Genomic DNA, 576716 nt, shown 5'->3' on the forward strand with positions numbered 1-576716 from the left:
ATTTCTACCATTTTTAATGCGAATTTTAATCTGATTCTTTCAAGGCTTTGTTAAAATGTAGTTTTGTATATGCTGTGAAAAATTCAGGCCGATTTGTTCGTTCAAACTTGTTCAAATGAAGAAAGAAGGTGTAGAAGTGAGAAAATACAAAGAAAACAGGCTGATATCTGCAGAACTCCTCCTCCTGAGCTCTGATACCACTTGTAGGATCGATCCGTGACCCAAACGAGTCAATCAGAAGAGCTCTTATCCGTTTCAGAGGTTGAAACTAAGAAATGGACTTGAAAAACAGCTTGTTTCACTTAAATTTGCCTTGTATATTGATTAGAATCAGTTTACAATCACACGACACTTCGGCAGCACTTCGGTACTGGAATTCTGAAAAGATACAAATGATTTCGCTTGGGAGGTTTATATAGGGAACATATTCCGCTTGAAAGACACATATAACAGTTCAAGCGGAATTACTAATAACCTGATTTCACTTGAAAGTATTACATGTTACTTTCAAGCGGAATCAACCCTTCAAGTGGAATCAGAACAATAACACCCTAAACCAACCTATTTTCTCGTACAACGCGCCCTGATCTGACAATCCTAATACTAGACACGATACAAGACGAAGTCGACAGATGTATGCACCAACAAAGCTGTTTTTCAAAATTTCAAGTGCTAAACATGATGAACGACAACAAGATTGGGAGAGTTTGTTTGAAATGAGAAATGATTAAATGGTTCATTAATTTGAAATCCAAATTTGAGTGTTTCAAATACAAGTGGTTAAGCAAAGATCATAAATGTGAGATCATGTTGATTTGAAAATGTCTCAAGTAGTTTCTATGAATGTTTTTAAAATGAAAAACCTTATGTTTTGAGTAGAGTATGTGCAGGTAAAAAGCTTTGAAAGAGCTAGGTTTCGATTCCTGAGGATTTTCTGCATAAGCGTATGCAGATTAGAGCCAGGTTTCCGATTCAAAGCTTGCAGATAGTGAATTCTAGACTGCGATCCCAGCTTATCGAAAGGGGGAGTCTAAAGGCATAAGAGCCAGATTCAGATCTTGGAACATTGTTCGAGATAGAAGCTGCTGATAAGCTTAAGGAATCAAGAGACCTGATCAAGAGAATTTGAAGAATCAGGTTGAGATTCTGGTAGAGTAAGAGAGAGATTGAAGGATGCTTGTAGAGAAAGATACTTTGGAAAGAGCGAGAAGACCGATCAAGACTGAAGACTCAATACACTAAAGACTCGTCAACATCCAAGGGGGAGTTTGTTAGTGCATATGTCTGTTAACTACGTCTTGTATCGAGTCATGTAATAGAATAGATAGACCAGGACACGTTGTACGAGAGAAACTAGAAACAGATCTGAACCAGCCACCTCTCACGAAGTTGCAAGTTCATGCTTTCTGGAAGTTCATGCTTTCTGGCAGTTCGTGGGGTCTGGCAGTTCGTGGGGTCTGGCCAGAAAGCATGAACTGGTTCGTGGGGTCTGGCATTCCTATAAATAGGTGGTCTTGGATCTTCATTTGTAACATTTTGATTCCGGAGACGAAGTGCTGCCGAAGTGTCGAACGTTCTGTAAACACTATCAAATCAATACTATCGACAGTTAATGTGATTCTAAGTGCAAATCAAGCTGCTATAACATCAATATGTCTGATTCCGCCTTTCTTATTGATCAAGAACTCTTCTGAATGACTCGTTTGATCGAATCCCCGATCCTACAGGGTTTTCATTTGAAGACTTTTTTGCTAGCTTGGAGCTCATTTGGTGATCTTAGAGTTTGAAGTCTAGAGAGAGAAACTAGAGAGAGAAAGGTGATTCACTGTGATTGTACTCGTCATATCTTTCAATAGAATCACGTTAATTGTACGTTCTTGTGGTCGGTCACGTTCGTGTATGGATTCCACACGTCACACGTTCGGTTCGCAATCGTTACGGAGTTGAAAACCGGTCCTAACAGTCTTCATGGACGACTTTTCTATCTTTGGAGATTCATATGACCAATGCCTCGATAACCTTGAACGAATGCTATCCCGATGTGAGGAAACTAACCTCGCCCTTAACTGGGAAAAATGTCATTTCATGGTAACAGAGGGAATAGTAATCGGTCACAAAATCTCAAGCGAAGGAATGGAGGTTGATCAAGCAAAGATAGACACTATTTCTCGGTTACCACCCCCATCCTCCGTTAGAGCTATCAGAAGTTTCCTAGGGCATGCCGGATTCTATAGACGATTTATCAAGGACTTTTCTAAAATCTCAAGGCCTCTAACAAAATTACTTGAAAAAGATGCTCCTTTCATCTTTGACAAGGATTGCAATCAAGCATTTCTAACACTAAAAGAAATGCTAGTCAATGCACCTATCATGATAGCGCCTGATCGGAAATTACCTTTCAAAATCATGTGTGATGCAAGTGACTTTGCAGTTGGAGCTGTCTTGGGACAAAGAAAAGATAAGCATTTTCACCCAATTTATTATGCTAGTTAAACACTTAACGATGCACAAGAAAATTACACCACAACAAAAAAAGAGTTACTAGCCGTGGTATTTGCTTTTGATAAATTTTGTTCTTATCTTGTTCTTTCTAAAACAATAGTCTATACAGATCATGCAGCCATTCGATATATCTTCAAGAAACATGAAGCTAAACCACGTTTGATTGGTGAATTCTACTCCTCTAAGAAATTTACATTGAAATCAAAGACAAAAGAGGAGCAGAAAACACCGCAGCAGATCATCTTTCGCGCTTGGAAGACCCAACTTTGGAGGCAACCAGGGATGAGCAAATAAATGAAAAGTTCCCAACGGAGTCCCTGGAAATGGTGGAATACCGAGAAGAGCCATGGTATGCTGACTATGCTAACTACCTAGCTAGCGGTATAGTCGCCAAGGGATGGCCACGTCATCAAAGAAAAAAAATTCTTTGCCGATGTAAAACATTATTTTTGGGAAGATCCTTATCTTTTCAAAATGTGTGTCGATCAACTCATCTGCAGATGCATACATGGTAGTGAAGCAAGAAGAATTCTCCGCCATTGTCATGAAGGTCCATACAGAGGACATCATGGTGCCGCTAGTACCGCACGAAAGGTATTTGATTCAGGATTTTATTGGCCAACCATTTACAAAGACGCCCAAAGTCTTGTCAAGACATGTGACGCTTGCCAAAGATCAGGTAATATTTCTTCCAAAAACGAAATGCCACAAAATGGCATTCTTGTTTGTGAAATTTTTGATGTGTGGGGACTCGACTTTTGTGACACCCCGTTAAAACGTTCGCACTCGTACTAGCTTGTTAGTGGCTGCCTTAACTTTCGGGACGAAAGTTCTTAAAACTTGGGGATAATGTGACACTCTAGGTTTTTCCGAGCAACCTTCTTGTATTAGCCTTTGGTGTACTTATAATATTATATGAAAGTTCGTGAATTACCTTGATGAGTTATGTGATTCTTGTATTAAGTATGTGAATTATATATATGTGTATAATAGTGAACCGAGACCACGAACCCGACTCGAGACCACTCTCGGTCTCGAGTAAACAGTAAACGGTTGGGCCGGTTGGGCCGCAACCTCCCCTAGCCCACTCGGAAACCCACTTAGGGTACACCACCTTATATATATAAACCCGAAAACCCTCACACTCTCCTCTACACTCTCTCTCACTTCATCCTCACTCCCTCTCTCTCTAGAAAACCTTAAACCCTAACAATCAAGCATCACCTCCCTCTCCCTCTCTCGGATTCAATCGGCAACAACAAGGAACTCGGTCAAGCTCATCATCATCACTCGGATACTTCATTTTCTCACTTTTTCCTTGACTCGGTGCCTTTTCATCAACCGGTTAGTGTTAATGTGTGTTAAGAGATATGTGTGTTTAATGAACAAGAAAGATGACTAGTTTAGAGGTCTTTTGCATGACTTTTGTATGATTTGTGAGTTTGATAATGTGTGTGAACTATTACATGATGATGTTTTGCTAATATGTTCAAAATGGCAAGAATGATAGTTTAAGAATGTTTATGACCATCCGGATTAGGTTAAGTGCAAGGTGATCTTGATATCTAGGTTATTTTGCTCATAAAATGCATGGCTATGTAGGATGAACATGTTGGATAATATAGAAACCCTAAAATGATGAACATATGATGAATGTGTGTTGAATGTGGTTGAATGTTGTTACAAAATTTGAAATCTGGTTGTTTGATCCATTTGATTAGGGTTTTAGACAACAAAACATGTTTGTGAACCCTCATTGGTTAGTACACAAAAATCATGGAAACAAATTCTGTTGCATAGTACAATTCGGGCAGATGCATCAGAATCAGCAGGTAAACGACTTGAGACCAAGGTTGTGACTCGAGACCATGGAGCTACAACTCGAGACCGCAACGGTTGCGACTCGAGACCTAGATCCAGCAACTTCAAAACGGACTTCAGGGACTCGAGACCATCAAGGTCTCGACTCGAGACCACATCGTGACAACTCGAGACGGGACTCGAGATCTCCGGGGTTGCGAGTCATGCCTGCACCACTCGAGACTAACCATTACAAGCCGAGACCTACTGGTTGCGATTCGAGACCGCATGTTCTCGAGTCGAGACCACCTTGTCTCGACTGGGCTGCTCACTTTAGTTATTGGGCCACAACGTGATCTGTTTGGGCTGCCTGTTTAACTGCACTATGTGTTAATTGTCACTGTTGACTGATCCAATAGTAGAGCAGGCCCAATAACTCAACATGTAACTGTATGCATGCTATGTGTTAGATTATGTGTAAATATACGTGACATTCTCTGTACCCAAACCTGACCTATACTGGTAACCATGTTAGGACGTGGTGACCAGCGTGTTTGACAAGTAACCCAATCTGTCGAGCAACCCAAGGTGAGTTCACACATTAAAAGCATGCGTCCCAAGGAGGGACACGGACAAACTGCCAACTTTTGGAAAAATACTTTTGAACTATTATTTCCGGGGGAAATCCGAATGGGTATTTACTATCTCCGGGGGATATACGTTTGGATATTATTTATAAATCACAACTAGCCAAGCTAAACGAAACTCTATCACCTTAAGTCCCTGCTTACAGTACCGATTAATCGCCGGGGGCAAACGGGTTATCAGTTAATAGCGCTATTAGGTTTGACAACCTCACACCGTGACCGGGGGAGATCGGGCGTGAATTAGTAGACCTTGCATCTTGGTCAATGACGATAGACATTGACACGGGGCACAACAACTTTCCGTCAACAGTTTCGGTATCTACAGTTTAGTGAGCTTACAGATGGGGTAGCTCCCCACCACGTGATTTTAAATGCTTTATCTAAACAACTTACATTTTCGAAAACTAAAACTTGACACCTCGTGGACTCGCCAACATTATGTTGATACCCTACTGCATGCTTTGCAGGTACCCAGTGATTCAGGAGCTTGCAGTTTGCGGATGTGTAGTGGTCGTCTAACCCGTGTGCTGGGTTTTTAACAAACTTGAACTGAGAATCTTGTTTTAAACTATTTTGTCTATGCTTCTGCTACTTACCTGAACTATTACTTAAACTTGAATACTTTTGAACTTTGATTATGAAATTTGCCAACCTTGTGGTTGGTGATTATTACTTATGTTATTAATTAAATTGCTCAGTATAATTGGTGGCTGGATCCTGGTCAGTCACGCCTCCAAGCGGTGGTGTTCCGCATGTGGATTTTGGGGGTGTGACAGATTGGTATCAGAGCCATTGGTTATAGTGAACTTGGTTTTAAAAAGGGGAAATCTTTTTGAGAAAAACCAGACTATAACCCGTGACTCGTGACGACACTACACTCCAAGTGCAAGACTCAACGCATAGACCTCATAGCTCGGACTAGTGTTTACTTTCTTGCTTGCTTTATGTTTTCTGTTTTGCTATACGTACTAGTGTGCCTAGTTAGATAGATACACCTCCCTCTTCTATCTCATTCTCGCTACATTACGACACCACACTCATACTATGTTTTCTGATTATGAAGACAATGAGTGGACGCGGAAGAGGAAACATTAACATGACTCAGGCTCAATTCACTAACCTACTTAACACGGTGGCTGCAGCTTTCGCTGCTCACCCTGGAGGTAAACTCGTTATCTTAGGATGTTTAGATCCTACCACCGCATCGTCTTTTTACCCCTAAACCTATACGCTTCGCTTCTCACAACAGGTCAGCATGCACCTACGCAACCACATGTGTGCCATAGGTCTTCTGCACTGGATTGAGAAAGTCGAAGCCGTCTTTGCTGTCTGTGAGTGTCCCCCTGCGAATTGGGTAAAGTTTGCTACTGGCACGCTCGAAGGAAACGCGCTTTCCCGGTGGAAGGCACAAATTCAGATGTTTGGTTTGGAAACTGCTAATGCTACTGCATGGGAGGATTTCAAGGACATGATTAAGGAGGAGTACTGTCACCGGGATGACATCCACAAGCTCAAAAACGAGTACTATGAGCTCAAGATGGTTGGATCGGAGATCGAGGCATACACCAAACAGTCTCGACCTATGTATCGAAGAATCGAATTGTACATCAAGGGTCTGGCTCCAGAAATCCGAAGCCATGTGACCGCAGCCAACCTCAATACCATTCAGCCAGTCGTTCGTCTTGCTCACAAACTCATTGATCAGGCCGTGGAACAGGGCAAGCTGCCCAAAAGGATCAGTGCTACTGCTGGAACTTCTGGTGACAACAAGGGTAAGTGGGAAGGAAATCAAAGCAAGGATGCTAACCCCACTCAGGCCCCAACCCAGCAAAGGAAAACTGACAACAATAAGGGCCCTCAACAACAGGGTGGCTATCGCGGGAACCACCCCAAGTGCAACAAGTGCAATGGACATCACAGTGGGCCTTGTGGGAAAAGTCAGTGTCAGCGATGTAACAAGATGGGGCATGAGGCCAAGGACTGTAGAAGTCCACGTCCCGCCGGACAGAACCAGCAGCAGCAGCAACATCATAGGAACGTCAAGGGTTGTTTCCAGTGTGGAGCTGAGGGACACTTTAAGAAGAATTGCCCTGAACTGAACCAGAACCGCAACAACAATCAGGGAGCTGGAAACAACGATCAGAACAACAATGTTGGGAATGGTGCAAGGGGAAGGGCTTTTGTGATTGGAGCTGGAGAAGCAAGGAATGACCCCAACGTCGTGGCGGGTAAGTTCCTACCCGATGATCGTTATGTTTCTGTATTATTTGATTCCGGAGCCGATGCTAGTTATGTGTCCCTACGTATTAGTAAGAAGCTTAAGCGCTCGCCTTCATTACAAAGTTCTAATCATATCGTCGAACTAGCTAATGGTAGAAACATCAAGGCCTCACATGTTATCAAAGGCTGCAAACTAGTACTGTCTGGTCAAACCTACAGCATCGATCTTTTCCCCATCGTTCTTGGAAGCTTCGACGTCGTCATCGGTATGGATTGGTTGTCCAAACATCGCGCGGAAATCCTCTGTCAAGAGAAAATGGTCCGCATTCCCCGCCGTTCTGGCAGACCCCTCATCGTGCAAGGTGACAAAGGCGGAGAAGTCACAGGCATCATCTCGTTCTTGAAGGCCCAGAAGTATTTACGGAAGGGGCATACCGCTATCTTAGCACTTGTCACTAACACACAGGAAATGGAAAAGAGGATTGAAGATTTTCCAGTAGTACGCGACTACCCCGAGGTGTTCCCTGAAGAACTACCTGGACTCCCTCCCCACCGTCAGGTCGAATTCCAAATCGAGCTAGCTCCCGGAGCAGCACCTATAGCTCGTGCGCCTTGTCGACTAGCCCCCGCAGAACTGAAGGAACTCTCTACGCAACTGCAGGAACTATTGGATAAAGGATTTATCCATCCTAGTTCATCACCCTGGGGAGCACCAGTGCTCTTTGTTAAGAAGAAGGATGGCACTTTCCGAATGTGCATCGACTATCGCGAGCTGAACAAAGTTACCATCAAGAATCGCTACCCTCTCCCGCGTATCGACGACCTATTCGATCAGTTGCAGGGATCGAGCTACTACTCTAAGATTGATCTGCGATCAGGCTATCATCAGCTAAGAGTCCGTAATGAGGACATCTCCAAAACCGCATTCAGAACCCGTTATGGTCATTACGAATTCCTTGTCATGCCCTTTGGAATGACTAACGCGCCTGCGGTTTTCATGGACCTCATGAGCCGAGTGTGCAAGCCTTACCTCGACAAATTCGTGATTGTGTTTATCGACGACATCCTGATCTACTCGAAAAGCCAAGAAGAGCATGAACAACACCTACGCCTTATCCTCGAACTCCTTCGCAATGAGCAACTGTACGCCAAGTTCTCGAAATGCGACTTCTGGCTTCGAGAAGTCCATTTCCTAGGGCACGTGGTCAATAAGGACGGGATTCACGTCGACCCAGCTAAGATCGACTCTATAAAGAATTGGCCTACCCCTAAGACTCCGACCGAAGTTCGTCAATTCTTGGGATTGGCAGGATACTATCGTAGATTTATCAAGGGGTTCTCAAAGATCGCTCAGCCTCTCACGGCTCTCACTCAGAAGGGTATGGCCTATAAATGGAACGAAGCTCAGGAATCCGCATTTCAGAAGCTAAAGGATAACCTCTGTAGTGCTCCTATTCTCTCGTTACCTGAAGGTACCGACGGCTTTGTGGTTTACTGCGATGCGTCCATTCGTGGGCTTGGTTGCGTGCTGATGCAACGCGAGAAAGTTATAGCCTACGCCTCTCGACAACTTAAGACTCATGAAAGGAACTACACTACGCACGACTTGGAACTGGGAGCAGTGGTTTTTGCGCTTAAGATATGGAGACATTACCTGTACGGTACCAAGTGCACCATTTACACCGACCACAGGAGTCTCGAGCATATCTTCAAGCAAAAGGAATTAAACATGCGACAACGTCGATGGGTCGAACTCTTGAATGATTATGAATGCGCAATCAAGTATCATCCGGGCAAGGCCAATGTCGTGGCAGACGCCCTCAGCCGGAAAGACACTGCGCCCAAGCGCGTGCGAGCACTACAACTTATCATCCAGTCTAACCTCCCTACTCAGATTCGAAATGCTCAGGTCGAGGCCCTGAAACCGGAGAACATCAGGGCTGAGTCCCTGCGAGGATCGAGGCAACGATTAGAACAAAAAGAAGATGGCGCTTACTACGTGACAGGGCGCATTTGGGTTCCACTCTACGGAGAGCTACGTGAGCTTGTGATGGACGAAGCCCATAAGTCCCGTTATTCAGTACATCCGGTTCGGATAAAATGTACCACGACTTAAGGACCACCTATTGGTGGCCTGGCATGAAAGCCCACATAGCAACATATGTCGGCAAATGTTTGACCTGCGCGAGAGTCAAGACTGAATATTAGAAACCAGCGGGCCTACTCCAACAACCAGAAATCCCGAAATGGAAATGGGAACAAATTTCCATGGATTTCGTCACTGGCCTACCTAGATCCCAATGCGGGAATGATACTATTTGGGTGATAGTAGATCGATTGACCAAGTCCGCACACTTTTTGGCCATTAAGGAAACAGACAAGTTTTCTACTTTGGCGGAGGTTTACTTAAAGGAAGTAGTTTTGAGGCACGGGGTGCCAACCTCCATTATTTCCGACCGAGACGCTCGTTTTACTTCGGAGTTGTGGCAAGCTATGCATAAATCCTTTGCTCACGATTGGACATGAGCACCGCTTATCACCCACAAACGGATGGACAGTCTGAACGCACCATCCAAACCCTGGAAGACATGCTTAGAGCATGTGCGATCGATTTTGGCAAGAACTCGGAGAAGCATCTACCGCTAGTGGAGTTCTCCTATAATAACAGCTACCACACCAACATTCAGGCAGCACCCTTCAAGGCATTGTACGGTCGTAAATGCCGATCACCTCTTTGCTGGGCGGAAGTTGGTGACAGCCAGGTCACGGGCCCAGAACTGGTGGTAGACACGACGGAGAAGATTGCCCAGATCAGACAACGCATGGCGGCAGCTCGTGACCATCAGAAAAGCTACGCTGATAAGCGTAGGAAACCGCTAGAATTCCAGGTCGGGGGCCGGGTTCTACTTAAAGTCTCACCCTGGAAGGGTGTGGTTTGTTTTGGTAAACGGGGCAAGCTGAATCCGCGATATGTTGGACCATTCGAAATTACCGAGAGGATCGGTAAGGTTGCTTATAGATTGAATCTGCCCGAAGAGCTGAGTGCGGTGCACAATGTTTTCCACGTGTCTAATCTGAAGAAGTGTCTGTCAGATGAAACACTCATCATTCCCTTTAAGGAACTCACTATTGACGAACAGCTACACTTTACTGAGGAACCGATTGAGATCACGGATCGCGAGATCAAAACCCTCAAACGTAGCCAGATACCTCTCGTGCGAGTTCGTTGGAACTCGCGACGTGGCCCAGAGTTTACCTGGGAGCGGGAAGACCAGATGAAGTGCAAGTATCCCCAGTTGTTCCCAAACGAAACCCCTAGCACTGAAGCTACAACCAAATTTCGGGACAAAATTCCAAACTAACGGGGGGATGATGTGACACCCCGTTAAAACGTTCGCACTCGTACTAGCTTGTCAGTGGCTGCCTTAACTTTCGGGACGAAAGTTCTTAAAACTTGGGGTAATGTGACACTCTAGGTTTTTCCGAGCAACCTTCTTGTATTAGCCTTTGGTGTACTTATAATATTATATGAAAGTTCGTGAATTACCTTGACGAGTTATGTGATTCTAGTATTAAGTATGTGAATTATATATATATATATATATATATATATATATATATGTATGTGTATAATAGTGAACCGAGACCACGAACCCGACTCGAGACCACTCTCGGTCTCGAGTAAACAGTAAACGGTTGGGCCGGTTGGGCCGCAACCTCCCCTAGCCCACTCGGAAACCCACTTAGGGTACACCACCTTATATATATAAACCCGAAAACCCTCACACTCTCCTCTACACTCTCTCTCACTTCATCCTCACTCCCTCTCTCTCTAGAAAACCTTAAACCCTAACAATCAAGCATCACCTCCCTCTCCCTCTCTCGGATTCAATCGGCAACAACAAGGAACTCGGTCAAGCTCATCATCATCACTCGGATACTTCATTTTCTCACTTTTTCCTTGACTCGGTGCCTTTTCATCAACCGGTTAGTGTTAATGTGTGTTAAGAGATATGTGTGTTTAATGAACAAGAAAGATGACTAGTTTAGAGGTCTTTTGCATGACTTTTGTATGATTTGTGAGTTTGATAATGTGTGTGAACTATTACATGATGATGTTTTGCTAATATGTTCAAAATGGCAAGAATGATGGTTTAAGAATGTTTATGACCATCTGGATTAGGTTAAGTGCAAGGTGATCTTGATATCTAGGTTATTTTGCTCATAAAATGCATGGTTATGTAGGATGAACATGTTGGATAATATAGAAACCCTAAAATGATGAACATATGATGAATGTGTGTTGAATGTGGTTGAATGTTGTTACAAAATTTGAAATCTGGTTGTTTGATCCATTTGATTAGGGTTTTAGACAACAAAACATGTTTGTGAACCCTCATTGGTTAGTACACAAAAATCATGGAAACAAATTCTGTTGCATAGTACAATTCGGGCAGATGCATCAGAATCAGCAGGTAAACGACTCGAGACCAAGGTTGCGACTCGAGACCATGGAGCTACAACTCGAGACCGCAACGGTTGCGACTCGAGACCTAGATCCAGCAACTTCAAAACGGACTTCAGGGACTCGAGACCATCAAGGTCTCGACTCGAGATCACATCGTGACAACTCGAGACGGGACTCGAGATCTCCGGGGTTGCGAGTCATGCCTGCACCACTCGAGACCAACCATTACAAGCCGAGACCTACTAGTTGCGATTCGAGACCGCATGTTCTCAAGTCGAGACCACCTTGTCTCGACTGGGCTGCTCACTCTAGTTATTGGGCCACAACGTGATCTGTTTGGGCTGCCTGTTTAACTGCACTATGTGTTAATTGTCACTGTTGACTGATCCAATAGTAGAGCAGGCCCAATAAGTCAACATGTAACTGTATAAATGCTATGTGTTAGATTATGTGTAAATATACGTGACATTCTTTGTACCCAAACCTGACCTATACTGGTAACCGTGTTAGGACGTGGTGACCAGCGTGTTTGACAAGTAACCCAATCTGCCGAGCAACCCAAGGTGAGTTCACACATTAAAAGCATGCGTCCCAAGGAGGGACACGGACAAACTGCCATCTTTTGGAAAAATACTTTTGAACTATTATTTCCGGGGGAAATCCGAATGGGTATTTACTATCTCCGGGGGAGATACGTTTGGATATTATTTATAAATCACAACTAGCCAAGCTAAACGAAACTCTATCACCTTAAGTCCCTGCTTACAGTACCGATTAATCGCCGGGGGCGAACGGGTTATTAGTTAATAGCGCTATTAGGTTTGACAACCTCACACCGTGACCGGGGGAGATCAGGTGTGAACTAGTAGACCTTGCATCTTGGTCAATGACGATAGACATTGACACGGGGCACAACAACTTTCCGTCAACAGTTTCGGTATCTACAGTTTAGTGAGCTTACAGATTGGGTAGCTCCCCACCACGTGATTTTAAATGCTTTATCTAAACAACTTACGTTTTCGAAAACTAAAACTTGACACCTCGTGGACTCGCCAACATTATGTTGATACCCTACTGCATGCTTTGCAGGTACCCAGTGATTCAGGAGCTTGCAGTTTGCGGATGTGTAGTGGTCGTCTAACACGTGTGCTGGGTTTTTAACAAAATTGAACTGAGAATCTTGTTTTAAACTATTTTGTCTATGCTTCCGCTACTTACCTGAACTATTACTTAAACTTGAATACTTTTGAACTTTGATTATGAAATTTGCCAACCTTGTGGTTGGTGAGTATTACTTATGTTATTAATTAAATTGCTCAGTATAATTGGTGGCTGGATCCTGGTCAGTCACGCCTCCAAGCGGTGGTGTTCCGCATGTGGATTTTGGGGGTGTGACAACTTTATGGGACCCTTCCCACCGTCAAAAGGAAACAAATATATACTTGTGGTGGTAGATTACTTGTCTAAATGGGCCGAGGCCGAGGCACTTCCAAGAAATGATGGAAGAGTCTTGGTAAGATTTCTGAAAAGATTATTCTCTCATTTTGGAACACCAAAAGCATTAATAAGTGATAGAGATACCCATTTTTGTAACCATCAACTTGAAATTTTTTTTAACAAGATATGGGGTCTATCACCGGGTCTCAACAGCATATCACCCTCAAACAAACGGACAAGCCGAAAGTGACTAATAGAGGTTTAAAAAGAATACTTGAAAAAACCGTAGGGTTAAATAAAAATGAATGGGCCGATAAATTAGACGACGCTTTATGGGCTTTTCGCACTGCTTATAAAACAACAATAGGTACAGCCCCATATAAGCTAGTCTACGGAAAAAGTTGTCATTTTCCAGTAGAAATTGCACACAAGGCCTACTGGGCAATTAAAAATGTAAACTTAGACTTAGAAATTGCTGGTAAAAATCGATTTTGCCAATTAAATGAATTAGACTAATTAAGGAATTATGCATATTCTAAGTCCAAAATTTATAAGGAAAGAATGAAAAATTTGCATGATAAACACATTAAACCTAATGAATTTCGGGTAGGAGATCAAGTTCTATTGTTTAATTCACGACTTCGATTATTTCCTGGTAAATTAAAGTCTAGGTGGTCAGGACCTTTTTCCATCACCCATATTTTCCCACACGGTGCAGTCGAAATTAAATCTCAGAATGGAGTTCCATTCAAAGTCAATGGCCAACGGCTAAAGCTTTATCAAGGATTTATTGAGGATGAGGAGGAAGAAATCTCGCTTCAAACGGTCGAAGAATGAAACAAAGGTTCAAGCATCAACATCGTACCTTGTAAGTTACGAACATCGGAAAAACATCTAAACCGGTAAGAATTCTAAAGCCAAGCTTCAGGAAATAGGGCACTCATGTGACAACTCGAATTTCTAAGATTCCTAGTTCGCATGTATTGCACGTTTATTGTTGTTTAGTTGTTTATTTGCACAATTGATTTGTTGTGGAACTGTAACGTCTTGATACAATGTAGTGTATTGTGTGATTGTGAATGGTTATGTGTTAATGTGGTGATGAAACTGTAATAGATAATACTTAAGGGTGTTTAGGGTTAATAGTGAAACTTTAACAACTCATAACCCTAATCTCCTTCCCTAATCATTCACTAATCATCACAAGAATCAAAACACGTACCCTCATATTCTCTAATCCTCTCTACAACCATCTTCTCATCATTCTTGGCTTCACAAGTTCTTTTGCATCAAGTTTGATTACCAATCCATCTAGAATCAAATCAAGGTAATTGTTTAATCATTGTTTGTGATTAATTGTTAATTGATTGATGCATGTAAACCCTAGTTCTTCACAATACTAGCTCTAGCTCTGTAGTTATTGATTGAATCCTGATGATTGCGAAATGATATTGATTAGTTGTGTAATTGGTTGTTTGATATCAAGATATGTCTGTTATGATGAAAGCGTTAATTGTTGAATAGATTTCTGCTGTGCAATGTATGAATTAGGGTTTTCCAGATCGTATGAATATAAGAACGTAACTGATACAATCACGTTGAACTTGAATAATCGTATGTATGACTATTGGTGGTCTGAGTTTTATGATTTAAAGGTCCGACCTTTATATACATTTAGACTTGTCCGACTTTCATATACATAACATGGTCCGAACTTTGTGATATTATAAGTAAAGTCCGAACTTTATGGATGTAATGGATGGGGTCCGAGCTTTAAAGACTTGTAGGTGGTCCGAGTTTTTACATACATGCTACTGTCCGAATTATTTGTATGAAAGCCTAAGGGTCCGAACTTCATAAGATGCTAAGGGTCCGAGTTTTTTCAAATAAGGAGGTGGGATGTCCGACTTTTACTTCCCCTACCCTTGTCCGAGTTTTAACAACCCCTCACTTGGTCCGAACTTTGTTAAGACTTCCCCTTAGTCCGACCTTGTGACACCCTTATGGTCCGAGTTTCTTAGCCCACTTTCTTGTCCGACTTTTAACCCCCCACACCCCATGGTCCGACTTTTGAACAGGGAACCCCCCCTTCACTTCTTGTCCGAGTTTATATGCTTGTGGGGGTGTTACATCTTGTCCGGACTTTATAACATGGTTGATTGTCCGAGTATTTACTAGGAAGCTTTGCCTGAATGTTTGATGGTATAATGAAGTAGCTCAATTGTCTGCTATACACATGATCTGATTATTGGTTAAGTTGTTAACCTTATTAACTCTATTAGTTAGTAAACTATGTTAGGGTGTAATCCAGTTAAACACGTTAATTCCGTTAAGACTGTAAAGATGTTAACTCAGTAGACATATAACATTGTTAGTGCGTGAATTCTGTTAAACGTGTTAACTTGGTAAAGTATGTTAATTGCGTGTTCTTCCTGTCAAGCATGAATTGTATGAAGATGATTAACGGGTTCCAATGCTTGATGTTAGGTGATGAACTTTGCAAGCGAAACCTTACAAACATGTACTGACTGTGAACACATGCATACTCTAGGCTTTGATTGATTTCCTTGTGAGTGCATAACCTAGCATACCGAGCAAACCAAGGTGAGTTCACACCCTTACTAAGGCATGGGATTCCCAAGGGCTTGGGAATGGGATTGAAGGAATGAGATTGACTAGATTCGTACATACACTGTTACTAGACTACCATACCATCGTCCTCGGTTGTGCAGGACACATACGTAAAACCTACGTATACTTGTGCTATTCACTGTCCTCAGGTTGCGAAGGACACTCACGTAAAACCTACGTGAACTTATACTCACTACTGCCTCGGTTGTGTCAGGCACTTACGTAAAACCTACGTAAACCCCCGCGTACCCCTATCCTCGGTTGTGAAGGATTACTTACGTAAAACCTACGTAAACCCCCACGTACCCCTATCCTCGGTTGTGAAGGATTACTTACGTAAAACCTACGTAAACTTGTACGTATTACTGTTCTCGGGATATGTAGAACACTTATGGTTACGAATAGTCTAGTGGTTATACAACATGGGAAGCCCCCACCAATAGAACGTACTATCGGCCCAGTAGAGCCACATATTACAAACGAACTTACTATTACGCGCTTACTTTCTGTGAACTCGCTCAACTAGTTGTTGACCCTCTGTTACATGCCTTGCAGGTCGTTAGATACATGGAGCTTGCACAGGGAGGAGCTGGTCGTTGTGGGCTTGGATCGTGATTGTCTCGTTAAACACTTATGACATTTGATACTTTATTATGATGGGTTTTAATTATACGCTTCCGCTATACAATGATAACTTACTTATGTTTTGGAACACCTTTCATAGGGATTTGGTTTGTTTTAATGGCAATTACTTTTACTATATATATTGTTCTATATGATTAGTGGCTTGATCCTGGTCAGTCACGCTCCCAAGCGGTGATACTCCGCAGGTGGATTTTGGGGGTGTGACAGATTGGTATCAGAGCCATTGGTTATAGAGAACTTGGTTTTAATATGGGAAGAAAATTTTTATTAAAACCAGACTATAACCAGAACAGTGCTCTCAACGATCCACAACGACGTTTTGCTCCATGTGCAAGACTCAACATCCTAGGTAATAAGGTTTATGTTTATTGCCTACATGCTAGAATTACATAGAACTTTGCTCGTAGTATGCTTAAATTACATTGCTCACTATTTGTTATTGCTTGAGAACACCTATGTGCTTACACTCTTCTGTCATCGCACTACTTACGAACCATTCTCATTTACACTACTTTTACTATGAAGATCATGTCTGGACGTGTGAACATGACTCAAGACCAGTTGACGGCACTTATCAATGAACGAGTAGCTGCGGCACTTGCAGCTGCAAACGCAGGAGGTCAACACGTTCAGCAACCTGTTTGTACTTTCAAGAACTTCATGGATTGTCGTCCTAGCACGTTCAGTGCATCGAGGGGGCAGTGGGACTCCTCCATTGGTTTGAGAAGCTAGAGTCAGTATTCGAAATGTGTGAATGCCCTGAGGCTCGCAGGGTCAAATATGCCACTGGTACCTTAGAGGGGATTGCGTTAACTTGGTGGAACGCACAAGTGCAGATCCTAGGGTTGGCAGCTGCTAACGCCACCCCTTGGGATGATTTCAAGGAATTGATCAAAAGGGAATACTGCACCCGGGAAGATATTCACAAGTTGGAAGATGAGTTCTACCATCTGAAAATGACTGGGTTAGAAATCGAGGCTTATACTAAACGGTTGAACGAACTGGCCGTGCTGTGTCCCACTATGGTGGACCCTCCAATCAAGCGCATTGAGTTGTATCTCAAGGGGTTAGCGCCAGAGATCCAGAGCCATGTGACATCGGCTAATCTTGATAATATCCAAGCTATTCAGCGCCTTGCTCATCGTATTACGGATCAGGCAGTGGAACAGAACAAGCTGCCAAAACGCATCAGTGCTACCACTACTGTTGTCACTACTTCTGCTACTCCCAGTGATAACAAGAGAAAATGGGATGGGGATTCCAGCAAGGGATCAGCTTCAGTTCAGTCACAGGTTCAGCAGCGAAAGACTGACAGTTATCAGAGTCCCAGTCAGCACTCTTCAGGCAGTCACAGGCAGGGCGGATATCGAGGGAATCTTCCAAGGTGTAACCACTGCAATAGACACCACAGTGGCCAGTGTAACAAGGGTCGCTGTCAAAGATGCCTCAAGATGGGTCATGAGGCCAAAGATTGTAGAAGCCCTCAGCCTGCGAACCAGAATCAGCAGCAGCCACAAGCACAGCAGAATCAGCAACAGGGCAACAAGGGGTGTTTTCATTGCGGCGCAGAAGGGCACTTCAAAAGGCACTGTCCTCAGCTAAACAGGAACCAGAACAACAACAATAACAACAATAAGGGAAATGGCAACAACAACAACGGTGGGAACAACAACGGCAACGTAGCAAGGGGTCGTGCATTTGTGTTGGGGCAGGGTGATGCCAGAAATGATCCCAACGTAGTCATGGGTAAGTTTCTTCTCGACGATATTTATGTTACTGTTTTGTTTGATTCGGGTGCGGATACAAGTTACGTGTCTTTGAAAGTTAGCCAAATGCTAAAACATACACCAACACCCCTAAACACCAAACATGTCGTAGAACTAGCAAATGGTAAGAGTGTAGAAGCCACGCATGTAGTCAAGGGTTGTAACATCGTTCTAGCGGGTCAGATCTTCTCGATTGATCTTATTCCAATAGTTCTGGGTAGTTTTGACATCGTCGTTGGTATGGATTGGTTATCCAAGCAGCAGGCAGAGATTCTATGTAAAGAGAAGATCATTCGCATTCCTCGTTCGGGTAAGGAACCTCTCGAAGTTCAAGGCGACAAGAGTGGTGCTGTGGTTGGCATCATCTCTTTCTTGAAGGCTCAGAAATGTTTACGAAAGGGTCACACGGCCATTTTGGCTCTAGTTACTGATGCATCGACGACAGAGAACAGAATAGAGGATATTCCAGTTGTACGCGAATTCCCTCAAGTGTTTCCTGAAGATTTACCTGGTCTACCGCCTCATCGCCAGGTCGAGTTTCAAGTTGAGCTAGCTCCAGGAGCAGCACCAATAGCCCGCGCACCGTATCGTTTAGCTCCAACTGAACTGGAAGAACTTTCGAAGCAACTACAAGAGCTCTTGGATAAGGGCTTCATTCGTCCAAGCTCTTCGCCTTGGGGAGCTCCAGTATTATTCGTGAAAAAGAAGGATGGCACTTTCAGGATGTGCATCGATTACCGTGAACTGAACAAGGTCACAGTGAAGAACCGCTATCCTCTCCCTCGTATTGACGACTTATTCGACCAATTGCAAGGGTCGAGCTACTACTCCAAGATTGATCTAAGGTCTGGTTATCATCAGCTGAGAGTCCGGGATGAGGACGTCTCCAAGACAGCATTCAGAACTCGCTACCGTCACTACGAGTTTCTAGTCATGCCATTTGGGCTGACGAACGCGCCTGCAGTTTTCATGGATCTTATGAACAGGGTGTGCAAACCCTATCTTGACAAGTTCGTCATTGTCTTCATCGACGACATTCTGATCTACTCCAAGAGTCAGGAGGAACACGAGCAGCACTTACGTCTTATCTTGGAACTCCTTCGGAAGGAACAACTGTACGCCAAGTTTTCAAAATGCGACTTCTGGCTTCGTGAAGTCCACTTCTTAGGCCATGTAGTGAACAGGGATGGGATTCATGTCGATCCATCCAAGGTAGATTCGATCAGGAACTGGCCTGCACCGCGTACACCGACAGAAATACGCCAATTCTTGGGTTTGGCGGGTTACTACAGGCGATTCATCAAAGACTTTTCGAAGATCGCACAGCCGCTCACTATGTTGACACAGAAAGGTGTTACCTATCGTTGGGGTAATACACAAGAAACTGCCTTTCAGTACCTGAAGGATAGACTGTGCAGCGCACCTATTCTCTCATTGCCAGAGGGCACGGATGATTTTGTGGCCTATTGTGACGCATCGATACAGGGGCTTGGTTGTGTATTGATGCAGCGGGATAAAGTTATTACCTACGCTTCGCGGCAACTCAAAATACATGAACGAAACTACATGACGCACGATTTAGAGCTGGGAGCTGTTGTTTTCGCGGTTAAGATATGGCGACACTACTTATACGGTACAAAGTGCACTATTTACACCGATCACAGGAGTCTCGAGCATATCTTCAAGCAGAAGGAATTGAACATGCGTCAACGACGATGGGTCGAGTTGCTTAATGATTACGAATGCGCCATCAAGTACCATCCACGCAAAGCCAATGTTGTGGCGGATGCTCTCAGTCGAAAAGATACTTTATCTAGGCGTGTACGAGCCTTGCAACTCACTATTCAGTCCAGTCTTCCTGCACAAATACGAACTGCTCAGATGGAAGCATTAAAGCCCAAAAACATCAAAGCTGAAGCCTTACGCGGCTCAAGGCAATGAATGGAACAAAAGGAAGATGGCGCCTACTATGTAACAGGGCGTATTTGGGTCCCACTTTATGGCGGTTTACGAGAGCTTGTGATGGATGAAGCACACAAGTCTCGCTACTCAATACATCCAGGGTCGGATAAGATGTACCACGATCTCAAAACAACATATTGGTGGCCTAGCATGAAAGCCCACATCGCTACTTACGTCGGCAAGTGTTTGACATGTGCAAAGGTCAAAGTGGAGTACCAGAAACCAGCGGGCCTGCTTCAACAACCCAGGATACCACAGTGGAAATGGGAAGAAATTTCCATGGATTTTGTTACAGGCCTACCTAGATCTCAGCGTGGGAATGATACCATATGGGTGATCGTGGATCGACTCACCAAGTCTGCACACTTCCTGGCTATTAAGGAAACGGATAAGTTCTCCACTCTCGCAGACGTTTATCTAAAAGAAGTTGTTTCGAGGCACGGGGTGCCCACCTCCATTATTTCGGATCGGGATGCACGATTCACCTCAGAACTATGGCAAGCGATGCACAAAGCTTTTGGCTCTCGTTTAGACATGAGCACAGCTTATCACCCTCAGACGGATGGGCAGTCTGAGCGCATGATTCAAACCCTAGAAGACATGCCGCGGGCATGTGTTATTGATTTCGGCAACAGCTGGGAAAAACACCTCCCTTTAGTGGAGTTTTCGTACAATAAAAGTTACCACACCAGCATTCAAGCCGCTCCATTCGAGGCATTGTACGGACGTAAATGCCGGTCACCTCTCTGTTGGGCAGAGGTGGGGGATAGTCAGATTACAGGTCCAGAAATGGTAGTTGACGCTACTGAACGAATAGCACAGATACGACAACGCATGGCGGCAGCACGCGACCGTCAAAAAGCCTACGCGGATAAGCGTAGGAAGCAATTGGAATTTCAGGTCGGGGACCGGGTTTTACTCAAAGTCTCACCGTGGAAGGGTGTGGTTCGTTTTGGCAAACGGGGCAAACTAAATCCGCGGTATGTCGGACCGTTCGAGATCATTGAGAAAATAGGCAAAGTGGCCTACAAGCTAAACCTACCAGCTGAACTCGGTGCAGTTCACAATGTACTTCACGTGTCGAATCTGAAGAAGTGCCTGTCAGATGAGACCCTCATAGTTCCTTTTAAGGAACTCACTATCGACGAGCGGTTGCAGTTCGTCGAGGAGCCAGTTGAAATCACGGACCGGGATGTTAAGGTCCTCAAAAGCAAGAGAATCCCTCTTGTTCGAGTATTGCACGTTTATTGTTGTTTAGTTGTTTATTTGCACAATTGATTTGTTGTGGAACTGTAACGTCTTGATACAATGTAGTGTATTGTGTGATTGTGAATGGTTATGTGTTAATGTGGTGATGAAACTGTAATAGATAATACTTAAGGGTGTTTAGGGTTAATAGTGAAACTTTAACAACTCATAACCCTAATCTCCTTCCCTAATCATTCACTAATCATCACAAGAATCAAAACACGTACCCTCATATTCTCTAATCCTCTCTACAACCATCTTCTCATCATTCTTGGCTTCACAAGTTCTTTTGCATCAAGTTTGATTACCAATCCATCTAGAATCAAATCAAGGTAATTGTTTAATCATTGTTTGTGATTAATTGTTAATTGATTGATGCATGTAAACCCTAGTTCTTCACAATACTAGCTCTAGCTCTGTAGTTATTGATTGAATCCTGATGATTGCGAAATGATATTGATTAGTTGTGTAATTGGTTGTTTGATATCAAGATATGTCTGTTATGATGAAAGCGTTAATTGTTGAATAGATTTCTGCTGTGCAATGTATGAATTAGGGTTTTCCAGATCGTATGAATATAAGAACGTAACTGATACAATCACGTTGAACTTGAATAATCGTATGTATGACTATTGGTGGTCTGAGTTTTATGATTTAAAGGTCCGACCTTTATATACATTTAGACTTGTCCGACTTTCATATACATAACATGGTCCGAACTTTGTGATATTATAAGTAAAGTCCGAACTTTATGGATGTAATGGATGGGGTCCGAGCTTTAAAGACTTGTAGGTGGTCCGAGTTTTTACATACATGCTACTGTCCGAATTATTTGTATGAAAGCCTAAAGGTCCGAACTTCATAAGATGCTAAGGGTCCGAGTTTTTTCAAATAAGGAGGTGGGATGTCCGACTTTTAATTCCCCTACCCTTGTCCGAGTTTTAACAACCCCTCACTTGGTCCGAACTTTGTTAAGACTTCCCCTTAGTCCGACCTTGTGACACCCTTATGGTCCGAGTTTCTTAGCCCACTTTCTTGTCCGACTTTTAACCCCCCACACCCCATGGTCCGACTTTTGAACAGGGAACCCCCCCCCCCTTCACTTCTTGTCCGAGTTTATATGCTTGTGGGGGTGTTACATCTTGTCCAAACTTTATAACATGGTTGATTGTCCGAGTATTAACTAGGAAGCTTTGCCTGAATGTTTGATGGTATAATGAAGTAGCTCAATTGTTTGCTATACACATGATCTGATTATTGGTTAAGTTGTTAACCTTATTAACTCTATTAGTTAGTAAACTATGTTAGGGTGTAATCCAGTTAAACACGTTAATTCCGTTAAGACTTTAAAGATGTTAACTCAGTAGACATATAACATTGTTAGTGCGTGAATTCTGTTAAACGTGTTAACTTGGTAAAGTATGTTAATTGCGTGTTCTTCCTATCAAGCATGAATTGTATGAAGATGATTAACTGGTTCCAATGCTTGATGTTAACTGTTACACACACTATGTGATGAACTTTGCAAGCGAAACCTTACAAACATGTACTGACTGTGAACACATGCATACTCTAGGCTTTGATTGATTTCCTTGTGAGTGCATAACCTAGCATACCGAGCAAACCAAGGTGAGTTCACACCTTACTAAGGCATGGGATTCCCAAGGGCTTGGGAATGGGATTGAAGGAATGAGATTGACTAGATTCGTACATACACTGTTACTAGACTACCATACCATCGTCCTCGGTTGTGCAGGACACATACGTAAAACCTACGTATACTTGTGCTATTCACTGTCCTCAGGTTGCGAAGGACACTCACGTAAAACCTACGTGAACTTATACTCACTACTGCCTCGGTTGTGTCAGGCACTTACGTAAAACCTACGTAAACCCCCGCGTACCCCTATCCTCGGTTGTGAAGGATTACTTACGTAAAACCTACGTAAACTTGTACGTATTACTGTTCTCGGGATATGTAGAACACTTATGGTTACGAATAGTCTAGTGGTTATACAACATGGGAAGCCCCCACCAATAGAACGTACTATCGGCCCAGTAGAGCCACATGTTACAAATGAACTTACTATTACGCGCTTACTTTCTATGAACTCGCTCAACTAGTTGTTGACCCTCTGTTACATGCCTTGCAGGTCGTTAGATACATGGAGCTTGCACAGGGAGGAGCTGGTCGTTGTGGGCTTGGATCGTGATTGTCTCGTTAAACACTTATGACATTTGATACTTTATTATGATGGGTTTTAATTATACGCTTCCGCTATACAATGATAACTTACTTATGTTTTGGAACACCTTTCATATGGATTTGGTTTGGTTTAATGGCAATTACTTTTACTATATATATATTGTTCTATATGATTAGTGGCTTGATCCTGGTCAGTCACGCTCCCAAGCGGTGATACTCTGCAGGTGGATTTTGGGGGTGTGACAACTCACACGAGCACTTAAAAAAAATTATTTTGCCCGCCCACGGGGCCGTGTTCAGCGACACGGGGCCGTGTCCGCGCAGCTGTCAGGATAAAACCCCCATTTTCATCTAGTTTCTTCGTTCCACACGCCCCGTTTCCCCAAAAACTCTCTGGTTCCAGCGAATATTTCTGCAAATTCCAATGTTTCCCCTACTTCTAACAACATCAAGGTATGATTCTATCATCATAAGTAGTTAGATTAAGCATTTGCATGTAGTTTAACATCAAAATTTTGGGGAAAAATCTAGGGTTCTTAAACTTCAACCGGATCGAACCTCAAATTTTTGCTTAGATCTGTTAGCATTAGTATAGATACATGTTATAGGAAGTAAATCAACTTGTATTGTTTGTAGATTTGACCGATTTCTCACAAAAAACCCAAACCCTTGTTTTTGAACCGAAAAAGATAAAATTGAAGGGGTAAACGGTTTGTTTTGGGAAAAACGGCACTTGGGGTTTCATTTTCGGGGAAAACCGCCCCTACTGGACCAAAAATTTTCAAGTTTTCGGGAACGGGTCGAAAAATGGGAATTTTGGTAAACAGACGCTTGGACACGGGGTCATGCTCAGCGAGCGCGGGGGCGTGTCCAGCCAAATTTAGTCCAACATGGGACGTGTCCGCTGAACACGGGGCCATGTTCAGCCGACTGTTTTCAGTTTTCTTCGAAAATTTCACTGTTTCTTGCTAATTGTTTGGTGTTTTCTTTCAGATGGCCAAGAAATTTACCCGATTCAATGCAAATGAGTTGGATGCTCAAGCAAGATACGATGTGCTAAGAACTAGGCCCGAGGAGTACACATGACAAGTATGCATGGATCTTCTAGGAGTAGTGAACCAGATAGACCGCTTGAACAACATTGTCACCATCCCACTACGAGTTGCCCTTTGCACTCGGCTTCACTCCGTGCATGAATACAACATGGAATTCTACTGCACATTCGCCTTCAAGACGAGAGCTGATCCGTTTGACAATGATGGGGTAGAGTTCCGTTGTGGGGGGACTAGGTACTCGATCTCGATCGCACAGTTTGGGGAAATAGGTGGGTTGTACGCGGAAGAGGATGCTAGAGATGAAGAGAACACCGGCGGTCTACGTGAAATTCAAGAAAATCAACGCCAAGCTGCTTGGGCTCAAATAGGGGAAGGCAACTATAATCCGAGCCGGACTAAGAGCACACAGTTGAGAGACCCTCTTTACCGCTACATCCACAGGGTCCTCACCTACTCTCTTAGCCAGAGACACGACAGCAGCGGTGTTGTAGGGTTACGGGATCTGCTTGTCCTCCATTGCATCCACAACTGTGTCAACCTTGATGTTCCATACCTACTACTCCGTAACATGCACTGGAACCAACTTGCTACTCCCCCGACTCCTATCTTATTTGGAGGGTGGATTTACCGCCTTTTCAAACACTTTGTTGCTAGGATGCCGAGGTCTTTTCAAAAGACCCATGGTCGGGAAAAGTGGACATGGTCATTTGCCGCTCCATGAAGTTGATTTATGAAGCAGATGACGGGTCGATCAGATTTCAAACGCTTCAAGGGCATGCATGGAACCCGCAAGAAGCACTCGTCTTACACGCTCCACACATCCGTCCTCTTCCTCAGTACCACTACCAGCACCAGGGTGATCCGGGTCAATCCTCCTTTCAAGGAGGCGGTTTTCCTAACTTTCAAAGCTTACATGATTTATTGCAGGAAAACCTTATGTGCACCAGAAACACCTACAACATGGCTAGCAACACATACGCCTGGGTCGGAGTAATAGACAAAAACATCTCCGACATGCAGGATGACATTGGAAACATCCGGGAGTATATGGCGGGCCACAGAGGAGGTGATGATGATGACGACGAGGAGATGGATTGAGCGGGATGAGTTGGAGGTAGCATCCCACGTATGGAGGTCTCACAGGTTAACCCCCTTATCTCATGAACAATTTCTGGCCTGCGTGCCACTTGTTGAACAATTTACTTTCCCTTAGCACTTTTTTATTTTCTGCATTTCTTTTCTTTTTAACTTGGGACGTGGATGATGAACTTTGGTAAATTAGGATGTTTGTTATTGTTTGGTGTGGTATTTATTAGTTAAACAGGTACATACGAGGCGTAGAGCACTAAACAGTAGTGCTACTAAAGCCGGGACAACAACACCGAAGCCAGAAACCTGTTTTACACTTTTGCAGTTTATCCACACGGGGTCGTGCCCAGCCGACACGCCCACGTGCCCATCGCCCAGACCTGCTGTTTGTTTAATTTTGCAGATTGTTGTTTAACTTGTGCCAACACGGGGTCGTGTTCACCAGACACGCCCCCGTGTCCACCTTCTGTAAGTCTTTGTTACTGGCAATCTGACCACAAGGCCGTGTTGACCCACCTTTTACATAAAATTTTGTTTTTAATACACCTTTTACACATTCAATCAACTTAAAAACTTATTTTTGGGACACATTGAGGACAATGTGTAATTTAAGTGTGGGGGGATGCTAAAACCTTGAATTTTGCAAGTCCTAATTATAAGCCTTACACAAAACTCTATTGGAACCGCTAAACACCCCAAATTTTTTCAAAAACTTTTCATTTTTTTACTTGTCTTGGTTTAATTTGGGAATTACAAGTTCTAAAAAGGTTATATTTTTACAAATTTACAACTGATAGCGTCGTGATAAAAAGAACCAACATAAGAAAATTATGAAACGGCATGACAAATCTAGTTAAAATTCGATTATATGTACTTGATCACATAAAAACCCATTCCCACAAAAAGTGAGTTTTGAGCCTTCGTTGAGCATACAAATACACATCTTTAAACTAAATGCTCATTTTACATTTCTTGTGTGAATAGCCGCTTGGTTTCTTAAAACTCCAGAACTTGCCATGACGATACATTCCCGATCCTTACCAACTTAAACGCAAGTAAAGTAAATGATGGAGGCATTAGGTGTTGGGATTGAACCCTGCCAAAGGAACAGATAATAAAAGCCAAAACTGGATCAGGGCAGTGGATCCAGAATAAGCAGATGTTATGCATGCAAGTCTCTCCCCTTGAAAGTGGTTTCAACATCTACTGACCTCCTATCTACTGATCATACAAACTGCTGACCTACAACTGCTGAGCTAAGTCAAAGACTGATGAAGAACTAAAGCTCTGCTGCTCAATCTACTGCCTTGTTTCAAGCACTGCTGATCATGACAAGTACTGCTGGGATCACAGCAGTGGAAGGAAGCAGCAGTTGTTTATTTCCTTTATGTAATATATTGTAACATCAGTAGTTAGCATAGCAGTGTTTGTATAGGTCAGATGTTAAGAGTTTGTTAGGAGGTTAGATGTCACTTTCATGGTGACGTCAGCTTAGATGCTCAGTGGTTTGTTGCGTGCCTATAAATAGAACAGTGCTCTGTACTGTTCTATCAGCTCTTCACCATCTTCTTCCTGCACGAACAAATTATTGAGCTCGGGCTGAGGGGGAGTTTGTAAGCATACATGCAAGTGTAATCAAAGTTTGAAATAAATTTAAGCATTTGATTCTCTGTTGAAAAATGTATGTTTGAAAGCATTTCTCCTGTTTGATTGTGAAAAGTTTGCTTCCATTTAATTTCCGCTGCACTACTCTTTCCTTGTTCATCTTAATTCAAACCCAAATCACAATCAATCCAAACTCAGATCCTAACAATTGGTATCAGAGCTTGGACAGTCAAATTTGATTTAACAATCATTTTGACATAAATAGTTCAGCTCACAATCGTTGATACTGATAGTTTGTTCGTTTCGTTGAAAAACAGAGCAAGGTTTAATCAACATTAAAGTTGATTAATCAGTGCCTGTAAAACAACCAGGATGACGTCACAATCACAAGATGATAAAAACATTGGCTCTCTTTGCAAACCACCCATGCTTAAACGTAATGAATACAACATCTGGGAGAGAAGGATGGGTCACATCCTTGCTCAACAGAACACTGGATGTTGGAGGTCTGTTGTTTTTGGTCCTCATGTTCCTATGGTGCCAAGTGCTGAGGATTCAAAGAAGTTCGATCCTAAACCAACTGAAAACTATACTGAAACTGATTTTCAAAAGTTCGAACTCGATGCCAAAGCATTTAGCATCATAGCATCTGCATTACCAAATGAAATCTATGCTGGGCTGTTACATTGTAATAGTGCTAAAGAATTATGGGATGCATTGAAGGAACAATTTGGGGGGACGGAATAGGTCATCGAAAACAACAGGGAAATTCTGAATCAGCAGTATGAAACATTTTGTCACATCAAGGGTGAATCATTAACCCAACAATTTGAACGTTTCAGCTGTCTCATTAGTGAACTAAGGCTTGTTAAAGTTACATTTACAAATGCAACTTAAAATAGCAGGTTCCTTAGATCACTACCTGAAAAATGGGACATAATTGCTTTTGTCACTAGGAATTCAGCTAAGTTCAAAGATCTGACCCTGACCCAACTCCATGGTAGACTTCTGACCTATGAAAGGGAGTTAAACCATAAAAGGAAGTTGCAAGAGTCTAGTAAAGTTGCTGATGACTATTCATTTGGCAACACAGCTCTTTTTGGTCAGGAAGAATCTGGTAGCAGCAGTAAGGATCAGAGTTATGATCATTTTATTGACATAACTGCTGGTGGTAATTTTAACAACTCTGATTCTCACTCTGCAAATTATGCCTTCACTGCAAATAATGAAAACCAGATGTCAGATAACTTGTGCTTTGAACTCAATGATTTGCAACATTTTGATCCCACTGACTTAGAAGAGATGGACATTTTGCATCAATTGGCTTTGCTTAGTGTTAGAACAAGCAAATTCTACAAAAGAACAGGGAGAAAATTCCCAGGGCTTCATGGGAATTTAAGGGTTGGGTTGGATAAGTCAAATATCAAGTGTTACAAGTGTAATAGGCTAGGTCATCAAAGTGTAATCAAAGTTTGAAATAAATTTAAGCATTTGATTCTCTGTTGAAAAATGTATGTTTGAAAGCATTTCTCCTGTTTGATTGTGAAAAGTTTGCTTTCATTTAATTTCCGCTGCACTACTCTTTCATTGTTCATCTTAATTCAAACCCAAATCACAATCAATCCAAACTCAGATCCTAACATTAGGAATAACCCTTTTTCTTTCAACACCATTATTTTTCTTTTTTTACCACCTACCCAAAATCCCCTTAGTTAACCCCTTTGAGCCTAAACCTTTTCATTTCTAAACCCGCAAAGCAAACACCCTTTACCCACCAAAACCCTTTTTAATTTTAAACCCTTTATTTTAATAAAAAGCTCGGTTTTCATGTGCCATTCCTTATCAAAAAAAAAAAAAATTGATGAAGTGAAGAAAGAAATAAACAAGTTCATCAAACAGAATTTTGTTTGAAGAATTGCTTCATTAGAATAAAAAGTTACAAAAATAAAAGATCTTACGAAAACCGACGCTTTTTACGCCTTTCGCCATTTTCTACTAACCACTAACCCAAAACCACCTACCTTTAACCCAAGCCTAACCCTTCCTCAAAGTCCTCTTGATATTTACAAAGGTGTATAGTTAAAAAGGAGGAGGACTGATTGTTTGGCAAGCATATGGTAGAAGTAAGTTCCATGCCGGTCCCGAGTGTTTCACAAAAATACATCTTCGGCCGAGTGTTGAGTGATCTCCCGTGAGGTATGTGAACTTGTATATAAATGGAATTTTAAAGAGGCATGTTATGCCCAAATAAGTAATTTCTCTTATGTAATATTCTAAATAAATCATAACGAATAGGATTGTAAATAACATAAAAATAAAACCTAATAAAAATCTTGGATTCCCGACACTCAAGACAAGCCCCAAAACCTTCTCTTCTACCCATTCCATTTGGGTGTGTAAGCCACATTATAAAGAGTTTTACTTGAGGACAAGCAAAGATTCAAGTGTGGGGGTATTTGATGTGTGTAAAATGCAACATATAAATTACATCAAATGAGGCATAAAACTAACTCTTTTCAAGTACTAATATTGGAAAAACTGTGCTTCTGTCTTCCTTTTGTATTTTCAGGAATAAATGAGCTTAAATGAACAAAAGAAGAAAAAATACAGCCAAATCTAACAATAATACAAGAAAAGGAATAAACGTGGCATGCCCGACCCCTCGACAACATCTTCCCAAGCAAAAACAAGAGATCAGAAGGCTGAACACGCCCCGTGCTCATTGAACACGGGGGCGTGCCCAAGTGTCTGCAGAAAAGACAGTTGTAGAAGCTTCTATTTCCCAACACGGGGGCGTGCCCACCGGACATGGGGCCGTGGTCAACGCTAAGATTTTCAGAATCCAAGCAAATCTTGATAGTACAGATACGCTTCTGCACACGGGGCCGTGCCCAGCAGACACGGGGGCATGGTCAACTAATGCAGACAAACTGCATTTAATGAAGAAAGAGAAGATGGATGGACACGGGGCCATGCCCAATGGACACGGGGCCGTGTCCGGGCTTCTGTGCAGACTATAAATAGAGGTGCTTGGTTCACTTCTAAGGCATCCCTTGGCAAACCACCTCTCTCACACTTCACCCACCCACCACCACCATCACAACCCACATCCACCACCATCATCCATCATCCATCATAGAGTGTGTGTAGTAGTCTCGGGATCCAAGATTGATAGTAAGAGTTCTTGACAATCAAAGGCCATGTTTTCCTAAGTCTCTTACATCACTTGGTGAAGACAAGCATTAGTGTAATACTTTTTTTAATCTTTTCGCACTTTTTATTTGGTTATGTATTAATGACTTTAATAACTAGTTTCTTATGTTGAAGGTGAAACTTCCTTATCATTTGTCCGTGGTGTCCTGGCGTTATTTTACTGTCTATATAAAATAAAAGATTTACACCATTCATATCTCCACGGTCTATATGGAGATATGTTGGCTACCTGGTCGGGGGTTAAGGGAATGGTTTGGTAAGCGTCTTGCCTTGTTCAGTGTATAGATCCTGCAAGGACCTAGGTCAAGCTTAGTAGGACCAACTTCTATACCCACTGGTATTGGATGGCGGGGGTTCGAATTTCTTGACCCCCTCATATGTAAACTACTATTAAAACATTAACCCGACTACTTAGGATTGTATCCCTGCTGACTCAAACTACTTAGCCGAGGGTAACGTCACCTTCAAAAGAGGGGCCTACCACATTACGCATTAATAACTTAATTAGTTATCTTTCAATAATCCAACCCTTTAGGATTGTATCCTTGCTGACTCAAACTACTGGGTTGAGGGTAACGTTACCTTCAAAAGAGGGGCCTACTACTATAACTAAGATAATCTCTTAAAAAGTGCAAAAGTGCGGAAATAATCAAAGGTTACACTAAAGGCGAGTCGGATCCAAGTGATTCATCTTGTCTATATGTTTTTATTTTTATTTTTATTTTTATTTTCAGCATTTCTACTTTTTTTTTATTTTCATGTTTAAACCTTTTCTTCTAAAATTTTGATTTGATTAGACGTTGAGGATAAACCGGTACTAAAAGCTCTTATGTCCTTGGACGACCTCGGTATCTTACCAACGCTATACTACGCTCACGATGGGTGCACTTGCCCATATGTGTGTCTAGTGTTAGTAAAATATCGTGTTTTATAAATTTAAAATTTGACTAAAGTGTAGGGGCTAAAAATATATATAAAATTATAAAACACACCGCACACATCAAGTTTTTGGCGCCGTTGCCGGGGACACAAGGATTTTAAGAAAGCTTAAAATCGACAGCCTAATCAGTTTTTCAAAACCTTTTTAAAACGCGCGCACATTTTCTGCATTTTAGTTAGTTTTTGCATTTACAATAGCATGAACATGGGGCCGTGCTGCAATTTTTTCATAAACACCCAGATACAGAGTCTGAACACGGGGTCGTGCTCACTGAACATGCCCCCGTGAGGCACAAAACCAGTTACTTTTATTAAAACGCCCAGATACAGAACCTGAACACGGGCCGTGTCCACTGAACACGGGGCAGTGTCCAGCCTCTGTTTCCATTTTTATTTTTGTTTTCGTTTTCTGGTCTCGAGACTCTCTTGTGGTCTGCTGAGTGATTCTTATGGATCAATACTTAGGAGGTTACAACTACACGTATGAGGAGGATGATTATAGGGAAGACTATTCCACCATTTGTGGTGACCCTCACTCGGTACAATATTGTGACCTTTTTCAACCATCCACTTCATACACCTATTATGAGGAGCCCAGGTACGAGCCATCAACTTCACACACATCCTATGAAGACCCAAGGTATGAACCTTCTCCCTCATACTCATATTTTGATGAACCAAGGTACGAGCCTTCACACTCAGACTTTGAGGAACCAAGATATGAGCCTCCACCTTCATATGCTTATTATGAGGAACCATAGCGTGAACAACCCACCTCATATGAGTATTATGAAGAACAAAATTACGACCCTTATCCATCATATACTTACAATGAAGAAAAATGGTGTGAACCATCTACTTCTTATGAGTATTATGAGGAACAAAGGATCGAACATCCGGATTCAAGCTTTGAGGATCTTGATCCTTACTCTATCACCCACATAGCCGATAAGATAATAGAACACATTAAAACTATCGAACGTTGCATAAAAGAATCTCGTGCAAAGGAAGAGGAGTCCCGCGCAAGGGAAGAATTAACTTGTAATAAAGTAGAGATAGTTGAAAATGTAAAAATGGAAGAACAAGTAAGTGAAAAACCGATACATGAGTTAAACAACGAGAAAGGTGAGTCCGATAACGTTAAAATTCAAGAAGAGTCTAATTTTGCAAAAATTAATCTCTTGTCACCTACTTTCGAAAATCACTGTTTAGTACCCACTCATGCTAAGTTTTTAAAAGAGTTAAATACTAATACTAAAATTGACGAAACGGTAATCATTAAGTTAACAAATGACCAAACTTCGCTAATAAAAGAAGACCCATTTGAAATTAACATTACACCGGTTCCATGTTTTTTTTTTTCAAAACTCCTTTATTAGTAACATCACAATTGATAAAGATCTTTGTGTTAATATAATGCCAGACTACATTTTCGAAAAATTAAGTATTAGTGATTTTTCTCCACTTCAAATACCCATTTTTCTATCTAATCGGAAAGTAATAAAATCAATAGGGATAGTTGAGGATGTCTTGGTCCAAACCAACCAAATGGTAATCCTAACCGACTTTGTCATCCTTGATGACGCTCCTTTAGTGTTGGGACGACCTTTTGTAAAAACCCACGAAGCTTTGAAAAATCGGAAGTACCACAATCTATCTATTCAATCAGGGGCGTTTAAAAAGAGTGTCGATCTTGAGCGTTCAATGAAATATACATTCGGAAATAATGACCCCCTAATTGAAGATGAAGATGAACCACCCGATACAAGAGAAGAAATTGACCACTTTGTTGAAGAAGAGGTCGCCATAGAACAAACCTTTGTGATTCTTGAAAAAAATGAGCAACCAAATAAGGAGTCTCCTAAAGACCCACCTCTTGAGCTCAAAGAACTCCCAAAAGGTTTGGAATATGCTTTTCTAGACAAAGATGGTGAATCACTTGTAATTATTTCATCAAAATTGAGTAGTTTAGAAAAAGAAAAATTAATTACGCTTTTGAAAAAACACAAAAATGCGATCGATTGGAAGCTTGTAGATATTAAAGGAATAAGTCCTTCCATGTGCACACACAAAATTTTAATGAATGATGACTATAAATCGGTAATACAACCACAACGTAGTGTAAATCCAAATGTCCAAGAAGTGGTTAAAACCAAAGTCATCAAATTACTTGACGCTGGACTTATTTACCCAATCTCCGATAGTCCTTGGGTAAGTCCCGTCCAAGTAGTTCCAAAGAAAGGAGGTATGACGGTAATAACTAATGAGAAAAATGAATTGATACCAACGAGTTCGTCAAACACAGACGACGAAGAATCAATTCTTCGTCGTGAATGGGCACGGCGAAGAACCAAGGGGTTCGTCAATAGTCAGCTGACGAAGAATCCATTCTTCGTCGGGCCAGATCCTTCGTCATGGATGGTCTTCGTCGCCCATCAACAGTTACAACTTATTAACACATAACAACAGTTAACACATTTTCGGCATGAATGATGGATCAAACTACAGTTATCCTAGGATGTTTATACAACCTTAATCATCATTCATCATCAGAACTAATAACCCCACAGTACTAACACCGAATTACATACCCTTGTTATTGATTAATAACCGTCAAAAACACTAATAGATCAACCCTAATTTGTTTGTTTTCAACATATATTATTGCCCATGGTATGAATCAGGTTAATCTACAACTCTAGATCAACATGGTTTAAAATCATTGCTACATACATATTAAGCAATTACACGCAGTCGAATACAATCGAACAAATAACTACACTCGTAATTATACTCACCGAGAGATGATCAATGCTAGGTATAAGAAATATGCTTCGAGATTCTCCAAACTATCGTCGCACGAAGGATAGGAAGAGAGAACTTTAGAGTTTCGTAGATACGTCTATAGATTATGAGGGTTATACACTTATACTAATAGTCCGGCCCACTCTGGGCCACGAACTAATATGGACCAAAGTCTCTGCTCGGCGAAGTATCATCCGGCGAAGGATCAACCTTCGTCGAAGCATGATTGGGACGAAGACTCAATCTTCGTCGACTCAAGTTTGGGCGAAGAACCCTAACCTTCTTCAATACGCGTTTTCATTCCACATCAAACAATAATCAACACACATATAACCACCAAGCATCAAGAATACTTTAATCATTCAAATAAGCTACACATGTCATAACATAAAACAAGGTTGTGACACAAGTGATGCGTAAGGGAAAAGACCTTGAATTCTCGGGTTGTCACATCATCCCCAACTTGAAAGAAATTTTGTCCCGAAATTTGGTAAGCAATCCCAAGCAGCACAGTGTTAGGTCAGGATGATTATGGATTTTCCCCAAGTGCCACATCATCCCCAACTTGAAAGGGAATTTCGTTCCGAAATTCACCAGTTGCCTCAGGATTAGATTGGTTAGTTGGGAATAGTTGAGGATACTTGAGCTTCATCTGATCTTCGCGCTCCCACGTGAACTCCGGTCCACGTCTTGAGTTCCAACGGACTCACACGATCGGGATTCGACTATGCTTACGAACCTTGACTTCCCGATCCATAATTTCGATGGGTTCTTCGACAAACTGCAATTTGTTGTCGATGCTCAGTTCCTAAAGTGGTGCCACAAGTGTTTCATCGGACAAACACTTGTTTAATTGTGAGACATGGTAGACATCATGAACGTCACCCAACTCAGCAGGTAACTCGAGCTTGTAAGCCACTTTACCGATTCGTTCCAGAATTTTGAATGGCCCAACGTAGCGTGGGTTAAGCTTGCCACGCTTCCCAAAGCGCACCACACCCTTCCAGGGTGAGACTTTCAGCATAACACGATTGCCTACAGCGAACTCCAAGGGGTTCCTACGCTTGTCAGCGTAGCTTTTCTAACGGTCGCGTGCCACCGCCATACGATTTCTGATCTGGACAATCTTTTCCGAAGTTTCAAGAACAAGTTCCGGACATGTGATCTAGCTGTCACCCACCTCAGCCCAACAAAGAGGAGAACGACATTTTCGCCCGTACAACGCTTCAAATGGAGCTGCCTGAATACTGGTATGGTAGCTGTTTTTTACGAGAACTCTATCAACGGCAAATGTTTCTCCCATCCCTTACCAAAATCGATCACACATGCTCGCAACATGTCTTCAAGTGTCTGGATGGTTCGTTCACTTTGACCATCCGTCTGTGGGTGATAAGCAGTGCTCATGTCGAGACGTGAGCCGAATGACTTATGCATTGATTGCCATAAATCAGATATGAAACGCGGATCATGATCAGAGATAATAAAGGTTGGCACCCCATGCCTAGAAACCACTTCCTTCAGATAAACAGCAACAAGTTGAGATAACTTATCAGTTTCCTTGATCGCAAGGAAGTGCGCAGATTTCGTGAGGCGGTCAACGATCACCCAGATAGTATCATTTCCGCTTTAAGCTCTTGGCAGACCAGTTACGAAATCCATAGCAATTTGCTCCTATTTCCACATTGGTTTCTCTGGTTGCTGGAGCAATCCAGACGGTTTCTGGTATTCCACCTTAACTTTCGCACAAGTCAAGTATTTACTCACATACGTCACAACGTGAGCTTTTATCTTCGGCCACCAATACAAAACTTTGAGGTCCTGATACATCTTATCCGAACCTGGATGAACAGAGTATCGAGACTTATGTGCTTCGTCCATCACAAGCTCCCTAAGATTTCCAAACAAAGGAACCCATATCCGTTCCATAAAATAATAGATGCCGTCTGACATCTCCACGAGCCATTCTCCATGCCCCGCAAATACTCAGCTTCTAGGTTTTCTTCTTTCAATGCTTCAGTCTAAGCCGAACGGATCTGATCAGGAAGATTTGAGTGAATAGTGAGCTGTAAGGTGTCACACCCCAAATACGTCGCAGCGGAATATAAAACGTAGTGGTGACGGAAGTTGGTGCCCATTTATGTCTTGTCAATCGATGCATTTAATTGTTGCACATTTTAATTTATTTTAAACACAAGTTATTTAAACATTACGTTTTACGACACGACTAGATAGTTAAGTTGTCTTTGATCCTCACGGATCATACGTCCCAGAAAGTTTAAAACTTGTCCAACATTTTCAAACATACATCATGCATCATTCAAACACAAGATACGCCATGATTCACAAAGCCGAACTCAATTACCTGTAGAACACGTTAAAATCAAGTGTCAACACAAAGGAAGGTGAGTTCACATATTCACTTACAAACAATTTTATTCCAAGGAAAACTTTCTGATTAGGTGTTTATTTGAAAACATCCATATAAATTTTAGAAAGTCCATTTTACTTCCTTAATAAAATCCATGGGCCTTCTGTCGGTTCATCAATCTGACAACAGTAATATTGCCCAAGTTTTGTATATTAAATTATTACGTCAACTTTCAGACTCGTATGTTAGCTAGACAATACGAACTATATATTAACCATGCAGGGATAATCAAAGCTAGATAATAAACAAAATATCAATTCATCGTTTGACTTGACACGGGGCGACCGGTCACGACGGGGTTGTCAACTCGATAGATCTACAAACAATTCATCGCGTGCAATACTTAAATGATTAAACGACATCATGGGCGCAGGGTCCTCTTGAAGGACAATATGATGTCTGCCTCACGTACAATACATATATCCTACTAATATGACAATTTAATACACGATGTTGTACGAATCCCCTGAAATCCCCAACGAAATGTAAGCCTATGCTGATACTTACAATCTTGAGATCAAGCAAATTCGTTCCAACTACACTGTCGTTTTCCACCAAACACCGTGCATAACCCCGTTTCCACCCGAAACATATTTATTCTCCAAAACCATTTCATCCTGAAATATATATAATTTATCCAAATATCCATATATTTTCAACGAAAATATATAATTTATATCAAAAGGTATGTTTTATTTCAAAAACATTAGTAAACCCTTTTATTGGTGTGTTCTACCCCCAAATATATATAAAGCAGTAAAAAGAGGGGTTTAGTGACACTCACCTTTGGGTGCGTATTGTTGGTGCACTACATCGGTCGACTTCGTCTTGTATCGAGTCTTAGTCTTAGATTGTTAGATCAGGGCACGTTATAGGAGAAAACTGGAAAATGTATGTATCTTAGATAGGGTTTCGCTTATAGGGACATATAGGGTTTCGCTTATGTGTCAGCTGGAGGTTTCGCTCATGTGTACATGTCCATTGGAGCGAAACCCCATGCACTATATATAGGGTCAAAAGAGCGAAACCATGTAACATTGCCTTGTAACTCATACCGAAGTGCTGCCGGTTTGAGATTTGGATGTAATCGTTGTCAAATCAATACAGAAAGGTGTTTAAAGTGATTTGCTAGCTGTTTCTAAGTCAGATACTTGTTTTCCGCACCTGTATCCGATCAAAACTCCTCTGAACGACTCGTTCGGGTCGAAACACGATCCTACAAGTGGTATCAGAGCTTCAGGAGGAGGAGTTCTGCAGAGAATAGCTGGAATTCATTGAGATTTCTTACTTCTACACCTTCTTTCATCAGTTTAGGAAATTTTACCGGTCAAAATTGGATCAAAATGTCACAGACTGTGTGTTATTGGACATAGACAAATCCCTGAGAGTTTGGCTTTGAAATTCAAATTAAAAATGAACTCAAATTGGTTTCGAATAGGTTTCGCTCTTACGGACATTAAGAGGTTTCGCTCTTGTGACATTGTTAGTTTCGCTCATAGTTACCAATATTAGGGGTTTTGCTTCAAGGACCAAGTAATTTCGCTCTTGTGACATATTATCAGAGGATTTCGCTCATTTGAACATTGGTTTCGCTCCAATGTCACATTATCATTAGGTTTCGCTTTTGTGGTCATCTGATTTCGCTCCAAGGTTTCGCTCTTTTGAACACCTCAACAATCTAATTTCGCTTATAAGGACTGTTGTGTGAATTGTTAAAATCTGAAAATGGACGAGGAATTTTACAACACATTCACTACTCCGGTTACCCCGATGTCTATTACACAAACCAAAATGCTCGAAAACGAAACGGGAACAATGCAAAAACCACCCAAACTATTGAACATTGAAGAATATAAAGGTTGGGAAGGTCGTTTTGAAAACTGGGTACAAGCTAACTACCTAGATGCATGGGAATGTGTTGAAACAAAGTATGTGAGACCGTTAAATGATGATGAAGAGGAAGTTGCGATTAAAGATATGAGTGCCGATGACAAGAAGAAATACAAGAATGAGAAAATGATGTTAAATCTGCTACAACAAGCTGTGAAGGAAGATATTATGGTCTTGCTGCAACACAACGGGAGTTCACATTCAATTTGGAAAGCGTTGCGATCAAAGTTTGTTGGTAGTCAGGAGATGGTAAAGAATAAGAAGTCGCTTTTGAAAAAGGAGTTTGATTTGTTTAGAGGATTGAAGAATGAGAGTACAAAACAAATCATTGAGAGATATTGGAACTTGTTAGTGAACATGAAGAGATTAAGCATCAACAAAGACAATGAAGAGTTAATTGAAAAGCTTGTTGATGCTTTACCACATGAAACTTGGGGAACATATCTGATGATGCTCAGGAACAAAAAGGGTTTTAGCACGTTAACCTTGAGCAAATTCATTGAGAAATTGGAAGCTCAGGAAATGGAACAAAGAAAGATTGTCCGGATGAAAGATTTTGATGGTGAACAGGATATTGGGTTGTATTACAAAGCAGGGGTGAATGAGAAGTCTACAAATCTATCTCCAAAAATAGAAACTGCTTACAACGCCAAGAATTCTTCTGGAGGTTCATCATCAGGATCAAACAGCAAAACAAGTTTCACATCATTTCCATCTTTTGATCCGAACATCTCAGCAACAAAAAATGGGAGAAAACTTCAGTGCAATATTGTTTTAAATCTTGAAAATGATCAAAATTATTCTGAGGAAGTTGCTAAAAATCACATGTCTTTATTGGGAATGGTTTTAGAATCTTACAGTTGTTTTGTTGCAGGTCGTATCGGGAATCCAATGCTGACAAAGGAAGATTACGACCAGATAGATGCTGAAGAGATGGAACTGATGGATATAAAATGGTGTTTGGCAAGCGTATTGAGAAGAGCTGAGAAATTCAAACAGATCACGGGGAGAGATGATCTTCGTGAGGCTAATGTTTCTACTTTAGGTTTTGACAAATCTAAAGTTACTTGTTTTCGTTGCAGGGAGAAAGGTCACTTCAAGAGGGAGTATACCAACCGCGAAGCAAGTGGAGCTCAGAATCCTTTCAACAATAACAATGATTACTATCGAAAAGCCATCTACCGTCAAGTTGCTCAACAACCATCTCAACAGCATCAACATCAAGCACAAACTGCACATGGAAGACCTATAATTGAAGATTCTGGATAGATAGCTTGTGTGGTTAATCAGGAAGAAAAGAAGTCATTCAACTGGGATAAATATGTCTCAGCTGATGGAAAAGCTTGTTTGATTGATCAAGATGATGAGAAATTACCTGAAGGTTTAAGCTGGGAAAATTTCACATGGGATGATTATATTCCTGATCAAGCTATAGCTTACACAGCTTTTGTTGCCAGAGTTGAAGAAGATAGTGATGATGATGATTCTGAGTATTATGCTAGACAAATGGCAAAACATCTAAAGATAATGGAAGAAAGCGACAGTGAAGATGAGAAGGCAAAGAAAAAAAAAAGAAAGTAAAAACACCGGTTAGTAGCCATTGCAAAGAAAAGTCCAATAACTTGTGAAAATTGTGAAGCTGTAAAGAAACAGAAAAGTTCATTGATCCACAACATGAACAGATTAAAAGAATCATATGATGTGTTGAATAAGGCAATGAATATGTACAACGACACAAGTGAGGAGCAGGCTACAGCAATGAAAACACTTCAGGGAGCTTTCATGGTCAAGAAAAAAGTTGTAAACAACTATATTGAGAAGTATGCTGATCTCGAACAGAAACTTGAACTTCAAAGACTTGAAACTGAAAGAGTTAATCGTTTGTTGAAAAGTTACTCATGTTCGTCTTATGTTATTGACAGGATTTATCCGACAGCTGAAAGCTTAAAGGCATTTGAGGACAATGATGTAACTGAAGAAAAGAAAGTCTCAGAAGAAAAGATTGAAGAAAAGACTCCAATGAAAAAGACCAAAAAGAAGAAAGGCACTGTAGAGACGACATCTGGTAAGAAACAAGGTGTCAGTTACAACAAGTGTCCACCCCCTTTGGAAAATGGATATTTGGCTAGAAATCCAAATGATGAAAGAGTAAAAAAGGCAACAAACTTACAATGGGAGTCGGAGTCGTCAGTCAATCTACCAGAAAGTATTGATGTCGTTTATACATCGTCTGACACTGATCAACAGTCTCAATTGATGAAGATAGTGGTGGATCACGTGTTAGAAAATGATGAAACAGAAGAGTCAAAGTCGGAGTCCGCGTCAGAGTCAAAGTCTGAGTCAAGCACTCCGGGTCAAACAGAAAAACAGGACAAAATAGAGTATAATAGAGAATTCCTGTTATCAAAATCTAATTTGGTTGATGAACCGTTTAAAGTTGCTTACACTTTGAATGATTCTGACAAATTATATTCTGATGAGGAATTTCCAATAAGAGGTGTCAAAACTGCATTGATAAACAAGGTTTTCAAACTCACAGAAATTAATATTTCTGAAATAAAAGATTTATATTTTAATGAAAAACCTAAAAATACACCTCAAGAATAAAACAAAGATTAAACAAGAAAAAGGGTTACAGTTTTGGTCCTGGTTTCCAAAAGAAATCAAACCATAACGGTAATTTCAAAAAGAAAGGGTTAGGTTTTACTCCTACAGAAAAATAGAAAAATGAAAAATATGTTCGTGATTTAAAATCCAAAATGACATTTGTTTCAGGAACGTCAGCAGATGAAGAAGAAAAGAAAGACTTCTGGAGGCAATCAAACAATGAGTTCCTTGCAAAGAAGCAAGATGAAATGAAGAAGATGGCTGAGCAGAAGAAAGACACGAGAACCTGTTTCAAATGCAACACTGTTGGACATATTGCCAGAGAGTGTTCTAAGGCAATACAATCAAAACATGGAGTATCTCGTAAACTCAAAGAACAAGTGGTTGAGTTTGAACCACCAATTGATAGAACCAAATTGTTTAAAAATTCTACATTTGAAATTGGTGAATGTTCAAACAAGTTTTACAAGAAGAGAGCTAAATCTGACAACCAGAAATGGGTTGTTAAGAAAGCTACTGAAAGCTCTAGCAATGATTCTGATAGGTCAAAATCAGAGGAGCTATCTTCTGGCGATGAATCTGACTCCACAAAGTCAGATGAGCCACAAGTTGTTTCGAAAAGTGAAGCTATTTTAAAAGATGAAAAATCAGTTCCGACTGTGAATGATGAGGATTTTCCATCACTTCGGGCTGAGAATTAAAAGAAGAAAATTGGTAAAATTGAAATTTCTAACCAATTTTATAATGATAAACAGAAATTTGATGATGAGAAGGTCTTTAACCCCAAGGTAAAACATATCTTTGTAAAGATGATTGACCGAAAAGTCAAAGGGGTTAAAGAATTTTATGAGAAGAAGAGAAAAGGTAAGAAACTGAGTGATGGTGACTCGGTGACACCCAAGGCTGGTCAGGCTTGGGTGGATATTTTCTTCGACTAAAAACCTGACTTGCCGGAGATCCCAAGTTTGTAATCGTGGATCAGGTATCGACATCTTTCTTTATATGTGTTTGAAAAGGAAAGCAGAAATTGCTGGAGCTCCCAGGTTGGTAAGAGAGGAGCAGGTATCGGCATCTTTCTTTAGAATTTATTCGATAATGTCTATCATGCAAACGGTAAAGAGGTTTGTTTGTGTTTGTTTTACAAGTGGTTAGAAGATTTGATTGTGCATAACTTGTACATATGGTAAATCAAGGACATTAAGTTGTACTTGTATTTTCCTACAAGTAGTTGAAAGACAATATGATGAACCACATCCCCGAACCTATTATTGATATACCTACAAGTGGTAAAATCAATCAAACTTATTTTCCGGAAAAACCATTTTGATTAAAACAAACTTAAGTGTTTTGAAATCTAAATGGGAAAATAGTTTGTTGATAGGGGAAGTTCTGATTGTTTATGCCAAGTGAATGGCGAATTGATGCGATTTGATATCGGTTGTCAAGTTTTGTACAGTTTGTTTCACATTTCATGTTTCAAGTGGGTCATGAGTCTAGTGTGTTTTAAATTTTTCTTTAATGTGTTTGGATTTTAGGGGGAGTAGAAAATTTCAGAAAATCCAAAAACATTAGAAAATTTGAAAAAGCCAAAAACATTATAAAATCAAAAATGAGTTTTGTTGTGAAAAGAGGAAATGATAGTACATCAGTGGACTGTCATAACATGCTAAAGAATTGTAAAGATAAAATGTAATAAACAATCTTACTGCGGATGTGTCGGTAGGTTTTTACACATTTAGTAAATTGTGATGAGATATAAACCTAAAAATCAAACTTGCTTATTCTGTGGGTTAACAAAACTGTTTGGATACATAGGTAACCCCTGAAATCTTGTTTGAAAGGTCCCTTATTCTGAGATACTAGGTCTTTATGCTCAGTGATATCTGGGGTATTATCCCCGGACTTCTGCTGTATGGAAGTACTGACCTAGTCCCCGGATAATGCTTTTCGCAAATGCTTGAAACATAGCATTGCCCTCAGCAAGCTGATGAAACAATAAAATTGATAGTCGCTGCTGTTGAAATCAAAAGATCCTCTAAAGGGGACACACCAAAAGTCGAAGCCGTCATCTCTTTACGTATACGGAAGTATCGACCTGAGATCTCACGGCCCTCGCACATAACCCCTTTACAGATATCATCTGTGGTATACTCACCTGTAAGACTGAATATTGGGATCTAGATACGGGAGTATATTCAAGTAGTGGGACACACGGATAAGTTTAAATATCTAAAACATTAACATCGTATCTCGGAACAATTGAACTTTGTGTAAAAATTTAAGTGCATAAATATACTGACAATCTAAGTAAATTGTTTAGAGCTTAAAATGAAATGAAGCTTAACGGTGTTGGTGATAAGTGTCATAAACTGATATGATCCTCTTACACGAACTCCCAAAAATATTGTTTGTAAATATGTTCATTTCTGAATCTTGTTGTTTCCACACTTAGTGTTAGTCTTTGTCTTTACAAGTGGTGTCAGTTAATTTCTTTCAGAAAATCCAAAAAAGATTTTCAGTGTATTTTAGCATAAATTTTGAAAAATTCAAAAAGATTTTCGACAACTGATACTGAAAAGCTGATTTTCAAAATTCCAAGTGCTAAATATGATGAACAGATGGTTTGGGAGTTTGTATTGTTTTGATATGAAAAGCGATATAGTTACAAGTGGTTCATTAGAAATGTATTTATATATTTGTTTGAGATAGTTTCAAATGGTGTCTATATGCTTAAATGTTTATCATAAAACTTATGTTTATGGTAGAGTTTTATGCAGGAAGAGTCAACATTTGAGGGGGAGTACATGTTGATGATGATGGATTTAGAAGATGTCAAAATCCAAGAGAAGAAGTTTGTTGGTGATAAAAGAGAAAGAGATGAAGATAGAGAAAGAGAAGCCCAGAGACTGATCAAGACTAAAGGTGCGAAGACACGACATTGTCAAAGACTCGATGAACGACTCGTCAACATCTGAGGGGGAGTTTGTTGGTGCACTACATCTGTCGACTTCGTCTTGTATCGAGTCTTAGTCTTAGATTGTTAGATCAGGGCACGCTATACGAGAAAACTGGAAAATGTATGTATCTTAGATAGGGTTTCGCTTATAGGGACATATAGGGTTTCGCTTATGTGTCAGCTGGAGGTTTCGCTCATGTGTACATGTCCATTAGAGCGAAACCCCATGCACTATATATAGGGTCAAAAGAGTGAAACCATGTAACATTGCCTTGTAACTCATACCGAAGTGCTGCCGGTTTGAGATTTGGATGTAATCGTTGTCAAATCAATACAGAAAGGTGTTTAAAGTGATTTGCTAGCTGTTTCTAAGTCAGATACTTGTTTTCCGCACCTGTATCTGATCAAAACTCCTCTGAACGACTCGTTCGGGTCGAAACACGATCCTACACGTATTTTTAATAGCGCAATCCCAGAGATTGATTTTCTACACGTCCTAATATAGGAACGATTCTAAATCAATATACATAACACAAAAATCCTAAGTTTCTCCGTTTCTTAGAATTATCACATAACTTTGGAATTTTCTTGAAAAGTTATTATATTTGATTTTGTTGGCACGTTAATATATATATATATATATATATATATATATATATGTATATATATTTATGATTTTGCGACTTGAAAGATTTTATTGGTGACCATTATTGTGTAAATCCGTTAACTCTCCCGTTATACGCAATATATCTACGATTTGCGCGTCGTAATATATATATATACATATACGTTCATATAATTTAACACCGAAACACGCGAAATATTGCTAACTTATCTATTTTGTCATTTTTAAAACAAATATACATAAAACATCCCATAAGTGTCAAATTTCATGCTCGACAAATAAGTTACACCTTTAACGCAATTTTTACCGTTTCTACCGCACCAAACGTACAAATATATACATGCATAATCCAATCTTTAAAATCATGTTAAAACTTAACATACTTTCACATTTTTATGTTTAAATTACATAACACATTTTAACTCATAAGATTTACACAAAATTTTACCCATACTTGTGCGTGTTGAAAAATGCGTATTTTAGCGATTCGGTAACGTTTTCGGGCGCCGGAAGTCACGTATGACCAACCAAACACCAAGTAAACTTATAATTAGTTAAAATACTTGTTTTTAAACCAAAAACATCAGTTTATGTACTGATCTAAATCAGTTTTACAAAAATCACTCGAAAAGCCGATTTTTGCGTTAAACGTTACCATAACCATCCCAACTCGAAACGACTTGATATTTTAACACAATACATGTTATTTACTGATTAAAATAGTGGTTATAATCAGATTAGTGCAGTTTTTGTGTAAGTCACATAAATCATGCGATTTCATGTATTTTACAACTTTTAATGCACCAAGTACAACATGCAAAGCTAGCAAACATTATGGCAAAGTTATAAGCCACTAAACACTTAAAATAATTTTATTTTAGTGTTTATAATCTGCCCAAAACTGATTTTTATTAAATCATACTCAAATCACCTTTTTATAAACATATATCATCATGCATGTCTAAGTATATGCATCTATTATACCAATATCATAACATCATCATCCAACATAACCTTAAATGCATCTAAGAATACATGTTCTTATAAATCACAACATGTTCATCTAATCATCATTAAATTATTTTCACATAAAAGCAAATATTCCCTCTTTTATTTAGATATGACAAAATTTTGTGTATGCACTAACATATATATATACATACATATACGACATACAAACATACACATACATGTATAAACTTCCAAAACTTCACTTTTTAACACATCTACTTCAAATCATGGAACCTTTTTAAGAACTTTCTTTTATGACTCCTTTATAACACATGCATGAACTCATTTTTTAAAGATCAACTCAAGTGAATCATGAATAAAAAAAATCAAAACACAACTTAACACACACATGACCATAAATTTTCAACCATATACACACACATATATACACTCACTTTCACATTGATTTAAATCTCATTCTTTGTAAAATATAAGTTTTGTGATTTATTCCAAGTTCAAGAGAAACCATCTAACATCTCCATCATCACTATGAATCAAGAACATGATTTAAAAACATAGTTATACCTTCAATATTTTTAGATGGGTTTTTGAGAATAGATGATGATATGGAGGTTGTTCTTGCTTGAAATCACTTCCAAACACTCTTTTTAGCTTGAAATCACCTTGAAAGGCCCTTGAATCTTCATGGAATGATTTGAAATTTTTGAAAGTGTGTGTATATGGGGGTGTTAGGCTGTAAGGTATGAGAGAGGAAGAGTTAGTGTGTTGTTTTGATTTTAATCTTGGTATATGAGAGAAGTTGGAAAGGTTTGGAATGATAATCATCATTCTCACATTCCTATGTCCAACAAGTGGCAACACCAAGAAAGAGGTGGCCTCCATGGCCGCCACCTTGCCCTCTCTCTCTCCTAATACACACATGAATCTTATATATATATATATATATATATATATATATATATATATATATATATATATATACATACATATGTAGATTTAATGAATAAACCAGGTATTTTACTGAATATCGGGTATTTTATCTAGCGTTTTAATCCCGTCACGAAAGAGTTCGAAACCGAAGCTGACTATTGTTGCCTTTGTTGGCCAGGTCTATCACTGACCATGGCGGTATGTTAGGCTAATTCTACACCCGTTGACCATTACCGGTCTAGCTAGCACGTCTAGCTCGAGTGGGGCTTGTCGGGCCCAGTAGTACTACTCAAAATTCCCCCACTATTCACCCAATATTAACGATCTGAGGTTTACAAGGGCTTTATGTGATAATTGCTACTTTGTGACCATAACGATATAACAACATGCTATTAAAATAAAGGCGTTGTAATACCATAACGGTAAATCATTACACTACCGTAATGTGTTCATGTTTCCTTCCCCTATGTTTCAAAACATTTAAAGAATAGGGATCGTGAACTCACCTTAGTGTTGCTCAGTAAGATATAAGTGTATGCGAGTTAGAATGTTAGATTGGTCAACCACGCCCTATTATGGTTACCATGAATTATTAGTGTGTGTTTACGCAAGTCACAAAAGTCCTACACGTATCTAGCAAATAGCACGCGAACAAGTTGACACATAGTTATTCTATCGTGTGATTTCGTGCACGTGTTCACAATGTAAACTACGGCATGTTGTACAACTTTTATATAAACCCCAAACAAGTGTTTTCACTTAGAATAGTAAGATTGGCCCTAATAAGATTATAAAATCATATGTTGAGATTCACTGAAATTTGGCTGTTTTCGAGGACTCATTTACCATACTTACTGAGTTGTAAAAATTATGACTCTTTTATATGACATGCCTCTCAGTGGGCTAGGCCTTATGTAGAATTTTCAAGGCCTAACTCCTTACCGAAAAATTGTGAAAAATCATTTACTAAGCAGTGGCCAGATTCGGGACTTTCTGACTACAACTTACGGAAAAATTTATTTAAAAATCCTTGGTTATCTGATTGACACGATTCTAGTTGAAGATTCATTCAGACACATAAGGCAACCTACCATATAAATTTCATAACATAACTCCAAATATTCACCAAGATACATCATAAAACATAACACACCAATTCTGCAGAAATTCGCAGCTTATACCTTCGAAACGGTTTAAATCTTTTGACTGACTAAACAGGTCGAAAAACTATGAAACTAGCGCAGTTAGAATTGTATTTGAAAGCGGTTCATTTTAGACTCAAGAAAAATCTCATTTATGTGGATTCGTTTCTGGATTCAATTCGTAACACCGATGACTGCGTAGATCTCGTATCACGTGCGGAATCCGTGTACGAGAGTGGATCAGACACAAGAACGTAACTATAATGCATTTTCTATTAATGATGTAACAGTGTACAACCTTGAAAACACTTAATCTCTCTAACTCTCCAAATGAGCAAAAGTTCTAAATGTTCAACAAACTCCTCCTATTTATAGTGTGAGTCCATCCTCTCCAACATGCACATCCATTTCGTGAGAATGGACTTTCGTGAGGATGGACTTATATCTAAGGATGGACACTTAATCAAGGATGGACTCCTTAACAAAGTATGAACCTTATCTAAATATCTACAATTCTAAACCATGTCTTGAACATTTCTCAGCTACGATACGTGATTGACGGAAGAGATAGACATTTGCATTCACAAACTCCCTCTTGGATATTGTTGCAGTCAATCTCCTAGCTTTATTTCTTCTTCTCTCTCTCTCTTAGTCTTCCAGAAGCTTTGACATCTTCAGCACCACAGACCCTCTTGAATCTGTATCCTGCTTCAGCAATTCCCCCTTTCGTCAGACTCTCTCTCCAGCCTCCCCCTTTCTTTAAGCTTCCGGCTTTTAGGATCGTCACCTGGATCTATTTCTGCAAGCTCCCTCTTGCTTTTAGCTTTTCTTCAGACTCCCCTTAGCCTCAGCTATCAGGATCGTAATCTGGCTTTCACAAAGATTTAACAATTAAAGATTATTATATCCCAGTAACAAAACCTGGCTCTATGAAAACCTTTTGACAGTTTTAAAACTCCAGGATTGCATACTGACTCTCTCCCCCTATCAAATAACTCTATAAATTTAACAATGAAAGAATCCTAAACCCTCTCAGTTAATCATCCAAGTCCAAATTAATGACCTTGGAGATTTCACAAATTGTTTTTGAATTTTTCAATTAAAACCTCAAGTTTCAAATTAATGAACTTGTTTATTTTCAGAGATATGTTCAGCATACTTAGATTTTGAAACTCAACTTTCAAACATCGGTTATCGAAAATAAAGCAGAAACAAAATCTTTTTGTATTTTTCAAAGTTTATGCTAAAACACACTGAAAATCTTTTTGTGATTTTTCTGTAACATAAAGCAGTAAAGAAATATTTACACACATATTTTTGTTGAGTTCGTGTCAGATGATCATATCAGTTTATGACAAATCACTAGCACCATTGACCTTTTATAGACTTTAGGTTTTAAACGATTCACTTATATTGTCAGTATACTGGTCCACTTAAATTTTCACACAAACTTCAATAGATTCAAGATACGAGATTAATATTTTAAGAAATTAACTTATTTGCATGTCCCACCTCAGAATATACTCCCGTATCAAGATTCCCTAGATTCAGTCTTACAGGTGAATATACCTATATGATATCTGTACTCTGGGTTAGTGCGAGGCCTTAAGAGCTCAGGTATGAACCATCGTTTAGTCAAAGAGATGAAGGCTCGACTTAAAGGTGTGTTCCACTTAGGAATCTTCTTTATAACTGCACTTGATTTATATCTTTCGATATTTTATCAATTTTTATGTAAAGGGAAAGTTTTAAGCGCAAAAGCATTATACGAGGTCTAGGCCATTGCTGATGTAAAATCAGAAGACCAAGTATAATACCCCAGATATCAATAAGTATAAATACCTAATATCTCAGAATCAGACAACATCTCAAACGGAATTTCGGAGTGGCAAACAAAATATATCAAAACATACATACTATGTATTAACACATAAAGTTTAATAAGTGCTATTTATATCTATGCATATAATAAAAAAATCAACCCATTAACTAATACATATATTATCTATTTATTTATATTGTTAAACAAATAAATGTTGGGTTTTTCACATGCTTATCAAAGTTATTTTATCCTTATAAAATAAAAACGCAGCGGAAAAAGTATTTAAAACATGTTACTTACAAAACATAAAACCTATTTTATATGTAAAACCCAATACCCGGATCCATATACGAACATGCATGCTATCAAAATAAAACACAACCATAGGGCGTTTCAAGAGTACTACCTTCCAAGGAGTAAAGGATATGTAGAAGATGATGCTTCTTGAATGATTGTCTTCAAGTGTTGAATACCTCAAGCTTGTATACCCCAAGCCTTCCAACAACACTTTAAGTTTAGTTAGGATTTTACACTTAAAACTCACTTGAAAAAATCCCTCTAAATCTACCACCAAGGCCGAAAATTATAGAGAAGATTATGGAGTTTTATGCACTTGAAAATCAAACTTGAAAACCCTCATGGACAACCGTATGTTGGCCAATTTTTAGAGAGAGCATTTACAAGTCTTCCACTTGAAAGATGATCATGGATTTTCTAAGTCTTGCAACAATTTTGTCATACAAAATTGTCTTAAAAGAATGAGAGAGGTTAGCCACCCATAGTACCCAACCACAAGGCCTCTAGATATGACATTTGCATGTAATGTCATTGGACCAAAATTGGTCTTGGGAAGACCATTAGGGGGGGGGGGGGGGCACTTGGTGTTTTATAAAAAAAAATCAAAATTTTCTTTTAAACAATTTTAAGTCTTATTTGTATTTTATAACTTTTATAAAATATAACATTATATGTTATAAGACTTATATAATATCTCACAAGTTTTTATAATGTTATTTAACCCATTAAATAACAAAATAAAATATTCTCCCAAAATAAATTATCTATATAATTTATTAGTTTGTCAAGTGCAATTATTTAGAAAACCAATTTCTAAATATTCTAAGTGTTAATATTTATTTGATTGATCATATCATAAATAAATATTATAAGTGTTTGTCCAGCTTGAATTTGGGTATGACTCGACTTGGATCATAATGTACTAGCCACATCAATCTAATATGTTTCTTGAGCATACAAAATCCAACAATCTCACACTTGCACAAGATACATAGAAGATTGATGCAAGTAGTAAAGACCACCTAAATATAGTTTACTACCCCTAATACGTATGACTATATGTCCCATTCAATAACATCATCCCCTTCAAGTCCCTTACTTGAACATGATTTAGGTGAATCTATCATTTATCCTTTCGTTACAGATGTCTTGTTAAATCCAGAGACATAGATTGATCACTCTCTGTTGGTTTAACTTCAGCAGGCCTTAGACATCTTACTCTCAACAAATAAGAGGAACAAATCCCTTCTTAACTACACACGTCTCTCACAATCACCTTGTACCACACCTGAGTTTAGCCTTATGTACTGTCTTATTACAGACAGCGAAGAACTAGGTCAAGGTATAATACTTGGTGAATATCAAGACCCAATATGTATCTCAGGTCCGAGGATACTATGATTTTCGCCTTTACTCAAATTTACTTATGATCAATCACAAATGATTCCATGCAGTAATATTTGAGAGCGAGTCAGTCCAATATTTGTATCCCACAAATATCTATGAACTTTGGCAGCAACACTTTGCTCTATATTCATACTTAATGAATATCCACCAATCCAAATTCATAATAGTCTTAGATTCATATTTGTTCCTACAAGTATGACCGACTACGGAAATTTAGAATAAATAACTTATTCATGGATTTAAACATGCTAAAATGGAACATAACTCAACATACCATGTTAGAGAGTTATAATAACAATTGTTCCAATATCTAAATACAAAATAGAACAAATCCATTCACTAGAATATCGAAGTCCTAAGGCACAAGTATGACCCTTCATGCTTTGCCCGTTCAAGGAGCTTCATGAGTGGATCCGCAATATTTTGATCGGTGCGAACTTTGCGAACACATATCTTTCCATTTTCAACTTCATCCTTTATGTAGTTTAATCTCCACTCAATGTGCCTAGTCTTTTTTATGTGCACGAGGTTCCTTGATTTAAGAAATTGCACCATCGTTATCACAAAAGATCTCTAGGGGGTCTTGAATGGTAGGGACTACCCCTAGATCGACAATAATTCAAGTGGCAGATCCACATGAATCATTTCGATCAATGAAGCGGCGATGTATTCTGATTATGTGGTGGATAATGCTACCCCGATTGTGATCGAGAATCATCTCGATCAGTTTGGAAACTCGTGTCCGTGTAACCCTTTACAACGAGTTCCTCTTCACCAGATCCATATATTAGAAATATATCCTTAGTCCTTCTAAGGTATTTCAATATACTTTTAACAGTCATCCAATGTCCGTTACTTGGATTTCGCTGGTATCTTCTCGTCATGCTTAAAGCGCATGTCTTGTCCGGTTTAGTGCATATCATTACATACATAATGAATCCTATAGCTGACACATATGGGATTCCTTTCATTCTTTCTTGCTAATCCTTTGAGCTTGGACATTGAAATGCTTCCAATATTGTCCTCTCTTGAATAGGTACCAAACCTTTATTAGAGTTCTCCATTTTGAACCTTTTCAAGACTTTGTCAATGTATGCACTTTAGTTTAAACCTATCAAACGCCTTGATCTATCCCTATAGATCTTTATTTCCAAAATGTAGGCGACTTCACTAAGATCCTTAATTGAAAAACAACTTCCAAGCAAGGTTTTTACACCTTCCATGGTTGGAATGTCATTTCCAAATAGTAGAATGTCATCGACATATAGTACTAAGAAAGTGATGATGCTCCCACTAGCCTTCTTATACACACAAGCTTCATCGTCATTCTTGATGAATCCAAAATTCTTAATTTCTTCATCAAACGGTGATTCCAACTTCTCGATGCTTGTTTCAATCGGTAGATTGCTTTGTTTAACTTGCATACTTTGTCAGGATGTTTTGGATCGACAAAACCTTCAGGTTGAACCATATAGACATCTTCATCAAGATATCCATTGAGAAAAGCCGTTTTGACATCCAATTGCCAGATCTCATAGCTATAATATGCAGTTGTGGCAAATAATATCCTGATTGAGTTTAGCATCGCCACGGGCGAGAAGGTCTCATCATAATCAATCCCTTGAGTTTGAGTGAAACCTTTTGCTACAAATCTTGCTTTATAAGTATCCAAGTTACCATGCATATCCGTTTTCTTCTTGAAAACTCACTTACTTCAAACTATTTTGGAGTTAAGAGGTAGCACAACCAATTCCCATACTTGGTTGTCATACATGGATTGCATCTCTACGTTCATGGCTTCAAGCCATTTGTCACAATAGGATTTTGACATTGCATCATGGTATGTGGTTGGTTCACCCGATTCTACCACGTAGCATCCATCCATGAAAAATCCATATCTTTCCGGTGGACTACTAATTCTACCAGATCTGCGAACATTTTGTGTGTATTGATCAACCACTTGATTGTTTTCAACAACCTCTTGTTGAGTGCTAGTATCAACCAAACGTGTATCGGCTTGTGGTTCTTGATCCTTACCAAGTTCCACTGTTCTACTAATTCCTTCCACAAGGAACTCAGCTTCCAAGAACTTATCCTTTCAAGCAACAAATACATTTTGCTCTGTTCGATCACAGAAATAATATCCTATATCATCTTTAGGATATCCTACAAAGATACACTTAGTGGATCGTACTTCCAGTTTATTTGGGATGTATTGCTTCACATAAGCTTCACAATCTCATACCTTCATTATCAGGATCGTAATCTGGCTTTCATTATCATATTTGAAGGTATGAGGTGTTATCATGAACCAATTCATAAATGCCATTTGAAAGCATAGCTTTAAAGTAAAACATGTCATTCATCGAATATAAATGTCATTGTTTACAAACTTTAACTCACAACCATATTGTCTTAAAAGGGAAAGTTGAATAATGTTCCTAGTCAAACTAGGAGCATTCAAAACATTTTTAAAACAATTTCCAAACCATTTGGAAGTTTCAAAACATAGTCTCCTATGGCTTCAACTTGAACTTTCGCTCTATTGCCCATGAAGAGACTAATGTCTCCCTTCTTGTAATGCTTATTTCTTTTGAACTCTTGCAACGAATTGCAAATATGAGTTCCACATCTGGTATCTAATACCCATGTGTTTAAAGAAATAACATTAAGGTCAATATGTATCATAAAGATTGTACCTGAGGTTTGCCCTGCATCCCTCTTATTTTTCAACTCCTTGAGATAGGTTGGACAATTCCCTTTCCAATGTCCTATATCACCACATTCAAAGCATAGATCGTTCGTGGCGACCTTTACCTTCTTTTCTTTTGGTTTTGGTGGTTTTGCTTTAGCCTTTCTTTTCTTTTCCCTTTGAATTTCCCCTTTCATTTGCAACACTTGCCTTGGAGTCGGGGTGATGCCCTTTCTTGTTGCCACCCTCATTAATCGTTAGAATGGATAAAGTCCTTTTACCCATATTGAGCCTTTCGAGGCGATCAATGTGGCTTTTCATCTTAAAGACATAAGATGAGACCGAATAGGTTTCCTCTATCCGACATGCATGAAGTGCTCGAACCATTTCGATGCGTTCTACCCTTGCTTGTTGTAGGAACATTTCCTTCAATTGGGTAATCATGTCGTACGCCCATGATGTTAAAATCCTTTTGAATCTCAGGAATTATAATTCCCAACATGAGGCAAGAGGCTTGCATAGAATCCACGGTATATTAATCCAATCGTCATAGGCATCCTCATCTTCCATAAGAGGTTCATTGGGATTAGGATCGTTCAATACTTAGGATATCTTCTCTTGCTTGAGAACGATTCTCAAGTTTCGATATCAATCCATGAAGTGTTATGATTGAGACGATCCTTTTCAAGGATTGTTTTTAGTGATAGGTTATGGACGGTTTAGGTAATTGTTAGCGGCCATCTACAAAATTTAACAAGGTTCAATTTTAGTATTTTTGACATTATTATATTTTAATCATTAATACCCTTTTATGTCTCATAGACAATTAATAATTAAAATCTAGAATCCAACGTTACATTTAAATATTGGTTATGTGACCTTTATCCCATTATTTAAATTAACAAGGTAGTCAACATTTGATTATTGCAACTCTTTGCAACTTCTAGCCATATGGGATCGGTTAAACATCTTTATGTTTAGTTGGCATGTTTAATCCCATCAACACCTTTGTCCGCCATGCTTCGGTGACCCTAAGCACATGGTTTCTGTTATGGGTCATTTTCTGAGCATATATCCTGACTAATATTCTACTTCTGATTGTTTGCTTGTGATCAGGATACTGGATTAGGATATTGGTAACATCCTGGTGCGATATCCTGGTATTAACTAAATTAACCACGTGCAGGTGAAAAGCTATGGGTCACTAACGGTCAAGTGGACCTCTTCTCCTTAAGACTCGGGCAAACCAGTTATACAAGAGACGTTGAACCCGAAAGACCAGGTCTACAACGTTCGAATGGGGAATATCCGCCGAATCCCGGTTTAGTAGGGTAGTTTGCTAAATTTCTTTTACTATAAATAGATGGATCGGATCAAGTTAAGGCACTCACTTTTCATTTGCATAACTTACACTCTAGCTGCTAGCAATCACTACACATAAACACTTGTACTCGAATTACCTTGTAACACCTAGTTGATCTGCATCCCATCCTGCATTGTATCCTGATATTTGAATCAATTGAAGAACAAGGCAGCTGCGATTGTCAGCTCCCGAGGTTTTGTGCCGGCGATCTAGATTGATCAGGGCTTTCCTCGTATATCCGGTGTCACCCTTTACCTTTTTTGCTCATTGTTTGATCATAGATATAGCTCTATATCCTGAGCCGTATCCTTCAACTGTTTTTACAAATAACTTAATCAACATATTTACAACGTATATTTCTAGCACACTACCTCCCTTAACTAATTTGATCACTAAATTGCTTCTGTAATTTTTAACCAAAACAATTTGGCGCCCACCGTGGGGCAAGTGGTGCTATTTTTACTAAAAGCTTTTACAAAATCGCTATTCGGTTTTCTGTTTTCTGTTTTAGAAATTCTTTTCAAAATTATTTTCAATGGCCTCAAGATCAAACATGAGCTCTTCCACCATGCCTGCTTCAACCTCTGCAATAATTGGTTCGGTGCTTCCACCACCTCCTCCGAGATCTCAAGCTTCTTCTCAAGGAACTGAAATTCATGTGGCTCGGGATGTTATCCCCACCCGCAATGTCCAGGGGTCCAGTCCTGTTTTAGCTTCTAATGAGGAAATTCTAAATTTGTTTGGTAGTGTACAGGAACAGATGAGGCGGCAGCAAGAAACTAATCAGATGCTGATGAGAGAGATACAACTCTTGAAGTCAAGCTCGAGCAGGCCTGCTGAAGACACTGTCACTCCCTTGCAACCCAGGGCTTTGAACTTCAGTTCTGCAGTTTATACTAAGGATAACCGAGGAAATATTGTGCCTAGCCATACTCCTGAGATACCCTCGTCAGTTAGAATTTCAACTGTGAGAAGCTCAGGATATGCTTCGGGATATGGCCAAAACCCTCAGAACGGTAATGTATCTAATAATAATAATACTCTTACTACTAACGGTGTTGGATCTTTGCAGGATGCAGGAATGACATCAGCGTTGTCTAGAGAGCTTCAAAAGCTGAAAGACATGATATCCAGTGTACCCGGGGTGGTGCAGCCGATTCCTGAAGTATCCCAGGCCCACATGATATCGCGGTTTGCATATCCCATTTGTGATGCTGAAATCCCAAAAAGATTTCAAACCCCTAATATGAAACTTTATGACGGAACTACGAATCCTGAGGAGCATATCGCCCAATATAGGGAGAGGATGAAAATTAATCCTATCCCTCCAGATCTCAAGGAAGCATGCTTGTGCAAGGGTTTTGGTTCTACCTTGACAGGATCAGCCTTAAAATGGATGTTAAATGTTCCTCCTCACTCAATTACTTCGTTTGCTCATTTGGTTAATTTATTTAATAGTCAGTTTTCTTGCAGCCGAAGTTTTGAGAAACTGGTCAGTGACCTTTACAGGATAACTCAAGGACCTCAAGAATCCTTGAGGGATTATGTGAATAAGTTTAGCCGAGAATCCTTAGATATCCCGCACCTTGATGTTGCAACAGCTGTGCAGGCTTTCAAGATCGGATTGCAGAAAGATTCTCAATTTTACCAGGATCTTGTAATGAATCCCTACAGGAATCTGGATGAAGCTCGTAACATGGCATTGAGATACATTCGGCTAGAAGATGACAAAAAGATGCAAGAAAGAATGAATTCATCCACAACCTACGAGTCAACCAACAGGAAATCAGAATCCTCGTACAAACCATATCGCTCAAAGCCATATGGCCGAAATGACAACAAGAAAGTGAATGCTGTTGAAGACGAGGATCCTGAGGAGTATCCTGAATTATCTGAATACTATTTTTCTGTTAATATACCTGAACTGATGTATGCTATGCAGGGTTTAGGAGACAAAGTCAGGTGGCCTCGGAAGAATCAACAAAAAGCTGATTGGAAGGATAAGTCCAAATGGTGTGCCTTCCATAAGGATTTCGGACATGTTACTGAGGATTACATTGCCCTGAGGAAAGAAATAAGCTATCTCTTAAGCAAAGGATATCTGAAGGATCTTCTGGGAAAAAAGAAGAATAAGGGTCAGGATACTGAGAAGGATCCTGAACGAGCAGCATCACCTCCTGCGGATGCCAAGATAATTAACTTTATTTCAGGAGGATCCGACATTTGTGGGACTTCATATTCTACTGCCAAGAGACATGCAAAGGAGGCTAAGCCGAAAGAGGAGATAAGTCGACTAGGATGACGACGCTCACCTCTGACAAACTGATCACTTTTGATAGTGATGACAGGGATACTGTTCAGGATCCTCACCATGATGCTCTAGTTATTTATATGTCGCTAACCATTTTGTACGCAGGATACTGGTGGATAATGGCAGCTCCGTCAACATAATCCAACTAGAGACATTGAAAAGGATGAATGTATCTGTTTTGGTTTAAAAATCACACAAGGATAATGCAACCAAACTCTTTGTAAACGGGGAATGATGCTTGGTATGATGAGCAAAGTAAAGGATCACTTAAATGTAAACTGCACAAGTGACACAAGGATTTATACGAGGAAAAAGCCCTTGATCAATGAATGATCTCCGGCATAAAAAACCTCGGGTGATGGAAACTACCGATCACCGAACTTCAATATAACAAACAATGTTTACAACTTTGGATGGTAACGAGCTAGGTACAAGGATCACTATAGTATCGAACGCTAGAGCGTGTGAGAAATGTGTTGTGTCTTCCGAATGCTGTAGAGTGCCATTTATATAAGCGTGTGTGGTTGTATTTTAGGTAAATCACCTAACTACTAGCTCGTTACCCCTTTAGGAATAGAAGTAAATTTAGCCTAACTAAATGCCCGTAATTTGTGCTAAGTTTCCATATTCTTCATAACGTCCATTTTTGGTTATGCATGTGCGAAATCAGTGTGACAGATTCCTTGATAACGTTGCTAAGACCAGATCCAACTCGTTATTCCTGCAAAACAACATTAAATTCAAAGAGAACAATCGTTAGTGTGAGGATCCTTAGGATGATCCATGATCCTGATCCTGAAGCTCTTCTGAGGATCACTATCTGCCAAAGAAACAAGGATCACTTGTTAGGATATCATGTAAGGATCACAGGTCATTAAAATCCTGCCCTAACAGTATCTTCGATGGATATCACCTCAAAGTCCATTGTACTTGTTGGTTTCAGTGGGGAAGCCAGGAACACAGTGGGAAGAGATAAAGTAGCCAGTATATGTTGAAGAGGTCAATTCAATACAACGTTTCTGTGTGATGGACTCCCTATCCTGCTATAACATCATACTAGGCAGGCCATGGATCCATGATATAATGGCTGTGCCATCGACTTATCATCAATGCATCAAGATCCCTACCCCTTGGGGGGTTGTCAAGGTTGATAGTGATCAGCAGGAGGCGAAGGAATGTTACTCATCCTCAACTAAGCCTAATGCAGCATAGCAATTAAAGATGCGGGCCCAGGATATCGTGGAGGCTTCGGAGCAGGATGTAAAGAAAATTATCCTGGATCAAGATAATCCGGATATCTCGGTGCTCGTAGGAACCAATATCCATCAGGATATTGAAAATCAATTAACTAACTTTTTGGAATGCAGGATGTCGACATTCGCGTGGAAACATGAGGATATGACAGGTATTTCCAAGGATATTATAACACATAAGTTTGGTATTGACAGGTCATTCAAGCCTGTCCAATAGAAAAGAAGGAAGTTTACCCCAGAACGAAACATAATTATTCAGGAAGAGGTTGAAAGACTATTGAAGTCCAAGATGATCAGGGAAGTCAAATTTCCCAAGTGGCTAGCAAATGTGGTTGTGGTTCAAAAGAAGAATGGGAAATGGAGAGTTTGTGTAGATTACACAGACTTGAACAAAGCATGTCCTAAAGACCCATTCCCTCTACCTCATATAGACTCGATGGTGGATGCCACTACCGGTTATGAGATGTTAACCTTCATGGATGCATCCTCAGGATTTCAGCAGATCCAAATGGAACCTTCAAACTAGGAGGATACTGCTTTCATGACAGTAATAGGTATTTACTGTTATACTGCTATGCCTTTTGGTTTGAAAAATGCAGGTGCGACGTACCAGAGATTGGTGAACATGATGTTTAAAGACAAACTGGGGGACACCATGGAGGTGTACATTGACGATATGGTAGTCAAATCCAAGAAGGCGGAGGATCATCTCCAGGATATTAAAGGGGCATTTGATATCCTGGATCAGTATAACATGAAGCTAAATCCTACTAAGTGCCATTTCGGAGTGGGGGCAGGAAAGTTCCTAGGATATATGGTGACTAAAAGAGGGATTGAAGTAAGCCCGGAACAGATCAAAGCCATCTTAGATATCAAGTCACCTTCAAACATGAAGGATTTCAACGATTAACGGGGCGAGTAGCAGCGTTGAACAAATTTATTTCAAGATCCTCGGAGAAGTGCAAGGAATTTTATGATATCCTCAAGAAGAATAAGAAGTTCGAATGGGGAGCAAAGCATAAATGCCCGTAATTTGTGCTAAGTTTCCATATTCTTCATAACGTCCATTTTTGGTTATGCATGTGCGAAATCAGTGTGACAGATTCCTTGATAACGTTGCTAAGACCAGATCCAACTCGTTATTCCTGCAAAACAACATCAAATTCAAAGAGAACAATCGTTAGTGTGAGGATCCTTAGGATGATCCATGATCCTGATCCTGAAGCTCTTCTGAGGATCACTATCTGCCAAAGAAACAAGGATCACTTGTTAGGATATCATGTAAGGATCACAGGTCATTAAAATCCTGCCCTAACAATTGCCCCCAAAATATAAGGAGTAACTATGTAATATTAACGAGTTATATTTTGCCGAATCTTATCTATAACTAACTCAACGGATATATAGCCGTTCAGAATGAACTATCCGTTGCGATCTGACATCATAGAGATGACAGCCCTGCACAAATCATCATTATAAATTGAAATAGGGATAGGATCGTTTGCATTTAAATTCAAGAACTCTTCCCTTTATAACCGCGATCAAAGGATTGAACAGGTATTCCCCTTCTCCTTCTCTCTTGCTTACTCTGTTTTTCTTTCTTTTTCCATCGTCTTGTAAAAAATGTTGCTCCGGAATTCTCCCAGTAAGGATCCTAAGAATAATAGCCCCTTGAAGGGTCAAGGGATCATCAAGGATTCCCCCACCGAGAGGTGTTGTTTTACTGATTCTCAGATTGACAAAATCCGTCATTGTTTTCCGGCGAACACCTTCTTTAAATCTTTCAACCCTACCGCTTTGAGTGATTTCATCTCTGAGACTTGGGTAGCTTTCCCGGTCACTCCTTTCATGATAGGATACTCGTATCCTTTCCCTCAGTTTACCCAATCCTTATTCTCTCTTACCGGCATCTGCTATATCCAGGCTATGCCGATGATCTGGAGAGTGTTATACACCCTTGAAAGGATCATCGAACAAGAAGGGATTGATCTGGGTATGGCGGAGTTGGGTGAGATGTATGATCTTACAACTTTTGGATCCCACCGGTACTTGTTCAAACGAAAAGCTGGAGAGGAGCACCCTGTTCTCAAGGTTACCAAAAATGATGTGAACTGGAAGCGGCGGTTCTTTTTTGTGAAGAGAGATACCATCCCTGATGGGAAGGATCTGCCCAAGAAGTGGGCTACCCATGATAGGGTAGAGGATCCTGGAAGGATCACCATAGAACTTATTCCTTAGCATAAGGATTACTGATGTTCTGTTATTTTCTTGTTGTGCAGCTATCTCCGTTTCACATCTGAAGTTGACACCTGCTGCAAAAGAGAGGCTCCTGGCCTTTAAGAAGCTTGATCTTGAAACAAGAACTTTCCAGGTTACCACCCAGGATTCTCAGGAAGTATCCTCTGCCTCTGTCACAATGTCAAGTAAGTATCCTTATTTAAGGAGTATTTATATAATGAGAGTCAAATAATATTAAGATACTTATCTTGTTTTGGTTGTGTAGGTGCTGGAAAATCCTCTAAGTCTGCTTCAAAGTTCGGCATCGATGATCTTACTAATGTCAAATTTGCAAGGAAGAAGACTCCTGCTGCTAGCCCAACTGCTTCAGCCCCTAAAGCACCAATCAGGGGAAAAGGAAGCAAGAAGAGAAAGGCCTCTGAGGATTTGCAAGGTCTGCCCCTGCTTCGCCAACAGTGTCTGGATTACATCAGCGAGGTAAGGATCACTGTCCCGTTTGTGTATCCTGCTGGTCTAAGGATTACTTGGTTTCTGACATTATTCCTTGTCTTCCTTGTAGAAATTTGCTGAAGTAGAGACATATGTCGGCCATGTTGAGGATCAGGAACGCCAGATTGCTGACCTTCAACAGGTTGGGGTGTTGATGGATCTCAAGATAGCCGATCTTCAGAAGGAGCTCCAGGCCACCAAGAATGATGCTGCCAAGGTTTCTGCCGCGATAACTGTTTTGGTCAAAAATCACACAAGGATAATGTAACCAAACTTTATGAAAACGGGGTATGATGCTTGGTTAATTATGAAAGTAAAGGATCACTTCTGTGATAAAGATGCAAAGACACGATGATTTATACGAGGAAAAAGCCCTTGATCAATGAATGATCTCCGGCATAAAAAACCTCGGGTGATGGCAACTACCGATCACCAACTTTAATATAACAAAAATATAATTACAACTTTGGATGATAATGAGCTGAGTACAAGGATCACTGAGTGTCTAAGTGTTTGAGAGTTGTGTCGTATGTCGTGTGTGTTCTTCCGAATGAAGAAGAGTGGTATTTATACATGTGTAGGTGACCTATTTTAGGTAAAATAACTAATTATCAGCTCATTACCCCTTTAGAAATAAAGACAATCTAGCCTAAATTGCTGCCCATGGATCAAGCCATGTTTCCATATCTTGTGCAACGTCTATCTTCAATTAAGCTCTTGCCATAATTGTGAAGACGCGTCCCTGGATCATGATACCTAGAGCATATCCTGCTAGATGTTCCTGCAAAACAATATTGTATTGAGCGGAAGTGGCCGTTAGCATGAGGATCACCATAATGTCCCATGATCCTGATCCTGAAGTTCCGCTGAGGATCACTGTCTGCCAAAGAAACAAGGATCACTGGTTAGGATCATGTGTAAGGATCACCTATAATAAAAATCCAGCCCTAACAATTGCCCCCAAAATATAAGGAGTTAATTGTAAATAGACGAGTTATATTTTGTTTCGATCTTATCCCTAACGGGCGATTCCGAATAACTAGCCGTTACACATGGACTAGCCGTTGTGATCATTACGTCGTAGATGTGACAATCCCTGCAAATCATCATTATAAATAGGAGATAGGGTTATGATCATTCTGCATTTAAATTCGAGATATCTTCCCTTTATAATCGCTACCGAAGACTGATCAGGTATCCTCTTCTTCTCTCTTTCCCTTCTTCCTTCTCTTTGCTCTGTTTTTTTTTCTACTCCGTCTCTGTTTTTGTTCCGTCACAAACATGTTGCTCCGGAATTCTCCACACAAGGATTCCAAGAAGGATAGTCCCCTGAAAAGCCAAGGGATCATTAAGGATTCTCCTACGGAGAGATGTTGCTTTACCGATGCTCACGTAGATAGGATTCGTCATTGCTTTCCGGCGGATGCCGTTTTCAAATCCTTCACATCCACTGCCTTGAGTGATTTTACTTCAGATACCTGGGTGATCTTTCCTGCAACTCCATTTATCATAGGATATTCGTATCCTTTTCCGGCTTATCTTGTTTTGTTATCCTTCAATAATCCTCTTATTTCTCAATTGTTATATTTGTTAAAATAACAAGAGTTTGAAAAAGTGTTTAATAAACTTAGGATATGATCCTAGATCAAATATCCTCATATTGAAAATTCTCAAAGTGTTTTAGTTCAAGGATCATAGGTTCGGTTGTCAAAGTATAAGGGTTGGTTAGGATAAAGAGTATAATCAAAAATAGTCAAGGATCATACCTGAGGATCCACGTTAGGATCCTAACCTTTAATCAAGACAATCATAGATAAGACTTTGATAGTTAATAAGGATTAAGGACCCTTATATGTTTAGACTTCCAAAACCTGAAATGTGAGATATAACTTGGGACTAAGCCAATGTAAAAGATAAATTAGTGACTGGGGACATGCCCAAAGGATAACTGGGGATGATCCCGGAGGATCACTGGGGACAAGCCCAAAGGATAACTGGGGACAAGCCCAAAGGATCGTATGTAAACTGGAGTATGGCCCTTTCTGGCAACTATCCAAACTTAGTGACATGAAAATGTCAAAACCTTAGCTAACGTGAAAAACGTTAGAAACCTTAGGAACGGATGTATGGTGCGTCCACCATTATACGTAGGATCCTAAATATAGCCAGTACGATGAGGTTGTCAGCCCCGAAAGTGGGTACTGGTCCCAAAGACGTGAACTATACCAGGATCATCGTGCGCTGCTGGCGGAAACTGGGGATAATCCCAAGGATAACTGGGGTTGTACCCAAGGATCTGTGGTGCTTTTGGAGATTTTTGACGATTTGCTGAAGATACCTGAACTATCATAACTCAAATGGTTTGTGAGTAGAGGATGAAGGATACATGATCCTTATCCTTAGGCAAAAAGTAAGAAAATGCAATAGTTTTAGGATAAGCATATTACCAGAGTAAGGATCACCGATATCTCCAGGATCCTTCAAGGATACTTCAATGTAAGGATCACATGCAGGAAGGATCATGTTCACATGAAATATTTCTTTAAGTGAACAGCATTCCAGGCTCTTGGTAACAAGTTTCCTTCCATGGTTAGCAACCTGTATGCCCCCTTTCCTGCTTCAGCTTCAACCAAGTAGGGACCTTCCCATTTTGGTGCTAGCTTCCCGTCAGCAGGATTGATAGTATTTTGAAATGCTTTCCTCAACACCATATCTCCGACTTGGAACTTCCTTATCCTGACATTCTTGTTGTAGGCACCAGCCATCCTTTGTTGGTAGCTTGCCATCCTTATCCTAGCTAGATCCCTGTTTTCCTCAATAGTATCCAAATCCTGAGCTAGGATTGTAGCATTTTCTTCAGGATCACGAGCACTTGTTCTAGCAGTTGGGATCACCATCTCTGTTGGGATCACTGCTTCTGCCCCAAATACTAAAGAGAAGGGTGTTTGACCGGTGGCATTCTTGGGAGTTGTCCTATCAGCCCATAGCACATAAGGTAACTCTTCTGCCCATTTCCCTTTCTTGGATCCTAGCTTCTTCTTCAGATTGTTGATGATGATCTTGTTGGATGATTCTGCTTGACCATTGGCTTGTGGGTGAACTGGTGTTGATGTGATCATTTTGATTCCCCAACTGTCACAAAAGTTAGTGGTTCTGCTTCCAATGAATTGGGAGCCATTATCACATACAATTTCAGAGGGAATGCCAAATCTAGTTATAATGTTTCTTTTAATGAAGGATATGACTTCCTTTTCTCTGACTTGAGCAAAGGCTTCAGCTTCTATCCACTTGGAAAAATAGTCAGTCATGGCAAGCATAAATACTTTTCCACCAGGTGCTTTAGGGAGCTTGCCAACTATATCCATTCCCCATCTCATGAATGGCCAAGAGGATGGTATGGGGTGTAGTAATTCAGCTGGTTGGTGAAGGATATTGCTATGCCTTTGGCAAGGATCACATTTCTTAGCATACTCTACAGCATCCTTTTTCATGGTTGGCCAGTAGTATCCTGTTCTGAGGATCTTTGAGAATAATGCCCTGCCCCCAGTGTGGTTTCCGCAATCTCCTTCATGGAAGTCTCTCAACACTTCTTCAATTTCAGGATCCTCAATACATCTTAAATATGGTCCTGCAAGGGATCGTTTATACAGCATGTTATTTAAGATTGTAAATTGAGATACCTTGATCCTGAAAGCTCTAGGATTTTCTCCCATTGGGATCTCTCCATTTTGCAAGTATCTCATGATTGGTGAGATCCATGATCCTAAATAAGATTGGGCTTCTTCACTAGGGATCATTGCAGTATCCTCTTCTATTTCCATGGCCACCTGATTTTCAATAGCAGGAGCCAGGATATGGATGATAGGGATACTTATATCTTCTGGAATCTTCAAGGATGATCCTAGGTTGGCCAATGCATCAGCCCCTGTGTTCTCCTCCCTTGGTACCTGTGTTAAGCTAAAAGAAACAAAAGAGAGTGCCAATTCTTTGACTATCTCTAAATATTTGGTTAGTTTTTCACCTTTAACAGCATAGGATCCATTAAAGTGATTGGTGATCAATAATGAATCTACATATACTTCGAGATATCTTACCCCCATATCCTTAGCAATCTGTAAGCCAGCAATTAAGGCTTCATATTCAGCCTCATTGTTAGTTGCTTGGAATTCACAGGCTATGGAGTGGGGTATTATGTCCCCCTGTGGCGATTTTAGTAGGATCCCTAGCCCTGTGCCTTTGATATTTGAGGATCCGTCAGTGTGTAGTATCCAAGGATCCTTGGTCTCATCCAGCTGCTGGACCTCCAATTCTGCTTCTTTTTGTAGATCACTACTGAAATCAGCCACAAAGTCAGCTAGTGCTTGAGATTTGATAGCTGTTCTTGGTTCGTATCTTATATCATGGGCACTAAGCTTTACTGCCCACTTAGCCATTCTCCCGGACATATCTGGTTTCCTGAGGACATTCTTAATTGGAAAATTAGTTCTAACAACAATAGTATGGGTTTCAAAATAATGTCTTAACTTAGTCGATGCCATAATTAATGCAAGGATAAGTTTTTCGAGGTGTGAGTACCTGGATTCGGCATCAAGTAAACTTTTACTTACATAGTAGATAGGATATTGTGTACCTTCGTGATCCTTAACAAGGACAGCACTTACAGCGGTTGAGGATACCGCCAGATATAGGGATAACACATCTCCTTTTTCCGGTTTTGCTAACGCTGGTGCTGAGGACATATACTCTTTTAGGGCTTGTAAAGCATTCTCATGCTTCTCAGTCCATTCGAACTTCTTATTCTTCCTTAGGATATCGTAAAATTCTCTGCATTTCTCTGAGGATTTCGATATGAACCTGTTCAAAGCTGCTATCCTGCCTGTCAGTCTTTGAACATCCTTGGCATTGGCAGGAGATTTGATATTTATTAATGCTTTGATTTGTTCCGGGCTTGCTTCAATGCCCCTCTGGGTCACCATGTATCCTAAGAACTTTCCTGCCTTAACACCAAAATGGCATTTTGAAGGATTAAGTTTCATGTTGTAATGATCAAGGATATCGAATGCTTCTTCTAAGTCCCTTAGGTGATCCTCAGCATTCTTTGACTTGACCACCATATCATCTATGTACACCTCCATAGTCTTTCCAATTTGATCTTTGAACATCATATTTACCAGCCTTTGATATGTTGCACCTGCATTTCTTAGTCCAAAAGGCATGGCGATATAACAATATAAACCGGTTGGGGTCATAAAGGCTGTATCCTCTTGGTCAGATGGTTCCATCTGGATTTGTTGGAATCCAGATGATGCATCCATAAAGGTTAACAGTTCATGCCCCGCTGTTGCATCCACCATGGAGTCAATGTGGGGTAATGGGAAAGGATCCTTGGGACATGCCTTATTCAGATCAGTGAAGTCGACACATACCCTCCACTTTCCATTTTTCTTTTGGACAACAACCACATTGGCTAACCATTTTGGATACTTTACCTCTCTGATCATACCTGCTCGAAGTAGTCTCTCTACTTCTTCTTGGATAATGGCATTCCTTTCTGGTGCAAACTTCCTCCTTTTTTGATGGATTAGTTTGATAGACCTGTCAATGCCAAGTTTGTGAGTAATAATATCCTTAGATATACCTGTCATATCTTCATGTTTCCAAGCAAAGGTAGATTTTCTTCTTTTGAGGAAGGATATCATGTCTTCTTTCATCTTGCCGAGGATCCCTGATCCGATATAGATTTTCGATTCAGGATCACTAGGATCCAAGAGGATTTCGTCCACATCTTGTTCCCTTGCCTCCAAGACATTCCTCGGAGGATACTGTAATTGCTATTGCTCCCTTGGCTTCGAGGTTGGCTTCATGGATGAGGTATAGCAATCCTTAGCCTCTTGCTGATCACTATCGATCTTGATTATTCCCCATGGGCTAGGGAGCTTCACACATTGATGGTAGGTAGATGGGACTGCTTTCATATCATGTATCCAAGGCCTGCCAAGGATAACGTTGCAACAAGATAAACAGTCAATAACACAAAATTTTTGATAATTATGTAATCCTTCCACGTAGATTGGGAGTTTGATGTCCCCCAGAGTTTTCTTCGTTTCCCCACTGAATCCTACAAGCACGGAGGATCTTGGTGTGATGTCTGATTCTGGGATTCCCATCTTCTTCAAGACATCAAGCTGGATAATGTTCACTGAGCTCCCTCCGTCAATAAGGATCCTGCGGACAAAATGGTTAGAGATAAAGAGAGTGATAACTAAACTATCATGGTGAGGATCCTGAATGTTAATGCGATCATCCTCATCAAATGTTATCGTCTTCCCTTCCGAGATACTTGAGGTTCTAATAGGCCTTTCTCCATTGTCCATTTTTGATTCTTTTGCATGTCTTTTGGCCGCTGAAAAGGATGTACCACAAATGTCTGATCCTCCGGATATAAAGTTAATCACTTGTGCGTTTGCCGGAGGTGCTGGAGCCTTTTCAGGGATCCTTTCAGGATCCTGGGTCCTTTGCTTTTTTCTCCCCAACAATTCTTTTAGATGCCCCTTGCTTAGCAGGTATCCAATTTCTTTTCTTAAGGCTATGCAATCTTCAGTTAGATGCCCGAAATCCTCATGGTATGCACACCATTTGGATTTGTCTTTAGTCCCGGATGGTTTATCATTCTTCCTGGGCCACCTAGCCTTTTCACCTAGATTCTGCATTGCAAGGATTAGTTCATGATTATCAACGGAAAAACAATATTCTGAGATTGGAGGATATTCTTCATCATCCTCTTCTTGGTCAACAGCATGCACATTCTTGTTCTCGTTTCTATGGTAGGATTTGAACTTGTTGCTTTTGAAGGAGGATCCTTGCTTATCCTGTTTTGAGGATCCTACTTGTCTTTCCTGGATCCTCTTGTCATCCTCTAGCCGGATGAACCTGAGTGCTCGAGTTCTTACTTCATCTAAATTCCTGCATGGTGTCATAACAAGATCATCATAGAATAATGAATCCTTAAGCAGTCCCATTTTGAAGGCTTCAACAGCCGTAGCCATATCCAAGTTGGGAATGTCCAAGGATTCTTTACTAAATTTACTTATATAATCTCTTAATGATTCATTATGATTTTGAGTTATCCTGTACAAATCACTAGTTAATTTTTCAAATTTTCTACTACAAGAAAATTGGTTATTGAATAAATTAACTAAATTGGCAAATGAAGTAATAGAGTAAGGGGGAAGACTTAGCAGCCACTTAAGAGCTGATCCAGTAAGAGTGGATCCAAATCCTTTACATAGGCATGCTTCCTTCAATTTTTCTGGGATAGGATTGATTTCCATCCTTTCCCTATATTGTGCTATATGCTCCTCTGGATCCGTTGTGCCATCATACAGCTTCATGGTGGGGATATGGAACCTTTTGGGTACCTCTGCATCACAGATTGGTGGCGCAAAGCGAGATACCTTGTGGCTCCCATCTGCAATCTCTGGGATAGGCTTGACTACCCCTGGAACACTTGAGATCATTTCCTTTAGTTTCTGTAATTCCCTGGCCATAGCATGATTGGTACCTGTATCCTGCATGAATCCATGGTTAGTGGTAGGATAATTGTTTAAAGTGTTACCTCCCATTGGGTTCAAGCTAGGGAATCCATATTGCTGGGGTTCTGGAACAACGGAGGGACCAGTGGAAGCAATGGTCTGCATTGGAATGAAGTCCCCTTGATGGACATCTAGACTTCCTGTTTGCAAACTTTTTAGGGATCCTGGCATCTGTAAGGATCCTGGTATCTGGGATGATCCTGGAACGAAGGGTGATCCGTGAACCTGGGATGATCCTGGAACACAGGAGGATCCTTGGCCCTGGAATGATCCTGGAACAAAGTAGGATCCTTGAAACTGCTGTGCCCCTGGATAGGCTCCCGGATTCATGAAGGGTCCCATGTATTGAGGATAGGATCCTATTGGCTGGAAATGTGAGTCTGATGTCTGAGTCATTGCTGCCGAGTTGAGATGTGATCCTCTTGACTCCCCTATGATTTGCACGTCCGGGATCCCTGATGGCTGGGAAGTGATCATTGGAGTATCAAAGCTCAAGGATTTGGGCATCAGTGGAGAATGATCCTCTGCCGCTTTCTTTTGTCTTTTGAGATCTCCAATTTCCCTGAGGATCCTTTCGTTAGTTTCATCTTGCCGCTGCATACGATCCTTCATCTGCAAAATTAAAGCAAATACATCACTAGTACTGGGAATAGAAGAATTTATAGCAGAAGAAGATAGAGGCTTAGAGAAAGTGGGAGTTGATCTCTTCTCAGTATTTTTCTGAGATCCTGCCGGTGGAGGAGGCAAGGTGGTCTGTGATGAGGTGACCGCAGACATCGCCGTGGACGTGTTTTTCAATGATGAAGCCATGTAACTCTTTGAAATGATTTCGAACAAAAGATTTTCTTATGAATGAAGCACCAATTGCCCCACGGTGGGCGCCAAACTGTTTTGGTCAAAAATCACACAAGGATAATGTAACCAAACTTTATGAAAACGGGGTATGATGCTTGGTTAATTATGAAAGTAAAGGATCACTTCTGTGATAAAGATGCAAAGACACGATGATTTATACGAGGAAAAAGCCCTTGATCAATGAATGATCTCCGGCATAAAAAACCTCGGGTGATGGCAACTACCGATCACCAACTTTAATATAACAAAAATATAATTACAACTTTGGATGATAATGAGCTGAGTACAAGGATCACTGAGTGTCTAAGTGTTTGAGAGTTGTGTCGTATGTCGTGTGTGTTCTTCCGAATGAAGAAGAGTGGTATTTATACATGTGTAGGTGACCTATTTTAGGTAAAATAACTAATTATCAGCTCATTACCCCTTTAGAAATAAAGACAATCTAGCCTAAATTGCTGCCCATGGATCAAGCCATGTTTCCATATCTTGTGCAACGTCTATCTTCAATTAAGCTCTTGCCATAATTGTGAAGACTCGTCCCTGGATCATGATACCTAGAGCATATCCTGCTAGATGTTCCTGCAAAACAATATTGTATTGAGCGGAAGTGGCCGTTAGCATGAGGATCACCATAATGTCCCATGATCCTGATCCTGAAGTTCCGCTGAGGATCACTGTCTGCCAAAGAAACAAGGATCACTGGTTAGGATCATGTGTAAGGATCACCTATAATAAAAATCCAGCCCTAACAATAACTATGTACAAGATCCAGCTGCAGATGGCTGCGGAGGCTCAGGATCCTGCTTTTGACAAGAGCACCTGGGATGTCGAAGGCTGGAAGGCTAGGCTGGCTGAACTGGAGGATGATGAGGAGGCTGAGGAGATTCCGATGCTTGAGGGTGGAGACATTGGCAAGGATCAGGGTGGAGAGGCAAGTGGAGCCGGTGGTGATGATGCAGCGAAGGATTGAGCTTCAGGATTGGGCAATGATGGAAATTTCTAGACATAGCCGGAGCCCAATTTTTTTTTGTTTGGTGGTTTGTGATGTTTTAAAACAATTATGGTCTGTATTTGAACAATAGTTTAGGGTTGAGGATCTAGGATCCTGTGAACAATAGGTAGGATTACATATGGTGGAGGGATCCTCTGTTTGGGGGATGAAGCCATTGTGATCCTGCCGCCTTTTAATTTCCTGCATGCTATGACCGCACAAACAATGGACACCCTTTGCCAACCCATGTGGACGGGCCACGTTTTGCTGGTAGAAACGTGGGTTGGCAATTTTGACAACTTTTGAAAGGGTTAAATATTTAATAAATAAAACTTTTAACTTTTGACTTATCCTGAGATGTTATCCCTGTATATCTTTTATTCTTTCAATTGTTTTGATTTATGCTTGTCTGAGTAAGAAAAGTTAAGCACATTATGTTTAAGAAATTTAGGATATGATCCAGGATCAAATATCCTATTGTCGAAAACTTCCAAAAAGTAGTTAATTTTAAGGATCATAGGTTCAGTTGTCAAGATCTAAGGGTTATTCAAATGAATAATGAATGAAATTAAAAATAGTTAAGGATCATACCTGAGGATCCAAGTTAGGATCCTAACCTTTAATCAGGATAACCATAAGTAAAACTTTAATGGATAATAAGGATTAAGGATCCTTAATTGTTTAACTTCGAAAACCTAAAAAATAGAATATAACTTGGGACTAAGCCAATATCATAGATAAGTTAGTAACTGGGGACAAGCCCAAAGGATCACTGGGGACAAGCCCGAAGGGTAACTGGGGACAAGCCCGAAGGATAACTGGGGACAAGCCCAAGGATCGTATGTAAACTGGAGTATGGCCCTCACTGGCGACTATCCAAACTTAGTGACATGAAAATGCCAAAACCTTAGCTAACGTGAAAACGTTAGAAACCTTAGGAACGGATGTATGGTACGTCTACCATTATACGTAGGACCCTAGGTATAGCCAGTACGATGGGGTTATCAGCCCCTAAAGCGAGTACTGGTCCCAAAGACGTGAACTATACCAGGATCATCGTGCGCTACAGGCGAAAACTGGGGACAAGCCCAAGGATAACTGGGTACAAGCCCAAATAACTGGGGTTGAACCCAAGGATCTGAGTTGCTTCTGAAGATTGTCGACATTATGCTAAGGATACCTGGACTTATCAGAACTCAAAATCTCGTGAGAGAAGGATGAAGGATACATGATCCTTATCCTTAAATAAGAAGATATGTAAATAAGAGTTCAAGCTTAGGACATTACCAGAGTAAGGATCATTGATGCTTCAGGGATCCTTGAAGGATACTTCCAATGTAAGGATCATTCATGCCAGAAGGATCCTGCTCACATGAAATATTTTTTCAAGTGGACAACATTCAAGGCTCTTGGTAACAGATTACCTTCCATGGTAAGCAATCTATATGCCCCCTTTCCTGCTTCGGCTTCAATCAAATAAGGGCCTTCCCATTTTGGTGCCAATTTCCCATCAGCAGGATTGGTGGTATTTTGGAATGCTTTTCTCAATACCATATCCCCAACTTGGAATTTCCTTATCCTGACATTTTTGTTGTAAGCACCAGCCATTCTTTGTTGGTAGCTAGCCATCCTTATCCTAGCCAGATCCCTGATTTCTTCAATAGTATCCAAGTCTTGAGCCAGGTTTGCATCATTCTCCTCAGGATCACGGGTACTTGTTCTAGCAGTTGGAACCGCCATTTCTGTTGGGATCACTGATTCTGCCCCAAACACCAAAGAGAAGGGTGTTTGACCAGTAGCATTCTTGGGGGTTGTCCTATCAGCCCAAAGCACATAAGGCAATTCCTCTGCCCATTTCCCCTTCTTGGATCCAAGTTTCTTCTTCAGATTGTTGATGATGATCTTGTTGGATGATTCTGCTTGACCATTGGCTTGTGGGTGGACTGGTGTTGATGTTATCATCTTAATCCCCCAGCCATCACAAAAGTTAGTAGTTCTGCTCCCAATAAATTGGGAACCATTATCACATACAATTTCAGAAGGAATGCCAAATCTAGTTATAATGTTTCTCTTAATAAAGGATATAACTTCCTTCTCTCTAACTTGGGCAAAAGCTTCAGCCTCTATCCACTTGGAGAAGTAGTCAGTCATAGCAAGCATGAACACTTTTCCACTAGGTGCTTTAGGGAGCTTGCCAACTATATCCATCCCCCATCTCATGAATGGCCAAGAGGATGGTATAGAATGTAGAAATTCAGCCGTCTGATGAAGGATATTGCTGTGTCTTTGACAAGGATCACACTTCTTAGCATACTCCACAGCATCCCTTTTCATAGTTGGCCAGTAGTATCCTGTCCTTAAGATCCTTGAGAACAATGCCCTGCCCCCAGTGTGGTTTCCACAATCTCCTTCATGGAAGTCTTTTAACACTTCTTGAACTTCAGGATCCTCGATACATGTTAAATATGGTCCTGCAAGAGATCGCTTATATAGCGTATTATTTAAGATTATGAATTGAGATACCTTAATTCTGAAAGCCCTAGGATTTTCTCCCATAGGAATCTCTCCGTGTTGTAAGTATCTCATGATTGGTGAGATCCATGATCCTGAACAAGATTGAGTATCCTCACTAGGGATCATTGCAGTATCTTCTTCTATTTCCATGGCCACCTGATTTTCAATAGCAGGAGCCAGGATATGGATGATGGGGATACTTATATCCTCTGGGATCTTCAAAGATGATCCTAGATTGGCCAATGCATCAGCTTCTGTATTTTCCTCCCTTGGTACCTGTGTCAAACTGAAGGAAATAAAGGAGAGTGCCAATTCTTTGACTATCTCTAAATATTTGGTTAGTTTTTCACCTTTAACAGCATAGGATCCATTAAAGTGATTAGTGATTAACAATGAATCCACGTATACCTCAAGATACCTGATCCCCATATGCTTAGCAATTTGCAAACCAGCGATTAAGGCTTCATATTCAGCCTCATTATTAGTGGCTTGGAACTCACAAGCTATGGAATGGGGTATTATGTCCCCCTGTGGCGATTTTAGTAGTATACCAAGCCCCGTGCCTTTAACATTTGAGGATCCGTCAGTATGTAGTATCCAAGGATCCTTGGTTTCATCCAGCTGCTGGACTTCCAATTCGGCTTCCTTTTGTAAATCACTACTGAAATCAGCCACAAAGTCGGCTAATGCTTGGGATTTGATGGCTGTTCTAGGCTCATATCTTATATCATGGGCACTAAGCTTTACTGCCCACTTAGCCATTCTTCCGGACATCTCTGGTTTCCTGAGGACATTCTTAATTGGAAAATTAGTTCTAACAACAATAACATGGGTTTCAAAATAATGTCTTAGTTTAGTAGATGCCATAGTCAGTGCAAGAATAAGTTTTTCAAGGTGTGAATACCTGGATTCAGCATCAAGTAAACTCTTACTTACATAATAGACAGGATATTGTGTACCTTCATGATCCTTAACAAGGACTGCACTTATTGCTTTTGAGGATACCGCAAGGTATAAGGATAACACATCTCCTTTTTCTGGTTTCATCAATGCTGGGGCTGAGGACATGTATTCTTTTAGGGCTTGTAAAGCATTCTCATGCTTTTCTGTCCATTCGAATTTCTTGTTCTTTCTTAGGATATCATAGAATTCTTTACACTTTTCTGAGGATTTGGATCTGAATCTGTTTAGAGCTGCTATCCTGCCTGTTAGCCTTTGCACATCCTTAGCGTTGGCAGGGGATTTGATATTCACCAATGCATTGATTTGTTCCGGGCTTGCTTCAATGCCCCTCTAGGTTACCATATATCCTAAGAATTTACCTGCTTTAACACCAAAGTGACATTTTGAAGGATTAGGCTTCATGTTATAATTATCAAGGATATCAAATGCCTCCTCCAAGTCCCTTAGGTGATCCTCAGCTTTTTTGGATTTCACCACCATATCGTCTATGTACACTTCCATAGTTTGTCCAATCTGATCTTTGAACATCATATTCACCAGCCTTTGATATGTTGCACCTACATTTCTTAATCCAAAAGGCATAGCAATATAACAATGTAAACCGGTTGGGGTCATAAAGGCCGTATCCTCTTGGTCAGATGGTTCCATCTGAATTTGTTGGAATCCAGATGATGCATCCATAAAGGTTAAAAGTTCATGACCCGCCGTTGCATCCACCATGGAGTCAATGTGGGGTAATGGGAAAGGATCCTTGGGACATGCCTTATTCAAATCAGTGAAATCGACACATACCCTCCACTTTCCATTTTTCTTTTGAACAACAACCACATTGGCCAGCCATTTTGGATACTTCACTTCTCTAATCATACCTGCTCATAGTAATCTTTCTACCTCTTCCTGGATAATGGCATTTCTTTCTGGTGCAAACTTCCTCCTTTTTTGATGGATTGGTTTAACCGACCTGTCAATGCCAAGTTTATAAGTGATAATATCCTTAGATATACCTGTCGTATCCTCATGTTTCCATGCAAAGGTAGATTTTCTTCTTTTGAGGAAGGATACTATGTCTTCTTTCATTTTATCAAGGATCCCTGATCCGATGTAGATTTTGGATTCAGGATCATCAGGATCCAAGAGGATTTCATCCACATCCTGCTCTCTTGCCTCCAAGACATCCCTTGGAGGATACTTTAATTGCTATTGCTCCCTTGATTTCGAGGCTGGTTTCATTGATGAGGTGTAACAATCCTTAGCCTCCTGCTGATCACTATCGATCTTGATTATCCCCCATGGGCTAGGGAGTTTCACACACTGATGGTAGGTGGATGGGACTGCCTTCATATCGTGTATCCAGGGCCTGCCAAGGATAACACTGCAACAAGACAAACAGTCAATAACACAAAATTTTTGATAATTATGTAATCCTTCCACATAAATTGGGAGTTTGATGTCCCCCAGGGTTTTCTTAGTTTTGCCACTAAATCCTACAAGCACGGGGGATCTTGGTGTGATATCTGATTCAGGGATACCCATTTTCTTCAGAACATCAAGCTGGATAATGTTTACTGAGCTTCCTCCGTCAATAAGGATCCTGCAGACAAAGTGGTTAGAAATAAAGAGAGTAATAACTAAACTATCATGATGAGGATCCTGGATGTCAACTCGATCATCCTCATCAAAGGTTATAACTTTTCCTTCCGAGACACTTGATGTTCGTATAGGTCTTTCTCCGTTATCCATTTTAGCTTCCTTTGCATGCCTTTTAGCTGCTGAGAAGGATGTACCACAGATGTCTGATCCTCCAGAAATAAAGTTGATCACATGTGCATCTGCCGGAGGAGCTGGAGCTCTTTCAGGGATCCTTTCAGGATCCTGAGTCCTTTGCTTTTTTCTTCCCAACAATTCTTTCAAATGCCCCTTGCTCAGCAGATATCCAATTTCCTTTCGTAATGCGATGCATTCCTCTGTCAAATGCCCAAAATCCTCATGGTATGCACACCACTTTGATTTATCTTTAGTTGCGGCTGGTTTGTCATTTTTTCTGGGCCATCTGGCCTTTTCTCCTAGATTCTGCATTGCAAGGATTAGTTCATGGTTATCAACGGAAAAACAGTATTCAGAAATCGGAGGATAATTTTCATCATCCTCTTCTTGGTCAACAGCATGCACATTCTGGTTGTCAGTTCTGTTATAGGATTGGAATTTGTTGCTTTTGAAAGAGGATCCTTGCTTTTCTTGTTTTGAGGATCCTACTTGTCTCTCCTGGATCCTCTTGTCATCCTCTAGCCGGATGAACCTGAGTGCCCGAGTTCTTACTTCGTCTAGGTTCCTGCATGGTGTCATAACAAGATCATCATAGAACAATGAATCTTTAAGCAATCCCATCTTGAAGGCCTCAACAGCTGTGGCCACATCCAAGTTAGGAATATCCAAGGATTCTTTACTAAATTTGGTTATATAATCCCTTAATGATTCATTATGACCCTGAGTTATCCTGTATAAATCGCTAGTCAATCGTTCAAATTTTCTACTACAAGAAAATTGATTATTGAATAAGTTAACTAAATTAGCAAACGAAGTAATAGAGTAAGGGGGAAGACTTAGCAGCCACTTAAGAGCTGATCCAGTAAGAGTGGATCCAAATCCCTTGCACAGGCATGCTTCCTTTAACCTTTCTGGAATTGGATTGATCTCCATCCTCTCCCTGTATTGTGCTATGTGTTCCTCAGGATCCGTCGTACCATCATACAGCTTCATAGTAGGAATATGGAATCTTTTGGGTATCTCAGCATCACAAATTGGTGGTGCAAAACGAGATACCTTATGGCTTCCATCTGCAATTTCCGGGATAGGTTTGACTACCCCTGGAACACTTGATATCATATCCTTCAGTTTTTGTAGTTCTCTGGCCATAGCATGGTTGATACCTGTATCCTGCATGAATCTATGGTTAGTGGTAAGAGAATTATTAAAAGTGTTACCTCCCATCGGGTTCAAGTTAGGAACATTGGATGTGAATCCATATTGCTGGGATTCTGGGATGATGGAGGGAACAGTGGAAGCAATGGTCTGCATCGGAATAAAATCTCCTTGATGGACATCTGGACTTCCTGTTTGCAAATTCTTCAAGGATCCTGGTATCTGAAGGGATCCCTGAACATGGGATGATCCTGGAACGAAGGAGGATCCTTGAACCTGGGATGATCCTGGAATGAAGGAGGATCCTGAGTTCATGAAGGATCCCATATGCTGAGTATAGGATTCTGCCGGTTGGAAATATGATCCTGATGCCTGAGTCACTATTGCTGGGCCGAAATGCACTCCTCTTGATCCACCCATATGTTGAATGTTTGGGACCTCTGATGGCTGAGAAGTAATCATCGGAGTATCAAAATTCAAAGATTTGGGCATCAGTGGGGAATGATCCTCTGTCGTTTTCTTTTGCCTTTTGAGATCTCCGATTTCTTTGAGGATCCTGTCATTAGTTTCATCCTGCTGCTGCATACGATCCCTCATCTACAAAATCAAAGTAAATATATCACTAGTACTGGGAGCAGAAGAAGTTAGAGCAGAAGATGAAGGTTTAGAGAAGATAGGAGTTGGTCTCTTCTCAGCATTTTTCTGAGATCCAGCTGGTGGTGGAGGCAATGGTGGAATTCCATTAGATGAATTGACTGCAGACATCGCTGTGGAGGTATTCTTCAACGATGAAGCCATGCAATACTCTGGAATGATCACCAACAGAAAAACTTTCTTATGAATGAAGCACCAATGGCCCCACGGTGGGCGCCAAACTGTTTTGGTTTAAAAATCACACAAGGATAATGCAACCAAACTCTTTGTAAACGGGGAATGATGCTTGGTATGATGAGCAAAGTAAAGGATCACTTAAATGTAAACTGCACAAGTGACACAAGGATTTATACGAGGAAAAAGCCCTTGATCAATGAATGATCTCCGGCATAAAAAACCTCGGGTGATGGAAACTACCGATCACCGAACTTCAATATAACAAACAATGTTTACAACTTTGGATGGTAACGAGCTAGGTACAAGGATCACTATAGTATCGAATGCTAGAGCGTGTGAGAAATGTGTTGTGTCTTCCGAATGCTGTAGAGTGCCATTTATATAAGCATGTGTGGTTGTATTTTAGGTAAATCACCTAACTACTAGCTCGTTACCCCTTTAAGAATAGAAGTAAATTTAGCCTAACTAAATGCCCGTAATTTGTGCTAAGTTTCCATATTCTTCATAACGTCCATTTTTGGTTATGCATGTGCGAAATCAGTGTGACAGATTCCTTGATAACGTTGCTAAGACCAGATCCAACTCGTTATTCCTGCAAAACAACATTAAATTCAAAGAGAACAATCGTTAGTGTGAGGATCCTTAGGATGATCCATGATCCTGATCCTGAAGCTCTTCTGAGGATCACTATCTGCCAAAGAAACAAGGATCACTTGTTAGGATATCATGTAAGGATCACAGGTCATTAAAATCCTGCCCTAACAGTATCTTCGATGGATATCACCTCAAAGTCCATTGTACTTGTTGGTTTCAGTGGGGAAGCCAGGAACACAGTGGGAAGAGATAAAGTTGCCAGTATATGTTGAAGAGGTCAATTCAATACAACGTTTCTGTGTGATGGACTCCCTATCCTGCTATAACATCATACTAGGCAGGCCATGGATCCATGATATAAAGGCTGTGCCATCGACTTATCATCAATGCATCAAGATCCCTACCCCTTGGGGGGTTGTCAAGGTTGATAGTGATCAGCAGGAGGCGAAGGAATGTTACTCATCCTCAATGAAATCCTCAACTAAGCCTAATGCAGCATAGCAATTAAAGATGCGGGCCCAGGATATCGTGGAGGCTTCAGAGCAGGATGTAAAGAAAATTATCCTGGATCAAGATAATCCGGATATCTCGGTGCTCGTAGGAACCAATATCCATCAGGATATTGAAAATCAATTAACTAACTTTTTGGAATGCAGGATGTCGACATTCGCGTGGAAACATGAGGATATGACAGGTATTTCCAAGGATATTATAACACATAAGCTTGGTATTGACAGGTCATTCAAGCCTGTCCAACAGAAAAGAAGGAAGTTTACCCCAGAACGAAACATAATTATTCAGGAAGAGGTTGAAAGACTATTGAAGTCCAAGATGATCAGGGAAATCAAATTTCCCAAGTGGCTAGCAAATGTGGTTGTGGTTCAAAAGAAGAATGGGAAATGGAGAGTTTGTGTAGATTACACAGACTTGAACAAAGCATGTCCTAAAGACCCATTCCCTCTACCTCATATAGACTCGATGGTGGATGCCACTACCGGTCATGAGATGTTAACCTTCATGGATGCATCCTCAGGATTTCAGCAAATCCAAATGGAACCTTCAAACTAGGAGGATACTGCTTTCATGACACTAATAGGTATTTACTGTTATACTGCTATGCCTTTTGGTTTGAAAAATGCAGGTGCGACGTACCAGAGATTGGTGAACATGATGTTTAAAGACAAACTGGGGGACACCATGGAGGTGTACATTGACGATATGGTAGTCAAATCCAAGAAGGCGGAGGATCATCTCCAGGATATTAAAGGGGCATTTGATATCCTGGATCAGTATAACATGAAGCTAAATCCTACTAAGTGCCATTTCGGAGTGGGGGCAGGAAAGTTCCTAGGATATATGGTGACTAAAAGAGGGATTGAAGCAAGCCCGGAACAGATCAAAGCCATCTTAGATATCAAGTCACCTTCAAACATGAAGGATTTCAACGATTAACGGGGCGAGTAGCAGCGTTGAACAGATTTATTTCAAGATCCTCGGAGAAGTGCAAGGAATTTTATGATATCCTCAAGAAGAATAAGAAGTTCGAATGGGGAGCAAAGCATGAAGCAGCTGTTGATGCATATTTTGTCTATCGCCTTCGTCAATCCGAGTCATAGTGAAAAGCCGGAAGAAATCAAGTGCATATTGTCATATTTAGTTAGAAATGGCAAGGTGGCAAACTTGTAATTAGTGTGAACTTTCATTTAGTTGCCTTGACCATATAAATAGGAGGTATGTCATGATTTTAGTTAGAGATTTTAGAGATTTAGAGAGTTGGAGAAGACTTGGAGAAGACTTTCTAGAGAGAGAAAGTAGAGAGAGAAAGTTGTAGATACGTGATTCTTGTATCGATCTTGTCAAAGTTAGCAATGGAATCACATTAGAAGTACGTTATCGTGTGTTCGGTCACGTTCGTTCACGGATTCCGCACGTGAAACGTTCGTTACGCAATCGAACGGTGCCAAAACCGGTCCTACAAGTGGTATCAGAGCTAGGAGCTCGATTGCTTGATCAAACACGTCGTTCTCGTACAGATTTCAGCCGATTCAGAGCCGATTCAGATCCGATTTCGTCGATTTCTTCATATTCTACTTATTTCTTACGTTTTTTTTCTGAAAAACGTCAAATTGAACAGGTAAATACGGTCCAAATCGTCTGATTTTTGGATATGTTGTGCATTTAGACCCGATCTAAAACCCTACCAAGTTTCAGCTCGAAATTTAAAGCCGTTTTGGAGAAATCACAATTTTTCGAACCGAATTCGCGTCACATTTCAGGTCTGGAACCGCTCGTAATTTCAGGTCTGGAACCGCTCGTAATTTCAGGTGTGGAACCGCTCGTATTTCAGGTCTGGAACCGCTCCAAAGTTACATGTGTGAATCGCTCGAAATCAATTGTGGTTGGATCGCTCATTCGGTTTTAAGTTGAATCGCTCATAGTTACATGTGTGAATCGCTTTTCTGACCTTCGTTGGAACCGCTCATACGTCAAAGTCTTGAATCGCTCATTGTGTCAGTATGGATCGCTTATGAATCATCTTCTTCACGTGACTGACTGATCTTACAGGTTGTTTGTCGGTTGTGTATTGTGTCACCGCTCCACTCAAAGCCCACTCACACTTGTCGGCCAATCCAAAGTCTACCGCCCACTACCTTTTCGTGACCCAATCAACAATTCTTTCAACCGCCCCACTACCTTATAGAAGCCCAATCATTGGTTGTTACCCACCGCCCCCATAAACCAATTGGATTTTGTTTTCTTGCCGCCCCATTAGCCCATGTGTCTCAAACCAATCCATGGCACTGTCTACCTTATAAGCGGCCCAATCCCCTTCTATTAATTTTCCACCTGCCGCCCCCATTCAAAGTTGTGGCCCAATAGTGAAGCCCATGTTCACCACCCCATAAAACATTAAACATCAAATTTCGGCCTTTGTAAACTATCACCGCCCCACTATCATTTGTTCCATCGTTGAATATCATTTGTCGGCCTGTATCACCACCCATTTATAACCCAAGGCCCAATTATTGATTAGTGTAGTGGACAGGAGGTGCCACCATTTGAAGGTAAACACGTGTCGGGTTTGTTTTTGCGAAAAATGGCAATGGTATTTGATGAACAAGAAAACATTATGCTAGAGGATTTTAACAATTGGTATATGAGAACGATGGATACCGGTTATAGAAATGTGAGTACAGACACTTGGACTAAAAGTTTTGAACTATTCATATGCCAAAAGGAGGAAACGTTGAAAGAGATAGAAAATCGGTTTAAAATCTTAACGGATAATATGTGGAATAGAGGTATTAAGTTGTCAAATGAGGAATATCTTTCAAAATTAACAACTGCATTACCTGCTAAATGGGATGAGTTTATGGTTGAGCTAAAACAGAAAGATTACTTTCCCAAGCTTTCTCCACATCAGTTCTTTAATGAAATTAGATCAGAGTGGTATAAGGAAGAAAAGAAAAAGAGGGAATTTTTGTCTGAGATGGAAAAGAATTTACATAGATTGGAGCTGGATGAACTCATTGAAGTTGATCGAAGAGTTTGTGGTTTTCTTGCAACAAAGAGTTCTCTGAAATATGATATCAAAAGGAAATGTTATATTGATGATAATCTGAATCCTTTTGATGTTGTTAAACTCTTTTGTGCAGGGATCGACAGGATGGAAACAAAGGATGCTTCAAAGATTGAAGAATCTGTAGAGTTTGGATCTTCAAACTCAGCATCAGCATGTTCAAAATGTGACAACTTGAAGACCGATAATGACAAACTTGTCAAAGATGCGGAAAGTTTGGCATTGGAGATCAAGAAATTGAGAGATATGAAGCAAGCTGATGATAAACAGATTCTTATGGTTCAGGAAAATTGCAAAAACCTGAAAGCTGAAAATGACAAACTGTTTAGTAAATTGAACAGTTTGACATTTGAAAACAAGAAATTGAAAGAAAAGGAAAAGGTTTTTGAAGAGAAAATTAAGAATTTTGAAATTGAAAAAGCGAAAGGTGAAAAAGAATTTCAAAATCAACTGAAAATTCTTGAAGATGGGAGAAATGTTTTTAGCCAAAACAATATTGAGAAGCAGAAAATGATAAATTCCCATCTTCAGAAAATCATTAAACTTGAAAAAGAAGGTGAATGTGCTCGAAAGAAAATCAAAGAGCTGGAAAAAGAGTTTGAAAGCAAACAGAAATCGTCAGAAGATGAAGATTTCTGGATTAAGCTTGAAAACAAAAATCTGAAAGCAAATGAATCAAAATTTCAGGAACAGATAAAAGTTTTGATGAATGAAAAATCTGTTCTTGAAAATTTGAAGAATGAAAATGAAAATTCAATCAAGTCTCATCTTGAAAGAATATCTCAGTTTGAAAAAGAAGCTGAGAATTCCAGAAACAAAATTGATGAACTTGAGAAGAAATTGATAGGTTTTGTGACTTCATCAGACAATTTGAAGTTTCCTTGTCCAAAACCGATCAATTCTGTTCCAATAAGTGACAATGTCACAAACTTTGACACTGTCAAAGTTGAAGATTGTGATGAGACACCTGATGATGAAAATGTTAAAAAAGAAAAACAAAAATTGTTTTTAAATTTAAAAGAAAAATTTCAGAAAACTGTTCTACAATCGACTGAAAAAGGTGAATGTTCTAAACAGAAACCTTTGAAGAAGAAAGTGGAACAGAAACAAAAAGATAATAAAAGTTCATCAGATCGATCATCCAATCAAAAGAAAAAATTACAAAAAGTAAAAAATGAAAATTCAAAAATTGTTGGTAATAAGTGGTGCAGGTCGGACCACAGTGCTTCAAAGCCAAATCCAGCACACTTGAGGAAAGAATGTCACCAAGCCAGACAATGCTATGATCTGAGCATTTGGTGTGAAAGTGGTATACGGTACGATAACAGAGTGTGTTACCGATGCGGTTATCAAGGACACATTGCTGTTAACTGCCGGAATTGGAGTTATGAGACCAGACGGTGCTTTAATTGCAACATCAAAGGTCACATTGCCAGAGAATGCCCAAGGAAATCGAATGACAGATTGAGGGTTAATTCTCAGAAATTGGCAAAGATTCCAGTCAAAGTCAAGCCCCAGGAACAGAAGGTTCTAAAACCTAAAGTTCAAGAAAAGAAAATTCAAGAAAAGAAAGTCAAGCTTTCACAGGGGCAGAAAGACAGACTGAGGAAGAAAAGAAAGAAAGCAAGAGAATATCTCGAGAAGATATTGTCCTCGGGTTCACCGGACAGAAAGAATAAAAGTTCTGATGAATCAACTCCTTCAATTGCAAAGTCTAGCAAGACAGATTCATCAGATACAAATCTGAGGACGAAAGAGGAAAAGAAAAAGAAGAAAAAGGTCGGCGATGAATCTGACAGGTCAAAGTCAGACAAGCCACCTGCAGGCAATGATTCTGGTTCGTTAAAACCAGAGGAGCCATTGGTTGAGGTAAAAAAGGAGAATTCAGGTTTAGCAATGGATGATGCAAATTTTCCACCATTGTTGAACAAGAATTCGAAATCACCTAAGGACCGTCAGGCTTGGGTGAATCTGTTTAAATGAAAAACCTGACTTGCCGGAGATCCCAAGATGGTATCGTGGATCAGGAATCGGCATATTTCTTGAGAAATTTCACTTTGGTGATTTTTCGTCTCAAATGTGGTAAATCAAGGACATTAAGTTGTACTTGATTTTCTACAAATGTTTTATGTTAACACTGGAAATGATAAATCTTTAAAAGGTTTGAAGAAAACAAGATGATGAGATAACCCCAAATCTACAAATGGTTGGAACACAAACTAATTTTTCCGGAAAAACCATTTTGATTGAAACAAACTTAAGTGTTTTGAAATCATTATGGGAAAATAGTTTGTTGTGAGGGGAGTTCTGATTGTTTTTGCACGAGAATGGTGAATTGAGGTAATTCACATTGTGTTGTCAAGTTTCTTGTATAGTTTGTTTTCAATTTTTTCCTCGGAAAATCAAAATTGAAACATATTTTGATTTTAGGGGGAGTATTAAAATTTTGAAAAATTTAAAAAATTGAAAAATGAAAATGAGTTTTGTTGCAAAAAGAGGAGATGATAGTACATTGGTGGACTATCACAGCATGCTAGAGATTTGTAAAGACAAAATTGTTTTTAAACAAGTCTTACTAATGATGTGTCAGTAGGCTTCACATAGTTAGTAAATTGTATTCGAGATATAAACATAAAATCAAACTTACTTATTTTGTGGGGAACACTACTTGGATATATAGGTAACCCCTGAAATCTCGTTTGAAAGGTTTCTTATTCTAAAATACTAGGTTCTTGTACTCAAATGATGTCTGGGGTATTATTCCGGGACTTCTGCTGAACGGTAGTTCTGACCTAGTCCCTGGCTAATACTTTCTTCATATGCTTGAAACATAGCATAAAGCCCTCAGCTGATTAGACAATAAAATTGATGATCAGTTGTTGTAGCTGAAAAGATCCTCTAAAGGGGACCCACTGCTAAGTCGAAGCTGATATCTCTTTGCTGAACGGAAGTTCTGACCTGAGATCCCTCAGTTCTCGCATTTTTTCCCCTAATTTATATACAGATATCATTTGTAGTTATACTTACCTGTAAATCAGAATATTGAGATTTGGATACGGGAGTATATTCAAGAGGTGGGACACTCAAATAAGTCTAAGTTCTAAAACATTAAATACGTATCTTGAATCAATTGAAAATTTGTGTAGAGGTTTAAGTGGACAACAATACTGACAATCAGAAGTAAATTTGTTTTTAACATTTGTTGATTAATCAAGATCAACGGTGTTGGTGATATGTCTCAAAAACCGATATGATCCTCTTGCACAATCTCTCAAAAATAGTGTTCATTTTTGTATTTCAATAAATTCAAAAATCCAAAAATATTGTATTTTTGTTTGATATTTGAAAACTTCAAAAAGATTTTCGACAACAGAGTGTGAAGAACTGATTTTCGACATTTCAAGTGTAAAACATGTTGAACTTGTGGTTTGGGAGAGAGTGTGAAATTGTGAAGATTTGAAATGCAAAATTGGTTCATTAACTTGATGACTAAGTTTAATGTTAACCTACAATTTGATCTTCATAATTTTTCTTATATGATTTGCTGATTCATTAAGTTGAACTTCAAATTGTATTAGTTTGTAATAGTATGTTTGAGATTTGCAGGTTTCTGATCCTGTTGCTACGGATAGCCAGGAGACTTATCAGAACCAGAGAAGAGCTTAAACAGAGAAAGCCAGGAGTTGATTTCAATGGTGATAACGATTTCCAGACAGAGATCCCAGCATGATGATAGGGGGAGTCTGATGAAAGTTAGAGCCAGAGAAAGATCCAGGCATATGATTCCAGGAGGAAGTTTCTGAAAAAGAAATGATTCCAGGCAGAGTTCCTGAAGAAGATCGAACAAGATTGAGGTGCTGTGAATGATTGAAGACTCTCACTGAAGATTCCGTCAACATCCAAGGGGGAGTTTGTTAGTGCAGTTGTCTATCGACTACATCTTTGTTCGAGTCTTAGAGAGAGAGAAAGACAAGTTGTTACGAGTTTCACTACGAGTTTCACTACGAGATTGACAACGGCAATATCCAAGGGGGAGATTGTTGATGCATATTTTGTCTATCGCCTTCGTCAATCCGAGTCATAGTGAAAAGCCGGAAGAAATCAAGTGCATATTGTCATATTTAGTTAGAAATGGCAAGGTGGCAAACTTGTAATTAGTGTGAACTTTCATTTAGTTGCCTTGACCATATAAATAGGAGGTATGTCATGATTTTAGTTAGAGATTTTAGAGATTTAGAGAGTTGGAGAAGACTTGGAGAAGACTTTCTAGAGAGAGAAAGTAGAGAGAGAAAGTTGTAGATACGTGATTCTTGTATCGATCTTGTCAAAGTTAGCAATGGAATCACATTAGAAGTACGTTATCGTGTGTTCGGTCACGTTCGTTCACGGATTCCGCACGTGAAACGTTCGTTACGCAATCGAACGGTGCCAAAACCGGTCCTACAGCAGCATTGCAGGATTTGAAGCAGTATCTTTCAACCGCCCCCTTATTGATGAAGCCTGAGGATGGCGAACCATTATCCCTATATCTTGCAGTATCAGGGAATGCAGTAAGTGCTGTCCTGGTAAAGGATCATGATGGTCAGCAGTATCCTGTTTATTATGTTAGTAAAAGTTTATTAGATGCTGAAACTAGGTATTCTCACCTAGAAAATTAATATTAGCCCTAGTTATGGCATCGACAAAACTTAGACATTATTTTGAAACACATAAGATTTATGTTAAAACTAATTATCCTGTTAAAAATGTGCTTAGGAAATCCGAAATGTCAGGTAGGATGGCTAAATGGTCAGTAAAATTAAGTGCCTTTGATCTAGTATATGAACCTAAAAATGCTATTAAGTCTCAGGCTCTAGCAGACTTTGTGACTGATTTCAGTAGTGGTATTCAAAATGAAGTAGACCTAGAAGTACAGCAGCTAGGAGAAAACTTAGGATCCTGGACTTTATATACTGATGGTGCATCTAATGTAAGAGGTGTAGTTTTAGGTATACTACTAAAATCGCCATAGGGGGACATATTACCCCAGGCTATCAGATGTGAGTTTCCTGCCACTAATAATGAAGCAGAATATGAAGCTTTAATTGCAGGATTAGAATTGGCTAAGAATATGAGTATCAAGAATTTGCAAGTATATGTTGACTCCTTGTTAATTATTAATCATTTGAATGGATCCTATGCAGTTAAAGGTGAGAAGTTAATCGAGTACCTTGAAATTGTCAAAAAATTAGCAGGATGTTTCGATGTTTTTACACTTGAACAGGTACCGAGAGAGGACAATGCTGAAGCTGATGCCTTAGCAAATATGGGATCATCAGTCAGGATACCAGAAGGGACCCAAATACCAATATTACATATCCTGTATACTGCGACGGATCCTCAGGGTAAGGAGGTAGTAAGTGTCCAGAATCCTGGTGGTGAGTATCCTAAAGAGGATCCTAGGTCCTGGACGATGTCACACCCCGGCCGCGTATAACATGCAACCGCGGCGGAAACGCCGGGGAGTGTTGTGAACAGAATTAAATTGTTTCATAACCATGGCATACAAGTTGTATTTTATTTATAAACAAAGGTGTTACATTGTCTTGGAAAGAGAGTACGGAAATCAAAACATAATTAAGCTAGTTCAAACTTCATTTTTAGGCTCTAAGGCACAGGTCCGCCCTAGAATCATGATCATCGTCCTATGGAATAGCTCCTGAAAACACATGTGAAAGTAGGTACGTCAGCATAAAAATGCCTGTGAGATACATAGTTTTTGTGAAAATGGGATTCATGACTTGAGCTTAAAGAAATGTTTAATAACAGTCAGTCATGAACCTTGTAATTTGTTTTGCTTTGTAAGCCATTTGAAAAACGATAACATCAAACGATATGTTTAGATAAGTGCAAGGTTAAACGAATAACCAAGTAAAATGAGTTGAATAAGATAAGTTGTTTGTGAAAATAATGTCTTGTGAAGAATATGTTATTTATGTAAAATGTAATGTGTCTAAACTGAAATGACTTAGATAACGCCACGATATGTAACATTATACAAACATTTATATATAGGAAGTACCAGCGGCGTATCCACCATGTTTGTATCATATTACATATGCCACGTTACTTAAATCATTTACCCAAACCAATCCACCATGTAAATTGTTCATGTGTAAACCAAATGTCAAGTGTTATTGTAAACCATGTCAAATGTTTATGTTCAAATGTAAACCACCAAATGTGTATGTCAATGTCGACGTGTTTATGTTCAATGTAAATCATGTAATGTGCATCCCAAAATGTATCATGTATGGTAAGCGAAATGTATCAACTTAAACCATATGCACAAAACAAGTCGTTGAAGTAAAACGTGGTTTAAATCAACGTTATGTTCTGCGGAAAATGCATGCTCTATTGATATTAACATTTATGCGGTATTGTAAACTATGCATACATCCAAGCCTTGAGACTGCAGCGATAAACCCTTAAACAAATTAAAGGTTTATCTAAGTTATGTATATCGAATTCGGTCATTCCTTCCAGTCCTATAAAACCCAGGACTTCAGGAATGGGAGTTGTCAATTCCTATGGTACCACTACCTACTAACGAACGGCGTGATCAATGTTAATGAATGTATTGTCCCATGTTAAACAAACCAAATGTCATAACAAAATGAAGGCATGTGACGTAAACAATTGTACTAAGTATGCTAAGTAAACATACGAAGCAGAAATGTTCATGTAAATCAATGTGTCCATATGCTGAGTAAACATATGCAACAGAAATGTTTATGTAAATCAATGTGTCCATATGCTGAGTAAACATATGCAACAAAAATGTTATGTAAATCAATGTACTAAGTACGCACACAATGGGCATACGTAGCATAAATTGTAATAAAATCATGTACTATAATGTACTAATGAGCATAGCAGATATACGATGTGAAAACATGGAAAGCATGAAAGTAACAGATAGGCACATGTGTCTCACCCCAAAACAGTTTGGAAAACAGTAAAAGATGGGGTTCTATGTACTCACCTGAGATTGCTTTGAGTTCCTTGTATAATAACCAGATAATGCTAAAGATCACGGAATATCAACGGCACCTAATAGGTAGCTTATGTTAATATACCGGACCAAATCGGAAGGATCGGACAGTACGCGGGTTCGAAAACCAAACGAGTATGGAGACTCGTGTAATATGGTTTAACAAAGCCTACATACTAAAATGAAACTTAACCTAAGTGCTTACGGTCCATCACGACCCGTTGAGGTAGCTTATGCCACCCTAACGCGTCATTCGCGTAGAACGCGTATGGAACACCTAACATTGCGACCACAAGGTATAACCTCGGAAGGTTATAGCTATGGTCACCTAATACGTTTGGTCGGATCCTAAAGATCGACCAAATGGGTCGGGTTCGAAAGTATAAGCGATGGTTTAGATCGCTTACCTTACGACCCTATATAAGCACTACACTAAACGTGACGAGCTAAGCATGTTAGAACATGCTTAACTAAGTTTAGAAAACAGGTTTGACATCAAAACAAACGGCTTTGATGCCCACGAGTAGTTTGGTTACAAAATATGCAAGAATGCACATTTTGGCCGAAACTACGACTCGTCACTGAACCTAGATAACGTGGTGATCAGTAGGTATGGTCACCTTGGACCATGACCATCGTGATCACGCTCACGTTATGAAGTTCCATGAACTTCGCATCGACCATGAGCTGGTCAATGCAGAAAGTCAACAAAACGTTGACTTTCGGACTCGAAAAGCGAATAAAAGAGCGAAAGAAGACTTACGGAGGGTCCCCGAGTGCTAATCTAGATCAAATAGCTCAAGTATGAAACAATGGTTTCAACTTAGAGCTTCAAGATCAGATTGTTGTGATTTTTACACAAAGGGGGGGGTATTTATAGGAAAAGTGGAGCCGTTAGGATCGTTTTATCGAATATCGTGCCTTGATCTCGTGCGTACATGTGTCCAATGGTTAAATTCACTGAACTTGGCTCTTGGCCCTTCATTGGGTGACAAGGCATCGCCCCTTGATCGAACGAAAGCCCAGATTTTGCATTAAATGCAAAATCTTTCTGTCAGACATCCTCACGCGGCCCGCGTGAAAGTGTGTGCAGATCTTACGCGGGTCGCCTGGCCCCGTCTGATCTGCACCACTTGCAGAATTTACATATTTGGCCCCTGTTGCGTTTTTAAGCTATTTCCAGCCCTTTTAAGACCTGTAAAGCCATCTTTAAGGCCCTAAAATGATGCCTAAACATTGTGGACATGAAACATGCCCAAAAATGTTCCGGATGTTGGATCGTTTGGCCGTATGATCGCGATGTTCGCTTAATTACGACGGAATGTGCATAAACGCGAAAGACGATCCAAATGACGCGACGAATGGATTTTTCTCATGCCAAACACTAAGGCATAATATAAGGATGCTTACATAAATTTTTGGATGTCCGGATGTATTCAGAACGTAAGTTATGCGCAAAAGTGCAAACTTGTGCACTTTTTGACACTTTTAGTCCCTGAATGACCCAAAAGTTTATTTTAGCATACCAAACCCCTCAAAGCCTATTTCTAAGCTTTGTAAAGGATATTTATGGTATGTTTAACTTATGGACATGTTCCGGAATGTTCGTTACAGTTCAAATTGGCATACTTTTACAGTTTGTCAAGTTTAGTCCCTGTAAGCGAATTATCTTGTTTTTGCCATACCAAAGCCTTTAAAACTTATTTCTAAGTTATGTAAAGGTTATTTAAGGTATATTGAGTATATGTTGATGTTCCGGAGTATTTGTCGCATTAAACTGAGTACTTTTACGCACCAGTTTGCATATAATGCTCCAGAAAGCGATGTAGAGTTTGAATTTGAACGAAAGTCAAAACATGAAAAATGTAAAACACAATCAAACAATCTTTGGGATAAAATAACATTGTTTTATTGATAATTGAACTGTTCATAATGATTACAAGCACAAATGTTACAGTCTCCCCTACTTGTGGAAATTTCGTCCCGAAATTTATTTAGAGGAAACTGATTGAAAAAGATGCGGATATTTTGTCTTCATTTGATCTTCACGTTCCCAAGTAAACTCGGGTCCACGCTTAGATTCCCAACGAACCTTGACCAAAGGAATGCGCTTGCGTTTAAGCCACTTGACTTCACGTTCCATGATTTCTACCGGTTTCTCAACAAACTTCAGTGTTTTATCAACACGAATTTCGTCAAGCGGTATGTGGAGGTTTTCATCAGCTAAACACCTCTTGAGATTGGACACGTGAAAGGTTGGATGAACATTTCCAAGTTCAGGAGGTAACTCAAGTCTGTAGGCTACCTTACCGATTCTTTCGACGATCTTGAATGGTCCAACATATCTAGGTGCAAGTTTTCCTTTCTTTCCGAATCTGATCACACCTTTCCAAGGTGAGACCTTAAGTAATACACGATCACCGACTTGAAAATCCAAGGGCTTGCGTTTTAAGTCCGCGTAGTTCTTCTGACGGCTTCTAGCTATCTGAAGGTTATCACGAACTTTCTTTACCTTATCTGTTGTCTCTAAAATGAGGGCAGGTCCAGTAAGCTGAGCCTCGCCAATCTCATTCCAGCAGACTGGTGAACGACATTTTCGACCATAGAGAGCCTCGAAAGGAGCCATGTTGATGCTGGAGTGATAACTGTTGTTGTAGGAGAATTCAATCAATGGAAGATGTGAATCCCAACTACCACCAAAATCGATCACACACGCTCTCAGCATATCCTCCAGTGTCTGGATTGTTCTTTCAGATTGACCATCCGTTTGCGGATGATAAGCTGTGCTCAGATTAAGTTGAGACCCCATAGCAGATTGCATGGTTCTCCAAAAGTGAGAAGTGAAACGAGCATCTCTGTCAGAAATGATGCTCAAAGGAACACCATGTCTAGCTACAATTTCATCCACGTAGATTTGAGCAAGTTTGTCAGCCGAAAAATCCTCACGGATTGGCAAGAAATGCACTGATTTGGTAAGACGATCAACGATTACCCAGATGGCATCGTGACCTTTCTTTGTGCGCGGGAGTTTGGTAATGAGATCCATAGTAATGTTTTCCCATTTCCAAACTGGGATCTCTGGTTGCTCCAATAATCCGGAAGGACGCTGATGTTCAGCCTTAACCTTAAGGCAAGTAAGGCATTTGGATACGTATAAGGCAATGTCTTTCTTCATACCAGGCCACCAATACTGAGTACGAAGATCCTTATACATCTTATCTGAGCCAGGATGAATAGAATAACGAGACTTATGGGCTTCATCCATAAGCAAGGTACGAAGATTATCTTGGCTTGGGACCCACAAACGGTCCATGAAATAGTACGATCCATTGTCTTTTAATTCAAGAGCAGGTGTTATGTGATAAGGAAATTCCTTATCCATCAAGCCTTGTGAAACACAAGCTTGTTGAGCCTGAGAAATACGGGCTTGGATATCGGTTTGAATAACAGATTGGACACGAACACAATGAAGCTTAGTACGTTCCTTGCGACTCAATGCATCGGCTACGACATTCGCCTTACCAGGATGGTAGCGAATCTCGCAGTCGTAGTCATTTAGAAGTTCAACCCAACGACTTTGCCTCATGTTGAGTTCTTTCTGGTTGAAGATGTGTTGAAGACTCTTGTGGTCAGTGAAAACCACACATTTTGTACCGTACAAGTAGTGTCTCCAAATCTTAAGAGCGAAGACAACTGCACCCAACTCAAGATCATGAGTGGTGTAGTTTTTCTCATGTATCTTCAACTGCCTTGATGCGTATGCTATGACTTTGTTTCTTTGCATCAGGACGCAGCCAAGGCCTAATTTAGATGCGTCGCAATAAACGACGAAATCATCATTGCCCTCAGGCAATGTTAGGACAGGCACGTCGCAAAGCTTTTGTTTCAAAGTCAGAAATGCTTCCTCTTGTTTGACTCCCCAATCAAATGGCTTGTTCTTCTGAGTTAGAGCAGTTAGAGGAACTGCAATCTTTGAGAAGTTCTCAATGAAGCGGCGGTAATAACCCGCTAGACCAAGAAAAGAACGAACTTCAGTAGGGGTAGTAGGTGTATCCCAATCCTTAATCGCGCTGATCTTGGAGGGATCTACATGAATACCTTGTTCGTTGACAATATGCCCTAAGAATTGAACTTCTTTAAGCCAGAATTCACACTTGGAGAATTTGGCGAAAAGTTGTTCTTTCTTTAGGAGTTCCAAAGTAAGACGGAGATGTTGCTCATGATCAGCTCGCGTCTTAGAATATATCAAAATGTCGTCAATGAAAACAATGATGAACTTATCTAAATAAGGCTTGCAGACCCTATTCATTAAGTCCATGAAAACAGCAGGAGCATTAGTCAAACCGAATGGCATGACTGTGAACTCGTAATGTCCATAACGAGTACGGAACGCTGTCCTTGGAATATCTTCTTCATGCACACGGAGCTGATGATATCCAGATCGTAGATCAATCTTTGAAAAGTATGAAGCACCTTGCAATTGATCAAAGAGATCATCAATGCGAGGTAGGGGATATCGATTCTTGATGGTAAGCTTGTTAAGCTCGCGATAATCGATACACATCCTAAAAGATCCATCCTTCTTCTTTACAAAAAGAACGGGAGCACCCCAAGGTGAAAAGCTAGGATGGATAAAACCTTTGTCAGAGAGCTCCTGAAGCTGTTTAGATAATTCCTGCATCTCTGATGGTGCAAGACGGTATGGAGCTCTTGCAATGGGATTTGCACCAGGTACGAGATCAATACGAAACTCGACTTGGCGTGCTGGAGGTAGACCAGGTAAGTCTTCAGGGAATACTTCGGAATAATCCCGAACGACAGGAATATCTGAAATAGTCTTACCCTTGCCTTTATCTGCTGTAACATGTGCTAGGAAAGCCACATAGTGCTTTCGCAGATATTTCCGTGCTTTAAAACAAGACATAAGTTTGAGACCACCGGCAGGCTTCTCACCACGAACCTGTAGGATCTCGCCTGTCGACAGCGGTACACGAACAATCTTCTCAGAACAAACTATCTCTGCGCGATGCTTGGATAACCAATCCATTCCCACTATAACGTCGAAGCTTCCAAGTTGCATTGGCGTGAGGTCAATAGGAAAAATATGGTCGTTAAGGTTCAACTGGCAGTTGCGTAGAACAGAATTAAGAACAATGGGTTCTCCACTGGCAACCTCTACTGTCAAAGGTTTACCTAGTTTCATTCTAGACACGCGAAGCATTGTCTCAAAAGATAATGACACAAAACTCTTGTCGGCACCCGAATCAAAAAGAACAGATGCTGGCTGATTATTAATAAAGAATGTACCGTTCACCACCTCGTTGTCTGCTTGTGCTTCTTGTGCATTCATGTTAAAGACTCGACTTCGAGCCGGTGCCGGATTCTGGTTTGCATTCTGGTTCTGGTTGACTAATCTTGGACACCGATTTCTGTAGTGGGTCAGATCCCCACAATTATAACATGCACCTGGTGGGTAGTTTGGTCGTGCAGCCTGACCCTGTTGCTGAGCAACCTGTTGAGCAGGGTTCTGGACTGCGTGATTCTGAGCAAACCGACAAACATCGGCAAGATGACCCGACTTCCCACAGTTAGTACAGAAACGGCACTGATATTGTGGCTGGTGGTGACTGTTGCATCGATTGCACAAAGGTGCACTTCCTGAATAGGGTTTCTTGGCTGGAGGCTGTGCGGCTTGGTTGGGAGCTGCCTGGTTAGCTTGGGCAGTCACAGCAAAATTTTGGGAAGCCTTATGCTTCCTTGACCCCCTTGAGGAACCAGAATCCTTTCCCTTTTTGTTCTGACCTTTCTTACCATCTTCCTTGTCAGCTGACTGCTTCTTGCCCTTGTCACCCTTCCTGTGTAGCTTATTCTTTCGAATCTGCGACTCAGTCAGTGTCGCTGATAACTCGATTGCCTGACGGAGTGTGGTAGGGTTGCTACCAGTAAGGATGTCTTGTACTGAGTCAGGTAGGCCGTCGATGTACCTTTCGATGGCCTTATCGAGTGGGGTAACCATAGTCGGGCAAAGAAGACTCAACTCCTCAAACCTATCTGTATAAGCCCTGTGCTCGCCACTATCTTGCTTCAAAACATCAAATTCTTTCTCCAACGCTCGCTGTTCATGACGAGGACAAAACTCCCTCATCATAAGAGCTCTCAGTTCAGCCCATGTCTGAGCTAGAGCAACTTCTGCACCTTGATCTCTCATAACCCCATTCCACCATGTAAGAGCCCTCTTCTGAAACACGCTTGAAGAAAACTCGACCTTGCGATTATCCGGACACTGCACGTGACGGAAAGTGTTCTCGATGCTCTCGAACCACTGAAGAAGCCCAGTTGCTCCTTCAGAACCACTGAACTTGAGTGGCTTAGCCGAGTTAAAATCCTTGTATTTGCATGTACCATTGTTGTTGTTGTTGTTGGCCTGGTTCCATTGAGCAAAGAGATTCGGAAATTGAGCAGCCATCTGCTGCGCAATAATCTCCGCCAGCTCGGCAGTAGCTATCTGGTTGTCGCGTCGAGGAGGCATTCTAGAAGAGAAAAACATGAAATGAAACGAGTGAGATGATTGGATGAAGAGGATGAGATGAAGCAAAATCAATCAAAAGCAAAGATGACGGTTATGCATCGCAAAGCAAATAAGCGACATGAAATGTCTAGTCAAAGTAAATGGGTCAGAATTAGTGTATCGCGAAGACATGCTCGCCTATAAGTGAACACTCACCCCAAGAGTTCCCAGGTAAGAGTGACTGGTCCGATTATGTGGATTTGTACGAACACTCTAGCCTTACACAGAAAACTCAGGGTACAGGCATTCACCCTTCCAGTTCGCACGTGTTCACACTATTAACCCAACACTTTGACGGGATTTTTTTTTGAAAATCCAAAGGGGTTCAAAACCTTATAACAGAGGGTTCAAAACCTAGTAATCAATCATCCTAGAACAGATGATTAATTTTCAAAGCGGATTCGGAACCGAAGTTCCCGTTGTGGTTATCACCTAAGGATAGGTGATGTGCATGTTTTAAACTCTAAACACAAGATAACTTGTGTTAGGGTCCTAGAAAGTTATAGTCTAGGTCAAAGTATTACTAATAACCTAATTCCCTATAACCATTGGCTCTGATACCAACTCTTCTGTCACACCCCGGCCGCGTATAACATGCAACCGCGGCGGAAACGCCGGGGAGTGTTGTGAACAGAATTAAATTGTTTCATAACCATGGCATACAAGTTGTATTTTATTTATAAACAAAGGTGTTACATTGTCTTGGAAAGAGAGTACGGAAATCAAAACATAATTAAGCTAGTTCAAACTTCATTTTTAGGCTCTAAGGCACAGGTCCGCCCTAGAATCATGATCATCGTCCTATGGAATAGCTCCTGAAAACACATGTGAAAGTAGGTACGTCAGCATAAAAATGCCTGTGAGATACATAGTTTTTGTGAAAATGGGATTCATGACTTGAGCTTAAAGAAATGTTTAATAACAGTCAGTCATGAACCTTGTAATTTGTTTTGCTTTGTAAGCCATTTGAAAAACGATAACATCAAACGATATGTTTAGATAAGTGCAAGGTTAAACGAATAACCAAGTAAAATGAGTTGAATAAGATAAGTTGTTTGTGAAAATAATGTCTTGTGAAGAATATGTTATTTATGTAAAATGTAATGTGTCTAAACAGAAATGACTTAGATAACGCCACGATATGTAACATTATACAAACATTTATATATAGGAAGTACCAGCGGCGTATCCACCATGTTTGTATCATATTACATATGCCACGTTACTTAAATCATTTACCCAAACCAATCCACCATGTAAATTGTTCATGTGTAAACCAAATGTCAAGTGTTATTGTAAACCATGTCAAATGTTTATGTTCAAATGTAAACCACCAAATGTGTATGTCAATGTCGACGTGTTTATGTGTGACAACCGGTCATTTACGGATCTTAATTACGTGATTAACATAGGATTAACGCAATAATAATTAGTGTTTACAAAGCAAATTAATGTAATTAGGCCTTTGGAGTGCCTGGGAACGCCTATCCGTCTTAACAAAGCGCGAACGATGGTTTACAGAGAGACCTGTGAAACGTTAAACGGCAACGGATTGAAACCGTACAAAATTCTGACAACGCCGAAAAATATTAAATTTTTACGATTAATTTAGTTCGTAATTAAATTTCAACTACCGTATCCGAAATCGGATCGAAAAACGGATTTAAACAATGAATGACGTCTTCTATGGAATTTTCGCGAATTTGTACCGTAAACGAGGATCAAGCACGTCACACGCGACTACCGACACTACGTTGCGTCTTTTTAATTTAAAACAACAAATTTCGACATTTTTACGACGTCGGGTTTTGACAACGGGTCTCGTAGAAATTACGGGCCACCTGCACATGAGATGGTCTTGTGGGCCCTGGACCCAAGCCCAAAACCCACATGCCTAAACCCGCACATAATATATTAAACCTCTCAAGATCTCTACAAATCCCACAAGATCATACTAAAACCTAACAAAATCTATAAGATTTTGATAAATCTTACAAATCTGTCCAAAATCTTGAAAAATCTCTTCAAGAGATTTTGAGTCATTGGATAAAAAATGTGACCAGGTAATTTGAATATATAAGGGACAATAACAATTCTACACCTCTCTATATAAGGACCCATACCCCCCTTATTTTTCATACAATCAAACACACCCACCATCAAATAGATGCCTCTCTCTCTCTCTCGATTCCTAAGCAGTAACCACAAAAAAAAAATAAATAAATAAATAAATAAATAAAACATTATCCTCTCAAAATGTTGCCTCTCATCTCTCTCGAACCATACAAAGAAACACAGAGAGTTCATGCTCTCAATTACACACATAAGTCAAAATCATGATCATCTCTCAAATCCTCATTTTCTCAAAACAACAACACAGACACACAAACAAGCAGCTGACCCCCCCCCCCTTGATCTTCATGATTCCCGACAACCGGAGGTCACCGGCGGACCCCCACCACGTCCGGTGGTGGTGAGCGACGAAGAGAGAGAGAGCCGAGCAGAGAGAGAGATTCGGAGGAGAGAGAGAGACTCGGGAGGAGAGAGAGAGGAGCCGGAGAGAAAGAGAGAGGGAAAAACCGGCGGTCGGAGGTTCGGACCGCCGGTCTGTCCAGTTACCCGGTGGACGGTGTGAGAAGTCTGCGGTCCAAGGCGTTGTCCGACGAGTTTTCCGGTAAGACGCTCCTCCTTCTTCCTTTTTGATTCTGTTCTTCTCTAAATCGAAGGTCCCCGGTCAGTTACTGTCGTTTCAGGTGGCGGTGGTGGGTGTCGGAGCCGGCCGGTGTCGGGGTAGCCGGCGACTATGGCAGCGGTGTTGGTCCGATGGTTGGCTCGATTTGGGTTCAGTTTGGGTTCTTATTCAGTTTCGGGTTAAACCCGGTTAACAACAGACAATGACTTTGGTTCGTGTCACGACTCAGTTTTGTGTTCGGGTCACTATACAGTTTCGGGTGCGGTTCAGTGCGACTCAACTCAGCTCGGTTTGGTTGACTCGGTCAAACCAAGTCAACTCGGTCAACCGAGTCAACTCAGCAAGTCAACTCAGCGAGTTGACTCGGTCAGCTCGGCTTTCGACACGAAGACTGGTAAAGAATTAGCGACGCGTTTTATTTATTTACGTTGTTATACAGACTTTATTTATTTCGTGACTAACGAGCTCGAACCGACTTAATTTGAGATTTGTTTACATTTGATATACTCAACAAAAATCTTATATAGATTGGTTATACTATTACATGGTTGATTGAATTTTTATAAAATAACGACAATTGTGTTGTCGGGGCGTCCAAAAACAGAGGAAACTCTGCCCGTTTTTTTTCAAGAAAACCCGTAAAATAAAACGAACGAAACTATCAACTGAATACATATACAAATGTGTTTCGCTTTCGACGACACCTTACGATTTTCGAAACACGGATTACTTTATAAATATGGTTCCTATATTTCCATATTTATATACAACTACACGAATCCTTTTTGTAAAATAAATTATATATAATTGTTTCAAACATGGAATAACCCGACCTCCTTTCAGCGAAAATAAATAGTTTATATATTTATTCGAAATGTTCAACGACACGAATTCGTTTTTATAGAAATAAATATAGTTTATATATTTATTTCAAGTATCGAACAATACGAATTCTTTTATTAAAATAAATATAGTTTTATATTTATCAAACGACTTGTACTCGTTTATAACCAAAAATATAGTATATATTTATTTTTAAACGTCCAACAACTCGACGTTTCTTTTATAAAATAAATATAACTTTTCATATTTATTTTATACGCCTAAACGGCATATAAACCTATTTCAATACTTATCATACGAGACGCATCGGATAATATGAGTTGTTATATGATATTTTCATAGAAATATTCTTTTTATACACGTACGACTACTCGAGACGTCTAGCGCAATGATAACGATATATTTATATTTTTATATAAATATTTATTTATTTATTTTAAGTCTCTCGGAAACTAAGTCTTTTTCAAGACTTATTAAATTGCTGCTAGCATTAAACGGGACTTAACACGTATAACTTAATCTTTTCCATTAAGTTAACAACATACCGTTGAATCGTTCGATTAACGATTCGGTAGAGCTCGGTAACACGTAGTTACCGTTTTTGCTTAGAAACTTATTAGATATTTCATGTTAGGAATATTGTAGAACGCACGCTAGCAAGTCTCGTCTTGGAAACGACATCGCGAAGTCGTAATTAGCTAGCTTTGCACAGGAATATTCAGGCGAGTTCATAACACCCACTTTTTACTACTGTTTTACATTCTTTTTGTAAATGTTTTCGGGGTGGAAAGACATACACAATTTTCAGAAACATACAAAGTTTTGAACAAACGCAAAACTCGTATTTCTAAATCATATCACGAATGGATTTCGAGGAACTCAAATGATTTACGAAAGGTTTATACTAAACATACCGGTTTTTACAAAACAAATGCTTATTTTCGAAATATGAATGATTTTTCATAACTAAGGAGTCAGTCAGGGTGGCTGGGAAGGTTCAGTCAGGGTGGCTGGGAAAGTTCAGTCAGGGTGGCTGGGAAAGCTCAGTCAGGGTGGCTGGGAAAGCTCAGTCAGGGTGGCTGGGGAGGCTCAGCCAGGGTGGCTGAGGTGGAATATATGTTACAGTAATTACGAAAAATTTTTACATGGTATGGTTAACGTAAGGAGGTGTTATACGATCATGTGAGTGGATAGGAACAACATGGGGCCATTAGTCCTCATGGAGGGACCGAGGGACAGGAGCGGTAGATCTATCTGGGTGTAGCGAGCCCAGCCCCCGGCCAAACTAGAAACGGACCGTGGGGTGACTTTGTCCACATACTTTGCCGTGGCGAAATCTGCTAGGTTTGAGTCTCCCTATTTGCACTTCACATATGTCAGTGGCCTTGCAAACCATTGGTGATCACAAGTCCTCTTACACTGCTACATACCAGGGATTTTATACTTACGGAAACTTTTAGTTCATACAAATTAACTACCATGTTTTATACAAATCCAAAGAATTATGGGGGTATAGAGTCAAGGTCAGGGTGGGCATTGACGGTTATGCGAACATTACAAATACATGGTTTTATGAACATAACGTGTTACAAACACAACGTTTCCATATAACTTGGCAAGAAAATGATTTTTAAATTCATTTTCTCATTACTATTTCAAAAACCGGTTACCAAAGATTTATTTCAAACCTTTCACAACTCAAAGGATTTATTTCAGATCTTTTACAAACAAACTATGAACTCGCTCAACTTTATGTTGACTTTTTCGCATGTTCTTTCTCAGGTTGCATTTCTAAGACAAAGCACGGTTGGAATAGGAGGACCATGAAGAGTCGAGTACTTAGTGGGCGTTCAATTTCTAGAAAGACTTAGCTTATTTGCTTCCGCTGTGCAATGAAGATACCAGTCCAGTCACGCCAATGCTCTGATAATTTCGGGGTGTGACAGATTGGTATCAGAGCTATAGGTTACAGCGAATTAGGTTTCTGTTGTGATACCTAGGCTCTAACCTCACCTTTCCCCCTGAGGACTTAGATCATTGAGACGTTGAATACATACAGAACGCCTAGTACTCGAATATGGTCTCCAACCGTTGCCGAAAAACAAGCAGTCAAAATATTGTTTTCAAACATACACTGTTACGGTGTTTCATACACGGTGCATAAAATAATTACATACAGTACACAACAGTCTGAGAGGCTGGGAGGATAGTCTAGTGGGACTAGGAGATTCAGTCTGAGAGGCTGGAAGGATAGTCTAGTGGGACTAGGAGATTCAGTCTGGGAGGACTGGAAGGGCAGTCTAGTGGGACTAGGAGATTCAGTCTGAGAGGCTGGAAGGATAGTCTAGTGGGACTAGGAGATTCAGTCTGGGAGGACTGGAAGGGCAGTCTAGTGGGACTAGGAGATTCAGTCTGAGAGGCTGGAAGGATAGTCTAGTGGGACTAGGAGATTCAGTCTGGGAGGACTGGAAGGGCAGTCTAGTGGGACTAGGAGATTCAGTCTGAGAGGCTGAAAGGATAGTCTAGTGGGACTAGGAGATTCAGTCTGAGAGGCTGGAAGGATAGTCTAGTGGGACTAGGAGATTCAGTCTGAGAGGCTGGAAGGATAGTCCAGTGGGACTAGGAAGTTCAGTCTGAGAGGCTGGGAGGATAGACTAGTGGGACTAGGGGAATTATTTGATTGCTTATTGGTGACTAACAAGCGTATTTGATTATATGATCGATTATTTGTGCATGGACATCACGTAGGAATCGCGAATATTAACTCGGGTACACACTATTATCCACATTGTCTATGATATTTTAACTCCCCGAGCAGGCAGCCTACGCATAACAAAACGCTAACGCACGGGAATACATGGAACTCAATTTTTACGTCCACGGATGTCGGGGTACATCACCTTCTACATGGCACACGACGCTAGTGCACAGGTATACGTGGAACTTAAGCTTACATCAACAGAGGTTGAAGTACGTCACATACGACTACCGAGGCGAGGCCTTTGAAAAGGCGCGATGGCGCAATTCAACGACGACGCTAGATTCCTGTCAGCAGGAGAACTAACGGCCAGGAAACGATAACTTGTCACGCGATCCTGCAACGACACGAATCACTCCAAGGAAAAGACGTATGTCTCCACATCCCCCCTATTTCGGTTAACGACGGTAATGTCACCTAACAATTGGTCGTCACACGCAACCCCGGGTAAAGTCCTCAAAATTTCTTTTATTGAAATTTCGACTTTTACATTTACTGAGTAGATTTTAGTATCTCTACTCCTCTTAATGGTCATTGTATCACGATCATTTCTTTACAAGTTACATACATGGTTTTTCGTTGTGACCATGCCGAAAGTTTTCTTGTTGATACATATGTTTATTGTCGAATTGCGCTAAAACCAAGATCAATTGTTTGAACTTGTCCATTACACATATTCACTTCAGAGCGTCATATGATGTGTTGAGGGCATCATATTCAAAAATTTGTTTTAACAAATGTTTTATTTGTTTCGAGTCGAAGTAAACTTGTATGACATTCGACTCCACTAAATTGTTTGTTGATTTCGACACCTTGGGGTGGTATCTTTCACTTATTTGAAGCTTGCGCTAAACTCGTTTCGGCATCTCATGCACGGATTTAAATATTACTTATTGATTGCTTTAAATCCGCTTTGATTTATCATAATTAAAACAGTCTTAACACAATCGTGTGATAAGACAAGGGTACACAAAATTCGTTTCATATTCCGGTGTACCTTCTAACGGTCCTTTCAACATCGATCGACTATCTTACAATATTCATTGCTTCTGCACCTTCGATCGAGAATATTATTTCCTTGGTGTTTCATTTTCAATTGAAAATTCTATGATGTCATTTGAAACGAACTTTCAGATTCCCTTTACTGCGCATTCATTTGACTTCAAACACGGTGAATTTGTTTGATCACCGCTATTATTGGATTGTTTAAATCATTACGACACCTTGTGGTGTTGGTACAAACTTGTAGCTTGGGCTAATCATGATCGATCGTTTCATGCAAAACACAGGTGATACTTGTTTGATCACCGGTATTATTGAATTATTTCATTACGACACCTTGAGGCGTCGGTATAACTTGCAGCTTGTGCTGATCACGATCGAGCGTTTCATGCAAACTATTATATTTGAGATGGTTGATTCTAAGTTCATCCAGTGGATGCTTTTGCTTCTAGAACTCGTTTACATGTTATAATCGTTCACATGGAATTCGATTGGTCGAAGATCCTGTTCATTGTTGGATCCTGTTAACTTAGTCACACTAGTGACTGTATTTATACATCTTGTTTTCCCTTGACGTCAACTTTTGAAACACAATTCTGAAGAGATAACATAATCTAAATTTCGAGGACGAAATTTCTGTAACAGGGGGAGAATGTGACAACCGGTCATTTACGGATCTTAATTACGTGATTAACATAGGATTAACGCAATAATAATTAGTGTTTACAAAGCAAATTAATGTAATTAGGCCTTTGGAGTGCCTGGGAACGCCTATCCGTCTTAACAAAGCGCGAACGATGGTTTACAGAGAGACCTGTGAAACGTTAAACGGCAACGGATTGAAACCGTACAAAATTCTGACAACGCCGAAAAATATTAAATTTTTACGATTAATTTAGTTCGTAATTAAATTTCAACTACCGTATCCGAAATCGGATCGAAAAACGGATTTAAACAATGAATGACGTCTTCTATGGAATTTTCGCGAATTTGTACCGTAAACGAGGATCAAGCACGTCACACGCGACTACCGACACTACGTTGCGTCTTTTTAATTTAAAACAACAAATTTCGACATTTTTACGACGTCGGGTTTTGACAACGGGTCTCGTAGAAATTACGGGCCACCTGCACATGAGATGGTCTTGTGGGCCCTGGACCCAAGCCCAAAACCCACATGCCTAAACCCGCACATAATATATTAAACCTCTCAAGATCTCTACAAATCCCACAAGATCATACTAAAACCTAACAAAATCTATAAGATTTTGATAAATCTTACAAATCTGTCCAAAATCTTGAAAAATCTCTTCAAGAGATTTTGAGTCATTGGATAAAAAATGTGACCAGGTAATTTGAATATATAAGGGACAATAACAATTCTACACCTCTCTATATAAGGACCCATACCCCCCTTATTTTTCATACAATCAAACACACCCACCATCAAATAGATGCCTCTCTCTCTCTCTCGATTCCTAAGCAGTAACCACAAAAAAAAATAAATAAATAAATAAATAAATAAAACATTATCCTCTCAAAATGTTGCCTCTCATCTCTCTCGAACCATACAAAGAAACACAGAGAGTTCATGCTCTCAATTACACACATAAGTCAAAATCATGATCATCTCTCAAATCCTCATTTTCTCAAAACAACAACACAGACACACAAACAAGCAGCTGACCCCCCCCCCCCCTTGATCTTCATGATTCCCGACAACCGGAGGTCACCGGCGGACCCCCACCACGTCCGGTGGTGGTGAGCGACGAAGAGAGAGAGAGCCGAGCAGAGAGAGAGATTCGGAGGAGAGAGAGAGACTCGGGAGGAGAGAGAGAGGAGCCGGAGAGAAAGAGAGAGGGAAAAACCGGCGGTCGGAGGTTCGGACCGCCGGTCTGTCCAGTTACCCGGTGGACGGTGTGAGAAGTCTGCGGTCCAAGGCGTTGTCCGACGAGTTTTCCGGTAAGACGCTCCTCCTTCTTCCTTTTTGATTCTGTTCTTCTCTAAATCGAAGGTCCCCGGTCAGTTACTGTCGTTTCAGGTGGCGGTGGTGGGTGTCGGAGCCGGCCGGTGTCGGGGTAGCCGGCGACTATGGCAGCGGTGTTGGTCCGATGGTTGGCTCGATTTGGGTTCAGTTTGGGTTCTTATTCAGTTTCGGGTTAAACCCGGTTAACAACAGACAATGACTTTGGTTCGTGTCACGACTCAGTTTTGTGTTCGGGTCACTATACAGTTTCGGGTGCGGTTCAGTGCGACTCAACTCAGCTCGGTTTGGTTGACTCGGTCAAACCAAGTCAACTCGGTCAACCGAGTCAACTCAGCAAGTCAACTCAGCGAGTTGACTCGGTCAGCTCGGCTTTCGACACGAAGACTGGTAAAGAATTAGCGACGCGTTTTATTTATTTACGTTGTTATACAGACTTTATTTATTTCGTGACTAACGAGCTCGAACCGACTTAATTTGAGATTTGTTTACATTTGATATACTCAACAAAAATCTTATATAGATTGGTTATACTATTACATGGTTGATTGAATTTTTATAAAATAACGACAATTGTGTTGTCGGGGCGTCCAAAAACAGAGGAAACTCTGCCCGTTTTTTTTCAAGAAAACCCGTAAAATAAAACGAACGAAACTATCAACTGAATACATATACAAATGTGTTTCGCTTTCGACGACACCTTACGATTTTCGAAACACGGATTACTTTATAAATATGGTTCCTATATTTCCATATTTATATACAACTACACGAATCCTTTTTGTAAAATAAATTATATATAATTGTTTCAAACATGGAATAACCCGACCTCCTTTCAGCGAAAATAAATAGTTTATATATTTATTCGAAATGTTCAACGACACGAATTCGTTTTTATAGAAATAAATATAGTTTATATATTTATTTCAAGTATCGAACAATACGAATTCTTTTATTAAAATAAATATAGTTTTATATTTATCAAACGACTTGTACTCGTTTATAACCAAAAATATAGTATATATTTATTTTTAAACGTCCAACAACTCGACGTTTCTTTTATAAAATAAATATAACTTTTCATATTTATTTTATACGCCTAATCGGCACATAAACCTATTTCAATACTTATCATACGAGACGCATCGGATAATATGAGTTGTTATATGATATTTTCATAGAAATATTCTTTTTATACACGTACGACTACTCGAGACGTCTAGCGCAATGATAACGATATATTTATATTTTTATATAAATATTTATTTATTTATTTTAAGTCTCTCGGAAACTAAGTCTTTTTCAAGACTTATTAAATTGCTGCTAGCATTAAACGGGACTTAACACGTATAACTTAATCTTTTCCATTAAGTTAACAACATACCGTTGAATCGTTCGATTAACGATTCGGTAGAGCTCGGTAACACGTAGTTACCGTTTTTGCTTAGAAACTTATTAGATATTTCATGTTAGGAATATTGTAGAACGCACGCTAGCAAGTCTCGTCTTGGAAACGACATCGCGAAGTCGTAATTAGCTAGCTTTGCACAGGAATATTCAGGCGAGTTCATAACACCCACTTTTTACTACTGTTTTACATTCTTTTTGTAAATGTTTTCGGGGTGGAAAGACATACACAATTTTCAGAAACATACAAAGTTTTGAACAAACGCAAAACTCGTATTTCTAAATCATATCACGAATGGATTTCGAGGAACTCAAATGATTTACGAAAGGTTTATACTAAACATACCGGTTTTTACAAAACAAATGCTTATTTTCGAAATATGAATGATTTTTCATAACTAAGGAGTCAGTCAGGGTGGCTGGGAAGGTTCAGTCAGGGTGGCTGGGAAAGTTCAGTCAGGGTGGCTGGGAAAGCTCAGTCAGGGTGGCTGGGAAAGCTCAGTCAGGGTGGCTGGGGAGGCTCAGCCAGGGTGGCTGAGGTGGAATATATGTTACAGTAATTACGAAAAATTTTTACATGGTATGGTTAACGTAAGGAGGTGTTATACGATCATGTGAGTGGATAGGAACAACATGGGGCCATTAGTCCTCATGGAGGGACCGAGGGACAGGAGCGGTAGATCTATCTGGGTGTAGCGAGCCCAGCCCCCGGCCAAACTAGAAACGGACCGTGGGGTGACTTTGTCCACATACTTTGCCGTGGCGAAATCTGCTAGGTTTGAGTCTCCCTATTTGCACTTCACATATGTCAGTGGCCTTGCAAACCATTGGTGATCACAAGTCCTCTTACACTGCTACATACCAGGGATTTTATACTTACGGAAACTTTTAGTTCATACAAATTAACTACCATGTTTTATACAAATCCAAAGAATTATGGGGGTATAGAGTCAAGGTCAGGGTGGGCATTGACGGTTATGCGAACATTACAAATACATGGTTTTATGAACATAACGTGTTACAAACACAACGTTTCCATATAACTTGGCAAGAAAATGATTTTTAAATTCATTTTCTCATTACTATTTCAAAAACCGGTTACCAAAGATTTATTTCAAACCTTTCACAACTCAAAGGATTTATTTCAGATCTTTTACAAACAAACTATGAACTCGCTCAACTTTATGTTGACTTTTTCGCATGTTCTTTCTCAGGTTGCATTTCTAAGACAAAGCACGGTTGGAATAGGAGGACCATGAAGAGTCGAGTACTTAGTGGGCGTTCAATTTCTAGAAAGACTTAGCTTATTTGCTTCCGCTGTGCAATGAAGATACCAGTCCAGTCACGCCAATGCTCTGATAATTTCGGGGTGTGACATTATGTTCAATGTAAATCATGTAATGTGCATCCCAAAATGTATCATGTATGGTAAGCGAAATGTATCAACTTAAACCATATGCACAAAACAAGTCGTTGAAGTAAAACGTGGTTTAAATCAACGTTATGTTCTGCGGAAAATGTATGCTCTATTGATATTAACATTTATGCGGTATTGTAAACTATGCATACATCCAAGCCTTGAGACTGCGGCGATAAACCCTTAAACAAATTAAAGGTTTATCTAAGTTATGTATATCGAATTTGGTCATTCCTTCCAGTCCTATCAAACCCAGGACTTCAGGAATGGGAGTTGTCAATTCCTATGGTACCACTACCTACTAACGAACGGCGTGATCAATGTTAATGAATGTATTGTCCCATGTTAAACAAACCAAATGTCATAACAAAATGAAGGCATGTGACGTAAACAATTGTACTAAGTATGCTAAGTAAACATACGAAGCAGAAATGTTCATGTAAATCAATGTGTCCATATGCTGAGTAAACATATGCAACAGAAATGTTTATGTAAATCAATGTGTCCATATGCTGAGTAAACATATGCAACAAAAATGTTATGTAAATCAATGTACTAAGTACGCACACAATGGGCATACGTAGCATAAAATGTAATAAAATGTTATGAAAGTAACAGATAGGCACATGTGTCTCACCCCAAAACAGTTTGGAAAACAGTAAAAGATGGGGTTCTATGTACTCACCTGAGATTGCTTTGAGTTCCTTGTATAATAACCAGATAATGCTAAAGATCACGGAATATCAACGGCACCTAATAGGTAGCTTATGTTAATATACCGGACTAAATCGGAAGGATCGGACAGTACGCGGGTTCGAAAACCAAACGAGTATGGAGACTCGTGTAATATGGTTTAACAAAGCCTACATACTAAAATGAAACTTAACCTAAGTGCTTACGGTCCATCACGACCCGTTGAGGTAGCTTATGCCACCCTAACGCGTCATTCGCGTTGAACGCGTATGGAACGCCTAACATTGCGACCACAAGGTATAACCTCGGAAGGTTATAGCTATGGTCACCTAATACGTTTGGTCGGATCCTAAAGATCGACCAAATGGGTCGGGTTCGAAAGTATAAGCGATGGTTTAGATCGCTTACCTTACGACCCTATATAAGCACTACACTAAACGTGACGAGCTAAGCATGTTAGAACATGCTTAACTAAGTTTAGAAAACAGGTTTGACATCAAAACAAACGGCTTTGATGCCCACGAGTAGTTTGGTTACAAAATATGCAAGAATGCACATTTTGGCCGAAACTACGACTCGTCACTGAACCTAGATAACGTGGTGATCAGTAGGTATGGTCACCTTGGACCATGACCATCGTGATCACGCTCACGTTATGAAGTTCCATGAACTTCGCATCGACCATGAGCTGGTCAATGCAGAAAGTCAACAAAACGTTGACTTTCGGACTCGAAAAGCGAATAAAAGAGCGAAAGAAGACTTACGGAGGGTCCCCGAGTGCTAATCTAGATCAAATAGCTCAGGTATGAAACAATGGTTTCAACTTAGAGCTTCAAGATCAGATTGTTGTGATTTTTACACAAAGGGGGGGGGGGTATTTATAGGAAAAGTGGAGCCGTTAGGATCGTTTTATCGAATATCGTGCCTTGATCTCGTGCGTACATGTGTCCAATGGTTAAATTCACTGAACTTGGCTCTTGGCCCTTCATTGGGTGAAAAGGCATCGCCCCTTGATCGAACGAAAGGCCAGATTTTGCATTAAATGCAAAATCTTTCTGTCAGACATCCTCACGCGGCCCGCGTGAAAGTGTGTGCAGATCTTACGCGGGTCGCCTGGCCCCGTCTGATCTGCACCACTTGCAGAATTTACATATTTGGCCCCTGTTGCGTTTTTAAGCTATTTCCAGCCCTTTTAAGACCTGTAAAGCCATCTTTAAGGCCCTAAAATGATGCCTAAACATTGTGGACATGAAACATGCCCAAAAATGTTCCGGATGTTGGATCGTTTGGCCGTATGATCGCGATGTTCGCTTAATTACGACGGAATGTGCATAAGCGCGAAAGACGATCCAAATGACGCGACGAATGGATTTTTCTCATGCCAAACACTAAGGCATAATATAAGGATGCTTACATAAATTTTTGGATGTCCGGATGTATTCAGAACGTAAGTTATGCGCAAAAGTGCAAACTTGTGCACTTTTTGACACTTTTAGTCCCTGAATGACCCAAAAGTTTATTTTAGCATACCAAACCCCTCAAAGCCTATTTCTAAGCTATGTAAAGGATATTTATGGTATGTTTAACTTATGGACATGTTCCGGAATGTTCGTTACAGTTCAAATTGGCATACTTTTACAGTTTGTCAAGTTTAGTCCCTGTAAGCGAATTATCTTGTTTTTGCCATACCAAAGCCTTTAAAACTTATTTCTAAGTTATGTAAAGGTTATTTAAGGTATATTGAGTATATGTTGATGTTCCGGAGTATTTGTCGCATTAAACTGAGTACTTTTACGCACCAGTTTGCGTATAATGCTCTAGAAAGCGATGTAGAGTTTGAATTTGAACGAAAGTCAAAACATGAAAAATGTAAAACACAATCAAACAATCTTTGGGATAAAATAACATTGTTTTATTGATAATTGAACTGTTCATAATGATTACAAGCACAAATGTTACAGACGACTCCAATCACAAGATATCTTAAGGAAGGACACAACCCCATAGATGAGAATCCTAAGGCCTTTAGGATGAAGGTATCACGATTTACTATTATAAATAACGTTTTATACAAGAAATCTCTTGCAGGTCCATATCTGAGGTGCTTGGAGGATCCCGAGACCAAAGAAGTGCTTCAGGATATCCACAAAGGGAATTGTGGTAACCACACTAGGGGCAGGTCATTGTTTTCAAAAGTATTAAGAATAGGATATTATTGGCCTACCATGAGAAAAGATGCTGCAGAATATGCTCGAAAATGTGATGCATGCCAAAGACACAACAACATACTACATCAGCCTGCAGAGCCATTATATCCTATTGTATCCCCTTGGCCGTTCATAAAATGGGGGATGGATATAGTAGGAAAATTTCCAAAAGCTCCAAGTGGAAAAGTCTTCATGCTGGCAATGACTGATTATTTCTCTAAGTGGGTTGAAGCTGAAGCATTTGTTCAAGTCAGAGACTAGGAAGTAGTATCCTTCATAAAGAGGAATATACTGACTAGATTTGGTGTGCCAGCTGAAATAATTTGTGACAATGGATCTCAATTCATAACTAAGAGGAGTACTGACTTCTGCAAGAGTTGGGGAATCAAAATGATCACATCCACACCAGTACATCCTCAAGTGAATGGACAAGCAGAATCCTCAAACAAGATAATTGTCAACAACCTGAAGAAAAGACTAGGTGCCAAAAAAGGAAGATGGGCAGAAGAATTACCCTTTGTTTTGTGGGCTGATAGGACGACAGTAAAAGGTGCAACTGGCCAAACCCCATTTTCTTTGGTATTTGGAGCAGAAGCGGTGATCCCGACAAAAATGGTGATACCTACAGCGTGATCCGACCTCCGGGATCCTGAGAAGAATCCTGGAATCCTATGCCAGGAACTGGATACTATTGATGAAACAAGAGACACGGCAAGGCTAAGGATGACAGCATATCAACAGAGGATATCTAAAGCATATAACAAGAATATAAGGACTAGAAGATTTCAAGTTGGAGATTGGGTATTGAGAAAGGCTTTTCAGAATACTACTAATCCTGCTGATGGAAAGTTGGCTCCAAAATGGGAAGGACCCTATGAGGTTGAATCAGAATCAGGAAAAGGAGCATACAGACTCAAGAATATGGAGGGGATATGTTATCAAGATCTTGGAATGCTATACATCTAAAACTCTATTTCAATTGAGTGCGGAATTTAAATTCTAAGTCAGAATGGTATGGATTCTATCTCTTTTATTAAATTTTCACATTATTTATTGTTTTGAACCCATTACTAACTTAAGCATCGGAGGGGTGTTAGCCAGGATGACACCCACCTTAGTTTACTGTTGTTTTGTAGTATATGCTTCGGGATATAGCTCCGGGATATACATTCAGGATACTTCGAAAGATTAGAGGATTGGCCCCATCTCTCACGTTTAAGGGATCCTGATCCCTTCAAAGGTTTAAAGGTATTCACTTTTCTCACGAATTGGGTTTAAACACCCCGCCTGGAGCACAAGTTATTCGGGAATAGTTCAAGGTAGCAGGACCAGTTCATGTAAAAGTGGCTGACAATTTCGTTACTGTTGGCTATATCCTGAATCCTAAAGGTATATGAGGATTGATCACCCTCTCTCACGAAAGGGTATTTTCATACTCTCTAAGGTTTAAAGGTTATCACCTTTCTAAGTCTTGGAGTTTATACACTCCCGCCTGTAGCGCATGAAAATTTGGGATTATCCCCACGATACTAAGGATTATCTCTAGTATATTTTTGGGTCTTATCCCTGTAACACAAGAATTGTCTAAACAGTTGGAACTGATATTCAAAAATTTTCTAAGTATTCATGCACAGGGGACATTCCTCCTAAGACGACTATGTAAGGCTCAAAGAATCAAATTTGAACCTAGTATACTAAGACTGGGGACATCTTAGCAGAAGGAGTTGCAAGAAGGATTGAAGTTTGCTACTAGGGTTACACCATATTCCTGGTATGATCTTTCCTTTGCGAATCTTGTAGGATCATGTAATTGACCCGAACGAGTCGTTCAGAGGAGTTTTGATCTATTTCAGGTGCGGAAAACAAGAAATAGACTTAGATACAGCTTAATCTTCACTTTAAACACTGATTAGATTGAAATAACAGCAATTACAATCAGTCTTCACACCGGCAGCAGCTCGGTATGGAATTCAAGAACAAACACAACTATCTTGAGATTCCGCTCGAACCACATATATATAGCCGAGGTGATTCCGCTTGAACATGCTCAAGCGGAATCGACATTACAAGCGAAACCTCCACAAACAACTCAAGCGGAATCATAACATGTGGTTTCGCTTGAAATGACTAGGTGTCATTTCAAGCGGAATCAGCCTATTTAACATCTAATTCTGCTACTTTCTCGTAAATCGTGCCCTGATCTATCATATCTAGCATAAGACTCGATACAAGACTAAGTCGACAGATGCATGCACTAACAGACTCCCCCTCAGATGTTGATGAGTCGTACGTGTCGAGTCTTCGCATCTTCAGTCTTGATCAGTCTCTGGGCTTCACTCTCTTTAACATCAGCAGACTCCTCTTAACAATGTGCTGGCATTCTTTAAGTTCATCAGCATTATCTGCTTCAGGATCGACATCTGGCTTTCACAGGTTCAAATCGTTGCCTGGCTCAAACTTTGTCCATTGAGTTCTCAGGTATCGGAACCTGATTCTTCAAGCTCAAGCTTCTCGGGATCGATCGACCTGGCTCTACTATCACTCAGCTTTGACGTTGTTCCAAGATCGTCACCTGGCTCACCTTCAGCTCAGGTTATCTGCACAATCTTTTCCTCATAATAAATTCCTCGTTTAATCTCAATATGTATGCATTAACTCAAACTCTCCCTCAAATCAAAACAAACCTCTGATGAACCACATGTAAATTTGTTTAAAAACACATTCTTTTAAGAACAAACTCCCCCTCACAAATTGGTCATCATGTTTAGCACTCGGAATTTTGAAAATCAGCTTTTTCAATACTAGTTGTCTAAAATCTTTTTGGATTTTTGAAATAAGAGAAATGTAATGCAGTAAAGAAATATTTACAGACACTATTTTTGTGAGTTTGTGTAAGAGGGTCATATCAGTATATGAGACAAATCACTAACACCGTTAACCTTCATTTCATTTTGAGTTTTAAACAATTCACCTAGATTGTCAGTATATTGGTCCACTTAAATTTTCACACAAAGTTCAACTGATCCGAGATACGATATTAATGTCTTAAGAACAAAAACTTATTCGCGTGTCCCACTACTTGAATATACTCCCGTATCCAGATCCCAATATTCAGTCTTACAGGTGAGTATACCTAAATGATATTTGTAAGGGGTTAGATGTGAAACCGTGAGAGCTTAGGTCAGAACTTCCGTTCAGCAGAGAGATGACGGCTCGACTTTTGGTGTGTCCCCTTTAGAGGATCTTTTGTTTCAACAGCAATGACTATCAATTTTATTGTTTCATCAATTTGCTGAGGGCGGCGCTTTTTCAAGCATTTGCGGAAAGTATTATACGGGGACTAGGTCGGAATTTCCATTCAGCAGAAGTCCCGGGATAATACCCCAGATATCACTGAGTATAAAGACCTAGTATCTCAGAAAGAAGGACCTTTCAAACAAGATTTCAGGGGTTACCCATATATCCAAGAAGTTGTTACCCACAAAATAAGCAAGTTTGAATTTAGGTTTATATCTCGTCACAATTTACTAAATGTGCACAAACCTACTGGCACATCATTAGTGAGATTGTTTACCACATTTTAACTTTCCATTTCTTTAGCATGTTGTGACAGTCCACTGATGTACTATCATTTCCTCTTTTTGACAACAAAACTCATTTTTGGTTTTATCATGTTTTTGGCTTTTTCAAATTTTCTAATGTTTTTGGATTTTCTGAAATTTTTACTCCCCCTAAAATGCAAATACATTTTAAAGAAAGTTTGAAAAACAAACTGAGCTCTTGACCCACTAAGACACAAATTTTGAAAACAAACTATACAGGAAAATGACGACCGATATCGAATTGCTTCAATTCGCCATTCACTAGGCATAAACAATCAGAACTCCCCCTTTCAACAAACCATTTTCTCATTAAGATTTCAAAACACTTAAGTTATTTTAATCAAAATGATTTTTCCGGAAAATAAGTTTGTTTTTATCACATGAAGGGATTGGTTCATCATCTTGTTCAATTTTAACCACTTGTATGAAGATTACATCAAGTTCAAACTAATGACCTTGACGAATCACTTGTAAGATCCAAAACATTTAACCAACATGTAGGAATAAACCTCTACACAAACTAATTTACCAATCAAGATGTCGATTCCTGCTTCACACTTACCAACCTGGAAGCTCCAGCATAGTCCTTCACCTGTAAAAATTTACGACATGAAAATTCATTCACACAATCTAATTAAACATGAATGATGCCGATTCCTGATCCACGATTACAAACTTGGGATCTCCGGCATGGTCCTGATTTTCAAGGAAAGAGAATTTCCACCCAAGTCTTACCAACCTTGGGTGTTTTCAGCTCTGGTTCAGTTGGGTTATAAATTGCTTTCTTTGTTGCATAGAAATCTTTAACCCCTTTTACTTTCCCATCGATCATTTTCCCAAAAATTTTCTTAACATTCCCATTAAATGTTTTCTCAATATCAAATTCCTTCTGATCAGAAAAGAATTGATTTGAGATCTTAACCTTACCAACTTTTTGCTTAATATCTTCAAAAGACGGAATCTCAACATCATCTTCTGAAGACACAGATTTTTCCTTTTTATCCTCAACTTGTGGCTCCACTGATTTTGTTGAATCAGATTCATTGCCAACTTTCTCATCACCCTTCTTGACAACCCACACTTGGTTGTTCTTGGCTTTCTTTTTGTAAAAATTTTTCTTTGAACACTCACCAACTTCATGAGTCGAATTTTCAAAAATTTTGAATTTTTCAATTGGTGGTTCAACATCGACAACTTTTTCTTTCAGTTTTTCAGATACTCCCTGTTTTGGTTTTGTCATTTGAGAGCAAACTGATGCAATGTGACCAGTTTCATTGCATTTGAAACAGGTTCGAGTATCTTTCCGGTGAAAAACTCCAGTTGCTTTTCTTTTCATCTCAGCAAGAAACTCCTGGTTTGATTGTTTCCAAAACGGTTTCTTCTGTTCTTCCTCAGCACTTCCACCTGAAACAAATTTTGTTTTGGTTTTAGAATTTTTCTCATTTTTATAATTTTCAGGTGGTGTAAAACCTAATCCTTTCTTTTTGTAGCTACCATTATGGTTTGGCTTCTTTTGAAAACCAGAATCAGAATTGTAACCCTTTTTCTTGTTTAACCATTGTTGAACTCTTGAAGTGTATTTTTTAGGTTTTCCGATAAGATTTAAATCTTTTATTTCAGAAATATTAATTTCTGTCATTTTGAAAACCTTTTTGATCATGTCAAATCGAACACTTCTTATTGGAAACTCTTTGTCAGAGTATAATTTGTCAGAATCATTCAAAGTATACGCAACTTCGAATGTTTCATCATTCAAATTTGATTTTGATAACAGAAACTCTTTACTATACGCCCGTTTAACCATCGATTTTGAACTGTTGACTGACGGACATGACCCTCCAGACTCAGGCTTTGACTCAGACTCTGTAGGATCGTTATAGACGATAAAATGAGTCAATCTGAGCTAAACACCACTGTTTATGCAGCGGAAATACACAAACAGCTTGAATCAAAGTAGAATGGAGTAGAAACAGAATGCAGATTACTTTAAACACGTTTTCTCATTAATACTTCTCAGAAAAATTCGTCAGCAGTTCGGCTACACGGTCAACATTCAGATACAAATGAGAAAACACACAAGACTATATATAGGGGGCTGATTTCGCTCCAAATGACATTGTGTCATTTCGGGCGAAATCAGAACTTTGTGATTTCGCTCCAAATGACACAATGTCATTAGGAGCGAAATCAGCTCTTAACAACATAACAATTACAAAACAGCCCCTATACTTTACAAAACATACATATATGACCCCTAGACCCTATACAAGCTTGACTAAGACTAAGACGCAGGCTTTAGACATTCGTGCACCAACAAACTCCCCCTTGGATACAGCCGCAGTCTTCAGTCTTGTCTTCGGGTCTTCAGAGTGACTTGAACGTTTCTTCTCTTGGCTTTGGCTTCTTCCTAAGCAAGTTCCTCAGCCTGTCATTATCTTTCTTCCTTCTCTTTTCTTCTTCAGCTTGAATATTCATCCATTTTCCTCTGTTTTCTTCAAGCTTTCTACGTTCACGTTCAGTTTTCCTCTTTACTTTCTCTTCAAGCGACCACCAAGTTGACTTCCATTTACTTTCAGAGTTAATGCCTTTCTGAAAGCAAAGAGTAGCAACTCTTTGAAACTGCATCGCCTGCTCTTTATCTTCAGCCTGATAGTGAATCTTGTTAATGAATAAACATTCAATATCTTTCGCTGAGCAGTTCACTAACCACATCAGGTCATACACATGTATCTCTCTTATCTCACTTCCTGCTCGATAAGTGATGATAGCCTCAGTCGAAATGCAACTGTATACCCAGCCAAAAAAGCCTTTATAGAAATCCTGCTCCATCTTTGGCACTGGTATATTTTTCATCGTCTTCGGCTTTTTAACATTAAGGATAGTTTCTTCAGCCCCTATAACCGGATCTACCCTCTGCACTCTCTTTGGGTAATGCGGCTTCCAGTGTCGAAAACCCTTCAACGATTCAAACTTTATGTATCCCCACATTGAGATATCATTCTTGCGAACATGATACTCTAAAGTTCTTACTTTCGGCAGTTCCTCAACATCCCACCATGGTAATGACATTATATCATATAGACGTTCAAAGTACTGCACTCCAAAATCCCTTCTGATCGCATATGCATTAACATGAGGTAGGAAACCCCAGCTAATGATGTCACCAAGTGAAATGCTTCGATCTCTCTGATAGAACTTCAACGGCCTTTTGAATTTTCTCTCGTGACTATCTTTAAACCATTTCTGCTGTTCTTGTTTCTGCATATCCTTCGGAGTACCATCGAAATTTTTGTCTTTTAAGATCTCAGCGACTTTCCTTCTTAACTCGTCTCTATTCTCTTCAGTTAGAACTCCATCAGCATAGGATACTGAGAAGTATCTTCACTAACACTCTCATCATCTGTGCAATCCTCAACCTCAACCCTGTCGTACATATCAGCATCCTCTACATACTTATACTCATATTCAGGTTGGTAGTTGATGTCGAATGCATTTAATTCCTCTTCAAAATCAAACTTGAAATTAGGATCCACCATACGTGTCATTTCTTTAATCTTTTCCAATGTATACGTATGAAAGTGTTCACCTTCTTCCCTATAAGTATCCAATCTCAAAACTAACTTTTCAACATGTTCAACATTTTGAGCATCACTAGACTCCCCCTTTCCTTCAGCTCCCCCTGTCTCTTCATTCATAGTATTATTCAGAAAATCATCAATAGTTCTTTCATTGGAAGCTTCAGTTACTTTAATTCCCATACCACCTTGAGCATCATCATCGTCATTGTCATCATCGGAACCATGACTGCTAGCAAAAAAAACTTTCTCATCATCGTCATCTTCCTCATCATCACCCTCTTCCTCATCATCCTCATCATCATCATCTTCCTCATCATCTTCCTCATTGTCATCAGCAGCAAGATCTTCCAGTGTTACAGGTTCTTCGAAGATTGCTGACACGGAAGATATAGGAACTGGATTCTCAATGACTAGGGAAGGAACAATTGATCTCCCAACAGATGCCACACTGCTTTCAGCACCCTTACCCTTATCTTTCATCTGTTCGTCAATTTCAGCTTGGCGTTTTGCCCTAAGCTCTTCTACTTGTATCTCTTCGAATCTTTGTTCAATTGACGTTCCGAGCATATTCTCCACTACTTTATTCAACATGTAGAAATCATGCTCTTTCAATGCCTTTGCAGCCTCAAGCTCTTTGTTTTTCATCTCGAAATATTTGTTCTGTTCATCTCTGCGAGCCTTTTCTTCTTCAAGTTCAGCCACTCGCACCTTTAGGAAATCAATCTCAGTCTGATCTGTTTCAATCTTCTTCAACAATGCCTTGTTGTCAGACTCTAATTTCTTCACTCGCATTTCGAGAATCTTTTCACGTTCAGCAACTTTCTTACTTTTAGCTGCAACAACTTTGTTTTCCTTCAGCACTTCATCCATCTTCTTTTCTAACTTCTTTACTTGTTCATCGTTTGCAAAGCCAAAATCTCCTAATATCTTCAAGATTATCCGGAGGAATGTGAAGACCTCTGTGGCCAGAAGAACCAGGAGTTGGTTGAATTTGAGTGAGTGGTGGTGTTTGAAATATTTCTTGAGATGTGAGCAAGGTTTGTTGTTGTGGTGGTGAGAGATGTAGTGGTGATGGTTGTCTGGGTGGTGTTGGTTGTTTTGGAGATGAATGTTGTTGTGGAGGTGTTGGTTGTTGTGGAGGTGTTTGTTGTTGTGGAGGTGTTGATTGTTGTGGTGATTGTATTGATGTAGGATCAGGAGGTGGTGTTGATGGTTTACTGGGTTCTTTGGCTGGTTCTTCTTTAACGCAATCTTCGGCTTTGTAATCTTTGTAGTAACTTTCTTCATTTTCGGAGATACAATCCTTTTCTTTGCACCTGCTTTCTTTTTTCCGCTTGAAGGTGATTGTGATTCAGAATCGTGCTCTGGAGATGGAACATAGGCAGCATCATCTTTCTCCTGTCTCTTCCTCTTCTGTAATTGTTTCTCTTTTTCTGTAGCCTCTTGAATTCTTCTTAGACGTTCAGTCTCATCTACTTCATCATCTGAAGAACTCGAAGAGCTTGTTGTACTTTTCTTGACATCATCACCTTCAACATCATCAAGAACTTTCTCTTTCTGAACTTCTACATCAGCGGCTTGCTCAGACACTAAATCATCAACGTTCAACATCAATTGATCAATATCAGCATACGGATCTTCTTTCGTAGTAACCACCGGCTCATCTACCTCAGGTTCATCAATCAATAATGTCTTTGTCACTTTCTTTTGTTTCTTCTTTGGCTGCGATGAAGATCCCTCACCCTCCTGTGATTTAGGAGTGACTTTCTTACCTCTCCTCCTTTGCTCTTTCACAAACCAGTCATTACGGGTGGTTTTGAACTCTAAAAGAGCCTTTAGCTCTTCAGCATAAGCTGCTTCCTTCATTTCTTCTTCGTTTCTCCAGTTTTGATGATCAACTAGATCAGGATCAACGTAATTCACATCTTTGATATATCCAAAGAATTCTGCTACTACTTTTGGTTCAGGGTGGTTTGGGTGATATCTCGCAAGCTGCTTTAGAGAATCGTTGCTCATGTGTGACTGAACTAACAAATCATTCTTTAAATCGCGTTAAATCTCTGGATATGCATGATCGATTAGCATTTGCACAAATCTTGGATAAGTCCAAGTTCGACTCTTTGTAGTAATATTCCCAGTCATGTAGTGAAAGACAATTGTGAGAAATTATATTTCTTGTTCAACACCAATGCAGTGACCATGTTCATCTGATAGTCGCGCATTGTATCGTAACTTCCCTTGGTATGGCTAAGTGACATCAATATACAATGAATAATAAACTTGTAGGGTTTCTGGAATTTTGACTTTAAATAATTTCCAACATTTAGAGCACCCTGGTAACCCATCCTGAGCATACAACCCTTTACCATTCGTTCTGGAAACTTTGTTGGCGATTCTGCATCGTCCAGAAAATTCACAACCTCACGAATAAGCGCCTCAGTAATCACAATTTCCTTCTTCTCATTATTCACCTTCACAATTGACTGAATTGCTTTGTTTGCCTCATCATACTTTGAATGCTTCGAGAAGCGTTTAATATGTGACTTGTACAATGGACGTTGATCAGTCAAAGCCTTTTGAATAGGGATTCTACCCATGAACTTCAAGATACTGCTAAACTTAGCCAATTCAGTATTTTTCTGCACATCCAAGTCACAGCAGCTGTTGTGAAGTGGATCAAATACCACACTTGAACCCTGCAAATCAACAAAATACACACTGAGTCAAACACTTAGAAAAATTTGAACTTCAAAACACTTCAAGTGAAATCACTTGTCAACAGAAGCGAAATCAAAAATTGATGTAGGAGCGGAATCACAGTTGGTGACTCAGAAGCAAAATCACTAAGTACACTTAGAGCGAAATCAACACATGAACGCATAGGAGCAAAATCACAAATCATCACAAACTCAGCATCTGAAGCGGAATCAGAAACTCAGTTTGGGGCGAAATCATAACGAGCATTAGGAGCGGAATCACCATTCTTATTTAGTTTCGGGCGAAATCACATACAAACATTCAAAACTTGTTAGATGATGAAATTGAACATGTTAACTTGTTAATCTGTTGATTCCGACACTTGGGTTATGTTTTGATTTAATTTTTGACCCCAAACAAGCACTAGATCTAAACTTGAATATCCTGTGTTTCAACAAACATCAACTATCACCAGATCTGTTACAATTAACACCTAAATACATGATCTATACTTCAAGACGACAACGTACATATGATCTATTGTCCAGATTTAACAGTTTAAGACCCTAAATCTAGGTTTTGTTCATAACAGATGCCGACAGTCATGAAAACACGTAAATCTGAGTCAAATTAGGTCACAAACTACCTTGCCCATGACGAATAAATGAGATAACCACAAGATCAAACTAAATTTGGGCAGCAATTCGGTAGGAAAACACAGAAATTAGGGTTTCGCTCTTATCGCCGGAGAGAGAACAGTTGGGGCGAAATTAGAAAAGTGAGGTAGGAGCGAAATCAGGTGGCTTTTATAGCCTGTCTGATTCCGCTCGAAATGGTCCATGTGTTCTCTCGAGCGAAATCACCTTGAAAGCTACGAGCGAAATCATCTTAGAAGCAGCGAAGAGCGAAATCAGCCAATTGTTATGTAACATGTGTTTTAGAGCGAAATCAGAATGTAATATTTAAACTTTTTGAATTTTTTAACTTTTCTGATTGATCACCGACACACCCAGTTAACCAAGTCCAAGTTAATGACCTTGGTCAACTGTTTGGCCTACCAAGTCCAAGTTAATGACCTTGGTCAACTGCTTGGCCTACCAAGTCCAAGTTAATGACCTTGGTTGACCAGATTATGAAGTACGCTAATGTTTAGAACTGAAAACAGTTCAAATTAATGAACTTTTGAACATTTTGATCCTTTCAAACACTTTTACATCAATCAAATATGTACCAATCATAGTATAATATCTCCTGCTTACCCATCCCTCATCAAACAGACATGATCTGCACAAGGCTTTGATCGTCTGATTCCCAATGTCGATTGTCGAAAATAAGATGAACAAATAAAATCTTTTTGGATTTTTAACAGGATAAACTGAAATATGTACACACAATCTTTTTGTGAGCGTGTTAGGGGATCATATCAGCATTTGACAAAACACAAGCACCGTTAAGCCATTATTTCATACCAAGCCTTAAACAATTCGCGTATATTGCCGATATACTGATCCTTTTAAATTTTCACAGAACTTTCAATCTGTCTGAGATATGGAATTAATGTTTTAAGACTTAAACCTCTACATGTGTCCCACCTCAGTATATACTCCCGTATCCAGATCCCAATATTCAGTCTTACAGGTAAATATACCTAGATGATATCTGTAATGGGGTGAATTGCGAGGGCCGTGAGAGCTCAGGTCGATACTTCCGTATACGCAGAGAGTTGACGGATTCGACTTTGGTGGGTCCCCTTGGGGGATCTTCTTTACAACAGCACATGATTATCATTTTGCAATGTTTAATCATTTTTTATGCTGAGGGGAGGCTTTACAAGTAAAGCATATGCATAAAGCATTATCCGGGGACTAGGTCAGTATTTCCATATAGCAGAAGTCCCGGGATAATACCCCAGATATCACTAAGCATAAAGACCTAGTATCTCAGAATAAGGGACCTTTCAAACGAGATTTCGGGGGTTACCCATATATCCTGGAGGTGTTCCCCACGTAAACGCAAGTAAATTTTAGGTTTATATCCCAAACTGATCTACTGATTTTGCAAAAACCTATCGGCACATCTTTAGCGAGACTACTTAATTGCATTTTAAACGTTACATTTCTTTAGCGTACTGTGTCCGTCTAGCTGATGTACTATCATTTCCCCTATTTTACACAAACTCTTTTTCAAGCTTTCTAATGTTTTTGGATTTTTGTATTTTATCATGTTTTTGTATTTTTCTGCGAATTTCTCCCCCTAAAACTAAAACATATTTTTATGTTTTTGTTTTTATCAAAAAGCAGAAAACAAACTATACATAAATTTGACAACACGACATGGTTCACGTCTGATCGCCGCCCTCCTCGGCTTCACATTCTACTACCCTCCCAGAACTCAGATTTTTAACCCATTCAATTTTAGAAGATAGCAAAATCTCTTTTTGTCAAAGGGTTTTATATAAAAATCAGCTTTCTGATCATTGGTGTATATGTGCTCAATCCGGATTAACTTCTTCTCGTGACAATCACGGATGAAGTGATGACGGATTTCGATATGTTTCGTTTTTGAATGGTGAACCGGGTTTTTAGTGATGTTTATAGCTGCTTCGTTGTCCACATAAATTGGTGTATCCAAGAATTGCAAACCGAAGTCGCGCATTTGCTGTTGGATCCAGAGGATCTGTGAGCAACAGCTGGGGGCTGAAACGTATTCAGCCTCACATGTAGAAAGCGCCATTGCGGTTTGTTTCTTGCACTGCCAGGTAACGAGTCGAGTTCCGAAGAACTGACACCCAGCAGTGGTGGACTTTGCATTCTGCTTGCAGCTTCCAAAGTCAGAATCAGCGAAACCTGATAGGGAGAAGTCACCCGAGCGAGGATACCACAAGCCGATGCTTGGGCAGCCTTTCAAATACCGTAAGATACGTTTGACAATGGTCAGGTGTGACTGCTTTGGGCTCGACTGATATCTGGCATAGAGACATGTCGGGTACATGATGCCCGGTCTGGAAGCAGTGAGATACATCAGAGATCCAATGATTGACCGGTACAGTGTCTCGTCCACTTTTACTCCACTTTCGTCTGGACAAATCCCGTGGTTTTGTGCAAGGGGGGTTGCTGCAGGACTGCATTTAGTCATGTCAAACTTGTCAAGCACGTCCTTTACGTATTTCGTTTGGTGAATGAATATTCCATCGGGCATCTGCTCCACCTGCAGCCCGAGGAAGAACTTCATCTCCCCCATCGAACTCATCTCTAACTTTTTCTTCATCACTTTCTCAAACTCTTTGCAAAGATCGTCGTTGGTGGAACCGAAAATGACATCGTCAACATAAATCTGCACGATCAACAAATGTCTTGCCACTTCCTTTGTGAACAACGTGCTATCTACTGTCCCTCTGATGAACCCGTTGGCCAACAGATATTGAGAAAACGTCTCGTACCAGGCTCTCGGGACAAGGTGAAGTCCGTAGAGCGCCTTGTCCAGCAGATAGACCTTGTTTTTGTGCAGTGGATCTTTGAACCCCGGCGGTTGTCCCACATACACCTCTTCTTCGAGTTTTCCATAAAGGAAAGCAGATTTGACGTCCAGCTGGTACAATTTAAAGTCTTTCCATGACGCAAACGCCAGGAAGATCCGAATCACCTCGAGTCGAGCAACAGGCACGTAAACTTCGTCGTAGTCGATGCCTTCTTGCTGACTAAAGCCTTGTACCACTAGTCGTGCTTTGTTTCTCACCACGACTCCTCTGTCATCCCGTTTGCATTTAAAAACCCACTTTGTTTTGATTAACTTTTGATTCTGTGGCAGATCAACAAGGCTCCAAACACCCAGCTTTTCAAATTGTAACAGCTCTTCTTGCATAGCATTAACCCAGCTGTCTTCAGTCAACGCCTCTTTGTAAGTTCTGGGCTCGATCTGCGAAAAAAAACACTTTAATGAGAATTCTTCTTGTAAATGTGCAACTGAAGAATAAAAACATGTAAGGGCTCGGTTGATCTGGTCTCGGGTTTTAACACCACTTTGCAGGTCACCAATTATTTGCTCTGACGGATGGTAAGACAAAGTCCGAGGCATCATGGTGTCAGACACATTCACTTCCGATTTCAAGTTCGATATATCAAGATCAACGGTTTGATCCTCAGCTTCCGTCGAAGTATCATTTGGTTCCTCGTCAAAGGTCAGAGCGGGTTCCGCCTCTGAGTCGTCAGAATCGTCAAATGTTGGAGCTGGTTCCTCTGGTGGTTCGTGAGCTGTTCCACTAGGTCCGGCTTCATCATTGTGAGTACCCTCGGTGGGTGGATGAACCACTAGCGGTCTAGGCACTTGCTCTTGTGACATATATTGCTGGTACTGGTACAGAAGTGCTAGTTCCTCGTCACTCGGCTGAACCGGTAGTTGAAACGACTCCCAGATCTTGTCGTAATCGAACAGGAATCTTTGTCCGGGAAGTTGTGGAGATGGAGTGTGCTTCTGAAAATCCACATGCTGAACTTGTATCACTTTCCCCAGGCATGGTACGAACACCCTCTTTAGCGGGCTTGCGTAACCTACAAAGAAACCCTCATTTGATTTAGCACCAAACTTTCCATTCTCATCACTAAACGTACACGGAGACCCAAATGGCTCCAGAAACTCAAGATTCGGTTTGTATCGGTGCAGTAACTCAAAGCATGTCTTTTTGTACTTTTTGACGATGAGTACGCGATTCAACGTATAACAAGCTGCAAATACTGCTTCGCTCCAGAAGAAGATCGGTAGTTTGGAATCGGCTAACATTGTTCGAGCTGTCTCTATTAGGGTCTGATTCTTTCGTTCAGCAATGGCATTCTGTTGTGGTGTGTACGGCGCACTGAATTCATGAAGAATTTCCTTCTCATTGCAAAATTCGTACATTTTGTTGTTTTTGAATTCCGTTCCGTTGTCACTACGAATTCTCCAGATTGGCAGCTTATACACCGTTTCCATCTTCTTGAACAACACCATCAACGACTCAAAAGTTTGATCTTTTCTTTCTAAGCACACGACCCACGAGAATCTTGTAAAGTCATCAGTCACCACCAAGCAGTACAAGTCTCCACTGATGCCTTTACGTTGACAGGCCCGAAGAGATCCATGTGTAATCTCTCAAGAGGTAACCTGATCGTATTAAGTATCTTTGGTGGGTGTAACTTCCGAGTCTGCTTCCCTTTTTTACACGCTACACAATCATTAGACAAATGAAAATTCTTTAAGTTTACACCTTCTACCAAATCATTGTGTACTAGAAAATTCATTTTACGAACATGTATGTGGCCCATCTTTCGATGCCACATAATTGTTTCTTTTTCCGTTGCTTTTGATTTTGACACAAAACATTGTTTTTGATGAGTTGTTGGTGTTGCAACGCTCATATCAAGAATATAAAGGTCGTTCTCCCGCGGAGCGCGCAACAACACCATCTCATCAAGGATTTTAAACCCTGGTTTTAAAATCACACACTCGTTTTTTGTGAAATGTACACTGAATGATTTATCACATATTTGCGAAATGCTAAGTAAATTGTTTTCCAACTCTACGATATAGTTCACCTTCTCAAAGGAGATGACACCATTCGTCAACGTTCCCTGTCCAACAATGCTCCCGCCTTGATTTCCGGTGAAGCCACATAACTTCCATTTATTGATTTGACGTCGTAAAGAAGAGCTAGCGTCCCTGTCATATATCTCGATGCACCACTGTCCAGGATCCACTTCGAAAGGATAGACCTGGGCAGCCCCTGCAAACATTAAATCAACTTATTCAAACAATGACGCCCATGATTTCTTAACCTCAGTAACACTGCCAAACACTACATCACACTTCTCATCTGTTTTAGGGAAGTTAAATGTGACATTAGGAACATTATCTTTCACAACTGGTTTTACTTTGTTGTTAATTGGGGGAAACTCGGCAAGAAATTTATCAAGTTCATTTTCAAACTCAACAACATCATCTTTTAATACCTTTGTTTCATTTTTTAACGCATTTTCCATCTTTTTGACCTCGACAGATGGTTTCGACTTCGCAACCCATGATTGGTTCTCAAACATTTTTGTTTTAGGATAAATTTTTGAAGTCTTGCGAGACTTGGAAGATTCACCAACCTCGAAGGTCGATTTTGGCTTATCCTCGGACTTCAAAGATTCTCCTCTTTTTAGGATACGAATCGGAGAAACCATTGGTTTTTTACCTTTTATATCAACCGGTGATTTTGGTCGAGGTTTTTGAACAGTTGGTTTTTGAACAATTGGTTTTTGAAAAACAGGTTTCTCAAACACTTTCTTGCACTGTTTAGCCATGTGCCCGATTTCATTACAGCAATAACAGACTCTTTTGTCATACTCGACAAAAATTGATTTGGATGTCTCCTCTTTCAACTTTTTCGCTGTATTGAAATCGTCCACAGCCTTTTGACTAAAAATGTAGTCCTTTTCATCATCTACACTCGGACCAGCGACAAAAATATCATTCATTTTCTGTTTCGGCTTAGCTGTTTTCTTCTCAAAACCGATCCCTTTGTTTTTAAAGTTGTTTTTCTTGTTATTACCTTACCTTCCCACTCTTTCTTTCCCAAACTGGTAGGACGTGATGTAACAAAAGATTTTTTAGGTTTTGAAAAGAATTCTTTGTTGTTAACCTCATCAATGTTCATTTCAACCAACTTGAAAACTTTCTCAACATTCTCAATCTTCACGTTCTGAAGAGGATACTCGAAATCGAAGTAAAGTTTGTCTGTTACAATCATAGTATATACCACCATAATCGGATCATCATTCGCACTCTTGTCCGATTTTGGTATGAACCGATCCAAGAAATTACCCTCATCTTCAAACTCAGAAACAGCTTTCTCATATTGAGATTTCTTAGAGTTATCACTCTCCTCATCTAACACCTGATCGACGACGGTTTTAATGACCTGTGATTCGTTGACGGTGTCGGATGCAGAGAATGTAACATCAATGCTTTCAGGCAAATCATCCTCAATCGATCTCAACTTGAGATTCAAAGCAGCTTCCACCCCATCTGGATATTTCTGTGTATAATGACTCCACATTGGGGGTGGAACGCTCTTAAAGACTGGTGCAGCATGTGGCTACTGTGGGACAATTTGTTCAAGAACATAAGATGAAGCCACATAACTCATCAATTTTTTATCAATCCTCTCGTTTTTAATTTTATCTAATTCAAGCTCTTTCTTTAGTGACGCGATCGTGTCAAGATGAAAGTTAACCTCAACTTGTTTATCAAAAAGTGTTGCTTTAGCCAATTTTGTTGCTTTGTCATTTTCAACACTCTCTTTTCGGATCATTTTAATTGACCTGGCAAGAGTATCATAAGCCTCTTTGACTTGTCCAAGGTCAAATTTAAGCATGTCAGCATGATGTTTCAATTCCTGATACTTAGTGTCTTTCTCAAGACACTCCATGAATGGTTGTAAACACTTCTGGCATGGTGTTTCAGGGATTGAAACAGCTTTCTCAACAACAACCTGTTCATCACACACAATTTTCACATCTTGTTTACCAACATTTTTCAACTCAGACTAAGACACTTTGACCTCCTAAACTCCCGATTTCTGATCTGACACCTGTTTGACTGACACGGTACTGACAGACTCTGACTTCTCGAGTTCTGTGTCTACCTCTTTTAACTTTCCCATAAGAGCTTTGTCAGCGATATCTTTCAATGTTTCTCCAGTCAACTCCTTTGTCACGTCTATCATTTCCTCGACAACTTCTTTCTTTTCTTCGTATCTTGGACACGATCCAGTCGTCGGTTCTTCGAAATAACCTGCAAAAGACTCAAACACTTTAGGAGGCATTACTGATTTCATAGAACTTGCCAATACCTCCTGTTCTGACTGGTAATAGTAGACTTCTGCAGCGATTTCTTCAATATCAACCACATTCTCAACAGGAACCTCCTCAGCAACCATTTCTGGCTCAGTCACCATCTCCGGTACTTCGACAATTTCTGCCATCATGGCCTGCCCATCGCTTCTAGGGATGTATTTATCCCAAGTGAAACCTTCAGCTACTCTTTCATCATCTTGATTCACGATAAGAGCCTTCTCCGGTTTGTTTTCAATTTGCGGCCTCTGAACAGCAGGTTGTTGGTTAGGTCGATGATAGATTGCCTGCCTGTAATAGTCGTTTGTGAACGGGTTCTGATGGTTGTTCACTTCACGGTTCGGGCATTCTTTCTTGAAATGACCACGTTCTTTACACTTGAAGCAGGTAACTTTTGATTTGTCGAACCCTAGCTTCTGATCAGGACCTGAGAGATTGTTTCTGCCTGTGATCTCCATAAAACGTTGCGCCCTTCTAACCAAACTTGCCATGCACCATTTTATATCAATCAATTCAAGCTCCTTGGGGTCGATCTGGTCGTAATCCTCTTTTGTCATATCCGGATTACCGATCCTACCCGCCACAAAACCTTCATACGCCTCTAAAACGGAAGCCAGTAAAGCAATGTGTTGTTTCGCGGCTGTTTCGGTAATTTCATTTCCATTCTTAATATTCACCGTGATGTTGCATTGCACCCCAGAAACGTAAGCCTGATTGTTAGAACTTGTAGAGCTTTGAGGTGATTGCTGCTCTGGAGCTTTGAAGTTTGGCTCATAGTTCGCAAATGGTGAAGACTTGTTTGATTGTGGAGTATTTGTAGAAACATTTGAATTTGTATCAGCCCTGAAACTTGTTTGTATCTTTGGACTCTGATTTGTTGTAACAGGTGTACCGCCTTTATAGTACAAAGATACATCTTGTTGATCACTTGCTGAATTCATCTTCTTGATCTTCAACAATTCCAATTCATGAGCTTCTATCTTTTCAATGAATGCGCTGACATTCAAATTCACAAAATCCGAGTTGTTTTTCAACATCATTAAGTACGTGCCCCATTCATCGTAAGGTAATGCGTCGGACAACTTGTCGATCCATTCCTCGTCTGTCTTTGTAATATCCAATCTTTTCATCTCTACCACAAGATGGCAATAACGTTCAATCAACTGCCTCGTCGTTTCACCCTTCATCCCAGTAAAGATGTCGAACTCTTTCTTGATTAGGGCTTTCTTGCTTTTGATCATAGAAACGCTGCCTTGGAACTTCAACTTTAATGCTTGCCACATCGATTGTGAGTCATCATCATGTTGTAACAGCACAAGAATATCTTCTTTTATGGCCTGTTGGAGAATACTGACCATCTTCTTCTCCACCTTAAAATCATTCTGTTCAGTCTCAGTCAAACTTCCAATGCCTTTCTGTAAGCCCATTCCATCAACAGGTGGAACATATTTTTTCTCTATCTTCATCCAACACTCAAAATGGTTGGCTTGTACCCAATTCTTGAAATGACCCGACCATCCGGCATACTCATCCAAGTTCATAAGCTTTGGTGGTTTCTGCATTGTTCCTAGCTCGTTCTCCATGTTGACATTTTGAACAATGCTTGCCGGACTTTGTGTTGCCGTCATGCCGCTACCCACAAAAAGATTGTAAAAATCTTGATTTTCCATTTTAGGTTACAAATTCTGAAAATTTTTAACTTTTTGAAAAACAAATTACTTTTACTGAAAAACTTTCTATACAGACTGAATTCCCAACACGATATCACGAACGAAACGGACTTAAACTCTCAAACCATGATTTTCAAACTAAACAGTTTTTATGAGCGAAATCACAATTTTAAATTTGGAGCGAAATCAATAGATACTTTCTGGAGCGAAATCAGAAAGAGACTTTTGGAGCGAAATCAACAGCTAATCTCGAGCGAAATCAGATTTTGAAAACTTTGGGGCGAAATCAACAGGTAATTCCGAGCGGAATCACCTTTGGAGCGAAATCAGTGATTGAATCTCGAGCAAAATCAGAATTCACGAGCGGAATCACTGATTTCGCTTCTACTGCTCGAGCGAATTTAGATCTTTTGGAGCGAAATCAACCAAAAACACCCTAGAGCGAAATCAGGTTTCGAGACATTTTCTATCAATTTTAAGCCGTATTTTGATCTGAAACTCTCAAGGGTTTGTTAATTGTCAATTTTACACAATATGTCCAAATTTCAGTCCATTTTGCCCGTGGCAATGTCTAGAAACTCAAAAAGTATAGTAAAAAAGCTTTGATTCTAGTATTCTAGCTCATAACTAGCTCTGATACCAATTGTAGGATCGTTATAGATGATCAAATGAGTCAATCTGAGCTAAACACCACTGTTTATGCAGCGGAAATACACAAACAGCTTGAATCAAAGTAGAATGGAGTAGAAACAGAATGCAGATTACTTTAAACACGTTTTCTCATTAATACTTCTCAGAAAAATTCGGCAGCAGTTCGGCTACACGGTCAACATTCAGATACAAATGAGAAAACACACAAGACTATATATAGGGGGCTGATTTCGCTCCAAATGACATTGTGTCATTTCGGGCGAAATCAGAACTTTGTGATTTCGCTCCAAGTGACACAATGTCATTAGGAGCGAAATCAGCTCTTAACAACATAACAATTACAAAACAGCCCCTATACTTTACAAAACATACATATATGACCCCTAGACCCTATACAAGCTTGACTAAGACTAAGACGCAGGCTTTAGACATTCGTGCACCAACAGACTCCTCATCAGTATCCAACACCTGATCGACCACCTTTTTTTATTAACTCAGACTCATGATCAGTGTCAGATGATGTGAAAGTGACGTCAATGTTTTCTGGTAATTCATCAGTTGTATCAGTTTTTAGCTTTATATTGACTGCTTTTTCGACTTGCTCCTCATTTGGTTTTCTGGGAGAATAGCCTTCCCATATCGGAGGCGGACACTTGTTATAGCTAACAGTCGGTTTCTTACCAGTATCCTTCTTCTTTGACTTCTCGTCTTGGAAAGCTTCCATACCTGCAACAGTCGGATAGATTTGATCAATAAGATAATCAGAACTAGAATAACTCTGTAATAAACGTCTGATTCTCTCATTTTCAATCTTCTCGGTTTCCAACTCTTGCTTAACAGTCGGATAGATTCGATCAATAAGATAATCAGAACTAGAATAACTCTGTAATAAACGTCTGATTCTCTCATTTTCAATCTTCTCGGTTTCCAACTCTTGCTTCCATTTTGCACTATCTTCGATATAAAAGGTGATAGCTTTTTATGTCGACATCATCACAGCATTCATCATTGTCAAAGCATCTTCTCTTTCTGAGTTTGTCTTTTGAAGACCAGTCACTGTTCTATTCAAAACATCATATGATTCCTTTACATAATTGAGATTAAACAATAATTGTTCTTTCATCTTCTCAAACTCAGCCAGCTTTTCATCTTTCGCTGCACATTTTTTGCATGGTTCTAAACACTTCAAGCATGGCTTGATAACTTCCACAATCTTTTCAACTTCGATAATTTTCTCCACTTCAACAACTTTTTCATTTTCTTCAACTACTCTTTTGATTGTTTGAAACACTTCTTTAGCAAATTGAACTTTATCATTAAAATCAGAATCTTCTTCTTGATCCATATTTTCACTTTTCTTTTCTATTTCAACAATCTCCTCAGCAACACTTTTAACTTTTTCATTTTGAACAATCTCATCTTTTTGAGCAACACTTTCAGACTTTTCCTGTTTTTGCTCTTTTGCTGCTTTTCTCTCCTTCAGCTTCTCCAAGCGATCTGCAAAATAAAAATGAAAACTTCAGAAGAAAGATAAGATTTTGCTATATTAATATGTTTTTCTTCCTCATCATCACTGCTGTCATCAGTTGGAGATTGATCAAACTCTACTGATTTGTCAGAACATTCATCCGAAGAACCAGAATCAGATGGTGTTTGATCAAAGACAACTTTTCTTTCTGAACTTTCTTCACTTTGCAAGTTTTCATCTGAACTCTATGAACATTCATCAGATGAAACAGACTTTTCTTCTTCATTCTTCACAGTTTCACCAATAGACTTTATCCACTCTGTGAACATATCTGGTTCTTTCACTATCTTCGCAATGAAAGCTTTGAAATCTCCTTTCTCATCCGTAAACATATCCCAGCTAAAACCTTCTGGTAGCCTTTCATCATCCTGAAAGCTCCAGTTAAAGTTTTCTTGATTCCCCATACATGCTCTCTTTGAATCCCCTATCACTTTTCTACCATGAGCCACTTGCGGTTCTTGCTGTTGCTATTGACCGACTTGTTGGTAAATGGCTTTCCGGTAGTAATTATCTTTTCCGAATGGATTCTTCACATCACTAGCCTCTCTGTTCTTGCATTCCCTCTTGAAATGTCCTTTCTCCCTGCATCGAAAACACGTAACTTTAGATTTATCAAAACCCAAAGTAGAAACATGTGCATCAAGAAAGTCATTTCTTCCAGTAATCAGTTTGAACTTTTCTGCTCTTCTTAGAACGCTAGCTAGACACCATTTGATGTCCATTAGTTCCATTTCTTCAGCGTCTATCTGATCGTAATCCTCCTTTGTAAGCATAGGATTCCCGATCCGCCCTGCAACTAAACCTTCATATGATAATAGCACAAAACCAAGTAATGCCATATGTTCTTTTGCAACCTTTTTAGAAAAGCTTTGACCATCTGGAAGATTTAATGCAATGTTGCAATGTATCACATAACCATTTCCTGTTTTTGTGCTTTGAGAATGAAAGCTTGATGTTGTATCTTTTGGATTAACGCTCGGGTATGAAGAGAAACCACTACTGCTTTTGTTTGAACTTTGATCAACTTTTTCAAATGAATCTCCAGCACTAAATGCAGTTTGAATTTTTGGGCTTCGTTCAACTTCTGGAACACTGCCTTTGTAGTACATTTTCACATCCTGTTGACCACTCGGACTGTTCATCCTTGCAATCTTTTGTTGTTCCAAATCTTGACCTTCAATTTTCTCAATGAACTGAGAAATTGTCAACCCATCATATACCCCAGTGTGCTCCAGGATCATCAAATATGTACCCCACTCTTTTTGCGGTAACGCATCAGCTAACTTGTCTACCCACTCTTCACGATCTTTTGTTATGCTAAGCATCGACATGGATCGCACTAAGTGGTAGTATCGTTCAATGAGCTTCTTTGTATCTTCCCCGGGCAAACTGGTAAAAAGATCAAATTCCTTCTTAAGTAGTGCCTTTTTACTCTTGATCATATTCTCACTACCCTCAAACTTGACTTTAAAAGCATCCCAAATCGATTTTGAAGTTTTGTCATGCTGAAGTAACACAAAAATGTCTTCTTTGATAGCTTGCTGAAGTAAACTAATCATCATCTTTTCAGCTTTATACATGTCTCGTTCTTGAACAGTAAACTCAGATATTGCTTTCTCAACTTGCAAATCAGTACGTGGTAAGACATACTTCTTCAAAATGAACTCCCAAGATCTAAGATGGTTAACTTGAACCCAGTTTTCGAATCTGTCTTTCCAACCGTAGTACTCTTCTATGCTCATTAGCTTTGGGGGTTTTTGTAACGTTCCGGTTTCGTTTTCCAGATTCATGTTCTGAGCAATAGAAGCCTGAGTAGTCGGAGTAGCAAATGCGTTGTAGAAATCGTTATCCATGGTTCTTGTTCAAGTTCAAGAGAAATCACACTTCTCAAGCGAAATCAAATTTTCAACCAAAGATCCTGTTCAAGTGGAATAACCTGCAAAACTTCAAGCGGGATAAGCAATTTCAAGCGGAATAAGAATTTTAAACAAAATGATCTGATTTCGCTTGAAATTCAAGCTAAATCAAACTTTTCGAGCGGAATAAAAAATTTCAAATGAAATAACTGATTTCGCTTGAACTCTTTCAAGCGGAATAGCAATTTGTCTTTCAAGCGAAATCAATAATAATGTCAGTTGAAGCGGAATCAACAACACACTTCAAGCGGAATCTGATCACGTCTGTTTGAATCGAAATCTCTGATTTCGCTTGAATTTTTCAAGCGGAATCCCAACTTTGAAGAGAGAACAGGTAATTTGGAGCGATATCACTCAAGCGGAATCACACCCTCGAGCGGAATCAAACAATGTAAATTCGAGCGGAATCACTTCGGAAGTTCATTTTTGTCATTTTTACTTCGAATTTAGCTGTGAAACTTTCAAGGGTTTATCAATATGCACTTTTAAACAGTCTGTGAAAAACTGAACAGATTTTAACCGTTAAATTTTGCTAAAATGATGAAAGAAGGTGTAGAAGATAGAAAATGCAATGAAATCTAGCTGTAATCTACAGAACTCCTCCTCCTGAGCTCTGATACCACTTGTAGGATCGTATAATTGACCCGAACGAGTCGTTCAGAGGAGTTTTGATCTATTTCAGGTGCGGAAAACAAGAAATAGACTTAGATACAGCTTAATCTTCACTTTAAACACTGATTAGATTGAAATAACAGCAATTACAATCAGTCTTCATACCGGCAGCAGCTCGGTATGGAATTCAAGAACATACACAACTATCTTGAGATTCCGCTCGAACCACATATATATAGCCGAGGTGATTCCGCTTGAACATGCTCAAGCGGAATCAACATTACAAGCGAAACCTCCACAAACAACTCAAGCGGAATCATAACATGTGGTTTCGCTTGAAATGACTAGGTGTCATTTCAAGCAGAATCAGCCTATTTGACATCTAATTCTGCTATTTTCTCGTAAATCGTGCCCTGATCTATCCTGTCTAGCATAAGACTCGATACAAGACTAAGTTGACAGATGCATGCACTAACAAATCTTACATGACTTGTTCGAACTTTTGAAACCATGTTTAAAATTTAAGTATCCTGATCAGGATATATCTTTAGGATATATTCTCAAAATAAATTCTCGGGATATGATTCAAGATATTTGGTTGGAACCTTTGGGATACGATACTTGGGTTTAAAAATCAGAGTTAGATTTGTTTATAAATTCTAAGTAAATTATCTTTTACCTTTGAAAACTTTATTTAAATTAGTTGAGATTTTGAAAAATAAACTATTTTGAGAAACTCTGTCTGAATTGTTTAGATATTGAGAAGTCCTGTTTTACGAAAGTCTGCGTAGGACATCACTGAGTATATTGATCAGGATATCTTCACAGAAATGATAACACCAATTTTACAAAGCTAAACTAAGTAATGCATGGTAAAAATTAAAAGGCAACAGCAAGTAAATCGAAAGATGAAATTGTCTGAAATAGGCAATACTAGTTGATAACCGAAGGCTTCGTCCTAAAACCTAGGACCCATCCACCTTCGGCTATCAAGTCGTTTTAATGCAGGAATAGAAATTGTTCATAGAACAAAAAGTAAAATTGTTCAAACATAATCATCAAATTTAAAAGAAACGAATTTTAGAGGGCAACGCCTTCTTCGGTCATGGCGTTTTCGGCAGCATCCGCTCCGGGATCAGCTTGAACATCTTTTTCAGCACCAGTAGATTTTTCAACCGCCTTTGAAGGCCCTTCAGCTGCAGATTTAACAGGATTGCTACTGAGACTCCTTGGCTTTTTTCTCCCAGGCATGGACATTCCAGGAAGGGCATTCGAAGCCCAGTGCCTTAGCTTCATGGGCCATCTTTAGCCTAGCTTGGAGAAGTGAAGTTACGACAGAACTCTTAAGGCCCTCCCGGTAGGTGATCATGTCCCGTTCGTGTTGGGCATGGGCGGCGTCGAGATTAGCTTGGGCCTCGAGGGTAGCTTTGTTAAGGGCGGCCTGGTGTTCCTGGGTCATTGCCTTCAACTTATCCTCGTAGTGCCGGGATTTGGCAGCAGCAATCACGCCCTGGTCGGAAATGGTGACCTCGGCTTTCTTCAATTTGGACTCGAGTATCTTGTTGAGCTCATAGGATTCTTGGTATAGATGAACCAGACGTTCAAGGCCCTACATCCGAAAGAACAGGTATCATGATAATCAAGATATTGTTTTGACATATATGTGCAGGATAAGGAATAGGACTTTGTACCTGGTTAAGAAAAGAGGTCATGAACCCGCTCGCTTCGATAAACCCATGATTTTCATAGGGAAATGTGTCAGAAATAGCAGGTGAATCGGTTTCTTTCCTTTTGCGGGAACTTGAACTCCGATTTTTAGTTGCTGGTGATGGTTTGGGAATGACGATGGCTTTGGAGCTGCTGGGCTTAGACATAGCTGTAGCTTTGGGGCTAGGCTCCTTCTTGACTTGGATATGATCGGAATAGTTATCTAGCTCATCAAGATCGAAAACTTCAGGGATCTTGGCTGGTGCTGCATAAGAAGGGGAGTCCTATATCCTTATTTACTCTTCATTATATTTTGCTAACCAATCATTTACGAAGTAACTCTTACCAGACATCTCGGATGATGAGTATTGGCTGGAACTTGGGAGGTGTGTGGAAAAACTCCTATCACCTTCTGGTAGCTGGTAAATTGCTTTGATCCTTTTCTCAGATTCTGCAGTAGTGGGAGCTACTTCCTTAAAGTTCACTACGAAAAAGGCCAAATGAGAAAATATTAGTACGAGACAAAAGCCTGAAAGTGTCTATGGATATGCCTGAAGCCCTAAACCCTACCGGTGGTTAACCATTCCACCGGAAGGCTAGCACCCTCGTAGATGGAATCTCGCTTGATGTAAAAGAATTTACGTTGCCATCCATCTTCGTTTTTGGTGGCTTTAAGGATGAGGGGTTTACTGGAAGTTGAAAAAAGCAAGAATCGGCTAGAACCGTGTGACCGGGGGCGGTAAGCGATTGGGGTATCCTCAATGCAGGATCAGGTTGATGAAGATGTTTGATTTGGTTGAGCATAATAAGTACCCTCCAAACCATGGGCATTGTTTGGGCGAAAGAAATACCGGTGGTTCGAAAAAACTACATCATGAACTCAGGAAATGGGTATCGAAGACCTAACGAGAAAGGGTATGCTGGAAAACAAACCCATTCAGCAGAAAAAACATCCGACCGAATTGATCGATCAAATGGCCTGAAAATCGTGCCGTCGGGGAAAGCGTCGGATTCAGTGCGGAAATATCCGCGTTGTCAAAAGCACAGATATCCTTCTCGGGATTTTTAAGAAGATTTTGCTGGGTAAAGGTCTCGGACGATTCGCCGGTTTGGGAAAGAGCTCTAGTGGCCATTGTGAATAAAGTAAAGAGATTGAAGAAGGAGTAAGGAATTACCTGGAGACTCTGTCGATGATATCTGGTTTTCAAACAAAAAGAGAGAAGATATAGGGGCATAGTAGATATCCATCGAGTGAAAACCGCGTTGGAAGTTACATATTGCCGTCTTGACCGTCGTTTCATTTTAATTGCCTTGGTTTGCGAGATAGAATTTTAAAATATATCCATTGGATTGATATACCGACAGATATATTTTGGGGACAATTGTTATGGGTCATTTTCTGAGCATATATCCTGACTAATATTCTGCTTCTGATTGTTTGCTTGTGATCAGGATACCGGATCAGGATATTGGTAACATCCTGGTGCGATATCCTGGTATTAACTAAATTAACCACGTGCAGGTGAAAAGCTATGGCTCACTAACGGTCAAGTGGACCTCTTCTCCTTAAGACTCGGGCAAACCAGTTATACAAAAGACGTTGAACCCGAAAGACCAGGTCTACAACGTTCGAATGGGGAATATCCGCCGAATCCCGGTTTAGTAGGGTAGTTTGTTAAATTTCGTTTACTATAAATAGATGGATCGGATCAAGTTAAGGCACTCACTTTTCATTTGCACAACTTACACTCTAGCTGCTAGCAATCACTACACATAAACACTTGTACTCGAATTACCTTGTAACACCTAGTTGATCCGCATCCCAACCTGCACTGTATCCTGATATTTGAATCAATTGAAGAACAAGGCAGCTGCGATTGTCAGCTCCCGAGGTTTTGTGCCGGCGATCTAGATTGATCAAGGGCTTTCCTCGTATATCTGGTGTCACCCTTTACCTTTTTTGCTCATTGTTTGATCATAGATATAGCTCTATATCCTGAGCTGTATCCTTCAACTGTTTTTACAAATAACTTAATCAACATATTTACAACGCATATTTCTAGCACACTACCTCACTTAACTAATTTGATCACTAAATTGCTTCTGTAATTTTTGACCAAAACAGTTTCCAAATCAAGTCGTCCAACTTACACACACGTGTGAGTTTATACACATAAGTGGTTAGGTGACCTTTATCCTACAAACATGGTAAGCCCACCTCGAACATACAAGTTCCCTCAATTGTGGTTAGGTGACCTTTATCCCGCAATAAGAGTTCCCAAGTGATTCGAGTGTTGTATAAAAGGATGGTGTTTGACTTGTTTTATAAAAGAGGTTTTTAATATTTCAAAATTCTAGTTTAGAAAATATTATGTACCATACATTTGCATGCATTCAAATCCTTGGTATTTTAGTGAAAACAAATTTTTCAAGGTTCTTTTTAATAAAACTCATTTTATTATAAAATCATTAACTTTTAATAAAACCTTTTATTAACCACTTTAATGATGTTGTTAAGAACCAATTTTAAGCTTGTTGTTGATTATTAGTTTGTTAAGCATACATATCGACATATCATCCAAGCAACAAAAAATAAGCAACCACACAAGCAAAACATACATAACACTAGGTGCATAACCATAGCCAACTATTTTTGACAACACTTGTTAGCCGAAACAAGTGTGCCAAAAGGTCTTTCCTAAGGCGTGAAGAATGACACAAGTGATGTGTCGTTGAACTCCCACTTGATCCCGCATCCAAATGCTTCAAGTCTTCTTCTTGTGTTGTGATTTCTTCACTTTCTTTGGGCTTCCAAAATGTTTTTAAATTCAGCTCCAAACTCCTTTGGGCTCCGAAAATGTGTTTTGATTATTGGGCTAAAGTTAAGAACTATGAAGTCCTTTAGGCCCAAAATTAGCCAAAACCAAAATCGCATTTTTGTGTGCATCTTCTTTTACAAAAAGTATCCTAATACATTTTTTTAGTAAAATAAAATGCACCTAATCTATTTACTTACATACCAAATGAAAATAAATAAATTACATATTTTACAAATGGAAGAACAAAGATAATTAATTATTACAACCCATTGAAATAATTAAATATAAATCACAAACACAAATATTCAACATATTCAAACACAAGGTCATGGCTAGGTTATGAACACCAAAATATATATCCACATATATAAAATTCAAGAAGCGAAAAATGGTTCACTTTTTACAACCTACTTTTCAGCCAAGAATGAAAAACCGAAGAAGTGGGTTTTTGTCCAAACAAACAAATCATCCATATCACATAATTTTTCAAGATACTTTTATGCATGTAAGAAAATAATCTTGAAAAACAAAGGGATAACCATGTTAAAATTTCGGCCATAGGGTTTTCACCAAACCCGAAACCCAAAAATTTTAAATCCTATGAAGCATGTACTCATATAAGCAGCTCTAGATGCCATTGTTGGGTTTTCACATGTTTATCAAAGTTATTTTATCCTTATAAAATAAAAACGCAGCGGAAAAAGTATTTAAAACATGTTACTTACAAAATATAAAACACATTTTATATGTAAAACCCAATGCCCGGATCCATATACGAACATGCATGCTATCAAAATAAAACACAACCATAGGGTGTTTGAAGAGTACTACCTTCCAAGGAGTAAAGGATATGAAGAAGATGATGCTTTTTGAATGGTAGTCTTCAAGTGTAGAATACCTCAAGCTTGTATACCCCAAGCCTTCCAACAAACACTTTAAGTTTAACTAGGATTTTACACTTAAAACTCATTGAAAAAATCTGTCTAAATCTACCACCATGGCCGAAAATTATAGAGAAGATTATGGAGTTTTATGCACTTGAAAATCAAACTTGAAAACCCTCATGGACAACCTTATGTTGGCCGATTTTCAGAGAGAGCATTTACAAGTCTTCCACTTGAAAAATGATCATGGATTTTCTAAATCTTGCAACAATTTTGTCATACAAAATTGTCTTAAAAGAATGAGAGAGGTTAGCCACCCATAGTACCCAATCACAATTGGACCAAAATTGGTCTTGGGAAGACCATTAGGGGGGGGGGGGGCACTTGGTGTTTTATAAAAAAAATTCAAAATTTTCTTTTAAACAATTTTAAGTCTTATTTATATTTTATAACTTTTATAGAATATAACATCATATGTTATAAGACTTATATAATATCTCACAAGTTTTTATAATGTTATTTAACCTATTAAATAACAAAATAAAATATTCTCTCAAAATAAATTATCTATATAATTTATTAGTTTGTCAAGTGCAATTATTTAGAAAACCAATTTCTAAATATTCTAAGTGTTAATATTTATTTGATTGAGCATATCATAAATAAATATTATAAGTGTTTGTCTAGCTTGTATTTGGGTATGACTCGATTTGGATCATAACGTACTAGCCACATCAATCCAATATATGTCTTGGGTATACATAATCCAACTAGGGCTGTAAACGAGCCGAGTCGAGCCGAGCTAGACCTAGCTCGAGCTCGGCTCGAACTCGATTCGAGCTAGCTTCGCTCGAGGTCGAATTTTAAATCGAGCTGAGATTTGAGGCTCGAGCTCGGCTCGATTAGAATTCGAGCTAGCTCGGCTCGGCTCGATCTAGCTCGAACTAACAAAGAACCGCAAAATTTATTACATAAAAAGCCCGTTAAAATGAATTTCTTCATAGACCAAGGGCCATAATTGTTATTTAATTTAACCATATGGCTAAATATGCAAGTATAAATAGTTAATTCACTTTTTCTATTGTCTTTATCTTCTTTTATAGGGGAGATACTCCCTTAGTTTTTGTTTTCTAAACGATGTGAGACAAAAAAAATAAGAATGTAAACCTTATCGAGCCAGCTCACGAGCCGAGCCAGGCCAAGCTCGAGCTCGGCTCGTTTACAAACCGAGCCGAGCCGAGCCGGCTCGTTTACAACCGAGCCAATTTCGAGCCAAACTTTCTTCGAGCTTTTTTCGAGCGAGCTGCGAGCCACGAGTTTTTTGAACACCCCTAAATCCAACAATAAACAAAAATAGTATATTAGGAAAGGAACAAAAAGAAGTATTAGTTTTTATTGGAGTTGCTAACAATTTTTTTGGAAAGAAACAAAAAAGAAGTATTAGTTTTTATTGGAGTTGCTAACAATTTTTTTTGTTATTGCTTTCTGCCATAATGTTTTTAGATATAAAAGTCTTTTTATGAAACATCCGTACATTATGAATGGTTTTAAACAAATAATAATTTTGTTTAAAATTCAAAGAATAAAATATTTATGTCATTATACCATTAATATAGTAATGTTATGTTTGGAATACAGACAATAAAAATTTTATGTCATTATACTATTAATATGTCCGTGTATAAAACTAGTTAAGTATAATATAACTCAAAGAGAACCAATTGAAAAACATAGCTCAAGCCCCAAAACAATAAAATATCCTTTTGTTTTTTGTATGGTTAGCTACATAAGAAATGTAACGTCACAAAATTGCGATCATCCCAGACTCCCAGTGCGACTGTTGCTATTACGTTGACCAGTAATTTTTTTTTTTTGATACCTCTAAATTAACGTGCTAACTCCGCCACTGCGTATTGGTGTTATGACCCAACTGACGAGGTTCTGGGTTCGGTAGAAAAACCAAAAAAACATTCATATATTTTGTTAATACAAAATAGTGATATAACCTTTTTAGTTTGAAACCTTACAAACCAGTAAATAACATAAATGAAAAACGGACCAACAACTTTAATACAAACTTTCACCTTTATTTGACACCACATAACTTGATATCTTCCTCTATATTTAGATAATAACATTAATACAAACTTTCACCTTTATTTAACACCACATAACTTGATATCTTCCTCTTTATTTAGATAATAATAGAGAGCATAGAGGGTAGCTATCAAGCACGACATTGCATGAAGGACTTAAGAGTCATATGTTCATTCCATGAACAAGGAAAGATTTAATATGACCAACTAGTTCTTCTGTCACTTGAGTGAAACCATCGTTCCTTTCATATATAACAGCTAGAGATCGAGTCAAGTTGATCGAACAATATATTAGAGGCAGTGGAATTTTTCTGTTCATGATGAACTCGTGGGTAATTTCATTCCATAAGTCTTCTATTTTATCGGTATATACGTTGTGGGCATGTTCTTTTGTGACATCATATTGCTTCATGTAGCTAACAACATTAGATGCAACATGCATTCTATCTTTCTCTTCCTGCACTTAGGGAAGGAGGGGTGGTTCACTAGTGATAGTATCTATCACTCCAACTATCCAATAAAAACATGCCATGTCATCAACCAAATTTCTATCACTAGTAATAGAAATGTAGGAGGGGTGGAATCACTAGTGATGGAATTCTATCACTCCCAAACTTTTTTTAATTTTCATTTTAAAATTATAAATTTCACTAATTTTTTTAATTTTTTATTTTAAATTAGAAATTAACAATAAAACACTAAAATTAAAAATTTCATTAAATTTAAAACATACTACTTCAATTTAACATACTAGAAATATACAATTTAAAAAAAAACCTACTCCTCGTCCGAATCCGGAAACTCCAAACCTAGAGAACCTACTAGTTCGATTAAATCGAATCTCAACCGAAAGTGAGTTTCTTCGTTACGCAATTGTAAATGGATATCTTGTGGAACTTGAACTTGTGTAGGAGGATCCGGCACCCAATCCGGGGATATTGCACGTCCGTCGTGTTTGATCAGCATATTGTGCAATATGATACATGCATACACTATGCTATGTATTGATTTCTTGGTCATCGAACGAACCGGTCGGTGTAGTATACCCCATCTACCCTTTAAAACACCAAATGCCCTCTCAACATATTTTCTTGCCGATTCATGCAATTTTTTGAACGCCTTTTCTTTAGCCTCGGCAGGAAATGAGGGAGCTTTCACAAAAACAGACCAAGACGGGTAGATACCATCCACAAGATAAAAGCCTCGTCTGTAATGTCGACCGTTAACATAGAAAGGAGAGGAAGGTGCGGTACCATCCGTTACGCTTTGGAACAACGGCGACGTGTACAACACATTGATGTCGTTGTTTGAACCTGGAACACCGAAATACGAATGCCAAATCCATAAATCATTCGACGCCACCGCTTCTAGTATGATGGTTGGTCTTTTGATGTCTCCCCTCACATACGCCCCTCGCAACTCTCTTGGACAATTTTTCCACTCGATATGTGTACAATCGATGCTACCGAGCATCCCGGGAAAATGCCATCTAGCCTCGTGTGCGGCGTAAATACGTGAGATGTCGTGGCTCGTCGGTTTACGTAAAAACTCGTTAGCATACAACTTAATGACCGCATTGCAAAAAAATTGCAAACATTCACGTGAAGTTCTTTCAGACATAGCTAGGTATTCATCATATTGATCGGATGGGTTACCTGTCGCTAGTTGGCGAATGGCGGACGTGCATTTTTGTATCGGCGTGAAACTTGGTTTGCCCCTCGCATCGTAACATTCTTGAAACCATTCCTCGCTTGCTTCGATGTCTCCAACAATCTTTAAAAATAATTCTTTGGGTAAACGAAACCGATCTCTAAACGTTTCGGCATTGTATAGCGGGTTTTCTACAAAATAATCGTTCATCAAAACTTCGTTGGCACGTATACGATCACGGTCGACCATCTTCTTCTTTGGGCGAGATGACTCGACATCAAGCTCGTTATACACCGACACAAAATAGTTTAGCGTGTCGTTGTCGGAAGACGACTCGGAATCGGTATCGCTAGACATCGGAAACGTCGAATCCGTAGGGAATTCCATTTGAGAAAGATATAAAAATTGTGTGAAATGGGTTTAAATTGGTATAAAATATGTAGATTGGTGTGTGTAAAATGGTTAAAATGTAGATATATAAATAGATAATTTTTTTTAATTGATTGTTTACCATTTTAAAACGGTCAAATGTTCAAACGGTCGAAATTTTCAAATGTTCAACGCGTGCTCGGTTCAACGCCGTGATAGCTCCACGCGTTATATAACCGGCGGCGGCTGTGTTCTCGTTGAAGTTTCACGCGTTGTGGGGTGGTATAACGGACCACCCCGTGTCCACTTATGGCAAATAAATAAATGTAATTAATAACAACAAGAATTCATAAAAACAACAATTACGTATTGCCAAGTAGTGAATATAGAAAACATATATACCTTTTGGGAGTAAAAATCATTCATGAGTCTAGCCATTACACATGAAGCTTTTACAATAGGAGGTTTTGAGAGAGCCCATTCGAATGACTCGTCGGTGACCATATCACCCATGCCTACAAAACATGTTGCTATGAGCATTCCATACCCGCTGCTGATGTATGACACGGCTATGTGTTCATCTGTCGTTGGTACAATCCCCTTGTGTGCCCAGTTCGTTTCAGTCATATAGCTTCTAACTAACTCTTTCATCTGTATACGACAACCTCTATAGTCAAATGCACCAAAAGTTTGTTTAATTAATTATAAAAGAAACCGATTTAGACTTACAGCTTCTTTTGCATAGCTAACATGATGCGCTTTCCCCTCCTTTCCCATGATTTCTTCCATTTCTATGTAAACATCCAACAATTCTTGGTATATCTGTTTCATGTATTCTGGAAGCTCATCTATGCATGTTATTGACCACCTATAATTAATTATTTTATTAGAAGAATATTGTGTTGAGGACCAGAATACAAGCACACCCAGTGAAATCCCACCTATAGCAAAGCTATTGGTAGGGTTTAGGGAGGGTGGGATGTAGATAAACCATACATCTATCCTAGATGATAAAGACGCTGATTCTAGATCGAATGTGTTCATTAGTTGAAAACTGTGCATGCATATATACCTTTCAATTGCTTCAGTAAAGATCTTAAGTTCTTCATAAGTACCATAAGCATCATAAGTGTCATCAAGAATTGTTGTCATCGCAAATACTTTTGTTAAAAAAATTCTAGCTTGAGAGTATTTTGGCTCAAAGTGTACACAAAGTGCCCCGAAGAAAGATTCAACCAATCTGTCCCTTACATAAGGTAGATTGTTCGGGACAAGACTTTTCCACCACCTACAATAAATTAGAACACATATTAAAGCCTTGGGTTTTTGTTCCTTTCTGAAATCTTTGATAACAAATGAAAAACGAGAATGTGATATTTTCTTGAAGCTAAATCATATATTGATAAATGGAAATATACCTGGAAAGATGGCTGAGTTCTTTCTTATGTAACGATTGAACCAAATTGAACCCTAACTTGGCTAGTTTAAGTAGAGACTCGTTATGACAACTTTGTTGCTGGTAGAAAGGAATGTAACATAACGCCTCTAGCCTTGGCACCCTTTTTTGTAAAGGTAGCTTTAGCGCGTCTTGGATATGGCTAGACAACACTGAGTTGGTCTGAGTAAGATCATTTGCTATTTTGTTAAGATGGGTTCTCGTAAAAACAGGCGCGTCTTCTAGCACAACTTCACCTTGCACTTTCAAATAAGTTGCTTCATACAACTCAAGCAAGCCTTCGACATCACTCGCTAAGGATTCCTTAAAAGACCCGTTTTCATCTTTGTATACCTTGAAAATATCTGTTTCAATATACGTCAAACATCATTAGGTTATTTTTTCATGATTAATATATCAAATTTATGCTTACTCACCACATGAAACATGGAAGCCTTGTTGTCGTAGGATTCGAAACCAAAGAGAAGGGTTTCCTCCTTTCCAGTCATCACCATATGCGTCATAAATACGTTGCATGGCTTGTTCAATCTCTTCTTCAAAATGATAGGCTATACCAAGACGTTGGATGACATCAATCAGTTTTAACAAATTTGCATGCTCTGTTGGAACTTCTAAAGATGACAACATATCTTTCCTTACAGCTTCCTTCATATCTTTGACAATTTGTTCTACCTCAGCTTGCTTAACATCATGCTACATTCAAACATTATTCACCATTTATTTACTTTTAAACAAACATGATTGTTTTAATAAACTTTTGTAATTATTTTTGTACCTCTTCATAGACGAGAAACTGATCCCCCCACCGACCAGGATGAAAATTGGCATTGGGACGAATTACCTCCTCTTGTTTGAAAGACATATCAAAGAAAAGTTTGAATCTAGGTATTACAAAGCACTTGCTTATTTTAGCATAGAGGAAGCTCAACACTATTTATAGAGTTGATTACAGAACACCAACTCTCTACTATTTAAACTTAGTCATCGTTTAATACGATGATGATTGATGTGATACTAGTAAATTCCATCAACGTTTGATGACGTATCATGGCCACCCATTATTTATGATCAACATCACCATCACCGTTCTACTACTACTACTACTACTACTACTACTACTACTACTACTACTACTACTACTACTACTACTAATAATAATAATAATAATAATAATAATAATAATAATAATAATAATAATAATAATAATAATAATAATAATAACTAGTGTGATTTCCCTCCTGCTACGCGACGGGAGCTCAATCGGTAGCTACAATACCAACACTCGCTATAGCTATCGAAAGAGAGCCCAAAAAATAAATTTGTGGTATGCCCAAAAGATATCAACATGTGCTTTAGATCAATCGATATACATCGATTGGAAACAAAAAATATCGAATATGGTAGCGTTTCCATTAATACTAATGCTACTGGTACCTATGTTGTTCAATTAGAATCGATTCGGCTAATCACAGTAATGCTTCACACAAAATTTATATTAGAATGTCTAAGTAACAAAAACAAAACACAACTACCTACTTCGACTTTTTAAAAAAAAAGTTAATGAGCGCAAATTATTAGATGAATAGCAATCAAATAAAATATTATGAACAATATGTTCAAGAAAATATTATTAAAAAAAAAAAGAAAAACAACATTAAAAACAAAATAATATCAACTAAGAAAAGAAAAACATTATTAAAAACAAAATTTCTTATTTACTTAAAGAAAATATTGTCAACTAAAAAAGAAAAACAATATCAAAAACAAAAAATCTTATTAGAAAAGTACTATTCATGACAAGTTTGTATAATAATAATAATAATAATAATAATTAGTTGATGCCTCGTCTGTGTTGTGGGGCGATAGCCGAATAATTCTCAACCAACTAAAAAAACAGTCATATAATTTTGCTAGAAAAAAACTAAAACGATGACAAGACCGTTATTTTGAGCTCAGGGCAAAACAGTAATTTGTCAGGACTAATGAACGAGTGTTCGACAGCTCCTTGACACAGAAAATAATTAAATCGAGTCAACCAATTAAAAGCAAAAACTTTTATAGTTTTGATAAAAAAAAAAAAGACCAAAACAATGGCAACACTGTGATTTTTAACTAAGGGAAATGTTGTATTTTTTTTACTGTGGTAAAATCGTAATTTTTCAAAAGTTAACGTGAAGGCAATACTGTAAATTTGAAGCAGAGGCAAATTCGTAAATTTGCGTAGGGTCGTATTCGTAATTTTTAACTTGGGGTAATATCGTAGTATGAATCTGAACTAAGGGCACAATCGTAATTTTAGGCCGGAGGGAAAACATAATTTTATTTTGAATTGAGGGCAAAACTGTAATTTTGAGTTGGGGGCAAAAGCATAAATGTATTTTAAATGGGGGCAAAATGATAATTTCTAACATAGGGCAAAATCGTAATTTTTAGCTAGGGAAAGACATATTTTTATTTTGAACCGGGGGCGAAAACGTAATTTTTAGCTGCGGGCAAAATCGAAATTTTTAACTGAGAGCTAAAACATAATTTTATTTTGAGCTGGGGGCGAAAACATAATTTTAAACAGGTGGCAAAAACGTAATTTTAAAGTTAGTATAAAATAATAAACTTATTTGTCCAATGGGGGAGTGTCAGGCAGCTGCCTGACACTATTCCTCTATTGGAAACTAACGGCAAAATTGTAACTTTAAACGAGGCAAAACCGTAATTTTGAACCCAGGGGAAAACTAAAAATTTTAGTTGGGAGCAAAAGCGTCATTTTATTTTTACCTGGGGGCAAATACGTAATTTTGAACTGATGGCAAAATCGTAATTTTAAAGCGGGGATAAAAGCATAAATTAATTGGACCAATGGGGAAGTGCCAGACAGGTGCCTGACACTATTTCTCTCGACGCCCATTTCCTCCGATCATAGGGAATCTCTATTCCCGCCGACATGTGATTTTGTTGTAATGAGGTAATGTTAATGTTAACTAGGTTTAAAGAAGTTCGTCACGTTGCGGCGAATTTCTTTTGTTATTTAGTTTGTGTTTACATGTGTTTTGAAATCACTACGAGCTTGTTGCGAACAGAACTGCTGACAAAAATAAAAATAAAATGTAGAAAAAAAACACTAAAAAATAACCGAAAGAAAATCAACCAAAAAAGTTGTATGGTAACGATATTGTTCGTATGAAACCCGTGGTCAGAGATGAGCAAATTGTTCTGGGTACCGGTACCAAATTTGTCGAACCGAAAGATCTTAAGTACCAATTCGGTTCCGACTTTTGGCATTCCCGGTACCAGTTCACTACCGTTTTTTACCTTCAGATACCGGTACCGTAACCGGTATTTTCGGTATCAGTACTGATTCTGTATCGGTTGGCACCGAGCTCATCCCTACCCGTGAAACTAAAAAAAGAAAAAATTAAAAGTTGAAAAAAAATCATTAAAAAAACGTTGTACGATACCGTTGTTCGTACGGTAACCATGATCAGGGATGAGCAAATGGAACCGGGTAGCAGCACTGAATTTCCCGAACCAAAAGATTTCCAATATCGTGATCAGGGATGAGCAAATGGTACCGGGTACCAGCACTGAATTTCTCGAACCAAAAGATTTCCAATATCAATTCGATACCAACTTTTGACGTTTTCTGTATTAGTGCCGGATTTTACCTTCATACTGATACCGAACAACACCGTCCTGGTATTTTTGATACCAATACTGGTTCGATGTCGGTTGACACTAAGGTTATCCCAACCCCTGATATAAAAAAATTAAAGTTAAAAAGTAGAAAAAATTAACTATTATTATAGTATTAAAATAATAAAATTATAAAAATGCTATATATTATTATAAATTAAAATAATTATTCATTTCATTTTCTTTAATAATAATAATAATAATAATAATAATAATAATAATAATAATAATAATAATAATCAACGTGTAGCTCAGTAGACAAACAACCCTTGATTTAAACTTTTTGACGAGAGTGCCATTATAATATTATGAATCTAGTCTAGAGTATCTATATGGATAGAGGTAGAAATGTCAAAGTTCAGTTTGATTAAAATAGAGACATTATAAAGACTATTGAATGAGACGGTACTATGAATACTATTGAGTGTGACGATACAAAGTTAGATACCATGGTGAGATTGGGAGAGATGAAAAGTTGTCGAGGGGACTATTCTTTTCTTTTTGTCTTTTGTGATTTTTTCTTTTTATATTTTCTTACATAATAAATTTAAAAGAATTTACTTTTGATTAAATTTTGTTTTACTTTTTTTTTTTGGATTTGGTCGTTTTAGCTTGGTGTTTGCTGATCACATTTGGTCTCTTAGGTTTTTTTATCATCTCGACTTTCTAATACGTGTTGATATTATTTTAATTCGTCTGTGTTTACGTCACATGAGTCACTTGTTGTCAAAAATTCGTGCTTTTGTTTACATTGTTCTCCGGTTTTGGTCGTCATTTAGTTTCTACTTAGCATTGTTTTACTCTCCTGCCCCGTAAAGCAGGTGCTTAAGACTAGTTTTTATTAAAGGTTGTAGTTGAAAAAAAAAACATGTTAACATGACTGCAATTTGCACCAGAGTGGGTTTAAGAATAATAGTCTTTTCCTTTTGTATTAAAGGACGTATATGGAAAAAAGAACCAAAATCAATTTCCTATGACTACATTTTACCATCAAGTACTTTAAATTATTCGAATCGGTGATGACACTACCTAAAACACGGACCTCAACATTTTACATCATTTTCTTCTTTTATACACAAGTCTCTCTATCTCCCTCCTACTCTCATATACGAACCATCGACTTCCACAAAGACCAACCCCTACTCTCATGGCACTACCCACAGGACCGGCGGCGGTGTTTGGTGTGTGGGTAGGGAGTACTTGAAGGAAGGCGACCACTCAGGGCCAAAAACTAAAGGGGCCTGCAAAATATTCAAGATTTTTATAGATATTTATACATATAAGGATGCACAGTTGCGGAGAGGTGGGTCTCGGGCCCCATAATTTTACCCGACATGTTGACCGGCATATTTTTCCGGCAAGAAGTAGTTGCTGTGGAGATTTTAAGAGTGTAAGACGAAGAGGATGAAGGGTGTTTAAGTAATTAAGTTAGGCTAAGTAAGGATGTATCAGACAATACATAGATAAAGAGAGTGTACCCTTTTTAGGGTGGTCAGGGCGCGTTCGGGGAGGTCGTGTGGTGAATGGTGACCCCGCGCGGGTACACTGCCGCCGACACTCCGTTTAGTTCGGTGAAGAGAAGATTTCGGTGAGTACTCACTGACTGGATCTTCGACAGTTAGCTTTAAATAAAAAAACATACAATTTTCTTATTTAAACCACACCATTTCTCACTTCTCTCACAATCCAAACTTCTATCAACCTAATCCTTTCTTTCACAATCCAAAAATCTCAACCTATTTTTTAAAATGGAGGATAACATAACGTTGTTTATTTCATACGACATTAATGAAGACCATGATTCTTCCACATGCGATAGTAGCTTAATTTATTTCAAAAATCTCATAAAGCAAGCTGAACTAGACACACGGGCACATCTAGTAAAAAAAAGTTGTCCGTCATGATCGAGAGAAAGGCCACGAAACCCTTATGACAGATTAGTTTGTCGAGGAGCCCAAATACAATGATGAATTTTTTCGTCATATGTTTCGAATGTCAAAAAGATTATTTTTTTTTTAAAATTATGAGTGACATGCAAGTGAATAACCTATGGTTTCCAGAGGGCATGGATGAGAGAATGAAGAAGAGTTTTACACCGTTTCAAAAACTTATATCGACAATTTAACTTCCAACCGGTAACCTTCCAGATGAGAACGGCGAGTACTTAAATATCGCCGAAAGCACTTCTTGTGAGAATCTACAATATTTTTGCCAAACGATATTTAATTTATATGCTTCCGAGTTCTTACGTAGACCAATAAGCTACGACGTTGCACTTTTGTACCAACCTTATGAGGAGAAACATCACCTTCCTGGGATGTTGGGTAGCTTTGGTTGTACACATTTTGTTTGGAGAATGTGTCCCACAGAGTTGAGGGGCCAATATATGAGAGAGAATCACAAGTACCCGACAGTTATGCTCGAAGCGGTGGCCTCTCAAGATTTGTGGATTTGGAATGTTATTTCTAGTCCACCAGGTTCACAAAACGACATCCATGTGCTCCAACAATCTCCGTTATTTCTTACTCAACGAAATGGAACTGCACCAAAATGTCCATTTTACGTGAACAACCACTTATACAAGCATGGATACTATCTTACCGATGGAATCTACCCTAATTGGTTTGTGTTTGTGAAATCATTTCTATATCCTCACAATTCGAACGAAAACAAGTTCAAGAGGCAACACGAAGCGGCAAGAAAAGACGTAGAACGGGCTTTTGGTGTTTTAAAGTCAAACTGGGGTATACTTAATTGACCAACGTGTGCTATGAATGTGAAAAAGATTTGGTATGTCGTACATATGTGCATTATTTTTACATAACATAATTCTAAAAGATGACGGAAATGCGATAACACCGGTACATATTCGGGATCCTCCAGTGTTAGTTCATATGTCTATTACCTACGTCTTTGTATCTTGTCTAGTTATTTATAGGATAGCATAATATGTATTAGGGATTAAAAGTTTGATATTGTTAAAGAACACATCCAGACAGATGAGTCACATCCATGCGGATGAGGATTCATTCGTACGAATGAGTCATTCGCTCGAATATTTCATCCGCCCCAAAACAAATGTCTATATATAGGATGTTGGGGGCGCATAACCACATAACTGGGGATTTCACTCTAAAGATCATATTTTGTCAAATCATTAGTATGTACTGCTATGCTGTTCAAATTAATGAAAACTGAGAAAATATGGAATTCTTGCTTCTTCTACTTCACTTTTATGGATTCCACACATACATTTGAAGCTTAGATATCATCGTGTGTTGTTAAGTCGATCAAACCGATCCTAACAAGTGGTATCAGAGCCATGGAGGCTGATATCTACAAGAAAAGCTCAAGAATATCAAGATTCAAGACCATTCTTCTACTCATTTTCTATTTTTTACAAACCATAGTACCACAACCACATATTTTATACACCATGTTCGTTTTCAAAATAATATCCACTATAAAGGCTTTCGCAGAGTTTTCAACAAGGGCGGACCTACCCACATTTACGGTTGGGCGGCCGCATCCCTTGAAAAAAAAATAGTGTTAATTTTTGTCGAAAATCCCGGCCGCAGTCCTTGGAAATCTTCACCCGCACCCCTTAAAAATTTTCAACCGCCCCTCTTAAAAAAATTGATGAATTTATAAAAAATAAAAAAATTAAAACACTGATTATTATTAATTTATTAATATATAAGTATATAAACAATTTATATATTTATTCTTTAACCATTTAATTAGTTAACCCAATCTACAATCTGTTTTTATTAACCCAACTATCCAAGTCCAAACCCAACTCAAAGATTTTGAACTAAATAAAATAACCCAAACCAACCCACCCATTCGGCTTCCAAAATCCAAATCGCGCCCCAAAAAAAGACGCCCAACAACAGTAGAAGCGGCTCACAACCGGACCAGTTTTTTGGCTGGAAAATTCAAAATTCCCACTGTTCTTACTATAATTACACCTGAATTCTGACATAGAACGGGTATCATTTCTTTATTGATTGTTTTTTTTTTTTCTGTTTTATGTGGTGATTAGGAGAAAATATAAACGTATAAGGGTTTGAACTTTTTATGTTTTTTATAGTTTTTTTGGTTGTTCACTTGTTCTAGACTTGTAGTTAATGATTTTGTTGACAACTAATCAACATTTAAAACTAGGGCTTCAATGTTTAAAGATTAAAATTGAAAAATATGGACTATGGTTGAACATGATTGTTTATTTTGTTTAAGTTTTTAGTGTTGATTTGCGGTTGATTTTTCTTTTAATTTCGAATCGGTTGGCTCCAAAAGTTTCAAACCATAACAATCAATCAGGTTTATGGTTTATACTCAAAGCTAATCGGATAAACCGGAACCATACGTAAGACTTAAGTGGGAAAATCCATAATTTATTAGGAAGAAATAGTAACCACTAAATCAAGTCCAATAAAATTGGGAGGTCTTGTGTAAAAGCATAGTTTTGTTTGAGCAACCTGAAATAGTTTTATCAAAAAATATCTTGTCATTTGATTATGTTGAACAGATCTATTTTAGAAGAGGGTATGGATAGTAAGGCTGGAGAGTGTGGGGTCCGTTTCTAGCCCGTCTATTACCGTCGCCGCACCAGCCCCATTCCCCCCTCCCCCCACCCCACCGACGTCATTGTGCACGTCGCCCTCCCGACGTTGGAGACGGGCCACTTCAAGACAAAACCATCTTCACACACACATACACATACGACTCATATATATATATATATAGGAGGGTTATCTTGAGAACGCTAAATATTGCGAGAACGTGAGAACGAATAAGAACACCAATCAAAACCAATTTTTTAATACAAACCTCATTGTAATTAAGATACAACATCAAAAAAAGAAATTTACAACATCAAATAACTCATTTCTCCTTTCAAAATCACTCTTTTTAGATTTTTTACACATGTGTAAATATAACAGATTTACACATATGTAAATGGCAAACTTACACATGTGTAAATTTTCTTTATTTACGAATTCACGTAAATTTAAACGTGTAAATTAAATTTTGAATATTGTATTCGAATAATAATGATAAGTGTAGAAAAAAAATTTTAAATTTTGAATTTGATTCGTTTTTTACCAAGTTCACGCGTTTTTTTAATTTGTTGTCACGGTTCTCACAATATTTAGCGTTCTCATTTAAACCCTCCCATATATATATAGGGAGGGGCTCATGCGAGAACCACACTTATTGTGAGAACCTTGAGAAGCAATGTGAACACAACCTAAAAAAACCTAAAAAAAACCTAACCCCCCCCCCCAAATACCTAAACCCCCCCACCCCCCCCCCCCCAAAAAAAAACCTAAACCCCCTCCCCCACCCCCAAAAACCTAACCCCCCCCCCCCCCCAAAGCTAAAATGCTAAAAACTAAACCCCCAAAAAACCTAAAAAAATCTAAAAAAAAATCTAAGATTTTTTTTGAATTTTTTAATATTTTTCATGTTAAAATCGCTACTTTTCGAAGCCAAAAAAAATTTAAAAAAAAAAATTTTTTGGCTTCGAAAAGTAGCGATTTTTTTATAAAAAATATTAAAAAATTCAAAAAAAAAAAATTTTTGTGTGATTTTTAGCTATTTTTAGGCATTTTTTGTGTGTTCACATTGGTTCTCGCGGTTCTCACAATAAGAGGTGGTTCTCGCATGATCTTCTCCCTATATATATATATAGGGGAAGGATGTATAGAAAACTTATTTGTGCTAAGAAAACCTAGGAAACCCAATTTATAACCATTGATCAAGATCATCCAATGGCTCATAAATTTTGAAGCCTTTTTTAATTAAATTTAATAGAATGATGAGGTCAACAAAAGTACTTGAAGGGTATTTAGGTAAAATCAACCATAATTGTAGTACATTATATATATTATAATATTATGTGATTTAACATGCATTAAAGGAGGTGCACAAATATCTATAAGAACTAATCAAATACCCCAACCTCATTTCAAACATTTCAAAAGACTCAACTCAAATTCATCTCTTTCTCTCTCAAACAATCGATCTTCCCAAAACCCACCGGAGAAGAAAAGGGGCACCGGAGAAGATGATCTGACCGGAGAAGAAAAGGGGCACCGGAAAAAGGTGCTACAGTGAATCGCAAAAGAAAATAAAAACAAGGTGCAACGGTGAATCTAAATCACTAGATATGAGATAAACATTTCAGTTGTTATCATCTGGTAAAAGTTTCTGGAAATGGAAGAAAGCAAGAAGCAAGTGCAGAAGCAAGTAAGTTTGGTTCGATTTTTTATCAGGAGGTGTTTTGATCGGTGATGATTTTTGCTTTTTTCCGATCGGTAGGTGTTTTGATCAGATAAATGTTGGGTTTTCTGTTTTTTCCGATCGGTAGGTGTTTTGGTCTGATCGGTGTGTGATTTGATCGGTGGTGATTTTTGTTTTGAATGAGACTAGAAAGTGTTAGTGTTGGTTTTTATGTTTTTTTTTTCCAATCGGTAGGTGTTTTTTGGTCCGATCGATGGTGATTTTTGTTTTGAATTCGACTAGAAAGTGTTAATTATTTTGAGTAGAAACAGCCTCGGGTTATTTATTATTATTTTTTTTTTGGATTGCCAATTTGCCAACTGCACGTTAAAACTATTGATTTGTAACATGTGTTAAACCCGTCTTGTTTTCTGTCAAAAACATGTGTTAAACATGTCTTATATTTTTATCGAAAACATATTAGGTAACATGTGTTAGACCTGCCTTGTTTTCTGTCAAAAACAAATTAGGTAAACCTCTGATATTAGGGTACAAGTCTAAGGGCTCAAAAGCATATAAATATATTAACGTAACATGTGTTAAACCTGTCTGATATTAGGGTACAAGTCAACGGACTCAAAAGCATATAAACATATTAGCGTAACATATGTTAAACCTTCTTATTAGGGTACCATGTGTTAAACCTCCCTGATTAGGTAAACATATTAGTGTAACATGTGTTAAACCTGTTTCATTTTTATCAAATGATGTAAACGTGTGTTAAACCCGTCTTATTACCATGTGTTAAACCTCTCCTATCAGGTAAACATGTTAGTGTAACATGTGTTACACATGTCTTATTTTTATCAAATTATGTAACATGTGTTAAACCTGTATTATTTTTATCAGATTAGTTAACATGTGTTAAGCTCTCATATTTTTTCCAAGTTATCTAACAAGTGTTAAACTTGTCTTATTTTTATAAAAATAGGTAACATATATTAAACCTGACTTTATTTTATCAAAAACATATTAGGTAACCTGTTTTATTTTAATGAAAATAAGTAACATGTGTTAAACCTGTTTTATTTGCAGCAACAAAGAGAGTAACAAGATCGCAAACTGGCAAGATACCGAAAAAGCGAAAGAAAGTAGACGAAGAAACGAACGATGAATGGGATGAAGAAAGAGAAGAATGCCACTCATATTCTGTTGTCGCCCTCTAACACTTTGAACGACACTCATATTTTGTTGTCGCCCTTAACAAATGGGAGCAGGAAAATGAAGGAGGTGAGAAAGTTGCGGACGAAGTATGCCACTCATAATATTCTGTTGTCGCCCTCTAATACTTTGAAAGGCAAGATAGAAGTTGCCTCATTTATGGGAGGGCGCTGAGTGTGGTAGTGTTGTCTTTTCTACAGTTTTTGTGGGAACATCTATGGTTGTTTTTGTAGTTATCTTGGGTACCACAACTTTTGTTTATAACAAGTCAACTGGCTAGTGATATATGCGTGGTGGTTTTTGAAACTATCATAGTCACCACGAATTTTATTTATTTTAAATTATGGCTATAACCCAAAATATAATATGACTATTCTGGTCTTCTCTGTAATATGTTGGTGTCTGGATGTTAAATAGTTATGGTGGGAAATGTATTTGGTTACTAGTTATCAGTTAACATGTGTTATTAGTTAACATGTTTTATTCATTACCAATTGTAAGAAAAGTAGTAGACGAGCATTGGGTGGTCAACATATTGTTTCAATTGTAACCTTTGATACTAATTAACAAGTGTAACATGTGTTACACAGGATGAAGTAGAAAACAAGGTACATGCATTTAATGTTACTTGGAAACAATAAGCAATTGTAACATGTGTTACACATCTTATGTAAGTAAATGCAGTACATGGTGGAACATGTAAGTAACATGTGTTACATACGATGTAGTGAATAAAAACAAGGCACATATATAGTGAATAACATACATATACATGTAACATGAGTAACTTGTGTTACATACGATGTAGTGAATAACATACGTATACATGTAACATGAGTATATGCACCACAAAGGCATACGCATGTTACATGTGTGTATGAAACACACTTGGTATATATAAAACACTTAGTATATGTAACATGTATACATCCAAACATGCTAGTACATGTGATTTGTAACACACGTTACAAAAGTATATGCAACACATGGGAATCATTGTCATCTAATATAATCGAAGTAATCACATAAAAGAAGTGTGTAACATAAGTAATACATGATGGTTTGATTGGTTACCGAATTGGTTACAGAGGTGCACCCTTTTAAAAAACAAAAATAGGTCGTTAAACATAAAAAGTGGTAAAGGTAACATATCAAAGTGGTACCATACACAAGAATATACACATCTAGTAAAACAAGTTAAGGGAAACTATGCCATTGTCAAATTACAACCAAAATACATGTTGAAACACGAGCGGGATATTGTTTATGTTTCACATGAAACGTACATACGTTAAACTAAGTAACGAAGAACATACTGAACTTCACCAATCATGTTGTACCTGGGAAAAAAGAGGGTAGGCAGTTAGCACAAAATCATGTTATATGTCGGGGGTAACACATGTAACAAGTGTCAGAACTCAATAAAATGCATAGTCTTATTCGAACCCTTTACATTATCCAGATACATGTCACAATGCCTGTTGTTATTTGAAAAAGATAGACAATTTTAAGATGTGTAACACATGTTACAACTACCTATTCTTTTCAAGTAACAATGAAAAAAGATATCTTTACTGTTACTTCAAAACAATAAGCAATTGTAACATGTGTTACACATATTAGGAAAGATTGTAATATAAGAGCTACATGTGTAACACATGTTACAACTGCCTATTGTTTTGAAGTAATAATGAAGGAATCTTTTTTCACAACATTATACAGGTACATGTAAGAATGCCTATTGCTACTTCAAAACAATAGATAATTCTAACATCTATAACACATCTTAGAAAGCCGACATGTAAAGGAGTCAGAAATGTAATATGTGTACATGTGTAAAGTTTTGCTATAACACATATAACACACGTTACAAACATGTGTTACATATGTGCATAAAAAGGGGTTGGGGGTAACTATAAGTAACATGTGTAACGTTGTTACTACATATAAGTAACTTTTTTTATTTGTAAAATAAACGAGATATTCCAAATAAATTATGAAGTTTCTAAAGGTAATGAAAATGTGTTATCCAAGTGAAGTCCATCTAAAAAACATTTTTGCATTTAAAATCACTATTACGTTAAGTATATATGTGTAACTCCCTGTAACAACATATATTACCTCAAAGTGTAACACATGTTACAAGATATAGCACAAACAGTTTAGAATGCAACTGGCATAAATGTAACATACGTATCTAATTATGCCAGCAAAAAATGTAATAACGTACGTATACATGTAACATGAGTATATGCACCACAAGTAACATGAGTATGTGCACCACAAGTCATACGCATGTTACATGTGTGTATGAAACACACATGGAATATATGTGTATGAAAAACACTTGGTATATGTAACGTGTATACATGGCCGGCGCTGGGGGCGGGCGGAGAGGACCATCGGCCAGGGCCTGATATTTCGAAGGGCATTTTATTTTATGAAAAACCCCAATATGTATATGTAAAATATTTTTTTAATATGGTATACACATACAAACACCAACATAGGCCACTTACAAAACTATTCATATGGTTTAGATTAGTTTTTTTAATAGGGTATACACATACAAACACCAACATAGGCCCACTTACAAAACTTTTCTTATGGTTTAGATTAGTTATTAGCCCATTGACATTAGGTTTAGACCTTTAGCGAGCCCCGGTACCCAATTTCGTTAAGGCGTAAGGGCACATTTTTTTCGAGCTCGAACAGGGTACACGAATTCTCAGGGTCGGCCTTGCGTGTATACATCCAAACATGCTAGTACATGTGATTTGTAACACAAGTTACAAATGTATATGCAACACATGGGAATCATTGTCAAATAATGTAAACCAAACCACTTGTGTGTGTTTTTGGTCAAAAGTCTCACGGGAATCATTGTCAAATAATATGCAACACATGGGAATCATTGTCAAATAATATAACAGTTACTGTTCAGATCAAATGCCTCAAACAAGCAACCAAACCAAACACAATTTTTTTTATAAAATAAACGAGATCATCAACGATTAGATTATGGACTTTTTAAAGGTAACTAATATATAACAACAACAACAACAACAACAATCATTATCTCAATTCTAAATTTTTTTTAATACATGTAAAACAAAAAAAAAAAAAAACCCAACAAACTATCAAATCTATTTTACTAATACACACACAAAATCATTCAACTTTTACCAAATAAATAACATTAAGATATGGAACCAGTCCATGTCATACTTGTGAGTATGTTCTTTGTGTTCTAACAACTTTTTCTCTTAACCAAAACCCATGAACCAAATGATTTCTGACCTGCTTCTCTCTCACACAATTGTGTGTGTGTTCTTGGTGTTCTAACAACTTTCTCTCTCTAAAACCCATGAACCAAATGATTTCTGACCTGCTTCTCACTAGCACACTTGTGTGTGTTTTTGGTCTTGGTGTTACAATAATTTTCCCTCTCTAGAAACTCATGCAACCAAACGATTTCAGCCTGCTTCGATCTTCAGATCTGGTGGCTTCAAAAGAAAGGGATGAGTACATGAACACATGGTGTCTTCGATCTTCAGATCTGGTTGCTTTGATCTTCGATATTCAGATCTCGTAGCTTTGATGGTGGCTTTGATGAAAAGGTGATGTTTCTGTCTCTAATATCTAATGAATTATTTTGAAAATGGTTAGATGAAAAGTGATATATGAGAGAGAGAGAGAGAGAGAAAGAGAGAGATGTGACATAAAGAAAATGATGGGATGGGGAAGGGTGAGGTGATGGTTAAAACAAAATGACTAAATTGCCCTTTGATCATGTGTTTTTAATAGATGATGTGGATCAATCCTGTCCACACAATCCAGGTTTCCCAAGTTTTCTAGATTAAATGGGTTTTCCATAGATACTTACATTATATATATATATATATATATATATATATATATATATATATATATATATATATATATAGTGGAGGGTTCAAATGAGAAGAAATTCTTTGTAAGAAGAAAAAAGAAGAAATTTCAACCAATAGAAATGCTTCATTAGACTTCATTTAATATTTGTAGTTAATGTAACTATAAGGGTATATTAGTAAACTTACATAAATCATTAATTGGTAGTTTCATCTTTAATAATTAACTATATTAAATTTGTAACTTATTTTTAAGATATATATTTTTCACAAAAAATAAAAATAAAATTTCATTTATAGTGTAGGATAAATACGAGGCGTGTAGGATAAATTACGAGTTGTGTATGATAAATTTCAATGTGTGTAGGGTAAATTTCGAAATGTGTAGGATAACTTTTGATGTGTGTAGGCAAAAATATTTAGTGTGGAGGATTATAGTGTTAATGAGTAATTAATTAGTCAAACATAATAATAAATGAGATGAGAAAAAACTATTTAATGTTTTACAATTTTACCTTTTTATTCTTTTCTTCTGAATAAAATTTTCTTCTCAAATGAACCTTCCCCTATATATATATATATATATATATATATATACACTAATTTTTTAATTCTGTAATACATTCTATTATCATGTTATCTACTTCTTCTTGTATATTTAATTCTGTAAATTTTCTATCTATTACTTGTTCTATTGTTTTGTTAGTTTCTTCTGTTTTAAAACCTGTTAACTCCTCGTCTTCATAATCTATTAGAGTGTAATCCATATATTCCTCTTTAAATTTTAAGAAATCTGTGTTTATTTCGTCTTCATTTTCTGTATCATATATTGGGTTTATTTCATCTTCTTCTAGGTTGTTGTATATTCATAAAACTATATTCCATAGTATTTTCATTATTTTCCTCATTTGTAGTTTCTTTAAAATCTGTAAATCTTAGACTTTGTTTACCATCTGATCCTTCATATATAAAACTCCTTTTTGGAATTAAAACTGTTTTTTTATTTTCTTGAAGATCGTTTATATTCCATTCTAAACCTGTTAATTGTTCGGGATCTATTTTAATCGGTTCTATCATTTGTATAGATTTTGATGCTACTGCCTTAACTATCCCATCTATGTTTACCTTGTATTTCATTCCTGAACTGTTACTAGCCTTTCCTAGTACCCCTACACTTATAACTATATTGTTTCCATCGTAATTTTCATATCCTTTCGTTTGTAAAGCTATTTTTATATTTTGCAAATCTCTTATGTCTTTTAATATTCCTGGTGTGCAATAGAATAAGGCTGTATTTTGGCTTAAGTCAACTTCCATTCCTGATATTATGGCTTTTTTCATTTCTGTTTTCCAACTTTTATCTAATATTAATGCCAATAGTTTAGTTCCTAAATTCTTTCGTCCTAAAGCTTTAATGCCTATGACGATTAACCCTGTATGTACAAAGTGTTTACCAGAGTGTTTAATTCTTTGTATAGTTTCAGGTGATAATAAATCTATCGTTACTGTTTTATCTAGAACTCTGAGACTTTCTTCTCTAGTACTTCTTATTAACGTTGTATTTACATTAAATATACCTGTTTGATATAATATTTTTGGGTTTAATATGTCTAATTGGTGTTGATTGTACAAATCCATATTTCTGTCTACATCTATTTCTTCTTCTATCTGTATTATCTGTTTATTACTATTAGACCCTGATCCTCGTCTAAGTATCCGATTTAAAAATGTTTCAGATGTAATTATATCTTGTATACTACTTGTTGAATTTCTAGCTTCTTGTATAGATCTACACTGTTATATTTTTACTTTTTACTGTTCTTTCTTTTAAAATATTTCTTATATATTTAAATTATTTCTGTTTAAAAAATTAGTATATAAAAAATTAGTATATACCCCCTCTGATATGGTATCAGAGCAAAGGCTTTCCTAAAATCTAAAAGACTGAGACAAGCTCCATATTTTTACTGGCTATAAATGCCCAAAACTTTTTGTGGAGAACTCTCTCAGGTGAAGATTATGGGAAATGTTTACTGCTTTGGTAACAAATTGGATGAGGTTCTGTAGTTTTGTATAATAGAGTTAGATTCATAATAATCTTAAAAAACTGGAATATAAGAATATCTAACAAGAAACTAAGGGTAGGAATTAAAGCTAAGGAGACGGAATTTATTAAACCATAGAGAACTCTCAATCATCTTCGCCATTCAAAAAATTTGAATTCTTGAATCTAGAGTTTACTGAAAAACCTAGCCTTAAAAACATTAATACAGAAAATTATAGTTTTATTTGTAGAATTAAAGATAATTGTAAACATAGTCTACATACAGATAACCCACATTTAAACGCTTTAACAGATCTAGTAATAAATCTCGGTTATAATCTACAGAAGGATTCCATAATTAATAAACAGTTACTTGAAAAGATCTCGGTATATACAGAGGAATTTAAAAAATATTCTCAAAATTTAGATTATATAAAAGATCAAAATAACCAAATACTTAAAGAACTAAAGAGAAGTTGTTTAGAAAAACAAACAGAAAATATACATAATAATAATATACAAATAGAAGTAGATAAAATCACAGACGCTATAAACAAGCTTAACATTGAAGATATAAAAATTATTAAAAAACCAACACCATATAAACATTTGCAACCTCGAAAATGAACAACCAAATTTCAAGAAGAAGTAGATCTATACAAGAAGCTAGAAATTCAACAAGTAGTATACAAGATATAATTACATCTGAAACATTTTTAAATCGGATACTTAGACGAGGATCAGGGTCTAATAGTAATAAACAGATAATACAGATAGAAGAAGAAATAGATGTAGACAGAAATATGGATTTGTACAATCAACACCAATTAGACATATTAAACCCAAAAATATTATATCAAACAGGTATATTTAATGTAAATACAACGTTAATAAGAAGTACTAGAGAAGAAAGTCTCAGAGTTCTAGATAAAACAGTAACGATAGATTTATTATCACCTGAAACTATACAAAGAATTAAACACTCTGGTAAACACTTTGTACATACAGGGTTAATCGTCATAGGCATTAAAGCTTTAGGACGAAAGAATTTAGGAACTAAACTATTGGCATTAATATTAGATAAAAGTTGGAAAACAGAAATGAAAAAAGCCATAATATCAGGAATGGAAGTTGACTTAAGCCAAAATACAGCCTTATTCTATTGCACACCAGGAATATTAAAAGACATAAGAGATTTGCAAAATATAAAAATAGCTTTACAAACGAAAGGATATGAAAATTACGATGGAAACAATATAGTTATAAGTGTAGGGGTACTAGGAAAGTCTAGTAACAGTTCAGGAATGAAATACAAGGTAAACATAGATGGGATAGTTAAGGCAGTAGCATCAAAATCTATACAAATGATAGAACCGATTAAAATAGATCCCAAACAATTAACAGGTTTAGAATGGAATATAAACGATCTTCAAGAAAATGAAAAAACAGTTTTAATTCCAAAAAGGAGTTTTATATATGAAGGATCAGATGGTAAACAAAGTCTAAGATTTACAGATTTTAAAGAAACTACAAATGAGGAAAATAATGAAAATACTATGGAATATAGTTTTATGAATATACAACAACTAGAAGAAGATGAAATAAACCCAATATATGATACAGAAAATGAAGACGAAATAAACACAGATTTCTTAAAATTTAAAGAGGAATATATGGATTACACTCTAATAGATTATGAAGACGAGGAGTTAACAGGTTTTAAAACAGAAGAAACTAACAAAACAATAGAACAAATAATAGATAGAAAATTTACAGAATTAAATATACAAGAAGAAGTAGATAACATGATAATAGAATGTATAACAGACCTAGGCATGACCTATGAGGAAAGCTATAAAAAATTACAAGAATTCTATAATTTACCATTAGTAGAAAGCATTTTACAGGGAAAAACAATGTTAACAGATTTTTATAAATATGAACAAGCCTATATGGCTGCAAAAGAAGAAGTACAAGGAAAAAGACCTAGAATGGAATGGAGTGGAGATTCTAGTAATAGAACTTCACATGAAACCCTAGGAAGAGAACCTTGGACACAACCATCAATAGATTATAGTCAAGAATCAACATTAAGAGGAAGAGGAAGCAGGTTACCAATAGGACAAACATACAGTGGGAATATGTTGTTATTAGAACGGCAAAAACCCCAACTATGGATAGATGAAGTGTTAACATGGGAACAAACAGTAGTTAGAATGTGGGAAACAAATAAAAAAGATAGTATGGACATGTTTTCCTATCTAGAAACTACACTAGGACCAATAGCCCTAGGAATCTGGCAAAGTAAAAAAGCACAAGATTCGACAGAAATTAACAATTTAAAAGCTTTAGGAGATAATCCCTATAATTTCACATCACAAATCAGAACACTAATATTAGGGGTTGATCCAGCAAAAAATAATAGCCTAATACAAGATACAGCTATTAGAAATCTAGAACAATTAAGTATAGCTGACATGAAATATATAAATGAATTTACACTAGATTTTACAAGATTGCTATCACAAACAGGAAAAGCAATGGATGATGATCTATGTGATAAATATTTTATAAAACTACCAGGAGATTTAGGAAAAAATATACATGAGTCATGGAAGACAATATATGGAGAACACCACAATCTTGGAATAGGACCTAGAATAACTTATACATTCGGAATACTAGAAGATAAATGCAAAGAAGTAGCTCTACAAGAACAATTAAAAAGAAATGCATATGCATTTTGTAAAACAGCAATCTACACACCCCAGGCCTACGGGTTTTATGATAAAAAGAAAAATATAAGAAAAAGCACTACTTATAACAAAAATTACAGAACGAATTATAACAAAAACAAATATGTTAGAAAACCTCAAACAAGAAGATGTAAATGTTTTATATGCGGAGAAGAGCAACATTTAGCTAACAAATGTCCTAATAAAAATAAAAACATAGAAAGGGCTAGTTTAATAGAACAGTTACACGATTATGAAATAGAAGCTATTAAAACAGACGAATCAGATAATGAGTCAGTCTATAGTATATACAGTGAAGACGAAAAGCCAATAACTAAGGTCACTTACACATACATGAATATAGAGGAATGTCAACATGACTGGGTACATCAAAGAGGTAATAATTATATAAAATGCTCTAATTGTGGATATTATCCTAGCATAGAGAAAAGGTCACAATGTAATATATGCTTTCAAGAAATATGTTGCATTTGTATAAAGAAATTACACAATATAGATGTATGTACTACATCAAAAACTATAGATACAAGTACCAACATGATTATAGAAAGGATAAATAAGTTAGAATTAGCAACTGAATTATACAGTTTAAAATTAAGAGATATAGACAATAGAATTATAGAACTAGAAAGGAAGATAGGAGCTAACAAAGTAGAAGAATTAAGCCAAATGTCGGTAGAAGTACCTGAAGAACAAGTGTTTATACAGACTCAAGGATCTATAAATATGATCAATATACAATGCCGTTTATGGCTTGATAATAATAAATTTTTGGACTTAACAGCATTAGTTGATACAGGAGCATCAAAAAGTCTAATATCACATAGTCTAGTACCAGAACAATACCATAAAGAATTAAAATATAAAGTTGAAAGCAGAACAATTGAAAATAGATTAGTTGCAATAACACACTACTTAGAGCCGGTAGGAATACAGTTTTTAGATTTTTCAAACAATTATAGCATAAAGTACGATATACCACAGGTAAATATAAACCCAGCATATATAAAGTCAAAAGACTTTGTTCTAGGATTAAATTTTATATTTGCTTTAAATGGTTCTATTACAGCAAATAGAAACTTTATTACACTCAGTAAACAAATCTATACAGTCCCAACAACAAGGTATATTAATATGTCAAAGATTGCACAGAAACGTGGTGGTCAAGGAAGTTTAGAATTTTTAAGACAACAAAAAAGAAATAATCCAATAGAAAATGAAACTATAAAACTGTTAACAGACTTTCTAAGTCATGAAGTAGAAAAAGGAAAAGATATTACAAAAAGTATAAATCACCCTATGATTTTACATTTAGAAAAACTTGGTCTTATAGGGGAGGATATTACAAAATCACATATAGAATACATATGCAAATTTAAACTAAAAAATCCAGATATTACTATAAGAACTGCTAATGTAGAATACAGTCCTTTAGACAAAGAAGAATTTAAAAAACAGATCCCTGAAATGATTAGCCAAGGATTAATTAAAAAATCAGAAAGTCCTCATAGATCAGCAGCCTTTATAGTAAGAAACCATAGTGAAATAAAAAGAGGTAAAGCAAGAATAGTATACAATTACAAAAGACTAAACGATAACACAGTAGATGATGGATACAATATTCCTAATAAAGACACTTTATTAAATCTTATACAGAAAAAGAAGGTTTTTTCAAAATTTGATTTAAAATCAGGATATCATCAGTTAAAACTTGAAGAAAGTTTTAAGCCATGGACAGCTTTTACATGCTCAGAAGGACAGTTTGAATGGAATGTCCTTAGCTTTGGGCTAAAGAATGCTCCTTCAATTTTTCAAAGATTTATGGATAGTATTTTCTTAAAATACGACTTTTGTTTAGTATATATTGATGATATACTTGTAGCAAGCCAAACAGTACAGGAACATGAAAAACATTTACAACAGGTGTTTGAAGAAATAAAAAAGAATGGAATAGTAATTTCCAAACGAAAAATGGAACTATTTAAAAGAAAAATATCTTTCTTAGGATTAGAAATAGGAAATGGAAAAATAGAATTACAGTCACATATCTCTACAAAGATACTTGATTTCCCAGAGAAATTTGAAAACTTAAAACAAATACAAGCCTTTCTGGGACTGGTCAATTATGCCAGAAAATTTGTTCCAAATTTATCAAAGTTAGTAGGGCCTTTATACAGTAAAACAACAAAAAATGGCCAAAGGTACTTTAATTCAGAAGACATAAAACTAGTTAAAGAAATTAAAATGGCAATTAAAAATATTAAACCACTAGAATTACCACTTGTTACAGATTACATAATTATTGAGACAGATGGATGCAAAGAAGGATGGGGAGCAGTTCTCCTCTGCAAACCAAGTAAATATAGTCCTAAGCAAGAAGAGAAAATTTGTGCTTATGCAAGCGGTAATTTTCAAAACAAAACAAGTTGGACTAGTATCGATTTTGAAATACAGGCATTGATATATGCATTAGAAAAATTCAAACTATTTCTTCACAAAGAATTTACAGTAAGAACTGATTGTGAAGCTATTGTAAAATTTATAAAAAACGATCAAAGTAAAAAGATAAACAGGACCCGATGGGTTAATTTACAAAACATTATCCAAGGAAGTGGATATCAAATAAATTTTGAACATATTAAAGGGAAAAATAATGGGATAGCCGATATGTTATCTCGTAATATTAACAGATTGTTGCTTTTAGATGGACAGGAAAAAAGATAAAGGAAAGGCAATACTTATACATCCTACAAAGCCTACAAAATCCTCTCCAATGAATACATCATCTGAAGAGGAGAAAACAGAGAAACTCATGAGCCAGTCAATACAAGCAGCAAAAACACAGAATTTTAGACAACTGCCTGCAACACTTACAGATCTCAACAATATTACACAGTTTTACAACCCGAGTCAATCAAAGGCTACAAATGTTCGTCCGCCAAAAAAAAGAGGCATTTTACACAAAGGGCAAGCTCTCAATCACAGAATACACAAAATGCGGTTATTACCTTTGGTAATTATGCATTACAAAGATGTGATGATCCCAATACAAAGTTTCGTCCAATTATTGGGATGCAGTTAACAGAAAAACAACAATGTTTACTAGATAACCTGTGGCATATTCAAACTATGCCTCAAGCCTCAACCTTTAAAGTCCAGGTGTTAAATGCATTAAGCATTTATTTTTATGAACAAAGCAGTAAAACACCTGAGAAACCACAGAGGCCCAAGTTTACCCATTATGTCATATTTCGAGGCACAAAAATTGGTATTTTTAAAAAATGGGAAACTGTGGATAAACATATCCAATGCCCCAATCCAATTTACAAAGGCTTTACAGATTTCCAAAAAGCTATAGAAACAGCAAGAGAACATTTTGGGGTAAGTGGCTTTTACATAGAACCTGAAGAGGTTCAAACATTTGCAAACATGGCTAAAATTAAGCCAGAACAAATAATTAAAAATCAAGAAGAGTTGATCACTGAGTTACAAGATCAGCTTGTACAACAAGGAAAAAATACACACTCTATACAAGAAAAGATTGAAAATAGTCTGTTAAAACAAAAAATAAGTTTATTGGAAGCAAAAAATACACAGTTATTACAAAAGCTTGAGAAAAAAGATAAAGACAAAACAGATTTACACAGGACGTTTGAGTGTTTCAGGACCAGAATTCTTGATACACCTTGGCAGCAAAGCCTAAAACCAATTATAGAAAGATTCCCAGAATTTGAGAATCTTGTTTCACAGAAAGTTTGTGCAGAATTTCCTTTAATTTTGTACAATTTGCAACAACAGCTGATAGACATGGCATTCAAATTTGATAGCGAACAGCAAGGGTTCAAAGTGGTAGAAAGAACAGATGAAAAAGGAGATGGAACTGGTCTTCTATTACTTCAAATATATCATCCTACAAAATTGACAAATGAGCAGATAATTCAATTTTATCATCATGGTATGATCGATTATTTGGAAATAAAGTTAGACAGAATAACAGAAGATCTTCTCAACCAGCTTGGAGAAAAGTTCATTCTAATTGCAGGAAATATGGCAATTAGATCAACGACTTCGATCATTGGTTGCAAAATAATTTCCTCATTCCCTTATACAGATGCATACACATATAGGCCAGCAAGAAAAAGGATTTTCATTGAACATAAAAGTAGAATAGGCCTTCAAAATCATCTACAGACATCAATGACAACAACTAATATAGAGTTTTCAACTCTACCTTGGTTAAGTCATTCAGATGAAAAAAGTCCAAATAATTTTACACAATTTATCAGAAAATATCAGGAAACCCCAGAACTTCCTGATTATTATCCATGGAGAAATTATCACTTGGTAGGTGAAGGACATTATATACAAATCTATACAAAGCCAGTCTGGAGAATGCTTCTACCCTTTGCAGGGGAAGGAGACACCCTGCAATTACAACACATTATCAATTTAGAAGACGAAGAGGGCAATGACTTGGAAGACTGTTCTAGTCCACAATCCATAGACTCAACACACAGAGATTTCTAAAAAGACATGATGAAAACATTGACCTAAAGAGACAGCATTTCTAGACAGATTGTTGCCCAGCACATGCATCTGAAAAAGAATCCATTATTGTAGATAGTGCTTATTGTCTTTTTCTTTCTTTTATTTGTATCCGTTTATTTTTCTGACACTAGAGCAATATGTACAGTATTTTGTTTGTAGGATAGCTTTTCTTTTTGCCTATAAAAGGCATAGAATGCAGTTGTAAAAATTATCCCCAGAATTCAATAGAAATTTCTTGCATTCTCATTCATCCTTATGGCACACTAAAATCCTCTCCGTCACTCCTTAGCCTAACCTCCTAGCCCCTTAGTTTCGTTCATTGTTCTTCATATTATATTCCAAAAAAAAAGAGTCTTTTTTACCTTTTGTTACCTCTTGTTCACTCCGCTGTGCATAAATCTCAAGTTTTACTCAAGCTTCTGCCTTCCCATTCAGGAGCCATTTTCTTATCACCCACTGTAAGAAATTTTTATTACCCTCCTTATTTACTTTTTACTGTTATATATGGTAAGTTTCAATGAGAATCTTGGCAGCAAAGCCTAAAACCAATTATAGAAATTTTTTACTGTTAATATTAGTAAACAGATTATCACTTGGTAGGTGAAGGACATTATATACAAATCTATACAAAGCCAGTCTGGAGAATGCTTCTACCCTTTGCAGGGGAAGGAGACACCCTGCAATTACAACACATTATCAATTTAGAAGACGAAGAGGGCAATGACTTGGAAGACTGTTCTAGTCCACAATCCATAGACTCAACACACAGGGATTTCTAAAAAGACATGATGAAAACATTGACCTAAAGAGACAGCATTTCTAGACAGATTGTTGCCCAGCACATGCATCTGAAAAAGAATCCATTATTGTAGATAGTGCTTATTGTCTTTTTCTTTCTTTTATTTGTATCCGTTTATTTTTCTGACACTAGAGCAATATGTACAGTATTTTGTTTGTAGGATAGCTTTTCTTTTTGCCTATAAAAGGCATAGAATGCAGTTGTAAAAATTATCCCCAGAATTCAATAGAAATTTCTTGCATTCTCATTCATCCTTATGGCACACTAAAATCCTCTCCGTCACTCCTTAGCCTAACCTCCTAGCCCCTTAGTTTCGTTCATTGTTCTTCATATTATATTCCAAAAAAAAAAGAGTCTTTTTTACCTTTTGTTACCTCTTGTTCACTCCGCTGTGCATAAATCTCAAGTTTTACTCAAGCTTCTGCCTTCCCATTCAGGAGCCATTTTCTTATCACCCACTGTAAGAAATTTTTATTACCCTCCTTATTTACTTTTTACTGTTATATATGGTAAGTTTCAATGAGAATCTTGGCAGCAAAGCCTAAAACCAATTATAGAAATTTTTTACTGTTAATATTAGTAAACAGATTATCACTTGGTAGGTGAAGCACATTATATACAAATCTATACAAAGCCAGTCTGGAGAATGCTTCTACCCTTTGCAGGGGAAGGAGACACCCTGCAATTACAACACATTATCAATTTAGAAGACGAAGAGGGCAATGACTTGGAAGACTGTTCTAGTCCACAATCCATAGACTCAACACACAGGGATTTCTAAAAAGACATGATGAAAACATTGACCTAAAGAGACAGCATTTCTAGACAGATTGTTGCCGCACATGCATCTGAAAAAGAATCCATTATTGTAGATAGTGCTTATTGTCTTTTTCTTTCTTTTATTTGTATCCGTTTATTTTTCTGACACTAGAGCAATATGTACAGTATTTTGTTTGTAGGATAGCTTTTCTTTTTGCCTATAAAAGGCATAGAATGCAGTTGTAAAAATTATCCCCAGAATTCAATAGAAATTTCTTGCATTCTCATTCATCCTTATGGCACACTAAAATCCTCTCCGTCACTCCTTAGCCTAACCTCCTAGCCCCTTAGTTTCGTTCATTGTTCTTCATATTATATTCCAAAAAAAAAAGAGTCTTTTTTACCTTTGTTACCTCTTGTTCACTCCGCTGTGCATAAATCTCAAGTTTTACTCAAGCTTCTGCCTTCCCATTCAGGAGCCATTTTCTTATCACCCACTGTAAGAAATTTTTATTACCCTCCTTATTTACTTTTTACTGTTATATATATGGTAAGTTTCAATGAGAATCTTGGCAGCAAAGCCTAAAACCAATTATAGAAATTTTTTACTGTTAATATTAGTAAACAGATTATCACTTGGTAGGTGAAGGACATTATATACAAATCTATACAAAGCCAGTCTGGAGAATGCTTCTACCCTTTGCAGGGGAAGGAGACACCTTGCAATTACAACACATTATCAATTTAGAAGACGAAGAGGGCAATGACTTGGAAGACTGTTCTAGTCCACAATCCATAGACTCAACACACAGAGATTTCTAAAAAGACATGATGAAAACATTGACCTAAAGAGACAACATTTCTAGACAGATTGTTGCCCAGCACATGCATCTGAAAAAGAATCCATTATTGTAGATAGTGCTTATTGTCTTTTTCTTTCTTTTATTTGTATCCGTTTATTTTTCTGACACTAGAGCAATATGTACAGTATTTTGTTTGTAGGATAGCTTTTCTTTTTGCCTATAAAAGGCATAGAATGCAGTTGTAAAAATTATCCCCAGAATTCAATAGAAATTTCTTGCATTCTCATTCATCCTTATGGCACACTAAAATCCTCTCCGTCACTCCTTAGCCTAACCTCCTAGCCCCTTAGTTTCGTTCATTGTTCTTCATATTATATTCCAAAAAAAAAAAAAAAAAGAGTCTTTTTTACCTTTTGTTACCTCTTGTTCACTCCGCTGTGCATAAATCTCAAGTTTTACTCAAGCTTCTGCCTTCCCATTCAGGAGCCATTTTCTTATCACCCACTGTAAGAAATTTTTATTACCCTCCTTATTTACTTTTTACTGTTATATATGGTAAGTTTCAATGAGAATCTTGGCAGCAAAGCCTAAAACCAATTATAGAAATTTTTTACTGTTAATATTAGTAAACAGATTATCACTTGGTAGGTGAAGGACATTATATACAAATCTATACAAAGCCAGTCTGGAGAATGCTTCTACCCTTTGCAGGGGAAGGAGACACCCTGCAATTACAACACATTATCAATTTAGAAGACGAAGAGGGCAATGACTTGGAAGACTGTTCTAGTCCACAATCCATAGACTCAACACACAGAGATTTCTAAAAAGACATGATGAAAACATTGACCTAAAGAGACAGCATTTCTAGACAGATTGTTGCCCAGCACACGCATCTGAAAAAGAATCCATTATTGTAGATAGTGCTTATTGTCTTTTTCTTTCTTTTATTTGTATCCGTTTATTTTTCTGACACTAGAGCAATATGTACAGTATTTTGTTTGTAGGATAGCTTTTCTTTTTGCCTATAAAAGGCATAGAATGCAGTTGTAAAAATTATCACCAGAATTCAATAGAAATTTCTTGCATTCTCATTCATCCTTATGGCACACTAAAATCCTCTCCGTCACTCCTTAGCCTAACCTCCTAGCCCCTTAGTTTCGTTCATTGTTCTTCATATTATATTCCAAAAAAAAAAGAGTCTTTTTTACCTTTTGTTACCTCTTGTTCACTCCGCTGTGCATAAATCTCAAGTTTTACTCAAGCTTCTGCCTTCCCATTCAGGAGCCATTTTCTTATCACCCACTGTAAGAAATTTTTATTACCCTCCTTATTTACTTTTTACTGTTATATATGGTAAGTTTCAATGAGAATCTTGGCAGTAAAGCCTAAAACCAATTATAGAAATTTTTTACTGTTAATATTAGTAAACAGATTATCACTTGGTAGGTGAAGGACATTATATACAAATCTATACAAAGCCAGTCTGGAGAATGCTTCTACCCTTTGCAGGGGAAGGAGACACCCTGCAATTACAACACATTATCAATTTAGAAGACGAAGAGGGCAATGACTTGGAAGACTGTTCTAGTCCACAATCCATAGACTCAACACACAGGGATTTCTAAAAAGACATGATGAAAACATTGACCTAAAGAGACAGCATTTCTAGACAGATTGTTGCCCAGCACATGCATCTGAAAAAGAATCCATTATTGTAGATAGTGCTTATTGTCTTTTTCTTTCTTTTATTTGTATCCGTTTATTTTTCTGACACTAGAGCAATATGTACAGTATTTTGTTTGTAGGATAGCTTTTCTTTTTGCCTATAAAAGGCATAGAATGCAGTTGTAAAAATTATCCCCAGAATTCAATAGAAATTTCTTGCATTCTCATTCATCCTTATGGCACACTAAAATCCTCTCCGTCACTCCTTAGCCTAACCTCCTAGCCCCTTAGTTTCGTTCATTGTTCTTCATATTATATTCCAAAAAAAAAAGAGTCTTTTTTACCTTTTGTTACCTCTTGTTCACTCCGCTGTGCATAAATCTCAAGTTTTACTCAAGCTTCTGCCTTCCCATTCAGGAGCCATTTTCTTATCACCCACTGTAAGAAATTTTTATTACCCTCCTTATTTACTTTTTACTGTTATATATGGTAAGTTTCAATGAGAATCTTGGCAGCTAAGCCTAAAACCAATTATAGAAATTTTTTACTGTTAATATTAGTAAACAGATTATCACTTGGTAGGTGAAGGACATTATATACAAATCTATACAAAGCCAGTCTGGAGAATGCTTCTACCCTTTGCAGGGGAAGGAGACACCCTGCAATTACAACACATTATCAATTTAGAAGACGAAGAGGGCAATGACTTGGAAGACTGTTCTAGTCCACAATCCATAGACTCAACACACAGGGATTTCTAAAAAGACATGATGAAAACATTGACCTAAAGAGACAGCATTTCTAGACAGATTGTTGCCCAGCACATGCATCTGAAAAAGAATCCATTATTGTAGATAGTGCTTATTGTCTTTTTCTTTCTTTTATTTGTATCCGTTTATTTTTCTGACACTAGAGCAATATGTACAGTATTTTGTTTGTAGGATAGCTTTTCTTTTTGCCTATAAAAGGCATAGAATGCAGTTGTAAAAATTATCCCCAGAATTCAATAGAAATTTCTTGCATTCTCATTCATCCTTATGGCACACTAAAATCCTCTCCGTCACTCCTTAGCCTAACCTCCTAGCCCCTTAGTTTCGTTCATTGTTCTTCATATTATATTCCAAAAAAAAAAGAGACTTTTTTACCTTTTGTTACCTCTTGTTCACTCCGCTGTGCATAAATCTCAAGTTTTACTCAAGCTTCTGCCTTCCCATTCAGGAGCCATTTTCTTATCACCCACTGTAAGAAATTTTTATTACCCTCCTTATTTACTTTTTACTGTTATATATGGTAAGTTTCAATGAGAATCTTGGCAGCAAAGCCTAAAACCAATTATAGAAATTTTTTACTGTTAATATTAGTAAACAGATTATCACTTGGTAGGTGAAGGACATTATATACAAATCTATACAAAGCCAGTCTGGAGAATGCTTCTACCCTTTGCAGGGGAAGGAGACACCTTGCAATTACAACACATTATCAATTTAGAAGACGAAGAGGGCAATGACTTGGAAGACTGTTCTAGTCCACAATCCATAGACTCAACACACAGAGATTTCTAAAAAGACATGATGAAAACATTGACCTAATGAGACAGCATTTTTAGACAGATTGTTGCCCAGCACATGCATCTGAAAAAGAATCCATTATTGTAGATAGTGCTTATTGTCTTTTTCTTTCTTTTATTTGTATCCGTTTATTTTTCTGACACTAGAGCAATATGTACAGTATTTTGTTTGTAGGATAGCTTTTCTTTTTGCCTATAAAAGGTATAGAATGCAGTTGTAAAAATTATCCCCAGAATTCAATAGAAATTTCTTGCATTCTCATTCATCCTTATGGCACACTAAAATCCTCTCCGTCACTCCTTAGCCTAACCTCCTAGCCCCTAAGTTTCGTTCGTTGTTCTTCATATTATATTCCAAAAAAAAAAAAAAAAAGAGTCTTTTTTACCTTTTGTTACCTCTTGTTCACTCCGCTGTGCATAAATCTCAAGTTTTACTCAAGCTTCTGCCTTCCCATTCAGGAGGCATTTTCTTATCACCCACTGTAAGAAATTTTTATTACCCTCCTTATTTACTTTTTACTGTTATATTTTTACTTTTTACTGTTCTTTCTTTTAAAATATTTCTTATATATTTAAATTATTTCTGTTTAAAAATTAGTATATAAAAAATTAGTATATACCCCCTCTGATATGGTATCAGAGTAAAGGCTTTCCTAAAATCTAAAAGACTGAGACAAGCTCCATATTTTTACTGGCTATAAATGCCCAAAACTTTTTGTGGAGAACTCTCTCAGGTGAAGATTATGGGAAATGTTTACTGCTTTGGTAACAAATTGGATGAGGTTCTGTAGTTTTGTATAATAGAGTTAGATTCATAATAATCTTAAAAAACTGGAATATAAGAATATCTAACAAGAAACTAAGGGTAGGAATTAAAGCTAAGGAGACGAAATTTATTAAACCATAGAGAACTCTCAATCATCTTCGCCATTCAAAAAATTTGAATTCTTGAATCTAGAGTTTACTGAAAAACCTAGCCTTAAAAACATTAATACAGAAAATTATAGTTTTATTTGTAGAATTAAAGATAATTGTAAACATAGTCTACATACAGATAACCCACATTTAAACGCTTTAACAGATCTAGTAATAAATCTCGGTTATAATCTACAGAAGGATTCCATAATTAATAAACAGTTACTTGAAAAGATCTCGGTATATACAGAGGAATTTAAAAAATATTCTCAAAATTTAGATTATATAAAAGATCAAAATAACCAAATACTTAAAGAACTAAAGAGAAGTTGTTTAGAAAAACAAACAGAAAATATACATAATAATAATATACAAATAGAAGTAGATAAAATCACAGACGCTATAAACAAGCTTAACATTGAAGATATAAAAATTATTAAAAAACCAACACCATATAAACATTGGCAACCTCGAAAATGAACAACCAAATTTCAAGAAGAAGTAGATCTATACAAGAAGCTAGAAATTCAACAAGTAGTATACAAGATATAATTACATCTGAAACATTTTTAAATCGGATACTTAGACGAGGATCAGGGTCTAATAGTAATAAACAGATAATACAGATAGAAGAAGAAATAGATGTAGACAGAAATATGGATTTGTACAATCAACACCAATTAGACATATTAAACCCAAAAATATTATATCAAACAGGTATATTTAATGTAAATACAACGTTAATAAGAAGTACTAGAGAAGAAAGTCTCAGAGTTCTAGATAAAACAGTAACTATAGATTTATTATCACCTGAAACTATACAAAGAATTAAACACTCTGGTAAACACTTTGTACATACAGGGTTAATCGTCATAGGCATTAAAGCTTTAGGACGAAAGAATTTAGGAACTAAACTATTGGCATTAATATTAGATAAAAGTTGGAAAACAGAAATGAAAAAAGCCATAATATCAGGAATGGAAGTTGACTTAAGCCAAAATACAGCCTTATTCTATTGCACACCAGGAATATTAAAAGACATAAGAGATTTGCAAAATATAAAAATAGCTTTACAAACGAAAGGATATGAAAATTACGATGGAAACAATATAGTTATAAGTGTAGGGGTACTAGGAAAGTCTAGTAACAGTTCAGGAATGAAATACAAGGTAAACATAGATGGGATAGTTAAGGCAGTAGCATCAAAATCTATACAAATGATAGAACCGATTAAAATAGATCCCAAACAATTAACAGGTTTAGAATGGAATATAAACGATCTTCAAGAAAATGAAAAAACAGTTTTAATTCCAAAAAGGAGTTTTATATATGAAGGATCAGATGGTAAACAAAGTCTAAGATTTACAGATTTTAAAGAAACTACAAATGAGGAAAATAATGAAAATACTATGGAATATAGTTTTATGAATATACAACAACTAGAAGAAGATGAAATAAACCCAATATATGATACAGAAAATGAAGACGAAATAAACACAGATTTCTTAAAATTTAAAGAGGAATATATGGATTACACTCTAATAGATTATGAAGACGAGGAGTTAACAGGTTTTAAAACAGAAGAAACTAACAAAACAATAGAACAAATAATAGATAGAAAATTTACAGAATTAAATATACAAGAAGAAGTAGATAACATGATAATAGAATGTATAACAGACCTAGGCATGACCTATGAGGAAAGCTATAAAAAATTACAAGAATTCTATAATTTACCATTAGTAGAAAGCATTTTACAGGGAAAAACAATGTTAACAGATTTTTATAAATATGAACAAGCCTATATGGCTGCAAAAGAAGAAGTACAAGGAAAAAGACCTAGAATGGAATGGAGTGGAGATTCTAGTAATAGAACTTCACATGAAACCCTAGGAAGAGAACCTTGGACACAACCATCAATAGATTATAGTCAAGAATCAACATTAAGAGGAAGAGGAAGCAGGTTACCAATAGGACAAACATACAGTGGGAATATGTTGTTATTAGAACGGCAAAAACCCCAACTATGGATAGATGAAGTGTTAACATGGGAACAAACAGTAGTTAGAATGTGGGAAACAAATAAAAAAGATAGTATGGACATATTTTCCTATCTAGAAACTACACTAGGACCAATAGCCCTAGGAATCTGGCAAAGTAAAAAAGCACAAGATTCGACAGAAATTAACAATTTAAAAGCTTTAGGAGATAATCCCTATAATTTCACATCACAAATCAGAACACTAATATTAGGGGTTGATCCAGCAAAAAATAATAGCCTAATACAAGATACAGCTATTAGAAATCTAGAACAATTAAGTATAGCTGACATGAAATATATAAATGAATTTACACTAGATTTTACAAGATTGCTATCACAAACAGGAAAAACAATGGATGATGATCTATGTGATAAATATTTTATAAAACTACCAGGAGATTTAGGAAAAAATATACATGAGTCATGGAAGACAATATATGGAGAACACCACAATCTTGGAATAGGACCTAGAATAACTTATACATTCGGAATACTAGAAGATAAATGCAAAGAAGTAGCTCTACAAGAACAATTAAAAAGAAATGCATATGCATTTTGTAAAACAGCAATCTACACACCCCAGGCCTACGGGTTTTATGATAAAAAGAAAAATATAAGAAAAAGCACTACTTATAACAAAAATTACAGAACGAATTATAACAAAAACAAATATGTTAGAAAACCTCAAACAAGAAGATGTAAATGTTTTATATGCGGAGAAGAGCAACATTTAGCTAACAAATGTCCTAATAAAAATAAAAACATAGAAAGGGCTAGTTTAATAGAACAGCTACACGATTATGAAATAGAAGCTATTAAAACAGACGAATCAGATAATGAGTCAGTCTATAGTATATACAGTGAAGACAAAAAGCCAATAACTAAGGTCACTTACACATACATGAATATAGAGGAATGTCAACATGACTGGGTACATCAAAGAGGTAATAATTATATAAAATGCTCTAATTGTGGATATTATCCTAGCATAGAGAAAAGGTCACAATGTAATATATGCTTTCAAGAAATATGTTGCATTTGTATAAAGAAATTACACAATATAGATGTATGTACTACATCAAAAACTATAGATACAAGTACCAACATGATTATAGAAAGGATAAATAAGTTAGAATTAGCAACTGAATTATACAGTTTAAAATTAAGAGATATAGACAATAGAATTATAGAACTAGAAAGGAAGATAGGAGCTAACAAAGTAGAAGAATTAAGCCAAATGTCGGTAGAAGTACCTGAAGAACAAGTGTTTATACAGACTCAAGGATCTATAAATATGATCAATATACAATGCCGTTTATGGCTTGATAATAATAAATTTTTGGACTTAACAGCATTAGTTGATACAGGAGCATCAAAAAGTCTAATATCACATAGTCTAGTACTAGAACAATACCATAAAGAATTAAAATATAAAGTTGAAAGCAGAACAATTGAAAATAGATTAGTTGCAATAACACACTACTTAGAGCCGGTAGGAATACAGTTTTTAGATTTTTCAAACAATTATAGCATAAAGTACGATATACCACAGGTAAATATAAACCCAGCATATATAAAGTCAAAAGACTTTGTTCTAGGATTAAATTTTATATTTGCTTTAAATGGTTCTATTACAGCAAATAGAAACTTTATTACACTCAGTAAACAAATATATACAGTCCCAACAACAAGGTATATTAATATGTCAAAGATTGCACAGAAACGTGGTGGTCAAGGAAGTTTAGAATTTTTAAGACAACAAAAAAGAAATAATCCAATAGAAAATGAAACTATAAAACTGTTAACAGACTTTCTAAGTCATGAAGTAGAAAAAGGAAAAGATATTACAAAAAGCATAAATCACCCTATGATTTTACATTTAGAAAAACTTGGTCTTATAGGGGAGGATATTACAAAATCACATATAGAATACATATGCAAATTTAAACTAAAAAATCCAGATATTACTATAAGAACTGCTAATGTAGAATACAGTCCTTTAGACAAAGAAGAATTTAAAAAACAGATCCCTGAAATGATTAGCCAAGGATTAATTAAAAAATCAGAAAGTCCTCATAGATCAGCAGCCTTTATAGTAAGAAACCATAGTGAAATAAAAAGAGGTAAAGCAAGAATAGTATACAATTACAAAAGACTAAACGATAACACAGTAGATGATGGATACAATATTCCTAATAAAGACACTTTATTAAATCTTATACAGAAAAAGAAGGTTTTTTCAAAATTTGATTTAAAATCAGGATATAATCAGTTAAAACTTGAAGAAAGTTTTAAGCCATGGACAGCTTTTACATGCTCAGAAGGACAGTTTGAATGGAATGTCCTTAGCTTTGGGCTAAAGAATGCTCCTTCAATTTTTCAAAGATTTATGGATAGTATTTTCTTAAAATACGACTTTTGTTTAGTATATATTGATGATATACTTGTAGCAAGCCAAACAGTACAGGAACATGAAAAACATTTACAACAGGTGTTTGAAGAAATAAAAAAGAATGGAATAGTAATTTCCAAACGAAAAATGGAACTATTTAAAAGAAAAATATCTTTCTTAGGATTAGAAATAGGAAATGGAAAAATAGAATTACAGTCACATATCTCTACAAAGATACTTGATTTGCCAGAGAAATTTGAAAACTTAAAACAAATACAAGCCTTTCTGGGACTGGTCAATTATGCCAGAAAATTTGTTCCAAATTTATCAAAGTTAGTAGGGCCTTTATACAGTAAAACAACAAAAAATGGCCAAAGGTACTTTAATTCAGAAGACATAAAACTAGTTAAAGAAATTAAAATGGCAATTAAAAATATTAAACCACTAGAATTACCACTTGTTACAGATTACATAATTATTGAGACAGATGGATGCAAAGAAGGATGGGGAGCAGTTCTCCTCTGCAAACCAAGTAAATATAGTCCTAAGCAAGAAGAGAAAATTTGTGCTTATGCAAGCGGTAATTTTCAAAACAAAACAAGTTGGACTAGTATCGATTTTGAAATACAGGCATTGATATATGCATTAGAAAAATTCAAACTATTTCTTCACAAAGAATTTACAGTAAGAACTGATTGTGAAGCTATTGTAAAATTTATAAAAAACGATCAAAGTAAAAAGATAAACAGGACCCGATGGGTTAATTTACAAAACATTATCCAAGGAAGTGGATATCAAATAAATTTTGAACATATTAAAGGGAAAAATAATGGGATAGCCGATATGTTATCTCGTAATATTAACAGATTGTTGCTTTTAGATGGACAGGAAAAAAGATAAAGGAAAGGCAATACTTATACATCCTACAAAGCCTACAAAATCCTCTCCAATGAATACATCATCTGAAGAGGAGAAAACAGAGAAACTCATGAGCCAGTCAATACAAGCAGCAAAAACACAGAATTTTAGACAACTGCCTGCAACACTTACAGATCTCAACAGTATTACACAGTTTTACAACCCGAGTCAATCAAAGGCTACAAATGTTCGTCTGCCAAAAAACAGGCATTTTACACAAAGGGCAAGCTCTCAATCACAGAATACACAAAATGCGGTTATTACCTTTGGTAATTATGCATTACAAAGATGTGATGATCCCAATACAAAGTTTCGTCCAATTATTGGGATGCAGTTAACAGAAAAACAACAATGTTTACTAGATAACCTGTGGCATATTCAAACTATGCCTCAAGCCTCAACCTTTAAAGTCCAGGTGTTAAATGCATTAAGCATTTATTTTTATGAACAAAGCAGTAAAACACCTGAGAAACCACAGAGGCCCAAGTTTACCCATTATGTCATATTTCGAGGCACAAAAATTGGTATTTTTAATAAATGGGAAACTATGGCTAAACATATCCAATGCCCCAATCCAATTTACAAAGGCTTTACAGATTTCCAAAAAGCTATAGAAACAGCAAGAGAACATTTTGGGGTAAGTGGCTTTTACATAGAACCTGAAGAGGTTCAAACATTTGCAAACATGGCTAAAATTAAGCCAGAACAAATAATTAAAAATCAAGAAGAGTTGATCACTGAGTTACAAGATCAGCTTGTACAACAAGGAAAAAATACACACTCTATACAAGAAAAGATTGAAAATAGTCTGTTAAAACAAAAAATAAGTTTATTGGAAGCAAAAAATACACAGTTATTACAAAAGCTTGAGAAAAAAGATAAAGACAAAACAGATTTACACAGAACGTTTGAGTGTTTCAGGACCAGAATTCTTGATACACCTTAGCAGCAAAGCCTAAAACCAATTATAGAAAGATTCCCAGAATTTGAGAATCTTGTTTCACAGAAAGTTTATGCAGAATTTCCTTTAATTTTGTACAATTTGCAACAACAGCTGATAGACATGGCATTCAAATTTGATAGCGAACAGCAAGGGTTCAAAGTGGTAGAAAGAACAGATGAAAAAGGAGATGGAACTGGTCTTCTATTACTTCAAATATATCATCCTACAAAATTGACAAATGAGCAGATAATTCAATTTTATCATCATGGTATGATCGATTATTTGGAAATAAAGTTAGACAGAAAAACAGAAGATCTTCTCAACCAGCTTGGAGAAAAGTTCATTCTAATTGCAGGAAATATGGCAATTAGATCAACGACTTCGATCATTGGTTGCAAAATAATTTCCTCATTCCCTTATACAGATGCATACACATATAGGCCAGCAAGAAAAAGGATTTTCATTGAACATAAAAGTAGAATCGGCCTTCAAAATCATCTACAGACATCAATGACAACAACTAATATAGAGTTTTCAACTCTACCTTGGTTAAGTCATTCAGATGAAAAAAGTCCAAATAATTTTACACAATTTATCAAAAAATATCAGGAAACCCCAGAACTTCCTGATTATTATCCATGGAGAAATTATCACTTGGTAGGTGAAGGACATTATATACAAATCTATACAAAGCCAGTCTGGAGAATGCTTCTACCCTTTGCAGGGGAATGAGACACCCTGCAATTACAACACATTATCAATTTAGAAGACGAAGAGGGCAATGACTTGGAAGACTGTTCTAGTCCACAATCCATAGACTCAACACACAGAGATTTCTAAAAAGACATGATGAAAACATTGACCTAAAGAGACAGCATTTCTAGACAGATTGTTGCCCAGCACATGCATCTGAAAAAGAATCCATTATTGTAGATAGTGCTTATTGTCTTTTTCTTTCTTTTATTTGTATCCGTTTATTTTTCTGACACTAGAGCAATATGTACAGTATTTTGTTTGTAGGATAGCTTTTCTTTTTGCCTATAAAAGGCATAGAATGCAGTTGTAAAAATTATCCCCAGAATTCAATAGAAATTTCTTGCATTCTCATTCATCCTTATGGCACACTAAAATCCTCTCCGTCACTCCTTAGCCTAACCTCCTAGCCCCTTAGTTTCGTTCATTGTTCTTCATATTATATTCCAAAAAAAAAAAAAGAGTCTTTTTTACCTTTTGTTACCTCTTGTTCACTCCGCTGTGCATAAATCTCAAGTTTTACTCAAGCTTCTGCCTTCCCATTCAGGAGCCATTTTCTTATCACCCACTGTAAGAAATTTTTATTACCCTCCTTATTTACTTTTTACTGTTATATTTTTACTTTTTACTGTTCTTTCTTTTAAAATATTTCTTATATATTTAAATTATTTCTGTTTAAAAAATTTGTATATAAAAAATTAGTATATACCCCCTCTTTAGGTCAATGTTTTCATCATGTCTTTTTAGAAATCTCTGTGTGTTGAGTCTATGGATTGTGGACTAGAACAGTCTTCAAGTCATTGCCCTCTTCGTCTTCTAAATTGATAATGTGTTGTAATTGCAGGGTGTCTCCTTCCCCTGCAAAGGGTAGAAGCATTCTCCAGACTGGCTTTGTATAGATTTGTATATAATGTCCTTCACCTACCAAGTGATAATCTGTTTACATATATATATATATATGGTAAGTTTCATGCGAGAACCACCTTTATTGCGAGAACCAATGTGAACACAACCTAAAATAGCTAAAAAAACCTAACCCCCACCCCTCCCACCCTACCCCCCCCCCTAAAAAAAACCTAAACCCCCTCCCCCACCCCCAAAAACCTAAACCCCACACCCCCCCACCCCAAGCTAAAATGCTAAAAACTAAATCCTCAAAAAACCAAAAAAAAAAAAAATCTAAAAAACACACAAAATTTTTTTTTTAATATTTTTAAGTTAAAATCGCTACTCTTAGTAGCCAAAAAAAATTTTTTTTTGGCTACTAAAAGTGGCGATTTTTTTATAAAAAATATTAAAAAAAATAATTTGTGTGTTTTTTAGCTATTTTTAGGTATTTTTGCTTGTGTTCACATTGGTTCTCGCAATAAACGGTGGTTCCTAACGGATCTTTGTCCTATATATATATATATATATATATATATATATATATATATATATATATATATATATATATATGTAGGGTAAGGATTTAGAGAAAACGGTGAAAGTGTGAGAATGGTGAGAACGCTTATGGATCGTCCGATCAAAACAATCCATGGACTAGATTGCGCGGTGGCATTTTCGTAAATAACATCAATTTTATTATGTGGGACGCTCTTCATTAAGGGTAAAAGGTTCTTTTACCGCTTATATTCAAAACGCCATCAAATGATAAAACGCCAAACAAAAAAATAAAACGCCATTAAAAACAAAACGCCAAAAATTAGTAATAAAACGCGTTGAATATTACAGGAAGATGAAACAACACAAATAACTGAATTTCAGTTATTAACATTTATTAGAAGAAATTCCCTCCTAAATTACGCGCCAAAAAATCATTATATAAACAAAGGTAAAACATAGCTTCCATAATCACTTCAATCTATCCATTTTCTGCAAAAAAAAAAAAAATCGTTAATAAAAAACGCCAATTTAAACAAAACGCCAAAAATGGAAACAATCGTTTTGTGGAGATACACTCTGGGAATCAGGCGATACGTCCTCCATTTTGACAACAAAAGGAGGGTGTATGTTAAGACGGTCAGGGCAATTCTGAAGATCTTAGAAGAGATACAGAGGCAAATCTTATCCATTGGCATCGCTCTAGACAACGAATGCCATGAAACGCATATGCTTATGAAAGCATTAACCAGCAAATTTAGACCAATCAAAAGAGATGTGAAGCCAGACCCTGTCATGACATCATGGCATTTTGATGATGAAACAGACATGGTGACGGTTACATACGACAGCGGAGAGCAGGAAGTCTACTGGCTAGAGAACATCATGACAAAGCAGCGACTGGGTTTCATGGAAGAATTGCATAACGCCACTTGTACCAACACAGAAATAGACTCAAAATTGGAGTTAATGCAAGACATGTTCAGGTGGAGGCTTCAGAATCTTCAGGAACAAGAAGCTGATGAAGGTGAATGTGATGACATGGATGAAGATCCAGATGAAGACTTCCATGATGAAGAAGATGACACAAGTGATGGATACTATTCGGATAAAGTACCTTCTGACGAAGGATTTTAATTATTTTTTCCTCTTTTTTTTCTTCTATGTAATCTTCTTCTTTTTTTAAAGATAATTAAATGATGTATTTCTATCTTTATTAGCAAAACGCCAAAAAAATACTAAAAATGGTTAACCCTAACAAAACGCCAAAAATAACAAAAAATATTTTTCCTGCTTAATATTTTATTTACTCCGTTATTGTATTTTGTCATGTTGGTGTGCATAATGCCATTTAAAAAAAACACCAAAATTAGAAGATGGGACGTCTATAACCTATAAAACTGACAAAAGCTGATGAACACTAAAGATAAAAAACAGTAACTGAAAAGACAGTTACTTTATTACTATCATTTATTACAATAAAAAGTCTCGCCTAAACTACGTGCCAAAAAACTCCTATAAGAGAGGGGTCCATATGCAATGAAATTAATCACACCCAGAAAATGCAAAAACGCCATATCCTCTAGAAAACACTCCCTTTAAAACGCCACAGATGGCAAAGCTTTCACTGAAATGGATCCTTTTTCTGAGGGGGTTAACTCCATAATATTTTGCTGAATGAGATGGACAAATATTCAAGAAAAAGAGACTGATGATAGTGATATGCCATTATGTGAGCTTTGTTCTTGATGATTATATGGATGGAATAAAGGGTTCAACACAAGTGTAAAATGCTATTTTGGACTCCATTATTACAAATAGCATCAAGCAAGAGCTGATCTTTAATGACATGCCACCAAACAAGAATATCACACCAAAAAACAGGATGCCACTAAGCAGCTTCTTCTGAAAAAAGATGGGGTTTATGAAAGGAAAGTTGGCATCTAGCTAAATTATTCAAAAAAGGTTCAAAACGCCAAAATCAAATTCAAGAAGGAAGAGGCTGATGACATTGAAGATTGGAAAGAAAAATTAGATTACCATTTTTAATTATTTTTGTTTTCATCTTATATTGTATTGATATCAAGTTATATGTTGTTTTGTTATCTAATTCTCTATAAATAAAATACATTATTATATAAAATGCCAAAAACTACAAACACCAAAACGCTAGTAGAATGAAAACTGGGAGAACAACTGCTGGCAAAACACCTTGTAAAGGGTATTAAAACGCCAAAAAATTCACTAAACGCCAAAAGAAAATTTGGTCTTATTTTAATCCTATGCAAATATTAATTACTCGTAGTGAATTATTGTACAAAACGCCACAAACGCCAAAAAAAATTAACCAGAAAACGATATAATGCCAAAAAATTATATATGTGACACAAAAACAATTAATTCAACGCCAAATAGTTTAATAAATACAATTAACGCCAAAAAAACTTAGACGCCAAAAAATATTATACCGCGTTGAGCAAATAAAAGAAGAATGAAAAGACAAAAAAGCCCCTCCGCCCTTCTCTATGACGCGGGACACGTGTTGGGCCAGGATGCGTTCTCACCGTTCTCACACTTTTCTCCCGAACCCGTTTCTGTATATATATATATATATATATATATATATATATATATATAGGTAAAGTGTAGGATACAAATCTCCTTATCGTACATTATGTACGCGCTACCCACAGCCATACACGTGTCCTGATTCAATTTAATTAAATAAGGGTATATCAGACATTCTTTTCGAACATCTGAGGGCTAATCAGGGAATTCCGTCATCTAGGAAGCAGATTTCGAGTTCGTTTCATAACCGTCCATTTAATTATTGTTCGTATCAATTCGATTTGTAGGTTTTTTCATTGATTCCTGACCGAACCCAGATTGGCGATGTCCGAAAGTGCTGGATTCGTCATTTAGGATGTTTGTTTTTGGTTTTTCATCATAGGTTTATTGTTGAGTTCTGGGTTTTATTTGATTTGAAGCTTTTTTCATTTTATTAGATTGTAATGAGGTTGAAGATAAGTTGTTTCTGGTTTTATTTGTTGAGTTTATCATATCGCATGTGTTGTTTGATATATCGCATGTGGTATTTTTAACATAGCCCTGGTAGTTAAGATTGGATCATATGTATAATTTCGCATGTTTAAATTCGACATTTCGCACACAATGAAGTTTAATATTTAATTTCGCATGTTTAAGTAGGAGATTTCGCAAACTAGAAAGTATTTAACATATATAGCTATTTATTTCGCACGCTTTAAAAGTAATTATATTTATTTTCGCACAGTGTGTTTCATAATTCAATTCAATAATTGAAATCAAATAATTCAGTTCAATAATTGATTTCAATAATTCATATCAATAATTTTTCTTTTATTATATAGTTTATCTTTTTAACACTATTTCAAACATCCTATTAAAAATGGCAGATCTACCAACATCCTCTTCTTCTGAATCAAGTATCAAGCAGGCTTTGAGGAAAAGGATTCAGGAACAAATTCAAGAGGATCGATCATGTCAAGCGATGTTGGAGACCAACATTTCTCGTGTAACAGAAAACATGAAGAGAAGACAAGAAATTCTGAACTTGCTATCTCAGATGCAAGTGAGTAGTCTTAAAGAAATTGTTGTTATGTTCTTGGTGGATTTGGGTGAGAGGGATGAGAAGCAGTTGAAAGAGTTGGCGGATGAAATAACTATCTTAAGATGCTCGATGAAGATGAAAATGGAGTTTCTTTCATCTTTTGAATGAACTTTGTTTATTTTAGTGCTTTGTTTTAATAAAATACCCAAGTTTTGCATGTTTCAATAAATTCGCATGTTGTTTATGGAATGGATTTTTATTTCGCATGTGTGTATTCCCCTATTTTTGCAAATTTTAAGCAATTCAATGTCAAACTTGCGATTTTAAACATAATATATGCGAAATAAAAACAATAATGTTATATAACAAGTCTAAATATTCAACATAAATCCAACATCAAACAAGTTTACTATGCCTTTCCAAAAGGCTCAAACTATCTACACACCAAGTGTATAGATAGTCACACCCAAAAAGGTGTTTTTTGTCCTATATGCATACCCTGTAGTGTCGAGCTGTGGTCAAAGAACGGCGTTTTGGTCCGGTTAACCAGACAAAGAGTGACGGGTCTGTTGACCAGACCAAAACGTTGAACTTTAGCCGCGTTTTGGTCCTGTCAACCAGACCGGGTGTCAGTCTTTTGTCTGGTTGACATGACCAAAACGCGGCCAAAGCTCGGCGTTTTGGTCCGGTCAACAGACTCGTCAGACACCCGTCAGTCTTTGTCTGGTTGACCGGACCAAAACGTCGCGCTTTGGCCACAACTCGACACTACAGGGTATGCATATAAGACAAAAAACACCTTTTTGATGTGCCAATAGGCAAATAAGTGTGCAAATAGGTACACCCTTCCAAAATATGCACTCATCCTATCTGGGATTATCTTCTCCAAATCTTTCATATACCTTTCTTTGTCTGGCCTTTTATCGAAAGCATTTGCCTTTTTAATTATTAGTTCATGATGCATATTGTGATCGGATAGAATGATTTTACTGAGATATTTGTGCCTTAGGAGATGAAGTTGTGAATTCTGTCTGTTGTTTACTTCATCTTCTTTCACAAATCCAGTCACCCATGGTGTTTTCTCTCCTTTGTACGTTTCCATGTGAAGCATCATAAACACTCCACAGTCTACGCCGTTATTCTTTGTCCTCCAATCCATCTCTTTTCTTTCTATAACTGAGGTTGCAAGGTCTTCTATAGCCGGTGTTGGTTTTAAAGCCTTTCGTAGGAATAAAACCAATACCCTTCTCTGTATAATAGCAACATTGTGTTAGTAGCTTTTACATAATATATAACATGTATATGTATAAGTTTTTGTATTACCAGTGTGTCTGGAAGCCCCTTGTATCTTTCCACAAACTCTTGTTCAGCGGCTGAATTGTCAATCAACTCAATTTTGCCGGTTTTCAAGTGGAAGCACAAGCCATAGAAGTGGTCAACTTGAAGTACCGGAATAAACACCAGATCAACCGAATCAAGTTTTTTTACCTCATATTTTAGTATGATGTCTTCAAAATTTGAGGCAAATATGTTTAGACGTTGGTTGTCTATGTATTTCTTCTCGTCGTAAAAGATATCCGGCTGTATGTTATGTAATTAGAATCAAAGTTAAGTATTGTATTAAAAGGTATCTAAACAATGGAATTTTTCACATGCGAATAGTATCTACACCACATGCGAAATTACAACAGTACGAGAAATGTTGTTTTTTTTGTTTTCACAGGAAAACTATCTATTATTCTACATGCGATTTAGCTATAACTAGTATGCGAAATTATTGAATATGCATTTACTGTTTTAATTTCAAATGCCAAAATGTTTATGAAAACATACCATCATTGTGCTAAATAAGAAGAGTCTGTATGGTGATGATTTTCTATCCGCCTTTTTCTCTTCAAGGTTTAGAACATCCACAAATGCATCTATTCCGTTTGATGCTACGTACTGACCCCTGTAGAAGCTTTCGAATATAGCTTTGAATGTGTAAACCCCAGTTTTTGATCGGTAAAATTCATCTCTGTCAGGCAAAAAATAAATAATTAATATTGTTATGTGTATATATTTAGATGTTTGTTAGTTGATATAACCATTTTACTTACTCTATGTCTGCAAATGAAGCAAATGTATATCGGATCACACTCAATTCTTGATTCAAGAGTGCTTCGTGCATGTTTACCACTCTGTTGCAGTAAGGGGAACAAAATTTGTCTCCAAGCTCTGCACATCTTTTCTCAGCTCGAATTTTGGCTGCTTCTATTGTCTTATAAAGGAGTTCATTTAACCCCTTTGGTAGAACTTGTTTTGGAACTTGCTTTGGCTTTGAGTTTTTTCTCTCCCTAGTTGGTTTTTTTCCTTTATTTTCTTCCAGTCTGGGTCCCAGGCTCAAAAGCAACTCAACTGACAGCAATTTCTCAGCCGTCACTTGAGGACATTCAACTTCCGGTTCCTTCTCAACTTCGATACCCAAATCGGGTTGTTGAGGGTCTTTTTCTCCTAAAGAAACTGCTTCCACTTCTGGATCATTTTCTTGAACTTTTTGTTGAATGTTTTGTGTAGATTCTGCCAGGTTCACTGTTTCTTCGATATCAGTTTCGTTTTCACCACTTTCTGCAGGCCAGAGTAAGTTAAGAAATATAATAATTTGTGCTTTTTAATTTTGTTCTAATATAAAGTGTTTTTTACCTTTGGCAGGTGGTTTGTAAGCGTATACACCCGTTTCGACAGTTTGAATGTTTGCAATAAGGGTGTCTGTCACTCCTCCATCATCTTTATTTGTCAATCCTTCATCATCTGGCTGTAGTACCCCTATTGATACAAATTATTAAATTTTAATACATCAGAATCAAAATCGCAGGGTATACAATACATTGCATGCGAAATCAAATTTGAAGTGTTTTGCAAAAATCGCATGTGTTTTTTTAGGTTTCGCATGTGCATAAGAAATAGTGATTTTTTACATAATTTCGCATGTGTTAATTTTGAAATTGCATGTTTTACCTTCTGATGCCATTTGTACCAAAACATTTGATATTACTTTTTGAGCTGCTTCATCCTGTCTACCTTCTTCGTTTGTAGTAACTTCATGATGAACTTCAGAAGATGGATTTTCAGGCTCTTGATGAACATGAGAGGGTGAAGTTTCATGCTCTTGAACCGAATCAGGCGGCACATAAATGAGATTATTCCGAAGCGTCTCATCCCACTGCTTACAGGCCTCCATAATCTCCGGATCCCAAAAACACTTAGTTTTTACTTCTGAAACTAAGTTGTTCATCCCTTGAACATCTTGAACCATTTTAATGTATTTTTTGACATTGGCTTTCATTTTTTTCAACAGGTTCTGTAATATTTTTCGAGTTAAGATACTATCAATTCAAATGTTACATATAAATAGATTAATTGAAATTAATATTTTTTCCGCTTACCTTTTTGTTGATTCTCAAAGCCTCTCGTTCTCGTTCATGGGCTGTGTCGTAGATTACCGATGGTGAAGGTTGAACAAGAGTGTTGCAATAATCCATCATTTTCTGTGTCTGTGTTCCAACTCCCATCTCAAGGTTCAACTAAGACATTTCATGGATTTCAAAACTAAAATCCATGAAATCATCAATGTTCTCGTTATCGTTTGGCTCTTTCCCGGTTTTTATGGTTTGTACTGCACGTGCAGTCCTTCTTTTGTAGCTTATTGTGGTGTGAACCTATGGTCGTAGTGTATACTCCTCCGTTGAACGACCCTCTTCTTCTTCATTTTCTTCTTCTTCTTCACTCTTACTTGATGTCCACAGAGGTCCGTTATCCGAAATATGCTCTTCGACTTTATCAATCTCCGAAGATGTTATATAACGAATAATTGGTATTTCCACGACTTTCTCAAACAGTTTAAGCTTCTTGTTGTACTCATGCGTGTATAGAAGCTGTATAAATCGCAAGATCATTTAATTATGTGACAAAACAAACTAGTATTTTAAATATGTTATGAAATGTATTAATGTATACAGTAAGAAAGGCTACAGGTCCCACGAACTGTATTTTATAGTTCTTCCAGCCCGCTCGTGTACGACGCAAAGTGTCAAGTACAAATGAGCACCAATCTAGATTCTGTATTTCCTCAATAGCCTCTACACCAAGCAAACATCTATCATTTGCAGTTGTTGCCTTTGTAATCTCCGCAAAGAACGTCATCCAGTACACCAGGAAATAGAATCTAGATTGGTGCTCATTTGTAATCTCCGCAAAGAACGTCATCTAGTACACCAGGAAATTTAATCTAAACAGGCTCCCCCCATCTCTTTGATTTTCCATTGTATTTGCAATTAAGCCATGGGTGATTCTCGTGTTTTCCCCCCACTGGCTGATGAGCGTATCCCTGACAGCATTTCTTGGTTCTTTACTCTTTTCAATTTTTCCTGCTTTTTAACTTTTCTCTTATCGGCTATTATTTCAACCTGCTTTGGCCTCTTTGGTATCCCAAATACCTCATAAACTGTATCCGATGTTATCTTTATTTGGAGTTTTCCTACGTTTAGCGTATCGAAGTTCTCGTCAAAGTTTCTGGCTAGCCAATATGCCAATCGTGTCGAAATATGGTTGATATTGATATTTAGAATAGCTCCAAATCCCATATTCCTCACCTCATCAACCTGTTTTTGTGAAAAATTTTTCACAGTATCCATATATGAGTTAGGTTGGCATCTTAGCAGTATTGCTTCGTTGCTGTATTTGAAGAATTCCCTATGTTCTGTTTTAGGTGGTTCCACCTTTTTTGAATGTTTTTTTGTCTGTATCTTAGATTTCCTGTCATCTTTTTTCTTTTTTGGGAGTGGCTTAAAAAAGTCATCCTCTTCAGAACTTTCTTCAACTATTCTTCTTTTTCTATTTTTGTTAACTTTTATCAGTGTTGATATTGGGCCTTCAAAGTCATCATCAGAATCTATTTCTACAAAATCGCATGCTATCAGTCAAAAACCCTTATAAAATCGCATTTATCAGTTAATCATGTACACTAAGTCATTAAGTGATAAAATCGCATGAATGAGTTATCAATTCGCATGTCTTAGTTAAGCATTACCAAAACTAGCCAATCTTTATAAATCGCATGCTTTAAGTAACTAAAAAATATAAAATCGCATGTATAATTTAATCATAATTCCTTAAAACTAACTAATCATATGAAATCGCAGGAGGTTTTTATGAATTCGCATGCTCAACCTAAGCTAAGACAAAAACCTTCTACAAACAAAACTTTACCGATAAAATCGCATTTGTAATATAAAACCCTCTCAAAACCCTATATAATATCGCATGTATAATTTAATCATAATCCCCTAAAACTAACTAATCATATGAAATCGCATGAGGTTTTTATCAATTCGCATGCTCAACCTAAGCAAAGACAAAAACCTTTTATAAACAAAACTTTACCTATAAAATCGCATTTGTAATACAAAACCCTCACAAAACCCTATATAATATCGCACATATATCAGTTTATCATTAAGAAAACTGCATAATCATACTAAACCTAATAAATAACCATACCAGTCATAAATGTCACACCCCCAATTTACCACCTAGGGAGTGTCCCTGTTAGGCGTGTGACAACAAGCTAGGAGCCACCAATTACATTGAATCACAAGTTTGAAATAAAGTTTCATCATTTAATAATACTGAAATCCCAAACATAAGTTGTTCAAAACCATAAGTTCAGCGGAAGCATTAATGTATCACAAAGTATATATTCCACACAACCAAAGTAAATAAATGTTTGTTAAATAACTCAACAATGCAACCATGACCACTCGCGCCCTCCAGCCAGCAAGTTCCTGCGTTCCAAGTACCTAAGGACCTGCGAGCATGTAACACGTGTATCAGACAAAGCTGGCGAGTTCACAGTTTTAGAAAATGTTTGTTACCAGTTGTATGTAAAACAGTTCATTTCTCAATGCAAGTAACAATGTTAATATCTCATTTCCGAACAATGACGGCTCCTGAAATACACGACTGCCCTTCCCACGTACTCCTATCTAGTACTGGGCCAGACTGGGTCATTAGTTCACCTCCGTCCTCTACAGGCACGGGGTGAGGGTGCCAAACCTAAGTAGCGCTACTAACTAATACCCGATGAGGGACTTACAAAAGATGATAGGTGAGATTATTAACCAATGTACCCGTTTTTACCCAAAACCTTATCCCCCCATGGAATACCCACTGACTGTCCCCAACCACTGGGACGCATGCTCGAATGTAGTGAACTCACCTTTGATTTGCTCGGTTAGATTAGTTTCTTGTTTAACGAGTGATCAAGCACGCCCTAACATGGTTACCAGTAACCGTCAGTTTCGAATGCACAAACTCTAAATGTTTCACACATAATTAATTCACATATTCCGTATTCACATACCACATAGTCCAATGTATAACTAACGCACTTAATAGCATACATGTTGTAACAGCTGTTCATACAATGCAATCGGCACATACAATATCATAATGTCTCATAGTAGGTGATTAAGTTCCCTAGTTATCATAACAGCTTCGTATACTCAACATGGCCTACGTCGCTCACACTTACACAACTATTATTCGCTTAGCAATGAGTAGGGCATATCACTTAATCGTGTCACACAATTCCATTATTAAAGTATATCTACATACTAGATTTCACCCATACAAGTTACACATAACAAATTCCATTCATTCGTGTGGCATCTCGTAACAATCGTCCGAACACTATGAGCCTCAATAATACCCAAGACCCAATGTAAATAATCAACCCAACAGTAACTTTTTGGGCTGCTCATGCCCGAGCCTAGCCCACTCCCAATGTGTCAGCCCCTTTGTGCCCGATGGACCCTTTGTTCGGGCGACTCTGCTACCCGCACAAAGCCCAACCCGAATGCAGCCCAACTATTCATGTAGGACCCGACTAGAGTCAACCCAGCCCTGGTCCGTTTTTAAACCCAACCCAGTTGCGGTCCTTGTGATGTCCGGCCCACTTATCCTACCCTTAAGAAGTTGGCCGGCCCAATCCCATATCATTCAAATCTCTATTGTCAGGGGTTCGGTTAGCATATATCATCCAGAACTATGCTCCAGATATTACTATTTCACACATAACACTAATCCTTCACTAATTATTATAATCAATTCCTTATTATAGTCCATTACCCAAGTTCTGTTATTTACGCACACATATACAGTTAACAATATTCCATTACTAGATTAGTTAGTCATGCTTCAGTATTATTCCACCCCATCTCTCGATTAATAAGAATACCAAGCACACTATATTCAATCAATTATACATGCAGAATATATAAAATAAATGGCTGCACTTTCTACTGAATGGCCGACATCATGCAGTGCTAATTTTTCAAGTTGGCTGCATTTTCAAACCTCCCACATGTATTGCTATACAATCATACACGTATCACTATACCTTTATTCACATTGGCTGCATTTATTCACAAAAGAATTTTCATCATCAACATCACTATATACCTTTGGTAATTACTACCGATCCTCAATACCCATACCGCAAACAAAGATTATATCATCACTTACAGTTTCAATTGCACGCTTAACAACATATTTAGACCATGTAGTTATCAGATTTTTAATACTAACAAGCAATACCAACATTTATCGGACCATCAAGAATCCTAACCTAATGAACGAGATGTAGCACAACGTAACACCCACGCATATAAACAGTATAATCAGCACACAAGGATAAGGATTACTAAATAAGAAAAACTAACCGGAGATCTGGCTAATTAAAATGTCACTCGAACAGGAGGGGGTTGCTACTGCCGCTAGCGATTTAAGGAGGAGAAGAAAGTAGGGTTGGTTAAATAATGTGCTACGTAGGGTTTGTTGTTTTGAGATGATTGGAACATAATATGCATACTAATAGGTATTAGTTTTTGGGGCGGTTCTATACTTACCCGAAATGGGCTCAGCCCTTTCAATTTGGGCCATCATGCTAAATAACTAGACAAGTGGGCGTAATTGTGATAAAAGGAGTAGGATGATTATATGTAATTGTGACAAAATAATGTATGCAACTATCATGCTAAACAACATAAGGTTGTACTAGTTGGCTATCATGTTAAATAACACAAGGTTGGCCGATGTCTAGTTCAACGGAAATTAAAACAAGCAAATGTGTAATGGGTAATGACCAGTGTTGTGAGCCGATATATTATCAGGTATTAAGTGTGAGAGTGTGGTCTAAAAGATGTGCGACCCAACAACACAACTAATAAGTTATCGTACTCGCAAGTTCATCGGAGATATAAGAAAGAAAGAAACGAATTGAAAATTAATGTTACGAATCAAAACGTCGCTAACCTTGAGAACGCGGGTTGTCACATCATCCCCAACTTGAAAGAAATTTCGCCCCGAAATTTGACAAGTAAGCCCAAGGCGCGACGTGATTATCAGGGTTGTTGAAGATTTTGCTCAGGTGTGACATCATCCCCAACTTGAAGAGGAATCTCGCCCCGAGATTCACCAGTTTTACTTGATTCTGCTTTGTCTTTGGGAAAGAGATGAGGGTACTTTAGTTTCATCTGATCCTCGCGCTCCCACGTGAACTCCGGTCCACGTCTTGAGTTCCAACGAACCCTCACAATAGGAATACGACTGTGTTTACGCACTTTGACCTCACGATCCATGATCTCGATGGGTTCTTCTACAAACTGCAGCTTGTCGTCGATCTTTAACTCTTGAAAAGGTACCGTTAATGGGTCGTCAGCATAACACTTCTTCAACTGCGACACATGGAATACATCGTGAACATTACCCAGTTCAGTAGGTAACTCCAATCTATAAGCCACCTTACCGATACGCTCCAGAACCTTAAACGGCCCAACATATCGTGGATTCAGCTTGCCACGTTTCCCAAAGCGCACAACCCCTTTCCACGGTGAGACTTTCAACATGACTCGGTCATTCACTTCAAACACTACCTCTTTGGCACGCTTGTCTGCATAGGCTTTCTGACGATCACGAGCAGCTGCCATACGTTCTCTGATTTTCACGATCTTATCTGAAGTTTCGAGTACTATCTCAGGACCTGTGATCTGACTATCACCCACTTCAGCCCAGCAAAGAGGTGAACGACACTTCCTCCCGTACAGTGCCTCAAATGGTGCCGCCTTGATACTTGTGTGGTAGCTGTTATTGTAGGAAAACTCGACCAACGGCAAGTGCTTCTCCCATCCTTTTCCAAAATCAATAACGCATGCCCGTAACATATCCTCTAGCGTCTGAATGGTGCGTTCACTCTGACCATCCGTTTGTGGGTGATAGGCCGTGCTCATATCGAGACGCGAGCCAAACGACTTATGCATAGCCTGCCATAACTCCGAAGTGAAACGAGGATCTCGATCAGAAATAATAGAAGTCGGCACTCCGTGCCTAGAAACCACCTCTTTAAGGTACACTGCTGCGAGCTGCGAATACTTATCTGTCTCCTTGATTGCTAAGAAGTGTGCTGACTTTGTGAGACGGTCGACAATCACCCATATAGTATCGTTCCCAGCCTGCGTTCTCGGTAACCCCGTAACAAAATCCATAGCGATCTGTTCCCATTTCCACATGGGTATCTCCGGCTGCTGAAGTAGACCCGAAGGTTTCTGGTACTCTGCTTTGACCCTAGCGCAAGTCAAGCACTTACTCACGTATGTTGCGATGAGAGCTTTCATATTCGGCCACCAATACAAAACCTTGAGGTCCTGGTACATCTTATCGGACCCTGGGTGAATAGAATATCGTGACTTGTGTGCTTCGTCCATCACAAGCTCTCGAAGATCACCAAATGAAGGAACCCATATTCGTTCCATGAAGTAGTAGATACCGTCAGACCGTTGCTCGAACTTCTTCTTGTGTAGACCTCGTAATCCTTCAGCCTCGATATTTTCTTCCCTTAACGCTTCAATCTGAGCTGAACGGATCCGAGCAGGTAGATCAGAGTGAATAGTAAGCTGTAGGGCACGAATACGCTTCGGCTTCGGTTCCTTGCGGCTAAGAGCATCTGCTACAACGTTAGCTTTACCCGGGTGATACTTGATGGCACACTCGTAATCATTGAACAACTCTACCCAGCGATGCTGACGCATATTCAACTCTTTCTGGTCGAAGATATGCTGAAGGCTCTTGTGATCAGTATAGATGGTGCATTTCGTGCCGTAGAGATAATGCCTCCAAATCTTCAGTGCAAAAACCACTGCTCCTAGCTCCAAGTCATGTGTCGTGTAGTTTTTCTCGTGTACCTTCAACTGACGAGAAGCATAAGCTATCACCTTCTCGCGTTGCATCAACACGCAACCGAGACCCTGAATCGAAGCATCACAATAAACCACAAAATCTTCGGTACCCTCTGGTAGAGATAGAATTGGCGCGCTGCATAATTTTTGTTTCAGAAGTTGGAATGCATCCTCCTGTTTCGTTCCCCATGAGTAAACTACCTTCTTCTGTGTTAATGAGGTGAGTGGCTGAGCAATCTTCGAGAAGTTCTGAATAAAACGACGATAGTACCCTGCTAGACCGAGAAATTGCCGCACCTCCGAAGGATTCTTTGGTGCCGCCCAATTTCTAATGGCGTCGATCTTGGCAGGATCCACATGTATACCCATCTCATTAACTATATGCCCCAGAAAATGTACCTCCCGAATCCAAAAATCACACTTAGAAAATTTCGCGTACAGCTGCTCCCTCCTCAGGAGCTCTAAGATAAGGCGCAGATGCCGCTCATGATCTTCCTTGTTCCTGGAATAAATTAGAATGTCGTCGATAAAAACGATAACGAAGTCGTCAAGGTATGGCTTGCACACGCGGTTCATGAGATCCATGAAGACCGCTGGTGCGTTGGTCAACCCGAATGGCATAACCAAGAATTCATAGTGACCATATCGCGTCCGAAACGCGGTTTTGGGAACGTCTTCCTCTCTGACTCGCACCTGATGATACCCCGACCTTAAGTCGATTTTTGAATAGAAACTTGACCCTTGCAGCTGGTCAAACAGGTCGTCAATACGAGGCAAAGGATAACGGTTTTTAACCGTCACCTTGTTGAGCTCGCGATAATCTACGCACATCCGGAAGGACCCATCCTTCTTCTTCACAAATAGGACTGGGGCTCCCCAAGGGGAAGAGCTAGGTCGGATGAAACCCCTATCCAACAGCTCTTGGAGTTGGTTTGACAATTCCTGTAGCTCCCCTGACGCAAGACGATAAGGAGCACGAGCAACCGGGGCTGCCGCTGGGGCGAGGTCGATCTGGAATTCCACCTGACGATGTGGAGGTAAACCAGGGAGTTCCTCAGGAAATACGTCAGGATATTCACGAACAACTGGAAGATCCTGAATTTTCCTTTCGTCAGACGGTGAATCAGTGACAAGAGCTAAAATAGCAGGATAGCCCTTACGCAAATACTTCTGAGCCTTCATTGCCGAAACAATACTAACTGGGGTCCCACTGCGATGACCCTGAACTGATAAAAATTCCCCACTAGGAAGGGGAACACGTATGATCTTCTCCTTACAGAGAATCTCCGCTTGATACTTGGACAACCAGTCCATTCTAACGATCACGTCGAAGCTTCCAAGAGTAATAGGTATTAAGTCAATGTCGAATACTTGACCCAGAAGATCGATTTTACACCCAAATAGAACAAGTGTAGCTTCGATTGTTTTACCATTTGCGATTTCTACTATGTGTTTCATTACGAGAAGTGTAGGACTTAACCCTAACTGAGAACTAAATTCCAAAGACACGTAACTCCAGTCGGCACCAGAATCAAATAAAATAGAAGCAATAACACCGTTCACTGAAAACGTACCAGTAACCACGTTGCCGTCGTTCCGCGCTTCACCAGCTCCCAACACAAACCCGCGCCCACGCGCGACATTACCCGCATTGTTCCCCGTATTGTTGTTCCCCTTACTACCCCCTGTGTTCTGCTTCAGCTGAGGGCAGTCTCGCTTGAAGTGCCCCTCGGCTCCACACTGATAACACCCTCTCTGAGTACCCTGATTTTGTTGAGATTGTTGCCTACCCATCTGCTGTGACGGCTGCTGCTGAGCTGGAAAAGTGGCCCTACAATCCCTAGCCATATGCCCTGGTCGATTACATCGATGACAAACCCGAGCACACTGTCCCTTGTGATGATAGTTACACTTGCTGCACAAGGGTAGCTTCCCCGCATATGATCCCTGCCCTGATTTGTTACCCGCGTTCTGATTTACTGATGCTGTCTGACTGGAACTGCGGGTGCTGCCAGTATCCGTCTTCTTCTGAGGCTGTGCAGAGTTGGACCCCTTGTCCGTATCGTTCCACTTACGTTTGCTATCAGCAGCAGATGCAGTGGAAGTAGTGGCAGCTGTGGTAGTGCTAGAAATACGAGGTGGCAATGAGTCGCTCTCCACCTCCTGGTCAACAATTTTATGTGCCAATCTAACAATCTGGGTTAGGTTATTGAGGTTCGCTGCTGTAACTAAACCCTTCACCCGTGGAGGTAACCCCTTAATAAACAACTCGATTCTTCGGGACATGGGTCGGGACAAGTTCGGACACAAATCAGCTAACTCATACGACCGCTTCACATACGCCTCAATTTCAGACCCCACCATTTTCAGATGATAATACTCATTCTCTAACTTCTGTATTTCGTCTCGAGGACAGTATTCCTCTCTCATCAGTTCTTTAAAATCGTCCCATGCAGTGGCGTTTGCCGCCTCAGTACCTAGCAGTTGAACCTGGGCATTCCACCAGGTCAAGGCACCATCCTCAAGCGTGCCTGCTGCAAACTTTACTCTATCCCCAACCGGGCAGTTACATATCGCGAACACTGACTCCGCCTTTTCGAACCAGCGTATAAGTCCTACAGCCCCTTCAGTGCCACTGAAGGTCTGTGGCTTGCAATCCATGAAAGTTTTAAATGTGCAAACCGGTGGGTGAGGCTGGTTTTGTGGCGCCGGCTGACCTATTAACGAGAGAAAATATACCAACAAGTAAGACTCAAGTTTACGATTCAAAGGAAAGGAATGTCTGGTACATGTCATACCAGCCTGATAAGCTGCCAAGGCTGCAGCCACCTGGGCGTTGAGTAATTCTTGTAGCTCGGCTTGGGTCATATGGATTTCGCCACGCCCACCACCGCGGCCTCCACTACGTCCACCACGACGACCTCCACCACGTCCGTTCATGATTCTACAAGTATGGGAAGAAGGAACGAATTAACAGACTATTTCAAGCGGATGTCAAGTATTGCTATAGTATTCACAGTTTTCGAGGTTCTAATACAAGATTGACTAACAACGTGGGATTCCTTTTTCACACTAGTCGAGATTTACTGGGACTCACATGCACCCCACGTTGTTATTATGTGTGCACCCATAATAATAACCCGATTTGCATGCTTATCTCAGTTCCTCCCTACTCATGTTAAAAGGTTTCCCCAAATTCATGCGGTACGACCGACGACATCACAACATAGAGCATGTATGTTCAAGTAGAGTCCTACCCTTAAAACACGTAGCATAAACAGATAGCATAGTAATTCGTATTGTAATATCAAGTGTGCGTTCGGGTGTGATACTAATCATGAGTATATGCTAACTATGCTATGCAATAGTAAACAAGAGACGAACCTTGCTGCCTGGAGCTGAGTGTCATGGTCAATGTCGTGTCAGTTCAGTTATAGTCTGGTTTTATAAATCATTTTAAAACCAAGTTCACTATAACCAGTGGCTCTGATACCAAACTGTCACACCCCCAATTTACCACCTAGGGAGTGTCCCTGTTAGGCGTGTGACAACAAGCTAGGAGCCACCAATTACATTGAATCACAAGTTTGAAATAAAGTTTCATCATTTAATAATACTGAAGTCCCAAACATAAGTTGTTCAAAACCATAAGTTCAGCGGAAGCATTAATGTATCACAAAGTATATATTCCACACAACCAAAGTAAATAAATGTTTGTTAAATAACTCAACAATGCAACCATGACCACTCGCGCCCTCCAGCCAGCAAGTTCCTGCGTTCCAAGTACCTAAGGACCTGCGAGCATGTAACACGTGTATCAGACAAAGCTGGCGAGTTCACAGTTTTAGAAAATGTTTGTTACCAGTTGTATGTAAAACAGTTCATTTCTCAATGCAAGTAACAATGTTAATATCTCATTTCCGAACAATGACGGCTCCTGAAATACACGACTGCCCTTCCCACGTACTCCTATCTAGTACTGGGCCAGACTGGGTCATTAGTTCACCTCCGTCCTCTACAGGCACGGGGTGAGGGTGCCAAACCTAAGTAGCGCTACTAACTAATACCCGATGAGGGACTTACAAAAGATGATAGGTGAGATTATTAACCAATGTACCCGTTTTTACCCAAAACCTTATCCCCCCATGGAATACCCACTGACTGTCCCCAACCACTGGGACGCATGCTCGAATGTAGTGAACTCACCTTTGATTTGCTCGGTTAGATTAGTTTCTTGTTTAACGAGTGATCAAGCACGCCCTAACATGGTTACCAGTAACCGTCAGTTTCGAATGCACAAACTCTAAATGTTTCACACATAATTAATTCACATATTCCGTATTCACATACCACATAGTCCAATGTATAACTAACGCACTTAATAGCATACATGTTGTAACAGCTGTTCATACAATGCAATCGGCACATACAATATCATAATGTCTCATAGTAGGTGATTAAGTTCCCTAGTTATCATAACAGCTTCGTATACTCAACATGGCCTACGTCGCTCACACTTACACAACTATTATTCGCTTAGCAATGAGTAGGGCATATCACTTAATCGTGTCACACAATTCCATTATTAAAGTATATCTACATACTAGATTTCACCCATACAAGTTACACATAACAAATTCCATTCATTCGTGTGGCATCTCGTAACAATCGTCCGAACACTATGAGCCTCAATAATACCCAAGACCCAATGTAAATAATCAACCCAACAGTAACTTTTTGGGCTGCTCATGCCCGAGCCTAGCCCACTCCCAATGTGTCAGCCCCTTTGTGCCCGATGGACCCTTTGTTCGGGCGACTCTGCTACCCGCACAAAGCCCAACCCGAATGCAGCCCAACTATTCATGTAGGACCCGACTAGAGTCAACCCAGCCCTGGTCCGTTTTTAAACCCAACCCAGTTGCGGTCCTTGTGATGTCCGGCCCACTTATCCTACCCTTAAGAAGTTGGCCGGCCCAATCCCATATCATTCAAATCTCTATTGTCAGGGGTTCGGTTAGCATATATCATCCAGAACTATGCTCCAGATATTACTATTTCACACATAACACTAATCCTTCACTAATTATTATAATCAATTCCTTATTATAGTCCATTACCCAAGTTCTGTTATTTACGCACACATATACAGTTAACAATATTCCATTACTAGATTAGTTAGTCATGCTTCAGTATTATTCCACCCCATCTCTCGATTAATAAGAATACCAAGCACACTATATTCAATCAATTATACATGCAGAATATATAAAATAAATGGCTGCACTTTCTACTGAATGGCCGACATCATGCAGTGCTAATTTTTCAAGTTGGCTGCATTTTCAAACCTCCCACATGTATTGCTATACAATCATACACGTATCACTATACCTTTATTCACATTGGCTGCATTTATTCACAAAAGAATTTTCATCATCAACATCACTATATACCTTTGGTAATTACTACCGATCCTCAATACCCATACCGCAAATAAAGATTATATCATCACTTACAGTTTCAATTGCACGCTTAACAACATATTTAGACCATGTAGTTATCAGATTTTTAATACTAACAAGCAATACCAACATTTATCGGACCATCAAGAATCCTAACCTAATGAACGAGATGTAGCACAACGTAACACCCACGCATATAAACAGTATAATCAGCACACAAGGATAAGGATTACTAAATAAGAAAAACTAACCGGAGATCTGGCTAATTAAAATGTCACTCGAACAGGAGGGGGTTGCTACTGCCGCTAGCGATTTAAGGAGGAGAAGAAAGTAGGGTTGGTTAAATAATGTGCTACGTAGGGTTTGTTGTTTTGAGATGATTGGAACATAATATGCATACTAATAGGTATTAGTTTTTGGGGCGGTTCTATACTTACCCGAAATGGGCTCAGCCCTTTCAATTTGGGCCATCATGCTAAATAACTAGACAAGTGGGCGTAATTGTGATAAAAGGAGTAGGATGATTATATGTAATTGTGACAAAATAATGTATGCAACTATCATGCTAAACAACATAAGGTTGTACTAGTTGGCTATCATGTTAAATAACACAAGGTTGGCCGATGTCTAGTTCAACGGAAATTAAAACAAGCAAATGTGTAATGGGTAATGACCAGTGTTGTGAGCCGATATATTATCAGGTATTAAGTGTGAGAGTGTGGTCTAAAAGATGTGCGACCCAACAACACAACTAATAAGTTATCGTACTCGCAAGTTCATCGGAGATATAAGAAAGAAAGAAACGAATTGAAAATTAATGTTACGAATCAAAACGTCGCTAACCTTGAGAACGCGGGTTGTCACAATAAACCCTAACAAAATCGTAGTTTTGAACAATACCTAATCTTATAAAACTATATGTTACAGTCTAAAACCTTAATAAACAAACAAAATCGCATTTGACATTAAAGTCCCTGTATATTCCATTATAAAATCGCAAATGTCAATCGATACCTGGATTCATCTTCTTCGCTTGTGGTCTGTCGTTGTTTGTTTTGCTTCGTTTCTCAAAACTCATGAATCTTAGTTGAATCGCAACGGAGAGTAGCAGGGAACTTGGGAGATGTTGATTTTGGGTTTTACGTTATGTTTGTGAGTTATTGTGTGCTGATTATCAGGGGTTTTGATCTCGCATTGGACGATTTTAACCTTGGCGGTTTCTTTTTATTAATTTTAATTTGATTAATTTAATAGTTAAACACGCGGTTTAAATGAGATGATCTGACAGTTGTTGATGTAGCGTACATAATGTACGATTAGTGTATTTGTATGATAACCGCCCTATATATATACATATATATATATATATATATATATATATATATATATATATATATATATATATATATATATATATATATATATATATATATATATATATATATATATATATATATATATTCCTACGTGACGGATCATCATCCGAGGATAAGCCTCTGCCGCCTAACAAAAGGGATGTATTAACTATTTAGCCCACCGCTTTGAGTAATGGGCCAGCAAATACACATGTCGTGTCAGTTTCAACTAGATCAAACAGGTTTGGGTCCAACTGTCCAAGTGGGTTAAGTAAAGTTAACTTGTTAGTTTTCTTTTCATTTTTGATAGATATATTTTAGGCTAAATTACTTTTTGAGTGTCTGTATTTTAGGGGTTTTAACCATTTGAGTCTAAAATCAAAATGTTTAACGCCCTGAGTCCCTATAGCCACTTTTCTTAACCATTTGAGTCCAAATTTCTAACACTGTTAGAATTTTTTGGTTAAGTATTGTTAAATGACCAAAATACCCTTATAGTTAAGAAATAAAAAATAAATTATTATTAGATTTCTCTCTCTCTTATATATCTCTCCCCCTTATCTCTTTATCTCTCTAAACATACTCTATACTCTATACTCTGCACCCTTCCATCTCTCTCATCTTTCTTTCTCTCTCTATCTAGACCACCTACATCCCCCACCACCACCACCACCATTAACACCACCAACACACCACCACAGCCACAACCACCTCCGTCACCAACCACCACCTCAGTAGACCATCTATATGCTTTTCTTCTGGATGGTATGGCCGATCAGGATCAAGCTTTGCCCCTGCATCACATCAACTCACATTCCCAACGTCATTACTGTTAAGACTCCTAAAACATCTTCACCTTCTTGAGCCTATCACATGGGCAATACCATATAGCTCGGTATATTTTGCAACATTATGCAGTGTATGAATAGCCTATGTAGGTTTACATACCATAAAGTAGGCAAGGTAGCTCACAGCAAGAGTAAATGTAATTTGTATAACTGTATCATCCAAAATAAATCCAAGCCACATGTAAGACCCCAGACCAAATGCCAATCCCAATGCTACACTGGACCAAGAAATAAGTTAATCAAAGTTTTAAGCAACCTCCATATTGAAGGTAAAACACCTATGATCCAAGAGACGTAGTAGCTAAGAACTTGAATACTGTCCCCCAACTGAAGCTTGAACCGGTTACCATTCGGAAGATCAGGATCAATATTTGCTCCTACATCACACCAACTCGACTATTTTTCCTCAAACCCAAAATTAGTATATTCATCAAGATCGTATCCGGCTCGACTCCCTCTGAATCCATCTTCGCCAACAATGAAAACGCTTCTTCAACGTGGTTATTCTCACATAACCCATGAACCAAAGCCGAAAAAGTTCTCACATTCGGCCGACACCCCTGTTTAGGCATTTCATCAAACACTTGGCGTGCAACATCTACATCCCCATTTTTACACAACCCTTTAATCATAATATTCAAACAACAAACATCAATCTCAACACCTAACCACCCAACACTCACATAAACCTTGTGAATCACATAAAATTCCTAGTATTCACAAGCAAATTCAACACGAAATTAAACGTTTTAGCAGTCGGCCAACAGCCATAACCCGACATACCCAAAAGCGTTTCAATCACTCTGTTAATTCTCCCAGCACTCAACCCATAAACTCTTATCACATTGTAGAAAAACTCATCATAAAGTCTATACCTTTTTTTTTCAAATTTGATCCTCTTCATTATGTGACAACTGTCAAAAATCCAGGTATCCGTACAATTAATTAACCATGATTAGTGCTTAATGACTGTGCTGAATCTGCAATTAACTGCTTTCTGATTACTGCCATATACATACATGTGCATCATACATTGTTTAATGTCATACCAATATTGCATGAAAGCTATATTGCCTCAAATGATGCATTAAGTACAGTTAGCACAGTTATCTGATAAATCATGAAAATGCTGACAGAACTCAGCACATAGATAGACAGTGCATTTAGACACAGAATGAGCCAGAAACTAAGTACTACACTAGTATAGTGTGTAGGAAAGTGAGGATTACAAAACTGCCTTTCTAAGTGATAGTTAAGTGCCGGAAAGTGCCTAAAACTCACCCAAAGTGTTGAATTCAGCAAAATTCAGCGAAACTCCCATTTTAATAATCTAATATCATGAAGAAATATGGTTAAATGGTCCTGAATGCTTACCTAAGTGTCAGGAATCAAAAGTGTCACAAAAAGATACATAAAGCACACTAAACTGCATAGTTTAGCACTTTAACGAACCGCTAACCAACCGAACAACCGGACACTACCCAAAACACCAAATTTACACTAGAAACACTGTTTTAACATTTCCAAGCTAGTTATGGTCCCCAAACACCATAACACCTCCTAAAAATATCTAATAACTAGAACACATAACTAATACTTGGATTTCAACTAATCATTAACCAATCTAGTTTAAGCCTACTCTAGACCCGCCCCCACCTAGTTCACGGCCCAAGTGGCCCCCACCATGTTGATTTGTTTCAATTAAAAATTAGATCTTGTTCCCTAATAATAAGTATGTCATACAAGGGTTAAAATGAATGGATGGTTTATAAGAATGCACCTTGAGTTCTAGTCTCATTTCTACACACACTTAAACACACACTACTCTCCTCTCTTCCCTCTCTTGTTCTCGGCCGACCCCAATGTAACACCCTTACTATTATAAAACGGTTTTTGTACTAATAATGACAAATTAATGTGTAGTTACGAAAACACATACATATAAAATACAGGTTTACTAAAAACTTTTACAATTTAAAGTAATTCAACATAATGTGATTGAATTCATCGTTTAAAAATAACGATGAAACAACTTGCGGAAGCTTCATTTTCGTGTGTTCGATTCTTGACCATGCTTGATCTTCATTCCGGATGTTTACTCGGTTCACCTAAATTCAAAACCAACATAAACGTTAGTTTTGATAGCTTAAAGTGAGTTTAGACAAGTTTTGCGCATCAAACAATCGAAACAAAATTATTTTCCAACTTATAAGTCTCTCGCGCCACGTGAGAGACTTGGTTAAGTTTGTCGCGTGCCGCGACGTGCTTTTCGCGTGTCGCGCCCGGGGTTACGTACTCCCTCGCGTGGCACGGGAGAGACCCTTTTTCCAGCGATTCCAGGTCTGGGAGCTGCATTTCTACCCAGCTTTGTGTTTTGTCCATTTTTAACGTAAACGCGCGTAACTTTTGATCTACATGTCCGATTTACGCGATTCTTTTTCCTATGCATTTGTAATTTAATTCTCCATCTCATGGAGTTAAAATCCGACATTCAAACTAATAAAATTCTGAATTTTAAGCATTCGGCTTATTATTCAAAATCAACATTTTGACCCGTTTGTATTTAAGACTTCCAAACTTGTTTCTAGTTAATCATAAATCATATACCAAAGTGTTTAACTCAAATCTCATTCTTAGATTCATACTTTTTTGTGAATTACGCGGCAGACACCCAAGTTACGCGCGTAATTCATTTTTACCCGTTTAGGGGATTTTTATGCATTAAAGCATCAAATCCGCTCTTCTCTTTTCGCACCTCGCGTTCCCACATTTAAATAACTACTTATGTTCCACCACAACTATTTTTGTGGTGGATTTACCTAAGGACCCCAAAATCCAAATTTTACCCTTCATTTAGTCATTTTACATGAATGACCCGTTCTTAGGCATTTAACCTACGAAGTTTATGTCTACAACTCTTACATGCATCTAAGGGTTTCATAATTATAATACAAGTTTCTAAACGGCCTCTAAGGGTCGTTTGCTCGATTTACCCATCAAGGGCTTTTTGGTCAATTCTAGTCTCTTATTTTACGACGAAGACTCTCACCAATTATTCGACCAAAACAACAATTTTAACTACAACAAAATTATACGTACCTGGATCGGATCAACATATTGACCCGTTTTAGTACCTTATCTTCACTTATTTGCTATTTCATATACTTATTAGTTGTTAACTGCCAAATGGTATCAATGTTACCATTTGATCCATTTTACCCTTTTTATTAGTTTAGGCTTACTTATAAAGTAGCCATTCGAAAACTCATTTTATCTTAGTCTTTTCGTGACTAATTTAACGTTACACCATTAACTATGGTTTTTAACATTTGTTTTTGGTTCCGACCCGTATCATTTCGCGTCGGAAACCTTATTTCGAATACTATCTCTATTGTATTTATAACTTATAGAATAGACACATATTCTACAAAAGGTGTAAGTTTCACTTACACTGCATCCGGTTATGCTCTTTTCCTTCTCATACTTGATTCGTTTGACCCGCTTTCTCCCCAGGCTTCCACCTAGCTTGTTAAGCGCCAAACTATTATTCAATATTCACAAGGTGGTTAGATTAACCATAACTTAATACGATTATTCCACCTTACACATTTCATATCACAATATCATTCATCGTATTGGAGGTCAGTTTGACTTTTAAAAGTCAAACGCCCATTAGCATATAAAATGCACATTCAAGTTCGACAACTAGTTTAGGCATTCCATTAATTACCCGGTAGGCGTTATTTTTAGGCCACCGTTTTAACTAAAGTTCTAACCATGTCCATTGCATTTTCAACACTTCAACTAGTTCAAGTGATTATCAAAACTAATTTATTCACTCATTTCGCAAGAACTAAGGGTTCTCATCTATAAGTGAGACCCGTTTCATCATATCACTAGCATTCATCCGAACACCTAATATATTCAAATTCTTCATATGAACTAGTGCATAACACGATTTCATTCATCTATTTACATGATTTGAAATTACCGATTTCATCATAACATACAAAAACCCATTTCAATTCTTGTGTGAACATACACTCAACTTATAATTTGTTCAAGTATCTTGCTTCTAGTATCCAATATGATGATTCTAAGCATACATATATCATCATTGTCATCATAATTTCAAACCCCACTTATCTAAGTGTGGTAAATCATCTAGACATTCAAATCTTGACTACACATGTATAATTTACACTTAGGGTTTTGTTCCTAAGCAAGTTTACATCATAGTTCAGCCATAACTTCTATGATTAACACAAAATTCGTAGATTATGATGTTTCTTCAAATTTTCCAACTTCATGAATGTAAAAAATTCAATATAACTTACGATCCCCTAGGTTGAGTGATCGTTAATCCGCGTTCATTCATGAATTTGAGCCCCGATTATGTCGCAACCCCCGTCCCCTATCTGTCCCGGGAACGGGCGGCCGCGACCAGTTTTGGTGGTATCTGGTGTTTGTCAATTTTGGCAGCGGAATTTACATTAGGACCGTAGTTAGGAAATATTGTTGGTGCACACATCTGTCGACTTCGTCTTGTATCGAGTCTTGCATTGCTCATGGCACGAAGATCGAGAAATCAAGGCAAAAAGGTAATTCCGCACGAAGATGTTAATTCCGTTTGAAAAGTGATCCAGTAATTCCGTGCGGAATTAGACTGTAATACCGTGTGAATTGTAATTTCGCTTGAATGTATTTTCGTTTGAGTAGTGTTCATGCGGAATTAGTCCGCCTATATATAGGTTTTATTTCGTGTCAGTTTGTACGAAATTACTTTGGATTTTTCCGACGGCGAAGTTCTGTCGAAGTGTCTTCAGATCTGTAATCGTTTCAGAATCAATACAAAGACAGTTATTAGTGTAAATCTAGCTGAATTCAACTCAATGTCTGTTTCCGCCTTTCATTTTGAGTAGAACACCTCTGATTGACTCGTTTCGGGTCCGACAACGATCCTACAAGTGGTATCAGAGCGCAGGAGGAGGAGTTCTTGCCATTTCAGCCTGATTTCATCTTATTTTCTTAATTCTACATGTTCTTTGATCCGTTGAACAATTTTGAATGGTTAAAATGATCTGAATTTCACATATAACATGCAAATATTTCTTTACTGCATTTCATTTGTCTCATAACGGTGTTGGTGATTTGTCTCATAAACTGATATGATCCTCTTACACAAACTCACAAAAATATTGTCTGTAAATATTTCTTTACTGCATTTCATTTTTAATAAAAATTCTAAAAAGATTTTGAGTGTGTTTTAGCATAAGTTTTTGAAAAATCCAAAAAGATTTTCGACAACTGGTGTTGAATAGCTGATTTTCAAAATTCCAAGTGCTAAACATGATAACATTTCGTAAAGGGGAGTTTGTGTTTAAAAGTTTTTAAAATGATTAAATCATTCTTTCAAGTGGTTCATCAGAAAGAGATCTACAAGTGATGTTTGTGATTGTTAAATTTTAAAATCATAAACTTATGTTTGTGGTAGAGATAATGCAGGTTTGAAATTTTAGAAGAGGCAGGTTCCGATACCTGAGGACTCTGTGATTAGAGAAAGCCAGGTTCCAATACCTGAAGATCAGAATGGATGCCAGGTGACAATCCTGATTACGATCATAACTCGAGGGGGAGTCTGCTTGCAAAAGGGGAGCCTATAGATGCAAAAAGCCAGGTTACGATCTTTATATTGTTGATGCTGATAAACTTAAGGAATCAAGAGATCTGATCAAGAGAATTAGAGAAAAGAAAGAGACAAGTTCAGATCCTGGTATAGATTTATTCGAGGGAGTGTGTTGGTGCTAAAAGAAAAGAGAGCAAACAGACTGATAAAGATTGAAGGTGGGAAAGACTCGACACAGTAGACTCGTCAACATCTGAGGGGGAGTCTGTTGGTGCATACATCTGTCGACTTCGTCTTGTATCGAGTCTGGCATTGCTCATGGCACGAAGATCGGGAAATCAAGGCAAAAAGGTAATTCCGCACAAAGATGTTAATTCCGTTTGAAAAGTGATCCAGTAATTCCATGCGGAATTAGACTGTAATACCGTGTGAATTGTAATTTCGCTTGAATGGATTTCCGCTTGAGTAGTGTTCATGCAGAATTAGTCCGCCTATATATAGGTTTGATTTCGTGTCAGTTTGTACGAAATTACTTTGGATTTTTCCGACGGCGAAGCTCTGTCGAAGTGTATTCAGACCTGTAATCGTTTCAGAATCAATACAAAGACAGTTATTAGTGTAAATCTAGCTGAATTCAACTCATTATGTTTGTTTCCGCCTTTCATTCTGAGTAGAACACCTCTGATTGACTCGTTTCGGTTCTGACAACGATCCAACAAGTGGTATCAGAGCGCAGGAGGAGGAGTTCTTGCCATTTCAGCCTGATTTCATCTTATTTTCTTAATTCTACATGTTCTTTGATCAATTGAACAATTTTGAATGGTTAAAATGATCTGAATTTCACATATAACATGCAAAACAGTGTTTTAACAAAGCCTTGAGAGAATTGGACCATAATTCAATCAAAATCTGATAAAATCTTTAATTTCACATGAAATTCTGTTCGAAAATGATGACATCAGCTAATTTCGTTTGAAATTGCTCAGTAATTTCGCACGGAATTATCATTCAATCTTTATTTCAGTTGAAAAAAATTGCTAATTCTGCACGAAATTAGTATTTCCGCTTGAAGTTGTTCAAACGAAATTATAATTTCGTTTCTAAGGTGTAATTTCGTTTGAAATCTGAGTAATTCCGTACGGAATTACCTGATTTCGTTTGAAAGCCATTAATTTCGTTTGAAGTTTGTTTGCAGGGTAATTTCGTTTGAAGGACTTGATTTCGTTTGAAAATGTCTGACGAAGATTTTTACAACGCGTTTGCTTCATCCCCGACTACTCCAGCTGCTATTGCTCAAAGCATGAACATGGAAAATGAAACCGGAACTTTGCAAAAGCCCCCGAAGCTTATGGGTATTGAGGAGTATTATGGGTGGAAAGATCGATTTAAAAACTGGGTGCAAGCTAATCATTTGAGATCTTGGGAGTGCATTGAGAAGAAGTATGTTAGACCGCGTACAGATTTGGGTGTTACAAAAGCAATTTCAGAATTGAATGACAAAGAGAGAGACATGTATAAAGCAGAAAAGATGATGATCAGTCTTCTACAACAGGCTGTAAAAGAAGACATTTTTATCTTGCTTCAACATGATAACACTGCACGTTCAATCTGGGATGATTTGAAGGTTAAATTTGAGGGTAGTGAGAAAATGATTAAGAGAAAAAAAGCACTACTAAAGAAAGTATTTGATTTGTTTTCAAGTTTGGCAGGAGAAACATCAAAGAAGCTGATTGAAAGATATTGCCACTTAGTTCGATCTATGTCTTTGTTGGGAATAGAGAAAACTCAAGATGAGTGGGTCGACAAGTTAGCAGATGCTTTACCTCAAAAAGAGTGGGGTACATTTTTAATGATTCTGAAGAATACTGGGGAATATGATGGATTGACTATTTCATAGTTCATTGAAAAGATTGAAAGTCAAGATCTTGAACAGCAAAAGATTGCAAGGATGAATAATCCGAGTAATCAACAAGTTGTAAGAATGTATTACAAAGGTAGTGTTCAAGAAGTTGAAATGAGTCCTAAAATTCAAACCGCTTTTAGTGCTGGAAATTCATCTGATTTAGTCAACCAAAGTCCAAACAGTGGTAGTGGAATCTCTTCATATCCAAGTGTGAATCCAAAGAGTTCAACTACAAGTTTTCAGCATCAAAGTTCAAAAACTGGAAATGGTTGTGTGATACAGTGCAACATTGCATTGAATCTCCCTAATGGTCAGAGTTTGTTTGAAGAAGTTGCAAGAGATCACATGACATTACTTGCTACAGTTTTGGAGACTTATGAGGGATTGGTTGCTGGAAGGATCGGAAATCCTATGTTAAAAAAAGAGGATTACGATCAGATAGATGCTGAAGAGATGGAGCTCATGGACATCAAATGGTGCTTAGCTGGTGTCTTGAGAAGAGCTGAAAAGTTCAAAATGATTACAGGGAGAAATGATTTTCTGGATGCACATGTTTCTACTTTGGGTTTTGATGTATCTAAAGTAACTTGTTTTCGATGTAGGGAGAAAGGTCATTTCAAAAGAGAATGCAAAAATCAAGAAGCTAGTGGAGCAAAGAATCCGTTTGGTAAAGATGATTACTATCGGAAAGCCATATATCAACAAGTTGCTTATCAACCACAACAACAACAAAAAGAGCCACAAACTGCTCATGCTAGAATGATCGAAGATGCAAACAAGAAAGCGTATTATGGCATCATTGATCAAGATGATGAAAAAGTGGCAGAAGGCTTCAGCTGGGACAAATACATTCCACTTGATTCAAAAGTTGTTGCTCTAGTTGCAAAAGTCATCCAAGAACCTGAATTGTTTACAGAATGGATGAATATGATTGGTGTTAAGGCTAAGAATCAAGATGGAGAGTCTGTTTCATCAGATGATAGTTCAGAAAAAATAACAGTTTTTGATCAAACACCATCTGATTCTGGTTCTTCAGATGATAGTACAGAAAAGACAATAGAATTTGATCAATCACCAATAGAAACTGATGATTTCAGTGATTATGAGGAAGAAATGCATATTGATGTTGCAAAAACTCATTTATCTCCTGAAAGTTTTCAATTTTATTTTGCAGATCGTGTGGAGAAGTTGAAGGAGAGACGAGCAGCAAAAGAGCAGATAAAGAAGAAATGTGAAAGTGTTGATCAAGAAAGAAATTCTGAACATAGTGACAGAGTTCAATTTGCTGAAGAAGTGTTTCAAGTGATAAAAAGGTGGTTGAAGCCAATGAAAAAATCGTTGAAGTTGAAAAGATTGTGGAAGTCATCAAGCCTTGATTAAAGTGTTTAGAACCTTGCAAGCAGTGTGTAGAAAAGGATGAGAAACTGAGTGAGAAAGACAAGATGATAGAAAAGTTACTGTTTGATCTCAATTATGTGAAGGAATCATACGATGTATTGAACAGAACGGTAACTGGTTTGCAAAAGACTAATTCTGAAAGAGAAGATGCACTGACAATGCTGAATGCTGTGATGATGTCGAAGCAGAAAGCTATAAATTTCTACATTGAAGAAAGTGCAAAGTGGAAGCAAGAGTTGGAAACTGAAAGGATTGAAAATGAAAGAATTAGAAGACTGTTGCAAAGTTATTCTAGTTCTGATTATTTGATTGATCGAATTTATCCAACTGTTGCAGGTATGGAAGCTTTTAAAGATGACAAGCCGAAGAAGGATACTGGTAAGAAACAGAGTATTAGTTACAACAAGTGTCCGCCTCCGATCTGGGAAGGTTATTCTCCCAGAAAACCAAATGAGGAGCAAGTTCAAAAGGCAGTCAATATAAAACTGAAGACTGATATAACCGATGAGTTACTAGAAAACATTGACATCACTTTTACATCGTCTGACACTGATCATGAGTCCGAGTTAATAAAAAAAAGTGGTCGATCAGGTGTTGGATAAAGATGAGGAGTCTGAGTCTGGAAATTCGAGTTCGTCAGTTAACAGTTCAAAGACGTCGATTAAACGAGCTTACAGTAAAGAGTTTTTGTTATCAAAATTGAATTTGGATGATGAAACATTCGAAGTCGCATATACTTTGAATGATTCTGACAAATTATATTCTGACAAAGAATTTCCAATATGAAGTGTTCAAATTGAAAAGATCAAAAAGGTTTTCAAAATGATAGAAATTAATATTTCTGAAATAAAAGATTTAAATCTTACTAGAAAACCTAAAAAATACACTTCAAGAGTTCAACAACGATTAAACAAGAAAAAAGGTTACCATTCTGGTTCTGGTTTTCAAAAGAAACCAAACCATAATGGTAATTTCAAAAAGAAAGGTCTTGGTTTTATTCCACCTGAAAATTATAAAATGATAAAATTTCTAAAACAAACACTAAATTTGTTTCAGGAGGAAGTGCTGAAGAAGAACAGAAGAAACCTTTCTGGAGACAATCAAACCAGGAGTTTCTTGCTGAGAGGAAAGGGACTGGAGTTTTTCATAGAAAGCATACTAGAACCTGTTTTAAATGCAATGAAGCTAGTCACATTGCATGGAATAGTCCGTTGGATACAAAGAAAAAACAGGGAGTTTCTGAAAAATTTAAAGGAAAAGTTGTTGAGAAAAATGAACAACCAACTGAAAAATTCAAAATTTTTGAAAATTCAACTTATGAAGTTGGTGAGTGTTCAAATAAATTTTTTTACAAAAAGAAAGCCAAAGACAACCAAATGTGGGTTGTTAAAAAGTCTGATGTAAAATCTGGCGATGATTCTGGTTCCACAAAGCCAGAAGAGCCACAGGTTGAGTTTAAAGAAGAGAACTCAGTGCCTTCAGTGGATGATGTTAAATTTCCATCATTGAAGGATGAAAATTTTAAACAAAAAGTTGGTAAGGTTGAGATTTCGAATCAATTCTATTCTGAAAAGAAAGAATTTGATGTCGAGAAAGCATTTAATGGAAATGTGAAAAAGATTTTTGAGAAAATGGTCGAGGGAAAGGCAAAAGGGGTTAAAGATTTTTATGCGACAAAGAAGGCAACCTATAACCCAACGGAATCAGAGTTAACATCACCCAAGGTTGGTCAGACTTGGGAGGACATTCTTTTTACTTGAAAAATCTGACTTGCCGGAGCTCCCAAGTTTGTAATCGCGGAGCAGGAATCTGCATCTTTCTTGATAAAAATTGATTTTATGAATGAATTTTAAAGTTGATAAATTTTTACAGGTTGTGACTTGCTGGAGCTTCCAGGTTGGTAAGTGTGAAGCAGGAATCGGCATCTTTATTGATAAAATGAATTTGTGTAGATGTGTTATTCCTACAACTGATACAGAGGTTTGCTCTTTTTAATGATTCGTCAAGGTCATAAAGTTGAACTTGATGTAATCTTCATACATGTGATATTTCTGAAAGAACAAAATGATGAATCCCGAACCTACAATTGGTTTTAACAAAACTTATTTTCCGGAAAAACCATTTTGATTAAAACAAACTTAAGTGTTTTGAAATCTAAATGGGAAAATAGTTTGTTGAAAGGGGGAGTTCTGATTGTTTATGCCAAGTGGATGGCGAAATGAAGCGATTCACAACAGTTGTCATTTTTCTTGTATAGTTTGTTTTCAAATTTCTTTAGATGTGTTTGTATTTTAGGGGGAGTAAAAATTTCAGAAAATCCAAAAATATTAGAAAATTTGAAAAAGCCAAAAACATGATATATTCAAAAATGAGTTTTTGTATAAAAGAGGAAATGATAGTACATCAGTGGACTATCACAACATGCTTAAGAAATGGAAAATCAAAATGTGATAAACAATCTCACTGCGGATGTGTCAGTAGGTTTTTACACATTTAGTAGATTGTTTTCGAGATATAAACCTAAATATTCAAACTTACTTATCTCGTGGGGAACATTTCTTGGATATATGGGTAACCCCCAAAATCTTGTTTGAAAGGTCCCTCTTTCTGAGATACTAGGTCTTTATACTCAGTGATATCTGGGGTATTATCCTGGGACTTCTGATTTTGCGGAAGCAATGGCCTAGTCCCCGTATAATACTTTGTAAAATGCTTTGAAATATAAGCTCACCCTCAGCATAAAAAATGATAAAACATTGAAAAATATAAATCATGTGCTGTTGAAGAAAATATCCTCTAAAGGGGACACACCAAAAGTCGATCCGTCATCTCTCTGCTGAACGGAAGTTCTGACCTGAGCTCTCACGGTTTCGCATTTACCCTTTTACAGATATCATCTAGGTATACTCACCTGTAAGACTGAATATTGGGATCTGGATACGGGAGTATATTCAAGTGGTGGGACACGCGTATAAGTTTAAGTTCTTAAAACATTAATCTCGTATCTCGGAACAGTTGAACTTTGTGTGAAAATTTAAGTGGATCAATATACTAACAATCTAGATGAATTGTTTAGATCTTAACGGTGTTGGTGATTTGTTTCATAAACTGATACGATCCTCTTACACAAACTCACAAAAATATTGTCTGTAAATATTTCTTTACTGCATTTCATTTTTAATAAAAATTCCAAAAAGATTTTAAGTGTGTTTTAGCATAAATTTTTGAAAAATCCAAAAAGATTTTCGACAACTGGTGTTGAATAGCTGATTTTCAAAATTCCAAGTGCTAAACATGATAACATTTCGTAAGGGGGAGTTTGTGTTTAAAAGTTTTTAAAATGATTAGATCATTCTTTCAAGTGGTTCATCAGAAAGAGATCTACAAGTGATGTTTGTGATTGTTAAATTTTAAAATCATAAACTTATGTTTGTGGTAGAGACAATGCAGGTTTGAAATTTAAGAAGAGGCAGGTTCCGATACCTGAGGACTCTGTGATTAGAGAAAGCCAGGTTCCAATACCTGAAGATCAGAATGGATGCCAGGTGACGATCCTGATTACGAGCATAACTCGAGGGGGAGTCTGCTTGCAAAAGGGGAGCCTATGGATGCAAAAAGCCAGGTTACGATCTTGATATTGTTGATGCTGATGAACTTAAGGAATCAAGAGATCTGATCAAGAGAAATAGAGAAAAGAAAGAGACAAGTTCAAATCCTGGTATAGATTTATTCGAGGGAGTGTGTTGGTGCTGAAAGAAAAGAGAGCAAACAGACTGATAAAGATTGAAGGTGGGAAAGACTCGACAGTAGACTCGTCAACATCTGAGGGGGAGTCTGTTGGTGCATACATCTGTCGACTTCGTCTTGTATCGAGTCTTGCATTGCTCATGGCACGAAGATCGAGAAATCAAGGCAAAAAGGTAATTCCGCGCGAAGATGTTAGTTCCGTTTGAAAAGTGATCCAGTAATTCCGTGCGGAACTAGACTGTAATACCGTGTGAATTGTAATTTCGCTTGAATGGATTTCCACTTGAGTAGTGTTCATGCGGAATTAGTCGCCTATATATAGGTTTGATTTCGTGTCAGTTTGTACGAAATTACTTTGGATTTTTCCGACGGCGAAGCTCTATCGAAGTGTCTTCAGATCTGTAATCGTTTCAGAATCAATACAAAGACAGTTATTAGTGTAAATCTAGCTGAATTCAACTCATTATGTCTGTTTCCGCCTTTCATTCTGAGTAGAACACCTCTGATTGACTCGTTTCGGGTCCGACAACGATCCTACAAATATTTTATCAGAGTAAAATACCACGCTTTTAATATATTAAACACATGGGAAAATCCCAAGTTTCACGTACATATATTTTTCATAGGGATAAACCCTATTTTATTTAATAAAAACATCTATTTCTTTTAGGTAACTTTATTGCCACTTTTCCAAGCATTCAGTGCTGTTTAGCTGGCTTCTATTTAGCTTTCGCATTTTACCTGAAACGCGTTTAAAAACATTTTGTCAGTGGGAAATACTGGTGAGTGAATCCCAGTTTAATCAAGTTTTAATAAAAACCATTGTACAGTATTGAGGGCGATCTCGCAATTACATTTGTTCCCAAGTCATATCAATTACCACCCACGGTACTGTCAACCCGACTTGTGGAAATGTTACTCCTCGCAAGGCAGTAACAAATTTTGTATACAAAACCCCAACATACCGACGATAATTGTATCCTTACAAATACTCAATAACTTCTTAATATATAATTTATTAAGTGAGGTTTGGTAAAAACAATTTACAAAAAAGGAGATTACTCACATTATTGTCTTAGATTATCCTTTAGGGTTTCCTGGTGACAATCTATAAATTACACAAATGCACACGTGTTAGTATAATAACCCATTTTAACATTAGTAATACCCTCCCCGAGACGGTATTCCAACGACTACGTCGGGCAGAACCACGACAGCCATTACGGAACCCTAGATCAATTGGGCAGAGTATCTAATACGTATCCAGGGGTTATGATACTTACAACGGAGCAGAACATTGTTAATTAGGGGGGTATTATACCCGAGTATTATGTTATCTATGCAGAAATTGAGAGACAGATCGAAGAATTGAGCGACGGAAACCGAAGGCCCGAGCTCCCATTATATAGGAGCTGATTTCGGGTTTTATGCGGCCCACGTAAGACGTAGCAAGGGGCTATGCGGCCCGCGAGGATATGTAGACTAGGCCGTAGCCTTGCTGCGTTGACACGTAGCTTTGACACGATGTTGACACGTGGCACGCTAGGGTTTCACCCTGTCTCCTTGCTGTCGCGACCCGCGTAAGCAGCAGCCAAGGGCTACGCGGCCAGCGAGCGCCCATAAATTTTTGTTTTTAATTAATTTTTAATGTTATATCGTATTTTTGGCTCGGTTTTCACATACGGGGTATATTTTAGGGCATATAGGGATAATTTTATATATATTAAGGTGTCAGAAAAATTCAGGAGGGTTGTTATATCCTCCCCACCTTGTTTTAGAGCTCGCCCTCGAGATCTACTGGAATAAGTGTGGATATTTTCTTTTCATTTCAGATTCAAGCTCCCATGTATACTCTGGTCCTCTTTTGGAGTCCCACATCACTTTGACCAGAACTAATCTCTTGTGTTTGAGGTTCTTGACTTTCCTGTCTTCAATCTATAGAGGCCTTTCTACAAATTTAAGTTGTTTATTTACCTCTATGTCCTATAGAGGCACTACAAGTGATTCATCAGCTAAGCATTTCTTGAGATTAGATACATGAAATACATCATGTATTCCTGCCATTTCCTCTGGCAATTGTAGCTGATAGGCTACAGGTCCTATTCTTCTAATAATCTCAAAAGGTCCAACATACCTGGGACTTAGTTTTCCCTTTTTAATTAATCTTACCACTCCTTTCCAAGGAGAGACTTTCAATAACACTTTGTCTCCTACCTGAAATTCCAACAATTTTCGCCTGTTATCTGCATAGCTCTTTTGTCGATCACATGCTGCTTTTAGTCGTTCCTTGACTTAAATGATCTTTTCGGTTGTTTCTTGCACTATCTCAGATCCAGATAGTTGTTTTTCCCCAATTTCTGCCCAATAGACTGGGGTTCGACACTTTCGTCCATAAAGTGCTTCGAATGGTGCAGCATTGATACTTGTGTGATAACTGTTATTGTAAGAAAATTCTATTAAGGGTATCTGATCGTCCCAATTACCTCCGAAATCAATTACACAAGCTCTAAGCATGTCTTCCATCGTCTGAGTTGTCCTTTCGCTTTGTCCGTCCGTTTGAGGATGATAAGCTGTGCTGAGATTCAACTTGGTTCCCATGGCTTTTTGGAAACTTGTCCAAAAATGAGAGGTAAAACGACTGTCCCTATCAGAAACAATTGATAAAGGAATTCCATGTAATGAAACTATTTCATTTACATACAATTTAGCTAACTGTTCCATACTGAAAGTTTCCTTCATTGGTAGGAAATGAGTTGATTTAGTTAGCCTGTCTACAATCACCCAGATTGTATCATTACCTTTCCTTGTGTTGGGTAATTTGGTTACAAAATCCATTGTTATCAATTCCCATTTCCAAACTGGCATTTCTAATTGTTGTAACAAACCTGAGGGTTTCTGATGTTCAGCTTTGACTTGTGAACAGGTTAAACATTTAGAAACATAAGCTGTTATATCCTTCTTCATTCCTATCCACCAAAAATTCTTTCTTAAATCCTGATACATCTTATCGTTTCCAGGATGCATCGTATACTTAGATTTATGGGCTTCTTCTAATATATGGTGGCGTAGGTTTCTTAATTTAGGTATCCACATTCTTTTCTTATGGAATCTCCAAATTCCATCTGTCCCTTGTTCTAATTCTTTAATCATTCCTTTTAATTTTTCAGTATCATCCTTGATTACTGATTCTTGTGCTTCTCTAATTTGCTCATTTAAATCTACTTGTAGATTTAATTTAAGTGAACGTACCCTTTTTGGTTTTTCGTGATACTTTTGGCTTAAAGCATCAGCCACTACATTGGCTTTTCCTGCATGATACTGGATATTACAATCATAATCACTAAGTATCTCCATCCAGCGTCTTTATCTCATATTTAACTCCTTTTGCCCGAAAACATACCTTAAACTCTTATGGTTTATGAATATGGTAAATTTACTACCATAAAGGTAATGTCTCCAAATCTTAAGGGCAAAAATTATAGCTCCTAACTCTAAATCATGGGTTGAATAATTCTCTTCATGATTCTTAAGTTGTCTAGAGGCGTAAGCTATAACCTTTTGACGTTGCATTAACACACATCCATAACCTAACTTGGAAGCGTCACAATATACTACAAAGTCTTCAGTTCCTTCTAGTAATGCTAGTATGGGCGTATTAGTTAATCTTTGCTTAAGAATTCTAAAGGCTTCTTCCTGTTTAGTCCCCATTCAAACTTAATGGATTTACAGGTTAACTTGGTTAAGGGAATGGCTATTCTAGAAAAATCTCGAATAAATCTTCTATAGTAACCGGCCAATCCTAAGAAACTTCTAACCTCAGTTGGTGACTCAGGGGTTTTCCATTTAGTAATCGCCTCGATCTTGGTGGGATCCACATGGATTCCTTCATGATCAACTAAGTGTCCAAGAAACTGTACTTGTTTTAACCAAAACTTGCACTTTGAAAACTTTGTGTATAGCTTTTCCTTCCTTAATATGTGACAACTGTACGTTTAATTAATATTGGTTTATGCTTAATGACTGTGCTTAATTACAACTGTGGATTAAACTGCTTCCTGATTTCTGATACATACATACACATGCATCACATTCATACTGTCACTCCATTTATTACATACAACCTTTAGTGACAGTTAGCACAATGCCAACACCTAGACAGACAATATTTTTGAGGCCAGTATGAGCCAGAGTCAGGGTACTACACTAGTAGGGAGTGTAGGGAAGTGAGGACCATAAAACTGCGTCACTAGATGATAGTTATAGTGCCAGGAAGTGCCTAAAACACACTCTAAATGCAGAATTATGCACTTAATAACAAAATTCAGCATTTAACTATGCTAGTAATGTGCAAAAACTTAACAAAATGGTGTTGTACACTTTCCAAAGTGTCGGGAATTAATTGTGACACAAAAGTATCATAAAGAACACATTATGGAACAATTAAGCACTTTAATGGAGCGATACCCAACCGAACAACCGGACTTTACCCGGGACAACAAAATAATGCTAGAAGCATTGTTTTAATGTTTCCAAGCTAGTTGTGGTCCCTAAACATCATGACACCCACTAAAAATATCTATTAACTAATACATGTAACAAACACTTGAAACTAAACTTGATGGTAACTAATTAGTTAAGACCTAAGCTAGTACCCCCCCCCCCCACCCACCTACCTTACGGCCCACATGGCCTATTTAGGGGATTTCTTTTGATCTCCTTTAATCTTATGAGATTTGGCTAGAGATTTGCTTGGTACTTTACAAACATATTATACAAGGGTTAATGAAATGTTGGAAGATTATCATTTATAAACCACAAGTCTTACACTTCTACCATCAATAACACCACAAACTCTCTCCCTCCTCCTCTATCTCGGCCGTGAGCCACCCCCATCACCACCACCATCATTTGCTCATCTCCAACCAATCTCTAGTGATCCAAAGGTGCTAAAGTGCAAACAACGAAGCTTGGTGTTCTCGGAAGCTCAAGGACCACCTCTATTTGCAATTAACCACCAAATTTCTACTCTTGAACTCCCCTAGCCTTGAGCTAGTGGTAAATCTCTTGAATCTTCATCTACTACATGTTTTTGATGGTTAATAGTTAAAGTATGATGAAAACTTAAGAACACTAAGAATCATAAAGACAAAGTCTTGAACATAAACTAACTTGGTGATGAAGTATTGTTGAAATGATTAAGAAATCATGATATTCATGTGTTGTGATCCTTGTTGGTTATTGTTTACTCACGTAGTTGATATGGATCATCAGGTGGTCTTGCTAGAGCATGATTAAAAACATGAACTAGCAAGATGAAAAAGTAAGAATTTTGTAGGATGAAGAAATCATCCACACATAAACCATGAACTTGAATGAATGAATGTTTTCTTGAAAAAAAAGATCAAAGTAGGTGATAATCATGTAGATCTAAAGATCCATGAGTGGTTTTTTCAAAAGAACCAAGTGAAAAATATAAGTTTCATAAAATCTTGGATCTTACATAAACTAATCTCATTTTTGGTGGATAAACAAGTGTAGAAACACTTGTGTTACAAGAAAATTTCATGAAGAAATATTTTTAGAAAATAAGGTTGGAAGTTGTAAACACACGAACTCTTTAAAAATAAAGCATTTAAAGAACTAATCACAATTTAAAAGGTAACAAGACTTACTAAGGACACTAGTAAGTTAATACATATTTTTATAAATTTTCAAGTTCATGAGTTTATAGTTTATACTTGTTTTTGACAAGTTTGGTAAGTAGAGGTTGTATATTGTTGATTGAGAATTGTTTAAATGAATTTTTGAAAAAAAGAAAAAAGAAAATGATATGCTAGTAAGCATGGACACCTCCATTTACAAAGGAAACTCTGGCGAAATTTTTCAAAAATTCAACCCTTAGAAAATATTTTCCTAACAAGTGTTACAAATACATTTTAACCTTGTTTTCAAAATAAACTTCGCCATAGTTGTTGTTACAAAAATACAAGGTATCGGAGGTTGATTTTCGTAAATAAAATTTGATAAATATATATTTTAGAATATATATTTTATACTAAAACTCTTGTGTGATTATTTGTTTATTTTGTGAACTAGTTATATTATTTTTAGGGTAAAATAATATAACTCACAAATTACCATGAACTTTTACAACTCCAAAATAATACCAAAAATCACAAGGAATAAATATTTAAGTTACACACATAATATTGTGAAACCGAACACAAAAACGTAACTTATGAAATATTTCGGGATATACCATTACACTATATTTTTGGTAAATCTTATTTTGAACAAAATAAGTTTATATATATTTAAGTGAGACTTGAAATATATGGTTTTGGAAATATATATTGGGAATATATTAACATATTTTTATTTGGAACAATACACCGAAATACGACGCCGTTACTTGGCAAGATACACAAATACAAATACGAAAATACATGTATGAGATACCCCCACCCTTGGGAAGGAAATACGAAGTTAAAATACTTGAGAAGTAGGATTACGAAATATTGTTTAACAATTATTCCAAACATTAACTATAATTTAAAGTTAAAATAATTATTTTAACTAATAGTTATAACCTGGAATAATTTTGGGAACACAAGAAACGTAACTCAAAACCTTCAAACTAAGCAAAGGCATGGCCCGTTCGTCTAATAGACATTAGTCCATGGTAGGTAGTCATGTTGGCTGAGGAGACTTGGGTTACACATACCGAGGACGCAATACAGTGAGTTCATGTCCCCCTTTTTCTCTTAATTGTTTTCAGTTTTATACTTCGGGGGTGGAATACATGTTACAATTATTACAGACATTTTTATACATGTTATGGTTAGCTTAAGGAGGGTTTACTACTAGATCATGTGAATGAGTAGGGCGATTAAGGCCATCAATCCTCGTTGTAGGACCGAGGGGCATGAGTGATAGATCTATTTGGGTGTAGCAAGCCCTACCCCTGAGTCCGCGGAATGGACCATGTGGTGACTATGTCTTCCAGCCGGAAGCCTGGTGCGAAATCTGCTAGGTTTGAGTCTTCCTGCATCACTTCACACATATCAATGGCGTTGTAAACCATTGGTGATCTCTTTTTCCTTATTGCTACATACCGGGGATTTACATACATAGTTACAACATTTCAAAGGTTTATACATACACACATACCAACACATGAACTCGCTCAACTTTTGTTGATGTTTTTCAAACTACATGTATTTCAGGGAATTTGTAAAGTGGATCTGGCGGGCGTTGGAAGTTTTTATGCTGCGTTAAGAATAAAGATGTCATCCATGGTCTTTGAGTTTGGTTAAGTGCGTCTTATTCCTGGACGAGACATGTCTTCCAAACCTTGGCGTTATTCATTAACTTTTGATGAGTGTTTAATATGCTCATAAACAATTTGTATGATTTGTAAAACTTGAATTTGAAGTCTACGTTTTAAAACGATGTTGTTATGTTTTACACTTATTTAATGGATGACAAACCTATGGTTTTATCATATAGTTGATGTGATGATTGAATGCAATGATATTAAGAAAGTGACACCATAATCACGCTTCCGCAAAAGTCAGGGTGTGACAGCTTGGTATTAGAGCTTTGATCGTAGCGAACTAGGATTCTTTCTCGAGTCTAGACTACGATCATTAGGGGTCTCACAAAAATGTTTTCACGACTTGTTTTTCATTGCATACACAAAACGTCCAGATCCAGGGAACAAACATTTTTACAAACAAATGGCACAAATACAAATTTCAAAATTCATACTTAAAATTCAGTCTTAGAGACTGAGGGAGGTTCAGTCTTAGAGGCTGAGGGAGGTACAGTCTTAGAGGCTGAGGGAGGATTAGCCTTAGAGGCTGGGGATAATTAGTCTAAGAGACTGGGAGGATTGGTCTTAGAGACTGGGAGTTGGTCTTAGAGACCAGGGAATTAGTCTTAGAGACTGGGAGTTGGTCTTAGAGACCAGGGAATTAGTCTTAGAGACTGGGAAGGTTTGGTCTTAGAGGCCAGGGAGTTAGTCTTAGGGACTAGGGAGTTCAGTCTTAGATACTAGGGAGTCCAGTCTTAGAGGCTGGGGGAGTTCAGTCTTAGAGACTAGGGAGGGTTAGTCTGGCATACTGATTGCTAATGATTATTATGGATATACGTGCTATGACTAATATGTACCAGCACACATGTCACTTTGATTAAAAAGCGAATTGTCAGACGTGATGACCCTATGGCCGCCACCCCAATTAATGAGAATTGCACCTGCGCAGAGGATGTTTACGCTAGACACTGAGAGTGACCCTGACATGCTGACCAAGGGCGAGGACGACTTGCAACCATCCGCGCTATCAGATTTTGGCAACGACTTACCCTAGTTGATGACTTCTCTCACAAGGATCCTCCTGTCAGACTTGTCTCAGTCCCTGACCACCTCGACAATGTGCCTCCGGTGGACATTTCTCCCGAAGGTTGGCTACTCAACGAATAATTGATGATGATGTTGACATGTTATTAATGGCCCTTCTGATAACACCCATGATGATGGAAGAATAGACGAGAACGTTGCTACTAATTTCACATTTTGAGACCCCTGTTAACAAGCTATCCTCTGATTCTAGCATGCATTCGATTTCAGACTCCTTTGAGTCTATGACATCTGCAGCCTTACAGACAGTCGGATTACAGCTTTCTACTACTGAGGCAGACGACGATGACATGACGGCTGCACTATCACTTGCTCAAGGCACCACACCGTTACACGACCCAGAGCCTGCTCCTGAGCTAGCTTCTGCACCTTTTGGGTCAGCGTGATGTTGCACCTGCTAAACCTGCACCTTTACTTAATCATGACCCTGTTTCTTTTGATTTACCAGGCATTACACCCCTTATATCTGACCCAGTACCTGCTCCTGACAATCTCCTTATTGGTTGTGACGCTTGATTTTGTACCCACAACCGTTGACGTTGCTCCTTTTCCCCTATGAAGACTGATGTCCATTGCGCTAGACATGTTTATCGCTTTATCTTGGGACTTACCCGCACCCCGGAAAGGTACTCCAGGTCGGGACCCACGTAACAATCTCTTTTGCTACAGCAGCATTTTCTACGACCTCGCAGGCCGCACCGTTTGCTACATTCACCTCTGCATCGCTGGACGAGCCATTTCGATGGTTCCTATAACATACTATACTGATTTTAGACCCTTACCATCCCTCACTTTATGGAGGCCACACACGGGATGAGTACACCTGTCACATCAGCTGCAGTTTAAGGCTATAAGTCGCAGAATGTTGGAGCTTGAGCTGACCCCACGTCCTCTACCCTGTCTATTGCCAGTATACTTTCATCAAGATTCCTTTTGCGCTCTCACCTGCTGCTATTACACCTTTCCCAGGTTTTGATGCTTGTTTCTTTACTGCCGAGCAGCAGATCAGTTACTTACTTCGGCGTACATACAAGCTCGAGGAGGAATTCAAGCATGTTAACAGTTTACTTTTCTTTCCTTCTCCACCTCAGTCACCACTATAGTTGGTTTCTGGATTATGCGGATTGCGTTGCATTGGTAAGGACACTAATGATAAGCCGGGATTGTGGAGACTGTTGAGGACCACATCTGACTACGTAATTTTAATACACTAATATAGTTAATGGACAAGGGTAGGGTGACCCTGTGTCCCTGTTGATGTGATATAATACAATTGTGGTCAGGGAATAATGAGAAGCCAATCATCATTAAACATGCGACAATACTTTGTGTCCAATGACCAACAAAAACTCAGTCGCTAGGTCTTCGTTAAGCACGTTATTGATCTATATGAGAAGCCAATCGTCATTAAACATGCGACAATACTTTGATAAATATATATTTTAGAATATATATTTTATACTAAAACTCTTGTGTGATTATTTGTTTATTTTGTGAACTAGTTATATTATTTTTAGGGTAAAATAATATAACTCACAAATTACCATGAACTTTTACAACTCCAAAATAATACCAAAAATCACAAGGAATAAATATTTAAGTTACACACATAATATTGTGATGACGTTGACATGTTATTGATGGCCCTTCTGATAACACCCATGATGATGGAAGAATAGACGAGAACGTTGCTACTAATTTCACATTTTGAGACCCCTGTTAACAAGCTATCCTCTGATTCTAGCATGCTTTCGATTTCAGACTCCTTTGAGTTTATGACATCTGCAGCCTTACAGACAGCCGGATTACAGCTTTCTACTACTGACGCAGACGACGATGACATGACGGCTGCACTATCACTTGCTCAAGGCATCACACCGTTACACGACCCAGAGCCTGCTCCTGAGCTAGCTTCTGCACCTTTTGGGTCAGCGTGATGTTGCACCTGCTAAACCTGCACCTTTACTTAATCATGACCCTGTTTCTTTTGATTTACCAGGCATTACACCCCTTATATCAGACCCAGTACCTGCTCCTGACAATCTCCTTATTGGTTGGGACACTTGATTTTGTACCCACAACCGTTGACGTTGCTCCTTTTCCCCTATGAAGACCAATGTCCATTGCGCTAGACATGTTTATCGCTTTATCTTGGGACTTACCCGCACCCCAGAAAGGTACTCCAGGTCGGGACCCACGTAACGATCTCTTTTGCTACAGCAGCATTTTCTACGACCTCGCAGGCCGCACCGTTTGCTACATTCACCTCTGCATCGCTGGACGAGCCATTTCGATGGTTCCTATAACATACTATACTGATTTTAGACCCTTACCATCCCTCACTTTATGGAGGCCACACACGTGATGAGTACACCTGTCACATCAGCTGCAGTTTGAGGCTATAAGTCGCAGAATGTTGGAGCTTGAGCTGACCCCACGTCCCCCACCCTGTCTATTGCCAGTATACTTTCATCAAGATTCCTTTTGCGCTCTCACCTGCTGCTATTACACCTTTCCGAGGTTTTGATGCTCGTTTCTTTACTGCCGAGCAGCAGATCAGTTACTTACTTTGGCGTACATACAAGCTCGAGGAGGAATTCAAGCATGTTAACAGTTTACTTTTCTTTCCTTCTCCACCTCAGTCACCAGTATAGTTGGTTTCTGGATTATGCGGATTGCGTTGCATTGGGTAAGGACACTAATGATAAGCCGGGATTGTGGAGACTGTTGAGGACCACATCTGACTACGTAATTTTAATACACTAATATAGTTAATGGACAAGGGTAGGGTGACCCTGTGTCCCTGTTGATGTGATACAATACAATTGTGGTTAGGGAATAATGAGAAGCCAATCGTCATTAAACAGGCGACAATACTTTGTGACCAATGACCAACGAAAACTCAGTCGCTAGGTCTTCGTTAAGCACGTTATTGATCTATATGAGAAGCCAATCGTCATTAAACATGCGACAACACTTTGATAAATATATATTTTAGAATATATATTTTATACTAAAATTCTTGTGTGATTATTTGTTTATTTTGTGAACTAGTTATATTATTTTTAGGGTAAAATAATATAACTCACAAATTACCATGAACTTTTACAACTCCAAAATAATACCAAAAATCACAAGGAATAAATATTTAAGTTACACACATAATATTGTGATGACGTTGACATGTTATTGATGGCCCTTCTGATAACACCCATGATGATGGAAGAATAGACGAGAACGTTGCTACTAATTTCACATTTTGAGACCCCTATTAACAAGCTATCCTCTGATTCTAGCATGCATTCGATTTCAGACTCCTTTGAGTCTATGACATTTGCAGCCTTACAGACAGCCGGATTACAGCTTTCTACTACTGACGCAGACGACGATGACATGACGGCTGCACTATCACTTGCTCAAGGCACCACACCGTTACACGACCCAGAGCCTGCTCCTGAGCTAGCTTCTGCACCTTTTAGGTCAGCGTGATGTTGCACCTGCTAAACCTGCACCTTTACTTAATCATGACCCTGTTTCTTTTGATTTACAAGGCATTACACCCCTTATATCTGACCTAGTACCTGCTCCTGACAATCTCCTTATTGGTTGGGACGCTTGATTTTGTACCCACAACCGTTGACGTTGCTCCTTTTCCCCTATGAAGACCGATGTCCATTGCGCTAGACATGTTTATCGCTTTATCTTGGGACTTACCCGCACCCCGGAAAGGTACTCCAGGTCGGGACCCACGTAACGATCTCTTTTGCTACAGCAGCATTTTCTACGACCTCGCAGGCCGCACCGTTTGCTACATTCACCTCTGCATCGCTGGACGAGCCATTTCGATGGTTCCTATAACATACTATACTGATTTTAGACCCTTACCATCCCTCACTTTATGGAGGCCACACACGGGATGAGTACACCTGTCACATCAGCTGCAGTTTAAGGTTATAAGTCGCAGAATGTTGGAGCTTGAGCTGACCCCATGTCCTCTACCCTGTCTATTGCCAGTATACTTCCATCAAGATTCCTTTTGCGCTCTCACCTGCTGCTATTACACCTTTCCCAGGTTTTGATGCTCGTTTCTTTACTGCCGAGCAGCAGATCAGTTACTTACTTCGGCGTACATACAAGCTCGAGGAGGAATTCAAGCATGTTAACAGTTTACTTTTCTTTCCTTCTCCACCTCAGCCACCAGTATAGTTGGTTTCTGGATTATGCAGATTGCGTTGCATTGGGTAAGGACACTAATGATAAGCCGGGATTGTGGAGACTGTTGAGGACCACATCTGACTACGTAATTTTAATACACTAATATAGTTAATGGACAAGGGTAGGGTGACCCTGTGTCCCTGTTGATGTGATACAATATAATTGTGGTCAGGGAATAATGAGAAGCCAATCGTCATTAAACATGCGACAATACTTTGTGACCAATGACCAACGAAAACTCAGTCGCTAGGTCTTCGTTAAGCACGTTATTGATCTATATGAGAAGCCAATCGTCATTAAACATGCGACAATACTTTGATAAATATATATTTTAGAATATATATTTTATACTAAAACTCTTGTGTGATTATTTGTTTATTTTGTGAGCTAGTTATATTATTTTTAGGGTAAAATAATATAACTCACAAATTACCATGAACTTTTACAACTCCAAAATAATACAAAAAATCACAAGGAATAAATATTTAAGTTACACACATAATATTGTGATGACGTTGACATGTTATTGATGGCCCTTCTGATAACACCCATGATGATGGAAGAATAGACGAGAACGTTGCTACTAATTTCACATTTTGAGACCCCTGTTAACAAGCTATCCTCTGATTCTAGCATGCATTCGATTTCAGACTCCTTTGAGTCTATGACATCTGCAGCCTTACAGACAGCCGGATTACAGCTTTCTACTACTGACGCAGACGACGATGACATGGCAGCTGCACTATCACTTGCTTAAGGCACCACACCGTTACACGACCCAGTGCCTGCTCCTGAGCTAGCTTCTGCACCTTTTAGGTCAGCGTGATGTTGCACCTGCTAAACCTGCACCTTTACTTAATCATGACCCTGTTTCTTTTGATTTACAAGGCATTACACCCCTTATATCTGACCCAGTACCTGCTCCTGACAATCTCCTTATTGGTTGGGACGCTTGATTTTGTACCCACAACCGTTGACGTTGCTCCTTTTCCCCTATGAAGACCGATGTCCATTGCGCTAGACATGTTTATCGCTTTATCTTGGGACTTACACGCACCCCGGAAAGGTACTCCAGGTCAGGACCCACGTAACGATCTCTTTTGCTACAGCAGCATTTTCTACGACCTCGCAGGCCGCACCGTTTGCTACATTCACCTCTGCATCGCTGGACGAGCCATTTCGATGGTTCCTATAACATACTATACTGATTTTAGACCCTTACCATCCCTCACTTTATGGAGGCCACACACGGGATGAGTACACCTGTCACATCAGCTGCAGTTTAAGGCTATAAGTCGCAGAATGTTGGAGCTTGAGCTGACCCCACGTCCTCTACCCTGTCTATTGCCAGTATACTTTCATCAAGATTCCTTTTGCGCTCTCACCTGCTGCTATTACACCTTTCCCAGGTTTTGATGCTCGTTTCTTTACTGCCGAGTAGCAGATCAGTTACTTACTTCGGCGTACATACAAGCTCGAGGAGGAATTCAGGCATGTTAACAGTTTACTTTTCTTTCCTTCTCCACCTCAGTCACCAGTATAGTTGGTTTCTGGATTATGCGGATTGCGTTGCATTGGGTAAGGACACTAATGATAAGCCGGGATTGTGGAGACTGTTGAGGACCACATCTGACTACGTAATTTTAATACACTAATATAGTTAATGGACAAGGGTAGGGTGACCCTGTGTCCCTGTTGATGTGATACAATACAATTGTGGTTAGGGAATAATGAGAAGCCAATCGTCATTAAACATGCGACAATACTTTGTGACCAATGACCAACGAAAACTCAGTCGCTAGGTCTTCGTTAAGCACGTTATTGATCTATATGAGAAGCCAATCGTCATTAAACATGCGACAACACTTTGATAAATATATATTTTAGAATATATATTTTATACTAAAATTCTTGTGTGATTATTTGTTTATTTTGTGAACTAGTTATATTATTTTTAGGGTAAAATAATATAACTCACAAATTACCATGAACTTTTACAACTCCAAAATAATACCAAAAATCACAAGGAATAAATATTTAAGTTACACACATAATATTGTGATGACGTTGACATGTTATTGATGGCCCTTCTGATAACACCCATGATGATGGAAGAATAGACGAGAACGTTGCTACTAATTTCACATTTTGAGACCCTTGTTAACAAGCTATCCTCTGATTCTAGCATGCATTCGATTTCAGACTCCTTTGAGTCTATGACATCTGCAGCCTTACAGACAGCCGGATTACAGCTTTCTACTACTGACGCAGACGATGATGACATGACGGCTGCACTATCACTTGCTCAAGGCACCACACTGTTACACGACCCAGAGCCTGCTCTTGAGCTAGCTTCTGCACCTTTTAGGTCAGCGTGATGTTGCACCTTTACAATAAGACCTGACCTAACCGATCTTCTTCTCAGAAGATGACGATACAAGGGAATGTCGATACCAACAACCCTCTGCCGACAACAGCAGAGTCAGAACTGCAAGGGTGCATCTCACAGGCCATCGCACAACTCGAGGACCTTCGCGGCGGAAGTACCTCAGGAAATAATCCACCCAGCGGCTGCACCTACGAGCAGTTCTTGAACCACAAACCTCGGGAATTTGAGGGCACTAGGGGTGCCTTAGCTTTCGTGCGTTGGGTGGAGAAGACGAATTCTGTTTTACGGTTGAGCAAATGTGTCCCAGAACATCAGGTCGTGTACGTAGCTGGACTATTTGTAGATGGGGCTCTGTCATGGTGGGACTTTCATGTTCAGGCAATGGGCGAGACTACTGCGTATGCTTTGACGTGGGACGAACTAAAGGAACTAATGCGCAAAAGATATTGCTCTAGGGCAGAAATCCAGAAGTTGGAAACTGAATTGTGGAACTTGAAAATGGAAGGTCCAAAGATAGCTGAATATGTGCAGAGATTTGGCGAATTATCACAAGTTGCATCGCGTCTGGTGGAACCAGAATCTAGGAAGATCGAACGTTTCATCGGGGGACTAGCACCTCAGATTCTAAGCCTGGTAACACCATCTAAGCCTTCAACAATCATCGAAGCAGTCGACATGAGCGTGGCGCTCACTGAAGAAGCGATTAGACAAGGGAAATTTTCCACTCCGAAAGAGAAAAATGAGACTCCCGTGGAGTTATATGGGGATAACAAGAGAAAGCTCGTAAATTTCAAGAAGGTTACTCGGGTGAGTAACGAGAAGAAGGCCAAAAAGGGGAAAGACTACATGGGTATCCTACCTAAATGCGACAATTGTCTACGTTATCATGTCGGGCGATGTAAATATGGAAAATGTGATAACTCTGGTAAGAGGGGGCATCCCAAGGAAACTTGTAGGCAAGGTATTGAACATGGAAATGAAGTGCTAGGAAACTTTATTTGTAAGTATTGAAGAAAATCTCAATCAACTGGATCTCTGAAGAAGATAACAGTCCTGAAGATCACAACAAGATGAAGAAAATCAGATAGGACAACTGAAATGCAAAGTATCTACTACAAAGAATCACAAGTTGATCAAGAGTTGATTTGGATTATCAGAGAAGGTCATTTCTGATGGATCTGATGATATTTCTGATGAAATATCATCAGCTTCTGACAATTCTGATCATCAGACTCTCTGATGATTTGTTCACCAGAATTTCTGATGAAGTGGTTTATCAGAAATTCTGATGAAAGCCCCACTTGTCTAAAAATCACAACTCTATCCTGCCACCCATGACCGAAGCATGACATTATTGGTTATCATGATTACAAATGCAACTTGAACGATGGATTCAATGAATATGTCAAATTGCTACTTTACGCAGGACTTATTGCATGAATAAACATTTTTTTATTCATGTCCACACCCGTCTATAAATAGAAGGCTCGAGAGGCAGAAGATACTTGAGTTTGAAGCTTAGCATTCATATACAAACACCCAAACTCCACTGCTCTTCTCACCCATAGAAATCAAGATTCATTTGTATTAGATAATAATCTTACAATCACCTTGTTAAACTAATTTGTTTCAAAGTGATATAAACTTGATAATTCTGTAGGTCTTGTTTCTTGAAAGTCTGATTTCCATTTCCGCACATCTTTTTCACATATACTGAAATCACTTGCCATATTACGTAAAAAGAAGTTGTTAAGGCCATACTGGGTCCAACAATTGGTATCAGAGCAGATTGAATAAATTATTTTCAAACGATCAATCGCTCTTCTTCTTTTTTCTAAATATGGCCAGCTTTCAAACCTGGAATAATGCTTTCAATATTGGTTCTATGTCCAAACCTCCGACTCTGTCAGGGAGGAATACCCCCAATGGAAAATCAGGATGGTCAATTTCCTTAATGGTCATGACCGAGCTCTGTTTCGATCCATTGAAAGGGGTCCACATATACCAATGACTGAAATACCAGCAATTCCAGCAACTGACCAACTACCTGCTATCCCTGCCTCCCGAGCTCCCAAAAGTGAAATACTTTGGAGTGAGTAAGACAAGGAACTGGTAGCAGGGGAGGAAAGAGCAAAATCACTCTTAATAATGGCCATCCCCAATGACATATTTTCACAAGGTGATGCTTGTGCATCAGCCAAGGAAATATGGGATCAGTTGGAAAATCTTTGTGAAGGAGGAGAAAGGATGAAAAGAAACAAGAGAACAAACAACGTCTCATCTTATGAAAGGTTTAAAAGTTTACCTAATGAAAAGTTAAATGACACATATCAAAGGTTCACAAAACTTTTAAACGAGCTAAAAAAATTTGGAATAACTAAATCAAATGATGAAAGAAACATAAAATTTCTTGATGCTTTGCCTAGAGAATGGAGAAGTCTCACAATGACTTTGTCCTCAACCTTAGAACTAGGAAACATGAGTCTTCATGACTTATATAGCATCTTGATCTCCAGAGAGGAAGAAATATTTGAAGAAACCATTCAAAGAGGGGGATCTTTAGCTCTTATCTCAAACTTACAAAGACAAACAACTTCCAATGATCCACAACCATCAAACAGCCAGAGTTTTGAAACTTCTGATTCATCATCAGATTTTTCAGCTTTTGCTGATGCAATAGCACTGCTCACCAAAACATTTGAGCAGAGGTTGAGAGGAGGAGGCCAGAGGTACCAGAGGAGTGATAGAAGGATGATGGATGATAGATCTAAAGAAGAAGTTAGATCTAAGGATAAAGGAAAGGCTGAGGTGGTGTGTTACAAGTGCAAGCAAAAAGGTCATTATGCATCTGAGTGTAAGACCAAGAAGCTGAAAGATGTTGCTTACTATGAAAAGAAGCTTGAGGAAGCTAAGAAGCAACAACAGCAAGTCAGCTTAATTGCTGGGACAGATACATGGCTATCTGATGATTCTTCTGATGAAGAAGAAGAAGAAATGGCCAACTTCTGTCTCATGGCGCTTTCTGATAACATACCAGAGACTTCAGGACAACAGGTAAGTTTAGACAATCTTGATCTTCAACACAAGCTAAATGAGCTCATGTCAGATTTTTTAAACTTGCAAGTTAAACATCAATCAGATGGTAAAAAAAATCTGATGAGTTGCAGAGGGCCTTGAATAAAATTATTCTTGAAAATCAAATACTTATAGAACAAAGTTTAGATCAAAGAGCTAAGATTGAGTTCTATGAAAATGAAAGAAGAGATCTTTACAAGAAAATTAATGATAAAGAAATTAATGTAAGAGGTTTTCAAGAAGCAAAAGAATTCATAAATTTCATAGAGTCCACTCCAAAGAACAAAGGAGAGGGTTTGGGTTATGTGAGAATAAATAATAACAAACCCACTGTCTTTGTAAAAGCAACTCAACAGATTTCTGATAAATTCTTATCAGAATCTGATTCTGAAACTTGCAAATCAACATGTTCTGAATACTCCTTTGATAAGCCAAATTTTGAACCAAAAAGAAGTGAATGCAATCAAGAATTTGTAAAAACTCTAGAAGCAGTTCACTCATCTTTTCCAAATTATTCCTTCATTCCATCACAAGAAGGAACATAAGAAATTTCTGATGATTCTTGTATGTGTGTTGAAATACTGAAGCTTGTTCAACACCATCTCCAAAAGAAAAAGAAAAATTCTGTTAATGGCTCAGTATTTGACAAAAACTCTGATGAAAGGTCATTTAGAAGAAATAATAGAACCAGAATATCATCAGAAAGTGTACCCAAGCATGCCTGGGTACCTAAAACCCTCTAATCATTTCATTTCAGGACCATCATGTGCAGCAGATCCGGTACTGGAACTCAGGGAGCTCCAAGCACATGACTGGGGATAGGAGCTTACTCAGCAACTTTGTCTCAAAGCTGGGTAAAATGGTGAACTTTGGAAATGGAGTGAAAGGAAGGATAATGGGATAAGGATGTATCAGGTATGGATGTTTGACCATTGAAAGAGTAGCCTATGTTGAGGGCTTAAAGTATAATTTGCAAAGTTGTGGTCAATTCTGTGACAAAGGTTTTCAGGTAACATTTTTACCAGAAAAATGCTTGCTAATAGGTATGGATGATAATAAAATATATTTGAGTGGGAAAAGGATAAGACAATCAATATACTACTTTGACTTTAAAGAAGAAAATGAACATCCTCAACTATGTTTATTTTTAAAAATCAACAAAGGAAGTAGTTGGTTATGGCATAAAAGATTGGCTCACTTAAATTTCAAAAACCTTAGCAAATTAGCAAGTAATGGTCTGGTAAAAAAGGTTACCTTTCATATCCTCTAAAAAGGATAAATTTGTGATGCTTGTGAGATGGGAAAATAAAAAAGAAACTCTCACAAGTCAATTTCTGAATCTTCCATTACACAAAATTTGGAACTCTTACACATGGATTTGTGTGGACCCATAGGTACAGAAAGTTTTTCTGGAAAGAAATATATACTAGTAATAGTTGATGATTTTTCCAGATATACATGGGTTGAATTTTTGAGAAAGAAAAGTGAAACACCAGATTTGATCATTAATTTTATCAAGAAAATTAAAAATCTGTTAAAACTAACAGTAAGAAGGATCAGATCAGACAATGGGACAGAATTCAAAAATTCAAAAATTGAGAGCTTTCTTGTAAACAAAGGAATCTCTCATGATTTTTCAGCTCCCAGAACCCCTCAACAAAATGGGGTTGTTGAAAGAAAAAATAGAACCTTAGTAGAAGCTGCCAGAACAATGCTTGCATATGCCAAAATGCCCTCTCACTTTTGGGCAGAAGCAATTGCAAATGCATGTTTTACTCAAAACAGAACTCTTATCAACAAAAGGCTAAACAAAACACCCTATAACATTATAAATGATAGGATTCCAAGTGTAAAATTTTTACACACATTTGGTTGTAGATGTTTTGTCTTCAATGATTTTGAAAGCCTTGGAAAATTTGACAGAAAAGCAGAAAAAGGTATTTTTCTTGGATATTCTTTGTCCTCAAAAGCTTATAGAACTTTTATTCTTAACACAAGGACAATCAGAGAAAGTTTATATGTCTCGTTTGATGACTCATCAGAAACTGAAGTTTCTGATGAATACATGAAAGAAATAAACTTTTCTGACGAACAAGAAAAGTATGAGCATCTCTTTGAAATGATATCAGAAGATTTTCTAGAACATGATAAATCTTGTACATTTAAATCATCAGAAATATCATGTACTAACCCTGAAGAACAAGTAAATAGCACAACAAAAAATCAAAATTCTGGTGCTTTCCACCAAACAGAGGTAACTGAACAGGGGGAAACTTCAAATCCATCAGAACCAACAGTTGTTCAAAACAGGTTAAGATGGATCAAAGGGCATGTCCATTCTGATATCATTGGCAATCCAGCTGATGGTGTGAGAACAAGATCTGCAACTGCACATGAATGTGCATATGCTGGGTTCTTAAGCAAAATAAAACCCAAATCTGCCAAAGAAGCTCTGAATGACCCAGACTGGATACAAGCTATGCAGGAAGAGCTGGATCAATTCGAAAAGAGTAAGGTATGGGATCTGGTACCTAAGCCTAAAGACAAATCTGTCATAGGCTCAAAATGGGTATACAGGAATAAATCTGATGAAAATGGCATAATCACAAGGAACAAAGCAAGGTTAGTGGTCAAAGGTTGCTGTCAACAAGAAGGTATTGATTATGATGAAACTTTTGCACTAGTAGCTAGATTAGAAGCTGTAAGAATTTTTCTTGCTTATGCTGCATCCAAGGATTTCAAAGTTTATCAAATGGATGTAAAACCAGCTTTCCTAAATGGTAAAATTGAAGAAGAAGTTTATGTGCAACAACCAGAAGGCTTTGTTGATCCAAAATTTCAAAATCAAGTTTATAGATTAAACAAAGCCTTGTATGGATTGAAGCAAGCTCCTAGAGCCTGGTATGAAACATTATCAAACTTCTTAATCAATTCTGGATTTACCAAAGGTACTATTGACACCACACTTTTTCTCAAAACACACAAAGGTCATACCTTGTTGGTTCAGATATATGTTGATGACATTATATTTGGATCAACAAATGAAAAATTTTGCAAAAAGTTTCAAGAGTTAATGACCAGCCACTTTGAAATGAGCATGATGGGTGAATTAACCTTTTTCTTAGGGTTACAAGTCAAACAAAGAATTGATGGAATATTTTTGAGTCAATCAAAGTATATTAAAACAATTCTACAAAAATATTCACTTGAAAACTGTTCTGTTTCAAAAACTCCCATGGCAACAGGGAACAAATTAGATTCTGATAAAGATGGAATAAGTGTAGATATTAAAACCTATAAGGGGATGATAGGGTCATTGCTATATTTGACTGCAAGTAGACCAGACATCATGTTTGCTACATGCTTTCTGGCCAGATATCAATGTGATCCTAAAGAATACCACTCAAAAGATGTAAAAAGGGTTTTCAAATATCTAAAAGGCACTTCAGAACTTGGTCTCTGGTATCCAAACGATACAAACCTTGAATTAATTGCATACACAGATGCAAATTATGCAGGGTGTAAGATTGACAGAAAAAGCACATCTGGTGCTTGTCAAATCTTGGGGGAAAAATTGGTATGTTGGGCAAGCAAGAAGCAAAACTGTGTTGCCACATCAACAGCAGAGTCAGAATATGTTGCAGCAGCAAGCTGCTGTTCACAAGTGCTGTGGATGCAAACTCAACTGAAGGATTATGGAGTAAATCTGACAAAAATGCCAATTTTGTGTGATTCAAAGAGTGCAATTGCAATAACAGAAAATCCAGTTCATAACTCAAGAACTAAACACATAGATGTTAGATATCACTTCATAAAAGATCATGTGGAGAAAGGTAACATTAAAATGTATTTTGTTCCAACTGAAAACCAAATTGCTGATATATTTACAAAACCTCTTGATGAAAAGAGACATGACTTTTTGATCAGCAAACTTGGCATGGTTAACTTAAGGTATGAAAATGTTTCAGAAATAAAAGCAACACAAAATGAAAACCAAATTGATGATCACCAAGATACTGAGAATGAAAGGACAATTAAACAAAATTCTGATGGAGAAATTCATCTATCTGATGAAAAATCAGAAGGTCTAATAAATCATCAATAAAATGTGATGATTTATCAGAAATTCTGATAATATATCAGAAAATCTGATGAAATTTTTATCAGAAATTCTGATGTTCATTAGGAAGTTTTGTTTAAATGTACATAATGATCAGTAATCATCAAAAGTCCATATCTTCATACATATTCCATTTGTATAAATTTATAGTTTTCTTTAATTCAATTTTTGTTATTTTTTATTTTACATTTAAAAAAAACAAAAAAGGGGAAACATTGATGACATGTATGAAGATAAAATTAAATCCAAAGAACTCAATCGTCACAATTTTCTTTTCTCAAAAGAAAAATCATTTTTTTTTCATGCAATGTCATTCGGTCATAAGGAGTTTAAGAGAAACACGTAAGCACCAACATCATTAGGAGCTATGAAAGTAGCCGTCCACCTATTGAATGCTTACTCACACAAAGGGCTTAGTAGACTGTCATATTCACTGCAATAGATATCGTCTTAAATGAAGAGAAAAAAAATTTTGTTTGTTAATATGGAACTATCACTTTCATCTATAAATATTAACAATCTGAAAAAGACATTCTTCACAACAAAATCTTCTCTTCAAAAGCCTACCATCAGAAAACTTCTTATTTCAAATGAGTCACCCAAAATCAATGGAATCCAACCAATTCCCTCTCAACCTTTACGAAAATCATAATCTCAGACTAAGATCTAACTTGGAAGGACCTGCATGGGAGGACTGCAGGTTTGTATACAATATGATCATGCGAAGTCCCTTGGGCTTTGCTATATCAACACATCTCACTATATATCCAGAACTTCTTCAAGAGTTCTAGTGGAATGCTCAAGTCTTTATGAGTGGCACTTCCATGTGGATAAATGGTGAGGTTATAGGGGTAAAGATCACCCTAAAAGAGGAAACACTCAGAGATGTCCTCAGATTAGGTGATTATCGAAAGATCAGCATACTGGAAAAGGCAGAGGTGCAACGAACCTTGATTGAAATGGGTTACAATTCAAACAATGTGTCAAGGCAAATTTGCAAATCTGGGTTCATACCACCTTTCTAGTATCTGGTAACACAGCTAAGTGTTTGCTTTTCTAAAAAGACTGGACACTTTAATGAGCTGTCTTACAGGATGATGGAAGTGGCACATGCTATTGTACATGAAAAACCTTACAATTATGCTAAGTTTCTCATGAGAGACTTAGAAGGAAATGTCCATGACCGTAATCCTTTTCTGATCTACCCTCGTTTTGTAACCAAGGTAATCACAAGTCAGTAGGACTTTGGAGGTGTGAGAAGTTGTTATACAAGAGCTGAACTGGCACTTCAAGAAAACTTAAGAGTTGTTTCCCTGGTTCCATCAACCAATCATACAGGAAGAATAACCAGTCTCTGGTTATATGTGAAGTGCATGTATAACGTGTTGGATGAGGAGGATGAGTAGTTAGGTTTATCTGTTCTTGTTTTTGTTTGTTTAACCTTTTTGTGTGTTCTAATCATCTTTTGTTTAGTAATATATTAAGTTTTTCTTAAATACATGTTAGTTATATATGTCAATAGGTCCAGGGGGAACTAAGAAATCTTGTCTGATGGAAACAAGGAAAATCTGGTAAGAATCAAATGAAATCTGATAGGATATAGTAAATCATCAGAATCTGATAAAATTTATCAGAAACTTCATTAAATCATCAGAATTTGATTCAAAATCACCAGATAAACTGAAAAATTGATGCAAAACATCAAAAGAAATTTTTTTTTGACAAACGGGAAGGTTCGATTGCTCAAACGAAAAAAAAGGGGACATGACTTTGATCAGATACAAAGAAACTTACAAAAATACCTAGATTATTTTTAGATAAGTTTCTTTCAAATTTTTTTTTTCTGAGGACTGGAACAAGCTATATGACAAAGACTTCCTGATACACCAGAACAAAGGTGCGGAGTTCACAAGATCAAGGTAATATATATTTAGAGATTTTCTAATATATATCATTAAAAGGACAACATGGGACAACACTTAATCGAAGAAAATGTTTTTGATTGGACCATGTCTGAAATCAAAAGGGGTCCCACATGAAGAAAAAGGTGCAAGTTGGATACTAGTGTTTATCCTTTTAAAATCGTTGGAATCTCTAATTATCCTTAAATGAGATAAACATTAAATTAGAGATAAACCAAAGGTTTTTCAAAAACGGTTGCTTCTTTAAGAGATTAAAACATCATTAAGGTGTCATAAAACACCTTGAATACAAACAACCCAGGAAAAACACTCAAAAATCTCTGTCTCAACTCACTATACATATCCCATCCAAAACAGAGACGTTCATCTTCAATCTTCATTCTCAAACCCTAAAAACCCTTTTCAAAGCAAAAACCCAAATCCTAAATGGCTGCCACCAACATCAGTCCACCTCCAGCTAAACACTCTGTTCCCTTAATCACTGAAGCTGAATATCTTCCTTTGAAGAACAATAATGAAGCAATGAATACTAACATCGAACAATATGATGTGAAGTGTCAAATTCTCATTGAATTTCTGATCAGAAGCCCAATAGTTCATGCTCTTATAAAGACCAGAGAGGTACCAGAAAGACTGCTATAACAAGTTGTAAAAACTCTTGAACCTTATAGTACAAGTATGGAGCTAACAGCACATGTATAGGAAGATATTTTCATCACAATCTCACCGGAGAAAATAAGGCAATGTTTGGAACTACCCTTAAATCAAGACTATGAAGAAGCACCACATAAAGAAGACATGTTTGAACAACTTGATGCTGTAATGGGATGCAAGGCAAAGATTTCAAAAATCAATGAGTTCAAGAGGAACAAGCTACCTACCTTCTGGCAAGTGTTAATGGAGATACTGAATAAGTGTTTATCATCCAAGATCGGAGGTACAAATCAGATAAATATGAATATTCTAACAATCATGTTGAGCCTCATAACTGGGTTGAATATTGATTTTGGAACAAAAATATTTAATCTGATCAAAAGATCAATTCTGACCAAAACTGGAAAGACAGATTCACATCTACCATTCCCCAGATTTCTGTCCATCATAATTTCTGATGCTTTTTCTGAAAGGAATCTACAAACTCCAAAATCAAAATTTATGTGGAAATCAGCAATTATGAGACCTTGGAGTGTTGCAGGGTCATGGAAGTCAGATTTTGATGTACCTGTTCTGCCAGAAAATATGATGGATCTGATACCAGAAGACATATCATACAGAGCAGAATATCTGAGAATGTTAAGTAAACAAGCAGAAACAAAAGAAGGATTTGAAAAAGTGTCACCTATGGAGCATGATGCAGAAGAATCAAGTACACCAAGAATAGAGCAGCAGGATGAATCTGATCCTCATCCAGCTGATAAAGATGTGCATATGACTCATGCAACAGAAGAACATCATGCAGAGGGCTCACATATGGAAGAAACAGGTGCAATAAAATCTAAACTTAATATATTTTATACTTCTGAAAGTGATTCTGATGAATCAATTCAAGGAAAATATGAAATTTTACAAAGAAGCACTGTTTTTACAAAACAAAATGTGAGTGAAACAAAAGACCCATTTTCTGAGTCAGACTCTGAGGAGGAAAATGTGGTAACAACAGGTGGAGATCAGTCTACTGATCAAGGAAACCTGGATGAGAAAAATAAAAGTTTCTCAACAACTCATGGAGAACCGGAAAGGGTTCAAAGATATGAGGAAAACCAGGACTTGAATTTGTTTCAATATTCTGGTGAGGGAACAGAGAATTTGGATACTTCCAACCCTCTTAACCTCAGAACATCAGAAAATGTGTTTTCTGGTGGTGTTAGAAGAGAAACATCTGTTGTTTCTCCTATTTCCCAAGAACAACCATCTATGTCCCCTAAACAACTTCATAAAGAACTTGAAGATAAAGCTGCTACTGAGAAAACAGTCATGGAGGAAAAAATTGATCTGATACTGGAAGAAATCAGAAATAAAAAATCAGAAATCAAAGTTTTATTAGAAACTGTCAAAATTGTGTAGAAACAAACAGAAGAAAATAATGCAGCTCTCAAAGAAATACAAAAGTCATCAGAAAGCAAAGGAAGTTCATCAGAGATGGAGAAGGCTCTTAAAGAACTACAACATATCAAGAAAAAGATGACTGAGATTGCAACTGCAGGAGAAAGTTCAATTTCAGGAAGGCTTCTTGAAAAAATACAACTTCTCAGAGCCAACAGCAGCAGCTTGACTGAGGCTTTTGAGAAGTTGATAATGGAGTTAAGCGAACAAAGAAATAAAGAAAATCAGGAGTTTCAGAAGATAAAGAAGCAAGAAGAAACAAACACTCAAGCTCTTACTAACATTCACTTGTTAGTAAAAAGATTGCAGTACAATGTTGCCACACTGGCAAAAGTTGATCTTCATACACTAAAAACTCCAATTCCACAAGAAAGACAACCAACAGAATCAAAAAATCCTCAACATCAACCAGAAACCATCCAACAAGAACAAATCAAACAAACAGAAACCTTAATAGCTCAAAAACAGAAGAAGACCATGGGTCCACCACCAGATAAACAAAAGTTACCCATGGGTCCTCCACCAAACATACCAAAGCCAGACACTTCAAAGATCCAACATAAAGAATATATTCCAGCTCAACCATCTTCTACAACCATCACTGGAGAAACAGAATTTAGCATAAGGATAGACACAAAAGAGAAGAGAAAAATGGAACATGAAGTGACCTCCTCAAAAAGGCCAAGAAAAATAATGAGAGTAGATTCAGAAGGCAACATCAAAGAATCAGAAGTGCTGGAAGGTGATCTACACACAATCATGTATCCAGAAGAACATCTGAAGCACTACTATTGGAATGGTCCAGAAGACAACCCAACAAGGCCGCTCTCACCAATGAGTAAAGGTATTTTTGAAGAAAGAAATAATGGCAGCTGGGTAATATTGCACAACAACCTGACCAATCCAATAGTATCAATTGAAAGAGTTGATACTTTGACTACTGGAGGAGGCATATTAGGGAATGAAAGTCAAAACAAGTATACCCTGATCAGAAAAGATAAAGATGTTCAAAGGGTTACTGATGCAGATCTGGCTGATAAGATTCATCCAATGGACATAGTCAAGATGAAGAACATCATTGATGAATGGAAAGGTGGTTCAGTAGTGATCAGGAGAGCCCTTGACAGTCTTAAGAGTGCAGGAGCGAAATTATACAAAAGAGCAGCACTAGCAGACTTTGATCTATGTATCAATTTCGAGTATAGCACCAAAGTGCTAATACCTCCACCCAACACAACGATTCCAGCTGAAATTCCTTCAAAGTTAGCAAGAACTGGAGCAATCTTTGACACACCAAAAATATGTGCAGTCTTCAAAGATGCCCATGAAGAGAAAGCTCTATTCAAAATCAGTGAAATTTGCAGGTATTCAAACCAAACTTTAAAATATATAAGAAACTGCATAAATGACAAACAAGAGTAGCTCAAGAAGAAGGGAAAGAATAATGAACAGCTGAGAAAGAAAATTGAAGATTGTATTGAAAATTGGATGGAAGCAAGAGAATGGTACAAATCAATGTACAAGGCAACTCAAAATATAATTGATCACAAGAAAAAGCTGAAACCAGGAGACAAACACAGAGGTGGAGTGAAGATCAGTTAAATGAATTAATGAGATATTGCTGTTTTTGAACAATATTTAGAATTTGTTTTTCTGTTTTTGAAACAATGGTTGGATGGTTTATGTTTTAAGTTTTATGTTTTATGCTTTATGTCTGTGAGACTTAGTCACTTGATCTTTCTTTCTCAAGAACTAGTTAAAAGTTGTTTACATTTGGACATAGAGATAGTTCATTTTCTTACAATACTTAGGGGGAAACTGTTAGGAAACTTTATTTGTAAGTATTGAAGAAAATCTCTTTTTTTTGGGTAAAGGGTTACCTCGGTGAATTTTATAAATAAACCAATAAGAACAAAGATGTGTCAAAGCAACACATCAACTAGACTTGACAGACCAAGCCTAGGACACCAAGACAACAAAACCAACCAACAAAACATCCCAGACAAGACGTCAAACTAAAAAGCTAAACAACCACGGCCGAAACAAAACAAAACCAAGGCCGACCTAAACAAAAAAACAGCAAACTTCTAGCCCGGATCAGGTTCACCATCTTTGCTATCACTGATCTTCCAGATTTTGAATATCCTCCTCCTAGCAGACTCCAATCGAAACTTGAAACCCATGTCTTAGACGAACTGAACTTTTGATCTTCTCAGCAACTTGTAACGCAGTTAAATGATTAGAGGTAAAAAGCCGACTGTTCTTCTCTTGCCATATGTAATAAGTGGTCACAGCAACCACCAATTTACACACAATGTCATCTACTGTCTTCGAGTTAGAATGCTGATCAACCCAAACCATTAAGGACTGCCATGTGTTATCAACGCTATCCAAGTTCACCATACCCTTCACATTTGCCCAAACTTGATCCGCAAACACGCATTGAAAAAATAGATGGTCTCGGCTGTCACGATCATAGTGGCACAATGGGCAACACATGAGGTTAAGATTTGTTGCACTTCCTACTTCCCAAACCGCCAACCTATCCTGCGTCTTCAATTTATTCCTGAAAACCAACCACATATGGAAAGAGTGGCGCGGAACACATTGAGAGAACCAAACCATATTAGCCCAGGTCGCATTATTATCCATATTTTGAACCATATCCCATAGTTGAGAGGACTTAAAGTCGCCAAAATTCCCATCCACGGCTTTCCAAGCTAGACGATCAGGAGCATTATCAATCAGATGGGGTGTTTGAAGAAAATCTCAATCAACTGGATCTCTGAAGAAGATAACAGTCCTGAAGATCACAGCAAGATGAAGAAAATTAGATAGGACAACTGAAATGCAAAGTATCTACTACAAAGAATCACAAGTTGATCAAGAGTTGATTTGGATTATCAGAGAAGGTCATTTCTGATGGATCTGATGATATTTCTGATGAAATATCATCAGTTTCTGACAATTCTGATCATCAGACTCTCTGATGATTTGTTCACCAGAATTTCTGATGAAGTGGTTTATCAGAAATTCTAATGAAAGCCCCACTTGTCTAAAAATCACAACTCTATCCTGCCACCCATGACCGAAGCATGCCATTATTGGTTATCATGATTACAAATGCAAATTGAACGATGGATTCAATGAATATGTCAAATTGCTACTTTACGCAGGACTTATTGCATGAATAAACAATTGTTTATTCATGTCCACAGCCGTCTATAAATAGAAGGCTCGAGAGGCAGAAGATACATGAGTTTGAAGCTTAGCATTCATATACAAACACCCAAACTCCACTGCTCTTCTCACCCACAGAAATCAATATTCATTTGTATTAGATAATAATCTTAAAATCACCTTGTTAAACTAATTTGTTTCAAAGTGATATAAACTTGATAATTCTGTAGGTCTTGTTTCTTGAAAGTCTGATTTTCATTTCCGCACATCTTTTTCACATATACTGAAATCACTTGCCATATTACGTAAAAAGAAGTTGTTAAGGCCATACTCGGTCCAACATGAAGACCAAGATGATAGCAAGAATCACAGAGGAAACAACGACAATGACAAAGGCAGGACGAGTGACAAACAAAAACGTGCTCGAGGTTGTCTTAACTGTGGGAGCAAGAAGCATTTCAGAAAATACCGTCCTAAAAAGAATCAGGCACAAGGATAAAAGCTCAGTAGCAGAGCTAGTGGAGCACGCCAGGAACCCAAGCTTGGATAACGGTACGTCCCATATTACTCAACGTTAGGCGTTTGTGTTGTTAGATACTGTTGCAAATTTTAGCTTCGCATCTCTAGGATTGGAGAGGATACTTGGCAAGTAAGTTAGATAATCCGCACTCGATAGTACTAGCTATTGGTGTGACAACTCTCAAAATTTCATGTATCCATACGATTATTTAATGATAATTAAAGTGCTTAGTGACTGTCTGAAATTACTAAACTGTTTTCTGATTATTGTGACATACTTACATGTGCTTGTTAACACACTAGTCTTGTGCAGAAAAGTTACTAAATAGTCCTGTATGCTTTCCTATGTGTTAGGAATTAAAAGTGTTGCAAATATATATATATATATATATATATATATATATATATATATATATATATAAGACACTTTACAAAATAATTAAACACTTTAACGAAACGGTATTTAACCGGACAACCGGACATTACCCGGGACACTAAATTTTTGTCAAATACATTGTTTATTTATTTATTGGCATTTCATGATCCCCGTACACCATAACACCCGCTAAAATGTCTACTAACTAACATATGTAAACAATACTTGGGAACTAACTAATGTTTACCTATTAGTTGCAAATTTTACATCCAACCCCCCCCCATAAAACCGAATTCGGTCCTTAAGTGGACCCACACAATCACCAACTTATCTTCATACCATGCCTTCTTGATTTTATCCCATATTATAATAGATTGGTTACTTCTAAATCTAAACAAAATATAAGGAACATCCATATAAGTATGGCACCTACTTACACCATATCATTCCATAGATTCACTCCCTCACTTCATATCTCTCTCTCCCTCTTTCGGCTCCACCCCAAACCGCCACCATCACCACCACTTAAACATCATCATCTTTATCAATATCAAGTTCTATTCAAGCTTTGAAGGTGATTCAAGAAGGTTGCACTTGTGAAGCTCCAAAAGGGCTTTGTTCTTGCTTGTTCATCATCACTTTTCACCACCTTCTTCATTAGATTCTTCCCTAGCCTTGAGCTAGTAGTAAGCCCTTGTTTAAATCTTGATCATCTTGCTTTTGTGGTTAAAAGTTGTAGTAAGATTTGTATGTTAAAACACTGAAAGAGTTAGAACAAGAAACTTGAACGTAAAAGTTACATAAAGATTTACATGATGAAGTGTTTAACCGAACAACCGGATAGTTACATAAAGATTTAATGAAATTTTCTTTATAGAATAATTAAACACTTTAACGAAACGGTATTTAACCGAACAACCGGATATTACCCGGGACACTAAATTTTTGTCAAATACATTGTTTATTTATTTCTTGGCTTGTCATGATCCCCGTACACCATAACACCCGTTAAATGTCTACTAACTAACATATGTAAACAATACTTGGGAACTAACTAATGTTTACCTATTAGTTGCAAATTTTACATCCAACCCCCCCTCCCCCCCCCATAAAACCGAATTCGGTCCTTAAGTGGACCCACACAATCACCAACTTATCTACATACCATGCCTTCTTGATTTTATCCCATATTATAATAGATTGGTTACTTCTAAATCTAAACAAAATATAAGGAACATCCATATAAGTATGGCACCTACTTACACCATATCATTCCATAGATTCACTCCCTCACTTCACATCTCTCTCTCCCTCTTTCGGCTCCACCCCAAACCGCCACAATCACCACCACTTAAAAATCATCATCTTCATCAATATCAAGTTCCATTCAAGCTTTGAAGGTGATTCAAGAAGGTTGCACTTGTGAAGCTCCATAAGGGCTTTGTTCTTGCTTGTTCATCATCGCTTTTCACCACCTTCTTCATTAGATTCTTCCCTAGCCTTGAGCTAGTAGTAAGCTCTTGTTTAACTCTTGATCATCTTGCTTTTATGGTTAAAAGTTGTAGTAAGATTTGTATGTTAAAACACTGAAAGGGTTAGAACAAGAAACTTGAACATAAAAGTTACATAAAGATTTACATGATGAAGTGTTGTAGTGAACATGTTGCTAATTTCTTGATGATCTACGTGTTAATATTAATGTTAAAGGTCGTTGTTGTTCGCTAAACATGTTAACGGAATCAATCGAACATGCGTTAGAAAGTAGGGAACTGAAAATAGAAAGCTGGCTGGAGTTTACAGCCAACTTCAGTTGGCTGTAACCAGACCGTAACTTAACGAAAAACTGATTTTTTGAAGTCTAGATTTATGTATTATGAAATACGGTTCTAATGGCACTGGAATCATAATTTTTGGACTTCGTTTACTATTTTTAAAGACCCGTTTTGTAACAGCAGCTCAAGCTGCATTTTTACTGCTGAAAATAAGCGTTCTGTTTTCCGTCATAACTTGTATTCTGTGTAGAGTCAGATCATGAAATTTGTACTGTAAATGATCACCGATGTATTTGTAATTCTCCCACTAGAATTTCGTAAATCGGACTTATGAGCGATTTTAAATAAATTATTCCGTGGACTGCAATCAGAAAAAGATGAATCTGATTGCAGTCCGGAAAATGATTTTGTATAAAATATTGGTGATGAATTAGATCCCGAGATTTTTACACAATAATATTTGGATCATTTAGCACCTTCTGTAAAAAGTTGGGAATTTTTGGAGTAAGTTAACTATTTTATTAAAATGCCCGAAAACAGCCCAGTTTTGGATATTTAAGTTAAAATGACAAAAGTTGTAATTTGCGTGTCTAAATGTCGAGTATATTATATGAGGATGATCTAACATGTCATGTGTCAATAAAAGTAATATGTGCAATATCGTATGCCTGTTCATGAGTAGCTATAGGTGGAATGTTGATATGAGCATGAACTATTGATGTGATGCATGTTATGTGGTAGATGCATGTAAGAATTTCGTGCTTATTTGATGTCACTAATAAACTAAGTGATAATCATACTAGGACGTGACTGACCGACCTTGACTGTTAGCTATTTTTGAGAGTCAAACCGAGCAACCGAGGTGAGTTCACACACTTTCTATAAGGCATGGGATTCCTGGAGGTTTGGGAATGGGTTAAAGAATTAAAACGATACCTACATATCCTCCTTGGGTAGGATGCTAATATTATCCTGCGTATTCTCCTTGGGTAGAATACGTACGTTCGTCCTCCTTGGGTAAGACAATAACCTTAAAACTTACTAGACAAAACTCTATCATGAAGTCCCTCAATTTATATAGACTTAATCGCCGAGGCCAATGGCAAGCGGGTCATTAGTTAATAGCGCTATTAGGTTTAACAAACCTCACACCGTGCCAGTCGGACGGGCGTGTACTAATGGACTATGGCAAACTGTCAGTGATGATAGACACTGATGTAGGGCACAACTTATTTGCGTTAGTAGTCGATATGGTACGGTCTAGTGGTTCACATGGGGAAGCCGCCACTGATCATGGATATGGTTTGGGTAATAAAGAATGAACTGGTTAATTTTACTTTCAACTACGGGGTAACCCCCGCGGCAATTACGCCAACGAAAGACAAACCACGTTTTCAGAAACAACTTAAAACTAAACAACCAAACGTGAACTCACTCAACTTTGTTGTTGAATCATTGTTACATGCCTTACAGGTCGTTAAATGCTTGGAGCTTGCACGAGGAAGGAGTCGTTGTGGGATACGGACTATTATGTTCCGTGCTCAATATATAAATCCTTATGAACTTATTAAACTTACGCTTTGAACTTTAAACTTATGAATTATGGACTTATGTTCTTGGATTTACGTTTATGCTTCCGCTGTTTAATTTAAAACTTGGTTAACTAGCTTTTGGTCACCAATTGTATTGTGGTTGGTTTTATTTACTTAAATACGTTGTTCAATATGACTGGTGGCTCGATCCTGGTCATGTCACGCCTCCAAGCGGTGATACTCCGCATGGTGGAATTTGGGGGTGTGACAATTGGGAAGCTAGTAGGAGCCAATGATGTAATTGGAGACAACAAGATAGAACCCGGAAAGCGTGAGTCTACACTTGATCTACTGCCAGATGAATGGGAAGCTTCGACAAGGTAATGAGATGGATTGGTTTTCAAGTGATCAAGAGGAGGCTGATATCCACCTCCCTATGGCAAATGAGGAAACGATCTTGACTCATGAAGCAGGGTACGCCCATATAATTTACTAACTGCTTGACGCCACAAAAATTGTTGCGTAAGGAATGTGCTGTTATCTTGGCTCATGTCGTGGACAAGGGAGCCGAAGAGCCAAAACACGAAGATAATCCTATGATAAGGGAATACCCTGAAGTCTACCCCAAAGGTTTGCCAGAATTATCTCCTCAACGACAAGTCGAATTTCGCGTCGATTTGATTCCAGGCGCCGCGTCTGTAGTAAATGCACTCTAGAGACTTACACCTTCAGAAATGCAAGGATTGACAGTGTAGTTTCAGTAGTGGATAGAGAAGGAAGATAACAGACCAAAAATTCCGTTTTGGGTAACCCCAGTTCTGCTCGTCAGGAGAAAGGACGATGACTTCCAAATGAACATCAAACTACCAGGAGCCGAACGAGCTAGCCAACAAGAGTCAGCGACTCCTGCTAAGGATTGACGAACTACTTATTTGACTAACTGCGAGGATCCAAGCAGTATTTCCCGACTGACCAATGATCGAGTAGCTGTAAATTCAGGAAGAAAATACACCGGGGAAATTGTGGGATAATAACTTGTTTTAAACGTGCACAAATATGGTGTTTCCTACATGATGCACAGAACAACTTTACACAGAATGCTAAACTTTGAGAATCTAGGAAACATGTACTAGGACCTTTGGAAACCTTGGCCCAAACTCGTAAAGGTTGTTACTTAGGAACCCCATCTGTTAACCCAAGCAGACACCATTAACCTGAAATATATGCCAGATCCGTTGGCCAAACAGAAAGTACTTGAATTTCTTTTACTTCTAGCGAGTAGATGTTTGCATCTCTACACCCCTTAATGGTAGTTGCATCACGTTAAATTTCTTCGCTGAGAGCGAACACACATTTGCCTCGATATCTGGTCATTTCTTCATTTTAGCAGATACTCATTATTCCTTTTCTTGGAAACTTATTTGTCACACATGCACCATTTGCTACGCATGCGACTTCATTTTGAATAAACGCTTCATTGAAGTTCAAACATTATGACGCTAAATCTAATTACTGGTTTGTGATTCGAATGACCTACATTATTGTGACTATTGACTCTTTTGCTATCAAGTCAATACACTTTCTTGAAACTTCATTTATTTCAAGATACATTCATGGTTTATCTTTTTGACCATGTCGAGATTCCTTTGTTGGTACATACGTTTATTGTCGGGTTACGCTGGAACCAGGTTCAATTGCTTGAACTTATCCATTTCGCATATTCAGTTTAAGACGTCATATGATGTATTGAGAGCATCATATTCAAATAATGGGCAAAGATTCTTTTGTTTCAAGTCGTAGTAGACTTATCTGGTCTACGACTCCACTAAATCGTTGTTGGTTACGTCACTTTGTGGGGATACTTTCACAAAATTGAAGCTTGCGCTAAGTTGGTTACGCACCTCATACACGGATTTAATTGTTTATTTATTGACTTGCTCTAAATCCGTTTTGTTTATCACAATCAAAACAGTCTCAACACAGTTAGGTGTTAAGACAAGGGTACATAAATTCATTTCACAGCACGGTGTACATCCGAACGATTCTTTCGTTATAAATTGAATACCCTGCGGTGCTTATTGCTTTCTCACTTCGACCAAAAACAGTGGCTCTTTGATCTTCCATATTCAACTGAAAACTCTATGACATTGTGTAAATCAAATCTTCAGGTTTATTCGGTACATATTCATTTGATTTCCAACACGGTGAACTTGCTCAGTCACCACTATACTTAAAATTATGTCATTACGACACCTTGTGGTGTCATTACAAACTTGTAACTTGTGCTAATCAGGATCAACCGTTTCACACAAAACTGCATATACTTTCGTTTGACTTGTCATTTAAAGATTTCCGATGCAACTACAATGATACACCAGATTCACTTGAATTTCATTTGGCGTACTTTCGAAATTTAAGAATGTCAACCCTAAACCTTACCATTCATCTATTTGGGAATTGACAGATCATTTTACTATTACATTCGAGTTATTGATTTTGAATTTATACAGCAGATGCTATGGTTTGGGAAAACTCGTTGCATATTGCGATCGATCATTTGAGAATCTTATTAGTCAAAACTCCTCTTTTGTGGAACCCCCTGCTAGATGGATTACACTAGACTATACGTCAAATACGTCTTATACCTTTGACATCAAATGCTAAAAGCACATACCTTATAACCATAGGATTCGGGTTGTATTATATAATCTTGGACTCACCTAATGAGAGTGAGGTTTGATTCGGTTTGACGAAATTTTCTTAACGGGAGGAGAATGTGACAACTGTCCAATTTGCATGCATCTGTACGTTTAATTAATATTGGTTTATGCTTAATGATTGTGCTTAATTACAACTGTGGATTAAACTGCTTCCTGATTTCTGATACATACATACACATGCATCACATTCATACTGTCACTCCATTTATTACATACAACCTTTAGTGACAAATTTGATGCACAAAGCACAATTAGCACAGTGAGCGGATAACTCAGAAACATGCTGACAATGCCAGCACCTAGACAGACAATATTTTTGAGGCCAGTATGAGCCAGAGTCAGGGTACTACACTAGTAGGGAGTGTAGGGAAGTGAGGACCATAAAACTGCGTCACTAGGTGATAGTTATAGTGTCGGGAAGTGCCTAAAACACACTCTAAATGCAGAATTCTGCACTTAATAACGAAATTCAGCATTTAACTATGCTAGTAATGTGCAAAAACTTATCAAAATGGTCTTGTACACTTTCCAAAGTGTCGGGAATTAATTGTGACACAAAAAGTATCATAAAAGACACATTATGGAACAATTAAGCACTTTAACGGAGCGATACCCAACCGTACAACTGGACTTTACCCGGGACACCAAAATAATGCTAGAAGCATTGTTTTATTGTTTCCAAGCTAGTTGTGGTCCCTAAATGTCACACCCCCAAAATCCACCATGCGGAGTACCACCGCTTGGAGGCGTGACATGACCAGGACCGAGCCACCAATCATATTGAACAACATATTTAAGCAAATAAAACCAACCACAATACAATTGGTGACCAAAAGGAAGTTAACCAAGTTCAATTTAAATAGTGGAAGCATAAGACGTTAAACCAAAACATAAGGTCGTAGTTCATAAGTTTAAAGCCCCAAAACATCGGTTTCATAAGTTCATAAAGTTTATTTATAAAGTATGGGACATAAAAGTTCGCACCCCACAACGACCACCTCCATGTGCAAGCTCCATAGCATCTAGCGACCTGCAAAGCATGTAACAACGAGTCAACAACAAGTTGAGTGAGTTCACGGTTGGTTGTCCGTTTTAGAGTTTTTCCAAAAAGGTAGTTTAATCTCATTCGGCTATCCAGCCGTGGGGGTTACCCCATAGTTCGAAAACATTGATTAGTTAACCATCCCATGTCCACCTTCCCTGGCTATCCAGCCCGGCACTCCTGCTGTGGGGGCTACCCCATTATTTAAACTACCGGACTCGTTTATCATATCGACTACTAACGAAAATTAATTGTGCCCTAGCGTCGGTGTCTATCATCACCGACGTGCCATAGTCCATTAGTACACACCCGTCCGACTGGCATGGTGTGCGGTTTGTTAAACCTAATAGCGCTATTAACTAATGACCCGCTCGCCATAGCCTCAACGATTAAGTCGATACAAAGGGAGGGACTTTGCTAATAGAGTTCTAGTCCAGTAAGTCTAAGTACGCCCCAAGGACGAGGAATTCACATTCCTGAACGCGTCCCAAAGGACGAGGAATCCCTATTCCTGAACCCATTCCCATTCCCACCGGGAATTTACCATGCTTTGTAGAAAAGTGTGAACTCACCTCGGTTTGCTCGGTTAGACTAGTTACTCTAATAATTAAGAAATCAAGCACGTCCTAATAAGGTACAGATAACAATCAATTTCTCATGCACAACACGTATGGTTTATCTACCCATTACTTTTATCACATATCACATAATTTAAACGTCAACGCACTTTGTTAAGTTATATATTATTTTACCCTAAAATACTATAATGGTAAATTAAAAAAGTATTCACACAAGAGTTTTAGTATACACTATATATTCTAAATATATATTCACAAAAACCAACCTCCGACACTTTGTATTTTGTTACAAAAATCATGGAGAAGTTTCTATTCGAAATACAAGTTATGAAATATACTTGTAACGCTTGTTTAGGAAAATACTTTCTAAGTGTTGGGATTTTAGAAAATTTCGCCAGAGTTTCCTTTGTAAATGGAGGTGTCCATGCTTACTAGCATATCATTTTCTTTTCGGAAAAAAAAATATTCAATCAATCAACAACAAGTTACTAAACAACATTACACTAGTCAAGTGCAAAAACAATGCACTTTACATACAACATGAACTTGGTTTTTCATAAAAACGCGTAGTAACTTAGTTGGGTGTTTAGTGGTCTTAGTTACCCTCCAAAGTGTGTTTACTTTATTTAAAATCTCATTCTTGTGATTTTTAGATGTTCATAACTTGTGAACATATTTTTACAAAATATTTGTTTACCAAATTTTCAAGTTTCACTTGCATCTTTATTCCCTTTTAATTTCCAAAAATAATGTATACGCAAGAAAAGTTATGATCCTTCAAGACCCGTCTTTTAGACTTGGTTTATTTAGAAAAATCATTCACAAGTTTTAGATCTACAAGAATCACTAGTTCACTTGGTTTATTGTTTTTCAAGAACAATCATTTTTATTCCCAAGTTCATGCTCTAACAAGAAGATGATTATTTTATTCACACATAATCACCTCTAACTTGTTAAGTCATGTTTTCAATCATAACTTAACAAGCTTCATATGATGATCAAACATCATATTGCTAGTAATCACTAAATAAACATCAAGTAATCATCAACATGACCAAACCAACTTCATTTAACCATGAGTTCATCTTAGTTCATCATCTTGTTACTTTATGTTTAAGACTTTTGTTTGTAATCTTTTAGAGTTCTTAATATTTCATCATACCATAACTATTAACCACTCTAAACATGAAGAAAAAGAGGATTCAAGAGACTTACTACTAGCTTTTAAGCTAGGGAAGATCAAGAGGAGAAATGAGGTGGTTAATAGCAAATAGAGAAGGTCCTTCCACTTCCGAGAGCACCAAGCTTCGTTGTATAACCCGTAGCACCTTTGTATGCTTGTAGAATGCTTGAAAGTGATCAAGTGATGGTGGTGGTGCTGCTACTAGGGGGCGGCCGAACAAGGAAGAGAGGGAGAGAGAATGATGGTGTTGTTGGTGTGGTGATGAAGATGGAAGTTATGAGCTCTTGGTACATACTTATATCCATTTTCTAATATTAACTTTTGTGTAATATATCATGTAGGAGGGAACATAATCTAATAAACAATTGAAATTCAATTTGTGTAAGGGCCATGATGGCCGTAGATTAGGTGGGGGGGGTATAGGTTAGTTGTTAACTAGTTTAGTTAGCTTATGGTTACAATCCAAGTATTCTAGTTAGGCACTAGTTATTAGATATTTATGTAGTGTGTGTTATGATATTCGGGGACCATAACCAGTTCAAAAAAATAAAACAATGCTTCTAGCATTATTTTGGTGTTTCGGGTAGTGTCCGGTTGTTCGGTTGGGTGCTGTTTCGTTAATGTGCTTAATTAATCCGTAAGTGTCTTTTATATATATTTTTGTAACACTTTTAATTCCTAACACTTAGGAAAACACACAGGACTGTTTAGTAACTTTTCTGTACACTACCAGTATGTTAACCAGCACATGTAAGTATAACACGGTAATTAGAAAGCAGTTAAGTAATTCCACACAGTCATCAAGCACTTTAGTTATCATTAACAAGTTGTACGGAATACATGTAATTTTGAGGGTTGTCATATTCTCCCCATGTTAAGAAAATTTCATCCCGAAATTTAGCTCGTGGGTACTGAGGAAGCTAGTTATGTTGCGTTGGTTTCCTGGTTTCCTGGGGTGTCACATCATCCCCCCGTTGATTTGGAATTTCGTCCCGAAATTCTGCAGTAGCTTCAGCCTCAGTAGTGGTTGCACTTTTCTTAAACAGCTGGGGATACTTGAGTTTCATTTGGTCTTCTCGTTCCCAGGTATACTCTGGGCCACGACGGGAATTCCAACGAACTCGGACGAGAGGTATCCTGGTACGCTTGAGAATCTTAACATCTCGGTCAGTAATCTCTACTGGTTCCTCGACGAATCGCAGCTGGTCGTCGATAGTGAGCTCCTTGAGAGGAACTATGAGGGTCTCGTCTGATAGACACTTCTTCAGATTTAACACGTGGAATACGTTGTGAACTCCGCTGAGTTCTTCAGGTAGATTCAGCCTGTAGGCCACCTTGCTAATTTTCTCAATGATTTCGAATGGTCCGACATAACGCGGATTGAGCTTGCCTCGTTTGCCAAAACGAACTACACCTTTCCAAGGTGAGACTTTGAGTAGCACCCGATCCCCAATCTGGAACTCGAGTGGCTTTCTTCGCTTATCAGCATAGCTTTTCTGACGGTCACGAGCTGCCGACATTCATTGTCGTATCTGAGCAATCTTCTTGGTCGTATCTACTACGAGTTTTGGGCCAGTGATTTGACTGTCACCAACTTCTTCCCAACAAAGAGGTGATCGGCACTTCCGTCCGTACAATGCCTCAAACGGAGCGGCCTGGATGCTGGTGTGGTAACTGTTGTGATATGAAAACTCCACTAACGGGAGATGCTTTTCCCAGCCGTTACCAAAGTCGATTACGCATGCCCTAAGCATGTCTTCAAGAGTCTAGATGGTGCGTTCAGATTGCCCGCCCGTCTGTGGGTGATAAGCGCTGCTCATATCTAATCGTGAGCCAAAAGACTTGTGCATAGCTTGCCACAGTTCAGAAGTAAAACGCGCGTCATGATCAGAAATGACGGAGGTTGGCACTCCGTGCCTTGATACCACTTCTTTTAGGAAGATGTTTGCTAAAGTAGAAAACTTATCCGTTTCCTTGATGGCTAGAAAATGTGCAGACTTGGTCAGTCGATCCACGATCACCAAAATGGTATCGTTTCCGCGTTGTGATCTCGGCAGGCCAGTAACGAAATGCATGGAACTTTGCTCCCATTTCCATTTAGGTATCTCTGGTTGTTGAAGTGGACCTGATGGTTTCTGGTATTCAACCTTGACCCTAGCACAAATCAAGCATTTACTGACGTAGGTTGCTGTGCTGGCTTTCATACCAGGCCACCAGTATGTAGACTTTAGGTCGTGGTACATCTTATCCGAGCTGGGATGTACTGAATAACGAGACTTATGTGCTTCATCCATCACAAGCTCGCGTAAGTCTCCATAAAGTGGAACCCAGATGCGTCCGTTAACATAGTAGGCACCGTTTTCCTTTTGTTCTAGCCGTTGCCTCGATCCTCGTAAGGACTCAACCCTGATGTTTTCTGCTTTCAATGCTTCAACCTGAGCATCGCGAATCTGGGTGGGAAGGTTAGATTGGATGGTAAGCTGTAACGCACGTACACGCTAAGGTATAGTATCCTTTCGACTGAGGGCATCGGCCACAACATTGGCCTTGCCCGGACGGTATTTGATAGCGCATTCATAATCGTTCAAAAGCTCGACCCATCGGCGTTGTCGCATGTTTAACTCCTTTTGCTTAAAGATATGCTCGAGACTCCTGTGATCGGTGTAAATGGTGCACTTGGTACCGTACAAGTAATGTCTCCATATCTTAAGCGCGAAAACAACTGCGCCCAATTCCAAATCATGCGTAGTGTAGTTCCTTTCGTGAACCTTAAGTTGGCGCGATGCATAGGCAATGACCTTGTCACGTTGCATCAACACGCAACCAAGTACTTAGATGGAAGCGTCGCAGTAAACCACAAAATCATCTGTACCCTCGGGCAATGAGAGGATAGGCGCGCTACAAAGTCTATCCTTCAGGTACTGAAATGCGGACTCCTGTACATCACCCCAGCAATAGGTGACATCCTTCTGAGTCAGTGAAGTTAGAGGTTGCGCAATCTTTGAGAAATCTTTGATGAATCTTCTGTAATATCCGGCCAAACCCAAGAATTGGCGGATTTCTGTCAGTGTACGGGGTGCAGGCTAGTTCTTGATCGAGTCAACCTTGGATGGATCTACAAGAATCCCATCCTTGTTTACCACATTGCCTAGAAAATGGACTTCGCGAAGCCAAAAGTCACATTTCGAAAACTTGGCATACAACTGCTCTTTTCGGAGAAGTTCCAGAATAAGCCTCAGGTGTTGCTCGTGTTCTTCCTAACTCTTAGAATAGATCAGGATGTCGTTGATGAAGACTATGACAAATTTATCTAGGTAAGGTTTGCACACTCGGTTCATGAGATCCATGAAAACCGCAGGTGCATTCGTCAACCCGAAAGGCATAACTAGAAACTCGTAGTGCCCATAACGAGTTCTGAATGCTGTTTTGGAGACGTCTTCCTCTCGGACTCTCAGCTGATGGTAGCGCGATCTCAAATCAATCTTAGAGTAATAACTCGACCCTTGCAACTGGTCGAACAAGTCATCAATGCATGGAAGAGGATAACGATTCTTCACGGTCACCTTGTTGAGGTCGCAGTAGTTAATACACATTCAGAAGGTACCGTCTTTCTTCTTTACGAATAACATTGGAGCTCCCCAAGGCGAAGAGCTAGGGCGTATGAAACCCTTTTCCAAGAGTTCTTGTAGTTGCGTGGACAGTTCTTCAAGTTCGATTGCGTAACGAACGTTTCACGTGCGGAATCCGTGAACGAACGTGACCGAACACACGATAACGTACTACTAACGAGAATCCATTACAAGAATTGACGTGTACGGTACAAGAATCTCGTTTACAATCACTTTCTCTCTCTACTTTCTCTCTCTAGAAAGTCTCCACTCCAAGTCTTCACCAATGTCTAACTCCAAATCTCTAAAAAACTAACTAACTCATGACATAACACCCTATTTATATGGTCAAGGCAACTAAATGAACATTCACATTAATTACAAGTTTGCCACCTTGCCATTTCTAACTAGATATAACGTTATGCGCTTCGCTTTCTTCCGGTTTTTCACTACAACTCGGATTGACGAAGGCGATAGACATTAAGTGCATCAACAATCTCCCCCTTGGATATTGCCGTAGTCAATCTCGTAGCGAAACTCATAGCGACTTGACTTTCTCTTCTCTTTAAGACTCGAACGAAGATGTAGTCGACAGACAACTGCACTAACAAACTCCCCCTTGGATGTTGACGGAATCTTTAGTGAGAGTCTTCAAATACTCTTGCTCGAACAGAATCCCAGAGGATCTGTATTTTCTTTAGAATCTTCAGGCTCCCCCTTTCGTCAAGCTTCCGTGCTTTTGGGATCGACGCCTGGCTTTCCGAATACAAGCTCCTTTTGCGTTAAGCTCGTCTTCAGACTCCCCCTTAGACTCGGCTGTCGGGATCGTAGTCTGGCTTTTTGTAGCAACAAATTTCAAAAACCTGCACATCTTAAACTCTCTATTACAAACCAATAAAGTTGTGATTCAACTTAATGAATCAACTAAACATTTGAGAATTTTCTAATACAATTTGAAACATTCCAAATTCTGATTCAACTTAATGAATCATCTTAAACATTTCAAACCAATTAACCAACCTGTCTGTTCATCATGTTTAGCCTTTGAGATTTTGAATGTCAGCTCTCCAACATCAGTTGTCGAAAATCTTTTTGGATTTTTCAAAATATGAAACGTAAATGCAAAGACAGAAATTAAATGCAGAAATGAAATATGTACAAACATATTTTTGTGAGTTTGTGTAAGAGGATCATATCAGTTTTTGAGACACATCACAAGCACCGTTAAGCTTTTAGACATTTTAAGTTCTAAACGATTCACGTTGATTGACGATATTGTTGTCCACTTAAGCTCAATCTAAAACTTTCGAAATGCTTACCGATACGTTAAGGTATATTAATTATGCACTAAGTTCTTATGGACCCCACGATCTCAGCATATCCCCTCATCATGCAATACACTAACTCAAGTAATGCCTTTAAACTTTCATCAACTGTGATTTGTGCGAAAACAAAGCAGAATGTTTAAACATTAACAATCAGGTCGATACTTCCGTATACGCAGAGAAAGTCCAATGTTTAAACAAAATAAGAAAATAAAACAAGTTGAAGTTGTTTAGGCTTTAACCACCAGGTCGATACTTCCGTATACGCAGAGGAGGTCCAAAGCTTAAACGAAACACCAAAGAAAATAAAGCAGAACGTTTAGGCAACAACATCTAGGTCGATACTCCCGTATACGCAGAGGATGTCCGATGCTTAAACAAAATAAAGAAATCAAACAAGTTTAAATCTTTGCAAAATGAAATGCACAATCACAGCGATTTTTCAGCAAAGTAGTGAAAGTTCACAAACTTAACCAGTTTTATGTCTTTCGACAATCAGCGATTACTGAGCAGGCACACAGTCAAGAAGGACAAAACTAAGTACTATGCTTTCAACCATGTTTCCCACTAGAACTAGGCTTTTTCATTTATATTTGTATCGTTATCGCAAATCTACTAGTCTAGCTGAGCCTATCGTCACATCTTTAGTGAGATCGTTTATCACATTTGACATTTCATTTCCTTAGCATGCTGTGATAGTCCACTGATTTACTATCATTTCCTCTTTTATCAACAAAACTCATTTTTAAATTTTTCGATGTTTTTGACATTTTCAAATTTTCTAATTTTTTAAAATTTTTCTCCCCCTAAAATCAAAATATGTTTCAATTTTGATTTTCTGAGAAAATTTGAAACAAACTGTACAAACTTGACAACTTGATGAGAATCACTTCAATTCTCCATCCACTTGGCGTAAACAATCAGAACTCCCCATCACAACAAACTATTTTCCCATTATGATTTCAAAACACTTAAGTTTATTTTAATCAAAATGGTTTTTCCGGAAAATTAGTTTTGTGTGTCGTTTCATAAACTCGGGGTTTCATCACCTTGTTTTACAAATTACCACTTGTAGGAAAGATGAATCAAGTACAACTTAATGTCCCTGATTTATCTTTTGAAGACGAAAAATCACCAGAGTGAAATTTCTCAAGAAATATGCCGATTCATGTTCCACGCTTACCAACCTGGGAACTCCGGCAAGTCAGGTTTTTAAGCAACGAATGTAGGCACCCAAGCCTGACCAGCCTTGGGTGTATTTGAGTTATTTTCACTCGGGGTTTGAACATTCCTTTTTGTTTCATAAAATTCTTTAACCCCTTTAACCTTTCCCTCAACCATCTTTCCAAAAATATTTTTCACTTTTCCATTAAAAGCCTTTTCGACATCAAATTCTTTCTTTTCAGAATAGAATTTATTCGAAATTTTCACTTTACCATCTTTTTGTTTAAAATTTTCAGTTCGCAATGGTGGAAAGTTTGTGTCATCCATTGGCGGAACTGAATTTTCACTTTTGAGCTCAACTTGTGGCTCCTCTGATTTTGACGAATCAGAATCATCGCCTGAAGGTAGCTTGTCTGACTTCGGCACGTCAGATTCATCGCCGACCTTTTCCTTCTTCTTTTCCTCTTTCATCCTCAGATTTGCATCTGACGAATTAGGTTTACTTGACTTTGTTGTCGAGTGAATCGATTCATCAGCACTCTTATTCGATCTGTCGGGTAAACCCGAGGACAAAATCTTCTCGAGATACTCTCGTGCTTTCTTCCTCTTCTTCCTCAGTTTGTCTTTCTGCCCTTGAGAAAGCTTCACTTTCGTTTCTTGAACTTTAGGTTCTTGGACCTTCTGTTCTTTGACATTCTGTTCTGAAACTTTCAGTTTCTTGGGCTTGACAGTGACTGGTTTCTTTGCCAACTTCTGAGAATTAACCCTCAATCTTTCACTTGATTTCCTTGGGCAATCCCTGGCAATGTGTCCTTGGATTTGGCAATTATAGCATCTTCTTGTCTCAAATCTCTGTCTCTGGCAGTTAACAGCAATGTGTCCTTGATATCCACATTTGTAACACACTCTGTTATCATACCAATCACCATTGTCATACCAAACGCTTAGATCAAAGCATTGTCTAGCGTGGTGATACTCCTTCCTCCTCTTGATTGTTGGATTTGGCTTTTGAGCACTGTGGTCTGACCTGCACCACTTATTACCAACAATTTTTGAGTTTTCGTTTTTCAATTTTTGTACTTTTTGATTGCGATTGGATGATCGATCTGATGAGCTTTTATTATCTTTTTGAACAATTTTCAAATTTTTACCTTTTTGTTTTTGTTCTACAATCTTCTTAACAGGTTTCTGCTTTGAACATTCACCTATTTCAGTAGATTGCAAAACAGTATTTTTGAATTTTTCTTTTAATTCTAAAAACAATTTTTGTTTTTCAATTTTTGTATTTTCATCATCAGATTTCTCATCGCAATCTTCAACTTTGACATTGTCAAAGTTTGTGACATTGTCACTTATTGGAACTTCATTGATTGGTTTTGGACAGGGAAACTTCAAACTATCTGATGAAGTCACTAAACCTATCAGTTTCTTCTCAAGTTCATCAATCTTGCTTCTGGAATTTTCAGCTTCTTTTTCAAGCTGAGATATTCTACCAAGATGAGACTTCATCACATTTTCATTCTCATTCTTCAAATTTTCAAGAACAGATTTTTCAATTTCCAAAATTTTTAACTGTTCTTGGAATTTTGATTCGTTCGCTTTCAAATTCTTGTTTTCCAACTTAATCCAGAAATCTTCATCTTCTGATGATTTCTGTTTGCTTTCAAAGTCTTTTTCTTTCTCTTTCAAAACCTTGTTTTCTGATGTCAAACTGTTTAAATTACCCAACAGTTTGTCATTTTCAACTTTCAGTTTCTCACAAATTTCCTGAATCATAAGAATCTGTTTATCATCAGCTTGCTTCTCATCTGTCAACTTCTTGATCTCCAATGCCAAAATTTTTGCACCTTTTATGAGTTTGTCATTATCGGTCTTAAAGTTGTCACATTTGAAACATATTGATGCATTCTTCACAGATTCTCCAACTTTTGAATCTTTTTCTTTCAAAATTTTGTTTTCCAATGTCAAACTGTCCAAATCACTTAACAGTTTGACATTGTCTGATTCAAATTTGTCACATCTTGAACACTTCTCGATCATCTTTACATCCTCAGCTTTCTTCTCAAGCTTGATCGCTGAAATTTCTTTAACCTGTTCCTCTACCTCTCGAACATTTTCATCATATTTACATTTTGCTTCATCAGTTGCTTCACTTCTAATCTTTTGTAGTTCAAGTTCTCGCTCTTTAATCTTCTCAATAAACATGCCCAAAGTCACTTCTAAGTATCTCTTCTTCCAATCTGACAGATACGTTCTCCATTCATCACCCGGTAAAGCATTTTCCAGTTTGTTAACCCATTCCTCATTTGTCTTGGTTATCTTCAAACTCACCATTATCCAATACAGCTCGACATACCTATTAATCAATTCTTCAATTGATTCTCCATCGATACCTGAAAAATTATTGAACTTGTTCAGTGCAATATTAATTGCAAAATCCATTTTCGGTATTAAACGATTCACAAAAACGAATTTTCAATCACTTCAAAACTTTCACACAAACAAATGACTATTCGATTGAATATCAAAGATTAGGTGAACGTGGATCGAGTGGAAATTCGTTTGTGTGTATAACCGATGCTTGACAAACTACCGTGGATTTCCTGCAAACAAACAAGTAAACAATCAGTTTAAACTGAACTGAAACCGTAAAAGTCTGTGTCGATGAACCAATCTAAGACTCGTTTGTCGAAGATTCGTGAAAACACTCTAATCAATGCACACTTTTAATTCAACTGCCCCCAAAAATTTATAGAAAATAATGATGATTTTTTTATTGTTTTGTTGTTTTTTGGGCGGTATCAACAACAAATCACCAAAGGGTACAAAGTGTTTAAAAATCAGGTAGTGGGGCGGTACAAAGTGGTGATGTGTGGTGATGTTGGGCTGATTGGGCCTCAGCTACCAATCAACAACAAACTCACATAAAATGGGCGGTTGGGCGGTGCAAGGCAAAAATTTGATTGGATAAATGGGCAAGTGGGGCGGTGGAACAAATAATCAACAACAACAGGCCGACAAATTGATCAAATATTGTGATTGGGTTGCTTGGCGGCACAAACAATGACTCATCTCACAATCAATCAACGTTTTTAGAGGGGCAGCACAACATGTAGTCAACGACAAACAACCTGTATTTTTTTTCAGAACCTCACGTGACGAAGGTGACAAAAGAACGACCCTCAAACCTTTTGAGCGGACCAAAACTTGACTAAAAGGCGATCTACATTTAATGATTTTGGAGCGGTTCACACGTATGACCTAATAAGCGGTTCAGAAGTGACTTATCAGCGATCCAGAACAATTTCACACCTTTTGAGCGGTTCAGAAGTGACTTATCAGCGATCCAGAACAATTTCACACCTTTTGAGCGATCCTAGTCAACTTCTCATGAGCGATCCTCAAATAAGACCAAAAAGCGATCCTGAATTGTTCATAAAAGCGATCCACACCTGAATTTTTACGCGAATTTGGTTCGAAAAACTGCGATTTCTCCAAAATGGCTTGGAGTTTTGATGTGAAACTTGGTAGGGTTTTGATTCTATGTATTTCGCACAATATATCCAAAAATCAGACGAAACGGACCGTGTTTACCCGTTCAATTTGATGAAAACCGATGAAAAATGTAAGAAATGAGTAGAAGATGAAGTAATCAACGAAATCGGATCTGATTTGGCTCTGAATCGGCTGAAATCTGTACGAGAACGACGTGTTTGATCAAGCAATCGAGCTCCTAGCTCTGATACCACTTGTAGGACCGGTTTTTCGACCGTTCGATTGCGTAACGAACGTTTCACGTGCGGAATCCGTGAACGAACATGACCGAACACACGATAACGTACTACTAACGAGAATCCATTACAAGAATTGACGTGTACGGTACAAGAATCTCGTTTACAATCACTTTCTCTCTCTACTTTCTCTCTCTAGAAAGTCTCCACTCCAAGTCTTCACCAATGTCTAACTCCAAATCTCTAAAAAACTTACTAACTCATGACATAACACCCTATTTATATGGTCAAGGCAACTAAATGAACATTCACATTAATTACAAGTTTGCCACCTTGCCATTTCTAACTAGATATAACGTTATGCGCTTCGCTTTCTTCCGGTTTTTCACTACAACTCGGATTGACGAAGGCGATAGACATTAAGTGCATCAACACTCGAGCTACTGGTGCTGCTCCAGGAGCTAGCTCGATTTGAAACTCAACTTGACGATGAGGCGGAAGACCAGGTAATTCCTCAGGAAATACCTCAGGAAAGTCACGCACAATAGGAATGTCTTCGATCTTCCTTTCTTCCGCGGATGAATCAGAAACGAGGGCTAGAATAGCGGTGTGGCCTTTTCGCAAACACTTCTGGGCCTTAAGGAAAGAGATGATGCCTACAACAGCACCACTCTTAACGCCATGAATTACGAGGGGTTCTTTATCAGAACGAGGGATACGGACGATTTTCTCCTTGCAAATAATCTTCGCTTGGTGTTGAGATAACCAATCCATCCCAATAATGACGTTAAAACTACCCAGAACGATAGGAATGAGGTCGATAGAAAAGGTCTGACCAGCTAGGACAAGATTACAGTCCTTAACTATGTGTGTGGCTTCAAGACTTTTACCGTTTGCTATTTCTACCGTGTGTTTGGTGTTCAGAAGCGTTGGAGTGTGCTTAAGCATTTGGCTAACTTTTGAGGACACATAACTAGTATCGGCTCCCGAATCAAATAAAACAGTAACAAAGAAATCATCCAGAAGAAACTTACCCATCACAACGTTGGGATCGTTCCTTACATCACCCTGACCAATCACGAACGCACAACCCCTTGCCCCATTGCCATTGTTATTTCCCCCATTGCCGTTTCCATTCCCCTGATTGTTGTTGTTCTGGTTCTGATTTAGCTGGGGGGAGTCCTTCTTGAAATGGCCCTCAGCACCACATTGGAAGCACCCTTTGTTGTTACCTTGTTGTTGCTGCTGCTAGCATTGATTTGGTGGGGCTTGCTGATGCTGCCGGTTCTGATTCGCTGGATGCTGACTCCTACAATCCTTTGCAATGTGACCAGGCTTGTTGCACCGATGACAATTGCCTTTACCACATGGCCCGCTGTGGTGCAAGTTGCAGCGATTACATTTGGAGTGACTCCCCTTGTATCCACCCTGCCCTTGATTTCCAAAAGACTGCTGACTGGGGCTCTTGTAGTTTTAAGTCCTTCGTTGCTGAGACTGAGACTGAACGAAGGTAGAGCCCTTGCTCGAATTTCCACCCCATTTTCGCTTGTTATAATTGGGAGCATCAGAAGTAGTAGCGCTAATACGCTTGGGCAGCCTGTTCTGCTCAACTGCCTAATCAGTGAGACGATGAGCCAACTTGATGATTTGCTGAATGGTGCCAAGATTAGCTGAGGTTACGTGACTCTGAATCTCTGGTACAAGACCCTTGAGGTACAGCTCAATACGTTTGATGGGAGGGTCCACCATTGTAGGACAAAAGATGGCCAGCTCATTTGACCTCTTCGTGTATGCCTCGATCTCAGACCCCGTCATCTTCAAATTGAAAAATTCCACTTCCAGCTTGTGGATGTCGTCACGACTGCAGTACTCTTCCTTGATCAGTTCCTTGAAGTCATTCCATGGGGTGGCATTAGCAACCGCCAACCCAAGCAGTTGAACCTGTGCTTTCCACCAGGTTAGTGCAGCACCTTCGAGAGTTCCCGTAGCATATTTCACCCTACGATCTTCAGGGCATTCACATATTTCGAAGACAGATTCGAGCTTCTCGAACCAGTGAAGAAGACCTACAGCTCCTTCTGCGCCGCTGAAGGTACTAGGTCGGCAATCCATGAAGGTTTTGAACGTGCACACAGGAGGTTGTGCAGGTTGACCTGTCGCGAGAGTAAGGAAGGACAAAGTTTATTACAAAGGTTGGTCTATGAGAGTACGATCTAAACATCCTAGGATAGGTCGAAATAGCAGGTTATACCTCATGCTGGAGCTGTTGTGAGTGCCTCAGCCACTCGTTCGTTGATCAGAGCCGTCAGCTGGGCTTGAGTTAGATTGATGCGTCCTCCACGTCCGCTCATGATCCTCACAATGAAGCAACGTAAGTGAGGAAAGTGTCGTGAAAGTGCGTAAGTGTGGAATAACAGGAGAGAGTAAACATACAAGGTTCAAATAGCAATTATCACGTTAACTAACGCACAGTGTGAACTATCTAACCGACAATATAACATAAATCATACCACGAATTGTGTCAAGTCTTGCACGTGGAGCGAAGCGTCATTGTGGATCGTTGAGCACTGTACCGGTTATAGTCTGGTTTTATCAAAAAGCTTTTCCCTTTTTAAAACCAAGTTCACTATAACCAATGGCTCTTATACCAATCTGTCACACCCCCAAAATCCACCATGCGGAGTTCCACCGCTTGGAGGTGTGACATGACCAGGACCGAGCCACCAATCATATTGAGGAACATATTTAAGTAAATAAAACCAACCACAATACAATTGGTGACCAAAAGGAAGTTAACCAAGTTCAATTTAAACAGCGGAAGCATAAGACGTTAAACCAAAACATAAGTTCGTAGTTCATAAGTTTGAAGACCCAAAACATAGGTTTCATAAGTTCATAAAGTTTATTTATTAAGTACGGGACATAAAAGTTCGCATCCCACAACGACCACCTCCATGTGCAAGCTCCATAGCATCTAGTGACCTGCAAAGCATGTAACAACGAGTCAACAACAAGTTGAGTGAGTTCACGGTTTGTTGTCCGTTTTAGAGTTGTTCCAAAAACGTAGTTTAATCTCATTTGGCTATCCAGCCGTGGGGGTTACCCCATAGTTCGAAAACGTTGATTAGTTAACCATCCCATGTCCACATTCCCTGGCTATCCAGCCCGGCACTCCGGCCGTGGGGGCTACCCCATTATTTAAACTACCGGACTCGTTTATCATATCGACTACTAACGAAAATTAATTGTGCCCTAGCGTCGGTGTCTATCATCACCGACGTGTCATAGTCCATTAGTACACACCCGTCCGACTGGCACGGTGTGCGGTTTGTTAAACCTAATAGCGCTATTAACTAATGACCCGCTCGCCATAGCCTCGACGATTAAGTCGATACAAAGGGAGGGACTTTGCTAATAGAGTTCTAGTCCAGTAAGTCTAAGTACGTCCCAAGGACGAGGAATTCACATTCCTGAACGCGTCCCAAAGGACGAGGAATCCCTATTCCTGAACCCATTCCCATTCCCACCGGGAATTTACCATGCTTTGTAGAAAAGTGTGAACTCACCTCGGTTTGCTCGGTTAGACTAGTTACTCTAATAATCAGGAATCAAGCACGTCCTAATAAGGTACAGATAACAATCAATTTCTCATGCACAACACGTATGGTTTATCTACCTATTACTTTTATTACATATCACATAATTTAAACGTCAACGCACTTTGTTAAGTTATATATTATTTTACCCTAAAATAATATAACGGTAAATTAAAAAAGTATTCACACAAGAGTTTTAGTATACAATATATATTTACACGTTTTTATTTAAAAAAACCAACCTCCGACACTTTGTATTTTGTAACAAAAATCATGGCGAAGTTTCTATTCGAAACACACGTTATGAAATATACTTGTAACGCTTGTTTAGAAAAATACTTTCTAAGTGTTGGGATTTTAGAAAATTTCGCCAGAGTTTCCTTTGTAAATGGAGGTGTCCATGCATAGTAGCATATCATTTTCTTTTCGGAAAAAAAATATTCAATCAATCAACAACAAGTTACTAAACAAAATTACACTAGTCAAGTGCAAAAACAATTCACTTTACATACAACATGAACTTGGTTTTTCATAAAAACGCGTAGTAACTTAGTGGGATGTTTAGTGGTCTTAGTTACCCTCCAAAGTGTGTTTACTTTATTTAAAATCTCATTCTTGTGATTTTTAGATGTTCACAACTTGTGAACATATTTTTAGAAAATATTTGTTTACCAAATTTTCAAGTTTCACTTGCATCTTTATTCCCTTTTAATTTCCAAAAATAATGTATATGCAAGAAAAGTTATGATCCTTCAAGACCCGTCTTTTAGACTTGGTTTATTTAGAAAAATCATTCACAAGTTTTAGATCTACAAAAATCACTAGTTCACTTGGTTTATTGTTTTTCAAGAACAATCATTTTTATTCCCAAGTTCATGCTCTAACAAGAAGATGATTATTTTATGCACACATAATTACCTCTAACTTGTTAAGTCATGTTTTCAATCATAACTTAACAAGCTTCATATGATGATCAAACATCATATTGCTAGTAATTACTAAATAGACATCAAGTAATCATCAACATGACCAAACCAACTTCATTTAACCATGAGTTCATCTTAGTTCATCATCTTGTTACTTTATGTTCAAGACTTTTGTTTGTAATCTTTTAGAGTTCTTAATATTTCATCATACCATAACTATTAACCACTCTAAACATGAAGAAAAAGAGGATTCAAGAGACTTCCTACTAGCTTTTAAGCAAGGGAAGATCAAGAGGAGAAATGAGGTGGTTAATAGCAAATAGAGAAGGTCCTTCCACTTCCGAGAGCACCAAGCTTCGTTGTATAACCCGTAGCACCTTTGTATTCTTGTAGAATGCTTGAAAGTGATCAAGTGATGGTGGTGGTGGTGCTACTTGGGGGCAGCCGAACAAGGAAGAGAGGGAGAGAGAATGATGGTGTTGTTGGTGTGGTGATGAAGATGGAAGTTATGAGCTCTTGGTACATACTTATATCCATTTTCTAATATTAACTTGTGTGTAATATGTCATGTAAGAGGGAACATAATCTAATAAACAATTGAACTAAAATCAATTTGTGTAAGGGCCATGATGGTCGTAGATTAGGTGGGGGGTATAGGTTAGTTGTTAACTAGTTTAGTTAGCTTATGGTTAGTATTCTAGTTAGGCACTAGTTATTAGATATTTATGTAGTGTGTGTTATGATATTCGGGGACCATAACCAGTTCAGAAAAATAAAACAATGCTTCCAGAATTATTTTGGTGTTTCGGGTAGTGTCCGGTTGTTCGGTTGGGGGCTGTTCCGTTAATGTGCTTAATTAATCCGTAAGGTGTCTTTTATATATATTTTTGTAACAATTTTAATTCCTAACACTTAGGAAAACACACAGGACTATTTAGTAACTTTTCTGTACACTACCAGTATGTTAACAAGCACATGTAAGTATAACACGGTAATCAGAAAGCAGTTAAGTAATTCCGCACAGTCATCAAGCACTTTAATTATCATTAACAAGTTGTACGGAATACATGTAATTTTGAGGGTTGTCACACTAAACATCATGACACCCACTAAAAATATCTATTAACTAATACATGTAACAAACACTTGAAACTAAACTTGATGGTAACTAATTAGTTAAGACCTAAGCTACTACCCCCCCCACCTACCTTACGACCCACATGGCCTATTTGGGGGATTTCTTTTGATCCCCTTTGATCTTATGAGATTTGGCTAGAGATTTGCTTGGTACTTTACAAACATATTATACAAGGGTTAATGAAATGTTGGAAGATTATCATTTATAAACCACAAGTCTTACACTTCTACCATCAACAACACCACAAACTCTCTTCCTCCTCCTCTATCTCGGCCGTGAGCCTCCCCCATCACCACCACCATCATTTGCTCATCTCCAACCAATCTCTAGTGATCCAAAGGTGCTAAAGTGCAAACAACGAAGCTTGGTGTTCTCGGAAGCTCAAGGACCACCTCTATTTGCTATTAACCACCAAATTTCTACTCTTGAACTCCCCTAGCCTTGAGCTAGTGGTAAGTCTCTTGAATCTTCATCTACTACATGTTTTTGATGGTTAATAGTTAAAGTATGATGAAAACTTAAGAACACTAAGAATCATAAAGACAAAGTCTTGAACATAAACTAACTTGGTGATGAAGTATTGTTGAAATGATTAAGAAATCATGATATTCATGTGTTGTGATGCTTGTTGGTTATTGTTTACTCACGTAATTGATATGGATCATCATGTGGTCTTGCTAGAGCATGATTAAAAACATGATCAAGCAAGATGAAAAAGTAAGAATGTTGTAGGATGAAGAAATCATCCACACATAAACCATGAACTTGAATGAATGAATGTTTTCTTGAAAAATAAAGATCAAAGTAGGTGATAATCATGTAGATCTAAAGATCCATGAGTGGTTTTTTCAAAAGAACCAAGTGAAAAATATAAGTTTCATAAAATCTTGGATCTTACATAAACTAATCTCATTTTTTGGTGGATAAACAAGTGTAGAAACACTTGTGTAAGAAGAAAATTTCATGAAGAAATATTTTTAGAAAATAAGGTTGGAAGTTGTAAACACATGAACTCTTTAAAAATAAAGTTTTTAAAGAACTAATCACATTTTAAAAGGTAACAAGACTTACTAAGGACACTAGTAAGTTACTACATATTTTTATAAAATTTCAAGTTCATGAGTTTATAGTTTATGCTTGTTTTTGACAAGTTTGGTAAGTAGAGGTTGTATATTGTTGATTGAGAATTGTTTGAATGAATTTTTGAAAAAAAAAAAAAGAAAATGATATGCTAGTAAGCATGGACACCTCCATTTACAAAAGAAACTCTAGCGAACTTTTTCAAAAAGTCAACACTTAGAAAATATTTTTCTAACAAGTGTTACAAATATAGTTTAACCTTGTTTTCAAAATAAACTTCGCCATAGTTGTTGTTACAAAAATACAAGGTATCGGAGGTTGATTTTCGTAAATAAAATTTGATAAATATATATTTTAGAATATATATTTTATACAAAAACTCTTGTGTGATTATTTGTTTATTTTGTGAACTAGTTATATTATTTTTAGGGTAAAATAATATAACTCACAAATTACCATGAACTTTTACAACTCCAAAATAATACAAAAAATCACAAGGAATAAATATTTAAGTTACACACATAATATTGTGAAACCGAACACAAAAACGTAACTTTTGAAATATTTCAGGATATACCATTACACTATATTTTTGGTAAATCTTATTTTGGAAATGAAAGAAGTGAAAATATGATTTCGTAAATATTACCAAGTATATCATATTTTTGACAACGAAAAAATATATTATTTTTGGGAGTTAAAAATATATTTTCCTAGTATATTTAGAAGATATATAATTTTTGAGAAAAATATATATTTTCTGGGACAATACATGATTGAACAAAATAAGTTTATATATATTTAAGTGAGACTTGAAATATATGGTTTTGGAAATATATATTGGGAATATATTAACATATTTTTATTTGGAACAATGCACCGAAATACGACGCCATTACTTGGCAAGATATACAATTACAAATACGAAAATACATGTATGAGATACCCCCACCCTTGGGAAGGAAATACAAAGTTAAAATACTTGAGAAGTAGGAATACGAAATATTGTTTAACAATTCTTCCAAACATTAACTATAATTTATGTTGGACCGGTTTTGCGACCCCGAAAAGTCAGTAAAGGTAGTTCATCTTCGCATATAAAGGCGGAATCAATGTATACGAAGTAACAACAGCTTTTTCTCTTTAATTCCTTCTCTTTTTATGCTTCTGAATCAAATTTGACAGAGTTTGGTTACACAAAGCATGACCAGGTTCCGCTCCAACGTACACAACTGAATTCCCTGGTTTCGCTTATAATGCCTATATATAGTGTGAGTGATTTCGCTCTTATGACAGTCCAAAAAGCGAAACCCTTTGATGTCTAAAAAGCGAAACCATATTGAACCATATAAGCGAAACCTCTCACTAAATGACCTAATGAGCGAAACCTCTAACATTACACCTAATATTTGACTATTAAGCTCCTATGTTGACCTATCTTGACCTAAGACGTAATGCAGACGTAGTCAACAGACATTTCGTGCACCAACAGACTCCCCCTTGGATGTTGACGAAGTCTTCAGCTCCGAGTCTTCAGTCTTGGTCTTTTCTCCAACTTTCTGTCTTCTCATCAAAAGCATTCTATGTTCACAGGTTCACAATCTTGTCCTGGCTCCATCTTCAGACTTCCCTTTGACCGTTGATCCAGACTCCCCCTTTCACAAACTCCCCCTCTCAATATGCTAGAATCTGAGGTCTTGATCTGGTTCAAACTTTGACAATTATCTTCCGTGAGAATAATGAAGTCCAAAACCTGTGTCTCAAACATCAAACATTACAAACCATCTTTTAAACAATAGATCACAAACTCAATCTGTTTTTTAGAAATCCACTCAAGTATTCAGGTTCAAGCTAATGACCCTAATTACTCGATTAATCTACCAAGTTCAACTTAATGACCTTGGTTGATCATTTGACGAAGCAAACCGATTTTGAAAACATTGTCAAACATTTTCTGAAAATAACAAGTATCAAGTTAATGAACTTGTTTTTGACTTTCTCAGCAATCCGTTCTCAATCAAAGTAAGCTCTCCTCATTCTTCAGCCTAGAATTTTCCTGCATCTACTTCAATCTTCGAGAATCCAACGATTAACTCTCCACTTTGGTTTGTCAAAAATAAAGCAGAAATAAAATCTTTTTGGATTTTAATAAAGTGTTCTAAACTAAGAAATGAAATGCAGAAAACTTAAATTGCAGAAATTAAACAAAGTAAACTATTTACGAACTTATTTTTGGCGAGCGTGTCAGGGAATCATATCAGCTTTTCAGACAAATTACTAGTACCGTTAAGCTTCATTTCATATTCAGACTTAAAAAATTCACCTCGATTGTCGATATACTGATCCATCTTAAATTCTCACACAGATTTCAATTTAATCAGGATACGATTTAGATGTTTTATGAACTTAGCTCATTCATATGTCCCACCTCTTGAATATACTCTCGTAGCCAGAATCCCAATATTCAGTCTTACAGGTGAGTATACTACAATGATATATGTACATAAATTAGATATGCGAGGGCCGAGGGATCTCAGGTCGATACTTCTGTATGCGCAGAGAGATATCAGCTTTGACTTTTCAGTATGTCCCCTTTAGAGGATTTTTAGCTACAACAGCAGCGACTATCAATTTTATTGATTCATCTGCATGCTGAGGGTTTATGGCTATATTTCAAGCATTTGCAAAAAGTATTATCCAAGGACTAGGTCAGAACTTCCATTCAGCAGAAGTCCCGGAATAATACCCCAGACATCATTGAGTATAAAAACCTAGTATATCAGAATACGAGATCTTTCAAACGAGATTTCAGGGGTTACCTATATATCCAAGTAGTGTTCCCCACAAATTTCGCAAGTTTGAAATTTTAGGTTTATATCCCGAATAAATCTACTAAATGTGTGAAAACCTATCGACACATCATTAGTGAGACTGTTTAACTCATTTAAGCTTTACAATTCTTTAGCATACCGTAATTGTCTCGCCGATGCACTATCATTTTCCCTTTTTACACAAGCTCTTTTTCAATTTTATCATGTTTTTGTATTTTTGCATTTTTTACTGGTTTTGTATTTTCTGAAAATAAACTATATACATCTATCTACTCCCCCTAAATACCAAAACATGTAAAAAATCGACAAACCATTGCAGATTGTTTCTCGTCTTCATCCGCAACAGTACTCTCATCAACGCTCACAATTCCATCCGTCACCGAAAGAAGCTTCATACCATTCAATTTTAACAAATATTTAAACCGATTTTCATCAAAAGCTTTGGTATGTAAATCAGCTTTCTGTTCGTCAGTGTGGATTTTCTCAATTCGTATCAACTTTTTCTCGAAACAATCGCGAATAAAGTGATGACGAATTTCTATGTGTTTAGTTTTAGCGTGATCTACTGGATTCTTTGTTATATTTATAGCGGCCTCATTATCAACAAAAAGAGGTGTGTTAAGAAACTGCAAACCGTAGTCGCGCATCTGTTACTGTATCCACAAGATCTGAGAGCAACAACTGCTAGCAGACACATACTCCGCTTCACATGTAGATAACGCCACAGACGTTTGTTTCTTACACTGCCAGGTAACCAATCTAGGTCCCAAGAACTGGCATCCTGCAGTTGTTGATTTAGAATTTACTTTGCAGCATCCAAAATCCGAATCGGAATACCCTTCGAGCGTAAAGTCGCCTTTCCTAGGATACCACAACCCCAATGAAGGAGTTCCTTTCAGGTAGCGTAATATCCTCTTCACAATAATCATGTGTGAAGCTCTCGGGTTAGATTGGTATCTTGCTGCGAGGCACGTTGGGTACATGATATCAGGACGTGAAGCTGTTAGGTACATCAATGAACCTATCATGGATCGGTAGAACGTTTCATCAGCCCTATCTCCGGTGAGATCTGGGTGAATCTCATGATTTGTTGCAAGTGGGGTAGCAGCTGAAGTAGAAATTGACATCCCAAATTTCTCTACAATATCACGAACGTACTTCGTCTGGTGAATGAAAATTCCCTCAGGTGATTGTTCAACTTGTAGACCTAGAAAGAATTTCATCTCCCCCATTGATGACATTTCGAATTTTTGCTTCATCACCTGTTCAAAATCTTTGCACAATTTCTCATTTGTCGAACCAAAGATTATATCGTCTACATAAATCTGAACTATCAGAAGATGACCGTCGACTTCTTTAGTGAAGAGAGTGGCATCCACTTTTCCACGAATGAACTTGTTGGCTAGTAGGTGTTGAGACAAAGTCTCGTACCAAGCTCTCGGGGCCTGGTGTAAACCATACAGCACTTTGTCCAATAAGTAGACCTTGTTTTTGTGGATTGGATCAGTAAAGCCCGGCGGCTGTCCGACATAAACCTCCTCTTTGACCTTCCCATAAAGAAACGCCGATTTTACATCTAGCTGATATACTTTGAAGTTCTTCCAAGATGCAAATGCAAGGAAAATTCTGATTGCCTCTAGTCGTGCCACAGGAGCATAGACTTCTGTAAAATCAATCCCCTCCTGTTGACTAAAGCCCTGAACAACAAGTCGAGCTTTGTTCCTTACAACAACTCCTCTGTCATCTCTCTTACACTTAAATACCCATTTAGTATTGATTTTTCTATGACCATCCGGCAAATCCACTAACTTCCACACTCCCAACTTTTCAAACTGACTTAACTCTTCTTGCATCGCAATGACCCAAGAGTCTTCAGTAAGCGCCTCTTTGTAAGTTCTCGGTTCGATCTGCGAGATAAAACAACTAAGTGAAAATTCAGTTTGTAAAGGTGCTACTGTAGAATAAAAACATGTAAGGCCCTGGTCTATTTGACGTCTTGTGCGAACGCCTCCTTGCAATTCTCCTATGATCAACTCCTCTAGATGATATGAAAGAGTTCGCGGCATCACTTCGCTTGGAACATCTAAATTTCCCTCCAGATTAGTAACATTCTGATCTGCATCTTGTTCACCAACTTGGTTTGTTTGACTTGAAATCTGGATCTGCTCCCCCCTCAGAATCTGAATCACCATGATCAAATAATGGCATGTTCTCAGCTTCTTGATTATCATTCACATCCGACTGATTACCAGGAGCAACTTCATCATCATGTTCACCAGGATAGCTAGGACCTGCTTCATCATCATTTGAAGTTTCCCGAGGTCTTCTAGAATACTTAGCTGGGAACCTTTGCTGCGACTCATATTCTCGCAAAATATCCAGCTCATCAAAGAAATCTTCATCATCCTCTGATTCTTCTCCCATGTCAAACAAATCCCACAGTTTGTCATAATGATAACGCCATGAATCACCAGGATTCTGCGGCGGCATAGTATAACCTTGACATTCAACATTTCCAGCTTCAATAATCCGCTTCTCACTTGGAACGAAGACACGTCGCATTGGATTTGCATAACCAACAAATATTCCCTCAATGCACTTCGGACCAAACTTTCCATAAGGCTCTATACCAGTACAGGGTGACCCAAACGGTTCTAGATACTTCAAATTCGGTTTGCGATTGTTGATTAGCTCAAAGCATGTTTTGTTGAACTTCTTGACAGTGAGAACCCTGTTGAGCGTATAGCATGCGGCAGAAACAGCTTCAGCCCAAAAATTGATCGGTAGCTTTGAATCTGCGAGCATAGTTCTAGCCGTCTCAATTAGTGTCCGATTTTTGCGTTCTGCAACTCCATTCTGCTGCGGAGTGTACGGAGCACTAAACTCATGCAATATACCTCTTTCATCACAAAATTCTTCCATTTTGCTGTTCTTGAACTCAGTACCATTATCACTTCGAATTCTTTTGATACGCCTTTGGTACAGATTCTCAATTCTCTTGAACAACGCCATCAAACTGTCAGGTCTTCAAGAAAGAAACCCACGAAAATCTGGAATAATCATCAGTAATGACCAAACAGTAGTAATCTCCTGTAATACTTTTGACATTCACAGGACCAAATAAATCCATGTGAAGTCTTTCTAGAGGTCTCGAAACTGAATTGACTTGCTTTGTAGGGTGTGACTTTTTCTTCTGCTTGCCTTTTACACAGCTAATGCACTCCCCTTCCAGATGAAAACCTTTGACATGAACTCCTGTAACCAAATTGTTGTGCACCAAGTGATTCATCTTCCTTAGGTGAATATGCCCCATCTTGCGGTGCCATAATCTCGATTCTTTCTCAGTTGCTCTGGACACAAAACAATGAGCTTAACCCGTGGTTGTAGTAGCTACACTCATGTCCAACACGTACAGATCATTAACTCTCGGTGCCCTCATGATAATCCATTCCTCAGGTATTACAAATCCCGGTTTCAAGATCAAACATTCTTTATCAATGAAGTGAGTGGTATACATCCTGTCACAGATCTGGGAGATACTCAGCAGATTATTCTCCAGCTCAGCAATGTAGTTAACTCTCTCAAACGTCACAATCCCATTGGATAACGTTCCTTCACCAATAATCCTTCCTCCTTGATTACCCGCAAAACCTACGTATGCTCCATTTATGTTTCTTACATCATACAGCAACGCAGTCTTCCCTGTCATATGTCTTGAAGCTCCACTATCCATAATCCATCTGGATACAAGTTTTGGAAGATCCTGCACATAACAAACTATGACTTAACCAACTTCAATTAAGATGCCGATTCATGCTTCACGATCAAGGAAGCTTTGGCAATTCAAACTGTTTAATCAAACATTGAGTACACCCAGGCCTCATCAGCCTTCGGTGTAACCTTGACTCTCGCAATTTGAATTTTGAAATTTTCAGCCTTAAGAGGTGGATAATTTGCATCATAATCAATCTGAATTGAATCTTCAGCCTTTCTCACCTCAGAAGTTGAAATTTTCGTCTCTGTTTTAGGTTTCCAAATTTGTTGAGATAATGCAACCCGCTTATAAAACATGTCAGTTTTAGTTACCACTTTCTTTACGGGTTCAATTTTCACTCTCTTTTTCTCATCAATCATTGGTGCTTTACCCTTCACGTCAACTTTCTTATGTTGAGTCTTCATAGTTTCAGTCTTAGGCTTTACGTTGGTACACTTTCGTGCAATATGACCAACTTGATTACATCTGAAGCATGTTCGAGTATCAACTACCCGACTTGTGCCTTCAGACTGAGCCTGTGAAGCTCTTTTCTCAAAGAACTCTTTATTTGATTTTGAAAAAATTTCTTTCTCTTCATCAGCAAGTGAACTCGAACTGTTCACAAACACCTTCTTCTCAACAAACCTTTTGTTTGGAGCATTTCTTTTCTGATACGGTTTACCCCCCTGATAACCACCCGACCAATTGTTTTGATTCTTGTTATTATTATAAAAACGCGGTGGATTGACAGATTTCTTGTTGTAAAATTTTTCTTTCTCAAAACTCATTTTTCTCTTCGTTTGATTCAGAATGCTCACTTCTGACAAATCAACTTCGACTAATTCGAAAACATTTGTCAATTTGTTCATATTAACATTCTCGATTGGAAACTCTGAATCCGAAAACAACTTATCTGAACCCAACATCTTGTACATGACAAGATTTGATTCTTCATTTAAGTTGTTCTTGGACTTTTGTTTCGGAATGTATTTGTCCAAGAAACACCCATCTTCCTCAGTAGTGTCACTATCCGTTTTTAGCACATTTTCAACAACACCTTTTACAATATCATTTTGGACACTATCATCATTGGAAGACGTGAACGTGACATCAATTGAATCCGGAAGTTTAACTTCACTTTCTTCTTCAATTTCAACTAAGCCCGATTGCGTTTTCGTGTAATTATCCAAAATCGGCGGTGGAACTCTATGAAAACCCACCCCGGTTCCATCAGAATAAACATTTTCGCCAGCTTTGTTTTTCCCGATGGGTTTGGGAACAATGTGTTGCAAAACAAAGCTTGCGGAGTTGTAACTTTTAAGCTTCAATTGGATTCGCTCGTTTTCGATTTCAGGCTCTTGAAATTTAAGTTTAAGTTTAGCGATTTCATCCCGTTGTTGGTTGATTGATTCTTCTTTTACTCTCGGCACTGCTTTTAGATGAACATTTTCTTTATAAGTTTTACCATTTCGATCATCATTATCTTTCATTGTGCTTTTGAGTTTTTCAAACTTCTCAGAAATCTGACGGTTTTCAAGAATTAACTTTTCATTTTCATTTTTAACTCTTTCTTGATCATTTTTATCATTTTCAATTTGGTTAGTTAATTCTTTTATCCGTTCAGTTGAAGCTTTAACTCTTTTGTCACGATCAAGAATTTGATTCTCAACACTTCTGACTTTTGCTGTCAGATCATCAACTTTCTTACCGTTGAGATACGTGACTGTGTTACAAAATTTTCATTCTTTGATGCAATTTTTGCAATCAGCATTTCCATCAATCTTCTTACCTGACACATTTGTTGACAAGTTTGAACTGACCTGGCTTTTTGACTCAGACACGGAGTTAGAGTCTACCTCAAGTGCCTTAGCAGCCAGCACTTTGTCAGCCATTTTTCTGAGGTTTTCATCAGTTAACTCATGCGTTGTGTCAATAACCCCAATGTCAACTTTCTTTGCCTTCTCGTTCTCTTCTTTCTCTTTCCTCTCTTTCTCTTCTTTCTCTTTCGCATCACCAGTTCCCCACCATTTATTCTGCCAATAATCATCGTCATCTTTAAACTCCTTGATTATTGCTTCCAGATCAAGAGTTTTGTCATCAACCGCAATATTTCCATATGGATCAAGATAACACTCCCTGTCTGGATCCCATCTTCTCGCTCTCTTCATTTCCAAATAGATACCAGAAATTCGAATTATTCTGTTTTCAGCCAACATTTTTCTGTGCTTATACTTCTGCTCTTCAGTTCTGTTGTCTTTCCACGGAATAGGTTCGGTTTTTGCCATGAATGCATAGCCAACCGCATCTTCCTCCGGTAGAACCTCTTTACTCCAATCATACCCCTCATCATCATAAATCACCGCAAGAGCTCTAGATTTCTCTTTGTTGTCTTCAACCTGCTTCAATCTAGGCGGCTCGGATTTATTCTGATGATATATCGCCTTCTTGTAATAGTCTTCTCTGAAAGGGTTCTCCGACTCATCAGCATATGCGTTTCTGCATTCTCGCTTGAAGTGACGTTTCTGCTTACACTTGAAGCATGTCACCTTGGACTTATCAAAAGCCAGCTTGGTAGATGGACCACCAATTGTTTTTCTGCCGGTTATTTCCATGAAATGCTGTGCTTGACGAACCGCACTGGCCATACACCAACGAATGTCGATTAGTTCCATTTCTTCAGGATCTATTTGATCATAGTCCTCTTTCGTTAAGTTGGTGTTGCCTATCTTCCCAGCTACTAACCCTTCATATGATTCCAACACAGATGCTAGAAAAATCCTCTGTTGTTTAGCCGACTCCTCATCAAAATTCTTAGCATTCTTTAAGTCTATTGTGATGTTGCATTGAAACTTTGCATCAGAATGGCTTGCAGATGATGAAGACCCACTGTGATAACCACTATGATTTCCACTGCTTTGACCACTTTGACTTTCTTTGCTTGCTGTGGACACATTCTCAGCAGAAAAAGCAGTTTTAGGAGAAGTTGCTTTTGGCATCATGCTTTTTGGATAATACAAATCCAAATTCTGCTGATAGGATGAGTGATTGACTTTGTATGTCTTTTCAGTTCCAACTCGTGACTTTCAAGTCTCTCAATCAACAGATCCACAGTCAACTTTTCAGGCTCAATAGTGTTCTTCAGCATCAGCGCATAATATCTCCAATCCATCTCGTCTGGTAATGAATCGAACAACTTGTCTACTAGCTCATCGTTAGAATAAGTAATTTCATGTCTAGCTAGCTCCAGTTTCAAATGTCCAAACCTCTCGATCATCTTTGATACTGACTCATTCTTTAAACAGCCAAACAAAACAAATTCCTTCCTAAGAAGTTTCTTTTTACTTTTCACAATTTCAGCACTTCCTAGACATTTTGTTTCTAGCTTTTTCTAGAGATCTTTTGCATTTGAATAGTCGATCAATGAAATTATGTCTTCCCGGACAGACTGAAATAGCAATGCCACACATTTTTGCTCAGCCACAAATGATTCAATCTCCTCAGCTGATGTTAAAGTTTCACCATTTTTGTTTCCATCTTGATAACCAGTTTTCAGACTCCTCCAGCTGGGAAATGCAAATGCCATCAACCAATCTTCAAACTTTCTTGACCACCGACTGTATTCCTCGATAGCCATTAGCTTTGGTGGTTTATTGAAGGTTCCAAAGGCACTTTCCGATTCCCAAGCTTCCTTTTTCTTCACATTCGACGAATTCTCATTGTTTTTGCTTGTAGATGAATCGTCTCCCGAATTTCCAGAAAATGCATACAAGTCGCTAAACGGATTCAAGAATATGTCATCCATCTTGAATATACCTGCAAAATCAGCCAACACTTAGAAAAATTTTCAAGATTTTGTAAAACAGTGACAAATGAGCGAAATATCAATTTTGTGACAAATAAGCGAAACCAGATATGTCACAAAAGCGAAATAGCAATGTTGACAGAAAAGCGAACTCAGAAATGTTCCTTTGAGCGAAACCCTATGAGCGAAATAGGCAATGCACGTATGAGCGAAATAGCAAAGTTCCTATGAGCGAAATACCAAGTCCGTATGAGCGAAACTACCGTATGAGCGAAACCAGGGTAATTTCGAGCGAAACCTTCGAGCGAAACTAGGTATTTCGAGCGAAACCTTCGATTGTCCGTAAAAGCGAAACCTAGTTTTAACTGATTTTTACCATTTTTTAAGCCGTATTTTAACCTGATACTTTCTAGGGTTTGTTAATTGTATGTTTTACACGTTATACTCGAAAATCAGGCCATTTCAACCGTAGGAACCAGTTCAAATTGAAAAAGTATGAGAGAAAGTGAGTAGAAATGAGAGAATCTGGTAGAATCAAGCTGTAGTAGTATGAACTCCTCGTCCTGTGCTCTGATACCACTTGTTGGACCGGTTTGCGACCCCGAAAAGTCAGTTAAGATAGTTCATCTTCGCATATAAAGGCGGAATCAATGTATACGAAGTAACAACAACTTTTTCTCTTTAATTCCTTCTCTTTTTATGCTTCTGAATCAAATTTGACAGAGTTTGGTTACACAAACCATGACTAGGTTCCGCTCCAACGTACACAACTGAATTCCCTGGTTTCGCTTATAATGCCTATATATAGTGTGAGTGATTTCGCTATTATGACAGTCCAAAAGAGCGAAACCCTTTGATGACTAAAAAGCGAAACCATATTGAACCATATAAGCGAAACCTCTCACTAAATGACCTAATGAGCGAAACCTCTAACATTACACCTAATATTTGACTTTTAAGCTCCTATGTTGACCTATCTTGACCTAAGACGTAATGCAGACGTAGTCAACAGACATTTCGTGCACCAACAATTTAAAGTTAAAATAATTATTTTAACTAATAGTTATAACCTGGAATAATTTTGGGAACACAAGAAACGTAATTCAAAACCTTCATACTAAGCAAAGGCACGACCCGTTCGTCTAATAGACATTAGTACACTGTAGGTAGTCGTGTTGGCTGAGGAGACTTGGGTTACACATACTGAAGACGCAATACAGTGAGTTCATGTCCCCCTTTTTCTCTTAACTGTTTTCAGTTTTATACTTCGGGGGTGGAATACATGTTACAATTATTACAGACATTTTTATACATGGTATGGTTAGCTTAAGGAGGGTTTACTACTAGATCATGTGAATGAGTAGGGCGATTAAGGCCATCAATCCTCGTTGTAGGACCGAGGGGCATGAGTGATAGATCTATTTGGGTGTAGCGAGCCCCACCCCTGAGTCCGCGGAATGGACCATGTGATGACTATGTCTTCCAGCCGGAAGCCCGGTGCGAAATCTGCTAGGTTTGAGTCTTCCTGCATCACTTCACACATATCAATGGTCTTGCAAACCATTGGTGATCTCTTTTTCCTTATTGCTACATACCAGGGATTTACATACATACTTACAATGTTTCAAAGGTTTATACATACACACAAACGAACACATGAACTCGCTCAACTTTTGTTAATATTTTTCAAACTACATGTATTTCAGGGAATTTGTAAAGTGGATCTGGCGGGCGTTGGAAGTTTTTATGCTGTGTTAAGAATAAAGATGTCATCCATGGTCTTTGAGTTTGGTTAAGTGTGTCTTATTCCTGGACAAGACATGTCTTCCAAACCTTGGTGTTATTCATTAACTTTTAACGAGTCTTTAATATGCTCATAAACAATTTGTATGATTTGTAAAACTTGAATTTGAAGTCTACGTTTTAAAACGATGTTGTTATGTTTTACACTTATTTTGATGGATGAAAAACCTATGGTTTTATCATATAGTTGATGTTATGATTGAATGCAATGATATTAAGAAAGTCGCACCATAATCAGCTTCCGCAAAAGTCAAGGTGTAACAGCTTGGTATCAGAGCTTCGATCGTAGCGAACTAGGATTCTTTCTCGAGTCTAGACTACGATCATTAGGGCTCTTACGAAAATGTTTTCACGACTTGTTTTTCATTGCATACACAAAACGTCCAGATCCAGGGAACAAACATATTTACAAACAAAAGGCACAAATACACATTTCAAAATTCATATTTATAATTTAGTCTTAGAGACTGAGGGAGGTTCAGTCTTAGAGGCTGAGGGAGGTTCAGTCTTTGAGGCTGAGGGAGGATTAGCCTTAGAGGCTGGGGATAATTAGTCTTAGAGACTGAGAGGATTGGTCTTAGAGACTGGGAGTTGGTCTTAGAGACTAGGGAATTAGTCTTAGAGACTGGGAGTTGGTCATAGAGACCAGGGAATTAGTCTTAGAGACTGGGAAGGTTTGGTCTTAGAGGCCAGGGAGTTAGTCTTAGAGACTAGGGAGTTCAGTCTTAGAGACTGGGGAGTCCAGTCCTAGAGACTGGGGGAGATCAGTCTTAGAGATTGGGGAGGGTTAGTCTGAGAGGCGGGATGTGTTAGTCTTAGAGACTGGGGAGGTTTAGTCTGAGAGATGGGTTGTGTTAGTCTAAGAGAATGGGTGGTTTAGTCTGAGAGACTGGGAGATTTGTCTGAGAGACCAGGAAAGATAATGTGAATACATGACTATGTGATAAATTACTTTTATTTGCGTACGCTGATTGCTAATGATTATTATGGATATACGTGCTATGACTAATATGTACCGGCACACACGTCACTTTGATTAAAAAGTGAATTGTCAGACGTGATGACCCTATGGCCGCCACCCCAATTAATGAGAATTGCACCTACGCCGAGGATGTTTACGCTAGACACTGAGAGTGACCCTGACATGCTGACCAAGGGCGAGGATGACTCGCAACCATCCGCACTATCAGATTTTGGCAACGACTTACCCTAGTTGATGGCTTCTCCAGGATCCTCCTGTCATACTTGTTTCAGTCCATGACCACCTCATCACTGGTCATCCCGATGGTGAATACACCATGGCCCCGATCCTCGACAATGTGCCTCCGGTGGACATTTCTCCCGGAGGTTGGCTACTCAACGAATAATTGATGATGACGTTGACATGTTATTGATGGCCCTTCTGATAACACCCATGATGATGGTAGAATAGACGAGAACGTTGCTACTAATTTCACATTTTGAGACCCCTGTTAACAAGCTATCCTCTGATTCTAGCATGCATTCGATTTTAGACTCCTTTGAGTCTATGACATCTGCAGCCTTACAGACAGCCGGATTACAGCTTTCTACTACTGACGCAGACGATGATGACATGACGGCTGCACTATCACTTGCTCAAGGCACCAAACCGTTACACGACCCAGAGCCTGCTCCTGAGCTAGCTTCTGCACCTTTTGGGTCAGCGTGATGTTGCACCTGCTAAACCTGCACCTTTACTTAATCATGACCCTGTTTCTTTTAATTTACCAGGCATTACACCCCTTATATCTGACCCAGTACCTGCTCCTAACAATCTCCTTATTGGTTGGGACGCTTGATTTTGTACCCACAACCGCTGACGTTGCTCCTTTTCCCCTATGAAGACCGACGACCATTGCGCTAGACATGTTTATCGCTTTATCTTGGAACTTACCCACACCTCGGAAAGGTACTCTAGGTCGGCACCCACGTAACGATCTCTTTTGCTACAGCAGCATTTTCTACGACTTCGCAGGCCGCACCGGTTGCTACATTCACCTCTGCATCGCTGGACGAGCCATTTCGATGGTTCCTATAACACACTATACTGATTTTAGACCCTTACCATCCCTCACTTTATGGAGGCCACACACGGTATGAGTACACCTGTCACATCAGCTGCAGTTTGAGGCTATAAGTCGCAGAATGTTGTAGCTTGAGCTGACCCCACGTCCTCCACCCTGTCTATTGCCAGTATACTTTCATCAAGATTCCTTTTGCGCTCTCACCTGCTGCTATTACACCTTTCCCAGGTTTTGATGCTCGTTTCTTTACTGCCGAGCAGCAGATCAGTTACTTACTTCGGCGTACATACAAGCTCGAGGAGGAATTCAAGCATGTTAACAGTTTACTTTTCTTTCCTTCTCCACCTCAGTCACCAGTGTTGTTGGTTTCTGGATTATGCGGATTGCGTTGCATTGGGTAAGGACACTAATGATAAGCCGGGATTGTGGAGACTGTTGAGGACCACATCTGACTACGTAATTTTAATACACTAATATATTTAATGGACAAGGGTAGGGTGACCCTGTGTCCCTGTTGATGTGATACAATACAATTGTGGTCAGGGAATAATGAGAAGCCAATCGTCATTAAACATGCGACAATACTTTGTGACCAATGACCAACGAAAACTCAGTCGCTAGGTGTTCGTTAAGCACGTTATTGATCTATTTGTGTGTGCTATAATTATACTGCTACGTGCTTACTTGCTATGCTCTCATTAAACATAATTACCAAATTACTTGGGTGTGCTGTTATTATGCTATTGCTTGATTGGTTGGCATGATAACCTATTATGTGTATGTACAAATGACCTCTAAACAACTATATACACCTCCCTGAACAATAAGACCTGACCTAACCGATCTTCTTCTCAGAAGATGACGATACAAGGGAACGACGATACCAACAACCCTCTGTCGACAACAGCAGAGTCAGAACTGCAAGGGCGCATCTCACAGGCCATCGCACAACTCGAGGCCCTTCGCTCCAAACACGGCGGAGGTACCTCAGGAAATAATCCACCCAGCGGCTGCACCTACGAGCAGTTCTTGAACCACAAACCTCGGGAATTCGACGGCACTGGGGGTGCCTTAGCTTTCCTGCGTTGGGTGGAGAAGACGAATTCTGTTTTACGGTTGAGCAAATGTTCCCCAGAACATCAGGTCGTGTACGTAGCTGGACTATTTGTAGATGGGGGTGGAACTTTCATGTTCAGGCAATGGGCGAGGCTACTGCGTATGCTTTGACGTGGGACAAACTAAAGGAACTAATGTGCAAAAGATATTGCTCTAGGGCAGAAGTCCAGAAGTTGGAAAATGAATTGTGGAACTTGAAAATGGAAGGTCCAAAGATAGCTGAATATGTGCAGAGATTTGGCGAATTATCACAAGTTGCATCGCGTTTGGTGGAACCAGAATCTAGGAAGATCGAACGTTTCATCGGGGAACTGGCACCTTAGATTCTAAGCCTGGTAACAACATCTAAGCCTTCAACAATCATCGAAGCAATCGACATGAGCGTGACGCTCACTGGAGAAGCGATTAGACAAGGGAAATTTTCTACTTTGGAAGAGAAAAATGAGACTCCCGTGGAGTCATCTGGGGATAACAAGAGAAAGCTATTAAATTTCAAGAAGGTTACTCGGGTGAGTAACGAGAAGAAGGCCAAAAAGGGGAAAGGCTACATGGGTATCCTACCTAAATGCGACAATTGTCTACGTTATCATGTCGGGCGATGTAAATATGGAAAATGTGATAACTGTGGTAAGAGGGGGCATCCTAAGGAAACTTGTAGGCAAGGTATTGAACATGGAAATGAAGACCAAGATGATAGCAAGAATCACGGAGGAAACAACGACAATGACAAAGGCAGGACGAGTGACAAACAAAAACGTGCTCGAGGTTGTCTTAACTGTGGGAGCAAGAAGCATTTCAGAAAATACTGTCCTAAGAAGAATCAGGCACAAGGATAAACGCTCAGTAGCAGAGCTAGGGGAGCACGCCAGGAACCCAAGCTTGGATAACGGTACGTCCCATATTACTCAACGTTAGGCGTTTGTGCTGTTAGATACTGTTGCAAATTTTAGCTTCGCATCTCTAGGATTGGAGAGTATACTTGGCAAGTAAGTTAGATAATCCGCACTCGATAGTACTAGCTATTGGGAAGCTAGTAGGAGCCAACGATGTAATTGGAGACAGCAAGATAGAACCCGGAAAGCGTAAGTCTACACTTGATCTACTGCCAGATGAATGGGAAGCTTCGACAAGGTAATGAGATGGATTGGTTGTCAAGTGATCAAGCGGAGGCTGATATCCGCCTCCCGATGGCAAACGAGGAAACGATCTTGACTCATGAAGCAGGGTACGCCCTTACAATTTACTAACTGCTTGACGACACAAAAATTGTTGCGTAAGGAATGTACTGTTATCTTGGCTCATGTCCTGGACAAGGGAGCCGAAGAGCCAAAACACGAAGATAATCCTGTGATAAGGGAATACCCTGAAGTCTACCCCAAAGGTTTGCCAGGATTATCTCCTCAACGACAAGTCGAATTTCGCATCGATTTGATTCCAGGCGCCGCGTCTGTAGTAAATGCACTCTAGAGACTTACACCTTCGGAAATGCAAGGATTGACAGTGTAGTTTCAGTAGTGGATAGAGAATGAAGATAACAGACCAAACTTTCCGTTTTGGGTAACCCCAGTTCTGCTCGTCAGGAGAAAGGACGATGACTTCCAAATGAACATCAAACTACCAGGAGCCGAACGAGCTAGCCAACAATAGTCAGCGACTCCTGCTAAGGATTAACGAACTACTTGACTAACTGCGAGGATCCAACCAGTATTTCCCGACTGATCAACGATCGAGTAGCTGTAAATTCAGGAAGAAAATACACCGGGGAAATTGTGGGACAATAACTTGTTTTAAACGTGCACAAAAATGGTGTTTCCTACACGATGCACAGAACAACTTTACACAGAAGGCTAAACTTTGAGAATCTAGGAAACATGTACTAGGACCTTTGGAAACCTTGGCCCAAACTCGTAAAGGTTGTTACTTAGGAACCCCATCTGTTAACCCAAGCAGACACCATTAACCTGACATATATGCCAGATCCGTTGGCCAAACAGAAAGTACTTGAATTTCTTTTACTTCTAGCGAGTAGATGTTTGCATCTCTACTCCCCTTAATGGTAGTTGCATCACGTTAACTTTCTTCGTTGAGAGCGAACACACATTTGCCTCGATATCTGGTCATTTCATCGTTTTAGCAGATACTCATTATTCCTTTTCTTGGAAACTTATTTGTCACACATGCACCATTTGCTACGCGTGCGACTTCATTTCGAATAAACGCTTCATTGAAGTTCAAACATTATGACGCTAAATCTAATTATTGGTTTGTGATTCGAATGACCTACATTATTGTGACTATTGACTCTTTTGCTATCAAGTCAACACACTTACTTGAAACTTCATTTATTTCAAGATACATTCATGGTTTATCTTTGTGACCATGCCGAGATTCCTTTGTTGGTACATACGTTTATTGTCGGGTTACGCTGGAACCAGGTTCAATTGCTTGAACTTATCCATTTTGCATATTCAGTTTAAGACGTCATATGATGTATTCAGAGCATCATATTCAAATAATGGGCAAAGATTCTTTTGTTTCAAGTCGCAGTAGACTTGTCTGGTCTACGACTCCACTAAATCGTTGTTGGTTACGTCACTTTGTGGGGATACTTTCACAAAATTGAAGCTTGCTCTAAGTTGGTTACGCACCTCATACACGGATTTAATTGTTTATTTATTGACTTGATCTAAATCCGTTTTGTTTATCACAATCAAAACAGTCTCAACACAGTTAGGTGTTAAGACAAGGGTACATAGATTCATTTCACAGCACGGTGTACCTCCGAACGATTCTTTCGTTATAAATTGAATACCCTGCGGTGCTTATTGCTTTCTCACTTCGACCAAAAACAGTGGCTCTTTGATGTTCCATATTCAACTGAAAACTCTATGACATTGTGTAAATCAAATCTTCAGGCTTGTTCGGTACATATTCATTTGATTTCCAACACGGTGAACTTGCTCAGTCACCACTATATTTAAAATTATGTCATTACGACACCTTGTGGTGTCATTACAAACTTGTAACTTGTGCTAATCAGGGTCAACCGTTTCACACAAAACTGCATATACTTTCGTTTGACTTGTCATTTAAACATTTCCGATGCAACTACAATGAATGAATGTTTTCTTGAAAAATAAAGATCAAAGTAGGTGAAAATCATGTAGATCTAAAGATCCATGAGTGGTTTTTTTTTCAAAAGAACCAAGTGAAAAATATAAGTTTCATAAAATCCGGGATCTTACATAAACTAATCTCATTTTTGGTGGATAAACAAGTGTAGAAACACTTGTGTAACAAGAAAATTTCATGAAGAAATATTTTTTAGAAAATAAGGTTGGAAGTTGTAAACACACGAACTCTTTAAAAATAAAGTTTTTAAAGAACTAATCACATTTTAAAAGGTAACAAGACTTACTAAGGACACTAGTAAGTTACTACATATTTTTATAAATTTTCAAGTTCATGAGTTTATAGTTTATGCTTGTTTTTGACAAGTTGGGTAAGTAGAGGTTATATATTGTTGATGGAGAATTGTTTGAATGATTTTTTGAAAAAAAAAGAAAAGAAAATGATATGCTAGTAAGCATGGACACATCCATTTACAAAGGAAACTCTGGCGAAATTTTTCAAAAATTCAACACTTAGAAAATATTTTTCTAACAAGTGGTACAAATATATTTTAACATTGTTTTCAAAATAAACTTCGCCATAGTTGTTGTTATAAAAATACAAGGTATCGGAGGTTAATTTTCGTAAATAAAATTTGATAAATATATATTTTAGAATATATATATTTTATACTAAAACTCTTGTGTGATTACTTGTTTTTTTTGTGAACTAGTTATATTATTTTTAGGGTAAAATAATATAATTCACAAATTACCATGAACTTTTACAACTCGAAAATAATACCTAAAATCACAAGGAATAAATATTTAAGTTACACACATAATATTGTGAAACCGAACATAAAAACGTAACTTATGAAATATTTCTGGATATACCATTACACTATATTTTTGGTAAATCTTATTTTGGAAATGAAAGAAGTGAAAATATGATTTCGTAAATATTACCAAGTATATCATATTTTTGAAAACCGGAAAATATATTATTTTTGTGAGTTAAAAATATATTTTCCGAGTATATTTAAAAGATATATAATTTTTGAGAAAAATATATATTTTCTGGGAAAATACATGATTGAACAAAATAAGTTTATATATATTTAAGTGAGACTTGAAATATATGGTTTTGGAAATATATATTGGGAATATATTAACATATTTTTATTTGGAACAATACACCGAAATACGACGCCATTACTTGGCAAGATATACAAATACAAATACGAAAATACATGTATGAGATACCCCCACCCTTGGGAAGGAAATACGAAGTTAAAATACTTGAGAAGTAGGAATACGGAATATTGTTTAACAATTATTCCAAACATTAACTATAATTTAAAGTTAAAATAATTATTTTAACTAATAGTTATAACCTGGAATAATTTTGGGAACACAAGAAACGTAACTCAAAACCTTCATACTAAGCAAAGGCACGGCCCGTTCGTCTAATAGACATTAGTCCACTATAGGTAGTCGTGTTGGCTGAGGAGACTTGGGTTACACATACTGAGGATGCAATACAGTGAGTTCATGTCCCCCTTTTTCTCTTAACTGTTTTCAGTTTTATACTTCAGGGGTGGAATACATGTTACACATATTACAGACATTTTTATACATGGTATGGTTAGCTTAAGGAGGGTTTACTACTAGATCATGTGAATGAGTAGGGCGATTAAGGCCATCAATCCTCATTGTAGGACCGAGGGGCATGAGTGATAGATCTATTTGGGTGTAGCGAGCCCCACCCCTGAGTCCACGGAATGACCATGTGGTGACTATGTCTTCCAGCCGGAAGCCCGGTGCGAAATCTGCTAGGTTTGAGTCTTCCTGCATCACTTCACACATATCAATGGCCTTGCAAACCATTGGTGATCTCTTTTTCCTTATTGCTACATACCAGGGATTTACATACATACATATAATGTTTCAAAGGTTTATACATACACACAAACGAACACATGAACTCGCTCAACTTTTGTTGATGTTTTTCAAACTACATGTATTTCAGGGAATTTGTAAAGTGGATCTGGCGGGCGTTGGAAGTTTTTATGCTGCGTTAAGAATAAAGATGTCATCCATGGTCTTTGAGTTTGGTTAAGTGTGTCTTATTCCTGGACGAGACATGTCTTCCAAACCTTGGTGTTATTCATTAACTTTTGACGAGTCTTTAATATGCTCATAAACAATTTGTATGATTTGTAAAACTTGAATTTGAAGTCTATGTTTTAAAACGATGTTGTTATGTTTTACACTTACTTAATGGATGACAAACCTATGGTTTTATCATATAGTTGATGTTATGATTGAATGCAATGATATTAAGAAAGTCACACCATAATCACGCTTCCGCAAAAGTCAGGGTGTGACATAATAAACTATGAAGTGTGTGCAAATGTTGTGCATGTTCTGATTTACTCTTAGAGTAAATAAGAATATCATCTATAAAGACAATTATGAATTTATCCAAATATGGCTTACATATTCGGTTCATCATGTCCATAAATGCGGCTGGGGCGTTGGTTAAACCAAATGGCATGACAGTAAATTCATAATGGCCATACCTTGTTCTGAACGCGGTCTTAGGAATGTCCTCTTTTGGTACCTTTAATTGATGATATCCTGACCTTAAATCGATTTTTAAGAAAAATCGAGCTCCTTGCAATTGATTGAACAGATCATCGATCCTTGGTAATGGATACCGATTCTTAATCGTGACCTTGTTCAATTCACGGTAGTCGATGCACATACGCATCGATCCGTCTTTCTTTTTGACGAATAAAATCGGTGCTCCCCTGTATGAATCCTTTCTCTAACAATTCATCCAATTGTTTCTTCGATTCCTGCATTTCTGCGGGTGCCAAACGGTAAGGTGCTTTGGCAATTGGTGTTGTCCCTGGTAGTAGGTGGATTCTGAATTCAACTTCCCTGTCTGGCGGTAGTCCTGGTAATTCTTCTGGAAACACATCTGAAAACTGAGACACTACTGGAATGTCTTTTATTTCTTTTCCTTTAGTGTTAGTGATTATAGAAATCAAATACACTAAAGACCCTTTTTCTTTACAGTTGAAGCACAGTCCATTACTAGATTTCCTCCTGTAATCTTCTTCCTTGTGTCCTGGTAACTTACAGAAATTGCAGTGAGTGGAGCATTTTCCCGAATACTTTTTCTTGCAAGCCTTACAGTAGGGCGCAGAGGTAGAACCTACATTCCTACGGTTGTAATTCCAGAACGGAATTCTTGGGTAAGCCTTTGAGTTAGGTTTCTCCTCTGGTCTTCTTCTCTTGTATGGATTAATTCATCTGTTAAGGTATTGGCTAGTTCTACAGCTTCTTCTATAGTTTGGGGTCTAGCTGCCTTGACTACATGCCTAATCTCTCCAATTAATCCCCAGATGTAACGGGAGATTAATACCGGTTCAGGTGATGTAAGGGTTGGCACTATTCTGGCATATTTAAAAAATGTAGTAGTATAACCCGTACTATCTACTCCAGTCATCCTAAGGTTTAGGAATTTATTGGCTATTTGTTCCTTTTCATTGGGAGGGCAGAATTTCCTTTCTACCATATTTTTAAATTCCTCCCATTCCATATTATAAACCCTATCACTTCCCCTAGATTTGAGGATAGTGTTCCACCATTCTAAGGCTGAATTCTTAAATAGATTGGAAGCAAACATTATCTTGTCCTCTTCCGCACACTTGCTTATTTTTAAGATAGCTTCAGTCTTTTCTATCCAGCGTAGAGCTGCAATGGGTCCTTCATTGTCCAAGACCTTTATTGGTTTGCAGGACCAGAATTCTTTGTAAGAACAACCATAAGATATGGTTCTTCTTCTTTTGGGAATGGGCACTTGAAGTTTGCTTCCTTAACAGTTTGAATAATAAATGGCATTGCATCTATAATTCCTTGTGCCACTATGTGTTGGATGGCAATATTATCCACTTGGTTTCCATTGTTATTGTTGTTCGGATTCTCATTATTCAGATTATCGTTATTCGGGTTGTTGTCATTCAGGTTTTCATTGTTCAGATTTTCCTGGTTCACTTCGTTGTCCATCTGAATTTTTAAACATTTACCACGTATTAATATCACAAACTAATATTTAATATAGCCAATCACATGACACGCACTTTGGTCAAAAGCGTCGATCATTGCGACTTTATTTTATTTTTATATAATGCATCTACTACAAACCGATACTGGAAATTAAAATTACAATACTGACTGAAATTTAAAGTTACACTACTAGTAATAGGCATCCGTAGTTTTTTTTTCATACACGCATATTATATATTATTATATTATATTATTATTATCACCATTTCTACCATCACATTCACGGATATGGATTCATCCAGAAATCCATATTGCGCTCGTCGTACTTCCAGACGAGTCGCTCTCCCACCTGTCTCATTCTCTCACTATTCTCTAAAATTTCCTCACCAAATATCCTAAGTTCTTGTATATTTTCTGCAATCATTGGGGGTGCAGTTTCTAGGACTGGGTTTGGAATCTGGGGTGCAGGTTCCTGGTACGGGTATGGGGGTGTGGGTGCCTGGTATGGGTAAGGAATCTCTAAAATCTCCCTAATGAATACATCGTTATCGTAATAGGGATCTAGAGGATCCAAACATGGGTATGCTCCTAGATTCGGTATGGGCATGTCTTCTTGTACGGGGTAACGTTGCACATAGTCCCTATTATCATCCCACCATGGGTTATAATCTGGATCTAAGGGATTGGGTGCTGGTACCCTAGGTATCTCCTCCGGGTTGAAATCATGCATTTCTACTTGATTTTCAGGGTTGTTTTCTATTTCCATGGGCTGTAATGGTTGGGGTGCCATTAGTTGCTCTAGGTTAGGGTCGGCTACTGTGGTTGCTAAGATATGGATGTTGGCTATACCCCTATTAAGCATGTCTTGGGTATGGGCATCCGTATCTCGTTTAGCTGCTGCTAGTGCTCTCTGGTCTTGTAACTTTTTCATACGTTTCCTACGCTCATGTGCTCCCCTACTGAACCATCCTCTCTTTTTCTGAGAGAATGGCTCTTCAGACTGAGCCTTAAACACGAATATTCCTTCTTCATTATCAGCAGAGTACCCTGAGAGGGCAAGCTGAGAAGAGGCGCCTTCGCTTCTAGGCGAACCAGACAACTGACGATACGCGTCGGATGATCCTTGGTCGCTCATACGGTAAACTAACAAATAGTCAAATAACACATAACAATAAAATACAATTATGCATGTATTTCCATAATTTATTTCCTAACAGATTGAATTTTGGTGTCAACAGAACACTTCTGTGGCTGAATTAGTGGCTTAGCTTTGATACCACCTTCTGTCGCAACCCCCGTCCCCTATCTGTCCCGGGAACGGGCGGCCGCTGCCAGTTTTGTTGGTATCTGCTGTTTGTCAATTTTGGCAGCGGAATTTACATCAGGACCATAGTTAGGAAATATTTTATCAGAGTAAAATACTACGCTTTTAATATATTAAACACATGGGAAAATCCCAAGTTTCAAGTACACATATTTTCATATGGATAAACCCTATTTTATTTAATAAAAATATCTATTTCTTTTAGGTAACTTTATTGCCACTTTTCCAAGCCTTCAGTGCTGTCCAGCTGGCTTCTATTTGGCTTTCACATTTTGTTACCTGAAACGCGTTTAAAAACATTTTGTCAGTGGGAAATACTGGTGAGTGAATCCCAGTTTAATCAAGTTTTAATAAAAACCATTGTACAGTATTGAGAGCGATCTCGCAATTACATTTGTTCCCAAGTCATATCAATTACCACCCATGGTACTGTCAACCTGACTTGTGGAAATGTTACTCCTCGTAAGGAAGTAACAAATTTTGTATACAAAACCCCAACATACTGACGATAATTGTATCCTTACAAATACTCAATAACTGCTTAATATATAATTTATTAAGTGAGGTTTTGTAAAAACAATTTACAAAAAAAGCGATTACTCACATTGCTGTCTTAGATTATCCTTTAGGGTTTCCTGGTGACAATCTATAAATTACACAAATGCACAAGTATTAGTATAATAACCCATTTAACATTAGTAATACTCTCCCCGAGACGGTATTCCAACGACTACGTCAGGCAGAACCACGACAGCCGTTACGGAACCCTAGATCAATCGGGCAGATTATCTAATACGTATCCAGGGGTTATGATACTTACAACGGAGCAGAACTTCGTTAATTGGGGGGGGGTATTATACCCGAGTATTATGTTATCTATGCAGAAATTGAGAGAAAGATCGAAGAATTGAGCGACGGAAACTGAAGGCCCGAGCTCCCATTATATAGGAGCTGACTTCGGGTTTTACGCGGCCCGCGTAAGACATAGCAAGGGGCTACGCGGCCCGTGAGGATCTGTAGACTAAGTCGTAGCCTTGCTGTGTTGACACGTAGCTTTGACACGATGTTGACACGTGGCATGCTAGGGTTTCGCCCTGTCTCCTTGCTGTCACGGCCCGCGTAAGCAGTAGCCAAGGGCTACGCGGCCCGCGAGCGCCCATAAAATTTTGTTTTTAATTATTGTTTAATGTTATATCGTATTTTGGGCTCGGTTTTCACAGACGGGGTATATTTTAGGGCATATAGGGATAATTATATATATATATATATATTAACGTGTCAGAAAAAATCAGGAGGGATGTTATAGATTAGCCCCTCAATTTGATGTTATTCTGTGAACTAGGGTTTGGCACCCTTTGCTTCTCCTGGTCGTTCATTCCAGAACACACACTTAGTGTGTGTTTTGTTTTTTTTATAACTAAACTTCCAAGTTTTCCATTTTGGTCCCTTATGTTTAGTTAGTTATTAAGTAGGCCACAACTTACTTATTTTCAATAATATTTACCCCTTTTTAACTAGGTTAAACATTCCTAGTTTACTTAGCGGGTTCGAGGGAGATACTACTTTGTTTTATTTTAAGTCTCATTAACTCGGGCCTCTTATAATCTTTATTTCCTCAAAATCTTTTATTAATTTTTTTATTTAATATTAGGTTTATTTATTAAATTCCTAATATTCACCGGGTTTACTTTTACCACTGACGGTATTTTACCTGTTCATTATTATTAACATGGTTTAATTACCAAATCCCGATTTCAGATGCGAGTGTCCTTCAACTAAACATTTACAAAAGTTAGTAATTTCGACATTAATAAACGACCGTATTGTAATACAAGGCTTTTTACTATACGTGTCAACGCACGTAATTTCGTTAACTATATCTATCATTTATCGATTTGATTGGTGTAACTTGTATCACATGATAACCCTATGTATTGTTCTCAACACCTTAATCATTCTAAACCATTAACATACTTGTACTTACCGGATTTGCGATCAAGCCTTGAACCGAACACACTTTACTCTTTAACCGTGAGCTCTGATTACCAACTTGTAACACCCTTACTATTATAAAACGGTTTTTGTACTAATAATGACAAATTAATGTGTACTTACGAATACACATACATATAAAATACGGGTTTACTAAAAACTTTTACAATTTAAAGTAATTCAACATTATGTGATTGAATTCATCGTTTAAAAATAACGACGAAACAACTTGCGGAAGCTTCATTTTCGTGTGTTCGGTTCTTGACCATGCTTGATCTTCATTCCGGATGTTTACTCGGTTAACCTAAATTCAAAACCAACATAAACGTTAGTTTTGATAGCTTAAAGTGAGTTTAGACAAGTTCTACGCATCAAACAATCAAAACAAAATAATTTTCCAACTTATAAGTCTCTCGCGCCACGCGAGAGACTTGGTTAAGTTTGTCGCGTGCCGCGACGTGCTTCGCATGTTGCGCCCGGGGTTACGTACTCCCTCGCGTGGTGCAGGAGAGACCCTTTTCCAGCGATTCCAGGTCTGGGAGCTGCATTTCTACCCAGCTTTGTGTTTTGTCCATTTTTAACGTAAACGCGCGTAACTTTTGATCTACATGTCCGATTTACGCGATTCTTTTTCCTATGCGTTTGTAATTTAATTCTCCATCTCATGGAGTTAAAATCCGACATTCAAACTAATAAAATTCTGAATTTTTAAGCATTCGGCTTATTATTCAAAATCAACATTTTGACCCATTAGTATTTAAGACTTCCAAACTTGTTTCTAGTTAATCATAAATCATATACCAAAGTGTTTAACTCAAATCTCATTCTTAGATTCATAATTTTTTTGTGAATTACGCGGCAGACACCCAAGTTACGCGCGTAATTCATTTTGACCGGCTTAGGGGATTTTTATGCATTAAAGCATCAAATCCGCTCTTCTCTTTTCGCACCTCGCGTTCCCTCATTTAAATAACTACTTATGTTCCACCACAACTATTTTTGTGGAGGATTTACGTAAGGACCCCAAAATCCAAATTTTACCCTTCGTTTAGTCATTTTACATGAATGACCTGTTCTTAGGCATTTAACCTACGAAGTTTATGTCTACAACTCTTACATGCATCTAAGGGTTTCATAATTATAATACCAGTTTCTAAACGGCCTCTAAGGGTCGTTTGCTCGATTTACCCATCAAGGGCTATTTGGTCAATTCTAGTCTCTTATTTTACGACGAAGACTCTCACCAATGATTCGACCAAAATAGTACTTTTAACTACAACATAATTATGCGTACCTGGCTTAGATCAACATATTGACCCGTTTTAATACCTTGTCTTCACCTATTTGCTATTTCATAGCTTCACTAATTCACGAGCCGTTCATCCTGCGAGCATGAGACTCGACATATACTTATTAGTCCTTAATTGTCAAATGGTATCAATATTACCATTTGATCCGTCTTACCCTTTTTATTAGTTTAGGCTTACTTATAAAGTAGCCGTTCGAAAACTCATTTTATCTTAGTCTTTTTGTGACTAATTTACCGTTACACCATTAACTATGGTTTTTAACATTTGTTTTTGGTTCCGACCTGTATCATTTTGCGTCGGAAACCTTATTTCGAATACTATCTTTATTGTATTTATAACTTATAGAATAGACACATATTCTACAAAAGGTGTAAGTTTCACCTACATTACATCCGGTTATGCTCTTTTCCTTCTCAAACTTGATTTGTTTGACCCGCTTTCTCCCCAGGCTTCCACCTAGCTTGTTAAGCGCCAAACTATTATTCAATATTCACAAGGTAGTTAGATTAACCATAATTTAATACGATTATTCCACCTTACACATTTCTTATAATCTTTATTTCCTCAAAAGCTTTTATTCACTTTTTTATTTAATATTAGGTTTATTTATTAAATTCCTAATATTCACTGGGTTTACTTTTACCACTAACGGTATTTTACCTGTTCATTATTATTACCATGGTTTAATTACCAAATCCTGATTTCGGGGTGTTACACCCAAGCACCACCATCACCACCTTCATCCGTCCATTCTCATACATTCTACACACTTACAAGGGTGTTAAAGATCATACAAAGAAGCTAGGAGCTTGTGGAAGTGGAAGGACCTCTCTTATTTGCTTTTACACCCAAGCACCACCATCACCACCTTCATCCGTCCATTCTCATACATTCTACACACATACAAGGGTGTTAAAGACCATACAAAGAAGCTAGGAGCTTCTGGAGGAGAGTGGTCTCCCAGGTAGTGATGAAGGGGGTGGGGAAGGATATGGCCAAATATCTTGGCGACTTTCAGTTTGGGGTTGGGGTTCCAAACGGGGCTGAGGCGGTTCTTCATAGTGCGAGCAGGCTCTTAAATGCGCACCACCGAGACGGGTCGTTGGCTATGCTTACCGTCGATTTCTCGAATGCCTTTAACCTTGTGGATAGAACTGCTCTTTTAAATGAGGTAAGGTAAATGTGTCCATCCATCTCTGCTTGGGTTGATTTTTTATACGGGCAACCAACTAGGCTTTATGTGGGGAATGATTATATTTGGTCTTCCACGGGGGTTCAGCAGGGGGATCCTTTAGGGCCTCTTCTTTTTGCCCTTGTTTTACACCCTCTTGTTCTCCGAATCAGAGATCGCTGTAAGCTTCTTTTTCACGCGTGGTACCTGGATGATGGGACCATTATTGGAGATGCTATTTAGGTTGCCAAGGCTTTAGACATCATTAGAGTGGAGGGCCCCTCCTTAGGCCTCCTTCTCAATATAAAAAAAACTGAAGTTTTTTGGCCTACATGCGACGGGGTGATGTCACACCCCGATTTGCAGGAGAAGGATAAACGTGGGATGCAACAGGCACCTCTGGTACAAGCACATTGTTTATAAAGACACTACATTTTACCTATTACAAAATGTTGATTACATACTACATGTATGTTACAACTGCGTGTTCCCATGAACCACATAAGTCTTCTAAGTCGCATCCGTCTATCTCAATATTTGACAATAAACACAGCTTGAACCACATACACGGATCACATCAGTCTCAAGTTACCTGAAATGCATGTTAGTTTTAAAGAGGGTCAGCTAAACGCTGCTGGTGAGTTTCACTGTTTTAGTTTGTATTACATAAGTGTAATTATAGTTCAAATTTGGCACATTTAATTGAATATATGTATATGTACTCTGAGCCCACAAGTGAAGCCTTGACTGTCACCTCAACCCCGTGGTCCACCACCACGGCACTGCCCTAATGTAGCTATGGCTAGTACCCCATAGCCTATGCTTAAACATGTACAATTGCGTATGTATCTCATGGCATTCCTGGCCATCGCAATTGGGTTTGTCGGACCAATAGTACTATTTACACATTCACCGGCCTACGGTTAATCACTTGGGTCTGTGGGGACTTTTCATGTACTAGTGTTTACTCAGATAATTCACGTTATATCATGTATATATGTGCACGTATAAACGTATGTAACATGCATTTCACCCCATGTAAAACAGAAAACAGTTTGAAAATGGGGAAGTAAAACTCACAGTGTATGCAGTAGTTTCACCCAGGATGTAAACAAGCAACTGGGTCAACTTCTAGAAGCATATATGCAAATATGGACTTACGTCAGTATCTAAGTCGGTAACACGTAAAACTTGGATTCTGTCAGGAGTTTTCACTCCAGATTGAGCCTATACAATACTGGTATGGTGATGGAGGTCAGGGTAGTATTAGTTTTCAGTTTGGCTTCCGGGCACCGGTTCGTGTGCCAGGCAATGTCAGTAGTTTAACATGTTTGGATAATGGTACGGGAATACCAATAATGCCAACACGTTGTTATTTAAGAATGATTAACTTTTCATTAAGGGAGTTTGGGTGTTTGGGAAGTCTAGGTTGCCCAATTTTTAGTTTCCATTCTCGCCGTCGGGATCCTCCAGAATGATGGTGGAACACACCCAGAGTGTCCCACTTGTCCCACTTACCCTGGAACCTCCCAACATACTCCCGGTGTCCCAATTATAGTCAAGATAGGTTTTGGTCCGTTCCCAATTTCGGCAGGTTCGTTGTCCTGTAAACTGCCGAATTTAATTAAAAGAAGCGTTTTAAAAGCTGAAAAATCCCATTTAATCTACATGTTTTATAAAATTCTGAGAATTTTTGTAGAGATCAGTAAAAATATATAGATTATGAAAAAAAATAATTTGGGAATTTATTTCGCCAATTTAACTTCTTAAATAAATCATTTGTTAAACAATATTTAACCAAATAATTCACTTTGCTTATCATCCGATGTCCAAAAATTCCCCAAATATTCCAGGAACTCCCTTACATGTGCAGAAACTCCCTGTAAAAATTTGGAGTTTTTCCAATTTCGTTTCAGTGCGTTTCCGGCTACCGAAAACTCGTAAAAACGCGGATTTTTAATCCGAATCAAAACCCAACCAATACTCTCCGAAACTTCCCAGAAACTTCCCCATATGTCCCTTAGTGTTCATGTAAGTTTTGGTGATTTATTGACTTCGTTGGGTATTTTTTCTGGATTTGTTTTGATAAAACAGTAAACAATTCACCAAAAATTGTAGACAATTCCAAAAAATCTAAAATTTTACGTGGACCTTCCTGTCAATTCCTTACATCACCACACCAAATTTCAGCTCAATCCAATAGCCACGGAACAAGTTATGGTCTAACAAATATTCTGCCTATGCTAGTTTCGAGTTTCGGGTGATATACCTAGCGATTCCTTCGAGTCCGAGTGTTTTTCTTGAGTCCAGAAGTATGTATGGACTATATTCAGTACCTATACATCAAGTACAATCCAAATATGCTAGAACTTAGATCAATCAAGCTTTGATTCATTGTTTTTCGGTTAATAGAATAGTTATGCGATTTTTGTCGAATAAGTGTTGATTAGTGTATCAAAACCCAAAGATTTGTAACCATGGCTGCCATATAACACCAGGGAACTCTCATGGTGTTCTTATTCAGCCACTAAAGTTGTTTAAACTTTCAAAATTCATGGATTAAAATGATTGTTCATGACTTAAATCAAGTTTACTCAAGAAACTATGCTTAAAACCATAAAAATAAGGTTGCTACCTTTGATTTGTTGAAGGTTCTTGCAAAATTAGCTGGTTGTTCTTGAGAGAAACCAGAATTTTGAGAATATTTTTATGTGAAAATGAAAGAAAAATGAAAGTAAAAACAATATATAAAGGAAAAAAAACATTAAAATAAGGGGGGTGCCCCTACCCCACCCTCGCTTTGTCATGCTTCGTTTTACGTGTTAAAAGATGACGTTTATCTTCTGTTGAGTGTTTAGGTACGTTTACCGGTCCCGGACGCGTTCGCGATTTGTGTGACGGACTCCGTTTTGCGCGTAATTAGTGTCAAAAGACTCGGTTTTAAAAATTATGTATAACCGTCTTGAAATCCGAACCCAGTTACGTTTTAATCATAAAAGACTCGTATTAGAGTGGTTTAAGTGTTTTTAACCTTGATTGTTTGTTCCTTGCACTTTTGATTGCCTTATGTTATGCCTAAAACGAAGGCGTTTCCCTAACCGGGCAGCTGCTTCGAATTGCGTGCCAGATCTCTGACTGGCCTCAAACCTTATATCACAGTCTATGGCACACAATTAAGATGTTCCTAGAACTTGGAATCTTAAATAATGCTACAGATAACCTAATAATCAACGTCAAAGGTTTAGTGCGCTGTTAAACGGGAAGCTCCAGTTTAACACGTGTTTAAAGTATAAGGATACCAATTTCACATCATGGGTTCTTATTAGTGTCATGTCATTCCTAACGTGTTTTCGGATTTATCATAACCGTAATTTGTATCATTCCGTAAGTCTGTAAGTAGTATGTATAGTTAGGGTTCAAGCGGAATTAGGGTTTTGGGATTTAATTCATCGTAATTACTCAGGCATCACTACAAGCATTATAATTCCAATCTATCCACTAACGTACTTATGTCATACTCTATAATCCATGTATTAGGCCATTCGTATTCCCAAAGTTATCCAACCACACACAATTGCGTACTATTAAGTCTGTAACACACTACATCAATTTAGGGTTTTTAGTGAACTTTTGTACATAACACAATTACTGTTTTGCATTGTATATTGTATCAAGCATATATTAACACATTTCCAGATTCAATTCCTCAAGAATCTAATTGTATGCACATCGTGTTCTGTCATCAAGGACTAACAACAATTAGGATATACCGGGATTTCACAGTTGTCACAGGTGAAGACTCAGGAGGGTTTATTTCTGGGGGAGATTGGTAGGCCGGTGAATGTTGTGAAACTCTTGGGTGGTGCTGTTAGTAGAGATGGAGATTTTATTAGTGGTTTGGCCCTCAAAAGAGCCAAATGTGCGATTGAGCTGATGGGATGCCTCAAACGCCTTCGGGACCCTCAGAGCGAACTCCTCCTGCTTCATTCGTGTATGGGTGTTGCTAAACTGTTGTTTGGGCTCAGGACGTGTCAGCCTTCTTATGTTGGGGAAGCCGTCTCTGTTTTTGACAAAGGGCTTCGGAATGCGATCGAGGACATTGTTGCTTGTGGGGGTTCCTTTTTTGGGGACCTACAATGGAGATTAGCTTCCCTCCCGACACGCTTTGGGGGGCTTGGGATTTGCTCAGCTGAGGATGCCTCTTCCTACGCTTTTGTGGCTTCAAGGGCCCAATCTTGGGTTCTTCAAGACGACATCCTTCGTGAATGTGGGGGTGGGCTGTTAGACTCTGATTACAAGGGTGCGTTGGACAATCTGCATAGTTCTCTTCTCGATCTTGATCTTGGCGGTTTCTACATTAAAGACACCGCCCCCATTAAAGCCCAGAAAATACTGGCGAATGCCTTATATGGCGAAATCGTCAAGACAGTTGGAGAGAAGTTCGCCTTTTCCCCTTGGCAGCGAGCCGTGTTTAAGTGTTTACGAGCCCCCCATGCTCAGGATTTCATGTCTGTTGTTCCCATCGAAGGTTTAGGGCAATGTATGTCGGCTGTGGAATACCGGGCTATCCTCAAGCACCGATTGATGATACCCCTTTTCCCGGTTGATGACCCGTGTCCTGTATGTAGGAAGTGTTGCTTGGATTCTTTTGGGGAGCATGCAGTCCATTGAAAAGAATTACCGGGCTTTAAATATCGACATGATTTAGTCCGAGATGTGCTGTATGATGCCCTTAAGCGAGCAGGGATCTCGGCAAAAAAGGAAGCTCCGGTGAACTTCTTGACCGATCCGTTAGAAGGGAGATCTACCCTACAGCCCGCTGACATTCTTGTTTTTGGATGGGAGGGAGGGAAACACGCGTGTGTCGATTTGACAGGTGTGTCCCCCTCGTTGGTCTAAGGGACCACGGTTTGTGGCAGGACAGGCAATAACCAAGGCAAAGGCGGGCAAAGTAGCTAAACACGAAAAATCTTGCATTGAGAATCAGCACGTGTTCGTCTCGTTTGCTTTCGATACCTTTGGCGCTCTCGCCCCTGACGCGGTGCGTTCCTAAAGCGGGTTCAACAGGTGGTAATCAGTAACACCGCACATGTTAAGGGGCGGAATTTTGTATTTAGCAGGGTAGGGTTTGCTATTCAAAAGGGGTAGCGGCGCAGCTTGTTGCTCGCCTACCTGCCATTAGTTTGTAATCGTATTGAACTTGTTCCTAGTGCTTATTTAATTGTGTTGATTTATAATTAAAAATAAATTTCTTCTCTTGATCATCCCTAGCCTTGTGCTAGTGGTAAGAGTCTTGATCTTGCGAGATTACTTCTATTTTAAGTGGTTAAAGAAGGATCATAATCATAATCTTGAAGAACACTAAAGATCATAAGAATGAAACTTGAACATAAGCATGTTTAATGATGAAACTAAGTTGTTTATGTGTTGATTTACTTGATGATTGTTGTTTGTTCATATATATGGTATAGATCATCATATGATCTTGCTAGATCATGATTAAAAACATAATCTAGCAAGATGAGAAAGTAGAAATGATGAAGGATGATAAATCATCCACATAAAGATCATGAACTTGAAAAGATACATTGATTTCTTGAAAAATAATGATCAAAGTGAGTAGTAACACTTGTAGATCTAAAGATTTATGAATGGTTTTTCAAAGAAACCAAGTTAAAAATATAAGTTTCATTTAATCTTGGTTATTACATAAACAAATCTTATTTTGAGTGGTTAAACAAGTGTAGAAACACTTGTGTGACATGAAGAATGCATAAAGAAATATTTTTAGAAAATATGATTTGAAGTTGTAAACATCTATATTCTTTTAAAGCGAAGTTTTTAAAGAACTAATCACACTTTAAAGGATAACAAGGCTTACTAATAACACTAGTAAGATCCTACAAATTTTTACAAATATTTAAGTTCATAAAGTGGTTGATTATTACTTGTTTATGTCAAATTGGTAAGTAAAGGTTGTTTATTGTTAATTGTGGATTGATTGTGATGATTTTTACAAAAGAAAATAATATGCTTGAAAGCATGGAAACCTCCATTTTTAGGGGAAACTATGACAAAATTTTCTAAAAATCCAAACACTTAGAAAAATATTTATTAACCTACACTTACAAGTGTATTTTAAACCATGAATTGTTACAAAAACTTAGCCATAATTTTTGGTTACAAAAAATACAAACATTGGAGGTTGGTTTTCATAAATAAAAGTAACTAAATATTTATTTAGGAAATATATATTTAGAGGACACCATGTGTGTGATTATTTGTATATTTTGTGTATTAGTTATATTATTTTAGGGCAGGAAATAATATAACACATTAAAATACCAAGAATCACAATCCAAAATATTACCAAAATTCCAAGGAATGAATATACACATTTACACAAAATATTGGTGAAAACCGAACTATGGAATAAGACTTACAAAATATTCCGGAATTTATTCACAAAGTATATTTTGGTAAATAATATTTTTGACACAAGGAAATGAAAATATATTATTTTTGAAACTTATAATAGAATACAAATATTTTTGCCAAATGAAAAATTATAAATAATTTTTCTAAATAATATTTATCACAATATATATTTTGGAAGTATATATTGATGGACTTTTATTAAAAATAATATTCCGGAAAATTAATACGAAATTAAGTATAAGAATACTTAATGAATACAATAAAAACACGTATTCTCGTACGTATAAATATCGTACGTATAAATACACACCGGAATACAACCCCGATACATGGCAAAATATACAAGTATAAGAATACAAATACAAATACCCCCATCCTTGGGAAGGATATACAAGTATAAATACTTGGGAAGCATTAAGTTAAAATAATTGTTTTAGCAATTATTCCAAAATTTAATAAATATAATTTAAGTTAAAATATTTATTATTTCAAGAAATAATTATATAACTTGGAATAATATCGAAGACACAAAAGAATCGTAACTCAAAGACAATAATACAGAGTCAAGGCACGACCCGTTCGTCTAATAGATCATAGTACGTTGTAGGTAGTTGTGTTTACCCGAAGGAGCTTGAGTTACGGTGACTGAAGACGCAAGACTATGAGTTTCGTGACCCCCTTTTCTTTTTACTGTTTTCAGTTTTACAACTTGGGGGTGAAGTACATGTTACAACTGTTTACAAACGTTATAATTTGGTATGGTTAGCTAAGGAAGGGTACTTCTAGATCATGTGAGTGGTGGGTATGACACTTAAGGCCATCAATCCTCTTTGTAGGACTGAGGGACATGAGTGATAGATCTATTTGGGTGTAGCGAGCCCCGCCCATGTTGGACCAGGGTTTGGCCCATGGGTTGACTATGTCTTACAGCCGGAAGCCCGGTGCAAAGTCTCCTAGGTTTGAGCTTCCCTGCATCACGTCACACATATTAATGGCCTTGCAACCCATTAATGATCTGTTTTTCCTTATTGCTTTCATACCGGGATTTACAAACTTATATACATACTTACAATGATTTCAAAGGTTTATTCATACACACAACAAACACACGAACTCGCTCAACTTTTGTTGATGTTTTCAAAACACATGTATTTCAGTGAATTAGTTGTGGATCTGGCGGGCGTTCATAAAAGATGTCATCCATGGTCTTCGGGTTTGGTCAGAGTGTCTTATTCCTGGACGAGATACGTCTTCCAAATCCTGGTTTTATTTATTGTCATCTATCGAGTCTTTGTGAACTCTTAAACAAGTTGCATGGTTTGTACTCGAATTTGAATTTCTATGTTTTAATACAATGTTGTTATGTTTTTAAACTTAATTAATGGATGACCATCTATGGTTTTAATCATATAGTTGATGTTATGATTGAATGCAATGGTATTAAGAAAGTCACACCATAATCACGCTTCCGCAAAAGTCAGGTTGTGACAGCTTGGTATCAGAGCTTCGATTGTAGCGAACTAGGAGTTCCTTCTCGAGTCTAGACTACAATCGTTAGGGCTCTCACGAAAATACTTTTATAACATGTTTCCATTGCATACGCGAAATGCCCAGATCCAGGAAAACAAACATTTTTACAAACACAAAGACACGAAACACGTTTCAAGGTTTATGTTTATGGTTCAGTTTGAGAACTGGGAGGTTTAGTCTGAGAGACATGGTGGTTTAGTTTTGGAGACTGGGTAGTTCAGTCTGGAAGACTGGGTGGATTAGTCTGGGAGACTAGGAAGGATACGTGATTACATTGACATTGATTGCATGTTTAATGTTAGTAGTTGATATATGTGCATATGTTGTGATTGTTTTGTTACAGACACTATGTCATCATCCGAGAGTGGACTGTCCGATACCGATGACCCCATGGCTGTAGTCTCAGATGATGAGATTGCACCAGAGCCAGAGATCTTTACTTCTGATACCGAGAGTGACTCGGAGATGATGTCCGATGATGACGACGATTTCCAGCCCTTTGCGCTGCCCGATTTCGGAGATGATTTACCGAGTGCTGATGGTATCCCAGACGAGGATCCTTTTGTTATTCCTATTCCTGTGCACGATCATCTTATCATCGGTCACCCCGATGGTGAGCATGTCATGGCACCGATCCTGGCTCTCGTTCTTCTCATGGTCGTTCCTCCCGAGGATTGGCCTTTTGACGATCTTTTTGACGATGACATTGACCTGTTTGTCGATGGACCTCCCGATGACGCTCATGGTGATGGAGAGCTCGATGAGGACGTTGTTGCTATTCCACTTCTGGGGATTCCCGTTATTGAGATTTCTTCTGATTCTAGTTTACATTATGTCCCCGATTCCTTTGAGTCTGTGTCATCATCCGCCTTACAGGCAGTTGGTTTGCGATGTTATGCCACTGATTCTGACGATGATACAGCAATGTCAGCTGCACCGATACCTCCACATAACATTGAGCCTGGACTTGAGCCTGATTTTGTTCCTGATGATCAGCCTGTTGATGCACCCGCTGATCCTGAGCCGATACATGCACCTGAGCCTTTGCCTGACCATGATCCTATTCCTTTTGGCTTACCTAACATTGCACCACTTGTACCAGATCCATTTCCTGCACCCACTGACCCTCCTGTTATTGAGCCAGTCACTCCCCCACTTGTACCTGCACCTGTTGACGATGCTCCTTTTCATCCAGTAGAGTCAGATGTGCACCGTGTCGACCTACCGAATGTCTTCTTGCAGGATATACCCATACCCCGTCCAAGGGAAGGAACTTCTAGCCAGCAGCCTAGCCATGACCCACACATGTCTCAGTCTGCACCTACTGCTCATTTTACTTCTTCACCACTAGATGAGCCACTTAGATGGTTCCCACCTTACACCATGCCGATTTCTGATCCCTACCATCCCTCACATTTTACTGGTTACACACGGGATGAGTTACTTCTATCATTGCAGCTCTAGTATGAGATCATGAGTCGCAGGATTTTAGAGCTTGAGATGACACCGCGACCTTTTCCATGTCCGTGTCAGTCTACTTTTGTTCCCCCTCGTTCATCACCGTCCCCTTTTTCGCATCCTCCTGCACCACTTACTCCATTTCCCGAGTTTGACACTCGCTTTCTTACCGTTGAGCAGCAGATCAGTTATCTGTTGCGTCATGTTTATCAGCTTGAGGAGGAGCTTGCGCATGTGCGCAACTTGCTTTTTGTTCCTCCACCTCCTCCTCCCCCACCACCATCAGCATAGACAATTTTTGGTTTTATGTAGGTAGCTTACTTTTTATGAGAGCACCGCTATTGAGCTGAGCTAGTAAAGCCTTTTGGAGACCACCTTTTGACTGCGTGACTTATGGTAGATTGATAGACATTTTGGACAACGGTAGTGTGACCCTGTGTTCCCTTTTGATCCGATATGTATGTAAAACATGTAACTGTATTTGTGGTCGATGATTAATGAAAGCTCAATCGTAATGTTCTCATTAAATACATTGTTAACTTATTTGTTTATGTATGATTGCCTGCTTACTTGTTATAACAAACGCTATTATATACATACTACTTACTATATACATAAGACCTGACCTATACAATCTGCTTTTAGAAGATGCCTCCTCGAAGGAACAATTAGTTGTCCACAACAGAGGCAGAACTGCAAGAACGGATTTCACAAGCGATCGCACAACATGAGGCCTTACGCTCTGAACACAGCGGAGGTACCTCAGGAAATAACCCACCTCACGGTAATGTTTAAGTCATTTAAGACACATTACGATATGTTTGGACATTCCATGTGCGTTTGCTAATGCTTTCTGTGAATGATGTTGCCTTTACAGGCTGTACTTACAAGCAGTTCCTTGACTGTAAGCCTCTGAATTTTGACGGCACTAGAGGTGCTGTAGCTTTCGTTAGATGGGCGGAGAAAACCAATTCTGTGCTGCGGATGAGCAAGTATGCGCCAGAGCACCAAGTCACTTACATCTCTGGACTATTCCTAGACGGAGCTCTATCATGGTGGAATCTTCAGGTTCAGACTCTGGGAGAAGAGGCTGCGTATGCTATGACTTGGGATGAGATGAAAGAACTTATGTGCAAGAAGTACTACTTGAGAGCTAAGATTCAGAAGCTGAAAACCGAGTTCTGGAATCTAAAGATGGATGGTCCGAAGATTACTGAGTATGTGCAGAGATTCCATGACCTGTCTCGCGTTGTCCCCTACATGGTAGAACCGGAGTTCAAGCGAATTGACGTTTCATTTGGTGATTGGCACCCCAAATTATGAGCATGGTGACTACTTCGAAGCCCCAACGATCACTGAGGCCATTGATTTGAGCGTAGCACTGACAGAACAAGCGATTAGATTGAATAAGTTTTTGGTTTCTGAAGGAAAGAAGAAGGAGACTCATATCGAGTCATCAAGAGAGAACAAGAGGAAGTTCACGAGTTTCAAAAAGGGTACCCAAGGGAACCACAATGCTAACAAGAAGAGAGATGCAAACCCACCAGCCGAAGTCAAGACTGGTACTGCAAGTTCGGAGAACTAGGGGAAAGGATACATGGGCACCCTGCCCAAGTGTAATGTGTGCCAGTTCCATCATGCCGGCCAGTGTAGGTTTAGGAAATGTGAAAACTGTGGAAAGAATGGTCATTCAAGAAAAAGTTCAAGAAAAAGAGCCAGAAGTGGAAGCAGTTTCTTTAGGAGAAACTACACAAAAAGACTCTCAACAAACCGATTCGGGTATCGAAGTAGAGAAGGAACCGGAAGTTGAATGCCCTCAGGTGACGGCTGAGGAATTGCAGTCAATTGAGTTGCTTTTGAGCCTGGGACCCAGAATGGAAGAAAATAAGGAAAAAAAAACCAGCTAGGGGGAGAAAAAACTCAAAGCCAATGCAAGTTCCAAAACAAGTTCTACCAAAGGGGTTAAATGAACTCCTTTATAAGACAACAGAAGCAGCCAAAATTCGAGCTGAGAAAAGATGTGTAGAGCTTGGAGACGCATTTTGTTCCCCTTACTGCAACAGAGTGGTAAACATGCACGAAGCACTGTTGAATCAAGAATTGAGTGTGATCCGATATACATTTGCTACGTTTGCAGACATAGAGTAACTAAAATGGTTATATCAACTAACAAACATCTAAATATATACACTCAAAATATTAACTATTTAATTTTTGCCTGGCAGTGATGAACTTTACCGATCAAAAACTGGGGTTAACACAATGAAAGGTATCTTTGAAATCTTCTACAGGGGTCAGTACGTAGCATCAAACGGAATAGATGCATTTGTGGATGTTCTAAACCTTGAAGAGAAGAAGAGGGATAGAAAATCATCACCATATAGGCTCTACTTGTTCAGCACAATGATGGTATGATTTTCTAAACATATTGGCATTTGAAATTAAAACAGAAAATGAATAATCAATGATTTCGCATACTATTTGTATTTAAATCGCATATAGAATATTAGATAGTTTTACTACGAAAACAAAAACAACATTTCGCACAACTATTGTAATTTCGCATACGGTATACATACTATTCGCATGTGAAAATTTTCACACATTATTTTGCATGTACTAATTTCCCATGTTTAAATACCTTTTAATACATTACTTAACTTTGATTCTAATTACATAACATACAGCCGAATATCATGTACGACGAGGAGAAATACACAGACGACAAACGTCTAAACGTATTTGCCTCAAATTTTGAAGACATCATACTAAGATATGAGATAAAAAAACTTGATTCGGTTGACTTGGTGTTTATTCCGGTACTTCAAGGTAACCACTTCTATGTCTTGTGCTTCCACTTGAAAACCGGCAAAATTGAGCTGATTGACAATTCAGCTGCTGAACAAGAGTCTAAGGAAAGATACAAGGGGCTTCCAGACACACTGGTAATACAAAAACTACTTCATATACATGTTATATTTTATGTACAAGATACTGACACAATGTTGCTATGTTACAGAGAAGGGTATTGTTTTATACCTAAAAAAAGCTTTAAAACCAACACCAGCTATAGAAGAACTTGGAACATCAGAGATAGAAAGAAAAGAGATGGATTGAAGGACAGAGAATAACGGCGTCGACTGTTGAGTGTTTACGATGCGTCACATGGAAACATACAAAGGAGAGAAAACACCATGGGTGACTGGGTTTGTGAAAGAAAATGGAGTGAACAACAGACAAAATTCACAACTTCATCTCCCGAGGCACATATATCTAAGTAAAATCATTCTATCAGAACACAATGTGTATCGTGAACAAGTAATTTAAAAGGCAAATGCTTTCGATAAAAGGCCAGACAAAGAAAAGTATATGAAAGATTTGGAGAAAATAATCCCATATAGGTTGAGTGCATTTATTGGAAAGGACTAGTAAACTTGTTTGATGTTGGATTTCTGCTGAATATTTAGACTTGTTACATAACATTAATGTTTTAATTTCGCATATATTATGTATAAAATCGCATGTTTGACATTGAATTGCTTAAAAGATGCAAAATGGGGGAATATACACATGCGAAATCAAAAATCCATTCCATAACACAACATGCGAATTTATTGAAACATGCAAAACTTGAATGTTTTATTAAAATAAAGCACTAAAATAAAGAAAGTTCATTCAAAAGATGAAAGAAACTCCATTTTCATCTTCATCGAGCATCTTAAGATAGTTATTGCATCTGCCAACTCTTTCAACTGCTTCTCATCCCTCTCACCCAGATTAACCATGAACATAACAACAATTTCTTGAAGACTACTCACTTGCATCTGAGACAGCAAGTTCAGAATTTCTTGTCTTCTCTTCATGTTTTCCGTTACACGAGAAATGTTGGTCTCCAACATCTCTTGACATGATCGATCCTCTTGAATTTGTTCCTGAATCCTTTTTCTCAAAGCCTGCTTGATACTTGATTCAGAAGAAGAGGATGTTGGTAGGTCTGACATTTTTAATAGGATGTTTGAAATGGTGATAAAAAGATAAACTATATAATAAAAGAAAAAAGCACTGAAAATTATTGATATGAATTATTGAAATCAATTATTGAACTGAATTATTTGATTTTGTTGGTGCACTGAATGTCTGTTAACTACGTCTTAATCGAGTCTTAGGTCTAGATAGGTTAATTAGGGTTTGGAAACAAGGAAAATGGTATTTACATGTTATTCCGCTTGAAATGACATGTTTGTCATTTCAAGCGAAATCATATTCTTGTAATTCCGCTCGAAGTGGCTTGAGTGATTCCGCTCGAGTTGAACTAGGTGATTTCGCTTGAGTTGTTTCAAGCGGAATCAACAGGGCTATATGTAGGTGATGTGTGAGTTCATTTGTAACAGTTGGAGTGGAATCAGGTCATTAAGTCTTAGACGAGGTGCTGCCAAAATCTTGTTAGAAATACGTATAAAGGCTCAGAAAGCAGTAATATAAAAGGAATTTAAAGGATACAAGTTGTTTTACATTGTTTACTTTGATTCTGCCTTAGTAAATGATGATGAACTGCTCAACTTGATTGTTTAGGGTCACCGGAATGATCCAACAAGTGGTATCAGAGCTCAGGACGAGGAGTTCATACCATTACAGCTTGAAATCATCGGATTCTCATACTTCTACTCTTTCTTTTCTGATTTAAACATATTTCAGTGGTTGAAATGGCCTGAATTTGACATATATTAAGCAAAACACAGTGTTAACTAATCCCTGAGAGAATTGGACCTTAAATTGATCAAAATCAATTAAAACAATCTATTTCCGCTTGAAAAGTTGTTCGAAAATGCTGATGTCATCTGATTCCGCTTGAGAAATTTCAAGCGAAATCACATAAAAAGCTTATTCCGCTCGAAAATTGGTTCTTATTTCACTCGAAATTAGGTAACATTTATATTCCGCTTGAAAAACCTGAGTTATCTCGCTTGAATCCTTATTCCGCTTAAAAGTTCAAGCGAAATAAGAAATTTCGCTTGAAAAGTTCTTGTGATTCCGCTTGAAGCTAATTCCGCTTCAAACTGATTTCGCTTGAACTTGCTGTTTTTTTTTTCAAAACTTAAAAATTTTCTAAGTGTTTGTTGATTTTTCAGGTACGTGCAAGATGGATGATCTATTCATGAATCCGTTTAGTGATATGTATGCCTTTGCTGGAAATTCTGGAGACGATACTTCTTCTAGCAACACCAATGAGAATACGCCGAATATGAAGAAAAGTTTATCGGATGCCTTAGGTGTGGAAAATGCTTACAGAACTTATAACAAACCCTCGAAGTTGATGGCTATTGAAGAGTACAGTCGGTGGGCCAAGAAGTTTGAAGAATGGTTGAAGGCCTTTGCGTATCCTAGTTGGAAGAGTCTGAAGAATGGATACATTGATGGACGCAAAAATGGTGAAAGCTTGACATCATCTGATGAAATAGAAGCGTTTGTTGCCGAGCAAAAATGCATTGCATTGCTATTTCAGTCTGTTCGAGAAGATATAATATCCTTGATCGAGTACAAAAATTCTACAGGTCTCTGGCAAAAGTTGAAAGTTAAATGTTTGGGAAGTGTAGAAATAGTGAAAAAACAAAAAGAAACTACTAAGAAAAGAGTTTGATTTATTTGGGTGTTTAAAGAATGAATCAGTTTGTAAAATGATTGATAGGTTTGGGCACCTGAAGCTGGAACTGGCAAGACATGAAATTTTCTATTCTCAAGAAGAGCTAATCGACAAATTGTTTGATTCATTGCCAGATGAGATGGATTGGCAATATTATGCTTTGATGTTGAAGAATACAATCAAGTCTAAGGAGCTTACAGTGGATTTGTTGACTGAACGACTTGAGAGTCACGAGTTGGAGATAAAGAAAACACACAAAGTCAATCACTCGTCATATCAACAGAACTTGGAGCTGTATTATCCAAAAAGCATGATGCCAAAGAATACGTCTCCCAAAACAGCTTTTTCTGCTGAAAATCTCAACACATCAAGCAAAGAGAATGCAAGCAGTGGATTTCATAGTGTTTCTTCGTCACATTCAAGCCAAACAGATGCAAAGAACCTATTTCAATGCAACATCGCTGTAGACTTAAAGAACGCTCAAAACTTCAGCGAGGAGTCGGCAAAGCAACAGATGGTTTTCTTAGCTTCTGTGCTAGAGTCATATGAAAGCCTAGTGGCTGGAAAGATTGGCAACACCAACCTGACAAAAGAAGATTACGATCAGATAGATCCTGAGGAGATGGAATTAATCGACATAAGGTGGTGTATGGCCAGTGCAGTTCGTCGGGCACAGCGTTTCATGGAGATAACTGGAAGAAAGTCTATTGGTGGACCATCTACCAAGTTGGGTTTTGACAAGTCTAAAGTGACATGCTTCAAGTGTAAACAGAAAGGTCACTTTAAGTGTGAATGCCGAAATACTTATACTGATGAGTCTGAAAACCCGTTCAGAGAAGATTACTACAAGAAAGAGACTTATCATCAGAATAAATCAGAACCGCCAAGAATGAAGCAGCTTGAGGATAACAAAGAGAAATCCAGAGCTCTTGCTGTGATTCACGACGATGAAGGTTTCGACTGGAGCGATTTGTTACCAGAGGAGGATGCGGTTGGATATGCGTTCATGGCAAAATCTGTTGAACCTGTTCCTTTTAAAGACAACAGAAATGAAGAACAGAAGTATGGTCACAGAAAAATGTTAGCTGAATACAGAACGATCAGAATATCTGGTATCTTTCTTGAAGCAAAAAGAGCGAGAAGATGGGATCCAGACAGAGAATGTTATCTTGACCCCATGGGAAACATAGCTATTGATCATAACACTCTTGATCTTGAAACTATAATTCAAGAAATTGCTGATGAAGAAGAGTTTTGGCAAAGAAAATGGTGGGGAAGCGGAGAAGAGAAAGAAGAGAAAGAGAAAGAGAAAGAGGAAAAGCCAAAGAAGGTTGATAATGGGATCATTGACACGACTCAAGAGTTGAATGCTGAAAAGTTGGGAAAGATGGCTGACAAGGTGCTGGCTGCTAAGGCACTTGAGGTAGACTCTAAGTCTGTATCTGAGTCTAAAAACCAGGTCAGTTCAAACGTGTCAATGACTGAGTCAGGTGAGAAAGTCAATGGTGATGTTGACTGCAAAAATTGCCTCAAAGAATGCAAAGTTTGTAGTACAATCACCTATCTCAATGGTAAGAAGGTTGATGATCTGACTGCTAGAGTCAGAAGTGTTGAGGATAAGATCCTTGACCGTGATAAAATGTTGAAAGCTTCAACTGACAGATTAAAAGAAGTAACTAACAAAATTGAAAATGATAAAATTGACCAAGAAAAGGTTAGGAAAGAAAATGAGAAGTTAGTTCTTGAAAATCGTCAGCTTACTGAAAAATTTAAGAAGCTTAAAAGAACGGTTAAAGATGCTGATGACAGAAATGGAAAGACATATAAGGAAAATATTCATCTGTCGGGAGTTCTTTGGGTAAAAGAAGAGTTAATTAACCAACAACTGGATGAAATCGCAAAGTTGAAGCTTAAATTTCAAGAAGCTGAAATTGAAAATGAGCGAATCCAGTTAAGGCTAAAAAGTTACAACTCCGCAAGCTTTGTTTTGCAACACATTGTTCCAAAACCTATAGGCAAAAACAAAGCTTGCGAAGATGTCTTTTCCGATGGAACCGGGGTGGGTTACAATCAAGTTCCACCACCAGTTCTAGAAAATTATTCGAAAAAGCAATCTGGGTTGGTTAATCTTGAAGATGAAAATGAAGTGAAACTTCCGGACACGATTGATGTCACCTTCACATCTTCCGATGACGATAGTGTCCAAACTGGAGTGGTAAAAAGTGTGGTTGAGAATGTTCTAAAATCAGACAGTGACACTATTGAGGAAGATGAGTGTTTCTTGGACAAATACATTCCGAAACAAAAGTCCAAAAACAACTTAAATGAAGAACCTAATCTTGTCATGTACAAGATGTCAGGATCGGATAAGTTGTATTCGGATTCTGAGTTTCCTCTGGAGAATGTAAATGTTTCCAAGCTGACAAATGTGTTTAAAATGGTTGAAATTGATTTGTCTGGAGTGAAAAGTTTAAATCAAACAAAAAGGCAAATGAATTTTGAAAAAGATAAAGCTTACTACAAAAAGCCTGTTGTTCCACCACGTTTTTATAACAACAATCGAAGCAATTGGTCGAGTGGTTATCAGGGTGGTAAGAGTTATCAAAAGAGAAATGCTCAAAACAAGAAGTTTGTTGAGAAGAAAGTGTTTGTGAACAGTTCAAGTTCACTTTCTGATGAAGAATCAAAGATTTTTTGGAAATCAAACAAAGAGTTCTTTGAGAAGAAGGCCTCACAACCTCAGTCTGAAGGTACAAGTCGGGTAGCTGACACTCGAACATGCTTTAAATGCAATCAAGTTGGACATATTGCATGAAAGTGTACCAACTTGAAGCCTAAGACTAAAGTTGTGACGAATTCAAGAAAGAAAGATGATGTGAAGGGAAAAGCTCCATTGATTGTTGATAAAAAGATCTTGAAAAATGAAAACATTAAAATCAAAACTGAACCCGTAAAGAATGTGGTAACTAAAAATGACAAGTTTTACAAACGGGTTGCATCGTCTCAACAAATTTGGAAGCCTAAAACAGAGAAACAAACTTCAACTTCACAAGTGAAAAAGGTGGTGAATTCAGTTCCAATTGTGGATGATACAAATTTTCCACCACTTCAAGCTAAAAATTTTAAGAAGCAAAATGGGAAAGTAGAAGATAACAAGGTGTTACCCAAGGCTAGTCAGGCTTGGGTGGATATTTTCTTCATGTGAAAAACCTGACCTGCCGGAGCTTCCTTGTTGATAATCGTGAAGCATGAATCGGCATCTTTATTGAAATATGTTTTTAAATCAATCTGTGATATATGCAGGAACTTCCAAGATCCGTTTCGCGATCGATTATGGATAGTGGAGCTTCTCGACACATGACAGGGAAGACTGCATTGCTGTATGATGTTAGAAATTTCAATGGAGGTTACGTAGGATTCGCCGGAAACCAATATGGTAGAATTGTTGGTGAAGGAACTTTATCCAATGGGATTGTTAAGTTTGAAAGAGTTAACTACATTGCTGAGCTGGAGAATAATCTGCTGAGTATCTCGCAGATCTGTGACAGGATGTATACCACTCACTTCACAGACAAAGAATGTTTGATCTTGAAGCCAGGATTTGTTATCCCTGAAGAATGGATTATCATGAGGGCACCAAGAGTTAATGATCTGTACGTGTTGGACATGAGCATAGCTACTACAACCACGGGTCAGGCTCATTGTTTTGTGTCCAGAGCAACGGAGAAGGAATCAAGATTGTGGCACCGGAAAATGGGTCATATACATCTTAGAAAAATAAATCACTTGGTGCACAATGATTTGGTTACTAGAGTTCATGTAAAAGGTTTTCATCTGGAAGGGGAGTGCATTAGCTGCATCAAAGGCAAGCAGAAGAAAAATTCACACCCTAAAAAGCAAGTCAATTCAGTCTCAAAACCTTTGGAGAGACTTCACATGGATTTGTTTGGTCAAGTGAATGTCAAAAGTATTACAGGAGATCATTACTGTCTTGTGGTTACTGACGATTATTCAAGATTTTCGTGGGTTTCATTCTTAAAGTCGAAAGATGAGACGTTTGACAGCTTGATGGCGTTGTTCAAAAAGATTGAAAATTTGTACCAAAGGCGTATAAAAAGAATCAGAAGTGATAATGGTACTGAATTCAAGAACAACAAGATGGAATAATTTTGTGATGAAAGAGGTATATTGCATGAGTTTAGTGCTCCGTACACTCCGCAGCAGAATGGAGTTGCAGAACGTAAAAACAGGACGCTAATCGAAACGGCTAGAACAATGCTTGATGATTCAAAGCTACCGATAAATTTTGGGGCAGAAGCAGTTTCCGTCGCATGCTATACGCTCAACAGAGTTCTCACTGTCAAGAAATTCAACAAAACATGCTTTGAGTTGATCAATAACCGCAAACCGAATCTGAAGTATTTAGAACCGTTTGGGTTACCCTGTACTGTTCTAGAACCTTTTGGAAAGTTTGCTCCGAAGAGTGTTGAGGGAATATTCATTGGCTATGCAAGTCCTCTACGACATGTCTTCGTTCCAAGTGAGAAGCGGATTATTGAAGCTCCTAATGTTGAATATCAAGGTTATACAATACCGCCGCAGAATCCTGGAGATTCATGGCATTATCATTACGACAAGTTTTGGGATTCGTTTGACATGAAGGAAGAACCAGAAGAAGAAGAAGATTTCTTTGATGAGTTGGATATTTTGCGAGAGTATGAGTCGTCGTGGGAAAGGTTTCCAGCTGAGTATTCAAGGCGACCACGACAAACTTCAAATGACAATGAAGCAGGTCCAAGCAATGCTGGTGAACATAATGATGTCCAACAAGATGAAGTTGCTCATGATAATCAGACGGTTGAGAATGATAATCAAGAATCTGAGAACATGCCGATATTTGATCATGGTGATTCAGATTCTGAGGGGGAGCAAATTCAGATTTCAAGACAAACAAACCCAGTCAGTGAACATGGTGCAAATCAGAATGTTACTAATCTGGAAGGTGATGTAGATGTTCCAAGCGAGGTGATGCCAAGAACTCTTTCATACCATCCAGAGGAGCTGATCATAGGAGAACTACAATCAGGCGTTCGCACTAGACGTCAAATCGACCAAGGACTTACTTGTTTTTATTCTACAGTAGCACCTTTACAAACTGAATTTTCATTAAGTTGTTTTATTTCACAGATTGAACCGCGAACATATAAAGAGGCACTAACTGAAGATTCTTGGGTCAATGCTATGCAAGAAGAATTTAGTCAGTTTGAGAAGTTGGGAGTGTGGAAGTTAGTAGATTTGCCTGATGGTCACAGGAAGATCAACACAAAATGGGTGTTCAAGTGTAAGAGAGATGATCGAGGAGTTGTTGTGCGAAATAAAGCTCGACTCGTAGTCCAGGGTTTCAGTCAACAGATAGATTTCACTGAAGTGTATACTCCTGTGGCTCGACTAGAAGCGATCAGAATCTTCCTAGCATTTGCATCGTGGAAAAACTTCAAAGTATATCAGTTAGATGTAAAATCGGCGTTTCTCTACGGGAAGGTTAAAGAGGAGGTATATGTCAGACAGCCACCGGGCTTTACCGACCCAATCCACAAAAACAAGGTCTATTTGCTGGACAAAGCGCTATATGGTTTACACCAAGCCCCGAGAGCTTGGTACGAGACTTTGTCTCAACACCTACTAGCCAACAGCTTCATTCGAGGGAAAGTGGATGACACTCTCTTCACCAAAGAGGTCGATGGACATCTTCTGATAGTACAGATATATGTGGACGACATTATATTTGGGTCTACAAATGTGAATTTGTGCAAAGATTTTGAATTAGTGATGAAGCAGAAATTCAAAATGTCATCGATGGGGGAGATGAAATTCTTTTTGGGATTACAAGTTGATCAACTACCTAAGGGAATTTTCATTCACCAGACGAAGTACGTTCATGATATTCTAGAGAAATTTGGAATGTCAGGTTCTACTCCAGCGTCAATGCCGTTAGCAACGAATCATGGGATACAACTAGATCTCACCGGAGGCAGGGTTGATGAGACGCTTTATCGTTCCATGATCGGTTCGTTGGTGTACTTGACTGCTTCAAGACCCGATATCATGTACCCAACGTGCCTCGCAGCAAGATTTCAATCTAACCCGAGAGCTTCGCACATGGTTATTGTGAAGAGGATATTACGCTACCTGAAAGGAACTCCATCGTTGGGGTTGTGGTATCCTAGAAAAGGCAATTTCACGCTCGAAGAGTATTCAGATTTAGATTTCGGATGCTGCAAAGTCAAAGCAAAATCAACATCAGCGGGTTGTCAGTTCTTTGGACCTCGTTTAGTCACCTGGCAATGCAAAAAAACAAACCTTTATGGCTTTATCCACATGTGAAGCGGAGTACGTATCTGCTAGCAGTTGCTGCTCTCAGATCTTGTGGATCCAGCAATAGATGCGTGACTACGGTTTGCAATTTCTAAACACCCTTATATTTGTTGATAATGAGGCCGCAATAAATATAACAAAAAATCTAGTTCATCACACTAAAACTAAACATATAGAAATTCGACATCACTTCATCCGAGATTGCTTCGAGAAGAAGTTGATATGAATTGAGAAAATCCACACTGACAATCAGAAAGCTGATTTATGTACCAAAGCTTTTGACAAAACACGTTTTAAATTTCTTTTAAAACTGAATGGTATGATGCTTTTCTCGGTGTCGGATGGAATTATTGGCGTTGATGAAAGTACTTTTGTGGATGATGATGAGAAAAAATCTGCAATGGTTTGTCGATTTTTTACTTGTTTTGGTATTTAGGGAGAGTAGATATATTTTCAGAAAATACAAAAACAGTAAAAAAAATCAAAAATCCAAAAACAAGAGAAAATTTCAAAATCCAAAAACAATAGAAAACTGAAAAAGAGCTTGTGTAAAAAGGGAAAATGATAGTACATCAGTTTGACAGTTACTGTACGCTAAAGATTTGTAAAGTTTAAAAGTGTTAAACAGTCTCACTGATGATGTATCGATAGGTTTTTACACATTTAGTAGGTTTGTTCGGGATATAAACCTAAGCAAGTTTGAATGTTGCTTATTTCGTGGGGAACACTACTTAGATATATAGGTAACCCCTGAAATCTTGTTTGAAAGGTCCCTCTTTCTGAAATACTAGGTCTTTATATTCAGTGATATCTGGGGTATTATTCCGGGACTTCTGCTGAATGGAAGTTCTGACCTAGTCCCCGAATAATACTTTCCGCATTTCTTGAAACATAGCATCGCCATCAGCAAATTGATGAAACAATAAAATTGATAATCATTGCTGTTGAAAAAAAGATCCTCTAAAGGGGACACACCGAAAGTCGAACCGTCATCTCTCTACAACGGAAGTTCTGACCTGAGCTCTCACGGTTTCGCATCTAACCCCTTACAGATATCATCTGTGGTATACTCACCTGTAAGACTGAATATTGGGATCTAGATACGGGAGTATATTCAAGAGGTGGGACATATGAATGAGTTTAAGTTTTTAATTCACCTAATTCGTATCCTGGACAGATTGAAAATTGTGTGAGAATTTAAGTGGATCAGTATATCGACAATCTGCGTGAATTGTTTAATTCTGAGTATGAAATTAAAGCTTAACGGTACTAGTGACTTGTCTGATAACTGATATGATTCCCTAACACACTCGTCAAAAATATGTCTGTAAATAGTTTACTTTCTTTACATTCTGAAATTTAAGTTTCTGTATTTCATTTCTAGTTTAGAAACGTTATTGAAAATCCAAAAAGATTTTTCATTTCTACTTTATTTTCCGACAAACCGGAGTAGAAAGTTGATTGTCTGATTCTCAGAGATTGAAGCAGATGCAGGATGTTTCTAGACTGGAGGATGAGGAGAGCTTATCTTGTTAAAATCTGATTGATGAAAAGTCAAAATAAAGTTCATTAATTTGAAACTTGTGATTTTTAGAAAATGTTTGAAAATTTGAACAAAGAAATCAGTTTGATTTGTCTGAAATCAACCAAGGTCATTAAGTTGGACTTGGTAGATTAATTGAGTAATCAGGGTCATTAATTTGGACCTGAATACTTGAGTGGATTTCTGAAACCGATAGATAATATGATTTATTGTTGAAAATCAATAGATTGTAATGTTATATGTTTGAGAAATAGGTTGTGGATATTTAAATCCCGACGGCAGCAAAATGACAAAGTTTGAACCAGAAATTCAAGTCCCAGCAACCGAGAGGGGGAGTCTGTGAAAGGGGGAGTCAGAATTCTGGATCAACAGTCAAAGGGGAGACTGAAGATTAAAGATAGAGACAGGATGAGATGCTGAACCGATGAAGAGAACGTTTTTACAATGTGAAGACAAGATTGGAAAGAGACCAAGACTGAAGACTCGACGTTGAAGACTTCATCAACATCCAAGGGGGAGTCTGTTGGTGCACTGAATGTCTGTTAACTACGTCTTAATCAAGTCTTAGGTCTAGATAGGTAAATTAGGTGTTGGAAACAAGGAAAATGGTATTTACATGATATTCCGCTTGAAATGACATGTTTGTCATTTCAAGCGAAATCATATTCTTGTAATTCCGCTCGAAGTAGCTTGAGTGATTCCGCTCGAGTTGAACTAGGTGATTTCGCTTGAGTTGTTTCAAGCGGAATCAGTAGGGCTATATATAGGTGATGTGTGAGTTCATTTGTTACAGTTGGAGCGGAATCAGGTCATTAAGTCTGAGACGAGGTGCTGCCAAAATCTTGTTAGAAATACGTGTAAAGGCTCAGAAAGCAGTAATATAAAAGGAATTTAAAGGATACAAGCTGTTTTACATTGTTTACTTTGATTCCGCCTTAGTAAATGATGATGAACTACTCAACTTAACTGTTTAGGGTCGCCGGAACGATCCAACAGATTTGAATTATTGAACTGAATTATAAAACACACTTTGCGAAAATAAATATAATTACTTTTAAAGCGTGCGAAATATATAGAGCTATATATGTTAAATACTTTCTAGCCTGCGAAAGTCCAACTTAAAAATGCGAAATTAAATATTAAACTTCATTGTGTGCGAAATGTCCAACTAAAACATGCGAAATTATTCATATGATCCAATCTTAAATACTTGGAATATGTTAAAAACACAACATGCGATATGATAAACTCAACAACTAAAACCAGAAACAACTTATCTTCAACCTCGTTACAATCTAATAAAATGAAAATACCTTCAAACCGAATAAAACGCAAACCTCAACTGTAACGCTATGATGAAAAACCAAAAACAAACATCCTAAATGACGAATCCAGCATTTTCGGAAATCGCCAATCTGTGTTTGGTACAGGAATCAATCAAAAAACCTACAAATCGAATTGATACGAACAATAATTAGATGGACGGTTATGAACGAACTCGTAATCTGCTTCCTTGTTGACGGAATTCCCTGATTAGCCCTCAGATGTTTGAACAGAATGTCTGATATACCCTTATCTAATTAAATTGAATCAGGACATGTGTATGGCTGTGGGCATCGCGTATATAATGTACGATAAGGGGATTTGTATCCTACAATTTACCTATATATATATATATATATATATATATATATATAGAAAAATCGTAACGTACAATAGGGCTTATCGTACGATAAGTACGCGATCATCCCAGCCGTACGATCTGGTGCGAATTCAATCTTCGCATGTTATAAAAAGGCAAATGAAATCGCATGGCTTGAAAATGCAATGAAATCGCATGTTTTGAAATCCTTTGCAAATGAAATCGCATGTGAAATTGGCTAGCATGGGATAATGTGAAAAATGGCATGGGGTTTGTAGATGGACAAAATCGCATGTGGAAGATTGAATATCGCATGTGAAAAAATGGCAAGCATGGGGTAATGTGAAAAATGGCATGGGGTGTGTAGATGGACAAAATCGCATGTGGAAGATTGAATATCGCATGTAAAAAAATGGCTAGCATGGGGTAATGTGAAAAAAGGCATGGGGTGTGTAGATGGACAAAATCGCATGTGGAAGATTGAATTCGCACCAGATCGTACAGCTGGGATAATCGCGTACGTATCGTACGATAAGTCATATTGTACGTTAACTGACCTCTATATATATAAATATATACACCTCACCAAAAAACCCCCAAAAAACATAACATAACCCCCTCACCCCACCCCCCAAAATCTAAGAAAACCTAACCCCCCACCACCACCCAAAAACCTAACCCCCCCCCCCCCAGGCAAAAAAAAAAAAAAATAGGGTGGGTGGGGGGTTTAGGTTTTTGGGTGATGGTGGGTGTTGATGTTTAGTTTTTTTTTTTAAGTGAGTTTATTTTTAGGAGCCTTTATACAATTCTTATTTATAGTAGTCTTTGTATTTGATTCTAACCAAACTTAATAAATATATATAAAACCTTTCGGGTCCTTTGAAAACTTGGGCCTCGTGTAGCGGCACGGGTTAGCCGGCCCAAGAGGCGGCCCTGACAAAAACTAAAGCGGGTGTTTGGATCTGTGTTATGGAAGTGATTATCTATATTTCATCAAGCATATTCTGACAATTAGCTATAAGCAAATGAGTTGTGGGTAGTGTACATAATTAGTATATAGGAATTTAAAAAAAAATTAATTGAAGAAAGCTTTTACACCTTATAAACTGAGCCATTTTGAACCGTTATCTTTTCTCTCGATTTGCTGCCCCAAACATATAAATACTAACTTGTTTTACCCATGATTTTATAGCCTAGTGGTATCTTGGGGGTGGGATAAGACTTTGGACTAATGGGTCCTGGGTTCGATTCCCATAAGGAGGGTTTTCCCATATTTATTGGGTTTCCTCCTGAATTGGTGTATAGGCATTATGCCTAGTGGAGATGAATATGATCGGGTGGTTCCCTGGTGGCACGATGATACTCCAATGGTCCGTCAACGATCCAAATTTGCCGTTCAAAAAAAAACTAACTCGTTTTTTCATCTTTGCTCTTCCTGTTGTAGTGCTAGTCGGTCTCCTTTTTTGCTGTAACGACATGCCTTGACAGGAATACCGAGTGGGCCACATGAACCATTTATTGTTAATTTAGTGGACTTCCTTGTTGCACAAGTGACACCATTTTGTAAGATTAAATATATATTATTTTATATTTAATCTAGTAGCCATTATAATCATTTACATTATATAGATCAAAATATATAACAACCTATTAAATAACTAGTTGGTAATTGTTGATGGGCCTTATTACCCTTATTAACTAATTAGGGTTTCCTCTTGGGTGCATATATAAGGAGACTTATGTAGAGGTTCTAGGGTTAGACACATAACCTAATTACTCTCATAACATCAAATCGCCTCCTCTCCTATACCGGTTACCCTTTATCGATTCTCTTATCACCATCATTAGATTGCACATGATGACGGGGGTAGCCCAAATCTCAATAAAATGACTAATATACATAACAGCTTAAAAGGTTAAAAGGTTGAGAGGTTCAATACGCACGAACTCAGGTGAACAGTAAAAAGGACAAGCACAGTGTCCGGTCACATCAACACTTAACGTGTGAACCATTTCTGCACAGACAGAACATGTGCACAGAGAACAACCTTTTATCCGCAGGTCTAAAGCCTCCAACCCCCAAACGGGTAATTCCTCCACTGTAGCCTTGGATCCATGGTCACGAGCTTCCTCTTATAGAATACATCTTATCTATAAGTACCACCTCCAACAACCATATCAGAGACACCAGATCAGTTGAGCTAACACATACTCTCTGATCTTCTCTCCTCTCTTGATAACAAGTTTCATACTTGCTTCTCTTCTTCACTTCAAACAACATTGCTTCGCTAACAACTTCATTCCGGCTTGAATTCCCTTCAAGCTGGAAACAAAAGCAGTCAATAAACAAAGTGATCCAACCCCACGTGCTACAAACGTGGGAGGACCCCATGACCTGCGTTAGGTTAACTAAAACCCTGAACCCTTTTACCCGAAGATATCGCTACAGGCCTTGGTCTTGTACTTGTTGCATCAACAAGTTGGCGCCCACCGTGGGGCTACGCCGCTTACTTTATCTTTAAGATCAGTTGTGTAGCTCCATTTTCTCTTTACATCATGTCTGAAAGCAAGTCTCTCGGTTAGGTAAATCAGGTGCCTAACAACACCGATCTAACACCAAATTCGGGTCGGGTCTCATCGGTCCTATCTACACCTCTTTCTACTCCCGGAAGTACTCCACCGGGATATGTTCCCGGAGTTCACTTCTTTTCAAACATAACCCCATCTTGGTCAGGGGTTGCACCTACTCAAATCGGTGTAATGCATACACCGGAACGCATAGATCTAACACCCGAGGGAGTAGCTAGAAATTTCTTACAACTGAGATTTCTTCTCAACTAGCATGCGAGCTTAGAAAGGGAAAAAAGGGTGAGAATAAGACTAAATTATGAGGAGTCTGAACCCTCATTATCACATGGCCCTCCATCTCTTCCTTTTAGCAGCTCACGTTCAGCCACATCTTACCTTGAAGCTGGTCCTAGTGTGACAGACCAACCACTCAAGCCCTTTAGCTTTTGGGGAGGCTAAGTCCAACCGCTTTTCCCTTATTTACCTCCTAACCCGTTACAACCGGTGCACCTGTGGGGTATAAAACCACTCTTGATCAATTATGGCAGTCACCTGCTTCAAGTGTTCCCCTTCCCATTGCTACTTCATGAAAACAAGCTATGGCCACCCTGCCTTTGGCTCGAGGTGCGGTCATGAGCACATCCATGGGAATACCTTATACAGTAAGCCTTTAAGGCTTTAACCTTATGACATAGATAATGGCATCTTTTATTAGTACCATCGGAAAGCCTTTAAGGATTTAGCCTTATGCCCTAGCTGATGACACAAATGATGGCACAATTTCCTTTGCAGCACGTGAAAGCTGGATGATGACACAAAAAGCCTTCAAGGCTTTAGCTTTAACTTCATCAACCAAGTGACAACCACTCACCAGGGTACCTAAAACGGTAACCCAGCTTCAAGGGTAGTAGAAGACCTCTCAAAACCCTACAAGCCCAATAAACTTGTCTTGCTTCTCCCAACAAATCGTTGATTACGAGTTCAAACCTAGATAAAGATGCCATCACGGTACTAAAGACTACCTCCAAATCTTCACCGAGACTGCAAGAATTGAAAAATGACCCAACTCCGTACGTTGTCTCATGCTCATGCAAACCCTTGAAGGGTCTTCACACATATGGTTCAATGACCTTCCTGGACGAAGCGTTCAGACCTTTGATGATCTTAGCAAAAGTTCCCTATAACAACAGAGGCATGTCAATGACGCGACGGTAATCTTCCAGACCAAACAACGTGATGATAAAAGTCTCAGAGACTTCATCGAAAGTTACAAGAAGGAAGGTTTAACTTACGCCGATGAAAAGATTAGGGTTGCAGGGTTCATGAATGCTATAAATTCCAAATATCTCGCAAGAGACTTCAATAAATGTCTGCCCAAAACCCTTGAAGAAACACTCGAAAGGGCTGAAGCCCACATTCGAGGAGAATAAGCTGTAGACATCAAAGAAAAAAAAGAGAGAACTCTTAACTGGTATGACTCTTATGACAGACGGTTCAAAGGTTCGGATTCCAGAAGGCCTAAAGGCCGGAACCCTCCAAGCCGAGAAAAAACCATAAACTTTACAGCCTTAACCAAGACTCCGCAAGAGATCTTGGCAACCGAAGAGGTAAAACACAGCTTCCACCCTCCTCAACCTTTGCCAAAAAACAAAAGATTGGAAAAATCAAGCCAATATGGTGAGTTTCACGAATAGAAAGGTCACCATACCAATGATTTCTTCCAACCCAAAAAGAGGATCGATGAAGCCGTCAAGTCCGAACTGGCTCACTTGGTTAAAGGGGTCAAGGACAAGATGGTTAAAAAAATAATAGTGAACATGGTCGACCTTGAAAACAAAGATTCCCACAAACGCCATCATTTCGAGGCATGGGAACATCAACATAAGGATAGTTGCTTTCAAACCCTCTTGTGATGGAATCCAACATAGGAACCATCAAGACACAAAAGGCTTCATTGACACCGGTGCAACCACCAAAATCATGTTTGAGAAATGCTTTAACCCTCTCAGCGACGATGAACGTTCAAAGCTTCAACAGTCTGAATCCTCCATCAAAGGTATCATAGACATACATATCAAGCCTTTAGGCCAAATAACCCATAATGTTTGTTCAATGAGAAACCAAAGGGACAAACCGAACAACTCACTTTTGCGGAGATCAATATCCCTTCCAACTATGATATCATCATAGGAAGGCCAGGGCAAAGTGTGTTCGGAATGGCAGTTTCAGTTGGTCAAGGTACTGTGAAGTTTCCCACTGAAAAAAGGGATAACAACCCTTCAACCTACCCAAGAAGCTTTTGTGGTTGAAGGGGAAAGCTCAAGAAAGGACGAAGACAATGAACATGGGTTGGACATAAACCCAAAATATCCTCAACAGGGGATAAGGGTAAACACTAACCTTTCCAATAAAACCCTCTCATACCTTGAAAAGCTGCTCTTGCACTATGTATTCGCTTGATGCCCTGAAGATATGACCGGCATCCCTAATAGAATTGTTGAAACATGAGTTATGTATCCCATCTGATAATAAGCCCATTATACAAAAGATGGAAAAGCTTGTTCTAGCCGGAATCCTTCGAGAGGTCAAGTATCAATCATGGGTGGCCAATCCCATAATGATTCGAAAACCTGACAAGTCTTGGAGAATGTATATTGATTTTAAAGACTTGAACAAAGCATGCCCAAAGGATTGCTACTCGTTGCCCGAGATAGACCTCAAGGGTAACTCACTCACAGGCTTCCCATTCAAGTGTTTTCTTGACACCTAAAAGGGTTACCATCAGATCCTAACAATAATAAGAAAAAAAGATGAAGAAAAATCCACATTTCACACTGATAAAGGTATATCTTGCTATCAGAAAATGCCTTTTGATTTAAGAAATGCGGGTGCCACTTATCAACGTCTGGATAACAAACGGAAAAATCGGCAAGAACATTAAAGCTTATGTTGAAGATTTGGTGATCAAGAGCAACACAAAATACCAAATGCTCGATGACATACAAGAAACTTTCCAAAACCCGAGAAAGATCAACATAAAGCTTAATCCAGTCAAGTGCTCGTTTGGTGTTGAAGAAGGCATGTTTGTAGGGCACATTGCGGGGAAACAAAGCATAAAAGCCAACCCTCAAGGGATATGCTAACAAGAAAGGCTTTCGATGGAAAGCTTATAGCTTTAAAGCGTTTTACCTCAAAATGAAGCCTTCAACCAAATGAAGCAACACTTGGTTTCACTCCCAACAATTTTGGCTTCGGAGACAGGAGGAACGACCTCTACCTACCTATCGATTGCTGAAAAGATCATAAGTACGGCTCTGATCATTGAACGAAACAAAGTTCAGATACCCGTTTACTTTTTCAAAACTTCAAAATTAGCAGAAATCAAATATTATTCTTTGGAAAAAAAACTTGCTCTAGCCCTAGTCTAAACGGCTTGAAAGCTTCGAAGGTACTTTCAGTCACACCTGATACAAGTGGTCACTGACTAACCTATTAAGAATGTGCTTGAAAAATCACCTATGTCCCGAGAAAAACTGTCAAAACCCAAGTCTCAGCTGACTTCATCATAGAAGTCCCTAAAGAAGTCACAACGGAAGTCAATACAGTCTCCATTGAACCCTCCGACCCCCATACTTGGAAGCTCTTTACCGACGAAGCTTCCAACATTGAAGGGTCAGGAACAGGGCTAGTTCTAATTGATCCTAACGAATTGGAATTCACGTATGCCTTTCGTCTTGAATTTCAGACTACAAACAACGAAGCTGAGTATGAAGCATTGATTGCCGGGCTCAAGCTTGCAAAAAATATGGGTGTCAAAAGGCTTCAAGTCATCACAGACTCCTTACTTGTCTCAAGTCAAGCAAATGACAGCCACGTAACAAAAGAGCCAAACATGAAGAAATACCATGATAAATCAAAGGAATTGATGAACACATTCCAAACATTTACCATCAAACTAGTTCCAAGATCCCAAAACAAGAGAGCTGATGCCTTAAGCAAGCTTGCATCTCTCAAATTCGCCCATCTCACCAAGAAGGTACTAGTCGAAATATTGAAAACCTCATCAATTCAAGAACTTGAGGTTCAAGATGTGATCACTGAAGAAAGGCCAAATTGGATGACTCCAATTGAAAAGTTTCTCAAAAATGGTGAATTACCCAATGACCAGATAGAGGCTGAAAGGGTTCACATCAAATCATCGCAGTATGTGTTGCAAGGAGAAAATATTTACAAAAAAGGTTACCTTGCACCACTACTCCGATTTGTTAGCCCAAAAAAAAAAGCCAACATCTGATCAAGGAAGTACATGAGAGAATATGCGGGGCTCATTATGGTTCAAGATCTATGAACCTTAGATACTTATGACCCTCTATGCACCAAGATACCACTAAACAATTATGAATATGTGAATACTACCAGATACACGCACGGGTACCCAAAAGTCCTAAACACGATCTCGTTCCCATCCCTCAGCTTGGCCACTCCACAAATGGGAAATGGATATTGTCGGTCCATTCCCACCGGCCAAAGGAGGAGTGAAATTTTTATTGGTCGCCGTAGATTATTTCACAAAGTGGCTAGAAGTCCAGCCGCTAGGAAAAATCTCAGGCAAACAAGTCATTGACTTTGTATGGAAAAACATCACTTGCCGCTTTGGGCTTCCAAGGGTACTTATCGCAGATAATGGCAAACAGTTTGCCGAGAAGCCTTTTAGCTCATGGTGCAAAGAGTTCAGAATCACACAAGCATTTAGATCAGTGGCCTATCCCCAATCAAACGGCCAGATTGAAAGAACAAACCAAAACATTGTGAAGGGGATACAAACAATATTGGGAAGACACGATACTTAGTGCTTGAAAAGCTTCCCAAAGACTTGTGGGCAATTCAAACAACCGAAAAAACAAGCCACAATAAAACACTTTATAACTTGGTATTTGGGTCAGAAGCTTTCATCACGACAGAAATAGGAGTTACCACACAATGAACACTCATCGTTAACCTTGAGGCAAAACAGGCTGAAACCATGCTAAACTTGGAACTCCTAGAAGAAGCCCGTGACCATGCCGCTATAAAGGAAGCCAAATATAAGCAAAAGATGGAAGGTTATCACAACACTCGGGTGAAACATGAACGATTCAAACTCGAAGACTTGGTCCTCCACAACAACAAAGCAAGGAAGAAAGAAAATCAAGCCAAACTTGGTCCCAAATGAGAAGGACCATACACCATTCTCGAAAAAGCACAAAAGAGGATCATACAAGCTTGCCGATACACAAGGCAAAAAGCTTCGTTGCCACCGTAATGGCAAAAACCTTAAAAGGTTCCATGTGTGGACAGAATGTTCTATGTTCCATCTTTCCTTCATAATCAAAGTGCACCTTTTATAAATAAATGATGATTTTTTCTATCAAAATTTGTCTTTTCTATCCTATAATCAGGTTGAGAACCTAGCAAAACACTCCATGGCAAGGGCCATGTAAGGGGATCAGCTCCCAGGCCACATCGCTCAATAGGTTCAAGGGTTGGATGGACCTATATACGGGGTGAGTTCCTAAATCAATCCAACTCCATGAGACCATTGAGCAACTTTAACTTATCTCATAGACGGGTCTGAACAGCCTTCACCAAATGTTCCTTAAGCCTTAGAAAGTTTTCCTAAAAAGCAGATCACAACCAACAGGCTTACGCACCAAGATCAAACTAAGGAAAATGATAAATAGGAGAAGTGCTATGTCTTATTGTTAAAAATACCAAGGCTAAGTGACTGCAGCACTGAACCCTTCAAGGTATAAGTAACATAAAGACAACACAAAACCAACAAAGACAATTCCCTAGACATAAACACAACAATACAAGGTTGTATGCAACTTGGTGACCAAAGTAAAAAAGCAAAACACCAAGTCACAAACAGCAAACGACAACCGGAAGCCTCGAAGGCTTTAAGCTACAAGTATCTAACCAAGTTGTCTTACAAAAACATACAACAACATTAAAAAATCATCAACACATAAGGAAATAGTGGAATAAAGCACTAAACACGTCGGTTTTAAACACAAGGCCTTAAGGGCCATAAACTTAACATATTAATCAAAAGCCTTGAAGGCTACCAACTACCAAAGGAAACCTTAAGGGTTCCCCTAAAACCTACTTGTGCACAACACATAACATAACATTGTTTAAGGTGCTAAGAAAGCTACGAATAAAGTCAAAGTGTTTTTAGCTAGCAGCATCAGAAGCGATAGTCTTTGCTGCACCCACTTCACCACACTTAGAGTTTTTGGCGTTCTTCTTTTTCATCCCACCTTTACCTGCTACCTCAGAAGCTTCAAGGCTTGTATCCTTCAAGCCTTCACCACCAGCAGAGAATGTCTCTTCACTATCATCAGAGCATGAGCGCTTCTTGGAAATAGAAGTTCAACACTTTACCACACACAGCCTCATTAAGGCCAGTGGGTTACAACTCCTGCAAGACAAAAAGAGGCTTACCAAAATACTTGGAAACCTCACCCACATAAGGGTAAGTCAAGTGTTCCATCTTCAAAACAGTTTTTTGAAGACATCAAAGGCCTTGGGTTGAAAAAGAGAAGACTTTTGCTGAGTCTATCCGGATTAACATGCCTTAAAACTAGCAAATAAACCTTGGTGCCTTCCATGAGCAAGAAGCTGGCTGTACGAATCACCCAAGGCACTATTGAACTCCGATGAATGAAGAAGGTATGTAACCACTTGCTGAAATCCATGTTCAATTAACCATTTGTTATCACTAGTCGCATGCGCTAGTGAAGCTTTCAACCTATCTTTCTCTTCCAAGAAAGCCTACTTGAACCTCCAAAGCAGCCCTATCAACCCCGACTTGAACCCTGTCAGCTTCCAAGCGTTTTTCCAACTCAACCATCTCAGTCTTGTGCTGGGAAGAAAGCTCATCAATCCTCAACATCAGCTTTTCTCCCTCCCAGCATAACCCTCTGCCTCCTTCTTTAGAGTAGCTAGTGAAGCCTTCATCTCATCCCTCTTGTAGGATCGTTTCTCGACCCGAACGAGTCGTTCAGAGGATATTCTATCAAATACAGATGCAGAAAATAAGTATTTGATTTAGGAACAGCTAGCAAATCACTTTAAACACCTTTCTGTATTGATTTAACACTGATTACATCCAAATCCTGGACCGACAGCACTTCGGTACAGTTTTCAAGACCTATCTATCAACTGATCCGCTTGAAAGACTATATATAGTTGCTGAGGTTTCGCTTGAATGTACATGTCATTCAAGCGGAACCTTCAACTGACATTCAAGCGAAACTAATATGACATTCAAGCGAAACTATCTCCTAAAATACATACAATCTCCTGTTTCCTCGTAAAACATGCCCTGATCTAACAAACTAAGACTAAGACTCGATACAAGATGAAGTCGACAGATGCATGCACCAACAGACTCCCCCTCAGATGTTGACGAGTCGACTATTGAGTCATGACAATGCTGTGTCTTCACGTCTTCAGTCTTGATCAGTCTCTGTGCTTCCCTCTTTCTATCTTCATCTCTTTCTCTCTTATAACCAACAAACTCCCTCACTTTGATGTTGACATCTTTTAAGTATCTCATCTCCAACATTCACTCCCCCTCAAATAATGACTTTACCTGCATAAAACTCTACCACATGCGTGAGTTTTATGACAAACAATTAAGCATATACACTATCACAAACACGTCAATCAATCAAATACTGATGAACCACTTGGAATTGTAACATTTTTCGTATCAAAACAAACACAATCTCCCAAACCAACTATTCATTATGTTTAGCACTTAGAATTTTGAAAATCAGCTTTTCAATATCAGTTGTCGAAAATCTTTTTGACTTTTTCAAAATTTATGCTAAAACACACCAAAAATCTTTTTGAATTTTCTGAAAGAAAGCAAATGACACCACTTGTAAAGACAGAAAGAATGCAGAAATGAAATATTTACAGACAATATTTTTGTGAGTTTGTGCAAGTGGATCATATCAGTTTTGAGACATATCACTAACACCGTTAGGCTTTAAACATTTTCAGTTCTAAACAATTTACCTAGATTGTCAGTATATTTATCCACTTAAATTTTCACACAAATTTCAATCGATTCGAGATACGATATTAATGTTTTAGAAACTTAAACTTAATTGTGTATCACTCCACTCGAATATACACCTGTATCCAGATCCCAATATTCAGTCTTACAGGTGAGTATACCACAGATGATATCTGTAAAGGGGTTATGTGCGAGGGCCGTGAGAGCTCAGGTCGATACTTCCGTATACGCAGAGAGATGACGGCTTCGACTTTAGGTTAGTCCCCTTTAGATGATCTTTTTTACAACAGCAGCGACTATCAATTTTATTGTTTCATCAGCTTGCTGAGGGCGAGCTCATATTTCAAAACTTTTTGCAGAAAGTATTATTCGGGGACTAGGTCAGTACTTCCATACAGCAGAAGTCCCGGAATAATACCCAAGATATCACTGAGTATAAAGACCTAGTATCTCAAAATACGGGACATTTCAAACAAGATTTCGGGGGTTACCCATATATTCAAGAATAGTTACCCACGAATCAAGCAAGTTTGAATTTAGGTTTTTATCTCGTTTCAATTTACTAAGTGTGCGAAAACCTACTGACACATCTGCAGTAAGATTGTTTATCACATTTTTACTTTACATTTCTTTAGCGTGTTGTGATAGTCTACTGATGTACTATCATTTCCTCTTTTTCACAACAAAACTCATTTTTGATTTTATCATGTTTTTGGCTTTTTCAAATTTTCAAATGTTTTTGGATTTTCTGAAATTTCTACTCCCCCTAAAATGCAAACACATTAAAGAAAATATGAAAACTATCTAAGTTCTAGACACACTTGAACACAAAACAAACAGTACAAACCTTGACAACCGATATCGAATTGCATCAATTCGCCATTCACTAGCGCATAAACAATCAGAACTCCCCCTATCAACAAACTATTTTCCCATTTAGATTTCAAAACACTTAAATTTGTTTTAATCAAAATGGTTTTTCCAGAAAATAAGTCTGATTGATTTTACCACTTGTAGATTTATCAAACAAATGTTCGGGGATGTGGTTCGTCATCTTGTCTTCCAACCAGATGTAGGAAAATACAAGTACAAATTAAAGTCCTTGATTTACCATATGCAATCAAATCGTCTAACCACTTGTAATTATAACCAACAAACATAAACAAACCTCTTTACCGTTTGTATGATTGACGTTACCGAATAAAATTCAATAAAAATGCCGATTCATGCTCCACGCTTACCATCCTGGGAGCTCCGGCAAGTCCTGAAACTTATTGTTCCTAATATGTACCATCCCAGTCACAAACCAGGGATGGTTCAACCTTTTCTTTCTTTGTTTTCTTCTCATAAAATTCTTTAACCCCTTTGACTTTTCGATCAATCATCTTGCCAAAGATATGTTTTACCTTGGGGTTAAAGGCCTTCTCAGCATCAAATTCCTGTTTATCATTATAAAATTGGTTAGAAATTTCAGTTTTACCAATTTTCTTTTTATAATTCTCAGCCCGGAGTGATGGAAAATCCTCATCATTCACACTCGGAACTGATTTTTCATTTTCTAAAACAGCTTCACAGTTTGAAACAATTTGTGGCTCAACTGATTTTATGGAATCAGTTTCATCGCCCAAAGATAGCTCCTCTGATTTTGACCTATCAGAATCATCACTAGAGCTTTCACCAACCATTTTAACAACCCATTTCTGGTTGTCAAATTTGGCTCTCTTCTTGTAAAACTTGTTCGAACTCTCACCAATTTCAAATTTAGAATTTTTAAAGAATTTTTCTCTATCAATTGGTGGTTCGAACTCAACCACTTTCCTTTTAAGTTTATCAGATACTCCCTGTTTTGACTGTATTGCCTTGGAACAGTCTTTGGCAATATGTCCAACAGTGTTGCACCGGAAACAGGTTCTCGTATCTGCATTCTCCTCAGCCATCTTCTTCAATTCATCTTGCTTCTTTTCAAGGAATTCATTGTTTGACTGTCTCCAGAAATCTTTCTTTTCTTCTTCATCAGTTGAGGTGCCTGAAACAAATGACATTTTGGATTTAAAATCACCAATATATTTTTCATTTTTCTGTTTTCTGTAGGAGTAAAACCTAACCCTTTCTTTTTGAAATTACCGTTATGGTTTGATTTCTTTTGGAAACCTAAACCAGAATTGTAATTCTTTTTCTTGTTTAATCTTTGTTGTACTCTTGAGGTGTATATTTTAGGTTTTTCACTAAGACATAAGTCTTTTATTTCAGAAATATTAATTTCTGTAAGTGTGAAAACCTTGTTTATCAATTCAGTTTTGACACCTCTTATTGGAAATTCCTCATCAGAATATAATTTGTCAGAATCATTCAAAGTGTAAGCAACTTTGAACAATCCATCATCCAAATTAGATTTTGATAACAAAAATTTTCTATCATAAACTATTTTGCCCTGTTTTTCTGTTTGACATGGAGTGCTTGACTCAGACTTTGACTCTGACACGAACTCCGACTTTGACTCCTCTATTTCATCGTTTTCTAACACATGATCCACGACTTTCTTCATCAATTGAGACTGTTGATCAGTGTCAGACGATGTAAAGACAACATCAATACTTTCTGGAAAATTTACTGACAACTCCGACTCCCACTGTAAATTTGTTGCCTTTTTTACTCTTTCATCATTTGGATTTCTAGCCAGATATCCATTTTCCAGCGGGGGTGGACAACTATTGTAACTGACACCTTGGTTCTTACCAGATGACGTCTTTTCAGTGTCTTTCTTTTTTTTAATCTTCTTCACTAGAGTCTTTTCATCAACTTTTTCTTCTGAAACTTTCTTTTCTTCAGTTACATCATTGTCCTCAAATCCCTTCAAGCTTTCAGCTGTCGAATAAATCATGTCAATGACATAAGACGAACATGAGTAACTTTTCAATAACCGATTAACTCTCTCAGTTTCAATTCTTTGAAGTTCCAATTTCTATTCAAGTTCAGCACACTTCTCAATATAATTGTTTACAACTTTTCGTTTGACCATGAAAGCTCCTTGAAGTGTTTTCATTGTTGTAGCCTGCTCTTCACTTGTGTTGTTATACATGTTCATTGCTTTGTTGAGCACATCATAAGATTCCTTTAATCTGTTCATATTGTGAATCAAAGAACTATTTTCTTTCTTTACAACTTCACAATTTTCACAAATTATTGGACTCTTTTTTGCAACAGCTTCTTCATCAATCTTGAACTCTGGAACTCTCACTTTCTTTCGAATCACCGGAGTTGTTTCATCATCACTGCTCACCGGTGTTTTTACCTTTTCTTCTTCTGCTTCTTTACCTTCTCATCCTCACTATCACTTTCAGCAATCAACTTCATATCAGCTTTGAATTTTCTTGCCCAATACTCAGTATCATCATCACTATCACTGTCTTCTTCAATTCTGGCAACAAAAGCTGTATGAGCTGTAGCTTGATCAGGAATGTAGTTATCCCAAGAGAAATTCTCCCAGCTAAATCCCTCGGGTAACTTTTCATCATCTTGATCAATCAAACGAGCTTTTGCATTATCTGAAATATATTTATCCCAGTTGAATGACTTCTTTTCATCTTGATTAACCACACATGCTCTTTTTCCAGTATCTTCAATCACATCTCTTCCATGTGCAGTTTGAGCTTGATGTTTATGTTGTTGAGATGATTGTTGACCAACTTCGTGATAGATGGCTTTTCGATAGTAATCATTGTTGTTGTTGAAAGGATTCTGAGCTCCACTTGCTTCATGGTTAGTGCATTCCCTCTTGAAGTGTCCTTTTTCCCTGCACCGAAAACAAGTGACTTTAGATTTGTCAAAACCTAAAGTAGAAACATTAGCATCACGAAGATCATCTATCCCCGTTATCTGCTTAAATTTCTCAGCTCTCCTTAGCACGCTAGCCAAACACCACTTTATGTCCATCAACTCCATTTCTTCAGCGTCTATCTGGTCGTAGTCTTCTTTGGTTAACATTGGATTCCCGATACGACCTGCAACAAAACAAGTATAAGATTCCAAAACCATTCCTAATAAAGACATTTGACTTTTGGCAACTTCTTCAGAATAATCTTGATCATTTTCAAGATTTAAAACAATGTTGCACTGAAGTTTTCTCCCATTTTTCGTTGCTGAAATGTTTGGATCAAAAGACGGAAACGATGTGAAGCTTGTTTTTCTGTTTGATCCTGATGATGAACCTCCAGAAGAATTCTTGGCATTGAAAGCAGTCTCTGTTTTTGGAGAAAGATTTGTAGATTTCGCGTTCACCCCTGCTTTGTAATACAATCCAATATCTTGTTCACCATCAAAATCTTTCATTCTAACAAACTTTCTCTGCTCCATTTCCTGAGCTTCTAACTTTTCAATGAATTTGCTCAATGTCAAGTCTTTAAATCCCTTTTTGTTTCTCAACATCATCAAAAACATTCCCCAAGTTTCATAGGGTAATGCATCAGCCAATTTTTCAATCAATTCATCATTTGTTTTTGTGATGCTCAATCTTTTCATGCACATTACCAAATTACAATATCGTTCAATGAGTTCTTTTGTAGTTTCATTCTTCAATCCACGAAATAAATCAAACTCTTTCTTTAGAAGTGATTTCTTGTTTTTAACCATCTCTTCACTTCTTTTAAATTTTGATTTTAATGCTTTCCAGATCGAATATGAACTCCCATTATGTTGCAATAACACTAAAATATCTTCCTTTATGGCTTGGTGTAGCAAACTTAACATCATTTTCTCGTTTTTGTATTTCTTCCTATCATCTCCAATCAAATCTTTAATCGCAACCTCTTCATCATCGTCGTTCTTTGGTCTAACATACTTCGTTTCCACACATTCCCAAGCATCCAAGTAGTTTGCTTGTACCCAATTTTCAAACCGTTCTTGCCATCCTTTATATTCCTCGATATTCAATAGTTTGGGCGGTTTTTGCATTGTTCCCGTTTCGTTTTCCAACATCGTGTTTTGAACAATACTCATTGGTGTAACCGGAGTAGCGAATGCGTTGAAAAATTCCTCGTCCATTTTCAATTTTTACAAAATTCTCACAACAGCCCTTATAAGCGGAACCTTTTGTATACTGAAGCGAAACTACTTAGTGTACAAATAAGCGGACCACAGACTGTTCAAATAAGCGGAACCTTCTGAAACGTTCACTGAAGCGAAACTACGTTTTGTCTCAATAAATGAAACTTCAATGGTCCTTGAAGCGGAACTATCTGGTACAGAAGAGCGAAACTGTCTGTTCAAGCGGAACTCTTGAGCGGAACTACAACAAAGTGTCTTAGAAGCGGAACTTTGAAGCGAAACCACTGAGTCACTGAAGCGGAACCTCTGAAATTATGTAACAATAAGCGGAACTAACACGTTCTTTGAAGCAGAACCTCCTGATGAAGTGTATCTAGAAGCGGAACTAACCCTGTCACAAAAGCAGAACTATGGAGTGTCCGAAAAAGCGGAACCTATTCACGAGCAGTTTTGACCCATTTTTAATGCGAATTTTAACACCAAACTTTCCAGGGGTTGTCTATATCCTATTTCACACAATCCGTGAAATTTTGCGTTGATTTTTACTGGTGAAAATGTCTAAACTGAAGAAAGAAGGTGTAGAAGTAAGAAATCTTGACAAATTCCAGCTATTCTCTGCAGAACTCCTCCTCCTGAAGCTCTGATACCACTTGTAGGATCGTGTCTCGACCCGAACGAGTCGTTCAGAGGATATTCTATCAAATACAGATGCGGAAAATAAGTATTTGATTTAGGAACAGCTAGCAAATCACTTTAAACACCTTTCTGTATTGATTTAACACTGATTACATCCAAATCCTGGACCGGCAACACTTCGGTACAGTTTTCAAGACCTATCTATCAACTGATCCGCTTGAAAGACTATATATAGTTGCTGAGGTTTCGCTTGAATATACATGTCATTCAAGCGGAACCTTCAACTGACATTCAAGCGAAACTAATATGACATTCAAGCGAAACTATCTCCTAAAATACATACAATCTCATGTTTCCTCGTAAAACGTGCCCTGATCTAACAAACTAAGACTAAGACTCGATACAAGACGAAGTCGACATATGCATGCACCAACACCTCTTCTTCGAGAAGACATCATATTCTCCCATCCTCTTGCGAAATCGGGATAAACCCTCTGGAAGAAAGGCAACAAGGTTACAAGCACCCATTGCCATTTTTCAAAATCATCAGGTCATCATCCATAGACGAGCAAGAACCTCGTACAATAGGAGGAGCAAAATGGGTAAGAACATCCTCACAAACGGATGAATACTTGAAGCTGTCACCAACTGTGACCTTCAAATCCGGCACATAAACCTCTTCGGGATTAACATTGGTGGAACCATCACCACCTTTCCTGAAACCCTTCAAGCTTACAACCTTCTTACCCGCTGCTTTACTCTCCTTACCAATCACCAAGGGCAACTCCTTGTCTTTTTTATTATTTTCTCTCAACCCCAACTTCCAAGTCGTCCGAAGCCTCTATATCATCACTCGGTTGCACTGGCTCGGAGGCCGATAGTTGGTCAGCTCTCTTTAACATACGTCGGGTTAAACAATGGGTAGAAGCCTTGGAAGCACCGACCCTAGTAAAACCTTTGACATTTAGAACGTTCACATAACCTGAACCATCGAACCTGTGTTCAGCACCTCTGGCCTCAGCATCCCCAAACACAACATCAGAGGTATCATCACTCTTGATAAAGCATAAGGCAAAACATCATACCCTGATCATACCTCATGAGCACAGGGTCACGATTCGACTTGTCCCACAAGGTGCTCACACCCATCAACACTAAAAGGTGTTCGGGAAAGGGACGAAGCCTTGAAGGACACTTCCTAATGGCTTTTAACAACCAAATATCTAGTTCAGACTCAAATGGCTTAAGCTTGTTTAACATAGCATCAGGGTGCCTCCAAACAAGCTTGAAGGAAACAATGGACTCAGAAATCCAGAAAAATCGGTCCTTCCAAGAACCAATGGTAGTAACCATAGACAAAATTAAACACACATCAACCTGAGATGTTTCAAAGGTAAAACAATCGCCATTCTTGGCTAACTGGAAGAAACGGCAGAACAACAACAACGATGGGTCATACCCTATCGCTGGACACAAAACATCAAAGTGTAAAACCCTAGCAAGACCTTAAGGGTGTAACTGACCAAACGACACACGATAATACTCTAAAACATTCAGAACAAAGACCGAAAACGGATGACGCAAGTTGGAAAACTCAGCAATAAAGAGCAATCGAACCAACGGGACACTAATCGATCGATTTGCCAAAACCTAGAGCCACCGGATTAAACTTTAGATCGATCCCCCATTCTTTACAAAAAGCCTCAACTTCCTCTTGAGTGAGACAAGTTGAAGCCTTTAAGCCTTTAAGCCTTCAAGCCTTAAAACCTTCAAGCCTTAAAACCTTAAAGCCTATCACATCTACTATCATTCCGAAATTCAAATCTCAAAACTCAAACGCCTTAAAGCCTTGAAGCCTTTAAGCAATAAAAAATAATGTGTAAAAGTCAGAAGCATTTGAGCTTAGATCCCAAACACCTCTGACTTGGGGGGCTGATGACGGGGGTAGCCCAAATCTCAATAAAATGACTAATATACATAACAGCTTAAAAGGTTAAAAGGTTGAGAGGTTCAATACGCACGAACTCAGGTGAACAGTAAAAAGGACAAGCACAGTGTCCGGTCACATCAACACTTAACGTGTGAACCATTTCTACACAGACAGAACATGTGCACAGAGAACAACCTTTTATTCGCAGGTCTAAAGCCTCCAACCCCCAAACGGGTAATTCCTCCACTGTAGCCTTGGATCCATGGTCACGAGCTTCCTCTTATAGAATACATCTTATCTATAAGTACCAGCTCCAACAACCATATCAGAGACACCAGATCAGTTGAGCTAACACATACTCTCTGATCTTCTCTCCTCTCTTGAGAACAAGTTTCATACTTGCTTCTCTTTTTCACTTCAAACAACATTGCTTCACTAACAACTTCATTCCGGCTTGAATTCCCTTCAAGCTGGAATCAAAAGCGATCAATAAACAAAGTGATCCAACCCCACGTGCTACAAACGTGGGAGGACCCCATGACCTGCGTTAGGTTAACTGAAACCCTGAACCCTTATACCCGAAGATATCGCTACAGGCCTTGGTCTTATATTTGTCAAACACTATTGCTGCGTCTCCATCTGGATTCTCTGCTGGCCTGTACTGATGCAATCAGGTATGTTATTCATGATTTCCATTATGCCTAAAACAGAACAGATCAATATGTGGTATCAGAGCAAACGTTGATTAATCAGTTCTGTTTTCGTATCCATTATTCTAGGATTGAAATCTGGAAAACAGAGTTTTGAAAACTTAATAAAATTTAAAAATCTGTTTTGAGACCAAGTATCTCGAAATCACTGTTTCGGGAAAAACATAAATTCAAAACCCTGTTTCGAGTTTTTCTTCATAAACAATTTCGTATCTTATGTTTTAATGTCTTATAACTGTTCCGAAATTATAACATATTAATTCACCTTTCCGAAATCATTAAAATAACAGATTTCGGATTCCAGAATTATGTTTTTTAATTTTAGGGTTCATCTTATGTTCTTATGAGAAATTCGAAAATTTCCTAAGTTCTGGAATTAAATTTAGATTATTGGGTGTTTTTCCTAGTTTTGATCTAAATTTTATCTCGTAAAATTTTGAAATCTGTTATAAAATTAAATGGATATTATTTTTAAATATTTTGATAAATTTAGATTAGTATTAAAATAGGAAACTAAATTCCATAATCCCTAAAAATTTGAATTTCAAACTTATCACAACTAACAGCTTTTAATTAGTAGATTTCGAGACTTAGAGAATAAGTTTCGAAATTAGGTGGTTCGACTAAGGTTGCGACTCGAAACCATAGGTTCATGACTCGAGACCAAGATCTCAACTCGAAATCATAAAGGTTTCAGTCTTCATGACTCGAGACCATAAGATTCCGACTCGAGACCATAAGATTGCAACTCGAGACCATGAGGTTTCAGTCTTCATAACTCGAGACTAAGATTCCGACTCGAGACCATGAGGTCCCGACTCGAGACCATAAGATGATCACCCTCACTCGAGACCTCACTCGAGATCTCATAACTGAGTCGAGATCTCACTCGAAATCTCATATTACTTTATTAAGCTGTTAATGTGAACTAAAATACTTGGTTTTGTAAACACTTAATTACTTAATCAGAATCCAGATAATGTGTTACAAAACCAAAATAGCTTAACTTGAATGAGCTTCTGATGTATCACTTCTGGCCAAATCTGATTTGAGGCATCCATTTATTGTTCAAGTATTACGAAAGCTATGTTGAGTATGCATCACAAACGTGAATGTCTTAATATCTGGCCAAAACTTTTTAATTCTTTCATGTATAGCATACTTAACAAGTGCATAACTAAAGTGATTGTTTCATTTCTGGCCAAAGCTGATTTGTCAGAAACACTTTGCACGCATGCTTAAATGATTACACTTCTGGCCAAAGCTGATTTGTCTTCGTTTAAGTAGAATTTTAACTAAGTCTATTTTTGTGTTAGTAATAGACATATCACAACTTCTTCATATAATGATCCTCACCTTAATGATCCTTCATTAATCTTATGATCATTTTTTGTCTGCCTTATTTTCTGTACCCATAACTTTACTCACTATAATTTTCTTCTATAAATCTATATCTCATCCACTCTAATTCCTAAACCTAATATGTTTTGTTTTATTTAAAGTTTCTATAAGAATTAGCTCTTGAATTAAATCCTTAATTATCTCTTAAGACACGATAATCCTACTACTCTCTTCTGATAAAGGTACTACAGAAGAAAAGTAGAGCATGATGAATAGGACAAATCGAACATGATGTCTCTTATGATAATCAAGATCTCTCTAACATAAATGCTATCACTAAAAGGTTATTCCAGATTAAATCTTTCCTAAGACTAATCTATTATCTGTGGAATAATTACAAGAATTCCTAAGATGCTTTCCTTCATTTAAAATTCTAAACTATAAAGTTAAGTGGTATATGTGAATACATTGTAATGTACAATACCATGACCCATAAAGTTAAGGGCTTAGACATGGAAATAAGTACATTTTCCAGTACATAACATACTAAAATTTTCACTTGTACAATTTGATGCCTTATAAATCAACTATAACACTCAAAAGTACCAAAGTATAATGAGTGTGTTGATAAGCAACATATGTACAAAGAAATAAATGTTTGAAGTTGGAAAATAAGTTGTTACTCACCTTACAACCACTTAAACTTTAAAAGAGGATGGTTCTAAGGTCCGTAGACAAATTACAAGTGCTAATTCCACCTCAAAGGTTCTTCTAGGGAAAATCTCACTACATGATTATGCCAGTAGACTAGGCATAAGCAACGAGACTATTCATTATTCAAAGGAACAGTTGGATAAGTTAATTAGGTAGTCACTTACTAATGATATTTAAGTCGGCTAATTTAATATTCCAATTAACACATGATTAGTTGACTCTAGTTCCATACGTTTCCTTACCAGAACTCGACAAATAACTAACATGAGAGTTGGTGACAAAATTAAAAGTTAAGGCTATAAGAACCATAATAAGCAGTCTTCTAATAACGCTTTTCGATACCTTATATATATTATGAAGATTAGTCAGAATATAGTATCATGATTAAGCAATGTTATGAAGGTTGTAAGGTTTGCATAGTCAACATAAAGTCACACTTACCTTAAACTCTCATTTTATTTGTTCTAAATATCTGGATAGAAACATTACTAAGATGAAACTAGATGATACCTTACATTTTCACAACTTTTGTTATCATGCAAATGAGAATTTGACAAAAGGAAAATGAGACCTATAAGTTTCATCCATTACAACCGAAATTCATGAGAAATCATGACATAGTTAATAAGGATAATCATTCAACTAATCTCATTCTAAGTGATTTTAAATCATGACGTTAAAGCCCAAAAATATGACTTGGCTTAAGGAATAAGTATGGGTCCATCATAAGTCACTCATTGACATTCGTGGAACTTATTCCAAATGGAACATTCAGATATAATTCATTTATCATTTAAAGACGATCAACTTGTATCTAAATTTTGTTGTATATGGCCGACAGTCTTAGAAGAAATCTATTCATATACATATATATATATATATATATATATATATATATATATATATATATATATATATATATATATATATATATATATATATATAGGGGATCGCTAAAATGAAAACCACCTCTAGTTGTAAGAACCATAGGAACCACTTTCTAGCCTTTAGATCAACAAGATTAATGGATGAGATTAAAAGTAAGAAAAATTAATATTAAATAGAATTTGTCTTATTATGTCTTTAATTTTTAATCCAAAAGGGTAGTTTAGTAAAAGAACACTATTTTGTCTTTTTCTCTTTATTATTTTTTAATTACTTTTTTGTTAAATTATATTACTTTTTAGTTTATTTATATTACTTTTTATTTTTTTAAAAGATTTTTTTATTAAAAACAATTTTAAATTCAGATTTTTTGACAAAAGCAATTAATTTTGCGCGCCGGTTTTTTACACGCCGTTTTTACGTCCGGCTTTTTTACGCGTCATGTTTTTGACGCGCTGCTTTTAACGCCGTTTTTTAGGCGCCGTTTTTTTAACGCGCCGTTTTTTTAACGCCGTTTTTTTAACCCACCATTTTTTACGAGCGTTTTTTTACGAAACGTAAAAAAGTTTTACGTTAACGTTTTTTACGTTTTTACGTTTTACGCGCCGGTTTTTTACATTTTACGCGCTGGTTTTTTACATTTTACACGCCGGTTTTTTACGTTTTAGGTGCCGTTTATTTTTACGTTAACGTTTTTTTTACGGAACGTAAAAAAGTTTTACGTTAACGTTTTTTTTACGTTTTTACGATTTACGTGCCGGTTTTTTACGTTTTACGCGCCAGTTTTTTACATTTTACGCGCCGGTTTTTTACGTTTTAGGTGCCGGGTTTTTTTACGTTAACGTTTTTTATACGCTTTTTTACGGAACGTAAAAAAGTTTTACGTTAACGTTTTATACGTTTTTACGTTTTACGCGCCGGTTTTTACGTTTTACGCGCCGGTTTTTTACATTTTACGCGCCGGTTTTTTACGTTAACGTTTTTTTTACGTTTTACGCGCCGGTTTTTTACGTTTTACGCGGCGTTTTTTACGTCCCGTTTTTTGACACGCCGTTTTTACGCCGAGCTTTTTCACGCGTCGTTTTTCAACGCGCCATTTTTACATTAACGTTATTTACGTTTTACGCGCCGGTTTTTTACGTTTTACGCGCCAGTTTTTTACGTTAACGTTTTTTTACGTTTTACGCGCCAGATTTTTACACGCCAGTTTTTTACGTTAACGTTTTCTTACGTTAACGTTTTTTTATGTTTTACGCTCCGGTTTTTTACGTTAACGTTTTTTTACGCTAACGTTTTTTTACGTTAACGTTTTTTTACGTTTTACGCGCCGGTTTTTTACGTTTTTACGCGCCGGTTTTTTACGTTTTACCCGCCGGTTTTTACGTTAACGTTTTTTTACGTTTTACGCGCCGTTTTTTTATGTTAACGTTTTTTTCGTTTTACGCGCCGGTTTAACGGTTTAACATTTTTTTTACAAAAACATTTTTACGCACCACGAACGCACACAGAAAACGCAAACTTTTTACGTTGTACGTTTTACGTTTTATGTAAAACTTTTTTCGTTTTACGTAAAACTTTTTACGTTTTACGTAAAACTTTTTACGTTTTACGTTTTTATGTTAAACAGTTTACATTTTACGTTAATAAGTTTGCGGTTTAACTTTTTTTTTAAAAAAAAACTTTTTTACGCAAAAACGAACGTACCCAGAAATCGCATACTCGGGATGTGTCTCAGATATATCGTTATCATCATCGACTAGAGGGGGAAAATACAAAAACACCAAAACAAAGTGTATCTCGAAAATAAAACGGGGTTTGGCTCAGATTATCCGATAATAAAAAGGCTGCAAAAGTGGGGTTGCGGGTTAAAAAAACCTACCATCCGCCGTCCTTGCCATGCCATCGTCATCTAAATCTACGTTTTTTTTTTCATCATTGCCACCCAAAATCACAAACAACTACAGTAAACAAACAACTAAAGGTTGACGGGCATCATCGGTGAAAGTCACCTCCGCCGGCACCAACGCGAGCACCACGGGGCACCACCGGCATCGCGCGGGCACCACGGGGCACCATCGCGCGGGCACCACGGGGCACCATTGGAACCGCAAGTCTCGAACCGAGACCGAGCCGAAGCCAATGGCAGCTTCAATGTCCAGCTTGAATTCAAGTTACTCAACATCCCACTTGAATGATACACCGTCTCTGCAATCCAAATCCAATTTCAAAATTCAATATAAATCACACCCAATCTCAATTAAAAAATAACAACCTAAATTAGTAATTTTGCAACCCAATCTCAAAATTCAAGATAAATTATACCCATTTCAAAAAAAAAAAAACTAAATTAATAAATCTGCAATCTCAAATTTCAAAACATATCATGCCCAAATTGCACAAAAAAAAACCCACTTACTTTTCAATTGATGAAAACTTTAGTCGAGCTGGGCTCTACCGGTTTCAAGCATCTCAGACACTTGAGAGGAAACCCACACCTGCAAACCGCTCGTCGGAGATAGAACGTGCCGGCTCAGTCGGAGAAAGAACGTGCCGGTCACCATCCTCGATCTCTCTCGTCGGAGAAACAAACCCAAACCTGCAAACCGGTCACCATCCTCGATCTCTCTCGTCGGAGAAAGAACGTGCCGGCTCAGTCGCTGTCACGGCCCCCGACCCGGTTTGACCCGTTTCAGGAGCCGCGGGACAGAAATCCTGCGGTATTTAATTTAGGCGACAGCGGAAGTCTTTTTAAAACAGGATCTTTAGTATTGAAACTGCCCGTTACATAATTTAGGAATAAAACCCAGTAATTTACAATAATGTGATTTCCATGGAAATCTTTATTTTTAAAACATGTTCCTTGGTTTATTTACACTGAGCCACTTTTCTAAGCTGGTAGTGCTTCCTGGCACTTTTCTTTGCTCACAACAGATTACCTGAAACATGTTTGAAAAAGGTTTTGTCAGCGGGGAAATACTGAGTGAGTTCATTCAGTTTTTAGGAAATGACCCATAGTTATAAATTACAGCATAAGAGCGATTACAATGGTTCATATCTTATTATTTTTTTATCTGGTTTTCTGTCACAATGGTGACAAGTCACAATGGTGACGATGGTCATACCACTATTAGGTTAATGAACTCTAATAGTGACGTTTCTCCCTAGTAGGTCAATGAACCTAACTGAGAGAAATAGTAATGCGCACAATACCCCACTAACCAATAAATCAAGATATCCACGACTTAGTCCCTGTAATTATAACACTTTGAAAATAATTTGGAGTATTGTAAAACAGTTGATAAAAAGAGAATGACTCACATTGCAGATTTAACGAGCAGTGTATAAGCCTACTGATTAGCCTTGATTATTTCTAATCTAACAATAATGCACACAAAACAGGATTAGTGATCAATACAGCAGTTACGATAATTCCCCGAGATCAATTTTGACAATGAATGTCCAAGTGCAATACTTCGGCTCATTTATCAAAATGACAAACGATAAAGTATAGTACTTCAACTCGTATATCGAATTATCGACAACGACAAAGTACAATGCTTCGGCTCATTATCGAATTATCGACAACGATAAAGCATAGCCCAATGTGGGCGGCACTTAGACATTCTTTGAATGTATTGATTCTGGAAACTGAATCGTAATAGCGATCGAGTAATTACCCTGTTCTGCGGCAGCGATTCGATAATTGTGTGTGTGTGTTGGACTGTTTTGCTTATAACTCGACCTACGTAACTCCGCTTTTCGTCGTTCCAGTGCCAAAATTCAAGTCCCAACCCCTGCTATTTATACTGAGATTTTGACACCGTCGCGTAGCGCGAGGGGGTACCCCCTTAGGCGTCGCGCTACGCGAGTGACCACCCTATTTTCATAGAGTAGCCCTTCGTGCGTGTAGGCTTGCTGTGTTGTCAGTTTCTTAAAATTCGATTTTTATAATTAGTTATGAAGATAATCGTTGGCTAGGGTTTATCCCCCCTTGAGTTTTAGGGCCCTGATTCTGATTCTGAAAATTCTGAAAATTTTAGGGTTTGTGTAGAATCACTTGGGTGTCTCAATTAGAGTTTCCTTAATAGCTAATTACTATCCTAATTAGGGATTTTAGTGACAGTTGTTACAGTCGCCATCACCACAAACCGCACCACCACAAAACCGCGAATCACCGTTCGTCTCCGAAATATCTGCAGCCACCATCTCTTTTGCAGATCTGTGATGGGATTGCAAATCAGAGGGGTTTGGAGGATATTAGAGATGGGTTGCAGATCGGAGGGCCGCCGGAGAAACGAGGGGGACGCCGTAGAAACGAGAAGGCAGCCGGAGGAGGTGAGGTGTTTGGGGTCGCCGGAGTGAGGGGTGTGGCGGCGGATGAGGGGCTTCAACATCATCTGTATCATCATCATCGTCAACGACGGGAGAGATGGGTTTGGGTTTGGGATCGCCGGTGGGGGTTTGGGTTCGCCGGTGTGTGTGTATGCTTGGTTCAAAAATGGAGTGACAAAAGAGGTGGATGAAGAAATACAGTTGACAAAAATGGATTAAAAGAGGTGGAGAGAGACAGGTTCTTCTGAACATAATAAATAAGGGGAGAGAGTGAAATGATATTTAATGGTAAATGACCAAATTACCCTTTTGAATGGCAGAATCTAATTGGTTGAGAGTGGTTCTCGCGGTTCTTACAACTGGGGGTAGTTCCTATTTTAGCGGCTCCCTATATATATATATATATATATATATATATATATATATATATATACACTTAATAAGATTTATATTAGATATGTCCCCGAGTTTTCTTATGACATCTGGACATTAAGGGAATCAAATAAAGTCTAACGTATATATGATAGGTTCCCACGTCACGTACCTCATTGAAACTTCTCTTGTAGCATTTCTAGAGATATTAAAGATCAGTGGGAGCATTAAGTGTCTTAATAATAACTTGTAATAGTTACAAGAGGTGGGGGAGTAAAAACTGTTGGTGCACTACATCTGTTGACTTCGTCTTGGATCGAGTTTTAGTCTTAGAGTGTTAGATCAGGGCATGTTTTACTAGAAAACAAGAGATTGTATAGGTGTTTGTTATAGGTTTCGCTTCAAGGGTCTCATAGGATGGTTCCGCTTGTATGTCATGATGGTTCCGCTTGAATGTCAGTTGAAGGTTTCGCTTGAACGAAACCTCAACACATATATATAGTCTTTCAAGCGAAACATTTGTAACAGTCTTGTAACTCGTACCGAAGTGCTGCCGGATCGAGATTTGAATGTAAACTGTCAGAAATCAATGCAACGAGAAGTTTAAAGTAATTTGCTAGCTGTTCCTAAGTCAAATACTTGTTTTCCGCACCTGTATTTGGCGAAAACTCCTCTGAACGACTCGTTCGGGTCGAGACACGATCCTACAATTGGTATCCGAGCTTCAGGAGGAGGAGTTCTGCAGAGAATAGCTGGAATTTATCAAGATTTTTTTCTTCTACACCTTCTTTCTTCAGTTCAGACATTTTCACTGGTCAAATTTAGTTCAAAATTTCATGGATTATGTGAAATAGTGTATAGACAAATCCTGGAAAGTTTGGTGTCAAAATTCACATTAAAAATGGGTCAAAAATGCTCGTGAATAGGTTCCGCTTATTCGGTCATTTCATGGTTTCACTTCAAAGAACAAGATAGTTCCGCTTCTAGATACATCAGTTCGAAGGTTTCGCTTCAACGTTCAGTGGTTTCACCTTAAAGTTTCGCTTCAAAAACACTTCCGCTTCAAGGTTCCGCTTCAAAGATCAGATTGGTTTCGCTTATTTGAACTTCATAGTTTCGCTTGTTTGTACCTTGTGGTTTCGCTTCAGTGTACCATTGTCTGAGTAGTTTCGCTTGAAAGGCTGTTGTGAGAATTTTGTAAAAATTTGAAAATGGACGAGGAATTTTTCAACGCATTCGCTACTCCGGTTACACCGATCACTTTTGCACAAAATACAATGCTAGAAAACGAAACGGGTACAATGCAAAAACCGCCCAAACTCATGAACATAGAAGAATTTAAAGGTTGGGAAGGTCGTTTTAAGAATTGGGTACAAGCTAATTACCTAGATGCTTGGGAATGTGTCGAGAAAAAATATGTTCGACCAATGAATGATGATGAAGAGCCTGTTCCGATAAAAGATCTAAGTGCTGATGCTAGAAAGAAGTACAAAGATGAGAAAATGATGCTGAGTCTTCTTCAACAAGCAGTGAAAGAGGATATTATGGTGCTTTTGCAACACAATGGAAGTGAAGAAATGGTCAAAAGCAAGAAATCGCTTCTAAAGAAAGAATTTGATCTGTTTCGCAGGTTAAAGAATGAAAGTACAAGAGAGATTATCGAAAGATACTGCAATTTGCTTGCTAACATGAAGAGATTGAGTATTGAGAAAAGCAATGAAGAGTTGATTGAAAAACTTGTTGATTCTTTGCCTTATGAAACTTGGGGCACATATCTTATGATGTTAAGAAACAAGAAAGGTTTTAGCAATTTGACACTTAGCAAGTTCATTGAAAAGATCGAAGCTCAAGAAATGGAACAACGAAAGGTTATTCGAATGAAAGATTTTGATGGTGAACAGGATATCGGATTATACTATAAAGTAGGGGTGAATGAGAAATCATCAAATCTATCTCCGAAAATTGAAACTGCCTACAGTGTCAAGAATTCATCTGAAAGCTCATCTAAAGGATCAAGCAGCAAAACAAGTTTTACATCATTTCCATCTTTTGATCCAAACATTTCAGCAACTAAAAATGGGAAGAAACTTCAGTGCAATATTGTATTAAATCTTGAAAATGATCAAGATTATTCTGAGGAAGTTTCTAGAAACCAAATATCTTTATTAGGAATGGTTTTGGAATCTTACAGCTGTTTTGTTGCAGGTCGTATCGGGAATCCAATGCTAACAAAGGAAGACTATGACCAGATAGATGCTGAAGAGATGGAGCTAATGGACATAAAGTGGTGTTTGGCTAGTGTGTTACGAAGAGCTGAGAAATTTAAGCAGATCACGGGGAGAGATGGTCTTCGTGAGGCAAATATTTCTACTTTAGGTTTCGATAAATCTAAAGTCACTTGTTTTCGGTGCAGGAAAAAAGGACATTTCAAAAGGGAGTGCACTAACCGCCAAGCAAATGGAGCTCAGAATCCTTTCAATAACAACAATGATTACTACAGAAAAGTCATCTACCATCAGGTTGCTCAATCACCATCACAGCAAAATCAACATCAAGCACAAACTGCACATGGAAGACCAATAATTGAAGATTCTGAAAAGAAAGCATGTGTGGTTAATCCAGATGAAAAGAAGTCATTCAATTGGGATAATTATATTCCAGATAATGCAAAAGCTTGTTTGATTGATCAAGAAGATGAAAAGTTACCAGAGGGTTTCAGCTGGGAAAATTTTACTTGGGATGATTTTATTCCTGATCAAACTAGAGCTTACACTGCTTTCACGGCAAAGGTTGAAGATGATAGTGATGATGATACTGAGTATTGGGCAAGAAAATTCAAAGCTGATATGAAGTTGCTTGCTGAAAGTGATAGTGAAGATGAAAAAGCCAAGAAGAAAAAGAAAAAGATCAAAACACCAGTGAGCAGTGATGATGAAGATGTTCCAGTGATAAGAAGACAAAAGGTGAAAGAAGTTCCTAAATTCAAGGTTGAGGAAGAAGTTGATGCGAAAAAGATTCCAGTAAATTGTGAGAACTGTGAAGCTATAAAAAGGCAGAACAGCACACTGATTTACAACTTGAACAGTTTGAAGGAATCTTACGATGTGCTGAACAAAGCAATGAACCAATACAACCAAACGAGTGAAGAACAAGAAACAGCAATGAGGACACTTCAGGGAGCATTCATGATAAAGCAGAAAGTTGTGAATAACTACATTGAGAAGTGTACTGCTTTGGAACAAAAGCTTGAGTTGCAAAGAATTGAAACTGAAAGAGTTGACCGTTTGTTAAAAAGTTACTCATGTACTTCCTATGTCATTGACAGGATTTATCCGACGACTGAAAGTATGAAGGCATGGGAAGATGATGAGGTAACTGAAGAAAAGGAAGCTGAAAAAATTGCTGATGAAAAGACTTTGGAAAATAAGAAGAATGACACGAAGAAAAAGACTGACAAGAAAGATTCTGGTAAGAAACAAGGTGTCAGTTATAACAAGTGTCCACCCTCGCTGGAAAATGGATATTTGCCAAGATATCCAAACGATGAAAGAGTCAAAAAGGCAACAAATTTACAGTGGGAGTCGGAGTCATCAGTCAATCTACCAGATAGTATTGATGCTGTTTTTACATCATCTGACACTGATCAACAGTCTCAATTGATGAAGAAAGTCGTGGATCATGTGTTAGAAAACGATGAAATAGAGGAGTCAAAGTCGGAGTTCGCGTCAGAGTCAAAGTCTGAGTCAAGCATTCCATGTCAAACAGAAAAACAGGGCAAAATAGTTTATGATAGAAAATTTCCGTTATCAAAATCTAATTTGGATGATGGATTGTTCAAAGTTGCTTACACATTGAATGATTCTGACAAATTATATTCTGATGAAGAATTTCCAATAAGAGGTGTCAAAACTGAACTGATAAAAAAGGTTTTCAAACTCACAGAAATTAATATTTCTGAAATAAAAGACTTATGTCTTAATGAAAAACCTAAAAAATACACCTCAAGAATACAACAAAAATTAAACAAGAAAAAGGGTTACGGTTCTGGTTCTGGTTTCCAAAAGAAATAAAACCATAACGGTAATTTCAAAAAGAAAGGTCTTGGTTTTACTCCTACAGAAAAACAGAAAAATGAAAAATATGTTCGTGATTTTAAATCCAAAATGACATTTGTTTCAGGAACATCATCTGAAGAAGAAAAGAAAGCATTCTGGAGGCAGTCAAACAATGAGTTCCTTGCAAAGAAGCAAGATGAAATGAAGCAGATGACTGAGCAGAAGAAAGATACGAGAACCTGTTTCCAATGCAACACTATTGGACATATTGCCAGAGACTGTTCTAAGGAAATAGCACCAAAACAGGGAGTATTTTGTAAACTCAAAGAAAAAGTAGTTGAGTTTGAACCACCAATTGATAGAACAAAATTGTTTAAAGATTCTACATTTGAAATTGGTAAGAGTTCGAAAAAGTTTTACAAGAAGAGAGCCAAATCTGACAACCAGAAATGGGTTGTTAAGAAGGTTGGTGAAAGCTCTAGCGATGATTCTGATGGGTCAAAATTAGAGGAGCTATCTTCGGGCGATGAAACTGATTCCACAAAGTCAGTTGAGCCACAAGTTGTTTCAAAATGTGAAGCTGATGTAAAAGATGAAAAATCAGTTCCGATTGTGAATGATGAGGAGTTTCCATTACTTCGGGCTGAGAATTATAAAAAGAAAATTGGTAAAATTGAAATTTCTAACCAATTTTATAATGATAAACAGGAATTTGATGCTGAGAAGGTCTTTTACCCCAAGGTAAAACATATCTTTGGCAAGATGATTGATCGAAAAGTCAAAGGGGTTAAAGAATTTTATGAGAAGAAAACAAAGAAAGAAAAGGTTGAACCATCCCTGGTTTGTGACTGGGATGGTACATATTATGAACAGTAAGTCTCAGGACTTGCCGGAGCTCCCAGGTTGGTAAGCGTGGAGCATGAATCGGCATCTTTCTTGAATTTTATTCGGTAATGTCAATCATACAAACGGTAAAGAGGTTTGTTTGTGTGTGTTGTTCAAGTGGTTAGAAAATTTGAGTGTGCATAGTTTGTGCATATGGTAAATCAAGGACATTAATTTGTACTTGTATTTTCCTACAAGCTATTGAGAGACAATATGATGAATCACATCCCCGTCCCTACAAGTGGTAAAATCAATCAAATTTATTTTCCAGAAAAACCATTTTGATTAAAACAAACTTAAGTGTTTTGAAATCTAAATGGGAAAATAGTTTGTTGATAGGGGGAGTTCTGATTGTTTATGCCTAATGAATGGTGATTTGATGTGATTTGATATCAGTTGTCATGTTCTGTACAGTTTATTTTCAATTTTCATTAGATGTATTTGAATTTTAGGGGGAGTAAGAAATCTTAGAAAATCCAAAAACATTAGAAAATTTGAAAAAGTAAAAAATATGATAAAATCAAAAATGAGTTTTTGTTGCATAAAAGAGGAAATGATAGTACATCAGTGGACTATCACAACACGCTAAAGAAATGTAAAGTCAAAATGTGATGAACAATCTTACTGCGGATGTGTCAGTAGATTTTTGCACACTTAGTAAATTGAGATGAGATATAAACCTAAATTCAAACTTGCTTGATTCGTGGGTAACTATTCTTGAATATATGGGTAACCCCCGAAATCTTGTTTGAAAGGTCCCGTATTCTGAGATACTAGGTCTTTATGCTCAGTGATATCTGGGGTATTATTCCGGGACTTCTGCTGTATGGAAGTACTGACCTAGTCCCCGAATAATACTTTCTGCAAAAAGCTTTGAAATATAAGCTCGCCCTCAGCAAGCTGATGAAACAATAAAATTGATAGCCGCTGCTGTTGTAATCAAAAGATCCTCTAAATGGGACTCACCTAAAGTCGAAGCCGTCATCTCTCTGCGTATACGGAAGTATCGACCTGAGCTCTCACGGCCCTCGCATATAACCCCTTTACAGATATCATCTGTGGTATACTCACCTGTAAGACTGAATATTGGGATCTGGATACAGGAGTATATTCAACTGGAGTGATACACAATTAAGTTTAAGTTTCTAAAACATTAATATCGTATCTTGAATCGATTGAAATTTGTGTGAAAATTTAAAGTGGACCAATATACTGACAATCTAGGTAAATTGTTTAGAACTGAGAATGTTTAAAGCTTAACGGTGTTAGTGATTTGTCTTAAAGCTGATATGATCCTCTTGCACGAACTCACAAAAATATTGTCTGTAAATAGTTCATTTCTGCATTTACTTTATTTCAGAAAAACCAAAAAGATTTTAGGTGTGTTTTAGCATAAATTTTGAAAAAGTAAAAAAGATTTTCGACAACTGATATTGAAGAACAGATTTTCAAAATTCCAAGTGCTAAACATGATGAGCATATGGTTTGGGATAGTTTGTTTTGTTTTGATAAGAAACAGGTTACAACTCTCAAGTGGTTCATCAGTATTTGAGTGATTGATTGATTTGTGATAAGTTTTAAGTGGTGTCTATATGCTTAAATGTTTGTCATAAAACTTATATTTGTGGTAGAGTTTTGTTCAGGAAAAGTCATTATTTGAGGGGGAGTGAATGTTTGAGCTGAGAAACTCAAAAGATGTCAACATCAAAGTGAGGGAGTCTGTTGGTGATAAAAGAAAGAGATGAAGATAGAAAGAGAGAAGCCCAGAGACTGTTCAGACTGAAGATGTGAAGACACAACATTGTCGTGACTCGATGGACGACTCCGTCAACATCTGAGGGGGAGTCTGTTGGTGCACTACATCTGTTGACTTCATCTTGGATCGAGTTTTAGTCTTAGAGTGTTAGATCAGGGCATGTTTTACTAGAAAACAAGAGATTGTATAGGTGTTTGTTATAGGTTTCGCTTCAAGGGTCTCATAGGATGGTTCCGCTTGTATGTCATGATGGTTCCGCTTGAATGTCAGTTGAAGGTTTCGCTTGAACGACATGTATGCTCAAGCGAAACCTCAACACATATATATAGTCTTTCAAGCGAAACATTTGTAACAGTCTTGTAACTCGTACCGAAGTGCTGCCGATCGAGATTTGAATGTAAACTGTCAGAAATCAATGCAAAGAGAAGTTTAAAGTAATTTGCTAGCTGTTCCTAAGTCAAATACTTGTTTTCCGCACCTGTATTTGACGAAAACTCCTCTGAACGACTCGTTCGGGTCGAGACACGATCCTACAAAAACTTTATATTACTTCAATTTACACCTCTTGTACAAGACACCGCTCCATCACGACACTGTTCCATCAAAACTTGTCTCCTTAAAATCTAATGCTACTCTTACAAAAGTTTTATTGTTGCTTAATTGTGGGCACACTTAGATTTCTTACCTAAACTAACATAATCCTCAACAAGAGAAACTACAATGACTAACGTCATTAATTTGTGTTTCTCTATTAGAATTTGTTGGTCGTTAAATATTGACCCTAAGCATGCTGAGTTCCTAAAGATTTCTAAGGTCAGTGGGAGCAGTCAAAGTTCTTATCATGACTTGCAAGAAATACAAGAGGCGGGGGGGAAGAGAGTCATTAAATTGTACTCCAGAATTTAACTCCGATTACACCTCTTGTAAACATACTGCACCAACTCTTACAAACTTAGAATCCTGAAAATGATAGCAACCTAACCAAGAGCTAATCCATCAAACTGAAACTTTTAAACCTACTCACCTACTAACTTTGATGATTACATAACCTCCCTAACTGAAGTTGAAATGGATTTTGGAAATGTTTAATGATCCTATCTCTTCAAATTAAGCCATTAGTGTCAATCAATCCTCTGAATGGAATAAAACTGTTTTCTAGTAAAACTGATTTTATGTGTTCGTATAACGTTTGGGATTTGATTGAATTACCTAAGAGTGTTCATAACTAAACCAAATCCTAATATAAGCGTTAAGACACGAAGAAGCATGATTGATTGTCAAAGGTTGTACTCAGGAAGAGATAAATTATTAAAGAATCTTTATTACATATCTAACAAAAGATTTCATGGAGGATCATCACTGATCTAGTAGCTTATAATAGTTTAAAGCTACATTAGATGAACATTAAAAACAATTTTCCTTAACAAATGGCTGACATATTTACATGTTCATAAAACAACCTGAAAGTTCCAAACTGAAGGTTAAAGAACACTTTATTTGTAAGCCAATAAAATCCATGTATGGGTTAATGCAAACATCATAATGTGATGAAAACTTAACGTAATCATTTTCATCAAGAACCAAGTGGATTAATGTACCTACCTCAAGAAGAGTGGGAACAACTAAAATAAACTTGTCTATATAGATGACATTCTTTTGACAAGAATATGTTACATAAGTCAAAGCATTGTTAACACAAACTTTGATATAATAGATCTCAGTTATATCTCTTACGTGATAGATATCATAACATACTGAGATAGATCCAATGGGACATTAGTTCCGTTCCATAAGTTTAACATTAAATGGGTCCTTACTATGTAACAAACAATATTGCTCTCCTTTAGAGGATAATAGGATAAATGAGATTATTTCCTTACGCTTCATTAATTAGAAGCCTTAAGTAAGTTCCAGTCTATACTCGTTTAGATATTACTCACATTGCAACACACTAGATATGTCTAGATTAACGCGAAGCATTTAATAGAGTATTACAATATCTTTAAAAGAAACGAGAGGCTATGATTTGAAGAAGAAGTGAGAACTCAAACCGGTTTATTACTTTAACTTTGTAGTGTTCAAAGATGACAAAATGTTATTTCGGGTATATCTTTATGTCAGCAGACAAAACCTATCTCATGGAGAAGTCATAATGGACTGATATCAACAACCTAAGTTATAACGACATAATATAGTCACTAAATGTTGTTGGAAATTTACCAGTGGACTCATAAGTTTAGTAACTCCATTTAATTATTATTTTGAAGACTTAGTGTGATAAAGTCAGCTACCATGACTCCTTGAACAGTAACAGTTTAAGAGGTGCTGCATTAAGTTTCGATACACAATTAATTATTCGTTTATGAACGAATTGAGGAAACTAAGTCTTTGTATCGAATACATTCATGATATGCTTAAGGATCCTATAACTGAAGGGCTATTACCCATAAGTCTTATTAAGAGAGCTCATAGACGGGTAGTAATTGATGGTCGTGCGCAACTGCATATCATACTATGAAAGACTAAGTATTAGTTAATTTTCCTCATCAGTTTGATTTTGTATGTCTTTAAGAATATGTCAAGCCGGCATAATGGTATATAGACAAATAAAATTACAAATCAAACAATGGGCTTATGTGTATTTTGATCATAACGATTAGGTTTTAAATTAAGGCTATAGTATGACTAGTGGGGGTCCTGAGTCGCATAATGATTCACCGGCTGTATTTCTCTGCTATAGTTCTTGTTCAAGGCTAAAATGAGTGTTAACTCCTGATCAGGCTTATCTAATACTCATAGTAAATGATTACTCGGCTAAGTGGGAGAATGTAAGATTAAATATATATTATTTTATATTTAATCTAGTAGCCATTATAATCATTTACATTATATAGATCAAAATATATAACAACCTATTAAATAGTTAGTTGGTAATTGTTGATGGGCCTTATTACCCTTATTAACTAATTAGGGTTTCCTGTTGGGTGCATATATAAGAAGACTTATGTAGAGGTTCCAGGGTTAGACACATAACCTAATTACTCTCATAACATCAAATCGCCTCCTCTCCTATACCGGTTACCCTTTATCGGTTCTCTTATCACCATCATTAGATTGCACCCTAAGGAGGAACCAAATCAAGCTGACAATCATGTCAAACACTATTGCTGCGTCTCCATCTGGATTCTCTGCTGGGCTGTACTGATACAATCATGTATGTTATTCATGATTTCCATTATGCCTAAAACAGAACTGATCAACACATTTAACTTTTTTCTAATACTTTGTAGCTGCAATATGGCCTATCATTCTCTAAAGAGTTGTTACGTTCTATTAACACACGATGACTTATAATGATCAATACGGTTATTATCAATATGGCTAGCCCATTAATTTAGTGGTAGCCTTTTTTTTTTTGGTCTTGGGCTAACTTTATCAATTATATTTGGGCCTTCTTTCAATTCTATTATTGTTAATTTGTGCTTATTTTATCATTCAGACTTAATTATTCTACAAGTTTTCGAGTTGTAAAATGTTTGTGCTTATAAGAAAAATTGGATTTTACTAAAATCAAGTATCATATTTTTTGGTTAGGGGTATCGTCGTATTTTTTAAGGGTAACCTTTGTATAAAACCAAAAAAAATTAAAAAAAAAAAACACTACGTCTACGGGGTTGAGCCGTAGCCCGTGCGAGTGCATGGAGAAGGTTATGGTGTTTTGTCATTATGTTTTTTGGTTTTGTATTTATTTGGAGATTCCATACCTTAAAATTGTAGTCTGTTCAATGATGAACCCTTTTGGCTCTGTTCCGTTTTTACCTAACCTTTTCTTATTTAACCCAACATATATATATATATATATAGGGGAAGGTTCATTTGAGAAGAAAATTTTATTGAGAAAAAAAAAGAATAAAAGGGTACAATTGTAAAACATTAAATAGTTTTTTCTCATCTCATTTATTATTACGTTTGACTAATTAATTAGTCATTAAGACTATAATCCTCCACACTAAATATTTTTGCCTACACACATCAAAAGTTATCCTACACATTTTGAAATTTATCCTACACATATTGAAATTTATCCTACACAACTCGTAATTTATCCTACACGCCTCGTATTTATCCTACACTATAAATGAATTTTTATTTTTATTTTTTGTGAAAAATATATATCTTAAAAATAAGTTACAAATTTAATATAGTTAGTTATTAAAGATGAAACTACCAATTAATGATGTATGTATGTTTACTAATATACCCTTATAGTTACATTAAGTATAAATATTAAATGAAGTCTAATGTAGCATTTCTATTGGTTGAAATTTCTTCTTTTTTCTTCTTACAAAGAATTTCTTCTCATTTGAACTCTCCACTATATATATATATATATATATATATATATTATAGGATAATGCTCTATAAGAAACCCTTGAATTTTAGCAAACTTTGCAAACCCAATGCATGGTCTAGATTTTGCCACGTGTCCATAGTAAATATCATATTCTTTTTGTCCTTGAGGGCATTATGGTATTTTCACATCTATCTTAGATATCTTCCCCTATTTGATTTGACAATAATTAATACCCATCACATCCAAATCTACTTTCAAAACCCAAGATCCACTATTCAAAACCTCCATTTTTTCATTAACTTCATCTCTGTGTTTCAAGATCCACCCTTTCAAAACCTCCATTTTCCATTAACTTCATATCTTTTTCAAGTTCTACCCAAGATCCATTTCCATGAACTTCATTTCGGTTTCAAGATCCACCATTTTAAAACCTCCATTTAAAGATCCCCACTGACGGGAACGTCATTCACAACGAGTTCCCTACTGACGAGCACAAGAATGATCAAGGTTTTTCATCCTTTTTTTATGGGTTCGAGTTTTTTTTTCTTTTTTATACCCCTAATTCAACTTTACATGTTAATTTCTTAAAAGAAATCGAAGAACCAAGATACTTTCGAAGAATCATGATCCTGTCAATAATAAGTTGGTTTTGATTTTTAATTGTCATTTACTTTGATTTTCGTTCTTCACAATTGGTTTTATTTTTTCCAGAATTAAGAATGTTGCCAAAAGATTAATTATTTTTCAATACCATTGATTATTGTTTCAAAAAAAATGACGTTTATAGGTAATAAATTTCAATACTATTGATTTTAGTTTGGTTTTCATTCTCCTGGTGTTTATAAATTTTGATTTTGATTCATGGATTACTTGTTTTGGTTTCAAACTCGTTTGATTTTGATCCATGGATTAGTTATTTTTGTGTTAAAAAAATGTGTTTGTTGGTTTGGGGATTTTGAGCTGAACAGTAACTGTTTTTTGTTGGTTTGGTTGCCTTGTTTGGTGCTTTTTAATCTGAATAGTAACTGTTTTTTGTTGGTTAGGTTGCTTTGTTTTGGGCTTTTGATCTGAATAGATCTATGGTTTTCATTTTTTATTTTTAGATGTCTAATAATCGGCACATCTGTTTTTAGAAACGAAAAGCCAAGTTTGTCTTACAGGACAACCAACGTAACACGTGTTATAGTCTGAACTCCTGTTTCACAGATAAGCCAAGTTTGTCTTACAGCACAACCAACGTAACACGTGTTATAGTCTGAACTCGTGTTTCACAGCTAAACAATAGTAACTGTTTTTGTGATGTTATTTGAGAAAAAAGATTTTCTAGCTATGAATGTGTTAATATTTATGTCTGGTTAACGACTTAACGGTTATCTTATCTTTTTGTTTATTAGGAAGGTGATGGATACAAGGGATATAAGATCCAATTCTCGGGACCGTTGGTTTCGTCAAACGTGGATCAGATACTCAAGGATCATGACCATGTTTATGTTGCAGCACAACACAACTAACACGTGTTATAGTTTGAACTTCTCGGACATGCATGTGTTACATGTGACATGAAACCCATGTACAACGTCACACGTGTTATGTGTGACATGAAAACACATTTTTATAACTTCCCTGGCATACGCACACCCACATGTTTACAAACCGTTTCAAGACCGACCCAAACAATACAGCAAGGGTAGCCACTGAAAAGCTAAGGCAGCAACGATAGCCGCTGAAAAGCTAAGGCAAACGGTATGGACTTAACACATTCTGGAAGTCTTAACACACGTTATAAAAGAGGCTTAACACACGTTATATCAGGTATACTATGTTATTAAGTTACTATTGGAGTTTATGCATCCATTCTGGAAGTCTTAACACACGTTATACAATATTAACTTGTATGTTCCATACATATTAACTTGCAAACCACTTTCATATACATGAATACAAGCCGGGTTATAATGGATGCTTACATGTTATCATATGTATACAAGTGGGGTTACAACAAGATTACGATATTAACTAAGCTCACCATTAAACTCGTCGCCCCCGTCGACTGTTTTCACCCTTGTCACATGTTAAGCAATTACATGTTCCGAACAGACAAATTGTAACACATGTTAGATCAGTATATACACATCATGGTGTTTTGTAAACCCCTAGCTCATACATGAATATATGTCAGGTTACAAAAAGATTATAATAGAGGCTTAACACATGTTATACATTCCAAAATGTGCAAAACAAACACATGTTATAAACGAACGAAGAGTTCTTTCCCACGTTATATATCATTCTAACAGGGGCTTAACACATGTTATACATGAACACATGTAAGGTTACATCATGGTGTTCTGTTACAGCTTGAACCACCAACACATGTTATAAATGAACGAAGATTTCTTTCCCAAAGGATGTGACTTTCATATACATGAATACAAGTCGGGTTACGGTGTTACAATATTAACTTGATGTTGAAATATGGACGATTTGCAGTATAAAGAAGTGCTGGGTAAATGGTCTTTGAAAAAATGTCCTTATTTAGCATTATTTTTTCATTTGATATTAGTTTATCAATAGGTTTATGTTTTAATTTCATGTAAGTTTTAGATTCTTTGATTATTAGGTTATCAATAGGTTATCAAGAAGTGCTGGGTAAATGGTCACTTGATATCATCACATGGCAACCGGTAAGTTTGTAATTTGAACCTACTACGTCGATACGTCCCAGATGATTCAAGAGGATTGTAAAAAGAGTGAAAATTGTAGACCTCTGAAGTCTGAACCCTCAAATTAATTCATAGAAATCTAGAAATCTGATGAAAGGATGAGGTAAGTGGTGAGGTATGCTTTAGACTCTTACGCTATCGTGTAATTAATATAGATGTTTTAGATAGTGTACGGATATGAGGTTCAGTAATTAACATGTTTTTGTATATTTATTTTGCAGAATGATTCCAAATTTTGTGGGCAACTTTCTTTTGGTACAAAGGTAATTAAGTTACTCAAATTGAATTTATTCAACATCGATCATTATTCAATGTGTAAACGAGCCAGTTTTGATCGTATTTTCGCTTCCATCCTGCAGACAATTGCAGCAATCCCTGTGGAACCACAAGGGGTGTTACAATTTGGGTCTACTAATAAGGTTAGTAAGCCAACCTTAAAAATATGTAGCTTTAAGTTTTTATATAAATTGTCAACATAATTTTTACAAATCTAATGAATTACTTGTGTGGTCAGATTCTGGAGAACACAGATTTCATACATCAAACGAAAACAATGTTTAACGAAATTGTTAACGGAAATTTATCAACAATTTCATCTTCTTCACCAAATGGAATGTTTACGTCCTTGACACCATCAAAAGATTCCTATTTTGGATACATGTATGTTGATAATAACCAGTCTACTACAGATTTACAACCAAACATCGGTTCGGGTTTGACTTCCTTTAAAGAACCATTTCAAGACATGTTTGACTTACCCGAACGGTGAAAAGGTATTTACTTTTAAAGAACACTAAATATTGTCATATTACAAGTGTTTGATTTGGACCCTTTAGTAACTAATTAAATAATTGATTCCTTTTGATTTTATAGATGAGCATTGACTGTTTGTTGGATCGAACGATTAAACACATGCTTTTCTTGCAAAGTGTAACGAAACATGCTGACAGAATCAAACAAGTCGATGAGCCAAAGGTGATCATAGACTCATAGTTCATCTCTTTACATGCATAGGCTCATTTTAAACTCTTAAATCTTGCTGTAACTGAAGATTATGTTTTTTTTCAGTATAATGGCGTCATTCAAAATAACCATTCAAATGATCCGAACAACAACGGTGTGACATGGGCATGTGAGGTCGGAAATCAAACGATGAGTTGTCCGCTAATAGTAGAGGACCTTAGTACCCCGGGACAAAAGCTCATAGAGATAAAAAAAAGTTAAATAACACAAGATATGATTTTTAATTACTGTGTTTTCTGTGTTAGTGAAATTAAATCATTTAGTGAAATTCAACATGTTTTGTGGGTTTGTTATGCTTCTCTTGTGTCTAAACTTAATCAGTCGACAAGTTTAATGTATTCTGAAGTATAATGCGATGTGAATTCATTAAATAATTTCACATCATATCTTACATATAATCGTAGGCTTACATTCAATGTTTACGATGTACCCACGTCCATCGGACGGGTGTCCACCTAGTAATAAAATAATATAAGTTTTTATTTTAATATATAAAATAATAAAAACATATATTAGTTGAGAATGTATACGTGTCTTCTGCTTCATGATTCAAAATGAATCATGCCTTTACGTGATCTCCAAGTTCAATGTATATAAATAGGAGCATCCTACAACAATTCAAATTGTTCAACCTTCTTTCTATTCCTTTATCTCGCTATCGCCCTCTCTCTCTCTAAAATTATATTTTTTATTTTTTCAACCATAATAATAATAAGGCACTGCCCCGTTTTAAGTGTTTTAACCCCTGATCACTGATACCCTGTCTGATTCATCTAGGGCCCCGTAACGCATGTCAAGGCTGTGCCCGACTAAGTTCGTTGGGGTTCTGTCTCGTGACGTAGGGATAAAGTTGAATTGGGTTATTATATTTAACGCGAGTACATTATATATTTATTAAATAGGTCAGTAGTTATACCCAATATTCTACCAAGAGGCTTTTAGTTGAACCCTAAAGTTATAAAGTGAGTCCATTCTCTTTTCTCACAATTTGTGAGTCATTCTCCTTTTTATCACCTTTTTGTGATACAGTTATATTTAAAATTGCTTTTCAAAATCCTAAATATTTATCAGCTATACTTACAATGATTAAGTTTTTGTATTCTGCAATAACTGTCGGTATGGGAAGTTTTATACATTACTTGACCCTCGTTACTATTGGTCAAAAAGTTAGCCAATAGTAGCATGACCACAAGCACGGGGGAATTGTGCCCCAGTAGCCATAGCCTATAACTAATATTATTTCTACATTACTATATTAAATTATTAATAAATTTAATATATGATTGAAATAAATATCAATGAGGTGTATATAAAATAGAGCTTTGTAGTATACTGAAACATTTTAAACATTATTAAAATGTATTAGTTATATTAAAGAAAATATAATTAATAAAATAACAAGTGATACACAGGATCATTAAAATATAAGTTTACTAGGAAGCAATTTTGATACAAGGTAATATATTTATCGTAGTTTTATATTTTATGTATTTAATTAATACATGTTAATAGAAACCATACTTTTATATATCCTTTAATATATTAATCATTATTAAAATATATTAATTATATTAAAGAAAATATAATTAATAAACATTAGTAATATTAAAGAAAATATATTTAATAAACCTATATTACTATTAATATTAAAAAATAATATTTAGTCATTAAATGTATATCATGATAAAATGTCACACCCCCAAAATACCACATGCAGAAACACCGCGGGACGTGTGATGTATCAGGATCCAAGCCACCAATCACATTGAACTACGCATAATATTTAAATAAAACATTCCATTATTTTCAAAACATAGATCCAAAACATAAGTTAAACCCAAGTAGTTTGTTCAGCGGAAGCATAAAGTAAATTGTAAATCAATTGTTCTAAAACTAGTTTTCATAATCAACGAGCATATATCCAAGAGTCACGACCCATGACCACTCCAGCACTCCCAGATAGCAAGTCCATATCATAAATCTAACGACCTACAAGCATCAAGACAAGTGTGTTAGACGACGCTGGTGAGTTCAAAGTTTTGTTAACGTGTTTAGTTACCAGATATGTGTATAAAACAGTTCAACAGTTCAACAATTTGATTTGATGTTCTTATTAACTCGATTACCGCAGATGGCTACAATATGTATTTGCCCAACTCCAATGTCTCTATCAAAACATTGGTCATGCTTTAAGGAAATTAGTTCACGCCCGTCCTCCCCGGTACGGTGTGAGGGTGCCAAACCTAATAGCGCTATCAACTAATGACCTCGTTGCCTCCCCGACAACTATCGGTAGATGTAAGGGGTCTTATATGATAGAAGCTGAGTAAAATAACAAACATCCCAATAACCTGACATTCCTCCCTGGAACGTTACCCGATATCCCTCCCCGGGATGCATGCTTGGAAAAAGAGCAGTGAACTCACCTTTGGTTTGCTCGATAAGATTAGTTACTTTGTTTAACAGTTGACCAAACATGTCCTATCATGGTTACCGATAACAATCATTTTCATACTCACGTTGCACCACTTATTTTGTCACACGTTACACAAGTTACGTTCATGAAACATACACATCATCATACAATTATAACAGTTGGTCATGCATACAATCAGTACATACATTTTAGTTGATGTTCAATTCTTCCAATATCCGTTTGTTGGTGTGATCACATTTAGAAATCACAAATCCTAGCAGTGTGCAAATTACATGATATGCCTACGGCCCAACACCAAGTCATAGTCCAACAAAAATAAAAATAACATAAGGTTTACTGAAGTGCACGGCCCGAAACAAATGGTCCACTAACCGTGTGTGTGTAGCCTACTATGCACCTTAGGAAGCATTATATATCAATTCTTTGTAATGTTAATATGTATAACTCAAGAGTTCCATTATTCACATATCCTTTTATACAGACATCACGATTGGTATAATATAACCCAAACAAATTGTGTGTGTGTGCGGCCCACTAAGAAGCGGCCTACACCGAGTGTGTGATGACCAGTTAGTGCAGTCCAATTAGCATTTAAAGTCCACCAATACAACTATGCACGGCTTATGTTGTACAGTCCACTAACGAAGCATGTGGTCAACTCAAAGACTCAAGACATGCACATGCAATCCTACTGTTGTATTTAATATAAACTAGACAACCCACATGACAAATGCATACGTGTGTGGACTTAAATCTAACAACCTAACAACCATCGTGACAAGTGCATTGCAAGACAAATGACATTGACTTTTAATTTTTCTAAATGACTAAACATTCCTTTTATAATTATAATGGTGTGCAATTTAATCATGTGTGGGGGCATCAAAAACATGTGCGGTGTGGTACATATGTACAGTAACCAACATGCAAAGCCTAACCATATCTTTAATCTGATTTATACTAGCCATGTAATCATCATGTATAGACCTTCATCTCCTATCCTAACATGCAAAGCCTAACCATATTACACGTTTCACATGGACCCACTTTCATTGATGCACTCAAAGACTCAATGATGACTCACTTTGAAACTCTAATTACACTAAACAATTACTACACATAAACATCACCAATTCATATACGAAGTCCGAACATAATTATATCAGGATCAACTACCAGGTACCTGATTAAAATTATTAGATTACCATTAAATTTACTAATCCAAACTCTCGAGTCCATGCATATCGTTATAATTCCAAAACTGACACATGTATTAACATATTGTCGAGTAACAATAGGCAACTAATTAATTCATAGGATCCTAACGCATCCATTACATTAATTATTCATCCTTTATAAACTCTAACTATGCTGTTCATATTACCCATTCATCAATAATAATCCAACAGTAATTATCATATGATCATGCATACTACTATGACACATAATATCACATATAATCATATGTTCATGCCATCATCAAGAACCACAAACAAATTAATAACAAAGGTTTAATATACTAACCGAAGGCAAGGGTACAAGATTGAAAAGGTTTCGAGTGTGAAGAAAGGGGGTCTCCTGTTGCCGCAAATCCAAGGGGTGCTTAAGGTTAGTAATGTTTATCAAGAGTTGTATCACACACACATGAGTTTTACGTTAACATAAAGGAGGGGGGTCTACTGCCGCACCTTGGGAGGGGGTGGGGTTTCGTCGACTTCAAGGGGTGATTAGGGTTGTTATGATTTATCTAAAACAAAGTAATAGATTTAAACATATGCGACATGGGGGAGGTGGGCTCGGTTTGGGTTTGGTCCAATAAACAATCAATACACGTGCAGCCCATTTAATGCAATTCATCAAAAGTCACATTCATCAAAAGTTACATCTAAAGCTCGGATGTTAGGACCATATCTGATTTGTTTAGCAAGCATTCAAATGATATCTTAACTTATATAATCTAATTAATCATTACATTTACACATGACGAATGTGTTAAAAATTAAAATACAATTAGATTGAGAAACTACATGGTCTGAAATTAGGTGACACGTAAAATACTTTTATGAAGAAATTTGGCAGACCATGTGCGTTTTAAACATATATACGATATAGACAGCCCAAAAGCATAATCGGCCCAAACATCTAACAAGTTTAACATGAGAGGAAACGTTGGAAGGGAATAATGAGAAATTAAGATCACGAACGAAATGGCACTAACCTTGAAAGTTCGGGTTGTCACATCATCCCCAACTTGAAAGAAATTTTGTCCCGAAATTTGACAAGTAAGCACAGAGAGGTGAAGTGATAGATTGTTGCGGATTTTCCTCAGGTGCCACATCATCCCCAACTTGAAGAGGAATTTCATCCCGAAATTCACCAGTTTTACCAGCATTAGATTGGTCATTAGGAAAGAGTTGAGGATACTTGAGCTTCACCTGATCCTCGCATTCCCATGTGAACTCCGGTCCACATCTTGAGTTCCAACGAACTCTCACAATCGTGATACGACTATGTTAACGAACCTTGACTTCCTGGTCCATGTGATCAATAAATTCCACCAGTAAAGGTATCGCACGCGTATAACTAGACAACCACTGCCTTAGATCCGAAACATAAATGGCATCGCGTACGTTACCCGACTCGTCGGGTAACTTAAACTTGTAGGTTACGCTACCGATTCTTCCCAGACTGTTGAATGGTCCATCGTGACGTCAGTTAAGCTCGCCAGGCTTCCCAAGCATTCCACACCCTCCTAGGGTGAGACTTTCAACACGATACGATCGCCTACAGCAATCTTCCAGCGTTTCCCAAGTTTATCAGCTTTCCTGAGGGTCACGGGTTGCCGCCAATCGACTTCCAATCCAAACAACCTTCCCAAGAGTTTCGAGTACCAGTCCTAGACCAGTAATTAAGTTGTCAACCATCTCAGTCTAACAAGAAGGTTGGCATTATTGTCTAAGTAATGCCTCAACAGAGCTATCTGGTTTCCAAGATGATAATTGCCGCAGTAGTACTCAACCATAGGTAAGAGCCCTTCAAATTTGCACCAAATCCAGTCACACACATGCTTGCAGCATGTCTTCGAGTGCCAGGAGAGTTCGTTTTCTCTGATCGTTTGCCCAACGACGATAAGCAACGCTCTGATCCTGACGTGAGCCAAGGGTGTTGTGTATTGCCTGATATAAATCATGCATAGATCAAATTCAGAGGTAACAGGAGTTGGCACCTCGTGCCTAAAAGCCGCCTCTCTCAAAAGAACATTCACAACTTTGAAGACTCGTCAGTTTTCTTGATTGCAAGAAAGTGTGCTGGTAACTTGAGTCCATCAATGATCACCCAGGTGACAATGTTTCCGTTTCGAGTTGTAAGTAGAACAGTGATAAAATCCATGGCAGTCCGTTCTCATTTCCATATATGTGTTTCTGGTCGCTAATATCCCACCTTGACTTTCCCACATGTCAAACATCGTTCCCATGCGTGGCTATGTGGGCCTTCAGGCCCGGTCACCCATACATGGTCTTCAGGTTTAATACATCCTACCAAACTCAGATTAATAGGATATCGAGGCCCAAGTGCTCCGCCTGCACCAGTCCCCTAAGGTTGCTGTATAGTGAGGTCCATATTCGTTCCATGAAGTAGCAAATATCGTCCGACCTGCCAAAGGTTGCTTCCCCATGCCCCGCATGGGTCACTCTTGAGAACTCTCTTCCTTCAGTTCTTCAATTTGATAGCGAGCTGCAAAGCTCGTGCACGTCCAGGTTTCACGGTCGTATTCATTCAAAAGTTCCATCCAGCGTTGCCATCACATAATTAGCTCTCTGAAACAAGGGTACACGTGAGGCTCTTCTGATCGGTCTAAGTAGTGCATTCGGTACCGTCCAAGTAATGCCTCCAATTTAAATCCAAAGACTATGGCTTCCACCGCAGGTCGTGACTCGTGCAGTTCTTCCTATAAGTCCACCACATAAGCCATCACTTCCTCGTGTTGCATTGGCGTGTAACTGGAACTCTTATTTGAACTGTTGGTGCACTACATCTGTCGACTTCGTCTTGTATCGAGTCTTAGACTTAGAAGTGTTAGATTAGGGCACGTTTTATGAGAAAACAGGATATTGTATATGTGTTAAGAGATAGGTTCGCTTATAGTGACATAGAGAGGTTCGCTTATTTGTCACATGATAGGTCCGCTTTTATGTCATCTAAGAGGTCCGCTTTCGTACCTGTATGTTGAAGCGGATCTACATGTCCTATATATAGTCTCATAAGCGAAACCATAAAGTGAGACCTTGTAACTCGTACCGAAGTGCTGCCGGATCGAGAATGGAATGTAAACTGTCATTATTATTTCAGAAAATCCAAAAACATTAGAAAATTTGAAAAAGCCAAAAACATGATAAAACTGAAAAATGAGTTCTTGTTGCATAAAAGAGGAAATGATAGTACATCAGTGGACTATCACAGCATGCTAAAGAAATGTAAAGTCAAAATGTGATAAACAATCTTACTGCGGATATGTCAGTAGGTTTTTGCACATCTAGTAAATTGAAACGAGATATAAACCTAAATTCAAACTTGCTTAATTCGTGGGTAACTATTCTTGAATATATGGGTAACCCCCGAAATCTTGTTTGAAAGGTCTCGTATTCTGAGATACTAGGTCTTTATACTCAGTGATATCTGGGGTATTATTCCGGGACTTCTGCTGTATGGAAGTACTGACCTAGTCCCCGAATAATGCTTTCTGCAAAAGCTTTGAAATATAAGCTCGCCCTCAGCAATCTGATTAAACAATAAAATTGATAATCTTTGCAATTGTAACAAAAGATCCTCTAAAGGGGACTCACCTAAAATCGAAGCCGTCATCTCTCTGCGTATACGGAAGTATCGACCTGAGCTCTCACGGCCCTCGCACATAACCCCTCTACAGATATCATCTGTGGTATACTCACCTGTAAGACTGAACATTGGGATCTGGATACAGGAGTATATTCAAGTGGAGTGATACACAATTAAGGATAAGTTTCTAAAACATTAATATCGTATCTCGAATCGGTTGAATTTTGTCTGAAAATTTAAAGTGGACCAATATACTGACAATCTAGGTAAATTGTTTAAAGCTTAACGGTGTTAGTGATTTGTCTTAAAACTGATATGATCCTCTTGCACGAACTCGCAAAAATATTGTCTGTAAATATTTCTTTTCTGCATTCTTTTGTTTTACAAGTGGTGTTAGTTATTATCTTTCGAAAAATACAAAAAGATTTTAGCGTGTTTTAGCATAAATTTTAAAAAAGTCAAAAAGATTTTCGACGACTGATATTGAAAAACTAATTTTCAAAGTTCTAAGTGCTAAACATGATGAACATATGGTTTGGGAAGTGTGTTGCTTTGATAAAAATGATAACAGTTTCAAGTGGTTCATCAGTATCTAGTTGGTTAGTGGTTAGTGATGTCTATATGCTTAAATGTTGATTATAAAACTGATGTTTGTGGTAGAGTTTTATGCAGGAAAAGTCAATATTTGAGGGGGAGCACATGTTGATGATGAGGAATTTAAAGATGTCAACATCCGAGAGAAAGAGATGAAGATAGAGAGAGAAAAGCCCAGAGACTGATCAAGACTGAAGATGCGAAGACATAACATTGTCAAAGACTCGATGAACGACTCCGTCAACATCTGAGGGGGAGTTTGTTGGTGCACTACATCTGTCGACTTCGTCTTGTATCGAGTCTTAGACTTAGAAGTGTTAGATTAGGGCACGTTTTACGAGAAAACAGGATATTGTATATGTGTTAAGAGATAGGTTCGCTTATAGTGACATAGAGAGGTTCGCTTATTTGTCACATGATAGGTCCACTTTTATGTCATCTAAGAGGTCCGCTTATTCGTACCTGTATGTTGAAGCGGATCTACATGTCCTATATATAGTCTCATAAGCGAAACCATAAAGTGAGACCTTGTAACTCGTACCGAAGTGCTGCCGGATCGAGAATTGAATGTAAACTGTCATTATTCAATACAGAAAGGTGTTTAAAGTGATTTGCAAGTTGTTTCTACGTTAATTACTTGTTTTCCGCACCTGTAATTGACGAAAACTCCTCTGAACGACTCGTTTGGGTCGAGACACGATCCTACATGAACCATCTTGGTATACCGCTAGATCACCCGTACCCTCGGGTAAAGACGTTGCTCAATGCATTGCAGAGTTGGGATTCGAAAGCTGAAAAGACGTCCTCCTGATTTGTATTCCACGAACACAGCACCCTGCTGCGCTAACGAGATTAAGGCTGCGCATTCTTCGAAAATCCTGTGATGAATCTACGATAGTATCTAGTGAGACCAAGAAATTGTTGTATCCTCGAAGGAATCTTTGGTGTCGATCAGTTCCTAACAAAATGGATCCTAGCGAGATCCACATGTATTCCCACTTCGTTGTTTATATGACCCAAAATTACCTCTCGTATCCAGAAGTTACCTTTAACAAGACCTCACGTGTGACAACCCGACTTCGTGAGGTTAGTATTATCCTATTCCCGACTCCTTTGTTGTATTTACATACTCTAGGTCTTTGTGATAGTGGGATTAGGTTACAAACTTGTTAGTGGGAAACACATCTTTCAACCAAAGATCCTTCGAAGGATAGGTTCAACCTTCGAAGGATCACGAAACATAACCCTCGACCGAAAGATCTATCCTTCGACCCAGGATAGGATCTTTCGGCAATCCTTCGGACTAGGAAGGATCCTTCGAGACAAGAATCAATCCTTCGATGGAAGGCCTTAACTTTCGGCCCAACTCGGTACCGGCCCAAACTCCCATCAATATTATAAAACGTTACGTAGATGTCTAGCACAAAACACTTAATCATATTCCAAACCCTAGAAACCTTTTGGGCGACGGCAGAAATCAAGAACCTCCTGTTGTGATCATCATCATATTCTCATTCTTCGGTTAGTATAATCCTTGCATATTGTCTCCTATGTGATGCTCTTATTTATGTGATCATGTTGTGCTAGTTATGATAGAAATCTTGATGAGTAATGATGGGAAACAAACTGATAGGAGTGATTAACCATATACATGGTTATTCATGCATGGAACTAGAGTTTAATAAGTTAGTGATTGGTTGATGATTATGTGATACCTGTGTGGCTGCCATGTTAATTAGTTGAAATTAATTAGAATAGTGATGTTATGATATGGAACTTGATATGATGATGATGATCTATGTGATAGTATATCTTATTGCAATCTGGGGGTATTCAGGGGTTAAACGGTTAGATCTGAATACATGTTTACGGTGATGCTTGATGCTCAATTAGGGTTTGTGTTGTAACTGTCTAGTGAATGAAAACTGCTGTGATCGAAAGATACCTGTTGACCGAAACATAGTTGTTGTGACCGAAAGATACCTGTTGACCGAAACATAGTTGTTGTTGACCGAAACATAGTTGTTGACCGAAAGATACATGTTGATCGAAAGATGTGTTGAAACATAACTGATGTGTCGAAAGACATGTCGAAACATAGATGAGGTGTCGAATGATAATTGTGAACCGAAAGATGATGTGTCGAAGGATGTTGTACTTGACTAATCTGAATACCATGCTTAGTGATGAATGTGAACATTTGTAATCGTGTACACCGACTGATGATTAAATGAGAAATGATACGCATTGTGCTTGTATGCAAACTGACTGTTATATGTAAATATCATAGGGCTTGGTAAATCATTGTGGTATAACGAGTAATTAATTCCACCGAGCAATCCAAGGTGAGTTCACTACATTCGAGCATGCGTCCCAGTGGTTGGGGACAGTCAGTGGGTATCCCATGGGGGGGATAAGTCTTTGGGTAAAAACGGGTATATTGGTTAATATTCTCACCTATCATCTTTTGTAAGTCCCTCATCGGGTATTAGTTAGTAGCGCTACTTAGGTTTGGCACCCTCACCCCGTGCCTGTAGAGGACGGAGGTGAACTAATGACCCAGTCTGGCCCAGTACTAGATAGGAGTACGTGGGAAGAGCAGTCATGTATTTCAGGAGCCGTCCGTGTTTGGAAATGAGATATTAACAATATTACTTGCATTGGTTATTGAACTGTTTTACATACAACGGGTAACAAACGTTTTCTAAAACTGTGAACTCGCCAGCTTTGTCTGATACGTGTGTTACATGCTCGCAGGTCCTTAGGTACTTGGAACACAGGAACTTGCTGGCTGGAGGGCGCGGGTGGTCATGGTTGCATAGTCGAGTTATTTATTAAACATTTATTTACTTTGGTGATATGAAACATATATTTTGTGATACGTTTACGCTTCCGCTGAATTGATGGTTTCGAACAACTTGTGCTTGAATTTTATTAATGATAATTATGAAACTTTGTTTTGAACTTGTGATTCAATGTAATTGGTGGCTCACTGCTAGTGGTCACACGCCCAACAGGGACACTCCCTAGGTGGTAATTTGGGGATGTGACAGTTTGGTATCAGAGCCACTGGTTATAGTGAATTTGGTTTTAAAAATGTTTTATAAAACCAGACTATAACTGAACTGATACGACATACTGATACGACATGGACCATGACACTCAGCTCCAGGCAGCAAGGTTCGTCTCTTATTTACTATTGCATAGCATAGTTAGTACATACTCATGATTAGTATCCCATTCGGACGCACGCATGATATTACAATACGAATTACTATGCTACCTGTCTATACTACGTGTTTTAAGAGTAGAACTCTTCTTGGGTTTACGTGCTCTATGTTGTGATATCGACGGTCGTACTGTATGAATTTGGGAAACCTTTTAAACACGAGTAGGGAGGAACTGAGATAAGCATGCAAATCAGGTTATTATTATGGGTGCACACATAATAACAACGGGAGGTGCATGTGAGTCCCAGTAAATCTCGACTAGTGTGAAAAAGGAATCCCGCGTTGTTAGTCAATGTTGTATTAGAACCTCGAGCACTGTGAATACTATAGCAATACTTGACATCTGCTTGAAATAGTCTGTTAATTTGTTACTTCTTCCTATACTTATAGAATCATGAACGGACGTGGTGGAGGTCGTCGTGGTGGACACGGTGGACGTGGTGGAGGCCGTGGTGACGGACAAGGCGAAATCCATATGACTCAAGCTGAGCTAGAGGCATTACTCAATGCCCAGGTGGCTGCAGCCTTGGCAGCTTATCAGGCTGGTATGACATGTACCAGACATTCTTCCCTTTGAATCGTGAACTTGAGTCTTACTTGTTGGTTTATTTTCTTTCGTTAATAGGTCAGCCGGCGCCACAAAACCAGCCTCACCCACCGGTCTGCACTTTTAAAACTTTCATGGATTGCAAGCCACAGACCTTCAGTGGCACTGAAGGGGCTGTAGGACTTATACGCTGGTTCGAAAAGGCGGAGTCAGTGTTTGCGATATGTAACTGCCCAGTTGGGGATAGGGTAAAGTTTGCAGCAGGCACGCTTCAGGATGGTGCCTTGACCTGGTGGAATGCCCAGGTCCAACTGCTAGGTATTGAGGCGGCGAACGCCACTACGTGGGATGATTTTAAAGAACTGATGAGGGAGGAATACTGTCCTCGAGATGAAATAGCGAAGTTAGAGAATGAGTACTATCATCTGACAATGGTGGGGTCTGAAATCGAGGCGTATGTGAAGCGGTCGTATGAGTTAGCTGATTTGTGTCCGAACTTGTCCCGACCCATGCCCCGAAGAATCGAGTTGTTTATTAAGGGGTTACCACCACGGGTGAAGGGTTTAGTTACAGCAGCGAACCTCAATAACCTAACCCAGATTGTTAGATTGGCACATAAAATCGTTGACCAGGAGGTGGAGAGCGACTCATTGCCACCTTGTATTTCTAGCACAACCACAGCTGCCACTACTTCCACTGCATCTGCAGCCGACAGCAAACGTAAGTGGAACGATACGGACAAGGGGTCCAACTCTGCACAGCCTCAGAAGAAGGCGGATACTGGCAGCACCCGCAGTTTCAGTCAGACAGCATCAGTGAATCAGAACTCGAGTAACAGATCAGGGCAGGGATCATATGCGGGGAAGCTACCCTTGTGCAGCAAGTGTGATTTTCATCACAAGGGGCAGTGTACTCGAGTTTGTTATCGGTGTAATCGACCGGGGCACAAGGCCAGGGATTGTAGGACCACACTTCCAGCTCAGCAGCAGCCAGCGCAGCAGGCGGGTAGGCAACAGCCTCAGCAAACTCAGGGTAATCAGAAAGGGTGTTATCAGTGTGGGGCCGAGGGGCACTTCAAGCGAGACTGCCCTCAGCTGAGACAGAACACAGGGGGTGGTAACGGGAATAACAATGCAGGGAACAACGGGGGTAATGTTGCGCGTGGGCGCGGGTTTGTGCTGGGAGCTGGGGAAGCGCGGAACGACGGCAACGTGGTTACTGGTACGTTTTCAGTAAACGGTGTTATTGCTTCTATTTTATTTGATTCTGGTGCCGACTGGAGTTACGTGTCTTTAGAGTTTAGCTCCCAATTAGGGTTAAGTCCTACACTGCTTGTAATGAAACACATAGTAGAAATCGCAAATGGTAAAACAATCGAAGCTACACATGTTCTATTTGGGTGTAAAATCGATCTTCTGGGTCAAGTTTTCGACATTGACTTGATTCCTATTACTCTTGGAAGCTTCGACGTGATCGTTGGTATGGACTGGTTGTCCAAGTATCAAGCAGAGATTCTCTGTAAGGAGAAGATCATACGTGTTCCCCTTCCCAGTGGGGAATTTCTATCAGTTCAGGGTCATCGCAGTGGGACCCCAGTTAGCATTGTTTCGGCAGTGAAGGCTCAGAAGTATTTGCGTAAGGGCTATCCTGCTATTTTAGCTCTTGTCACTGATTCACCGCCTAATGAAAGGAAGATTGAGGATCTTCCAGTTGTTCGTGACTATCCTGACGTATTTCCTGCGGAACTCCCTGGTTTGCCCCCACATCGTCAGGTGGAATTCCAGATTGACCTCGCCCCAGCGGCAGCCCCAGTTGCTCGTGCTCCTTATCGTCTTGCGCCAGGAGAACTGCAGGAATTATCAAACCAACTCCAAGAGCTGTTGGATAGGGGTTTCATCCGACCTAGCTCTTCCCCCTGGGGAGCCCCAGTCTTATTTGTGAAGAAGAAGGACGGGTCCTTACGAATGTGTATAGATTATCGCGAGCTCAACAAGATGACGATCAAAAACCGTTATCCTTTGCCTCGTATTGACGACCTGTTTGACCAGTTACAAGGGTCGAGCTTTTACTCTAAGATCGACTTAAGGTCTGGTTATCATCAAGTGCGAGTCAGAGAGGAAGACGTTCCCAAAACCGCGTTTCGGACGCGATACGGTCACTATGAGTTCTTGGTTATGCCATTCGGGTTAACCAACGCACCAGCGGTTTTCATGGACCTCATGAACCGCGTGTGCAAGCCATACCTTGACGACTTCGTTATCGTTTTTATTGACGACATTCTAATTTACTCCAAGAACAAGGAGGATCACGAGCGGCACCTACGCCTTATCCTAGAACTCCTGAGGAGGGAGCAGTTGTACGCAAAGTTTTCTAAGTGTGATTTTTGGATACGGGAGGTACATTTTCTGGGGCACATAGTCAATGAGGTAGGCATACATGTGGATCCTGCCAAAGTTGACGCCATTAGAAATTGGGCGGCACCAAAGAACCCTTCGGAGGTGCGGCAATTTCTCGGTCTAGCAGGGTATTATCGCCGTTTCATTCAGAACTTCTCAAAGATTGCACAGCCACTCACCTCGTTAACACAGAAGAAAGTAGTTTACTCTTGGGGGACGAAACAGGAGGATGCTTTCCAGCTTTTGAAACAAAGGTTATGCAGCGCACCAATCTTATCTCTACCAGATGGCACTGAGGATTTCGTAGTTTATTGTGATGCTTTGATTCAGGGTCTCGGTTGCGTGTTGATGCAACGCGAGAAAGTGATAGCTTATGCCTCTCGTCAATTGAAGGTTCACGAGAGGAACTACACGACACATGACTTGGAGTTAGGAGCAGTAGTGTTTGCGCTAAAGATTTGGAGGCACTATTTATACGGTACGAAATGCACAATCTACACCGACCACAAGAGCCTTCAGCATATCTTCGACCAAAGAGAATTGAATATGCGACAGCGTCGTTGGGTGGAATTGTTCAATGATTACGAGTGTGCCATCAAATATCACCCAGGTAAAGCTAACGTTGTGGCGGATGCACTTAGCCGCAAAGAAACGAAACCTAAACGCGTTCGCGCATTACAGCTCACTATCCATTCCAGCCTTCCTGATAGGATTTGTGCGGCCCAGACTGAGGCATTGAAAGAAGAGAACATTAAAACTGAGGGTTTGCGCGGTATGGAAAAACAGTTTGAACAGAGATCTGACGGCATCTACTACATCATGGGAAGAGTATGGGTTCCTCTGTTTGGTGATCTTAGAGAACTTGTAATGGATGAAGCACACAAGTCACGATATTCTATTCACCCGGGATCTGACAAGATATATCACGATCTTAAGGTTATGTATTGGTGGCCGAATATGAAAGCCCTCATCGCCACGTACGTGAGTAAATGCTTAACTTGTGCTAGAGTTAAAGCGGAACACCAGAAGCCTTCGGGTCTACTACAGCAGCCAGAAATACCTAAATGGAAGTGGGAACAGATCGCTATGGATTTCGTTACTGGATTACCAAGAACTCAGGATGGAAACGACACTATATGGGTGATTGTTGATCGACTCACGAAATCGGCACATTTTCTAGCAATCAAGGAAACAGATAAGTTTTCGCAGCTTGCAGCAGTATATCTTAAGGAGGTAGTTGCTCGGCACGGAGTGCCAACTTCTATCATCTCAGATCGAGATCCACGCTTTACTTCTGAATTATGGCAGTCTATGCACAAATTGTTCGGTTCGAAACTTGATATGAGCACCGCTTACCACCCACAGACGGATGGTCAAAGTGAGCGCACTATTCAGACACTTGAAGACATGCTGCGGGCATGTGTGATCGATTTTGGGAAGGGATGGGAAAGACACTTGCCGTTAATAGAGTTCTCCTACAACAACAGCTACCACACGAGTATTCAGGCAGCTCCGTTCGAAGCATTGTATGGACGGAAATGTCGTTCCCCTCTCTGTTGGGCAGAGGTAGGTGACAGTCAACTCACAGGTCCTGAACTCATTCTGGAAACCTCACAAAATATAGCTCGGATAAGGGATCGTATGGCAGCAGCGCGTGATCGTCAGAAAAGTTATGCTAACAAGCGTAGAAAGCCTTTGGAGTTCGAAGTTAATGATCGGGTTATGTTGAAAGTTTCACCGTGGAAGGGCGTTGTACGCTTCGGGAAGCGTGGCAAGCTTAATCCACGTTACATTGGGCCATTCAAAATTCTTGAGCGGATCGGTAAAGTCGCTTACAGACTCGAGTTACCTGCGGAATTAGGTAATGTTCACAATGTCTTTCACATTTCGCAACTAAAGAAGTGTCTGGTTGATGAGACACTGGTTGTGCCATTTCAAGAGCTCCGGTTGGATGACAAGCTGCAGTTTGTTGAAGAGCCTATTGAAATCATGGATCGGGAGGTCAAGGTGCGTAAACACAGTCGAATTCCGATTGTTAGGGTTCGTTGGAATTCAAGGCGTGGACCGGAGTTCACGTGGGAACGCGAGGATCAGATGAAACTAAAGTACCCTCACCTCTTTCCCAAAGACAAGGCAGAGTCAAGCAAAACTAATGAATCTCGGGACGAGATTCCCCTTCAAGTTGGGGATGATGTAACACCTGAGGAAAATCCGCAACAATCTTGAATTGTCACTCCACTCTCCGTACCTACTTGCTAAATTTCGGGACGAAATTTCCTTCAAGTTGGGGATGATGTGACAACCCGACTTCGTGAGGTTAGTATTATCCTATTCCCGACTCCTTTGTTGTATTTACATACTCTAGGTCTTTGTGATAGTGGGATTAGGTTACAAACTTGTTAGTGGGAAACACATCTTTCAACCAAAGATCCTTCGAAGGATAGGTTCAACCTTCGAAGGATCACGAAACATAACCCTCGACCGAAAGATCTATCCTTCGACCCAGGATAGGATCTTTCGGCAATCCTTCGGACTAGGAAGGATCCTTCGAGACAAGAATCAATCCTTCGATGGAAGGCCTTAACTTTCGGCCCAACTCGGTACCGGCCCAAACTCCCATCAATATTATAAAACGTTACGTAGATGTCTAGCACAAAACACTTAATCATATTCCAAACCCTAGAAACCTTTTGGGCGACGGCAGAAATCAAGAACCTCCTGTTGTGATCATCATCATATTCTCATTCTTCGGTTAGTATAATCCTTGCATATTGTCTCCTATGTGATGCTCTTATTTATGTGATCATGTTGTGCTAGTTATGATAGAAATCTTGATGAGTAATGATGGGAAACAAACTGATAGGAGTGATTAACCATATACATGGTTATTCATGCATGGAACTAGAGTTTAATAAGTTAGTGATTGGTTGATGATTATGTGATACCTGTGTGGCTGCCATGTTAATTAGTTGAAATTAATTAGAATAGTGATGTTATGATATGGAACTTGATATGATGATGATGATCTATGTGATAGTATATCTTATTGCAATCTGGGGGTATTCAGGGGTTAAACGGTTAGATCTGAATACATGTTTACGGTGATTCTTGATGCTCAATTAGGGTTTGTGTTGTAACTGTCTAGTGAATGAAAACTGCTGTGATCGAAAGATACCTGTTGACCGAAACATAGTTGTTGTGACCGAAAGATACCTGTTGACCGAAACATAGTTGTTGTTGACCGAAACATAGTTGTTGACCGAAAGATACATGTTGATCGAAAGATGTGTTGAAACATAACTGATGTGTCGAAAGACATGTCGAAACATAGATGAGGTGTCGAATGATAATTGTGAACCGAAAGATGATGTGTCGAAGGATGTTGTACTTGACTAATCTGAATACCATGCTTAGTGATGAATGTGAACATTTGTAATCGTGTACACCGACTGATGATTAAATGAGAAATGATACGCATTGTGCTTGTATGCAAACTGACTGTTATATGTAAATATCATAGGGCTTGGTAAATCATTGTGGTATAACGAGTAATTAATTCCACCGAGCAATCCAAGGTGAGTTCACTACATTCGAGCATGCGTCCCAGTGGTTGGGGACAGTCAGTGGGTATCCCATGGGGGGGATAAGTCTTTGGGTAAAAACGGGTATATTGGTTAATATTCTCACCTATCATCTTTTGTAAGTCCCTCATCGGGTATTAGTTAGTAGCGCTACTTAGGTTTGGCACCCTCACCCCGTGCCTGTAGAGGACGGAGGTGAACTAATGACCCAGTCTGGCCCAGTACTAGATAGGAGTACGTGGGAAGGGCAGTCATGTATTTCAGGAGCCGTCCGTGTTTGGAAATGAGATATTAACAATATTACTTGCATTGGTTATTGAACTGTTTTACATACAACGGGTAACAAACGTTTTCTAAAACTGTGAACTCGCCAGCTTTGTCTGATACGTGTGTTACATGCTCGCAGGTCCTTAGGTACTTGGAACACAGGAACTTGCTGGCTGGAGGGCGCGGGTGGTCATGGTTGCATAGTCGAGTTATTTATTAAACATTTATTTACTTTGGTGATATGAAACATATATTTTGTGATACGTTTACGCTTCCGCTGAATTGATGGTTTCGAACAACTTGTGCTTGAATTTTATTAATGATAATTATGAAACTTTGTTTTGAACTTGTGATTCAATGTAATTGGTGGCTCACTGCTAGTGGTCACACGCCCAACAGGGACACTCCCTAGGTGGTAATTTGGGGATGTGACATCACGTGGAGTGGCTCCTCCCTTAGGAGCTCTAAGATAGGATACATATGCCGCCCATGTTGTTCCTTTCTCCTAGTAATGATTCAAAATGTCATCAACGAACACGGTTGTTTCTTATGGTCCATAAAGCTGCTGGTATGCTGATTGACTCAACGATCATGGCGTACGAAGTCGCAATGGCCACATTGAGTTCTATATTTCGTTCTAAGAGCATTCTCCCTTAGGACTTCCATTTGATGATAGTTCGTTCGTTAATCAATCCTCGAATAGGAGCTTAACCCTTGCAACTGGTCTACAAGTTGTCAATACATGGTCGAGGCGAACAGTTCTTGAGTATCACTTTGCTGAGTTCTCGATAGTCAGTACGCATACGAAAAAGCTTATCTTCACGGATATAACTGGGGCTCCCTCAAAGCGAAAAACTAGGTCCAACAAAACTTCTGTCCATCAGTTCCTGCAGTTGTTAGACAGTTCTTGCAACCCTCCTGGTGCAAGATGGTAGAAGTACGAGTAATCAGGTCTGGCGTGAGATCAACTGAGATTCTTCTCTACATTTGTGGAAGTAGACCTGTAAATCCTACGGGTAGCACATCGAGAGAAATCATGGGCAATCGGTGGATCCTTGATCCTCTTTTCCTTAGTCTTAACATCAGTAACAGTTGCTAACATAGCAGGATAATCCTTCTGTAGACCCTCCTGGGTCTTCAATGTTGGAACAATGCTAACCTTTACGCCATGCTGACACTTTAGAAGAGACGACGGTCCCCCACTAAGAAGGAGGATACGCAAAATATATTTGACAAAGTAATGTCATGGGACACTACTAAGTTCAGAGTCACTAGTTGAAAGAATGATCAACAGTGGTATGAACAGTAATATGACCAGAGTCACTAGTTGAGAGAATGATCAACAGTGACATAACCAAAGACACCAGTTGAGAGAATGATCAACAGTGTTATGACCTCAGTCACTAGTTGAGAGAACGATCAACAGTGATACGATCACAGGCACTAGTTGAGAGAATGATCAACAGTGTTATGACCTCAGTCACTAGTTGAAATAATGATCAACAGTGATTTAACCACCGTCACAGAAATCACCTAGTGACCAATACCTTTGAATAATAGTAAGATATACTATATATCTATTACTTGATAAACTTCACTATTGGACAAAGGTTAGCCAATGAGTGATATGACCACCATCACATCGGAATTGCCACCATGTGAGAAATACTGATTGAGTTTTTGGGTAAATATAAACAAATATAAAAACCTTGATGCTGTAAAGTATAACAATATTTTTTATGAAAATTGAATGAACTCGCCAGTATTTATTACTGATAAAATGTTTTCAAAACGCGTTTTAGGTAATTTGTTGTAAAGATAATAGAAGCCGGCTATGGAGCATTGAAGACTTAGGGGCTGTTTGGTAGCCTTTTAATGATCATTCAGATGCGACCTCTTAATGGTTTAAAACCTCTGAATAAATAAGAGGTAACCTCAAGTCTGAATGGTTAAGAGGTAACCTTTGAATGGTAAATCATCACATGTCACATTCTTCTACCTTATCATTGGTAAAATTCTTAATGGTTCCATTAAGAGGTAGCCTCTTAATGACCATTCAGAGGCTACCAAACAGCCCCTTAGAAAGAGTGGCTATAAATACCTAAATAAAAGAAGAAATTTATGTTTTATTTATTTGGGTTTATCCCTATAAAAACAATTGAATGGAATATGGGCTTTAGCCCATTTGTTTAATATTAAAAGTTTGGTGTTTTATAAACTCTGAAATTATTTTCTAACTACGATTCTAATGAAAAATTTTCCGTTGCGTATTTAATAAACACAGGTACCACTTGACTGGTTCACGGCTACCGCTCCCAGGGTGGTGTCAGGGACTGTGACAAAACAACTTTGAATTAGCATTCTTGTGTCTGATCTACTCTCGTACATGGATTCAGCACGTGATACGAGATCTACGCAATCATCTGGGTTACGGAATTGATCCGGAAACGAATCCACAAAACTTTTATATGTTAAGTAGGACGAAAAGCTATTTTTACCCTCATTTTAAGAGGGTAAACTCCATTAAATGTTTTAAAATCGTGGTAAATTAACTTTTATCCAAACAGTTGTATTTTAAGATAATAAAGATAAAATAATTAATAAAAAGTTTTTTGTTTGTTTTTATGATATAAATGTACTAATTGAATATTTTGAAAGTACTGTTTTTTAACACGTTTTGGCTGGACCACAAACTACGATTTAATGAGACAACAAGTCGTCGGGTTGGGTGGGTCGGCCGGACTGGTCAATCTTATCGGTTTAATGTTTTGGTTTCAAGCATTTCATCTGATCTTTTATTTTATCTACTTTTTTCCAAATCGTTAGTTTGTTTTAGATTTAAAAAAAATGAGAAAACTGGTTAATGTTCATAATACGTCTACATGATTTATATATTCACAAAATGAAAGAAAAAATATTATCAAATAAATACTAAACAACCTGCCTGGTTTATCTAAGCTGTTTATAGTTTCAAATTGATACTAACCGTTAAAACCATCAAATTGCCAAAATCGAATAGTGAACATAATCGTTTAGACCTCAAACTAGTGAACATATATGTTTCCTTTTAGATGGTTCAACCAGTTTCAACAGTTTATAAATAATCACATTTTTAGATATAATATTTTTAAAAGTTTAGAATAGGTTCGTAAAAACATTTGTGAACATTCAATGCAATCCAAATTGTACTATGTTTGAAGTTTCCATATAAACTATTTAATAATCAAATCAAACAGCATTTGTGAATATTCAACGCAACCAAAATGGACTATCTGTTAATAATAACCTTAAATTGTTTTTTTTTTTGTTATTCCACGATAAACTATTATGTGGACGTTTTGTGAAAAAGATTCCATGATAAACTATTAATGTGTGATAAAAACCAAAGGGAAATAGAGATAAACTGAATTCTCATCATTCATTCTATTCAACATTACAATATATAGATAAACATAACTATAAACCCTAAAGCCCATAAGTAATGGGTTGGGCCTAAAATGTCTGGTTTATAACACTCCCCCTCAGACATTTAGAATTATACACAGTTTAACAACATAATTCAGGATGATGTTAAATGGGTACTTCAGGACCTGAATAAATAAACTGATACTACTGGATCAGCTATGCTGCCTCATTAAAAACCTTACTAAGAAAACCCAGTGGGACAAAACTTAGTTAAGGGAAAAAGAGTACAGCGTGTATAATTCTCCCCCTGAATTCAACAAACATCTTTCAATCTACGAAGACCGATCTTGTGTGATAGTTGCTCGAAACTGCTTCTAGGTAAAGATTTCGTGAACAGGTCAGCTAGATTTTCACTTGACTTAATCTGGCGAACATCAATTTCCCCTTCCTTTTGCAAGTCATATGTTGAGAAAAATTTTGGTGAGATGTTCTTTGTTCGATCATCCTTGATATAACCTTCTCTGATCTGAGCTATGCAAGCATCATTGTCTTCATAAATAATTGTCGGCTCCTTCTTGATCTGTTCTAATCCGCATACTTCTTGTATGTGATTAATCATTGATCTCAACCACACGCATTCTTGACCAGAATCATATAGTGCTATCAATTTGGCATGATTTGATGATGTTACTGTAAGTGTTTGCTTAGTTGACTTCCAAGAAATTGTTGTGCCACCGTATGTGAATAAATAACCTGTCTGAGATTTTGCTTTGTGGGGATCTGATAGATATCTGGCATCCTCATACCCAACAAGCTGGGACTTTTGATCTTTCTGATAGAAAAGACCCAAGTTTTGTGTCCCGCAAATATACCGGAGTATATGTTTTACACCATTCCAGTGTCTACGTGTTGGATTCGAACTGTATCTCGCTAGTACATGTACTTCAAATGCAATGTCAGGTCTTGTGTTATTTGCGAGATACATAAGAGCACCGATCGCGCTTAAGTACGGTACTTCTGGACCAAGTACTTCTTCGCCTTCTTCTTGAGGGCGATAAGGATCCTTGTGTGGATCTAGCGGTCGGACAACCATAGGTACGCTAAACGGATGTGCTTTGTCCATATTGAAACGTACTAACATCTTCTGGATGTAGTTTGATTGATGGACAAATGTGCCATTGCACAGATACTCAAATTGTAGTCTGATGCATACTTTTGTCATACCAAGATCTTTCATCTCAAATTCCTTCTTTAATAACTGAGCAGCTTTCTCTATCTCTTCAGGAGATCCGATGATGTTGATATCAACATAGACTGCTATTATAGTGAAATTTGAGAGTGATCTTTTTATAAAAACACATGGACTGATTACATCAGACTTGTATCCTTCTTTTTCGAGATATTCACTAAGTCGATTGTACCACATACGACCAGATTGTTTGAGAACATATAAAGATCTCTAGAGCTTTATAGAACACATTTATCGAGGTGTTGATTTTAATGCTTCAGGCAATTTTAATCCTTTAGGGATTTTCATGTAGATGTCATTTTCAAGTGTCCCGTATAAGTATGCGGTGACGACATCCATTAGTCTCATATGAAGTCCTTCAGAGATTGTGAGGCCGATTAGGAACCTAAGGGTTATCGCATCCACTACAGGGGAATACGTTTCCTCATAATCAACTCCTGGGATTTGGGAAAACCCTTGCGCTACAAGTCGAGCCTTATATCGTACAATCTCATTCTTTTCATTTCTCTTTATTGCCAACACCCATTTATAACCTACTGGTTTGACGTCTATGGGCGTTCGGACTACAGGTCCGAAAATATGTCACTTTTCGAGCGAATTCAATTCGGCGTTTATGGCTTCTTGCCATCTTGGCTAATCATTTCTGTGCATGCACTCTTCTAAAGTTTAGGTACGTAATCATTTTCATTGATTACATCCGTTGCTATAGCATATGCGAATATATCATCAACACGTGTTTTATTACGGTTCTACATTGTACTATCTTGTACATAATTAATAGAGATCTCATTTTCGTTCGGTAACGGTGTTTCTTCTGAAACTTCATTTTCCTCTGGATTCATAGTTGTCTCTTCTGGGACATTTACCTCTACCGGGGTTTCACTTATAATCTTTTGTGAGTTTTCACCAGCTGCGTTACTTTGCTTTTTTTTTTGTTTCCGTGGGTTTTTGTCTTTGGAACCGATTGGTCTCCCACGTTTTCGTTGTATAGTAATCGCTTCTGGCATTACTTCAATTCGAGCAGGTGCATTTGATGCTGGTACATGTGACTTTGTCACTCTATTCGTGTAAGTGAATGCATCTGGTAATTCATTCGCTATTCTTTGCAAATGTATGATCTTTTGGACTTCATATTCACATTGACCACTTCGGGGGTCGAGATTTGATAGCGATGATGCATTCCACGTTATTTCTTGTGTTACTAGTTTTTCTTTGTCCTTATCTCCCCCTAAGACTGGGAACATCGTTTCATCAAAATGTTAGTCAGCATACCGTGCTGTAAACATATCTCCCGTCATTGGTTCTAGAAATTTAATTATGGACGAGGAGTTAAAACTAATATAGATACCCAGTCTTCTTTGGGGTCCCATAGGGTGGCGGTATTGGTACATATACCGCACAACCAAAAATTCTAAGGTGGGACAAACTTGGTTCTCGTCCGGAGACCAGTTGCAATGGGGAGTATTCGTGATCAGCAGTTGGTCTCAATCTAATCAGTGCAACGGCATGCAAAATAGCATGACCCCATGCAGAAGATGGTAATTTACATCTCATTAAAAGTGGTATAGCGATTATTTGTAATCGTTTAATCAGAGATTCAGCTAAACCGTTTTGTGTGTGAACATGAGGTACTGAATGTTCAACATTGATCCCAATTGGCATACAATAGTCATTAAAAGCTTGAGATGTGAACTCTCCCGCATTATCCATCCGGATGTTTTTAATTTGATTATCGGGGAAATTGGATCTCAATTGTATGATTTGAGCTAAAAGTCGGGCAAATGCTATATTTCGAGTAACTAAAAGGCTCACATGTGACCACCTTGAGGATGCGTCTATTAAGACCAAGAAATAGCGGAATGATCCACACGGAGGATGAATAGGCTCACAAATATCCCCTTGGATTCTTTCTAAAAATGATGGGGTTTCATGTATCAATTTAGTTTGTGAGGGCCGAGTTATAAGTTTGCCCAGAGAGCATGCTGCACATGATAAGTCTTGTGGTAGCAAAACTTTTAAGTTTCTGAGAGGGTGCCCGATTGCACTTTTGATTATTCGTCTCATCATTATGCTACCAGGGTGACCTAAACGGTCATGCCAACTAATTAAATAATGATGATGTATAAACTTCTGGTTTATGATCAATATGTATCACTTGCACTCATGATAATTCAAGACATAACATATGAGAGAAGATCGTATCATCATTCCAAACTATATATTCTCATATAACATTCCTTTAGTTTGACACGTTTGGTGGTCGTTCTTATTATGACCATCACTACAGTTGTAATAGTCAATCTCATTATTAACTTGACCATTATATAATTCTCATGGTCGATCTCATCATTACAATTTTCTCAATTATGCCCATGATCACTAGCCTTTACAATGATCAATAGCTTTTCATTCTTTACTCGCATTCACTTCTGGGAATGGAGTAGAAAACAAAACAAGTTTCATAGCTTTTCATTCTTTACTCAGTCACACGAGTATATATCATTTCAAACTTTTCATGACTCTCATAATGATATGCTACTTCAGGAGCATATATCTTAGGTGTGACAATAAAAATTATTGTAGCCAAATTTTCCTTTTATACAATCTTTTCTTCACATAACATCAATAGGAAGTGACTGAACGTTCGAATCATATAAGATTTATCAATCATACATCTTATGACCCTTTATGACTAGATACTGAGACTTAGAGGATATGACACTCAGGTGTCATATCTAAACATTTTATACTTTTCATGCGAGTGCTAATAAAACATTTAACTTTGGCCTTTAAAATTTTTTTTTATCCAATAAGATCGATATAAATGTTATAAAAGAATATAACTGCAATAGTGATAATCTTTCAATAAAAACCATTATACATCATTCTCTCTATTATCAATAGTAAGTATGTAACTTTCAAAATATTGTTTGTTCCATAACGAACAAAATTATATGTCGAAAGAACCCTGAAATCATTCATCTTGAATCATATATTACAGTTATAGAAGCAAACAAATATTTATAAAGATAAGAAAATCAACATATAATATGTAAAGATATGAAAATCAGCATATAATATGTAATATATATCTTGTCACTGGAATGTTTCATGCATTCATATATAATGCAATTCATGTATATTTTAATGAAGTTCAAATATCAACACATATGATACATAAAAAAGAAGGTAATAAAACTAATTAAATTAAATAACTATACATGTGATTTTCAATATTGAGTTTTGGTTTTCTTAAATTCGAAATAAGCATATCCTATATCGCACAAAAGATCATAGATTTAAAATCTTTTATCGAATTCATTCCTCAAATATTATTTTTCCGGATATTCATATCTAAAACAAGTCATTCGATTGTCCAGGAGAATAACATATTCAAGTCTTAACTCTTATACGATCTTTAAATACAAAGATAACATCCACTAATCCAAAAATATCATATGATAAAAGATGATAATCAGTTAATAACAACATATTGATTTGAATCCATATTTTATAAACCCAAAAGATTAACTAAGAATGATACGATTTCCACTAATCCAATCAAAGAATCCACCATATAACAACATAACCTAGTTCTTTTTGATAAGAAGATAGAATTAAATTAAAATAACTCAATAAAAGTAATCCAAAATATGTCTTCTTTTATCTTATTAAACATTCGAGAAAAATATTTTGGAAAAGTTTAACGACTTTATTGTCATTATATTATTTATGAGATTTCTACACGGTTTAAATCCAGTGTTTATTTGAAACAAAAATAACATCATTATATCATTAAATAAACTTTTTCTTTTTTTTAATATACTCACAATTTTTAAATAAGTAATTTATTCATTAAAAGAATAATAAAATATATTCATAATCAACAAATTGTATCAAATCAGAAGCATATTCCATGTATTACTTTACCAATATTTTTATTTATCATTAAAATTATAATCAACAATAGATCATGATGTATCATATTAAAAAAATCAATGAATAAAAAGTGTCATATTAAAATAATATTGTTTATCAATTTCCATAGCCATGAATCACACAAAAAAAAAAAAATGATGTACCAAGTTTCAACTAATATTTAGTTATAACAAGATTTGCCACTTATTTAAAATCTCAACATCGATCAGTTGTTAATTTAAAAATAATTAGCTGGTCGCAAAAAGAGGATCAATGATTAGTCAACTTTTGAAAACCGATTTCCGCCGGACCTTGTTCCGATTAAAAATAATTAACTGATTTGCCTCTTCTTGATTTGCGAGCAAACAAAAATATCAGATAATCTTTTTTGACAACGTGATTCATTATTGGATGACAAAGCTATACTAATAACATGGAGGCATATTGAATATACTGTGGAGATTTTGATGACGTACCCGGATTGTGATGAACGGAAAATTATCTGAATTCAAAAGTGGTGTTGATGAATTCCTGATGTTGAAGATCGTTGGTAATTTTTTTTTTCGTGAAGAGTCAATTCGTGCTGATAACGTGATAAAAACCAAAGGGAAATAGAGATAAACTGAATTCTCATTATTCATTCTATTCAACATTACAATATATAGATAAACATAACTATAAACCCTAAAGCCCATAAGTAATGGGTTGGGCCTAAAATGTCTAGTTTATAACAATACATAACTATAAAACCCTAAAGCCCATAAGTAATGGGTTGTGCCTAAAATGTCTGGTTTATAACAATGTGGACGTTTTGTGAAGAAAATTATTATTATTTTTTGTTATTTCATGGAGTGATTGTTGTATTACTCACGACACAAGCCCATATTTTGATAGGTGAGTAAATCACAGACTAAAATTTTGTAATAACCGAAAGTAACAAACTCATCTCCAAATATTTATAATGATTATATAATATTCTTTAGAAAATTAAATAATTAAAGTTATTGTTTGTTAATTGACAAACTGGATTTCAATAATTCAAACTATGATTCATTAGTAAATAATAATTTAGACTTGTAATATGATTAACAAAGCTCCTCCTGACATTCACTTTTGTTATCAAGACAATATCACTCTAACGGCTCCTAACTCTCATTTAAATCTTTTTTAAACAATTTATATCAATATAATTTGAAATAAATTAGTCAATCATTCATTAGGGACACACTAAATTACTTTTTTGTTAGAGTGGAATTGCCTTTAGCAACATCAATGTAAGTTATGAGTGTACTACTCACATTGTACAGTTCATTAGTGTATAACCTATAAAAGCAACATCAATGACAGTACTCACATTGTACATTTCATTAGTGTATAACTAATAAAAGTTGTGTTGCTACAAATGATACTCATAAATTTAATCCCAAAAAAATAAGGTGACTAAAAATTTAAATAAATTGTTTTATTAGTTTGTAAAATTCTTAGAATTAAAGTTCTTATTCTTCGGGTATATGGAGTGGGTGGTAAAGGGTTACGGTAAAGTGGGTTTACCGAGCGGTAATACCGCCGCCAACCCCCTTTACCGCTCGGTAATCTTTGAGCATCGGTGACATGTTACCGATTGACAAATGATAGTTTTGACCGTTGGGGGTGATGCGCAATGGCTATATAGCTGCTTAAAACAAAAAAAAAATCTTTTTAAAATTTAACTATAAATACCAAACATAATTCATACCAAAACACATTCAAATTTATACCCTAACCAAACCAACAAATACCAAACATTTACCCAATCCTCCAAAACAAAATGGCGGATGAACTCCCGTTGTTTTTTCCAACCGATAGTAGCGACGATTCATCCGATAGTAGCATTCTTTTTTTCCAAAATCTCATCAAAGAAGCCGAACTCCAAGACGCAGGCACATCTAACCGTAGGAGATATATTGAACATCAACGTGAGGTGGGGCATGAGACACTCATGGCGGATTATTTTGTCGAAGACCCGAAATACATACAAGATATTTTTCGGCATAGGTTCCGTATGTGGAAACGTTTGTTTCTAAAAATTATGAGCGACGTGGAAGAGAACGACTCGTGGTTTGAAGAGGCCTTCGATGCGTGAGGTAGGAAGGGCTTTACGCCGTTGCAAAATGTTACATCGGCTATTAAACAGCTCGCAACTGGTAGCACTCCAGACGAGAACGACGAGTACTTGCATATGGCCGAAAGAACATCCCGAGAGTGCCTAGAATATTTTTGCGACATGGTTTACAAAATATACGCTCCGGAGTTCTTACGTAGACCGACAAGCCACGACATGGCACTTTTATACGAAGCTCATGAGGAAAAACATCACCTTCCAGGTATGTTCGGTATCCTTGATTGCACCCATTTCGTTTGGTGAATGTGTCCCACAGAGTATCGAGGCCAGTATATGCGAGGAGATCACCGATACCCGACTGTTATGGTCGAAGCGGTTGCATCTCAAGATTAATAGTGTTGGCATGCTTTTTGCGGTCTACCAGGTTCACAAAACGATATCAATGTGCTACAATAATCTCCGTTATTTTTAACGGAACGAAATGGAACCACGCCAAAATGTCCATTTTACGTTAACAACCACTTATACACGAGGCGGCAAGAAAAGACGTCGAACGGGCTTTTGGTGTTTTAAAGTCGAAATGGGGTGTATTGAGTTGGCCGATGCGAGCAAGAAGCGTTAGAAAAATTAGGAATGTTGTGTACACATGTATTATTTTACACAACATGATTTTAAAAGACGACGAAAACGCGATAGCACCGGTACACATTCGGGATCCTCCGGTTGAGCCCGCTCTAGATGATACGGTGTTGGACGAGCTGATGGATGACGACACGCATTGGAGATTAAAACACGTATTGGAGACTAAAGCGTGGACGAAGATTAGTTTAATTTATTTCAATTTAATGTAATTTTAATTTTTTTAATTATTGTAATTTTAGTTGTTTTTAATTTAATGTAATGTTATTTTTAATTTATTCTACATTTATTATGTTAAAATACATGTTTAAATATTAAATATACTAGTTTAAAAAATAAAAAATAATAAAATAGTTTACCTATTCCAAGTGTCCAACCACCGCCAACGTTTTTGAGCAATATGTAAACAAAATAGGCAAAATGACGTGGCAATGTTTGATTGGGTGATTTGGGAGTTTACCTATTCAAAGCGTCTAACCACTCCCTTCACCTTTACAATTATTAAAATATAGGGTAAATTACTTTTTGAGTCCATGCGTTTTATGGGTTTTAACTAGTTGAGTCCAAAAGCAAAAAGTTTAACGACCTGAGTCCCCATAAGCATTTTCTTTAACCATTTGAGTCCAAATTTCTGACACTATTAGAATTTTTTGGTTAAGTATTGTTAAATGACCAAAATACCCTTATAATTAAAATAAATAACCTCATCTCCTTTACCCCTTTTCGAAACCCTAAGACCTAATTTCAACCCTCAACGTTCTCAATCAACTCTCCAAACGAAAAGATTACAACCCCACTTAAACCCTTTACACAACCGTCATAAATAACCTTTCAAAATTCAAAAACTTTGATGGTGTTGAACAAGTAATGTGTCACACCCTGACTTTTGCGGAAGCATGATTATGGTGTGACTTTCTTAATACCATTGCATTCAATCATAACAACAACTATATGATTAAAACCATAGATGGTCATCCATTAATTAAGTTTAAAAATATAACAATATTGTCTTAAAACATAGAAATCCAAATTCGAGTACAAACCATGCAACTTGTTTAAGAGTTCACAAAGACTCGACAGACAACAATAAATAAAACCAGGATTTAGAAGACATGTCTCATCCAGGAATAAGACACCCTGACCAAACTCGAAGACCATGGATGACATCTTTTATTCTTAAACCACACTTGGAATTTCCGAACGCCCGCCAGATCCACAACTAATTCCCTGAAATACATGTGTTTTGAAAACATCAACAAAAGTTGAGCGAGTTTGTGTGTTTGTTTTGTGTATGAATAAACCTTTGAAATCATTGTAAGTATGTATATAATTTGTAAATCCCGGTATGAAAGCAACAAGGAAAAACAAATCATTAATGGGTTGCAAGGCCATTAATATGTGACATGATGCAGGAAAGCTCAAACCTAGCAGACTTTGCACCGGGCTTCTGTAACACCTCGAAAACGGGTTTGGTAATCAAACCCCGTTAATACTAAAAGACGGGTAAAGTACCATTAGTGGTAAAAGTAACCCGGTAAATATTAGGATTTAAATAAATAAGCCTAATGTTAAATACAACGTGAATAAAAGTTTTTAAGGAAATAAGTTTATAAGAGGCTCGAATTAACGGGACTTAAAATAAACTAAGTCACAACTTTCCCGGATTTACCAAGTAGCTAGGAATATTAACCAAGTTAATTAAAAAGATGTCTTAAAACAATGAAGAAAACATGAGTAATAACCCTCTTTATAAAGTTACAAACTAGAGGGGCTAAAAAGGAAAGATTTGTAACTTAATTTATTAAAAATTAAACACTACACACACACACTAGGAGTGTGTGTGCGTGTAATCGATCAGAAGAAGGAGCCAGGAACTCAAACCTAGCTCATCTCAATTTCATCAAATTGAAGGGCAAAAGTAGCTCAAATCAAATGCATGATCACGTATAAACGACCACCAAGTCAAGGGGATCGTAAGGTATGTTAAATTTTGTAATTTGGTGATGTCTTAGAATTTATGATGAACACTCATGATCGAAATTCGTGAATGAAAGTGGAATGTATGAGTGATATGTGTTGAATTCATGCTTAGAAGCAAACCCTAGATGAAAAACTTGATGAACTAGTGTTGAAAAGTAGGGATTTGATGATTTCCCTTGTATGTGCTAAGTGGGTTATGGCTAGATAATGAAGATGATGATATGTTTGTGCTAGAGATCATCATAGTTAATGGTTGACGTGAGATACTTAAACAATTTGTAAATTTGGGTATTTAACCATACATGACTTGAAATGGGTTTTTGTTAATACAATGATGTTAGTGTTAAACTTGCGATTAGAATCATCATATTAGTTAGTAAAGACAAGCTACTTGAACCATTTAGGTGTTTGACTACATGAATCATAATTACCATGAATTGGGTTTGGTATAAAAGATGGAAATAATGATAAGCTCGTGTTTAAAATGATGTTGATATCATCATGCGTTAAGAAAGATTAATGTAGTGTTAATTCGATGGATAATGGTTATAAAACTTGGTTAATAAAAGGGGATAAATGGTAGACTAAGAAGAATGCTACCAGGTAATTGACCAAGTAGTTAAACGAGTTGTAGAGCTACATCGTGTAATTATTGATGTTACTAGGCCGTTGACTTTAAAAGGTCAAACCGACCTATAATAAGATGAATGATAATTTTAGATATAAAATGCGTAAGGTGGAAAAATCATATTAAGTTGTGATAAACTAACTACCTTGTGAAATAATGAATAATAGTTGGCGCTTAAACAAGCTAGGTGAAGCTTGGGGTGGAAGCGGGTCAAACAAGTCAAGCATAAAGGAAAAGCGTATTCGGGATGCGAGGTAAGTGAAACTTACTCACTTACATAGAATACTTGTTTATTCTATGCGTTATAAATGCAATAACGATAATATCAAAAATATGGATTTCCGTTAAGATTACCTTGTAGTGTAATCTAATAATGAGGAAAAAGGGGTAAAAATGGAAATTGGTCAAGTGTCGACTAATATAAATCGAGGTTAAAAGGATACCCATGGCGTAAGCCGAAAAGGGTTGAATTCGTAAGAAAAGAATTTAAGAGAAAAAGGATTTGGTAATAAAATCCGGGATGGGATGGATGTATGAATTGGAAATCAAAAACCATGTTTTTGATTAAATAGGTAACGATGGGGCATATTGTCACACCCCCAAAAATCCACCCGCGGAGTACCACCGCTTGGGAGCGTGACATGACCAGGATCAAGCCATCAATCATATCAAACATAGCATTTAATATAAAAGTAAATAACGTAAGTCACCATGACACGATTGATGTTTCAAAACCAAATACTGTTTTAAGTAGCGGAAGCAATGTAAAGTAACCCAATAAAGTTATAAGTTCAATAATGTTCATGATCCATCTGCCACAACGACCTGCTCCTTCCTTGTGCAAGCTCCATAAATTACCTAAGGTCCTGCAAGGCATGCAGCAAATAATCAACAAACTAGTTGAGCGAGTTCACAGAAAGTAAGTTCATAACATGCATAAGTATAGCTAGTGGGGGCTTCCCATACTAGTGTGTACTAAAGGTGGGGGCTTCCCATGTTCATCCTGGTCAATGAGGGCTTCTCATTAACGGTACTTACTAGACTAACTTCCGACCATGTGTTCTTCTTTACCGAGAACAGGAAAACGTACAAGGTCACGTAGGCTTTACGTGACGTGCCCTTCCCCGAGGACAGTGGTACGCGTGGGGGCTACGTAGGCTTTACGCAGCGTGGCCTTCCGACCTGGAAGCCAGTGAATGGTATTGGGTTACGTAGGTTTTACGTAACGTGTCCTTCCCGACCCGGGAGACATATGGCAAATATACTGGGTTACGTAGGCTTTACGTAACGTGTCCTGACTAACCTGAGGACGATGGTCTGTAGTCTGGTATATGCGTAAGTACGAGTAATCATTCCATATTCATCATATCCAACCCAATTCCCAACCCGGGAATCCCATGCCTTGGCTGTGTGAACTCACCTTGGTTTGCTCGGCAGATACACAAAGAATATAAGTAGCAAGTAAATGGTCAACCACGTCCTATCATGGTTATTGTACGAGTCAGGTTCGTATATAACACGTATGTAGTAATCACGTATAGTCATGGCATACATGTACGCACGTAAGCAGATAAGACATAGTATGCGTGATCCAATTGTCTAAGTCCAACAATAACCGGCCCAATGACATAAGCAGCCCAATAACAAAACAGTCCAGATTCTCAATCGGCCCAAATAGCAAACACATACAAGTCCAATAGTAAGCAGTCCACAATTCAAATCGTTGGGCTCAATAGATTGGGCCCGTAACAGTGAAGGCCCAACAGTGTGCATGTGCAACGATGGTCTCGACTCGCAACGGGAGATCTCGAGTCGAAACCAATGGTTTCGGTTTGTCATGGCCCGGTTACGAGTCACAGCCGGAGATTACGAGTCGCAACCGCTGGTTGCGAGTCGTAATGGTGATCTCGGTTCATCATGGTCTGGTTACGAGTCGCAACGGGACTCGCAACCGTGGTCTCGGCTGATGTTGTTCGTGGTCTCGAGTGGGGTTCCGACTCGCAACGAGTGATGCCGAGTCGCAACCGCGTGTGTAACTGGTTTCCATAATTCCTGCATTGACTATTCCGTGATTCTAGCAAACATCTAAGGCAGTTTCGAAATCAGATCAATCACAGAAATTTATCAACAGTTGATTTAATTTTCATGCATATTCATAACCATTCAAGAACATCGAATCAACGTGAACTGCATTCATATGAACAATAATCTATTTCTATGAACATGTAACCGTGACTAATTACCTAGCCCAAAACTTAGCACATCCACAAGTTAACATCCGAATCATATAGCATAACAACAGATTTCATCGAGTTTCATCCGATCCGTATGAACATATTAACAATCCGAATCACATATTAACATTTAGCACACATGTAAACCGGTTCTATCACAATCAACCATACTATCATCATCCGAATTACATCATGTAATGTTCAAGAATCATATAAAATCATCATGTAAACGCATAGATCACAATATCAACATATACAATCAAATAACCATGTACACTAACCGGTTGGAAATCAAAGAGAGGGTGAGCCGAGAAGTGTTGTTCGCCGTCGGGTTCCAAGTAAACGAGAGAGAGAGAGCAAAGCTTCTAGGGTTTGTGTGTGTTTGTGATTTGCAAAAGTGGTAAAACAAAACCCCTAAACTCGGTTTTGGTGTTGCGAGTGGGGAGTGGGCCGAGCCCACTCGGTTGTTTAATGGTCCGCGTACAAGGTGTGGCCCAAAGGGCTTTGTGTGGCCGGTTTGTAGTGTTGTGCGGATCGGGTTTGGCTCGATAAACATAACACACACACATAAAAAGCACATAATATCATAACATTCATTAGTTCGAAATGTCACATAAGCACGTAGCGTTACATCAAAGTAAGTCTAAAGTTCGAGTTGTCACATTATCCCCAACTAATTGGAAATTTCGTCCCGAAATTTGGTATGCACTCACTGAGGAAGCTAGGTAAACTGTACTGTTCACTGATTTTCCTGGGGTGTCACATCCTCCCCCCGTTGATCTGGAATTTCGTCCCGAAATTCCGAAGTAGTAGCTTCAGCCTCAGTAGTGGTTGCCTTGTTCCCGAATAACTGGGGGTACTTTTCTGTCATCCTGTCTTCGCGTTCCCAGGTGTACTCTGGGCCACGTTTGGAGTTCCAACGAACTCGGACAAGAGGGATTCTCTTGTGTTTGAGGACCTTCACATCCCGGTCCGTGATTTCTACTGGTTCCTCAACGAACTGCAACCGCTCGTCGATAGTGAGTTCCTTAAAAGGAATGATGAGGTTTTCATCCGATAGGCACTTCTTTAAGTTCGATACATGAAAGACATTGTGAACTGCCCCGAGTTCAGCTGGTAGGTTCAACTTGTAGGCTACCTTGCCAATCTTTTCTATAATTTCAAATGGTCCGACGTACCGCGGATTCAGTTTACCCCGTTTGCCAAAACGAACCACACCCTTCCAGGGTGAAACTTTCAATAAAACCCGGTCCCCGACCTCAAATTCCAATGGCTTTCTACGCTTGTCCGCGTAGGCTTTCTGACGGTCGCGTGCTGCCGCCATGCGTTGTCGTATCTGTGCTATCTTTTCCGTGGCGTCCACTACTATCTCTGGACCCGTAATCTGACTATCTCCCACCTCTGCCCAACAGAGAGGTGACCGGCATTTACGCCCGTACAATGCCTCGAATGGAGCGGCTTGAATGCTGGTGTGGTAACTGTTATTGTAAGAGAATTCCACCAAAGGGAGATGTTTTTCCCAGCCGTTGCCGAAATCGATGACGCATGCTCGAAGCATGTCTTCTAGCGTTTGGATCGTTCGCTCAGACTGCCCATCCGTCTGAGGGTGGTATGCTGTGCTCATGTCTAACCGTGAGCCAAAAGATTTATGCATCGCTTGCCAAAGTTCTGACGTGAATCGTGCGTCGCGATCCGAAATGATAGATGTGGGCACCCCGTGCCTCGAAACAACTTCCTTGAGATAGACGTCTGCGAGTGTGGAGAACTTGTCCGTTTCCTTAATCGGCAGGAAGTGTGCAGACTTGGTGAGTCGATCAACTATGACCCATATCGTATCGTTCCCACGCTGGGATCTAGGTAGGCCTGTAACGAAATCCATGGAAATTTCCTCCCATTTCCATTGCGGTATCTTAGGCTGCTGAAGTAGGCCACCTGGTTTCTGATATTCGACCTTGACTCTCGCACAGGTCAAGCACTTTCCAACGTACGTAGCGATGTGGGCCTTCATACTAGGCCACCAATAAGTAGTACTGATATCGTGGTACATTTTATCCGACCCTGGATGTACCGAGTAGCGAGACTTGTGTGCTTCATCCATCACAAGTTCGCGTAGACCGCCATAAAGTGGGACCCAAATCCGGCCCGTTACATAGTAGGCGCCGTCTGCCTTCTGTTCCATTTGTTGTCGTGAGCCGCGTAAGGCTTCAGCCTTGACATTTTCGGGCTTCAGTGCTTCTATCTGAGCAGCTCGTATCTGTACTGGAAGGCTAGACTGAATCGTAAGCTGTAGCGCTCGCACGCGCCGTGGTAAAGTGTCTTTCCGACTGAGGGCATCAGCCACAACATTGGCTTTGCCTGGATGATACTTGATGGCGCATTCGTAATCGTTAAGTAACTCGACCCATCGTCGTTGACGCATATTCAAATCCTTCTGCTTAAGAATATGCTCGAGACTCCTGTGATCGGTGTAAATCGTGCACCTGGTACCGTACAGGTAGTGTCGCCATATCTTAAGCGCGAAAACAACAGCTCCCAGCTCTAAATCGTGCGTCGTGTAGTTGCGTTCGTGAACCTTGAGTTGACGAGAGGCGTAAGCGATAACCTTGTCGCGCTGCATTAACACACATCCCAGTCCCCGAATGGATGCATCACAATATACTACGAAGTCTTCTGTGCCTTCTGGCAATGAGAGGATAGGTGCACTGCAAAGTCTATCCTTTAGGTGCTGAAAAGCAGTCTCCTGGGGCTCTCCCCAGCGATAGGTAACACCTTTCTGTGTCAGTAACGTAAGCGGCTGAGCAATCTTCGAAAAGTCTCTAATAAACCGTCTGTAGTACCCTGCCAGACCCAAGAATTGGCGTATTTCCGTTGGCGTACGCGGTGCAGGCCAGTTTCTGATCGAATCTACCTTGGATGGATCGACATGGATCCCATCCTTGTTCACTACGTGGCCTAAGAAGTGGACTTCACGAAGCCAGAAGTCGCATTTAGAAAACTTAGCGTACAGCTGCTCCTTCCGAAGGAGTTCCAAAATAAGGCGAAGATGCTGCTAGTGTTCCTCCTGACTCTTGGAGTAAATCAGGATGTCGTCGATGAAAACAATGACGAACTTGTCGAGATAGGGTTTGCACACCCTGTTCATTAGGTCCATAAATACAGCAGGCGCGTTCGTTAACCCGAATGGCATGACAAGAAACTCGTAGTGACCGTAACGAGTTCTGAAGGCTGTCTTGGAGATGTCCTCATCCCGGACTCTCAACTGATGGTATCCTGACCTCAAGTCTATCTTCGAATAGTAACACGACCCTTGCAACTGGTCGAATAAGTCGTCTATGCGTGGAAGAGGATAACGGTTCTTCACCGTCACCTTGTTGAGTTCACGGTAGTCGATGCACATCCTGAACGTACCGTCTTTCTTCTTCACGAAAAGTACTGGAGCTCCCCAAGGCGAAGAGCTTGGACGAATGAAACCCTTTTCCAAGAGTTCCTGCAGTTGCTTTGACAATTCCTCCAATTCCGATGGAGCTAGACGATATGGTGCGCGAGCTATGGGTGCTGCTCCTGGAGCGAGCTCGATTTGAAATTCGACCTGACGATGAGGCGGTAAGCCAGGTAAGTCTTCAGGAAACACCTGAGGATAGTCACGTACAACTGGAATATCTTCCAATTTCTTTTCCTTTGCTGAGGCGTCTGTAACAAGAGCCAGAATGGCTGTGTGACCCTTACGTAAGCATTTCTGAGCCTTCAAGAAAGAGATGATGCCAACCACTGCACCACTCTTGTCGCCTTGAACTTCTAGAGGTTCCTGACCCAAACGAGGAATGCGAATAACCTTTTCGCTGCATAAAATTTCTGCCTGGTGTTGGGAAAGCCAATCCATCCCAATCACGACGTCGAAGCTACCCAAAGCTATGGGAATGAGATCAATAGAGAAGGCGTGACCAGCTAGGATAAGATTACAACCCTGAACTACGTGCGTGGCTTCTAGACTTTTACCGTTAGCTAACTCTACTACATGTTTGGTGGGTAAAAGTGTTGGTGCACGTTTTAGCAGTTGACACATTTTTACAGACATATAGCTTGTATCCGCACCCGAATCAAACAAAACAGTAACGTAAATATTGTCGAGGAGAAACTTACCCATAACAACGTTGGGATCGTTCACTGCGTCGCCTCGACCTAGTACGAATGCACGACCACGAGCTTCATTGCCGTTGTTGTTGTTGTTGTTTCCACCGTTGTTGTTGCCGTTGCCCTGATTGTTGTTGTTGCGATTCTGGTTCAACTGAGGGCAATCGCGTTTGAAGTGACCTTCAGCCCCACACTGGAAACATCCCCGGTTTCCACGCTGTGGCTGCTGTTGCTGCTGCTGGTTCTGTGGAGCTGGTTGCTGAGGCTGCTGATTCTGATTTGCAGGACGAGGGCTCCTACAGTCTTTGGCCTCGTGCCCCATCTTAAGGCACCTTTGACAACGACCCTTGTTACATGGGCCGTGGTGATGCCTGTTGCAGTTGTGGCACCTAGGTTGACTACCCTGATATCTCCTCTGCCTGTGACCACCAGAGGATTGCTGACTGGGGCTCTGGTAGTGGTCAATCTTCTGTTGCTGAGCTTGTGGCTGAACAGATGCTGAACCCTTACTGGAATCCCCATCCCATTTCCTTTTACTGTCACCAGATGTAGCAGGAGTAACTGAGGTGGTGACGTTAGCAGTAGCATTAACACGCTTGGGCAGTTTATTCTGATCCACTGCCTGATCAGTGATGCGATGAGCGAGACGCTGGATCTCCTGAATGTTTTCGAGGTTAGCCGACGTCACGTGGCTCTGAATTTCTGGCGCCAATCCCTTGAGGTACAACTCAATGCGCTTGTATGGAGGGTCCACCATAGTAGGACACAGAACGGCCAGCTCATTCGACCGTTTGGTATATGCTTCGATTTCCGATCCAACCATTTTCAGGTTATAAAGCTCGTCTTCCAGCTTGTGTATGTCTTCCCGCGTGCAATACTCACGCTTGATGAGTTCCTTAAAGTCGTTCCATGGGGTGGCGTTAGCAGCTGCCAACCCTAAGATCTGGACTTGGGCGTTCCACCAAGTCAGTGCTATCCCTTCCAAAGTGCCAGTAGCAAACTTGACCTTGCGAGCCTCAGGGCACTCGCACATTTCGAATACTGATTCTAGCTTCTCGAACCAGTGGAGGAGTCCAACCGCTCCTTCTGTGCCGCTGAAAGAGTTTGGACGACAGTCCATGAAGTTCTTGAAAGTGCAGACTGGCTGCTGCGCGTGTTGACCTGCTTGAGCTGCTGCAACTGCCGCAGCAACTTGAGCTTGAACAAGAGCCTCTAGCTGGGCTTGTGTCATGTTGATTCGTCCAGACATGATCTTCATAGTAACAAGTAGCATACATAAGAATGGTTCGCGAGTAGGGCGATGACAGAAAAGCGTAGGCATATAGGTGTTCTCATGAAATCAAAGCATGTGTATCTAGCGTAATGCGAGCAAAGTTCTAAGCAGTTCTAGCAAACAGGCAATAAACATAAACCTTATTACCTATAATGTCGAGTCTTGCACGTGGAGCGAAGCGTCGTTGTGGATCATTGAGAGCACTGTTCTGGTTATAGTCCGGTTTTAATAAAAACATTTTCCCATATTAAAACCAAGTTCTCTATAACCAATGGCTCTGATACCAATCTGTCACACCCCCAAAAATCCACCCGCGGAGTACCACCGCTTGGGAGCGTGACATGACCAGGATCAAGCCATCAATCATATCAAACATAGCATTTAATATAAAAGTAAATAACGTAAGTCACCATGACACGATTGATGTTTCAAAACCAAATACTGTTTTAAGTAGCGGAAGCAATGTAAAGTAACCCAATAAAGTTATAAGTTCAATAATGTTCATGATCCATCTGCCACAACGACCTGCTCCTTCCTTGTGCAAGCTCCATAAATTACCTAAGGTCCTGCAAGGCATGCAGCAAATAATCAACAAACTAGTTGAGCGAGTTCACAGAAAGTAAGTTCATAACATGCATAAGTATAGCTAGTGGGGGCTTCCCATACTAGTGTGTACTAAAGGTGGGGGCTTCCCATGTTCATCCTGGTCAATGAGGGCTTCTCATTAACGGTACTTACTAGACTAACTTCCGACCATGTGTTCTTCTTTACCGAGAACAGGAAAACGTACAAGGTCACGTAGGCTTTACGTGACGTGCCCTTCCCCGAGGACAGTGGTACGCGTGGGGGCTACGTAGGCTTTACGCAGCGTGGCCTTCCGACCTGGAAGCCAGTGAATGGTATTGGGTTACGTAGGTTTTACGTAACGTGTCCTTCCCGACCCGGGAGACATATGGCAAATATACTGGGTTACGTAGGCTTTACGTAACGTGTCCTGACTAACCTGAGGACGATGGTCTGTAGTCTGGTATATGCGTAAGTACGAGTAATCATTCCATATTCATCATATCCAACCCAATTTCCCAACCCGGGAATCCCATGCCTTGGCTGTGTGAACTCACCTTGGTTTGCTCGGCAGATACACAAAGAATATAAGTAGCAAGTAAATGGTCAACCACGTCCTATCATGGTTATTGTACGAGTCAGGTTCGTATATAACACGTATGTAGTAATCACGTATAGTCATGGCATACATGTACGCACGTAAGCAGATAAGACATAGTATGCGTGATCCAATTGTCTAAGTCCAACAATACCCGGCCCAATGACATAAGCAGCCCAATAACAAAACAGTCCAGATTCTCAATCGGCCCAAATAGCAAACACATACAAGTCCAATAGTAAGCAGTCCACAATTCAAATCGTTGGGCTCAATAGATTGGGCCCGTAACAGTGAAGGCCCAACAGTGTGCATGTGCAACGATGGTCTCGACTCGCAACGGGAGATCTCGAGTCGAAACCAATGGTTTCGGTTTGTCATGGCCCGGTTACGAGTCACAGCCGGAGATTACGAGTCGCAACCGCTGGTTGCGAGTCGTAATGGTGATCTCGGTTCATCATGGTCTGGTTACGAGTCGCAACGGGACTCGCAACCGTGGTCTCGGCTGATGTTGTTCGTGGTCTCGAGTGGGGTTCCGACTCGCAACGAGTGATGCCGAGTCGCAACCGCGTGTGTAACTGGTTTCCATAATTCCTGCATTGACTATTCCGTGATTCTAGCAAACATCTAAGGCAGTTTCGAAATCAGATCAATCACAGAAATTTATCAACAGTTGATTTAATTTTCATGCATATTCATAACCATTCAAGAACATCGAATCAACGTGAACTGCATTCATATGAACAATAATCTATTTCTATGAACATGTAACCGTGACTAATTACCTAGCCCAAAACTTAGCACATCCACAAGTTAACATCCGAATCATATAGCATAACAACAGATTTCATCGAGTTTCATCCGATCCGTATGAACATATTAACAATCCGAATCACATATTAACATTTAGCACACATGTAAACCGGTTCTATCACAATCAACCATACTATCATCATCCGAATTACATCATGTAATGTTCAAGAATCATATAAAATCATCATGTAAACGCATAGATCACAATATCAACATATACAATCAAATAACCATGTACACTAACCGGTTGGAAATCAAAGAGAGGGTGAGCCGAGAAGTGTTGTTCGCCGTCGGGTTCCAAGTAAACGAGAGAGAGAGAGCAAAGCTTCTAGGGTTTGTGTGTGTTTGTGATTTGCAAAAGTGGTAAAACAAAACCCCTAAACTCGGTTTTGGTGTTGCGAGTGGGGAGTGGGCCGAGCCCACTCGGTTGTTTAATGGTCCGCGTACAAGGTGTGGCCCAAAGGGCTTTGTGTGGCCGGTTTGTAGTGTTGTGCGGATCGGGTTTGGCTCGATAAACATAACACACACACATAAAAAGCACATAATATCATAACATTCATTAGTTCGAAATGTCACATAAGCACGTAGCGTTACATCAAAGTAAGTCTAAAGTTCGAGTTGTCACATTATCCCCAACTAATTGGAAATTTCGTCCCGAAATTTGGTATGCACTCACTGAGGAAGCTAGGTAAACTGTACTGTTCACTGATTTTCCTGGGGTGTCACACATATAGGCCAAACGGGTAGAATGGTGGTGATAACACCATTTGACAATATCGACTAATGTGGTTGTCAAGTCTTATGTTAACAGGAGCGATTAGCAAATCAGATAATTGCGTCGCCATAGATTAGCGGCTAATAAAAGCAAGGTATACAAAAAAAAAAAAAGAAACGGGTCTATATGTCGACCGGGTCAGGTACGCATTATTATGTTATAGTTAAAAGTACTATTTTGGTCAAATGATTGTGAGAGTCTTCCGTAGTAAAATAAGAGACTAGAATTTGACCAAAAAGCCCTTAATCGGTAAAACGGGCAAACGAACCTTAGAGGCCGTTTAGAAACTTGTATTGTAATTATGTAACCTTTAGATACATGTAAGAGTTGTGGGCATGAACATAGTAGTTCAAATGCCTAAAAATGGTCATTTGTGTAAAATGACTAGTTGAAGGGTAGAATTGGGAAAAAGGGGTTCGTTATGTTTAATCAACCACAAAATAGTTGTGGTGGATTATATATAGTTATTTAGATATGGAAATATTGTAGTGTCAAAAACAAAAGAGCAAGTTTTAGACCAAATTGCTTAAATTCCTTAAACGGGTCAAAACAGTTTATGCACATAGCTTGCACACTAGTTACGCAATTTATAGCAATTACGCACCCGAGTTAAAGACTGGGTTTTAAATGCTTTAGCTTATGTATTTTGGTTGTTTAAGAATCAGATTGGTGGTTTAAAATGCAAATGGGTCAAAATGTTGATTATGAATAATAAGGTGATTGCTAAAGAGAAATTTTGAATTTCTATTAGTTTGAATGCTAAATTTTAAGTCCATATGATGGAGAATTAAATAATGAACGCGTAGGAAAAACAATCACGCGAATCGGATAAGTAGAACAAAAGTTATGCATGTTTTTATATATATTATGTTGAAAAATTGGAGCTGGGCATATACAGCAGCAGCCAAATAACATTCTGTTGAAACATGGTTGTCGCGCCACGCGACAGTAAATGTTTAATATCGTCGCGGTACGCGACATCTCTCGCGGCCCGCGAGAGAGAAGGGCTCAAGCGGTCGCGCCCCGCGAGAGCATAAAGAGCTGGCAAAACTTATTTTCTTGTTCGGTTTTGTATCCGGACTCGATTTAAACACTTTATAAGCTTGTATAACTAATAGTTTCATGGTTTATGAAATGCAGATTAAGTTAGGATGCCGGAGGATGGTCAAGCTCAACGAAGAACCGAACACGAACGAGATAAAAGCTTCCGCACGCTGTTTCGTCGTCACTATTAAACGACGTACTTGTTTACATTACATTATACTGTTTTGAAATTGTAAAAGTTTTTAATAAACCCGTATTTTTATATGTATGTGTAGTTGTAAACGCACATTTAGTTGTCGTTATTTATACATAAATCGTTAAACTATAGTAAGGGTGTTTAAAGTTGGTAATCAGAGCTCACGGTTAAAGAGTAAAGTGTGTTCGGTTCGAGGCTTGATCGCAAATCGGTAAGTACAAGCATTTTAAAGGTTTAGTATGATTAAAGTGTTGTGAATAACACATAAGGTTATCATGTAGTACACGTTACTCCAATCAAATCGATAAAGGATAGATGTAGTCAACGAAATTACACGCGTCGACGCGTATAGTAGAAAAGCCTTGTATTATAATACATGCAATTATTGAAGTTGATATTACTAACTCTTGTAAATGTTTTAGTTGAAGGACACTCGCATCTAAAGATAGCGGGAGTCTAACAAATTGCGGATATGATTGTGGAACGATCTGAGGTATGAAAAGCAGAGCATACTCATTAAGGACCTAAATAGCGTGATGATCGCGAACAGGTTAACGGCAAGAGAAGCCCGTTAGGGCAAGCATTACCAGGTGCATGCTTTTAAATTTAATTGCACAAGTAATAATATGAAAGAAACGCGTAGGGAATGACGGTTATAAAACCTGAATAGGATACCTATTCAGGATGATGTTTCCAAGAGAAGTTTAATAGAAACATGTGTTATTCACATGATGAATAACAAAGAAATAATAGGATTAGTTCATATGGAAACTTGGACGGGGGTAATTATCCAAGTGGAAAACTACCAATATAATGTTGTCGAGAAAAGTAGCAATCACATTAGCGAATGTGATTATATAATACTTCGATAGAAAAGAAAAACATTTTATATGTTCAAATGTAAAACTAGTAAAACTAATGATTGCTGTTTTACAATTAAATAAAGTTTTACTAAATGAAATCAGAGATATAAAATAAATCGAGGCGTTACTTACATAGGGCGTGATGTGAAAATTATAAAAAGGTCATGTGTATCATGTGTTGATCGCTTACTCTGGCCAAGTAAGTAGTGGCATATGATACCATGAACTTCTTATAGCGGACACATTTACGTCCGATGTAGTATGGACGGGGTGAATGGGACTAACTTAAATGGTACCCAAATGAATCAAATAAATAAGATGTTTGATGATAATGTAAACGCACAGCCGGGTGAGGGAAGCGTATTACATTAGAATAATGATCCCGAGAGAAGGGACAAAGACCAATGTAAATGATGATATAAATGAATAACCTAACGAAAATTCATGAAAATAAGCCATTCGGGACGAAGGAGTCATGGTTGACAAAATTGGCAAGTAAAACCCAAGTATAGATGATCCGCCAGATCATAAAAACGAAGGTATTACCCATACGAAAAAGATAATCAAGGTTGTTAACTTTAGTCGTAGTAAAGCAAGGATGACGATGATAATCGTCACTCGGAATCAATAAGGCCGTCAAGGATGGTCACATAAGGAATAAAAGACATGGTTGAATAAAAGCGATGGATTTCGCTAAGACGACCAAATAAAGTCGAAGCGAAGTCTTAATGCATACCTGAAGGGTTGCAATGATAATGACTTTGGTAAAACACCCGATTGAGGGGTAGGATTTTAAGTGAATGCGTAGACTGAGAAATGGGAACGCGGATGGAAAGTCAAAAGACTCGGGTTCTGGGTCATGACTAAAAGACGATAAGATGCTGTAAATAGAAATTTTGATAAATTATGTTCAACTATTTTAAAGTTGAACGGGTTGAATAAAGAATGAAATTTGGCACTCATAAGCGATGAAATTTCATACGAACAAGTCAAATGAATTAAATAAACAATGACGCTTGCTAATGTAAGTAAGCGCGAACCGAATAAATAAAAGCGTGAAATATTAATGAACCTATGTAATGGGTTTAAAAGAAATATAATTATGAACCGGGGAAACGGTGAGCGTAGAACAAACTGACGCGTAAGCAACGTCAGAAGTCATAAGTCGGAAGGTTCGTCCGAAAGTAAACGAATGAAGCCTTAGACTACGGTCAAGGCCAACTAAAGTTCAAAAAGCGAAACCAAATGATTCCAAGCATAACAAGGGATGCCTTGAAGCTATATAGGTATATATACATTTGAATATAAATACGAATAAAAAGATGATCTACAGGATCATCATAACCTACGGGATTAAACGTAGTGTTAAGGTCTACAGGACCAAGAAGACCCTTGGGTCATAAGTAGAAAGAAACGAACGGCTAATATCTCACCTTAAAGAGGTGAAAATCTAAAGAAATAGCCTACGAGGCTAAGTAAAAGAACCTACGGGTTAGTTGAGTTAAGTGTGGGAACTGATTTTAATACCACGAATTAAATAATATCGGAAAGGAATAAATCCTCGGACTTAAAATTTCTAGAAATAATAAAAGTATATAAAACAAAGGTAAACATGTACAAACGGAAATGATGGCCCATGAGGCTTTGTTAACGAAGAGTATTGATCGCCAATATTAAACAATCATAAGACAACACAAATGAAGTGTCGGAAAGTCAAATCGAGCAAAAGCACGATTAAAGGAGAAAGCAATAAGGTATGTGATTATATGCTTATGAGGATTATGTTAATAACACTTATCGAATTATCTTAAATAATTAAGATGATATTCAAGAAATTCGGTTTGCTCGTACGCGATGAATTCCGTTTGACCAAACCGAAGGAATAAATTCGAAAACGAAAGAATGGTTGCTAAAAGTGAAAGATTTCGCTAAAATATCCAAACAAATTAAATTAACAGATTCATGAAGAATTCGATAGTCTAACAGCGCTGGATTTCGCCAAGATAACCAAACTGGTTGAAAATAATGAAATTTCGTTATTTTTTAGTTTCATTATTACGCGTGAAATACGCAGATGTTATTAATCAACAAGGTATTACCATACTTTTCTGGTAATACCAACAAAGGGCTAAAGTAAAAATAATGCTTAAAAGGGGTTACTCAGTTTGAGTGTATTGGGTATAAAAAAACTCAATAACTTTGTAACAAAGGTTTCGGGGACGAAACCTCTTTAAGGGGGGTAGACTTGTAACACCCCGAAAACGGGTTTGGTAATCAAACCCTGTTAATACTAAAAGACGGGTAAAGTACCGTTAGTGGTAAAAGTAACCCGATAAATATTAGGATTTAAGTAAATAAGCCTAATGTTAAATACAACATGAATAAAATTTTTTAAGGAAATAAGTTTATAAGAGGCCCGAATTAATGGGACTTAAAATAAACTAAGTCATAACTTTCCCAGATTTACCAAGTAGATAGGAATATTAACCAACTTAAAAAGGTGTCTTAAAACAATGAAGAAAACATGGGTAATAACCCTCTTTATAAAGTTACAAACTAGAGGGGCTAAAAAGGAAAGATTTGTAACTTAATTTATTATAAATTAAACACTACACACACATTAGGAGTGTGTGTGCGTGTCATCGATCAGAAGAAGGAGCCAGGAACTCAAACCCAAGCTCATCTTAATTTCACCAAATTGAAGGGCAAAACTAGCTCAAATAAAATGCATGATCACGTATAAACGACCACCAAGTCAAGGGGATCGTAAGGTATGTTAAATTTTGTAATTTGGTGATGTCTTAGAATTTATGATGAACACTCATGATCGAAGTTTGTGAATGAATGTGGAATGTATGAGTGATATGTGTTGAATTTATGCTTAGAAGCAAACCCTAGATGAAAAACTTGATGAACTAGTGTTGAAAACTAGGGATTTGATGATTTCCCTTGTATGTGCTAAGTGGGTTATGGCTAGATAATGAAGATGATGATATGTTTGTGCTAGAAATCATCATAGTTAATGGTTGACGCGAGATACTTAAACAATTCGCAAATTTGGGTATTTAACCATACATGACTTGAAATGGGTTTTGTTAATACAATGATGTTAGTGTTAAACTTGCGATTAGAATCATCATATTAGTTAGTAAAGACAAGATACTTGAACCATTTATGTGTTTGAGTACATGAATCATAATTACCATGAATTGGGTTTGCTATAAAAGATGGAAATAATGATAAACTCGTGTTTAAAATGATGTTGATATCATCATGCGTTAAGAAAGATTAATGTAGTGTTAATTCGATGGATAATGGTTATAAAACTTGGTTTGTTAGGATCATTTGCACGACCAAACGAGTCGTTCAGAAGAGATCTCGTCCAATACGAAAGGCGGAAACAGACGTATCGGAGTTGAAACAGCTTGATATACACTCTAATTGTCTTGTTTATTGATAAAACAACGTTTTACAGCCTAGAGACACTTCGGCAGCACTTCGACACCGTAATCAGAAAGTTACCAACGAGATGAACAAGGCAAGTATTTATAAGCTAACCATTTCGCATGGAACATCTCACATGAAATGGCATTTCAAGCGAAATGGCTTCACCATTTCGTGCGAAATGGCCACTTCCTATAAATTTCTCATTTTCTCGTACAACGTGCCCTGATCTTTCTAATCTATGACAAGACTCGATTCAAGACGAAGTCGACAGACATATGCACCAACACACTCCCCCATGGATGTTGACGAAGTCTTCAGTGTCGAGTCTTCAAAGTCTTCAGTCTTTATCAGTCTTCATGCTCTCTTCAAAGTATTCTCCATTGTAAGCATCCTCAATCTCCATCTCTTCTTCTCTCTCACTCTTCCAGAATCGCAATCTGACTCTATCTTCTCTTGATCAGATCTCTTGATTCCTTAAGTTCATTAGCATCAGCAGCTTGCGTGGACCACAGTTCCAGGATCAGAAACTGGCTCTATGCATCTTCAGACTCCCTCTTGGATGTTGATCCACAATCTTCAGACTCCCCCTTTCGATAAGCTGGGATCACAGTCTGGAATAGCTGCTTTTGCAGAAAATCCTCAGGTATCGGAACCTGGCTATCCTGCACGTCCTCTACCTCAAAATAAATTTCACAAATTTAAAATTTGACAAATTTATAATCTGATGAACACTTGTAGGAAATATCATTTATCAAACTCTCCCAACCCATTGTTGTTCATCATGTTTAGCACTTGGAACTTTGAAAATCAGCTTTCCAACATCAGTTGTCCAAAATAAGATGAAATAAAATTCTTTTTGTATTTTCAAAAATTTTATGCTAAAACACACTTAAAATCTTTTTGGGTTTTTGAAAAATGGTAAAGAAATATTTACATACAATATTTTTTGTGAGTTTGTGTAAGAGGATCAAATCAGTTTATGAGACAAATCACTAACACCGTTAAGCTTTAAACATTTTAAGTTCTAAACAATTCACTTAGATTGTCAGTATACTGATCCACTTAAATTTTCACACAAAGTTCAACTGTATCGAGATACGATTTAGTGTTTTATTGGATTTAAACTTATTCGCGTATCCCACCTCAGAATATACTCCTGTATCCAGACTCCTATATTCAGTCTTACAGGTGAATATACACTAATGATATCTGTAAATGGGTAAATGCGAGACCATGAGAGCTCAGGCTAGAACTTCCGTTCAATCAGAGAGATGATGGCTCATCTTTCGGTGTGTCCCGTTTGGGGATCTTTTCTTCAATAGCACATGAATCGCATTTTCCAATGTTTCATCATTTTTTATGCTGAGGGTGAGCTTAATGATTTAAGTAGTGCAGAGCATTATACAAGGACTAGGCTATTGCTTCCACAAAATCAGAAGTCCTGGTATAATACCCCAGATATCATCATGCACAAAGACCTAGTATGTCAGAAATAGAAAGCCCTTCAAACAAGATTTCAGGGGTTACCTATATATCCGAGAGATGTTCCCCACAAAATAAGTAAATCTTGATTTTTAGGTTTATATCTCGAAAACAATCTACTGAATGTATAAAAACCTACTGGCATATCCCCAGTGAGATTTTTTTTATCACATTTGACTTTCCAATTCTTTAGCGTGCTGTGATAGTCCACTGATGTACTATCATTTCCTCTTTTTCTCAATAAAATTTGTTTTTAAATTTTTAATGTTTTTGGCTTTTTCAAAATTTCTAATGTTTTTGGATTTTCTGAAATTTCTTACTCCCCCTAAAATTCAAAACCATGTAAAGAAAATTTGACAAACTGATGTGAATTGCTTCAATTCTCCATTCACTTGGCATAAACAATCAGAACTCCCCCTGACAACAAACTATTTTCCCATTATGATTTCAAAACACTTAAGTTTGTTTTAATCAAAATGGTTTTTCCGGAAAATAAGTTTTGTTGATTTCATAAACCACTTGTAGGTTAGGGGATAAACTCATCACTTTGTTTTTTCAAACTCTTGTTATGATAATTAAATCAAGTTTAACTTAATGACCTTGATTAACCACTTGTAGGTGAAAATCCCTTTTTCAACCACTTGTAGGAATAAACACTTGTCAACCCAACCACTTGTAAATTGAAATATAACAATTTTGAGTTTTACCACTTGAAGTTTTTCAAACAAACATTTTCAAAAATGATAATACCACTTGTAGGACGAAATTTCACAGATGTGAATTTCTCAAGAAAGATGCCGATTCCTACTCCACGATTACCAACTTGGGAGCTCAGGCAAGTCATGATTTTACATATGGAATACAGACACCCAAGCCTGACCAGCTTTGGGTGTGACCTTTTCAGTTTCATTCGGGGTTTGAACATTCCTTTTTTACTTCATAAAAATCTTTTACCCCTTTGGCTTTACCCTCGACCATTTTTCCAAAAATATTTTTCACTTTGTCGTTAAAAGCCTTTTTGACATCAAATTCTTTCTTTTCAGAATAGAACTAATTCGAAATTTCCACTTTACCTACTTTTGATTTTAAATTTTCAGCCCGCAATGGTGGAAAATTGACATCATATATTGGCGGTACTGAATTTTCACTTTTTACTTCAACTTGTGGCTCTTCTGACTTTGACGAGCCAGATTCATCGCTTGGTTTCACGTCTGATTTCTTAACAACCCATGTTTGATTGTTAAGATTTACTCTTCTTTTGTAAAACCTTTTCGAACACTCACCAACTTCATATGTTGAATTTTTAAACACTTTGAATTTTTCAGTTGGTCGTTCAGTTTTATCAACAACTTTTTCTTTGAGTTTAGAAACAACTTCCTATTTTGTGTTGGTCACCTTTGTACAGTTCCAGGCGATGTGACCAACTTCTTGACAGCGGTAACAGGTTCTTGTCTCCTTTCTCAAATGAACTCCATTCTTCTCATGTTTCAGTTTTTCAACAAAGAACGCTTTGTTCGATTGCTTCCAGAATGAGCTCTTTTCTTCTTCTTCAGAACTAGACACTGAAACAAATATTTTTTTTTTGTTTTAGAAATTTTCTCATTTTTATGATTTTCTGGTGGAATAAAACCTAAACCTTTCTTTTTGAAATTACTGTTATGGTTTGGTTTCTTTTGAAAACCAGAACCAGAACTGTAACCTTTTTTCTTGTTCAATTTTTGTTGAACTCTTGAAGTGTATTTTTTAGGTTTTTCAGTAAGATTTACATCTTTTATTTCAGAAATATTAATTTCTGTTAATTTGAAAACCTTTTTAATTTTTTCAGTTTGAACACTTCTTATTGGAAATTCTTCATTAGAATATAATTTGTCTGAATCATTCAAAGTATATGCCACTTTGATTGGTTCGTCATTCAAATTAGATTTTGATAACAGAAATTCTTTATTGTAAACCCTTTTGACCGATGATTTTGAATTGTTGACTGATGAACTTGAAGTTTCTGACTCAGACTTTGACTCTGACTCCTCATCCTTATCCAACACCTGATCGACCACTTTCTTTATTAACTCAGACTCATGATCAGTGTCAGACGATGTGAATATGACATCAATGTTATCTGGTAGATCATCAGTTGTTTCGGACTTTAACTTTATATTGACTGCCTTTTTGACTTGTTCCTCATTTGGTTTTGTGGGAGAATAACCTTCCCAAATCGGAGGCGGACACTTTTTATAATTTGCACTTTGTTTCTTACTAGTATCCTTATCTTCCGACTTCTTGTCCTGAAAGACTTCAAAACCTGCCACAATAGGATAAATTCTATCAATCAAATAATCAGAACTTGAATAACTTTGCAGCAATCGTCTGATTCTTTCATTTTCTATCTTTTAAATCTCCAACTCCTGCTTCAATTTTGCACACTCCTCAATATAGTGATTGATAGCCTTCTGTTTAGTCATCATTACTGCATTCATCATGGTCAAAGCATCTTCTCTTTCTGAGTTTGTCTTTTGCAAACTATTCACTGTTCTTTTCGACACATCATACGACTCTTTCACATACTTAACATCGAACAATAATTTTTTGTTTCATTTTGTGAAGCTCACTAAACTTCTTGTCTTTCTCTTCACAATGTTTGCATGGTTCCAAACACTTTAGACCAGGTTTTGTGACTTCAACAATCTTTTCAATTTCAACAATCTTTTCAACAACTTTAACTTCATTACTCTGTTCAGCCTTCTCTTCCTGAGCAATATTCTCGCATTTTACCTCTTTCATTTCTTTTGCTGCTCGTCTCTCCTTTAGCTTCTCCAATTTATCTGCAAAATAAAATTTGAAACTTTCAGGAGATAAATGAGTTTTGCCAATTTTAATTTGATTAATTTCTTCCTCATCATCGCTACTATCAGTTGATGACTGATCAAAGACTTGTGTCTTTTTTAAACAATTTTATGAAGAAATAGACTCTCCATCTTGGCTTTTCTCATCATCTGCAAATACATCCATCCACTCTTTCATCAATTCTGGTTCTTGAACTATTTGTGCAATGAATGCTCTAAACTTTGAATCAGCCGGAATGTATTTGTCCCAGCTAAAACCTTTTGCCACTTTTTCATCATTTTGATTAACTAGATAAGCTTTTTTCTTTCCATCTTCAATCTGATTAGCATTGGATAATGATGGTTGTTGAGCAACTTGTTGATATATAGCTTTCCGATAATAATCATTATTCCCGAACGGATTTTGAGCTCCACCTGCTTCTCGGTTGGTACATTCCCTCTTGAAATGTCATTTTTTCCTGCATCGAAAACAAGTAACTTTAGATTTATCAAAACCTAAAGTAGAAACATTAGGATCACGGAAGTCATCTCTTCCAGTAATCTGTTTAAATTTCTCAGCTCCCCTCAACACACTTGCTAAACACCACTTAATATCCATAAGCTCCATTTCCTCAGCATCGATCTGATCGTAATCCTCTTTTGTCAACATAGGATTTCCGATCCTTCCTGCAACCAAACCCTCATAAGATTCTAACACGGTAACAAGTAATGCCATATGACCTTTAGCGACTTCTTTAGAGAAATTTTGACCGTTCTGAAGATGCAACGCGATGTTGCAGTGTAACACATGACCATTACTGTTGTTTGAACTTTGAACACTTGGATTAACACTTGGATATGAAGAAAAACCACTAGTGTTGATTGAGCTTTGATTAACTGACCCAGATGAGTTTTCTACGCTGAAAGCGGTTTAGATCTTTGGACTTGCTTCAACATTTTGAACATTTCCTTTGTAGTACATCTTAATGTCTTGTTGACCACTTGAATTGTTCATTCTAGCAATCTTTTGTTGTTCAAGATCTTGTCCCTCAAGTTTCTCAATAAATTATGCAATCGACAATCTACTATACTATCCTGAATTCTTCCAAATCATGAGGTATGTACCCCATTCTTTTTAGGTAACGCATCTGCTAATTTTTCAACCCATTCCTCTAGAGTTTTAGTAATTTCCAAACGAGACATTGAACGCACTAGATGATAATATCTCTCAATGAGAGTCTTTGTAGTTTCACCTGGCACACTTGTAAACAATTCAAATTCCTTCTTCAATAATGATTTTTTACTTTTGATCATCTCTGCACTTCCTTCGAACTTTTTCCGAAGTACATCCCAAATCGAATAAGCACTACCATCATGTTGAAGTAATATAAAAATATCTTCTTTCACAACTTGTTGAAGTAGACTGGCCATCATTTTTTCTGCCTTGTACATATCTCTCTCTTTATCTGAAAATTCCGAGATAATCTTTGCAACTCCCAGATCAGACAGTGGTCTAGCATACTTTGTTTCAATACTTTCCCAAGATCTTAGATGATTTGCTTGAACCCAATTTTCGAAACGTTCTTTCCAACTATGATACTCTTCAATTCCCATAAGCTTTGGAGGTTTTTGTAACGTTCCGGTTTCATTTTCCATGGTTACACTCTGAGCAACAGTAACAGGAGTACTCGGGGCAGTAGCAAATGCATTGTAGAATTTGTTTTCAATGATTCGGTATCAAACGTTCACTTACACAGACTTTCAAATGAAATGAGGTCTCACACGAAATGGATCTGAAGCGAAATGCCTTTTGGTGCGAAATGGGTCACTTTCAAGCGATATGGACCTAACTGGTGCGAAATGGATCTTTTCAAATGAAATGGAGAACCAATTCGTGCGAAATGAGCCGAAACTCTTCAATTCGTGCGAAATGATCCAAATACCTTTAATTCGTGCAAAATGAAGTTCAAATTCAAACGAATTGGGGGTTCATTCCGTGCGAAATGTTGCTGATGTCATCCAATCGGCCATGTTTTTGACAAATTGATCAGGTTTTAGGTTGATTTTAAGTCTGATACTTTCAAGGGTTTGTTAAAACTGTGTTTCGCATATTATGTGAGAAAATCAAGCCATTTTATCCGTTAAATCTTGATTAATTTTGAAAAATATGAAGAAAGTGTGTAGAAATCAGAATTTTCAGATGAAATCAAGCTGAATCGGTATGAACTCTTCCTCCTGAGCTCTGATACCACTTGTTAGGATCATTTGCACGACCAAACGAGTCGTTCAGAAGAGATCTCGTCCAATACGAAAGGCGGAAACAGACGCATCGGAGTTGAAACAGCTTGATATACACTCTAATTGTCTTGTTTATTGATAAAACAACGTTTTACAGCCTGGAGACACTTCGGCAGCACTTCGGCACCGGAATCAGAAAGTTACCAACGAAATGAACAAGGCAAGTATTTATAGGCTAACAATTTCGCATGGAACATCTCACACGAAATGGCATTTCGTGCGAAATGGCTTCACCGTTTCGTGCGAAATGGCCATATCTCATTTCGTACGAAATGGATATTCCATTTCGTGCGAAATGGCCACTTCCTATAAATTTCTCATTTTCTCGTACAACGTGCCCTAATCTTTCTAATCTATTAGAAGACTCGATACAAGACGAAGTCGACAGACATATGCACCAACAACTGGTTAATAAAAGGGGATAAACGGTAGACTAAGAAGAATGCTACCAGGTAATTAAACGAGTAGTCGAGCTACATCGTGTAATTACTGATGTTACTAGGCCGTTGACTTTAAAAGGTCAAACCGGCCTATAATAAGATGAATGATAATTTTAGATATAAAATGTGTAAGGTGGAAAAATCATATTAAGTTGTGATAAACTAACTACCTTGTGAAATGATGAATAATAGTTAGCGCTTAAACAAGCTAGGTGAAGCTTGGGGTGGAAATGGGTGGAAATGGGTCAAACAAGTCAAGCATAAAGGAAAAGCGTATTCGGGATGCGAGGTAAGTGAAACTTACTCACTTAGGTAGAATACTTGTTTATTCTATGCGTTATAAATGCGATAACGATCATATCGAAAATATGGATTTCCATTAAGATTACCTTGTAGTGTAATCTAATAATGAGGAAAAAGGGGTAAAAATGGAAATTGGTCAAGTGTCGACTAATATAAATCGAAGTTAAAAGGATACCCATGGCGTAAGCCGAAAAGGGTTGAATTCGTAAGAAAAGAATTTAAGAGAAAAAGGATTTGGTAATAAAATCCGAGATGGGATAGATGTATGAATTGGAAATCAAAAACCATGTTTTTGATTAAATAGGTAACGTTGGGGCATATAAGCCAAACGGGTCGAATGGTGGTGATAACACCATTTGACAATATCGACTAATGTGGTTATCAAGTCTTATGTTAACAGGAGCGATTAGCAAATCGGATAATTGCGTCACCATAGATTAGCGGCTAATAAATGCAAGGTATACAAAAAAAATGAAACGGGTTTATATGTCGACCGGGTCAGGTACGCATTATTATGTTATAGTTAAAAGTACTATTTTGGTCAAATGATTGTGAGAGTCTTCCGTCGTAAAATAAGAGACAAGAATTTGACCAAAAAGCCCTTAATGGGTAAAACGGCAAACGACCCTTAGAGGCCGTTCAGAAACTTGTATTGTAATTATGTAACCCTTAGATACATGTAAGAGATGAACTTAGTAGTTCAAATGCCTAAAAATGGTCATTTGTGTAAAATGACTAGTTGAAGGGTAGAATTGGGAAAAAGGGGTTCGTTATGTTTAATCCACCACAAAATAGTTTCATAGTTATTTAGATATGGAAATATTGTAGTGTCAAAAAGAAAAGAGCAAGTTTTAGACCAAATTTGCTTAAATTCCTTAAACGGGTCGAAACAATTTATACACATAGCTTGCGCACTAGTTGCACAATTTATAGCAATTACGAACCCGAGTTAAAGACCGGGTGTTCAATGCTTTAGCGTATGTATTTTGGTTGTTTAAGAATCAGATTGGTGGTTTAAAATGCAAACGGGTCAAAATGTTGATTTTGAATAATAAGTTGATTGCTAAAGAGAAATTTGGAATTTCTATTAGTTTGAATGCTAAATTTTAACTCCATATGATGGATAATTAAATAACGAACGTGTAGGAAAAAGAATAACGCGAATCGGATAAGTAGAACAAAAGTTATGCATGTTTTTATATATATTATGTTGAAAAATTGGAGCTGGGCATATACAGCAGCAGCCAAATAACATTCTGTCGAAACATGGCTGTCGCGCCATGCGACAGTAAATGTTTAACATCGTCGGGGTACGCGACATCTCTCGCGGCCCGCGAGAGAGAAGAGCTCAAGCGGTCGCGCCCTGCGAGAGCACAAAGAGCTGACAAAACTTATTTTCTTGTTCGGTTTTGTATCCGGACTCGATTTAAACACTTTATAAGATCGTATAACTAATCGTTTCATGGTTTATGAAATGCAGATTAAGTTAGGATGCCGGAGGACGGTCAAGCTCAATGGAGAACCGAACACGAACGAGATAAAAGCTTCCGCACGCTGTTTCGTCGTCACTATTAAACGACGTACTTGTTTACATTACATTGTACTGTTTTGAAATTGTAAAAGTTTTTAATAGACCCGTACTTTTATATGTATGTGTAGTTGTAAACGCACATTTAATTTTCGTTATTTATACGTAAATTGTTAAACTGTAGTAAGGGTGTTTCAGCTTCCGGCTGGAAGACATAGTCAACCCATGGGCCAAACCCTAGTCCAACATGGGCGGGGCTCGCTACACCCAAATAGATCTATCACTCATGTCCCTCAGTCCTACAAAGAGGATTGATAGCCTTAAGCGTCATACCCACCACTCACATGATCTAGAAGTACCCTTCCTTAGCTAACTATACAAAATTATAACTTTTGTAAACAGTTGTAACATGTACTTCACCCCCGAAGTTATAAAACTGAAAACAGTAAAAAGAAAAGGGGGTCACGAAACTCACAGTCTTGCGTCTTCAGTCACCGTAACTCAAGCTCCTTCGGGTAAACACGACTACCTACAACGTACTATGATCTATTAGACGAATGGGTCGTGCCTTGACTCTGTATTATTGTCTTTGAGTTACGATTCTTTTGTGTCTTCGATATTATTCCAAGTTATATAATTATTTGTTGAAATAAATATTTTAACTTAAATTATATTTATTAAATTTTGGAATAATTGCTAAAACAATTATTTTAACTTAATACTTCCCAAGTATTTATACTTGTATATCCTTCCCAAGGATGGGGGTATTTGTATTTGTATTCTTATACTTGTATATTTTGCCATGTATCGGGGTCGTATTTCGGTGTGTATTTATACGTACGAGAATACGTGTTTTTATTGTATTCATTAAGTATTCTTATACTTAATTTCGTATTAATTTTCCGGAATATTATTTTTAATAAAAGCCCATTAATATATACTTCCAAAATATATATTGTGATAAATATTATTTAGAATTTTTCTTTTGGCAAAAATATTTGTATTCTATTATAAGTTTCAAAAATAATATATTTTCATTTCCTTGTGTCCAAAATATTATTTACCAAAATATACTTTGTGAATAAATTTCGGAATATTTTGTAAGTTTTATTCCATAGTTCGGTTTTCACGAATATTTTGTGTAAATGCGTATATTCATTCCTTGGAATTTTGGTAATATTTTGGATTGTGATTCTTGGTATTTTAATGTGTTATATTATTTCATGCCCTAAAATAATATAACTAATACACAAAATATACAAATAATCACACACATGGTGTCCTCTAAATATATATTTCCTAAATACATATTTAGTTACTTTTATTTATGAAAACCAACCTCCAATGTTTGTATTTTTTGTAACAAAAAATTATGGCAAAGTTTTTGTAACAATTCATGGTTTAAAATACACTTGTAAGTGTAGGTTAATAAATATTTTTCTAAGTGTTTGGATTTTTTAGAAAATTTTGCCATAGTTTCCCCTAAAAATGGAGGTTTCCATGCTTTCAAGCATATCATTTTCTTTTGTAAAAATCATCACAATCAATCCACAGTCAACAATAAACAACGTTTACTTACCAATTTGCCATAAACAAGTAATAATCAACCACTTCATGAACTTGAATATTTGTAAAAATTTGTAGGATCTTACTAGTGTTATTAGTAAGCCTTGTTATCCTTTAAAGTGTGATTAGTTCTTTAAAAACTTCGCTTTTAAAGAATATAGATGTTTACAACTTCAAATCATATTTTCTAAAAATATTTCTTTATACATTCTTCATGTCACACAAGTGTTTCTACTCTTGTTTAACCACTCAAAATAAGATTTGTTTATGTAATAACCAAGATTAAATGAAACTCATATTTTTAACTTGGTTTCTTTGAAAAACCATTCATAAATCTTTAGATCTACAAGTGTTACTACTCACTTTGATCATTATTTTCAAGAAATCAATGTATCTTTTCAAGTTCATGATCTTTATGTGGATGATTTATCATCCTTCATCATTTCTACTTTCTCATCTTGCTAGATCATGTTTTTAATCATGATCTAGCAAGATCATATGATGATCTATACCATATATATGAACAAACAACAATCATCAAGTAAATCAACACATAAACAACTTAGTTTCATCATTAAACATGCTTATGTTCAAGGTTCATTCTTATGATCTTTAGTGTTCTTCAAGATTATGATTATGATCCTTCTTTAACCACTTAAAATAGAAGTAATCTTGTCACACCCCGATCTCCACGTGTCACCGGTGGGCCCGGTGTGGGGTATAGTGACGTGGTTGGCATCGTCATAGACAAACAACACAATATAATAATGCACAGCGGAAGCAGAAATAGATTCATTTCAACTTTATATAAAATGTATTAATAAACATCATAATTAGTTGAAACGGATCCACAGGCGGATCAAATAAAATAAGATAAATTGTTCAACAGTTATTTGTCGCCCGAGCTTGCGAGACTATAGTGGACGCTCTTAGGAAACAGCCAACCTAGTTCGTTTAGTACCTGCACTTAACCTTTTGGGAAAAATACGTCAGTTTACACTGGTAAATACAAATCAACTGACTCATTTTAAAAATGATTGAAAATTGATTTAAATGCACAAGGCATAAATATTTTTATTAACTTGGGATAATTATGCAATATAAACTTGTGAACGAATTACATGTTACTCGTACATTTGGTGGCCCGGGATCTGCTGTCCGGGCTAAAGATTAAATGACACACCACATTAAAGAGTTATACACGCCGGGTGTACGCCTACACCCCGTGCTCTGGTCGTGGCCATCTCGTAAGATAATGCCAAGGATATCCGGGACACGGTCAATAACCCCCCAAACCCTTAAAGTAAAACAAGACTGTTTAAACGAGTCGCACAAACTATTCAAGACTGTACACCCAAGGGCGCAGGATTTGTGCGCTCGATCAAGCGGTATTCTATATACCGTACCCCAAGCCCGTATAGGGAAAATAAGTCAAAATGTATTTACCTGAGCAAGTATGAATCACAATTGGTAAGTGTAGGTAGCTTTTACTGGGCCTCCTAATCTGGAACAAAGGTTTATAATAACCTATTAGATTCCTAACGGGTCCTTTATTTAAGCTTTAGCTTAGACCGGTTAGTTTTAAGGACGATACGGTACAAGCGCACGATTAAGCGAAAGACCGGATAGAATGTGATTTAGACCCGACAAGTTTGGATACTTGTATAATATGGGTATACTAAATACATTCTGGATTTTGAGCAAAAAAAATGATAACGTTTGACCCGTTTCGGTCAATTTACGCAAACTAGTTACGTAAACCGAACCGAACGCAAAAAGGGCGTTACGGGTAGCCAAAAGAGTCAAATGCAAGTTCCCTGAGATAATACGCTTTAAATATGATATAATATCAGTAAGTTATGTTCTATTATGCCCCGAATGATTTTAAACTCAATTTATGCCTTAGAAGGGCATTTTGGTCATTTAAAAGATTATAAAAGAGTCAAGTTAGAAATCTGAGTTTCGGGTCTGGTTTATACAGTAAATATACTCCATTTAACATATTATAACAGTAGGGTATGACCCATATACCAAACTCATCATTTAAAATCAAACTATGCACCGTAGGGGTATTTTAGTAATTTCACAAGGGCTAAAAATGCCAAAACTGGAAATCTGGGTTCATATACTTATACCTACTGTTATTATATGAAAATATACTAGTTACATCAGTAGGTATGAGTCTTATATGTTTAAAATGAGTATAACGCCTACTATACGCTAAAAACGCTTAAAATGCGATTTAGAGCCGTTTCCGGGTTTTTAAAAGAAAGCTGAGATTTTTATATTTCCAGAATGCTCAAAATAATTTATTTAACATATAAAATCAGTAGAAAAAGGTTTCGGGTCAAAAGGATGTATAAAACTCATTTTATGGCTTAAACGGTCAAAACCGGCATTAACCGAATCGACTTAGCGACGTATGATCCGTTCAGCCAAAAATCAAATAAAAATCATCAAAAATCCCAAAATATTATATAACATCAGTGGGTAAAAAGTTTTATATCAAAACGTGGCCTGAAATAGGTCATACGCTAAATGCGCCGTTTATGTAACTTTAAGATATAGTTTTACGATATCGGCCATAACTCAAAATCTGGACCACTAACTGATCTCAAATTTTCGGTGCAAGTTTATATATTAGAAATAAAGATTTCTACTCTTTCACTTTTCCAAAAATCACGTTTTATATCAAAAAGGGCAAAATAGTCAACTTTAAGCATAAATCGGAAACATGCAAATGAATCGGCTAAGTATAGACTCGAGATATAAAAATTCCAGAAAGTTTAACCAAAATAAAAATAGTCAAAAATAAGCTCCAATACAGATCTCAAACATGCATGCACGGATCCGAATCGATAGTCTACGAAAAAGTCGTTTTACAAGACTTTCGGTTCCGATTCGTATTTATACTAAAGATTGTCGAGTTTATTATGATAAAACACATTCTTATATTCATTATAAGTTATTTTTGATGATCAAACTGATTGCATGTCATCTACATTACTATTTAAGCTATTTTTCGCAAAAACGATTTCTGTTGACTTTTTAGAAACAACTTTGACTCGACAAATAGCATGCTTAGAGTGGGAATCAGAGAATACCCTTTTGAGGGTTTGTTTCCCACATAAATACCAACATATCAGTGGTTTCAATTTGAGAAATGACAGAATAACTCGTTTAATCGAAAAGTCAAATAATAAGAACAACAGTTTGACTTTTAACAATTAATCAATGCAAGAACGAATTATAGAATGTTATGAAGGCTTACAAAGGTCCTAATGAAGCTTAGTTAACTCTAGGAGGTGGCCTTGTCGTTCAGATTTGCTCCAGAAGTTGCTTTGAGTGTTCTTGCAAGTGCTAGTGTTCTTTGTTTGCAACAAGTGCTCAAGAAAGTGAAGTAATGATCATATTTAAAGAGGATTCAGATGTTTGTGGATAGCTTACTGTTGTTCTAGGCATGCAAGGGAGTTTATTGGTGCAAAAGGAGGTGGAGAAAGCTGTTTACCACTTCAAATTCGGACCCAAATCACCCATTTTCACGAAAACTGCATCTGATAGGGTCACGCGACCCGCTTGGGTTTGTCCATGCGGGTCGCCTGGCCTCTGCTGCTGTCAAACAACTTTCATATTTGGCAGTTTTGGTCCCTGTCCATGCACGCGATGTTTCGGCTACTTATTTCGACTCGTAAACCCCCAAACTTGGTTTTTAAGAACCTTAGGACATTTACCAACATGGTAATGTCCTCGGATAACTTTGCGCTCAACCGAAAAGCCATGAAATTCGACGTTGACGCTTTTAACCCCTCAAGTACGGTTTTGGCTATAACTTTCTCATACGTTAACGAAACTTCACGAAATTTTTACCACATATTCTAGTGAGTATATTTTAGTATTACAATGCTTCGGGTCTGCCAAAAGTTCACTCAGAGGTATAAATTCAACATGTTGACACTTTTGGCCCCTATAGTTTGCAATTCCTCACTTTTGTGCATTTTCCGCTTCGTATGATCCATGATCCATCCGTTTAAGGTTATAAACATTATGTAGGGTTATCATAGAGTCTATTTATCCATTGTTGACACTTTGGACCCTTACGTTCCATAGTTTTCACTGTTTGTCACTTTTAGTCCCTCTAAAGTTTGTTTTCACATACCGGAACCTTATGACACGTGTCAAGACATTATTGGACGAAGTTTTTCGAGGTGTTACATCCTCACCCCCTTAAAAGAAATCTCGACCTCGAGATTTACTGAAACAAATGAGGATATTTCTCTTGCATCGTGGATTCCACTTCCCACGTATATTCGGGACCTCTACGGGCATCCCATTTGACCTTTACAATAGGCACGTGCTTTCTTCGAAGTTTTTTCACCTGTCGATCCTCAATCGACAAAGGTTTTTCCACGAACTTCAAACTCTCATCTATGTGTATATCTGTATGCGGTATAACCAGTGATTCGTCAGCGAAACACTTCTTCAAATTACAGATGTGGAACACATTATGAATAGCGCTAAGTTCTTCAGGCAAGTTTAACTTGTAAGCGACTGACCCGACACGTTCGATAATCTCGAAAGGTCCTATGTACCTTGGGCTTAGCTTGCCTTTCTTTTCAAATCGCATCACACCCTTCCAGGGCGATACTTTAAGCAATACTTTATCACCTACATCGAAGTGAAAATCTTTGCGCTTAGGATCCGCATAACTTTTCTGCCTATCCCTGGCAGCTTTTAAACGATCGCGTATCTGCACGATCTTGTCCGTCGTCTCAAAAACGATATCTGGTCCTGATAGTTGGACATCTCCAACTTCTGCCCAACAGATGGGCGATCTACACTTCCTACCGTATAAGGCCTCAAAAGGCGCAGCCTTTATGCTGGAATGGTAGCTATTGTTGTAGGAGAATTCAATCAGTGGTAGGTTCCTATCCCAACTACCACCCAAATCGATCGCACATGCGCGAAGCATGTCTTCCAAGGTTTGAATAGTACGCTCACTCTGACCATCAGTCTGAGGATGATAAGCCGTACTAAAATTCAAACGAGTGCCCAACGATTGTTGGAAACTCTTCCAAAAATGTGACGTATATCTAGTATCTCTATCAGAGATAATAGATATAGGTATACCATGTAGCGCTACAATCTTATCGACGTATAATTGAGCTAACATATCGGAGCTATACGTCTCCTTGATGGGTAGAAAATGAGCTGACTTAGTCAGTCTATCTACTATGACCCATATGGTATCATTTCCCTTTTTCGTCTTCGGCAACTTGGTGATGAAATCCATTGTCACCATTTCCCATTTCCATTTGGGAATTTCAGGTTGTTGAAGCAAACCTGACGGCTTCTGATGCTCAGCCTTGACTTGCGCACAAGTCAAACATTTAGCTACATGCTCAGCTACTGACTTTTTCAAACCAATCCACCAGTAGTTTGCTTTCAAATCCTGATACATCTTATCAGCTCCAGGATGAACGGAATATTTAGAGCTGTGGGCTTCCTGGAGGATAACATCCCGAAGTCCTCCATAAACTGGAACCCATATTCGTCCGTTTAGTCGTAGCATTCCATCTTTGTCGTAGGATAACTGCTCCTCAGTTACTCCTAACTTCTCTGCAGGATAGTTTGCTTCCAACACAGCATCCTTTTGTGCAGCTAACACCCTTTCATTCAAATTATTTCTTATTTCAATGCGCTTGGCATTGATTCTGATTGGTTTCACCCTTTCCTTTCTGCTTAAGGCGTCAGCAACTACATTTGCCTTGCCTGGATGGTATCTTATCTCGCAGTCATAATCATTTAAAGTTTCCATCCATCGCCTTTGACGCATGTTCAATTCCTTCTGATTGAACAGATGCTGAAGACTCTTGTGATCTGAATATATTATACACTTGGTTCCATACAAGTAATGTCTCCATAGCTTCAAAGCAAATACGACTGCACCCAATTCCAAATCATGGGTGGTGTAGTTCTTCTCGTGCACCTTTAGCTGTCGAGAAGCGTAGGCAATGACTTTGCCTCTCTGCATGAGTACACAGCCCATGCCAGTGTGCGATGCATCACAGTACACCACAAATTCTTCAATACCATCGGGCAATGTCAACACGGGCGCATTGCTCAACTTCCTCTTCAAAATGTCGAAGGATTCTTGCTGCTTAGGGCCCCAATCGAACTTAATCTTCTTACGAGTCAACGAAGTTAGGGGCGCAGCAATTCTTGAAAAGTTCTCGATAAATCGCCTATAATATCCTGCCAATCCGAGGAAACTGCGAATCTCGGTAGGAGTCTTCGGCTCCTGCCAGTTCATGACTGCTTCTACTTTAGCGGGATCCACTTGGATACCACGCTCGCTTACTACATGTCCAAGGAATTGGACTTCTCGAAGCCAAAATTCACACTTCGAAAATTTGGCATAAAGCTTCTCTTGATGCAGAAGTTTGAGAATACAACGAAGGTGTTTCTCATGGTCAGCTTGGCTCTTCGAGTAGATAAGGATGTCGTCAATAAAGACGATAACGAATTTATCTAGATAGGGCTTGCAGACACGATTCATGAGATCCATGAATGCGGCTGGTGCGTTAGTGAGCCCAAACGGCATCACTAGGAACTCGTAATGTCCATAACGAGTCCTAAACGCTGTCTTGTGCACATCTTCGTCTTTGACCTTCAACTGATGATAACCGGACCTCAGGTCGATCTTGGAGAAATAGCTTGCTCCTTGCAACTGATCGAACAGATCGTCGATCCTGGGTAACGGATATTTATTCTTGATAGTGACCTTGTTAAGCTCACGGTAATCGATGCACAGACGCATCGATCCATCCTTCTTTTTAACGAACAAGATTGGTGCTCCCCAAGGAGACGAGCTAGGTCTAATAAAACCTTTAGCTAACAAATCGTCCAACTGCGTCCTCAATCCTTCATCTCCGTTGGTGCCAATCTATACGGTGCTCTTGCTACAGGCGCAGCGCCTGGAATGATGTCTATCCGAAACTCCACTTGCCTATCCGGTGGCAAACCGGGTAGTTCTTCAGGGAATACTTCAGGATATTCCGAGATAACAGGGATATCTTCAATCTTAGGCTTTGGCTCCTCAATGGTAACTTGTGCCATATAAATGACACATCCCTTCTGCATGCATCTGGATGCCTTGAGCATGGACACTTGCTCAGGCAATCCATGCTGAGTATCTCCTTGAATAGTAAGGGACTCACCAGACGGAGTCTTAACTATCACTTGCTTTCTGTTGCACAGAATCTGGGCTTGGTTACTCGACAACCAATCCATGCCTATCACTATATCGAATCCAGCTAGCTTAAAGGGAAGCAAGGATAACGGGAAGGAATGATTCCTAATGGATATAACACATCCATCTAGAACAGTCGAGGCGGTTTCTATGGTTCCATCGGCTAATTCCACCTCATATTTCACGCTTAAGGCTTTAACAGGAAGGTTTAACAATTTACAAAACTTATCATCTACAAATGACTTATCAGCTCCTGAATCAAATAGGACTCTAGCAAAAACATCATTTACAAGAAAAGTACTTGTAATGACGTTGTCGTCTAGAACTGCTTCCTTGGCGTCCATTCTGAAGACTCTCGCATTAGTCTTCTTTCCGTCGTCAGCTTTCTTCGCATTCTTTGGGTAATTTGGCCGGATGTGCCCTTTCTCATTGCAACCAAAGCAAGTTGCGTCCTTAATCTTCTTGCAGTCTAAGGCTTTATGGTCTGTGGACTTGCAGATTCCACATCGTTTTTCGTGAGACTGGGATTTCGCTTCTAAACGACATTTCCCAAAATGGTGTCTCTTGCAGGTCTTGCATCTGGGTTTTTCACCCGTTTGATGATCTCCCTTCTTGGATCCCGACCCTTTCCTATGGTCGTTGTTCCCTCTGTGTCGTTTCTCCGATCTTCGTGGGGTGTCATCCTCACGTTTCCTCTTGTTTTCCTCTGAGCTCTTCATAGCTCTCAATTTGACTACATCTTGAGTGAGGGAGAGGGATAGATCAGCTACGGATCTGAATGTCGTAGGCCTTGATGCCTTAACGCTCGCTTTGATCTCTGGTGCCAGACCCCAATAAATCGAGCAATCCTTCGCGGCTCCGGGGTCACCAAATACGTCACTAATCGAGATAAGGTGTTGAACGTGGTGAGATATGCCTGACAATCGAGATTCTTCATTACCAGGGATACGAAATCCGACTCAATCCTTTCGACCTCGTGCTGCGGGCAGAAATTCTCTTTGATTAGGGCTACAAACTGATCCCATGTCAAGCTGTACAGAGCGGCCTTACCGGCAGCTTGTAGAAGAGACTTCCACCATGCTAGAGCATCTCCCTTGAATGACTGGGACACGTACTTCACAACGTCCCTATCAGCACACCCGCTGATATCAACGACAGTATCCATCTCATCTAGCCATGTCATGCAATCAACTGCTCCTTTTTCCCCAGTAAAATCCCTGGGTTTGCATGAAACGAAATACTTGTACGTACAGGACTTGCTGTGCGTATCATGCTTCAGCTTGATTTCTTGCTTAGGAATACTGCTGTGGTTGGAGGAGTGATTATCCCCCTCATCCTTCTTCGGCTCATTCTTTTTAGAAGGCGGCTTACTATGAGCCTCTGAATGAGTCTTGGGCTTGACGTGCGTTACAGTTCGGGTCCTACTCCGAGTCCCGCTAGATTCCCTGAATTGCCTATCCATAGCTTTGGCAACAGCGTTTTCAACCAGTGCTTGCAGTTCCGCACCAGTGACGTGAATCTTTGTATCATCTGGGTGTTCTCCAGAATGACTGTTGGTCTCCTCCGATTTGGCCATGTAGCTTTAAGCTACATAAAAGGACAAGGTCTTATTTAGAAACCTAACAGTATCATCGTTCTAGACGATTTATTAACCATGATATTAAGAATCATAATAGTTAATTCATTTAATTTCATTCAGGGCTTTTATTAGCAACTATATTATGGAATGAAATATATATATTGGCACAATAGGCCTAGTCACTTCGGACAACTTCTAAATTATAAATTTAGATTTTTATAGGATTAGCATTGTATAATTAAACAAATAATCCTTTACTTGGCAGGGAGTCATAGACCACAACTGCCTTTTTGCTTTATACGACATAGTCATAACCCGTAGGTATCAAGTCACAATCAGACTTGTGTACAGATATAATCTGTAGATAATTTATTAAAAAGGGTGACATGTGTGATTTTACGAATCACGCTTAGTCAAGAATGTTAACATGTTTTCAGATGTTAACAGAGATTTGAATCTTTTCAACCAGGTTTTACCATATTGGCTAGGCCTTTTAATAAGACATTCAAGCTAGGTTCTACCTTACTAAGATTCTTATTAAATGGCAAATCAAATAAAATTTGATATTTTCCATTTATTTGAATATTATATTCATGCACATAAATAAAATGAAGAAATTTAAATTAACCATTTAAATTAAAGTAAACTAGTACAACTTTTGCCCTAAACGGGACTTTTCTCAAATAGCATGCCCACGCAGGGGCTAAACCAAACAACAAACAAAACAAACCCACGCAGGGGTTAAACAGGAATAACATACCCACGCAGGGGTAGAATAAGGGAAATATACCCACGCAGGGGTAGAATACAGGAATAAATGTCCACGCAGGGACATGAGTAAAAGAGCTAACAACACAGGATTTAATAATCCTTCTTACTCTTACCCTTAATCAAGTCCACCATCTTCTTGAACATACCGCGGTTGTGTCGGCGATCATTTTGCAATTCCCGTCGCACGTCGTGTATCCCTTGCAGGATTTCTTGGACTTGCGGTGGCGACATCATCGGCGCCGGCGGCGGTGGCTGATACTACGGTGGCTGTGAAGGCTGCGGCTGCTGGTATCCCTGCGGTGGGAATCCAAAAGCTGATTGTCCCGTAACCCAGGGACCTCCAAAAGCACTCTCCTGGTTGAGAGGGTTGTAGCCTGAAGCTAACCAGTAGGGATCTCCCGTATAATCATAACCGGGAGGAAAAGTCGGCTCGAAAGGGTTGAACTGTGCTGCGCTAGCGTACGCAGGGATGGGCTCTCCAAAGTTCTGCGGCGGTAGTGGCGCAATAGTCGCAGAAGTAACCTCTGAGACGGGATGCTGAGACTCTCCCATCTCTGACTCCTCGTGGAGCGGCGAGTAGCGGCCGCTACCTGAATGTCGAGGGGTGGCAATGCGAATCCCTCCTCGCGTAGACATACGCGCGTTCCTCCTTGGCCTCTGAGGCGGAGGAGGCAAAACCGGTGGTGGTGGTGGCGACGGAGTAATCACGTCGCGCCAAAAGGCCTCAGATGGGTCCTGCTGCAAAGGCGGCTGCTGAAGCTGCTGCTGCTGAGAGTGCACGGGAGAACCGTGGTAAGACTGGTGCATGGGAGAGTTGTGGTGGCTGGGGGTATAAAACCAATCGTGCTGCTTGAACCTCTCCTCGTAGCTGTCAACACCATTGTAGGGTGATCCCCTAAACGGTGACCCATCAGATATCTCAATAGGATGGTTAGGCGTGCCGGACGGTGGCAGGGAAGGGTCAGTGTCCTCGTCGACCTCCATCTCGTTACCACCAAAGAAGTGGTCTTCAGGTCCTAGTGGGTTATGACCCACTGGTTCATCCAAATAGGCATCAGGGTTGTACAGGCCCTGATAAACGGGAGCTGGGTAGTGGTGAGGTGACTGGTGAAGAGGTATGAAAGATCCATGGGAGTCGTGGGGCCCATTTTCAGAATGGGGCCCAAATGAGTGGGGTAGGGATGGCGAGGTACTCAATGATACCGAGTGCCTGGCTGGCTCGGCGAATGATCTCCAAAGATCATGGGCTGCAGTGTTGTGCGATGCTGATGGGGCTCGCCTGTGCGAAGGCCCTGCCTCGTGGTCATGTGATGTGGCGAATCCTCCTCGTCCTCGCATACGTGGCGGCATGATGAACCTGTCAAAAATCAAACAAGTTGCACAACAAAATATATAAGACAAAGCTAATAATAAATAAAAATAAAACAAACGAAATTTTGAACATTTCCTAAGTTCTTTGTCTAGACTCGAAAATCGAGGAATGTGCAATCGTGTAACTGAGATCAAACACAAAAGACTAGTGTTTAATTCACTCTGCGTTGGCTCTGATACCAACCTGTCACACCCCGATCTCCACGTGTCACCGGTGGGCCCGGTGTGGGGTACAGTGACGTGGTTGGCATCGTCATAGACAAACAACACAATATAATAATGCACAGCGGAAGCAGAAATAGATTCATTTCAACTTTATATAAAATGTATTAATAAACATCATAATTAGTTGAAACGGATCCACAGGCGGATCAAATAAAATAAGATAAATTGTTCAACAGTTATTTGTCGTCCGAGCTTGCGAGACTATAGTGGACGCTCTTAGGAAACAGCCAACCTAGTTCGTTTAGTACCTGCACTTAACCTTTTGGGAAAAATACGTCAGTTTACACTGGTAAATACAAATCAACTGACTCATTTTAAAAATGATTGAAAATTGATTTAAATGCACAAGGCATAAATATTTTTATTAACTTGGGATAATTATGCAATATAAACTTGTGAACGAATTACATGTTACTCGTACATTTGGTGGCCCGGGATCTGCTGTCTGGGCTAAAGATTAAATGACACACCACATTAAAGAGTTATACACGCCGGGTGTACGCCTACACCCCGTGCTCTGGTCGTGGCCATCTCGTAAGATAATGCCAAGGATATCCGGGACACGGTCAATAACCCCCCAAACCCTTAAAGTAAAACAAGACTGTTTAAACGAGTCGCACAAACTATTCAAGACTGTACACCCAAGGGCGCAGGATTTGTGCGCTCGATCAAGCGGTATTCTATATACCGTACCCCAAGCCCGTATAGGGAAAATAAGTCAAAATGTATTTACCTGAGCAAGTATGAATCACAATTGGTAAGTGTAGGTAGCTTTTACTGGGCCTCCTAATCTGGAACAAAGGTTTATAATAACCTATTAGATTCCTAACGGGTCCTTTATTTAAGCTTTAGCTTAGACCGGTTAGTTTTAAGGACGATACGGTACAAGCGCACGATTAAGCGAAAGACCGGATAGAATGTGATTTAGACCCGACAAGTTTGGATACTTGTATAATATGGGTATACTAAATACATTCTGGATTTTGAGCAAAAAAAATGATAACGTTTGACCCGTTTCGGTCAATTTACGCAAACTAGTTACGTAAACCGAACCGAACGCAAAAAGGGCGTTACGGGTAGCCAAAAGAGTCAAATGCAAGTTCCCTGAGATAATACGCTTTAAATATGATATAATATCAGTAAGTTATGTTCTATTATGCCCCGAATGATTTTAAACTCAATTTATGCCTTAGAATGGCATTTTGGTCATTTAAAAGATTATAAAAGAGTCAAGTTAGAAATCTGAGTTTCGGGTCTGGTTTATATAGTAAATATACTCCATTAACATATTATAACAGTAGGGTATGACCCATATACCAAACTCATCATTTAAAATCAAACTATGCACCGTAGGGGTATTTTAGTAATTTCACAAGGGCTAAAAATGCCAAAACTGGAAATCTGGGTTCATATACTTATACCTACTGTTATTATATGAAAATATACTAGTTACATCAGTAGGTATGAGTCTTATATGTTTAAAATGAGTATAACGCCTACTATACTCTAAAAACGCTTAAAATGCGATTTAGAGCCGTTTCCGGGTTTTTAAAAGAAAGCTGAGATTTTTATATTTCCAGAATGCTCAAAATAATTTATTTAACATATAAAATCAGTAGAAAAAGGTTTCGGGTCAAAAGGATGTATAAAACTCATTTTATGGCTTAAACGGTCAAAACCGGCATTAACCGAATCGACTTAGCGACGTATGATCCGTTCAGCCAAAAATCAAATAAAAATCATCAAAAATCCCAAAATATTATATAACATCAGTGGGTAAAAAGTTTTATATCAAAACGTGGCCTGAAATAGGTCATACGCTAAATGCGCCGTTTATGTAACTTTAAGATATAGTTTTACGATATCGGCCATAACTCAAAATCTGGACCACTAACTGATCTCAAATTTTTGGTGCAAGTTTATATATTAGAAATAAAGATTTCTACTCTTTCACTTTTCCAAAAATCATGTTTTATATCAAAAATGGCAAAATAGTCAACTTTAAGCATAAATCGGAAACATGCAAATGAATCGGCTAAGTATAGACTCGAGATATAAAAATTCCAGAAAGTTTAACCAAAATAAAAATAGTCAAAAATAAGCTCCAATACAGATCTCAAACATGCATGCACGGATCCGAATCGATAGTCTACGAAAAAGTCGTTTTACAAGACTTTCAGTTCCGATTCGTATTTATACTAAAGATTGTCGAGTTTATTATGATAAAACACATTCTTATATTCATTATAAGTTATTTTTGATGATCAAACTGATTGCATGTCATCTACATTACTATTTAAGCTATTTTTCGCAAAAACGATTTCTGTTGACTTTTTAGAAACAACTTTGACTCGACAAATAGCATGCTTAGAGTGGGAATCAGAGAATACCCTTTTGAGGGTTTGTTTCCCACATAAATACCAACATATCAGTGGTTTCAATTTGAGAAATGACAGAGTATAACTCGTTTAATCGAAAAGTCAAATAATAAGAACAACGGTTTGACTTTTAACAATTAATCAATGCAAGAACGAATTATAGAATGTTATGAAGGCTTACAAAGGTCCTAATGAAGCTTAGTTAACTCTAGGAGGTGGCCTTGTCGTTCAGATTTGCTCCAGAAGTTGCTTTGAGTGTTCTTGCAAGTGCTAGTGTTCTTTGTTTGCAACAAGTGCTCAAGAAAGTGAAGTAATGATCTGATTTAAAGAGGATTCAGATGTTTGTGGATAGCTTACTGTTGTCCTAGGCATGCAAGGGAGTTTATTGGTGCAAAAGGAGGTGGAGAAAGCTGTTTACCACTTCAAATTCGGACCCAAATCACCCATTTTCCCGAAAACTGCATCTGATAGGGTCACGCGGCCCGCTTGGGTTTGTCCAGGCGGGTCGCCTGGCCTCTGCTGCTGTCAAACAACTTTCATATTTGGCAGTTTTGGTCCCTGTCCATGCACGCGATGTTTCGGCTACTTATTTCGACTCGTAAACCCCCAAACTTGGTTTTTAAGAACCTTGGGACATTTACCATGGTAATGTCCTCGGATAACTTTGCGCTCAACCGAAAAGCCATGAAATTCGACGTTGACGCTTTTAACCCCTCAAGTACGGTTTTGGCCATAACTTTCTCATACGTTAACGAAACTTCACGAAATTTTTACCACATATTCTAGTGAGTATATTTTAGCATTGCAATGCTTCGGGTCTGCCAAAAGTTCACTCAGAGGTATAAATTCAACATGTTGACACTTTTGGCCCCTATAGTTTGCAATTCCTCACTTTTGTGCATTTTCCGCTTCGTATGATCCATGATCCATCCGTTTAAGGTTATAAACATTATGTAGGGTTATCATAGAGTCTATTTATCCATTGTTGACACTTTGGACCCTTACGTTCCATAGTTTTCACTGTTTGTCACTTTTAGTCCCTCTAAAGTTTGTTTTCACATACCGAAACCTTATGACACGTGTCAAGACATTATTGGACGAAGTTTTTCGAGGTGTTACAAATCTAGCAAGATCAAGACTCTTACCACTAGCACAAGGCTAGGGATGATCAAGAGAAGAAATGAGATGGATAAAAGCAAATAAGAGAGGTCCTTCCACTTCCACAAGCACTTAGTGTAACACCCCGTGTTTCGAAAGTCAAAGTCAAGATTGAAGTCAAAGGGGGAAAAGATTGCTAATTACAATATGTCTCTCTTTGGTCAATTCCTGTTTTGACTTCTTTGACTGTAGATAGTCTATTTTATGCTTTACGTTAGTTGTATTATTTGGAGTAATTAGTTAAAATCGCAAGAATCGAATATTTATCGCTACAAATCGCTTTACGACTGTGAATAATAGGAAGTAACAATGCGATAAATTCAATTAAATGCTAATCGAACTAATCTAATCAACATCGTGCTCGCAACTCGAAATACGCAATTTGGTGATCATTATACGTGTGTGTGTGCCTTATGTGTTACGTGTGCATGTTTATTTATGTAAAGTATGGTGATCAATCGAAACACAATCGAACTCAATCGCAATCAAATCGCAATCGCAAATCGAATACGAAATAAGGATGATTGTATGTAGATATAGTATGAAAATTAGTGGAGAAGAGACAGCGCAAGATATGAGTAGTTGGGATTAAAAGTAATTTGAATAGTAAACTCTATCGCACTCGCATCGTTCGCAATCGAAATCGAAATATCAAAAATCATCGCATCGAACCCCCCACTAAGACGACTGATCGATCAACACCCAGCCGATCGACCAGCTGTCCGGCCGGACTGCTGTCCGATCGGACAGGCTGTCCGATCGAGCTGCATGGCCGATCGGCCAGCACTTTCCTCTTTTGGAACTCTACAAATACCCTTGTCATTGTCATCATTTCCACTTTTTGGAAACCCTCTGACCGACCAGCTCGTGCACTTCACCTTTTCTCAGATTTCTCTCGATTCAGGTAAGATCTCGCTCTAAATCTTGTACTTCCTTGATCTACACGCACTCCTACACCTTTCAATCTTTTGGATTTCAACTTTTAACTGTGAAATCACCAAGATTCGAGTATTCTATGATGACGTCATCATGGTGTTCTTCAAGAACTTCATGTTTTGGCCTCAATCTCTCAAGAACAACTTGAATCTAACCGATTTCCACATAAATAAACAAAGATCAGTTATAGATCTAAACATATTCACGGTGAAAAAGGATTGAAAGATGGTTTCTAACTTTATTTCAACTCTTTTACACTCAATGCACTCAAAACCGATAGAATCGGAACTGATGCCGACTTACTGCCCGATCTGTGGTTACGTTAGCTCAAGATCCGATCCTATCCACGAGGTTCATCGGTTTCGGGTTAAACAAGAACTCCTTCTCGAACAGTTCACTAATCGGGTTTGGGGTGATTCCTGTCCGATTAGGAGAACCAAGTATTGACAAGTTTTCCTGTTGTTTGACTCGTTATGAAAATGCCTCGATAAAACGGCAAAACAATCAAAACAACCAAGTGTGAGACGAACAGGACGACCAGAACGAGGTGCCGTTCGATCGGACTGCTGTCCGAACGGACAGCCACTCGAACGGCCGGTCAGCCGAATGGCTTGCACTATGGGTCCCACACCTATTCACAATTCTTTGAAGTTTGAGTATTGAACGAACTGTCGTCCGATCGGACTACCATCCGATCGGATTACTCTTCGGATCATGAGATACTTGACTTTAACACTTAATTGATTTTTCAAACATGTTCAATGCACTAGGAATGCCACCCGATCGAACTGCTATCCGATCGAGTGACAAACCGTTGTGAACTTGTCCTCACTGAAGTGTCAAACAATCGGATTGCCGGCCGATCGAACGACCGTCCGATCGACCGACCTGAAAGGTAAAGGTACTTTAACGTTTTCAAATGCTACAACAAAAACTTCAAAAGTCAAACCAACATACACAAACACATCCTTCCTAAAGGAAGAAACAATCCACTCGAACGACCATCCGATCGGACAGCCGTCCGAACAGAAAGCCACTCGCACGGTCAGCTGACCGATCGGACTGCCATCCGATCGACCAGCTGTCCGACCCACAAACACTTATTCTCGTTTTACGTGTCACTTATCGTTATGCTATCGAACTATTCAGGCTAACCTTACTCTCAAGCGCTTCCTTCAATCCATCCAACCTTAGTGAGTATACTCGATCCCTTTTTGCTTTAAGCACTGTTGGGTGTTACATACGTTACTTATACGAAATCACATCGAACACACTACGCAATATTTTAAACACTAACCGTTACCGCATGTATTACGTGACTTAATGAATGCTTGTTTGTTATGTTTACACATGGAATGATGTCTACCTGCCTTAACGACGATAGTACTATAGTTTGGACTCAGCACCCGCTGATGCGGGGTTGTTAAGGACAATTACTTGCATGGATTACAGTGGTGATCATGTATTGCGAATTGCCTTGGGAAGTCAACCCGCAGTCATTGGTATCGATAGATCTGTGTCGATAATTAACATGCTTCGTTTTCCTCTGTGTACGTGCTGGTTATGCGTAAACTATTTCGAACTCTATATACTATTATCAAACTTTTATACTTGCCTTTACACTATGTGTATTGACTTTTATTTTAACATATGTGACAGGTAATTAGGATGCTTATCTGCTAGGAAAGCGAGGCTAGAATAAGCTTCTAGAGCCCAACAAATAGTTGTCTATAGATCTGGAAACATGAGTCTCTAGAAGCAGATAAACAATTGGGCAATTTTGTAAATCTGAGTTGTCGAAATAAAACTATTTGCCTAGATTTTGTCTGTAATAATTTGTTTACATTTTGAGACATGGTATGGGACATGTTACTTTAAATTAATTGGTAATGATAATTGTTATGGAAACTTCTGGACAATCTGTTTCGCTCAGTGCCGCGCCGTGATGATTCCGCCATCGGTTGGGGTGTGACACCTAGCTTCTTTGTATGATCTTTAACACCCTTGTAAGTGTGTAGAATGTATGAGAATGGATGGATGAAGGTGGTGATGGTGGTGCTTGGCGTCGGCCGAGAACAAGAGAGGGATGAGAGGAGAGTAGTGTGTGTTTAAGTGTGTGTAGAAATGAGACTAGATCTCAAGGTGCATTCTTATAAACTATCCATTCATTTTAACCCTTGTATAACATGCTTATTATTAGGGCACAAGATCTAATTTTTAATTGAAACAAATCAACATGGTGGGGGCCACTTGGGCCGTGAACTAGGGGGGTCGTCCAGAGTAGGCTTAAACTAGATTGGTTAATGATTAGTTGAAATCCAAGTATTAGTTACGTGTTCTAGTTATTAGATATTTTTAGGAGGTGTTATGGTGTTCGGGGACCATAACTAGCTTGGAAATGTTAAAACAGTGCTTCTAGTGTAAATTTGGTGTTTCGGGTAGTGTCCGGTTGTTCGGTTGGTTACCGGTTCGTTAAAGTGCTAAACTATGCAGTTTAGTGTGCTTTATGTATTTTTTGTGACACTTTTGATTCCCGACACTTAGGAAAGCATTCATGACCATTTAACCATATTTTTGCATGATATTAGATTGTTAAAATGCTGATTTTCGCTGAATTCAGCACTTTGGGTGAGTTTTAGGCACTTTCCGACACTTAAACTATCACTTAGAAAGGTAGTTTTGTAATCCTCACTTTCCTACACACTATACTAGTGTAGTACTTAGTTTCTGGATCATTCTGTGTCTAAATGCACTGTCTGTCTATGTGCTGAGTTCTGTCAGCATTTTCCTGATTTATCAGATAACTGTGCTAACTGTACTTAATGCATCATTTGAGGCAATATAGCTTTCATGCAATATTGGTATGACATTAAACAATGTATGATGCACATGAATGTATATGGCAGTAATCAGAAAGCAGTTAATTGCGGATTCAGCACAGTCATTAAGCACTAATCATGGTCAATTAATTGTATGGATACCTGGATTTTTGACAGTTGTCACATTCTCCACCTGTTAAGAAAATTTCGTCCCGAAATTTTAAGCTTTACTACTAGTAGCAGGGGAGTTAGGGAATAAATGCGGGTATTTGGCTTTCATGCGGTCCTCACGCTCCCAAGTAAACTCTGGGCCATGATGCGCGTTCCATCTAACCTTAACAAGCTTAACACTACTCCTCCGAGTCTTGTTAACCTTCCCATCAGTAACCTCAACAGGTTCTTCCGTAAAGTGGAGTGTGTCGTCAATGTGAACTTCGTCAGCAGGTATGACCACCGTTGCTTGTGTCGGACTCTTCTTCAGATTAGATACATGGAATGTATCATGAACACCATTTAGTTCCGCTGGTAGTTCCAACTTATATGCTACAGTGCCAATCCTTTCCAGGATTTTGAACGGTCCAATGAATCGTGGGTTTAACTTACCACGCTTTCCAAAGCGTGCCACACCTTTCCAAGGTGAGACTTTCAACAAAACCATATCTCCCACTTCAAATTCCAAGGGTTTCCTTCTTTGGTCTGCATAGCTCTTTTGTCGATCACGAGCTGCCTTATTGCGCTCTCGGATCTGAATGATGTTATCTGTCATTTCTTGGACCAATTCGGGACCAACTAGCTGTCTATTGCCTGCATCTGCCCAGCATAACGGTGATCGACACTTTCGTCTGTAGAGAGCTTCAAACGGTGCAACTTGAATGCTTGTATGGTAGCTGTTGTTATAGGAGAACTCAACCAAAGGCAGGTGAGTGTCCCAACTGCCACCCAAGTCCATTACGCAAGCTCGTAACATATCTTCAAGTGTCTAAATCGTTCTCTCACTTTGGCCGTCCGTGTGTGGGTGAAACGCTGTGCTCAGATTCAACTGAGAACCAAACGCTTCTTGGAAGGATTGCCAAATCCTTGACACAAATCTCCCATCTCTATCAGATATAATTGAGGTAGGCACTCCATGACGTGCAACTATCTCCATTAGGTACAGCTCAGCTAGCTTACCTGTGTTATCCTTTTCCCTGATTGGCAGAAAGTGCGCAGATTTTGTCAGGCGGTCTACGATTACCCAAATCGTATCATGACCTCTGGGTGTCTTTGGCAACTTGGTTATGAAATCCATCGAGATCTGCTCCCATTTCCACATGGGTATCTCAGGTTGTTGTAGGAGACCTGAAGGCTTCTGATATTCAGCCTTCACCTTGGCGCAAGTCAAACATTTTCCAACATAAGTAGCCACATCACCCTTTCAATCTTGGCCACCAGCAGAAATCTTTCAAATCTTGGTACATCTTATCTGATCCTGGGTGGATCGAGTACCTTGATTTATGAGCTTCATCAAAGATCACGTCTCTAAGACCTCCAAAAAGCGAAACCCAAATTCGTTCCATAAAACACTAGGTTCCTTCCTTGTTGGGTACCAACTTCTTCTCCATCCCACGGAGATATTCATCCTTCAAGTTTTCCTTCTTGAGAGCTTCTCTCTGCGCAGCACGAATGCGCAACGAGAGGTCTGTTTGAATGATCATCTCCAAAGCACGAATGGGCTTAATCCTCTCTTTTCGACTCATGGCGTCTGCCACCACATTAGCTTTTCCTGGGTGATATTTGATTTCACAATCGTAATCATTTAATAGCTCAACCCATCTTCGCTGTCTCATATTGAGCTCTTTTTGATCAAATATGTGAGGAAGGCTCTTGTGATCTGTAAAGATCGTGCATCGGGTGCCATATAAATAATGTCACCAAATCTTCAAGGCAAACACCACTGCGCCTAATTCCAAATCATGTGTGGTGTAGTTCTTCTCATGAACTTCAACTGACGCGAAGCATAAGCGATAACCTTCTGTCACTGCATCAGCACACAACCCAATCCCTGACGCGAGGCGTCACAGTATACCACGAAGTCGTCGGTGCCTTCGGGTAGGGATAGAATAGGTGCATTGTAAAGCTTGTTCTTGAGCAACTGAAAAGCTTCCTCTTGTTTGTCTCCCCATTCGTACTTCTTGTCCTTTTGAGTAAGGGAGGTCAGCGGTTGAGCGATTTTAGAAAAATCCTCAATGAATCGGTGATAATACCCAGCTAAACCTAGAAACTGACGGATCTCGGTCGGCGTCTTCGGAGTTTCCCAATTCTTAATCTCCTCGATCTTGGTGGGATCCACATGGATTCCATCTTCATTCACTACATAACCGAGGAATTGTACCTCACGCAACCAGAATTCGCACTTCGAGAACTTAGCATACAGTTTCTCCTTCTTGATCGAGTAGCTCTAAGATGGCTCTAAGGTGTTGCTCATGCTCTTCCATTGTTTGTGAGTAGATCAAAATATCATCGATAAATACAATCACGAATTTATCGAGATATGGTTTGCAAACTCGGTTTATCAAATCCATAAATACTGCTGGCGTGTTTGTCAAACCAAACAGCATCACCAGAAACTCGTAATGTCCATAACGAGTTCTAAAGGCAGTCTTTGGTATACTCTCTTCTTGAATACTCAGCTGGTGTTAACCGGATCGAAGATCGATCTTGGAGTAGTAACTCAAACCCTGAAGTTGATCGAAGAGATCATCAATCCTCGGCAACGGATACCGATTCTTGATGGTTAACTTGTTTAGCTCTCGGTAGTCAATGCGCATGCGAAAACTACCGTCCTTCTTCTTGACAAACAGAACTGGAGCTCCCCAAGGCGAGAAGCTTGGTCTAATAAATCCCTTGTCCAAAAGCTCTTGAAGTTGCGTCGACAATTCTTGCATCTCGGAAGGCGCAAGTCGATAAGGTGCCTTAGCTACAGGCGCGGCGCCTGGAACCAAGTCAATATGGAATTCGACTTGTCGTTGATGCGGCAATCCTGGCAAGTCTTCGGGGAAGACTTCAGGATATTCCCTTACTACAGGGATATCTTCCAGCTTCGGTTCTACCACTTCCTTATCAACAACGTGAGCCAAGAAGGCAACACATCCTTTCTACAAAAAACTTTCGGGCCTTCAAACATCTGATAATCCTTAGAGGTGTATCATGCTTTTCTCCATGCGCTACAATCGTCTCTCCATTCTCCATCGGGATGCGAATGGTCTTCTCGTGGCATACGATCTTAGCTCGGTTTCTCGACAACCAATCCATTCCAACTACCACGTCAAAGCTTCCCAACTCGACTGGTAGGAGATCGAGCATAAACTCATGCTCTCCGAGCTCTATTACACAACCTCTAATTACTTCCTTAGCTTCGACTAGCTTTCCATTAGCTAGTTCTATCAAGTATGGAATATCTAACTTACTGGCAACTAACCCAAGTATATTCTTAAATTCTAGGGATACAAAGCTATAGTCGGCACCGGTATCAAACAGTACAAATGCAAAGTGTTGGTTGATAGGGAACGTACCTGTAACTACGTTCGGATCCCGGCGAGCTTCCCTAGCTCCAATGTTGAAAACTCTTCCTTAGGCTTGATTGTTCTTTGGGCAATCTCGCTTGAAATGCTCGACATCTTCACAACCAAAGCATCCTTGCTTGTTTCCAGTACTACCCTGGTTGTTGGTTTGGTTGCGGTTTCCATTACCAGCCTGGTTTCCAGAACCACCACGATTTCCATTACCGTCATTTCCTTCTTTATTGCGGTTTCCATAACCGTTTCCACCACGGTTATCATTACCATTGCCAATCCTTCATCATCTGGCTGCAGTACCCCTATAGATACAAATTATTGAATTTTAATACATCAGAATCAAAATCGCATGGTATACATGACATTACATGCGAAATCAAATGTGAAGTGTTTGTATGAAATCACATGTGTTTTTTTAAGGTATCACATGTGCATAGGAAATGTTGATTTTTTACATAAATTCGCATGTGTTAATTTTGAAATCGCATGTTTTACCTTCTGATGCCATTTGTACCAAAACATTGGATATTACTTGTTGAGCTTCTTCATTCTGTCTACTTTCTTCGTTTGTAGTAACTTCATGATGAACTTCAGAAGCTGCATTTTCAGGTTGTTGATGAACATGAGAAGGTGCAGTTTCATGCTCTTGAACCGAATCAGGCGGCACACAAATGAGATTATTCCGAAGCGTCTCATCCCACTGCTTACAGGCCTCCATAATCTCCGGATCCCAAAAACACTTAGTTTTTGCTTCTGAAACTAAGTTGTTCATCCCTTGAACATCTTGAACCATTTTAATGTACTTTTTGACATTGGCTTTCATTTTTTTCAACAGGTTCTGTAATATTTTTCAAGTTAAGATACTATCAATCCAGATGTTAAATATAAATGGATTAAGCGAATTTAATATTTTTTGTGCTTACCTTTTTGTTGACGTTCGAAGCCTCTCGTTCTCGTTGTTGAGCTGAATCGTAGAATACCGATGGTGTAAGTTGAGCAGGAGTGTTGCAATAGCCCATCATTTTCTGTGTCTGTGTCCCAACTCCCATCTCAAGGTTCAACTGAGACATTTCATTGAGTTCAAAACTGAAATCTATCATATCATCAATGTTCTCGTTGTCGTTTGGGTCTTCCTCGGTTTCTACGTTTTGTATTGCACGTGCAGTCCTTCTTTTGTAGCTAATTGTGGTGTCAACCGGTGGTCGTAGTGTCAGGGGCGGATTTACATTTAAATACCGGGTTCCCAGGAACCCAGTCGGTTTGTAATCTTTAGTGAAAATCTATATAGAAACTACAGAAGGAACCCATAAATAAATTGTCAGTGAACCCATAACAGAATGAGTGTTGTGTTCCAGTGGTAAAACCTGCCCTTTCTAAGCATTAAATACCGAGTTCGAGTCTTCAACAACTCTTGTTTTTCTCTTTTTTTTAACTGTTCAAGCCCATGTTAGCGTTAAACTAACAAAAACACGCGTGAAAACATAACAATCATATCGAACAGCCTCCACCCTCTCCAGCCCCTTGCCCCCCTCAACTTCCAGCCGCCTCCCGCTTCCACCTCCGGCCGTCCACCTCCATCTTTTCAGCCGTCCACCACTCCAAATCTCTCTATCTCTCTCAGGTTTGTTATGCTTTTATTGCTTTACCGGATTTTTTTTAACACGGTAAAAGCTTTCATATTGTTTCACTAAAATTCTATGTACAAATTAATCTTTAGATGAAAGAGAAAAGCTTTCATATTGTTTCACTAAAATTCTATGTACAAATTAAAATTCTAGTCATCATATCTGATCTTTTATGCAAATGCTAAATGCATCATTAGACATTAGTCTTCTTAATACATCAAAATATACTTTACTTTTAAAAAAATCATCCATTTGGGATCAAAGATTTTCTTGCTATGACATTTATTTTTAGGGTAAACTTTGGTATGGATTTTTACACAACACAAACATAACATGAAATTCACGGGTTTTAGTTTAGCCTAAACAGGTTTGGGTCAGTTTAGGATCGAACCCGCAAACACGTTTAGCTAAATATGCCGTGTTCAGGACACCCTGGCAACTTCGCGACCCATTTAATCCGTTTATTTTTATTAGTTGTAAAACTAGGGAATACTATCAATTTAACACCATAGTAAGCTATAAAACTAGGAAATAGTTTACATCTTTTTTACAAAAGTTTAGCCTAAACAGGTTTGGGTCAGTTTAGGATCGAACCCGCAAACACGTTTAGCTAAATATGCCGTGTTCAGGACACCCTGGCAACTTCGCGACCCATTTAATCCGTTTATTTTTATTAGTTGTAAAACTAGGGAATACTATCAATTTAACACCATAGTAAGCTATAAAACTAGGAAATAGTTTACATCTTTTTACAAAAGTTTAGCCTAAACAGGTTTGGGTCAGTTTAGGATCGAACCCGCAAACACGTTTAGCTAAATATGCCGTGTTCAGGACACCCTGGCAACTTCGCGACCCATTTAATCCGTTTATTTTTATTAGTTGTAAAACTAGGGAATACTATCAATTTAACACCATAGTAAGCTATAAAACTAGGAAATAGTTTACATCTTTTTACAATTTCAGCAACACTTATTATGTCACATGTATTGATGCAAAGTGGTCTTACTAATGTTGTGCATCAAGAGAAGCAATTAGGGGTTATTCTGATTAAGAGAAAGCCTAGCTCACAAAATAGATTTTAGGATAACCTTTTTTAACTTCTTTAGTCTTTCTCTATTAAAAGTACAACTGGCAATGCATAAAGTACGAATTATAAAAGTTACATTTGGGTTGACAAGATCAGAAGTAAAGTTGTGTTCATTTTACTTTATGAATACAATTGTATCGTATTTTTACATGTGATGTACCTTAACCGACCCGAACCGTCAAACCGACCAAAGTTTTTTATGTTCAGTCCTAAAAAAGTGAACCCATTGAAAAAAATTCTTGGATCCGCCACTGCGTAGTGTATACTCCTCCGTTGAACGAACCTCTTCTTCTTCATTTTCACTCTCTCTTGATGTCCACACAGGTCCGTTATCCGAAATATGCTATTCGACTTTATCAATCTCCGAAGATGTGATATAACGAATAACTGGTATCTCCACGACTTTCTCAAACAGTTTAAGCCTCTTGTTGTACTCATGCGTGTATAGAAGCTGTATAAATCGCAAGATCAAACAAAATTATTTTTAAAATCGCATGTATCATTTAATTATATAACAAAACAAACTAGTCTTTTAAATATGCTAACAAATGTAGTAATGCATACCATAAGAAAGGCAACAGGTCCCACGAACTGTATTTTATAGTTCTTCCAGCCCGCTCGTGTACGACGCAAAGTGTCAAGTAGATATGAGCACCAATCTAGATTTTGTATTTCCTCAACAACCTCTACACCAAGCAAACATCTATCATTTGCAGTTGTTGCCTTTGTAATCTCCGCAAAGAACGTCATCCAGTACACCAGGAAATTTTATCTAAACAGGCTGCCCCCATCTCTTTGATTATCTATTGTATTTGCAATCAAGCCATGGGTAATTCTCGTGTTTTCCCCCCACTGGCTGATGAATGTATCCCTGACAGGATTTCCCGGTTCTTTACTCTTTTCAATTTTCTCCTCCTTTTTAACTTTTCTATTATCGACTATTATTTCAACTTGCTTTGGCCCCTTTGGTATTCCAAATACCTCATAAACTGTGTCTGATGTAATTTTAATTTGGTGTCTACCTACGTTTAGTGTATCGAACATCTCGTCAAAGTTTCTTGCAAGCCAATATGCCAAATGTGTTGAAATATGATTGATATTCATATCTAGAATAACTTCAAATCCCATATTCTTCACCTCATCAACCTGTTGTTTTGAAAATTTTTTCACAGTATCCATATACGAGTTAGGTTGACATCTTAACAATATTGCTTCGTTGTTGTATTCGAAGAAAGCTCTAGTTTTTGTTCTAGGTGGTTCCACCTTTTTGAAGGTTTTTTTTGTTTGTATCTTAGATTTCCTGTCATCTTTCTTCTTTTTCGGTAGTGGCTTAACAAAGTCATCCTCCTCAGAACTTTTGTCAATAATCCTTCTTTTTCTATTTTTGTTAACTTTTTTCAATGTTGATATTGGGTCTTCAAAGTCATCATCAGAATCTATTTGTACAAAATCACATGCTATCAGTCAAAAACCTTTATAAAATCGCATTTATCAGTTAATCATGTACCCTAACTCATTAAGTTGATAAAATCGCATGAATGAGTTATCAATTCGCATGTCTTAGTTAAGCATTACTAAAACTAACCAACCTTATAAATCGAATTCTTTAGACAACTTAAATTAATAAAATCGCATGTATGATTTAATCATAATCCCCTAAAACTAACTAATCATATAAAATCGCATGCGGTTTTTATCAATTCGCATGCTCAAGCTAACCTAAGACAAAAACCTTCAACAAACAAAAGTTAACATATAAAATCGCATTTGTCATACAAAACCCTCACAAAACCCTATATAATATCGCACATATATCAGCTTATCATTAACAAAACTGCATAATCATACAAAACCTAATAAATAACCATACAAGTCATAAACCCTAACATAATCGTTGTTATGAACAATATGTAATCTTATAAAACTATAGGTTTCAGACCAAAACCTTACTAAACAAAAAAAATCGCATATGTCATTCAAAGTCCCTGTAAATATCATTATAAAATCGCAAATGTCAATCGATACCTGGATTCATCTTCTTCGCCTATGGTCTGTCGTTGTTGGCTTTGCTTGGTTCTCAAAACTCATGAATCTTAGTTGAATCGCAACGGTGAGTAGTAGGGAACTTGGGGAAGGAGAATGCAATGTTGATTTTGGGTTTAAAGAATATTATTGTTTGCTGATTATCAGGGGTTTTGATTTCGCAATGGACGATTTTAATCCTTGGCGGTTTCATTTATTTATTTTAATTTGATTAATTTAATAGTTAAACACGAGGTTTAAATGAGATGATCTGACGGTTGTGGTTATAGCGTACATAATGTACGATTAGTGGATTTGTATGATAACCGGCCTCTATATAAATATATATATTTTTGCGGGGGGTGGGGGTTTAGGTTTTTGGGTGATGGTGGGGTGGGGGTGGGTGTTTAGGTTTTGGGTGGTGGTGTAGTGAGTTTAGGGTTTAGGGTTTAGGGTTTAGGTTCTTGGACACTTGTCACTCTATAAAGCCTTCTTACACTTCTTATAATTAGGAGCCTTTGTAGAATAATTTAACCCTTATTAAGTTACATATTTAATATGTGTATCCATTTGTTATGCAAAAAAATATTGGTGGAGTGGAAAAAACCATCTTAAGATAATGTAGTTCAAGTCTTGGCTCCACCACTAAGGTTTGATTTTTCTAATTCATTTTCCCTTAACCACAATTTTGGGCCTAATTCTTTTTGTCGCCTGAGGCCCAAATTTTTTTGTGAGTTCTCGGAGACGGCTCTGGTTCATGTGTATATTTATTACAACTATACCTCAGATGATATTCCCACCATAAACATTATCTACGATCGCCGAACTCTTTAGCGTTATGAAATAGAGTAGATGTATCTCCTTCGCTCGCACATCGATCAAATCACCATCTGCACACTGAACAATCAAATCCGAAAAATTTAAATAAAGGTAAAGGAGAAGTGTCAAATTAGCATTGTAAATGATATCAGGTATCTTTTGGAGTTGGGTACCTTCTTAGTATCCCTAATTGCAAAGATTCCCATGCAAGCTTCCTCATTCACCATCCTTTAGTTGAAAGAACACAAAATAAGTGGTAAACCCTATTTTTCATTCTTATACATAATTATTATTAGAATAGAGCTACATCATAGCCTTGATTTGTATCACAATATTGTAAACCATTAACTAGAGCTTAATTACAGGAGCCATTCTAGGAAGACCATTGACTTGTAAATGATTATTTATACCTTGTAAATGATTGAATAAATCAAAGGAGACAATTACAAACTCTAACATGGTATCAAACCAAATTCTCTAATCTTTTTTTCTCCTCTCGATTCTACCTTCCTTTCTTCTCGGTGATCCGCCGGACCTACCATCGCACCTCCCACTCTCCTTTCATTCTTCTTCCCCTACATTCTGTCACCACCCACTATTCCGATTTCCCTCCTTTTACCGAACCATGGACCCAAAAACACATCCCGATGTTACCGTCTCCAACATCAAAACATTCATCCCTATCTCCCTAGAGATGGAAACTAGTCAATACTCGTCTTGGGTTAAACTGTTCAAAATCCATTGTCGTGCGTTTCAAGTACTCGATCACCTCTCCCCTCGTATTGTTAACCCTCCCGCTGCAACCTCTACCGAAGCTACTACCACCAACACTACCGATGATGATGATGTTTGGGATCGTATTGATGCCATAGTCCTTTAATGGATCTATGGAACCATCTCTAACGATTTACTAAGCACCATCATACGACCTGAATCCAACGCTTGCTATGCGTCGACCGCTTTGCAACGCATTTTTCATGATAACAAGCCACACGAGCCGTTTTGTTAAAACAAAAATTTGCCAACCTCAAACTTTCTTCCTTCCCCAACATGTCCGCATATTTCCAGAAGGTGAAGATAATTTCTGACCAATTGGCTAATGTCGGGTCACCGGTTACCGAACGTGACTTGGTGATTCAATTCATCACCAGACTCTCCGAAGCTTATGGTAATATCGGGTCAATCATACAAAACACTAAACCATTCCCGTCTTTTTATGAGGCTCGATTTCAATTAATACTTGAAGAAACAACCAAGGGAAACCGAGTCACTAACGAGACAGCCCTACACACCTCGTCTAATACTACTCCTACGCAACCTACTCCAGCCGAGACCAACCCTTCACAGCAGCTACCTCACACCAATCCTTCCTACACTCGAAGCACTCGAGGCCGAGGCCGAGGCCGCGGCCGCGGTCGAGGCCGTGGCAGACACCAACCATCACCACCATGGACTCATTACCCACGGTTTACCCAGCCGATCCCTACCAAAACCGAAATCCCTCTTGGCCATAACCAACCGAATATTTTTGGGCCTCCCCACTGTGTCCGTATCCCACTCTCCCACAATCTCGACCCCCGACATCCACTCCACGACAGGGTATTCCCGGCCCTCGTCCTCAACAGGCCTTCGCGGCTTCGGATACTCCCTACATGCCAATGACTCTTGACCAAGCCTTCAATGCTTTCACTCTAAATCCACCGGACCAGAATTGGTATATGGACTCGGGCGCCACAGGTATAATGACTCACAACTTTCTAATCTCACTTCTTGTTTAAATAATGTGTATCAACAAAACATTACAGTCGGTGATGGCAAAAATATACCGGTTCATGCGATTGGGAACCATACCCTACAACCACCTTTTCCAAACTTCAAACTAAATAACATTCTTTTTGCACCAAAACTCATAAAAATCTAATTTTGGTTCGTCGTTTCACCAATGACAACAATGTTTCAATCGAATTTGACCCGTTTGGTTTTGATGTGAAGGACCTCCACACCCGGAAGGACATCCTTTGATGTGATAGCACTAGTGATCTCTACCCATTAACACTACCTTCAAGTTCCAAAGTTCAACCGTCTCATGCTCCCGTTTCTTCCTTTTTAGCCGTGACCCAAGACACTTGGCACCGCCGTCTTGGATATCCCGGAAATAATATTTTGCATTGTTTAAAACTTAGTTTGAATTTTTTCTAATAATGTTCGACATTCTTCTATGTGTGAACCATGTGTGTTTGGCAGACAAATTAACTTTCCTTTTCATGATTCTCATACTTATACAAATTTACCATTTGATATTGTGCATTGCGACTTATGGACCTCCCCGATTCTTTCCTCAACCGGATGCCGATATTATGTCCTATTTTTAGATGACAAAACATTTTTTTATGGACATATGCACTCACTTCCAAATCCCAAGTCTATTCTAAATTTCTAGAATTTCACAAACTAATAACCACCCAATTTCAAACCACCATTAAATGTTTTCAATGTGATAATGGACACGAGTATAACAACTCATCTTTTCATCATTTTTGCACTTCAAATGGCATGCAATTTCGTTTTTCATGTCCATACACTTCCGCTCAAAACGGAAAATTGGAGCGTAAAATAAGATCCATTAACAACATCATACGTACCATCTTATCACACTCCTCCGTACCCCATTATTTTTGGCCTCATGCTCTTGACCATGCAACATACCTCTTAAACATCTTACCCACCTAAGTCGTCAACAACTCCACCCCCAATTTTTGTCTATGTAATCCCCACCCTTCTTATGACCACTTACGCATGTTGTCTTTGTTACCCTCTTCTTCCATCAACCACCATCCATTAGCTGGTCGACCACTCAACTCCTTGCGTGTTTTTAGGCTACCCTTCGAATCACCGGGGTTACAAATGTTAAAACATCAAAACCAAACAAATTCACATTTCACGAGATGTTATTTTCGATGAAAATATTTTCCCATTTGCAACTCAAAAACCAACCAACTTATCATATGATTTCTTGACCTCTACACCTTATCCTTTCCACTAGACTTATTCTACAAGTTCAACCAACAACCAAACCATCGATCCAATAGCGACGGGCCCAACAGCTCCCACCCCCATCTTCTTTAAATCCCTCCATAGGCCCATCTAGCCTTAACCCCACAATCGACCCAACTTCACACAACCACACCAGCCCATCTACCGCCCACCCTACACCGACTCCACCCAACAGCCCAACGAACTCACCTGCGGCCCAACAACAACCCCCACCTCCGCCTCCACCTCAACCGACCCGTACCATGAACACCCGCTCCATGTCAGGTATTTTTAAACCTAAACACCATTTTAACCTACACACGTCTACCCCTCCACTAATCTCTCCACTACCTAAATCACCACCTAAGCCCTTTCCAATCCGAACTGGAAAAATGCCATAACCGACGAGTTTCGTGCACTTATTGACAACAACACTTTGGAATTAGTACCCAAACAGCCCGGTATGAATATTGTTCGTAGTATGTGGATTTTCAAGCATAAAAAGAAAACGAATGGTACTCTTGAACAATATAAGGACCGGTTAGTGTGTGACGGTCGATCTCAACAACTTGGTGTTGATTGTGGGGAAACCTTTAGTCCTGTGGTTAAACCGACAACAATTAGAACCGTTTTACCTTTGGCATTGTCTAAGTCTTGGCCTATTGATGTGATGAAAATACAACATATAAATTATGTCAAATACGGCGTAAAAGCAACCATTTTTTAGTACTAATGTTGGAAAAAAATCGTGTTTTCGTTCCTTTTATACTTTCAGGGATAAAATAGCTGAAATTTGCAAAAGGAGCAAAAAGACAGCAAAATCCAACATAAATGTACATGAGAAGGAATTTCCGCAGATCGCCAAGCCCCGACTCACATCCAAACCTCAAAATAATAAGAACAGAAGGCTGACACGGGGCCATGTCCACCTGACACAGGCCATGTCCGAAGATGGATACTGGGCAGAAGAAAAAGACAACTGCAAAAGACACAAATGGCAGCCAACACGGGGCGTGGTCAACTGAAAGATTTGAAGAATCTGCGATAGTACAGCAAGTACTTTGGCCACGGGCCGTGCCGTTGACACATGGGGCCGTGTTAGTACAATATCTGACAAGCAGTTAATGAGGATGAGAGAGAGATAGATGGGCACGGGGCCGTGCCAGGCGGGCACGGGCCATGCTGAAGCTTCTGTTTACAGCTATAAATAGGTGTGCTTGGTTACACTTCAACTCATCCCTTGGCAAACCACTTCTCTCTCACTTGCCACCACTCCACTATCACTACAACACCATCATCCATTTTTCCATCTTTCGAGTGTGTGTGTAGTCTGAGGATCCAAGATTGATCGTAAGAATCTTTGTCAAACAAAGGCCATGCTTGACTAAATTCTTACATCACTTGGTGAAGACTTTACTTTTATGTACTTCTTTTATGATTTCCAATCTTTGGCTACTTTTTAATTGGGTATGTATTAATACCATTAATAAATAGTTTTTTATATTGAAGGCGAATTTACTCAATCATTCTTCATATGTTCGTTGATTCAACATATTCATGTCTTTACATGTAACAACCCGACTTTTCGGATTGTTACCCGTTCGCTTTTACTTCGATTTGCAACCATTTTGTATTCCAAGATTCGATATAAATAGAGGGTTATGTTATACTAAATACATTTTTATCACGCCGCACCGCTACATGTTTAAACGCTTTACATTCGCAACGCTTACGCAACACGAATTACAGAGAATTATGCTATTTAAATTACCGAGTGTGTTTGTTTGTTCGGTAACCACTCATACTTTCGCATTCGCTTATCACGACTAACTCGCAAACGTTGTTATTAGTAGTAGTAATGTTATGCTATGTGTTCCTATGTGCTTTACTTGTGTGTGCTTGATATGTGTATTGTTTACTTGCAAACGCTATCGCAATGCAAACTCAACGCTACTCGCACAACTCAATTTACCACTCTAAAACGCAACGCAACGCAACTCGAAACTCGACGATACGCTAAAATACTTAAAGTACCAATACTAACTAACGCAACAAAACACATTAAACAAGCATCCTATATGCGAAAACGAGGTTTTTCCCGCACAAAACAGGCCCCTCCTACGAAGCCAGGCAGCCTCGTACGAAGGCACTGCCTTCGTACGAAGGCAGCTAGTTCGAACCAAGGTCCCTGTGCAAACCCACCATCTCTATATATAGCCAAGCCCCTCCTCATTCATTCTCACTTGCTGATTTTCATACCGAAACTCTGCCGAATTGCCGTCAGACCATTTTCGGGTAAGATTTAACAGTTTTATTCAATTACACAATGTTTTCCACTTCGATTTCCATAAGAATCACTTGGTTTTCATCTAAACACTTATCATTTTCACTTGAAACTTCATATTTTCACTTAAACTTCTTCTTTTCTTCATAAATTCCTATTTTTACAAAAAACTCTTCATCTTTTTCATCTAAACTCAGTCCTTTTCAAGGCAAATCTTCATCTTTTTCATCAAATCTTCTTATTTCACCTCTGATCTACACTTAACCGAGTGTATTGGGACTAGCTACAGCTTCCCAAGTTAGAAATCAGTTGATTTCACACTCACCAAGTGTTAGATCTGGGTGAAAACTCCTTAAAACCTTTTAAACTTGATTTTCACATTAAAACGGACATAAAACAACATGTATTTCATTCACTGAATAGTGGAACGAGGTAATGTCAAAAACATCTTGAATAGGACTCAGAAACACATCTGATTCAGGCGAAAACACAACACCGAATGCCAAGAACAGCCACGTTTGTGAACTGGACTGTTCTTTGCGAAGCCAGCTTCGTACGAAGGCGCTGCCTTTGTACGAAGGCACTGGTTTTACACCTTGTTGGTGCATGCATCTGTCGACTTCGTCTTGTATCGAGTCTTGTATAGAACTAGTTAGATCAAGGCACGAAAAACGAGAAAGTGGAAATTAGAGGTGATTCCACTTGAAATGACACTAGGTCATTTCAAGCGAAATCAAAATTGTTCCTAATTCCGCTTGAGATTAAGATCCTGATTCCACTTGAATCAATTGTTCTAATTCCGCTTGAAATGAACATGATCATGTTTAAGCGGAATCTGATGCCTATATATAGGCCAGTTCAAGCGAAATCAGTAGACAAGTTTTCCGGTTTTGCAACGAAGTGCTACCGAAGTGTCGTCACGCTGTAAATCGTTATTATATCAATCAAATCGACAGTTAAAGTGATTTGTGTGTTGAATTGACCTCAATACGTCTGTTTCCGCCTTTCGTATTGAGTAAAACTCTTCTGATCGACTCGTTCGGGTCCAAAAACGATCCTACAAGTGGTATCAGAGCTCAGGAGGAAGTGTTCATACCAATTCAGCTGCATTTTTTGTTTTCTACACCTTCTTTTTCAAAATTCAAAACTTTTCACGGTTAAAATTGGTTCATTTTCACAAATAATACGCATAATCATGTTTTAACAAAGCCTGGAAAGTTTCAGGCCTAAAATCGATCTAAAACTGACAAATTTTGTGATTCCGCTTGAAAATCAGCGAGAGAATGATGACATCAGCAGCTTTTCAAGCGAAATTAGTCTTTTGATTCCGCTTGAAAACCATATTCCACTTGAAAGTTTTGTTGATTTCGCTTGAAGTCACACTTTGAGTCTGATTTCGCTTGAAAATACTGGTTAATTCCGCTTGAACTGGTATTTCGCTTGAGAAATTGTGTTGATTCCTCTTGTAACTTTCTATTCCGCTTCAAGTTGTGATTTCGCTTGAATAATATTGTTTAAAACCAGTGATTCCGCTTGAACATGGTGATTTCGCTTGAACAATCAGTTTGGTGATCTTTGATAATCCGAAACATGGACGAGGAATTTTACAATGCCTTTGCTACCCCGATGACTGTGACTCAGCAGACAATGTTGGAAAATGAAACAGGAACTATGCAAAAACCGCCTAAGCTCATGAACATCGAGGAGTATAAGGGTTGGGAAGGACGTTTTGAGAACTGGGTACAAGCAAACTATTTAGATGCTTGGGAATGTGTTGAGACAAAGTACGTTAGACCGACAAATGACGATGAAGAGGAAATTGCAATCAAAGATATGAGCATTGATGATAAAAAGAAATATAAGAATGAAAAAATGATGCTAAGTCTATTACAACAAGCTGTGAAAGAAGACATCATGATTCTATTGCAACATAATGGAAGTGCTTAATCGATTTGGAAAGCTCTAAAATCAAAGTTTGTTGGAAGTCAAGAGATGGTTAAGAACAAGAAATCACTTTTGAAGAAAGAGTTTGATCTCTTTCGTGGTTTGAAGAATGAGAGCACAAAGCAGATAATCGAAAGATAGTGCAATCTGTTGGTAAACATGAGGAGAGTGAGCATTAACAAAGACAATGAAGAATTGATCGAAAAATTAGCAGATGCTTTGCCACACGAGACTTGGGGCACATACCTCATGATGCTAAGGAACAAGAAAGGATTTAGCAATCTGACCCTTAGCAAGTTTATTGAAAAGATTGAGGCTCAAGAGATGGAACAGAGAAAGATCTCAAGAATGAAAGATTTTGACGAAAAACAAGACATTGGGCTGTATTACAAAGCTGGACTGAATGACAAATCTACCAATTTGTCACCAAAGGTAGAAACTGCGTTTAATGCAAAGAGTTCATCTGGAAGTTCATCTAAAGGATCAAATAGCAATACCAGTTTCTCATCATATCCGTCTTTTGATCCAAACATTTCAACAAAGAAAAATGGAAAGAAGCTTCAGTGCAACATTGTTTTGAATCTTGAGGATGATCAAGATTATACAGAAGAAATTGCAAAGAGCCATATGTCTTTATTGGGAACTGTTTTAGAGTCGTATGGAAGTTTTGTTGCAGGTCGGATCGGGAATCCAATGCTGACTAAGGAGGATTACGATCAGATCGATGCTGAAGAGATGGAGCTAATGGACATAAAATGGTGTTTGGCAAGTGTGTTGAGGAGAGCTGAGAAATTCAAGCAGATCACAGGAAGAGATGATCTTCGTGAGGCTAATGTTTCTACTTTAGGTTTTGATAAATCTAAAGTCACTTGTTTTCGTTGCAGGGAAAAAGGACACTTCAAGAGGGAGTGCACTAATCGCGAAGCAAGTGGAGCTCAAATCCATTCAACAACAATGATTACTACCGGAAGGCAATATACCATCAAGTTGCTCAACAATCACATCAACAAGAACCACAAGTTGCACATAGGAGAAAAGTCATAGAAGAATCGTCAAAAAGAGCTTGTATGGTGAATCAAGATGAAAAGAAGCCATCAACAGGATTCAACTGGGACAATTATATACCAGCTGATGGTAAAGCATGTTTGATAGATCAAGATGATGAAAAGTTACCTGAAGGCTTCAACTAGGAAGGTTTTAGTTGGGATGATTATGATCCTAACAAAAATTCAAATCACAAAGCATTTGTTGCTCGTATTGAAGAAGATAGTGATGATGATGGTACTGAGTATTATGCAAAAAGAATGGCACAACACTTGAAGATGATGGCAGAAAGTGACAGTGAAGATGAGAAAGCTAAAAAGAAAAAGAAAAAGGTAAAAACACTAGTCAGCAGCGATGATGAGGATGTTCCAGTGGTGAGAAGGAAAGTGAAAGAAGTTCCAGTTTTCAAAATTAACGAAGAAGCTGTTGCAAAGAAGAGTCCAGTAATTTGTGAAAATTGTGAGGCAATGAAGAAACAAAACAGTTCGTTGATTCACAACATGAACAGATTGAAGGAATCTTATGATGTGCTGAACAAAGCCATGAACATGTATAATGACACAAGTGAAGAATAGGCAACAGCAATGAAGACACTTCAAGGAGCGTTTATGATCAAACAGAAAGTTGTGAATAACTACATCGAGAAGTGTGCTGCTCTAGAACAGAAACTGGAGGCTCAAAGAATTGAAACTGAAAGAGTTAATCGTTTGTTGAAAAGTTACTCATGTCCTTCTTAAGTCATTGACAGGATTTATCCAACTGTTGAAGGCATGAAGGCATTTGAGGATGATGAAGTAACTGAAGAACAGAAGGATACTAAAGAAAAGACATCTGGTAAGAAACAAGGTGTCAGTTACAACAAGTGTCCACCCCCGCTGGAAAATGGATATTTGCCCAGAAATCCAAATTCTAAAAGAGTCCAAAAGGCAACAAACTTACAGTGGGAGTCAGAGTCGTCAGTAAATTTGCCAGAAAGTATTGATGTCACGTTTACATCGTCTGACACTGATCAACAATCTCAATTGATTAAGAAACTAGTGGATCATGTGTTAGATAACAATGAAACTGAGGAGTCAAAGTCGGAGTCTATGTCGGAGTTAAAGTCTGAGTCCAGCACTCCGGGTCAAAATGAAAAACAGGGCAAAAGAGTTTATGATAAATAATTCCTGTTATCAAAATCTAATTTGAATGATGAAACATTTAAAGTGGCATATACTTTGAATGATTCGGACAAATTATATTATGATGAGGAATTTCCAATAAGAGGTGTCAAAACTGAGATGATAAAAAGGTTTTCAAACTAACAGAAATCAATATTTCTGAAATAAAAGATTTAAATCTTACTGATAAACCTAAAAAATACACCTCAAGAATTCAACAAAAAGAAAACAAGAAAAAAGGTTACGGTTCTGGTTCTGGTTATCGAAAGAAACCAAACCATAACGGTAATTTCAAAAAGAAAGGTTTAGGTTTTACTCCAACAGAAAATCAGAAAAATGAAAAATATGTTCGAGATTTTAAGTCAAAGATGACATTTGTTTCAGGTACATCTTCTGAAGAAGAGAAAGAAAAGTTATTCAGAAAGCAGTCAAACAAAGAGTTCCTTGCAAAGAAGCAAGAAGAAATGCAGACTGTGGATTAGAAAAAGAAAACTAGAACCTGTTTCAAGTGTGGAAAAAGTGGTCATATTGCCATGAATTGTTCACAGGCAATTCAAACCAAACAGGGAGTTTATAAACTGAAAGAGAAAGTAATTGAGTTTGATCTGCCAATTGATAGAACCAAACTATTCAAAAATTCAAAATTTGAAATTGGTGAATGTTCAAACAGGTTTTACAAGAAGAGAGCTAAATCTGACAACCAGAAATGGGTTGTTAAGAAGTCTGTTGATAGTTCTAGCGATGATTACGCTAGGTCAAAATCAGAGGAGCTATCTTCTGGCGATGAATCTGATTCCACAAAGTCAGATGAGCCACAGGTTGAGGAAAATGGTGAAGAATTAGTTTCGACTGTGCATGATGAGAATTTTCCACCACTTCGGGCTGAAAATTTTAAGAAGAAAATTGGTAAAGTTGAAATTTCAAACCAATTTGATTTTGACAAAAAGGTTTTTGATGTTGAAAAGGCCTTTAACCCCAAAGTGAAACACATTTTTGGTAAAATGATTGACAGAAAAGTCAAAGGGGTTAAAGAGTTTTATGAGAAAAAGATGGGAGGTAAGGAACCGAGTGTTAGTAGCTCGGTAACACCCAAGGCTGGTTAGGCTTGGGTGGATGTATTCTTTGAATAGAAAAACCTGACTTGCCGGAGCTCCCAGGTTGGTAAGCGAGGAGCAGGAATCGGCATCTTTCTTGAGAAATTCACGAAAAGTGATTTCGTCTTTCAAGTGGTACAGAGGTTGGTTTGTGCATACTTGCAAGTGGTAAATCAGGGACATTAACTTGTACCTGATTTCCTACAAGTGGTTAAAAATGAACAATGTGATGAGTTTACCCCAAACCTACAAGTGGTTTTAACAAAACTTATTTTCCGGAAAAACCATTTTGATTAAAACAAACTTAAGTGTTTTGAAATCTTAATGGGAAAATAGTTTGTTCTAAGGGGGAGTTCTGATTGTTAATGTCAAGTGGATGGCGAATTGAGGCTTGAAACAACAGTTGTCATATTTCTGTACAGTTTGTTTTCAAATTTCCTTAAATATGTTTGCATTTTAGGGGGAGTAGAAATTTCAGAAAATCCAAAAACATTAGAAAATTTGAAAAAGTCAAAAACATGATAAAATCAAAAATGAGTTTTGTTGTGAAAAGAGGAAATGATAGTACATTAGTGGACTATCACAACATGCTAAAGAAATGGAAAGTTAAAAATGTGATAAACGATCTCACTGCGGATGTGCCAGTAGGTTTTTGCACATTCAGTAAATTGTGACGAGATATAAACTTAAAAATATTCAAACTTGCTTATGTCATGGGTAACATTTCTTGGATATATGGGTAACCCCCGAAATCTTGTTTGAAAGGTCCCTCTTTCTGAGATACTAGGTCTTTATACTCAGTGATATCTGGGGTATTATTCCGGGACTTCTGATTTTGTCGAAGCAATAGCCTAGTCCCCGTATAATACTTTCTGCAAATGCTTGAAATATAGCGCCGCCCTCAGCATAAAAAATGATGAAACATTGAAAAATGCTAATCATGTGCTGTTGAAGAAAAGATCATCTAAAGGGGACACACCAAAAGTCGAACCGTCATCTCTCTGCTGAACGGAAGTTCTGACCTGAGCTCTCACGGTTTCGCATCTAACCCCTTTACAGATATCATCTGTGGTATACTCACCTGTAAGACTGAATATTGGGATCTGGATGCGGGAGTATATTCAAGTGGTGGGACACGCGAATAAGTTTAAGTCCTTAAAACATTAATATCGTATCTCGAAACAGTTGAACTTTGTGTGAAAATTTAAGTGGACCAGTATACTGACAATCTAGGTGAATTGTTTAGAACTTAAAATGAAATAAAGCTTAACGGTGTTGGTGATTTGTCTCAGATACTAATATGATCCTCTTACACAAACTCACAAAAAGATTGTCTGTAAATATTTCTTTACTGCATTTCATATTTCTCAAAAAATTCCAAAAAGGTTTTAAGTGTGTTTTAGCATAAATTTTTGAAAAATTCAAAAAGATTTTCAACAACTGGCGTTGAAAAGCTGATTTTCAAAATCTCAAGTGCTAAACATGACGAACAGGTTTGGGAAGTTTGTGTTTAAAAAGTTTAAAATCTTTTCTACAAGTGGTTTGTCAGAGATCTGCAAGTTGTATCTATGTTTGTCTAATCTTTATCAGAAAATTTATTTTTGGGTAGAGATTTGTGGAGGATAAGAGCTAGGTGATCTTGGGATAAAATATTGAAAGCTAGGTTTCTATCCAGAGAAGGATGAGAGCTAGGTCACGATTGTGAACCTGTGGAAGCCAGACTGCGATCCCAGCTAATTGAGAGGGGGAGTCTGAATGACAAAGAGCCAGGTTCTGATTGTGAGAGTCTGTTGATAATGAGGAAGAGAAGAGAGAGATTTGAGGATACTTTTCAGTGTAAGATACTTTGAAGAGAAGCCCGAAGACTTATAAAGATTGAAGATGCGAAGACTCGACACTGAAGACTCGTCAACATTCGAGGGGGAGTTTGATACTTTGAAGAGAAGCCCGAAGACTTATAAAGATTGAAGATGCAAAGACTCGACACTGAAGACTCGTCAACATTCGAGGGGGAGTTTGTTGGTGCATGCGTCTGTCGACTTCGTCTTGTATCGAGTCTTGTATAGAACTAGTTAGATCAGGGCATGAAAAACGAGAAAGTGGAAATTAGAGGTGATTCCGCTTGAAATGACACTAGGTCATTTCAAGCGAAATCAAAATTGTTCCTAATTCCGCTTGAGATTAAGATCCTGATTCCGCTTGAATCAATTGTTCTAATTCCGCTTGAAATGAACATGATCATGTTCAAGCGGAATCTGATGCCTATATATAGGCCAGTTCAAGCGAAATCAGTAGAGAAGTTTTCCGGTTTTGCAACGAAGTGCTGCCGAAGTGTCGTCACGCTGTAAATCGTCATTATATCAATCAAATTGACAGTTAAAGTGATTTGTGTGCTGAATTGACCTCAATACGTCTGTTTCCGCCTTTCGTATTGAGTAAAACTCTTCTGATCGACTCGTTCGGGTCCAAAAACGATCCTACACACCTAATAACCCGATTCCCACTCGTGACGTAATCAAAGACCTCTCCAACTTTAAGTTTAATCAGTAGCTTAAGGTTGGAGGGATGAACACTCGATTTTCCAAAGATGATGTGAAGACACTCGATTTTGGACAATGGAAGCCCCACGTGTGCGAAGATCCACCTTCGTACGAAGGCACCGGCTTCATACGAAGCTTCTGTTTCCCACCGACACTCTGATTTTCGACAGTTTCAGCACTTTGGAGGATCCCGTACGCAGGCTGATCCGGCGCTCCCTTTAATCCATTGAGGATAGTGTTTCTTGATTAGTACACGCTCTATGAGTATACGCGAACCCATTTTCGTTTAACACACTTTTGGGTGTTACATACGTTCATTATCAAAACACAACACACAACACAAACACTTTATAAACGCTAACCGCTCCCGCATGCTATATGTGATTTGTTGAATGCTTGTTACTATGCTTACATAGTGTCACACTAGACCGCCTTTAGCAACGATAGTACTATAGTTTGGAGTTAGCACCTGTTGTGACAGGGGTTGCTAAGGATCACATTACTTTACTTCATGTGTTTACTTCGGTGAACATGTGTCGCGTACACTTTACATCGCAGTCACGTGGTTAGGTTGTATCATTGTTGATAGTTACATGCTTCGCCCGTTACGTGTTACATGCTGGTTATGCTTAAACGCTTTTTATACTATATCTATGCAAACTTGTGTACCCACCTTTACTTTATGTATTGACTTCTATTTTAACATATGTGACAGGTTGATGGTCTGTTTGCAGCAATGGATTAGGAAGTCTAGAAACCCGCAAATAAAAATCTAGGTTGTCGGGCTTGTTTTTGTTTAAGAGATGTGAACTCTGTGATGACTGTTTGAGAAATATTTGTTTATTGGTATGGGACAATAAAAAATTTAAATATTGCCATCTAATAGTTGTTATGGATTCTCTTAAGCAATCTGGTTCGCCTAGTGCCATGCCCCGATGTTTCCGCCATCGGTTGGGGTGTGGCAGATTGGTATCAGAGCCATAACTATAGGGAATTAGGTCGAGTCGTGTAGAACAGACCTAGTCTATAGTCTAAGTACCCAAAACAGACCAGCTTCGTACGAACCCAGTAGAGGCTTCGTACGAACCCAGTAGAGGCTTCGTACGAACCCACATGTTGCTAAACTCTCGTTCGAACCTACTATGTTGCATCTTCGTATGAACCCACATACTACAGCTTCGTACGAAGGAGCCTTTCGTAAGGCAAAATGCTACATGCCTTTCCTAAGGCTAACACAATACACACGTTTTGAAAACACTTGCATAACACAAACGAGGGATTGTGTCGAGATTAGGTGTGAAAATCAAGAACTCTCGATAAGGTCACTCACTCCGCGTACTTTACTCTCAGCACGAGAATCTTTCATTGAGTTGGGAATGACATCCATACCTCAACGGAAATCTCTATCTTTATCTCGTGGTTGTTTCAACCACAATCAGGAGCGAAGTTGTTAAGTTAGGGGTGAAACTGGCATCTTAACAATCAGTTCCACTCCCTACTTCATTTTACAAATCTCACCAAAGTCTCAACTGTTCGGACGACGCGAGTCAAGTGATGTGCGTTAGGTGTGATAGGTTTTAGGTGTATATTTTAAGCCCTTTTACACTTTTTTAGCCAAGTTTTAAATTTATAAAACACGATATTTACTAACACTAAACACACATATGGGCAAATGCACCCATCGTGAGCGTAGTATAGTGTTGGTAAGATACCGAGGTCGTCCAAGGACACAAGAGCTTTTAGTACCGGTTTATCCTCAACGTCTAATCAAATCAAAAGTTAGAAAAATATTTTTAAACTAGAAAAATAAAACTAACTAAAACGCTGAAAAATAAAATAAAAATAAAAACAGATAGACAAGATGAATCACTTGGATCCGACTCGTGTGTAGTGTAACCTTTGATTATTTCCGCACTTTTGCACATTTTAAGAGATTTTCTTAGTTATTTTAGTAGGCCCCTCTTTTGAAGGTGACGTTACCCTCAACCCAGTAGTTTGAGTCAGCAAGGATACAATCCTAAAGGGTCGGATTATTGAACGATAATTAATTAAGTTATTAATGCATAATGTGGTAGGCCCCTCTTTTGAAGGTGACGTTACCCTCGGCTAAGTAGTCTGAGTCAGCAGGGATACAGTCCTAAGTAGCCGGGTTAAAGTTTTAATAGTAGTTTAACTTATGAGGGGATCAAAGAGTTTGGATCCCCGCCATCCAATACTGGTGGGTATTAAAGGAGGTCCTACTAAATTTGACCTAGGTCCTTTGCAGGATCTATACACTGAACAATGGCAAGACTCTTACCAAACCGTTCCCTTAACCCCTGACTAGGTAGCCAACATATCTCCATATAGACCGTGGAGATATGAATAGTGAAAATCTTTTATTTTATATAGACTGTAAAATAATGCCAAGACACCACGGACAAACGATAAGGAAGAATCACCTTCAACATAAGAAACTAGTTATTAAAGTCATTAATACATAACCAAATAAAAAGTGCGAAAAGATTAAAAATAAAAAGTATTACACTAAACACTTGTCTTCACCAAGTGATGTAAGAGACTTAGGCAAACATGGCCTTTGATTGTCAAGAACTCTTACGATCAATCTTGGATCCCGAGACGACTCACACACTCTATGATGGATAATGGATGATGGTGGTGGATGATGGTGTTGTGATGGTGGTGGGTGGTGGGTGAAGTGTGAGAGAGGTGGTGTGCCAATGGATGAGTTGCAAGTGATCCAAGCACTCCTATTTATAGGCTGAACAGAAGCTCGGGCACGGCCCCATGTCCATCCTTCTCTCTTTCTTCATTAATTGCAGTTTGTCTGCATTAGTTGACCACGCCCCGGTGTCCGCTGAGCACGACCCCGTGTGCAGAAGCGTATCTGTACTATCAAGATTTGCCTGGATTCTGCGAATCTTATAGTTGACCACGGCCCCATGTCCGCTGAGCACAGCCCCGTGGTTGGCGATAGAAGCTTCTACAACTTTGTCTTTTCTGCTGACACTTGGGCACGCCCCCGTGCTCACTGAGCACGGGGCGTGTTCAGCCTTCTGTTCTCTTGTTTTGCTTGGGAAGATGCTGTCAGGGGGTCGGGCATGCCACGTTTGTTCCTTTTCTTGTATTTTTGTGAGATTTAGCTGCCTTTTTGCTTCTTTTGTTCATTTGAGCTCATTTAATCCTGAAAATACAAAAGGAAGACAAAAATAAACTTTTTCCAACATTAGTACTAAAAAAGGGTTAGTTTTATGCCACAATTGATGAAATTTATATGTTGCATTTTGTGCACATCAAATACCCCCACACTTGAATCTTTGCTTGTCCTCAAGCAAAACTCTTTATAATGTGGCTTTACACTCCCAAATGGAATGGGTAGAAGAGAAGGTTTTTGGACTTGTCATAGAGTGTCGGAGTTTCCAAGATTCTTTATTAAGTTTTATTTTTATTTATTTACAATCCTATTCGTCATGATTCATTAAAAACGTTTCATAAGATAAATTACTTATTAGGGCATAACATGCCTTTTTAAAATTCTATTTATATACAAGTTCACATACCTCACGGGGGATCACTCAACACTCGGCCGAAGGTGTATTTTTAGTGAATCTCTCGAGAGCGGCATGCAACTTACTCCTACCATAGGCTTGCCAAGCAATCAATCCTCCTCCTTTTTAACTATACACCTTTGTAAATATCAAGAGGACTTTTTGGGTGAAGGGTTAGGCTTGGGCTAAAGGTGGTTGGTTGGGTTAGTGGTTAGAAAAAGGGCGAAAAGCGTAAAAAGCGTCGGTTTTCATAAGACTCGATATTTTTCAAAACTTTTTATTTTGATGAAGCATTTCTTTCAAACAAAGTTGTTTTTGATAAACTTGTTTGTTTATTTCTTTGACTTCATCCTCATTATATATATATATATATATATATTTTCAAGTCATAAGAAAAACCGAGCTTTGTTACTAAAATAAAGGGTTTAAAAGGAAAAAGGGTTTAGGTGGTTAAAAAGGGTGTTTGGTTTTGGGTTAAGAAATGAAAAGGTTTAGGCTTAAATGGGTTAACTAGGGGGATTTTGGGTAGGTGGTAAAAAAGAAAAAATAATGGTGTAGAAATAAAAAGGGTTAGTCCTAATGCCTCCATCATTTACTTACTCGGGTTTAAGTTGGTAAGGACCGGGAATGTATCATCGTGGCAAGTTCTAGAGTTGTAAGAACCAAGAGGCTATTCACACAAGAAACGAAAAATGAGCATTCAGTTTAAAGATATGTATTTGTATGCTCAATAAAGGCTCAAAACTCACTTTTGTGGGAATGGGTTTTCATGTGATCAAGTATATATAATCAAATTTTAACTAAGTTTGTCATGCCGTTTCATAATTTTCTTATGTTGGTTTTTTTTATCACGACGCTATCGGTTGTAATTTTGTAAAAATATAACTTTTTTAGAATTTTGAAATTCCCAACTTAAACCTAGACAAGTAAAAAAATGAAAATTTTTTGAAAAAATTTGGGGTGATTAGCGGTTCTAATAGAGTTTTGTGTAAGGCTTATTAATTAGGACTTGCAAGATTCAAAGTTTTAGCATCCCCCCCCCCCCACACTTAAATTACACATTGTCCTCAGTGTGTCCCAAAATAAGTTTTTAGGTTAATTGAATGTGTAAAAAGGTGTGAAAAACAAAGATTTGTGTTACTGGTCGTCTGGACACGGCCCCGTGTCGGGTGAACACGGCCACGTGTTCAGAGTGCTAGTAGTGAAAACTTACAGAAGGTGGACACGGGGGCGTGTTGGCTGGGCACGACCCCATGTCTGGCAAAAATCTACAGAATTTAAACAAACAGCAGGTCTGGGAGGTGGGCACGGGAGCGCATCGGCCGGACACGACCTCGTGTAGACAATCTGCAATGGTGAAAAACAGGTTTTCTGGCTTCGGTTTTCCAGTCCCGGCTTTAGTAGTACTAATATTTAGTACTCTAAGCTTCATATGTACCTGTTTTATCAATAAACACTACACCAAACCATAGCAAACATCCTAGATTACCAAGTTCAACATCCAAACCACAAAGTTAAAAATAAAAACAAAAGCAGAAAATAAAAAGAGTTAAAGGGAAAGTAAATTGTTCAACACTCGGCACGCAGGCCGGAAATTGTTCGATAGAAAAGAGGGGTTAACCTGTGGGATCACCAACCAGCTGCTCCTGCTCCTACTCCACCTGCCTAGTCCATGTCCTCATCCTGATCATCACCTCCTCCTCCGTGCCCCGCCATGTACTCCCGGATGTTCCTGATGTCATCTTGAATATCGGAGATGTTTCTCTCAATGGCTCCGACCCGGTTGTACGTGTTGCTGGCCAAGTTATAGGTGTTCCTGGTGCACATGAGGTTCTCCTGCAACAAATCATGTAAACTTTGAAAGTTAGGAAAACCGCCTCCTTGTGAGGAGGACTGGCCCGGATCACCATGGGGCTGGTGTTGGAAATGAGGGGGTGGTTGGAACTGTGGAGCGTGAAGGACAAGTGCTTCTTGTAGGTTCCAAGCGTGCCCTTGGACCCTTTGGAAGCTGACCGACCCATCTTCGGCTTCATAGATTAAGTTCATGGAGCGGCAGATGTGTATATCCACTCTCCCCGATCATGGACTCCTTTCAAAAGACCGAGGCATGTTCATGAAGCGCTTGAAGAGACGGTATATCCAACCCCCGAAGAAGATAGGGGTTGGTGGAGTAGCAAGCCGATTCCAATGCATGTTTCGGAGCAGGAGGTATAGAACATCGAGATGTCTGCGGTTATGGATGCAATGAAGTACTATTAGATCTCTCAGCCCGACAACGCCACTGCTATCATGTCTTTGACTAAGAGAGTAGGTGAGGACCCGATGGATGTAACGGTAAAGAGGGTCCCTCAGCCTAGTACTCTTAGTGTTGCTTGGGTTGTAGTGCCCATCTCCGATTTGTGCCCATGCAGCTTGGCGTTCGTCTTCAGCAAGTTCACATAACCCGCCAGTGTTTTCTTCATTGCCCACGTCTTCCTCCTCAAACAACCCCACCATTGACCCAAACTGTGCCATTGAAATTGAGTACTTGGTTCCCCCATATCGGAACTCCACACCATTATTGTCAAATGGCTCGCACCTCGAGTTGAACACAAATGTGCTATAAAATTCCAAAGTGTATTCGGGAACCGAACGAAGGCGAGTAGTAAGGGCGACTCTCAGCGGCCCGGTGACTAGGTTGTTGAAGCGGTCCCATTGGTTTACTAATCCCAAAAGATCCGAACACACTTGTCTTGGGTATTCTTCCGGTCTTGTTCGAAGTGTATCATATCTTGCCTTGGCATCGAGCTCACTTGCGTTGAACCTTGTGAATTTCTTCGACATCTGAAAGAATACACCAAAAGTTAGCATGAAACGGTGAAATTTTCAGAGAAACTGAAAGCAGTGGGCTGGACACGGCCCCGTGCTCAGCGGGCACGACCCCGTGTCCAGGCGTCTGTTACTCAAAAACTTCATTTTTCGACCCGGTCCTGAAAACTTGAAAATTTTTGGTCAAGTAGGTGCGGTTTCCCCCGAAAATGAAACCGAAGTGCCATTTTTCCCAAAACAAACCGTTTACCCCTTCGATTTTATCTTTTTCGGTTCAAAAACAAGGGTTTGGGGTTTTTGTGAGAAATCGGGCGAATCTATGAGCAATACAAGTGGATTTACTTCCCATAACACTAATCTAAACTAATTCTAACAGATTTATGCAAAAAATTGAGGTTTGATCCGGATGAAGTTTAAGAACCCTAGATTTTTCCCCAAATTTTTGATGTTTTAACTACATGCAAGTATGTAATCTAACTACTAATGATGATAGAATCATACCTTGATGTTGTTAGAACGAGAGAGAACGTCGGAATTCTGCGGAAAATCGCCTGAGCCAGAGAGTTTTCAGGGAAACGGGGCGTGTGGAATGAGGTAACTGTTATGAAAAAGGGGTTTTATCCCGACAGTCACGCGGACACGGCCCGTATCCAGTGGACACAGCCTCGTGCCGAATTTTTTTTAAGTGCTCGTGTGAGTGCCCTGTTTTCCCATAACTTGGTTAGAAGACTTATCGATTTCGCTGTTTATCTGCTTATTCGTGACTTACCAGGTATGATGTTGATGCTTTTACTTTTCGACCATTTGAAGCGAGATTTCTTCTTTCTCATCCTCAATGAATCCTTGGTAGAGTTTCAGCCGTTGGCCATTGACTTTGAATAGAATTCCATTCCGAGATTTAATTTCTACTGCACCGTGTGGGAAAATATGGGTGATAGAAAAAGGTCCTGACCACCTAGACTTTAATTTTTCAGGAAATAATCGGAGTCGTGAATTAAACAAAAGAACTTGATCTCCGACTCGAAATTCAATAGGTTTAATATGTTTGTCATGCAAATTTTTCATTCTTTCCTTATAAATTTCAGAGTTAGAGTATGCATAATTCCTTAATTCGTCTAATTCATTTAATTGACAAAATCGATTTTTACCTGCAAATTCTAAATCTAAGTTTACATTTTTAATTGCCCAGTAGGCCTTGTGAGCTATTTCTACCGGCAAGTGACAGCTTTTTCCATAGACAAGCTTATATGGGGTTGTACCTATTGTTGTTTTATAAGCAGTTCGAAAGGCTCATAAAGCGTCATCTAATTTATCAGCCCATTCCTTTTTATTTAACCCTACGGTTTTTTCAAGTATTCGTTTTCAACCTCTATTAGTCACTTCGGCTTGTCCGTTTGTTTGAGGGTGATATGCTGTTGAGACCCGGTGATAGACCCCATATCTTGTTAAGATTTTTTCAAGTTGATGACTACGAAAATGGGTACCTCTATCACTTATTAATGCTTTAGGTGTTCCAAAACGAGAGAATAATTTTTTCAGAAATCTTACCTCAACTCTTCCATCATTTGTTGGAAGTGCCTCGGCCTCGGCCCATTTAGACAAGTAGTCGACTGCCACAAGTATATATTTATTTTCTTTTGATGGTGGGAAGGGTCCCATGAAGTCGATTCCCCACACATCAAAAATTTCACAAACAAGAATGTCATTTTGTGGCATTTCGTTTTTGGAAGAAATATTACCTGATCTTTGGCAGGCGTCACATGTCTTGACAAAACTTTGGGCGTCTTTGTAAATGGAAGGCCAATAAAATCCTGAATCAAATACCTTTCGTGCGGTACTAGCGGCACCATGATGTCCTCCGTATGGACCTTCATGACAATGGCGGAGAATCCTTCTTGCTTCACTACCATGTACGCACCGTCGGATGAGTTGGTCGGCACACATTTTGAAAAGATAAGGATCTACCCAAAAGTAACGCTTTACATCAGCAAAGAATTTTTTTTCTTTGATGATGTGGCCATCCTTTGGCGACTATACCGCTAGCTAAGTAATTAGCATAGTCGGCATACCATGGTTCTTGTTTATATTCCACCATTTCCAGGGACCCCGTTGGAAATTTTTCGTTGATTTGCTCGTCCCTGGTTGCCTCCAAAGCTGGGTCTTCTAGGCGTGAAATATGATCTGCTGTGGTGTTTTCTGCTCCTCTTTTGTCTTTGATTTCAATATCAAATTCTTGGAGGAGTAGAATCCCCCGAATCAAACGGGGTTTAGCATCCTGTTTCTTGAAAAGGTATCGAATGGCTGCATGATCTGTATAGACAATTGTTTTAGAAAGAACAAGATAAGAACGAAATTTATCAAAAGCAAATACCACAGCTAGTAACTCTTTTCAGTTGTTGTGTAATTTTCTTGTGCATCATTAAGTGTTTTACTAGCATAATATATTAGGTGAAAATGTGTAGGATCGTTCTCAAGACCAAACGAGTCGTTCAGAAGAGTTCTAATCAATTCAAGAGGCGAAAACTAATGATTTGACTTGGAAACAGCTAGACTCACACTTAATTGTCTTGTTTTATTGATATAACACATTTATAGGTCAGCAGACACGTCGGCAGCACTTCGGTACCGGAAACATGATCGTTACAAATGAAATCACAACTAGGGTATTTATAGTGGAGGTAATTTCGCACGGAATTATCAGTTGCTATTTCTTGCGAAATAGCTGATGGCTATTTCGTGCGAAATTAACCTTTCACACACAAACCCTAAATTTCTCGAACTACGTGCCCTGATCTAACATTTCTAATACAAGACTTGATACAAGACGAAGTCGACAGACGTATGCACCAACAGACTCCCCCTCGGAAGTTGACGAGTCTTCAGTGTCGAGTCTTCACAGTCTTCAGCCTTGATCAGTCTTTGGGCTCTTCCAAAATATCTGACAGTGTAAGTATCCTCAATCTCTGTCACTTTTCTATATCAACTAATCTCCCCCTCGGATGATGATCTAACAATCTCTTGAATTTTTCCAGGATCAAACTCCTACCTCTATCTTCTCTTGATCAGATCTCTTGATTCCTTAAGTTCATCAGCATCAACAACTGGCGTGAACCTCAGGAATTGAATCTGGTTCTTGCATCTTCAGACTCCCCTTTACTAGCTTTCACAGGTTCAGGATTGTGACCTGGCTCTCTACTCAGAAACAGAATCCTGGCTAACCTGCACATCATCTTCCTCACAATAAGATTTACAAATTTAATAATTTTGACAAATTTTATTCTTTGATTACCATTTGTAGAAACAAACTTCAATACATGATTTGACATTTACAAATTCTGATGACCACGTGAATGAAAGAAAATCATTTTCAGACAAACTCTTCCCAAACCTATTCATCATGCATAGCACTCGGAATTTTGAAAATCAGCTTTTCATCAACAGTTGTCGAAAATCTTTTTTTACTTGTCAAAATTTATGCTAAAACACACTGAAAATCTTTTTGGATTTTTTATAATGAAATGCAGAAAAGAAATATTTATAGACAATATTTTTGTGAGCTTGAGTAAGAGGATCATATCAGTTTTTGAGACAAATCACTAACACCGTTAAGCGTTAATCATATTAAGTTTTAAACGATTCACTTAGATTGTCAGTATACTGATCCTTTTTAAATTTTTACACAAAGTTCAACTGTTCCGAGATACGAAATTAATGTTTTAAGCACTTAAACTTATTCGCGTGTCCCACCTCAGAATATACTCTCGTATCCAGATCCCAATATTCAGTCTTACAGGTGAGTATACCTAGATGATATCTATAAAAGGGTAAATGCGAGGCCATGAGAGCTCAGGTTAGAACTTCCGTTCGTACAGAGAGATGATGGCTCGACTTTTGGTGTGTTCCCTTTAGAGAATCTTTTCTTCAACAGCACATGATTAGCATTTTGCAATGTTTCATCATTTTTTTATGCTGAGGGTGATGCTTTTATTTTAAGCAAGCGAAAAGTATTATACTGGAACTAGGCCATTGCTTCCACAATATCAGAAGTCCCGGGATAATACCCCAGATATCACTAAGCATAAAGACCTAGTATCTCAGAAAGAGGGATCTTTCAAACAAGATTTCGGGGGTTACCCATATATCCGAGAGATGTTCCCCATGATATAAGTAAGTATTTGTATTTAGGTTTATATCTCGAAAACAATATACTGAATGTGCAAAAACCTACTGGCACATCCTCAGTGAGACCGTTTATCACATTTTAACTCTCCAATTCTTTAGGGTGCTGTGATAGTCCACTGATGTACTATCATTTCCTCTTTTTCACAACAAAACTCATTTTTTATTTTATCATGTTTTTGGATTTTTCAAATTTTTAATGTTTTTGGATTTTCTAAAATTCTTACTCCGCCTAAAATTCAAAACCATGAAAAGCAATTTGAAACCAAACTGTACAAGAAAAATGACAACTGTTGTGAATTGCTTCAATTCGCCATCCATTTGGCTTAAACAATCAGAACTCCCCCTTACAACAAACTATTTTCCCATTATGATCTCAAAACACTTAAGTTTGTTTTAATCAAAATGGTTTTTTCGGAAAATAAGTTTTGTTGATTTTACCACTTGAAGGTTGGGGATTACTTCATCACTTTGTTCAATTCAAACACTTTCAAAATTTAACAATTTTAAAAACTACCAACAAATACCACTTGTAGAAAATCAAGTACAACTTAATGTCCCTGATTAACCACTTGTAAATGAAAATATCAATTAACATTCATCATTTACATCTGTGATATTTTTAAGAAAGATGCCGATTCCTGTTCCACGATTACCAACTTGGGAACTTCGGCAAGTCAGGATTTTAAGTAGAAAATGCTGTTACCCAAGCCTGACCAGCCTTGGGTGATTTTTCCTCACATCCATCCCACCATCTTTTCGATTTGTAAAATTCTTTAACACCTTTAACCTTCCCATCAACCATCTTTCCGAAAATATGTTTAACTTTTCCATTAAACACCTTCTTAGCATCAAATTCTTTCTTACCAACAAAGAATTGATCTGAAATCTCAAACCTACCTTTTGATTTCAGATTTTCTGCCCGTAATGGTGGAAAGTCAACATCATCCAATGGCAGAACAGAATTTTCAACATTCTTCTCAACAGATAGCTCCTCTGATTTTATGGAATCAGATTCATCGCTAGAACTTTCATCTGAACTTTTGACAACCATTTTTGTTTGTTTAGATTGACTTTTCTTTTGTAAAAACGTTTTGAAACATCACCAGTTTCGAAATTCGGATTTTCAAACACCTTAGACTTATCAGTTGGTTGTTTCTTTTTATCAACATGTATTTCTTTCAATTTTGAATTAAAAGAAACTCCCTGTTTTGTGTTGTTGGACTGTTGGCAATTCCAAGCAATGTGTCCAATCTTGTGACATTTGAAACACGATCTTCTTTCAACTCTTTGTTCAGATCTCATCATCATATTCTTTTTCTTCTCAGCAAGAAACTCTCTATTTGACTGTTTCCAGAAAGATTTCTTTTCTTCTTCTTCTGAACTTGTTCCTGAAACGAATTTAGTTTGTGATTTATAAGTTTTCTCATTTTTATTTTTTTCTGGGGAAATGAAACCTAAACCCTTCTTTTTGAAATTACCGTTATGGTTTGGTTTCTTTTGAAAACCGTAACAACAACCGTAACCCATTTTCTTGTTTACTCTTTGTTGAATTCTTGAAGTGTACTTTTTAGTTTTTTCATGAAGATTTAAATCTTTTATTTCAGAAATATTTTTAATTTGAAAACCTGTTTGATCATTTCATTTTTGACACTTCTTATTGGGAATTCCTCATCAGAATATAATTTGTCTGAATCATTCAAAGTATATGCCACTTTGATTAATCCATCATTTAAATTAGATTTTGATAACAGGAATTCTTTATTGTAAACCCATTTAACTGGTGAACTCGGACTCTTTTCTGACGAACTCGAACTTTCAGATCTAGACTCCGACTTTGACTCTTCATCCATATCCAACACCTGATTTACTACTTTCTTTAACAATTCAGACTCATGATCGGTGTCAGACGCTGTGAATGTGACATCAATGTTGTCTGGTAACTCATCAATGGTTTCAGACATTAACTTTATGTTGAGTGCCTTATTTAAACGTTCTTCATTTGGCTTTCTGGGAGAATAACTTTCATAGATCAGGGGCGGACACTTGTTATATTTGACACTTTGTTTCTTACCAGTATCCTCTTTCTTCTCTCTATCTTGGAAAGCTTCAAGGCCTGCAACAGTAGGATAAACTCGATCAATCAAATAATCACATGTGGTATAACTCAACAACAAACGTTTGATTCTTTTACTCTCAAACTTTTCAAGTTCCAATTCCTGCTTCAGCTTAGCACAGTCTTCAATATACTCATTAATGACCTTTTGCTTCATCATTAAAGTCGATCTCATCATCGTCATAGCAGCATCAACTTCCAAATTTGTCTTGTTCAAACCATCAACAGTCTTGTTCAACACATCATATGATTCCTTCACATACTTCACATCAAAAAACAGTTTTTCTTTCAACTCTTCAAGTTCACAAATCCTCTTGTCCTTTTCTTCACAATTTTTGCAAGACTCCAAACATTTCAGACAAGGTTTAATGATCTCAGCTATCCTTTCAACCTCGACAATCTTCTCAACTTCAACAATTTTTCTACCTCGACAACTTTCTCAACTTCGACGAGTTTCTCAACTTCGACTATTTTTTCGACCTCAACAATTTTCTCTACCACTTTTTCCATTTCAATGATTTTTTCTATCACCTTCTCAATCACTGATTCAACATTTGCTTCTTCAGCTTCCATCTTTGCCTTTTCATCAGCTATTCTTCTTACTTCCAGTTCTCTCTTCAATCTGGAAATCTTCTTCTCATTCAGCATCTCAACTTTATCTGCAAAAAACAAATTAAAACTATCAGGATCTAGACCTTTTCTAGCTTTATTAATGTATTCTTCTTCATCATCATCAGTATCTACATCACTTCCAAAATCTGTAAAATCGGTATTCTTTTCGGACTAGATTTAACTTCATCTTCTTCCAGAATTCTAGCAACAAGACCTGAACCAGGTGCAATGTATTTATTCCAGCTAAATCCCTCTGCAACCTTTTCATCATCTTGGTCAATTAAACCATAAGAAGCTCTTTTCTCTTTTTCTTCAATAGCACGTGCATGTGCAGTTTGTGGTTGTTGAGCAATCTAATGAAAAATTAATTTTTGATAATAATTGTTTTTTTCAGACTGATCTTGTCTTCCATTTGCTTCTTTGTTTTTGCACTCACGTTTAAAATGACCTTTTTCTTCGCAACGAAAACATGTGACTTTTGATTTGTCAAACCCTATTGGGGATGTACCTATTTCACGAAAATCATCTCTACCAGTGATTTGTTGAAACTTTTCTGCCCTTCTAACAGCACTAGCTAAACACCATTTGACATTCATCAACTCAAGTTCCTCCGCATCAATTTGGTCATAATCCTCTTTGGTAAGCATCGGATTTCCAATTCTGCCAGCAATCAAACTTTCATATGATTCCAACATAGCAACGAGTGAAGCCATGTGTTGCTTGGCTATTTTCGGAGAAAGATTTTGACCATTTTGAATGTTCAAAGTAACATTGCATTGTAGATTTGTAGAATTCTGTCGTTGAGGACTTGGTGTTGTAAAATTTGGATCAAAGCTTGAAGACAAAGGTCCACCACTCTGAGTCACAGTACTACCTTTCGTTCCAGAAGAACTATCAGCACTAAAACCTGTTTGAATCTTTGGGCTTGGAGTAACTTCAAATTTGTTTCCTCTGTAGTATAAACTAACATCTTTTTGAGCATTTGGATTAGTCATGATTGCCGTTTTCTAGATATCCAACTCATGCTCTTCAATCTTCTGTATAAACTGTGCCAGATTCATATTTTCAGATTTTCTCATGTGTTTTAGGATCAACAAATAAGTTCCCCATTTCTGCTATGGTAATGCATCGGCTAGTTTATCAACCCGTTCATCGTCGTCTTTCTTTATGTCCAATCTTCCCATTTCCAAAACCAGATGACAATATCTATCAATGGTCATTTTTGTTGTTTCATTTTCAAAGGCTACAAACATATCAAATGATTTCTTTAATAATGCCTTTTTGTTCTTGATCATATCTGCACTTCCTTTAAACTTTTGAATTAATGTTGTCCAAATCGATCTAGCAGTACCCTCATGTTGGAGTAAAACAAAGATATCTTATTTAACTGCTTGTTGAAGAATACTGATCATCATTTTTTCACTTGTATATTTCAATTTTTTACCCTCTGAAAAGTCACAAAAAGCTTTTTCAAGCCCACGTTCATTTTTCGGTTTCTCATAATCTTTCTCTAATGAACACCATGCGTCAAACTTATAAGCTTGCACCCAATTTTCAAACCGATTTTGCCATCCTCTAAAATCTTCAATGTACAAAGCTTCGGTGGTTTTTGATACGTTCCTGTCTCATTCTCATTGTACAGAGTTTCAGCAGCTGTAACGGGAGCAACTGGTGTAGCAAACGCATTGTAAAATTCTTCTTCCATGATTCGATAACCCTATTTCGTGCGAAATACTGCTAACGTCATCATAATCGATCTGATTTTTGTTAACTTGACCAAGTTTTAAGCTGACTTAAGGTCTAATTCTCTCAAGGATTCATTAAAACACTGTTTCGCTTATAACGTGTGAAATTCAGACCATTTTGACCATGAAATTTTGTTTAATTTTGAAAAGAAGGTGTAGAAGTCAAAAATTGTGGCTGTTTTGGCAAGAACTCTTCCTCCTGAGCTCCGATACCACTTGTAGGATCGTTCTCACGACCAAATGAGTCGTTCAGAAGAGTTCTAATCAATTCAAGAGGCGGAAACTAATGAATTGACTTGGAAACAGCTAGATTCACACTTAATTGTCTTGTTTTATTGATATAACACGTTTACAGATCAGCAGACCCGTCGGCAGCACTTCGGTACCGGTAACATGATCGTTACAAATGAAATCACAACTAGGGTATTTATAGTGGAGGTAATTTCGCACGGAATTATCAGTTGCTATTTCGTGCGAAATTAACCTTTCACACACAAACGCTAAATTTCTCGAACTACGTGCCCTGATCTAACATTTCTAATACAAGACTCGATACAGGACGAAGTCGACAGACGTATGCACCAACAAAATGCTTTTCTTTTCTTTGTCCCAAGACTGCTCCAACTGCAAAGTCACTTGCATCACACATGATTTTGAAAGGTAATTTCCAATCAGGCGCTATCATGATAGGTGCATTGACTAGCATTTCCTTTAGGGTTAGAAATGCTTGATTGCAATCCTTGTCAAAGATGAAAGGGGCATCTTTTTCAAGTAATTTTATTAGAGGTCTTGAAATTTTTGAAAAGTCCTTGATAAACCGTCTTTAAAATCCGGCATGCCCTAAGAAACTTCTGATTGCTCTAACGGAGGATGGTGGAGGTAATCGAGAAATAGTGTCTATTTTGGCTCGATCAACTTCCATTCCTTCGCTTGAGATTTTGTGACCAAGTACTATTCCGTCCATTACCATGAAATGGCATTTTTCCCAATTAAGGGCGAGGTTAGTTTCTCACATTGGGATATCATTCGTTTGAGGTTATCGAGGCATTGGTCGTATGAATCTCCAAAGATAGAAAAGTCGTCCATGAAGACTTCCATTGTCTTTTCTATCATGTCATGGAAGATGGCCACCATGCAGCGTTGGAATGTTGCGGGGGCATTACAAAGACCGAATGGCATGCGTCGATAAGCAAAAGTTCCATAGGGACATGTGAATGTTGTCTTTTTTTGGTCTTCAGGTGCTATCGGGATTTGAAAGTAACCTGACAAACCATCCAAGAAACAATAAAATTTATGACTGGATAATCTTTATAACATTTGGTCAATAAAGGGCAAAGGAAAGTGATCTTTCCTTGTTGCTTCATTTAACCGTCTATAGTCTATACATACTCTCCATCCTGTGATGGTTCTCGTTGGTATTAATTCATTTTTTTCATTAGTTATTACCGTCATACCTCCTTTCTTTGGAACTACTTGAACGGGATTTACCCAAGGACTATCGGAGATAGGATAAATAAGTCTGGCGTCAAGTAATTTGATGACTTCGCTTTTAACCACTTCTTGGACATTTGGATTTACTCTACGTTGTGGTTGAATTACCGATTTGTAGTCATCATTCATTAAAATTTTGTGCGTGCACATGGAAGGACTTATTCCTTTAATATCTACAAGCTTCCAAGCGATCGCATTTTCGTGCTTTTTCAAAAGTTTAATTAATTTTTCTTTTTCTATACTACTTAATTTAGACGAAATAATTACAGGAGATTTACTATCCTTGTCTAGAAAAGCATATTCCAAACCTTTCGGAAGTTCATTGAGCTCAAGAGGTGGGTCTTTAGGAGACTCCTTATTTGGTTGCTCATTTTGATCAAGAACTTTAAAAGTTTGTTCTATGGCGACCTCTTCTTCAACAAAGTGGTCCATCTTTTCACTTGTATTGGGAGGTTCATCTTCATCTTCAATTAGGGGGTCATTATTGCCAAAAGGATATTTCATTGAGCGCTCAAGATCTATGCTCCTTTTGAATGCCCCTAATTGAAGAGGTAGATTGTTGTACTTCCGGTTTTTCAAAGCTTCGTCAGTTTTTACAAAAGGTCGTCCCAACACTAGAGGAGCGTCATCAAGGATGACAAAGTCGGTTGGGATTACCAATTGATTTGTTTGAACCAAGACATCCTCAACTATACCGATTGATTTTATTATTTTCTGATTGGATAGAAAAATGGGTATTTGAAGTGGAGAAAAATCACTAATACTTAATTTTTCGAAAATGTAATTAGGCATTATGTTAACACAAAGATCTTTATCAATTGTGACATTACTAATAAAGGAATTTTGAAAAAAAACATGGAACCGGTGTAATGTTGATTTCAAAAGGGTCTTCTTTTATTAGTGAAGTTTGATCATTAGTTAATTTAATACTCACTATTTCGTCAATTTTAGTGTTAGTGTTTAACTCTTTTAAAAACTTGGCATGAGTGGGTACTAAACAATGATTTTCAAAAGAAGGTGACAAGAGATTAATTTCTTCAAAATAGACTCTTCTTGGATTTTAACATTAACAGACTCACCTTTTTCGTTGTTTAACTCATGTGTCGGTTTTTCACTTATTTGTTTTTCCATTTTTACCTCTTCAACTATCTTTTCTTTATTTAATTCTTCTCTTGCGCGGGACTCCTCTTCCCTGGCGCAAGATTCTTTTATGTATCGCTCGATAGTTTTAAGGTGTTCTAATATCCTATCGGTCACTTCGGTGATAGAGAAAGGATCGGGATTTTCAAAGCTTGAATCCGTTTGTTCGATCCTGGGTTCCTCATAGAACTCATATGAAGTAGATGGTTCATACCATTGTTGGATAAGGGTCGTAATTTTGTTCTTCATAGTACTCATATGAGGTGGGTGGTTCACGCCATGGTTCCTCATAATAAGAGTATGAAGGTGGTGGCTCATATCTTGGTTCCTCAAAGTATGAGTACGAAGGCTCATACCTTGGTTCATCAAAATATGAGTATGAGGGAGAAGGTTCATACCTTTGGTCTTCATAGTATGTGTATGAAGTCGATGGCTCGTACCTGGGCTCCTAATAATGGGTGTATGAAGTGGATGGTTGAAATGAGTTGTAATATTGAACCGAGTGCGGGTTACCACAATTAGTGCAATAGTCTCCCCTACAATCATCCTCCTCATAGGTGTAGTTGTAGCCTCCTGAGTATTGATCCATAAGAATCACTCAGCAGACCACAACAGAGTCTCGGGACCAGAAAACAAAAATAAAAACGGAAACAGAGGTCGGGCACGGCCCTGTGTTCAGTGGACACGGCCCGTGTTCAGGGTCTGTATCTGGGCATTTTAATTAAAAGTTACTGGTCTTGTTGAGCACGGGAGCGTGTTCAGTGAGCACGACCCCGTGTTCAGACTCTGTATCAGGGTGTTTTATGAAAATACGCAGCACGGCCACGTGTTCAGTGAACACGGCCCGTGTTCAGGCTACTGTAAATGCAAACTAAACTAAAATGTAGAAAAATTTGCGTGCGTTTTGAAAAAGTTTTGAAAAACTGATTAGGTCGTCGATTTTAAGCTTTCTTAAAATCCTTGTGTGCCCGGCAACGGCGCCAAAAAGTTGATGTGCGTTAGGTGTGATAGGTTTTAGGTGTATATTTTAAGCCCTTTTACACTTTTTTAGACAAGTTTTAAATTTATAAAACACGATATTTACTAACACTAAACACACATATGGGCAAGTGCACCCATCGTGAGCATAGTATAGTGTTGGTAAGATACCGAGGTCGTCCAAGGACACAAGAGCATTTAGTACCGGTTTATCCTCAACGTCTAATCAAATCAAAAGTTAGAAAAAGATTTTTAAACTAGAAAAATAAAACTAACTAAAATGCTGAAAAATAAAATAAAAATAAAAACAGATAGACAAGATGAATCACTTAGATCCGACTCGTGTGTAGTGTAACCTTTGATTATTTCCGCACTTTTGCACATTTTAAGAGATTATCTTAGTTATTTTAGTAGGCCCCTCTTTTGAAGGTGACGTTACCCTCAACCCAGTAGTTTGAGTCAGCAAGGATACAATCCTAAATGGTCGGAGTATTGAAAGATAATTAATTAAGTTATTAATGCATAATGTGGTAAGCCCCTCTTTTTAAGGTGACGTCACCCTTGGCTAAGTAGTCTGAGTTAGCAGGGATACAATCCTAAGTAGCCGGGTTAAAGTTTTAATAGTAGTTTAACTTATGAGGGGATCAAATAGTTTGGACCCCCGCCATCCAATACTGGTGGGTATTGAAGGAGGTCCTACTAAATTTGACCCAGGTCCTTTACAGGATCTATACACTGAACAATGGCAAGACTCTTACCAAACTGTTCCCTTAACCCCCGACCAGGTAGCCAACATATCTCCATATAGACCGTGGAGATATGAATGGTGAAAATCTTTTATTTTATATAGACAGTAAAATAATGTCAAGACACCACGGACAAACGATAAGGAAGAATCACCTTCAACATAAGAAACTAGTTATTAAAGTCATTAATACATAACCAAATAAAAAGTGCGAAAAGATCAAAAATAAAAAGTATTACACTAAACACTTGTCTTCACCAAGTGATGTAAGAGACTTAGGCAAACATGGCCTTTGATTGTCAAGAACTCTTACGATCAATCTTGGATCCCGAGACGACTCACACACTCTATGATGGACAATGGATGATGGTGGTGGATGATGGTGTTGTGATGGTGGTGGGTGGTGGGTGAAGTGTGAGAGAGGTGGTGTGCCAAGGGATGAGTTGCAAGTGATCGAAGCACTCCTATTTATAGGCTGAACAGAAGCTCGGGCACGGCCCCGTGTCCGTTGGGCACGGCCCCGTGTCCATCCTTCTCTCTTTCTTCATTAATTGCAGTTTGTCTGCATTAGTTGACCATGGCCCCGTGTCCGCTGAGCACGACCCCGTGTGCAGAAGCGTATCTGTACTATCAAGATTTGCCTGGATTCTGTGAATCTTATAGTTGACCACGGCCCCGTGTCCACTGAGCACGGCCCCATGGTGGGCGATAGAAGCTTCTACAACTTTGTCTTTTCTGCTGACACTTGGGCACGCCCCCGTGCTCACTGAGCACGGGGCGTGTTCAGCCTTCTGTTCTCTTGTTTTCCTTGGGAAGAAGTTGTCGGGGGGTCGGGCATGCCATGTTTGTTCCTTTTCTTGTATTTATGTTAGATTTAGCTGCCTTTTTGCTTCTTTTGTTCATTTGAGCTCATTTAATCCTGAAAATACAAAAGGAAGACAAAAACACACTTTTTCAAACATTAGTACTAAAAAAGGGTTAGTTTTATGCCACAATTGATGTAATTTATATGTTGCATTTTGTGCACATCATCAAGTAGTAATAACTAGAAGGATGAGTGTCGTTCGCCGTATTTCGGTGAGAGCACACTCTATTAGGCCAAAGCGTGTACTCAAACTCGTTGGGGATAGTCGAATTACTTTAGGCAGTCGATGTCTAACACCCAAGGCACTCTATTTTATTTTTAAGCCTACAATAGCCGATTTTACGCGTCAACGATTTTATTATGTTTATGTGTTAGAAATTACTATGTATGGTTTCTATTTCTCGCTTTCCGCTCTCCGCCATCACAAAAACGCGCACAACTCGCACAGCTTTCGCAATCCAAAACGCTAAGTAACCACGAACAAAATAACAAATCTCGTACTCCTCGCTTATGATACGCTTATATGCTATACTACTCGCACACGCTATGCTATGCTATCTCTCGCAACTCCCGAACGTGTTACGCGCCCTTGAAATGTTGGTGAATACGTGTAAAATATGTAGGTGAATACATGCAAAATATGTGTTTACGTGAATAATGTGTTCCTACGTGCTTATGTGCCTATGTGACTATGCGTTTATATGCCTACGTGTTCCTGAGCTTTACATGAATAATAATAATAATAAAGTGGGTTGTGAAACGCTAAAACTTTTCTAACAAAACCCTAATATAATCGAATCTCATCAAATCCCTCGGGATGATGTCTGCTGCAGAACTCATACTCGACAATGTCTTCTTTCGGTCCTCACACTCACCGACATGTTCAAAGGAACAAAGCTGACAAACAAATTGCCTCTCTCGTGGCCAAGGTCATACCTCAAATTGTCAATGAAATCAATGAGGTTAGCAGTAAATCTTCTGTTGACTCAAAGAATGAAGCGCCTAGAACTCCGTTCAGCTTCAAACAATTCAAAGCCTGTGGTCCAGCAAGTTTTACTGGTGAAGATGGGCCCAGCGTAATGTTTCAATGGTTTGATGCGATCGAGGTCACCTTTCGTCAAAACGGATGTCCTGAAAATCTCTGCACTCTGAATACTACTGGAGTCTTCCAGTCCAGGGCACTGGATTGGTGGACCGCTGAGCGCAACAGGCGCGACAATGATGCAGCTTATGGTCTCACATGGGAGGAGCTTAGGGAGCTCATGATGATGGAACTTTGTCCTCTCCACGAAGTCCAGAAGCTGGAGAATGAATTCTGGCACATCAAGCAAGAAGGAGGTGACAACGCTGGTCTCACATCTCGTTTCAAACAGTTGAACATTATCTGTCCCAGTCAGGTGGACACGCCTGATAAGACCATCAAGAAGTATATTCGTGCTCTTCCCAACTGTGTAGCTGATTTTGTCCAGGCAGCGACACCTACTACTATCGAGGAAACCTACCAACTCGCAGCTGAGATCAACGACAAACGAGTCTTGGCTGGAGCTTTCAAAACCTCGACCAAAAGTCTCAGCCAGGCTACTGCAGCTCCCAGTACCGACAATGCAGCATCTCAAGGTTCAAAGTCTAGCCGCCAGAGCCGCAAGCGAAGGAACAACAACAACAGCAAGAATAATACGGTTGTCACAGCACCGCCCAACAACCAGAACCGTCAAGTTGCTACTACCAACGTACCGCCTGCCAAGCGTGCGTACACTGGTACTCACCCTCTGTGCCCTACATGTACCTATCATCATCCGACAGGGGTCAACTGTCATTTCTGTCTAAACTGCAACATCTATGGGCACTTCACCGCTCATTGCCGCTCAGGCCCCTGCCAGCAAGCTCTTCAAGCTCTTCCTGCACCGCCAGCTCAACTTCCTGCTCCTCAGGTCAACAGTGCAGCTCCTGCACCCGCTGTTCATGCACGAGCTTGCTACACTTGTGGTGACCCGAATCACTTTGCTAATGTTAGTCCTCTGCGTTTTGTGAAACAAGAACCTCAGCAACAGCAACCACCACCACAGCAGCAACAACAGCAGCAGCCTCAGCCGCAGCAGCAGCCACAACAAGCAGCTCGCGAAAGAACCTTCAATATCAATGTCCGCCAGGCTCAGACTGACAAAAATATTGTCAATGGTACGTTCCTTGTTAACGGTATTTATACTTCTTGCTTGTTTGATACTGGAGCCGATAATTGTTTTGTATCGTTTGAATTCGAAAAGCTTTTAAAACATAAACGTGCTAATCTCCCAACGACCTTCGACGTAGAAGTTGCCACTGAAAGAACTGTCACTGTCAGCTCCGTTCTCCATGATTGTACTCTTACACTCAACAATCACGTTTTCCCGATCGATCTCATCCCTATGCAACTAGGTAGTTTTGACGTCATAGTAGGCATGGATTTTCTTCGTGAAAATCGTGCCGAAGTCGTTTGTTTCGAAAAGATGATTCATTTCTCTCTTTCAAACGATGATCAATTATGTGTTTATGGCGAAGTATCCTCGAAAGAATTGAAGCTTATGTGGTGTATTCAAGCGAGCAAGTATCTCTGCAAGAAATACTTCACTTTCTTAGCTCACATTGTAGTAGCGGAGGAGGAAAAGAAGATGATGGAAAAGGTACTTGTGGTTCGTGATTTTCCTAATGTGTTTCCTGACGATTTACCCGGTCTACCCCCTACTCGTGATATCGACTTTCGTATTGACCTCATTCCTGGAGCTAACCCTGTTGCCAAAGCTCTTTATCGCCTCGCACCCTCCGAAATGCATGAACTTTCTAGCCAACTACAGGATTTACTTGATAAAGGCTTCATATGCCCTAGTACATCGCGTTAGGGCACACCCGTCCTTTTCGTGAAAAAGAGGGATGGATCGTTCCGAATGTGTATCGATTACAGGGAACTCAACAAGCTCACTATCAAGAATCGCTACTCTCTACCATGAATCGACGACTTGTTTGATCAACTCCAAGGCGCAATGTGTTTCTCAAAGATCGATCTACGTTCTAGTTATCATCAATTGCGTATTCAAGAGCAAGACATTCTAAAAACCGCTTTTCGTACCCGTTATGGCCATTACGAATTCTGGTCATGCCTTTTGGTCTCACAAACGCACCCGCGGTCTTCATAGACTTGATGAACCGAGTGTGTAAACCCTTCCTAGATCGCTTCGTTATTGTGTTTATCGACGATATCCTTATCTACTCGAAGTCGAGAGTCGAACATGCGCAACATCTTCGTTTAGTTCTCGGGCTTCTCTAAGGAAATCGCCTCTACGCCAAGTTCTCCAAGTTTGAATTTTGGCTCTAGGAGATTCAATTCCTCGGTCACATTGTTAACAATATAGGAATTCACGTCGATCCCGCAAATGTGACAACCCTCACCAAATCAGGTATCCGTACGACTTAATTAATAATTAATTACTGCTTAATTACTGTGCTTGCTTGAAATTGTGGTTAAACTGCTACCTGAATACTGATACATGTACATACTTGCATCATACTTTATTTGCTGTCACTCCATTATTTACATACTGAACTCTAGTGACAACCTTGATGCACAAAAGCACAGTAGCACAATGAACGGATAACCTATTAAACATGCTGATATAGCCAGCATCAGGCAGACACTGCCTCTAAGGCCTGTATGAGCCCAAGATAGCTTACTACACTAGTAGAGAGTGTAGGGATATGAGGGTTGTAGAACTGCGTCACTAGGTATAAGTTACAGTGACCGGATGTGCCTAAAATGTACTCTAAGTACAAAATTCAGCACTTTAATTAAAAATTCAGCATTTAGCTAACTAATAAAGTGCCAAAACATGAGAAAAACATTACTAGACACTTTCCAAAGTGTCGGGAATAAGTTGTGTCACTAAAAATAATAATAACGACACTTTAAAGCTTTGTTAAGCACTGTAACGGATCACTATCCAACCGAACAAACGGACTTTACCCGGAACACAAAAATATTGCCATTTACACTGTTTTTCTTTTTCTGAGCCAGTTAGGGTCCCTGAATACCCTAACACCCGCTACAACGCATAACATACTAGTATATGAGTTAACCTCCTAATCACTTAACTTTATCCTAACTATTAGTTGGAAACTAACCGGATAACCCCCCCCCCCCTAACCGAACCCGTCCCCTAGGGGGACGCCCATGGTACTTTGTTGATTAATTTAATCAACTATGTCTAATATCTAGACAACATATGATCCTTTGGTTAATTGAGAATGAAATGTCTATAAGTACCAAGCTTAAACCAACATAACCATCACCACAACACTTGAACATCACTCTCTCTCTCTCCTTGGAGCTTTCGGCCAAACACACCCACAAGCACCCATCCATCTTCGAGTTTTGATCAAGCCATTTCAAGTGCATACAAGTGTCAAGGAACTCATACAAAGGAGCTTGGTGCATTCGGATCGTGAAGAACCTCACCCCATTGCTTTTATCCACACGTTTTTCGACTAGTTTCTTCCCTAGCCTCGAGCTAGTAGTAAGTGACTTTAAACACACTCTTGATCTATTTTAAAGTGGTTAAAATGAACTTTGTCGGTTAAAATCTATGAACTTACAAGAAGACATGCTAAAAGTTTACTAAAATGTTAAATGTGTTGGTTAAAAGCATAAGGGTTGTGTAAATCTTGTAAGACTTGTTTTGTGTAATTATTTAGTGCCGATCTATGTTGTGGTAACTCGGATCATCATCTAACCCGGATTAGTCATGTTCATGGATCATGACATAGAGTATGTTTTAGTGTAAAAAGGGTTAAATGATGAACACTACCACTTACGAAGCATGAACTTGTGTAAAAAACGATTTTACTTATGAAATAGTGTTCAAAACTAGCGGATCTACGGATCTACAAACGGTATTTTCAAAGAACCAAGTGTCAAAAGAAAACATATTTTAAAACCGGATCTTTCATGAACAAGAGTGATTTTTAAACACACAAGTGTGTAAACACTTGTGTAACACTAAGTTTCGACAAAGAACTATTTTTGTCAAATTTTACAAGAAGATGTGAAAATATGTTTTCTTTAAAAACGAGATTCACAAGAAACCGAGTTGATTTATACGAAGATCCACTAAAAGTAATGGAAATTACTACATATTTTTGGACAAACCACAAGTTCATGTAATTTTTGCGATTTATATACATTTTGACTAGTTTGATGGTTTGGATATTGTTATTGTTGAATGAGAAAATTGTTGATTTGAATTTTAAAAGAAAATGACACGCTTGAAAGCGTGGCCACCTCCAGTTAGAGGGGAAACTCTAGCGAAATTTTTCCAAAAACCTAACACTTGGAAATATTTTCACTACAAGTATTATAAATATATTTTTAACTTGTTTTCGAAATATAGATTTCGCCATGATTTTATTTACAAAATTTCTAAATATCGGAGGTGGGATATTCACGAAATAAAACTTGCTAAAATATATATTTAGTATATATATTTTCCGTAACAACACTTGTGTAAGATTTTTATGATTATTTGTGAACTATACAAATATTATTTTAGGGTAAAAATAATATTACCAAATGTTAACGGTTCCAAAATAATACGAACGCCTTTACGATAAATATTTAAGTTACAACGGTATAATTATTACCACCCAACCTATATCCGTAACTTACGCATTTTTGGAAAAATACTAGTGAACGCGTATTTTGACAATGGTATTATTTTGGAAAATTATAAGGATTAAAATATAATATTTTTGGGAAAAATATTTATATTTTGGAGTTAGAAATAAAATATATGTTAAGTGAGACTTAATAATGTATTTCGAATCTTACGAACGCGCATGTATTAAAACCCCCATCCTTGGGAAGGAATTTATTTACCAAAATAACCTAAGTGTAATTACGAAATAGTTGTCTAACTATTTCCCAAAAACTTAAGCCTTAAAGCACGACCATCCGTCTAATAGATTTAGTACGTGTAGGTCGTCGCTCAGCGGTTTGATCAGGAGATCTTCTTATTAGAGACGCACCACTATGAATTCATGTCCCCTTTTCTCTTAACTGTTTTCAGTTTTCTAAACTGCGGGGGTGAAATACATGTTACTATGTTTACGGATACTTTTATACATGGTATGGTTAGCGTAAGGAGGGTTACTACTTAGATCATGTGAGTGGGTAGGCGGAAACACGAGGCCATTAATCCTCAGGGTAGGACCGAGGGACAGGAGCGGTAGATCTATCTGGGTGTAGCAAGCCCAGCCCCAGGCCCAGCATAACGGACCTCGGGGTGACTTTGTGCCCAACGCATAAATCCGCTAGGTTTGAGTCTTCCTACTTGCACTTCACACATATCAATTGCCTTGCAAACCATTGGTGATCTCTTTTTCCTTATTTGCTACATACCAGGATTTTATACATACAAAGGTTTTATTACTCACTTACACATGAACTCGCTCAACATTATTGTTGATTTTTCCAACTTACATGTATTTCAGGGAACTAAAGATCTGGCGCGGTATGTTACGTTTTCCCGCCGCTTAAGAGTTACGAGGTCATCCAAGTTTAAGGGATGTGACTTTTTCCTGGACGAGTCACAGTTCTTAAACTGTGTTTATTTCATGTTGGTGTTGTGTCTTTCGAACAATGTTTTTATGTTATCAGGTTGTAGTTTCCGTTGCATGAGTCAACGCCTCAAAACAATGTTATGTTACTTATGTTTTAAAAACGTAAATGGATGATCTTGCATGGTTTTTATTTCATATAGCTTTGTTATGATTAAGCTATGGTATTAAGAAGTCACACCAAAATAAACCACGCTTCCGCAAAGCCGGGGTGTGACAGCTTGGTATCAGAGCTCTGATCATAGCGAACTAGGATTCCTTCTCGAGTCTAGACTATGATCACTAGGGCTCTCACGAAAACATTTTTACACTGCATACCACTTAAGTCCAGATCCAAAACGTTTTTATAAACAAATGTTGAGCACATTTTATTTATTAGATATAGGCTCAGTCTGGGAGGCTGAGGCTCGGTCTGGGAGACCGAGGTAGTTGTCTAGTGGGACTAGGGAGTCAGTCTGAGAGGCTGGGAGAATTGGCTAGTGGGACTAGGAAGAGCAGTCTGAGAGACTGGTAGAATTGGCTAGTGGGACTAGGAAAAGCAGTCTGGGAGGCTGGGAGGCTAGTGGGACTAGGAAGATCAGTCTGGGAGGCTGGGAGGCTAGTGGGACTAGGAGAACTATTTGATTGCTTAATTGGTGACTAATGTGTTTACCTGATTATATGATTGATTATCTGTGCATATTTGTGTTTGTGTTACAGACACCATGGACTCATCAGGCACTGGTGATTCGGACACCATGGGCCCTAGGCCCATTGTATCAGACGACCTAGAGTCTTCGGAGCATGAGGTCCACACATCAGATGTTACCAGCACAGATGAGGATGACTTCCAGCCCTTTGCGCTGCCCGACGCTGTCGACGAGCTCGCTGATGGCCCTTTTGCTGGGGACCTACCGCTCGTAGAGATCCCTGCCCCTATACCTTTAGCTGCTTACCCTGCTCTTGATATACTCCTCGACGCCGACGCTGATGACGACGTCGATCTGTTTGACGACGAGCCCCTAGAGGATGATGTTGAGGGCGAGGCCCTTATAGCTGACGGTGGTCTTTTGTTGCTCGCAGACGCTCCAGCTGAGGAGTCACCTGCACACTCACCGGTCCCAGACTCTTTCGAGTCTGTGGCCTCCGCACCATCACACACTCGGAGTGCGCAACACTTTTCTCACAGTTTAGATCCTGATAGGGCTCCTCTGTTGCCCCAGCCCTGAGCTTTGCTTTCAATCACGATATTGAGGAGGATTCCGATCCTGTCTTTCCCCCTGGATTTGACCCTGACCAGGACATAGAGGTTATACCCCTGGATTAGCCTATAGAGGACCCAGTTGACCCAGTTGATCCCGTCGACCCTGCGTTTACTGACCACGCAGATTTTGAGATGGCGTTCGATGACCCCGAGCCTGCCATGGCCCCCGAGCCAGTAGCCGCTCTTGACCCTGTGTTTGAGCATGACCCTATTCATGCTGGCGTACCCGTTGTTGACCCTGTGATTGCTGATCTACCCATTGATGATCACCCTGGCGATGCTCCACTTCTGGAGGGCGATCATGTTGTTGCTGCTGACCATATTGATGCCCCTCTCATCGCTGATGTACCCATTGACCCTGTTGTTGCCCCTACCTGATCCTGTTCCTTTGGAGCCCGATCATGCGCTATTCGCGACCCATATTGATCCCCGGTATGCGCACACCCAGAATGGGTGGATTGACGCTGATGATGAGCTCCCACCTATTCTCCCACATACCACCGGTGCACGTCACATTGATTCCTCTTTTTCGTTCCCTCAGTTCACACCTCCAGCTCGACCTGGAGAGGGTTCCTCGGCTCATCCCTTTGGACATGTGCCGGTATCTATCCCAGTGGTACCACAGTTTTCTACTGCTATTCCCCATGTTCCTCCATTCTCTGTGCCACCTTTCGATCCAGCGAGTGAGCCATTTCTATGGACGTCACCGCCTATTATGCCGCCATCCGACCCCTACCATCCTTTCCATATGGGGTATTTTGTTGAGGATGTTCTTATGTCGTTTGTTGTCCAGCAGGAGGCACTCACACGGCGCATTCAGGAGCTCGAGAGAGCTCAGCCACCGCCGTGCCAGTGTCAGGGTCAGACCCACCCTGCTTCTTCGCAGCCCTCTCGACCATTACCACAGGACTCTGCTGCACGCCTTTTGGCACTGGAGCAGAAGATGGCGTCCTGGTTGCGTTCCCAGAGAGCCATGGAGGAGGACTAGCTCCATTTGCGATGTTTGTTTTATTCCCATTTTCCCCCTCCTCCACCGCCATCAGTATAGGGCATCTTTAGTACAGCATGGGTGGACGTTGGTGAGAAGACGGCGATTGCTCTGACTGCACAGCTACTTTTTGGATACTGCATTCTGATTCTGACTTTTGCTGATCATGTATATGGGATGTATTGACACTGATTTGATATTCTTTTGGACTGGGGTGATGTAGCCCTTAGTCGATGATGTATGACACTATTATGTACTTGTACACTTTACCATGTGGTCTCGATTCATGGCAATGCAATCGCAGTATTCTCATCATATGTGATGTGTGATTAATATATTTATAACATGGGATGTTGTGTGATTGATATGATTGTAACATGGGATGTTATGTGATTGGTGTGTTTATAACATGAGATGTTATGTACTATTACTATCATTATATACGTACGCTTTACTATGGCCTGTCCCACGTGAACTCATCGTTTAGAAGATGCCGCCGAGATGTCAAACGCCGATGCCTACCAATGAGGCAGAGCTTCAGCAGGTCATCGCTGCTGCCATCGCACAGTACGCCACTTCTCAAGGAGGGACTAGTGGAAGTAATTCTGGCAATACTGGCAACAACAATCCACCTCATGGTAATACTAAGTCATTAAGACATACCATGATCTAATTGGATATCTCTAGCAAGGTTGCTAATGCCATTCATATGTTGTGACGTATGTGTAGGGTGCACCTACAAGCAGTTTCTAGACTGCAAGCCTGTCAACTTTGATGGCACCGGAGGTGCTGTCGCTTTTGTTCGTTGGGCCGAGAAGACGGACTCAGTTCTCCGCATGAGCAAGTGTACTCCAGACCAGCAAGTTACCTACATTTCCGGGCTATTCTTGGACGGAGCCCTGTCATGGTGGAATTTGCAAGTGCAGACTCTTGGAGAAGCCGCAGCCTACGCAATGACATGGACCGAACTGAAAGAGCTCATGCGTCAAAAGTATTGCTCTCGCGCTGAAATCCAAAGGTTGGAAACTGAATTCTGGCATTTGAAGATGGAAGGTCTGAAGATCGCAGAGTATGTTCAGAGGTTTCACGACTTGTCTCATGTGGTACCTTATATGGTCACTCCAGAATTTAAGCGGATTGAGCGCTTCATTTGGGGATTAGCTCCTCAAATCATAAGCATGGTGACCTTCTCCAAGCCTGCAACAATCACTGAGGCAATTGATCTGAGCATGGCTCTCACTGAGGAGGCTATCCGCCTAAACAAGTTCGATGATGTCGAGACTAAGAAGAAGGAGACTCACGTCGAGTCATCCGGAGGTAACAAACGGAAGTTCTCGAACTTCAAACAAGGCACTAGTGGGGTTGTTAAGAAAGGAGAGCTAAGCGCGCCAGCTCAGGTTACAGCTGGTAGTGGAAAGAAAGGAAGGGGATATATGGGCACCCAGCCCAAGTGCAACACCTGCCAGCGTCACCATTCTGGCCGGTGTGGTTTGAAAGTATGTGAAGCGTGTGGGAAACCTGGCCACTCGAAGGATTCTTGTTGGGCCACTGTTGGCCAGGGAGGCCAAGGAGGATTTGGAAACAGAAACAATAACCGGGGTGGAAATGGAAATCGCCCACAAGGAAACAATGGAGGTAATGGGAATCAAGGCAACAATGTGAATCAAGCAGGCGCTATGAATCGTAACCAAAGGAATAATCAAGCTGGGAATGGAGGTGGAAACGGGCAAAGACCTGGATGCTTTAACTGTGGTGATATTGGGCACTATAAGAGAAACTGCCCAGAATTGAACCAAGCCCGTGGAAGAGTTTTCAATATCGAAGCAAGGGAAGCGCGCCAGGATCCCAATGTCGTTACTGGTGCGTTCCCTGTAAACCAACGCTATGCATCCGTTTTATTTGATACTGGTGCCGATTATAGCTTCGTATCGTTAGAGTTTAAGAATATGCTTGGGTTAGTCGCTAATAAATTAGATATTCCGTACTCAATCGAATTGGCTAATGGAAAGTTGGTGGAAGCCAATGAAGTTGTCAGAGGTTGTGTAATCGAGTTGGGAGAGCGTGAGTTTGCTTTGGATCTACTACCAGTCCAGCTGGGAAGCTTTGACGTGGTAGTAGGAATGGATTGGTTATCAAGCAACCAGGCTGAGATTGTTTGTCACGAAAAGGTCGTTCGTATCCCAACCGAAGATGGTGAGACAATTGTGGTTCATGGAGAAAAGCGAGATACGCCTTTGAGGATTATCAGCTGCCTGAAAGTGCGAAAGTGTTTGCAAAAGGGATGTGCTGCCTTCCTGGCACACATTGTAGACAAGAAAGTTGCCGAACCAAAGATCGAAGACATCCCTGTCGTGAGGGAATATCCAGAAGTCTTCCCATAGGACTTGCCTGGATTGCCACCTCAGAGGCAAGTGGAGTTTCACATCGATTTAGCCCCAGGCGCCGCACCTGTGGCTAAGGCACCCAATAGACTTGCCCCGTCTGAGATGCAGGAACTGTCGACACAACTTCAAGAGTTGTTAGACAAGGGATTTATCCGACCAAGCTTCTCACCTTGGTTAGCTCCGGTCCTGTTTGTCAAGAAGAAGGACGGTAGTTTCCGTATGTGTATTGACTACCGGGAGTTGAATAAGCTGACGATCAAGAATAGATACCCTCTACCAAGAATCGATGATCTATTTGACCAACTCCAAGGTTCAAGCTTTTATTCAAAGATCGATCTTCGATCTGGATACCATCAGTTAAGGATACAAGAGGAAAGTATCCCGAAGACAGCCTTCAGAACTCGTTATGGACACTACGAGTTCCTAGTTATGCCATTTGGGTTGACAAACGCGCCTGCAGTTTTCATGGATCTAATGAACAGAGTTTGCAAGCCGTATTTGGATAAGTTCGTGATTGTGTTTATTGATGACATTTTGATTTATTCAAAGACAAAGGCTGAGCACGAACAGCATCTAAGAGCTATTTTGGAGTTCTTGAAAAAGGAGCAGTTGTACGCCAAATTCTCGAAGTGCGAGTTTTGGCTACGTGAAGTCCAGTTTCTTGGACATGTGGTAAAGGAGATGGAATCCACGTGGATCCCACCAAGATCGAAGCGATCAAGAATTGGGAGACGCCAAATACGCCAACCGAGATTCGACAATTCTCGGGTTTGGCTGGCTACTATCGAAGGTTCATCGAGGATTTTTCGAAGATCGCTCAACCACTGACGCTCCTCACGCAAAAAGATAAGAAGTTTGATTGGGGAATCAAACAGGAAGAAGCATTTCAGTTGTTAAAGGATAAGCTCTGCAATGCGCCAATCTTAGCACTACCGGAAGGTACAGATGATTTCGTGGTATACTGTGATGCCTCACGTCAAGGTTTGGGTTGCGTGTTGATGCAGCGCCAGAAGGTTATAGCTTACGCATCGCGTCAATTAAAGGTACACGAATAGAACTATACCACACATGATTTGGAACTTGGCGCAGTGGTATTTGCATTAAAGATCTGGAGACACTACCTTTATGGTACGAAATGTACAATTTTTACAGATCATAAGAGCCTACAACACATATTCAATCGGAAGGAGTTGAATATGAGGCAAAGACGATGGGTTGAGTTGTTGAATGATTACGACTGCGAAATAAAGTATCATCCAGGGAAGGCGAATGTGGCCGCCGATGCCCTAAGTCAAAAAGAAAGGATCAAGCCCATAAGGGTTAGGGCTCTAGAGATGATTATCCAAACAGATCTTTCTCTGCGCATTCGTGCCGCGCAGAAAGAAGCTCTTAAGGAAAGAAACCTTGAAGAAGAATATCCCCGTGGGATGGAGAAGCAATTGGTGCCAAACGAGGAAGGAACATTATGTTTTGAGAAAAGGATTTGGGTTCCTCTATTTGGTGGTTTGAGGAAAGTTATTTTTGATGAGGCACACAAATCACGGTACTCTATCCATCCAGGAGCGGATAAGATGTACCAGGATCTTAAAGATTATTATTGGTGGCCTAGGATGAAAGGCGATGTTGCTGTTTATGTGAGCAAGTGTTTAACGTGTGCTAAGGTTAAGGCTGAATACCAGAAGCCTTCGGGACTTCTGCAACAACCCGAGATTCCCAAGTGGAAATGGGAACAAATCTCCATGGATTTTATTACAAAGTTGCCAAGAACGCCAAGAGGTCATGACACTATTTGGGTAATAGTGGACCGATTAACGAAGTCTGCGCACTTCTTACCTATCAGAGAGAAGGATAATACGAGCAAGTTGGCTGAAATTTACATGAGAGAAATCGTTACGCGCCATGGAGTACCTCTCTCGATCATCTCTGATAGAGACGGAATGTTCGTATCAAGGATTTGGCAATCCTTCCAAGAAGCTTTTGGCTCACAATTGAATATGAGCACTGCATTTCACCCACAGACCGACGGACAAAGCGAACGGACTATTCAGACATTGGAGGATATGCTGAGAGCATGTGTTATGGATTTGGGCGGTAGCTGGGATAAGCATTTGCCATTGGTCGAATTTTCATACAACAACAGCTATCACACCAGTATTGGTGCCACGCCATTTGAAGCTCTATATGGCCGCAAGTGCAGATCACCGCTTTGTTGGTCTGATGCAGGTGATAGGCAATTGGTTGGTCCTAATATGGTCCAGGAAACCACAGACAAGATCGCACGGATCCGAGATCGCATCAAGGTGGCTCGTGATCGTCAGAAATGTTATGCGGACCGAAGAAGGAAACCTCTGGAGTTTGAGGTAGGTGATATGTTTTTGTTGAAGGTATCACCCTGGAAGGGTGTGGCACGCTTCGGGAAGCGTGGAAAGTTGAATCCGCGGTATATTGGTCCATTCAGAATTTTGGAAAGAATTGGGTTAGTAGCGTACAAGCTGGACTTACCTGCTGAACTGAATGGTGTTCACGATACATTTCATGTATCAAATTTGAAGAAAAGTCCAACTCAAGATACCGTTGTTATTCCCACCGACGAGATTCTTGTTGACGACACGCTCCATTTTGTCGAAGAACCTGTTGAGGTTACGGATTGGAAAGTGAACAAGACCCGCCGGAGCAGTGTCAAGCTCGTCAAGGTTCGTTGGAATGCCAGACATGGTCCTGAATACACCTGGGAGCGTGAGGACCGGATGAAAGAGAAATACCCCCACTTATTTCCCAAGAACCCTGCTTCTAGAAGCAGAACTTAAAATTTCGGGACGAAATTTTTCTAACGGGGGGAGAATGTGACAACCCTCACCAAATCAGGTATCCGTACGACTTAATTAATAATTAATTACTGCTTAATTACTGTGCTTGCTTGAAATTGTGGTTAAACTGCTACCTGAATACTGATACATGTACATACTTGCATCATACTTTATTTGCTGTCACTCCATTATTTACATACTGAACTCTAGTGACAACCTTGATGCACAAAAGCACAGTAGCACAATGAATGGATAACCTATTAAACATGTTGATATAGCCAGCATCAGGCAGACACTGCCTCTAAGGCCTGTATGAGCCCAAGATAGCTTACTACACTAGTAGAGAGTGTAGGGATATGAGGGTTGTAGAACTGCGTCACTAGGTATAAGTTACAGTGACCGGATGTGCCTAAAACGTACTCTAAGTACAAAATTCAGCACTTTAATTAAAAATTCAGCATTTAGCTAACTAATAAAGTGCCAAAACATGAGAAAAACATTACTAGACACTTTCCAAAGTGTCGGAATAAGTTGTGTCACTAAAAATAATAATAACGACACTTTAAAGCTTTGTTAAGCACTGTAACGGATCACTATCCAACCGAACAACCGGACTTTACCAGGAACACAAAAATATTGCCATTTACACTGTTTTTCTTTTTCTGGGCCAGTTAGGGTCCCTGAATACCCTAACACCCGCTACAACGCATAACATACTAGTATATGAGTTAACCTCCTAATCACTTAACTTTATCCTAACTATTAGTTGGAAACTAACCGGATAACACCCCCCCCCCTAACCGAACTCGTCCCCTAGGGGGACACCCATGGTACTTTGTTGATTAATTTAATCAACTATGTCTAATATCTAGACAACATATGATCCTTTGGTTAATTGAGAATGAAATGTCTATAAGTACCAAGCTTAAACCAACATAACCTTCACCACAACACTTGAACATCACTCTCGCTCTCTCTCCTTGGAGCTTTCGGCCGAACACACCCACAAACACCCATCCATCTTCGAGTTTTGATCAAGCCATTTCAAGTGCATACAAGTGTCAAGGAACTCATACAAAGGAGCTTGGTGCATTCGGATCGTGAAGAACCTCACCCCATTGCTTTTATCCACGCGTTTTTCGACTAGTTTCTTCCCTAGCCTCGAGCTAGTAGTAAGTGACTTTAAACACACTCTTGATCTATTTTAAAGTGGTTAAAATGAACTTTGTCGGTTAAAATCCATGAACTTACAAGAATACATGCTAAAAGTTTACTAAAATGTTAAATGTGTTGGTTAAAAGCATAAGGGTTGTGTAAATCTTGTAAGACTTGTTTTGTGTAATTATTTAGTGCCGATCTATGTTGTGGTGACTCGGATCATCATCTAACCGGGATTAGTCATGTTCATGGATCATGACATAGAGTATGTTTTAGTGTAAAAAGGGTTAAATGATGAACACTACCACTTACGAAGCGTGAACTTGTGTAAAAAACGATTTTACTTATGAAATAGTGTTCAAAACTAGCGGATCTACGGATCTACAAACGGTATTTTCAAAGGACCAAGTGTCAAAAGAAAACATATTTTAAAACCGGATCTTTCATGAACAAGAGTGATTTTTAAACACACAAGTGTGTGAACACTTGTGTAACACTGAGTTTCGACAAAGAACTATTTTTGTCAAATTTTACAAGAAGATGTGAAAATATATTTTCTTTAAAAACGAGATTCACAAGAAACCGAGTTGATTTATACGAAGATCCACTAAAAGTAATGGAAATTACTACATATTTTTAGACAAACCACAAGTTCATGTAATTTTTGCGATTTATATACATTTTGACTAGTTTGATGGTTTGGATATTGTTATTGTTGAATGAGAAAATTGTTGATTTGAATTTTAAAAGAAAATGATGCGCTTGAAAGCGTGGCCACAGGGGAAACTCTGGCGAAATTTTTCCAAAAACCTAACACTTGGAAATATTTTCACTACAAGTATTATGAATATATTTTTAACTTGTTTTCGAAATATAGATTTCGCCATGATTTTATTTACAAAATTTCTAAATATCGGAGGTGGGATTTTCACGAAATAAAACTTGCTAAAATATATATTTAGTATATATATTTTCCGTAACAACACTTGTGTAAGATTTTTATGATTATTTGTGAACTATACAAATATTATTTTAGGGTAAAAATAATATTACCAAATGTTAACGGTTCCAAAATAATACGAACACCTTTACGATAAATGTTTAAGTTACAACGGTATAATTATTACCACCCAACCTATATCCGTAACTTACGCATTTTCGGAAAAATACTAGTGAACGTGTATTTTGACAAAGGTATTATTTTGGAAAATTATAAGGATTAAAATATAATATTTTTGGGAAAAATATTTATATTTTGGAGTTAGAAATAAAATATATGTTAAGTGAGACTTAATAATATATTTCGAATCTTACGAACGCGCATGTATTAAAACCCCCATCCTTGGGAAGGAATTTATTTACCAAAATAATTACTAAGTGTAATTACGAAATAGTTGTCTAACTATTTCCCAAAAACTTAAACCTTAAAGCACGGCCGTCCGTCTAATAGATTTAGTACGTGTAGGTCGTCGCTCAGCGGTTTGATCAGGAGATCTTCTTATTAGAGACGCACCACTGTGAGTTCGTGTCCCCCTTTTCTCTTAACTGTTTTCAGTTTTCTAAACTGCGGGGGTGAAATACATGTTACTATGTTTACGGATACTTTTATACATGGTATGGTTAGCGTAAGGAGGGTTACTACTTAGATCATGTGAGTGGGTAGGCGGAAACTTGAGGCCATTAATCCTCAGGGTAGGACCGAGGGACAGGAGCGGTAGATCTATCTTGGTGTAGCGAGCCCAGCCCCAGGCCCAGCATAACGGACCTCGGGGTGACTTTGTGCTCAACACATAAATCCGCTAGGTTTGAGTCTTCCTACTTGCACTTCACACATATCAATGGCCTTGCAAACCATTGGCGATCTCTTTTTCCTTATTTGCTACATACCAGGATTTTATACATACAAAGGTTTTATTACTCACTTACACATGAACTCGCTCAACATTATTGTTGATTTTTCCAACTTACATGTATTTCGGGGAACTAAAGACCTGGCGCGGTATGTTACGTTTTCTCGCTGCTTAAGAGTTACGAGGAAGTTTAAGGGATGTGACTTTTTCCTGGATGAGTCACAGTTCTTAAACTGTGTTTATTTCATGTTGGTGTTGTGTCTTTCGAACAATGTTTTTATGTTATCAGGTTGTAGTTTCCGTTGCATGAGTCAACGCCTCAAAACAATGTTATGTTACTTATGTTTTAAAAACTTAAATGGATGATCTTGCATGGTTTTTATTTCATATAGCTTTGTTATGATTAAGCTATGGTATTAAGAAGTCACACCAAAATAAACCACGCTTCCGCAAAGCCAGGGTGTGACAGCTAGATCGAAGCAGGTAGGAGTTGGATTACGCCGAAGTCTCCATCCGAAATCCGTTCATTTCTTGGAGTGGCGGGTTATTACCGTCGATTCATTGCCGACTTTTCGAAAATCGTCGTGCCGCTTACCGCTTTACCTCAGAAGGACAAACCTTTTGTTTTGGGTCCCAAACAGGAGGAAGCCTTCTGATGTGTGCAAAATGTAACATATAAATTACATCAAATGAGGCATAAAACTAACCCTTTTTAGTACTAATGTTGGAAAAAGTGTGTTTTTGTCTTCCTTTTGAATTTACAGGACCAAATGAGCTTAAACGAGCAAAAGGAACAAATTTACAGCAGAAACCAACAGAAATACAAAGAAAAGGAATAAACGTGACATGCCCGACCCCTCGGCAGCAACCCCAAAAGCAAAAACAAGAAACAGAAGACTGACCACGGGGCTGTGCCCACTGGACACGGGGGCGTGGTCAGCTGCCTGCAGAAAAGACAAAGCTGTGGTAGCTTCTACGCCCACCACAGGGGCATGCCCAGCTCTGCACGGGGCGTGGTCAACGCTAAGATACGCAGAATCTTGCAAAATATTGGTTGTATAGATACGCTTCTGCCCACAGGGCCGTGCCCACTGAACACGGGCTGTGTGGAGCCCTATGCTGACAAATGCATTTAATGAAGGAAGAGAAAACGATAGCCACGATGGTGTGTCCGCTGGACACGGGGCCGTATCCGGGGTTCTGTTCAGGCTATACATATGGGTGCTTGGCTCACTTCAAAGGCATCCCTTGGCAAACCACTACTCTCCCACTTTGCCACCACTCCACCACCACTACAACACCCACATCCACCACCATCATCCATCATCCACCATCCACCTTAGAGTGTGTGTAGTAGTCTTGGGATCCAAGATTGATAGTAAGAGTTCTTGCCAATTAAAGGCCATGTTTGGCTAAGCCTCTTACATCACTTGGTGAAGACAAGTCTTTTATGTATTACTTTTGATTTTTAATCTTTCGGCACTTTTTATTTGGTTTTATATTAAAGACTTTAATAACTAGTTTCTTATGTTGAAGGTGAATTTTCTTTATCATTTGTCTGTGGTGTCTTGGCATTACTTACTGTCTATATAAAGTAAAAGATTTACACCATTCATGTCTCTACGGTCCATATAGAGATATGTTGGCTACCTGGTCGGGGGTTAAGGGAATGGTTTAATAAGGTTCTTGCCTTATTCAGTGTATAGATCCTGCAAGAACCTGGGTCAAGCTTACTAGGACCTCCTTCAATACCCACTGGTATTGGATGGCGGGGGTGCGAATAGCTTGATCCCCTCATATGTAAACTATTATTAATACACTAAACCGGCTACTTGGGATTGTATCCCTGCTGACTCAAACCACTTAGCCGAGAGTAAAGTCACCTTCAAAAGAGGGGCCTACCACTTTTCGCATTAATAACTTAATTAATTATCTTTCAATATTCCGACCCTTTGGAATTGTATCCTTGTTGACTCAAACCACTGGGTTGAGGGTAACGTCACCTTCAAAAGAGGGGCCTACTACTATAATTAAGATAATCTCTTAAAAAGTCCGAAAGTGCAAAAATCATCAAAGGATACTTAAAAGGCGAGTCGGATCCAAGTGATTCATGTTGTCTATCTACTTTTACTTTATTTTTATTTCTGTATTTATAGTTTTTAATTTTCATGTTTTAAAATCTTTTCTCAAAAATTTTATATCGATTAGACGTTGAGGATAAACCGGTACTAAAAGCTCTTATGTCCTTGGACAACCTTGGTATCTTACCAACGCTATACTACGCTCACGATAGGTGCACTTGCCCAAGTGTGTGTTTAGTGTTAGAAGAATATCGTGTTTTATAAATTTAAAACTTGACTAATGTGTAAAATGGGCTTAAAATATCAATAAAAACATATTACACCTTGCACACACCAAGTTTTTGGCACCGTTTCCGAGGACACAAGGATTTTAAGAAAGTTTGGAATCAACGGCCTAATTATTTTTATTTAATTTTCTATTTTTTAAGATTTTTCTTAATTTTTCAGCTTCTGCAGACTTCAGCACAGGCCGTGCCTGGTGGACACGGGGCCGTGTCCAGCCACCTTACTGGCAGTTTTTTGTTTTCTGAGTTACAGAAGAGTGACCACGGGGCCGTGCTGAACTCCCCAGTAACTGGGATCCAAAAGACAATCACTGCAACCACGACCACGGGCCGTGGTCAGCGACCACCGGGCCGTGGTGAGACTTCTGATCAACGTTCTTTTTGTTTTTATCGCAGGACTTGGAACCCAGGCGCAGCACCTGAACTTTCTACGCAATGCATGAGCTCCAGTTCCAATAAGGACATAAATGAATCTCTAGACGAACCCGAACGCTTTCTAAGAAAGAGACTAAAAGCTAAAAATCAAGAGAAAGCTTCGGGGGACCCACTTCCAATGGCAGATCAGCGTACCCTTATGGATTACCTACGGCCTACAGTAGGTAATCTCGAAGCCGCTATCAATGCACTGAATGTCGATGCCAACAACTTTGAACTTCGGCCACATTTGGTCTAAATGCTCCAAACTCCGCAACCTTCCATGGCCTGGCTGATGAAGATCCCCATTTATATATTACCAACTTTTTGGAAATATGTGATACTTTCTGGATCAACAGAGCATCAAACGACGCCATCCGCCTCCGAATGTTCCCGTTCTCACTAAAATACCGAGCCAAGGCCTAGCATTACACCCTCCCAAGTGGTTCGGTAAACACTTGGGATGAACTTGCCCAAAAGTTTCTATATAAGTATTTTCCACCCTTTAAAACGGCTAAATTAATGACTGAAATCAATACATATTCACAAGAGGAAGGGGAATCCTTATATGAAACTTGGGAAAGATTCAATGAGCTATTGATGAAATGTCCTCATCATGGTCTCGCAGTGTGGCAACAAGTAACCACTTTCTACAATGGGTTGTTGCCACACACTAGACAAACGCTCGACTCTAGCTCCGGGGGACTCCTAGGTAATCGTCGCCCAAATGATATTTATAATCAAATTGAGGAAATTGCTCAAAACAATTTTCAATGGCACACACCCCAAGGAACAAAATCTATTGCCCCGGGCGCCCATAAAGTGGATGAAAACACCCCTTTACAAGCCCAAATCGAGGCCCTATCTTCAAAAATCAGAAAGTTAGAAATGGGAAAAACGGCCTCGGTTATGGCTTGCGAAGGGTGTGGTGGGCCACATAAAAATTGGAGTTGTACGAAAGAAATGGATAATCAAACGGAAATGGTAAACTACATTGATAAGAGACCTAGGCCGTCGGGTCCCCCAACGGGTACCTACAACCAAGGATTGCGTAACCACCCTAACCTTAGTTGGAGGGAACCCGACAATAGTAGTAACCAACAAAACCAAAACCAACGAACAAACTTTCAACAACAACCAAGAAACGAGTCACAAAATTTCTCTCAACAATAAGGGGGACGAGAGAGGCTTGAAGACACTGTTTCACGCCTCATCTCCGAAACCGAAAAAAAGAACTCGGATCGATTCCTACAAATGGAATCAAACTTTAGAAATCAACAAGCTAGTATACAAAACATTGAAAAAAAACTAAATCAACTAGCCCAAAATTTCTCCGAGAGACCACAAGGCGCATTACCTAGTAATACCGAAACCAACCCAAAGGCGCAAGTACATCTCATAACACTAAGAAACCGGAGCGTAGGTATCAAGGAGGCCCCATTACCCCATCCGAAAAAAGTCCACCCATTCAAACCACGACCTCACCACCAGCCCATAAGGAAACAATGCCTCCACCAAATCCCGAGGCTACCAAGAACCTCTCGGCGCCCTACTCCGGTCGATTACTTCGCCAAAAGACCGACGAGTAATTCACAAAATTCATAAACCTACTAGAACAATTGCATGTCAATCTTCCGTTTGTGGAAGTCCTCACTCAAATGCTAAAATATTCAAAATTCATGAGAGACTTCCTCACTCACAAAAGGATGATTGAAACATTGCAATTGGTCAATTTTAGTGAAGAATGCTCCGGCGTGCTACTCAACAAACTCCCACAAAAGAAAATCGATCCCGAAAGCTTCACCATCCCTTGTTCCATTGGGGGATCTCCTGTACGCAATGCATTAGCCGACCTTGGGGCTAGCATCAATCTCATGCCCGCATCAATGTTTGACCGACTCAGACTAGGTAAAACAAGCCCCATAAAGATGAGCATACAACTAGCCGATAGGTCTATCAAATACCCACAAGGTGTCGCCAAAAATTTATTGGTAAAAGTCGTAGACTTTGTCTTCCTGGCCGACTTTGTCATACTCGACATGGAGGAAGACACCAAAGTACCGCTCATTCTTGGAAGACCATTCCTTCCTACCACTCACGCAATGGTTGATATGAGTGATGGGAAACTAATATTGAGAGTCGGAGACAAAGAGATGAAATTCGGGGTTGGAAAAGGAGTAAAAGACGACTCGATCAACTACATGGATGTCATAGACTCAAGCTTGGATGACGCTCTCCGACGGTGCAACACGGGATGCGAGACATCCCGCTTGGGTAACATATGACAAACTTAGGGTCTAGCCAAGGACCCTTATAAACGTGGCGCACCACGGAGGCATTCCGCGGAACTATCCGTAGTTTTTAGTTTAGTGTAACTTTTATATTTTCTAGTTTAGCTTTACTTTTCAGGAATAAAACACACTCGAAAAGGTGGGGGTCACCAAGGGAACGTTAAAACCACATCCCATGCATGAAAACAGAGCCTCCCGACAATTTTCCATCATTACAGCAAGTTCAGCATGGGGCCGCGCTCATCCCAACACGCCCCGTGCCCAGGCTCTGCAGAAATTTGCCCAGTTCAGGTAACTGGACACGGGGCCGTGCTCACCGAACACGCCCCGTGCCCAGCCTTCTGTTAAATTTTGTTACTGGCGATCTGACCACGGGGTCGTGCCCGGACCAACACGGGGTCGTGGCCAGACGCCCAGTAACATAAAATTTTGTTTTTCAACACATTTTTACACATTCAATCAACCCAAAAACTTATTTTTGGGACACATTGAGGGCAATGTGTAATTTAAGTGTGGGGGGGGATGCTAAAACCTTGAATTTTGCAAGTCCTAATAACAAGCCTTAAACAAAACTCTATTGGAACCACTAATGACCCTAATTTTTTTCAAAAAATTTCATTTTTTTACTTGTCTTAGTTTAATTTGGAAATAACAAGTTCTAAAAAGGTTATATTTTTACAAATTTACAACCGATAGCGTCGTGATAAAAAGAACCAACATAAGAAAATTATGAAAGGCATGACAAATCTAATTAAAATTTGATTGTATATACTTGATCACATTATACACCCATTCCCAAGTGAGTTTTGAGCCTTTATTGAGCATACAAGCATATATCTTTAAACTAAATGCTCATTTTTCGTTTCTTATGTGAATAACCACTTGGTTCTTACGACTCTAGAACTTGCCATGACGATTCATTCAGGGTCCTTACCAACTTAAACCCAAGTAAGTAAATGATGGAGGCATTAGGACTAACCCTTTTTCCTTTCAACACCATTCTTTTTCATTTTTTATCACCTACCCAAAATCCCCCTAGTTAACCCCTTTGAGCCTAAATCTTTTCATTTCAAAACCCACAAAACAAACACCCTTTACCCACCAAAACCTTTTCTTTTCAAACCCTTTGTTTTAGTAAAAAAGCTTGGTTATCTTGTGACGTTTCCTATAAAAAAATGAAAGTCTAGCAATAAACAACCAAGCTCCTCAAAGAAACTTTGTTTGAAAATGCGTAGTTTGAATAAAAGTCACAAAAAAAAGTTTTACGTTGACCGACGCTTTTTACGCTTTTAGCCCTTTTTACTAACCACTAACCAAAACCACCTACCCTTAGCCCAAGCCTACCCCTTCCCCAAAGTCCTCTTGATATTTACAAATGTTCTTAGTTAAAAAGGAGGAGGTTTGATTGCTTGGCAAGCATATGGTAGAAGTAAGTTCCACGCCGGTCTCGAGTGTTTCACAAAAATACATTTTCGGCCGAGTGTTGAGTGATCTCTCGTGAGGTATGTGAACTTGTATATAAATGGAATTTTAAAGAGGCATGTTATGCCCAAATAAGTTATCTTTCTTATGAAATGTTCTAAATAAATCATAACGAATAGGATTGTAAATAGAATAAAAATAAAACGCAATAAAGATCTTGGATTCCCGGTACTCAAGACAAGCCCAAAACTTCTCCTCTACCTATTCTATTTGGGTGTGTAAGCCACATAGTAAAGAGTTTTGCTTGAGGACAAGCAAAGATTCAAGTGTGGGGGGTTTGATGTGTGCAAAATGTAACATATAAATTACATCAAATGAGGCATAAAACTAACCATTTTTTAGTACTAATGTTGGAAAAAGTGTGTTTTCGTCTTCCTTTTGAATTTACAGGACCAAATGAGCTTAAACGAGCAAAAGGAACATATATACAGCAAAAACCAACATAAATACAAAGAAATGGAATAAATGTGACATGCCCGACCCCTTGGCAGCATCCCCAAAAGCAAAAGCAAAAGCAAAAGCAAAAGCAAAAACAAGAAACAGAAGACTGACACGGGGCCGTGCCCACTGGACACGGGGGCGTGGTCAGCTGCCTGCAGAAAAGACGGGGGCGTGGTCAGCTGCCTGCAGAAAAGACAAAGCTGTGGAAGCTCTTACGCCCACCACGGGGGCGTGCACAACTCAGCACGGGGCGTGGTCATCGATAAGATACGAAGAATCTTGCAAAATTTTGGTAGTACAGATACGCTTCTACCCACGGGGTCGTGCCCGCTGAACACGGGCTGTGTGGAGCCCTATGCTGAAAACCGCTTTTCGTACCCATTATGGCCATTACGAATTCGTGGTCATGCCTTTTGGTCTCACAAACGCACCCGCGGTCTTCATGGACTTGATGAACCGTGTTTGTAAACCCTTCTTAGATCGCTTCGTTATTGTGCTTATCAAAGATATCCTTGTCTATTTGAAGTCGAGAGTCGAACATGCGCAACATCGTTAACAATCAAGGAATTCACCTCTACGCCAAGTTCTCCAAGTGTGAATTTTGGCTCTAGGAGATTCAATTCCTCGGTCACATCGTTAACAATCAAGGAATTCACGTCGACCCCGCAAAGATCGAAGCCGGTAAGAGTTTGATTACGCCGAAGTCTCCATCCGAAATTCGTTCATTTCTTAGATTGGCGGGTTATTACCGTTGATTCATTGCCGACTTTTCGAAAATCATCGTGCCGCTTACCGCTTTAACTCAGAAGGACAAACCTTTTGTTTTGGGTCCCAAACAGGAGGAATCCTTCTGATGTGTGCAAAATGTAACATATAAATTACATCAAATGAGGCATAAAACTAACCCTTTTTAGTACTAATGTTGGAAAAAATGTGTTTTTGTCTTCCTTTTGAATTTACAGGACCAAATGAGCTTAAACGAGCAAAAGGAACAAATATAGAGCAAAAACCAACATAAATACAAAGAAAAGGAATAAACGTGACATGCTCGACCCCTCGGCAGTATCCCCAAAAGCAAAAACAAGAAACAAAAGACTGACCACGGGGCTATGCCCACTGGACACGGGGGCGTGGTCAGCTGCCTGCGGAAAAGACAAAGCTGTGGTAGCTTCTACGCCCCCCACGGGGGCATGCCCAGCTCAGCACGGGGCGTGGTCAACGCTAAGATACGCAGAATCTTGCAAAATATTGGTAGTACAAATACTCTTCTGCCCACGGGGCCGTGCCCGCTGAACACGGGCTGTGTGGAGCCCTATGCTGGCAAATGCATTTAATGAAGGAACAGAAAACGATGGCCACGGGGGCGTGTCCGCTGGACACGGGGCCGTGTCCGTGGTTCTGTTCAGGCTATAAATAGGGGTGCTTGGCTCACTTCAAAGGCATCCCTCGGCAAACCACTACTCTCTTACTTTGCCACCACTACAACACCCACATCCACCACCATCATCCATCATCCACCTGAGAGTGTGTGTAGTAGTCTCGGGATCCAAGATTGATAGTAAGAGTTCTTGCCAATCAAAGGCCATGTTTGGCTAAGCCTCTTACATCACTTGGTGAAGACAAGTCTTTTATGTATTACTTTTGATTTTTAATCTTTCAGCACTTTTTATTTGGTTTTGTATTAATGACTTTAATAACTAGTTTCTTATGTTGAAGGTGAATTTTCTTTGTCATTTGTCCGTGGTGTCTTGGCATTACTTTACTGTCTATATAAAGTAAAAGATTTACACCATTCATGTCTCTACGGTCCATATAGAGATATGTTGGCTACCTGATCGGGGGTTAAGGGAATGGTTTAGTAAGGTTCTTGCCTTGTTCAGTGTATAGATCCTGCAAGGAGCTGTGTCAAGCTTACTAGGACCTCTTTCAATACCCACTGGTATTGGATGGCGGGGGTGCGAATGGCTTGATCTCCTCATATGTAAACTACTATTAATACATTAAACCGGCTACTTGGGATTGTATCCCTGCTGACTCAAACCACTTAGCCGAGGGTAACGTCACCTTCAAAAGAGGGGCCTACCACTTTTCGCATTAATAACTTTAATAATTATCTTTCAATATTCCGACCCTTTGGGATTGTATCCTTGTTGACTCTAACCACTGGGTTGAGGGTAACGTCAACTTCAAAAGAGGGGCCTACTACTATAACTAAGACAATCTTTTAAAATGTCCGAAAGTGCAAAAATCATCAAAGGATACTTAAAAGGCAAGTCGGATCCAAGTGATTCATCTTGTCTATCTGTTTTTACTTTATTTTTATTTCTGCATTTTTAGTTTTTAATTTTCATGTTTTAAAATCTTTTCTCAAAAATTTTGTTGGTGCATGGAATGTCTGTTGACTACGTTTGTATTGAGTCTTAGGTCTAGATAGGTTGTACGGAGTCGAAAATCAGAAATTAGGGTTTTAGAATGTTAATTTTGCTCATAATGACAAATGTGTCATTAAAAGAGAAATCAGATCTTGGTATTTCGCTCATATGTACATAGTTAGGTTAGAGGTTTCGCTCATAGGTCTAGGTTGGGGGTTTCGCTCATATGGCTCCTGGTGATTTCGCTTATATGGTCATCATAGGAGCGAAATCAGCAGCCTATAAATACTTAACTTGTAATATCATTTGTAACCATTGGAGCGAAATTAGGTCATGTGCTAGGTGTCGAAACTCTGTCAAAATCTACTCAGAAAGCATTAATAGAGAGGGAAATTGAAAGGAAAAGCTGTTGTTACTTTGTCTACACTGATTCCGCCTTTGTACACAAAGATGAACTACCTTAACTGACTTTTCGGGTCATAGAACGGTCCAACAAATTTTATATCGATTAGACATTGAGGATAAACTGGTACTAAAAGCTCTTGTGTCTTTGGACGACCTCGGTATCTTACCAACGCTATACTACGCTCACGATGGGTGCACTTGCCCAAGTGTGTGTTTAGTGTTAGTAGAATATCGTGTTTTATAATTTTAAAACTTGACTAATGTGTAAAATGGGCTTAAAATATCAATAAAAACATATTACACCTTGCACACACCACCTTCCAACCCCTCAAGTTTATGCTCTGCAACGCTCCTGTTCTTACACTCCCCGACGGAAATGACGATTTCATTGTCTATTGTGATGCCTCTAACCTAGGTCTTGGTTGTGTCCTTATGCATCGAGACAAGGTTATCGCGTATGCGTCTCGAAAACTCAAGGTCCACGAGAAGAACTACACTACCCACGATCTCGATCTCTAACTCGGTGCAGTTGTTTTTGCGTTGAAGACTTGGTGACACTACCTTTATCGTACCAAGTGTACGGTCTTCACCGACCATAAGAGCCTACAACACATCTTGAACCAGAAAGAACTAAATATGCGCCAATGAAGATGGGTCGAACTTCTCAACGACTACGATTGTGAGATACGCTACCATCCAGGCAAGGCAAATATCGTAGCTGATGCCCTCAGTCGACGATGCGATGTATATAGCGTTCGCGACGTTCAAGTCCAGAGTAACCTTGAAGCCCTAATTCGCGACGCTCAGCATGCATGCTTCATTGAGAAAACCTTGAAGGAGGAAATGAGGTGTGGTGCTGAAACTCAGCTTGTCACCAAATCGAACGGTATTTATTATTATCTCGACCGCATCTGGATTCCTAGTCACAATAATCTCCGAGAGATATTGATGACTGAAGCCCACAAATCCTGATATTCCATTCACCCCAGTGCCGACAAGAGGTACCAGGACCTTCGTTCCAGGTATTGGTGGCCGGGAATGTAGAAGGATATCGCGCTATACATTTCGAAATGCGTGACTTGTTTGAAAGTTAAGGCCGAACATCAACGACCCTCTTGCTTACTCGAACAACCCGAGATCCCGATGTAGAAATGGGAGAGTATAGCCATGGACTTCATTACGAAACTCCCTCGTACGCCATTTGGTCACGATATCATTTAGGTTATCGTTAATCGTCTTACGAAGTCCGCTCACTTCATACCAATACGAGAAGACTTCAAGGTCGAATGATTAGCACGAATCTATACCGACAAAGTCATTTGTCAATGTCATCTTTGACCTCGATGGTCGTTTTACCTCATGTCTCTAGGAGACTTTCAATCCGCTCTCGGTACGACTCTCAATCTTAGTACCGCATTCCATCCCCAGACGGACGGTTAGACTGAGCGCACGATCCGCACCCTTGAAGACATGCTTCGTTCGTGGGTTGTAGATTTTGGTGGTAATTGGGATTCACATTTACCTTTAGTAGAATTCTCGTACAATAACAGTTATCATGCTAGTATTCAAATGGCACCCTTTGAGACATTATATGGTAGAAAATGTCGATCTCCTATTGTATGGCACGAGATCGGAGACGCACACATCACCGGTCCGGAGTTGATACAAGAAACGACAGACAAGATCCACCAAATATGGGACAATCTCTTGAAAGCACGGAGTTATCAAAAGAGCTACACCGATAAACGCCGCAAACCCCTTGAGTTGTAAGTGGGTGATCACGTACTCCTAAAGGTTTCACCTTGGAAGGGGGTGATCCGATTCGGCAAGAAAGGAAAGCTAGCGCCACGATATGTGGGTCCCTTTAGGATTCTGGAAAGGATTGGTAAAGTGGCCTATCGACTTGAATTACCGGTTAAACTCAGCAACGTATATCCGACTTTCCACATCTCAAACCTCAAAAAGAGCCTAGCCGAAGAGAATCTTCATGTACCTCTCAAAGATTTGCAAATAAACGAGACCCTGCACTTTGTGGAAAATCCTATAGAAATCATGGATCAAGAAACCAAGAAACTTCGACACTCACGCATTCCCATAGTGAAGGTTCACCACTAGGAAGGCAAACGCGGCGCCGAGTTCACTTGGGAACTCGAAAGTGATATGAAAGCTAAATATCCACAACTCTTTGTTATGCCTGCTCCTTACTTTCGGGACGAAATTTCCTAAAGTAAGGGAGGATGTAACAACCCAACTTTTCGGATCATTACCCGTTCGCTTTTGCTTCGATTTGCAACCATTTTGTATTCCAAGATTCGCTATAAATAAAGGGTTATGTTATACTAAATACATTTTCATCACACTGCACCGCTACACGTTTAAACGCTTTACATTCGCAACGCTTACGCAACACGAATTACAGAGAATTATGCTATTTAAATTACCGAGTGTGTTTGTTTGTTCGGTAACCACTCACACTTTCGCATTCGCGTATCACAACTAACACTCTAAATTGTAAACGTTGTTATTAGTAGTAGTAATGTTATGTTGTGTGTTCCTATGTGCTTTACTTGTGTGTGCTTGATATGTGTATTGTTTACTCGCAAACGCTATCGCAACACAAACTCAAAGCTACTCACACAACTCAATTTACCAATCTAAAACGCAACGCAATTTGAAACTCGACGATACGCTAAAATACTTAAAGTACCAATACAAACTAACGCAACAAAACACATTAAACGAGCATCCTATACGTGAAAACGAGGTTTTTCCCACACAAAACAGGCCCCTCGTACGAAGCCAAGCAGCCTCGTACGAAGGCAGCTGGTTCGAACCAAGGTCCCTGTGCCAACCCACCATCTCTATATATAGCCAAGCCCCTCCTCCTTCATTCTCACTTGCTGATTTTCATACCGAAACTCTGCCGAATTGATGTCCGACCATTTTCAAGTAAGATTTAACAGTTTTATTCAATTACACAACGTATTCCACTTCGATTTCCACAAGATCACTTGGTTTTCATCTAAACACTTATGATTTTGACTAGAAACTTCATCTTTTCACTTAAACTTCTTCTTTTCTTCATAAATTCCTGTTTTTACAAAAACTCTTCATCTTTTTCATCTAAACTCCGTCCTTTTCAAGGCAAATCTTCATCTTTTTCATCAAATCTTCTTATTTCATCTCTGATCTACACTTAACCGAGTGTATTGGGACTAGCTACGGCTTCCCAAGTTAGAAATCAGTTGATTTCACACTTACCAAGTGTTAGATCTGGTGAAAAATCCTTAAAACCTTTTAAACTTGATTTTCACACTAAAACGGACATAAAACGAATGTATTTCGTTCACTGAATAGTGAAACGAGGTAATGTCAAAACCAGCTTGAATAGGAGTTGGAAACACATCCGATTCAGGTGAAAACACAGCACCAAATGCCAAGAACAGCCACGTTTGTGAACTGGACTGTTCTGTGCGAAGCCAGCTTCGTACGATGACACATGGCCTCGTACGAAGGCACTGGTTTAACACCTAACAGCCTGATTCCCACTCGTGACGTAATCAAAGACCTCCCCGACTTTAAGTTTAATCAGTAGCTTAAGGTTGGAGGGATGAACACTAGATTTTCTGAAGACGACGCGAAAAAACTCGATTTTGGACAATGGAAGCCCCACGTGTGCGAAGATCCACCTTCGTACGAAGGCACACCTTCGTACGAAAGCAGCAGCTTCGTACGAAGCTTCTGTTTCCCACCGACACTTCGATTTTCAACCATTTCAGCAGTTTGGAGGACTTACGCTTCTGTTCCCGTACGCAGGCTGATCCGGCGCTCCCTTCAATCCATTGAGGAGCGTGTTTCTTGATTAGTACACGCTCTATAAGTATACTCGAACCCATTTTCGTTTAACTCACTTTTGGGTGTTACATACATTCACTAACAAAACACAACTCACAACACAAACACTTTATAAACGCTAACCGCTCCCATATGCTATACGTGATTTGTTGAATGCTTGTTACTATGCTTACACAGTGTTACACTAACCGCCTTTAGCAACGATAGTTCTATCGTTTGGACTCAGCACCTGTTGTGACAGGGATTGCTAAGGATCACATTACTTACTTCAAGTGTTTACTTTGGTGAACATGTGTCACGCATACTTTACATCGCAGTCACGTGGTTAGGTTATATCATTGTTGATAGTTACATGCTTCGCCCGTTACATGTTACATGCTGGTTATGCGTAAACGCTTTTTATACTATATCTATGCAAACTTGTGTACTCACCCTTACTTTATGTATTGACTTCTATTTTAACGTATGTGACAGGTTGATGATCTGTTTGCTGCAATGGATTAGGAAGTCTAGAAACCCGCAAATAAAAATCTAGTTTGTCGGACTTGTTTTTGTTTAAGAGATGTGGACTCTGTGATGACTGTTTGAGAAATATTTGTTTATTGGTATGGGACAATGAACCTTTCAAATATTTTCATCTAATAGTTGTTATGGATTCTCTTGAGCAATCTGGTTCGCCTAGTGCCGCACCCCGATGTTTCCACCATCGGTTGGGGTGTGACATTACGTCTATATAAAGCATGTTAATTTCCTAGAAGGGGGTTAGAAGGGTGGTTTGGGTAATTCTATGTCTCGTTCAGTGTATAGATCCTGTGAGAACCTGGTTCAAGCCCAGTAACACCTCACGAGTCAGAGCGGGCATTACCTACAATGGGAGAGGTGCAAAAATCTTGAATCCCTTATTCTTAAACTTTTACTAAAACATTAAACCAACCCCGCAAGGACTGTATCCTTGCTGACTCGGACCAACGGGTTGAGGGTGATCGCCGCCTCGGAAGGGGGCCCACTACATTTTGTATTAATAACTTACTTAATTATCTTTCAATAATCCAATCTAGTGGGATTGTAACCTTGCTGACTCAAACCACTAGGTTGAGGTTAACGTCGCCTTGGAAGAGGGGCCAACTGCTATAACTAAGATAATCTCTTAAAATGCCCAAAGTGCGGAAATCATCAAAAGGGTACATGAAAGATAAGTTGGATCTAAGTGATTCTTTCTTGTCTATCATTTTTATTTTATTTTTTATTTTCTGTTTTTATCTTTTTATTAGTTTAAAAATCTTTTCTCAAAAGTCGGTTCGATTAGACGTTGATGATAAGCCGGTACTAAAATCTCTTGTGTCATTGGACGACATCGGTATCTTGCCATCACTATACTACGTCCACGATGGGTATACTTGCCCTAAGCGTGTGTGTAGAGTGATAGAAGAATATCGTGTTTTAATTGCCAAAATCGTCCCTGAGGTTTGGGCACGTTTGCCATTTTCGTCCAAAATGACATTATTGTACCAAATTGCCCCCAACGTTTGTAACTTTTTGCCATTTTCATCCAAACCACTAACTTAGTTTATTTTTTCTATTAAGTTGAGGATATTTGGATGAAACTGGCAAATATAAAACCACAGGGACGATTTTGGCAATTTACTCAAACCCTTTTAAATTTCTTTTATTTGATTATTTTTGTTACATATATAATAAAAAAGAATATACATGTAGTTTTTAGAAAAAAAAAATAATAGTTTTGTAACATAATTTTTATAAATTTTCATCCAAATCACTAACTCAGTTTATTTTTTCTGTTAAGGTGAAGGAAGTTTTAAATTTTATAAATTAAGGCAGAAATTAATTTACAGCTTCTTTATATAAATCAGTTTAATAAAGAGAAAACGTCACTGGTGTGCAACACATAACAATCGATTACAACTTTTAGTATTTATCAGTTGTAGAGATAGAAAAAAAATGTAAAACGTTACATATTTTTTAAATGTGTTGAACACCTAGGAAATATGTTGGTAGAAATAAAATATTTATTTAATTAAGATTATGAGGGTAACTAACTAATACTTATTCTGAGTGGCTTGAGTAAAGAAATTTTTGGTTCATAGCATTATAATTACAATTTGGTGGGTAATTTTAAGGTTTGGTAATGATACGTTGTTTGATAGGGGGGGGGGGGGGTTGGCTTCTGTTTTTTCCTTAGGAGCGAATTTAAAAGAGTAGAAGATGAATTACAAACTTGATACATATGATAAGATTTTTTTATTTGACCTTTTTTCAATAAGGTCACCAGCATTTTAGTTTTATAAAATTTAGAGGTTTAAGTAGATTTTATTTTTATAAAACTGATCTATATAAAAAATTATAAATTAATTTCTGTCTTAGTTTATAAACATCCTTTGCCTTAATAGAAAAATTAACTTAGTTAGTGGTTGGATGAAAATTTATAAAAATTATGTGACAAAGCTGTTATTTTTTCATATAAAAATTGCATGTATATTCTTTTTTATTATATATGTAACAAAATTAGATAAATAAAAGAAATTTAAAAGAGTTTTTAGTAAATTGCCAAAATCGTCCCTGTGGTTTTATATTTGCCAGTTTCATCCAAATATCCTCAACTTAACAGAAAAAATAAACTAAGTTAGTGGTTTGGATGAAAATGACAAAAGTTACAAACGTTGGGGGCAATTTGGTACAAAAGTGTCATTTTGGACGAAAATGGCAAACCTGCCCAAACCTCAGGGACGATTTTGGCAATTAACTCTAACTAAAAAAATATATATACACCCGCATGCACGTCACCTATACATCAACTAGATGTTAAAAACGCATTTCTACATGGTCACTTAAATGAAACGGTTTTTATGCACCAACCATTGGGTTTTTGAGACCCGAATTATCCCAATCATGTGTGTCTACTCAAAAAGTACTTTTATGGCCTCAAGCAAGCACCAAGAGCATGGTACCAATGGATTGCGGATTTCGTTTCAAAGATGGGTTTTTATAATAGCCAATGTGACCATTCCTTATTCATCTTTAACCAAGGCCCACACATGGCTTTCATCTTATTATATGTTGATGATATATTGTAGAAAACCTCTACAGATGACTTAAGGGCAAAATTCATGGCACGCCTTTCTAAAGAATTCGCAATGACAGATCTCGGACCACTTAGCTACTTTCTTGGTATTTCGGTTACACGGGGCTCAAACTCTCTATTTCTGTCGCAAAAAATATGCCCGAGAAATCCTTGAACGGGCCGTCATTTCCGATTGCAACCCGACGGCAACACCGGTTGACACACAAAACAAATTGAGTAGTACTCATGGAACATCCACTGACAATATTACCGAATACCGAAGCTTCGCCGGTGCCTTACAATATCTCACCTTTACCCGACCGGATATTTCATATGCGGTTCAACAAGTGTGTCTCCATATGCATTACCCGAAGACCACTCATTTAAATGCTCTTAAAAGAATTTTGAGATATATTAAAGGCACCATCTCATATGGTCTTCATATTCAACCATCCTCGACACCCTCCCTCACGGCTTACACTGACGCCGATTGGGGAGGGTGTCCCGACACAAGGCGGTCAATGTCCGGTTATTTCATATATATGGGTGACAACCTCCTCTCATGGTCTTCTAAACGCCAAGCTACTTTGTCCCTCTCTAGCGCCGAGGCGGAATACCGGGGCTGCGCCAATGTGGTTTTCGAAGTTTGTTGGCTACGCAACTTATTACTAGAACTTCATCATCCTCTTCACCTTGCAACCTTAGTTTAGTGTGACAACGTGAGTGCCATCTACCTAACTGGTAATCCAGTTCAACATCAACGCGCAAAAGACGTTGAAATGGATATCCATTTTGTCTGAGAAAAGGTCGCCAAGGGTGAAGTTCGAGTTCTACATGTCCCATCCCGATACCAAATAGCCGACATTTTTACAAAAGGGTTGCCAAAGGTTCTATTCGACGATTTTCGCACCAGTCTCAACATTCGTGATCCTCCCATAAACGACCGGTATTCCAGCTAGGTTTTGGCGAGAAAAGTGGGAACAAGGGCGGCGTGAAGAAACAAGATTTCTACAAAATTTCAATCGGGTTTCCAAAATTTCTTGTTATGATTGAATGAATGTGTTTTCTTTTTCTTTTGATGAGATCACGTGGGTGGGGATAAGGTGGGATGAACATTGATTTTAATTTGTGGGGTGGAGCAAGTGGAGATTGTGGTGCAAGATCTGTTGTATGGTAGTGGAGATGGTTGTTCCAGATCTTGAAGGTTCACGAATGTGATCAAGATTTATGGGGTGAGTATGGCGGAAGATAAGATGGTGGAGGAGGAGAAATAGAAGTAGAGTGAGAGGGAGACGTGGGTGGTTAGTGGATGGGTTGAATCGGTGAATGAGTGTGGATCGATTGGTGCCATTGTTGGGGTGTTAGGGTTTGCAGGTTGGTTGAAGATGAAATTGTGAGGAATGAGGGGTTTTTTATATTTTGATTTGAGGGTAGGGATTGATTTTTGGTGAAGTATACATTATACTAGGTTATAACCCCGTGTATTACACGGGTTGAAAAAATGTAATTTTACATACTAAATAATAAAACAATATATCTTTAAAAACTTCATTTATTACACGGGTTGAATAAATGCAATTTTATATATTAAATAATAAAAATATTATATTTTTAAGAACCTCGTGTATTGTAATTTATATACCAAATAAAAAAAAGTTAAATCTTTAAAAACTTTATGTACTAAACGAGTTGAATAAATGTAATTTTAGACTAATAGTATATAAAATAAATATAATTTTGGATAAAGTCTTATATATCAATTTTAAGTAATTAATATATTTGATAAATAATAAAAATAATAATAATAGTAAAAAATCTAATTTATATACTAAATAATAAATATAAAAGAATGGCGGAAAACCCTAAAAATACGTGCCTCCAATGAATGACACGTGTCACATATTGGTTTCTTTTATTGTATAGTATAGATGTTCACATCATCGGTTGTTTCAATCGATAACATAATTTGTTTTCATATCATGAATTGAAAACCAACGCTACAAATGTGACAAACAACATTACAAAATGGGAGGTGGATATGAAATACCGAGTATAAGGTTAACCAAGTAGACTATAAAGAAACTGAACAAAAGTAGAGTATATGGTCTAAATATGGAGTAAAGTGAAATAACAAAGTAAAGTGTGCATGGTCTAAATATATAAGAGTGAAATAAGTCGTTTTATATTTAAGATTTATGAATATATAAGACTTACTGAAATTAAACTAATAATATTTATCCATAAGATATTAAACTAATTATATTTAGTAGGAGGGTTATCTATAATATAAGATATTAAACTAAATAATATTTAGTAGGAGGGTGAGGGTTATCTCAACTAAAATCTCAACTAAAATACTCAACTAAAATAATAATTATCTATAAGAGATGGCCTAATATAATGAAAAGTGTCTCTAAAGTGATTTCTTTTATTATATAGTACTAGCGGTAAGACCCGTGTGCAAACACGGGTCGTTTCTTAGAAAACCATGCATAACACATATTGATAGAACATATAACATATAGATTCATGTATAGATATTGAACCAAAACGTGTTATCTATTATAGCTAAAAGACAACTATAAACATAGATTATCGATTAATATATCAGTTAGATATAATTATTTCCATTCTCTTATCCAAAAAAGCGCATATCCACCCATTGACAATTTAACTGTTTACCCAAAAAGACAATATAAACTGTTTATAGATATAGGTACATATAAAAAGTGTCTAACAAAACTTAATAGAATTTGAATACAACTTAAGGTTCAACAAACGTTAACTACAAACACACAATCACCTGCCTCAACAACTTTCAGCAAAACTAAATCAAGGAATCAACAAACTTTAGAAATCAGCAGATCTTTATTCTCTCATCAACCTGTCACAACCCCCGCCCCCTATCTGTCCCGGGAACGGGCGGCCGCGAGAATCAGTTTCGGTGGTATCGGTGTTTATCAATTTGGCAACGGAAATTACATCAGGACCGTAGTTAGGAAATATTATATCAGAGTAAAACACCACATTTTATATTAATAAATATCTTGGGACATAACCCAAGTTTTCATTACAAACGGATTTATAGGAGTAAACCCCATTTTATGGAAATAAAACATCTTTTTTATTTAGGTAACTTTTATAGCCACTTTTCCAAGCCTTCAGTGCTGTCCAGCTGGCTTCTAGTTGGCTTTCACATTTTGTTACCTGAAACCCATTAAAAAACATTTTTTCAGTGGGAAATACTGGTGAGTGAATCCCAGTTTAATCAAGAAGAGTTTTATCTTTTAACAGTATTGAGAGCGATTACAATGTTTACATCTACACAATTACTCATTCAGTACTGTCAATCCTGAATGGTGGGTCATATTACCCATTGGCTAACTCTTTGTCCAATGGTAACGTGTTCCATATTTTGTATACAAAACCCTAACATACCGGCAGTAATTGAAGAATTACAACGACTCAATCACTGCTAATCATAATTTGAATAAATAAAGGTTTTGTAAAATAGTTTGCAAAAAGGAGATTACTCACATTGCTGTCTTAGGGTTTTCCTTAAGGATTTCCTGGTGATTATCTATAATTTACACAAATGCGCACGTGTTAGTATAATAACCCAATATTTACATTAGTAATACCTTCCCTGAGACGGCATTCCAACGACTACGTCGGGCAGAACCTCGACAGCCGTTACGGAACCCTGGATCAATCGGGCAGCGTATCTAATACGTAACCGTGGTTATGATACTTATATCGAGACAGAACTTCGTTATTTAGGGGGTATTTTGCCCGAGTAAAAAGTATACTACGTAGAAATTTAAGAGACATCGAGATAAATGAGCGAGCTGAAGGCCTCTATTTATAGTGACCCTTCTCCTTCCCTCGCGGCCCACGTAAGATGTAGCCAAGGGCTACGTGGCCCGCGACCTAGGGGGTCTACAGCGTAGCCTTGTCCGGTCAACAATCTAGGTTCGACAAGTGGTGGACACGTGGCAACACCGGGTTTATCCTGGTGGCCTATCTGTCGCGGCCCGCGAAAGACCAAGGGGTGGTCTTCGCGGCCCGCCAAGAACTAATAAAATTTGTTTTTAATTAATTTTAATAAAAATAAAGGTATTCGGGGCCTGTTTTTGTATATGGAGTGTATTTTAGGACGTATTGGGACACTTTAAATATTTTTAGGGTATCGGTTTATTTTAGGGTTGTTATATCCTCCCCACCTTTTTTTAGAGCTCGTCCTCGAGATCTACTGGAACAAGTGTGGATATTTCCTTTGCATTTCTGATTCAAGCTCCCAAGTGTATTCTGGTCCTTTCTTGGGGTCCGATTGTACTTTGACCAGAACTAATCTCTTGTGCTTGAGGTTCTTAACTTTCCTGTCTTCAATCTGTAAAGGCTTCTCTACAAATTTAAGTTGTTCATTTACCTCTATATCCGTAAGAGGTACTACCAGTGATTCATCAGCTAAGCATTTCTTGAGATAAGATACATGAAATACATCATGTATTCCTGCCATTTCCTCTGGCAGTTGTAGCTGATATGCTACAGGTCCTATTCTTCTAACAATTTCAAATGGTCCAACATACCTGGGGCTTAGCTTTCCCCTTTTGATGAATCCTACCACTCCTTTCCAAGGAGAGACTTTCAATAATACTTTGTCTCCTACCTGGAATTCCAGTGGTTTTCGTCTGTTATCAGCATAACTCTTTCAATAATACTTTCCTAAGGCATATAAACTACTTATCATACAACTTACTAAATGAAGTGACCATAAGGTATAACCTCGGAAGGTTATTCCCTATACAACTATGGTCACAAAATATGTTTGGTCGGATCCTAATGATCGACCAAACGGGTCGGGTTCGAAAGTCTAAGCGGTTGTTTAGACCGCTTATCTCACGACCCTATAAAAGCACTAAACTAAAAGTGACGAGCTAAACATGTTAAAACATGTTTAACGAAGTTAGAAAACAAGTTTGATATCAAAACAAACGGTTTTGATACCCAAGAATAGTTTGGTTGAAAAATACGCATGAATACGCATTTTAACTGAAACTATGACTCGTCACTACGCCTAATCAACGTGGTAATCAGTAGATATAGTCACACGGGACTATAACCATCGTGATTACACTCACATTGAGAAGTTCAACAAACTTCGTGTTGACCATAACCTGGTCAAAGCAGAAAGTCAAACACTGTTTGACTTTCGTGCTTAAAAACGCATAAAAGCATGAAAGAAACATACAACGGGTCCAAGCTAGGAAGAACTTGATCTAAATACTCAGGTATGAAGCATAAAGCTTCAACTTAGAACAAAAAATTAGACCAAGGTGTGAGGAAAATGGAATGGGAGCTTGGGTATTTATAGATTACGGAGAATCGTTAGGATCGTTTCTCGCATTTCGTGCCTTGATCTTGGCCCTCCACTTGGGCACATGGTTTTCGAAACCATGGGAATACTTAAAACCATCAAATTCCAGCCCATAGAGTACAAAACTATGGGTTAAAACCGTCAAAACCTCAAAAATGGACCAAGTTCAATGTATCTGCCAGAAATTTCAAAAATGGTCCCTACACTTGTAAAACTTGATTTTTTTTGGCACTTTTAAGCCCTGTTAACCCCGTTTCAAGGCTCTAAAATGAAGTTAATGTATAGGAAACTTGAAATGTGCTAAAAAATATCTCGGATGTCGGTTCGTTTGGTCGTACGGTTGCGTTGTTCGGTAAATTACGACGGAAATCGTAACGAACGCAAAAACGATCCAAATTACGCGACGAATGGAATTTTATCATGCCAATCACTAAAATAAAATATTTTAATGATTACATAAATTTTTGGATGTCCGGATATATTCAGAACGTAACATATGCGCGAAAATGCAAACTTATGCACTTTTTGATGCTTTTAGTCCCTGTTGATCAAATAAGTTTATTTTTGCGCACCAATCACCTCAAGGCCTATTTCTAAGCTATGTAAGGGATATTTAGGGCATTTTTAACTTAGATCATATTCCGTAATGTTCGTTACAGTTCGAATCGGCATACTTTCAAAGTTTGTCGAAATTAACCCCTGTAAGCGAATAAACTTAATTTCGACACACCAAATCCTCCAAAACTTATTTCTATGTTATGTAAAGGTTATTTAAGGTATTTTAAGCCTATGTCACTGTTCCGGAGTGTTTGTCGCATTAAACTGATTACGTTTACGCATCAGTTCGCGTATAACTTTCCAGAAAGCGATTTAGAGCTCGAAATCGAACGAGAATTGATATGTGCAAATGATACACATATTTATACAAATCCCAAGTATGAAACACAATATTTTATTGATTTGGTATTTGTTTGATGGCCATGGAGGCACAAATGTCATAGTCTCCCCTACTTCAGGAAATTTCGTCCCGAAATTTATTCAGAAGAAACTTGTGATAGCTCGAAACATAAAGTCGAAAAGATAAAACAACACTGGTTAGGGTTCCGAACTTCTAGTAACTTTAAATAACATTATGCTTGCAATGTAAGTGGGACACTTATATACAAGTATATGAAGCGCCATTGGTGCGTCCACCGTACCTCCATTACATTGTTCACGTTTTGTTATTGTTGCCACTATAGGTTCTTACACATGATAAATCTTACTGGGGTTCCTGTGCACTGAATTTCATAATTATGTACGTGTCCATAATTACGTAATTCCTTGCATAGTCCGCACAATGCATTTTATAATGTGTAGGGGAAAACCAAATGAACAAACCTGAGATGAGTGTGACTAGACCATCCTAGGGTCCTTTTTAATTAAATCAATAAATGATCTCTTTAAATAGACCACCAAGGAGTCTTTTCAGCTATATCATCACATGACATTCTCAACCAGATTTCGAATCAATCTTTTTTAACTAGACCACTCAAGGGGTCTCTTTCGAATTATGGAATGGTACTATATAATCCAAGGGTCTTAACTATTATGTAGAAGCCCATTAAGGATTTAAGGTAGTACCTTTGGATATCCTACTATGAATCCCTCATATGAAGATATGGAAGATTCTACGAGGATTTGGATAACGAAAATTTGGATCACACAAAACATAAAAGAAAACACATAAACACATAATCACATAATTGTTTAACTTGACCTTTAATTTGTTATCTTTGGACACGGGTATTTAAAGCACACCAGGAATCAAATCCGTGGATTTCATTTGGCACTTTAAACATTTTCAAGAATCTAACTATGAAGATAGGAAGATCTTAATAGGAATTCGGCTTTGTCCTTATTGAATTGTAATGTACGTATTAAGGCGTACAAGGAATCCAATCAATGGCTCCGGTTTATTCGATAACCATCCACAAGGATCTAATTGTGAAGATAAGAAGATCCTACATGGATTTTGGAATTTGAAAAGCGGGAGACGCTTCGAAACCTTGCACTAGACGTGCTTAAGTCGATACACGAGGTAGAATGCTCATGAAGTGGAGGTGCTAGATATGCCAAGGCGACATATGAAGCAGAATTTGAAGGTTGGGAAATACGAGCAGAATGCTTTTCGAAAACTATGCATGGGGTTCTTTAGAAATATGCTTAATGTTTTTGAAATCTTACATAATACTTTTGAAATTGTAAGGTAGATATATTAGGTAAATATGTTTATAATAATCATGGGGGATGAATTTTGAAATTATGTATAAGGTTTTTGAAAACATGAATAATGCTTTTCGAAATCATGCACTTGATATACTAAGTAAATATACTGGGTTAAAATCGTTTTCAAACTATATGAAATATTTTGAAATCATGAAGGTTGTTTTGAAAACCTATACTATGTATGTTGTTATGAAAACCAGAGTGTAATGATACGGGTACGAGATTGAAGAAAATATCCTTAGTTATCTAACCAAGGATTTAAAGTGATTACTCAAAATGTCACTTATTTTCTGTACTTCGTTTCTTAGAATGAAACGAGCACTTAGAATTTTTGAGGTAATCATGAGCGATCACATGAATGAGAGAACTACAATTATGGTTCTTTGGTGTAGGTATCGTAGGGGTATGCCATACACACATGTAACTACACTTATACATCAGGAATGCAAACAACGATTTTATTTATAAACAAAACCGATTGTTTTCAGAGTTCAAAGAAAAACACAAGAAACATAAGCATAAGATTCAGATCATTCAAAGCGGCAGCTTCTTCTAATTAGCCAAATGCTCATCCGTGGGTCAGATTTGCATTGACAATCTTTGGGTATTTGTCCCTGACATAACCTGTCTCGCCATAGGTGTAGCAAGTACCAGGAGGAAAATGAGCTCGTGCTGGATTCGCTTGTGCAGCAGTAGGATCTGCAATAGTTTTGCTTTGGATAGCAAAACGGTACTCATTAACCAGATGTCCCCATCGTCCACAGTTGGAACATCTTCGACATTTGACACTGGCATGGTGATGGAGGCTACACTGATTGCACAAAGGAACAGTTCCCAAGTACGGCTTCTTGGCTGGTGGTGCTGCCACCTGGCTAGGTTCTGCTTGATTTGGTGTAACAGCTACGGGATCCTTTGGAGCTTTTCGCTTCTTTGACTTTTTCAAAGGCTCGGCTTCTGCTTCTGCTTCTTTTGATGCTTCTTGGGTGGCTTCATTGTTGAGACGAGACATGGCGACACCTAAATCAACAGACTTTAGGATTACTTCGCCTATTCACTGGGCAAATTTGGCAGTTTGCTCGGGCATTTGAGTGTCGCTGCGATGAAGAGACATTCTGGAGGAAATGAAAGACATAGTAGGAAACAAGTGAAATGTTATCGGAAAATCAAAACAGAATGACAACGCATAGAAATTGCGATCGTTTGTTTGTTACCTAAGGCAAACAAATGAGACGGTGACTAATCAAAGTAAACGGGTCATATTAATGTATCACTGAAGACATGCTCGCCTATAAGTGAACACTCACCCCAAGAGTTCCCAGGTAAGAGTGACTGGTCCGATTATGTGGATTTGTACAAACACTCTAGCCTTAGACAGAAAACTCAGAGTACAGGCATCCACCCTTCCAGATTGCACGTGTTCACATTATAAGACCCAAACTTTGACGAGATTTTGAAAACTTAGAGGGTTCAAAACCTAGTAATCAATCATCCTAGAACAGATGATTGGTTTTCGAAGCGGATTTGAAATTTGTGTTCTTGTTGTGGTTGTCACCTAAGGATAAGTGACGGTATTGTTTTAAGATCTAAACACAAGAATCTTGTGTTAGGGTCCTATGAAGGTTATAGACTAGGTCAAAGCATTACTAATAACCTAATTCCCTATAACCATGAGCTCTTATACCAACTTTTCTGTCACACCCCGACCGCGTAAAACAACAAATCACAGCGGAATCGTCGGGAAGCGTTGTAACAGAATCATTGTTTCATAACACACGGAAATTTGAAATTTCGTTTTATTTAAAGATTAACCACTTACATTGTCTTGAAATTTAAACAAACAAGTTAAACATAGTCTATCATTGTTATTAAGTCACTAAGGCCTCGTCCAGTCCTATGTGAGCATGCATCCTAGCAATCAACATCATTCAACAACACCTGAAACATATGTAAAAACAAAGTCAGCAAAGAAATGCTGGTGAGCACATAGGTTTATGAGAGTGTCGGATTTATGGCTAGTTTACATGTTGCAATACTTAATTAAAAACCTTGTTTTGAAAAGTATAGTATTGCGACATAATTAACCATCTCAAATCAAGTTGGTTATAATTTATAAAATCTCGTAGCCATGATTCTTAACCCAAAACATTTATTTAATTAAATCAAATTGTAAAACAACTCGTAAAAACTCGTTAATAAAACTCGTATGGTTTATATTATTCAGAAAACATCATTGTGTGACATCGTTTCAGAATCGTTTACCCAAGTGAACTAAATAATGCCACGGTATGTAATATGATGAAAACACATATATATAAGAAGTACCAGCGGCGTAGCTACCATGTTTTCATCACATTACACCCGTCCCGTTATCTAAACAGTAACCAAAAACCAATCGGTTAACTCGTTAAAAATCGCTTCAGTCGTTTAAATCATTCTTGTTTTAAATTGTGAAAACTACTTTTGGTCATCTCGATAATAACATCCAAACCTTCGTGACTCGACTATCTCGAAACTCGCATTAATAAACCACCAAAGGATAAATTAACAATCACAGATTCAGTCGTTACCCACCTAACCCACACATAACCATGGGTGCAGTCTGATGATGGGATTTATTAGATCCTATGGTACCATAACCTAATACTGCTCGGTTTGGCCAAAACTAATGAATGTTATTCGTTATGTAATTACAACCAACAAGTTTATCCACATTATCGAAATCGTTATTAATTTAATATAAACCATTTTAATCATTTTCGAAACCATCGCTAAAACAATCGAAATCATTTAACACATATGAATCACCCCAAAACATTTGAAAACAGTAAAATAGAGGAACTATGTACTCACTTGAGAATGCTTAGAAGTCTTGAACAACAACCAAGCAAAGCTAGAGGGAGCACGGAATCAGTCAGCAACCTAATAACTATATAAATAAACCGGACCTAAGTCGGAAGATCGGATAGGATGAGATTTTGTAAACCAAATGAGTATTGGAACTCATTAATATGGTTTAACAAAGCCTACATACTAAATCGAAACCTAACCTAAGTGCTTACGACCCATTACGACTTGTTTAGGTAGCTTACGCTACTTTAACGCGTCGCTCGCGCAAAACGCGTTCGGACCGCCTAACTAGTCCTATGACAAGTATTATACGCCTTAACATGTCTAATAATGTTACCTAATCAGTTTAGATATAAAAATTTAGGTTACATATGCTTAAAATGAATTTATGCGTAAAAAGGGCATTTTGGTCTTTTTCCTAAGGCATATAAACTACTTATCATACAACTTACTAAATGAAGTGACCATAAGGTATAACCTCGGAAGGTTATTCCCTATACAACTATGGTCACAAAACATGTTCGGTCGGATCCTAATGATCGACCAAACGGGTCGGGTTCGAAAGTCTAAGCGGTTGTTTAGACCGCTTACCTCACGACCCTATATAAGCACTAAACTAAAAGTGACGAGCTAAACATATTAAAACATGTTTAACGAAGTTAGAAAACAAGTTTGATATCAAAACAAACGGTTTTGATACCCAAGAACAGTTTGGTTGAAAAATACGCATGAATACGCATTTTGACCGAAACTATGATTCGTCACTACGCCTGATCAACGTGGTAATCAGTAGGTATAGTCACACAGGACTATAACCATCGTGATTATGCTCACGTTGCGAAGTTCAACGAACTTCGTGTTGACCATAACCTGGTCAAAGCAGAAAGTCAAACATTGTTTGACTTTCGTGCTTAAAAACGCATAAAAGCATGAAAGAAACTTACAACGTGTCCAAGCTAGGAAGAACTTGATCTAAATACTCAGGTATGAAGCATAAAGCTTCAACTTAGAACAAAAAATTAGATCAAGGTGTGAGGAAAATGGAATGGGAGCTTGGGTATTTATAGATTTCGGAGAACCGTTAGGATCGTTTCTCGCATTTCGTGCCTTGATCTTGGCCCTCCACTTGGGCACATGGTTTTCAAAACCATGGGAATACTTAAAACCATCAAATTCCAGCCCATAGAGTGCAAAACCATGGGTTAAAACCATCAAAACCTCAAAAATGGACCAAGTTCAATGTATCTGCCAGAAATTTAAAAAATGGTCCCTGCACTTGTAAAACTTGATTTTTTGGCACTTTTAAGCACCGTTAACCCCGTTTCAAGGCTCTAAAATGAAGTTAGAGTATAGGGAACTTGAAATGTGCTCAAATATCTCGGATGTCGGTTCGTTTGGTCGTACGGTTGCGTTGTTCGGTTAATTACGACGGAAATCGTAACGAACGCAAAAACGATCCAAATTACGCGACGAATGGAATTTTATCATGACAATCACTAAAATAAAATATTTTAATGATTACATAAATTTTTGGATGTCCGGATATATTCAGAACGTAACATATGCGCGAAAATGCAAACTTATGCACTTTTTGATGCTTTTAGTCCCTGTTGATCAAATAAGTTTATTTTTGCGCACCAATCACCTCAAAGCCTATTTCTAAGATATGTAAGGGATATTTAGGGCATGCTTAACTTGTGATCATATTCCGTAATGTTCGTTACAGTTCGAATCGGCATACTGTCACAGTTTGTCAAAATTAGTCCCTGTAAGCGAATAAACTTGATTTCGACACACCAAACCCTACAAAACTTATTTCTAAGTTATGTAAAGGTTATTTAAGGTATGTTAAGCCTATGTCACTGTTCTGGAGTGTTTGTCATGTTAAACTGATTACGTTTACGCATCAGTTCTTATATAACTTTCCAAAAAGTGATTTAGAGCTCGAAATCGAACGAGAATTGATATGTGCAAATGATACACATATTTATACAAATCCCAAGTATGAAACACAATATTTCATTGATTTGGTATTTGTTTGATGGCCGTGGAGGCACAGATGTCACAGTATAGGTCCATTGTTTACGTTGTGTTCAGGTTCAGGGGTCATTTACTGCTATGGTTACTTTTATTATCCGCTTTCCTAACTGTTTTGATAATATATGGCATTGCATCTATTATCCCTTGTGACACTATGTGTTGAATGGCACTGTTATTCACTGGGTTTCCATTGTTATCGTTGTTCGAATTAGCATTATTTGGGTTATCGTTATTCGGGTTATGGTCATTCTGGTTTTCATGGTTCAGTTTGTTGTCCATCTGAATTTTAAACATTTACCACGTATTAATATCACAAGATAATATTTATTGCAACCAATCACATAATACGCATATTGATCAAAAACGTCGAACATTGCGACTTACTCTTTCTTATATTATGCATCTAATACAAGCTAGAACTTGAAATTAAAATTACAATACTAGTAGGCTTCTATAGCTATTATCTCTCTCTCTCTCTATATATATATATATATATATATATATATATATATATATATATATATATATATATTTCAAACATACACACATTATATATATTATATTATTATTATTACTACTATTACCATCATCACTGATATGGGTTCATCCAGAACTCCATATTACGCTCGTCATACTTCCAGACGAGTCATTCTCCAACCTGCCTCATCCTCTCGATACTTTCTAAAATCTCTTCTCCGAAAGTTCGGAGCTCTTGCACATTTTCTGCACTCATTGGGGTGCAGGTGTTGGGACTAGGTTTGGAAACTGGGGCATGGGTTCCTGGTACGGGTATGGATTCTCTAAAATTTCCCTAATGTACTGATCACTATCATAGTAGGGATCTAGAGGGTCCAAACCTGGTTAGGCTGCTAGATTCGGCATGGGTTCATCTTCTGGTATTGGGTAGCGTTGCTGGTAATCCCTATGTTCGTCTAACCACGGGTCGTAGTCTGGGTCTAAGGGATTGGGTGTTGGTATCCTAGGTATCTCTTCTGGGTTAAAATCATGCATTTGGATTTGATTTTCTGGGTTGTTTTCTATTTCCATTGGCTGTGTGGGAAACAGTGGTAATGGTTGGGGTGCTATGAGTTGCTCCAGGTTAGGGTCGGCAGCTGTGGTTGCTAGGATATGGAAATTTGCTAGACTCCTATTGAGCATATCCTGTGTGTGGGCATCTGTCTCTCTTTTAGCAGCTGCTAGGGCTCGCTGCTGTTGTAACTTTTTCATTCTTTTCCTACGTTCATGCGCTCCTCTGCAGAACCATCCTCTCTTTTTAGGAGGGAATGGCTCTTCAGACTGAGCCTTAAACAAGAATATCCCATCTTCATTGTCAGCTGAATACCCTGAGAGGGCAGGCTGTGAAGAGGTGCCTTCGCTTCTAGGTAAGCTGGACAACTGACGGTAGGCGTCAGAAGGTCCTTGGTCGCTCATACTGTAAACTAACAAATAGTCAAATAACACACAACAATAAAATACAAATATGCACGTAGTTCCGTAGAAAATTTCCTAACATATTGAATAATATCTTGTTGTCAGCAGAACATTTCTGTGGCTGAATAAGTGGCTTAGCTATGATACCACCTTCTGTCGCAACTCCCGCCCCCTATCTGTCCCGGGAACGGGCGGCCGCGAGAATCAGTTTCGGTGGTATTGGTGTTTATCAATTTGGCAGCGAAAATTACATCAGGAGCGTAGTTAGGAAATATTTTATCAGATTAAACACCACATTTTATATAAATAAATATCTTGGGACAAAACCCAAGTTTTCATTAAAAACGGATTTATAGGGGTAAACCCCATTTTATTGAAATAAAACATCTTCTTTATTTAGTAACTTTTATAGCCATTTTTCCAAGCCTTCAGTGCTGTCCAGCTGGCTTCTAGTTGGCTTTCACATTTTGTTACCTGAAACGCGTTAAAAAAACATTTTGTCAGTGGGAAATACTGGTGAGTGAATCCCAGTTTAGTCAAGAAGAGTTTTATCTTTTAACAGTATTGAGAGCGATTACAATGTTTACATCTACACAATTACTCATTCAGTACTGTCAATCCTGAATGGTGGGTCATATTACCCATTAGCTAACTCTTTGTCCAATGGTAACGTGTTCCACATTTTGTATACAAAACCCCAACATACCGGCAGTAATTGAAGAATTACAAAGACTCAATTACTGCTAATCATAATTTGAATAAATAAAGGTTTTGTAAAATAGTTTGCAAAAAGGAGATTACTCACATTGCTGTCTTAGGGTTTTCCTTAAGGATTTCCTGGTGATTATCTATAATTTACACAAATGCACACGTGTTAGTATAATAACCCAATATTTACATTAGTAATACCCTCCCCGAGATGGCATTCCAACGACTACGTCGGGCAGAACCTCGACAGCCGTTACGGAACCCTGGATCAATCGGGCAGCGTATCTAATACGTAACCGGGGTTATGATACTTACAACGAGGCAGAACTTCATTATTTAGGGGGTATTTTGCCCGAGTATAGAGTATACTATGTAGAAATTTGAGAGAGATTGAGAGAAATGAGCGAGTTGAAACTGAGGCTGCAGGCCTCTATTTATAGTGACCCTTCGCCTTCCCTCGTGGCCCGCGTAAGAGGTAGCCAAGGGCTACGCGGCCCGCGACCTAGGGGGTCTACAGCGTAGCCTTGTCCGGTCGACAATCTAGGTTCGACAAGTGGTGGACACGTGGTAGCACCAGGTTTATCCTGGTGGCCTATCTGTCGTGGCCCGCGTAAGACCAAGGGGTGGTCTTTGCGGCCCGCCAAGAGCTAATAAAATTTGTTTTTACTTAATTTTAATAAAAATAAAGGTATTCGGGGCCTGTTTTCATATACGGGGTGTATTTTAGGACGTATTAGGACACTTTAAATATTTTTAGGGTGTCGGTTTATTTTAGGGTTGTTATACAACCTTTCCCGGATTTGCCCTTTGAATTGGAGCTCAAAATCCAAGGAATCGGTATCATCTTCATCCCTATCAAGCTGAAGGTTAAAAAGATCTTGGAGGTCAACTGGATTCAGACCAACTGCATTCTCCCTTGATATCTTTTCAACACTACCATCAGACTTGATCAAAGTCAATTCATGGGTTTGTTTGTTAGACTTCCACTTTAGTATTTTTGGGTCTGATGGGTCTCTTGGGAGAAGTTTTCTTTGAGAGGAGTTTGGCGATTGAGGCCTGCTTGCTAATTTCTGAAGTGTTTGAGCAACTTGAGCTTGTAATTGCAATGAAGCATCATCCAATCCATATCGTAACTGATTTCTGATAGACTCTTTTCTGTACTCAGCTTCTCTCTTTGCATCTTCCTCATCCATCAGTTGTTGTCTTTTTCTTTGGTTCAAGGTAGCGATGGATACATCTGCTGATGAGAACAACTTTTTAGATGTAATGGTCTGCCGACGTCTAACAGTGGTTTCATCTTTGTATACTGGCTTTTTAGGAAGGGATGGATCTGTCTTTCTTCGCTCTTCTAACTTATTGTAAGCTCGATCAATATATTGCCTAGACCATTTTCCAATTTGTCTAGCAGTCCCAAACTTAGCTGCTACAAGTTCTGCCTTCATTCTCTTGTACTTCAACACTTCATCTACTTCAACCTTTTTATATTGTTTCCAGTTGGGAGCAGATTTTTGCATATGAGGATCTTTATTCATCTTTTCAATTCTATTAACTTCCTCATTAAGAGCTTCAAGGGGCCAGTCTTTGAAATCAGACCTGTAGACTTCGTAGGGCTTGGTATCCATGATTGTTCAAGAAATCATTCCTTAATGTCTTTTGTAGCTCAACATTTGGTGACAGATTTGACATATTCTTACTCAGGTCTCTAGCAAAATCTTCCAAATTATTGACTTCACCAAGCCAATGTTGCATGCGAGCTGATAACATAATGTCTCATAGCCCTTTACACTCTTCTTTTGTCTTATCTTCTGCTTGCTTGCCCTTTAGCTTCAGATATTCATAAATATTCTTTGGAGTTTCGAATCCATGAAGAGATGGGAAGGTTCTTTTGGATGGATCATCCTCTATGTAAAATTGAGTCATTTCATCTTGAACTGCAAGCAGTTCCAGAGGGAAAGTTACTCCCAATGGGTTGATCTTTGTTGACGTAGGTGGGACGAATGGTTTGGGTGAAGTTTGAATGAATGGAGTAGCTGATAACGGAATTGGTGCGGGTATATCTTTTTCTTCCTTCTCTTCTTCATGCACCATGAATTTTCTCTTTCTTGTGTAAACATATTTTGGAGAAGGAGGAGTTAGGGAAGAAAAACAGCTATGAGTGTAAGGGTTGATTGTGATGGGAATTGAAATTGGGTAGAATCAGTGGATTGACTAACAACTGTTGAAACAACTGGTGTCTCAACCGTTGTTGTCTTAACATGTGTTGAAACATTTGTTGCATCAACAATTGTTTCAGTGGAGGTTGGCAGTGGTGATGAGGATCTTGTATTCTGCTTTTTGACAGGTGGTTTTTCTGGTGAGAGTTTTGTTTTAGGTGTATCCGAATCTGGCTTCTTAGGTTAAGTAGTGGTTTTAAGTTTCGCAGCAGTGGTTGGTTTTTCTGGTGGTGATATTGATTTAGGAAATATGACAATAGGAGATTTGTTGTGTTTGTGTGATTTTCTTCTATTTGAGGTTCCAATGTTGAGCACTTCATCTTCCTCTTTTGTATGCTTCCTCTTCTGCTTTCGTTCAATCTCCTTATCTGTCTATTTGTTAACGGTATCATCGATTCCATTTTTCTTACCAATATCAGATTTTCCAAGAGATTTTGCAGAAGTTTGTTTGGCAGGCTTTGGATTTTGTTTTGGCTGATTCCTTGGTGTTGGTTTGCCAAAGTTTTTCATGGAATCCTTCTCCCTCTTTTCAGCATCATCTTCATCGTCATTTTCAAACACAGGTGTAGGGGTAGTACCCGTTAACATTGCAATGCATTCTTTTATGCCCTTGATGTCAGCCTGTGTGTCTTTGTATCTTGCTTCAACCATAACTCAATTAGCTTCATGTGGGAATTAAGTTGAATCTCAGCCAGTTCCATTTGAGCTGCAAGAATGGTTTGTACTGAATTCCAAAGCTCTTGGCATAACTGCTGATGAGAAGGTCGACTTTTGAAAGCATCCACCAACTGCTTCAATTGATCTTTCATATCAGCAACAATTGTTTCCAAGTTAGATATTCTGACCATCAAATCCTGGTATTTTAATCCATCACCTAACTTAATAGGATCATCTGAATTCCCACCAGAGGTGGTTGTATCTGCTTTAAAAAGAGGAGGTATCTCCAAATTTTCATTAGCAGATGCCCCTTGTTCTTGGTTCTGGGGACTTCCCTCTGCATCAGTGGTTACCTTAGTGATCTCACCCGTAGTTAACTTGAACTCACCAGTGGATACCTTGGTAGACACAGCAGTGGTTACCTTCAAGGGAGTCTGACTGATGAAACTACTGTCCAAATGTAAATCAGTGGATTTGACATTTGTAGTAGCTGTCCACTTGAAATACCATCAAGAATTTGCTGAAATTCAAGAGGTGTAGCCTCCTCAACTATTTCTGGGTTAGGTAATTGAAAAGGTTCAGACATACCTATTGTTGAAGTTAAACTCTCATTAAAGTGTCCGTGGGAGGGATTGCTATAAGTATGAATGTCAATAGCTTGAAGCAGTGTTACAAACTTTGGTGGAATAGAAGATGAAGGGATTGCTGTTGAAAGAGACATTGCCCCGGGAGAAGGGCTTTTAAGTATACTCTCATATGAGGATATGACATCATATTGTGGTGTCCATGTGAATACAACATGTTTCTTTTATGAGGAATCATGAGGAGTTTGGTTTATTGGTTGAGATCTTTTCACATGTTGTGAGGAAGTAGCAACAGTGGTTTGTAGTGACATCTGTGTTGTCACAGGGTTAACCTCTGGGATCTCATCTTCCAGAGGACCCGTTTTGCTGGTTTCGGTGGGATTTTTGGATTTTGTTTTGGTCTTTTTGAGTTTTGTTGGTGGGGGTTTCACAGCAGTGGTTGTAGTGCTGTGATCACCAAGAGCAGTGGGCTCAGTAACAGAGGTTTGAGGAGCAGTTGTGGACTCATCTAAAATTTCCTCATTCCCCTCTACTTCAGTTTTGGAAACATCTGACTCTTTAGCCATAACGCGAGTAAAATTTTCAGATGTTAGACTATTCATTTTAATAGTTTTATCTTTTTCAAAAGCTTTTTGAGAAACATGTTTTTGCAGGTAGTAGCTTAATAGTCTAGGAAACACAAGAAAACCAGTAGTTTTCCCCTTTTTAATAACAGCAGTTTTCCCCTTTTTAATAGCAGCAGTTTTCCCCGTTTTAATGTTTTTTAAATTTGCAACCAAATAAACAAACAGTGCCTGGGAGTAGTTAAAATCAGTATTTGTCAAAATTGCATACCCCAATGACTGAATTTTCAAAGGTATTTCATTAAAAGAAGTAGTCTTATTTGAGAGACAGATTAAGAGAGTATGGAACAGGAATTTCATTGGTGGTGGAAAATTACCTTTAAACATAGTTGCCTGATTCAACTGTCCATCATATCCCCTCCCAATCAAGTATGTTTGAATCTCATTTTTCGAGAAAGATGTCTTACCTGCCAAGTCGTTTACCTCAAATGTTGTTGATATGGTACTGGGGGTAATAGCAACTGATTCACCTCCGATTTTTGAAGTTATACTTACGGCCACATTGTTTTGTTCTTCAATATTCGCATTTGCCCAAAAATCGCGGAGCGTCTCTTGGTAAATGGGTGCGTCGGCGGTAAGAATGACCTTATATTTTGATGATGTAAGAACATCAATCCTTGAATGATAGAGAGTATTGTTCTCAGTTTTCTCAAAAATAGCACGGTTGTTATGCGGATTTTTCATCAACAAAGCCATGATCGGAATTGAAAGTTGCGAGAGGTTGACGAAGAAGTGTTGAAGAAGAAGGTGGAAGCCGCTCTGATGAATTTTAAACTCAAGACGAAAGTAAAACCTCTGTTTGGGGATGAAACAGGGGTTTATAAAGTGAAAAAGTGAATGCTGACGTGTCAGAAGTTACAAAGATCTGATGGCTAACATCTGTCCACGTCAGAACCTCTGCTCTGATAATGGATGACAGTTGTTTGAAAACCACTATTGGCCAACAACAGATGTCAGGCAACATTAGTAACTCAGCAGTCCTTAGATTAAACAGAACCTATGAAAACAGACAATACCCTTCAGGAGTGTTTGGAAACCACTGTTGGGCAACAACAGATCTTATGCAACAATAGTAAGTCAGCAGTCGTTAGTCAAACACAGGTTTGGAAAACAGTTGTTTTCAACAGACTTTAATATAAATAAATAAATTGATATTAAATATCAGCAACCATTTAATGCAAAACATTTAAAAAATAAATTTTCATAGGAAAACTATAAAATTAAATATCAAGAAACTGAAAGGACAAATTTTAAACCTCTGCCATAAAAAAATTAAAAAAAAATCTTCATTTAAACACCAACAATAATCTACATGGCAAACAAAGGCTACTACCATTCATCGGACACAAATGTTGTAAGCAGTGGTAATTCAACAGTCGCTAGGATAAACAGCACTTATTAAAACAGACAATACCTTTCAGCAGTGAATGAATTTTTATCCAAACAGAAGTTGATTCAAAACATCAACAAATACTATGAAAACACTGATAATCAGTTTTAAATTGATTTTATATATTAAGACTTATGATTATGATGCAATAATAATCTAAAAAAAACATTGTTGATGGAGTTTTCCAATATTTAAAAAAAATAGCTATTTTTAAGAGTTTTTTCCAATATTTAAAAATAGCTATTTTTTAAGAATGGAGTGTTCATGTTCTGAAGACATTTTACAAATATCTGTTGAGCAATAACAGATGTTCTGAACTTCTATTGTGTTAATCGTTGACAATTCTTTGGAAACTGCTGTTGAGAATAACAGATGTTGGCAACAGTAGCAACTCAACAGTCGTTACAAAAAACAGAAATTATGAGAACAGACAATACCTTTATACAGTGGATGAATCTTTTGCCAAACAGATGTTTTAAAAACAGTTGTTTTCAACAGACTTTTAATTTTTGTCAATTTTTTTAAAAATACCTATTTTTTAAGAATGTTTAGAACTTCTATTGTGTTAATGGTTGACAATTCTTTGGAAACTGCTGTTGGGAATAACAGATGTTGGCAACAGTAGCAACTCAACAGTCGTTACAAAAAACAGAAATTATGAGAACAGACAATACCTTTAGACAGTGGATGAATCTTTTGTCAAACAGATGTTTTAAAAACAGCTGTTTTCAACAAACTTTTAAAGATTTTTGTCAAATTTTTCAAAATACCTATTTTTTAAGAATGTTTAGAACTTCTATTGTGTTAATGGTTGACAATTCTTTGGAAACTGCTGTTTGGAATAACAAATGTTGGCAACAGTAGCAACTCAACATTTACAATAGCAGGTATCAACTCTAACAACTATTGATGCTCAAATTAGTAAAAATAAAATTGTAGGATCGTTGTTGGACTCGAATGAGTCAATCAGAAGAGTCGTTTATCTGATTCAAAGGCGGAAACAATGAAACGGACGCTCAAACTAATTATAATGCCTCTTGTATTGATTTAACACTGATTACAACCTGAGAACAATTTGGCAGCACTTCGTTACACAGTTCGGATTCCGTGCCAAATGAACAAACAAGTGCGCAATTTATACTAGACATGATTTCGCTTATATGACCAAATGCCTTATGAGCGAAATCAGAAACTGATTTCGCTCCAAGTGACTTTGGACCATATGAGCGAAATCACACTCTTAACCACTAACTTCTGTTTCTCGAACCTCGTGCACTGGTGATTCTAACCTATCCTATTACATGATACAAGACGAAGTCAATAGACGTAATGCACTAACAGACTCCCCCTCGGATATTGATGAAGTCTTTAGTGTCTAGTCTCTGTCATGACACCTCTTCAGTCTTGATCATTTTGCCTTCTCGTTCAGATTGTAACATTGTAAGCATCCATCACTCTCTTGATCAGCTTCACATTTTTGAATGTTATACCAGTATCTCATCACTGGCTCTATCATCAACAGCTTTATCATCAGCAGGCTCCCCCTTTCGTCAAGCTTCCGTGCTTTTAGGGATCGACACCTCTCTTTCCATCTACAAGCTCCTCCTAATCTTCAAGCTTGTCTTCAGACTCCCCCTTAGACTCTGCTCTCGGGATCGTAGTCTGGACTATCTGCAATCACTCATACAACTATAAGTAACAACATTTTAAACTTCCAGATATTGGAATCTGACAATTCAATCTCCTCAAAATCACTTCTCATGAATTTGGCAGTTTCATCGAATCGTATCGGAAACTAGCTCTATAACAATTTAAGCATCCAAATCCCCTACAGTTAATCATCCAAGTCCAAACTAATGACCTTGGAGATATCACAAACTGTTTTTGATTTTTAATAGAAATTCAAGTTTCAAATTAATGAACTTGTTTTATTTACAGAAACACAATTAGCTTACTAAGATTTTGAAACTCAGCATCTCAGATATCGGTTGTCGAAAATAAAGCAAAAATCAAAATCTTTTTGTATTTTCTGAAAATATAAAGCAGTAAAGACATATGTACAAACATATTTACATACAATATTTTTGTTTGAGCATGCGTTAGAGGATCATATCAGTTTTTGACAAGTTACAAGTACCGTTGAGCTTAATTTCACTTTAAGAATTAAACAATTTACTTAGATTGTCGATATACTGGTCCACTTAAATTTTCATACAAATTTCAACTGATTCAGGATACGATTTAGATGTTTTAATACTTAAACTTATTCATGTGTCCCACCTCTTGAATATACTCCCGTATCCAGAATCCCAAATATTCAATCTTACAGGTGAGTATACCACAGATGATATCTGTAAGGGGTTAAATGCAAGGGCCGTGAGAGCTCAGGTCGATACTTCCGTATACACAGAGAGATGACGGCTTCGACTTTTCGGTGGGTCCCCTTTAGAGGATCTTTTAGTTACAACAACAGCGACTATCAATTTTATTGTTTCATCAGCTTGCTGAGGGCGATGCTATGTTTCAAGCATTTGCAGAAGGTATTATTCGGGGACTAGGTCAGAACTTCCATTCAGCAGAAGTCCCAGAATAATACCCCAGATATCACTGAGTATAAAGACCTAGTATCTCAGAATATGGAACCTTTTAAACAAGATTTCAGGGGTTACCTATATATCCAAGTAGTGTTCCCCATGAAATAAGCAAGTGTTTGAATTTAGGTTTATATCCCGAAAAAGTTTACTAAGTGTATAAAAACCTATCGGCATATCATCAGTGAGACTGTTTAACGCTATTTAATTCTTTACAAATCTTTAGCATACTGCGACTGTCTACTGATGTACTATCATTTCCTCTTTTTACGCAAAACTCAATTTTTTGAATTTTATCATGTTTTTGGCTTTTTCTAATTTTCTAATGTTTTTGTATTTTCTAATGACATTTTTCTCCCCCTAAAATGCAAAATCATTAAAAATTTGATAACCGATGTAGATAGCTTTGTCTCGCCATCCATTTTCTGCATCTTGTGTGTTGTTTTATAGTATCATGTTGTCAAATTTTGTACCCCCATGATTTACAACCCATTGATTTTTACAGTTTGAAAACCGTTTTTCAATCTTGTGAAAGTAATCATGTTTGTTCAGCCGTGAGGGTTTCGGCGTATTCAATCAGAACTTCCCCTGACAACAAACTATTTTCCCATTATGATTTCAAAACACTTAAGTTTGTTTTAATGAAAATGGTTTTTCCAGAAAATTAGTTTGCTTACCAACCATTTGTAGGTTAGGGGTCACATCATCACCTTGTTTTCTTTAAACCGTTTTAAAAAATTTTAACAATATAAGATCAATTACCATAAACACTTGTAGAAAATCAAGTACAACTTAATGTCCTTGATTAACCACTAGCAGAACGAAATATCACAGTTACCGTCCTGTGAATTTCTCAAGAGTGATGCCGATACCTGCTTCACACTTACCAACCTGGAAGCTCCGGCAAGTCAGGAATTCAACCAACAAATTTTGACACCCAAGCCTGACCAGTCTTAGGTGTATTTTGAGCATTTCTCTTTTCTTCATAAAATTCTTTTACTCCTTTTCCTTACCATCAGCCATCTTACTAAAAATATGTTTAACATTGCTATTAAACATTTTTCCAGTATCAACACCTTTTGATTTTAGGTTTGCGGCTCGTAATGGTGGAAAATCCTCATCATTCATTAAAGGAATTGTTTCTTCCTTTTTTACCTCAACTTGTGGCTCATCTGATTTTGTGGAATCAGATTCATTGCCCGAACTTGGCTTGTGTGACTTTGATGAGCCAGATTCATCGCCAATAACTTTCTTTTTCTTCTTGTTTGTCCTCAAATTTGCATCTGAAGAATTCACTTTGCTTGGCTTTTGCAGTCGAGTGAATCGATTCATCAGAACTCTTATTTATACCAACTGGTGAACCTGAGGACAAAATCCTTTCCAAATAATCTCGTGCTTTCTTCCTCTTTTTCCTCAGTCTGTTTTTTTGCCCCTGCGAAAGCTTTACTTTCTGTTCTAAAACCTTCTGTTCTTCGGGCTTGACATTGACTGGTTTCTTCACCATTTTCTGAGATTCAACCCTCGATCTTCCCATCGATCTCCTTGGGCAATCTCTGGCAATATGTCCTCTGATATGACAATTATAGCATCTTCTTGTTTCATAATTCCAATTCTGGCAGTTAACAGCAATGTGTCCTTTAACACCGCAAGTGTAGCACACTCTGTTATCGTACCATCTACTTCTTTTAGTCCAAACCATCAGATCATAACATTGTTTGGCTTGGTGATAGTCATTTCTCCTCTGCAATGCTGGATTTGTCTTTTGAGCACTGTGGTCAAACCTGCACCACTTATTACCAACATTTTGTGAGTTTTCATCTTTAGATTTTTGTGAATTTTTATAATGATTGGATGATTGATCTGATGAGCTTTTATTTTCTTTTTGAAAATTTTTCGATTTATTATCTTTTTGTTTCTATTCCACATTCTTCTTTACAGGTTTTTGCGTTGAGCATTCACCTTTCTCAGTAGAATGTAAAACAGTATTTTTAAACATTTCATTTAATTTCAAAAATGTTTTTCTTTTTTCTTCTTTTTCTTTTTCATCGTCGGATTTGTCATCACAATCTTCAATTTTGACTTTGTCAAAATTTGTGACATTGTCACTTATTGGAACAGAATTGATTGGTTTTGGACATACAAGATTTTGTAATGATGATGAAGTCACAAAACTTTCAATTTCTTTTCAAGTTCTTCAATTTTGTTCCTTGAATTCTCAGCTTCTTTTTCAAGCTGAGAGATTTTCTCAAAATGAGAATTGATTGCCTTTTCATTCACAATTTTGTTCTCTTCAAGAACAGATTTTTCATTTTCCAAAACTCTTATCTGATCTTGAAATTCTGTTTCTTTTTCTTTTAAAAATTTATTTTCTAATTTGATCCAAGAAACATTTTCATTTTCACTTTTAATTTTTTCAAAATCTTTGTTTTCTAATGTGAAACTCTCAATATTTTTCAAAAGTTTGTCATTTTCATATTTTAGTTTTTCACAGTTCAAGCGCAACTCTAGAATCTGTTCATCATCAGCTTTCTTCTCGATCTTCAAAATTTTGTTTTCCAATGTCAAACTCTCCACATCCTTCAAGAGTTTCACATTGTCTGCTTCTAATTTTTCGCATTTCGAGCACACAGCTTCACTTTTTGAAATTTCATATTTCTTGGATTCTTCAATCTTTGATGTTTCTGCAAGAAAAATTTTAACCATATCAGCAGGATTCAAATCTTCATTTAAAAAACAACCTCTCTTGAAATCATATTTCATCCTACTTCTTACATCAAGACCATTTCTAATTCTGTTGAATATTTCAAGAATCACATCCAAACTTATATATTTTGAACTGTGTTCTAATTTCTCTATCAATTCTTTCTTTTTCCTCTCAATCTCATCATTGTGTCTTTTAAGCTCTCTGTAGAAATCATATGGATCAAATTTTGAGAACCTAGAATCCTTTTTCAGCCTACACACAAATTCATCCCATTCCAAAGGTAAGGCATCTGCAAATTTTGATATCTTTTCAGCATTTGTCATCTTAATCCCATACATTTCCAACTTATCAAGCAATTCAAAATATCTCCCTTTCAAATCACCAAACTTTTCAAATTTTTTACACAAAAAGTATTCATCTTTCAATCCAAGCATCCTTTTCTCATCTTCTTTCCTGTATTGCCAATCAATATCAAACCAACTATTAATTCTTTCAAGTTTAGTGTTTTCCTGTTCGTCAAACATTTTTACCACCAATTCTTTTGTTAAATTTCTTGATTTAAAAATTGTTTTTCGCTCAAAGCCCACAAAATTGCACCTTGTAAATCACCTCGAATCACCTGAGAGCAATCAAACAAACTCAATCAGTTTAACCAATATCAAATAATCTGAAATACACTGACACTCGATTGTCGTGAAATGATCTTGACGCGAAAAAGTTCACTTTCGAGCGAAATCAAATTGAACGTTTTAGCGAAATCAGGTTGACGTTGGAGCGAAATCACATGTATCTTGGAGCGAAATCATGTTACTTTGTGTCTCAAAAGCGAAATCAGTTTGAACTCTGGAGCGAAATTAGCACTGACACAGGAGCGAAATCACTGATGTGGTTCACAAAAGCGAAATCAGACTGTTATTGGAGCGAAACCTCAAAGTAATGTGTCATAAGAGCGAAATTAGGCTGCTTTTAGAGCGAAATCAGATGTTCCCAGAAGCGAAATTAACAGAATAATGATCCTGGAGCGAAATCTGATATGATCTATGAGCGAAATCACAGGATGTCCATATGAGCGAAATCAGCTCGGAGGTCAATTTGGTCCATTTTTAGTCCGATTTTAAGTATGAAACTTTCCAGGGTTTGTTAATGTCCAATTATACACAATCTGTGAAATTTTGATCCGATTTTGTCCGATAAAACTTCCTGAAATGATGAAAGAAGGTGTAGAAGACAGAAATCCGATGTAATTGAGCTAAACTCTTCCTCCTGTGCTCTGATACCATTTGTAGGATCGTTGTTGGACCCGAATGAGTCAATCAGAAGAGTCGTTTATCCGATTCAAAGGCGGAAACAATGAAACGTACGCTCAAACTAATTATAATGCCTCTTGTATTGATTTAACACTAATTACAACCTGAGAACAATTTGGCAGCACTTCGTTACACAGTTCAGATTCCATGCCAAATGAACAAACAAGTGCACTATTTATACTAGAAATGATTTCGCTTATATGACCAAATGCCTTATGAGCAAAATCAGAAGTTTCTGATTTCGCTCCAAGTGACTTTGGACCATATGAGCGAAATCACACTCTTAACCACTAACTTCTGTTTCTTGAACCTCGTGCACTGGTTATTCTAACCTATCCTATTACATGAAACAAGACGAAGTCAATAGACGTAATGCGCTAACAAAAATGCTCTACAAAGTTTAATACAATTAAAATTTACATATCACATATGACGATAGATCAACAATTACATTGAGAACTGAACAACGAAATTTAATAATCTAAAGACACTGATTTCAAGCAGTAGTCAACGAAATTTAATAATCTAAAAGCAAAAACTAAGAAATTTTAGCTTCAACTCCAATGAGTACTGGACACTTGGTCTCTCGTAAACAGACCAAGATGCAGTCCATCGAAAGACCTCTTCAGCTCTTGAACAGTAGCCATATCCTCATATACTTGATCCTCAACTTGCTTGATAAAGCGATACTTTTGATCATAAGAACCTACAGAAGGGTATGATGACATTTTTAACTTGTATATTTTTTCAAGTCTGATGTAAAAGAAGGATATAATGTTAGTAAAATGTGATGAAAAGCTTCTGCACTGCTTTTGAAGTCTGAAGTGCAGAAAGACATCACCATCAGGTTTCTGGACACTTGGTCTCTCGTAAACAGACCAAGATGCAGTCCATCAAAACACCTCTTCGGCTCTTGAACAGTAGCCCTATCCTCATATACTTGATCCTCAACTTGCTTGATAAAGCGATACTTTAAATCATAAGAAACTACAGAAGGGTATGATGACATTTTTAACTTGTATATTTCTTCAAGTCTGATGTAAAAGAAGGATATAATGGTAGTAAAACGTGATGAAAAGTTTCTGAACTGACAATCAGACTATATAGTCAAATAACTAACAGCCCAAAGGTCAGACTTAATTTCACCACACCATTAAACTAATCCATGAGGCAAAAACATGTACATTTAATACAAAACGGCAGCCATTCAATGCAAAGTCTCTCAAAAAAGTTTTCATAGGAAACTAAAAGTTAAATATCAAGAAACCGAAAGAACAAAAATAAAAATAAAAAAAAACAGGCTCTCATAATTACCATTAATTTCTTCATTTATCATAAAGATGCATTTTAAACACTATAAAAGGCTGATAATTAGGCTGATTGAAGAACTAATATATAAAATGGACATCATCAGTGATAATAAATACAAGAAAACCTGGAACAGCATCGGCGCTTAATGAAGTACTCCACTTTCTGCACTTCAGACTTCAAAAACAGTGCAGAAGAACTCCCCACTGCTCGCTCGGAAAAAACAAAGCTGAAATATATCAACACCTTAAAATAAATATTATCAATAGTTTAAAAGAATCCACAAACCTAAAATAACCCGCAACTGATTGTTTGAGTTTTAAACAACTCTGATTAGGCTGAAATATAAAGCGAATTAGAATAGACCAGTTCAAATTTTAAGATTCAAAATCAGAGAAAAAAACATACCCTCAACGATTTGCAACAATGATGTTGTAAAAATTACGTGAAGTACAAAAAGCTGTAATCACAGATGAACAGACTGAATATGCAAATTTTGTATCCTGTAACAATCTATCTATCTATACTTTCATTGAGACAACGATGTTGGAACAATGATATTAAAAGGATAATGTGTAAACAGAGCTTACAACTGTTCGAACAAAGAACTGTAATCGAAGATTAACCGGCTCAATCATGAGAGCTATGCATTTGAGTAAGAGAGATATGATCGCAAATATAAAGGAGAGAGATAAATTGAAATTTGAATGTGGAACCAAATTCATATATGTTATTTATAGGAAGCCAGATTCATATGTAGTTTGAATTTTGAATTTGAAGCCAAGATTTTAAATTTTGAATATGGGCAGAGGTTTGAAGCGGTTTTATAAACAACTGATCATTTGTAGATGTGGGCAGATGTTTAAAGTGATTTTCTAGATGTGGGCCCAGACCTTTGAAAATTAAAGTGATTTTATATATTAAGGATTATGATGCGATAATGACATAAGAAAAGCCTTGTTGGACAGCCTCTATGGCTGCCACCTTAGCTTTTCTTATTTCACTTGGTTTTCTCCTTTTATAGAAAGTGTAGATAGATATAGATTAACAACAACAGCAGCAAAATTAATTTGTTTCATTTATTTTTTTAATATAAAATAAGATTTGGACTAAAATGGCAAGTTGAAAAGTTTGTAATGAAAATGCCAAAATACCCTTGGTTAAAACTGAGTTTTTAGATGGAGTTAGGGAATGTGATCAAAATGACAATAAAAAGGAAAAGTCAGAGACACAGTCACGCAGAGGAGAAAAAAACTATTTTGACTAAAATAACAAATTTCAACAAACCTCAAGGACTAAAATGGCAATTTACTCTTTCTTGAATGAAAATACACAAATTTAAACATGCAGGCTCAACAACTAACCCACTCCAGTGTCACATGACTCTAGTAACTTTCTACCTTATTTTATTACAACCAACCAGTTGTCCACTACTTCCCTACATATAGCAAATTGTAAATGTGAGACAAATGCATAAATTAAAACAATTGGAATTATCAACAATTTAATGACTGAATCTTGCGGGCTTCCTGACTTCTCTTGTGGGCCTGTTACGCAGCCCATTAACGACTGACTGGCTCATATCAGTTGGGCTTCCGATACTCTCCTTCAAAAGCCCCTTTTCTTTTAATTGTTTAAATTAGATAAAAAAAACAAGTTAATGTATCATTCAATTACTGAAATAAACAATTCCAATTTAGAATTCGTATGTATTCATGTCAAGAAAAATGAACCGAATTTTAATTTAACATGACATAATTATTAAACAATCAATGTATTCTTTATTCATTAAGTCTAACTTAAATGACATCCTCACATTTATTATAAAACAAATACATAATTTTAGCTTGTTTTTTTTTTTTTCACTTAAAACCATACAACTTTAAATATGAACTAAATATGAGTAGAATATAATGCAAACAACTCTAAAGTTACTGACTAGAATATAATACAAAGAACTCTAAAGTTACTTAAAAGTATAGGAAATATCATATAAAAATATGTATAATTTAGACCACATCAAATATTCCTACACTTAAACCTTTTTCGTCCCTAAAAAAGACTGCAATGGAATCATAACTAAGATAAATGGCTTTCAAAAAAAAAAAACTTACTATAGTAACCCACAGTTGTCGGTAATTCTATCCTACTAAACCCAACCAGCGGTAAATCAAGCTCCAAATAGTGTCTAGCTTTATGTTCAAATGTATCAAATCATCTAAGGGTCTCACACTCAAAAGTCCATAACTCACCCTAATCCCACTTGATACAATCATGGCCTAGGTAAAACCATCTGGATTTCCCTACCACTGCAAGTAAAAACTTATATGTACCAGAAATAATCTCATTTAATGGATGCAAGGGATGTAATGGATGAATTTTAAAGAGCGTGTCTATATATATATATATATATATATATATATATATATAGGGTTAGGTTAACGTACAAATGCCCTTATCGTACATTACGTACGCGATAACCCCAACCGTCAGATCTTCATCCCTCATGCGGTTTCATCCCCCATGCGATTTCACCCAATAAAACACAACATGCGTTTTCATCCCCCATGCGATTTTAGGGTTTTATCGTATGCGAATACATGTGAAAGTAATGTTTGGGCTCCTATAATATGCGATTTGTCATGAGATATTCAATAAAAAAAAATGAGAACATGCGATTTTATCATTCACCTGATGCGAAATTCAAATTTAATGCATCATCATTACATGCGAAATTAAAGTGAAAGTAATGTTCAGGTTGTTATAATATGCGATATTCAATAAAAAATGAGATACAACATGCGTTTTATTATTCAAATCATTGGAAATTCACATCTAGTGAATTATCATTACATGTGATATGTCAGTCTCAAAAGATGCGAAATTAATAGCACATGTGATTCCATAACAATTAAAAATCAACACAGCCAATACAATCAAACAGTATCACTTTCAAAAAATGCATAAATTTTAAAATTATACATTTACGGTTGTCATTTTTGTGCGATTAGAGTTTTAATCGATTGTTGTTTTCTATGGATTCACAGAGCAGCGCCGGATGAAAACCGGATGTTGATTTTGAATATGTTGAATTCGCCAGTGATCATGGCGAGTTCATTGGTAAGGGGAGAGTTACGATTGAATGGATTGCCTGTTTTGCCCTTAGCTATGAAAACTAAATCAGGGACACGTGTTTTGATCCTGTAGTCGCGTACGTAATGTAGGATAAGAGGAATTGTATTCTAACCTTTACCTATATATATATATATATATATGTATATATATAGGGTAAGGTTCATTTGAGAATTGAGAACCACCCTTATTACGAGAACCAATGTGAAAAAAAAACCTAAATTACTTTACATTAAATGATCTTGTAGGGTAATTTTTAGAGTAATTTTGTAAAATATTTTTGTAGAGTAATTTTGATCTTGTATTGTAATTATCAAAATTACTCTCCAAGTGTATCAAAATTACTTTACATCAAAATTACTCTACAAGTGTATCAAAATTACTCTGCAACAAAATTACTCTACAAGTGTATCAAAGTTACTCTGCAAGTTTATCAAACAACATACAATTCAAAATTACTCTACAAAATCATTTGTAGAGTAGTTATGATAATCTACAAAATTACCTTACAAGATCAAAATTATCATATAAGATCATTTGTAGAGTAATTACGATACTCTACAAAATTACTCTACAAGATGAAAATTACCCTACAAGAACATTTTACAAAATTACTCTACAACATCAAAATTACCCTACAATGTCACTTGTAGAATAATTTGATAATTACTCTACGAGTAAATAATTATGAAAATGCCACCGCGTTTTTTTTTCATATCTTTCGTACGTTTTGTATGATAAAACACTTTTTACGTGAACTTAACCCTTAACATTTATCACCTCTTCTTCAACCCACCCTCACCTCTTCTCTAATTCATCAATCACCACCGACAACCATTCCCCCACCCTCCTCCACGATAACAACAATAGGAAACCACCTTCATTCCATGGAATCATTCCATCCACCATAACCAACGCTGACAACTACTTTAATTCAGTGCATCCCACTGTTCCTTACTATTCTTCTCTGACGGCTATAAGCCTATAACTCGTCTTTCCAGCCTCATCAACCTCTCGCTACGGCCAGAAACTCATGTAACCAGAATAAATTACTGACCAGATCAACCACATGCAACCTGCAGTTTATCAGTTTGTGCTACCTCGAACAAAGTACAGACCTTCAACTCCTACAACTCATCGGCGACATAATCAACCTGCAACTCGTACAACTCACCGACGACATAATCAATTTTTGTTTTATAAATTTCCTTTCGACACTTGAATTTGGTGCTTTTAAGTTAAGATATTAGTTCACTTACATCTATTGTATAGATTAAGTCAAATATAAAATTAAGTTCCAAAATCAAGTATATCCATATTTATTGATTTAAAGTTGAATAACATTATAATAACATTTTACAAAATTACACTACAAGATCAAAATTACCCTAGAAGATCATTTGTAGGGTAATTTTGATAATTACTCTACGAGTAAATAATTACGAAAATGTCACCTTATTTTTTTACCTTTTTACTGTATTCGTACGTTTTGTATGATAAAGGTATTTATATTTGATCTTTTGTCGTTGGTTATATTATGTAATTTTATCTAGTTCTAGAAGCGAAGGGACCTAGCTGAGTGTGGATATCTAAGTAAGAGTTGACATATTTGACTACATACGAAAATCGACAGAAATTAATATAACAAATTTTTTTTGTCTTTGACCTGTCCCTATCGAATTTAACGATATATTACCCGACAAATATTTTTGGTCAAATAAGTTAAATACCGTTACATTATTGCAAAAGAAAAGTATTGTGTTTTCCAGATGACTACCCTATATTCATTATTCTAATTTTAAAAATATTTGATAAAATAATTTTTTTCTAAGTAGATACTTTTTTGTGTAAATAAAATGGCTTAGTATTATAATATAAAAGAATATATATGTGGATAGAAATATAGGGGTGTGTAAAAATCCGAATTAACCGACGCATAACTAAATTAATCGATAAAACCGAACCGAAAAAACCGAACTACATGACAAACTGGTGAGTCAGTTAATTGTTTTTCTATAACCAAAAGTAGCGGGTCAGTTTTCATACCCGACATAACTAAACCGACCAGACACATAGTAAAATCTTTGTCGAATTTTTGACTTTTCGACATTTTTTCAATACTTGATTTTTTTTTTGTTGAACATTGGTTAGAATGTATGGGCTATATCATGTCGTTTTGTTTGAATTTATGGATTATATAATATCTTTTTGTTTGAATATTCGATATGGGGAGTGTTCAATTAAAAACCACTAGTTATTGTGAAAACTTGAAAACTAACTAAAAAAGCCAAAAAATCATGCCAATTTGTTTTTACGAATTTTCGTTACTTTTTATATATAAAAAAATTTCAAAAAAAAAAAAAAAAAACCTGTACTGCACATGTGCATTGGCACTACAATTTTTTTTTTCAAAAAAGAGGTTTTTTTTATATATAAAAAGTAACGAAAATTTATAAAAAAAATGTAAAAAAAATTTGGTATGTTTTTTAGATTTTTTTAGTTAGTTTTCAAGTTTTCACAATAAAAAAAAAATTTCGCTTGAACCCTCCCCTATTCGATATTTATATTATAGATTATATGTATTTTAATACCATGTAGTATTCTAATATATTGATACGCGAAATAACAATTTATTCTATGCTTAACAAAAAATTTTGAGTTATTTTTCGCTAGGCCTAAATTCATGATTAATCGACTCATAACCGACGCGCTATAACCTTCAAAACCGGTTAACTAAAACCGTCATAACCAATCGGTTATAGTTATAGTTATCCATTAACCGACATCACGGTTATGGTTATAATTTTAAGCCAAACTAACATTTACCAACCCATACACACCCCTAGATAGAATTTTCATCGACTATAAATGTTTTAACAATTTCTTCGCTAGATAAATCAAATTTAAGGGTTTTATCTATTTAAGTATAAACTCTTATTGTTTAGGGTTCAAAATGTTGATTGAAGTAAGACAAAAATTTACGTTGCTGCGCTACCTCCTTTTGTTTCTTTTACATATTTCATTTACTAGTGGTGTACAGCGTGATGTGTTAGGAAACATAAAAATTTTGGTTAGTCGAGTTTTGAGTCTCCATTGCCACTAAAACCAAAAGTATGGTTAAGAGATTTTAAAACCATTCGATTTCGTTATTGGTGGCCATTTGATTTGGTTGTTTCAATTATCCGTCAAACCAAAACTTTGGCATGAGCTTTTTATTTTATTTTTTTGAACTTGTTGTTAAAAAATAAAATCAAATCAAACCCAGATAAGAATATTTATATTTATATTTATTTATAATATATTAATTTGCAACATGTTAGTGCAATGTGGTGTTGTAAGTGTGGCTTTAATTATTATTTATGCTATTTTTTTAGCTGTACCCTTTCTTTGATTGTTTGTACATGTTTGTAGTGTTAGACATTATGTGAGTTTTAAAAATTAATATATGATTGTTATTTTAAATTAAAAATGATAATTATGTGAGATGCTAGAAAATTTGTACAGCAAAACATGAACTTTTTATAAGGCTTTAGTTGTGGTTTATGCTATTTTTAGTTGTACCATTTCTTTGATTGTTTGTACATGTTTGTAGTGTTAGACATTATTTGAGTTCTATAAAGTAATATATGATTGTTATTTTAAATTAAAAATGGTAATTATGTGAGATGCTAGAAAATTTGTACAGCAAAACATGAATTTTTTATAAAGAAAGTTAATAATTTGCGTGTTATTTTCTATAGTTTTATAAATTATAAGACTTCATACCATAATCAATACTATATAATGAATCTAATTGATTTCAACTGAATTTCCCGCGTGTAATAAACCAGTTTCCGCCACCGTAACAAACTGAATCTATTTCAACCGAATTTCCCACGCGTAATAAAACGAGTGTCCGCCGCAACGCGCGGGAGTATACCACTAGTTACAACTAAAAGGGATAAAAATGTACCCATTTAATGAAAATAATATGATTTAACCTCAAATAAGATCATGGATAATGGGCACTATAAGAGCGTGAAAGGGTCATTTGCTTTGAAATACATAAAATTAAGGTATAAATACATGATATGGATGTACAAATACATGAAATGATTCAGTTCGATTTATATGAAATACATGAACTAAAGATATAAAAGTTATAAATATATGAAAATATGAATGATTCTGTTCGATTTGATTAATGTTGGTTAAACGAGGGTACAAAAAAATCGATTTAGTTTATTAGTTTCAATTAATCGGTTTTTAGTTAATTCAGTTTTTGGTTGATTTGGTTTTGTTTCTTCTGTTTTGATTAGCGATCCAGTTATTGCTCACCCTAAAGACTGTCAAGCATGTAACATATAAATGCATTTGAATCAAAACAACTGTAATAATACTATACTCAAATTAAAGAGAATAACATACTCGTTTTTATAGTGTATTTTTTATAAAAAAAATAATTATTCGCGTACGAAAATGTTATGCATGTTTTAAAATCAGGGGCAGTTAGTTTTTTATAAGGGAATAAGATGTAACTATTAATTCATATCTATAATTTTGTAAAAAAGTTTAATTAGTGTTTCAAAGACTAATTTACCCTCATTTTAGGTTGTACTTTATGCATTAAAAAAGTTCTTAAATTTTGAATGTGACACTCTAGGTTTTTCCGAACAAACATCTTGTAATATCATTTTGTATATATAATATTAAATGAAAATGTGACCTTCTTGCATGCTACGTGTTGTATGTATGTATATATATATATATATATATATATATATATATATATATATATATATATATATATATTTATGTGTTTGTGCTAGTGAGTCGAGACCATGACTCGAGACCACTCGGTCTCGAGTGGGCCACTCGGTCCCGAGTGGGCCGTAACCGGTTGGGCCGAAACCCCCTTAGCCTACTCGAAACCAAGTATAAAACCTCCAAACCTTTCCCCACCTCCTTCATTTTTACACAAACACACACTCCTTTTCTCTCTCACTAAAAACCCCCAACAACACCACCTTCTCTCCCAATTCTCGGTTCGAGCTCGGATCTAACTAGCAACAATAAGGAATCTCGGTCAAGAAACTCGGTCAAGATCATCACCACAAATCGAACACTTCATTTTCCCATTTTCTTCCTTGATTCGGTGCCTTCTTCATAAACGGTTAGTGTTCTCTTGTGTGTAGGATATATGTGTGTTTAATGAACTAGAAAGTGTTTAGTTAGAAGTGTTATGCATGATTTCGTATGATTTGTGAGTTTAACAAAATGTGTAAACCATTATATGATAATGCTTGATAAAATGTTTAAAAATGGCTAATGAATGGTAGTTTAAGAGTGTTTATTGGCCAACAGAACTATGTTCAAGGTTACAAAATGAATGTTTCGTTAGTTTCTTGCAAAATGATCTTGTTAAACATGTGATTTTGGTTCAAAGAATGCATGGTTATGTTTAATATGAAAACCCTAAAATGATGAACTTATGATGAACATGTTGAATATGGGTTGAAGATTTGAAAAAGGTAATGTTTGATCCATTTTAATTAATTGTCAGTTTAGAAAACTTGTTAGTTAACCCTCATTGGTTATTTCTTAAAATGGGCCTGATGCATAGTACAAATTAGCCTGCTATATCTGAATCAGCACGTGAACAAGACAAGACCAGCATTGCGACTCGAGACCACGGCGTGACAACTCGAGACCGCAACGGTTGCGACTCGAGACCACAGCGTGACAACTCGAGACCGCAACGGTTGCGACTCGAGACCTCCTCGTGACAACTCGAGACCAGACTCGGAACCTCTGAGGATGCGAGTCAAGCCTGCACCACTCGAAACCAGCCAGTACAAGCCGAGACCTCCTGGTTGCGACTCGAGACCGCATATTCTCGAGTCGAGACCACCTTTTCTCAACTGGGCTGTCCACTTTAGTTATTGGGCCACAACGTGATTTGTTTGGGCTGCCTGTTTAACTGAACTGTGTGTTAGTTGATACTGTTGGCTGATCCAATAGTAGAACAGGCCCAATAACTCAACATGTAATTGTATGCATGCTATATGTTAGATTATGTGTAAATATACGTGACATTCTCTGTACCCAAACCTGACCTATACTGGTAACCATGTTAGGACGTGGTGACTAGCGTGTTTGACAAGTAACCTAATCTGCTGAGCAACCCAAGGTGAGTTCACACACTAAAAGCATGCGTCCCGTGGAGTGACACGGACAAACTACCAACTTTGGGAAAAATACTTTTGAACCATTATTTCCGAGGGAAATCAGAATGGGTAATTACTATCTCCGGGGGAGATACGTTTGGATATTATTTATAAATCACAACTAGCTAAGCTAAACGAAACTCTATCACCTTAAGTCCCTGCTTACAGTACCGATTAATCACCGGGGGCGAACGGGTTATTAGTTGATAGCGCTATTAGGTTTGACAACCTCACACCGTGACCGGGGGAGATCGGGCGTGAACTAGTAGACCTTGCATCTTGGTCAATGACGATAGACATTGACTCGGGGCACAACAACTTTCCGTCAACAGTTTCGGTATCTACAGTTTAGTGAGCTTACAGATGGGGTAGCTCCCCACAACGTGATTATAAATGCCTTATCTAAACAACTTAAGTTTTTCGAAAACTAAAACTGGACAACTAGTGAACTCGCTCAACTTTATGTTGACACCTTACTGCATGCTTTGCAGGTACCAGTGATTCAGGAGCTTGCAGTTTGCGGATGTGTAGTGGTCGTCTAACCCGTGTGTTGGGTTCTTAATAAACTTGAACTAAGAAACTTGTTTTAAACTATTTTGTTTATGCTTCCGCTACTTACCTGAACTATTACTTAAACTTAATATTTTTGAACCTTAACTATGATATTTGCTAATCTTGTGGTTGGTGAGTATTACCTATGATTAATTATTACATTGCTCAGTATAATTGGTGGCTGGATCCTGGTCAGTCACGCCTCCAAGCGGTGGTGTTCCGCATGTGGATTCTGGGGGTGTGACAGATTGGTATCAGAGCCATTGGTTATAGTGAACTTGGTTTTAAAAAGGGGAAAAATCTTTTTGAGAAAAACCAGACTATAACCCGTGACTCGTGACGACACTACACTCCAAGTGCAAGGCTCAACGCATAGACCTCATAGCTCGGACTAGTGTCTACTTGCTTGCTTACCTTATGTTTTCTGTTTTGCTATACGTACTAGTGTGCCTAGTTAGATAAATACACCTCTCTCTTCAATCTCATTCTCGCTACATTACGACATCACACTCATACTGTGTTTTCTGATTATGAAGACAATGAGTGGACGTGGAAGAGGAAACATTAAAATGACTCAGGCTCAATTCACTAACCTGCTTAACACGGTGGCTGCAGCTTTCGCAGCTCACCCTGGAGGTAAACTCGTTATCCTAGGATGTTTAGATCCTACCGCCGCATCGTCTTTTATCCCTAAACCTATACGCTTCGCCTCTCACGAACAGGTCAGCATGCACCTGCGCAACCACACATGTGTACCTTCAAAACTTTCATGGATTGCAAGCCTCTCCCTTTCAACGGCACTAAGGGTGCCATAGGTCTTCTGCACTGGATTGAGAAAGTTGAAGCTGTCTTCGCTGTCTGTGAGTGTCCCCCTGCGAATTGGGTGAAGTTTGCTACTGGTACGCTAGAAGGAAACGCGCTTTCCTGGTGGAAGTCGCAAATTCAGATGTTTGGATTGGAAACTGCTAATGCTACTGCGTGGGAGGATTTCAAGGACATGATTAAGGAGGAGTACTGTCACCTGGATGACTTCCACAAACTCGAGAACGAGTACTTTGCGCTTAAGATGGTTGGGTCAGAGATTGAGACCTACACCAAACTGTCCAATGACTATGCTGCTCTTTGCCCAAACATGTCTCGACCTATGTATCGAATAATCGAATTGTACATCAAGGGTTTGGCTCCAGAAATCCGGAGCCATGTGACTGCAACCAATCTCAATACCATTCAGCCGGTCGTCCGTCTTGCTCACAAACTCACTGATCAGGCCGTAGAAGAGGGCAAGCTGCCCAAAAGGATCAGTGCTATTGCCGGAACTTCTAATGACAACAAGCGTAAGTGGGAAGGAAATCAAAGCAAGGATGCTAACCCCACTCAGGCCCCAGCACAGCAAAGGAAAACTGAAAACAGCAAGGGCACTCAACAACAGGGTGGCTATCGCGGTAACCACCCCAAGTGCAACAAGTGCAATCGACATCACAGTGGGCCTTATGGGAAAAGTCAGTGTCAGCGATGTAACAAGATGGGGCATGAGGCCAAGGACTGTAGGAGTCCACGTCCTGCGGGGCAGAACCAGAAGCAGCAGCAGCATCATGGGAACGTCAAGGGTTGTTTCCAGTGTGGAGCTGAGGGGCACTTTAAGAAGAATTGCCCTGAACTGAACCAGAATCGCAACAACAATCAGGGAGCTGGAAACAACGATCAAAACAACAATGCTGGGAATGGTGCAAGGGGAAGGGCTTTTGTGATTGGAGCTGGAGAAGCGAGGAATGACCCCAACTTCGTGGCGGGTAAGTTCCTACTCGATGATCGTTATGTTTCTGTATTATTTGATTCTGGAGCCGATGCTAGTTATGTGTCCCTACGTATTAGTAAGAAGCTTAAGCGCTCGCCTTCGTTACTAAGTTCTAATCATATCGTCGAGCTAGCTAATGGTAGAAACATCGAGGCCTCACATGTTATCAAAGGCTGCAAACTAGTACTGTCTGGTCAAACCTATAGCAATGATCTTTTCCCTGTTACTCTTGGAAGCTTCGACGTCGTTATCGGTATGGATTGGTTATCCAAACATCGCGCGGAAATCCTCTGTCAAGAGAAAATGGTTCGCATTCCCCGCCGTTCTGGCAAACCCCTCATTGTACAAGGTGACAAAGGCGGAGAAATCTCAGGCATTATCTCATTCTTGAAGGCCCAGAAGTGTTTACGAAAGGGGCACACCGCTATCTTAGCACTTGTCACCAACACGCAGGAAAAGGAAAAGAGGATTGAAGATTTTCCAGTAGTGCGTGACTACCCCGAGGTATTTCCTGAAGAGCTACCTGGACTCCCTCCCCACCGTCAGGTTGAATTCCAAATCGAGCTAGCTCCTGGAGCAGCGCCCATAGCTCGTGCGCCATATCGACTAGCCCCCGCAGAACTGAAGGAACTCTCTACACAACTACAGGAACTATTGGATAAAGGATTTATCCGCCCTAGTTCATCACCCTGGGGAGCACCGGTACTCTTTGTTAAGAAGAAGGATGGCACGTTCCGAATGTGCATCGACTATCGTGAGCTGAACAAAGTTACCATCAAGAATCGTTACCCTCTCCCGCGTATCGACGACCTATTCGATCAGTTGCAAGGATCGAGCTACTACTCTAAGATCGACCTACGATCGGGCTATCATCAGCTAAGAGTCCGTAATGAAGACATCTCCAAAACCGCATTCAGAACTCGTTATGGTCATTACGAATTCCTCGTTATGCCCTTTGGAATGACTAATGCGCCTGCGGTTTTCATGGACCTCATGAACCGAGTGTGCAAGCCTTACCTCGACAAATTCGTGATTGTGTTTATCGACGACATCCTGATCTACTCGAAAAGTCAAGAAGAGCATGAACAGCACCTACGCCTTATCCTCGAGCTCCTCCGCAATGAGCAACTGTATGCCAAATTCTCGAAATGTGACTTCTGGCTTCGAGAAGTCCATTTCCTTGGGCACGTGGTTAACAAGGATGGAATTCACGCCGACCCAGCTAAGATCGACTCTATAAAGAATTGGCCTACCCCTAAGACTCCGACCGAAGTCCGCCAATTCTTGGGACTAGCAGGATACTATCGAAGATTTATCATGGGATTCTCAAAGACCGCTCAGCCTCTCACGGCTCTTACTCAGAAGGGTATGGTTTATAAATGGGGTGAAGCTCAGGAAACCGCATTTCAGAAGCTAAAGGATAACCTCTGTAGTGCTCCTATCCTATCGTTACCTGAAGGTACCGACGATTTTGTGGTTTACTGCGATGCATCCATTCATGGGCTCGGGTGCGTGTTAATGCAACGTGAAAAAGTTATTGCCTACGCCTCTCAACAACTTAAGACTCACGAAAGGAACTACACTACGCACGACTTGGAACTGGGAGCAGTGGTCTTTGCGCTTAAGATATGGAGACATTACCTGTACGGTACCAAGTGCACCATTTACACCGATCACAGGAGTCTTGAGCATATCTTCAAGCAAAAGGAATTAAACATGCGACAACGTCGATGGGTCGAACTCCTGAATGATTATGAATGCGCAATCAAGTACCATCCGGGCAAGGCCAATGTCGTGGCAGACGCCCTCAGCCGAAAAGACACTACGCCCAAGCGCGTGCGAGCGCTACAACTTACCATCCAGTCTAACCTCCCTACTCAGATTCGAAATGCTCAGGTTGAAGTACTGAAACCGGAAAACATCAGGGCTGAGTCCCTGCGAGGATCGAGACAACGATTAGAACAAAAAGAAGATGGCGCTTACTATGTGGCAGGGCGCATCTGGGTACCACTCTACGGAGATCTGCGTGAACTTGTGATGAACGAAGCCCATAGGTCCCGTTATTCAGTACATCCTGGTTCGGATAAGATGTACCACGACTTAAGGACCACGTACTGATTGCCTAGCATGAAAGCCCACATAGCAGCATACGTTAGCAAATGTTTGACCTGCGCAAGGGTCAAGACTGAGTATCAGAAACCAGCAGGCCTACTCCAGCAACCAGAAATCCCGAAATGGAAATGGGAGCAAATTTCCATGGATTTCGTTACTGGCCTACCTAGATCCCAACGCGGGAATGACACTATTTGGGTGATAGTAGATCGATTGACAAAGTCTGCACACTTTCTGGCCATTAAGGAAACAGACAAGTTTTCTACCTTGGCAGAAGTCTACTTAAAGGAAGTAGTCTCGAGGCACGGGGTGCCAACTTCCATTATTTCCGACCGAGACGCTCGTTTTACTTCGGAGTTGTGGCAAGCTATGCACAAATCCTTTGGCTCATGTTTGGACATGAGCACCGCTTATCACCCACAAACGGATGGGCAGTCTGAACGCACCATCCAAACCCTGGAAGACATGCTTAGAGCATGTGTGATCGATTTTGGCAAGAATTGGGAGAAGCATCTACCGCTAGTGGAGTTCTCCTATAATAACAGCTACCACACCAGCATTCAGGCAGCACCCTTTGAGGCATTGTACGGTCGTAAATGCCGATCATCTCTTTGCTGGGCGGAAGTTGGTGACAGCCAGGTCACAGGCCCAGAACTGGTAGTAGACACAACGGAGAAAATTGCCCAGATCAGACAACGCATGGCGGCAGCTCGTGACCGTCAGAAAAGCTACGCGGATAAGCGTAGGAAACCGCTAGAATTCCAGGTCGGGGACCGGGTTCTACTTAAGGTCTCACCCTGGAAGGGTGTGGTTCGTTTCGGCAAACGGGGCAAGCTGAATCCGCGATATGTTGGACCATTTGAAATTACCGAGAAAATCGGTAAGGTTGCTTATAGATTGAATCTGCCTGAAGAGCTGAGTGCGGTGCACAATGTCTTTCACGTGTCTAATCTGAAGAAGTGTCTGTCAGATGAAACACTCATAATCCCCTTCAAGGAACTCACTATTGACGAACAGCTACACTTTACTGAGGAACCGATTGAGATCACGGATCGAGAGATCAAAATCCTCAAACGTAGCCAGATACCTCTCGTACGAGTTCGCTGGAACTCGCGACGTGGCCCAGAGTTTACCTGGGAGCGAGAAGACCAGATGGAGTGCAAGTATCCCCAGTTGTTCCCAAACGAAACTCCCAGCACTGAAGCTACAACCGAATTTCAGGACGAAATTCCAAACTAACGGGGGGATGATGTGACACCCCGTTGAAACACTCTTATACACACTAGCTTGGCAGTGGCTGCTTTAACTTTCGGGACGAAAGTTCTTAAAACTTGGGGATAATGTGACACTCTAGGTTTTCCCGAACAAACATCTTGTAATATCATTTTGTATATATAATATTAAATGAAAATGTGACCTTCTTGCATGCTACGTGTTGTATGTATGTATGTATATATATATATATATATATATATTTATGTGTTTGTGCTAGTGAGTTGAGACCATGACTCGAGACCACTCGGTCTCGAGTGGGTCACTCGGTCCCGAGTGGGCCGTAACCGGTTGGGCCGAAACCCCATTAGCCTACTCGAAACCAAGTATAAAACCCCCAAACCTTTCCCCACCTCCTTCATTTTTACACAAACACACACTCCTTTTCTCTCTCACTAAAAACCCCCCAACAACACCACCTTCTCTCCCAATTCTCGGTTCGAGCTCGGATCTAACTAGCAACAACAAGGAATCTCGGTCAAGAAACTCGGTCAAGATCATCACCACAAATCGGACACTTCATTTTCCCACTTTCTTCCTTGATTCGGTGCCTTCTTCATAACCGGTTAGTGTTCTCTTGTGTGTAGGATATATGTGTGTTTAATGAACTAGAAAGTGTTTAGTTAGAAGTGTTATGCATGATTTCGTATGATTTGTGAGTTTAACAAAATGTGTAAACCATTATATGATAATGCTTGATAAAATGTTTAAAAATGGCTAATGAATGGTAGTTTAAGAGTGTTTATTGGCCAACCGAACTATGTTCAAGGTTACAAAATGAAGGTTTCGTTAGTTTCTTGTAAAATGATCTTGTTAAACATGTGATTTTGGTTCAAAGAATGCATGGTTATGTTTGATATGAAAACCCTAAAATGATGAACTTATGATGAACATGTTGAATACGGGTTGAAGATTTGAAAAAGGTAATGTTTGATCCATTTTAATTAATTGTCAGTTTAGAAAACTTGTTAGTTAACCCTCATTGGTTATTTCTTAAAATGGGCCTGATGCATAGTACAAATTAGCCTGCTATATCTGAATCAGCACGTGAACAAGACAAGACCAGCATTGCGACTCGAGACCACGGCGTGACAACTCGAGACCGCAACGGTTGCGACTCGAGACCACGGCGTGACAACTCGAGACCGCAACGGTTGCGACTCGAGACCTCCTCGTGACAACTCGAGACCAGACTCGGAACCTCTGAGGATGCGAGTCAAGCCTGCACCACTCGAAACCAGCCAGTACAAGCCGAGACCTCCTGGTTGCGACTCGAGACCGCATATTCTCGAGTCGAGACCACCTTTTCTCAACTGGGCTGTCCACTTTAGTTATTGGGCCACAACGTGATTTGTTTGGGCTGCCTGTTTAACTGAACTATGTGTTAGTTGATACTGTTGGCTGATCCAATAGTAGAACAGGCCCAATAACTCAACATGTAACTGTATGCATGCTATATGTTAGATTATGTGTAAATATACGTAACATTCTCTGTACCCAAACCTGACCTATACTGGTAACCATGTTAGGACGTGGTGACCAGCGTGTTTGACAAGTAACCTAATCTGCCGAGCAACCCAAGGTGAGTTCACACACTAAAAGCATGCGTCCCGTGGAGGGACACGGACAAACTGCCAACTTTGGGAAAAATACTTTTGAACCATTATTTCCGGGGGAAATCAGAATGGGTAATTACTATCTCCAGGGGAGATACGTTTGGATATTATTTATAAATCACAACTAGCTAAGCTAAACGAAACTCTATCACCTTAAGTCCCTGCTTACAGTACCGATTAATTGCCGGGGGCGAACGGGTTATTAGTTGATAGCGCTATTAGGTTTGACAACCTCACACCGTGACCGGGGGAGATCGGGCGTGAACTAGTAGACCTTGCATCTTGGTCAATGACGATAGACATTGACTCGGGGCACAACAACTTTCCGTCAACAGTTTCGGTATCTACAGATTAGTGAGCTTACAGATGGGGTAGCTCCCCACAACGTGATTATAAATGCCTTATCTAAACAACTTAAGTTTTTCGAAAACTAAAACTGGACAACTAGTGAACTCGCTCAACTTTATGTTGACACCTTACTGCATGCTTTGCAGGTACCCAGTGATTCAGGAGCTTGCAGATTGCGGATGTGTAGTGGTCGTCTAACCCGTGTGTTGGGTTCTTAATAAACTTGAACTAAGAAACTTGTTTTAAAGTATTTTGTTTATGCTTCCGCTACTTACCTGAACTATTACTTAAACTTAATACTTTTGAACCTTAACTATGATATTTGCTAATCTTGTGGTTGGTGAGTATTACCTATGATTAATTATTACATTGCTCAGTATAATTGGTGGCTGGATCCTGGTCAGTCACGCCTCCAAGCGGTGGTGTTTTGCATGTGGATTCTGGGGGTGTGACATTGAATATCTTAAAATGTCTTTGTATTATACATTATCTACAGTATATTATAATGTATGAGTGAAAAACATTTTAAGATACCTAAAAGTTAAAAGAACCTTTGTAGGTTAATGCATAAAATACAACCCTAAAGTGAAGGTAAATTAGTTTTTCAAACATTAATTACACTTTAGTCCCCTCATCTTTATTACACTTTAATTCACTCATCTTGAACCATATTACACATAACTAGGATTAAGCACCCCCGCGTTGCGGTGGGGCCGAACATCAATGCCACACTACTGCCAACGACCATCAACATTGAAGTTGCGCCGTGTTAATGCGTAGAAATTAAAATGAAACGTAAAACACATAAAAGACTAAATAAGTCGATCTAGGACCCGCGCGTTACGATGAACCTGTTGAACGGAAAAAATCAGACAACTTAAAAACGTTTAACTATACTCGCACGTTGCGCCGTGTTAACTCGAAAAATTTAGAACGGAACGTAAACGGAAATTTTGCAAAAAAATGAAAAGTATAGAGAACCAAAGTTGAAGGTAAAAAAGTTGTGTGGTTAAATTGTAAAAGATGAAAAGTTTTAGGGTTAAAAGTAAAAAAAAAAGTCAAATAGTTTTGGGTTAAAAGTAAATAATCAAATAGTTTTTGGTTAAAAGTAAAAAAGCATCATTTTTTTGAAAAACTCTCAAAGCATAAGGTACCACACCTCTGTGCTTAAAAATGTTACAAACTATAGTATTAGGAAATTAACTAGTAGTTACACTTTATCACCCTTATAAAAGCTAATTACCCCATATTTTTTAAACAACCACAACTTTTACGTACGTCAACATTTTTTTAGAAAAATGCACCTTAAAAATAAGCGTTTATTATCTTCTATTTGAGTATAGTATTGTTATAGTTTTTTAAATTTAAAAATTGACATGTTACAAGATTAACAGTGTCTAAGAGTCAACAATAACTGAATCGTTAACCGAAACAGATGCAACTGAACCTAAATCAACCAAAAACTGAACTAGCCATAAACCAATTAGTCAAAAACTAAATTAACCAAAAATCGGTTATCAGTTTTTGTAGCCTCGTTTAACCAAAATTAACCGAACCAAACCGAAGCGATTATTTATATTTTTTATATTTTTAGCTTTTGTACCTCCAGTTCATGTATCTCCTATTTTATCCCTCCATGTCATGTATTTATATTGCCATTTCAAATATTTATACATCTTTTCATGTATTTACACCTCAATTTCATGTATTTCTAGTTACTAGTTTTTCCCTAAGTTTGGTTTTGGCTATAAACTGAAATTCAACAAATCAAATAAAAAACCATTAATCCACTTAGGAATAGCCTAGTGGTGTTTATGAATTATATAAGGTTTGGGGTAGTAGGAGGTCATGGGTTCAATCCCCATGGTGTGCAAGTTTATCCATTCAAAAAAATAAAAATAAAAATTAAAAAACCATTAATCTAATCGAATAAACCGAATTATTTAACCAAAAACCTCTTGGTTAATAAAATAGACTAGCCGATAACTTCGGTTCAGGGTAGTAACTAAACCGACCGAACCAGGCACACTACAATGAAATGGACTAAACCTTGACTTCGTTTATGACTAGGGTGCAAACGAGTTACGCGGCTCGCGAGCTGCACGAGAAATAGCTCGAAACGAATTAAGCCTTATCAAGCCTGAGTCAAGCTTGAGCCTAAAATAAAGCATGGTTATTTATCGAGCTTAAGCCTGACATGTAAAGCTCCTCAGGCTCGTCGAGCCTTATGAGCCTTAGTATAAAATTAGTTTTTATTAATATTTAATAACATTTACCTTTATTTTATGTTGTCTAATAAATGAGCCAAAACGAGCTTATTTAAACTTTTTTACGAGTCAATCCCGAACCTAAAAATAAGCTTGTTTAATAAATGGTCCCAAGCCCGGGCTTCATTTATCGAACTTGAGAGCTTCACTTAATAAGCTTGTTTTGTTTATTATTTATATTACTAGGTTTATACATACCAATTATCACAAGCAATCACAAACACAAACATCATTTTCAGCTTATATAGTTGCATATCAGTTTTTGAGAAGTTTCTGCAATTTATTTAAAACACTAAACGAACCAAAAAAATTATGATATTTTTACGAGACATGTCATTTAGTCCACTAAGACTTGTGTAATTTTCTTATGACCCAATTATTCACATACAAGTCATTAAAAATCATTTAGCACACATAGGTCTGATTCATCACATTCTGGCGACAGTTTACAAAAACATTTATTTAAAAATCCTCGTTAACTCTTTTAATGAAATTCAGTTAGAGAATGTCATGACCTCATAAGACTACCTACTGTAAAAAACTCAAGTATTAACCCCAACCCTAGACCAAGTTATAAGATTCGTAATAGGCTGCAAATTCTGCCAGAAAATACAGCCTGAACCTTTGATACAGAAAATTCATTTGAGTGACTTAATCTTGTCAAAAATTTACGAAACCAGTGACGTTTGAAGCGTATTTCAAAATACTACGTTTTAGATTCAAGAAATAGTATATTTCTTTATGTTTTGACCCGTTACAGCCGATACAATTCGGATGTAAAATTCGGACAAAATCTGTTTACTTTCAGCTCTTCATAAAAACGTGTTTATAATCTTGTTTAACCTAAATCCGACCCGTACATCATGTATAACCCCAAATACCAATCCAACATTAATGAATAAACGAAACCCTAGCATACGTGAATCTATACTAAACATATAAACGCATAAACTTCATAAACAATCGATATCTTGTTAAACACCCTAACCCTAGCATAAAAGAATCATGTTTCATGTTAATCACATATATAAAACGCAGCCAATAATCGTGTAAGTGTGTACAAGAACTATAATCAAGATCAGGACACGTTACTGAACACTATAGAGATCAAGAGAGAGAAGTGAGTCTTGGCCGTTTCATGAAAATATTACTAGGGTTAGGGTTGTGCATGTATATATAGGTGAAAAATAAAACGAAAACTCACTTGAGTTGAGAAAACACAAGAAACCCTACGTAACATTTTTATTTTTTTCTAAAAAAATAGGGAATATAACATAAATGTACTTAAACATTTTTATAAAAAAAATGTAAAAAACGCCTACTAGTTTTTTTTTTAAAAAAAATGTTCAAAATTTGCATGTTACATTTTTTTGGACATATATATTATGTAAAATGAAATTTTTAACATTTTTTAAAATGGGTATATGTATAAAACTAGTAGATGCCCCGCCCGCGTTGCGGGGCGATGGCCGAATAATTCTCACCCAATTAAAAAAAGACTACTATAATTTTGCTAGGAAAAAAAAACAAAAACGATGATAAGACCGTAATTTTGGGCTCAGGGCAAAACTGTAATTTTTCAGGACTAATGAGCTAGTGTTAGGCAACTCCTTGAGACGAAAAAAAATTAAATCGAGTAAACCAATTAAAACAAAAAACCTTTATAGTTTTGGTAAAAAAAAACTAAAACGATGGGAAAAACGTAATTTTTAACTGAAGGTCAAATCATAATTTTAATTCGGAGATAAATTGTAAATAAATGGACCAACGGGAGAGTGCCAGGAAGTTGCCGGCACGACTGTAATTTTACACTGGGGGCAAAATTGTAATGTCACCAGGAAAACAGACAAAAACGGTGGGGAAAATGTAAAGTTAAGTTGAGGGTAAAATCGTAACTTGGCTGTGAGAAAAAAAAACTAATGACAAAACTATACCTTTATACGGGGCAAAATTGTAATTTTGAACCGAGGGCAAAATTGGAATTTTTAGCCAGGAGCAAAAGCGTAAATTTATTTTAAGTGGGGGTAAAAACATAATTGAACTTATGGGAAAATCGTATTTTTAAAGAAAAAAAACTAATGGTAAAACTGTAAATTGAAACGGGGCAAAATCGTAATTTTTTAACCAGAGGTAAAATTGAAATATTTAGCTGGGAGCAAAAGCGTAAATTTATTTTTAAGCGGGGACGAAAACATAAATTTGAACTGATGGCAAAATCGTAATTTTAAATAAGGATAAAATCGTAATTTTGTTGGGTTAATAGGTGAGTGACAGGCAGCTGCCTGACACTATTACCCCTACCGCCCTTTTTGCCCGATTAAAGAGCTGAACTATTACCGGTTGAGGTCACCAACTTTGTAGTAGTTTAAATTACTTCAAAAATTAAATACATATTTTTCTTGGAAAAAAGGGGTTGTACCTATTTAATTATTTATTTATTTGTTTTGTTTTTTATCATAACCCGAAAGAAAATTTGGTATACAATATTTGTCGGCTGTCGGGGTGACGGTGAGTAGTCTTCTAGAAAGAGAAAGGACGTGGAGTTTTCCAAAAGTCTCCCTCCAACCCATAGTTTTTACGTAAAATATATTATTTCCCCTTATAAAAACCTTTAGTAGCATTTCTTTTATTCTCACACAAGCATACAATCATACAAACAAACAGAATTTGTGAGCATTTGATCTAAAATGCAACAGCTTGATTTAAAAAATGTTTGCGCCACTGATGACTTGGATATTCCAGATAGTACAGTAGTTGAAGTTCCATCGGAATCATTCTGGTTATCTAAAGACGCGGAGTTCGACTGGTTCGCTGAAAACGCCTTCTTAGAACGGAAGGAATCGACCAAAGGAAACTTCAACTCGATGGGCTTGAGTCAGAGTGTGAATCCTAGCCACTCGAATCCGAGCTCGCAGCGGTATTCAGTGAGCTTGAAACCGAAAGCTCCCATAATTGGTTTGCCTAAAACGCAGAAGACGACTTATGTTGATTTAAAGTGTAGGCAGTGTAAACCGCTAAACGTACGGCTGTTCCCGAAGAAGATGTATTCCTTCGCGGTTCGAGCGACGGAACCGTCGTCTCCGAAGGTTTCGTGTATTGGCAGAGTTAGATCCAAGAGCCGTAGGAACTTAGCAGAACAAGCAGTTGAACCGGTCAAATCTGCATGTCAACGATCAGGAACCGGTAGGGCGCATAAAGCCGGTTTGATGTCTCGTATACTGTCGTTATTCGGTTTTCAAGATCACCGGAGAAAAAACAGTGAAACGACGTCGGGAAAGGAGAAAAAACTCGGAGAAAGATCCGGTTCAAGGAGGACGTGGGTGAGTGTAAAACCGGTAAACAGTGAACCGGGAATGCCTTTTGAACCGGATGCATTGGGAGGCATGATCCGGTTCGCGTCAGGGAGAAGATCGGATTATTTGGGCGGTTTAGAGACTGATGACGTGGCAGGACGTCATTCGTTGGGTTCAAAAGTTGGGCCCACCAGGTAGGTTTGTTGAGCTGACGTGCATGTTGAAATCTCAAAGCATAGGAAGGTAGAAGTTTTTGTATCTGTAAGATTCAGTTTTTGTATCTGTAAGATTTAAGGATGGCAAGCGTGGCATCCTTCTGTGTCCATTTTTGGCTAGTTAATGAGGCTCTAATGCATTTGAATACTCTTAACATGTTTGGTTCATAAAATTTAAGGGTGCGTTTGGTTCATAGAAATTCAATGGAATTTAAGGGAATTGTAATCTGAATTTAATCTTTTAAGATGTTTGATTCACAGAATTTCATGGAATTAGAATCTCAATTCCAATCTTTATGTGTCTGGTTAATAATGAAAATTGGAATTGGAATTTAGCATTAATTTCTTCAAGTTCCTTTAATTAAAGGAATTTAAAATCCTTCCTATATGTGATGGAATTAAAGTAAATTCATTAGAATCTTCGATCGTTTTGACCCGAACGATTTCGACCAGCACCGTTTCATTCGACCCGAACCGTTTCGATCCATATTGTTTCTACGCGAGCCGTTTCGATGTGAATCATTTCGACCTAAACCGTTTAGACGCAAACTATTTTGACCCGTACTGTTTCCACCCGAACCGTTTCGACCCGTATCATTTCGACCTGTACCTTTTCGACCCGAACCGGGGGTGGTGGGTGCCAGGGTGATGGATTCCAATTCATTTGACAACTAAATACATCAAAAATGAAATTGAGATTCCAGTTCTAACAATTTCCAATTCTAATTGGAATGTTTAAATTCCAAATCCAATTCCATCAAATTCTAGTTCTAATTCCTATACAAATTCTAATTCCAAAACATTCCGTGAACCAAACGCTCCTTTAGAAAACTGGTCAACCTTTTGACCCGATTAAAGATAGAACATAAAGTAAACTAACCTATATTAAAGATAGAACATAACGCAAACTAACCTATCTTAAAGTTAACATGCTGCCAATTTAGTTACAAGATACAATAGAACATGCCTAATTAATCAACCCGAATAACTTTATATATTAGGTTGTTATTTTTTATGGGTGTTGGCTTATGTTTCAGAATTGAGGAATTAGGGCTGCGAAAAGATGAATACAAATGGTATTTAGATCTTTGCAATTTTGCAAACAAGGAGCAGTCAAACATTCGGGGTTTGATATTATTGTTCTTTTTGTCAACTTGTAATTTACAGAACTTTCTGAACCAATAATTAACAATTATTTTATTTATATATTTTAACATTATTTAAGGATATGTTATATGTATTTTTATGGTTATATATATGAAAAGCCAAATTATTTATGTGTAATAACTAATTTACATATGTCTAATGGAACTAGTTTACATATGTGTAAATAAATCAATTTACGTATATGTAATTATAAAATTAAATATGAAAAAATGATAAAACTACTCTTAACACAAATGGAATCATAATAAATGATAAAAAAATACCCTTAAACAATGTTAAATATAAAAATATATTAGTAGAAAGATTGTTTATTATGAGTTCTCTAACTTCTGCAATTATTTAGAGTTCTGAAATAATCCTTACCTTATATATTTATATTATAAATGCTCCTTTCTGTATATTATAAACAAACGCAATACGATTACAAACTAATGACAGGTAGACGAGCAACAAGCTGCGCCGCTACCCCTTTCTGAATAGCAAACCCTACCCTGCTAAACACAAAATTCTGCCCCTTAACATGTGCGGTGTTACTGCTTACCACCTGTTGAACTCATATATATCGAAATAAGAAAATATTAAAAAAGAAATTATGACGTTTACTTAAAACTTAGTTGATTTGATTTTTATCAAAAGAATGACAAATATAAACTTGAACATTGACTAATCGAGTCTAAATTTTTTAATAAACTAGTCGGGTTTATAGTGACATGTCTAATAAGATTCCTAAACCCAAAGTATTGTTTGTATGAAGGTTGTAATATGATTTTGACTTAGTAATATCTTCTCTGGAAAAACGTTGATGTCCAAATTGAGGTACTAGTGGCGAAGCTTGAGATTTTCGACTGTGAAACGGAAGTCGCCGGACCTAAAACTTTCTATAAGCTTCACCATGGGTGATAGAGGCACTTTTCAGGGAGTGAATCGGTGAAGGTTTTTGCCGAGAGGCATCCCGCCGCCGCTCCCCTTGCGGTTTTCGGTATATTGTTTCCACAGAGTAGTCACCGATTGTTTGAGTGAAAAAGTACTGTTTATTACTGTTGAATTCTAGCTGTTATATTCATTTAAATAAAAAAAAATTACAATTTTCTTTATAAACAATACCATTTTTCATTTCTCTTCTCAATCCAAACTTCTATCAACCAAATCCTTTATTTCACATTCCAAAAATTTAACCATATTTTCTAAAAGGTAGCGGATGAGATACCGCTGTTCATTCCATTCGACATTAGTGAAGATGAAGATTCTTCCTCAAGCGATAGTAACTTAATTTTTTTTCTAAAATCTCATCGAGCAAGCTGCACTAGAAGGCACATGCACATCTAGAAAAAAAAGTTGCCCGTCGTGATCGAGAGAAAGGCCATGAAACCCTTATGGCAGATTGTTTTTTCGAGGAGCCAAATTCAACGAAGAAGTTTTTCATCATAGGTTTCGTATGTCGAAAATGTTGTTCTTAAAAATTGTGAGTGACGTGCAAGCGAATAACTCGTGGTTTCAAGAGGGCATGGATGGGAGAATGAAGAAGAGTTTTACACCGTTGCAAAAAGTTACATCGGCAATTAAACAACTTGCAACCGGTAAACCTCCAGACGAGAAGGACGAGTAAGTAAATATGGCCGAAAGAACTTCCCGTAAGTGTCTAGAATTTTCTTGTGTAACGGTATATAATTTATACGCTTCCGAGTTCTTACGTAGACCAACAAGCCACAACGTAGCGTTTTTGTACCAAGCTCATAAGGAGAAACATCACGTTCCTGGGATGTTGGGTAATCTTGATTGTACACATTTTGTTTGGAGAATGTATCCAACAGAGTTGCGGGGCCAAATATGAGGGGGGGGGGGGGGGGGTCACACGTACACGAAAATTATGCTCGAAGCGGTGGCCTCTCAAGATTTATGGATATGGCATGCATTTTATAGTCCACCAGGTTCTCAAGATTTTGATTGTTTTTTCTTAGTCCTTACAGTTCTCGCAATATTTAAAGTTTTTGAGATAACAGTCACACACACACACACGCGTGCGCGC

The 576716-nt window shown here is 38.3% G+C and overlaps 3 protein-coding genes and 1 non-coding gene across 4 annotated transcripts; 1 reads left to right on the forward strand and 3 right to left on the reverse strand.

Annotated features, from left to right (window-relative positions):
* Positions 1-118049: 118049 nt before the first annotated feature.
* On the reverse strand, positions 118050-120299 carry LOC118491520 (stress response protein NST1-like). The gene is made up of 2 exons (XM_035989362.1): positions 118663-120299; positions 118050-118509 (listed from the first exon to the last, which is right to left on the reverse strand). The coding sequence occupies exons 1-2, from the start codon at positions 120297-120299 to the stop codon at positions 118050-118052; spliced, it is 2097 nt and encodes a 698-aa protein (XP_035845255.1).
* Positions 120300-142894: 22595 nt separating this feature from the next.
* LOC110882043 (beta-caryophyllene synthase) lies at positions 142895-147124 on the reverse strand. Its single transcript, XM_022130144.2, has 7 exons — positions 146982-147124; positions 146623-146899; positions 146169-146550; positions 145823-146038; positions 145480-145618; positions 145153-145401; positions 142895-143188 (listed from the first exon to the last, which is right to left on the reverse strand). Exons 1-7 carry the CDS (start codon positions 147066-147068, stop codon positions 142895-142897), a joined length of 1644 nt encoding a protein of 547 aa, XP_021985836.1. The 5' UTR covers positions 147069-147124.
* A 362134-nt stretch (positions 147125-509258) lies between these two features.
* On the reverse strand, positions 509259-509365 carry LOC118491752. The gene has a single exon (XR_004892197.1). It is a non-coding gene; the product is annotated as a small nucleolar RNA R71 (small nucleolar RNA).
* Positions 509366-572702: 63337 nt separating this feature from the next.
* LOC110936634 lies at positions 572703-573506 on the forward strand. Its single transcript, XM_022179041.2, has one exon. It carries the CDS (start codon positions 572703-572705, stop codon positions 573504-573506), a length of 804 nt encoding a protein of 267 aa, XP_022034733.1.
* The last annotated feature ends 3210 nt before the right edge of the window (positions 573507-576716 follow it).

The sequence above is a fragment of the Helianthus annuus genome, chromosome 4 (assembly GCF_002127325.2).
Source record: "Helianthus annuus cultivar XRQ/B chromosome 4, HanXRQr2.0-SUNRISE, whole genome shotgun sequence".
Taxonomy (NCBI): Eukaryota; Viridiplantae; Streptophyta; class Magnoliopsida; order Asterales; family Asteraceae; genus Helianthus; species Helianthus annuus.

Bases quoted from the DNA above. Each gene is read 5' to 3' on its own strand.
- LOC118491520 (XM_035989362.1), bottom strand. From the start codon at position 120,299: ATGAGCAACGATTCTCTAAAGCAGCTTGCGAGATATCACCCAAACCAC. The intron at 118,510-118,662 runs GTCAGCAATCTT...TTTTGCTAGCAG, and splicing joins CCAGTTCCTATATCTTCCGT to TCATGGTTCCGATGATGACA.
- LOC110882043 (XM_022130144.2), bottom strand. From the start codon at position 147,068: ATGTCTTTCAAACAAGAGGAGGTAATTCGTCCCAATGCCAATTTTCAT. The intron at 145,619-145,822 runs GTATATATGCAT...AATTAATTATAG, and splicing joins TTTACTGAAGCAATTGAAAG to GTGGTCAATAACATGCATAG. The intron at 143,189-145,152 runs GTATATATGTTT...CCCTAAGTGCAG, and splicing joins ATGATTTTTACTCCCAAAAG to GAAGAGAAAGATAGAATGCA.
- LOC110936634 (XM_022179041.2), top strand. From the start codon at position 572,703: ATGCAACAGCTTGATTTAAAAAATGTTTGCGCCACTGATGACTTGGAT.